We start from the raw sequence: 478,229 nt of genomic DNA, 5'->3' as shown, positions 1-478,229 counted from the left end.
GGAGGGGGAGAGCGGAGGGGGGGAGGGGGCGGAGGGGGGGAGGGGGAGAGCGGAGGGGGGGAGGGGGAGAGCGGAGGAGAGAGAGGAGAGTGGAGGGGGAGAGCGGAGGGGGAGGGGGAGAGCGGAGGGGGGGAGGGGAGAGCGGAGGAGGGAGGGGGAGGAGGAGAGCGGAGGGGGGGAGGGGGAGAGCGGAGGGGGGGAGGGGGAGAGCGGAGGGGGGGAGGGGGAGAGCGGAGGGGGGGAGGGGGAGAGCGGAGGGGGGGAGGGGGAGAGCGGAGGGGGGGAGGGGGAGAGCGGAGGGGGGGAGGGGGAGAGCGGAGGGGGGAGGGGGGAGAGCGGAGGGGGGGAGGGGGAGAGCGGAGGGGGGGAGGGGGAGAGCGGAGGGGGGGAGGGGGAGAGCGGAGGGGGGGAGGGGGAGAGCGGAGGGGGGGAGGGGGAGAGCGGAGGGGAGGGGGGAGAGCGGAGGGGGGGAGGGGGAGAGCGGAGGGGGGGAGGGGGAGAGCGGAGGGGGGGAGGGGGAGAGCGGAGGGGGGGAGGGGGAGAGCGGAGGGGGGGGAGGGGGAGAGCGGAGGGGGGAGGGGGGAGAGCGGAGGGGGGGAGGGGGAGAGCGGAGGGGGGAGGGGGAGAGCGGAGGGGGGAGGGGGAGAGCGGAGGGGGGAGGGGGAGAGCGGAGGGGGGAGGGGGAGAGCGGAGGGGGGGAGGGGGGAGAGCGGAGGGGGGAGGGGGAGAGCGGAGGGGGGGAGGGGGAGAGCGGAGGGGGGAGGGGGAGAGCGGAGGGGGGAGGGGGAGAGCGGAGGGGGGGAGGGGGAGAGCGGAGGGGGGAGGGGGAGAGCGGAGGGGGGGAGGGGGAGAGCGGAGGGGGGGAGGGGGAGAGCGGAGGGGGGGAGGGGGAGAGCGGGAGGGGGGGAGGGGAGAGCGGAGGGGGGGAGGGGGAGAGCGGAGGGGGGGAGGGGGAGAGCGGAGGGGGGGAGGGGGAGAGCGGAGGGGGGGAGGGGGAGAGCGGAGGGGGGGAGGGGGAGAGCGGAGGGGGGAGGGGGAGAGCGGAGGGGGGGAGGGGGAGAGCGGAGGGGGGGAGGGGGAGAGCGGAGGGGGGGGAGGGGGAGAGCGGAGGGGGGGAGGGGGAGAGCGGAGGGGGGGGAGGGGGAGAGGGGAGGGGGGAGGGGGGAGAGCGGAGGGGGGGAGGGGGAGAGCGGAGGGGGGGGGAGGGGAGAGCGGAAGGGGGGGGAGGGGGAGAGCGGAGGGGGGGGGAGGGGAGAGCGGGGGGGAGGGGAGAGCGGAGGGGGGGGGGGGGAGAGCGGAGGGGGGGGGAGGGGGAGAGCGGAGGGGGGGAGGGGGAGAGCGGAGGGGGGAGGGGGAGAGCGGAGGGGGGGAGGGGGAGAGCGGAGGGGGGGAGGGGGAGAGCGGAGGGGGGGGAGGGGGAGAGGGAGGGGGGGAGGGGGAGAGCGGAGGGAGGGGGAGAGCGGGAGGGGGGGAGAGCGGAGGGGGGGGGAGAGCGGAGGGGGGGGGAGAGCGGAGGGGGGGGAGAGCGGAGGGGGGGGGGGGAGAGCGGAGGGGGGGGGGAGAGCGGAGGGGGGGAGAGCGGAGGGGGGGGAGAGCGGAGGGGGGGGAGAGCGGAGGGGGGAGGGAGAGCGGAGGGGGGGGAGGGGGAGAGCGGAGGGGGGGGAGGGGGAGAGCGGGAGGGGGGGGGAGGGGGAGAGCGGAGGGGGGGGGAGGGGGAGAGCGGAGGGGGGGGGAGGGGGAGAGCGGAGGGGGGGAGGGGAGAGCGGAGGGGGGGAGGGGAGAGCGGAGGGGGGGAGGGGGAGAGCGGAGGGGGGGAGGGGGAGAGCGGAGGGGGGAGGGGGAGAGCGGAGGGGGGAGGGGGAGAGCGGAGGGGGGGAGGGGGGAGAGCGGAGGGGGGGAGGGGGAGAGCGGAGGGGGGGAGGGGAGAGCGGAGGGGGGGAGGGGAGAGCGGAGGGGGGGAGGGGGAGAGCGGAGGGGGGGAGAGCGGAGGGGGGAGGGGGAGAGCGGAGGGGGGGGGGAGGGGAGAGCGGAGGGGGAGAGCGGAGGGGGGGGGAGGGGAGAGCGGAGGGGGGGGAGGGGGAGAGCGGAGGGGGGGAGGGGAGAGCGGAGGGGGGGAGGGGGAGAGCGGAGGGGGGGAGGGGGAGAGCGGAGGGGGGGAGGGGGGAGAGCGGAGGGGGGGAGGGGGAGAGCGGAGGGGGGGGAGGGGGAGAGCGGAGGGGGGGGAGGGGGAAGCGGAGGGGGGGAGGGGAGGGGGGGGAGGGGGAGAGCGGAGGGGGGGAAGGGGGAGAGCGGAGGGGGGGAGGGGGAGAGCGGAGGGGGGGAGGGGGAGAGCGGAGGGGGGAAAGGGGGAGAGAGGAGGGGGGGAGGGGGAGAGCGGAGGGGGGGGAGGGGGAGAGCGGAGGGGGGGAGGGGGAGAGCGGAGGGGGGGGAGGGGGAGAGCGGAGGGGGGGGAGGGGGAGAGCGGAGGGGGGGGAGGGGGAGAGCGGAGGGGGGGGGAGGGGGAGAGCGGAGGGGGGGGAGGGGGAGAGCGGGGGGGGAGGGGGGAGAGGAGAGCAGAGGGAGGGGAGAGCAGGGAGGGGAGAGCAGGGGGGGTGGAGGGGAGAGCAGGGGGGGTGGAGGGGAGAGCAGGGGGGGTAGGGGGGACTTGAACCCGACAACCTTTGTGACTGAGCAGGGCGCTGCCCACTGATGCTCTGGCTGGCAGTAAAGACATCAGGGCCCAGAGGGGAGGCCCGGGGCCGCGACCACCCCCTCTCCCTCTCCCTCTCCCCCTCCTCCTCCTTCCCGCCCTCAGCACTCACTAATGCATCGAAGTCCTTGCTGTCGCCGGTGAAGTAGGCGGCCGGGAAGGGCCTGAGCACCGAGTCCCGCCGGTAGCTCTGCAGGGCGGAGAGGAAGAGGCTGCACTTGAGGTCGGCGGCCAGCGGCTCTCTCCTCAGGCTCTCCTCCATCGCTCCGCTGAGGCCGAGGCCCCGGCCGCTGGCGCCCTGCATGCGGTCCCTCCCCCCGCTCCGACCCCGCCGCCCCCGGCAAATAACAAAACAGATCCGCCGAGCTTCACAGCAACGGCAGCCAGGCAACCCGGCAACCCGGCAACCCGGCACTCAGCAACCGACCCACGCTTCCGCTTCCGGGGTCAGGGGTCTTCCCCCCCCTCTCTCGCTCTCTTTCAGTTGCCATGGTTACACTGGGAGGTGAGTAACGTCCCATGGCTCTGCAACAATAAGGACTCCCAACAAAAGCCTTTGATACAAGCTCTTCACTGATTGCACAATTCAGCTCATGCCCATCATCATCATCGGCAGTCCCTCGGAATCGAGGAAGACTTGCTTCCACTCCCAAAGTGAGTTCTTTGATGGCTGAACAGTCCAACACAAGAGCCACAGACCCTGTTACAAGTGGGACAGACATTCGTCGAGGGAAGGCTGGTTTTCCGTGCACTCCTTCTGCTGCCTGCACTTGACCTCTTCACGCTCTTTGCGTTCAGACTCGAAGAGTTCAACGCCCTCCCGAATGCACTTTCTCCACCTCGGCCGGTCTTCGGCCAGGGACTCCCAGGTGTCAGTGGGGATCTCGCACTTTACCAGGGAGGCTTTGAGGGTTTCATTGTAACGCTTCCGCTGCCCACCTTTGGCTCGTTTACCCATGAAGGAGTTCCGCATAGAGCATTTGCTTAGGGAGTCTCGTATCTGGCATGCGAACTATGTGGCCTGCCCAGCAAAGCTGATCAAGTGTGGTCAGTGCTTCCATACTGGGGATGTTAGCCTGGACGAGGACACTGATGTTGGTGCGCCTGTCCTCCCAGGGGATTTGCAGGATCTTACGGAGACATCGTTGGTGATATATCTCCAGCGACTTGAGGTGCCTACCCAGTGGCTCAGTGGATCGCACACCCTCGCCACTGAGTCCCACTCCAAAGACTTGCACGTGTAAATCTAGGCTGACACTCCCAGTACAGTGCTGAGGGAGTGCCGCGCTGTCGGAGGGGCCGTCTCCCGGATGAGATGTTAAACCGAGGCCCCACCTGCCCTCTCGGGTGGACTCAAAAGGGCTACAAATTCGTTTTTCAGCAGAAACGCAATTTTTTCCGCCAAAATTACCGTTTTCGCTTTGCTACCGCCAGTCGGCCGAAAATTCAACCTTTAATTTGCGCAACGGTAAAAATCGGCGTTGCACGAGGATTCGCGGCGCAAACCACGATCCTCGGCAACTTTAGTCCGAGGCCGATAGCGCAGCGAGAGAGGCCTTGGGAGGGGGAAAAAGACTTCCCAAAAAATGTGAAAAAACAAAATAAAATTCACAAAACGTTCACAAGGCACTTATCTATCGAATCGCTGAAAAAGAGTTAAAAAATAAAAACTTTAACTTACCTTTTTTGCAGGTCTTCATATCTACCGCTGCTGGCAGGGCTGCATGACTGGTTTTACCCTGTCGGTATTCTGGATGCAGAATACGGGTGCGGAGAGAGCCAAATTTTTGGCGGAAATGTTATTTCGGGTCTTGCACGGCGGCGCTCCTCTCCCCAGCGGTACGTGGAAACGCTGCCGCAAAACGTCATCGAATTTCACGCCGACTTTTTTTGCCAAGTATGGTGAAAGAGCGGCAAAATCCAATCGCAAAGTCGCCGAATTTCTTGGCCAAAAGATTCCACGGCACTATTTCAAAGAGCAGGGGAGTTAGCTTCACTGTCCTGGACAATATTTATCCCTCAATTAGCATAACTAAAAAAACAGATTATCTGGTCATTGCTGTTTGTGGGAACTTGCTGTGCGCAAATTGGCTGCCGTGTTTACTACATTCCAACAGTAACTACACTTCAAAAAGTAATGAATTGTCTGTAAAATGCTTTGAGATGTCTGGTGGTCTTACAAAGGCGTTATATAAATGCAATTCTTTTAATAAAACAAACACTGGTACTATTGTAAAAAAAATGGATTAGCTCTTAATATTAATCATATACTACAAAAAATAAACACTTAAAATTGCTTCCCTATTTTAGGTTGACCATTTAAAAAAAATCAAATCCAAGGTCACACAGGGTGGGAACACAGCAAAGTAGCCAGGATGGAAAATGTAGTTTGCGCAGCGTAGTGAGGCAAAAATGTTTAGCAGCCTATAGTTTAAACAGTTCCCCGTATACACTACAAATGCAAAACAAATGTGCATATAATTAGCACGGATGTGACATCACACTATTGAAACTCATTCAGACACAGTTTATAAATAATACAACAACACTATTCAGTCCATTGATCTGAAACTGTGATTCTGACTGCCGGTCTGATATGCATATTCTAATGACTAGAGCTCTAGTCTATTTGGGGACGAGTTTCGTGAACCGGGGACTCTTCCAGGGCATTGTTCGCCTGGAGACACAGAGATAGTCACCTCATCTGGGGACTGTCCTCAGAAAACCGGGCTGTATGGTCAGCGTACCCTTTCCCAGAATCTCGATAACAAGTCTGTCCCTCCTATTTGTACTACTCTTATTTTGCTTTTACTGTTGCTCCATCTAATCAATTTTAAATCGAGTGAACTTCCAAATCCACACAGGTTTGCCCTTGTGACTTACATCTGATGGGCTGAAAATCAGAGCCAACGGCCAATTTTTCAGTTAACTGAATGACAAAAATTAAAGATTGATGTCGACAAATCTTTGAAATCAACCAGGTTAATGAGCAAAAAAATATGCAAAATCAGGAAGGGCTGCTCTTGGGCATATTATCTTGTCAGTGATTCCTAGAATTTAATTACTTTCAGACTAGATAATTCTTCTGTGGAATGGTAAAGGTTAATAGCGCTGATTGAAGGCTTGGTTTAAAAGTATGCGACATCATAAGGTATTGCCAGAGCTATCAACATTGGGCAAAAGCTCGGTTTTGGATTTTCGATGGTCAGTCAGCCATCTACCCGAGGTTCCACCTCACGCCAAAAAGATGAACATGGTTAAAAGCAGAAAGCTGCATCCTCTACACGTGCTGCAGGAAATGGCCTAATCTTGCTTTGATCTGCGTTTACGGCGTTCAAGTCATTGATTTATTTCTGTTATCATTAGTGATCTAGTCATGTTTCTTGATAACTGGGAACAAGCATACATGTAGTGAGAGGCTTGCAATCCAAGCATGTAATTGAACATGCATATGTGGATCTCTGCCTTATCCAACTGTGTATTAATGTGTGCAAGCAGTAAAAATGTAGATTCTGTTTGTAACATGATGAAAATTATGGACTGTTTGCACTTGGATCGAACATTCTGGGTAGCTCCACTTCTGGTTTTTTTTTCTCACTCCAGCAAACAAATTGAAAATAAAGCAATTAAAATTGTAGTGCAAAGGAGAGAGTGGGAGATCCCAATCTTGGGTATGGAATGCAGGAGTGTTGCTAAGCTTGTCTTGTCTCTAGCCTCACTCGATGACCATGCTGCATTGCATCATACATTTTCAAAAAAGTTGCACTGAATCGGTCCTCTCACACCTCAGGTAAGTGGTACTACTTTGTCTGTGTGTGACGGCAGTGAGGGATTATGGAGCGTCCTTCTCAAAAAATTCACACCATCCTCTGCCTGTTCCACGATGACATGCAAGCCTTGATCCTTACTAACAGACCCACCACAAACCCAATACAAGTGCAGACCGGGGCCAAGCAAGGCTGCGTCATCACACCAACGCTCTTCTCAAGCTTCCTCGCTGCAATGCTTCAGCTCACCTTTAACAAGCTCCCCGCTGGAGTTGTGCTAATTTACAGAACAAACGGGAACTGTTCAACTTCCATCACCTCCAGTCCAGATCCAAGGTTGTTCCGACCTCTGTCATTGAACTACAGTATGCAGACGACACTTGCGTTTGTGCACACTCGGAGGCCAAACTCCAAACCATCGTTGACACCTTTACCGAAGCGTACGAGAGTCTGGGCCTTACATTAAAAACCCTAAGACAAAGGTTCTCTACCAACCTGCCCCTGCCACACAGTATCGTCCCCCAATTATCAAGATCCATGATGAGACCTTGGACAATGTGGACCACTTTCCATACCTCGGGAGCCTACTGTCAGCAAGGACTGACATCGATGCCGAAGCCCAACACCACCTTCAGTGTGCCAGTGTAGCCTTCAGTCGCCTGAGGAAAAAAGTGTTCGAAGACCAGGATCTCAAACCCGGCACTAAGCTCATGGCCTACAGAGCAGTAGTGATACCCGACCTATATGCTTCAGAGACATGGACTATGTACAGCAGGCATCTCAAAGCACTGGAGAAGGAGCACCAACGCTGCCTTTGCAAAATCCTGCAAATCCACTAACAGGCGCACCAACATCAGTGTTCTCACTCATGCCAACATCCCCAGCATCGAAGTATTGACCACGCTTGATCGGCCACATTGTCTGCATGACCGATGCTAGACTCCCGAAACAAGCACTCTACTCCAAGCGAGTCCCAGAAGGGCAGAGAAAACTCATCAAGGACACCCTCAAAGCCTCCTTGAAAAAATATAACATCCCCACCGACTCTTGGGAATCCCTGGCCCAAGACCACTCAAAATGGAGGAGAACCATCCGAGAAGGCGCCAAACACTTTGAATCTCGTCGTCGGGAGCACGCGAAAGCTGAGCATAAACAGTGGAAGGAAGGTGCAACAAACCAAGCACCCCACCCACCCGCCCCTTCAACCACCATCTGTCACCTTAGAACTCATATTAATGTGGAAGCAAGTCATCCTCCACTCCGGGAGACTACCTAAGAGAAGGGGGGGGTGGGGGGGGGAGATATTTTACACAATTCATAATCTAAGGAGACTGGACAGTTACATGGTATACATATTATTTAGCCTACAAGAATTGCTGTAGACTACTTGTTGGCCTTATCGTAGCAAGGCACATGCTCTATTCGGTAAAACATTATTTGCAAAAACATCCAATTTGCTGTTCTCAATTCAGTCTAATAATAAAGTATATTTTCCTCATACTTTTTTTCTTCACTCATAGTGCAGGAGAGTAGTGCTGCTCTTCAGTGCATTTGGTGTAATACATCACAAGAAGATAAAGGTTAATTGGCCATAACGTGCAATTCAACCTATAATCTTATCGTGCACATTTACACATGGCCAAACCCAACACATTACATTCTAAACAGACAGCTCATCTAAAAAACATATAACACATTCCTGTTTATACACATTACGCAAAGCCTCGAAATTATAGTCACTTATTTCCCTAGGCTCATAACTCAAGCTATCAAACTATTTCACAGATCATAGAAGGCAGTAAAATCATGGACTGTATCTAATGGTTAAAGTTTCAAGAAAAAGAAGACGAGTTTAAAACCATGTCTTCAGTTAGAGCCTGGATAAAGATGTGGACATACAAGTCTATCAATCAATTTTGTTCTAAAAGAGATATTTCCCACTGTTCATTCTTCCAAAGCCTATCACTGGTTACTATCAAAAATAGAACCATTTCTAGCCAAGCATTCACTTATGCCGTGAAATAAAGAAATAGGAAATTCATAATTGTTTTTGATAATTAAATTGTAAGTTATTAATGTGAAATGGGGTAGAAAGAAATGATATGTTACAAAAGTGACCATGAAGCTGTCAGATTGTAGTTAAAAAAACTACTGATTCATTAACATCCTTTAGGGAAGGACACCTGCATGCCTTACCCGATCTGGCCTGTATGTGAGTTCAGTCCCACACCAATTCTTTTTTACACAGCGAATGGTTAGGATCTGGAATGCACTGCCTGAAAGGGTGGTGGAGGCAGACTCAATCACTGCTTTCAAAAGGGAGTTGGATAAGTACCTGAAAAAAAAAAATTTGCAGGGCTGTGGGGAAAGGGCGGGGGAGTGGGACTAGCTGAAGCGCTCTTGCAGAGAGCTGGCATGGGCCCGACGGGCCAACTGGCCTTCTTCCATGTTGTAACCATTCTATGATTCTAATGTGGTTGACTTTTAACTGCCCTCTGAAGTGGCCTAGTAAGCCACATAGTTGTATCAAACTCTGAGTAACTAGGGATGGGCAATAAATGCCGACCTTGCCAGCGATGCCATCATACAAGAATTAATTTTACAAATGCAGTTAATAACTGCAGTCCCTCAGACACTGAAATTTGTATTTCTTACAATGGTTTGTCTTGCATCATCATTGTGAGTTATACGGTCTCCGTGTGATGCTATGCAACTGTACGATAATGCAGACATTTCAGATTGGAAGATGAAGCAAATGCACGGTAGCTTAAGGAATATTGACAACAGAAAAAAATATATAATAAGTGGTCTTTATGTGGAAGCTAGATAAGTACATGACAAAGAAAGGAATAGAAGGATATGCAGATTGAGTTAGATGAAGGTGGAGCATAAACACCTCTATAAACCAACCTCTGTCATCGAGCTACAGTACGCGAACGACGCTTGCGTCTGCGCACATTCAGAGACTGAACTCCAAGTCATAGTATACATCTTCACTGATGCATACGAAAGCATGGGCCTTACACTAAACATCCGTAAGACAAAGGTCCTCCACCAACCTGACCCCGCCACACAGCACTGCCCCCCAGTCATCAAGATCCACGGACAACGTGAACCACTTTCCATACCTCAGGAGCCTATTATCAGCAAGGGCACACATCGACAACAAGTGTGCCAGCGCAGCCTTCGGCTGCCTCAGGAAGAGAGTGTTTGAATACCAGGCCATCAAATCTGGCACCAGCTCATGGTTGGCTGCAGTGATACCCGCCCTCCTGTAAGGTTCAGAGATGTGGATCATATACAGTAGACACCTCAAATCACTGGAGAAATCCACCAACGATGTCTCTGCAAGATCCTGCAAATCCCCTGGGAGTACAGATGCACCAATGTTGGCATCCTCGATCAGGCCAACATCCCCAGCATCGAAGCACTGACCACACTCGACAAGCTCCATTGGGCGGGTCACATTATTCACATGCCTGACAAGACTCCTGAAGCATGCGCTCTACTTGGAACATCTACACGGCAAGCGAGCCCCAGGTGGGAAGAGGAAACGTTTCAAGGACACCCTCAAAGCTTCCTTGATAAAATGCAACATCCGCACTGACACCTGGGAGTCCCTGGCCAAAGACCGCCCTAAGTGGAGGAAGAGCATCCGCTCGGGAGGGCACTGAGCACCTCGAGTCTCGTCGCCCCGAGCATGCAGAAAACAAGCGCAGGCAGCGGAAGGAGCGTGTGACAAACCTGTCCCACCCACCCTTTCCTTCAACCACTGTCTGTCCCACCTGTGACAGAGACTGTAATTCCCATATTGGACTGTTCAGTCACCTAAGAACTCACTTTCAGAGTGGAAGCAAGTCTTCCTCGATTTTGAGGGACTGTCTATGATGATGGAGCATAAACACGGGAACAGGCTAAATAGCCTGTTACTGTGCTGTAAATTCTATGTAATCCTCTTGAGAGAGAGAAGGAAACAATAATTCTCACAAATTAGGGACAAGATACAAAGGGAAATAGCCAATAGGGCAGATCATGTAGAAATTGGAAATAATAGATGATTAACTGGGTGTAAAGAGAATATATACCACCAATGGGAAGAGTGACCCTGTTGCTATATATGTAAACTATAGATATACTCTCTGTGTAGTCACTGTATAGTTGCAGAAGCTGGAGACTTGTTTACCAGAGGTACCATCAACAAGGTTCACACTGCATACACTATGCTGGCACCACCAGAGGGTGCAACTGGTGGAGGCCCAGGTGTCACCTGTACAGCACAGGTACCCAGGTATAAAAGGGAGTCCACCAAGTGGTATCCTCACTCTGGAGTTATATTAAATGGACTAAGGTCACTACAGTTCAAGTGCAATACTTTGCCTCGTGGAGTCATTATCAGAGCATCTAAAGACATAACACCTGTCAAGCATAGGTTGAGCCTGATTTGTTCTTTTATCTTAGGAACATATCTGGCTTATGCAGCAGAGACACACATTTCCAGCAATTGTGAGAATTCTGATTCCTTTCAGCAATATAGGTTAACAGGATTAATATTAGTCCCTGTAACTGAATATTCAAAAAAATTCCCAGGATTGGAGGGAATGAAAGGAAAATATAAAGAAATAACTCCCCCCCCGCTCCCCAAAGGGAGATCATTGAGGTTTCAACTAGGTGCTTTGAATGATCTGAGAATTAGCCAAAAGATAGCAGCTATACAATCTGCACAGAGCGCTGTATATATCGTCCTTCCTCGGACCGTCTAACACCATATTCTGCATTACTGTCATGTTTTGCATAAGAAGGGTGATCTGATATTGGTGACACAATGCCAAATCTGGAGTGTGCTCACAGAATGTGAGGTCAATTTACTCAACTGCCCCATTTAATTGACTGACCTTTCCATTTCAATAATTGGATTACCACTTGCACAGCTAGAACTCCAGTCAACTTGTGTGACAAGTGCTCGGCCGACGTCCGCCGTGCGGTCGATGCCATCGAGTCGCTAAAAACAGCGCTGGGCCCTGACTCCATTAGGTGTGTCGAGGAGGCTCAAGCACGTGGGGAGATCCCATCCGAACTGACCCCCGTCCGGACGCAATTCCTCATCGGCGCCAAACCCCGAAACCTCCCTCGGGAGCCGGCGCCTCACAACTTGAGCCGCCTCGGGGAAATCCCCTCCGTGCCTTTCAGTTCGCCGCGGAGGGGTTTCCTGTACGGGCTGCTCCTGCACACTCTCAACCTTGCCATCCTCGTCTGCCGTCCGGACACGCCATGGCGTACCATCTTGCCATCCAGAGGAGGCGGGGGTCCCCGATGGAGTGCACTCTACGCGGGAGTCCTCCCACTATTTATCGGGGACTTGGCCTGGAGGGTGGTGCACGGAGCAGTCCCGTGCAATAAATTTTTAAACCGGTTCATGGGCTCCCAGGCCGCCTGCAATTTCTGCGGTCTGGAGGAGTCCGTGTTCCATGTTTTTATTGAATGCACGAGGTTGCAGCCCCTGTTCAACTATTTAAAGGGGCTGCTCCTGAAATTCTGGCTGCACTTCAGTCCCACACTCCTGATCTTTGGGCACCCTGTGCGAAGGGGAGCGGGTAGGTCCGAGGGCTTCCTTGTAGGACCTTGCTCCTGGGCACGGACAAGGGGGCCATCAGCCGGTCCAGGCAGCGGGCGGTCGAGGGGGTCGTTCAGCCTGACTGCCTGCCTCTCTTCCGTGCCTACATCCGCGCCAGTGTATCCTTAGAGATGGAGCACGCAGTGTCCACCGGTACGCTCGTGGCCTTTCGTGAGAGGTGGGCACCGGAGGGACTGGAGTGCATCATCACCCCCGGCAATCAAATTTTAATTTGATTTTATATGTTTTAAAGTTTAATTTGTTTTAATTACCGAGTTTTAGTGTCTCCCTCCCCTTTTATAGGGGGCACTTGTAAAATTAATGATTTTAAAGCCCCCAAAAAAAACCACACAAAAAAAACAAAAAGAAACAAAAAATAATTTTAAAAAAAGAGCAGTTGAAAAGTGACTGGAGTGTCCCCCAGATCAGGGGGCATTTGAACTAATAGTTATTTTTGTCTCATAAAAAGAGTTGTGTGACAAGTGCTTCCTGAATAGGTTTATAGATCATTGTAGTCCTGGGGAGATGCATACCATTGTGAGATATGAAAGCAGCAGCTTTTATCTTTTAATAGAACTCTTGACAACCTGGCTCCAAAGGCTCACATCTAGTACGTCCAACTCGTGTAATTATCAAAGCAGTCCTGTAATCTTTAAATATAACATCAAGTTTTCTCACCAAGACTGTCTTTAAAATGTTGAAATTATTTGCACTTTGTGTGGACTCCTTCTATGCATTTCACACCAGTGTTTTAACTGAATGGCTTTCTCTTATTCCCTGCAAAATCTCACTCTTTCTGGAGGCAGTGGATCTCTGCATTGGCCACAATTTTGGGACATTCCTAAAGCTTTCTGACTGTGTCTCCAAGCTGTTCTTGTAGTATCTGGGGAGGGGGAATCTCAAGATCGTTCCATCTGCAACATTTGGACAGTCGTCAGTGCAGCCACCCCATAGTGCCGAATAAATCTCCCTCTCCTGTTCTCACTCTGCAGCTCCTTCCTGACGGTGATTGACAGCGGCGTCCGGACCCGGGCGGTTTCCAATAGCAACCGCTGAGGCTTTCTGTGTTGTCATTGTGCTGACTGCAGCACCGCCTTCTGCTTTCTTTTTCCGAGTTATAGGCAAGACGGCCGGCCCCCGAAAGTGGTCCAAGAAGACAACAAGAGGAATCGAAAAGAATGTAGTGAGTGCCATTTGTTTGTTGCTTACAGTTCTTGTTTTATAGGGAAGAAGAGCAGGGTCGGATGGAACTGCAGCAGGTGACTGGGGCTGGCGAGGGGTAAGAAGGGCTGGTAAGTACTAGGGGCAAGAAGGAAAGATAAAGACTGGCCAGAACTAAGTTAAAGTCAGAAATCAGCAATGGCTTAGCAAAGCTCCAGCTAAAGGTCATTTAGTTGTACCTGCCAGTACTTTGCACAAGAAAGTTGTTGAATTATGGAACAAACTGTTTCACACTTGATTGCAGCAATCAACCAAAAAATATTGACAGGTTCCTGGTTCAACACAGACAGATACTTGATGCTGAAGTAGAGAGGAGATCAAAATGACCCGGGTAGACACCAGTTACAGGGCGATTTTAACCCTACTCGCTCAGCACAAACCTGGCGGATGGGCAGTTAAAAATCGCCCTGGCTCTTACCTGTCCGAAAGCCGCCATGATCGCAACATCTGCAATTTTAACCTGCTCACCTGAGCAGGAGGTAAGGACACCCGCCCAAAACCAACAGGGTCCTTCCTTACCTATGCATGTTGCGGCCCGATGACATCATTGAGACCCGGCTGTAATTTTAACTCCGTTAAATCAGGGCCGCGTGTGTACAGCACAGAAACTGGCCATTCAGCCCAACTGATCTATACTAGCATTTAGGCCCCACACGAGCCTCCTCCCACTTCTCTTCACCTAACCCTATCAGCAAAACTTTCTATTTTCTCCCTCATGTGTTTATTTAGTATCCCCTTAAATACATCTATGCTATTCGCCTCAACTATTCCCATGTGGTAGCAAATTCTATATTTTTACCGCTTTTTGGGTAAAGAAGTTTCTTGTTAATTTGCTATTGGATTTATTAGTGACTATCTTATATTTATGGCGCCGAGTTTTTGAATCCCTTACACGTGGATACATCTTTTCTATGTCTACCATAACAAACCCCTTCATTATTTAAGAAAAACCTCTATAAGGTCACCTCTCCACCTTCTCTTTTCTAGAGGAAAAACCCTAGCCTGTTCAGTCTTTCCTGATTGTTAAAAACTCTCAGTTCTGGTATTTTCCAGTGCCGCATAAATCAAAATGATTTGGTGAGCCGAAGTAGACTTCTAATATTGTGCAGGGTTGAAGTGCTTTGTGGCAGTAACACCTTGAAAGTGTATATGTATTAGTAATATAAGTTTGGAAGAGAATGCTACAATCAAAAGATTTTGTCGGTTCTTTTGGATTTGGTGTTGGTTGTGACGCATAATGAATGCAGATATAACAACAACTTGTATTTATATAGTGCCTTTAACGTAATGAAACGTCCCAAGGCGCTTCACAGGAGTATTATGTGATAAAGCTTTGACACCGAATTGCATAAGTAGAAATTAATGCAAAATTAGTCACCAAAAGCTTGGTCATAGAGGTATGTTTTAAGGAGCATCTTGAAGAAGGAGAGAGAGGTAGCGAGGCGGAGAGATTTAGGCAGTATAAGCTGAATAGGAATTTATTTCTGACCTTACTAGATCCTGATCTGTCATCCCCAAGTACCCGAGGAGTAAGATCCGGTTACACCAGTGAAAATCACAACAATTAATTCTCATCGTTGTGTTTTTGATGCTATAAAGTCACAACATCAATGTCTCTCCATCCTTCACTCTTTAAGTAGCACTTGATTGAGCTGCTGTCAGTTTTCCCCCCTCAATTGCTAAATAGTTTGTCACATCTTCTATTTTTGTGGTTCATTCATGCGATGTGGGCATCGCTGGCAAGGCCAGCATTTATTATCCATCCCTAATTAATTGTCCTTGAGAAGGTGGTGGTGAGCCGCCTTCTTGAATTGCTGCAGTCCATGAGGTTAAAGTATGCCACAGTGCTGTTACAGAGGGAGTTCCAGGATTCTAACCCAGCGAAGGTGAAGGAACGGCGATATATTTCCATGTCAAGATGGTGTGTGACTTGGAGCGGAACTTGCAGATGGTGGTGTTCCTTGCTGCCCTTCTCCTTCTAGGTGATAGAGGTCACGTGTTTGGGAAGTGCTGAAGAGTTCTACATGTACGTATTTCATGTTTTCAATTACATTTTATTTTTACGACTGAAAGCAATGCTTTCTTGTTACCCAGATAAGTGTTCTAAGTCTGGTATTTTTTTATAGTCGTTCCTGGGATGTGAGGTGGTGGAGGGAGTGAATGTTTAAGGTGGTGGATGGGGTGCCAGTCAAGCCCTTTGCTCTGTCCTGGATGGTGTTGAGCTTCTTAAATGTTGTTGGAGATGCACTCATCCAGGCAAGTGGAGAGTATTCCATCGCACTCTTGACTTGTGCCTTGTAGATGGTGGAAAGGCTTTGGAAAGTCAGGAGGTGAGACACCACAAAACACCCAGCCTCTGGCCTGCTCTTGTTGCCACAGTATTTATGTGGCTGGTCCAGTTAAGTTTCTGGTCAATGGTGAACCCTTGGATGTTGATGGTGGGGTATTAGGTGATGGCAATGCCGTTGAATATCAACGCGCGGTGGTTAGACTCTTGCTTGTTGGAAATAGTCATTGCCTGGCACTTATGTAGCACGAATGTTACTTGCCACCTAGCAGCCTAATCCTGAATGTCTGCCCGGTCTTGCTGCTTGCTGCATTATCTGAGCAGTTGCGAATGGAACTGAACATTCAGCAGTCATCAGCGAACATCCCTACTTCTGACCTTGTGATGGAGGAAAGGTCATTGATGAAGCAGCTGAAGATGGTTGGGCCTAGGACACTACCCTGAGGAACTCTGGCAGCGATGTCCTGGGGCTGAGATGAATGACCTCCAACCACCACAACCAAGACTCTAGCCAGTGGAGGGTTGCCCGTCCTGATTTCCATTGACATCAATTTTACTAGGGCTCCTTGATGCCACTCGATCAAATGCTGCCTTGATGTCAACGGCAGTCACTCCCACGAGATGCCATCTGCAATTATAACATGACTCTGGATTTTCAGCAATTATAACATGACTCTGGATTTATTAGCAAAAGGGGAGATGTTATCTGATAAACCTATAATGAATTCTGATGTTTTGTCCAAGCCATAGACTGAGCATCTCCTCTCAGAGTACCAAAGTCACGAGTTAAGTGGAGAATGATGAATGAGGATTAAAGTAATGGTGCCTGCTTGTCGGATCTTCTTCCTCCTTCAAATGTAGTCATCCTCCACAAAGGAAATTCAATACCTCCTGCATTTTCTTTGTTGGGGATTATTGTAGGTATTTTAAAAAAAACGATTATATATCATTTACAGGTTCTGGAAAGAAGTGGGAGAGTTTGCTAGAGTTAATCATAGAATGGAAAATGACTTGATGGTATTTTGGTCTTGTGTTTTTTTTCCTTTTTCCTTTTTCCTGAGGGCAGTATGGAAATACTCCTAAGGTATGCATAAAATGATTTCAGTTGAAAAATGAAGATGGTGCTCTACAGGTAGCTAATCTTAAGTTCTGAGGGCACACGGTGCTCCAATTGACACATTCCTACAATATTCAGTCTAATTGCCAGGGTATGTGAAAGTTTATGTTTGATAATCTATGTCTAATTAGCCATTTTTCTCCTTATGCCTTGATGATTGCCCAGGGATAGCACTTCTGACTTTCCAGTTTTATGTGTGGGTTTTTCTTCTTAACAGAATATCTGCTTATTTTAGCAGGAACACCCAAGAGCAGTTTGTGTTTATTGCATTTCCTCCGCAATCCACAGAGGACTGTATTTGCACATTCAGGCAGCAAATGAAACCGCTGAGGCTTCACCCAGTTCACAGTCCAACACTGAGGGTGGGAATGCTGGCCGTGGCTTCAGAAAGGATTTAACAGACCGTTGGCACTTTGTGGTGCAACAGCCAGGCACACTATGCAAATGCAGACTCGGAAACCTGCAAGATAGAAACATAGAAAATAGGTGCAGGAGTAGGCCATTCGGCCCTTCAAGCCTGCACCACCATTCAATAAGATCATGACTGATCATTCAACCTGAGTACCCCTTTCCTGCTTTCTCTCCATACCCCTTGATCCTTTTAGCCGTAAGGGCCACATCTAACTCCCTTTTGATGAAACAATGTGGTGATACATGATTCAGATCTACTCAAAAATCCCGTTCAGAGATATTCCCAAACCCAAATGCACTGCTTTACAATCCAACATGAGCACTGTTCCCATCAATCCTGACCACAGCGCAAGGAGGTCGTCAGTGCAGACAGACAGTGGGATTATCTCAGATTCATCTGACAACAAGTTTGAGCCATGTTCAAGCAGCCCAAAGGAGCTGGAAAGAATAAAGAATACAGGTGGGACTGAAGTGGAGCAGGCACACAGCTCCAGAGCGAGCCAAGGCGGAGATTACGCTGATGAACAGATAACTGAAGGAAAATCTGCAGAGGGGAAAATCCCTACCGTTGGATTGGATATCGCACGTAGTGTATCCCCTCCGAGGCTTTTGATAGTCTACAATAAAGTTAAACGTTGTTCTGATATTACAGGTGCGTCATGGCCGCACGTGTCTGTGGTGAGTTACATATACGAGTCCTCCACACTGGATTCCATTTCAGCACAGGTTGCTGAAGCTTTAAATGGAAAGAAAGTCAAATCCATCGCCTTCATGCTTCATAATCAGCAAGATGCAATTCATATCTGTGGTGCTGGAGAGATTCAAACACTTACACCAATTTCTGTCCGTGAGCATTTGGCTCTGCGCAGATTCTTTAATAATATTGTGACCAGTCACTTGGATGTGGAGAAATCAAAAGCCAACATGGATTTTCTGGGCTGTACCGCCCTAGTGATTGCAGACCTGGTGGCAGTCAAGAGAGAACTGAAGAATCTGACAGGTATATATTTATGTTAGACGTTTTGAGTTATACTAGTCATTTACAAATAGGAAATTATTTTTGGTCCTCGGGTAGTCCAAAATTGTACATCAGCAGTATCTTCTGGATCTATCTCTGTATTTAGTGTAAAGATAAAGACCCGGAATTTGCAGTGGGTACTAACGGTGAATTACCAGCGTTCGCCATCATTACCCTTTTGAAACTGACCGCAACCTCAGGATGTAGCGCGTGCGCATCTAAACGCGGAAATCCTGAAGTTGCAGTCAGTCATTCACTGCTCCGACACTAGCTGCACTGTGGCCCACCCCCCATAGCCAGCACTGCACAATATCGCTGTTAAATATCACATTAAATGTCAGGCCTTGTTGGATTAGGTGTAACTGGGGTTTTAACAGTGCAAAGACTGCTAAACAAACGTTATGGGCCTGAAAAACGAGTTTTAATTTTGTCTAATGATTTGTTCACCTGTATCCCTAGATTCCTTTGCTCTTCTACCCCTTTCAGTTTCTTATTTTCTACGGTATAGGTAATGTTCCTATTTTTCCTACCAAAAAATTGCCATCTTTGCAGATTGTACAGTCAAAAGGCTTCTCCAGATTTTACAGTGAATCGTTTGTGCCCTAATTTTGTTTGTGCCCGTCTCTGTAGTTAACAGAGGACAGACAGTAGAGGACAGACGCACCAACGTTAGCGTCCTCGACCAGGCCAACATCCCCAGCATTGAAGCACTGACCACACTCGATCAGCTCTGCTGGGCAGGCCACATAGTTCGCATGCCAGACACGAGACTCCCAAAGCAAGCACTCTACTCAGAACTCCTTCACAGCAAACGAGCCAAAGATGGGCAGAGGAAATGTTACAGGACACCCTCAAAGCCTCCGTGCTAAAGTACAACATCCCCACTGACACCTGGGAGTCTCTGGCCAAAGACCGCCCTTAGTGGAGGAAGTGCATCCGGGAGGGCGCTGAGCACCTCGAGTCTCATCGCTGAGAGCATGTAGAAATCAAGCACAGGCAGCAGAAAGAGCGTGCAGCAAACCAGTCCCACCCACCCTTTCCCACAACGACTATCTGTCCCACCTGTGACAGGGACTGTGGCTCTCGTATTGGACTATTCAGCCACCAAAGGTCTCATTTTTTAGAGTGGAAGCAAGTCTTCCTCGATTCCGAGGGACTGCTTATGATGATGAGTTAACTGAAGGTACTCGTGGGCAGACTCATGAACAGTGTTCAGTCATTCCTTCAGTCTGTGTGTATATGTAGTGTGCTGTCTGTCATCACAGGCCTGATTCGCACAAGGCAAATCAGATGGATTTTTCCCTAAGAGTCTCCTTGCTGTTATTATAATAAATCACTGGGTTATATTCCATTGTTAACATTAGCGACTGAGACATTTGAGTTATGTGAGCAAATTGCCATCACAGTTGATTAGTTCCTATATGTGACGCCTGTGATTGGAGCTATTTCTCTGATGATTGCTATTGATTGGTGTCCTGCTGTTCCAATTCTGCTTCAAGGCTGAAGTAATAACCCCCCCCCCCCCTGGAATATTATTGTGCATTACCCCATTACGTACCTAAGGCATCTATCACTTATGAACCTTCCAATATTGTTTAGTCAGGCTGAATAAGCCACCAACCCTTTCTGTCATGGCACACATTTCTTTATTGTTGGATTAGTCTGATTGAAGTTTCGTGTATCTCCAGTTTTAACTCCTCCGGCCTCTTCTCCAGTTCTTTCTGCTTCCATCTATAGCCCATCACGTTGCTTATCCGGCTATGACTGCTGGTCTCTGTCACATGCCTCATTATCTTTATACGCCAACAGCACTCAGTGACTTAGTTTGCCATCTGGTGCAGTAGCTTCCCTAGTTACAGCAAGCAGATGGCATTTGGATCTTGACTCTTTCCCTCCTTTATCTAAAACCATGCATGAGATTGGACAGGGTTCGGAGCTGCTAGCCACCTCGGGGTCCTGCATAGCAGGTTCCGTGTTGCGTCCCCATCAACCACAGCTGCAGACTACTTGCCTTCAACCCTTCGCTGAAGGAACTCTCATTATCTGAGTCATTCATCATGTTCTGCCTGAGCATCCCACTTCTGACACCGACGTTATAACACTGGGTTCTGTCCAAGCGGTCTACAAAGCAAGACACAAGTGAACAGAACTTTGCAAGACACAACTTAGATGATTGGGGCAAAAGCAAAGTTCTGCAGATGATTGGGGATTCAAGTCACTCATTCCAGCAATTCTGTGCTGCTGCCTATGACCTGCCAGCGTTACTACCCAGACTGTACTGGGCTTTTACACATTCTGGCCTCAGAGTTTGCCAGCAGGAAAATCACACAAATAATTACACTGAGGAATCTTTTAATTATTTACCTGGATTATCAGAACTCGGGGTGGGGGGGGCAATAATTAACTCCAACATTCTGTAAAGGAAATAATTAACCAGTTGTGACCAAACAAGTTATTCATGTTTCCCTCAGCTGTAATAAGCTCCCCATAATATGGAGCTCATTATAATATCAATTGTATTATTGTATGCAAAGAAATGTCCAGCTTCTAAATGAGAGTCTCTCCACTCAGATTCCTCACAAGTTTTTGACAGTAGAATTAAGGCTGCATTTAGACTGCAAAGTGGTTTAGCTTTGCACTGACATGTTGGAGTATAAATGCAGCCTGAATCTGGTGCTGGGGCCCGACCTAACACTAAACCGGACTAGCATCAGACTCCCTGGCTGATGGAGTCTCACTCTGGTTTACTTCTGAGTCGGTTCTGGCCACAATTTTAGTGTCCCTGCGAAAGGGTTTTAACTTTGCACCAATGCTAAATGTGTGGGATGTGAAGGCAGCATGATTGGTTTGCTTGTTCAATATAGCAAAGTTTTGCAAGCCAGTGAGATACTTGAAAGAAAGACTTGCATTTATATAGCGCCTTTCATGACCACCGGACATCCTAAAGCACTTCACAGCCAGTGAATTACGTTTTGAAGTGTGGTCACTGTTGTAATGTAGGAAATGTAGCAGCCAATTTGCGCACAGCAAGCTCTCACAAACAGCAATGTGATAATGACCAGATAATTTGTTTTAGATGTTGAACGAGGGATAAATATTGGCTGGGACACCGGGGATAACTAGACTGCTCTTCTTCGAAATAGTGCCATCTCAGTTTAACGTCTCATCCGAAAGGTGCCACCTCTGACAGTGCAGCACTCCCTCAGCACTGCACTGGAGTGTCAGCTTAGATTTTTGTGCTCAAGTCACAGGAGTGGGATTTAAACCCACAACCCTCTGACTCAGAGGCGAGTGTGCTACCCACTGAGCCACAGCTGATGTACAGAATTGATCAGCAGTTATACAATTTCCCTTTACTAATGCAGTAACGCTGATTGTCTTAATATATATTTATTACTCAATTAGTTTTTATCATTTACCAATGCAGATTAGTAGCGGTTAAATGGCCGGGATGGCTAAGCTAAGTAACACTTCATGCAATCAGCAGACCTCCCCCAAGTTCACTTTCATTAACAGCTGTAGGATAAACCAAAAATCGATTCTGCTTCAAAATGCTTCTGTAAATAAATTATTGACCAGAGCTAATGATTACTCTTATTCCACTACGAGCTGCTCAAAGAGCCATGGTACCATTCAGTTGGAGCAGCATTCCAATCTTTGCATCTCATTAAGTAACTGCTTTGCCTTTGTGTTGTTAAGCACCGCCGTGTCTCTGACGATTAAATTAAACATATGGAGATTTTTTCATTGATCCGGTGCTGGCAGGCTGTGGGACTGCACCGAGCACATTGCGAGATAGATGCCAGGTTTCAGTGAGAAAGAGGAACAAACTCGCCAATAGTTTAGCAGTTGGAAACCCTGCCTGATGTGGCACTAAGCCATGGAGACCAGTCGAACCCAAATTTGATCTGCGGTGTGTGTGTGTGTGCTGAACAGTTGGGTCACCCGTTGGAATGCAACAAATGACCTCAGGACTTCAGCAACAGGAAACATCAGCCACGGTTTGCACTCCCTCTTGCTCATCAGTGCCCCCTGCAAGAAAGTGCAAGTGTGTGAATGTCAGGTGAGCACAGAATCCAGCTCCACGGTTACCTAGCCTGCTGACACATGGGTCCTAAATTTCCGTGGGATTTTGGGTGTACTGGGGACGTTATCGGGTGAGTAGGGGGAGCATAATTTGTGGCGGGACTATTTATGTCAGGTCTCCTTCCTGTTTTGGGTTTGCAGGGTTTCCACAAGGTGTGGGTGGGTGGGCACGTCCTGTGTTCATCCCCATTGCTGGCAATGTCAGGGAAAGGGGTGGAGATGGCAGAATGTTGTCACCCAGCGGCATTGTGCCCCATTATAATGCACCCAGGCATGAAGCAGGAGCGCAGAGCTTGCCAGGACCACATCCAGGATAGGGGGTCGACCATTTAAGACTGAGATGAGGAGGAATTTCTTCACTCAGAAGGTTGTAAATCTTTGAAAATCTCCACTCCAAAGGGCTGTGGACGCTGAGGTGTTGCATATATTCAGGACTGAGATACATAGATTTTTGGACGCTAGGGGAATCGGGATATGGGGATCCGATGGGAAAGTGGAGTTGAGGTCGAAGATCAACCATGATCTCACTGAATGGCGGAGCAGGCTCGAGGGGCCGTATGGCCCACTTCTACTCCGAATTCTGATGTTCTTATTCTGGCAGAAGTGGGACCTGGTGACCGCTGAAAGTCTGGTTTCCTAAGTCAGCTGGTTATGAAGCTGTTGGTTTCCCGAAGGATACCAGCCTTTCTGGAAAAGCACCAGACTTCTTATTAAATATTGTCTTTGTCCAGAGCTGTCGGTACCCTTTCCCAGCAGATTGCCTATTGCCTTTGCCCTACTTAGCGGGAGTCCCGGCTATGCTGCCACTGGGGGCGCCCACCCACTTTACGGAATGGCCCCCGACTCCGGGAATTCACATGGGGTCAGGACTGTCTGGGGCCAGTGGTTATGGCAGTGGAGTGGGCTGGCAGGTTTCTGGAGTTTAACTGTCCAGAATGAAGAATTTAGTTGGGGCAACATAAGAACATAAGAAATAGGGGTAGGCCATACAGCCCCTCGAGCCTGCTCCACCACTCAATAAGATCATGGCTGATCTTCGACCTCAAGTCCACTTTCCCGCTCGATCCCCATATCCCTTGATTCCCCTTGGGTCCGGTTACTGGGTTATTGGGCAGCACTATCAGGAGAGGAGGGCTGGAAATTATGGGACAAAACAAATGACTCAGAACACCAATTACAGATCAGACCTTTTAATATAAAAATAAAAAGCTCTACCCCAGAGACTAAAGATAGTGTCATTCCAGGAAGCCAGTGACCTTGCAAATTAGACCTCTCTGGTCCCACTTCAATATTTGGCTGTTCTGAATTTTTATAAGATGTACCAGATTAATATCTATCTCAAAAGCACCGAACATATAATGGTGTTAAAGCAGAAATTGTCTGGGTCAATCTGTAGTCAGGGAAAAATAACTTTGTGGCATTCAGGCACCTTGATTCAAATTCCTGGGACATTGGAACCAGTTCTGGGGGAGGTGGGACCAGTACAAACTGGACGGTCTGCACCTGGGCAGGACCGGAACCGATGTCCGAGGCGGAGTTTGCTAGTGCTGTTGGGGAGGGTTTAAACTAATATGGCAGGGGGATGGGAAACTACGCAGGGAGACAGAGTGAAGTAAAAAGGGGGCAGAAGCAAAAGGTAGGAAGGAGAAAAACAAGAGTGGAGGGCAGAGAAATTAAGGGCAAAAATCAAAAAGGGCCACATTACTGTTGTGTATCTGTAAAGCATGCACTCCCATGTTCCGCCACCAGGGAGCGCATCCCCTGAAGTCCCAAGGGATCCCAGCATCCCTTGGGAGCACTGTATATAAGCCGGCCCCTAAGGCCTGTTACTCACTCTGGAGTGTCTTAATAAAGATTGAGGTCACTGTTACTTTAACCTCCCTGTGTGCAGTCTCATCTGTGTTAGGAACACAACAATTACAACATAATTCTAAAAGGACAGAGTATTAAAAAAACAAGCCTGAAGGCTCTGAGTCTCAATGCGAGGAGCATTCGTAATAAGGTGGATGAATTAACTGCGCAGATAGCTGTTAACGGATATGATGTAATTGGGATTACGGAGACATGGCTCCAGGGTAACCAAGGCTGGGAACTCAATATCCAGGGGTATTCAATATTCAGGAACTATAGACAGGAAGGAAAAGGAGGTGGGGTAGCATTGCTGGTTAAAGAGATTAACGCAATAGTAAGGAAGGATATTAGCTTGGATGATGTGGAATCTATATGGGTAGAGCTGCGAAATGCCAAAGGGCAGAAAACGTTAGTGGGAATTGTGTACAGACCACCAAACAGTAGTAGGCAGGTTGGGGATGGCATTAAACAGGAAATAAGAGACACGTGCAATAAGGGTACAGCAGTTATCATGGGTGACTTTAATCTAAATATAGATTGGGCTAATCAAACTAGTAGCAGTATGTGGAGGAGGATTTCCTGGAGTGTATAAGGGATGGTTTTCTAGACTCAATATGTTGAGGAACCAACTAGAGAGCAGGCAATCCTGAAACTGGGTCTTGTGTAATTAGAGAGGATTAATTAGCAATCTGGTCGTGCGAGGCCCCTTGGGGAAGAGTGATCATAATATGGTAGAATTCTTCAGTAAGATAGAGAATGACACAGTTAATTCAGAGACTAGGGTCCTGAACTTAAAGAAAGGTAACTTTAATGGTATGACGTGAATTGGCTAGGATAGACTGGCGAATGATACTTAAAGGGCTGATGGTGGATAGGCAATGGCATACATTTAAAGATCACATGGATGAACTACAGCAATTGTACATCCCTGTCTGGCGTAAAAATAAAAAAGGGAAGGTGGCTCAACCATGGCTAACAAGGGAAATTAAGGATAGTGGCATATAAATTGGCCAGAAAAAGCAGCAAACCTGAGGACTGGAAGAAATTTAGAATCCAGAAGAGAAGGACTAAGGGTTTAATTAGGAGGGGGAAAATAGAGAATGAGAGTAAACTTGCAGGGAACATAAAAACTGACTGCAAAAGCTTCTATAGATATGTGAAGAGAAAAAGATTAGTGAAGACTAACATAGGTCCCTTGCAGTCAGAATCAGGTGAATTCATAATGGGGAACAAGGAAATCGCAGACCAATTGAACAAATACTTTGGTTCTGTCTTCACTAAGGAAGACACGAATAACCTCCTGAAAGTAATAGGGGACCGAGAGTCTAGCGAGAAGGAGGAACTGAAGGAAATCCTTTATTAGTCAGGAAATTGTGTTAGGGAAATTGATGGGATTGAAGGCCGATAAATCCCCAGGGCCTGATAGTCTGCATCCCAGAGTAGTAAGGAAGTGACCCTAGAAATAGTGGATGTATTTGTGGTCATTTTCCAACATTCTATAGACTCTGGATCAGTTCCTATGGACTGGAGGATAGCTAATGTAACCCCACTTTTTAAAAAAGGAGGGAGAGAGAAAACAGGGAATTATAGACTGGTTAGCCTAACATCGGTAGTGGGGAAAATGTTGGAATCAATTATTAATGATGTAATAGCAGTGCATTTGGAAAGCAGTGACAGGATCGGTCCGAGTCAGCATGGATTTTTGAAAGGGAAATCATGCTTGACAAATCTTCTGGAATTTTTTGAGAATGTAACTAGTAGAGTAGACAAGGGAGAACCAGTGAATGTGGTGTATTTGGACTTTCAAAAGACTTTTGACAAGGTCCCACACAAGAGAATAGTGTGCAAAATTAAAGCACATGGTATTGGGGGTAATGTATTGATGTGGATAGAGAACTGGTTGGCAGACAGGAAGCAAAGAATAGGAATAAACAGGTCCTTTTCAAAATGGCAGGCAGTGACTAGTGGGGTACCGCAAGGTTCAGTGCTGGACCCCAGCTATTTACAATATACATTAATGATTTAGACGAAGGAATTGAAGGTGTGTAAATATCTCCCAAGTTTTCAGATGACACTAAGCTGCATGGCAGTGTGTGCTGTGAGGAGGATGCTAAGAGGCTGCAGGGTGACTTGGACAGATTAGGTGAGTGGGCAAATACATGGCAGATGCAGTATAATGTGGATAAATGTGAGGTTATCCACTTTGGTGGCAAAAACAGGAAGGCAGAATATTATCTGAATGGTGACAGATTAGTAAAAGGGGAGGCGCAACGAGACCTGGGTGTCATGGTACATCATTCATTGAAAGTTGGCATGCAGATATAGCAGGCGGTGAAGAAGGCAAATGGCATGTTGGCCTTCATAGCGAGAGGATTTGAGTATAGGAGCAGGGAGGTCTTACTGCAGTTGTACAGGGCCTTGGTGAGGCCAAACCTTGAATATTGTGTACAGTTTTGGTCTCCTAATCTGAGGAAGGACATTCTTGTTATTGAGGGAGTGCAGCGAAGGTTCACCAGACTGATTCCCGGAATGGCAGGACTGACATATGAAGAAAGACTGGATTGACTTGGCTGATATTCACTGGAATTTAGAAGAATGAGAGGGGATCTCATAGAAACATATAAAATTCTGATGGGCTTGGACAGGTTAGATGCAGGAAGAATGTTCCCGATGTTGGGGAAGTCCAGAACCAGCGGTCACAATCTAAGGATAAGGGGTAAGCCATTTAGGACCGAGATGAGGAGAAACTTCTTCACTCAGAGAATTGTGAACCTGTGGAATTCTCTACCACAGAAAGTTGTTGAGGCCAGTTCGTTAGATATATTCAAAAGAGAGTTCGATGTGACCTTACTGCTAAAGGGTTCAAGGGGTATGGAGAGAAAGCAGGAATGGGGTACTGAAGTTGCCTGATCAGCCATGCTCATATTGAATGGTGGTGCAGGCTCGAAGGGCCGAATGGCCTACTCCTGCACCTATTTTCTATGTTTCTATGTTAATCTTTGAAAGGAAAGGAATTCTAAATAACCTCAGTTTATTGTTTGTTTACTTCAGTGCATCCGGACTGAACTGGGTGCTGTTAATGTGCACAAGGTTATGTGTTGGGGAAGAACAGCAGGACAAGGTGCTGGTCATGGTTAGTGGAAATGCTGTGGCCTCTTAAAGGTACTGTGCATAATATTATGTTAGTGAATCATATTCCTATTCCAGAGCTCATTTGATTACTATTAGGTATGCATATATATGTATATGTATATATGTGCGTGTATACATATATATATATATATATATTATGTGTGTGTGTGTGTGTGTGTGAACCACGATACCCGGACTTCAAGGATTAAATTACGAAGAGAGAATGTTAAGGCTGATCTGATCGAAGTTTTCAGGATATTAAGGGGAACAGATAGGGTCGATCGAGAGAAACTAGTTCCGATGGTTGGGGAGTCTAGGACGAGGGGACATAGTTTAAAAATTAGAGCCAGACCTTTCAGGAGTGAAATTAGGAAACACTTCTACGCACAAAGGATGGGAATAGTTTTGAACAGGCCCGAGAGGCTCAATGGCCTACCCCTGGTCCTATGTTCCTATGAGGTATATAAGCATCTACATGGAATATGGTAACGACACATTCCATGTAGACCAAATAGCTAGATACTAGACACAGAATGGCTAATTTAGTCAAATCCAAATGTTCTTTGATAATGCGTTGTTGGGAACAGTGTTAAATAATTTGAATGATGTACGTTTCCAGACTAAAGCACACAAAGCGAGGAATAAAACAAATTGCTATTCAATCCTAATTTAAGATAAAGCTGGTGTTCATTAAAGAAATCTAGATACTGTTCGAGTTAATGTTTTGAAAATAATGTATTTTATAATTAAGCTTACAGTAGATATGCTTCTGGGATCTGGACCTGTTAATTGTACTAATCAGTAGGATGCAAAGTACTAATGTGTCTAATTTACTAATTGGTAATATTATCAGTACCTTAATTACAAGTCCGTAGGGCACTTCAACCTCACAGTTACATTGCTGCCTCTGCACTGCTGTAATTAGCCTTTTAGGGCCAGAGTTTACTTAGTTCAGTCACTTCCATGAAAAAGTAGATGTGAGTGAAAAGTGCAACAGTGTCCTCCCTCTCCCCCTGCTGCTGCTCCTCCCACCCCGCCATGCCCCCTGACCCCCGTCCCCATCCCCTTACCTGGATGAAGTGGAGTTGAAACAGATGTCAGTGTGTCAGCTATGGCTCAGTGGGTTGCACTCTCGACTCTGAGTCAGAAGGTTGTGGGTTCAAGTCCCACTCCAGGGACTTGAGCACAATAATCTAGGTTGACATTCTAGTGCAGTGCTGAGGGAGTGCTGCACTGTCAGATGTGTTGTCTTTAGGATGAGACAATAAACTGAGATGTCTGCTCTCTCAAGTGGATGTAAAAGATCCCATGGCACTATTTTGAAGAAGAGTAGGGGAGTTATTCCTGGTGTCCTTGGTCAATATTTATCCCTCAATCAACATAACAAAAACAGATTATCACATTGCTGTTTGTGGGAGCTTGCTGTACGCAGATTGGCTGCCACATTGCCTACATTACAATAGTGACTGCACTCCAAAAACACTTGCTTGGCTGTAAAGCGCTTAGGACTTCCAGTGGTTGTGAAAGGACGATATAAAATGTACGTTTTTTTTTTGAAAGGAGGAAAGGGAGCAAAATATGGTCAGAGGTTATGGTCTGAAATTGTTGAACTCGATGTTGGGTCCAGAAGGCTGTAAAATGCCGAAACAAAAGATGCTATTCCTCGAGCTTGCATTGGGCTTCATTGGAACAGTGCAGGAGGCTGAGGACGGAGAGGTCAGAGGACAGAGAAGTCAGAAAAATCAGTTAATTTTGAACTTTCGCCAGTTCTGACAAAGGGTCATCGACCTGAACCGTTAACTCTGTTTCTCTTCACAGATGCTGCCTGACTCACTGAGATTTCCAGCATTTTCTGTTTTTATAGCTAATACTAGTTGACAGGACAGTTTCTAGCCGATATCAAAGGGAGCACGACATTATAAACCACCTGGTATTATCCCGTAGCTTCTTGAAAGTAGAAATTTAAGAATGCTTTTTATTTGGATTGGACATTCTTAGGCAGTCCCTCAGAGTCGAGGATTGGACATTGGGCCTTGCATCACCACCAACGTCATTAATGGAAGCAGGTTGTTGCTTACATTTTATTTTGTGTCTGTGAGGCGTGTACACTCGGCTTTACTACCTGTTTGCACTCCTAATGATGAGAAAGAAACCTGACCTACTATTGTTTTATGTAGGTATTGCGGTTGGCATGGCAAGAAACCTGCTGGGCAGTGAGATACAGGGAGGTCCCAACCAGGTGCTGGATGGGGCAAAGATGCACGTCTTAGATCTTTACTGTGAAAGCGATAAACTGAAGCGCCCACACCCGCAAACATTGGCAGAGTTTGAAAAGATACATATCGTAGGAAAAGGTGAGGTCAGGGGACAAGAAAATGGGTTTGCAGGGGTGCAGAGCAATACCGCCCAGGAGAGGCGAGCTGCTGTTCAACACCGGTTCGAAATTTGATGCGCCCCCGATCCGTAGCGCCCCATTGCGCGCCGTAGTGGGACCGCCTGTGAAAGCTAGCGCTTCCAGCTGTAGCGGCCGCAGTGAGGGAAGGAATGTGTACCTGAGGTAAGTGTGATTGATTTTAATTTTTTTAATTTTGCGATTCATGTGGATGTGGCGTCAGTAAAGTATTGGGAATGTTTTTGGTAGTTTTTTTTTTCCGATTTTTCTTTCCACAGAAGCTCCGAGGCCTGCTGTTAGCTCGGGATTTTCAGTTGCTCACCCGGCTTAGTGCCCTAAAAGAGGTGTGGAACGCCTCCCTTAGCGCTCCGCTCCACACTCAGGGTCCAGCTGGTGAATTTTGTGGCTGGAGACACAAACCATTTCCCAGCGCAAAACTTACAGCTCCGCCCAGATTAACGTCGCAACAGAGGCGTGACCAAATTCCCACCCTAATGTGTCTTCAGCTGAAATGGTCCAGTCTGTTTAACCTTCATCACAGCTTTGGAGATTTTCAGTTTGGTGGCCGGGGAATTGGTGGGGGATGCTGATTATGGTAGCCACGCTAATGGGAACGAGTGTGTGATTTTGCTTTTGTACATATCACAGCAACATTATTGAAATGTTTCGCTAGGGTAGATGGAAATAAATCCTACATGAATTGTGTGACAATTAAGCTTTCTGTGCCAGGGAGCAGATATTTCAGACCCTGTGTCCTTGTCCTGGCAGGAGCTTATGGGACAGCAGTTCTGTATCGCAAGAAGGATGATGATTCACTGGTCATACTGAAGGAGATCAATATGCACGAGCTGAACCATATCGAGAGACAGAGAGCAATGAACGAGGTTCGTGTTTAGCTCCAGTGTATTTAAACTAGCCTGATTGTGCCACACTCAGCTATAGAGTCACTGAGATAATGGACAGTGCTGGTAATGGAAGACAATATTGTGTTACGGGTACAGCGGTGAGCATCCGGAAGCCTCGGGGGACTGAGGCCACTGCAGATTCTGTGTATTTCCGGACTTCGGAATGTCTTTAAGACGTCCCGAATCCGGAAACGCCCGAGCCCAGGTTCATGTAGCTCCGGACTTCGGGACGTCTTTCCGACGTATCGAGTCCGGAAATGCCTGGGGGGTTGGGCGAGGTAAGGAGCGTGGGATCCGTCAGGCGGCAGGGCTTGCTTGGGGAGTCGGTGGCGACCCGCGGTGGGGGGGGTGGGGGACAGCGGCAGGTCCGGATTCCGGATGACCCCGCCATGGATCATCCCGGTGTCTGGATTCCGGAACAGTACGGATTCAGGAATTCCGGATTCTCGACGCTGTACCTATAATATAATTATATGACCCTATGGTTCTGTGTAAATGAGTGTGTACAGCCCCTGATGCTATGTTTTTTTGTCTCTCCTTTGCTGTAGGTGAAGGTGCTTTCAATGTTGGACCACCCCAACATAATCAATTACTATGACAGCTTTGAAGAGGATGGGGTGCTGATGATTGAGATGGAATATGCAGATGGGGGGACGCTGGCACAATACTTAGCACAGCAGGTATCCTACATGAGTATACTTAGGGGCAAGATTCTCAACAGTCAGTAGTTTAAGGAGGCTTTCCTAAATGAGAGGGAGCTTTAATTCTGGGTCCTTATCAATCAGTGTCACAATGAGCGAAAGTAACTGATTCCGAAGTGCAGAAAAATTGCTGCAATAGGCTATCTGTTTGAATTGTCTTCTCTAAACAAAGAGTGAGATGCCAGGTGACTTTATGTAGAGAACACCTGGGGTATTTGTTCACATCACAAGCTATAATGATGTTAGATTTAATCAAAGGTGAGGTATCTGGGCAGATTCGTGTAAAGTAAAGCTCGGAAAGGCACCTCGCACACAACCACAATTCCAGCATCATCCGTCTCGCTCTTCTTTGAAGGTTCTGCAGAGCACCATTGTCTTCTATCTATTGTTAAGCTGTAAATAGAGCAGAGGATGCAGAACTGAGCAAACTGGTCACTGCCCCCTGCGCAAAGCCTTGTCCAATTCCCAGCCGTTTCTGCTTCTAATCCAGTTAACTATATTGTCATCAATTTCATATGGAGCCTTATCAGATGCCTTCTGAAAATCCCAGCTCATTATCCCCTGGTCCCTTCCCATCTCATTTAATTTCTCCTTGAAGTCATTTTGAAATGTCGTCTATGGAGTGCAATTGGCAAGTGCTGAGCAGTGCGTGATTATTTAATACCCTGGCTTCTCACCTCTTCGCTTAGGGGTCAGAATGTGCTTACCTGTGATATTTCCCAATCTCAGAAGATTGAAGGAGAGCCTGTGACAGTATAAATGGTACCTGGTTTGAGGGGCCAAATGACTCTTTATGTTGCAACGTCCTTTAATTTGGATGCCTGCACAATCCTGAAAAGATTAACCGTAGTGTGTGCCACACTGCTGTTTGCGGTGGTGGTGCTTTCATTGCAGGACCGGGAGTTAGAAGAGCGGGAAATCCTGAACCTCTTTCACCAGATGATGGCAGCAACCTGTTACCTGCACGAACACAACGTGCTGCACCGAGATCTCAAGACAGCAAACCTCTTCCTCACAAAAGAAGGCGAGGTGAAGCTGGGTGATTTTGGGGTGGCCAAGGTGATGACGACAGGAAGTGAGGCACATACTATCTTAGGTGAGCTTTGCCTCGAGCAACAGTTGGATAAGAAAAGGGGTAAAGGCATGTTGGAGTACAACTAGGTATAGGGTTGGTGCTGGAGTATGAGTAGGAGGTATGGGTATGAGTACAGATCAACAAGTATGAGTGGGAATGCACTGCAGTTACAGCTGGCTGGCAGTACGGCTGGGATAGGCCTATGATGGCAGTAATTTGGGCTGGGATACTACAGTGAGTAGTGTATGCTGCAGTGTATGGTGGTGCGTTCATGAAGAGATGCGTATTCTGAAGGCTACTAATAACCTCGGATGTTCTGCAAGGAGGGACATCTTGGAGGCTGGCAATATCTTGGGCCCTGTGTAGAGAGAAGGGTAACCTTCAGTTAGAACAACAACAACAACTTACATTTATATAGCATCTTCAAAGTAGAACAACATCCCAAGGCGCATCACAGGTGTGTTATCAAAACAAAATTTGATTGCCGGGCCATACAAGGAGATGTTAGGGCAGGTGACCAAAAGAGGTAGGCTTTAAAGAGCGTCTTAAAGGAGGAAAGAGAGGAAGAGAGGTAAAACAGATACAGGGAAGGACTCTACTTCAGCTATAAATAAAGCTATGCTGCAGATACAAGCAGGGGCACACTGGCAGTGTAATGGGGTTCAGTTGAGGGGAAAAGTATGCCAGACAGGGCAATGCTAAGAATGTAGGCAAGGATGCTTTGCTGTTAAAGGCACACATGTACAAGTCATTGCACCAATAAGGTTGTTTGTTAATGTACTTCCGGGGGCGGGGGGCAATATTTCAATAAATTGAGTGTTACAGACTCCATTTTGCCGGGGTGGGTATATCTAATGGATACTTTGTGCTGTGCAGGTACTCCCTATTACATCTCCCCGGAAATCTGTGAGGGAAAATGTTACAATGACAAATCAGACATCTGGTCACTTGGTTGTATTCTTTACGAGATGGCGTGCCGTCAGCGCACATTTGAAGGTAAGAGACGTGAAAAATGCCAACTAATTAGCCTTTGAGGACATGATTTAGATTAATCAGTAAAAGATGGCTTACAGTAAAATAAAACATCATCATCATAGGCAGTCCCTCGGAATCGAGGAAGGCTTGCTTCCACTCTAAAAATGAGTCCTTAGGTGGCTGAACAGTCCAATACGGGAATTATAGTCTCTGTCACAGGTGGGACTGACAGTCGTTGAGGGAAAAGGGAGAGTGGGACTGGTTTGCCGCACGCTCTTTCCACTACTTGCGCTTGGCTTCTGCATGCTCTCGGCGATGAGACTCGAGGTGCTCAGCGCCCTCCCGGATGCACTTCCTCCACTTAGGGCGGTCTTTGGCCAGGGACTCCCAGGTGTCGGTGAGAATGCTGCACTTTATCAAGGAGTCTTTGAGGGTGTCCTTGTTGTCATGTATCTCACACTACTGTACACAACTGTGTCTTACCATGCTATACATGACTGTAACTAGAGATGACCTGTAACCACCATCATACCTTACCACCAGGGGTGCACTTGCAGGAGACACTGGATACCTGTCCCGTATATAAAGACAGGTCTCAGGCAAGTGTGCCATTCGAGAGCTGTGTAATTAAGGTGCAGGTCCTGAGTGACCTTGACTTCAGTATGTGCCTCGTGTGAATCTGTACTACAGGGACAGGACTTTACAGTGGCGACGAGTTACGGGATTACAGAATCCACAGAATGGCGATCAACGGCTCAGATGAAAAATACAATGCTGGAGATAATTGGGAGGACTGGTTAGGCGACGACAAGGCAGACAAGAGAAGAGCCCATTTCTTGACCAGCTGTGGCCGAAAACATACGCTTTAATGAAGGACCTGCTGGCACCCGAGAAACCAGCAAGCAAGTCGTTTGGAGAGTTAAGCACAATGGTAAGAGAGCACCTGAAGCCAGCGAGCAGCCTACACATGGCCAGACACAGGTTCTACAACTACAGATGCTGTGTGGGCCAGAGCATACCTGACTTCGTGGCGGAACTTCGAAGGTTGGCTAGCTTATGTGAGTTCTCCAATAAACTAAGGAGAGAAGTACTGAGAGACTTTTTTATTGAAGGAATAGGCCACGCAGGCATATTCCGAAAGCTCAAAGAAACCAAGATCTTGACCCTAGAGGCAGTAGCACTGGTTGTACAGACATTCTTGGCAGGAGAAGAAAAAACGAGGTTGATCTACACTGCGGGTACGACAACTAACGAAACATCGGAACAAGGGGTTCACAGAGTGAAACAAGCCGCTACCCCCACACACAGACAAAGCAGGAGAGCAGGCCCTCAACAGCAGGCAGTGGCGCCAGAAGCCATCAAGGGCCACATGAACGGCCGTTCACACCTCATCAACCCACAATGCGAGCAATCAACTACAGACTGATAGAAGCTCAAGATAGATCAGCCAGACGCAGCTCATTCTTTGGAAACAATGGAAGCGGTCTGTGCTGGAGATGTGGGGGAAGGCATTCATCAAGGGGGTGTCGATTTCAGCATGCTGTTTGCAGAAACTGCGACTATACAGGGCATCTGGCCCGCATGTGCAAAAAAACGGCAGCTCGGCTGGTATACAAATCGGAAGGGTCGGAAAGCGGACCAGAAGACAGCGGGGACAGTACCCGGGACACCGAGGTACAGCGGGTCAACACGCTCAATGGCCGCTGCTCCTACAACAAGACGCCTCCAATAATGATGAGGGTCCTACTCAACGGGATACTCGTCAACATGGAGCTGGATACGGGAGCGAGTCAGTCTCTCATGAGCGCTCAACAATTTGAACAGCTGTGGCCGCACAAAAGAGACAGACCAAAACTCACAAGGGTCGACACCAAACTAAGGACCTATACCAAAGAAATCGTCCCAGTCCTCGGCAGCGCCACGCTCTCAGTCACACACAAAGGGACAGTGAACCGACTTCCCCTGTGGATTGTCCCCGGAGATCTCCCAGCACTGCTGGGGAGAAGCTGGCTGGCAAAACTAAACTGGAAATGGGATGATGTTCACGCCATGTCGTCAGAGGAACGGACCTTCTGCTCAACAGTTCCAAGTCGATTTGATCATCTCTTTCAGCCAGGTGTGGGCACCTTCAAAGGGGCGAAAGTCAAAATCTACATCACACAGGATGCTAGACCGGTCCATCACAAGGCTAGAGCTGTACCCTATGTGATAAGGGAAAAGATTGAACACGAATTAGACAGGCTTCTGCGGGAAGGCATTATCTCACCCATAGAATTTAGCGACTGGGCCGTACGAATCTGTGGGGACTACAAATCTACCATAAACAGAGTCTCCCTACAGGACCAGTACCAGAGTGGAGGACTTATTTTGCCACATTGGCTGGAGGAAAACTTTTCTCAAAACTAGATCTCACATCTGCGTATATGACGCAAGAACTGACTGAAGAGTCTAAGCTACTCACCACCATCAACACACATCGAGGCCTTTTTATGTACAATCGATGCCCATTTGACATCAGGTCGGCAGCTGCTATATTCCAGCGCAACATGGAGAGTCTGCTCAAGTCCATCGCGGGGACGGTTGTATTTCAAGACGACATACTTATCACGGGCAGGGACACCGACTCCCATCTCCGTAATTTGGAGGAAGTACTAAAGCGGTTGGATCGGGTAGGCCTAAGAGTTAAGAAATCCAAGTGCCTGTTTCTTGCGCCCGAGGTTGAATTTTTGGGCAGAAGGATTGCCGCTGATGGAATCCGCCCAACAGAGTCCGAAACCGAAGCAATTCGCCTGGCACCCAGGCCCCGGAATGTCTCAGAACTGCGCGCCTTTCTCGGGCTACTCAATTACTTTGGGAACTTTATGCAGAACTTAAGCACGCTGCTGGAGCCTCTCCACATGCTACTCAGAAAGGGGTGCGATTGGTTTTGGGGGGACGCCCAGGAACGCGCCTTCAATAAGGCACGCAACCTTCTGTGTTCCAACAATGTTTTGGCTTTCTTTGATCCAGGTAAAAAGCTAGTTCTTACATGTGATGCGTCAGCGTACGGGGTCGGGTGCGTTTTACAACATGTCAATAGTGCGGGCAAATTACAACCCATAGCTTATGCCTCCAGGTCACTTTCGCGGGCGGAGCGCGGGTACGGAATGGTGGAGAAGGAGGCGCTCGCATGCGTGCACGGTGTCAAAAAGATGCACCAATACCTTTTCGGGGCCAAGTTCACGTTAGAAACCGACCACAAGTCCCTCACGTCCCTGCTATCCGAGAGCAAGGCAATAAACGCCAACGCCTCGGCGCGCATTCAATGGTGGGCAGTCATGCTGGCGTCTTACGACTACACCATAAGGCACAGACCAGGCAGAGACAACTATGCCGACGCGCTTAGCAAGCTACCCCTGGTGACCAGGGAAGGGTCTGACGAACAGGACTGTGAGATAGTCATGGCACCATTTGTGCCCAACTTAGTAATGCCCCCAGGGAGGCTCCCCTGAGCCCCTGGCCCACCAAACCGTGGTCGCGGGTGTACGTAGACTATGCGGGCCCATTCATGGGCAAAATGTTCCTCATAGTTGGAGACGCATTTTCTAAGTGGATCGAATGCACCATTTTAAACTCGAGCACCACCTCCACCACTGTGGAGAGCCTTGCAACCATGTTTGAAACGCACGGAATCCCTGACATATTGGTCAGTGATAATGGTCCGTGCTTCACCAGTGCAGAATTCCAAGATTTTATAATTGACCACGGCATAAATCACATTAAGACGGCACCGTTCAAGCCGGCCTCCAACGGCCAGGCGGAGCGAGCAGTGCAAATCATTAAACAAGGCATGCTTAAAATCCAAGGTCCCACGCTGCAGGGCCGCCTGTCGCGACAGCTGCTGGCATACAGATCTCGTCCACATTCATTGACTGGGGTTCCCCCCGCGCAACTGTTGATGAAAAGGACTTTAAAGACAAGGCTCTCATTAATCCTCCCAGACATGCACAAAATTGTTGAGGCAAAGCGCCGTAAGCTAACCGAGTACCATGACCGAAATTCGAGGGGGAGGTGGAATGAGATAGGGGACAAAGTGTTTGTACTAAACCTATGGCAGGGGTCCCAAGTGGCTTGCAGGGACAGTAACGGGAAAGGAAGGAAACAGCCAACTGGTAGTACAAATGGACAATGGCCAAACCTGCCGGAGGCATGTAGACCAAGTCAAAAGCAAATTTACCAACAACACTGCTGAACCAGAGGCAGACTACAATGTGGAACTCACACCACACCTGGTGGACAGACAGAGAGAACAACCTGAGGAAAGGGCAATCCCAGCAGACAGCCCAGGCGAGATACCAACAATCACACTAAACGAAACAGACAGCCCAGGCGAGATACCAGCAATCACACCGAAAGAAAAACAAGCACCAAGGCAAACAACTGAACCACAACTAAGATGTTCCACGCGAGAGCGTAGACCACCTGAGAGACTGAACCTATAAAGACAATAAGACCTTGGGGGAGGGTGATGTCATGTATCTCACACTACTGTACACAACTGTACCTTACCATGCTATACATGACTGTAACTAGATATGACCTGTAACCACCAGCATACCTTACCACCAGGGGTGCACTTGCAGGAGACACTGGATACCTGTCCCAGACAGGTATATAAAGACAGGTCTCAGGCAAGTGTGCCATTCGAGAACTGTGTAATAAAGGTGCAGGTCCTGAGTGACCTTGACTTCAGTGAATCTGTACTGCAGGGACAGGACTTTGCACTTGTAACGTTTCTGCTGCCCACCTTTGGCTCGTTTGCCATGACGGAGTTCCGAGTAGAGTGCTTACTTTGGGAGTCTCGTGTCAGGCATGCAAACAATGTGGCCTGCCCAGCGGAGCTGATCGAGTGTGGTCAGTGCTTCAATGCTGGGAATTTTGGCCTGGTCGAGGACGCTAACGTTGGTGCGTCTGTCCTCCCAGGAGATTTGCAGGATCTTGCGGAGACATCGTTGGTGGTATTTCTCCGCGACTTGAGGTGTCTGCTGTACCTGGTCCATGTCTCTGAGCCATACAGGAGGGCGGGTATTACTACAGCCCTGTAGACCATGAGCTTGGTGGCAGATTTGAGGGCCTGGTCTTCGAACACTCTTTTCCTCAGGTGGCCGAAGACTGCACTGGCGCATTGGAGGTGGTGTTCAATCTTGTCGTCAATGTCTGCCCTTGTTGATGAGCGGCTCCCGTGGTATGGGAAATGGTCCACATTGTCCCGGGCTGGGCCAAGGATCTTGGTGACTGGGGGCAGTGCTGTGCGGCGGGAACAGGTTGGTGGAGGACCTTTGCCTTACGGATGTTTAGTGTAAGGCCCATGCTTTTGTACGCCTCAGTGAATATAAAACAAGGCCCTTACAGAATGCACTGCAATTTTTGCAAAGATATTTTGACCATCTTCATAGAAACAATGGAAAATCATTTAGAGCATGGAGAGTGGGAGGGTAACGATGAATATATTAATACATGGATGTTTTCCTGGTTAGTCCTTGCATAGAAACTCATAATGTGAGTGTTGTTATTAGGCGTCTCTCTGGAGAGGGACTCCATTAAAGAAAGACTTGGATTTATATAGCGCTAATCACGACCACCAGACGTCTCAAAGCGCTTTACAGCCAATGAAGTACTTTTGGAGTGTAGTCACTGTTGTAATATAGGAAAAGCGGCAGCCAATTTGCGCACAGCAAGCTTCCACAAACAGCAATGTGATAATGACCAGATAATCTGTTTCTTTAAAGGGTAAATATTGGCCAGGATCCAGGGGATAACACCCCTGCTGTTCTTTGAAATTGTGCCATGGGATCTTTTACATCCACTTGAGAGGGCAGACGGGGCCTTAGTTTAACATCTCATCTGAAAGAAGGCACCTCTGACAGTGCAGCACTGCACAGGAGTGTCAACTTAGATTTTTTGTGCTCAAGCCCCTGGAGTGGGACTTGAACCCACAACCTTCTGACTCAGAGGTGAGTGTGCTACCCACTGAGCCACGACTGAAAAGGGTGTAGGCACATGGGATTCGGATTACTGCTCATGTGGAGGATAAACACCAATATGAACTTGTTGGGTCAAACAAGCCACGGCTGACACATTAGAAACATAGAAACATAGAAAATAGGTGCAGGAGTAGGCCATTCGGCCCTTCTAGCCTGCACCGCCATTCAATGGCTGAACATGCAACTTCAGTACCCCCTTCCTGCTTTCTCACCATACCCCTTGATTCCCCTAGTAGTAAGGACTTTATCTAACTCCTTTTTGAATATATTTAGTGAATTGGCCTCAACAACTTTCTGTGGTAGAGAATTCCACAGGTTCACCACTCTCTGGGTAAAGAAATTCCTCCTCATCTCGGTCCTAAATGGCTTACCCCTTATCCTTAGACTGTGTCCCCTGGTTCTGGACTTCCCCAACATTGGGAACATTCTTCCTGCATCTAACCTGTCTAACCCCGTCAGAATTTTAAACGTTTCTATGAGGTCCCCTCTCATTCTTCTGAACTCCAGTGAATACAAGCCCAGTTGATCCAGTCTTTCTTGATAGGTCAGTCCCGCCATCCCGGGAATCAGTCTGGTGAACCTTCGCTGCACTCCCTCAATAGCAAGAATGTCCTTCCTCAGGTTAGGAGACCAAAACTGTACACAATACTCCAGGTGTGGCCTCACCAAGGCTCTGTACAACTGTAGCAACACCTCCCTGCCCCTGTACTCAAATCCCCTCGCTATGAAGGCCAACATGCCATTTGCTTTCTTAACCGCCTGCTGTACCTGCATGCCAACCTTCAATGACTGATGTACCATGACACCCAGGTCTCGTTGCACCTCCCCTTTTCCTAATCTGTCACCATTCAGATAATAGTCTGTCTCTCTGTTTTTACCACCAAAGTGGATAACCTCACATTTATCCACATTATACTTCATCTGCCATGCATTTTCCCACTCACCTAACCTATCCAAGTCGCTCTGCAGCCTCATAGCATCCTCCTCGAAGCTCACACTGCCACCCAACTTAGTGTCATCCGCAAATTTGGAGATACTACATTTAATCCCCTCGTTTAAATCATTAATATACAGTGTAAACAGCTGGGGCCCCAGCACAGAACCTTGCGGTACCCCACTAGTCACTGCCTGCCATTCTGAAAAGTCCCCATTTACTCCTACTCTTTGCTTTCTGTCTGACAACCAGTTCTCAATCCATGTCAGCACACTACCCCCAATCCCATGTGCTTTAACTTTGCACATTAATCTCTTGTGTGGGACCTTGTCGAAAGCCTTCTGAAAATCCAAATATACCACATCAACTGGTTCTCCCTTGTCCACTCTACTGGAAACATCCTCAAAAAATTCCAGAAGATTTGTCAAGCATGATTTCCCTTTCACAAATCCATGCTGACTTGGACCTATCATATCACCTCTTTCCAAATGAGCTGCTATGACATCCTTAATAATTGATTCCATCATTTTACCCACTACCGATGTCAGGCTGACCGGTCTATAATTCCCTGTTATCTCTCTCCCTCCTTTTTTAAAAAGTGGGGTTACATTGGCTACCCTCCACTCCATAGGAACTGATCCAGAGTCAATGGAATGTTGGAAAATGACTGTCAATGCATCCACTATTTCCAAGGCCACCTCCTTAAGTACTCTGGGATGCAGTCCATCAGGCCCTGGGGATTTATCGGCCTTCAATCCCATCAATTTCCCCAACACAATTTCCCGACTAATAAGGATTTCCCTCAGTTCCTCCTCCTTACTAGACCCTCCGACCCCTTTTATATCCGGAAGGTTGTTTGTGTCCTCCTCAGTGAATACCGGACCAAAGTACTTGTTCAATTGGTCCGCCATTTCTTTGTTCCCCGTTATGACTTCCCCTGATTCTGACTGCAGGGGACCTACGTTTGTCTTTACTAACCTTTTTCTCTTTACATATCTATAGAAACTTTTGCAATCCGTCTTAATGTTCCCTGCAAGCTTCTTCTCGTACTCCATTTTCCCTGCCCTAATCAAACCCTTTGTCCTCCTCTGCTGAGTTCTAAATTTCTCCCAGTCCCCGGGTTCGCTGCTATTTCTGGCCAATTTGTATGCCACTTCCTTGGCTTTAATACTATCCCTGATTTCCCTTGATAGCCACGGTTGAGCCACCTTCCCTTTTTTATTTTTACGCCAGACAGGAATGTACAATTGTTGTAGTTCATCCATGCGGTCTCTAAATGTCTGCCATTGCCCATCCACAGTCAAGCACATACAAACAAAAGAAATGAGAAAAAAAATCATGAATGGTCTGAAATTTAATAATGGATAACAATATCGTAGGACAAGATTTTAAGTATTTGAATGGATTTTTCTATGAACATGATTGTGTAGATAAGAGGACAAAGCATCTTGTTATTTATACATCTTCCAGTCATTCTCGTGGGCATCGTGTGATTGTACTGAATTTTTAAATAAGTTATTCCTTTTTTGTGCAATGTTTTGCCAGGTTGACTCAATTGGTTCCTGGGATGAGAGGGTTGTCCTGAGAGGAGTGATTGAGTAGATTGGACCGATACTCTCTGGAGTTTAGCAGAATGAGAGGTGATCTCATTGACAAGAAGAAGATTATGAGGCGGATTGACAGGGTAGATGCTGAGAGGTTGTTTCCGCTGGCTGGAGAGCCTAGAACTAGGGGGCATAGTCTCAGGATAAGGGGTCGGCCATTTTAAGGCTGGGATGACGAGGAATTTCTTCACTCAGAGGGTTGTGAATCTTTGGAATTCTCTGCCCCAGAGGGCTGTGGGTGCTGAGTCTCTGAATATATTCAAGGCTGAGATCGATAGATTTTTGGACTTTAGGGGAATCAAGGGATATGGGGATCGGGTGGGAAAGTGGTGTTGAGGTCGAAGATCAGTCATGACCTTATTGAATGGAGGAGCAAGCTCGAAGGGCCATATGGCCAGCTCCTGCTCCTAATTCTTATATTCTTATGTAGCATTCACACTTCTGGGTCAGGTTGTGGGTTCAAGCCCCACTCTAGGGGCCCAAATTTCCCCAACTGCCTAGAGCGGTGTAGTTAGGGGTGGCATGCCGACTTTGTGAGCCAAAAAAAGCGGCAAAAATTAACCTCTCAATTTGGCCGCACCCTCGTCGTCCGAATCCATCGGCATGACGCTGCAGAGCCCGGGGGGGGGGGGGGCAGAGCTTCGGCCGCGGTTGCTCAGCGCAGCCGGCAGGGGGGGCGGGGCTTGGGCCCAGCATTTTGTGAAGTGCCAGCAGGGGGACGCATGACCGTTTGAGTGTACGCGCATGCGCAATGGGTGTTTGAGCGTGCATGCGCATTGGGCAGTCCAGCTTGCGCGCATGCGCAGTGCAACAGGAAGCTTGGCAATCGGCCAATTAAAGCGAGAGCGTCCTCAGCATCATTGGTAATGGACCATATATAAAGGTGAGGTTTGAATATTGATTTTTGTGTGGCTGAGGGAGTGGAAAGGAGTGCTGGATAGGTGAAAGAAAGGTGTGAAGGGTGATTTTTGAACATTATCTGCGTGTGAGTCCAGTAGACAAATGGCGCAAGAGCGTGCAAGACGAACCAAGAATTTCCTCCATGAGGAAGTGGAGAAACGAGTGACTGTAATTGAGGAGAAATAGCTGGAGCTAGATATCAGCAAGAGTGGTGCGTCAAAAGTTTCACCCAAGGAAATGAGAAAAAGATGGAACCTTGTTGCAGAAGAATTCTCCACTGGGGTCAATATCTGGAAGCCAGTGCAAGAAGAAATGGCAGAACATTGGTCAAGTAGTGAGTGTAATTACTATCTTCATCTTTAAATTGAATTGCAATGGAAAATGTGACCATCTGTATGTGTCCCACCCATCAGAAGCACACCATGTCTGAAAATTAATATTTTCATCTTTGCAGAAGAAATTGGCCCACAACAAAAGGGAAAGAACTAGAATAGGAGAAGGGCTGCCAAATCTGCACCAACTGTCACCCCTGGAACAGAGGGTCGCTGCCTTGCTGAGTCGCACCGGCAGAAAAAGAATCAGCTCTGCACAAGCTGGACCCGCACGCGAGGGTGAGGGTGAGTCATTAAAATGCATAGTCGTCCTTCAAATCAACCTGCTGACTGGCCTGCTACGCGTGAGACTACTTAAGCCACCCATCCTGCCCCCTCCTGTGCTGCTAACCATTTGACTGTTCTGTTGTATTTTCCAGAAGAAGAAGACACTTCTCAATATCCTGAAGATCCACCAGAGGATCCAGATGCGTGCGCTCCATACCAAGGCAGGTGGGGGGAGGAGGGGTCCATGGAAATGTGTGCACGGGAGAATGCTGACCGCGATATGGATCAAGACATAGCACAGTGCATCACGCTCCATGAGCTCCTCGGCAACATTCCATGGGTTCACACCTTCCGAGGTCGCGGGTCCCAGTGGCGGTCGGGAAATGCATCTTGGGACATCCAATCCTCCACCGTCCCAGCCTGCGCCTCGCACTGGAGGGGTGCCACTAGGCAGACCCACGGCGAGGGGAAGGAGAAGCCGACCAGTCTCTCCTGAGATGCAGTCTTTAGCAGAGGTTAATCAGGTTGTTTCATTGGGTGAGGAGACCAATGCCCTCACAAGATCACCCGTGGCGGCCGTCAGTGGGGTGCGTGATGAGGTGGCGACACTGTCAGGTGAAATCTCTGCACCAAGACGGGAAGTGAGGGCGGGCATTTCAGAAGGTGTGCAAATGATGGCAGATGCCATGAGGGAGCTAGCTTTTGCAATAAGGGCACAAAGGCCGGATACTCAAATGCCACTCCCACTTCAATCCACGCACCAGCCACCGGTCAGACCCAAATCGGGCCCCCAACCACCCCCCCCCCCCCCACCCGACCCCGACCACCATCACTGACCCTATGAGGAAGTGCACTTTCCCCGAGATGTGGGTGAGGGATAGGTGCAGCCTTTCTTTGCTGCTGTTGTTGTTGTCATTGAAGTGCACTGTACAATTTCCAATAAAAGATATTTTGCATCAAAACTGAATCATGCTCCATTAGGACCACGCAACATTTAGGGCCAACTGTAAAAAGTAAAAATCCCTCACCCCCACAGCCATGCGTGCCTGCCACCCCTAGCCTTGGCGGGAGGGCTAGCCAGCGTGTTCTACAGTCGGCAAGGTAGCACTGCTCTATTTTCAGTCGCTGATTTATCTTCCTTTTATTTTTGGTAATGTTGTGCAGCTGTTGTGCTGAAGATGTTGTAATGTTGTGCTGATGTTGTGAAGGTCTTTAGTGCTTTAGAATCCTCGAACTCACCTCGCCCACTTCCCCTATCCCTGGCTACTTGCACTGATTTCTTAAATGTCGGTAAGGTTTTTCTGTGCCTACAAAAGTGGCCACATACACTGGCCTAAGTTAGTTTGGAGTAACTTTTAGTTGGCCAAATTTGTTTCTATGGCCAGAAGAGGCGTAAGTGACTTGTCATGCCCCCTTCTGGAGAGAACAAACGAAACTAGAAAAAATCCTAACTAACTGACTTACATTGGAGCAAGTTAAATGGGGAAATTTGCAATTTTTAAGTTACTCCAAAAAAAGCTACTTACTCCAAAAAGGACGGGGCAACTCTTGGGGAAATTTAGGCCCTAGGTGCTTGAACACATAATCTAAGCTGTCACCGAGGGAGTGATGCATGGTGGGAGCTGCTGTTTGGATGAGACATTAAACCTGCCTATTCAAGTAGCCAGAAAATATCTCATGGCACTATTTGAAGAACAGGGTCCTGGCTAACATTTATCCCTGAAACAACCCCACCAAAAGCAGGTTAACTGGTCGTTTATCTCAGTACCGAGGATATGAAAGACACAATATCATCTTCTTCTTAGGCTGTCCCCCAGAGTCGAGGATGACTTACTTCCACACTAAATATGAGTTCTCAGGTGACTGATGAGACCAATGTGGGATCTACAGTCTCTGTCACAGGTGGGGCAGACGGTGGTTGGAGGGACGGGTGGGTGGGGTGTTTGGATTGTCGTGCGGTTCCTTCCACTGTTTGTACTTGGCTTCCGCGTGCTCCCGACGACGAGACTCGAGGTGTTCGGTGCCTTCTCGGATGGTTCTCCTCCACTTTGAGCAGTCTTGGGCCAGGGATTCCCAAGAGACTGTGGGGATGTTGCATTTTTTCAAGGAGGCACAATATGATATAAAGTTCTGTCGAGGGGTCGTCGACCTGAAACGTTAACTCTGTTTCTCTCTCTACAGATGCTGCCTGACCCGCTGACTATTTCCAGCATTTTCTGTTTATATTTCAGATTTCCAGCATCCGCAGTATTTAGCTTTTGCACAATCTAAAGCATGTTCTTACTGCTTTTTTTCTTTATAGGAACAAATCTTCCAGCAGTGGTGAATAAAATCATGAAGGGGCAGTTTGCTCCAATCACTAATAATTACAGCACTGAGTTTAAAGCCCTTGTGATGGACATGCTGCAAAAAGAGGCTCAGTAAGTTGCCTCTGATTTCCTCCTGATTAACTGGGGAAAGCGCACTCCCATGGAAGTAATAGCTTGCCTCCTTTGCTATTGCTGATTTCAGTAATCATTTCATCAAGTCTGTAACCACTGCGAGTGCTGTCACTGTGAACGGAGGTATATTGATAATGTTTGACCAGTTTATTGGCATTGTACTGATGCTGGACTGCACCACTGAGTGAGAGTTCAAGTCAGCAGTGCTGTCTGAGTCAGTGAGTCAATTCACCGGGTTATCAAGGAATCTTGTATCGCTATCAGATCTCCAATGCAGCTCATAAAGAGAGTATGTAATAACTAATTGTAAGATCGCCTGTGCTATGGGATCCGCATCATTAACCCCTCTGCTTCCTTCCACCCTCTCCATCACAGCCGCCTCAGGGTGCTGACCTAGTTATCAAAATGCTTCACCGCCAAATCGTCCTACAGGGACTTTTTGCCTGAAGTGGTTAATGTCTGTTGGTGCACAGGGAACGAGTGTCATTGCCTAGCAGTCAGCTTACCTGATAGTTATAATCACCCTAATTGCTGTAAGAAAGATCAGTCGGTCTCAGCTCAGTTTGTGTCTCTTTATTGAGTGTGACACCTTTTCTTTCTCTTTCTCTTTCTCTTCGTGAATTCAGCAACCTCATGATCCCAGCGGATAAGAACATAAGAATTAGGAGCAGGTGTAGACCATTCTGCCCCTCGAGCCTGCTCCGCCATTCAATGAGATCATGGCTGATCTTCGACCTCAACTCCACTTTCCTGCATTATTCCCGTATCCCTTGATTCCCTTAAAGCGAGCACTGGACTGAGATTTGGCTCTGCAGTGTTTATCTGCTTTACCTCTCCTTCAAGGATTGCTGAATTTACCTGCCTGTTTTGTGCAGTCTCTTATACTGTTCCCTTGTTGTTATTGCTCCGACCTGTGATATTCTGCTATCTCTTTTTCTTTCTTTCTCTCTCTTTCTGTCTAGCTGTCTTCCTGGGCTAGTGCGGGGGGGATCTCCACTGAGACTAAGCTCATGTCTTTCACTCGGGGTAGGTATCGGCCCTCTGCTCGTGAGCTGTTGCACATTCGTCTCCCTGGCGCGATGGCAAAATATGAAGAAACTCCAGATTACGAGGAAGGACCAGGGACCGGCCTCCAAAGCAATCTGAGCCACAAGAGAAACGGACGCATGGCTCTTTATTACTTTTGCATGTCTGATCTGAAACTTTGTCCCATTGAAGGATTGCCTGCAAAGATTAAAATTAGACAGGTAGGTGTAATTGAAACATTCCTAATGATTTTATTTAAAAAATGTTTTCTTTTTTAAAAAAAAACTTTATATCGCATTCAACTTGAGGGCTGAGGCTTTCCGTCTCTCCCCTGGTGATGTTTTGGTGGATCTGGGCAGTCGGAGGTCAGGCAGACTTGGAGCGGAGGCCCAAGAGCCCACTTCCCTCGATGTAAATGGCCCCAAATTTAGTGGAGTATCTCTGGGGGGGGGAAGGGGAGGCTGGTTTGGGGGGGGGGAGGGGGCGGGGGTACATCTAGAAGTCCCACCTCACTGACTGCACCTGAACCAAGAGGTCTTGGAAAGGTTAAGACAAAGGGTTTAGCACATCGATTTCCCATAGAAGGAGCCATTAAGCATTTAACCCCACGTAACCGTTTTGGCTCAACCTGGAGGAAACTTTGCAATAGGGGCTTGGTGTTTCCTCTTTGGGCGCAACCCCAAAGTTAGAACTGAAAATATGCCCAACATGGTTCCCGTTTTTTCCGATGTCAAGTTATGTCCAAATATTCTCCCAAATGCATTAGAATACGTCCAAACTTTAAATAAAAGAAAGAAAGACTTGCATTTATATAGCGCCTTTCACTGCCTCAGGACATCCCAAAGCTCTTTACAGCCAATGGAGTGTAGTCACTGTTGTAATGTAGGAAACGCGACAGCCAATTTGCACACAGCAAGCTCCCACAAACAGCAATGTGATAATAACCAGATAATCTGTTTTTGTGATGTTAATTGAGGGGCAAATATTGGCCAGGGATAACTCCCCTGCTCTTCTTCGAAATAGTGTCATGGGATCTTTTACGTCCACTTGAGAGCAGACGAGGCCTCGGTTTAACTTCTCATCCGAAAAACGGCACATCTGACAGTCTAGCACTCCCTCAGTACTGCACTGGTGTCAGCCTAGAGTACAAATCAACATAAATCAGCGAATACAATCAGGGCCCAGGGAAAATGCTGAACCCAAATCATGGCTGCGATGTTTCCTACCGGGTCAGGAGAGAGGCGGGCGACTTCAGGTGCGGATTGTAACCCCGCTCCAGGTTGCAGACCGCTCTGTTGAAGTGATTTTACCTTGATTGGGCTTATTAAGCCAGCCCTGCGAAATTCCTGGCCAATTAAAAGGAAGCAGGTCCGATGACATCATTTGATGATGCATCATTAGTCGTTTCCTTAAAGGGACTATGTCCACATTCATTTTGACAGTTGTGCTGTCAGTGTTCTGCAGCATTGAGCTGCTGTAAACACTGCCAAGCACTGCACAAAGGTGCATGGCTGCACCAACGCTCTCCCATCACTCCTTCCAGATGCTTATGGAGGGAGTCACAGCATGCAGGGAGGTTCCCTTCCCTTCCAATGGACGGAAGCTGTGCCACTCATCACATCCCTATCACTCTGCCTTCCCTACCCTACTCCTGCACATCCTTAGTCACACCAACTTACCTCCACCCATCCCTCTCTATCTACATTATCATATCCCCATCTCACTAGCCATCCCACACACTCACCCTCAACCTTGTCTAATCATACCAACTAATAACGCACAAGGGTAGGCATTTGGGTCTTTTAGCCAATGTTTATGTAGAGTTTCAGCTAATGTGAAACATTGAAACACTTTGCCTTCTTGGACAGATTTGTGTGCACCTTCGGAAGTGGCTTAGTGAAGTGAATTGTGAGACATAACGGTATCCCCTGCAATGGTGATGAGTGTGAAAGGAATGGCTATGGCATTGCATGGATGCCTAATGGTGCTGGTGTGGGGTGGTGTCAAACTGACGCATCATGTGGCAGCATCAAGTGAAGTAAATGTGGCCATGGTGAGGCCATCCCTGGCCTCCCGGTCCGCAATAAGGTCATTTGCTAATGCCCTGTATCCTGTGCAGCATCAGGTGATTATGGACTAGGTTGGTATTGTTGTTGGTGATGCTAGTGTGCCTAGGGATGTTGATGTTGGGGCTGATCATGGTGGGATTCTGAGGACCAAGGTGATATTTTTTCAAGTGATGCTGCTGGAATAGATGGCAGCTGAAGTTGAGATGACAGAAGTGAGCTGTCAGTGGTGAGGAGGTAACATGGATAGAGAGTTTACTCCAAACACTTCCAACCTTCCTAAAGCTGAAAAGTGAATTCCAAATCCTGACGGCTCCAGCTTCTAACATTGGAAAGTGAACAGCTGTGAAATGGTAGCTTTTATACCACTTTTGCAGCTGTCGCCTATTCAAAGCAATGGAGAGTTATTGAAAGCCCCACCTACTTACCGAACGTGATCCCCGAGCAACATGAAAGTTGTCAAAAAGTTGGGAAAATGGTTAGTAGCTGTTAAAATGCTGCTTAAATACCCTTAAACAGCTTCTTAAGTATTTCAATTGCCTGACCCGCTGCTGTGTGCCAGATCTGCAAAGCGCAGGCAGAGATGGCACTTGGGAAACTTACAAGGAGGCGGGTTCCGAGCAGAATACAGCTCCACTGTTCATCTTTTAGATTTTGACAGCGGACCTGCCTCCGAATCCACCATCTGAGCGCTGACAAAATCCAGCCCCGTATATTTCTTCTTTAAGTATGAGAATTTGGGGGCGGAATTAGGGTACTTTGCGCCTCCCATTAGCACCCCCAGGTTGGGGGGGGGGGGGGGGCGGGGTGTAACGGGGCGCAATGAGTTTTTGCCCGGGTGTGGCGTGAACAGCGCCTCCCGCTAAATTGGGCAGGGGTTTTGCGACGGCGCTAACACATAGCGTCTCGCTCGGCTGCGCCTGGTGATGCTGACGTTATCACCGTGCGCAGCACCCTGTTACTGCCCCGGAAGATAAATTCGCTATCGCCACCCCGTTTTACCGCCTGCCGCTGACAGTCGGGAATCGCCTGGAGGACCGTTATTTCACGGCGCCAGCATCAGGTACATTTTTAGTCAGCCGTTAACGGTTGCTGCTTACTTGCACATAGGTAGACAGACGTTTTGGCAGATTTCACCGATTGACAGTTGAAAGCTATTAAAGATATATGACTTTCATTGAGGGCAGGTTTGAAAGTCCAACATTTATATAGTTTCATGGGGGCTGTGGTGGCACTCGACCTCATGCTCCGATGTCACCGTCGGAGGCAACTTACGCCGAGAGAAAGAGAGCAAAACGTGGGCAGAGGGAGTAGGGCCAATAGGGCTGTCAACAGGAGACCTTACCCTCCCAGGGTATTTCGGCAGCAGTTCTCCTACATCAGTGTGTTCGAAGGCTGGGCTTCAGCAAGGACATGGTCACCGAGCTCTGCCACCTCCTGCAACCAGGCCTCGAGCCTCAGAGCAGGGTGAGGACAGCTCGCTCAGTGGCAGTCAAGGGCACCATCGCACTCAATTTCCAAGCCAGCAGATCCTTCCAATGTGCAACAGGAGACATCTCCAACATCTCCCAGTTCGCCGTCCATTGCTCCATCCGTGAGGTCACAGATGCTCTGTACATAGAAACATAGAAAATAGGTGCAGGAGCAGGCCATTCAGCCCTTCGAGCCTGCACCGCCATTCAATGAGTTCATGGCTGAACATGAAACTTCAGTACCCCCTTCCTGCTTTCTCGCCATAGCCCTTGATCCCCCGAGTAGTAAGGACTTCATCTAACTCCCTTTTGAATATATTTAGTGAATTGGCCTCAACTACTTTCTGTGGTAGAGAATTCCACAGGTTCACCACTCTCTGGGTGAAGAAATTCCTCCTCATCTCGGTCCTAAATGGCTTACCCCTTATCCTCAGACTGTGACCCCTGGTTCTGGACTTCCCCAACATTGGGAACATTCTTCCTGCATCTAACCTGTCTAAACCCGTCAGAATTTTAAACGTTTCTATGAGGTCCCCTCTCATTCTTCTGAACTCCAGTGAATACAAGCCCAGTTGATCCAGTCTTTCTTGATAGGTCAGTCCCGCCATCCCGGGAATCAGTCTGGTGAATCTTCGCTGCACTCCCTCAATAGCAAGAATGTCCTTCCTCAAGTTAGGAGACCAAAACTGTACACAATACTCCAGGTGTGGCCTCACCAAGGCCCTGTACAACTGTAGCAACACCTCCCTGCCCCTGTACTCAAATCCCCTCGCTATGAAGGCCAACATGCCATTTGCTTTCTTAACCGCCTGCTGTACAGAAGGAGAAGGGACTACATTTCTTTCCCCATAACCAGAGAGAAGCAGCTGGAGCGTGCATGTGGCTTGGCCAGGATAGCGGGCTTCCCCATGGTACAGGGTGCCATTCAAAGGACCCACGTCGCTTAGCGGGCACCAAATAACAATGCTGAGGTATTCCATAACTGCAATGGCTACCACTGAATGCGCAGCTGGTGTGCGACCACACACTCCGAATCCTCACCGTCAATGCCCGCTATCCTGACAGCAACCATGGTGCGTTCATCCTGTGCCAGACCGCTGGCTGGTGGGGGGACAAGTGCTATCCGCTCTCCACCTGGCTCATGACTCCCCTCTGCAACCCCAACACTTGTGCCCAGCACTCATATAATGAGAGCCATGCTGCCACCAGGAACATCATTGAACAGACCATCGGAGTGCTCAGGCAACAGTTCCGCTGTCTTGACCGCTCAGAAGTCGTCCTCCGGTACTCGGCTGAGCAGGTGTCCCTTTTCATCATCGTCTGCTGCATGCTGCACAACTTGGCCATCACGTGGGCATGGCTATTGCCACCAGGCATAGTCACACCACCTCAGCAGGTGGAGGAGGAGTAGGAGGAGCACCCCAAACGGGGCGGGCTGTAATATCCCCCATCATTCACATTATATACGCAAGGTGTAATACTCCCGCTACCCTCTTTACATTTTATTATTATGAAACGATGTTCCATGTGCTCACAGTAAATTGGAGGATACACTATATTATAATGTGTTTAATCATGTTTAACTAACTTACTGGAATTCTTTGAGGATATAACGAGCATGGTGGATAGAGGTGTACCGATGGATGTGGTGTATTTGGATTTCCAAAAGGCATTCGATAAGGTGCCACACAAAAGGTTACTGCAGAAGATAAAGGTACGCGGAGTCAGAGGAAATGTATTAGCATGGATAGAGAATTGGCTGGCGAACAGAAAGCAGAGAGTCGGGATAAATGGGTCCTTTTCCAGTTGGAAATCAATGGTTAGTGATGTGCCACAGGGATCGGTGCTGGGACCACAACTGTTTACAATATACATAGATGACCTAGAAGAGGGGACAGAGTGTAGTGCAACAAAATTTGCAGATGACACTAAGATTAGTGGGAAAGCGGGTTGTGTCGAGAACTCAGAGAGGCTGCAAGGAGATTTGGATAGGTTAAGCGAATGGGCTAAGGTTTGACAGATGGAATACAATGTCGGAAAGTGTGAGGTCATCCACCTTGGGAAAAAAAACAGTAAAAGGGAATATTACTTGAATGGGGAGAAATTACAACATGCTGTGGTGCAGAGGGACCTGGGGGTCCTTGTGCATGAATCCCAAAAGGTTAGTTTGCAGGTGCAGCAGGTAATCAGGAAGGCAAATGGAATGTTGGCCTTCATTGCGAAAGGGATGGAGTACAAAAGCAGGGAGATGTTGCTGCAACTGTATAAGGTATTGGTAAGGCCGCACCTGGAGTACTGCGTGCAGTTTTGGTCACCTTACTTAAGGAAGGATATACTAGCTTTGGAAGGGGTACAGAGACGATTCACTAGGCTGATTCCAGAAATGAGGGGGTTACCTTATGATGATAGATTGAGTAGACTGGGTCTTTACTCGTTGGAGTTCAGAAGGATGAGGGGTGATCTTATAGAAACATTTAAAATCATGAAAGGGATAGACAAGATAGAGGCAGAGAGGCTGTTTCCATTGGTGGGGGAGACTAGAACTAGGGGGCACAGCCTCAAAATACGGAGGAGCCAATTTAAAACCGAGTTGAGAAAGAATTTCTTCTCCCAGAGGGTTGTGAATCTGTGGAATTCTCTGCCCAAGGAAGCAGTTGAGGCTAGCTCATTGAATGTTTTCAAGTCAAAGATAGATAGATTTTTAACCAATAAGGGAATTAAGGGTTACAGGGAGCGGGCGGGTAAGTGGAGCTGAGTCCACAGCCAGATCAGCCATGATCTTATTGAATGGCGGAGCAGGCTCGAGGGGCTAGATGGCCTACTCCTGTTCCTAATTCTTATGTTCTTATAATGACAGGAGCATTACATCATGCAATGCATTATTCCGCAGATAAGGCAGAGCTGCGTTTAATCCGCCTGTCTTTTTTAAGATCACAAAGTCTAATTGCTTTAAATAATTCTGGGGTCAGTTGGAGGTGACTTGCTGTTGCTGAGGAAGTTGTATATGTTGGCAGCGGCTTCAAAACCCCTTGCTCCTCCTGGGGAGAACCCAAGTCATTCGGGTGAGAGGAAACCAGCAGGAAATGGGTGGCCCTTTTCATCGGTATTTTTAAGCTGCCATTGGCTAATTGGTAGGTTCCCTATCTGTTAGGAACAAAGGAACAGGAGGAGATCATTCAGCCTCTCGAGCCTGTTCCGCCATTCAATGAGATCACGGCTGATCTGCGACCTAACTCCATATTCCCGTCTGTGCCCCATATCCCTTAATACCTTTGATCAACAAAAATCTTACCAATCTCCGATTTAAAATTAATAATTGCCATTTGCAGAAGAGAATTCCAAACTTCTACCACCCTTTGTGTGTAGAAGTGTTTCCTAATTTCACTCCTGAAAGTTCTGGGTCTAATTTTTAGACAATGCCCCCTAGTCCTAGACTCCCCAACCAGCGGAAATAGTTTCTCTTGATCTACGCTTTCTGTTTCCCTTAATATCTTGAAAACTTCGATCAGATCACCCCTTAACCTTCTAAATTCTAGGGATTACAGCCCTAATTTGTGTAATCGCTCCTCGTAACTTAACCCTTGAAGTCCGGGTATCATTCTGGTAAACCTACGCGGCACTCCCTCCAAGGTCAGTATATTCTTCCAACGGTGTGGTGCCCAGAGCTGCTCGCAGTGCTCCAGGTGTGGTCTAACCAGGGTTTTATACAGCTGCAGCATAAACTCTACCCCCTGGTATTCTAGTCCTCTAGATATAAAGGCCAGCATTCCATTAGCCTTTCTGATTATTTTCTGTACCTGTTCATGACATTTTAATGACCCATGTACCTGGACCCCCAAGTTTCTTTGGTTCTCCACTGTTTTTAGCTTTTCACCATTTAGAAAGTATCCTGTTCTATCCTATTTAGGTCCAAAGTGGATGACCTCACATTTGCTTACATTGAAATCCACTTGCCACAGTTTTGCCCAATCACTTAACCCATCGATATCCCTTTGTAATTTTATGCTTCCATCTACACTGCCTGCAATGCTGTTTATCTTTGTGTCATCGGCAAATGTGGATATATGACTTTCTATGCCATCATTAAAGTCGTTAATAAATATTGTGAATAGTTGAGGCCCCAACATAGATCCCTGCGGGACACCACTAGTCACATCCTGCCAATTAGAGTACCTGCCCATTATCCCCACTGCCTGTGTCCTGCCGTTCAAACAATTTCCTAACCAGCTCAATAACATGTCCTCAATCCCAGGGGCTCCTACCTTAGTTAGCAGGCTCTTATGTGGGACTTTATCAAATGCCTTCTGGAAATCCAAATAAATAACATCCTTAGACATTTCCCTGTCCCTACTTTAGTTACCTCTTCAGTTATGATTCATTGTTGTTTTATTAAAATGTTATTCAGACAATCAGGAGCAAATGTCACACTTCCAAGTGTTACGGATGTTTTAGATGAAAAAAAATTATATCGAGAGTGAGATATATTATATTTCACGTGATCCCTTTAATCTCTCCACTTTCACTAGATTATCCTTTAATTATTATGCATTATTTTTAGGTTAAATGACATTGCCCAACACATGCCAATGAGAGATGTTAGGGCTAAAGTATTTTATAAGATATAAACTCAACAGGGGAAAAATTCGGGTCGTTTGCACCTCCCATTAGCGTCCCCGGGGGCACTAACGGGGCGCAAACGCTTGTCGCCCGGGCGTGGCGCCGCTACCGATTCCCGTGAAATTCCGCAGCAGCTTAGCGACGGTGCTAACCGGTAGTGCCCCGCTCCTACCGGTAGCACTCCAGGCTGGTGGGCCGGCGATGCCCGTGACTGCTTCACGGGGCGCTTACCGGGCTGTCGGCCACTCGCGGGGCAACAGTTAAAGGAGTGGTGCGGCACTGACATTTTTTTTAAATGGCCAACTTACCTTCAGATCGCGGGATCCATGCTGCGATCTTGCAGGCCGGCACTCCGCTTGTGTGCTGGTCTGCTGCCACAGCACCCCGCTCCCTGGTGGTCTAGCGATGGCCCCCTTCTCTCTCCTGCAGAGTCGACAGCTTGGCCCTCCCCTTTAACAGACACATAGAAACATAGAAAATAGGTGCAGGATTAGGCCATTCGGTCCTTCGAGCCTGCACCACCATTCAATATGATCATGGCTGATCATGCAACTCTAGTACCCCATTCCTGCTTTCTCTCCATATCCCTTGATCCCTTTAGCCGTAAGTGCCACATCTAACTCCCTTTTGAAAATATCTAACGAACTGGCCTCAACAACTTTCTGTGGTAGAGAAATCCACAGGTTCACAATTCTCTGAGTGAAGAAGTTTCTCATCTCGGTCCTAAATGGCTTACCCCTTGCCCTTAGACTGTGACCCCTGGTTCTGGGCTTCCCCAACAGCAGGAACACTCTTCCTGCATCTAACCTGTCCAATCCCGTCAGAATTTTATATGTGGAGGCCCCTGTCTTCCCACCAGCGCTAAGCATCCCTCCGCGTAGCGCTGGAAAATTCGCGTTGCTTTGTGCCCCAGTCCCGCCCTCCGAGAGGAAGTGGAGCGCCAGATATTATGCTGCACTTCCTCTCGGGTACCGAATATTCAGCCCAATTAACAAAAGCTTATGAATGAATCAACTTAGTAACAAATTTATGATTGGAGCTAAACAACAAATAAACAGTAAATGCGGATAACATGAGAGTGCATCACAGTGATGGGTATTTCCTTCACACCACCTTCAGCAGTTAACCAGCAGGGGGAGCCCTGCCTCAAAAGGTGCATTCAACATCCGAATTTTCCCTGTGTTTCATTTGCCCCTTTCACCAGCAGATGGCCCACGAATAATTCAGATATTATTCTGCACTCTCTATACTTCATATTTTTACAGCAGACGCAAACCTGTTTTTGTTTGCAACTTTCATGATTTATTTTGCTGGTGTACTTAGCCGTAATTTCATAAATAATTTCTATGTAAAATAGGATTTTATACTTTTTTTTGTCTTACCCTTGGAGTTGTTGAAACGTGATTACCTCAAGATGTGGTGCACTACTTTGAACCCAGAGCAGTTAGAGTAAACCTCCAGAGAAGAATTACTCAGAAATGAACTGTAAATAATACAGGAGAGTTAATGGCAGCAAACAGAGAACCTAGACTAACATTGCCAACTCTGATTGGACGTATTCCTGGAGGTCTCATCACATGACCTCCCGCTTCCAATCAGCCCACCCAATCCAAAAGCCTTTTCGCCACCAGTTTTAGAACTAGTGAATGAAAGTGTTTGAAGAAAATGAAACAATTTTTTTAATGCTCCAATGAATTTTCTTCCGGGTTGCTTGCAGCAATGTCCAGAAGATTAATTTTTAATTTCTGTTCATCTGGAGTTGGATGAGCAGAAATGTTCTCCAATTGAATATTGGGAAGACGGAAGCCATTGTTTTCGTTCCCCGCCACAAATTCCGTTCCCTAGCAACTGACTCCATCCCTCTCCCCAACTCCTGTCTGAGTCTGAACCATGCTCTTCGCAAATTTGGTGCCATATTTGATCCTGAAATGAGCTTCCAACCACATATCCGCAGCGTAACTAAGACCGCCTATTTCCACCTCCATAACATCTCCCGTCTCCACCCTTGCCTCAGCTTATCCGCTGCTGAAACCCTCATCCGTGCCTTTGTTACATCTGGACTTGAATATTCCAATGCACTCCTGGCTGGCTTCCCACATTCTACCCGACGTAAACTAAAGGTGATCCAAAACCCAGCTACCCGTGTCCTAACTCGCACCAAGTCCCGCTCCCTGTGCTCGCCGACCTACATTGGCTCCCGGTTAAGCAACGCCTCGATTGCAAAATTTTCATCCTTGTTTTCAAATCCCTCAATGGCCTTGCCCCTCCTTATCTCTGTAATCTCCTCCAGCCCCACAATCCCACTGAGATGCCTGCGTTCCTCTGATTCTGCTCCCTTGAGCATCCCCGATTATAATCGTTCAACCATTGGTGGCCGTGTCTTCTGTTGCCTCGGCCCCAAGCTCTGGAGCTCCCTCCCTAAACCCCTCCACCTCTTCACTTATCTTTCCTCCTTCAAGATGCTCCTTAAAATCTACCTCTTTGACCAAACTTTTGGTCACCTGCACTAATTTCTTCTTGTGTGGCTCTGTCAAATTTTTTGTCTCATAATAATCCTGTGAAGCGCCTTGGGACATTTCACTACATTAAAGACACTATATAAATACAAGTTGTTGTTGTTTTTCCGAGAGACCCCAGTACAATCCTGGAGGCTTGGCAACCTGGCTCCAGAGTCATGTTGGACAGAATGATGGTGCATGGACTTGAAACCAAAATCTGAGAAACAAGCCCCAGAATAACAGAATTTTGAATTAAAACCTACTCCACCAAAGCCATAGATCTGCGAGGTACTCTCACTAAATTCAACTGCACCAACAGCTTTATGAAATTCTATGTGCGGATTGCCGTGGAAAACTGCACCAACCAGCATGTTGAGGAGACACAGATCATCAGCTTCTGAGCTCCTTCCAAAATCCCTGCAGTCCTACCGCTGTGTCCTCCAATCGTTACTTAAATAATCCCAGGCTTTCTTCCTCCACTCCACAATGCCGGGATCTGTTCTCCATATTGATCACTCATTGTCTGAAGAGCTTCCTGATATCGGGCCTGAATTTACCTTATACTAGTTTGAACCCTGTGGCCCTTGTCCTACTCGCACAATTTAATTTGAAATAATTTTCCCAATTTACTTTTTCCACATTGCTTGCTGTCTGAGATTATCTCTCGGTCGTCCCCTTTTAAGGCTGAAATCTTTCTCCAATCTTTCGTGATAACTGAAGTTACCACTGAACTGAAGTTTCTCCTGCGCGAGCGATGATTCTCCTGCGTTAGCGAAGATTCTGCTGCGTTCGTGAAGATTCTCCTGAGTTAGTGAGATTTTGCTCTGCACTGCCTCCAGTGCTTGAATAGCTCCCCTGTATTTCAGTGGCCAGAGCTGGACCCAGTACTTGAGGTGCAGCTTGGCCAGGATACTGTGCAGGTTGAGTTTGACTTCCTTTGACTTGCACTCTTCTGTTTGGTCTGTATAGTTAAACGTTGATTGCTGCTCTATGTTGGTTGAACGTGTTGAGCGTCAAGTCTACTAAGACCCGTAGACGCCTGCTTCATCCTTAGCCCCGTTCATGGAGTATATGCATCACACATTTTTCCTTCCAACTCGCAGTACTTTGTACTTGTCTTTAACTTTCATCTGTCACTTACACACTTTGTTCAAATCATTTAGTATTTTCTGAGGTGTTTCCTCAGAATCAACTGTTTCTCCTCGATGCGATTTATGAAACCAAAACAGGGAATCAGAATACGAAAGAGACAGGTGTAACTAGCACTCCATATCTGCCTCAGATTGAACCCAACAAGCCACACACCACAACATTAGAATCTAACTGCCCTTCAATAAAGGAGTGTATGCAGCACAGGGCAATGCTGCACATCTCTGCAGTACCAGAGAGCAACTCTGAGATCCAGGCACAGCAGAAGACAGTCAATAAATTAAAATAGACTTTGTACAAACCAACAAGAATTTAGCAACGCCAACTAACTTTGCAACAAAGGGAAAGGCTCCCAGCAGGATAATCACAGAAATTTACAGCCCATTGTGTCCTCGTTTTTACAGCCAGTGAGATACTTTTGGAGTGTAGTCACTGTTGTAATGTGGGAAACGCAGCAACCAATTTGCACACTGCAAGCTCCCACAAACTGTTTTTGTTATGTTGATTGAGGGATAAATATTGGCCAGGACACTGGGGATAACTCCCCTGCTCTTCTTCAAAATAGTGCCATGGGATCTTTTACATCTACCTGAGAGCAGACAGTGCCTCAGTTTAAAGTCGCATCTGAAAGATGGCACTTCCAACAGTGCAGCACTCCCTCAGCACTGCAGTGTCAGCCTAGATTTACGTGCTCAAGCCCCTGGAGTGGGATTCGAACCCACAACCTTCTGACTCAGAGGCAAGTGTGCTACCCACTGAGCGACGGCCGACACTTAACGATGTGAAGCTGAGTTGAAATATCATGGAATTTAAATAGCTTCACTAAATAGTACACACAGGAATGTAACGTATTTGACCAGTGTGCTTAAGATACACAAGAATTTCAGGACCTTAAAGAAGCTATAAGAATGACTGGAGAAGGACATTGAAGAGTAGCTGGTCTGCAGTAAGGCAGCTGTTCTGAGGTGAAATTGGAACATGTTTGCAGCCAAGATCAAACCCAACACGGCACAAAAATAAACAAATGTTCTCTTTCCAGCACTAATCTCCCACATCTTAATGAGGTCAGAACCTTTCAAGAGCAGTTCACAGATAGCTTGAAGCACTCAACTACAACAGAAGGAGATAGTCTTTTGGATGATATGAGTTGATTGATGGGATGCTATGAGTTGATCGGCACCCCATCCAGCACCTGAAATATTCACGCTCTCCACCACCGGCGCACCGTGGCTGTAGTGTGTACCATCTACAAGATGCACTGCAGCAACTTGCCAAGGCTTCTTTGGCAGCACCTCCCAAACCTGCGACCTCTACCACCTAGAAGGACAAGGGCAGCAGGCGCATGGGAACATCACCACCTCCAGGTGCCCCTCCAAGTTGCACACCATCCTGACATGGAAATATATCGCCATTCCTTCATCGTCGCTGGGTCAAAATCCTGGAACCTCCTCCTGAACAGCACTGTGGGAGAACCTTCACCACAAGAACTGCAGCGGTTCAAGAAGGCGGCTCACCACCACCTTCTCAAGGCCAATTAGGGATGGGCAATAAATGCCGGCTTTGCCAGCGACACCTACATCCCGTGTATGAATTTTTCAAAATTTACTGTCACCATGTTGGGTTCTTCTGGTGTTTTGTGTGTTCCAAGTTTGAATCTCTGTTTTTATTTCAGATTTTGAGCAATAAGGAAGTAAAAGGTTATGGGGAGCGGGTAGTGAAGTGGAGCTGAGTCCATGATCAGATCAGCCATGATCTTATTGAATGGCGGAGCAGGCTCAAAGGGATAAATGGTCTACTCCTGCTCCTATTTCTTATGTTCTTATGTCCAGCATCTGCAGTATTTTGCTTTTATATTGAATCTATTTTTATCCTGTGAATTCGCCCTTTAGTACCCCATTATGTTGCATTCAAGTGTTTTGTCAGGTAATGCAGTTTGCTCCATTTATAAAAATGATAAGGACTGCAGTAGGCCAAGGAGATGAATCACCACCACCTTCTTGGGCAACTAGGGTTGGCCAATAAAAGTGACCTTGCCACATCCCGAGAGCAAAACCTTAACAAGCTTTCTTAGAAATAGTGATCAGAAAACATATCTCTTGGTGCCATTAGTGGCTTTTCATGATCAGATAAGGGTCAAGTGAGATTAACCAGGCAATGTCATGGTTTTGTGTTGAGTCTCACAGCAGGGAGGTAACTGGCCGAACTCATCCATCCGCAGAGGAGGAAGTAAACGACAAAAAGGCCACAGACTGGCCAATCTTGTCTAACTTTGGCAAGCAAAAGTTGAGTAGTGAACTGGGCAACTTTGTCCCGTTGAGGCAAATGAACGAGAGAGAGCGAGGCTGTGAACTGCCTCACCCCCACCCCATTGAACCGAGGTCTGTGAGTGAGTGGCAGTTCAGAACTAGCCGACTTTGTTTGACTGAAGAAAATAATTGAGGATGAGAGGCAGCCCTGGGGTTCAAATGTGACTTTTTTTTGGTTGGATGCTCTGCACTTTGGCAGTTGATCTGGCCTCTGGGCTAAAGATATTACGAGTCAGAAAATGTATGGCCATTTTTCTGTTTATATTACTTTATTATTGTTAACCTTTCACCCTCGCCTAACAAAAATGTCAGTCACAAAAGCTATTGGCTGGGAAAAGCAAACGGCAGAAGGTCAAGGGTTGAAAACATTAGTTCCAGTTTTGCAAAGATCACATCCTCAAACTGGGGAGCAGGAATGTAATATTCACACTGTTATCCATTACCTTTAATGATCTGCTTGTGAGAATAAGGGTTCTTATAACAGGAAAAAGCTAAAGAAATTCTGAATTTACCTTCCTATTTGTTTATGGTGTTACCCGTCCTATAAAACGATCAGCTTAGAAAGTGCTTTTTGCTGGAGTTAGTGGATGGATGCTCAATTCATTTCTATGGCGTTCCTCTGTCTGCTATTGTAATGCCGACATTAACCCCTATGCTTAAATATTCCTGTTTACAAGCACCATTATTGAATGTGCAGAGGTAACGACATTGAAACTGGTCTACGTAGAGACCAATGGCCGGCTGGGTATGTGTGTCCCCCTCCTCCCCCGCTCCCCCCAGTCTTCCCCCTCTGCTTGTGCAGCTACTTCTCATCAGAACTCACTTCCACAGTCACATCACTGAGTGTGTCACTGCACCATTGTGTGACTGTACACAAATTACAATGTAACTGCCCGTAATGGAGAGACTCCTGGCAAAAGTGAGGGAAAAGTTAGTCGGTGTTAGTGCATCACTGACCCTCGTTATAGCACTCTTCTTGATACATTGGAACTATACCTGCTGGGTCTACTGGATGTGGGTGATACTGACAATCCATAGTTACCCCAAGATGATGGTGATGGGTCTTAGCAGTTGTGTACTTCTTACAGCAGAGGGTCATTTCAGAGGGTCTTAAGAGCCAGCCACATTGTGTGAGACTGGAGTCGCCATGTAGACCAGACTGGATAGGGGTGACAGGTTCCATTTCCTAAAAGTACATTGGTGAACCAGTTGGGTTTTTCCGACAGTTTTGCATGGTCATTTTTTCCCGATGTTAGTCCACAAGTTACCAGTTATCTTCCGTTCAGTTCCACAACTTGCTGTGGTGGGAATTGAATTCATGACCATGGGTAGCGAGTCCAGTTCCAAAACTACCAAGCTTCCTTCTGAAGTGAGTACACTGTACATCATGTATGGGATTGATTTTTTTCGCTGTAGTGTCTTGGAGCACACTTTCCCAGAAAAGTTAAATATCTGACACTTTTTATTTGGTGCATTTTGCAACATTTTGCAATGGACCCTTTCGATAAATATTCTCTGATGTGTACATATCCCACTAAGCTGGACCGACAACTATACCAATAAATCATGAATGATGTGGTAACCTAGTAGCAACATAATATTGATGTTTGTTTCTTGCTGTACCCCCATGCTTCTTTCAGCCTGGAAATATCAGTATGATATTTCCAGACTGCTATTTTAACACCTCCATTAAATATCCATCCACTAATATCACCAACTATAATTTCTTGGTTTTGGTCTCAAAATTAATACTAATAATGTGATAATACAGAAGAAATAAAGTTCTTCATTGCTGCTCAAAATCTATGAAATTGTCATAACAATGGATGTTGTGTTCTATCACAAACAGTTGATCTATCATACTTCATCTGAAACCAGCTTGTTCTTCATGCAGTATCCTGCTAGCTCACACTGTGATATGTGTGCGTACTAGATCCGTGCAGCAGAGCAGGTCTCCAGTCGTCCTGGTTCAACCCTTGCCACTGGATAAAGGATAGCTCTGTCAAGCCCGTGTGGTGGCTGATGTGCAACGGTCACCACACGTTAAAAAAATTCACGCACAGGCATCTTCCACCCCCTCAACTGGAGTTCAGGACTGGAACATCGGGTCCCTCATTGAACATAAGAATTAGGAACAGGAGTAGGCCATCTAGCCCCTCGAGCCTGCTCCGCCACTCAACAAGATCATGGCTGATCTGGCTGTGGACTCAGCTCCACTTACCCGCCCGCTCCCCATGACCCTTAATTCCCTTATTGGTTAAACATCTATCTATCTGTGATTTGAATATATTCAATGAGCTAGCCTCAACTGCTTCCCTGGGCAGAGAATTCCACAGATTCACAACCCTCTGGGAGAAGAAATTCCTTCTCAACTCGGTTTTAAATTGGCTCCCCTGTATTTTGAGGCTGTGCCCCCAAGTTCTAGTCTCCCCCACCAATGGAAACAACCTCTCTGCCTCTATCTTGTCTATCCCTTCCATTATTTTAAATGTTTCTATAAGATCACCCCTCATCCTTCTGAACTCCAAGGAGTAAAGACCCAGTCTACTCAATCTATCATCATAAGGTAACCCCCTCATCTCCGGAATCAGCCTAGTGAATCGTCTCTGTACCCCTTCCAAAGCTAGTATATCCTTCCTTAAGTAAGGTGACCAAAACTGCACGCAGTACTCCAGGTGCGGCCTCACCAATACCCTGTACAGTTGCAGCAGGACCTCCCTGCTTTTGTACTCCATCCCTCCCACAATGAAGGCCAACATTTCATTCGCCTTCCTGATTACCTGCTGCACCTGCAAACTAACTTTTTGGGATTCATGCACAAAGACCCCCAGGTCCCTCTGCACCGCAGCATGTTGTAATTTCTCCCCATTCAAATAATATTCCCTTTTACTTTTTTTTTTCCAAGGTGGATGACCTCACATTTTCCGACATTGTATTCCATCTGCCAAACCTTAGCCCATTCGCTTAACCTATCTAAATCTCTTTGCAGCCTCTCTGTGTCCTCTACGCAACCCGCTTTCCCACTAATCTTTGTGTCATCTGCATCTGCATCTGTGAACTCATGTGGAAGCACGTCATCCTCGTTCGAGTGACCGCCTATGATGATGACCAATTCTGCACACGTTTTCATTCTCCTCTGCAGTGTCTTAGTAAATACTTTTCCGGGTATAGCCAGTAAGTTGACTCCTCTGTAATTGCTGCATTCGCTCTTTGTCTGATTTTTTGGAAGATTGGTATCATTCTGACTGCCAGAAAGCCTTACAATCCTCATCGGGAGATCATTTGTATCAGCGTGACCACTTGTGATTTGCTGTCTCGTGATTTGGTGCCAGGACTTTAGATCCAAAAGTAAAATATCGGTATAGTCAGTGTACCTTCCATTACAGCCCTGCTGCTGGATTAACAAGGATCACTGTTTAATAGAATGCCAGGAAACACAATCCCTTCCAGTATGCACCTGAAAGATTGTTCAGTCGAGAGAGTTTGGACGTTCGTGTTGAACTGGATTTACGCAGCTACTTGTACTAATTGGTCTTATTAGCGAGTCCCACCCACTGGACACTAGACCATCGATACTTGCTTCCTCATTTCACAATGGGCTGGAATTTCCTGGATCGCACGGGCGCAGAAATTATGCCAAAATTTATGCCGGTGTCTACATCAATCTTGCTGATGGGAACTTGCACTGACATTTCAGAAAGAGCTCATTTGCCTAAACTGGAATGTAAAAACCATTGTAAAACAAGCTGAACTGCAGAGCCCCAATAGGAGTAATAGCGAGTGGGCTGCTGCCATGGTTTCTCACTCTTGGAACCTCTTGCCTCTGCTGCTCCTCCTCCTCTTCCATTATTATGTGGAACAGGGGTATGCCCATTGGGAAGGCCATTCCAGGTGCCCTGTTCTTCTGAATGGATGCGGGGTCTGAAAAATGTCAGGTGTACTGAGTTCCACAACACTTTGGTTCAATGTAGTGCAAGTTCCAGAATTAAAAAAAAATTGCTAACAAACTCCAGAACGTAAAAATTAGGAGCGGGAGTAGGCCATACCTTGAGTAAATCTCAGTTACGCTGATATCAGGTGACTTAAGTCCATGCTGCGTCTAAATGTTTGGGCATAAATTTATGGCAGCGTATTCCTGGTGTAAATGTAGGAAACTCGCAAGAGCTGGTGTTTTGCATGGTGCGAGGAGCTACGTTAAAGAAGGGGAGAGGGTTACAGCAGACGTATTTTGGAAGCGGCACAAATAATCGAGGAAATTTGCAAGTACCGATGTTTCAGCGTAAAACGGACATAAATCAGTTACGCACAAATTTCCTCAGAAAAAAATGTTGCAGTGCTACACTTGTGCCATAGTAACTGTCCCACAATGAGACAGTTTCTTCAGGAAAGGGCAGGCAGACTAAATTATCATGGGAGGAGGGTGGAAGAACAATAAGGAATATTGACCCCGATTTTCCTCTCAGCGGAGAAGAAACAGCGCTCATCTTTCACCTCACTGACAGCTGCCCACAGACCTTTTGCAGGTTTGTCAGCAAAGATTTCCTCTAATCAGGCATCTTTTCCAGCGCGGTGCCCTTTACAGGGGATCTGTGGCTTGAGTGAACAGATCAAACAACAGCAAGGCTCTTTAACCAATCAGATTGAAGAGTCCTCACTGAGACACACAGAGTCCACACCAGGAAGTGTAAAGCAGGAAATATAAATTACTTTCAAGCGATGTACAGAAAGCAAAATAATTATCCAGAAATTAAGGGAGAGAAATAAAAGAGAGACAGAAATGATACAAAAAAATTTTATTTTCATTTTTTTTTTAATAAACTCCAACACTCATTTTCTTCTGAGGGAATGAAACTCCACACTTGCAAAAATGTTAGGGCCAGAGAGTTTGTTCAGCAGTAATTATTACTTACTATGCTGTTAAAAATTCACTTGCTCCTGAATGCACCAGCCCTAACTTTCTCGTTTTTAGTGCAGAACTCGCGGGCAAGTACGGCAATTTCACACCGTTGCAGTCACTTCAATGCAAATTTGATCGGCAAGGACTGCAACAGCGCACCCTGTGGAGGAGCAGGGTATTTTTGACAGCAACTTCCAGATTTCCGCGTTTAGCTGCACAATTGCGTATTTCAGAAGTTGCTGTTAGCTTTCTTCCATTGTAACGGTGAGCGCTGATAGCTGTACCGTTATTCTCATCGCAAACTCTGGGCCATTGATTATTCATATATTTTATAAAAGTGCCTTTGATATGAATAGTTCTTTCAAAAGGAATTGGAAAATGAATTGGACAGAGCTCCCAATAAAGCTGCTGCCATCTATCAGAAATTAACTTTAATCTTATTTCACTTTAGTGAGCAGAGCAGTAATCCTGTCCGCTTCCAGATAAATAGCCACATTAAAAGAGCAATAAACTATTAAAATCATTTCATGTTTGAAAGCTTGTGCATTAGATAGTTTCACAAAACCCTTTGAAATATGTAGATAATAATACTACCGATTGCCGTTTGCAATACAAATGTTCTTTTCACAAAAACCTTTCAATAAGAAAGCGCTTGGAGTTTAATGAGCAACACTTTGTAAAATGGCATCTGATGTGAGATTTATCAGAATTTTGTCAAATTTATGTGAATAATTTTCCCTTTGAGAGTTCTCTTTATCTAATGTCTAGAATTTCTTTTTAAACAAACTGCGGCAGTCTATTAAAGCCAGAAATAATCGAATTGACTTCTTATTGAAATATTTTGATGAAATACTGTATTGGCTTGGTTGGTCTGCAGTTTGAATCTATAGAGAGCATTGCTAGATTCTTCAGGAGTCTCCTTCTTCTCTGGATTATTGGGGAAAACTTTTCCTACCCCAGTGCTGATATGAGAAATTGTGAATTCAAGCCCCACTTCGGAACTTGAGACCGGGTGCAGGCTCGAAGGGCCGAATGGCCTACTCCTGCACCTATTTTCTATGTTTCTATAATCTAAGTTGATATATCAGTGAAGTACTGTGGGGTCCTGACCAATCACCTCATGTCCTGGTGCTGTCTGGTTACACCGGGGGAAGCGCACCTAAAAATCACAGCGCTATGGTCTGCTCCCAACCCCCACCGACCAGACCATGATTACCCCCCCCCCCCCCCCCGGACCATGTACATGATCCAGGGCTGGAAATTCTGATGCTTCTGGGCTTGGACAGGAGCAGAACAATTAGGGTGTGTTCAGCACATATGAGGTGCGTTCAGCACAGGGATGGGGCAGGGAAAGCTGCCCTATTCCGTTGTAGCTTGCTACATGTATATTGCAGTATTGTCTGACTGTTCCTGTACTCACTGAGAATCATAGAATGGCTACAGCACGGAAGAAGGCCCTTTGTGCTGGCTCTCTGCAAGGGCACCTCAGCTAGTCCCACTCCCCCGCCCTTTCCCCGTAACCCTGGCAATTTTTTTTTCTTTCAGGTACTTATCCAACTCCCTTTTGAAAGCCGTGACTAAGTCTGCCCGCACCACCCTGCAGGCAGTGCATTCTAGATACTAACCACTCGCTGCATACAGGAGTTTTTTTCTTATGTCGCCTTTGGTTCTTTTGCAAATCAACTTAAAACTGTGTCCTCTGGCTCTCGACCCTTCTGCCAATGGGAAACATGCCGCTGATTACCCTTCTGTGCACAGTAACTAACATGCTGTAAAAATAGAGTCATGGCTGATGCCCTCCTGTTTATGAACCAATAAGGCCGATGAGCAGGTCACTCTGTCACTCTGTCTCCCTTTCAGGTCGCCGTGACTGACAATCACATGATAGCGGTTGCTGCAGAGATGGCGGTGTACACGTGGGGGAACAATCTGAAAGGCCAGCTCGGTCATGGAGACCTGCAGTCACGTTCGCGACCCCAGCTGGTGGAAGCGCTCAAAGGAAAGTTTATTGTCAGGTAATAAAGTTTACGAGCACAAGGTTCAGAGGTTCTGGACCAAGGCAGCTTGTGAAGAGAAAGGACATAAACGACAGATTTATCTTCTAGTCTCTGATAGTCAGATATTAGGCTGCAGTTTGACTCTCAACATGGTGAAAGTAAAGAGTGTTTCAGGATGAGTATTGTTCGGTAATTTATTCCTTCTCTAGTGATTCCTGGGATGAGAGGACTGTTTTATCATGAGACATTGTGCAGCATGGGCCGATACTCTCTGTAGTTGCAAGGGATGTGATTACTTCCAAAGTGCTGTACATTTTTCACCAGTCCTACAGGCATTAATCAGATTAATTAGAAAGCTCGCCGATAAGGAGGAAACATCAATATTTGCAACAAAGAAATCAGACTCTGACAGACACAGAAACCTTCCACTTTATCGAAGGAAATTTAAAGATGTCCGTCACTGTGTAGCATGTAGAACAACAGACCTCAATGTTTGGGGAGAAAAGTTCAGGTTAACTTTATGGGGATTGCTTTTGGATTGCTGTAAGCTGGCACAGACACAATGGGCCAAATGGCTTCCTTCTTTGCAGTAAATCTCTACGGTCCTATATTCTGAGGATGACAGTACACTCCAGGCTCCTAGCAATGGGGTTGAAACTTGGAGTTGTGCTCGAGACACTTGCTAACTGTATTGTTTTTTAAAATTCATTCATGGGATGTGGGCATCGCTGGCAAAGCCAGCATTTATTGCCCATCCCTAATTGCCCTGGAGAAGATGGTGGTGAGCGGCCTTGTTGAACTGCTGCAGTCCATGTGGTGAAGGTACTCCCACAGTGCTGTTAAAGAGGGAATTCCAAGGATTTTGACTCAGCGACAATGAAGGAACGGCGATATATTTCCAAGTCAGGATGGAGTGTGACTTGGAGGGGAACTTGCAGGTAATGGTGCTCCCATGCACTTGTTGTTCTTGTCCGTCTTGGTGGTAGAGGTAGTGGGTTTGGGAGGTGCTGCCGAAGAAGCGTTGGGGAGCTCCTGGAATGTATCTGTCACTTGGCTTTCATGGAATCAAACACCTGGAAATTTTCCTCCAAGAAATTGGTAGTGACCAATAACAAATCTGTGTGTGTACAGGAGGCATTGGGGTAAAAGTTTAGCATGGGCAGTGGCACAAAGATGGCGATTCCACATTGGCTGCCTGTTATACACCCTGTTAGATATTTAATGCCATTAAAGTCACGGGAACTTAATATCAGTTGAGGAATGTAGCAGGCAGTCGATGCCATGTGCTACTGCCTGTAATGTATTTGCTTTGTGGGTTCTTTGCTTAAGCATTCATAGCAACACATTGCTATTAAGAACTAGTTGGTTTATTAACAAAGGTTTAACAATCACACTACACATTACCAGTTCATCCACCAGGCTCGCAACCGCATGCCTCATCGTGGATGACCTGGACCCAACTGACTGGGGTTTTATTGAGTCTTGTGAACATCACGTGACTGGCTAAGCCACTCTCACAATGCAACAGCTCTACAACTATTTTGTTGTAATCTGTAAAACATAAATCGTTAACTCAAATGCCCCCTGATTAAGGGGGGGGGGGGACACTAAAACAGAAACTTTCAAACAAGTACCCCCATGTTTTGGAGTATTTTATTTGAGGGCACCAACACAAATTATACAAGTGCCCCCTGGCTAAAAGTGGGGGGGGGGGCACTAAAACCGACACAATAAACAAATTAAATTTTGGACATCGACTTAATTCGAATCAAAATTTGTTTGCCGGGGGTGATGATGCATTCCGGTCCCTCCAGGCCGCGAGCATACTGGTGGCAACAGCTCTACATTATACCACCCAAGGCGAATCTCTACCCCTCTGTACCTGAGTGATATTAAATCCCTCAGGCTTCCTGCTTAACCATTGCAATGCATGTCTCTGCAGGGCCTGTTGTGGCGATGGATTCAGCGTGTTTGTCAGTGATAATGGAATTGTAATGACCTCTGGAGACGGAGCTCAAGGCTGCCTGGGACACGGGGACCACTTTAGCACCGCCAGGCCTTGTTTGATTGAAGCCCTGCTGAGTGTAAATGTTCAGGCCATTGCCTGTGGCCAGCACCATGTGGTGTGTGTCAGCGGGGACGGAGAGGTGAGTGACTTGTTTTTCAATGCGTGCGTTTCAGAAACTTCAGTATGATAATTTTTATTTGGAGATAGCCTTCACAGAAAAGGACTGCCTATTGTCCATACCATGAGCCAGATTTCTCTGCTGGTCTTAATCGGGAGTACTAGTGTTTACCAGTACCCCCCAAAAGGTTCTTCCTATATCAGCATCATAGGTGGTCCCTCGAACAAGGATGACATATTTCCACATGGGTTCACAAATGTTTCGATGAAGGACCCGATATTCCAGTCCTGAACTCCAATTGAAGGGGTGGAAGATGCCTGTGCGTGGATTTTTTTTAAACGTGTGGTGTCCGTTGCACACCAGCCACCACACGGTCTTTATCCAGTGGCAAGGGTTAACCAGGACAACTGGAGACCTGCTCTGCTGCACGGACCTCGTGCGCGCACATATCGCAGTGTGGGCTGGCCACTGCTGCCCCTGGGCCCTCGGCTCTTCTGGGCCCCGTACCCTCATTTACTGCACCTCCGCCACGATCTCTCGCTGCTCCTCCGCCAATGGTGCAGCAGAGAACAAGCAGTAATTTGTAGTAAAAAAAATGGAAGAGGTGGCTGGGACGTTATGGCTAGAGAAGATTACCCCGATAGAGTGGGACGAGGCCATGGAGAGATTTGAAAATGAGACTGAGGACTTTGAAGTTACAGTAATTTCTGTGGTTATGTCAATTGGAATCATAAGTTATGTATAGTGCAACACTTTAAACTGTCATATGTCATACTGTTTGAATTTGTTTGGTGTTCCTTGTCCACCACCTGTGCAAAACCCAAAAGTTGAAGTGCAGTATGATTGTAACCAGGCACATAAATCCTAAGGTCAGCTGCTGAGCATATGTTTGAGAACACTGAAGCAAAGGTGGAGGTGTTTGGATTGATCTGGTGCTGCCTTGTTATATGACCTCGGTAAAGGTGGGCAGAATCTTTGCAGTGTGCTGTATGATGCATATTCTAACAAAGCATAAGGGTCTGTAACATCAACTTGATGAGGAACACATGCCTGGAATGGAAGCAGAGGAAGAGCTATTTCATTAGGGGGAGTGGGGGGGCGGAGGTAGGGTTACATTGTGCAACTCTTCAGTCGACATTGCAATCAGGTGATCACAAGCCATGTGAAACATTTACAGAAATTCGTAAAACGGTCACTGCCATTTTTTTTGTCACGTTTGCTGGCATATGATATTTGTGAATATCCTGTGCATTGCCCGTGACAAGTCAGATGATAGGTTGCATTATAACGACAGGAGCATTATGCCATATAATGCGCCGTGTATTAAGAAGCATCTGTGTTTAATGTCGCCCTACCCAGTTAAGATCACCATGTCCAGTTGCTTTGTCTCGCATTCACCTCCCTAGCCGTGGCATTTTGGGGATTTCAGTTTCCACGGTGTCTTTGAACATTCTCTGCCCAATTTTCTAATCAGAATTGCGAGGGGAATGTGACTTTACAGGCATGACAACTCAATGGAAATTCATTTCCCATCCATTAATTTTAACTCTTAATTTGCTTCATGGGTTCTCTGCTTAAGAATTCATAGTAACACATTGCTATTAAGAACTAGTTGGTTTATTAGCAAAGTTTTAACACTAAACATAGAAACAAAGAAAATAGGTGCAGGAGTAGGCCATTTGGCCCTTCGAGCCTGCACCACAATTCAATGAGTTCATGACTGAACATGCAACTTCAGTACCCCATTCCTGCTTTCTCGCCATACCCCTTGATCCCCCTAATAGTAAGGACTACATCTAACTCCTTTTTGAATATATTTAGTGAATTGGCCTCAACAACTTTCTGTGATAGAGAATTCCACAGGTTCACCACTCTCTGGGTAAAGAAGTTTCTCCTCATCTCGGTCCTAAATGGCTTACCCCTTATCCTTAGACTGTGACCCCTGGTTCTGGACTTCCCCAACATTGGGAACATTCTTCCTGCATCTAACCTGTCTAAACCCGTCAGAATTTTAAACGTTTCTATGAGATCCTCTCTCATTCTTCTGAACTCCAGTGAATACAAGCCCAGTTGATCCAGTCTTTCTTGATATGTCAGTCCCGCCATCCCGAGAATCAGTCTGGTGAACCTTCGCTGCACTCCCTCAATAGCAAGAATGTCCTTCCTCAAGTTAGGAGACCAAACCTGTACACAATACTCCAGGTGTGGCCTCACCAAGGCCCTGTACAACTGTAGTAACACCTCCCTGCCCCTGTACTCAAATCCCCTCGCTATGAAGGCCAACATGCCATTTGCTTTCTTAACCTGTACCTGCATGCCAACCTTCAATGGCTGATGTACCATGACACCCAGGTCTCGTTGCACCTCCCCTTTTCCTAATCTGTCACCATTCAGATAATAGTCTGTCTCTCTGTTTTTACCACCAAAATGGATAACTTCACATTTATCCGCATTATACTTCATCTGCCACGCATTTGCCCACTCACCTAACCTATCCAAGTCACTCTGCAGCCTCATAGCATCCTCCTCGCAGCTCACCAACTTAGTGTCATCCGCAAATTTGGAGATACTACATTTAATCCCCTCGTCTAATTCATTAATATACAATGTAAACAGCTGAGGCCCCAGCACAGAACCTTGCGGTACCCCACTAGTCACTGCCTGCCATTCTGAAAAGTACCCATTTACTCCTACTCTTTGCTTCCTGTCTGCCAACCAGTTCTCAATTCACGTCAGCACACTACCCCCAATCTCATGTGTTTTAACTTTGCACATTAATCTCTTGTGTGGGACCTTGTCGAAAGCCTTCTGAAAGTCCAAATACACCACATCAACTGGTTCTCCCTTGTCCACTCTACTGGAAACATCCTCAAAAAATCCAGAAGATTTGTCAAGCATGATTTCCCTTTCACAAATCCATGCTGACTTGGACCTATCATGTCACCTCTTCCAAATGCGCTGCTATGACATCCTTAATAATTGATTCCAACATTTTACCCACTACCGATGTCAGGCTGACTGGTCTATAATTCCCTGTTTTCTCTCTCCTTTTTTAAAAAGTGGGGTTATATTGGCTACCCTCCACTCCATAGGAACTGATCCAGAGTCAATGGAATGTTGGAAAATGACTGTCAATGCATGCGCTATTTCCAAGGCCACCTCCTTAAGTACTCTGGGATGCAGTCCATCAGGCTCTGGGGATTTATCGGCTTCAATCCCATCAATTTCCCCAACACAATTTCCTGACTAATAAGGATTTCCCTCAGTTCCTCCTTCTTACTAGACTCTCTGACCCCTTTTATATCCGGAAGGTTGTTTGTGTCCTCCTTAGTGAATACCGAACCAAAGTACTTGTTCAATTGGTCTGCCATTTCTTTGTTCCCCATTATGACTTCCCCTGATTTTGACTGCAGGGGACCTACATTTGTCTTTGCTAACCTTTTTCTCTTTACATATCTGTAGAAGCTTTTGCAGTCTGTCTTAATGTTCCCTGCAAGCTTCCTCTCGTACTCTATTTTCCCTGCCCTAATCAAACCCTTTGTCCTCCTCTGCTGAGTTCTAAATTTTTCCCAGTCCCCGGGTTCGCTGCTACTTCTGGCCAATTTGTATGCCACTTCCTTGGCTTTAATACCTGATTTCCCTGATTTCCCTTGATAGCCATGGGTTGAGCCACCTTCCCTTTTTTATTTTTACGCCAGACAGAGATGTACAATTGTTGTAGTTCATCCATGCAGTCTCTAAATGTCTGCCATTGCCCATCCACTGTCAACCCCTTAAGTATCATTCGCCAATCTATCCTAGCCAATTCATGCCTCATACCTTCAAAGTTACCCTTCTTTAAGTTCTGGACCATGCTCTCTGAATTAACTGTTTCATTCTCCATCCTAATGTAGAATTCCACCATATTATGGTCACTCTTCCCCAAGGGCCTCGCACAACGAGATTGCTAATTAATCCTCTCTCATTACACAACACCCAGTCCAAGATGGCCTCCCCCCTAGTTGGTTCCTCGACATATTGGTCTAGAAAACCATCCCTTATGCACTCCAGGAAATCCTCCTCCACATTTAGCAATTACACAAAAATTACCAGTTCATCCACTAGGCTCACAACCACCTGCCTCATCGTGGATCCCCTGAACCCAACTGGCTTGGGTTTTATTGAGTCTTGTGAACATCACATGACTGGCTAAGCCACTCACAACTCAACAGCTCAACCAACCTGTGAGCATATTCACCGGTGCATACGTTACAAACTCCTGTTCCCGAATTTCTGATTTGTGTTCCCTTGCACACTGGGAGTGCTGGATCATACAATTTGTCCCATAATTTCCAGCTTGATATGATATTTCAATGGGATTATTGATGTCATTATACACCTGGTCGAGTTTCATCTCTCTGCTGGACAGTTTATTCTGTTCACTGGAGTTGCTCGTTTACTCATACTGGTCTACTTGCCATCTTCACATTTTGTACAGTTATGGAATTTATATTCACTACTTCAGTCACCCGAATGCTTTATGGATATAATCCGAAATTATCCTCTTAATTCTAGTTACTCATTAACACATACACACACAGCTACCGAGACTCTAAGGTTTACAGTCCTGGTAGCACTTTTATCAAACTTTCACTGTTTGGCAGTTCTCCTCCTTCAACTTTTCTCCAAAAGGATTGAGAAGATGAACAGGGAAAGAATATTTCTACCAGTCAGTGAGTTGTTAATGAGGGACATAAATTTAGGATTCGTACTAAAACATAAAGAGGCAGGGGCAAATTTTTTCCCACATATTGGGGTACAGATTGCCCCCCACCTGAAACGGGGTGCTCCCACCCCACTTCGGAGTATATTACCGCAGCTTAAAGGGGAGAGCCTTCACGTTTTTAAAACATCGGCCCACTGTGCCACCAGGGAGGCCAGCGGCTTGGCACCCAACAGGGGGTGCCAGGCTGCCTGTTGGCGGCCCGGCCAAACCCGGGGGCATATTTTTCGGGCTGACATGGCAGTCGGCCGACAGAAAAAAACATGGCGGCAGCAGCAGTGGGCCCTCTCCTTCAAGGGAAGCCACACCGGCTTTGCAGAAGGCCACAGCCTCACTGGACCACCGGGGAAAAGCTTGTTTTGGCACTGCCGGGTGGGCCGAAAATTTTTCAAAGGGAATGTTGACGTCGGGGGGTTTCGATCAGCGGTGTGCGCAGTGATGACGTGCTTACCGCCCATCAGCAACAACAGAGCGGTAACGGGGGGATCGGAGCATCGCTGGGAAAACTCAGGAGGGCAATTGGGCTATCAGCGGCCATTCCACGAAAGGTCAGCGGCCATTCCACGAAAGGTCGGCGGCCATTCCACGAAAGGTCGGCGGCCATTCCACGAAAGGTCGGCGGCCATTCCACGAAAGGTCGGCGGCCATTCCACTCGGCAGCATGGCCACCGCTTTTCGGGGGTAACAGGCCTTAAGAAAAGGGGCAATTTCGGCCCTATAGTGTTATCACAACATGGAATGCATTACTGCAAATGGCTATTGAATGCAACAATTAAGAGGATATGAAAAGGATAATTTTCTGACTATTTGCTGGCGGCAAAAAGCTTGCACATCATCGGCGCACATCAGAAAATGACATTAAATGAAGGGGAAAAATATTGAAAGGGATAGTGGGAAACACATGAGAGTAGAGCTCTGGTGTAGAATGGGAAAAATGGCCTTTTATGCTGAAATATCTGTGATTCTATGAAAAGCAGACACATTTACATCTTGTTTAGACTCTGTAAAACTGGTGTCACATGGCCACTAACCTCGCATGTCCCCGACGTTATCCCAACATGAATCTTTTTGGATTTGGCTAGTTTGAACATCACAGCTAATTGACTCACTTCAGGATAACTGAACTGAGTTGAGTTCAACAAGTTTCTGATTCTAGAAATAGCTGTTGCTGTATTGAAATGATGGAGAATGAGCTGCGGTTGACTTTCTAGGTGTTTTCGTGGGGCAATGGAAAATACGGAAAACTGGGGCTTGGGAATGACGATGATCACTGCTTGCCGATGGAAGTAACTTTTGTGGAGAAGGTCTTTATAAGAGATGTGAAGTGCGGCTTGGATGGGACCATGTTCTTAACAGGTGGCTAGATGTATATGTATTATACTTTAACTCCTTATAAACAGTGAAATTCATTTAATTCAGCATAACAGAAACTGTACAGTAATCAGCTAATTTACTGTTAGAATCAATATACCAACTAAAGGTTCAGCCCTGTACAGAGTAATGACGTTTTCAATTCTTTCTTGCCTTTGAACTGGTCCCACTCCTTTTCAGACTACTCCTCCAACTTCAATTTGGATTGATCCTATGCCTTATCTTTAAAATGCGTCTGCACCTCCTCCAGACTAATCCAACACCTATTTAGATTGCTCTATCTCCCACGCCTTCTCTACAGACTGCCCCCATACCTTCTCTCCAGACCAATTTGAAACCCAAACTCCACCCTTCAGCACATTGCCCCCGATCAGTAGGTAGGGCCATTCTTTTCATTGTGATTTTCTACACAGTGAGTTCCAGATCTTCACTCACAGGCAGGAACAGCTAAAGACCGAGTTCCTCTCGCACACCTCTGAGCAATTAGTTACAACGTGGCATTAGCAAGCTTCTGGGAGCAAGGTTCGTGCTGACACTCAGAATCGCCGAGTGGCACATGAGCCAGCGGAAATCACAAACAATAGGAAAAAGAAATGAGCCTCTATCTTTCTGACTGTTCACATCATCAGTACTTCTCTGTCAGTCCTTATTAAGGTAGTAATTCAAAATTCTCATCCTTATTTTCAAATCCCTCCATGGCCTCGCCCCTCCCTAAGCGTGCGGCAAACTAGGCTCCCTGCTGTGGCTCTCGTATTGGACTGTACAGCCGCCTAAAAACTCATGCTAAGAGTGGAAGCAAGTCTTCCTGAATTCCGAGGGACTGCCTATGATGATGAAGCCCCTCCAGCCCCACAACCCCTCCAAAATGTCTGCACTCCTCTTATTCTGCCTTCCTGAGCATCCCTGATTATAATCGCTCAACCATTGGTGACTGTGTCTTCTGTTGCCTAGGCCCCAAGCTCTGGAACTCCTTATCTAAACCTCTCCGCCTCTCTACCTCTCTTTCCTCCTTCAAGATTCGCCTTACAACATACCTTTTTGACCAAGCTTTGCGTCACCTGCGCTGATTTCTACTTATGCGGCTCGGTGTCAAATTTTTATCGCATAATGCTTATGTGAAGCATCTTGGGACATTTCACTACTTTAAAGTCGCTATATAAATACAAGTTGTTGTAATATTCAGTCAGATTTTTTAAAGTTGTATTTTCCTTTGAACAGATAAATGCTTCTCGTACTTAATGTTCAATTAAGAACAGTTTTAGCTCCATAGTTAACACGTTCTGAGAATTTTGCTTTGTGATCAATAGATACTGATAGCCTGCTGGCTTGTGGTAATAATCAGTACAATAAACTGGGACTGAATGAGAGACGAGGCCTTCTCATGCAGATGACAATGCTGTTTGCACGAGTGAGTATTCTTTAACATAAGAGCAAAACACTGCGGATGCTGGAATCTGAAATAAAAACAGAAAATGCTGGAAGTCACAGCAGGTCAGGCAGCATCTGTGGAGAGAAACAGAGTTACTGTTTCAGGTCTGTGACCCTTCGTCTCCACAGATCCTGCCTGACCCGCTGTGATTTCCAGCATTTTCTGTGAGTATTCTTTAATCTCGGGTGTTTCACTTACTGGTACTCTCGACGGGGTACCTTTTGATATTTTATACACAGTCAGCTTCTTTTAGTTCACGTTGATATGAAAAGCATCCCATACATTTGCCCTAACAACATGATTGAGTTCATTCCCGTTGACCTCCGACTGTTGTAAATCTAAACTTCAGCATTTTGCTACGAGTAGTATTCCATTCACAAACTGCTCAATGGTAAGGATGGAGTTTATTTCTGAACTACCGCTGACAGAACATTTTTTTAATCTATTTATGTTTTGCTTTCTGTGGAGTTGCAGAGCTAGGCTCTCATACTGGCTTCCTGACGCACTGGTTAAAATAAATATTTGCAGCCAGTGCAGGTGTTATGAATTTATGTTCAGTTGTCCCCGCTTTGGGTCATGAGCTGGAAAGGTTACACACTGTGGGCTATAATGGCTGTCCACTATGGGCCTGTGGGATATAGAGGCTGCACATTGGGATCAGCAGAAAATATAAGGGCAGAACATCGTCTTCAGGGCCTTGGTGGAAGAGCTTGTAGGACAGAAGCGCTTATTGCACACAACCTGCTCATCATTTTACATCCATTAAATAAAATTGTGAGCAACTCATTCCAAAATTTGTGATAAGCACCTCCGCCCTTACACTGAGGGCATAGCCCTCACAGTGGGTGGGAAATACCATTAACATCTAATTCTCTTATTTCCCAACTCACGACCAATCTAGAGAGAAATGAGAAGTAACTCACATAGCATAAATTATACTCTATAATAGTATTAATTTGTCTGTCCTCAATAACACTGACATGCATCCTTTTATGTAACATTAATCGCAAATGCAGCACCAATCATTATATATAACCCTGCGTCAGTGTTCCCAATAAGCCACACGGCCGTGCAGCGCTCCAGGGAACCAGTGCAGTGGCTTGCTAGCACCTCACTGCAAAAAAAAACGCATGCCAGATATTTAGAATGGCCTCTTAAAGTGGCCGCACAGTGCCAAAAATAATTACAGGGAACATGGCTCTGCGTTCCTCTGTATACTAGTGCCCTACAGTATATAACTGTTGTAACAAGGCTGCCAGGTACTGGGATGCATTTGAAAAGAATATGATTATAAGCCAAGGTAAATGCTTATGAACCATTGGTAAGCCCATAAGAACATAAGAATTAAAAGCAGGAGTAGGCCATTCGGCCCCACGAGCCTACTCCACCATTCAATGCGATCATGGCTGATCTTCTACCTCAACTCCACTTTCCTGCACTGTCCCCATTTCCCTTGATTTCCTTAATATCCAACTTGATGCCTTAATATTCAATAGTATGTGAAATCCAGTGTATCTTGCATTAAAAAGACATTGATGCATTGAAAAGCATAAACTTGATTTTAGGACCCAAAGCTCTTGAGATATGACGATGAATCAACAGAACTGCTTTCTCATAGAAGAGAAAATGAGAGAGGACGTGCACGTTTTTTTTTTAAACTGCTGATATGAACAGATTATTTAACTTGTGATCAGAGGATGAGGTACCATGAGCAAAAGCCTCGGCAACACTAAAGATCGACATCAGTATGTTTTCCACAGAGTAGTGAAGAGACACCCATCAAATGTCTTTACTGTGCGAAATATAACAGCCACACATCAGATAAACTGCAGGCCTGGGCAGCAGTCGGCAGGTAGAGGCAGAAGCAGTTGGCAAATCATCCCGGCAGCATGAGGCCCAGGAGATTTTAACTCCAGGGGCTCATAGGCCCAGTCAGGTTATTGCCCGAAGCTGGCAGAAGGCAGCACTGGCCAGCGGCCAGGAGAGAAGTGTTGGGTGGCAGAAGGTCGCCGCCAAAGACCGAAGATCGGCCTGCAGCGCTCGGGTCAGTCGCTTGAAGGAGGTTCGAGAGAGCCTTGCGATCCGGGGGGGTGAGCTCGGGGCAGGGGAGGCCTGAACATTCCTTGTGGGGTCCAAAGGAAGCACCCCTGCTCCTCAAAGAACGTTTGAAAAAAATACTGTTTGGGCCAGCTGTGGCTCAGTGGGTAGCACACTCGCCCCTGAGTCAGAAGGTTGTGGGTTCAAGTCCCACTCCAGGGACTTGAGCACAAAAAATCTAAGTTGACACTCCTGTGCAGTGCTGAGGGAGTGCTGCACTGTCGGAGGTGTTGTCTTTCAGATGAGGTGTTAAACCGAGGTCCTGTCTGCTCTCTCAAGTTGACGTAAAAGATCCCAGGGCACTATTTTGAAGCAGATGCAGGGGAGTTATCCCCGGTGTCCTGGGGCCAATATTTATCCCTCAATCAACACAACAAAAAAAAGATTATCTGGTCATTATCACATTGCTGTTTGTGGGAGCTTGCTGTGCGCTAATTGGCTGTCGCGTTTCCTACATTACAACAGTAACTACAAGTCAAAAAAGTACTTAATTGGCGGTAAAGCGCTTTGAGATGTCCGGTGGTCATGAAAGGCACGATATAAAGTCTTTCTCTTCTGATCTACTGCCTTTCCCACAACGTCTTCCTCGTGCAGGCCTCTGGTTAATGTCGGAGTCGAGCCCCGATTATGCCATCAGTGTCCTACCGGCAGATGTAAAGAAGGACCTTCCTACTGCAGGTTAAAATTGGAACCTGCAGGAAGAGAGCGGCACCTCGTCAGATAAGTGCCACGGGAGGTTTTTAAACTGCCTGCCCGCCTGGTTCCCGCCGGGCAGGCATGGTTAAAATCGCCCTTAGTTCGGATAAGGACACTGCACGTTGGGGAACAGTGGGATATAGAGCGTGCACACTGGGACCAGTCGGAAATATAGGCTGCACAATGTTGGGAAACAGAACTTTAAATAGAAGCCACACAGAGGCTACATAGCAGGAAACAGTTGCAGAGGTTAAATCAATGCTAACACCTAAGAACAAAGTGTAACCTATTCTGTTCCCTTCAATATTGCAGACAGATGTTGAAGGCAGAAAGGTTCCCACAGTCGTGAAGGCATTGAGAAACCACCGTGTGAGGGATGCTGTGCTGGGTCCCTCACACAGCATTGTACTGGTGGAGCCTGGAAACATTTATTCCTTCGGGAGGAACGCAGAAGGTCAGCTGGGTACAGGCAACACCAAACCCTATAAAGGGCCAGTGCATGCAAAACAACTCCAGCATAGAACTATCACCGTAAGTAGCACTGTAGACTAGAATTATATTTACTACACTGAATAATTACAACTATAGGTAATATAATTGTGTTTTAATAAAATTAGAATGAGGAAAAGAGATCTTCAAGACATTTGGTTGACCTTTCAAAACCATTCTGATAGCTATAGCTAGCAGCTCTATGTGTTATCAGGATTAAATATAATATTTGGTTAGGTAAAATTTTCAAAATCTCTATATATAGTAAATTCATTTAATTTATTACAACCAGTTGCAAATGACCGTGCCTTATAGCGATGATGGTGTTGGACTGTAGGCTACAAACTCTGTCCCATAGGTAAGCTCAGGGCCGTCATCCTGATTGTTCCTCATATTGTTGTCCTTTTTATATAGGGCTCAATTTTCCCCAGAGATTTGCACTTTTTTTTGGAGCAGGCTGCTTTTTTTGGCCTAAGTTAAAAATCCACAGCTTCCCCAAACAATTTGCACCAGCGTAACTCAGTTAGTTACAATTTTTTTTAGGTAAGTTTTTTTTTCAGCCAAAGGGGGCGTAACCTGCCACCCGCGCCAATTCTGGCCATTTAGGGAAGTTTGGCCAGCTGAGAGTTACTCCAGTTCTGCTTACACCAGGATAAGTGGCCTCTGCAGAAAAATCTTCTGGAGAGTTAAAGAAATCGACGCAGATAAGTGTAGCAGATGCCCGGACACAGAGAGAGAGAGAGAGAGACCAGGGGACCGATTCAGGCGACGGACCTTTGGCTGGGGGCATTGGAGGTAAGTGGCTGCTATATATTTCAATGTGTTTTAATGTGTTGGGAGCTGGCTGTATGTTTCACTTTGCAGCCTCAGCTCGCATTGTGTCCCTGGTTACCATGGCAGCCCGATCTTTTTGGCGCAGATCAAGGCTCCACCCCCAAAACTAAAGGACAGGTTAGGCCACGCCAAAATGAAGAAATCCAACGGGGAAACTTAGAACATTTTTTTTGGGCGTACTTGGGCCCCAAAAAAGCGGGCGTAACTCTTCAAGTACGCCAAAAAAAAAGCTTTGGGGAAAATTGAGCTCTATTCCTTTACTTTAAATAATGCACCACATCTGTTAATGCATGTGAGGCTTACTTCTGAATCACTCTCCTTCTGTACTCTATCTTCCTATACATGAAGTTGGACAGCACCAGCCATTGCAAGAGCTATAGGGAGAAGCAGCCATTTCACGTGCTTGGGACATTCCAGATGCTTCAGTCAATGAATTACTCTTGAAATGTAGCCACTGTTGTTATGCAAGTAAACATGGCAACCAAAATGTACACAGAACGTCAAATAACACAAATGACTAGGATTTATTTCTACAGGTATAGAATTGAAGAGTAGGGAAGTTATGCGAAACCTGTATCGGACCTCGGTTAGACCACACTTGGAGTATTGCGTACAGTTCTGGTCGCCGTATTATAAAAAAAATATAGAGGCTCTTGAGAGGGTGCAGAGAAGATTTACAAGGATGATACCAGAAATGCGAGGGTATACATATCAGGAAAGGGTGACCAGACTGGGTGTCTTTTCCCTTGAAAAAAGAAGGTTGAGGGGTGATCTAAGAGAGGTCTTTAAAATTATGAAAGGTTTTGATAGAGTGGATACAGAGAATGTTTCCACTTGTGGGGAAGAGCATAACCAGAGGCCATCAGTATATGATACTCACCACAAAATCCAATAGGGAATTCAGAAGAAACTTCTTTACCCAAGGAGTGGTGAGAAAATGTGAAACTCACTACCACAGGGAGTGGTTGAAGCGAGTAGTATCGATGCATTTAAGGGGAGGCTAGACAAGCATATGAGGGAGAAGGGAATAGAGGGTTATGCTGATAGATTTAGATGAGGAAAGATGGGAGGAGGCTCGAGTGGAGCATAAACGCTGGCATGGACTGGTTGGGCCGAATGGCCTGTTTCTGTGCCGTATATCCAATGTAATCCTGTATAATCCTGTGTGACGAGTTAATCTGTTTGGTGGTGGTGGTTTGGTTGGACTGCTTTCTTGTTTTTTGTTTCGTTTCGTTGCTTTAAACGTCAGATTACACACATACTCAGTTGTAGGAATGCAGGATCAGATGCTTATTGAAACCTCATCCTACACAAAACCAGTATGAGAGCTCAGATCTCTTTCATACTACACCATTCCAGTATGAGCGAGCTACTGAGACACCACATTTTCCATGATTCCAGTATGAGCGAGCTGCTGAGACATCACACTAACCATGAATCCAGTATGAGCTTCTAAAACAGTGTTTCTTTACATTTCTCGATTATCCGTACACGGATCCAACGGGAAACCATTGTAACGGGATTTAAAATTCTGTTGCGAACAAGTGAAAAGACAGCTCCAAATAATTTGGAAAAATTGCCTTCCAAACAGTGTGCTCATTTGTATTTGCTCATTCTCTCTCTCTCACACTCGCACATTCTCGCTCTCTCTCTCTTTCTCACACTTGCACATTCTCTCTCTCTCTCTCACTCACCATAAGAATCACCCTCCTCTGCCCTCGCTTTGTTGGTGTGTGTGTGTGTGTGTGTGTGTGTGCTGCCGCAGCCGCTGTCTCTCGCGGCCGCCGCTGACGTTGGGAACGGGGGCAGTCCCGGCACCGGGTTTCAGGCACAGAACCTGTACATGCATGCTGGTAATGTCCATCTTTTGTTACCGTTTGTATTGATTCATTAACGTTTTAACTTATAAATGTAAACTCGCCCTAACGATTGTATTTATTCATTAAAGTTTTAACTTTAAAATGTAGACTCGCTCTAATGGAAGAATCGTTTACCCGATCCCCGAGGGACCCGGATAATCGAGAGTTGCCTGTACTAGAATTTGCATTTGATCACTACATTCCATGCATACTATCAATAAATCATGGCACCTCAAGGATACGTACAAATGCCACAGAATAACAACTTCAACTAAACAGCCAGACATCCAACTCTTCTAATTGCTTTACTACTGCAATAAAATGTAAACAGTTATCAAGTTGACACATTCAGATATGGCTGAATGACTCTTACACCTCCAATATTATCTTTCCCCTGAAGACATCCTTTCCCCCAAATCCTCTTAGCCAATTTACAATCCACGCTCAGCAGGGAGCTGTTTGAACTTTTAACGCAGCATGTTCTGGTCTCACAGACTGCACAGAATGAATAGCGAGGTATTCGGGTAATACGGACTTTCGCTCCTTCAGGTTGTTTGTATAAAGTTTGGCCTGGACACCGAGAGAACTTCTCTACTCTTTGAATAGTGCCATAGAATCTCTTGCATCCATCTGAAGAGACAGATGTGGTCTTGATGTAGTGCCTCATCTGAAAAACAGCACCTCCGACAATGCAGCACTCTCCCAGTACTGCCCCTCTGACAATGCAGCACTCTCCCAGTACTGCCCCTCCGACAATGCAGCGCTCTCTCAGTACTGCCCCTCTGGCAATGCAGCACTCTCCCAGTACTGCCCCTCCGACAATGCAGCACTCTCCCAGTACTGCCCCTCCGACAATGCAGCGCTCTCTCAGTACTGCCCCTCCGACATTGCAGTGCTCTCCCTGTACTGCCCCTCCGGCAATGCAGCGCTCTCCCAGTACTGCCCCTGCGACAATGCAGCGCTCTCCCAGTACTGCCCCTGCGACAATGCAGCGCTCTCCCAGTACTGCCCCTCCGACAATGCAGCATTCTCCCAGTACTGCCCCTCCGACAATGCAGCGCTCTCCCAATACTGCGCCTCCGACATTGCAGCGCTCTCCCAGTACTGCCCCTGCGACAATGCAGCGCTCTCCCAATACTGCCCCTGCGACAATGCAGCGCTCTCCCAGTACTGCCCCTGTGACAATGCAGCGCTCTCCCAGTACTGCCCCTGCGACAATGCAGCGCTCTCCCAGTATTGCCCCTCTGACAATGCAGCGCTCTCCCCGTACTGCCCCTGCGACAATGCAGCGCTCTCCCAATACTGCCCCTGCGACAATGCAGCGCTCTCCCAGTACTGCCCCTGCGACAATGCAGCGCTCTCCCAATACTGCCCCTGCGACAATGCAGCACTCTCCCAGTACTGCCCCTGCGACAATGCAGCGCTCTCCCAATACTGCCCCTGCGACAATGCAGCGCTCTCCCAGTACTGCCCCTCCGACAATGCAGCACTCTCCCAGTACTGCCCCTCCGACAATGCAGCACTCTCCTAGAACTGCCCCTCCGACAATGCAGCGCTCTCCCAGTACTGCGCTGTATTGACCTAGCTTTTGTGCTCAAGTCCTGGAAATGAAAGATCATATTCAGACCGCATTACATCCTGATACTTCCCCACCTGTATGCCCGCCTGTCCTGTCGAAGAGATTGAGAAGAAGCCAGCAATATTTTCACCTTTTTAAAACCTGTCAACAGCTCCATTCTGGACATTGAATCTGAATAATGTTAATGTTAAATCCATGACAGTAAGAATGATTGTCTCCAGCCCTCTTCAGTGTCTCTGAAGACTCCTAATGGAGGTTGCTTTGGGTCCAGATGTGGGCTGAGCTATTGACTGCCTTCTGTACACTCCAAGACAATGCATTCTAGTTACGTGGAATCAATGAATTTGGGCTCATGGTTTGCCAAATGTCCAGCCAGAGAGAATTCAGTGCACTTGCTGGTTAAATCAGATGCCTTCCTGATATGATCTGTCCTGGAGTACTGTCTGTGATCCAAGCACCCACTTAGACATATAGACCAATGTGAGAACCATTGAACTATTCTGTCTGTCTTGCTTTTATAAATGACAGTTTCCTGATCTTGTTAGTCACAGCTACAGTAAACAAGTCTTAACTTAATTTCTATTATTGCAAATCTAAATACTTATTGTCCTAAATAAATTAGTTTCAGTAACACAGGATGATTGCTCCTGTTAATTTTATTCCCCAAGATCAAGGTATTAAAAAAAAACTGTAGAAAATCAACTAGCCTATACTCATCGCATTAGTGAGGCTGACAGGAGTGGCTCAAATCATTCCGTTTTTGCAAAGCATTTAACAAGTTAGCCCTATTCCTGTGTACCGTTTTCATCAGATCTACAATCAAGTCATTGTGTAACTCATTGCTTACATTTAATAGCAAATAAAGCTTAATTATTTTAAAGGAAGGATCGTGCAGCAAGGGAAGCAAGAATTCTTAATGTTGAGCAAATGGATTACGGAGAAAATAATATGTGTATACCATAGATATTCAATCAAGTTACAATTGACCACTGGTTTGACAAGGCATTTGAGTGAGTAAAGTTTGGCCTGAACTGAACTGGAGTTTGGTATTGAAATGCAGTTGGCTTGAGAACATTTAGGGGCGGAAGTTGCCCTACACTGGATTTGCAGTGCATAATTTGAATTAGTACTTTTTTTTGCGCTGGCACAGGATTTGCCCTCTTTTAGAAAGAAAAATGGTGGAGGGCAGTAACCGTGTGTTCTTGCGACATTCCCAGGGCGCTTAACACTCAGTGCCGTGCTACTCATGCCATCGTGTCGCAACGACCCGCCCCTTCTCTTAAAGGTCAGCCGACACAAAAAAGATGGCGGCCGCCATGGCGGCACCTCCCCTTTAAGGGCGGCCAGGGCGCCACAGCTACTCGCACTGAGAGGCTATCGGAGGCATCGACCCGCGCACGGCTCGCTCCTGTGGGGCAACTTCCCCCGTGGGGCACAAAGGGGCCGGCTTGGGACAATAAGGGGTTGGCCCGCATGACGATGAAGTCATCACCGGGGCGCAATGCAAAGCCCCTTTCGCCCGCCGACCCCTGGGGGAAATTCCAGGGGGAGCGTTCTGTGCGCAGCGCCCAGGCGAAAACCCTCTAGCCCAACGTTATCACCGGCCACCGGCGCTAACTGGCCCTGCGCAAAGGGGCAATTTCGGCCCCCATTTCTTTGAATTTCTGAGTCCCTTGAGCTCTTTTATTATGATAGGAGAGTGGAAACCGGGGTTGTGCAGAATGATTTGGACACAGGCACAAGAGGACTGATTCTGAAGTTTGCTGTTAGCAAATTAGAGAGCAAGGCAGACTGTGAGGGAGAATATAAGTTGCAGGAGGACATAGGCAGGTCAGTAAAGTGGCCAGAATGAGGGCTGTTGCTGTTTGTGAGAATAAATAATGAAAGGTTGTTCAATCAATAACAAGGGAACATAGACTCTGGATTATCATTAGAAGAAGGAAGGGAAAGTTGGAAGATTTTTTTCCCATAGGAGATTATTAGAACATGGAGCACTTAATGTCCAGTGGCTGTTAAGGCATATGCTATCACATCATTTAAAACAAAATTAGATTTTTCTTTAAAAAGGAAGAATATAAAGGATATGGGGAAAGTATAGGGAAGTGAGATTAGAGAAGATAGCTCCAGTTTAATAGCTGGCACCCACTACCATTTGATGAGCTAAATGGCCACCTTCTGTGCTGTAATTTCTCTTAGATACAAATGACTTGTGTAAGACCCACTCATAAGCTTGATATTTTGGACTGTAAAAGTGGATGTTTTTATACCCCCCATGCATTTGTACAAAATGGTTTCTCCAGCAGACATTGAGTGAGGCACACTATGCATCATTGTAAAGGACTCCATTGCACTCCTGAGTTGCAGATTGTTTGATTAGAATCATAGAATGGAAACATAGAATCATCGAATGCTTACAGCACAGAAGAAGGCTATTCGGCCTGTCGAGCCTGTGTCAACTCTCAGCTAGTCCCACTCCCCCACCCTTTCCCCATAGCCCCGCAATTGTTTTTCCTTAAGATACTTATCCAACTCCCTTTTGAAAGATAAAATTGAGTCTGCCTCCTCCACCCTTTCAAGTAGTGCATTCCAGATCTTAACCACTCGCTGTGTAAAAAAGTGTTTTCTTACCTTGCCTTTGGCTCTTTTGCCAACCATCTTAAATCTGTGTCCCCTGGTTCTCGACCCTTCGGCCAACGGGAACAGTTTCTCTCTATCTACTCTGTCCAGATCCCTCATGATTTTGAACACCTCTATCAAATCTCCTCTCAATCTTCTCTGCTCCGAAGAGAACAACCCCAGCTTCTCCAGTCTATCAACATAACTGAAGTCCCTCATTCCTGGAATAATCCTCGTAAATCTTTTCTGCACCCTCTTTAAGGCCTTCGCATCCTTCATAAAGTACAGTGCCCAGAATTGGACGCAGTACTCCAGTTGAGGCCGAACCAATGTTTTATACAGGTTCATCATAAATTCCACACTTTTGTACTCTATACCTCTATTTATGAAGCCCAGGATTCCATAAGCCTTTTTAACTGCTTTCTCAATCTGCCCTCCCACCTTCAGTGATTTGTGCACACATACCCCCAGGTCTCTCTGTTCGTGCATATTGTAACAGCATTGCAGCACTATGCATCAGTGCAACGGCAGTACTGGACTCCTCTGCTATACAATATGTGGATACCATTGGCGTTCTCTCCAGTATAATCCGATAGAAAACATCGAAAATAGGTGCAGGAGCAGGCCATTCAGTCCTTCGAGCCTGCACCACCATTCAATATGATCATGGCTGATCATGTCCAACTTCAGTACCCCACTGCTGCCCTCTCTCCATACCCCCTGATCCCTTTAACCGTAAGGGCCACATCTAATTCCCTTTTGAATATATCCAACGAACTGGACTCAACAACTTTCTGTGGTAGAGAATTCCATAGGTTCATAGGGTGAAAAAGTTTCTCCTCATCTCGATCCTATATGGCTTACCTCTTATCCTTAGACTGTGACCCCTGGTTTTGGACTTCCCCAACATCGGGAACATTCTTCCTGCATCTAACCTGTCCAGTTCCGTCGGAATTTTATATGCTTCTATGAGATCCCCTCTCATTTTCTAGTGTCAAAAGACTGTACAGTATGAGAGAAGCCCTCCTGCACTCTGCTGTATGGTAGAAAGATTATGTCAGACTGCGCTATAATAATAATAATAACTTTTATTTATATAGCGCCTTTAACATAGTAAACCATCCCAAGGTGTGAGAGAAGGTTTTGGTTTTGGTTTTGGTCTCCTTACCAAAGGAAGGATATAGTTGCCACTGAGGGAGCGCAACAAAGCTTCATCAGACTGATTCCTGGGATGGGGGGATTGTCCTATGAAGATAGATTGAGTAGATTGAGTAGACTAGGCCTATATTCTCCAGCATTTCGAAGAATGAGAGGTGATCTCATTGAAACATACAAAATTCTTACAGGGCTTGACAGGGTAGATGCAGGGAAGATGTTTCCTCTGGCTGGGGAGTCTAGAACTGGGGTCACGGTCTCAGAATAAGGGGTCGGCCATTTAGGACTGAAATGAGGAGAAATTTCTTCACTCAGAGGGTGGTGAATCTTTGGAATTCTCTACCCTAGAGGGCTGTGGAGGCTCAGTCATTGAGTATATTCAAGACAGCAACTGATAGATTTTTGAATATTAAGGGAATCAAGGGATATGGAGATCGGGAAAGTGGAGTTGAGGTCGAAGATCAGCCATGATCTTATTGAATGGCGGAGCAGGCTCAAGGGGCCGAATGGCCTACTCCTGCTCCCAATTCTTTTGTTCTTGTGTAATGATAGACACACTCTTCCCACAGTGTAAGTATTGTGTTGGAGTGCTCTGTGGCATGGTGCTGTACCCTGGCATCGTGCAAGGACTGTGCCAACGTGCTGTGGACTGGTTTGCAGTTACCTTCGGAGCAATTGTCTCTCAGTCTCTTTCTTTCAGACGATCAGCTGTGGAAAGACATTCAGTGTCGTTGGGACAGAGGACAACAGCATTCTCTTCTGGGGCACCAAGTGTAAGTCTGTGCTGTCTCCAAATCCATCAGTTGTAACCACGACATATCAGACAGCGACAAAAGAACCTGAAGCTTGTGCCTGCCCAGCATCACCATCTCATGTTGGAACTGAGGAGCCCATGACTGGAACAGTGTGCCTCAGTGGCAGTAAGAAACTTGCCGAAAATGAAAGGCCGCTCGCAGGAATCAGTGTGGCACTAGAAAGAAAACCATTCAGCGAGGATGAATCAGATGCACCGCGATCACCATTATCAACCCCCACATCACAGGTTGTGTCGTTTATACGACTCTCTGAATGCACGTAGCTTACATTACACTTTGCAGGCATGTGTGATTATTGCATTGTGTGTCACGGCATATAGCTCTTTAAGTGCAAATGACATTCCAGGTGTGTGTCACAATTTCTCATTTTTCTGAATCTTAAAAACACAATCTAATGTCCTTTTTTAAAAAAAATCTAGTTAATTAAGTGGAATTAATGTCAGTTCTTATGTTGCTGTTTTTGTTGCAGAAAGACACAAGTTGTTCCAAACCAGATTCACTGGAGGAGCACATAACATACATGAATATGACGTCAGTTAAAGGCGAGAGAAAGACTTTGAGAGGTAATTTGTTGAGTGCATCGTGAACACTGATAGCTGATTTAAGCTGCTTTTGGTTTTGAGCACGAGCCTGACTAATTCTTCCCTTTTCATTTTTATTCATGTATTCTAATTTTCTTCAGAAACATAAATATGTTGAAAAGGCAAGTAATTGCAGGTGTGGAAGTTTTGATTATGTGTGTAAAAGTACTGAAAGGGTTAAGTTTAAACGGTACCTGTACTAGTTTGTTATCACCTGCCCTTGTTATTCTGTATTTAGTATGATTGTTCCTTGTCATGTAAGATCAATCCAAGTTAACATGGTAAGAGTTCTATATGATACATTAAGTGACTCTTCGATATAAAATTAGGTGTGGTCAACATAATAGAGTGACAGACAGTTGATGGAAGTTTTGGGGCTGTAGTTATTGTGGTGGAACTGACAGTTCTGCAATAATCACGCTGATCTTGAAACCCTGCGATACAGACATATTCCTTTTTTTGAGGACCACCTGAATGCAGCCAGCAACGATCCACTATAATCTGTTCCCAAAATATGAGCCAAATGTTCGTTTCTGTCAGCATTACTCGCTGATAAACATACAGAGTTGTAACTTAGTCATCATAGGCAGTCCCTCGGGATCGAGGAAGACTTGCTTCCACTCTTAGCGTGAGTTCTTAGGTGGCTGAACAGTCCAATACGAGAACCACAGTCTCTGTCACAGGTGGGACAGATAGTCATTGAGGGAAAGGGTGGGTGGGGAGTCTGGTTTGCCGCACGCTCCTTCCGCTGCCTGCGCTTGATTTCTGCACGCTCTCGGCGACGATACTCGAGGAGCTCAGCGCCCCCCCGAGTGCACTTCCTCCACTTAGGGCGGTCTATGGCCAAGGACTTAGTGCCCTGGCTACACTACAATCAATTGACACTGGGCTAAGTGTCGCTGACTCAGCCATACTACACTCACCCAGACTACACTATATTCAGCCACACTCAATTCAACATGTCTCTTCTCACCTTCCCCAACTGAAGATCACACATACACATTCACTCATCCCTTGCATTACATTCAAACACTCATCCTTGTGACATACATCCCTGTTAACACTGCACTCATCTACACTGAACTCAGTAGCACTTCTCTCTATCTCTCACACACACACTGCACTAAACACGTCTATACTCCCCACATCATCCATTATCATCATCATCATCATAGACAGTCCATCGAAATCGAAGAAGACTTGCTTCCATTCTAAAAGTGAATTCTCAGGTGACTGAACAGTCCAATACGGGAATTACAGTCTCTGTTACAGTTGGGACAGACAGTCATTGAAGGAAAGGGTGGGTGGGTCTGGTTTGCCACACGCTCCTTCCGCTGCCCGCGCTTGTTTTCTGCATGCTCTCGGCGACGAGACTCGAGGTGCTCAGCACCCTCCCGGATGTACTTCCTCCACTTAGGGTGGTCTTTGGTCAGGGACTCCCAGGTGTCGGTGGGGATGTTGTACTTCATCAAGGAGGCTTTGAGGGTGTCCTTGAAACGTTTCCTCTGCCCACCTGGAGCTCGCTTGCCATGTAGGAGTTCCGAGTACTCCCTGCAATGCCGGCTACGGTAGCATAGTGGACTAGTAATCCAGAGATCTGGAGACGTGAGTTCAAATCCCACCACGGCAGCTGGGAGAATTTAAATTCAGTTCATTAAATAAAAATCTGGAATTAAAAAGCTAATATCAGTAATGGTGACCATGAAGCTACCGGATTGTTGTAAACACTCACTAATGTCCTTTAGGGAAGGAAATCTGCTGTCCTTACCCGGTCTGGCCTATATGTGCCTCCAGACCCACAGCAATGTGGTAGACTCTTAACTGCCCTCTGAAATGACGGCTCACCACCATCTTCTCATGGGCAATAAATGCTGCCCTTGCCAGCGACGCCCACACATCCCACAAACAAACAACTTGGTGTTATCCCTCTTTATATTGAGCGTAGAATGAAATTGTGGCCACAGCAACTGATTCCAAATATCGATGTCAAGATCATTGTTCGGCTCTTACTTCAAGCACTGTGAATTTAGTGTTACTGCCAAATTTAATTACTGCTTTCGATCCAATAGAAACCAGCCCTGGGAGCTCCAAGCCAGAATGTAAGGATGCACGGGAATCAGGAAGCACAGGAGCCCACTCATTTGGGAGCGAGAGTAGTCTTCAGGACCGAGAAAGCAGCCGGCTACTGCTCCCTGTTCCTATAATGTCTTTGCAGCAAAGCCTGGAGGCCCACGCTGATGTGCACGCTCCCTGTCTCAGGAGTGTTATCTGCAGCAGGGAGAGCATCTACGTCCTAGTGGAGGACACTGACCCGCCATGCCATAGGCATGCCAGGCGATACCGCAGCTTTCGTAAGCGTGGAAACCGCGAGGGCCCAGAGCTAAAACAAGGGCGCGTTCTTCAATATTCCCATTCCAGTAATGAAGCAGGCGATGAGTACACAAGCTCGGAGATGTCCGAGTTAGAGACCGGCAGGGTTGTCCCGACATGGATCAGAAAGGAACTCAACGATGCGGACCCACAAGATGCAGGCGGCAGTGAAAAGGGCAGCGAAACGGACACCGTCACGACCTCAGCCAGTGAAAAAACAACAGACACGTGCTTTGCGGAGAGTCGAATGACAACTGCGAGCAAAATCAACAAGGAAGCACAACCACAAGTTAAGAAGGAGGTGGCTGGAGGTGTAAGAAAGACAAGTGGTAACTGTGGAGGAGAAAAAAATGGCAACACGTCCACATCAGGCAGCTCTGACGGGCAACTGGTGCCCATCAAACAGAAGATGACCAGAAGTAATGACAAGCGCAGGGAATCTGGTGAGACCCTGAACAGGACCGCAGACTAATGCTTAAAAATGTTTTGACCACAGCTCATAACGCCAGCCATAGCTACACAATGGTGTCCCAGCTCAGAACGGTCTTGTATTGGTGTATGTGATAAAAAGATTGGCGCTAACGGGACGCCGACATACCGAGCGAGTGCGGCGAGATGAACGACTCCCACTAACTTGGCCGGGATGTTGGCGCCACGATATCCTGTGCCCGAGGATCGTGACTTCATCGCCCCGGTAGCACCCTGGACCCGAACTTTAGTTTTGCCCCCCCTGCAGCATCGCTGGGCCACAACATCGACAGCTGCAGGAGGCTTTGTTAGGGAGGCTGGGCGCTTGGGGGGCAGATGTTAAAAGGGAGGTTGCCGAGGTATGTCGGGGCATTTTTTTTAAATGTTTTTTTTTCAAGTTTTTTCCAATTCTCCTGGGCCGCGATCAGTCAGCCCATCGCTGTGCTGGAGTGCTTGTGGCTGATCGGGCTGGATCGCGGCTGCAATCGGGGACCAGCTCACTGGTCCCAATGCAGATCCTGCAGCGATGGGCCTTCCCTTTAAGGGAGGGAAGGAGCCTCAGATTGCAGCAGTGCTGGACGGGACATTGTGCAGCGCTGCGTCACTACCTCCCCGCCTGCGTCCTTTAGCGCTCCAGGAAGGAAGTGGAGCACTTGATTTAGCGCTACACTTCCTCCCTGGAGTGCAAACACCGAATTTAGAAAAAGCCAGGAGTCATTAGCGCTTGGCGCAAACTTTTCCAGCTTTCAAAAGTTAGCGCCCCAAATGAGGCGCTCCCAAATTTCTCCCCCATTATCTCTTCAACCACATCCAATATCCAATCTGCATCCTATAGTCTGATCAGCAAAATAGAAGGGCTGAAAATTAATCAGTCACAGAAACCCAAGGCTGTTATCATTATTATATCCTAATAATAAATAATCACAGGCCTGCATTTATGGACCTGCAGTTCCTAATCCTCAGCATGGTATCTAAGTATTCCCAGAGGTAGAGTTGGAAAATCAGAGGTTACGTTAACCCAATAGGTACAGTAGCATAATGGTTATGTTAGTGCACTAGTAATTCAGATGCCTGGACTAATAATCCGAAGGTGTGAGTGTGAATCCCACAATTTCCAGTTGTGGATTTTAAATTCAATTAATTCAATAAATCGGGAATTAAAAAGCTAGTATCTGTAATGGTGACTGTGAAACTACCGGATTGTTGTAAAAAACCCAAATGGTTCACTAATGTCCTTTAGGGAAGGAAACCTGCTGCCCTTACCCGGCCTGGCCCACCCAAAGCAATGTGTTTGACTCTTAACTGCCCTCTGAAAGGGCGTAGCAAGCCACTCAATTGTACTAGGCTGATTCCGGAGATGAGGGGGTTACCTTATGATGATAGATTGAGTAGACTGGGTCTTTACTCGTTGGAGTTCAGAAGGATGTGGGGTGATCTTATAGAAACATTTAAAATCATGAAAGGGATAGACAAGATAGAGGCAGAGAGGTTGTTTCCACTGGTCGGGGAGACTAGAACTCGGGGGCACAGCCTCAAAATACGGGGGAGCCAATTTAAAACCGAGTTGAGAAGGAATTTCTTCTCCCAGAGGGTTGTGAATCTGTGGAATTCTCTGCCCAAGGAAGCAGTTGAGGCTAGCTCATTGAATGTATTCAAGTCACAGATAGATAGATTTTTAACCAATAAAGGAATTAAGGGTTACGGGGAGAGGGCGGGTAAGTGGAGCTGAGTCCACGGCCAGATCAGCCATGATCTTATTGAATGGCGGAGCAGGCTCGAGGGGCTAGATGGCCTACTCCTGTTCCTAATTCTTATGTTCTTATGTATGTTATGTATCAAAACCACTATACCACACGGACTGCAGCGGTTCAAGAAGGCAGCTCACCAACACCTTTTCAAGGGCAGCTAGGGATGGGCAATAAATGCCAGCTTTGCCAGCAACACCCACATCCAATGAATAAAAATAAAAGATTTGAATCCATGCTGAAGGTCAGCTGTCTGTAACAGCCCCTCTGGGTCTAGGAACTGGCTGAAATTGCTCAAACGTATCCAATTTAGGATTGTTATAGCCAGCGGAGAGTGGAGACCTTTATCCCATCATTCTGGCTGGATTTGAACCTGTTCGCGGCACTAAAAGGCTTGTGTCCCTATCAGACAGAAGCAATGAAAATCTCCCCTCTTCAATGGGAGAATTTTTAGCTTTTTTATTGAGCAACCTCGGTGAAGGGCCAAGGCCTGTGGTGCATGCCTGGAAACTAGGTTTCAATGCAGTCCAGACTGACAGGATGAAAGTCTTCGTTCTCTGATAGCGGTGAGGGTTTCTAAAGTGAAATTAGTTTGGCTAGTTTGCGAGTTAACTATACAAAACTGTTCCTGATCCAGTGCTAATTGGCACTAGATCTATATGGGTGGTTTTCCTGCAAATAATGACAAACTCACACTTACTCAAAGGGACACACAGTTGTTAATACAAGAGTTTTTTTTGCATGCAGCCCCATAAATAATGTACTATTAAGTCAACACATAGAGAAAAGTACAGCAAAAATAGGGAATACAAAATTCTCCAGACACTATATACCTGACCCCGGACAGAAGGAATCTGGCTCAACCTTGAAACCCTATGGAGTTTTGATTCCCTCAGAGATATCTGATATGAGAAGTGGAAATGTCACACCCATACAGTAGGAAATGCCCGGCACCAAGCTCATGGTCTACAGAGCAGTAGTGATACATGCTTCCCCAAATGCTCCAGAGACATGGACTATGTACAGCAGACACCTCAAAACACTGGAGAAGTACCACCATCGCTGCCTCCACATGATCCTGCAAATCCATTGGCAGGATAGGCGCACAAACTTCGGTGTTCTCTGTCAGGCCAACATCCCCAGCATCGAAGCATTGACCACGTTCGATCAGCTCCGATGGACGGGCCACATCGTACGCATGCCCGATACTAGACTCCCAAAACAAGCGCTCTACTCGGAGCTTCGACACGGCAAGCGAGCACCACGTGGGCAGAGGAAATGCTTCAAGGACACCCTCAAAGCCTCCTTGAAAAAGTGCAACATCCCCACCAACACCTGAGAATCCCTGGCCCAAGATCGCTCAAAATGGAGGAAAAGTATCCGGGAAGGCGCCGAGCACCTCGAGTCTCTTCGCCGGGAGCACGCGGAAGCCAAGCACAAACAGCAGAAGGAGCGCGCGGCAACCTAAGCACCCCACCCACCCGGCCCATCAACCACCGTCTGACCCACCTGTAACAGAGACTGGAAGTCACCTGAGAACTCATTTTTAGTGTGGAAGCAATTCGTCCTCGACTCCGAGGGACTGCCTAAGAAGAAGAAGAGGAAATGCTTTACTGAGGTTAGGGTTATTGCATTTTGCTGGAGACAATGTAACTTCCAATCCACGATGTCCTTGACCAGTGAGCCTTTGATGCTAACACTGGTTGCCAGAAGTGTTCTGCTCCCCAGAAATGGTATTTCTCACTTTAACAAGGAGTACATTTGCCCAAATAGTTTAAAACGAATAAATGTAGCAGCTGCTGTTTGGGAATCACTGGAGATTATTGCTTGGTGATGATACAGGGGCTGGGTACTTCCCATGCCTTTAAACTTCATCCAGGTCTATGAGAGGGCATTAAAAAATACTGTGCATCACAGATGGACATTGTGAACACTTCTGGAATTATTGACATTTCTGATCAGCCTCAAGGGATGAGGGCCACACAGAGCAAAAGACAAATAAGGTTCTTTGTGTTTAATAACCATGTTTAAAAGCCCAGCTCTTAAAATCTAACCTCAGTGGAACCCACTGTGACCTTACTATATAGAATCTGTTGTGAGTCACATGGCAGGAAGGAAACTATTGCAGGTTTTATGATGAGTACAAGTGCAGTGATACATCACGGGGTGGGGGAGGGAGATTTTCTCCAGTCACCACTGTGGCCAAGACATCGTAACCATAATGTGAAGATTTCCTAGAGTCACCACCTCTAGCCGAATCATGGATGCGATTAAAATTTCATTACAAATAGCCAGCAGAATAAATCTTCCCTGCTTTGCCTGCGATGTCTCTAACATACATAGTAAGCAAAAGATGTGACTAAATTGCGAAAGTACTTCATTAGCTCTTTGGGACATCCTGAGGTCATGAAAGGTGCGATATAAATAGAAGTTCTTTTTTTCATTTTGATCATTTTACAATCACTTACACATGAAATTAACAAGCTCCACATAAATAATTACACTTTTATCTGTAATCTGTGATGCAGCAATAAATGCCGTACCTGCTTCTTATATTGAAAACGTTGGGAATGAAAGTCATTGTGGTGATTTGCGGCCAGCAGTGAAAGCGAAGGTGTTCGCCTCTGGCCCCTAAGTAAGCTTCGCACAAAGATCACGCGATCTCTGTGGGAGAAGTTCGGCTTTTCCGACGTGCAGTTGAAATCAGCGGAGTTTAGTGGGAATGCTGTGACGTCAACAAGCTGTCTAAGCAGCCAATCACATTGCAGAATTATCACAGCCCGGGAACCAGGAAATAGAACGCACTAATAATCAATCACTTTTTCAAACATTTACAGAGAGCAAAATAAAGATTGGGACATACACACTAGGTTAAGGTAGAAGCTGAAATATCATGGTCAAACTTTAATAAATATATATTTTTAAAAAACCATTATTTTAAAGTTATATAATTTTTAACTTAATGGAGAAATTTGACATTCCACCAATACTAAATTAGTTTTTCAGGGCCAGAACGGTTGTTTATCTCAGATCGCCGTTAAAACCCAGTTACGCTTCATTTGAATGGGTCCAATTTTTTATGGGGTGTCTAACGGCGATATTTCTTCAGAAAAGCAGAAGTTTTCATCAGATCAGTGATCTGACTGATTGCCAGCTCTGTGCGAGGGTGTGGGGCACAGCACAGCCTGTGGAGGAGCAGCAAATGACAGACCGCAACTTCAGGACTTCCGCATTGGGCTGTGCACGCGCCAAATCCCGAAGTTGTGGTCAGTTTCAAAGGCGGAATGGCGGCGAACACCGCCAGTTCATCGTCAGCAGGACCGCAAATTCCGGACCATCATATTTTGCAGCAAAAGGCATTTCTAGTGCCCTCTTTACAATGAGCGCATAGAGCATGAGCTGTTGGGATATTTTTAACATGGTGTTCACGAACTAGTACCCACCGGAAGTAGTGTTATTAATGAGACTGCGTGAACTGAGTTCAATTCACTCACCTCTTAAATATTTTTAAAATACTCACAAAGTGGTTCAACCAAGGCAATTGAATGCGCATGTGTGTGATACTGATGCAGGCTGAGCTTTGAATGTACAGCCTGATGATCTATCCAAAGGTTTGAGGTGTTAGTGCATAATGTGTTCCAGCTCTCCGGCTGAGAACTGATTGCACTTCCTTTGAACAGAGAGTAGAAAGAGGCCAGTTCCTGTTGCACATTATTCATTATTGCTGTAACCTGCAGTTGTCAAATGAATCCAATCTTCAAGTCACTGTAAAACACATGGAAGAACTTGTTAAAACATGTCTGTTATTTGTGTTCAGTGCAAGATTTCGTAGCGTCCACAAGCCAGCGGAGGCATTATCGAAGTGAGGTGGACGTGGGCCCCCTCTCTCCTCAGGTATGTACCTGTAGCTGGAATCCAGAATCATTCCCAATACCGTACGTAGCCCTCCTCTTTTACTATAGGCCACATACATGTTTCACAAACAGCACATTTGACATATAATGGAAGTTTAAACATTTTTATTACATTGTGCAATTGTTTATGTGGTAACAGTGTGCCAAAATACATTTCATATTGATTGTACATTTCAAAACATTTTTGGTATGCAATGTATATTGCACCATTTGGCAAGTACGGTATACGTGTAGAGTACACGTCGCTCACATTCATTATCATTGGCAGTCCCTCGAAATCGAGGAAGACTTGCTTCCACTCTAAAAGTGAGTTCTCAGGTGACTGAACAGTCAAATACAGGAATTATAGTCTCTGTCATGTCGCTCACATTACCATTACTGTCACACACAAAAATCTTGATTGCCTCAAATCTCCCAAGTACCATCAAAAACACGACCACTTACTTCACTGTTGTCTGAGCACACCTCTCACAAACTTCTTTCCAAACTCTTACAGTGGCCTTCTTGTTTTCTCAAACACTTCTTTCTTATATCCTCCAGTTCACTGTGAGCAATGCCACAGGAACTCCACCTACAGTCCTTTAAAAATTTATTAGCCACTATTAGTTGCCTGAGCTTAAATACTGGTAGAAAATCTTACAACTTATCAGCTATTAAATCAGATAGTATTTGACAATAAACACATTAAATATAGCTTCTTAGGCTGCTTGGGGATGAACAATGAGTGTATTTCATTGAATCTCATTGTGTTTGACACAGGTAGGTCGAGTTTACTTTACGAGTTATACTGTGACATTACTGCGCTTTCCTGCCAATAACAAGTTGTCTTCCTACCTGTGCACAGGGCTCCACCAATCCAGTCAGGGCTTGTGGCAGAAATGTCTCAGAATCTCCGTGGAAATCGGGAATGCTGAAATCTCCAGGAACTGGAAACCAGAGATCACTTAATAGACTACGAGTGGGCAGAGGACACGGAAAGAATAGAGGTGTGGTGCTGATGAAAATTATTGTCCAATGGTGTTTGAGTAGACAAGGTTTAAAGTTGGGACATGCACATTAAGGTATAAGAGAATCTTTGCCCTTTGAGTCCTGCAGCTACACCTGATCAAAGCTGTCTTCATAGAGCTGATTTTTAATTTTGACTATGATGACTTGTTGGATGATATGTAACTGTCGCACTCAAAGAGATTGCCCTTGATGACTTCATAATGCATTTCATGATTGTTATAGACAGTGGTGCTTTATGAAATCCTTAAGGACAAAGAATTCCTATCAGAATCATTTGCTCTGGGAGACATGAAATCTGATCTTAATTTTGTGTTTCACCAATTATCAGTGCCTATATTTATTAACTTATAGCAGGAATAAAGTATCATCATTTAATTTGACTGGTATAAGATACTTTTGCAAAATAAATTTCCTGTCCTCAGTGATCACTTCTCGATCACTTCTTAGCAAGGAAAAATATTCCAGATGAATATTTTCTATTTTTAGCTACGTTAAATGCGATTATTGAGCTGTGTATAAATACACGGAGAGAATAGTTAGTAATCTCTGGGTTGAGTCCTGGTATTTGAGGTCACCTATAACCCAGGAACACTGAGGGCAAAAGGGGTGCTGCACTTGAGATCAGATAACTCAGCATCGAATGGGAACTGGACCTGGGACTTGCTGATCTATATAACTTAATGCTACAACAGACAGTACCCTACTCACTAGCCCAATCTACAGCAACATATCCCAGAGTCCATTCATGCAATTATGAACCTAAATTACTTTCATGTGCTAATTAATACAGAGGCCCCTGTTTAACATCTCATTCCTTCATCATTTCAGTTTGTAACTTGGGACTGCATTTTTAATAAATACACTAAAAGCAAGACTTGCATTTATATAGCGTCTTTCACAAATACCGGACGTCCCAAAGTGCTTTACCGCCAATGAAGTACTTTTTTGGAGTGTGGTCATTGCTGTGATGTAAGAAACGCGGCAGCCAATTTGCCCACAGCAAGCTCCCACAAACAGCCATCATCATCATCACGGCTGCGAAGTCAGGTCGCTGATTGCAGTGCAGGCAGGCACAACAGGAGGGGCGAAGGAGCGGCAAGATTTTGTAGAAGGAAGTGACCGGGGCCCAGGAAAGGCGTGAGTCTGGGCCCCAGAAGAGGCGAGGGCCCACACTGCCAGCCCACACTGCTATATGTGTGCGTGCTCGATCCATGCAGCAGAGCTGGTCTCCAATCGTCTTGGTTAATCCTTGCCACTGGACCAAGACCTAGCTCTGTCGAGCCCGTGTGGTGGCTGGTGTGCAACGTCCATCACACGTTAAAAAAATCCATGCACAGGCATCTTCCATCCTCCAAGATGTAGTTCGGAATCTGGACTATTAGATCCTTCATTGAAACACCTATGAACTCATTCCTTTTTGGCGTGGAAGCAAGTCATCCTCGCTTCGAGGGACTACCTATGATGTAGGAAACAGGGCAGCGAATTTGCCCACAGCAAGCTCCCACAAACAGCAATATGATAATGACCAGATAATCTGTTTTTGTTATGTTGATTGAGGGATGAATATTGGACAGGACACCAGGGATAACTCCCCTGCTCTTCTTCAAAATAGGGCTGTTACAAATAGATCTGTTACGTTCACCTAAGAGAGTTTAACATCTCATCCAAAAGATGGCATTTCCACCTAGGCCACACCCCCTCAGCTTTGCACTGGAGTGTCAGCCTATGTGCTCAAGTCTCTGGAGTGGGACTTGAACCTACAACCTTCTGACTCAGAGGCAAGTGTGCTATCCACTGAGCCACTGCTGACACTACCCACTGAATGCTTGGAGCAAGACTCCCATATACATGATACTGAGGTTTATGAAATGACATTTAGCACTGTGAGTTAATTTGCAAGGAAAGGTAATGGGCTCAATTTTCCCCAGTGATTTGCGCCATTTTTTGGAGCAGGCTGCTCTTTTTGGCCTAAGTTGAAAAACCACAGTATCCCCAATCAATTTGCACCAGTGTAACTCAGTTAGTGACGATTTTTTTAGGTGAGTTTTTTTTTCAGCCAAAGGGGGCGTAACCAGCCACCTACGCCAATTCTGGCCATTTAGGGAAGTTTGGCCAGCTGAGAGTTACTCCAGTTGTGCTTAGGCCAGCGTATGTGGACTCTCCAGAAAAACCTTCCGGAGAGTTAAGGAAATCGGCACAGCAGATATCCGGACACACTAAAAGAATTGAAAAACACATAGCAGCAACTTACCTCCAACCCTGCCCGAAGGCAGAGAGAGAGAGAATCCGGGGACCGAGAATGGGACCGGACCGGGAGAATCCGGGGACCGAGAATGGGACCGGACCAGCAAGCCTTTTGGGCAGGGTTGGAGGTAAGTTGCTGCTATGTGTTTTTCAATTCTTTTAATGTGTTGGGAGCTGGCTGTATGCTTCACTTTGCAGCCTCAGCTCACATTGTGTCTCTGGTTACCATGGCAGCCCGATCCTTTTGGCACAGATCAAGGCTCCACCCCCCAAAACTAAAGGTCGGGTTACGACACGCCAAAATGAACAAATCCAATGGGGAAACTTAGAATATTTTTTTTTGGCGTACTTAGGCCCCAAAAAATCGGGCGTAACTTTTCAAGTACGCCAAAAAAATGCTTTGGGGAAAATTGAGCCCAATATGTTGCTGATGCTTTCACACAATGTTCAGACAAAATTTACTTGGCTAGGTCAGGACTAAGTAAATTGGCACTGACGCAGTCTGCTTTTTCAAAGGGTATCCAGAAACCCGAAACTGTAATCTTTTTCAACGTAGAAGCTGATTTTCCTAATTTCTAATTCTAATAATTCTATTAATTCTTCTTCAGCAACAAAAAAATATCAGAACTCAAGCAATGATTCCACCCCTATATCCTTGTCTTATCCTGTCACCCGTCCGGATTTTAGATGCAGTTGTTTGCCTGTAGCTGTATTGTTGTATCGATCTCTTACAAAATCATAGAATGATATAACATAGAAGGAGGCCATTCAGCCCACCATGCTTGTGCCGGCTCTTTGAAAGAGCTGTCCAATTAGATTCACTCTCCCGCTCTTTCCCACAGCCCTGAAAATGTTTTCTTTTCAAGTATATATTCTATTCTCTTTTGAAAGTTACAGTTGAATCTGTTACCACCACTCTTTTTCAGACAGTGCATTCCAGATAAGAAGAACTCACTGCGTTAAAAAAAATGTCTCCTTATCTCCAATGTTCCCTGTGAGCTGCACTTTGTTCTGTGCAGCCTGTTTCTTTTAATGCATAGTCCCTTTAAATTCCTGCGCATGCTCGGTATTCACGCTGTAAAGTCCGATGAGCGGTCTGCACGGAATCCTGCAGGTTGCTGCACAGCCACACACCTTAGCAGGAACATTGCATATCATTGGTTCCTTTGCCAATTATCTTAAATCTGTCCAGTGGAAACAGTTTCTCCCCATCTAATCTATCAAAACCCCTCGTGATTTTGATCACCTTATTAAATCTCCCCTTAACCTTCTCTTCTCTAACAGTATCTCTCTTTACCTAGCTGCCTGGATGAACGCGGAGGCTTCTGCTGTGAAAAGCTCCAAGTACTATCAGCGCCCTGCTCTCACCACATCGCCTCTTTCAAACAACAAGGTTTGGTGGTGTAGCTATCAGTCCAGTTTAATTAGCTTCAGGTCAAACAAAATGAGCTCCTCTTTTAATGTACTCTACAGAATTACAATTTAATTGTGATTTAATTGAATGAAATTTGCATATGTATGAAGTCTTAATAGAATATTAATTCAGCAAAGTGTATTTTAATCCCCTTTGTTCAGGGGATGTTATTTTTAAAAGGCCTCTGACAGACATGTGAATGGCACTGTTCTATCTGTTAAAAACATCATTATCCAGACAGCTGCAAACTCAGTGATTGCCCTCATTCAGTCCAGCCCCAGATCAGAATCTGCGTCACCTGAATAGTTCATTAGAGAGCACACGGATAGACTTTTACCAGCTCCCTAAACCGTGGGATCCAAACAAGGCCCATGGCCCCTTTACAATGCAGTGTTATCCCCAACGGCAGCCCTGACTATGGCAGCGGTGATGTATTGTAATGTCGGCACCGTTATTGATGCCGGAGGCAAAAAGGAGAACTACCTCAATTGGTGCTCCCTCAAGAGGCAGCAAATGTAAATGAAATTTTAAATACTTGTTCTCGGAATGTGGCCGAAACTGATAAAGCCACCTTTAGTGCAGTACTGAGGGAGTGCTGCATTGTCGGAGGGGACGTTAAACCGAAGCCCCGTCTGCCCTCTTAGCACTATTCCGAAGAAGGACAGGGGAGTTATCCCCGGTGTCCTGACCAATATTTATCCCTCAATCAATATCAGTAAAAGAGACGATTTGCTGTGCGCAAATTGGCCGCTATGTTTCCTACATTACAACAGTGACTACACTTCATTGGCTGTAAAGTGCTTTGGGACGTCCTAACTTTGTGAAAGGCGTTATATAAATGCAAGTCTTTCGTTTAGTGCTCTGTCCTAATGTCACTGAGAAAGTGTTGATGGGATTTGTTCTTGTTTCATAACAATTACGACCACTTCTGGACCACTTCAGAGGGCGCTATGAGCCAACTGGGACTGGAGTTACAAGTAGGCAAGTCCGGTCAATGGTGTTGGGTTCCTTTCCGTGACTCACATTAATGAAACAATAGTTTGTTTTGTTACGACAATCTGGCAGCTTTTGCTGTCATTTTCTTCTGATGCCAGCTCACAATTGATCAATTTATCATGGTGGGATTGAACTTAACCACCTCTGGGTTGCAAACGATTGCTGACAGAGGAACCGGCTGCCATCCTCCTAGCCGTGAGCAGGCTGAGCCCTTTTTGCAACCGCCATCAGTGCAGTTTCCCATTGCCTCCCCAGGCAGCAGAGAAAGTACACAGCCAGAAAAATGAACGTTGCTCTATTAAATTCAGTCGTTTCTCGCTTGTCATCGCCACTGTCGAGTCCGCTCGGCAGTGTAAATAGTTCTGCACTTATCTCTTGTATGGAGCTGTGTGTGGGGAAATGAAATTAACTTCTGACATTAGCAATAATAAATTGCAAAAAGATTCAGGATTTGAACAAAACGTTTGGAATGGGCGGATGAGCAGTAATTCCTCTTTCCTCTCCTCAATAGGACGCTGAGTTGGCCAGCGAGGTGAAGGGAAAACTGAGGGTTGAAGGGAGCATACAACCACAGGAGGGGAGCCATACTAGTCTGCATCTCCTGGAGGAGCAGCAGCGGCTAGCACTGGTACAACTTTTGCTTTCTGTCATAGGTCCTGGATTTAATGCCATTAATTTTGGAACCATGTGCAGATCTTGTGGAGATAGAGTAAAATTGGACTGCACTTACTCGCCTTAGAACTTGCCACGAGGAGTCTTTCAGACAGCTGGTCACTTTTAATATGATCAAACCAACCTGTGCCATTCTTTGGGGCAGTGCTTATCTTCCCAGTTGTCTTTAAGCTGGGTGGTCATTACTAATGGAGCAAACAAAATTCATATTCTGCTCTAAGGTGTTGGCTAGTGTTGGACTTTGGTTCTACTGGAGCTGACAGTCTTCTCGTAACCCAGTTAAGTGTGAGCCCAGTGAATGACACTGGAGAGTCCTGTTCTTATTTGACATCCACACGTGCGCATTTTCCAGCAATAGTCAAGAACAGAAATCGGGAATTGGGAGATCCCGCCTCCCCTTCCTAGTCTAAGCATCAGCTTTGGCTCAGTGGGTAGCACCCTCGCCTCTGGGGCAGAGGTTGTGGGTTCTAAGTCCCACGCTAGAGACCTGAGCACAAAAAATCTAAGTTGACACTCCAGTGCAGTGCTGAGGGAGTGCTGCACTGTCAGAGGTGCTGTCTTTTGGATGAGATGTTAAGTCGAGGCCCTGTCTGCTCTCTCAGGTGGATGTAAAAGATCCCATGGCACTATTTCAAAGAAGAGCAGGGGAGTTATCCTCGGTGTCCTGGCCAATATTTATCCCTCAATCAACATAATAATAAAACAGATTCTCTGGTCATTATCCCGTTGCTGTTTGTGGGAGCTTGCTTGTGCGCAAATTGGCTGCTGCGTTTCCCACATTACAACAGTGACGACACTCCAAAAGTACTTAATTGGCTGTAAAGCGCTTTGAGATGTCCGGTGGTCGTGAAAGGCGCTATATAAATCCAAGTCTTTCTTTCTCTAAGGGCACTGAGAACAACAGTAGTTTACAAACTGCTGGCAAGGTGACAATCAGCTAACTCAATCCAGGCAGGGGCTTTTCACTCTGTGTGACCCAGTGCCACAATGGGCTGTGCATTGATCCAGTAAACCATCAGGGTATTAACAGTGCCTTAGAAAAACTGCAGGGTAATAGGGGGCTGAGTGATACTCAGCAAGCGCATACCTGCCTTCTCAGCAAGCGCATACCTGCCTTATCTTATGAGGATAGGTTGAGTTAGGTTCGGTCTATACACATTGGAGTTCAAAAGAATGAGAGATGTTCTTATCGAAACATGTAAGATAATGAGGGGGCTCGACAAGGTGGATGCAGAGAGAATATTTCCACATAGGGGAAACTAAAACTAGGGGACATAGGTCTCAGAATAGAGGGACACCCATTTAAAACTGAGATGAGGATAAATTTCTTCTCTGAGGGTTGTAAATCTATGGAATACTCTGCCCCAGAGAGCTGTGGAGGCTGGGTTATTGAATATATTTACGGTGGAGATAAACAGATTTTTGAGCGATAAGGGAGTAAAGGATTATGGGGAACGGGCAGGGAAGTGGAGCTGAGTCCGGGATCAGATCAGCCATGATCTTAGTGAATGGCGGAGCAGGCTCGAGGGGCCAAATGGCGTACTCCTGCTCCTATTTCTTATGTTCTTATCTCATCTGCATGCAATGAATTATTCTGATAGGCAGTCACAGTTGCTTTGCAAACAAACACGCCAGTCATTTTGTGTACAGTAAAGTCTCACAAACAACAATAAGATTTAGTTGGGGATTCTAGGACTAGGGAGCATAGTCTAAGAATTAGAGCCAGACTTTTTAGGAGTGAGAGTAGGAAACACTTCTACACACTAAGGGTGGTAGAAGTTTGGAACTCTCTTCTGCAAATGGCAATTGATGGCTAGATCAATTGTTAATTTTAAGTCAGAGATTGATAGATTTTTGTTAACCAAAGGTATTAAGGGATATGGGGCAAAGGCAGGTATATGGAGTCAGGTCGCAGATCAGCCATGATCTCATTGAATGACGGAACAGGCTCGAGGGGTTGAGTGGCCTACTCCCGTTTCTATGGGCCCGAAATTGATGAAGGCCAAGGCCTGCCTAAAGGACCGCGCCGATGGCCACCAAGAGACCAGGCGGTACTTTGCCAGGAATATTCCTCTAAAAGAGCTGGCAGTACTGACCGGCGGCAAAATAACGGCTTACACCGTCAATCTGGGCAGCAGCGAGCGGGAGCTCTCATTCTCGGCGGCAAAAGGCTCTTGCCGCCCAAGTGCCGCCACGGATGGAGTCGGGGCCCAGGGAGGGTGGAAGAGCTGGAAGTAAAAAGCATTACACCAAAAAACAACGGAACACCTTCAGGGGACCCCATCTAGGTAAGTCGCTGTGAAAATGTTTTTGTCATTATGTTCACTAAACCTTTTTTTCCCGTTCTTCATACCTACCGACGGGGTTAGGACAGCCTGCACACAGCGATCCCTCCCCCTGCTGTCGCCGACTCCCGCCCACACCAATCTGGCATCTCAGTGGGCGGGAGGCCACTCACGCGACCTGGCCGCCAGAGGACGTCAGTGGGCGGTTCCCAGCGGTGTTCCCCTCCCGCCCGCTCCAGCCCAAGTGGAAACTGGGAGAGAGAGGAAACCGGAGGCAAAACTCGGCGGCAATGGGCGGTAAGGCCACCAATATCGGGGCCATTGTTCCTAAGATGAATGACCAAATAGATTTATTTTTGTTAATATTAGTTGAGGGAAAAAAATGTTGGTCAGGACACCACGAGAACTCCCTGTTCTTTAAATAGCATATGGAATCTTTAACATCCCCCTCCGCAGGCAGATGGGACTTTGGCTTAATGACCCATCCAAAGTATGGCACCTCTGGCTGTACAGCACTCTCTCAGCACTGCACTGAAGGAAAGGCCTAGATTATGTGCTCTCAAGTGCGGGACTGTGGCTTGAACTCACAACCTTCTGACTCGGAGGCAAATATGTATCAATTAGGGCAAACTGCTGCTTCTTTTAAAGATAGCAGGTTACTGGTGCGGATCAGTTAACCGAGGAAACAGTTGATCCTGGGGATACAAGTAATGAAGTAATGACTCCACTGGCTTGGAAGAAGAAAATTGCATTTCAGCCCTCAAGACTATGAAAGGTGCACAAGAGGCAAGCTTGTGAAATATTCATGCGCCTACAAGAGGAACAGGTAAGGTATATACAGTATCTACTCTCTCTGGCTCAGCTGAGGAAATAATGAATTTAGTGATTGCACTCTGCTGTAGATCGTGGACAGCAAAGTGCAAGCACTGTTTACAATTCACCATCAATATTTTTAGAGAGTGTGGATCTCTTTGGGCTAGAGGTTTCTCTTTGATGCTTTGTGTGCTCAATGTTCCAATTTATTCCAAATTATTCTCATGTGTTTTGCGAATGAAGAAGTTTGGGATCTGTCGGTCTGTTGTCTTCTGGGCATTTGCAATTTATTTAAGAATATAAAAACCTCTGGTAAAGTACCAGCAGAATTGGTAGTTATTTATAGAGATTTGCTGGTAAATTAACCCAGCCTAAGGCGCAGTGCCAATTTGACAAGATGATTAAAAATAAAAGTAACTTGCTAATTAAAGACAATAGCCCAGCCGCCGTCGCTGATATTATTTAACACATTCCTCTGCTATTTTAACAAAGGCATTAAATAGTTTAACGCCACTGAATAACGGACAAAAGAATTGGACAAACACGTCAACCATGTCTCCGTTACTATTGCAAACACTCATTTCCAGGCTAATCAGGATTGCTCATTTGAAACCTCCCCAGTGTCTGGAATCTTTACAATTAATGAGAGTGAGGAGCTTTGAACAAAGTAAAAATCGCCTTGACCTGGTGATTACACTTTAAAGGGAATAATTAATGCAAATCAGGTATTTCTACATGGGTGATTGGGTGTGCAGCTTTGCCTAAAACTGTTGTGGAACATTTGATGGTACAAATGTGATTTTAAAAAATCAGAAAGTGACCTTTAAATAAGTAATGCGAATTAAAGATCCTTAATGGAGTAAGTACAAACTATCAGACAGCTGGTGTCTAGTTACATACAGGGCAGCAGAGAGTTGGTCATGAGTTGCATACAACAACAACTTGTATTTATATAGCGCCTTTAACATAGTGAAATGTCCCAAGGTGCTTCACAGGAGTATTATGAGACAAAAAATTTGACACCGAGCCGCATAAGGAGAAATTAGCGCAGGTGACCAAAAGCTTGGTGAAAGAGGTAGGTTTTAAGGAGCGTCTTGAAGAGGGAAGAGAGGTAGAGAGGTGGAGAGGTTTAGCGAGGGAGTTCCAGAGCTTGGGGCCCAGGCAACAGAAGGCACGGCCACCAATGGTTGCGCGATTATAATCAGGGATGCTCAAGAGGGGAGAATTAGAGGAGCGCAGACGTTTCGGAGGGGGGGGGGGTTTGTGGGGCTGGAGGAGATTACAGAGATAGGGAGGGGCGAGCCCTTGGAGGGATTTGAAAATAAGGATGATAATTTTGAAATCGAGGCGTTGCTTAACCAGAAGCCAGTGTAGGTCAGCGATGGGTGATGGATGAGCGGGGCTTGGGCAGCCGAGTTTTGGATCACCTCTAGTTTACGTAGGCTAGAACGTGGGAGGCCAGCCAGGAGTGCGTTGGAATAGTCAAGTCTAGAGGTAACAAAGGCATGGATGAGAGCTTCAGCAGCGGATGAGCTGAGGCAAGGGCAGAGACGGACGATGTTACGGAGGTGGAAATAGGTGGTCTTAGTTATGCTGTGACTATGTGCTCGAAAGCTCATTTCAGGGTCAAATATGACACCAAGGTTACAATATACAAGATAATAGCTGTTTGGCTGGAGAGTATGAGTGAGCACACATGCAGCAAGGCAAACAGAATGGAAGTAGGGCTATCACAGCATTTAGCATGGGAGAGAAAGTCTTGTATTAATTACATTGTTACGAGCTTCAATAAAGGACTTTCACGAGTGCTATGGATGCCGCCATGTCCGACATTCCCGTTAAGTTACGCAGCCGCGCAGCAATCTGGAGGTCCCGTGCAGGACGCTCACCTTTGCCTTTCGATACAAGAAACTGCGCGTGCGTGAACATTTGAATGTGCCGCGCAGTGCGTTACAGGGACCGTGCACCCAAAAAGAAATTAGAGGGAACATTGGCTATGAAGTCATCCCCAGTGTTGCCACAGGAAACACGTGCAAGTCCCACAGCAAGGTGTGCTGTGAAAGAATGAATGAACTTGCATATATATAGCGCCTTTCACAACCTCACAATGTCCAAATGCACTTCACAGAGGTGTGGTTACTGTTCTAATGTAGGGAAACGTGGCAGACAATTTCCACACAGCAAGATCACAAAGAACAGCAATGAGATAAATGACCAATTAAACTGTTTATTGTGGTGTTGGTTGAGGGATAAATTTTGGCCAGGGCACCATCAGAACTCCACTGCTCTTCTTCGAATAGTGCCATCAGATCTTTTAGGTCCACCTGAGATGGAAGACAGGGCCTCTGCTTAATGCCTCATCCAAAAGAAGGCAATTCCGACAGTGTAGCACTCCCTCGGTACTGCACTATAGCGTCAGCTGCGATTATGTGCTCAAGTACTGCATTGGGGCTTAAACCCACGGCCTTCTGACTCAACTGAGAGTGTTTCCAACTGAGCCAAGGCTGACACTTTAAGAAAGAAAGAAAGAAAGACTTAGATTTATATAGCGCCTGTCATGACCACCGGACATCTCAAAGCACTTTACAGCCAATGAAGAACTTTTGGAATGTAGTTACTGTTGTAATGTAGGAAACACGGCAGCCAACTTGCACACAGCAAACTCCCACAAACAGCAATGTGATAATAACCAAATAATCTGTTTCTTTTTTAATGTTGATTGAGGGATAAATATTGGCCAGGACACCAGGGATAACTCCCCTGCTCTTCTTCAAAATAGAGCCATGGGATCTTTTACATCCACCTGAGAGAGCAGACGGGGCCTCGGTTTAACGTCTCATCCGAAAGACAGCACCTCCGACAGTGCAGCACTCCCTCAGCACTGCACTGGGAGTGTCAGCCTAGATTTATGTGCTCAAGTCCCTGGAGTGGGACAAAAGGGCTTATTTCCCGATTGGAAAAGCTCAGATATGAAAGCTGAACATGCTGTTACCACATTCCTCTGTGTTAACACCCGCCTAAGAATAGTGCACAGTGGATTGTGGAAGTGGAAGTGCACTGATTGGCCTTACCTCTGCCACCATGTGACTGGTTACCTAACCGGAAGTGAGTTACTTTCCCCCTTAATGTGGAACCCCTGAGGGGGGTCGCTGCTCAATGACTCCCCATGATGTCATGGACAACAAGCACACCATGAGGGAAATTTCAGGCACAAACCTGTGCTCTCCCACTGTAAGCTTAGCTGTCCCATGGTGGCACCCTCTTTAATAGTACTTTTGGATTTGGGTGTGGGGACAGACATCAGATTTGACACCAGTTCAACTATTTTGAGTTGTATCTGTAAATCAAATATAGTACAAGTGCCCCCTTATTAAAGGGGCACTAAACCGACAAAACAAATTACATTTTAGATATTACGTGGTTCAAATTAAAATTTGGTTGCCGGGGGTGATGATGCACTCCAGTCCCTCCGGCACCCACCTCTCGCGGACCAGTGGACACCGCGTGCTCCGTCTCCAGTTGACACCAGAACAAGCTGAGAATGGTGACAGCATCAAGTTATATCGCCTCACTCACTCTGCGCTCAAATCAGGAACATGCGACAAGCTCGGTGCAGCCTACCCCTAAACGCTGACTGTCCAATCAGCTCTTTACTGCCACTTGGGGGAGATTCCTTCGGTGAGCTGTGTGTAATGAAATCGTAAACCCATTGTTTATAGACGCAGAAGAAATTCCCTCTCCGGCCCCCCAACCTCCCCCCGAAAAAAGACATTAAGTGCAACCCAGCAGAAATGAAAGTTTAAAGAGATGGGTTTGTGCTGGATGCAATTAGACTGAGATATGCCTCCCAGAGATGCTGTCATTCACTAAATCAGAACCTCACACCAGTCCGGCTACAGTTATACTACACATTTTACAGCGCACTGAAGCTGAAATCTTTTAACTGCCCCATGAGGCTCCAGCTGCTGACTAATGAGATCTTAACAGGCACCAAGAAAGCTGGAAGAAAATTGGAGATTAAAATTTTCTCACCAAATTAACATCACATAAATATTTACGGCCAGATCGAAGTGTGTATTAATAATTAGTGAAAACATTTCAAATTAATTATGGCAAGCGCTGTTGAGTTTAAAATAAATGCTTTTAGGAATGGAAAACAAAACCGTTTGCACAAATGAGATCATTAGTGAGGGGAGATGCAGGATTCACAGGGGCTGCAGCATGCTTTGATTCAGAGCTTGATGTGAGGTCACTGAGCCCTGGTTAGGGGTCACTGAACACAGCTATCATTACCGATTGGCTGTATTCCGATGACACTCTTGAGCACTGCTGAAGAAAGACCAAAAAGGAGTTAAAATGATCCAGAGAAACGGAGAGAACAATTCAAACGACAGCTCCCATTTACAGCTGCCTGGTATTCTATTACAGAAAGGAGCAGAAAGAGGGGGGGGGAAAAAGAGGCAGGAGTTAGGGAAAAAAGGCGCCAAACAAAGACTTGAATAATATAGCAACAATGAAAGGGACTCTTTCAATCTCCTGCTTTTATTCTGCTGCGGAGAATACAGCAACACAAAGCAGCCAATCTGAACCGTTACCTTCTGGAGCGAGAAAGAGCCTTTTGCCCATTGACAGTCTCGCAACAACATTTTCTTCGATCCTAACCTAGACGGTGTCCAGTTAACCCTCTTTGGCTTGCTGTGTGTGATGAGTTCAGCTTGCTCTTGGTTTTGTAATGAATAAGGTGCTTTGAGCTTGCAGCTGGCATCCTGCTATGCAGCAATGCCCAGCTCATTGTCCATATCACAGTGCGCCCAGTGCACTGCGAACATCACACTGCACGCACGTCATTCCACAACTGGCATTCCCGTGGTACCAACCTGATGGAAGACCTCCATAGCATACTCAATTATTTCTGTACTTAACCATATCAGTATCAATCGGTCCATTCAACTCCTTCTTAAGATGTTTCAATTAACAGAGCTGCCTAATTGCTCAGTGCGTATGGAGCTGTACAGACCAGAAACTCCCAGATTCAATCCTTGGACTGAATTAACTGATCCAAGCATTTTTTTTTTTCAGTGAGAGGAGGGCAGAAGATTGGGGCATAACATTCAGCCTAGCTGTGCTGGGATTATACACGGCCATTATCCAGGCACCTGCACTAGTAATTGCTCATTTACGGATGTCTCCCCAGCGGGAACAGCTTGTTGACTTCCCGGACTTGCGCATGAAGCATGGGCATACCAGGAAGGTGTTGGCGTCCATGAAAACGTACCCCAACATGAATCGAGGAGGGCGAGAAGGGGGATAACACTGAAGGAAGAAGATTGTATAAACCTAGTAACTTTGTTGAGAGACAATTGAGTCAGAAGGTTATGGATCCATGTCCCACTCTAGGGACCTGAGCACACAAAGAAATCCAGGCTGACACTCCAGTGCAGTGCTGAGGGAGTGCTGCACTGTCAGAGGTGCTGTCTTTCAGACAAGACCGATGTCCCGTCTGTTCTCCCAAGCTCTCTGTGGGAGCTTGCTGTGTGCCAATTGGCTGTTGCGTTTCCCTCTTTACCAACACTGACTACACCCCAAATGTACTTAATTGGCTGTAAAGTGCTTTGGGATGTCCAGTGAAAGGCACTATATAAATCCAAGTCTTACTTTTTCTTTAATGTCTAGCACTGTAATCAATTGTAATTACATAGCAGATATCATTGGCTGTCTATACATATTGGCCCCAGCTGATGGCCTCATTCTCAGGGCTCATGTTTGTGAGTTTTGGTACAGTTAGAGTTTGCTCATCATAAACATCTGTACTTTTCTATAGGAACGAGAAGCCAGACTTCAGACAGAGATAGACAAGCTGTACAGGGAACTGAAAGAACAGAAACAGCTCCTCAAACAGAACTCTGATGTAATGCAGCAGTTACAGGAGCAGTTGCTGAAGGTAAGCACTTCTACCTGAATTGTGTGCGAAATGGTTATCCTCAGGTTCGGCTATGTGGACAATGCGCCAGATCTTCCTGGCCTGACCATAACCCGACTGGGGAAGCTCTGACCTCAGAGCCAAGTGTAAATCCTTCTCCCTTTACTCACAGAGCCAGTAATAATGAATAGATGGAGACAAGAAGCATGGACTATAAGGGATCTTGAGAGATGTACAATTAGAAGGGTACCATGTAGAATTGTTTTGCAGACCCATTCTTTAAGAGGCACTAGACCTCAAAATAACCCAGCGAGAAGCTCAGGCACTGGTTAGTAATTGTATGTTACTAACTCAAAGCAAGTAGTGATGATCTCTCCCCCCCCCCCCCCCCCCCACCCCACTAAAGGTTCAAGGCTCAGGAGCTAGCCCTCCACTGGATGGACAAACAGTACAAATTTGAGTCATTCCCACTTGCTTAGATTAATGGTAAGAAGCAGTCTCAATGAGATAAAAATTGAAAGTTCAGAATTTTTGTTACCTGTGCCCTTAAGAAAGCATCATGATTCTACTGTAGTAGGCCAAATAGCCAACTTTTCCAGCATCTGCCCGCACACTGGGGCCGATAATAAGGCCTCAATGTAGCACCACTAGGTCAGCTGCTCCTGAGGCCCTGGCTGAATGAGCTGACGATGCCCATAATGGATGGTCAGCTTATTTGCATAATGTACTGGCACTCCGCGTGCACAGCGCAGGACATGTCCCATGCATCAATGGCTAGCAGCCAGTGAACGGCTGAGAACTGACTGTTGGACCTCACCAATTTTTGGCCAGTGTAAGTGGTCTGGGAAACGACAAACCTCTTTGTTTGGCCATGGGAACAGCAAGAAGGATAGGGCAAGAAGCAACGAGCCACCCTGGAGCCAATTTCCTTTTCTGCCAGCCCTCCTGCCATACAGGCACTGAGCATCTGGAACACTGCTCAGCTGCTCCAGTAACACGGGGAGACCCCCTAAATTATAGAGCATTTGGGACCTTGCTGATCTTTGTGCACGTTTCGTGAACAGGCTCTCACTGTACTGCATGCTGGCTGGCTATATTGGGATGCACTAGGCCCACTGGGCATAGAGTAGGCCTCAGGCTTCCTTACCCAATGGAGCCTGAAATTCCGATCGAGGTCTTCCCGTGGGCAAACTACTGAAAAAAGGGGAAAAAATGCGCACTTACCTGAAGGTGCTGCGCCCGCTCGAACTTCAGATCCTGAGGCCTTCACTCCTACGCATCGGAGCGCGTGCACCTTGGGACGTCCGTATGCTGGAACTGGAGTCACATGGCTCTGGGCAGCCAATCAAGGTACAGTATTTTCTCATTCATAATAATGGGAACTCCGTAAGTTGGAGTTCCCATTATTATGAATGAGAAACCCCACCCAAACACACAAAACACTAATAAAAAATAGAAAAATACACAACATATTTAAGATTCATATACATTAACGTTCTTATAAAAAATATATTTTCCTGACTTTTTAAAAAGTTTTTTTAATTAAGCCTTAAAATAAACTTACCGTAGTGGGGAGGGTTTTTAACAATAAAATGTGTTTTTATAACTTTATTTTAAAATGTTTGTGTGTATTTTTAAACACTTGTGCCTGTAAAAGTAGGCTATACACCTGCTTTTTCAGGCACAAGATTTTTGAGGACATTTGCAGGGCAAGATATGCGTAAATATCGGAAATCTTGTCCTCGCTCCCGATATGCGCGAGATCTGTCAAGCCAGAAACTTGACAGATCGGAAAAGCCGGTTTTCAGCGCATGCGCATTGCGCGCTGAAAACCAGCTTTTCCGATGTCCATAGAAACTTCGTACGGACCCGGGACATCGGAATTTCAGCACCATTATGTGCTGAATCTGCCGCAGTGCAAACACTTGCAGGATGGATTCTGGCTTTGCTTTTTCTTAGTTTCAGGTTTGTTTTTTAAGTTACATGCAGTTGATGTGTGGCAGCATCACAGTTTCAATTATGCTATTGGGCTCGAAGTTCTTTATTTGTGAGGCGGTTTACCAGATTAGATCCTCCTTTGCCATTTGAGAGGAGTTTGTGCCAGAATTTGCTGTCATTTAATGGCAAGTCTTCTAAATAAATGCTGCACTCAATCCACCCTTTGGTTTTCACATCGCAGAATGGAACAAGAGCAGAAAAATCCAACATGTGTGTAAAAAAAAAAAAGACTTTTCTTTCATGATGTGTTTGTTTTTGGTCTCGGTCCACAGCAGGTTGTACAGCGACAGCAGACTTTAAAATGGCAATGATTAGGGATGAAGGGGCTTGGTACTGACCGAGATTGGATCACATCTGCTAACTGCCAGTGACATCATCTCTCAGTGCCCACCCCGGTCAATGGCCCTACAGCCTATTTTTTTGTGAACGCATAAATAATCTCCTGCTTCACACATCTGCAACTGGTTTGAATGAAATGTTTTCAGGGACCGAGTCTCAGGCAAAAGACCCTGAATTGTTGAATAATTGTTGTTTAATGCTGGAATCCTCTATCCATTTTAGGCTCTTTAGCCTTTAAGTATCATTAAGTGGCATTACTGTATGGACTCTGTGTCTGTCCATGTGTGTTAGACCTGCATGGAACTGTGTGTTTGTAATATGCTGTCAGATGTGTTACCTCTATGTGGGAAGGTGAGCTTGTAATATAACCGTATGGAGCTGTGTGTGTTTAATATAACCAAATGAAGATATGTGTAATATAACAGGCTGGGGCGCTTTTCTCTTCAAAAGGCTGAGAGGTACAGTAGCATTTGAGTTAACGGCAGCATAGTGGTAATGTTACGGGACTAGTAATCCAGAGACATGGACTAATGATCCAGAGACAAGAGTTCAAATCCCACCACGGCAGCTGGGGAATTTAAATTCAGTTAATTAAATAAACCTGGAATAAAAGGCTGTTGTTAAAAACCCATCTGGTTCACTAATGTCCTTTAGGGAAGGAAATCTGCCGTCCTTACCCGGTCTGGCCTATATGTGACTCCAGACAGTTGACTCTTAACTGCCCTCTGAAATGGTGGCTCACCATCTCCTTCTCATGGGCAATACATGCCGGCCTTGCTCGTGACGCCCACATCCCAGGAATGAATAAAAAAAGTGACCTGATTGAGGTTTTTAAAATGATGAATCTCTCTCCACAGATGCTGCCTGACCTGCTGAGTTTTTTTTGCTTTTACTCAGCATTACTCTCCTTTCTGTCCACACTTTGATACCATGTGTCCTGTGTGGGACTGCACATCCTTTACCAAAACACCATTTCCCGAAAGAACTCGTATACATTTTGTCAGACACGACTCTCCCTTTATAAATCCATGCTGACTGTCCTTATTTAACGCACGTCTTTCTAGAAGAGCACTAATTTCACCCCAGATGATGGCCTCCAGAAACTTACCACTACCGAGGTTAGGCTGCTTGGTATGGAGGTGTGTGTGTCTTTGTGTGAATCACTGTATGTGTGTGTCACTATGTGATATGGGTGTGTTTGTGACATAACGGGCACGAGCAGACTGCAACAGGAAAATGAGTGCTGTGCACAGATTTGTACCCAAATAATGTGTGTCTGACTTTTTTTCTGATGTGGCTATTGGTTGTGGCACTGATCTGCTGTGTATTGCAGTCAAGGCGGCAAGACCTGTTGTGGCCCTTGCACTGATGCGACAAAGTTGTCCCACCCCAGCCCCAGCATTCAGACCTTGAGCATCCCAAATGTCAGATCCTGCAGTCATTTAATTTGTGTTGCACACTCATGTTCCTCTCTCTCTCTCTCTCTCTCTCTCTCCCCTGAAGGTGCAGTCCCATCAATTCCGGAGCAGTACCCAGGCAGAACGAGAGCAAGCAGACAAATCCACGACAAAACCAGAAAGTAAAATCTGCATTGTCATGTGAAGTAGATTTTTAAACCGAAACTTACTACAATAAAAATCTTGTTGGCCCAGTTTTTATTTAACAGGACCAACATAGTAACGTCAGTTTATTGCACACTGAACATTCAACAAAATGGATCTGAGTTGCTTGACGTGCCCTGCCCGGGTCTAAGGCACAAAACTCCTGACCTCATTGCCATGGCAACCCTGCTTTCAAGGGAGTCTCTACGCAAATGGATAAGATGAAAAGGACCTATTTGACTTTTAGCCCCATTCTTCTTTTCCACCCTCCCCCCACAAGTCTCTTTGAAGTGCCCACCCTGGAGAGTCAGGAGGCAGCTGCCTATCTACTCGGGCATTCCCTGTGTTAAAGCACCTGAACCAACTCAGCAGAGGGTTAAAGTTCAAATGAAACTCGAGTAGGTTTAGGTCAAACGGCCGTGTGTTATTGACGGCAGTTCTGTGATTTCCTGGTTTGGGTCGCAGCTCCAATCATCTCTGATATTTGAGACTCACTGAAAGAATAACGTTACTTGGGTTCAGGAGGGTAACGTTTGAATGCCATTCCTTGGTTAATATATTATACAGAGTGAAACATTCCTCACTTAGCTCCACATCCTACATTGGTTCATAATATTAACATTGGTTTTGATATTAATATTAACTAAATAGAGTTAAACTAAATAAAATAAATCTGAGAAGCACTGCTTTACCTGAACAGAAATTCACAAATTAATACATTTTAATGCAAAATTCACAACAAAAGCTAAGATAAGACTTGGGAGCCAGGACCCAGTAATTTTATAATCGATTATCTGATTATTAGTGTGCGACAATTGACTGAGCCTGATAATGATGGGGAGTGTATAATAGTATGCTGTAAGTGACAGAGCCTGATAATGCTGGGGAGTGTATAATACTGTGCTGTAAATGACGGAGCCTGATAATGCTGGGGAGTGTATAATACTGTGCTGAAAATGACGGAGCTTGATAATGCTGGGGAGTGTATAATACTGTGCTGTAAATGACGGAGCCTGATAACGCTGGGGCGTGTATAATATTGTGCTGTAAATGACGGAGCCTGATAATGCTGGGGAGTGTATAATACTGTGCTGAAAATGACGGAGCCTGATAATGCTGGGGAGTGTTAAGTTGAATAAGTTAATGAAAATAAAATTGGGGAAAAATGTATAAAGACTGGCTGAATTGATATCACCTGTTTCTCACAATCACCCAAAGTCAAAATTCCCAGCCACCCCAATACTGACCTCCAGCCAATATTTAAACTCGTGCAAAAAGCTGCAAATTGGACAATGATTTGAAAATTTATTTGTGAATTCATCTTTTTTACTTTGTCTTTTATCATTTGATGTTTTATGCATCATTGAAGATTGCACTCTCCATAAAACTGTTTGCAACTTTTTTTTTTACTGAGCACACACTTATGTTGTCCATCACTCGTAAAGGATCTTGTGGGCAAAATTGCCCTGCACCCAATGGGGGGGGTGGTGTTTACTGTCTGGGGCAGCAACTGTTTCGATCTGTAGTCACTGTCCAGTGATCACCCGCCCACTCCCGCCGGCTGGAAAGCGAGTGTGTGTGAACATTGGGTGAGGATTTGAGAACATGAGAAAAGCTGAGGTCAAGAAAGGCTTATTTGGCCCTTTGAAGCTCGGTCCCCTATTACCTTAGCTCTCTTCTTTTAACCTCTGCCTGTATTTTGAAATTCCCTATTGTTTTTGACTCTGATACCCTGTCTGGCAGCTCATTGCAAACATTTGTCACTCTTTGAATAAAGGGGTTCTTCCAAAAATCTGTTTGAAATTTACTTTTCAGTATTTAAATTTATGACCTCTGGTCCTATTTTCCTGGCATTCTTTGAAGTAATATTCTGGACTTAGCTTATCTGCACCATTTAATATTTTATATACTTCAATAAAGTCCTTTCTTAACCACCACCAGCTTGTGCTTTCCAAACAGCTTATTCCTTTGCACTTGGGATCAGTCTTTTTGCTCTTTACAATGAATGTATCTGTTTTTGTGCTGTGAGCAGAACCGAACACAGTCCTCCAAATGGAGCCGACCTACTGAATCCTAAGCCTTAGTTCTATTAGAGCTCCCCCTAGTGAAGTACTGCTCCACCTAGTGGATTACTGTGCTAGTGCAACTACTGATGTAAATAAGAACAGGGTCATGTGACAGTCACATGATAGCAGGTTTCTGTGTTGGAGCCATCTTGCAGTGTGTGTTTGTTAGTGATGTCATAAGAATATAACACAATAGTGCAATTTCTGTGAAATTGTATCAACTGTCCAGACCAACATTGGCTCCTGGTCTGACAAGGCTTCGATTTTAAAATTCTCATCCTTGTTTTCCAATACTCCCATGGCTTCGCCCCTCCCAATCTCTGTACCCTCCTCCAGCCCCACAACCCTCCGCCATTGGTGGCCGTGCCTTCAGCTCCCTAAGCTCTGAAATTACCTCACGGCCTCTCTCTCCTCCTTTAAGACACTCCTTAAAACCTCTCTCTTTGACCAACCTAATAGCTCCTTATATGGTTCGATGTTTGATAACGCTCCTGTGAAGCGCCTTGGGAAGTTTCACTACATTAACGGTGCTAAATAACCGCAAGTTGTTATATACAGAGCAAGCTGCACAGCGTGACAGAAACTGAGGCTTGACCAGAGAATGTTCACACACACACAGGCTGAGTGTGCTGGAGAATCCGTGGGCTGGATTTTCAGATGTCTAATGCCTCAATTAGCGGCCAGAGCGTTAATGAGAGTGCAAGAGGTTACCGACCAGGAGCGCAGTGTTTAGCACATCAACCAAAAATTTATGAGAGGCTCACCGGGAGCGCAAACCAGTCGCGCCTGGCTGCTGACGTATTCCTGGTGCAACGCCCACGCTTGCGCCCCAGTCGGAAAAATGCGGCCGCCTCACTTAGCGGCCGCCAGGAACAATGTCTGGAAAAAGTCGGTCCTGGCTTGCAGAGTCGTTAACTGGTGGCTACTTAAAGGAATGAGGAAGCGTTTCCGTCGGAGGTCACAGTCAGTGCAACGTTTACACACAGCACGGTGCGTGAGCCTCCACGTTTGCAGCGGCACTCAGACATAACAGTACAGGTTGAAAACAAGTGATTTTGAAAACTTTAATGGGCGCGTTACTATGCCGTGCCTTTAAGTCTCGGCTGTTGCTGGGGGTCTGACTCGGAGTTCGGCGCATGCGCAATGGGTCCGCCAAATTTACCGACCAAACGGTCATTCTCGCCCCCTTTCCTCTGGTGTGCAACGGCTGATTTAGCGCCCCTGTCAACTCCTCGACTGATTCTATTGAATTTCTGGGCACAGGGCGCAAACTTTTTCAAGCCGCTAAAATTACCACTCCGCCTGGGTTACTGCCCCAATTGAGGTGCGACCGAATTTCTCCTCCCTTGTACAGCATGACTGTTCCAACAGTTGTGTGTCAATATTTAAACTAAGAAAATAAAAGTTGCAGCTAGACCGGAATTAACTGGAATGGTGGGAGAGGTGGTTTCAAGTTGAACACTTCTCAAAGATAAATAACTAAAGTAAATGTTGGTCCCTTAGAAGATGAGAAGAGGGATTTAATATTGGGAAATGTGGAAATGGCTGAGACCTTAAACAATTATTTTGCTTCGGTCTTCACAGTGGAAGACACAAAAACCATGCCAAAAATTGCTGGTCACAGGAATGTGGGAAGGAAGGACCTTGAGACAATCACTATCACTAGGGGGGTAGTGCTGGACAGGCTAATGGGACTCAAGTTAGACAAGTCCCCTGGTCCTGATGAAATGCATCCCAGGGTATTAAAAGAGATGGCGGAAGTTATAGCAGATGCATTCGTTATAATCTACCAAAATTCTCTGGACTCTGGGGAGGTACCAGCGGATTGGAAAGCAGCTAATGTAACGCCTCTGTTTAAAAAAGGGGGCAGACAAAAGGCAGGTAACTATAGGCCGGTTAGTTTAACATCTGTAGTGGGGAAAATGCTTGAAGCTATCATTAAGGAAGAAATAGCGGGACATCTAGATAGGAATAGTGCAATCAAGCAGACGCAGCATGGATTCATGAAGGGGAAATCATGTTTAACTAATTTACTGGAATTCTTTGAGGATATAACAAGCATGGTTGATAGAGGTGTACCGATGGATGTGGTGTATTTAGATTTCCAAAAGGCATTCGATAAGGTGCCACACAAAAGGTTACTGCAGAAGATAGAGGTACGCGGAGTCAGAGGAAATGTATTAGCATGGATCGAGAATTGGCTGGCGAACAGAAAGCAGAGAGTCGGGATAAATGGGTCCTTTTCGGGGTGGAAATCGGTGGTTAGTGGTGTGCCACAGGGATCGGTGCTGGGACCACAACTGTTTACAATATACATAGATGACCTGAAAGAGGGGACAGAGTGTAGTGTAACAAAATTTGCAGATGACACAAAGATTAGTGGGAAAGCGGGTTGTGTAGAGGACACAGAGAGGCTGCAAAGAGATTTGGATAGGTTAAGCGAATGGGCTAAGGTTTGGCAGATGGAATACAATGTCGGAAAGTGTGAGGTCATCCACCTCGGGGGGAAAAAACCGTAAAAGGGAATATTATTTGAATGGGGAGAAATTACAACATGCTGAGGTGCAGAGGGACCTGGGGGTCCTTATCCCAAAAAGTTAGTTTGCAGGTGCAGCAGGTAATCAGGAAGGTAAATGGAATGTTGGCCTTCATTGCGAGAGGGATGGAGTACAAAAGCAGGGAGGTCCTGCTGTAACTGTATAGGGTATTGGTAAGGTCACACCTGGAGAACTGCGTGCAGTTTTGGTCACCTTACTTAAAGAAGGCTATACTGGCTTTGGAGGGGGTACAGAGACGATTCACTAGGCTGATTCTGGAGATGAGGGGGTTATCTTATGATGATAGATTGAGTAGACTGGGTCTTTACTCATTGGAGTTCAGAAGGATGAGGGGTGATCTTATAGAAACATTTAAAATAATGAAAGGGATAGACAAGATAGAGGCGGAGAGGTTGTTTCCACTGGTCGGGGAGACTAGAACTCGGGGGCACAGCCTCAAAATACAGGGGAGCCAATTTAAAACCGAGTTGAGAAGGAATTTCTTCTCCCAGAGGATTGTGAAACTGTGGAATTCTCTGCCCAAGGAAGCAGTTGAGGCTAGCTCATTGAATGTATTCAAGTCACAGATAGATAGATTTTTAACCAATAAGGGAATTAAGGGTTACAGGGAGCGGGCGGGTAAGTGGAGCTGAGTCCACGGCCAGATCAGCCATGATCTTATTGAATGGCGGAGCAGGCTCGAGGGGCTAGATGGCCTACTCCTGTTCCTAATTCTTATGTTCTTATGTTAAAGATGTTCACTAACTGTGAATACAGCTTTCTGTGGAGTTCACACACATCATCATGTCAATCCCCGACACACCTGGATAGGAGCCAGGTTCACACGGTATTTACGCAAGCACAAGTCTCAGCTTATCAAGTCACAAAGAGCAGTTAAGATTGGATTGACTAACACTATTTTATTTGTCATCATTATATTTCCACACACTAAACAATTTGAACTACAAAAAAAATCTGTTATTGTACAAAGTCAACAATCATATGATCAGTGGGAATCTGAACATTCACACAAGGAACAATGAGTAAAGAGGAGAGGAAAGTGCTTTGAGCTCGAGTGGGGCAGGGCCACAATACCTCGACCCAATGCCTACACGTGATTCCATGTCGATGACATTATGCGGCTGAAACCTTGTGGTCACAAAGCCCGTGGATGACACTTTGACAGCAGGAGACAATTTCAAAAAAACCTACATATGCCTTTTTTATTTTGTCTGGATAACCTTTTGCAATCCAGTGTCACATGTCAGCAGCCTAGCTCCTTACAATGGTTAGTCAGTTTTCTCTTTGTTTCCATAGCATATTTATATATAATGAACGGAACAGTTACACCAGCATCATTCTTGTGGGAGCACTTTCTTACATATCTGGAACGTTAATAACACTTTTGTTGGAGATAACCTTGAGCACATTGAGATACTGTAGGGATTAAACCCACCACCAGCTGGGCTCAGGACATTGTGTCCCCAACACAAGGGATTGATAATTCTGCTTGTTAACATCAGCGTGGTATCAATCCCCTTCCCTTGATACCAACAAATCCTCCCTCCCCCCCACCCCCAGCCAGTTCTGCAACCTCCTCCCTCCAGTGAATTGGCATCAGGTCATCATTTGAAAAATTAACAAATCTCATGCTGGTGAAACAGATAGTTGACCAAAGTCAGTCTGTGGTTGACCTTGGATGACAGCGGTTAGCCCAATGAGCCATATAAGGAAAGGGTCTCCGTAGACCGACAGAGAGAGTGACACCACAGTACTGATGAGGAGGCGACTTCCTCGTCATAGTAAAACAATATTTCTTTTATCAAGCACTGACTACAGACCTTTGGGGAACTGATCCTTCAAGATCAACTAACACTTCTAAAAACACTAGAGTAAATTTGAACTTAACCCACCCCAGTGGGAATGAGTTGGGTTCAAGTCAGACGCCCGTTTTACACCCGTGTGATTTGCAGTTCTGGAGTGTACAATTGTGTGGGGCGTAAAACAGGCATCCTACCTCATTCCCTCTGGGTGGGTCAGGTTAAAATACCCCCACTGTATTCTGTTTTCCTTCTGTGTGTAGGGTTATGCAGCACATAAAGAAACAATCCAATCATAGGATGCCAATTGGACATGAATACAATGTTTGCTCCTCCATGACAGGACACAAGAGAGGAAATGCGATGTGCCAACAGAAGGAGTGGAGAGAATAAGCCCCAAGGTGTCCGTTGTGGAAAATGCATCTGTGTTGGGTGAACGTGTGTTTAGACCCAATAAAGACCCATTTTACTAAAGAGGTTTTTTGTAACTATTATCCACATGTTTATCTTAAATATAGATCAGACCTAACATTGGGTATTAACGGGGTTAGGGCTGGGGAATGGGACTAGCTGAAGTGCTCTTGCAGAGAGCTGGAATGGGCTCGAAGGGCCGAATAGCCTCCTTCTGTGCTGTAACCATTCTGTGATTCTACGTGTGGAGATTTGTGATTTCAAAATTATAATTTATTACTAATAAATCTAAATCTAAGTACGCTCAAAAACCCCAGCAAATGTGTTTATAATACTGAAAATAAGACACCACACTGGCAGAAACAAACTGCATTTCTCAAAATAATCTTCAGAAATCTCAGTTATCAGAATTCACATAAAACCATTATTCTGGCTGTAACAGACAGTAATTAGTGTGTAAAAAATATCATAAACTATTATAAAAGATTTCATCCCTTTACAGCGAATATGTACCTGATGCAATATAGTGAGTACTCAGCTTCTACCCGATCTGTAAGCCTAGAAGTTACAGTTTGTAATGTTATCGGACAAACACTCAATGAATTTGCATGGCTGCTGAGTCCGCTATTTTAACAGAGGCAGTAGTCCCTTTCAAATAACGGAGCAGTCACTTCTAGGCGATAGTGAGCACCTGGTCTGATCCTAGTGCACTTTAGTGAGCAACCAATCTCTGGCTTAAAAAGGAAGGCAAGTCTATTGGGAGTACTTTGAACAAAAAGTACTGTTACTAAACTTTCCATGCTCTTTTCATCCACTATATTGAGTAGCAAAATATTCTTCAAAGCTAACTTAGTTTATCCTCAGATGTGAATGCTCAGACAGCAAGAGTCTCTATCAGCTGAGTAAAACTATCTGGAAAAACATTTAATTCTTGTTACATACTCTCAGTTACATTTTCAGTCCCTTAAACATCCTGGAGTGTGCTGGCGGAGAGTGTAAGCCCACAACTGGCCAAGCACAAAGGGCTTGCTCAGTGTTTCTTTGTCGACAAGACAGCAAAACAGAAAAGACTTGCAAATAAATACGTCCAATCTAACAGTATGAAAATACCCTGTCATCGCAAAAAACTACTTTGCATTGAGCTACAAAAGAAAAATGATGATGTGTCCCTGAGATAGCCGTCACCCCTGGTGCATTGTCAAGTAATGTGGGGAAAAAAAGTAGATATTAGCCAAGCGTCAACAAACTATAGAGTATGTCGCACAGCGTGTGAGAGTGTGAGCGTGGCACGCAGTGTGTGCTACAAACATAAGTACGGAGCGCACAACATATCATCGCCTCCACCCCCGCCCGCGCCCCACGGACTTGGCACACTTGAAATGTGCTCCTTTTTTTATTGTGCCCTTGTACTTTGCTACATTTTCATGGTTGAAAATGTGGCAATGCTGAGCACTTCCCACATGCCAGTGACACAGTCCTCTCATCCCACAGTCAACTTCGAGGGACTGCCTATGATGATGAGATACTAGGGCTGATTTGCCACCATGCCTTTTCAACACCTGTATTTGAAAAATAGCCCCTTTGTGTACTATATTAACACAAGAAAACAATATATTTCTAAGAATAAAGGGATGATCCATAATATGCAATCATCTTGTGGTCATTTCCTTCTGCCTCACCCTCATTTTCCAAGCTCTGCTCTCAAGCCTCTGCCAATCCCGGTTTTGGATTAGCGGGATGATGGTATGTGAAAGCATTGGTTGGTCAGAGATCAGGAACTACGTGTGGAGAATCACTGGGGCAAATTTCTTTACGATTTAGTAACATTGTGCGTTGAACCTCCAGAACATCTCATCCAACAGTAAAGGATTAAAAGGATTTTAATATTTAATGCAATGCTCAAAGGGCCAGCCATAAAAATCTGGATGAACATCGGTACTTAACCCCATTCTAGTTACGCTGCAGGGTAGGAATTGTTTCTACATTAAGTGGTTTCAAATATTTTTCCAAGCGTAAATGTGATAACGAGTGGAGTGAATATAAAAATTAAAACCTGCCACTGGTTGGGGAATTGGGAGGAGGGAACGAGGAAGATCACCAGGAGGATCAGGCTGATAATACTGAGGTAGATAACTAAGGCTTCACAGAAACGAATCATTTCCACATAACTAGCGAACAGTTGCACAGAAACAGGGGCATTACAGCGACCCACATGAAGTACAGCCATACGGGCATCACAAACACCTACGTGGGCCATAGAGACGGAGCACAGATACATGTGCATCAAAAATCACTCACTGAGAAATAATAAGACTGCAAATTTACAACATATCAAAGAATAAGAAAATTTAGCTTCAGGCTAAATTACTGCTATAGTTTAGACATGTCTATATGGAGGCCAACCAGCCTAAGCCCAGGCTTGCCTTAGGGAAGGGGTTCTCGTCACAACTCTTGACTTCACAGATGTGATTTGCACTTTTTCTCTGCATTTGTTTTTGGGGAACATTTCTGACACAGTCCCTCTGACGTGGGCACCCTTTGTGAGGTTCTGCTTCGATTGGCATGGAGCAAAGAGGTCCCTTCATTCACCTCACGTCAAACGTGGGCGGCTGGCATCTATGACTCTTCCCCCACACAAAAAGAGATCAAGGTCAGGGCTGAATGGAAGTGCATGATGTCAGCAGTGAACTTTCCTTTCCAAGGCTGCACTTTCTTTTGAATGTTATTGAAATGCTGGGAGGTCTGGCGGGAGTCAGCACTGGGAATGTTTGACTCAACACTGGTTACATTGTTGTCCTTCGATTTGGAATGTGCCCCTGATCTAACTGGGGCGCACGAGCATTCTGGCCAGCTCAGCACAGCAATGTGTTAGATGCTGAATGGAAATCCAGAACCTTGGTCATTTTTCTTCAAAAAAGCATGTCTTTGGTGATGTTCTTGAGCAAGGAACGCTGATAAAAGTGTTTCTCTGATAAACATTACCGACAATTAACGAGAATAAACACCTTTGTAATGTAAAAAGCAATGCAAACACATAAGACGTGGCTATATACAGTGTAACGAAAAAGTAATGAGCAGTAGTTCCATGCCTCATCCTAAAGCAGACAGGAAGTTTGGTTAAATCACCACGTACATCAATGGAGGGAAAACAGTCCCACAACACAGAATGGAGTTCTATAAAATTTGAGGTAGAATGTTTCTCTTTATATTTGGAAGTGCTTTTTTTCTTCTTCAGGGCAAATGGCAGATGAGTGAGGCCTTGAGGTAGTACTGCATCTGTACTGACCAAGTGCTATTCTACTTGTGGAAAGGAAGATACCAATTTGAGCAACTTCCTTAGAAGACATTCAATACGGCTGAGGTAGTTTTCAATCATCAAATTTTTCTTTGAGTTTTTTTTTCTCCAAGTCTTATTAGCAGCCTACACGTAGGCCTCACCAGTCTTTTTGTTTGTTAAAAATCCACCACTGAAATGAATGAACTTGTTGTGACCTGAGTTTGATACGCTGCGAAATCCATCGAATCCCTGCACGGAGACCTGCTGTGGCCTTATTCAACTGGCGTTGGTGGCTGTTTTACATCAAACCAATGGTTGTACGGCAAGACAGATGAACAGCAGGCCAAAAGACTGATGCATGTTTGCCAATGATGAAAATCTGACATGTGTAGGCCTGAAATGCATCCTCATGAGGTGAGTTTCAAAGATAAACTACACCCAAGAACCTTCATTAACAACATGCCTGAGTTTTTGAGGATACAAGCAGTCTTAATTTTCACCAAGTTTCACCAAATCTGTAGTAGAATATGAGCTGACCTGAGACTGATAGTCCGAGCAGAGATGCCATCAGATAGGGAAATGATAAACATCAGCATGTGAGTTCCAATAATAAACCGACAGGTGACCAATGAGACTTGGCTTCTCTCAAAGTTTCACTCTGTGGTGACTGAACTACTGTCTTTCAGCACTGTGAAGTTGAGCTGATTAACATTTAATTCAGGGCGGTCTAAAGAACACTGAACGACGGTTTCGAAGGTAGTGTGCTGTTCCTGAGTCACAACAAATTCGTCCAGTGGGAACACAGAGTTCTGGCAGATCAGACTGGGCTGTTCTTCAGAGATGGGTGAGCTGTTATTAGACTGTTGGGAACAGAAGGGGAAAAGAAGAGAAAACACAGTATTACTCCAAAGTATAAGTAACTAGAAATTGGAAATTACTCTCAGTGACATTATCGCACAAATGCTTCATGCACCAAATTCCTCTCTCCACTGAATGAACAAAGGCACTAACTGTTAATATGTAAATAGATTAATGTCGCAAGTAAAATAGCAGAGAAAGGAAATTCGTACAAGCACATTTAGCATTTGAACAATAAGATCGGCAACAGCCATTTCTAAGTCCATAAAGAAGCTTTCTCATTTAACTCTGCAAATCTTAACACATTTTCCACTTCAAGAACAACTATAATAGAAATAGCTGTCTTTAATTCACCAGTGATCTTATCCCGAATACAGTGAGAGAGGAATCTTCAGTTTACACCGTGAGACTTACCCTGCAGTAAGAACCCCGGGATAGTTTCCTCCATGCACTTTGTACTAATGTGTACTTTTTCACTAAAATGAGTGAAAACATGCACTTTTGTTCATTGCGTAATCTCAATCTGCACTTACACAAAAGCAAAATACTGCAGATGCTGGAATCTGTAATAAAATCAGAAAATGCAGGAAATCTCAGCAGGTCAGGCAGCACCTGTGGAGAGGAAACAGAGTTAACGTTTTGGATCGATGACCCCAAGGGTCGTAACCCAAAATGTTAACTCTGCTTCCTCTCCACAGATGCTGCCTGACCTGCTGAGATTTCCAGTATTTCCTGATTTTATTCCTGAATTTACATTTCCTTACAGTTTACAGGGAGCCAAATTAATTCCGTGGTAAGTCGCTACAGTCATAATGAAGTGGCAGATTTGTTCATTGCTTAGTGACGGTCTGTATTAAATGCTGGGAGTCTGTAGTCAGGAGCACAATTAGAATTTGTAATTTCATGGACTCTCCCCAACGTGTTTAATCTCCCAAGTGAGTCAAATAAACACAGATGTAACTAAAGAAAATTAAGCCTAAAACTCAGAAAACTGCACATTTGCACTGGTGGTCTACAGACCATTGTGTAGCCTTTGTATGGTGAGAGTTTAGCTCACTGCTGTGTAAGATTCCATCCATTTTGGTGTGAAAGGATACACTGACATTGATGAAAATCAACTGGAGAGTTCTCCATTGTCAAGCTGTCAAAACAGCACCAACATTTTCAACTTTGTTTTATGGGATCGGGTGTCACCTGGCACTATCGCAGAGGAGTATCTGGGTACAGATGCATAGAAAGGGGTCATTTATTGCTTGTAGCCCATCTATAGTTAATGGGCAGGGCAAATGAACATGTACCATAACAGAGGTCTTTCCACTTTCCCAGTTGGATAGCTCGGTTGCCATTTGAAAACCCTCCCAATATGGCAGTACAACGTGGACTGCTGAACTCTGCTTCTGACCCTGCCGGACTTTCCCGGATCAGATTGGTGTCAACTCATTAACGCACTGTCAGCAGGCACCTGCGTCAGTATGGGCACCTGCTCAGACGATGGGCTCCCTCCAAAAGTTCAACTCTTCAAGCTGACCGGCCAGCATGACCGGCCCAGATTGCTGGCCAGATCAGGGGCAGAATCTACAAGAGTTTTGAACCCCACCTCCTGTAACATCATGGGACATGACTGAGGCATCATTGCAAACCAGCAGTAAGTAGTCTTCTGGATGGAGACAGTATTTCTGAGTCCTTCCCAAATTCTCTCCCCTGCTGTTCTACATTCCCAACCAATTTACACCTCTGGTGCCAAGGAAATTCAGGGTCATATTCAGGCAAATATTCTTTAAAAACCCTTCATCTTCTTTCAGGACAGACCAGCAACGTGTCTTTGAGTTGATCCTCACTAGCAGATCTTACCGTAATTCCCTTGTGTTGGTCATTAGGAACTGGTGCAGGAAACAGTCTTTCCAGCTCATTCATGTCAGCCATCTTCCTATTGGCTGTGAACTCTTCTCTGCCCCTCCGTGGTCCACCGTTCTGGACCAGCCCTTGTGAGTTTCTTTGGGCCCTAGATGGAGCTTGAGGGGTGGCCAGACGGTCCTCAACATTTTTACACATTAACAACCTAGAAATGGAAGTCCCAAGGGATAGATTCAATTCATAATTCATGAAAATATTACTTAATATACGTTCATGGTAAAAGAGGACCATTCACTCACATCTGGTACTGTATGGCTTGTTTATATCTCCGTGTCAACTCCTGTATCTGTGCAGTATACACAGTAAAAAGGACACTGCATGCATGCCTGTTACTGTGTGGACATTCCATATGTGTAATGAATCATGGACAAGGGCATGCACACAAATACATGTGCACTTGCACACCTACACATACACACACACCCACATATATACACATACACACACACCCACATATATACACATACACACACACCCACACATATACACATACACACACACCCACACATATACACATACACACACACCCACACATATACACACACACACACCCACACATATACACACATATACACACACACATATACACACACACACACACAAGCTCCCCAATGCATAACAGAATCTACTTTGTTACTGTGCTTCAATAGATGCACTTTTAATGTTGCAAGGATGGAGGGGGCCACTCTCAGAAATCTTTGGAGTATATACCTTCCACGATATCCAAAAACAAGGAACAGAACACAGAAGATAATGCAGGTGACACCGATGTGGGTTCCAATGATGATGCCAGTTGTGGAGGTTTTGCTGCTGTGTTCCTCTTTCAGGCAATCACACGGAGTGTTCAGAACTGTAACACAAAATGCCTCTTATTAATGATATTCGGAGCATCCCTGTTTCACATTAGATTGTTCACCTCTCTCGCTCTCCCAGACATGATTCAAAAAGAATCATGTTACCTGATGAGACAATTCTTCTCTCAACAGTAGCTTCCAGCCCCTCCTTCTATCGCAGCCTTTATCTCTAGTTTGTCAATATTGTTATGGCTGTTGCTCCTCTGAACTGTCTTCTTTTGTCAATCCCAAATATGCTATGCCACATGCTCTTCCTTCTCCCTACATCTTTACTCTGTGAGCATCAAGACTCACATTGTACCATTTTCAGAACCTCTCTATTTCCCTCAGTCTTTCCTGCTTCCTGCAATCGTCAAACCGATTGGCGTCATCTAATTCTTGATTCAACTTGTCTTCTATCCAATCACTTTCAATCCTGATGGGCTACTTAGGCTTCTTGAGTTAGACACACACTGACGTTCCATTGGTTGCCTTAAAATCGTCAACATAACATTCAATACATTTTCTAATAATAATATTTGCATTTCCATATCACTTAATCAAGTAAAAAAAATCATTTGAAATGAAGTGACCTTTTTATGTTGACAAACACAGAAGCCATTCTGTGCCAGCAACACTGAGTAACAGCAATAAGGTGAATGAATAGTTCATCTTTTTTTGGCGGCATTAGTTGAGATAGAGTTGTTTGCTGGAATATTGGGAAAATTCTCTGCTCTTCTTCAAATAGTGCCATTGAATCTTTAACATTCACCTGAACCACTAGAACAGGCAGATGTGACCTTGATTTCACTTCAATCTAAGAGATGAACCTGTGACATTGTAGAAATCTTTCAATACGACATAGAGTAGTCAGCCTAGGTTGTGACTTCAACTCTTGATGTGGATCAATTGAGCCAACACATTCAATGCAGACCAATCAGACACTACAGTAAACTACACGCTCCAAAAACCATTGGTTGACTGCTCGCCCAAATTTTTCACCAACACCTCGGGCTGGATTTTCGGCTTTGCTCATTTCGGGGCGGTAATGGAGACGGGGCGGTAAAATTTGCGCCCGGGAACAGTTTGTGTCTCAGCAAAATTGGGCAGTTGGCCCCTGAGCATGGGGCAGAGCGCTAAGGGAGGTACACCTCTCATACGGCGCTAGGCCAGCTGAGCAATTGAAAATCCTGAGCTAAACAGCCGGCCTGGGGGCGCTCTGAGAGAGGCTTGGGAGAAAAAAAATGTGAAAAAAACCCCACCAAAAACATTCCTAATATATAGCCCAAACCACCACAACATAAATCGCAAAAAAGAAGAAAAGAAAAAGCAATCACACTTACCTGAGGTTGGCATTACTTACCTCACTGCAGCCACTACAGGTCGGATCGCCCGTTTTCACAGGCGGTCCCAGCAGGGCGCGCTACGGTCGGGCGGGAGTCACAAAGCGAGTCGGCGTCGCAGCCAGGGCCGTTGCACATCGGCTCGCCTCTTCCGGGCGGTAATGCTCCCCGCCCCGCCAAAACCAGCCCCAAAAACCCCGGCGGGTGCTGGAAGCCGCCCGCCCGCCTGGAATAGCTCATCGCTGCCATTGCCGCCCCTCGGGGGCAAAAACAGAGATGGTCATCACCGGAAAATCCGGCCTTCAGACTCTCATCACGCTCATTCATGGCCTGTTTTACTCACCAGATCTTTCAGCAGCATCTCGCAGGGCCACAAAGCGGACCGTGGAATTTCCATCTCCGTGGCGATTGAACGCCAGAAGCTTCACTTCATAGGCAATCATCGGATCTGGTACAAGAGACAGATCAGCTTTACAATTATACTCTCAAAAGAGACAGACAGTCAGAGAGGCAGAGTAATCCATGTTTGTGAGGCTCAGCTCACATTCTATGGTTTTATATATAGAGCAACAGTTGCCTGTAAGGTCAACTCAAAAGCTCTCTTATTTATGCAGGGTCACAGTAATCTCCGCACCCTAGGACCAGACCTGATCCTGACTCTATCAGGTAAACTTATTAATTCCATTCGCCAAGGGGGAAGCCACACTCAAAAGATAGTGCGAGTTGGGGGTATAACTACGACACTGTAATGACAATTCTCCGACCTCTGCTCCCTTTGAGCCTGTCTTCATATTATGAGCACAGAATCGACAAGTTATTCATTCACGTTCAGCCAGAGTCTCATTCTGTTCCGATATGTAGAGAGTCAGAAAAATCCCCAGGGTCAGTCTTCATTCTGCTGATCTTCCGCCAATGTTATGGGAGATCAGGAGAACCCACCCCTTGCCGATTTTACCCCTTGTGATTACTCAGACATGCCTCTTACCCAGCTGAGTTATGTTGTACGATGTCACGTTACTTGGTAGAAGAACAGGCCCAGTGAAGTGTGGCCCATGGATCCTGCGATAATACAACTTGAACCCTTCATGCTGACCGAGCTTAATGGTGGATTCCCACGCAGCCTGGATCGCTGTACTGTTCAGGACCTTAATGAAAAGGGCTGGTATTGCCGGAACTGAAACATAAAGAAGACAGGATATGATGGCACAAACACTGACTAAACGGGAACAGTAACTTCTGTCTGCTACCATACAGCTCGCGGGTCTATCGGTGTCATACCAGGTAGAAATCACACCACTGACATCTGCTACTGTACAACAGCCATGAATATGAGCATCAAAGTCTGTATATGTACAGTATTCCCACAGCATTCCAGTGTCTAAATCCAGAGCAACGATAATTATTGCTAGTATGACATATAAATCCCCAAGTGCAAAGATACCTTTTTCTTTGTTCAAGAGAAAGACACCAAGCTTTAGAAGAAAATAGTGATGATTAAATATTAACATTGTTCCAGCTTGTCCTGGACAAGGCAGTTAGTCTGCCACAAGGGTTCGTTTTCCAGCTTGTTCTGAGATACATTCTAATGTCAAGTTGATTGCTTTTCTCATCCTTGCCAAAAACCTCTTTTCCATCTCAACAATTCTCCATAAAGCCCAAGTCTGTCCTTGGTTTAAAAACTGCTGAGGTTTCCAAGGGCCATTTACTGAAGTACTAGAATTTTACTCTGAATGTGGCCCATGATATACTTGATGTGCAATGCCTGACGTTAACACTGGATCCCTGAAAATGGCAAATATTTCCTTCCCCGTCACCTCAACTAGCAGAAATACGAATTAAAAAAGTGAAAATATCTCACTCAGGTCCCCTCTTGAACAGCTATTACAGTCCTAAATGGAGTTTAACTAGGAAATCAACTCCAGCTTTGAATAGGTGTAAATACAGAACTCCACAGTAACGCAAAATAAAAGATTCCTGTGTCGAAAGGTCGGTAAAATATTCGTCATCCACAATTTGTCTCTCGGAAGTAATCGCACGCTCCTCACTCCATGTGGAGTCCATGATACTTGCCTTCGCCCAGTGTGCTCCTGACGGCAGGCTCGGATGGCTTGCTGGCTCCTCGCGAGGTGTAAGCCTTTATATAGAAAGTGTAGCTTGTGGATGGCTCCAGATCAGTCACCACCTGCTGTAGGGTGGTTTTGCTCACCGCCTCCTGGTACTCCATCTCCACTGGATCTGAGAAAATATAACAAAATGATCAAGAAGCACGGCCTGGGGAAACGCGTGTCTATTCTACACCAGTAATCCGTCAGTCATACAACTTTGCGGCCATGTTTATTTGCAACACCAAATCTCTGATTGGTCCCCTTGGAGGACAAGACCATATTTCTGATTGGTTCCCTGAGAGGATAAGGCCAGATTTCTGAATGGTCCCCTTGGAAGATAAGACCAGATTTCTGAATGGTCCCCTTGGAAGATAAGACCAGATTTCTGATTGGTCCCCTTGGAAGATAAGACCAGATTTCTGATTGGTCCCCTTGGAGGACATGACTGGATTTCTGATTGGTCCCCTTGGAAAACAAGATCAGATTTCTGATTGGTCCCCTTGGAGGACAAGACACACCCATTGGTTTGTCTGGAATGTGCCATTTGATCCTGTCTGCTGGAGAGTAATCAAGATCTTTGCAACGTGTAATTTGATCCATTCATTGTAGCCGCCAAGTCCCAGAGCTTACAGTGCTAACACTACTGCTTTCAGAGAACAGACAGGCCTCGCCCTCCTGGGTTAGGAGCACTCACTGTCAAGTGCAGAGAGGAAGGAGTGAGGCCATGGAGGGATTTTAACATGAGGATGAGAATCTTAAAATCAAATTGTTCCGCCTAACTTGTTTTTGGGTGTGCGGTCCCTTTAACGAGCTGCGTGGCTCATTCCGAATGTTGATCTCTCATTCCAAAGCCAGTAAGCAACCCGTGCGGGACCTCCAGACAAAGTCATGCCAACAATCACTCTGCAACTTTACTGTGGATCTCTTTAACCTAAGTTAGTCAGAGTCACACACAAGCCAACCTTTGTCCAAGGGACTTGCCATAGAACAGGTTGCACTTCCCACTTATAAAGTTTTTGAAATAAGATGAAGACTTAGTGTCACTATCACAGATATCGCAGCCTGTTTGTAAGGCGGGTCTGGGGGGGCTTCTCGTAGGTGATAGCCCCCAATCAAGATGCACAATAATAACCAAGGAAAACACCAACCAACATGGATTCAGAAGGGACTCTCGTGTCTGACAACCTTCTCAACTTCTTTGAGGAAGCGACAACCGAGGAAAGCCGAGACTTCAAATAGACATCTGACAAAGATCCACACAAAAAGCTAGCGGTAACTCTTAGATCTCAATAAGAAATGAGCTGAAGAGTAGAAAGCAAAACTACTTAATAGAGGAGATGTGCCCGAGTGGGGGAAAATACTAAGTGAAGTATCCCTCGGCTTGGTGGTTATTTCCAGAAATGAATTGGGTTCTGAAACTCAATGCAAAGTGGGCAAATTTGCTGATGATACCAGTCTTGAAGGGGTAATGGAATTGGAGAAAGCAGTGGTAGAAATTACAGAACGAGTTGGTGAAGGATATAAGTGTGCAGAGCAACAGCAGATTAACTTTAATGTTGCAGAAAAGGAAGAAAAAAATAAGCAACATAAATATTCCATGAATGGTGTTGAAATAGCTGAGGAGAAACTGGAAAAAGCCCAGTGGGGGGAGGGACATTAGAACCTGTCTGGATGAATGAAACCAAGTTAAGCTGAATGTCCTTCCTCGTCTGTAAATATCTTGCGCTCTTATAATGTGATCATTGAAGATTAGAATTTTAGAATGGAACAGCTCTTTTGGTAGGGAGAGTACCCAGTCGAGAATGATGGCTGCACAGGAATTTGTTCGTGACAGTGTCCACTCCACAGATGGTCCACAGCAGGACACGACTCATCCTGTTGGTCAGGGAATTCTTCAGTTACAAAAGCAAAGAATTTGGGACAGAGAGAGAGAGAGGGACACAGTTCCTCATTGATAATGGAATGGACTCTGGATATGGTAGCACAGTGGTTATGTTAGTGGACTAGTAATCTAGAGGCCTGGACCAATGATCTGGAGACATGAGTTCAAATCCCATCACGGCAGCTGAGGAATTCAGTTAATTAAAAAAAATAAAATCTGGAATAAAAAGCTAGTATCAGTAATCGTGACTATGAAACTACCGGATTGCAATAAAAACCCATCTGGTTCACTAATGTCCTTTAGAGAAGGAAATCTGCTGTCCTTACCCGGTCTGGCCTATATGTGACTCCAGACCCACAGCAATGTGGTTGACTATTAACTGTCATCTGAAATGGTGACTCACCACCACCTTCTCAAGGACAATTAGGAATGGGCAATAAATGCTGGCCTTGCCAGCGACACCCACAACCCATGAACGAATATATATAAACCTTCAAATATACCAAGGGCGAGGACCTTCTTGCTGAAGATCGTATTTGATCCTGAGTGGTTGAGAGACTCCTTCACTATGGATACAGATCTCTGCAAGAATTAGTGGCATTTGCCATGGTATTGTGAAACAATCAGCAAATTATCAACTTACTGCCTCACAACTATTACCTGCTGATGTTTTTCTGAAAGTACCGTATCCATATTGCATCATTTATGTTTATCCATGGCACTGTTCTATGAACTGAGTGACCAAAACAGATTGGTAATGTGGAGGTAGAGGCTTGTTCACCCACCTGCAGTTTTCCTGATGTGCAGTACATAGCCGATAATGTCTCGTGTATTCTCCGAAGGCTCACTCCATGACACCTGAATAGCCGTCGCGGCGAGAGCTGTGGCTTTCACTTCCCGTGGCGGCCCTGGGAGGCCCTCTGCCCACAGCACCGTTAGCCGCGCACTGGCCTGGGTCGAACCAGCATCATTTTCAGCAATACACTGGTAGATTGCTTCGTCCTCTGGAGAGATGCCATTTATCGTAAGAGTACTAGGAACAGAGAGAAAATAAAATATATCACTTATCCTGTGAGGGAACGGTAACATGGTGGTTATGTTACTGGACAAGTAATCCAGAGGTCAGGACTAATGATCTCAGAGATACAAGCTCAAATCCCACCAAGGCAGCTGGGGAATGTAAATTCAGTTAATTAAATAAATCTGGAATTTTAAAAATAAGCTAGTATCAGTAATGCTGATCAGTAATGGAACTACCAGATTGTCGTAAAAACCCATCTGGTTCACTAATGTCCTTTGGGGGAGGAAATCTGCCAACCTTACCCAGTCTGGCCTATATGTGGCTCCAGGCTCACAGCATTGTGGTTGACTTAATGGACTGGAGTGGTTCAAGAAGGCGGCTCACCACCACAGTCTCAAGGATAATTAGGGATGGGCAATAAATGCTGGCCTTGCCATGAATTTAAAAATAAAAAATTGTGCAGGTAGCATTGGTCTTTCTTGAACTATTTTCTCCTTTTCTATTTTCTCTCCTGTTTTTGAAGGTGTTGACTCCTTGTGTACATCTGCACAGGCACCAATCACATAAAAGGTTACTATACAAGATAAAAGTTCATGGGGTTGGGCATGGATAGAGGATTGGCTAACTAACAGAGAACAGAGAATCAGGATAAATGGTTCATTCTCTAGTTGGCGACCAGTAACTAGTGGGGTGCCGCAGGGATCAGTGCTGGGACTCCAAACTATTTACAATCTATATTAATGACTTGGAAGAAGGGACTGAGTGTAAGTATACAAGTTTGCTGATGATACAAAGATGGGAGGAAAAGCAATGTGTGAGGACACAAAAAATCTGCAAAAGAACATAGACAGACTAAGTGAGTGGGCAAAAATTTGGCAGATGGAGTATAATGTTGGAAAGTGTGAGGTCATGCACTTTGGCAGAAAAAAATCAAAGAGCAAGTTATATAAATGGAGAAAGATTGCAAAGTGCCGCAGTACAGTGGGTCCTGGAGGTACTTGTGCATGAAACACAAAAGATAGCATGCAAGTACAGCAAGTGATCAGGAAGGTCAATGGCCTTTATTGCAAAGGGGATGGCGTATGAAAGCAGGGAAGTCTTGCTACAACTATATAAAGTGTTGGAGAGGCCACACCTGGAATACTGCGTGCAGTATTTGGTTTCCATATTTACGAAAGTATATACTTGCTTTGGAGGCAGTTCGGAGAAGGTTCACTAGGTTGATTCCGGGGATGAGGGGATTGACTTATGAGGAAAGGTTGAGTAGGTTGGGCCTCTACTCATTGGAATTCAGAAGAATGAGAGATGATCTTATCGAAACATACAGGATTATGAGGGGGCTTGACAAGGTGGATGCAGAGAGGATATTTCCATTGATGGGGGAGACTAGAACTAGAGGGCACGATCTTAGAATAAGGGACTGCCCATTTAAAACAGAGATGAGGAGAAATTTCTTCTCTCAGAGGGTTGTAAATCTGTGGAATTCGCTGCCTCAGAGAGCTGTGGAAGCTGGGACATTAAATAAATTTAAGACAGAAATAGACAGTTTCTTAAATGATAAGGGGATAAGGGGTTATGGGGAGCGAGCGGGGAAGTGGAGCTGAGTCCATGATCGGATCAGCCATGATCTTATTGAATGGCGGAGCAGCCTTGAGGGGCCGTATGGCCTACTCCTGTTCCTATTTCTTATGTTCTGAACATGATTCCAACAAGAACAGCGGGGGTTAATAAATTGTAAGTAAGCATTATAGAAACATAAAAATTTGTTGGAAGGAAGGGGCCGGTTAGATTCTGAGACTCAAAAGTAGGGATTGCCAAGAAAAACCTGGTTCAAGGCCAATGAGTTCACACCTAATGAAGGTGATATCACAGTGGGATTCCATTTATGTATAATCCAGTACTATAACCTCGAACAATGTGATACATTACCTCCTATTAGTGTAATATGTTGCATCCTAGAACAGTGAGATACACTGGCCAGGATTCTCTTCTTCATGATGAGGTGCCCTCCCCATAGCCCTGTATCCTCCTCTCCTTCAAATACTTTCGCACCTGTCCCTTAAAATAGGCACTGGTCTCTGCCTCAAAGTCCTGTGACAAAGCATTCCATGTCCCAACACCCTGCTGCATAAAGAGATTTCTTCGAGTCTTTCCCCGTACTCTCCGAGTGGCGATTTTACATTGGTGACCCTTTGTCACTGGCTCCCGAAGCAGAAGGAAATAGTTTTGCCCGATTCAGTCAGCTGTGGCTCAGTGGGTAACTCTCTGGCCTCTGAGTCAGAAGGTTGTGGGTCCAAGTGCCACTCCAGGAATCTGTAGCCCAAAAAAAATCTAAGCTGACACTTCAGTGCAGTGCTGAGGGAGTGCTGCACAGTCGGAGGTGCCGTCTTTCAGATGTGACATTAAATCAAGGTCCCGTCTGCTCTCTCAGGTGGAGGTAAAAGGTGGGAGAATCTAGAACTAAGGGGCATAGTTTCAGAATAAGGGGTCGCCCATTTAAAGCAGAAATGAAGAGGAATTTCTTCTCTTAGAGGCTTGTGAATCTTTAGAATTCTCTGCCCCAGAGAGCTGTGGTGGCTGGTCTTTGAACATATTTAAGGTGGAGATAGACAGATTTTTGAATGATAAGGGAGTCAAGGGTTATAGGGAGCGGGCAGGGAAGTGGAGTTGAGGCCAAGATCAGATCAGCCATGATCTTATTGAATGGCGGAGCAGGCTCGAGGGGCTAAATGGCCGACTCCTGCTCCCGTTTCTCATGACACTATTTCGAATAAGAGCAGGGGAGTTAACCCCGGTGTCCTGGCCAATATTTATCCCTCAATCAACATAGCAATAAACAGATTATCTGGTCATCATCACATTGCTGTTTGTGGGAGCTTGCTTGTGTGCAAATTGGCTGCCGCGTTTCCCACATTACAACAGTTACTCCAAAAGTACTTCATTGGCTGTAAAGCGATGTGAGACGTCCGGTGGTCGTGAAAGGCGCTATGTAAAATATAAGTCTTTCTTTTTATTCAAAGGATATGGGCTTGGAATCTCAGCTTGGAGCTGAACAGGACGCTGAGATTGTGAACAGTCTCGTTCAGCCCGAGACAGGCAGTGGGATGGATTGAGTGATAGGAGTACTGCATTTCTGGTGCAGGCCAAGGATGATGGCATTGGTCTTCCCAAAATTTAACTGGAAAAAGCTGCAGCTCATCCAGAACTGGATGTTGTACAAAAGATTTGACAGCTCAGAGGCACTGGAGAGGTCGAAAGGGGTGTTGGAGATGCATAGCCAGTTTCATTGGTGTACATGTCTGCGGATTATATCGTCAAGGGACAGCATGTAGACAAAAAGGGGACCGAGGATGGATGCTTGGGGGACTTGAGATACAAAATTCTTACAGGGCTTGACAGGGTAGATGCAGGGAGGATGTTTCCCCTGGCTGGGGAGTCTAGAAGCAGGGGTCACAGTCTCAGGATAAGGGGTCGGCCATTTAAGACTGAGATGAAGAGGAACTTCTTCACTCAGAGGGTGGTGAATCTTTGGAATTCTCTATCTTAAAGGGCTGTGGAAGCTCAGTCTTTGAGTATATTCAAGACAGAAATCACTAGATTTTTGGATATGAAGGGAATCAAGGGATATGGGGACAGTGCAGGAAAGTGGAGTTGAGGTAGAAGATCAGTCATGATCTTATTGAATGGCGGAGTAGGCTCGAGGGACCAAATGGCCTACTCCCGCTGCTGATTCTTAAGTTTTTATGACTCCGGTGACAGTGTGGGTGCAGAGAAGTAGATCCAGGAGCAAGAGGAGGGATAGAGGATAGTCACAGGGGATGTAATTCATGATTCTGGTGAGGGCTGTGGGAGGTGCAGAAAACTGTCTGGAGAGATTCAAACAGGAAGTTGTAGAAGATTGAATAACTGCACTCTTTACAGACTAAATGCAAAGAATCATGCTATTGACTTCGTTATGTACCAGTCCAGGTAAAACAAGACTAATGATTTTTTTCACAGGCTGGAAGTAAGTGGAAGATGACAGATTGAGAGGCTGGCCAGGGTCTAGCCTGCTTCCTGGCCAAGCTGCGATATTTCACAAGCGCTAAGTGCTGTGGAGAATATGCTCAAAGATACTTCAATACTTGTTGCGAGTGGGAGCCTGTCCGATTCGAGGCCTTGTGCGATTCCACAACACTCAGTAAATGGTGAGTGCCGTTTCCGTTGTTGCGGAGGAAAGCCCCCACAGGACACTGCGAGGATTGACGGAGTGGTGAAAGGCCGTTTGGCACATCAGCAGCCTGGTTTAATTCTGGAAGCTAGTGCGATGGGTCAGTCTGGAGTGATTTATAACAGGCGCGATCACTTGGCCAGGAGTGCAGCTTTATTTAAAGCAGAAGTCTTTGTCCTGTCATTACGTTGACACAGACCCTAACTTCAGTAAATAAATTATATGCATTCCAACTGTTTATTCTAAGGCCAGGCCCTGTGTGTTAGTCTGGTGAAATCCAGGTTGGATACATGGGTGTTATTTGGAAAGGGGGCATGCTTTGTGGAACTACTTTAGGAGAACGTAATGAATGTGCGACTAACCTATCAGGCGACAGATATAACTGACTGAACCCACGCTTTCTACCTGGTCCATTATAATGGTAATACACTGTCTACTTCCTCTTCTTTCAGTTTTCTTCACTCCTCTCCTGGAGGCACTGACCCAGACTGGAGTATAGTGCCAAAGGACTTCTGGACTCAACATTGAGTTCAACAATTTCAGACCATAACCTCTGCCCACATTTTGCACCTTTTCCTTTTTTTTTTATTAACCCCCTTCCACCCACCCCCCCCACCCCACGATCTTATGTATGTATGTCTCCATTGGCAGCTGGTAATTATCCCGCCATTCACACCCTAGCTAGACTGATCTTTTTCTAACTTCTGCCATTACCATCTCAAGTCGACCCATCATCCCTTTTGTCTCTCTAATCTCTCCTGTCTTCCACCCTATCACAGACCTTCTTCCCTTTTGTTCTTTCTTCCCTTCCCCCTTTCAGTGCTCCTTAAGAATCTGTTCATTTAGAACACTCGGCAGTCCTGACGAAGGGTCTTCGACCCGAAACGTTAACTCTGTTTCTCTCTCCACAGGTGCTGCCTGAGCCGCTGAGACTTCCAGCATGTTCTGATTTTATTTCGGATTCCAGCATCCGCAGTATTTTGCTTTTGTATAGGAGTGGTCAGCCACCTGATACCTCACTCAGAATGCCGTCCTTTATGCTTGCAGTGAGTAGCCGCAGACGGTAGGGGTCACCAGACTCACGCCTGGTCCTGCCTTCATTGATGCCCACACAAGCACATGTTCCTGTGGGGATCAGTGGCTAGCAACTGGGAGGGGCGTGGGGAAATTATGGTTGGTTTTTCCCTCCTACTGCCACCCAATTGATTTTCTTTTCCACACTCTTACAATTTCCCAGGTGATTTAAAAAAAAATTCATTCACAGGATGTAGGCACCAACATTTATTGCCCATCCCTAATTGCCCTTAAGAAGGCGGTGGTGAGCCACCGTCTTGACAACTGAGTAGTTTGCTAAACCATTTCAGAGGTTGAGTCAATTATGTTGAGGATAAGGACGGCAGATTTCCTTCCCTAGAGGGCATTAGTGAACCAGGTGGGTTTTTACAACAATCCAGTAGTTATATGGCTTTTAAAAAATAAAATCCAGATTTATTTAACGGAATTCAAATTCCCTAGATGCTGTGATGGGATTTGAATTCTTGTCTCTAAACCATTAGTGCAGGCCTGTGGATTACTAGTTCAATAACATTACCACTATGCTACCATTCTATGGGTGTATAGGATTATTGCTGGGTCTGTGAGAATGGTACACCGATACCAACCGCAACAAGACCCACAAGAGAAAATACCTGACATCTGCTTGGTAGCCGCCTGTCGGCCCAACTAAGAGAAGGAACTTGTGTCAGGAATTGGAAATGCAGGTCTGAGTCCCACCTTCCATGGCAATGGTAAATGCTTGAACTGGAACACACTCAGACCACGAATTACTGTCCCTCGATCTCAAAATTCTCATCCTTGTTTTCAAATCCCTCCAGGGCCTCACCCTTCCCTATCTCTGTAATCTCCTCCTGCCCCACAACCCCAACCCCGAGATGTCTGCGCTCCTCTAATTCTGCCCTCTTGAGCATCCCTGATTAAAATCACTCAACCATTGGTGGCCATACTGTCCGTTGCCTAGGCCCTAAGTTCTGGAATTCCCTGCTTGAACCTCATCATTTCTCTTTCCTTCTTCAAGATGCTCCTTAAAACCTACCTCGCAGCTGCCCTAATTTCTCTTTATGCGGCTCGTTGTCAAATATTTTGCCTCATAATACTCCTGTGAAGCAGCTTGGGATGTTTCACTACATTAAAGGCGCATTATAAATATAAGTTGTTGTTGTTTCTCCGGGGATTCTACTAATCTCCCGCTGAAGTTGCATCAGTAGATCAGGAGAACCCTTGCGGAAATCCCAGGTGTAGGTGTTTTTGGAGGCCTGCAAGGTCCTTTTATCTGACAAGAAATCAAAGTATTCTGGAAGCCACAGCATCAATAACGATTTTGTTTTACAATTCGAGATTAGAATTGAACGATGCCACAATCAAAGGCAAACAGCAACCGAAAAGAAACGAGATATTTTAGGACTGCCGATGTAACTACATCCTACCCCACAATAAATTCAACAGAAATCTCCATTCCTTTATAAAAAATAATCCAAAACAGATTGCGTAATATACAACACCACAAATTTTAAATCTAAATAATCTGTCAAACATACACGAGACTGTGAATGTTAGGGCAATTCTAAGAATATTAATGAGAATGCCTGTCAGAAGATTTTAGTTTACGACTGAAAAGCTTCCTAATAGCCTATAGTATGAAGGGTAAATGCAGCCCCCTCTCCCAACACAACTTAATAGACGTGAACATTTCATTGTCTGGACAGTGGACACGTGTGCGTTGCCGCGCACTTCAATCGGAGTGTCCACATTCAAATGAAAGACATTTCACTTTGAAATAGAAAGATCTGCTTGTGTGCAGGGGTTTCCTGGAACTCCTGGAGTTTCCCATTGAACGTGCTTCATCCTGATGGGATTAATAAACTGCAGCGAGACAACAGATCAAAGAGACTTCTTTAACACCCATTGTCAGTGTCTTCCCTCACTGCTCCTGGCTTAGATATTGTAGCAGTGAATAAGTTCACTGCTTTCCTTCTGAAGCCAGCCGTTTCCTCTCTTTACTCGGGAGGCCTGTCGATGGGCACAACGTGTCTCTCGAACCATCCGATGGTGTGAAAAGAATTTATTTCCTTTTTATCAGACTTTATGATGGAGAGCAATGGGGGTTTGCGCCTTTCCTGAATGACGGCTGCGTTCGGGGCGGCCCAATTTCTGAAAGGGAGCCTCAAACAGGTGTTAGGCTCCCCCGGTTGCATGTGCAAATAACCCAGTGCCTGTTTCAGTAACGGCCCCTGGAGGCCTCTCTTTCAGCCTTTACCAATATGGTGGGCGGCGCACTTCCAGCGCGTAATGAGCACATGTGCAGCACCCGTCAAATTGGACATTTAGCTGTCCGTGCTGTGCCTGCCAGCACGGGTGCTCTGTTGAATTTCTAGGACATTATGTCTAATATTAGTTCAATCAATTCAGTGCAGAAGATGGAGCAAACTCTTGACAGTCTGGTCATACCATAGATTTAGATGAGGACAGACAGGAGGAGACTCAAGTGGAGCAATGGACTTGTTGGGCCGAATAGCCTGTTTCTGTGTCTTATACCCTATGTAATCCTATGTATGCCGAAAGTTACGCCGGCGATAAATGGGCAATAATTGGGCGTTAGTTTCCATTTTTAATCAAATATGGGCGTTAAACTAAATCTTAGCGGTTAAATGGGCGGTAACTGGGCGGTAGCTGGGTGAATCCAGAGGTTTATTAGCCTCTGGAATGCAAATTCCCAGCTGAAACAGCCGCTATATATAGAATTGTTCCTTTTTAAAATCTCATTAGGGCTCAGTGTCATTTTGCACGTCACTGGGAAATATAGCGAGGATAGCGAGAGTCTGACTGCTTCCTGCGACTTACATCGCATGCCTGTGAAGCCCAGACTACATTTGAATCCAATATAATGCACTGACATCTGCCAAGAAAAAGCCAATGCAGGGCTAGTGTCAGCACACATTCACACCAGAGTGAGAGAGATAAAAAAAAAACTCCAGTCTATTGAGAGAAGAACATTCAATGGCTGTTGTTCTGCACACAAGCAATCAGCATGACTGATTTTTCCAAGGTCAAAGGGCAGGGCCGATGACCAATCTTCCCCCCCACCACCCCCCACACACAAAAGACCCAAAGAGATTATTAACTCTTCGCAGCACAGAGGGGTTGAGGTGCTTGCAACAAGGAGGACCCGACACAAAAGGGAATTCCACTGGACCGGAGAACAAAACAGCATTGGGAACTTTAAGGAAATTAAAACTCCGGGGGTTGAGCTCGAGTTGGGAAAGCTGGCCCCAAATCCCACAGGAGCGTTTCTCATCACGGCACTGCAGAAGTGAAGACTTTTCTCACAGCACCAGCAGTGGAAATAAATCGATTGATTTCCGCCTCAGCCAACAGATTCAGACCGACACCTTGGAGTTGATCAGTAAATGTCTCTCCGCCACACAGCACCCTCCCCCACCCCGGCCCCCACACAGCACCCTCCCCCCCCACCCCGGCCCCCACACAGCACCCTCCCCCCGGCCCCCACACAGCACCCTCCCCCTCCCCCCCCCTCACCCCGGCCCCCACACAGCACCCTCCCCCCCCCCCCCTCACACAGCACCCTCCCCCCCCCCCTCCCCCCGGCCCCCACACAGCACCCTCCCCCCCCCCCTCCCCCCGGCCCCCACACAGCACCCTCCCCCCCCCCTCACCCCGGCCCCCACACAGCACCCTCCCCCCCCCCCCTCACACAGCACCCTCCCCTCCCCCCGGCCCCCACACAGCACCCTCCCCCTCCCCCCCCCTCACCCCGGCCCTCACACAGCACCCTCCCCCCCCCCCCCTCACACAGCACCCTCCCCCCCCCCCCCCCCGGCCCCCACACAGCACCCTCCCCCCCCTCACCCCGGCCCCCACACAGCACCCTCCCCTACCCCGGCCCCCACACAGCACCCTCCCCCCCCTCACCCCGGCCCCCACACAGCACCCTCCCCCTCCTCACCCCGGCCCCCACACAGCACCCTCACCCCGGCCCCCACACAGCACCCTCCCCCCGGCCCCCACACAGCACCCTTCCCCCCCCTCACCCCGGCCCCCACACAGCACCCTCCCCCCGGCCCCCACACAGCACCCTTCCCCCCCTCACCCCGGCCCCCATACAGCACCCTCCCCCCCCCCCCCTCACCCCGGCCCCCACACAGCACCCTCCCCCCACCCCGGCCCCCACACAGCACCCTCCCCCCGGCCCCACACAGCACCCTCCCCCCCCTCAACCCGGCCCCACACAGCACCCTCCCCCCCCCTCACCCCGGCCCCCACACAGCACCCTCCCCCCCCTCACCCCGGCCCCCACACAGCACCCTCCCCCACCCCGGCCCCCACACAGCACCCTCCCTCCCCCTCCCCCCGGCCCCCACACAGCACCCTCCCCCCGGCCCCCACACAGCACCCTCACCCCGGCCCCCACACAGCACCCTCCCCCCCCCCTCACCCCGGCCCCCACACAGCACCCTCCCCCCCCCCTCACCCCGGCCCCCACACAGCACCCTCCCCCCCCCCTCACCCCGGCCCCCACACAGCACCCTCCCCCACCCCGGCCCCCACACAGCACCCTCCCCCCCCTCACCACGGCCCCCACACAGCACCCTCCCCCACCCCGGCCCCCACACAGCACCCTCCCCCCCCTCACCACGGCCCCCACACAGCACCCTCCCCCCCTCACCCCGGCCCCCACACAGCACCCTCCCCCCCCTTATCCCGGCCCCCACACAGCACCCTCCCCCACCCTCACCCCGGCCCCCACACAGCACCCTCCCCCACCCCCACCCCGGCCCCCACACAGCACCCTCCCCCCCTCAACCCGGCCCCCACACAGCACCATCCCCCCCCTCACCCCGGCCCCCACACAGCACCCTCCCCCCCCTCACCCCGGCCCCCACACAGCACCCTCCCCCCGGCCCCCACACAGCACCCTCCCCCCGGCCCCCATACAGCACCCTCAGCCCGGCCCCCACACAGCACCCTCCCCCCCCCTCACCCCGGCCCCCACACAGCACCCTCCCCCACCCTCACCCCCACACAGCACCCTCCCCCACCCTCACCCCGGCCCCCACACAGTACCCTCCCTCCCCCGCCTCACCCCGGCCCCCACACAGCACCCTCCCCCACCCTCACCCCCACACAGCACCCTCCCCCCCCCCCTCACCCCAGCCCCCACACAACACCCTCCCCCCCCCTCACCCCGGCCCCCACACAGCACCCTCCCCCACCCCGGCCCCCACACAGCACCCTTCCCCCCCCCCCCTCACCCCGGCCCCCACACAGCACTTCTCAAGATCAGTCAGAAGAAATCCCAAAGGCTTTTGTCTCCCTGTTACCAAGTTAAGTTGCGTTAGCTGCACGACATGCAAAACGCACGCACATGTGACAGAGATTGAAGGGACTGCGAACCTTCGGGGAAAAGTAAAATGTCTCTTAACCCCAGGGACGGCTGGACCTATTGGCTTCCTGCAGCTGCTGGCAGCAGAGATCGTGAGTAAAACTACACAAATTAAAGATCAACAAAGCTGCCAAATCCATCTTGACCAGGAATCACCCCGATACACCAGAACAAAGCAGGTCTCGATGACAGAACTAATCAAAGTATTCCAACAATTAGCAGTCACAGCCCTCCTTCTCCACTAGCCATTAATTCAGCTGCCATTTTGTTCACCCCGTCCTTTCGATTTGATGTCTTGATCTTCTTAAGTTACTGTCGGTAACCTGGGAAACATGATCAGCATTTTTTTTTAGCCTGGATTTATAAAACAGTCTCCATTGGAATGAAATGATTCTAGGAAAAAAATATTTCCTTTGAGGAATAATAGTAGAAATTAATAAATACATTTTAAAAATCACAACGGATGGGTTGCAAATGCTGCTGAAATCAGTATTGATAACACGCAAGTCAAATCTTGTAAGGAAATCATCTGGGATGTTCTCAGGGATTCTCTGGCATGAGATCGGTGAAATATAAACAGCGCAAAAGGCTAAAAATAGCCTTTCTTCCAGGGTTTCTGCTGATCTTGTACCGAGGTTAGGTTGGTAGAGCGAGATAACTGCGCAAATCCGCCCCCAAATGTCATTAAATCGTTGGCCACCTAAAATTTAGTTCGACTGTTGTGGTGGACCACCTAAAACTTGAACAAGTGGTTTTTCGGTTAAAATTAGCGTTTAAAAATGAAGTCCGCAAAAAGACACTACTCCGGCCAGAGATCGTGATTTGTTTCTTGATGCTCCTATATTTACACGGACGCTTTTCCCAGGCTACATTTGAACCCGGGTCTCGCCAGTGAAAGGATCGTATTGTAAACAACACCACCACCCAGTCTCCCATCAGATAGGGGGGGGACCTCTATTCTGCACAGACTAATCCAGGTCACAAGGTCCAGGATGCTCCTGTTTAAAGATAAAGGGATTAAAAATTGATACGTGTTGTGCCTAGAGTCGCCAACCCTCCAGGATTGCACAGGAGCCTCCAGGAATTGAAGAATAATCTCCTGGACACAGCTGCGAGCAAACCAGAAAAAAAAACAATAGGATTTTTAATTTTTTTAAATGGTATTTATTTTTTTCATTTTCTTTCAACAGTTTTGCTTATTATTAAAAATATATGGGAGTTGCAAGGGGGTGAAGGGTTGTTCGACAGTCAATAATCATCCGATTGAGTAATGAAGAGTCTGCTCGCTTTTCAATTGATCGTGGGAAGACAGTGTGCCATGTTGGGTAGACCAATGGCGGGACTGTGGGGGGGGGGGGGGGCAGTGGGAGGTGGGCCGTCATGTAATGAAAGCTCTCGAAATACATTCAACCAAAGTTGGTGAATGATTTTTAAGGCGTGAAAGGGGTGCATTGATGCCAAATTTAGCAGTGGGATCACCAACTCCCAGTCTTCATGCGCGTTCGGGCCAGTGCTAAATATATAGATAGCCTTTGCACGCGTTAATGAGGGACCTAGCGCCTATTTAAGGAGCACTCTGGGAAAGTGGTTTCCGACGGGAAGGCAGGAGCCGGATCTGCTCCACTCAGGATTCTTCAGCGGCCGAAGAAGCGGCTACCAGTGACAGCTATGTCAATCGCCCTTCACCTCTCTTCCCCCCCCCCCCCGCAAATGCCTCGATTTCAAAATTCTCATCCTTGTTTTCAAATCCCTCCATGGTCTCGCCCCTCCCTATCCCTGTAATCTCCTCTAGCCTCACAACCCCTGAGATATCTGCGCTCCTCTAATTCTGCCCTCCTGAGCATCCCTGATTATAATCGCTCAACCATCGGTGGCTGTGCCTTGTGTTGCCTAGGCCCTAAGCTCTGGAACTCTCTGCTTAAACCTCTCCGCTTCTCTACCTTTCCTCCCTCCTTCAAGACGCTTCTTAAAACCTACCTCTTTGACCAAGCTTTTGGTCACCTGCCCTAATTTCTCCTTATGTGGTTTGGTGTCAAATGTTGTGTCTTATAATACTCCTGTGAAGCGCCTTGGGACGTTTCACTACGTTAAAGGCGCTATATAAATACAAGTTGTTGTTGTTGCTGTTCCATCCTCCACAAACCCGCTACACTTTTGGGTTACTGCCAGCGTGGTTCATTTTGTTCAAGTGGGCTATGTGCCAATGTGATGTGATAGGCACCAGCAACTCACCCAATGAATATTAGTGAGGCCCGAGACCTCATTTCGACCGGTCGCAAGCCTCCTGGTTTGGACATGCACCAGACAACAACAGATTTCTCCCCCAAAACCTGCCCATAGGGTTCAGGTCGTGGAAAGTGAATACTCTCAAAAGCATTCTGGGTCTACTTACTTGTTGTTGTTTTTCAGTTTGATGTGACCACTGGCCGCTAAGATCTCCCCGTTTTTCAGCCAGGTAAGCTGTGGTATTGGCTCTCCCTGAGCCAGACAGTTGAAAATGGCAGTGGTTCCTACTGGCCTCGATATGGACTGTGGATACTGCACAAACTCAGCGGGTGCTAAAATACAAAACAGGAAAAGAAAACTCAGCTTACAAGATCGACAAGTAACAACCTCGGAACCCAAGAATGTGGGCTGTATAATATCACCCATCTCCGCTAATGCCTCAGCCCATCTGCTGCTAAAACACTCATCCATGGCTTTTGTTACCTCCAGACTTACTATTCCAACACTCTCCTGGCCGGCCTTCCATCTTCCACCCTCCATAAACTTGAGCTCTTCCAAAACTCTGCTGGCCGTGTCCTAAATCGCACCAAGTCCCGTTCACTCATCACCCCGTGCTCGTAATTTCTAATTCTGCCCTCTTGAGCATCCCTGATTATAATTGCTCAACCATCGCCGGCCATGCCTTCTGTTGCCTGGGCCCCAAACTCTAGAACTCCCTGTCTAAACCTCTCCGTCTCTCTACCCCGCTTCAAGACGCTTCTTAAAACCTCCCTCTTTGACCAAGCTTTTCTCCTTATGTGACTCGGTGTCAAATGTTTTGTCTTATAACACTCCTGTGAAGCGCCTTGGATCATTGAATCATAGAATGATTCTCATCGTGGGTCTCATCGCCAAGAGCATGCAGCAACCAAACGCAGGCAGCGGAAGGAGCATGCGGCAAACCAGTCCCACCCACCCTTTCCTTCAACCACTGTCTGTCCCACCTGTGACAGAGACTGTAATTCCCGTATTGGACTGTTCAGTCACCTAAGAACTCATTTTTAGAGTGGAAGCAAGTCTTTCTCGAGTTCGAGGGACTGCCTATGATGATGATGAGAATGATAAAGCACAGAAGGAAGCCACTCGGCCCCTCGTGCCTGCGCTTGGCTCCAGGTCCACCAATGCCTCGGTTTTAAAATGTTAATTTTGTGTTCAAATCCTTCCATGGCCTCACCCCTCCCTATCTCTGTAACTCCTCCAGCCCTACAACCCAATGGGAACTCTGCATTGTTCCAACTCTGACGTCTTATGCATCCCCCACTTCCTTTGCCCCACCAATAGTGGCCATGCCTTCAGCCGTCTCGGTTATTGTAATTGGCAGACATACTTAGTACTAGTACAGTGCATTCTTTCAAGGTGTGGCTAGCCCCTCTTCCATTGCCTGACCTGCTAAAGCATTGAGTGATCGTGTACCAAATCATGAAGTTGGCACTGCCTGGCCCAGCCACCTCCTTCTACCTATCTGCTACAGCTCTCCTTGGGCCTCTCCGTCCGTCTGTTCCAAAGTGGGCCTCCCTGCTGAAGCAACATTTTCAGCAGCAGCATCCACTAAAGCAGGAGGATCCCTGCTCCGCAACAGTCCACACTGATATTTTCAGATAAAGAAACCTGTTACTTGCATGCAAGACAATGTTCGGGATTGTGGACCCCCACGTAAAATCCCGTCTCTCTCTCCTTTCTGCTCTCTGATCTGTGTGGCCAACGGAGACCCTTGACCACCTCAATACTCCCTCTCCACAATCTGCTCTCAGATCTTTGTATCCATCATCATCATAGGCAGTCCCTCAGAATCGAGGAAGACTTGCTTCCACTCTAAAAATGAGTTCTTAGGTGACTGAACAGTCTAATACAATGATGATTAGACGTCCTGTATCCTCCTGCCTCCTTTTTCCTGACATATTCAATTTTTCTCAGCCGTGGCTCAGTGGGTAGCACTCTTGCCTCTGAGTCAGAAGGTTGTGGGTTCAAGTCCCACTCCAGGGACTTGAGCACATAAATGTGGGCTGACACTCCCAGTGCAGTGCTGAGGGAGTACTTCACTGTCGGAGGTGCCAACTTTCAGATGAGATGTTAAACTGAGGCCCCGTCTGCCCTCTCAGGTGGACGTAAAAGATTCCATGGCACTATTTCGAAGAAGAGCAGGGGAGCTATCCCCCGTGTCCTGGCCAATATTTATTCCTCAATCAACATAACAAAAAACAGATTATCTGGTCATTATCATATTGCTGTTTGTGGGAGCTTGCTGTGTGCAAATTGGCTGTCGCATTTCCCACATTACAACAGTGACTACCCTCCAAAAGTACTTCATTGGCTGTAAAGTGATTTGAGACATCCGGTGGGCGTGAAAGGCGCTATATAAATGCAAGTCTTTTTCTTTTGCATGCTTTCCCTCAGCCCTTCCCTTTTCTGACACGTACGCACTCTCTCCAACTCAGTTGTGTTCGACTTATACTGTTGCCCTTTTCCATGTACACACACATTCTGCCTCTCATCCTTCCCTTTTCCTAACAGTCCGACAGCCCTTTCTCAGCTGCAGTAGACTTCTGATGGCTGCCTTCTTCCCTTTAGCTTACCCTATCTCTCGATTGAAATCCTAGCCAGCGGTTCACCTTGCCAACAGCTTCCACCAATCCCAAAAGGAATTGAGAAGCACTTTGAGCGACAGTAAAAGGTGCTGCCTGTAGCCCCCAGCATCTCCTGCTCCAACCAATTTCCACGTTCGCACAAATTCGCTCTGGCTACCTTGGCAACTTGCCAAATCCCATTTTAGTTCCTGGTTTATCTGCATCGATCGGGAGCCAGCATGGCCCCTTCCTTCATTGGCTTTACTGCGCCGAGCACATTCCGATTATCAAAACTGTTAACAAACCGCCTGTTGTCATCACAAACACACCGTACTGACGCACACGGGTTCAACACATCTACTGTCTTTTTAGATTCAGCTGCAGGGACAACAAGAGTGTGTGTGTGTGGCCACAGCTACTCCGAGAAACCTCAAATCCGTCAGCATTTTCCACCAGCAGTCAACGGTTGATTTACTCCCAACTGCAGTGTCCAGACTATGTGACCCCCTTCCATCATCACCACCATTCAGACAGGGACACCAGATACAGCAACAATGGGTACATGGATGGAGTACAGAGGGCAAGTGATGATATGTGAATGGGGACAAGGGAGGAGAGAGCGACATGTCTCTTGTCATGTTCCATGATCCATAACCACTCACTATGTGGGGGAGACGGGGGGGGGGTAGGGAACTTCTAACACCTCTGAGAGGGAGGCAAGAGGAAAGAGTGAGAGGGATGGAAGGGAAAATGGGTCATGGGACGGCGAAGTGTCCTGAGAAGGTGAGGCGAGGTGTAAACTGGGTGAAAGCGAGTGGGCACCCACTTGTCCATCTCTCCCCATTGTTTTTTCCATTGAAATCAATGGGAGAGATGTGCGGCGAGTTGCCAACTCACCATTAGCCATTTTACACCATCGCACAAAGTCGAGATCTACCTCAATGAGGCCAGCGGACCGGTGGGGGCCGAAATTGCCCACCGCTGGAAACGGGGCGTGCCTACCGTGCTTTGTCTGTTTTTACCGGCGCTGTTGAGGCGGTGGCCTCTTGAGCGAAATTCCGCTCTTTAGCTTTTTTTCCCCCACCGGACCGGAAGTCGGACATAACGGGAGCGGGATGTGGGGCGCTGAGCGGAAGTTCGCAGTCTAGCGGGGCGGAAGTTGGGGGCGGGCGGAGTGTCCGCCGCTGTCAGTCACCAGCGCAGCGCCGATGACGTCATCACGGTGCCGGGTCACCACGGCTCGCCCCTTCGCTTAAAGGAGAGATCGGTGCGATTATTTATGTTCGGTCCACTGAGCCACCAGGGAGGGTCTCGGACGGGCCAGCGGCCTGGCACCCAAGAGGAGGTGCCAGGCTGCCTGTTGGCAGCGGTCCGGCTGAAACCAGGGCAAAATTGTCGGCCCGACATGGCAGTCGGCTGACAGAAAAAAAAAACATGGCGGCCTCGGCAGTAGGTCCTCCCCTTTAATGGGAGCCCCGCCGCCATTTTAGAAGCACTGCAAACACAGTACACCGAGCGACGGCAGCAAGATTTTCTCCGTGGAATTTTGCGATTGCGGGGGGGGGGGGGGAGCATTGGCGGTGCGCACTCTGATGATGTACTGAGGACAGATCAGCAGCAGCGGAGTGGTAGTGGGGGGATGGGTCACCGCTGGGATGCCACAGAAGCGGAATTTTCAAAATGGCGGCCATTCCACAAAAAATTGGTGGCCATTGCACTCCGGTAACAGGCCTTAAGAGAAAGGGCAATTTTGGCCCATTGGTCTCTGAGGCAGCAGTTTACAAGGATCATCGGTTGGTCCATGTTGCTGACTACTGGGCTGAATTAAGTGCAATATTGGTGCTGTGGAAGGAAAGCTCCCAACTGAACATTGTTACCAAGAGTCACAGATAATAACACAAGTGTAATGTATTTGCTTCATGAGTTCTTTGCTTAAGAATTCATAGCAACACATTGCTATTAAGAACTAGTTGGTTTATTAACAAAGGTTTAACAATCACACTACACGTTACCAGGTCATCCACATCATCATCATAGGAAGACTTGCTTCCACTCTAAAAATGAGTTCTTAGGTGGCTGAACAGTCCAATACGAGAACCACAGTCTCTGTCACAGGTGGGACAGATAGTCGTTGAGGGAAGGGGTGGGTGGGACTGGTTAGCCACACGTTCCTTCCGCTGCCTGCGCTTGTTTTCTGCACACTCTCGGTGATGAGACTCGAGGTGCTCAGCACCCTCCCGGATGTACTTCCTCCACTTAGGGCGGTCTTTGGCCAGGGACTCCCAGGTGTCGTTGGGGATGTTGCACTTTATCAGGGAGGCTTTGAAGGTGTCCTTGCAACGATTCCTCTGCCCACCTTTGGCTCGTTTGCTGTGAAGGAGTTCCGAGTAGAGCACTTGCTTTGGGAGTCTCTTGTCTGGCATGAGAACAATGTGGCCCTGCCCAGCGGAGCTGATCGAATGTGGTCAGTGCTTCAATGCTGGGGGTGTTGGCCTGATCGAGGATGCTAATGTTGGTGCATCTGTCCTCCCAGGGGATTTGTAGGATCTTGCGGAGACACCCACTAGGCTCACAACTGCACACCTCATTGTGGATGACCTAGACCCAACTTACTGGAGTTTTATTGTGTCTTGTGAACATCACGTGACTAGCTGATCCACTCACAATGCTCTACAAACCTGTGAGCATACTCACAGGTGCATATATTACAAGAAGTTATTTTTCTAGGTGATTAGTGCCCAGAGTGTTAACGGAGGTATTTGTAAGTGAATCATTGTCCTTCTGTTAGCTCTTCTTGTCTATGGCATTTCTCATGCTAGTGTTTTCCACCATTACCCTGTCCTTCCAGGTAAATAAACGCTTTTCTTTTGTTTTTGGATGTGCCACACTATTTGTTCATTAAACGAAAGCACTTAGTACTTCCAATAAAATAATGTTTATTTGAATGTTCTCTTCATTATTTTTAAACTAATTCCACAGTCCTGTCTAATTGAGATGTCTGTGCTCCTGTCTACTCAAGTCCCATGCTCCCATCTTACTGTGTTTTTGTACCCTCCTAATTATTCTGGCAAAACAATGGCCTTCATACCTGATAGTGTAGAGCACCACTTGCAGCACCCAAACACCACCATCATTACAGAACTTCCATATAACCCTGTTATTACAGAACTTCTATATCACAATCATTGCAGGACTTCCATATAATCATGGTTACAGGACTCCCATATCACCATGGTTACAGGACTCCATATCACTCTTATTACAGAACTCCCAAATCGCCATCATTACAGAACTCCCATATCACCATGGTTATAGGACTCCATATCACTCTTATTACAGAACTCCCAAATCACCATCATTACAGAACTCCCATATCTAAACAGAGCCCACCCCACTCCACGCTGTCACTACATGGCTCCTTCACAATATTATATAAATCTACCCCACCAGGGCCAACTCATTTGGCTCAGTTCCTTTGAAGTATTTTATTTTGCGTAAAGCATTGTGATCCATCTGGTCCTGTTCCCCGGTGCCCCTGTAACACGCACCGTTACAACAGTGACTACACTCTAAAAGTACTTCATTGGCTGTAAACCGCTTTGGGACGTCCGGTGGTCGTGAAAGGCGCTATAGAAATGCAAGTCTTTTTCTTTCATTCCTTGACTAAAAGGCTGGGCAGATGATGAACTCCCAGGCCTGTTCCTGAGGCAGCCAGTGAGATATGCATGCGGGGATCGCGGGGAAACTAAGAGGCACGAGTCCCTGTCCTCCCTTTCGATGTCACTAAATCGGTGCACTGCATTGTGCTAGCAGGGCAGTCCATCTCCATGTTTTAACCACACCACTATCTGGGTTTGAAAACAATCCCATGGGCTTGGAATTGCTAATGAGCTTTGTGTACTCAGCATGAGGTTTCAGTGGATTCCAGCGACGCTTTAACATTCATTCTGAGATAAGTCGGGTTGTGCCTCCTCCCCTTGCAGCAATGTCAGTTTATTAAATACATCTATATATTATAGATTAAAAGCAAAAGCAGAGTTAAAGCGCTGCATTATTAAAGCCTCCGCCATGCTTCATGTACGAGGTTTAATTATTCATAGCTGTTAATTATTCATGCGATTAAAATGCACATATCTATTAATTAGATAATTCGAAAGGAATTCGAAATATTGAGTATTTACAGCACCAAAGATTCTTTCTGCCGACACACAGTGGTGGTGGAGACCTCCTGGTGAAGGCCAGCACAATGCCCGTTTACAGAAATCCACTCTTCATTACTAATGGTGAACTGGCAGCCATACACACTGGGCCACGGGTCTATTAGTCTGTAAAGCCAGAGCTGTAAATTTTGGGGTCAGTGTACAATCAGTCGATGCTGTGTGATTAAAGTGCTGAGAATGCATGCTCCCTAGGGCACGCACTGGAGCTGACATCACTGAGTGCAATCACTTTGAGATTAATCCTCGGGCTTTTTTTAACTCTCTGCTCCCCTGCCTGCTGATACTGTCCGGCATACCCGTGGCCTTTGTGCCTTTAATACTGTAATGTATTTGCTTCATGGGCTTTTTGCTGAAGAATCCATAGCAACACATTGCTATTAAGAACCAGTTGGTTTATTAGCAAAAGATTTGACAATCACACTACACATTACCAGTTCATCTACCAGGCTCACAACCACCTGCCCCATCGTAGATCCCCTGAACCCAACTGGCTGGGTTTTATTGAGTCTTGTGAACATCACGTGACTGGCTAAGCCACTCCCAACTCTACAACTATTTTTGTATAACATTAAATCAAGTGGCCCCTTTTATAAGGGCACCCAACAGCTCTACAACTATTTTGGTAGAACAATAATCAAGTGCCCCCTGATTAAAGGGGCACTAAAACCGACACATTAATCAAATTAACTTTTTACCAGAAACTGAAATCAAATTCAAATTTGGTTGCCGGGGGTGATGATGCACTCCAGTCCCAAAATTCAGTTTTACAACAGCCCAAGCAGGAATTGAACTTCAGATAACAAATCCAGGTTGACTAGATTACTAGTAACATTACCACTACACCAGCACATCAAACTTCTGCAACTCTACAAACCTGTGAGCATACTCACAGGTGCACACATTACAATAGACATGATACATGTCTAAGATGAGTAAAGGATTTGAGGGAGTCGATGGAGAGAAACTATTTTCTCTGGTCCAGATCAAGGACAATGTTCTTATAACCGATAAGGGAATAAGGGGTTATGGGGAGCGGGCAGGGAAGTGGAGCTAAGTCCATGATCAGATCAGCCATGATCTTATTGAATGGCGGAGCAGGCTCGAGAGGCCGTATGGCCTACTCCTGTTCCTATTTCTTTTGTTTTTATAAACTTAAGATCAAAGCAAGGCATTCAGCAGTGATGTCAGGAAGCACCTCTTCACACAAAGGATAGTGAAAATATGGAAAACTCTCCCCCAAAAAGCTTTTGAGGCTGGGGGTCAATTGAACATTTCAAAACTGTGATTGTTAGATTTTTATTAGGCAAGGGTAATAAGAGATTTTGAACCAAGGCGAGTAGATGGAGCTGATGTACAGATCAGCCATGATCTGATTGAATGGTGGAACAGGCTCGAGGGGCTAAACGGTCTCCTCCTATTCCTGTGTATGTTGATAATATGGGCAGATCTCACACACGGTGCAGGTCTCAGCAATACAGTCAGGGCAGGCCCTGAGGAGGCAGAGGCTTTGCTATATGGAGGGATGATTGACGAGCTTGCTACCCAGTCCGCTCTGTGCAGCTACCAGCGTCCTTGGTTTCCTGTTTGTCCTCTCAGCCAGGGATAGGATGCAGCTCAGGGAGACCAAGAATGGTAATGGGGAGAATTTTACAATCCCTACCAACCAAACCAAATCACAGGGCAACAGGTAAACACATCTGGAGATAGAATATAAAGACCACAATAATACAATTAGAAACTTGTCTCTACCACAGATAATGCCTGTCAACGGTAGCCATTCAGAATCTCTTCCTGCTGGAAACAGAAGAAATAGGAGCAGGAGTAGGTCACACGGCCCTTCAAACCTACTCTGCCATTCAATAAAATCATGGCTGATCTGACATTGACCTCAACTCCACTTTCCTGCCTGTTCCCCATAACCCTTGACTCCCCTTTGGTTCAAGAATCTGTCTATCACAGCCTTGAATATATTCAGTGACTCAGCTTCCACAGCTCTCTGAGGTAGAGAATTCCAAAGATTCATGACCCTCTGAGTGAATAAATTCCTCCTCATCTCCATCTTAAATGGGCAACCCCTTATTCTGAAACTATGCCCCCTAGTTCTAGATTCCCCCACGAGGGGAAACATCCTCTCAGCATCTACCCTGTCAAGCCCCCTCAGAATCTTATATGTTTCAAACTCCAATGAGTGCAGGCCCAACCTGCTCAACCTTTCCTCATAAGACAACCCCTTCATCCCAGGAATCAACCTCGTGACCCTTCGCTGAACTGTCTCCAATGCACGTATATCCCTCCTTAAATTAGCTGCCGCGTTTCCTACATTACAACAGTGACTACACTCCAAAAGTACTTCATTGGCTCTAAAGCGCTTTGAGACGTCCGGTGGTTGTAAAAAAACGCTCTATAAATGCAAGTCTTTCTTAAATAAGGAGACCAAAACTATACGCAATACTCCAGGTGCAGTCTCACCAACACCCTGTACAGTTGTAACAAGACTTGCCAACTTTTATATTCCATCCCCCCCAGCAATAAAGGCCAACATTCCATTTGCCTTTCTGATTACTTGCTGCATCTGCAAGCTAACCTTTTTGTGTTTCATGGATGAGGACACCCAAATCCCTCTGTACTGCAGCATTCTGTAGTCTCTCTCCATTTAAATAATATTTTGCTGAAAGAATCAGCGACTTACCTTGGACCACCAGCCTCCCCTGCGCAGTGCGCCTCACACGGGTCCCTGGTTTGTTCGCTGCGCACACGTACACCCCAGAATGCTGCACCGACAGGTCGGAGATCATCAGGTTTCCGGTGCCGAGCACCTGGATTCCCTCCACGCCAATCGGTCTTCCGTCTGCAGACACAAACATTTATGGATTCGTTCGGATTTAATCAGTGGGAAAACAGTTCGGTTCCATCTGTCCCATGAGCGATCACTGGCAAACCCAGCACTGGATTAAGGAAAGGAAAGGATTTAATCTGGTTCGGAAATAGTTTAGATGTTAAACATTAGGCTCATAATATGGAAACATAGAAACATAGAAACTAGGTGCAGGAGTAGGCCATTCGGCCCTTCGAGCCTGCACCACCATTCGATAAGATCATGGCTGATCATTCCCTCAGTACCCCTTTCCTGCTTTCTCTCTATACCCCTTGATCCCTTTAGCTGTAAGGGCCATATCTAACTCCCTCTTGAATATATCCAATGAACTGGCATCAACAACTCTCTGCGGCAGGGAATTCCACAGGTTAACAACGGTGAAGAAGTTTCTCCTCATCTCAGTCCTAAATGGCCTACCCCTTATCCTAAGGCTGTGTCCCCTGGTTCTGGACTTCCCCAATATTGGGAACAATCTACCCACATCTAACCTGTCCCGTCCCATCAGAATCTTGTATGTTTCTATGAGATCCCCTCTTATCCTTCTAAACTCCAATGTATAAATGCCCAGTTGATCCAGTCTCTCCTCTAATGTCAGTCCGGCCATCCCAGGAATCAGTCTGGTGAATCTTCGCTGCACTCCCTCAATAGCAAGAACGTCCTTCCTCAGATTAGGAAACCAAAATTGAACACAATGTTCCAGGTGAGGCCTCACCAAAGCCCTGTACAACTGCAGTAAGACCTCCCTGCTCCTATCCTCAAATCCCCTATCTATGAAGGCCAACATACCATTTGCCTTCTTTACCGCCTGCTGCACCTGTATGCCACCCTTCAATGACTGATGAATCATGACACCCAGGTCTCGTTGCACCTCCCCTTTTCCTAATCTGCCACCATTCAGATAATATTCTGTATTTGCGTTTTTGCCCCCAAAGTGGATAACCTCACATTTATCCACATTATACTGCATCTGCCATGCATTTGCCCACTCACCTAACCTGTCACCCTGCAGCCTCTTAGCGTCCTCCTCACAGCTCACACCGCCACCCAGTTTAGTGTCATCTGCAAACTTGGAGATATTACCCTCAATTCCTTCATCCAAATCATTGATGTATATTGTAAAGAGCTGAGGTCCCAGCACTGAGCCCTGCGGCACTCCACTAGTCACTGCCTGCCATTCTGAAAAGGAACCATTTATCCTGACTCTCTGCTTCCTGTCTGCCAACCAGTTCTCTATCCACATCAGTATATTACCCCCAATACCATGTGCTTTGATTTTGCACACCAATCTCTTGTGTGGGACCTTGTCAAAAGCCTTTTGAAAGTCCAAATACACCACATCCACTGGTTCTCCCTTGTCCACTCTACTAGTTACATCCTCAAAAAATTCCAGAAGTTTTGTCAAGCATGATTTCCCCATCATAAATCCATGCTGACTTGGACCAATCCTGTCACTGCTTTCCAAATGCGTTGCTATTTTATCCTTAATAATTGATTCCAACATTTTCCCCACCACTGATGTCAGGTTAACCAGTCTATAATTACCCGCTTTCTCTCTCCCTCCCTTTTTAAAAAGTGGTGTTACATTAGCTACCCGCCAGTCCATAGGAACTGATCCAGAGTCGATAGACTGTTGGAAAATGATCACCAATGCATCCACTATTTCTAGGGCCACTTCCTTAAATACTCTGGGATGCAAACTATCAGGCCCTGGGGATTTATCGGCCTTCAATCCCATCAATTTCCCTAACACAATTTCCCGCCTAATAAGGATATCCTTCAGTTCCTCCTTCTCACTACACCCTCGGTCCCCTAGTACTTTTCGGAAGGTTATTTGTGTCTTCCTTCGTGAAGACAGATCCAAAGTATTTGTTCAATTGGTCTGCCATTTCTTTGTTCCCCATTATAAATTCACCTGAATCCGACTGCAATGGACCTACGTTTGTCTTCACTAATCTTTTTTCTTCACATATCTATAGAAGCTTTTGCAGTCAGTTTTAATGTTCCCGGCAAGCTTCTTCTCGTGCTCTATTTTCCCCCTCTTAATTAATCCCTTTGTCCTTCTCTGCTGAATTCTAAATTTCTCCCAGTCCTCAGGTTTGCTGCTTTTTCTGGCCAATTTATATGCCTCTTCCTTGGATTTAACACTATCCTTAATTTCCCTTGTTAGCCACGGTTGAGCCACCTTCCCCGTTTTATTTTTACTCCAGACAGGGATGTACAATTGCTGAAGTTCACCCATGTGATCGTTAAATGTTTGCCATTGCCTATCCACCGTCAACCCTTTAAGTATCATTTGCCAGTCTACTCTAGCCAAGGAAGTAAGATTTCACCACCCGTCACCATAACAGGCGAAAAAAAAATGCAAAGGAATGTGTAACTGCACACGTGGTTGGTTCAGAGCCTGTTTGCTTTGAAGACTTCTCTGGGTTTTATGGAAGAAACCTCCTCTGTACTGTTTCTGATCTAGTGCTGTGTGTTTAAACCGTTCAAGTAAGACTGATGGACAAAGAATGCAGATTCTTACGCACAGAGGCAATAGATTTGAGTAATTCAAATTAGTATCTACATGATGCACTGCAGCAACTCGCCAAGGCTTCTTCGGCAGCACCTCCCAAACCCGCGACCTCTACCGCCTAGAAGGACAAGGGCAGCAGGCGCGTGGGCGCACCATCAGCTCTAAGTTCCCCTCCAAGTCATACGCCATCCTGACTTGGAATTATATCGCTGTTCCTTCATCGTTGTTGGGTCACAATTCTGGAACTCCCTCCCTAGCAGCACAGTGTGAGTACCTTCACCACACGGACTGCAGCGGTTCAAGAAGGTGGCTCAAGGCCAGTTAGGGATGAGCAATAAACGCTGGCCCTGCCAGCGACGCCCACATCCCATGAACGAACAAACAAAAAGCAGGAGGTAAATTAAAATGGTGCACAACAGAATTTGTAGCTTTCCCATCTGGGAAATTGTGGCTGTATATCCCACTGAATAACTGGCAGAACTCAAAGAGGGTGATTTTCAGACTTGTCAGTATTAAGGTACTTTTCACAGTTTAAGAAAGAAAATTGTCAGCTCTCGCCTCTGAGTCAGACGGTTGTGAGTTCAAGTCTCACCCCGGAAACTTGAGCGCAAAATCTAGGCTGATACTTCAGTCCCGCACTGAGGGAGTGCTGCACTGTCGGAGGTGCTGCACTGTCGGAGGTGCTGTCTTTCAGATGAGACGTTAAACCGAGGACCCGTCTGCCCTTTTAGGTGGGCGTAAAAGATCCCATGGCACTATTTCAAAGAAGAGCAGGGGAGTTATCCCCGGTGTCCCAGTCACTATTTATCCCTCAATCAACATCAGTACAACAGAATATCTGGTCATTATCACATTGTTGTTTGTGGGAGCTTGTCGTGCGCAAATTGACTGCTGCGTTTCCTACATTATAACAGTGACTACACTCCAAAAGGTACTTCATTGGCTGTAAAGCGCTTTGGGAAGTCCTGAGGCTGTGAAAGGTGCTATATGAATGCAAATCTTTAACTGTGCAAAGTACCTTAATAACTGACGAGTCTGTAAATCAGCTTCTGAGTTCCCAATGAAACAGCTCCACCTCCTCAGACCTACAGAGGATTCTTGTGAACGTAATGCATGTTACTGCAGGGTTAAGCTAACACCAAAAAAGGTTCTCATTCCACAAGAATCTTTTCTTCATTCTCATTTGTAAACAGAATGAGAGATGTTGATAATATGATTAGAATGGAGGTTTCCCAGGGTTGGAATGTAGCCGACCCACTGACCCACCCCCCCCCGCCCCCCGCACTCGTTGAACAATGACATGTAGCTGATTACCCAAGTCAGGCGAGTATGACTTCAAACCTCAGAAATCTCCCTCCAACTTGATGAAAACTTACTGGCCAGAGGTTTAGCACATCTGCCAATGATTTCCCTGTCCGTTAAAATGAATGGGCAAAAAAAATCTCAGGCTGTCGAGCAAGCAAGAAGGAAACCCATGATAAGAGAAATGCTTCATAACGTCTTTCTGCAATTGTCACTGGGAGGGTGGTCATTGGGACAGGCTGGGGTCAGGCGGGCGATTTACACCCCACCCCATTTTACGCAAATAAAGGGTTATGGAGCGTGGGTGGGGAAGTGGAGCTGAGTCCATTATCAGATCAGCCATGATCTTATTAAATGGCGGTGCAGGCTCGAGGGGCCAGCTGGCCTACTCCTGCTCCTATTTCTTATGAATGTTGGCCTTTATTGCAAGGGGGATGGTGTAAAAGTAGAGAAGAATTGCTACAACTGTACAGGGTGTTGGTGAGACCACACCCACTGCGTGCAGTTTTGGTCTCCTTATTTGAGGAGGGATATACTTGCATTGGAGGCAGTTCAGAGAAGGTTCACGAGGTTGACTCCTGAGATCAAGGGGTTGTCTTATGAGGAAAGGTTGAGCAGGTTGGGCCTATACTCATTGGAGTTCAGAAGAATGAGAGGTGATCTTATTTTGAAACATATACGATTCTGAGGGGGCTTGACAGGGTAGATGCAAAGAGGATGTTTCCCCTAGGGGACGTAGTTTCAGGATACAGGGTCGCCCATTTAAAACAGAAATGAGGAGGAATTTCTTCTCTCAGAGGATCATGAATCTTTGGAATTCTGTACCCCAGAGAGCTGTGGAGTCTGGGTCTTTGAGCATATTCAAGGTGGAGATAGTCAAATTCTTGAACTATAGGGGAGTCAAGGTTCATCGGGAACCAGCAGGAAATTGTTGAGGCCAAGATCAGATCAGCCATGATCTTATTGAATGGCGGAGCAGGCTCGAGGGACCAAATGGCCTACTCCTGCTCCTAATTCTTATGTTCTTAAATTCGGGCAGGGTATAAAACGGACATCTGACCTAAACCTGCTTCGTTCCCACCAGGAACGTTAAGTTAAAATGACTTAACCATAGTTTCACTCCCAGATCAGCAGCAACATCATCGGCTGCAGAGTAAAGCTCTCTCTAAGGATTATTTTGCAGTCATATAGCGCCTTATCATTTTCTCAGCACATCTCAAAATGCTTCACAACCGAGGGGTTATATTGTTATATAGTAAGCATAACAGCCAGCGCGCACAGCAAGCTCCCGCAGAAAAGCAAATGACTGAACGACCAGTTAGTCTGTTGTTGGATGGTGTTGAAGGAGGAATATTATCCAGAACACCTCCATACCCATCTTTAAATAGTGCCACAGGGTCTTTTACATTCACCTGAACAGACAGAAGACACATTGGTTTAACATCTTATCTGACAGACAGCACCTCCAACAATTGAAAGCTTGCTCAGTACTGCACGAGGTGTCAGCCTTGATTATTATTCAAACCCATTGTGGGCCTTGAATCTGCAACCGTGAAACTCAGAGCTAAGAATTCGACCAGCTGAGTCAATGTGACACGACTCTGCAGCAAAATGTGTCTTGATCGCTAATTTCAAGGCATCGGCCATCGCTGCAACAGTGTAAACTATTTCTCTCTTTCTACAACAGCAATTCTTCTAACATCACTTGGTGGGGCTGACAGTCTAAATCAAATCTGTGGCAGATTACAGCAGTTTTGTGTCAAGATGAACTATGTGGGAACTGCCACATCTCACTTCACAGCAAAACCCTTTAATCAACAGGTCTGGGCTGGTTTCAAACTCAGGTCTTAGGGTGAAAGGACAGAGGGCAAACTCAGTCATCAAGTGCTATGCCTCGAAAGAATCTCTGCATTTTATAGTGATTCCACATCTGTCGAACTCTCCATTTTTTCATTAAATATAATATATGTAGATCACATACACATACATACATATACACACATACACATACACACACACACATACACACATACATATACAGATATACACACACATATGGATGGGAAAGCAAATTGTGAGGAAGAGACAGAAAATCTGCAAAGAGATATAGTCAGTCAGTCATAGGCGGTCCTTCGTATCAAGGATGACTTGCTTCCACGCCAAAAAGGGATCAGTTCACAGGTGTTTCAATGAAGGACCTAATATTCCTGGTTACGAGCAACATGTTGAAGGGTGGAAGGTGCCTGTGCATGGATTTTTTTAACGTGTGGTGACCGTTGCACACCACCACACGGGCTTGACAGAGCTAGGTCTTGGTCCAGTGGCAAGGGTTAACCAAGACGACTGGAGACCAGCTCTGCTGCATGGACCTAGTGCGCACACATATCACAGTGTGGGCTGGCCCCATGCTGCCCCTAGACCCTTGGGTCCCCAGGACTGGGTAGATGCACTGCTACTGATCAACGAATCCAAAGTTCAATCCCTGGGAGTGTTAGATTAACTGAACTGACAGGCTAAGTGTGAGGGCAAAAATTTGGCAGATGGAGTATAATGTGGGAAAATGTGATGTTATCCACTTTGGCAGAAATAATAGAAAAACAAATTATAATTTAAATGGAGAAAAATTGCAAAGTGCTGCAGTAAAGAGGGACCTGGGGGTCCTTGTGCATGAAACACATAAAGCGAGTATACAGGTACAGCAAGTAATCAGGAAGGCAAATGGAATGTTGGCCTTTATTGCAAGGGGGATACAGTCTAAAAGCAGAGAAGTCCTGCTGCAACTGTACAGGGTATTGGTGAAGCCACACCTGGAGTACTTTGTGCAGTTTTGGTCTCCGTATTTAAGGAAGGATATACTTGCATTGGAGGCTGTTCAGAGAAGGTTCACTAGGTTGATTCCGGAGATGAGAGGGTTGACTTATGAAGATAGGTTGAGTAGGTTGGGCCTATACTCATTGGAGTTCAGAAGAATGAGAGGTGATCTTATCGAAACATATAAGATAATGAGGGGGCTCGACAAGGTGGATGCAGAGAGGATATTTCCACTCATAGGGGAAACTAAAACCAGGGGACATAGTCTCAGAATAAGGGGCCGCCCATTTAAAACTGAGATGAGGAGGAATTTCTTCCCTGAGGGTTGTAAATCTGTGGAATTCTCTGCCCCAGAGAGCTGTGGAGGCTGGGTCATTGAATATATTTAAGGCGGAGATAGATAGATTTTTGAGCGATAAGGGAATAAAGGGTTATGGGGAGCGGGCAGGGAAGTGGAGCTGAGTCCATGATCAGATCAGCCATGATCTTATTGAATGGCGGAGCAGGCTCGAGGGGCCAGGTGGCCTACTCCTGTTGCTACTTCTTATGTTCGTAATACACACATACATACATATACACACATACATAAACACACACACACATAAACATACACACACATACATACACATATATACGCACATATACACACATGCATGCACACACATACATCCCTTATAATTTTCTATGCCATACACTGTCGCACACATCCAAAAATCACGATTATTTACAGAGACAAACTTTACATTGGAATATTGAATAGGTTAGTACTCAGAGATTAAACTAAAATCTGATGTGACACGGAGACAAAATCATATTATAATATGAGCCATACCTTAGTCAATTTAATTACAGCATTCTACATTATAAATGTGTCTCCGCTATATTGATGTCTTCAGTGTCCCCATTATAATATTTTCTGCGACCGACCATTATATCAACCTTTAATTCAATAATAGCCATTAGCAGCTATCACTTTCAAATATTATTTAGGGAACAAACTGCAACTTTGTTACTTTTCACCCAATTTGATTCGAAGTAACTGATCCAAAATTCAACAGACACCCGTGATAAGGGAGTTCAGGAAAATGCTGTTCAGGGACAGCAATAGTCCCACAGCGACTGTTGGGGTGACTCAACAAGCTTATCCCGTGCATAGATCAGGAGTGCCCCAGATTTGAACCCCGTGCTGAATTAGTTGATCCGACCCAGAGCCTTATTTTAATGGACTTTGATTTGGTATTATTATTCCGTTAAATACCAAAGCTTACAGCAATTTCAGTAGCGGAGAGGTAGACACCATAAGAGCTTCTCTGGCATAGGAACTGGGAGATGTAAACCTGAGGCACATCACTGCCACTGCAGACAAGAGATGAATATTATTCCCATTATGGCCCTGTGTGGGGGTGAGTATGAGGGAGGGTGTGGGAGGGAGTGGGGGAGGGTGTGGGAGAGGGTGTGGGGGAGGGAGTGGGAGAGGGTGTGGGGGAGGGAGTGGGGGAGGCTGAAAAAGGACCACGAGCCCAGCAAGGCCGGGTTATCATTTATTGCATCCAATTCCCGCCTGGCAGCCAGCCAAATTCACAGGCTCACCGGCGGCCGGGAGGGAAAACCAGTCACAGGAGGCCAGAGTTGGGGAGCCTTGGGGATGGACCCCGGCAATCAGGAGGAACGAAGGTCGGTCATTGTGTCAGAGGAGGGAAGAGAGGACATCGCTGAGGGTGGGAGTCGGACAACGGGGTGGGGGAGTTGGACATCAGGGTGAGGAGGGTGTCGGACTTCGGGGTGGGTGGGGAGGGGGGGGGGGGAGTCGGACATAGGGGTGGGTAATGTTGGACAACGGGGTGGGGGGGGGCAGAGTTGGACATCGGGGTGACCGGAGGGGGGAGAAATCGGACAGCAAGGCGGGGTAAGATTGGACATCACGGCGAGTGGGGGGGGAGGGGGGAAATCGGACATCGTTGTGGGGTAAGATCAGACATCATGCATCACGGCAAGTGGGGCGAGGGTGGAGAGAGATTGGCTATATGGAGTGGGGGGAAGGCCTTGAGGGGCTGATCCTCCTGGCCCACAAGGAGTGCTGGAAAAGGTGCTTACTTTGTGGAGCCAGTAGCTCCTGCCTCCCTTTCACTGCCGGGTTTCCCGACCCCTGGGAAACCTGCGAGGCAGCAGTGAACTTTAAATCAGGCTCCCAATTGCTCTGTGGGAGCCCAATTTAAATATGTTAAAGAGGGCACCCGCCTCCCATGGCTCGGACGTCACAAAACTCACTATTGTAAAAAGAGCAACGTGAGCAGCGGGCCAATGTCGCAGTTCAAGCATTTGACGGTTTAACCCTCTCCCTGACCCACTCCTGCCCATCGTGGATTGTGTGTGGGGGGTTAATACCAAAGTCATTGGGCTAGAAATTGCCCCCCCGCCTGAAATGGGGCGCACACACCCAGTTTCAATGCTTTTTAACCACAGCTGTGGTTGAGGTTGCCTCTTGAGCAAAATTCCGCTCCTTGTTGCTTTTTTATTATTTGGACCCGGAGTCGCTCTTACTGGGGGCGGTGGCAACACCTGAGGGGCGGAAGTTGGGGGCGGTGCCGAGTGACCGCCGCAATGACGTCATCACGCCGTCGTGTCACCACGGTTCTCCCCTTCACTTAAAGGGGAGAGCTTTCACGATTTTAAAACTTCGGCCCACTGGGCCATCAGGGAGGGTTTGGGCCGGGCAAGCCTGTTGGCGGCCCGGCTGAGCCAGGGGGCATGACTGTCGGCCCGACATGGCAGTCGGCTAACAAAAAAAAAACATGCCCCTTTAAGGAAAGCGTTGTAGAAGGCCACAGCCTCACTGGACTACCGGGCAGGCCAAAGAATTTCAGAGGGAAATGTCACCAATCGGCGGGGGCATAGATCGGCGGTGTGCACGGTGATGACGCACTTAAGACGGATTGGCAGCAGCAGAGCGGAAATGGGGGGATCGGGGCAGCGCCGGGAAACTTGGGGAGGGCAATTGGGCTATCAGCGGCCCTTCCACAATAAGTCGGCGGTCACCCCACTCCGCAGCACAGCCGCAGATTTGCGGTGGTAACAGGCCCTTAAGGAGAGGGACAATATATCTATGCCCCTGCACCTTCCAGTATTTCTGCCTGACTTTCTCTGCCTGAGTGTATTTACCTCAGAGTTTCTGTATTGGAATAGTGTGTCTCAGCCAAGGTACTTCTGCTGGTTTATGACCTGATGTGTGGAAGGAGGCGAATCACATGCTGTCAAATATTTTATACCCTGCCAGTTTTTTATACGGCAAATAGAACAACCTCTCTTACAACTCAATTAGATTGTACAGGTTCAGCATCTGAAATCCGGAGTTCCGAAATTCGGAATGTTCCGGAATCCGGACACCGGCCAATCCGTGGCGGGGTCGTCCGGAAACCGAAAAATGTTCCAAAATCTGGCCGTTTATTTAAGCCGATTCCCGCTGCGAGTTGGGCCCAAGGAGGGGGAAAAACACCAACAAAAAAAAAATCCCCAAAAGTAAAAATTCAGAAAATATTCACAAAATCCTTACCTAGTAAATCGTTGAAAAAGAATTTAAAAATAAAAACTTTAACTTACCTTTTTTGCAGGTCTTCAACGCAGGTTTTTCCCGGAACCACCAACCCCCTTGCTCCTCCGACCCGCTCCGCTGCCGACCCCTGACCCCGGAACTACCGACCCCTGAACCGGAATCACTGATCCCCCCCCCCCCGCGTCCCTCCGTTCCGCCACCGATCCTCCCTTAGTTTGAGCCAATTCCTAGGGCTCCAAAAAAGAGCAGAATGATAGTTGGAGTCTGTTGCATTTCAATAAGATGCATAAATGCAAATCTGCTTCATTATTATAAATTCACCGGCACCCAATGCCTGAGGATTTGCTATTATAATCCTACTAGTTTCTGAACCGTGCCAGTACTATATAAATAAAACCTCAAAGACCGAGTCCTGTGGCTCTGAATTATCTTTTATGTCCTGGACTTTATGTTCCAGTCATGGCAATCAGTATCCATCCCATGCTGAAAAAAAGATATTGACAAAACTGGACAAATGCAGATAAATTGACATCAATGTCGTTACATTTATACAGCTCCACTGAGAATGATACATTGCTGCAGATGTATCGATGTGGATACATTGATGGTGACAATATATTGATGCAGGTTCACTGAAGCAGTAACACTGAGGCAGATGCCAAGGGGCCAGTGTGCGGAGATACAGGTACATCCATGTGGATACATCAATGCAGTTGCATTGCCCAGAGTCCGTGACATAGAGCAACAACCTTCAGCAACCCTGCTGCACACTCACGTGGGCACGCCATCGTGCCTCAGGCTGGAGACCCCACCTTTCCCTGTCCTGTGTTCATGCCGTGCTGTTATATCGGTAATGTTTGTGCCCACAAAGGTAATCATTAGTAATATATACCCTTCAAGATTTAGTTTGGGATCTGGAATATTATGTCCTTCATTGAAATACCTGTGAACTCATCCCTTTTTGGCGTGGAAACAAGTCATCCTCGCTTCGAGGGACTGCCTATGATGATGATGATATATATATATGTATATATTTTAAATGGATGTTGCCATTTCTTTAATTTTGTTTCACTATGACTCGCTGCCCAAATGATCTTTTGGGGATAATGGCCTCCAGTCAGACCCAATTCGATCACTTTGTGTGTACTTGGAGGGAATTAAACCTCCAGCCCAACAGACGATGTCTAATTATAAACTATCATCATCATCATAGCCAGTCCCTCGAAACAAGGATGATTTGCTTCCACGCCAAAAAAGGATGAGCTCACAGGTGTTTCAATGAAGGACCTAATATTCCAGGTCCTGAACTACATGTTGAAGGGTAGAAGATGCCTGTGTGTGGATAAACCACAACCTTGAGGGGTAGATATGAGCCACTATTCATAATCCAGTCCTTATAGAGGAACTTATTTTTCAGCTCCCCCACAGCATCACATTTAATAACCCTCCCGCTGTGGTTGTAATGGGTTTGCTACCAATTCTGTTAATAACAGTCTCATCCATAACTTTAATTATCAAGCATTTCCCAAAGTAACCTGACATGAAAGTCTGGGGGTGAAATTGGGCTCTTTTGCGCCTCCCATTAGTGCCTCCGGAGGGAGGGGGGGCGCGGGGGGAGGCGGTGGGATAACAGGGCGTTACAGGTTTGCGACCGGGCGCGTGAGATCAGCGACTCCCACTAACTGCAGCGAGAGTTTCTTGCCGCGGTACAGCGTTGACCCCCGATCTCCTTCGCCCGGGGATCATGACATCATCGCCATGCACATCGCTCCAGTAGCGCCCCGGACCCAAAGTGGCCGTCCACCCCAGCAGCATCGCCGGGCGAAAACACCGGCGGCTGCAGGAGGCGTGCATCGGGCGGTCGGCCGCTTCGGGGGCGATGGTTAAAGGCGAGGTGGCTTTAAAAAAAAAAATTGCCTTCTCACTTGCAGGTTTTTAGCGGGTTCTTGCCCGCGATCTGTCAGCCAGCGATCTGCTTTGAGTGCCAGGCTGAACGGGGCGGGATCGCGGGTGCCGTCGTGGAGAAGAACGTTTTTTCTGGCAAAGCCTGCAGCGATGGCCCTTCCCTTTAAGGGAGGAAAGGAGACTTTCGACACGGCAGGGCTGCACGGCCCAGTATGCACCGCTCCATTCACCGCCCTGCCTGCTGCCCATTGTGCTCCAGGAAGGAAGTGGAGCAATTGATTTCTCCCCCTCATTCTGCAAACACTGTACTGCCACAGAATGATGGGGACATTCTCTCTTTACCCCGGTAATGCTGTCACTGCGTTAGCACAGAATCAGAGGCACATTACACCTTTACCCTTTTATTGTCCATTGTTGTGTCATGCAACTAACAGGATATTAGAAGGAAAACAAGATGGGAACTTGGTCTTTTTTTGTCTACCAATTCCAATCTTTTCCTATGTACCCTAGTAATGCTACAACTGTACTAGTACAGAATAAGGGTTACATTACCTGTACCCCAGTAAAACTGTCACTATACTAACACAAAATGAAGGGTACTTTATCCTGATAACATTCCGCTTGTACCAATACAGAATAACGAGTATATTACTTCTTTATTTTTCCTAATCCTACACGATGTCAGCATTATACATAACTCCAATGGACCCAACTACTTCCCATTCATTCCCATTGTACAGGTTTTCATGGCTATCTATTCATGAGGCACTTTCGAAGGTTGGAAAGGAAAAAGGTCAGTCAGACCATTCCAAATCACTGCCTCCTTTTTTCAGGTCTCACCCAGACTGTTTCTGCACCCCTCGATCCTCCCTTCTATTAAATGTTGTTTTAGAGTCTGGTTACAGCACAGAAGGAGGCCATTCGGCCCGTCGAGCCCGTGCCGGCTCTCTACAAGAGCACCTCAGCTAGTCCCACTCCACCGCCCTTTCCCCGTTGCCCTGCAATTGTTTTTCCTTCAGATACTTATCCAACTCCCTTTTGAAAGCCATGACTGAGTCTGCCTCCACCACCCTTACAGGCAGTACATTCCAGATCCTAACCACTCGCTGCATAAAACGTTTTCCCTCATACTGCCTTTGGCTCTTTTGCCAATCACCTTAAATCTGTGTCCTCTGGTTCTCGACCCTTCCACCAATAGGAACAGTTCCTCTCTATCTACTCTGTCCAGACCCCTCATGATTGTGAACACCTCTATCAAATCTCCTCTCAACCTTCTCTGCTCCAAGGAGAACAACCCCAGCTTCTCCAGTCTACCCACGTCACTGAAGTCCCTCGTCCCTGGAATCATTCTCGTAAATCTTTTCTGCACCCTCTCTAAGGCCTTCACATTAGCTTTAGTGAGCATGGTGTTCCTTGAAGCACGTGCCTTTGAATATAACCAGCCCCTGGAGGTCCTTGCCTCAGTAACACCCCCGACAGTCACATCCCCACACCGAGAATTGTTGCGGGGAAATACTCACCGAGACGGCTCCAGGATACGATGGGCCGAGGGTTTCCAGTTGCGACACATTCCAGCACCGCTGTTTGGTGCACGGTGAGCGTGAGGTTCTCGGGGCCAACCAGGATCGCTGGCTCCTTATAAACATTTGAGTGAGATCCTGAGGGAAAGAATTGGAAGCCGGTAAATAAAAAAAATAAAGTGGATTCAATAGCACACTCACGAGCAGGATGTGTTGCAGCACATCCTTGGCCTCCTGGGGCCTTCCTGTTTGCCCATGAGGGACCAGAGAGGAACTTTTGACAAAAGGAATCCTGAATTGGGAACAGGTAGCTCTTTTTTTTAATAACTTAGCCCAGAAGGTAAATGGGGATGAAGTCAGCCAAGGGCGAAGATGAGCACATATGGGTCTGATGTCCTGTTTTCATCCTCGATACAGGAACATAAACCTGTCAATTCAATTCTGTGTTGCACCACTTGATGCGAAAGCAGGAAGTAGAAAATAAAAGGCTTTCTGCACCGTACATCGGGGCGGGTGGGGGGGGTGGGGGGGGAGCAGAAATTTCCAAACGTTCAGATACGGAAAAAGATGGAGACTTGAATCTTTGAAAATGAAACAGAATTTTGCCCAGTTGAACTCACGTAGCGAGCTGGATTCCCATTTGTCATTCTCGAGTTACCCAGTGCTGTGTGAGGGAGAGAGGAGGTGGGGGGCCGGTAATTGGCCAAATCACCCAAAAGTGCATGTGCATCACCCAGAAGAGCGGATGACACCAGGTGAGCGGTTTCCCCTCTGACAGCGGCATGCCTCGGTGTAAACAATCTCAAATTCCAGGACCCGGCAGCACGAGGGATGTGAAAGGGGAAGAGCAGCTTACGGAGATCGCTCTCTGGAAACATGAACAAAATAACTGGTAACTATCAGCCTGCTTCTGGAGAAGTATGAAGCTGGGAATAGTGCAGAGGCTATGGAGTCCACCGACGGGCATGGTAACTTGGTTGATTGGGGTAAATCGGGCGCTACCGATTCCGGCGCCCATTATACATTTCTGCTGACTTCAATGGAAGTAAAAATCGGGGGAGATTTATTACGGGCGGCTGAATCAATATCACCTGTATTACAGCATCACCCAAGGTCAAAATGACCATCATTCAGCTTCCTGAAGTCAGTTCCAGCATCATGTGAGGGCACAGTGCGCTCAGCATTGTGACGTTAGTAGCTGAGATTTTCTTTAATTCGTTCCTTGGATGTGGGCGTCGCTGGCAGGGCCAACATTTATTGCCCATCCCTAATTTCCCTCGAGATGGTGGTGGTGAGCCACCTTCTTGAACCGCTGCAGTCCGTGTGATGAAGGTGCTCCCACAGTGCTGTTAGGGAGGGAGTTCCAGGATTTTGACCCAGCGGCGATGAAGGAACGGCGATATATTTCCAAGTCAGGATGGTGAGTGACTCGGAGGGGAACGTGGAGGTGGTGGTGTTCCCATGCGCCTGCTGCCCTTGTCCTTCTAGGTGGTAGAGGTCGCGGGTTTGGGAGGTGCTGCAAACCCTATCGGTAGTAGGGTTAAAATCAGGCCATTGTTCCTTCAGCACGTTTGCTCTCCCCAGCCCTGGGATGCAGCACAGCCCCTATTACCACCTCCGCTGTGATTGGATTTTCTTTGATTATTTCTCCCCCCGACCCTTTCGTTTTCAGATGCTTTGTGGGATTCTTGCCGCCCCAATCACCAGTTCCAACTGACCGGGCAGGGAGAGCGGCGACCTGCTCTCAGATTTTCACCAAACACGTCACTGTTCCGCGCTGTACAAGCATGCCCCAGGTTGTATTAGCGCCCCTCTCTTATGAACACATCTTCTCCATTCTGTACTTCTACCAGATTGCTCGCATTAGATTACAGTGTCACCTTCAGTTGAGTGTATTCCCAGAAGAGCCGAGGACCCAGGGGCAGCACGGGCCAGCCCACACTGCGATATGTGTGCGCACTAGGTCCGTGCAGCAGAGCTGGCCTCCAATCGTCTTGGTTAATCCTTGCCACTGGACCAAGACCTAGCTCTGTCAAGCCCGCGTGGTGGCTGGTGTGCAACGGCCACCGCACGTTAAAAAAATGCACGCACAGGGATCTTCCACCTTTCAATTGGAGTTCAGGAATGGAATATGGGGTCCTTCATTGAAACATCTGTGAACTCGTGGAAGCAAGTCATCCTCGTTCGAGGGACCGCCTATGATGATGATGATGATATTCAAGACAGAGGTCGATAAATTTGGGGGAATTAGGTTATGGGGATCGGGGGGAAAGGTGGAGTTGAGGTAGAAGATCAGCCATGATCTTGATGAATGACGGAGCAGGCTCGAGGGACCAAATGGCCTACTCCTGCTCCTATTTCTTATGGTCTTCTAACGAACCATGGGAAGTAAACGTACTTGTTGCTGCATCAATGCATTGCCCCGCCAACAGGCATCCTGAAAACCTAGTTTGAGCCTGCCCACAAACACACTCTGATCAGTGTATAAGGCCCACTGTGTCTATCCTGTCGTTCTGGAGCTGCGAGGTGTGATAAATGAAATGTGAGACGTTGTACTTCACCACAAATCAATCTAACCAAATACTAAAAAGGTAATAATTGGAAGTGGTTGATAACGTTTGCGGAGAACATTTAAAAATAATGAAACCCTAGAATCTTCACTTGGTAAATTAAAGTCACATTGTTGTCAGGCTCATCCAATCATTTGAATTATTTATGCCGTTCGGCATGCTGCAGCACAGGGAGCAGAATAAGCAAACATCAGCATCTTTAATTCTATCCACGGGCAGCTGGGGCAGACAAGTGAGGCTTGAGTCATAAATATCAATCCCACCTCCATCCATTCTCATCTGAATCTCTTTCAGACTAATGGCAACTAGTTAAATGTCAGCGCTGTGATATTGTGATTCGTCCAACATGATAATCAAAAGCAGGTCTTGACGTCAGCATAATGAGGATCTCTGAGGGAACACGGCATAATCGGCTCAAAAACACACAAAGGGAGTGTTGCCTTTCCACACGTGAAGCATTTGCTCCTGCAGCTCTCAAGCAGTCAGTCCCATTCCATTTCCACCTAAACAGAGTGGAGTCCCCCCGATGGCTCAGTTGAGAAAGGCGCTACCTAATGTTGGGCTGAACCAATCACGCAGCCCAGGAGGATGGGAAGATCTCAGGTTCAGTCCCTGGTCCATGCTGAGTGAGGTTATCGCAACAACAACAGCTTGTATTTATATAGCTCCTTTAACGTAGCAGAGCATCATCAAACTGAACTTGACACCAAGCCACATAAGGAGATATTTTTTATTTGTGGGCGTTGCCGGCAAGGCCAGCAGTTATTGCCCATCCCTGATTTGCACTTGAGTGAGATGCTAGGCCATTTCAGAGGGCTGTTAAGAGTTAACCACAAGGGTCTGGAGTCACATATAGGCCAGGCCAGGTAAGGACGGCAGCTTTCCTTCAGGACAGAGGTGAAAGAGGTAGGTTTTAAGGTGGGTCTTAAAGGGAGAGAGAGGTGGAGAGGTTTAGAGAGGGAATTCCGGAGCTTAGGGCCTTGGCAGCTGAAAGCATGGCCGCCAAAAGCGGGGATGCGTAAGAGGCCAGAATTGGAGGAGTGCAGAGATCTCAGAGGGTTATAGACAATATTCCTTTTTTGGGTGCGCGACTCATTCAAAATACCGCGCCTGCACGATACTCCGCATTGAAAAGCCGGCTGCACGGGAGGTCCAGAGCGTTGCGCGCCCGCGCAGCTTAACGGGAACATTGGTTGCGGGGCTGGAGAAGGTTGCAGAGATAGGGCGGGGCGAGACCATGGAGGGATTTGAAAACAAGGAGGAGAGTTGTAAAATTGAGGCACGGCCAGACCAGGAGCCAAGGTAGGTCAGCGAGCGCAGATCCCAGCCGTGGGAATGGGGAGATGCTGCAATGAACCTCCACACCGCTAGAGCAAGCTGGAAAGGGGAGAGGACCCAGCTCAGCTCCACATCATTGTTCAGTCCTGCTGGAAAGAGCATGTGAATGGACCTTGGATGAAGACACCATCCGGACTCAGCTGTGGTGTACCCCGCGGTGAAATAGCTCATTGGTGCTTGTTGTTTGGGCTTGCAGGTGAGGCCCTAGTTTGTTACTGCCCAGGTTTTAGGACAGCGATGCAAGAGTGCCATTCCCCTGAAGTTTACCCTGCAAGTTGCAACCCCAGTCTTCCTGTGAAGTCAGAGCCGAAAGCAAGGGGCGTGCCTAAACCCGAGCGCACTGCCACCGGTGCAACACACGTACCAGTGGTGGGCAGTAAGACCCCAGGAGAAAAGCAGGCATTCATGGTCACCGGTCTAAAAACACTTGGCCGTTTTACATTCACCAGCGTCAGGAAGCAAGGGTCAACGGTCAATATGAGAGGCGTTGCGAAGCGCAGGAGAGAGGTACTGGAGAGGCATCCCACGCCAGCTTCTGGTGGGAGGAGCGGATCAGAGGATGAGGAACAACCTGCTCGCGGGCCTCTGGTAGCAGCGTAGGAGAGCATCGCTCCCGCTTAGCAGCATTCAGTCACACTCTGGCGACTGCTTCCATTTTAATGCTCTTTTCAAACAGAGATCGTGCAGTTAGCTCACTGCTGATTGTGTTATCTCAAGTGGGAGAACAAGCCTTTACGTGACACGGAATATAAGAAAACAATTTTCTCGTCCATCTGAACAGTCCTGTTTGTGCTGGGCCAAGCAGTCAATCCAGATTATGAATATTAATGATTTGGTAATGTGCTGCGCTCACCTTTAAAATTCTAATATTAGAAACAATTAAGCACTGTTCTCAAATCAAATACCTCAGGGAATTAGGTAAGTGCAGATTTGACGAGATGCATTCTGACAGAGCCTAGATGAACCCTCCAGTACAAGCAGCTCACAATGAAACCCTCCCCCCCTCAGTTAACCCAGGCCACGAGTGAAGGTTTCTCAGTGTATGCAACTGTGCCAGGCACAAGCTATGCAACTCACACAGTATCAGAGGGCAGCGGGCTCCAGCTGTGTTGCAGCATTCAAAGCTCTGGGGCCATGTCAGACAGACTTTGGACTTTGTCAGATCATCTCGGGCAATGGGCTATGCTATAGGGGCTGCTCCTCAAATTCTGGTTGCACTTCAGTCCCACGCTCCTGATCTTTGGGCACCCTGTGTGGAGGGGAGCGGGCAGGTCACAAGGCCTCCTCGTAGGACTGCTCCTGGGCATGGCCAAGGGGGCCATCAACCTGTCCAGGCAGCGGGCGGTCGTTCAGCCCGGCTGCCTGCCTCTCTTCCGCGGTTACATCCGAGCCAGGGGTGTCCCTGGAGATGGAGCACGCGGTGTCCACCGGTACGCTCGCGGCCTTCCGCAGGAGGTGGGCGCCGGAGGGACTGGAGTGCATCATCACCCCCGGCGACCAAATTTTAATTTGATTAAAGGTTTTCGCGACAGTTTTAAATTGTTAATTTGTGGGTCCTAGTGCCAGAAGGGGGCACTCGTTTAAGTTTCTACTAAAATAGTTGGTGAGCTGTTGAGTGGGAGCGGCTTAGCCACTTCGCAGTTGTGAGCCTAGTGGAAGGTGCGGTGAGACCCTGAGAGGAGGAAGGGAAGCTGCCTGCAATTCCACAGGGCTGCTTGGCGAGAGGAATGGGCTGTGCTGTCCCATATCCAATTTAACAGCCGTGCCTCAGGCCCAGTGTGCACCTTTAGACTGCTTTCGTTTCTCGGAAGGTTGTCCTTCTCTAGATCCAGAGGTATCGGTTGAAGAACTAGAGGGAAGGCCTCGGGAGCTGGAAGTTCATTTTAGTTTTCCTTGTCGAACAACTTGCACGAGGAGAATCAGCACTGACCTGACAGAGTGAGGCTGGCCTCCTTGCTATGCCTTGTGTTGGCGGTGTTGGCTGCCACACACTGGTATATTCCGCTGTCTGCTTCCCCCACTCGTGTAATCTGAAGCACCCCTGTGGGCAGGAAGGTGAACCTGAAAGATAAACAGGGCAGTTCAGAACTGGTCCAATCGTGAGAGGGTGAGCTTACTTTTTAAACATGGAGTCAATTCGTCATGTAGCTGATGATTTTCATTCCCATGTGAACCAGAGATCCTTCAGTTCATTTTTTTTCAGCTACTGAACAGTTCCTATTGAATTAAATTCCAAATATCGCTTGTATTCACTTGCTATATAAATACATGCTGCTGTTGTTGTATCACAAGACATGTCCATCCAAGTGCCACCCATTGTTAAGGCAACTTGGTCCTATCTACGTCTCAGACTTGGTGGCCACTTGATGCACTGGCTCTCCCTGACTAGCTACAAGTCCCGTAAGGATTGCAGCACTTGTCTTTCATGCTATTAAAAAAAATATTTGAGGCTTTAAATTGAGAAATATGTGGTGATGCAGTAACATTTTCTTCCATCAAATGGCGCTGTTGCACCCTGACAGTTGCTATGTGAGGAACCGTTTTCTTTCGGCGTCTGAAATGTGCCAATATTTTCTTCCTACGGTCGTTGTGTGAACGTATAAAATCCCACTTTTTTCCCCGCCTATCCTTACATTGTTTATTATTTCCCCTAAACAATGTCAAAGTGAAGCCAAAAATACTGTGGATTTTCCCCCTGATTTTATTCATGTTGTGGTATAACGCATTCCTCATCAGCAAGGCCAGTGATCCCCATTTTCCCAGTTCTGTTGCCTTTCATTTTGCATCATCACCATTGGCAGTCCCTCGAAATCGAGGAAGACTTGCTTCCGCTCCAAAAGTGAGTTCTTAGGTGACTGAACGTTCCAATACGGAAACCACAGTCTCTGTCGCTGGTGGGACAGACAGTGGTTGAAGGAAAGGGTGGGTGGGGAGTCTGGTTTGCCACACGCTCCTTCCGCTGCTTGCGCTTGTTTTCTGCACGCTCTCGGCGACGAGACTCGAGGTCTTGTCCGCGGCCCTCGCAATGTAAAGGTCAGTGACCACACTTCAAAAGTACTTCATTGGCTGTAAAGCGCTTTAGGAGGTCCGGTGGTCGTGAAAGGTGCTATATAAATGCAAGTCTTCTTTTCTTTCTTTCAAAGTTCTACATCACCCCCCCCCCCCATCCCGTATCCACTTCCCGAGTACTGCCTCTAGTCTTGTGGAAGGACTAGTACCTGCTCTCCAGCACCCATTAATTCTGCTCTAGTGTTGGTCACTGGATGATGAGTGACAATGCACCAATTGACTTTCCATATGATTTGCTCTTCCTGTGAGGAAATGTCTAGTGTTTATTTGGATTGGAGGTCAGCAAACCACCAAGTGAGAAATCGTGGCTGTGAACCCAGGCCCTCATGATGTAGTGCATTTAAAACAGTTTCTGAATCTGAACTGTGCCCTGCTTAGTTTTGGAATAACTCCAGAACAAAGTGCTCCATGAAGACAGAAGTCGTCTTTCATTCTGCAAAGGCCTTCAGCTTGTGCTCACGTGCTTGTTCGAGGAGCTAGCTGCAAACGGGGTAGAAGCAGCAACTTTATTTGTGTGACGATACAATCAAACCTCTTCGGCAAACCAGATTTGCAGCCTTGTTACATCTCATTTGGCTTGTTTTCAGACTACTTCTGTCAATCACTTTGGGAACTTAGCATCACATGAACTCTGGAAACAGGAGCAACAACAACTTGTATTTATACGGCGCCTTTAACCTAGTAAAATGTCCCAAGGGGCTTCACAGGGGTGTCATAAAACAAAATTTGACACCGAGTCACATAAGGGGAAATTAGGGCAGATGACCACATGCTTGGTCAAAGAGGTAGGTTTTAAGGAGCATCTTAAAGGAGGAAAGTGAATTAGAGAGGCGGAGAGGTTTCTGGAGGAAAACCCAGAGCTTGGGGCCAAGGCAGCTGAAGGCACAACCACCAATGGTGAAGCGATTAAAATCAGAGATGCGCAAGAGGCCGGAATTAGAGGAGCGCAGATATCTCAGGGGGTAGTGGGGCTGGAGGAGATTACAGAGATAGGGAGAGGTGAGGCCGTGGAGGGATCTGAACATTGGAACTCAAGAACTAGGGACACAGTAAGTCAGGAATCAAAACCACAGCAATTCAGGAACCAGGGACTGTAGAATTTTGAGAGGGCTGTAGGCTTCAGTAGAGGCAGAGTTTTGCAGTGATTGTAAGGTTCTGAAGGGTTTGTAGAAATCTACTGAAATTGTACAGTTCTGAAGGGGCTGTCAACTCATATGGAGACAATAGGAACGGATTGTAGGGTTCTGAAGTGATTGTTGCAGTTCTTGGTGGATTATAGAGTTCTGTGGATTATAGAGTTCTGTAGAATATTGCAGGGATTGTAGAGATTTTCAATGATTGTAGAGTTCTATAAGGAATGTCGTGTTCTGAAACGCTTTGATTTTGAAAATGATAAACAGGAATGGTAACATTATAACTAGACAGCATGAGTGTTTCTACTCCTGTCCAGTAATACGTGTTTTGGAATAAAATGATCATAGTTAAGGAGAACTTGCTGATAGAACTGATGATACCTATTTTGCAGATGTACAATACCTGTCATCACTTGGCTCAAGAGGCCTGCGATTCTTCAGCCACATGATCAGTGGTTCTGGTAAACCGTGAATCTGGCACTGAAACCTGGCAACACCGCCCTCCTCCACAATCATCGACTGAGGTTGCACGTGGAACGGAGACAGAGCTGGGGGGGGAAAAGTGTCAACGTTAGCAAATTTAAGGATAGAGAACAAGTGGAAAGGACAGCATATTGTGTGCTGTACATGCTCCACATATTGGAAGCTGCATGCAGTGCATTAACATTTCAACAGGAACCCCATCATCCAGTCACCGCTGCACCAGGGCCACTTTATTCCCTCTGTGCAGACTCTGCAGTGATAGCTCGCAATGAGGAACATTACACGGTCCATAAAGGCTTCTGGGGTGCCTGCAGCCTGCCTGTAGAGTTCCATCACAGTGATTAGCTGCAGCCTTTACATATAGGTTCACTGAACGACCAAGAACAAACATTTCCAACAGATTAGAACATTTACATTGAATGTCTTGGAAAGGCTGGGGAATCACAAGAGTACAGTTTACCACGACTCCAAACCTCCCATCACCAGGCCCACTCCTGCAGAGAAACAGCAGCATTCTGATAAAAGCTCGCTCTAAAAGAAACACCAGCACGCCTTAGCCTCACACAACAGACAAGGCTAGCTGAAACAAAATATTACACGTTAAATAATAATGCTTAAGACTTACAGAGAGATTTTATAAAAGTTCCGTAGCGGATACAAATTGCAACAGGTTGATGCAGAGACTACACACGGGAACACTGGGATAGGGACACAAAACACTGGGAAATCCTAGGGTCGTGACACTATGCACCAAGTAACACTGGGATAGAGAGAATACACACAGGGGAACACTGTGATAAAGACATTACACACTAAATAACACTGGGTTCGAGACATCAGACATACTGGGGAAGACAATATACCCACAACACTTACTATACGACTCTGATATACACCACACTGCTCACTATAAGACTCTGATAAATGGGCATACAGTTATTGGGAATGCTTACCTCTGTCCTGGGACATACAGTGATTGGGAATGTGTACCTCTGTCCTGGGACATACAGTATTGGGAGCGTGCCAGCAGGTCATGGTGAAAATGTAGTTGCCCTGCAGCATAAGGAACTATCCTGAGAGGCAGAGATAGAAATCTCTGCCATTTCACAAACAGCAAGTAAAAACCCAAGCCTTTGATTGAATTCTGCACAAACTTAAGGACTAATTCTATTAAACTAACAGCATTATATCCACATCAGCCCTTAATGCGAACAAAAAACTATTTCAAAGGCTCCATGTAAACAGTCGTGTAATGTCAGAATTGAATTATAATTACTTTGAGAAAGGCCTTGAAAGGCTAAACTAAGAATACATCACTACTGACTAAGAAACGTCAGCATTAGGGACAAATAACAACGTGGAACAGAGTCCTGACCTGCGTATTGACCTGCTACAGCATCCTTTTAAGGGCCCAATTTTCAACTGTCAACCTCTATACACATCCACTCTTAAACCCCTTGTATATTATCAATCAGGTTATGGTCAGGACACTCAAACCACCCAAAATTAATATCAGCTTGGCTGACATGGCTTTCAGTTTGGAAGTGAAGAGGTTGTGGGTTAAAGCCCCACGGGCTATTGCAGGCACAGAGGGTGATTTTGCTAGTAGATGCTGCTGGTGGGAGTCTGCCCGGTGCTAGCCCAATTCAGCCATGCCCTGTTTTACGACCATTCATTAATAGTCGTAAAGTCACGAGCAGTGGGTGTCTGAATTTTTATTTTGCGCTTTCCATCAAAGAGGCTCTTCACCAGCATTGCGGGAGTGTAAAATTACTCCCATGATCTCGGCTGACACAACAGCGTAAGTGTTGCACTGTCAAAGGTGACGTCCTTCGGATGAGGCATTAAGCTAAAGTCACTCATACAAAAGCAAAACTCTGGGGATACTGGAATCTGAAATAAAAACAGAAAATATTAGAAATACTCAGCAGGTCAGGCAGTATCTGAGGAGAGAGAAACAGAGTTACAGTTCAAGTCGGTGACCCTTCGTCATAACAGTTCTGACGGAGGGCCATTGAACTGAAACGTGAACTCTGTTTCTCTCTCCACAGACGCTGCCTGACCTGCTGAGTATTTCTAATATTTTCTGTTTTTATTATAAGCTAACGTCTCTGACTATTCCACTGGTTCATTTACATGCAGAAATTCGCAAGGCACTATTCGAAAGAGAGATTGGGCTAGAAATTGGTCTTTTGGTGATACCGCTATTTTTTAAAGGCCTAAAATTGGCAAAAGAATGCGCCCAACAGTAAAAATCGGCGTTGCACAAGGATTCGCAGTGGTCCTCACCAACTTTAGTCTGAGGCCAATTACCGCTAAAAAGACAGACCCTGGGTGAAAAACACAAATAAATTACAAAAAAACAAAAAAAATCACAAAGCGTTCACAAAATAATTAGCCAACAAATCGCTGAAAAAGAATTTAAAAATAAAAACTTTAACTTACTTTTTTTGCAGGTCTTCATATTTACCGCTGTTTCTGGGGCTGCAACACAGGCTTTTCTCGGGCGGGTTTTTTTACCCAGAATACGGGTGTGCCGAACGGCCAATTTAAAGCATAGCGCTTTTTTTCGTCTTGGACGCCGGCGGTCGCTCTTCACCGATATTTCGAAGCCGCCGCCGCACAACTTTGGACAATTTAGGTGAACACCTTTTTCGCCAAAAAAGCAAAATATTGCCCAAAAAACGGGCACAAGGCTGGCCAATGTCTAGCCCAAGGAATCTTTCCTGACGCCTGGCCAACATTCTTTCCTTAACCAAAGTCACCAGCAAATTAGATTAACTGGATACTATCTCGGTATTGTTTACAGGACATTATTGTGTGCAAAATGGCTGCTCCAATTGCCTTCATAACAAGGCTGACCACACTTCAAAGTAATTCATTGCACTTTAGGATCTTTCTGAGAGATGTGACAAAGCACCATGTACATGCACGTTCTTCCTTCTTGTCACTATGCGTCGCTGGCCATATTTACATTGGCGACAGATACTGCTCTCCCTGTCGGCCTGTTAAAAGCCTGATGCTGATTCAGTGGATTCAGTGGAGGCCCCGACCTGCAAGAAACCACCAGTGGCGGGTCGGGGCCATAAAAGGAGCGGAGGTGCAGCGGCCCGGGAGCAGCGTGGAGGCATACTACTTCAGGGAGCAGTGCGACCTGGTGCAGGAGGGCGGCTGGATTGGAAGTCACCAGTATCAAGTTCGCTGACTGGAGTGTGGGCAGGTACAGCAGGAGAGGCGGCAAGTATCAGAGGAGCAGCAAGGTCGGGGCGATGAAGCGGCGAGAGATTGTAGAGCGACATGATCGGGGCCCAGAAGAGGCGAGGGCCCAGGGACAGCACGGGCCCAGCCCACACTGCGATATGTGTGCGCACTAGGTCCGTGCAACAGAGCTGGTCTCCAGTCGTCTTGGGTAATCCTTGCCACTGGACCAAGACCAAGCTCTCTCAAGCCCGTGTGGTGGCTGGTGTGCAACGGCCACCACATGTTAAAAAAATCCACGCACAGGCATCTTCCACCCTTCAACATGTAGCTCGGGGCCTGGAATATCAGGTCCTTCATTGAAACACCTGTGAACTCATCCCTTTTTGATGTGGAAGCAAGTCATCCTCGATACGAGGGACTGCTTAAGAAGCTGATTCAGTTTAATTAAGTTCAGGGTGGGGGATTGCAAATACTGACTCGTGATTCAAATGTGTGTCTTGAAGCAGTGCTCAGACTGGTTGGTGATGAGGCAATTCATGCATCACCATGCTTGCATCACTACAATAATGATGCACCAAAACAGCTTCATATGGTGAATGAGCCAGAAGAAAGTTTGGTCTTCCAGAGGTCAGTGCTGTTGATGGTAGGAAAGCTGTGCATCTGCGGTCAATGGATCTCTCGCAAAGTAAAGTGCATTTAGATAGACTACACATTCTGCAGTTGACTTTCAAGTTTGGCTCTTCAGGGCATTAATGGAGCAACTTAAGACTTTTCTACCAGTAATGTGCACATCTACTTTTGACTGAAAGAATTAGGCTTTGTCAGTCTACATGTAGTCCACACTGGGCAGAAGCCAAAGGGCCAAAAGGCTCCCAAGTGGAACTGAGCATAGATCTTTGACTGTTACCAACGGAGAAAGACTGTGGTAGGGTTCGAAGTGAATCATGATCTGGGTGACCATAGTGATGGAGAAATAGTAATTTAGCAAGTGGGGTGAAAGGAACTTATGATCTGGTGATCAGGTTAAAAAAAAGTCATTTTAATCTAGCGACCAGAGTGAAAGGGAGACCGTGATTTGATGATCTGGGAGAAAGGGCAATCTGGATATGGTAATGAAGTTATGGGGTATAATAAACTCAAATTATTGTTCAATGGCTATTCCATAGAATTTCCTCATAAAATATCAAAAACATGTAATTCTCCTGCTCTGTCCTAAGCAACACAAATATACAATGTCACCTCCTGATAGAGTATGAAGGAAAATAAACTCAAGGTAGAGGTGAAATGAACTGCCTGTCTGTCTTGTAACACTGATTGAAACAGGCATCTGTCTCTAGTGCTTCATAAATCACTAACTGTTGGCACAGGAGGTTCTGAGGTAATTAATGGATGAAGTAAGGCATTAAATGAAATATATGCAGAGTGACAGAACAGCAGGCTCAGTCAGCATTTCAGTTGTGAAAACAGCCACCATACAAAGAGCAAGTCTCCTTGAAAGCTACACTGAAATATTTCTGAGCTTCTGCAATGGAGGAACCATGAGAAGTGAAACAATGCTCAGAAACAACACGCCATTCATTGGGGAAAAAGCTGACAGCTAATTAGACCAGGATGCAGCCGACAACAGTTCATTGTGGTATCACATTAACATGAGCTCCACAAACAGCATTGCAGAAGAGCAGTTGTGGAACGCAGATCACGGAAGCGATACAGACACCTCAGTGACATTCCCAATAATGTATTCCGTCTTTTCCAACATATGCATTTAATTAAGTTACATCTTCACTGAGGAAGCTGTAACAGTGAATGTGAGAAAGGATAATGAGGGCCGAGGTGAAAAGGATTAAAAAAAATGTCGGGGGCAAAATTGCCGCTGTTTCATATGATGTCATCGCTGTGCGCGCCGACCCCTCCCCCCACCGCCCCGTGCCAACCCCTTAACATCCCGCGGGGGAAATTGCCCCGCGAGCCGCGAAGCTGGCAGACATCCGCCGCCGGGGCGCCCCTTAAAGCAGAGGCCTTTTGCGCCCTGGGCCGCCATTTTTATTTGTCGGCCGGGCCACCATTGTGCAGCCCGGCATTCCCTTTTGGGTGCTGGGCTGCTGGCCCGGTCGATCGCCTCCCTTTAATTGAAGGGGAGGGGCATTGCAGTTCATCAGCGCTGGCCTGCTCCGCCAGGGGGCACCCTTCATCGGGAGCAGAATGCCGGAGACAGCGCTCCGCTCCCTTTGAGGGGCGCACGGACCAATTCCGTGTCGGGAGCAGGACTTCAGGACCGGGCACAGGAAGTCCCAGCCCCGGAAGGTTTCCGCCCCTAATCAGGGCGACGGGCAATTTCAGGGCCGTAGTCTTTCTTTTGAAGAAAGGATAGATAGATAGACAGACGAACTGGTGATATGGTACGGCACAGACAGACAGACGAACTGGTGATATGGTACGGCACAGACAGACAGACGAACTGGTGATATGGTATGGCACAGACAGACAGACGAACTGGTGATATGGTACGGCACAGACAGACAGACGAACTGGTGATATGGTATGGCACAGACAGACAGACGAACTGGTGATATGGTATGGCACAGACAGACAGATGAACTGGTGATATGGTACGGCACAGACAGACAGATGAACTGGTGATATGGTATGGCACAGACAGACAGACGAAGTGGTGATACGGTACGGCACAGACAGACAGACGAACTGGTGATATGGTACGACACAGACAGACAGACGAATTGGTGATATGGTACGGCACAGACAGACAGACAAACTGGTGATACGGTACAGCACAGACTGACAGACAAACTGGTGATATGGTACGACACAGACAGACAGACGAACTGGTGATATGGTACGGCACAGACAGACAGACGAACTGGTGATATGGTACGGCACAGACAGACAGACGAACTGGTGATATGGTACGGCACAGACTGAGGAGGAGTGCTCATTTGGAATAGTTGGCAATGTGGCACTGATTTATAACAACTTGTGGTTTGCCACAGAAGTGACCTTTTAAGAGTTGGCTATCTGCTATGGTAGTTTCATACAGGAATTAATCATTTAGTAGAGCACAGACTTGGGATAGTTTGTGATGTACTGTGGCACTAATTCGGAGCAATCAGTGCTTTATTATGGAAGTGACCTGGGAGAGTTGTTTGTTCAGAGAACATTGACTATTAGACCTGACCATTCTCTAACGTTACAGTGCCATCTAACACTCTGATCACTGAGTCTGTTTTAGAGTTTCCCATGGGAAATTACTGATAACTTTATAATGGTGAATGCGGCAAAGAATTGAACGAATGGGTACAAATCACAAAGTTCTTGTAGATTTTATATATTATTGTATTTTTGGTTCCTCAATTCCAATATACCTAAATTATTTTCCACATATATACACTATGTATATACACACACACTATATATTATACACTATATGGGCCCAAGTTTCGAGCCGCGCCTAGAACGGCGCAGTCCCGACCTGGACGCCTGTTTTTCGCGCCACAAAGTGCGCCAAAAAAAAACTTCCAGATTCTCCAGCTCCCTACAGGTCGTTTGCAGCCAGGCGCAGCGCAGCAGGAGCTGTAGAGGGCGGAGCCAGGTCCCTGAGCTGAAAACAGTGCCGGGACCTCTGCACATGCGCACTACAGTGGGCGCGCATGTTCAGTAGCTCCAGGCGCCCAAAACTGTGTGGGAGGGGCCCGAAGCACGCAGCCCCTAGCCCTGGCCCAATGACCTCACTGGGGCTGCGTGCATAAGGCTGCCTCCCACGCCCAGTTCCTGCTTCCTCCTGACCCGACTCGACTCCCGCTTCCCGCCCTCCGCCTCCGGACCGGACCCGACACCCGCTTCTCCCCCACCCCCCCCGCCCCTGGACCGGACCCGACCCCGACCCGACTCCCGCTTCCCCCCCCCGCCCCCGGACTGGACCCAACCTGACCTCCCTCCCCCCGACCTGACCTCCCTCTCCCTCCCTCCCCCCGATCTATGTTCCCCCCGACCCGACCCAACGCCCACCTGCCTGAAGTCTCGGGCCTGGCCGGGCCCAGCCCATTCAGCCTCCCTCCCCCATCTCCTTTCCCCCCCATCTCCATCTCCTTCCCCCCCCCCCCGCTAATCTCCTTCCCCCCCATCTCCTTTCCCCCCCATCTCCTTTTCCCCCCATCTCCTTCCCCACTCCTCCCCCTCCCTCCCTTCTCCTCCTCCCCCCTCCCCTTTCTCCCCCCTCCCCCCCTTTCCTCCCTCTGTTCCCCCTCTCTCTCCCTCTACCCCCTCCCCTCGCTGTCAGAAACACAGACACTGACACAGAGAATGAGAGACACACACAGACAGAGAGATAGAGACACTGACAGAGACACACTGGGGGGGGGGGCATCCCAGCACGCTGTTGGAGGGCTCCTGGTGCTGCAGTCGGTAAGTAGAAAATGTTTTATTTATTGATTTAAAAAAAAAAATATTTCTTATTAATTATTTTTGATTGATTTATTGGTTGATTTATTGATGTTTTTATCATTTATTATTGATGATGGCTCTTTATTTGTAAAACTGAAGTGTTTAACGTTTGTAAACTTCCCTTTAAACCCCCCCACCCACCATTCCCTACGCCTGATTTGTAACCTACGCCTGATTTTCTAAAGTGTAGACAAGGATTTTTCGAGTGTACAAAAATCTTCACTTACTCCATTCTAAGTTAGTTTGGAGTAAGTTTTCACTGACGAAACTTTGAAAACAGGCGCAAGTGGCCGGACACGCCCCCTTTTGGAAAAAAAATTCTGTTCCAAAGTGAAACTGTTCTAACTGACTAGAACTGGAGCAAACTAAATGGCGAGAATTCCGATTTCTAAGATACTCCGTTCTACACCAGTTGCTCCTAAAAATCAGGAGCAAATCATGTCGAAACTTGGGGCCTGTATATCTATATATAGATATATATATATATATATACACACACACACCATATATATATATATATATATATACACACCACATATATACATGCTATATATATATATATATACACTATATATACAATATATCTTGGCTAAGCCTTGCACCAGGAAGGCAGGGCAGGAAAATGGAGCGCAGCTGTAGGCCATTATCATCGGGGCAAGAAGATGACCCAGCGGCGGGGAAGACGTAGCTAAGATGGATGATCATCATCTCCTCTTCAATCCTTGAGCAAGAGTAGGAGAACATTTTTTATGCAGAGGGTTGTTAGGACACGGAATGCCTTACTAGAAACAGTGGTGGAAACAGAATCAGAATAGGTTTTAAAAGGGAAGTGGATTAAAAGGGAAATGGATAAATATTTCAGAAAGACAAATAGGTATGAGGAAAGGCCAGAACGGGAACACGTGGATAGCTCTTTTGGAGAGACCGCACAGCCACAGCTAAACATCACAACCATGCTGCAAATCTTAGGGTACCTGTGAGCAATAATAATACCAATTGTTAGCTCTCAGTTATTGGCTTATACACAGAGTGAAGCTCAAATAATGACTCAAAGTCAATTAGCAGGAATATAGAAATTGCAAGGCGAGACAGGAAATTTTTAGAACCCAACAAAGGAGGATTAAAAAAATAATAAAGAGGGAGAAGTTAGATTATGAGAGTAAACTAGCAAGAAATATAAAAACAGACAGGAAGAGCTTCTACAGGTATATAAAAAAGAGAGTAGCTAAAGTAAACGTTGGTCCCTTCGAAGATGAGACTGGGGAATTAATAATGGGAATCAGGGAAATGGCAGAGACTGTGGACAAATATTTTGTATCAGTCTTCATGGTAGAAGACATTAAAAGCATCCCAATAAAAATAGATAATCAAGGGGCTATAGGGAGGGAGGAATTTAAAACTAGAGAAAAAGTACTAGGCAAACTAATGGGACTAAAGGCAGACAAGTCCCCTGGACCTGATGGCCTGCATCCTCAGGTCTTATAAGAAGTGGCTGCAGAGATAGTGGATGCATTGGTTGTAATCTACCAAAATTCCCTGGATTTTGGAGAGGTCCCAGTGGATTGGGAAACTGCAAATGTAACGCCCCTATTCAAGAAAGGAGGGAGACAAAAAGCAGGAACCAAAGATAAGTTTGCCTAATATCTGTCATTGGGAAAATATTGGAGTCCTCTATAAGAAAGTAGTAGCAGGATATTTAGAAACTCATAATACAATCAAGCAGAGACAACATCGTTTTATGAAAGGGAAATCATATTTGACAAGTTTACTGGAGTTCTTTGAGGATTTGATGAGCAGGGTAGATAAAGGGGAACCAGTGGATGTAATGTATTTGGATTTCCAGAAGGCATTCGATAAGGTGCCACATAAAAGGTTACTGCACAAGATAAGAGCTCACGGGGGCTAATATATTAGCATGTCAAGAGGATTGGCTAACTAACAGAAAGCAGAGAGTCGGGATAAATGGATAATTTTTAAGTTGGCAAACTGTAACTCGTGGGGTGCCACAGGGATCAGTGCTGGGGCCTCAACTATTTACAATCTATATTAATAACTTGGATGAAGGGAGCGAGTACACTGTAGCAAAATTTGCTGATGATACAAAGATAGGTGGGAATGCAAAGTTGTGAAGCGGACACAAAGAATCTGCAATGGAATAAAGATAGGTTAAGTGAGTGGGCAAAAAATTTGGCAGATGGAGTATAATGTGGGAAAATATGAGGTTATCCACTTTGGTTGGAAGAATTAAAAAGGAACTTATTATTTAAATGGGGAGAGATTACAAAATGCTGCAGTACAGAGGGATCTGGGGGTCCTCATACATGAAACACAAAAAGTTAGGATGCAGGTACAGCAAGTAATTAGGAAGGCAAATGGAATGTTGGCCTTTATTGCAAGGGGGATGGATTATAAAAGTAGGGAAGTCTTGCTACAACTGTACAGTGCATTGGTGAGACCACACCTGGAGTACTGCGTACAGTTTTGGTCTCCTTATTTAAGGAGGGATATACTTGCATTGGAGGCAGTTCAGAGAAGGTTCACGAGGTTGATTCCTGAGATGAAGGGATTGTCTTATGAAGACAAGTTGAGCAGGTTGGGTCTATGCTCATTGGAGTTTAGAAGAATGAGAGGTGATCTTACTGAAACATATAAGATTCTGAGGGGGCTTGATAGGATAGATGGAGTATAAAAGTAGGGAACATCAGAGAGGATGTTTCCCCGCGTGGGGGAATCTAGAACTAGGGGGCATAGTTTCAGAATAAGGGGTCGCCCATTTAAAACGGAGGTGAGAAGGAATTTCTTCTTTCAGAGGGTCGTGAATCTTTGAAATTCTCCATCCCAGAGAGCTGTGGAGGTTGGGTCATTGAATATATTTAAGGTGGAGATAGACATATTTTTGAACTACCGTGGAGTCGCGGGTTATGGGGAGCGGGCAGGAAAGTGAAGCCAAGATCAGATCAGCCATGATCTTGCTGAATGGTGGAGCAGGCTCGAGGGGCCAAATGACCTACTCCTGCTCCTATTTCTTAGAAACATAGAAACATAGAAAATAGGTGCAGGAGTAGGCCATTCGGCCCTTCTAGCCTGCACCGCCATTCAATGAGTTCATGGCTGAACATGCAACTTCAGTACCCCATTCCTGCTTTCTCGCCATACCCCTTGATCCCCCTAGTAGTAAGGACTTCATCTAACTCCTTTTTGAATATATTTAGTGAATTGGCCTCAACAACTTTCTGTGGTAGAGAATTCCACAGGTTCACCACTCTCTGGGTGAAGAAGTTCCTCCTCATCTCGGTCCTAAATGGCTTACCCCTTATCCTTAGACTGTGTCCCCAGGTTCTGGACTTCCCCAACATTGGGAACATTCTTCCTGCATCTAACCTGTCTAACCCCGTCAGAATGTTAAACGTTTCTATGAGGTCCTCTCTCATTCTTCTGAACTCCAGTGAATACAAGCCCAGTTGATCCAGTCTTTCTTGATAGGTCAGTCCCGCCATCCCGGGAATCAGTCTGGTGAACCTTCGCTGCACTCCCTCAATAGCAAGAATGTCCTTCCTCAGGTTAGGAGACCAAAACTGTAGCCTCACCAAGGCCCTGTACAACTGTAGCAACACCTCCCTGCCCCTGTACTCAAATCCCCTCGCTATGAAGGCCAACATGCCATTTGCTTTCTTAACCGCCTGCTGCACCTGCATGCCAACCTTCAATGACTGATGTACCATGACACCCAGGTCTCTTTGCACCTCCCCTTTTCCTAATCTGTCACCATTCAGATAATAGTCTGTCCTCTGTTTTTACCACCAAAGTGGATAACCTCACATTTATCCACATTATACTTCATCTGCCATGCATTTGCCCACTCACCTAACCTATCCAAGTCGCTCTGCAGCCTCATAGCATCCTCCTCGCAGCTCACACTGCCACCCAACTTAGTGTCATCCGCAAATTTGGAGATACTACATTTAATCTCCTCGTCTAAATCATTAATGTACAGTGTAAACAGCTGGAGCCCCAGCACAGAACCTTGCGGTACCCCACTAGTCACTGCCTGCCATTCTGAAAAGTCCCCATTTACTCCTACTCTTTGCTTCCTGTCTGACAACCAGTTCTCAATCCATGTCAGCACACTACCCCCAATCCCATGTGCTTTAACTTTGCACATTAATCTCTTGTGTGGGACCTTGTCGAACGCCTTCTGAAAGTCCAAATATACCACATCAACTGGTTCTCCCTTGTCCACTCTACTGGAAACATCCTCAAAAAATTCCAGAAGATTTGTCAAGCATGATTTCCTTTTCACAAATCCATGCTGACTTGGACCTATCATGTCACCTCTTTCCAAATGCACTGCTATGACAATTCTTATATTCTTAAAAGACCAAGCTCCATCTAATTCACCATCTACCATCCTGGTAGTCGCATGATGCAACAATAATGAAGTTGTTGACTAATCACAGCAACCAATCGCTATCAATTAATCTACAACAGACCCAGGCATGAGGTGAGGAAAACCGCAGTGGTGGAGAGCTTTGGGAACTACAGGTCCAAAGACACCTGTTCCACCCAAGCATGCTACAATTATCACAGGTCATATCTCAAATAACTCATATACTGTATCCTAAAACATAACTTTCTGAAAGAAATCTATCGAATTTGCATTTGAATTCATCAATATTAACTGCTTCCACCATATCCCCATGGAACCCGATCCATAGATTGACCACATGCTCAATGAAATGTTTCTGCCAATTCCTTTTGAATTTATCTCTTTTCAGGCGCAGACCATGTCCCCTGGTTCTACTGTTCTGGACAAGGTGAAATAGCTTATCGTGGTCTAGCTTGTCATAGAAATAGTAATCATATTAATAAAGGTGTCAACCGTGGCTCAGTTATAGTGGGCACCTTTGAGTCAGAACGTTGTGGGTTCAAGCTCCATTTCAGAGAGTCGAGCACATAATCTAGACCGATACTTCAGTGCAGTACTGTCGGAGGTGCCTCCTTTCAGATAAGACCTTAAGCTCAGCCTCTCAGCTGAACGTAAAAGATCCCATGGCATTATTTGAAGAGCAGGAGAGTGCTCCTGGTGTTGTAGCCAACAATTATCCCTCAACCAACAAAACCAACAAAACAGATTATCTGGTCTTTTACTTCAATGCTATTTATGAGACCTTGCTGTGTGCAAATTGGCTGCTGCATTTCCTACATTACAACAGTGACTACATTTCAAAATTGCTTAATTGGTTGTAAAGCATTTTTAAACATCCTGAGATCATGAAAGGCACAACTATTTATTTCTTTCTATTGGTTGTGCAGTACTTTGGGACATCCCGTGGCTATGAAAGTCACTATATAAATGCAAATGCTTTCTTTCACTAACATGTTTTTAAATAATTTGATACTAACTCATGATTTCTGCCATAAGAGCCAAAATCCCCCCAAAATTGTAGATAGACATGCATCCAAAAAGTAATCATTTCAACAATTATTCCAATTCAAAAATGTAGAAGACATCTGTGCTTTGTCGGGTGGTAATGTGTTTGGCTCAACCAATCAGCTTATGCAAAACTAACCAGGGCAACAAACCCAGGGACCAGACTTTCACATCAGTACTTATGGAGCTCACAGGCAACAAGGTTCTGCTTGTACCTATAGCAGGAATGGGGTCTATAGCAGGAATGGGGTCTATAGCAGGAATGGGGTCTACAGCAGGAATGGGGTCTATAGCAGGAATGGGGTACTGAAGTTGCATGTTCAGCCATGAACTCATTGAATGGCGGTGCAGGCTAGAAGGGCCGAATGGCCTACTCCTTCACCTATTTTCTATGTTTCTATGTTTCTTAACACATTCCCTCATCTAAGGGCTGGTTAATAACAGATCACACCAAATATTCCCCACAATGGGACAATGTTGCTCCAACCAGCTTCAGCATGAGTCTGCCCCTTGGTTAACTGGTAACCGAACCAATGAGCGGCCATTCTGGGCAAACGTTATGGCAATTATTATTCATTCCTTTTGTTGACTGGTTTCAATCCTTAATACCAGGGTGGACAAACAAGTAGTATGTATGGAACAAGCAGATTATTGACAATGACTAGCTGAAACGGATTGGTGTGCAGTTCCATTTATTATATTATAATGGTCATCAAGTGATGTCAACATTTGCATATTAGACAGATACCATAAAATAACATCCTTAGTTTAAGGTCTTACTATACCCCACATCCTTTATAGTAACACTTTGCAATCACTCATCTCACTCTACACACTCTTGTATACTCCATATATCTTATTATTACACTCTTCAATATAAAGAAAGACTTGCATTTATATAGCACCTTTCACAACTTCAGGATGTCCCATTTTACAACCAGCTTTTGAAGTGTAGTCATTGTTGTAATGTAGGAAATACAGTATCCAAATTGCGTACAGCAAGCTCCCACAAACAGTAGTGTGATAATGACCAGATAATCTGTTTTAGTGACGTTGATTGAGGGATAAATATTGACCAGGGCACTAGGGATAACTCCCCTGCTCTTCTTAGAAATAGTGCCATGGGATCTTTTACATCCACCTAGAGTAGCAGATGGGATCTTAGTCTAACATCTTATCTGAAAGACAGTACCTCTGACAGTGCAGCACTCCCTCAGCACTGCACTGGAGTGTCAACCTAGATTTTTGTGCTCAAAGTCTCTGGAGTGAGACCTGAATCCACAACCTTCTGACTCAGAGGCAAGAGTGCTACCCACTGAGCCACAGCTTTACTCTAACTCATATATAGCATTGAACACTCTCCAATATACCCCACACACACTTTACTGTAACACTTCAATATACCCCTCAAACTGCATTTTAACACTCTCCCTGCATCTCAGTCTAATAATTTAAGATATAGTCAATTTTTCTTATTGTATTACACTCGAATATACTACATGCTCAAAATTGACTAAAGGTCATCGACCTGAAATGTTAACTCTCTTTCTCTCTCCACAGATGCAGCCTGACCTGCCGAGTATTCCCAACATTCTGTTTTTATTTCAGACTTTCTCCCCATATTCTTAAATCTAATATTTCTCTCATCGCTCCCATACCCCTCCAAGTAATGCTTCCTAGTATCACCACACCTCTCACTTAACTCTCTGATATAACCCACAACTCATGACCAATACACAATCTGAGTGGTCTCAATGACTGATTGTCATTTCTGAGGTTAATATTGATCTTAATAAACACGTGGGTAACTGGTACCTTTCAGAGGACTTTCAACTTACTGTGCACAACTAACAAGATTTACTGCTCTGTGCACGCTACACAGCAATTTAGTAGAACCCATAAAAACAATATAGTAGTTTTAATTGTATTACTGATCATAATCTTAATGGATCTTCAGAGACACTCTGATCTGTCCCAGATACCAGAACCTTAATGAGATTAGTGCTAGATGAATCCATTTTGTCTCCTGTATAGGGATTATGAATGCCAGACTGTTAATACAATCTCCTTTCTGTGTGCTGTCACCCACCTTCACATTATGCTTATGTATATGCTTATTCTCAGCACACACACCAAGTGCCTTCAAACTATCCAAATTAACGCCTTGTGCAGACCCAGCATTGTGACACTGGTATTAAATTGTGGCTTTTATAACACACAAAAGGGCCAGAAATCTCGATCCCATCTTCGAGCCACACATCTTCGATATCTCTAAGGATATTTAAGGTCAGTTTTTGTTGCCACTTTGAAAACCTTGGGTTTCCAGGGATTTTTTTTTATTGTAATAGAGGACATTAGAAAAAACAGAAAGACTTGAATTGCTATAGCGCCTTTCATAATCTTTCAGGACATCCCAAATCGCCAGGACAGCCAATTCAGTAATTTTTGGAGTGCAATCACTGTTGTAATGTGGGAAGCGCAGCAGACAATTTGCGCACAGCAAGCTCCCACAAACAGCAATGTGATAATGACCCATAATCTGTTTTACTAATGCTGATTGAGGAATAAATATTGGCCCAGGCATGGCACCGGGGAGAACTCCGCTGCTCTTCTCCAAAATAGTGTCATGGGATCTTTTACATCCACCTGAGAAAGCAGACGGGGCCTCGGTTTAACGTCTCATCTGAAATCCGGCACCTCTGATAATGCAGCACTCCCTCAGCACTGCACTGGAGTGTCAGCCTAGATTTTTGTGCTCAAGTCTCTGGAGTGAGACTTAAACCCACAACTTTCTGACTGAGAGGCGAGGGTGCTACCCACTGAGCCACAGCTGACACCATTTGATGGAAAAAAAATACCAAACGCCTAATTTAGAGAGAATCAGTAAGAAACGAGTTTTTATCTTGAACATCACTAAAACTCAAGAAAATAAGCAAGGGACTAGAAAAAGATAATCAAGTTAAATAATAATCCACAATTATAAACATTGTCCACTTTTATCAGGCTGACAATCAGACCCTCACTTAACCCAGAATGGAGGATACTGGGTGGTTTGGAGGGCAGCAGCTGGTCTGGTTCAACCTGAGACAGTTTGGGGGTGGAATTGGTGCCTAGCAATTTGACCATGCTCAGCCATTTTACGGCCTACGCCTCCAACATGGTGAGCAGGAAGTGTGTGCTCATTCGGTGCTGGAAATATGCCACCCGCCATATTGGTAGAGGCAAAACAATAGGTGGCCAGGGCACACACCTTAAACAAGAGTTGGGCCCTTTGCAGGTCCGGGGGGGGGGGGGGGGGGGGGGGTTGGCAGAAGGTTTGGCATGGTGGGCAAAGGGAAGCAGTAGAGGCAGCTGGATGGTATTAGTGTTAGTGACCCAGAAGTCCATGAGCTCCGTGCACTTGTTGTTGAAGGTGAGGGTGTCATAGGCAGTCTCTCGAAATCGAGGAAGACTTGCTTCCACTCCTAAAGTGAGTTCTTTGGTGGCTGAACATTCCAATACAAGAGCCACAGACCCTGTCACAGGTGGGACAGATATTCGTTGGGGGAAGGGGAGGGGGCGGGCGGCACTGATTTACCACACGCTCCTTCCGCTGCCTGCGCTTGATCTCTTCACACTCGCAACGTTGAGATTCGAAGAGCTCAACCCCCTCCCGGATGTACTTTCTCCACCGAGGGCAGTCTTCGGCCAGGGTCTCCCAGGCGTCAGTGGTGATGTCACACTTTATCAGGGAGGTTTTGAGGGTGTCCTTGTAATGTTTTTGCTGCCCACCTTTGGCTCGTTTGCCGTGAAGGGTGTAGGGGACAGGGGCAAGGCATTGAAGGGTTTAAGGAGTGGCAGAGGAGCAAAGAAGCCAGAGGTTCTCTCTGTCCTTTAGGGTGATCCTGGAGTAGTGTGGGGCTTTGGCAGAGGAGGGTGAGACCCGATACCATATTCTGTGATCCATCCAGAGCAAGTGGTGGATGGCTAAACTAGTTGTGTGCTAGAAATTTGGCAGATGGAGTACAATGTTGGAAAGTGCCAGGTCATGCACTTTGGCAGAAAAAAAATCAATGAGCAAGTTATTGTTTAAATGGAAAAAGATTGCAAAGTGCTGCAGTACAGCAGGACCTGGGGGTACTTGTGCATGGAACACAAAAGGATAGTATGCAGGTACAGTAAGTGATCAGGGAGGCCAATGGAATCTTGGCTTTTATTGCAAAGGGGATGGAGTATAAAAGCAGGGAAGTCTTGCTACAGCTATACAGGGTATTGGTGAGGCCACACCTGGAATACTGTGTGCAGTTTTGGTTTCCATATTTACGAAAGATATACTTGCTTTGGAGGCAGTTCAGAGAAGATTCTGAGTAATGAGGAAAGGTTGAGTAAGTTGGGCTTCTACTCATTGGCGTTCAGAAGAATGAGAGGTGATCTTATCGAAACGCATAAGATTATGAGGGGGCTTGACAAGGTGGATGCAGAGAGGATGTTTCCACTGATGGGGGAGACTAGAACTAGAGGGCATGATCTTAGAATAAGGAGACACCCATTTAAAACTGAGATGAGGAGAAATTTCTTCTCTTAGAGGGTTGTAAATCTGTGGAATTTACTGCCCCAGAGAGCTGTGGAATCTGGGACATTGAATAGGTTTAAGACAGAAATAGACAGTTTCTTAAACGATAAAGGGATAAGGGGTTATGGGGAGCGGGCAGGGAGGTGGAGCTAAGTCCATGATCAGATCAGCCATGATCTTATTGAATGGCGGAGCAGGCTTGAGGGACCGTATGGCCTATTCCTGTTCCTATTTCTTATGTTCTTATGTTCTTATGTTCCTATACACTCAAGCCCATGCCCATTGGACTTGAGGAATACCAGGGGGCTTGACCAAGATGGAAGAGAGCAAAGGTTCTGCTGGGGACAAGGACTTCAAAGCCGGGGGTGAGGGAGTGGTTGAGCAGATTGATTCACACAGAAACTGTTGGAAAACAGGATCAAACTTAATGTCGCTTGGGAATGAATGCTGGAACTAGCCTTCTCTGGGATTCAGCTTTCCCTCCACAGTACTCAGAAATAAGAGTCTGAACAAATACAAAAGCTTTGTGCTCATTATAAAGTCTTTGTGTACACCTTCACCATCCAAACAATCAATACATTTTTACAGGAATCACATCCCAGTCTGCTTATGTGTGATGTCTTATTGGATTTCTGTCAAGGCTACCTAGAAATCACATAGCAACACTTGCTGATTTTCATCCACTTTTATTATTCCCTCATATTTTCCCTTCCCTGTTGCTCGCTCAGTACTTTTCTCCAGCTGATAGGTTGGAAGGACAGACAGGCAATCCGCCATCAATGGCATTCAGCAACCCGCCTCTACACATTGATTGAAGGAAGACTAAGATTACATAGAATATACAGCACTGAAACAGGCCATTCAGCCCAACCAGTCCATGCCAGTGTTTAGTTCCACTCGAGCCTCCTCCCATCCTCCCTCATCTAAATGACCCTTTATTCCCTTCTCCTGCATATGCTTATCTAACTTGCCCTTAAATGCATCTATTCTGTTCGCCTCAACCACTCCCTGTGGTAGCGAGTTCCACATTCTCACCACTCTCTGATTAAAGAAGTTTCTTCTGAATTCCCGATTTGATTTCTTGGCGATTATCATATATTAATAGCATCTAGTTTTGCTCTTCCCCCAAGAGGAAACACACTCTCTGTGTCCACTCTATCAAAACCTTCCATCACTTTAAAGGTCACCCCTCAGCCTTCTCCTTTCAAGAGAAGAGAGACCAGCCTGTTCATCCTTTCCTGATAGGTATAACCTCGCAGATCTGGTATCATCTTTGTAAATCTTTTTTGCACCCTCTCCAGTGCCTCTATTTCTTTTTCATAATATGGCGACCAGAACTGCACACAGTATTCCATGTGGTCCCGATACAAGTTTAGCACAATTTCTCTTTTCAATTCTTCCCTCTAGAAATAAACTCTAGTGCTTGGTTTGCTTTTGTTATGGTCTTATTGGCTTGCGTCACAACTTTTAGTGATTTGTACTCCCAGATCCCTTTGATCCTCTGCCCCATTTAGATTCTTATTTTCTAAGTATGTGGCCTCCTGATTTTTCTTACCCAAGTAATACATCATACTTATCTATCTTGAAATTAATTTGCTAATTATATGCCCATTCTGCAAGTTTATTAATATCGTCTTGAAATTTGTTGCCGTACTCCTCGGTGTTGACTATTCTTCTCAATTTGGTGTCATCTGCAAATTTAGAAATTGTGTTTTAGATTCCAACCTCTAAATCGTTAATATAAATTGTGAACAACAGTGGTCCCAGCACTGATCCTTGTGGGACCCACTTTACACCTTCTGCCACTCTGAATAGCTACCCTTTACCTTACTCTCTGGTTTCTGTCTTTCAGCCAGCTAGCGATCCATTCTGCTACTTGTCCACTGACTCCACATGCTCTGCCCTTATATTAGTCTAGTAATGTGCTACCTTATTGAAGGACTTTTGGAAATCTAGATATATTACATCTACTGTATTACCCTTGTTTACTCTCTCTGTTACCTCTTTTTCTCCTTTATTAGGGATTCCATTATTTTTGCTACCACCGATGTTAAGCTGACTGGTCCATAGATCCCTGGACATGTTCTATCTCCCTTCTTAAATATAGGTACAACGTTAACTATCCATCAGTCCTCTGGCACTACAACTTCTTCTAATGAAAAGAAATAAAATAAAGGAATTGTTAAATATGTGCAATAGTGCCTTTGCTATCTCTTCCCTAGATTCTTTTAGAATGCACGGATGCAATCCGTCCAGACCAAGGGTTTTATCCTCTTTGAGTTTGGTTAGTTTATTTAATATTTCTCCTCTTTTTACTTCAAATGCGGTTATATAATTTCCAATCTTATCTGCCGATGTCATGCCCAATTGATTCGTCGCCCGATAAATTGTGAAACAAAACAATGATTTAATATGCCTGCCATTTCACTATAGCTGCCTGTGATTTTATCCTGACCATTCCTTAACGGCCATATTATCATCCCAAAGTTACTTTTTTTTATTTATGTGCTTGTAGAATATTTTACTATTTTGTTTTATGTTGCTTGATAATTTCATTTCATAGTTCCTCTTTGCCTTTCTAATTGTTTTTTTGACTTCTATCTTAGTCCCTTTGTATTCTCCCTTGTCATGCTCTCTTTAACCATGGCTCAGTGGGTAGCACTCTCACCTCTGATCGGAATGTTTTGGGTTCAAGTCACAATCGAGAGACTTGAGCACAAAATCTAGCCTGACACACCAGCACAGGACTAAGGGAGCGCTGCATGTCGGAGGTGCCATTTTTCGGATGAGATGTTAAACCGAGGCCCTCTCCTCTGCTGTCCATGTACATAGTGTGTGTCTCTTTCTTTACCCTCAATTTTCCCCTTATGTCTTTATTCATCCATGGTGTCCCATTTATATTTAGCTTGTTCTTGTTTTTAGCAGAATATATTATTCCTGGGCTGTTAAATGTTGCTCATTGCTGTTCTACATCATTGCTTGTCAATATTGTTGTCTATTTTATTTTCCCAAGTTCTATTCTGAGCCCCTCAAAATCAGCTTTTCTCCAATTTATTACCCTGGTCTTTGTCATGCTTATGTCCTTCTCAGTTATTATCCTAAACCTTATTATACTATAGAAACATAGAAACTAGGTGCAGGAGCAGGCCATTCAGCCCTTCTAGCCTGCACCACCATTCAATGACTTCATGGCTGAACATGAAACTTCAGTACCCCCTTCCTGCTTTCTCTCCATACTCCTTGATCCCCCAAGTAGTAAGGACTTCATCTAACTCCCTTTTGAATATATTTAGTGAATTGGCCTCAACTACTTTCTGTGGTAGAGAATTCCACAGGTTCACCACTCTCTGGGTGAAGAAGTTTCTCCTCATCTCGGTCCTAAATGGCTTACCCCTTATCCTTAGACTGTGACCCCTGGTTCTGGACTTCCCCAACATTGGGAACATTCTTCCTGCATCTAACCTGTCTAAACCCGTCAGAATTTTAAACGTTTCTATGAGGTCCCCTCTCATTCTTCTGAACTCCAGTGAATACAAGCCCAGTTGATCCAGTCTTTCTTGATAGGTCAGTCCCACCATCCCGGGAATCAGTCTGGTGAATCTTCGCTGCACTCCCTCAATAGCAAGAATGTCCTTCCTCAAGTTAGGAGACCAAAACTGTACACAATACTCCAGGTGTGGCCTCACCAAGGCCCTGTACAACTGTAGCAACACTTCCCTGCCTCTGTACTCAAATCCCCTCGCTATGAAGGCCAACATGCCATTTGCTTTCTTAACCGCCTGCTGTACCTGCATGCCAACCTTCAATGACTGATGTACCATGACACCCAGGTCTCGTTGCACCTTCCCTTTTCCTAATCTGTCACCATTCAGATAATAGTCTGTCTCTCTGTTTTTACCACCAAAGTGGATAACCTCACATTTATCCACATTATACTTCATCTGCCATGCATTTGCCCACTCACCTAACCTATCCAAGTCACTCTGCAGCCTCATAGCATCCTCCTCGCAGCTCGCACTGCCACCCAACTTAGTGTCATCCGCAAATTTGGAGATACTACATTTAATCCCCTCGTCTAAATCATTAATGTACATTGTAAACAGCTGGGGCCCCAGCACAGAACCTTGCGGCACCCCACTAGTCACTGTCTGCCATTCTGAAAAGTCCCCATTTACTCCTACTCTTTGCTTCCTGTCTGACAACCAGTTCTCAATCCATGTCAGCACACTACCCACAATCCCATGTGCTTTAACTTTGCACATTAATCTCTTGTGTGGGACCTTGTTGAAAGCCTTCTGAAAGTCCAAATACACCACATCAACTGGTTCTCCTTTGTCCACTTTACTGGAAACATCCTCAAAAAATGATCACTATTGCCTTGATGTGCCCCTACTTTAAATCTCTTGTCTGCTCTGCTTCATTTCCCATTACCAGATCCAGGAGAGAATCTTCTCTTGTTGGGTGTCTTATATACTGGGTTAGAAAGAAATCCTCTACACATTGTAGGAACCCCATTCCCTTATCCCCTTTACCTACCTCTCTGGCCAATTCATTTCAGAGTAGTTGAAGTACCCCATGATTATTATTCTATGCTTGTTACTCATTTCAATAATTTGTTTGCATATTTATTTCTCCACCTCCCTGCCACTGTTTGATGATCTGTAGTCTACCCCTATTAGTGTGAGTGATCATTTTTTATCTCTTGCCCCAACACCACATGGATTCTATTTCTGGCTTACTGATGGCTGCATTACTTTTTTATAATAAGTACAGCTACTCCACCGTCCCATTTTCCCACACCTCTATTATACCCTGCAATGTTTAATTCCCAGTCCTGATTTTTCTGTAGTCATGGGTTGGGGTGGGGCGGCGGGGGGGGGGGGGGTTAGGGTAGCATAGCATAATGGTTATGTGGTTAGCGACACCCACATCCTATGAATGAATACAAATAAATGTCTCAGTAATCCCGACTGTAATAATATACAGACCTTTAATTCTTAATTTGGTATATATTAAAATGCTCTGCCAGGCCAAATGGTTTTTCGAAGTTGATGAATGTAACTGACAAATGGAGATGGATGACCAGCTAGCAGACCCGGAGAAAACTGTAGAGGGTGGTCATAGACAACAGGGATAAACAAACATGGAAACATAGAAATTTACAGAGCAGAAGGAGGCCATTTCGGCCCATCATGTCCACGCCGGCCGACAAAGAGCCGCACTGCCCTGGGTCAGCAGCCCTGAAGGTTACATATAAACCTATGAACAATGAACAATGGCGCACAGGTAAAGAGCACCCAGCCCAACCAGTCCGCCCCCCCACCTTAGGTTTTGCAGACTTCGTGTCAACAACGCAGAGGCCACAAGGTGTAAAACGACATTTTGGTGGCCAAAGGGGGGAGTCAGATCTTGGGAGTTCTAAAAAAATTAGGCCGCAAGGTAACACTTGAAATGTGACTAAATAGTTTACTTCCCCTTCTGTAAACTTTTATGAGTGAATGAACAATTTGAGCTTTGATAAAGGTAGCTAACATGTAGCCACACAGGATGTGTGGGTGTGAAAGTATGACAGCTCAAACAACTCAAGTCGAACATTAAAGAAACGCCTCTCACAGTCTTTGAATGATTGATTTACTGAGAAAGGCAAGAAAAACTGTATGAAAGACAGTGACTGAAAGGTATCAGCACTGCCGTTGGAAGGAGCAGCCTGAAAACCATTATCTCGCCTATGAAGAGCTGCGACAGTCGGACGGAGGTAGCTCAGTCATTGCGTCTACGAGGACCTACAATCAACGCTGGACTGATCATCTGTGGGTGGCTGTATGTATGATTTTGTGTAACATTATTGGTGTACTGCTCGAATAGCGGTTGGGGTTTTGAATCTGTCTCAGGAACAATAAAAGGTTAAAGGCAGAACTCGTGTGTCTTGTGTAATTTCTCATAAATCTCAATCCCGAACTCTATAACCTGCTAGACGATATCTGATTCCTCGCAACGTATTCTGCACTCTAGTTCCATGTTTTTTTTATTACGGACACTGTGTGCATTGCTGTACATACAGTTTAACTCATTTTTAATAGCAGTTCCTCTCACATTATTTTTAACCATCTTTTTACACTCCTGTTCTACAACTCTATTTATTCACTGGCCATTTATGTCCTCAATTAATTTAGCCTGTCCCATGCTTTCTTTTGCTGTTTTGTTTATATTTAAGCTTGTTTCATTTCTTGTAGATCCCTTCCCCCCCCTTCCATCTTACTAGTTTAAAGCCTTCGCGATAATCGTCTTTAATCTTCCCTCCCTCCCTGTGGAGAAGCGTCAAGTCTTTGCTCTGTGCTTCCCCTCCCCCTCACTCGATAACGCAATCTAGATTAGTTTCTTCTTGTGGGGAATACTGTGCACCTTACTATACCATTCAATGGTGCTCCAATTTGCTGTGTCACATCCACTCTAGCTCCACGTTTCAACTGTATTAAGGGGAAAGTCTGTAGGATCCTACACTTGGACCTGATTTTGGAAGAACAGCAAAACCACGGTTGCTCTGACCCATGGTCACTAGTGCTGGCCTCTTGGCTGAATGCTGTGACTCAAATTCCTCTCCCTATTTTGGGTCAGGAGGGTTCTCATTCCTCACACGTAGTGAGTGAGTGATCGTAGTTATACCATTAGGGAAGATGCCAAATACAGGGCAGATGCTTAACAATGGAAACACAGGATCATAGAATGGTTACAGCACAGAAGGAGGTCATTCGGCCCATCGAGCCTGTGTCTGCTCTCAGTAAGAGCACTTCAGCCAGTCCCCACTTCCCCGCCCTTTAACCACAACCCTGCAAATTGATTCCTTCAGGTACTTATCCACTTCCCTTTTGAAAGCTGTGATTGAGTCTGCCTCCGCCGCCTTTTCAGACCATGTATTCCAGATCCTAACCACTCGCTGTGTAAAAAAAGTTTTTCCTCTAGTCGCCTTTGGTTCATTTGCCAATCACCATAAATCTGTGTCCTCTGGTTCTCAACCTTTCCTCTGAGATAAACCATTGGGTATTCGTACCCGAGTTCCTTTTGTGTCCCACCAAATAGAAATTTGGCATCAGGCCATGTCCCCATTATCTTGCCCCAGTGATCAATATTATCAATATTATAATGCAGATGTTAAGCTACTGAACCGATAGCCAATGGAGGTACTTGCTGAAGTAAAAAGAGTCACTGCTCTACTGGCTTGTCAGCTGTGGCTCAGTGGGTAGCACTCTCACCTCTGAGTCAGACAGTTGTGGGTTCAACTCCCACTCCAGGGACTTGAGCACAAAAAAATCTAAGTTGACACTCCAGTGCTGAGGGAGCACTGCACTGTCAGAGGTGCTGTCTTTTGGATGAGATGTTAAACCGAGGCCCAGTCTGCTCTCCCACGTGAATGTAAAAGCTCTCATGAAACTATTTTGAAGAAGAGCAGGGGAGTTATCCCTGCTGTCCTGGCCAATATTTATCCCTCAATCAATATAACAAAAAAACAGTTTATCTGGTCATTAGCACATTGCTGTTTGTGGGACCAATCTTGTATGCAAATTGGCTGCTGTGTTTCCTACATTACAATGGTGACTACACTCCAAAAGTACTTCATTGGCTGTAATGTTGAGACGTCCAGTGCTTGTGAAAGGTGCTATATAAATGCAAGTCTTCCTTTTCAGTAAAAATCAGTGTATATTAATACAGCAGAACTTAAAACTATACAAACTATATCACACATAGGGTTCATTAGAGCGAGTTTGGGGAGGGAAAAAAACTTGTACGCTAAGCCTCTTAAGTGTGGGAGTGTGGTATAGTGAATTTGTCGCAGAACTCCTGTGCATTTAAAAGATCCATTGCTAAATGCGTTTGTGTGTGGTGGGGGTGGGGCAGCTTATTTGTTGGATTCCTAGAAGCAAGGTTACAGTCAGGCAGTTCTTGTCCATTAACACCCCTAACTTAGGGGAAGGTGGAGGGAGGGGAATGTTATAAAGCGCTGGTGTAGGCAGTATTACAGCAGGATACTTTAGCCTTTGGGGCTGTCTGCATAACTCCTGGAAACAGTGCTAAACACGGCAGCAGGACTTGTTTACTGGAGCTCAATCGTTAGGGGGCGATGTGTCTGAAAACCTCCGGAGGCACTGTAGTGTGGAGTGGGACATTAAAGTCTCTACGGTACTTGTGTAGTGTAGAAGAAGAAATTATCCCAAAAAATAAACAACATTTATGACTTTTTGCATCAACCAGAAACGTGTGAGGTTCAAGGTGCAGGTTTACGACGGGCGAAGGAAGGGTTAACAGCGATCACATTGCAGGCAAAAGCATGACGGAAAGCGGAGAGAAACAGAGTTAACGTTTTCTGACGAAGGGTCATTGACCCGAAACGTTAACTCTCTTCCTCTCCACAGATGCTGCCTGACCAGCTGAGATTGCCAGCATTTTCTGCTTTTATTTCAGATTCCAGCGTCCGCAGTATTTTGCTTTTGTAGCAGTGTGACGGAAAGGACCGGGGAACAGGTAGAGGCAGCAATAATTCCGGAGGTGGCTGCAAGTGCAGGAGCAATGGGACTGCTGCCGAGAGGGGCCACCACACGAGCAGCAGCTCGCTGCGGCTGCAGTGTTTGCAGACCCTCTGATTTCTCAACGCCGCCTGTTCCTGGAAAGCAATTCCTGGCTCTGACTAGCAACACGCTCCGTGACATAGTTCCCCACAAACCCACTGCTGGCAGCCACAGCAGCTTCTCATGAAAAGCTGGCGCCGGTCCAAGGAAACCTGAGTCAGTTCACAGCCATTCTCCAGGAACTGGGCCAATTTCTGATTCACGTGACACGCTGCACAGCCCACGTTCCATTCTATTGAAAGGGAGCCCACGGATTGTAAATAGCTGAGCATAGGAAGCCCTCCCCACCCCACCATCGCTGCCTTTTCTGCCCCTCCTATCCCTGGCAGCTTGCCAAGTTTTCACTGGTTCAAAGAGTGAATTCAATGTTTCAACAGATCAGCTGTAATACCAAGCATCCCCCCCCCCGCTCCATGACCAACACGCTGCATAGCTGAACATTCTTTTGACTGAGCGTGTGGTCTGACAGGTCCGTAAAGACACGTCGGAGACAGAAAGCACGGCAACCTCCGAAGCCTGCAGCTGAACAGCAGCCATTTCTTTTGGTTTGTAGCGAGCAATTGTAATTATTGTAAAAAGTGGCAACCTGAACTAAATCCTGATGGTAGGGAAGGTTGGTGCGGTGCAGTGCACTCTCGCCTCTGAGTCAGAGGGTTGTGGGTTCACAGTCCCACTCCAGGGACTTGAGCACATAAATCTAGGCTGACACTCCACTGCAGTGCAGAGGGAGTGCTGCACTGTCAGAAGTGCCGTCTTTCACATGAGATGTAAAACCGAGGCCCCGTCTGCTCTGTCAGGTGGATGTAAAAGATCCCATGGCACTATTTTGAAGAAGATCAGGGGATTTATCCCTCAATCAACATCACTAAAACAGATTATCCGGTCATTATCACGGTGCTGTTTGTGGGAGCTTGCTATGTACAAATTGGCTGCCGCATTTCCCACATCACAACAGTGATCATATCAAAAATACTTCATTGGCTGTAAAGCACTTTGAGACGTCCGGTGGTCGTGAAAGATGCTTTTTAAATGAAAATTTTTGAAGTCTGTATTGTATTTCTACAAAGATTTTCAACTCAGTCCTTACAGGACACATTGTCATCGCATCAGGTCTACGTTCTGCACTCCCATTCCGATGGTTAATGCATGACCCAGTATGACTTACTGCTGGTGAAAACACGACCAAAATTGATATGCTTTGTGAGATCAAATGAGTCTTAACTCTTCTGAGATACAAGAACAAAATACCCTGCATATCAAAATAATGTTATTTGACATCAACCATATCCCTGCATTTCACCATTACCCACTATCCTTGGGGTCTGACATTGACCCATATCCCCTGTGTTTAACAGCAGCCATAACCGTGGGCTTTGAAAGTGACCCGTACACTTGTATTGGACATTGGTTCATATCCCAGGTTTTGACATAAAGACTTGCATTTATATAGTGCCTTTCACAACCACCGGAAGTCTCAAAGCACTTTACAGCCAATGAAGTACTTTTGGAATGTAGTCACTGTTGAATGTGGGATCAGACATCATCATCATCATCATAGGCAGTCCCTCAGAATCGAGGAAGAGTTGTTTCCACTCTTAGAATGAGTCCTTAGGTGGCTGAACAATCCAATACGAAAGCCACAGTCCCTGTCACAGGTGGGACAGATAGTTGTTGAGGGTAAGGGAGGGTGGGACAGATTTGCCGCACACTCTTTCCGCAGCCTGCGCTTGATTTCTGCATGCTCTCGGCGATGAGAGCGAGGTGCTCAGCGCCCTCCTGGATGCACTCCCTCCACTTAGGGCGGTCTTTGGCCAGGGACTCCCAGATATCGGTGGGGATGTTGTACTTTATCAAGGAGGCTTTGAGGGTGTCCTTGTAATGTTTCCTCTGCCCACCTTTGGCTCATTTGCCGGGAAGGAGTTCCGAGTAGAGCGCTTGCTTTGGGAGTCTCGTGTCTGGCCTGTGGACAATGTGGCCTGCCCAGCGGAGCTGACCAAGTGTGGTCAGTGCTTCAATGCTGGTGGGGATACTGGCCTGGTTGAGGACGTTGATGTTGGTGCGTCTGTCGGACAATAACCTCGGTGTTTGACATTTCCCTGGATTTTGGGCATAACCCAATGCCCTTTTTACCTGACACTGACCCATTATCACCGATCTCTGACACTGGCTCCTATCCCTGGGACAGATCCTTGAGCTTTGACGTTGCCCCATATCTTTGAGGCGTGTTGAGTATCCTTGGAGTTAGACATCAACCAGTATGTTTGTTTGACACTGTTTCAAGAACAGCTGAACTGAACAATGCTTAGGCAGTACGAGATTTTTTTTCCCAGTTAACATCCCAGGGTTTATCCCACCTTCAAAACGGAAATCATTAAATTCCTGAGAGCACCAACACCAAGAAGCCAGTAAGAAATAGCTCTAATTCACATCAGGCATTATTCTTCCTGCACCATCTCAGCATGTCATAAAATCACAATGGAAGAAGAGCCCATCCCAGAAAAACAAAGCGGATTTTATTGTCTGATAATAGATCTGCATTGAAATTACCATTTAGACATCAGACAAATCAACAAAATTATCAGATCAATATCCCTTCACTCTGAACACTTTTCTCTGCATTTTATTTCTACTATGGACTATTGGCATGGAGAGCAAATGGTTATGAAGCCTGTAGGCAAGGCACCACTTTGAAACACTACAAATGTCATATATGCAGTGCCTCGATGGCCTGTGCATGTCACATAATACACGAGACCTGTAACATAGTGGTTATGTTACTGGAGCAGTAATCCAGAGGCCTGGACTAATGATCCAGAGACATGAGTTCAAATCCCACCAGGGCAGCTGGGGAATTTAAATTCAGTTCATTCATAAATCTGGAATAAAAAGCTAGTATCAGTAATGGTGATCATGAAACTACTGGATTGCCATAAAAACCCATCTGGTTCACTAACGTCCTTTAGGGAAGGAAATCTGCCATCCTTCCCCCTGGTCTAACCTATATGTCATCAACATAGGCAGTCCCTCTAAATTGAGGAAGACTTGCTTCCACTCTAAAAGTGAGTTCTCAGGTGACTGTACAGTCCAATACAGGAATTATAGTCTCTGTCACAAGTGGGACAGGCAGCGGTTGAAAGAAAGGGTGGGTGGAGAGTCTGGTTTGCCGCACGCTCCTTCCGCTGTCTGCATTTGGTTTCTGCATGCTCTCGGCGTTGAGACTCAAGGCGCTCAGCACCCTCCTGGATGCTCTTCCTCCACTTAGGGCAGTCTTTGGCCAGGGATTCCCAGGTGTCAGTGGGGATGTTGCACTTTATCAAGGAGGCTTTGAGGGTGTCCTTGAAACGTTTCCTCTGCCCACCTGGGGCTTGCTTGCCATGTAGGAGTTTCGAGTATAGCGTTTGCTTTAGGAGTCTCGTGTCAGGCATGCAGACGATGTGGCCCGCCCAACGGAGCTGGTCGAGTGTGGTCAGTGCTTCAATGCTGGCTCGATGTGACTCCAGACCCACAACAATGTGGTTGACTCTTAATTGCCTTCTGAAATGGCCGCGCACGTCACTCAGTTGTACCAAACTGCTACTAGGAAGTAACACAAGGGGAGTACCTTCAGCACATGGACTGCAGCGTTCAAGAAGGCAACACCACCTTCTCGAGGGCAATTAGGGATGGGCAGTAAATGTTGGCCTTGCCAGCAACACCATAACTCAAACAAATTTTTTTTTTTAAATGACCAGTGACCTGAAACCAGTTCAAATAAATAGTTCAGCAAAAATTTTATCATTTGCAAAGACCCCATGTATAGGAACACAGTCCAAAATACTTCAAACATTTCAAAAGATTTCATTAAGTGAAACAGGTATTTGAAACGCTGAAAGTCTTTGGTCTAGATCTAAAACACTAATAACTCCGATTTTAACTCCCCACACCTTGTGGAATCCAGGTGGGAGGGGCAGTATGACTTGCCTCCTCTGAACCCACTGCCTTGCTTTGAGAAGGTGAGCAGGACACTCAGAGGAACCCCCCCACCCCCCCCCCCCGAGATGTCTGCACTACTCTAATTCTGCCCTCTTAAGGATCCCTGATTATAGTTGCTCATAATCTTCCCACCCACCCTTTCCTTCAACGACTGTCTGTCCCACCTGTGACAGAGACTGTAATTCCCGTAGTGGACTGTTCAGTCACCTGAGAACTCACTTTTAGAGGGGAAGCAAGTCTTCCTCGATTTTGCGAGACTGCCTATGATGATGATAATCGCCCACCCATTGTTGGCCGTGCCTTTGTTGTCTAGACCCCAAGCTCTGGAACTCCCTGCCTAAACCTCTCCTCCTCTCTACCTCTCTTTCCTCCTTCAAGACGCTTCTTAAAACCTACTTTTTTGGTCAAAAGCCTGCATTAATTTCTACTTATGCGGCTCGATGTCAAATGTTTATCCTGTGAAGCGCCTTTGGACGTTTCACTACGTTAAAGGCGCTACATAAATACAAGGTGTTGTTGTTAAAGGCAGCGGGATACTGTTTAAATATAAAGGGTAGGGTCCGATGATGTCATCAAGATCGAATCGCAATTTTCAGCGAAGGCCTGAGCGGGGGAAGCAATGACAACATCCGCGTCAGGCCAGACCTATCTATCGGGGGGAGGGAGGGGGGGTTTCAGGCCTCCTCACTACGACCGTTTGCTCTCGCCCGCCGGACAGCAGTGCATCTGCCCGCTCGGGCGGGACTCCGGTGAAAGTTATGGTGATGAGGCCCGGCCGTTATGATCAGGGCTCGTGCAGATCGTACTCAGCTCCCCTCCCCTTAAAATCGGGGCTAATGACTTATGATCATTAAAGATACAGACATAGAAACCTAAACATTTACAGCGCAGAAGGAGGCCATTTCGGCTCATCGTGTCTGCGCCGGCCGGCACGGCCCTCAGTCAGCAGCCCTGAAGGTTACACATAAACCTATGAACAATGGCGAAAAGGTAAAGAGCACCCAGCCCAACCAGTCCGCCCCACAAACTGCGACACCCCTTACACTGAAACATTCTACACTCCACCCCAACTGGAGCCATGTGATCTGGCATTTCCAGAATTTCCTGCTGTTATTTAAGGGGTTAACAAACACATATTTAAACAGAACTCTCATCCTGGTTATAAGTGATGTAACTACATTTCAGGTACGGCATTCCATATTCATCCCATCATCGCCCGTTATAGAGGGGGACAAATAATTAATTAAAAATGTTGAACTTCTCCTGGGGTCCGTGCCTTGGCTCATGGATTTATGGCCCCAATGCGGGCTACGCACTATAAAACAGCACCATCTTTGCAGAATTTCCTTTAATGAATATTTGTGTGGAGCAACAGAAATAATGTGCGACTGTAAGAACAGATAGAGACAAATCAAGAGAGGTTAGGACAAAGGAGAGAGATCCCCCGGGATATTGTCTCTGACCCTTCCTCTCCTCCCGCCCCAACCCCCAGAAAACATGATTTGAAAGCTTATGGTTTGTAGTTACTTATCAAGTACCTCTGCCTAATTTCATATGGAGCGCAAATCAAATCTCTCTATCCTACACCTATTTACAGTGCATACCACATGTTTATAGCACGTCGCACTCCACGCTATCCTGTTCCTACTCTCAGCTTTCTGCCCTGTTTCAAGGCTCATTTTGAACCCAGTGACGCTCAGCAAAGATAAAAACTGTGCAGAGTTCTAAAAATACTTTTACGCACGCAGTGCATCACCCGGCTCTGAAAAGCCTTCCGTGCTGACGGCAAATTAAACAGCCTCACGACTGCCCAGATTATCAGTTACTCTCCCAACACTGAATTAATTGGATGCAGAAGACTAACTGCTCTCTTTTGTGACAGCGCACAATGGAAATGTCAGGGCCCTGGGTTCGAGGCTCACGCAGGCTGTGGCTTGCCATCTGGCGCCAGGTCAGACAGCACCAGAGGCCCCCTGAGCAACCAGCTGACTGCAGCAACACAGGGGAAATCACCGAAAAGGAACCACATCTGCACAGATACACACACACACACACACACATTCATTTAAATCTCTCACTCCTGGGAGAATTCTCCTGCACTCTTTGGCTTGTATTGTACCTGGGAGAGTATGCTAATGAATCTAGCACAGTAAATTAGACCTTTCTAATTAAGTCGACGATACATCCAATAATTCGTTCATAATCGACTTTATTCATCCATCATATTTTAGCTCCAGCGCAGGCAAAGACTTATTCTTGGCTTAAACGCACAGCGTTGCTGGGCTTAGACGAACTACTTTTCCACTCACTGTACACAGGGACAGTTCAGACCGGTGGGAGCCATTAGATAGGTGCAGTGTGGCGATAAACACAAATACTGCTCAGATACACAAAACAACGCCAGCTCAGAGAAGCCAAACTCAAACACCGACGATCCTCAGTCTGATCACCATGCCACAAAGTCAACCTGTGGCTATATGCAGTGGGCAAGAGGGTATGGACACTACTTTTCAAAGGGTTCCAAAGAGAAAAAGTCACGTTCTGAAGAATTCAAGCAGAGTTTTTTTTCCCCCTTTGGAGCCGGCAGCAGTCGACAAGTAGCAGAACTACCTCTGGTAGGGTGGTGTGGGGTGGGGAGTGCGGTATCTGGTACCATATCGCCAGGGGAGTCTGCAGTGACAGAGTTGTGGGATAACTGACTCCATCCTGTACAGGAAGCCTGAGAGGTGTAATGTATGCACCTGTGAGCAAGCTCACAGGTTTGTAGAGCTATTGGACGCGGTGTCCACCGGTACGCTCGCGGCCTTCCGCGAGAGGTGGGCGCCGGAGGGACTGGAGTGCATTATCACCCCTGGCAACCAAATTTTAATTTCATTTTATGTTTTAAAGTTTAATTTGTTTTAATGCAGGGTTTTAGTGCCCCCCTCCCCTTTTATAGGGGGCACTTGTAAATTATATGATTTTAATGCCCCCCAAAATAAAATCACAAAAAAAACCTACAAAAAATTACAAAAACCCCCCCAAAAAAAACAAAAAAGAGGGCAGTTAAAAGTGTCTGGAGTGTCCCCCAGATCGGGGGGCACTTGATTTAATGTTTCATTTTGCTTACCCTAAAAGATTTGTAGAGCTATTGGCAGCGAGCGGTCGAGGGGGTCGTTCAGCCCGACTGCCTGCCTCTCTTCCGCGGTTACATCCGAGCCAGGGTGTCCCTAGAGACGGAGCTTGCGGTGTCCACCAGTACGCTCGCGGCCTTCCGCGAGAGGTGGGCGCCGGAGGGACTGGAGTGCATCATCACCCCCGGCAACCAAATTTTAATCTGATTTTAAATGTCTAAAGTTTCATTTGTTTAAGTTGTTGGTTTTAGTGCCCTCCTCCCTTTTAGCCAGGGGGCACTTGTATAATTTGTGTTTTAGTGCCCTCAAAAAAAAATACAAAACAAAAAAAAAGGGCACTTGAAAAGTTTTTGGGGTGTGTCCCCCACCCCCCCCCTTTAATCAGGGGGCACTTGATTATTTGTTTTCTACAAAATAGTTGTAGAGAGCTATTGCATTGTGAGTGGCTTAGCCAGGTCACGTGATGTTCACAAGACTCAATAAAACCCCAGTCAGTTGGGTTTAGGTTATCCACAATGAGGTATGCAGTTGTGAGCCTAGTGGATGAACTGGTAATGTGTAGCGTGATTGTTAAACCTTTGTTAATAAATCAACTAGTTCTTAACAGCAATGTGTTGCAAAGAACCCATGAAGCAAATACAGTACAAGAGGGTTGTTCGATAATTGACTCTCTCCACAGGGGGAGCCTACGGGACAAATGACCATCCAGCAGGTGGAACCTGGAGTGACACGGCTGTACAGTAGTTAACCCCAATGTTCTCGTTAAGCTGTGCGGCCGCGAGGCTGTCTGGAGGTCCCGGGCAGGCCACTCACCGACTCTTCAATGGAAATAACCGCACACACACTAAAATCTGAATGGACCGCGCAGCCAGTTAAAGGGACCATGCATAAAAATAAATTAAAGGGAAAGTTGGTTGACACCCCACCCCCTCCTGAATACCTTGTAGCCAGAAATATCAAATTCCCAATCCTCCCCTAATTTGAGCCTGGTCTCCGTTATTGCCATTATATCATAGTCCTGTGTGGTGACTAGAAAGAAAGACTTGCATTTATATAGCATCTTTCACTACCACCAGACTTCTCAAAGCGCTTTACAGCCAATGAAGTAATTTTGGAGTGTTGTAATGTGGGAAATGCAGCAGCCAACACAGCAAACTCCCACAAACAGCAATGTGATAATGGTCAGATAATCTGTTTTTTGTTATGTTGATTGAGGGATAAATATTGGCCAGGACACCGGGGATAACTCCCCTGCTCTTCTTCGCAATAGTGCCGTGGGATCTTTTACATCCATCTGAGAGAGCAGACGGGACCTCGGTTTAACGTCTCATCCGAAAGTCCTCCCACAGCACTGCACTGGAGTGTCAGTCTAGACTTCTGTGCTCATGTTCCATGGAGTGGGACTTGAACCCACAGCCTTCTGACCCAGAGGCGAGTGTGCTATCCACTGAGCCACAGCTGACTAACCTGTCTGCAGCTCCCCAACCTTATTTACCACGCTCTGTGCATTTACGTACATGCACTCCAAACCCATCTCTTCTCTGGGTAGCTTGTACTGACAGGGTTATGGGATCACTCACACCCTTGTGTAGAGAAGGATGTACTGACAGTGGAGCAATTAACACCCTCTTATTGGGAGATCTCTGCAATGACTGAGCAGTGGGATATATGACACCGTCCTGCAGACAAGGTCTGGAAAGCCCCACAGTCAATGTTCCCTTTAAGCTGCACAGTGCTGCAGGGGTCCCGCACAGCCGATGACTACGCTTTTAAATTGGAAAAAAAAAACACGAATGTACGGACTTTTGAATGGGCTGCGCAGCCTGTTAATGGGGCCACACGGCACCAAAACAATTCTTACTAGCCAGCAGCATGATTAGATTGGACAAGTTATCCATTGTCAGCTGTGGGTAGCACACTCGCCTCTGAGTCAGAAGGTTGTGGGTTCAAATCCCACTCTAGGGCATTCAGCACATAAATCTAGGCTGCCACTCCAGTGCAGTGCTGAGGGAGTGCTGCACTGTCGAAGGTACCATCCTTTGGATGAAACGTTAAACTGAGGCCCCTCTAAAGTGGACAGAAAAGATCCCATCGCACTATTTCGAAGAAGGGCAGGGGAGTTATCCGGTGTCCTGGCCAATATTTATCCCTCAATCAACATAACAAAAACAGATTATCTGGTCATTATTACATTGCTGTTTGTGGGAGCTTGCTATGCACAAATTGGCTGCGCGTTTCCTACAACAGTGACTACACTCCAAAAGTACTTCACTGGCCGTAAAGCGCTTTGAGAGGTCCGGTGGTCGTGAAAGGCGCTATATAAATGCAAGTCTTCTTTCTTTTAATTATTTATCCAGACATCGCCCTTTAAACGAGTATAAAACACAAATGTACAACCCTGGTCCATTCTCGCCGTGCTCCCTCGTTCCTGCTGTTTTCTCTGCTCAGCAGCCTGTGTGTGATCAGGCTCGCACCCATCACTCATCTCGCACATTAACAAATCTCCTGCAAAAGATCATGCTTCTGTGTATTAACGTGCTTCAATTAGAGGGAAAGGAGAGGTGCAGATATTACTAATTGGTCCTTTTTAAAATGATTCCAGAAACTGTGGCATTTTCATCACAAACCAGGACAGGAATGGTTCCAACTTTCATTAAAGCAACAAACAAATAAAAGCCCTTACTAATTATTTGAAATAACCAATTATTCAGTCATCGCAGCCCCTGTAATTACATCATTTGCCCGATATGAAGCCCTTTGTTTGGGTGAATACTGGCTTTATTCCACGGAACTTCTCGATGTCGGCAAATCTCAGCCGCATGTGTTCGGTGTTACTTTTTCTTGCGCAGAATTACTGGATAATTCCACAGTATCTACACGTAAGATGGGGAAGGGAAACAACTAGAATCGTCTTCTGCAATGCCCCCATATATTGACGCAGGGCTTTAAGTAAACGAAAAGGTACAGATTAGGCCGTGGTAAGTATGCTATTTAACTTAGACACCGAGCAGGCCACCAGAACATAATTCACAAGCAGCGGGCAAAGCTAGCGATTAGAAAAAATCTCCTTTTCCAACAGGATAGTGGATGTGGAACGAACTCCCAGAGAAGGGTTCAACTGGCTCCTCTGTTGAGAAGGAAATGCCAGGTTATATAAATATAAACAGCGTTGCTTGATTCTTTATTTTTTTTTTGGTGGCGGTTGGTGAAGGAGTCTATAATAAAATGAACCCACACCGACCCTGGATGGAGTCAGCCTTCGCTCCCTCTGGTCTTTCTTATCATCTTGAACTGCTGCTACTCAGGAATGTTTCAAACCTTTCCCCAGTGGCTAAGGGAAGCAAAACTAAAGGGGGAAGGTTCCCTTTGTACACTGCATGTAACACAATCATAAACGCCACTCATTGTGCACAGAGGGAATTCTATCAAAGTGAGTGAAGTATTTAGTAATGGACTGAAACTACAAAACCAAGCTTCCATGTTGCCTCTTTCGTTATTTTACATTGCAATGTGCACACCCTAACAGACATTCTGGCCTTGATCTGTTGACAGAATCGGCAGATTGGTGGTATTGCAGCCTCTGTATCCCCCTTTCTGCCAGTGTCCCCTGTGAGTCTTGCGGGGGGGAGCAGGCTCATTCGAATTTTGGCTCCGGCCCCTCGTAGGTAGTTTTGGTCGCGCCAAGTTGTGGGCCTCGGTTGGGAGGAGGGAACGCACTGTGGCTCCTGTCCCAGCGTAACACAACTGGCGGGCCCGGGGGCTGCACTCAAACATGAACTTTATTTCAATGTTTTCAAAAAGCAAACCAAGCACAAGGGTTTATTTCTAGAGGGGTTGATTTGAAAAGTAGGGAACTTATGCCAAACTTGTATCGAATCTTGGTTAGACCACACTTGGAGCACCGCGTACAGTTCTGGTCTCCATGTTATAAAAAGGATATAGAGGCACTGGAGGGAGTGCAGAGAAGATTTACAAGGATGATACCAGAAAGGCGAGGGTATACATATCAGGAAAGGGTGAACAGGCTGGGTCTCTTTTCTCTTGAAAAAAGGCGGCTGAGGGGCGACCTACCAGAGGTCTTTATAATTATGAAAGGTTTTGATAGAGTGGATACAGAGAGAGTATTTCCACTTGTGGGGCAGAGCATAACCAGAGGCCATCAATATAAGATGGTCACCAAGAAATCCAATAGGGAATTCAGAAGAAACTTCTTTACCCAGAGAGTGGTGAGAATGTGGAACTCGCTACCACAGGGAGTGGTTGAAGCGAATAGTATTAGGTGCATTTAAGGGGAGGCTAGACAAGCATATGAGGGAGAAGGGAATAGAGGGTTATGCTGATAGTTAGATGGAAAGACAGGAGGAGGTTCGAATGGAACATAATCGCTGGCATGGACTGGTTGGGCCGAATGGTCTGTTTCTGTGCTGGATATCCGATGTAACCCTATGCCTAGTGGAATGGATAGCTTGATTTTTCTGACATGCAACATGGCACTGCTGTTAATAACCAGAGGGATTATGGCAATGTTTTTACCATCGATAACATATAAATTGCATGCAGCCGCACATTCAACATCCGCTGTCAATGCCAGTGGAGAATCTCGGAAGTAGTATCAGGTGTGGGGGAGCCAGTGGAAAGGCTCCACACCACAATTCCCATGCAAAACTGTCCCAAAATGGAGGAAATTTGGGCCTACATCTCACACTGTCATAGGAACATAGAGAAAAGACCATTACACTCCATCAGGCTAGTCCCAAAATCCAGCAAACATTACACATCACTCTTGTTGGAATCAATCATTAAGGATGAAATAGCAACGCATTTGGAAAGCAGTGACAGGATCGGTCCAAGTTAGCATGGATTTATGAAAGGGAAATCATGCTTGACAAACCTTCTGGAATTTTTTGAGGATGTAACTAGTAAAGTGGACAAAGGAGAACCAGTGGATCTGCTTTATTTGGACTTTCAAAAGGCTTTTGACAAGGTCCCACACAAGAGATTGGTGTGCAAAATCAAAGCACATGGTATTGGGGGTAATGTACTGACGTGGATAGAGAACTGGTTGGCAGACAGGAAGCAGAGAGTCGGGATAAATGGGTCCTTTTCAGAATGGCAGGCAGTGACTAGTGGAGTGCCACAGGGCTCAGTGCTGGGACCCCAGCTTTTTACAATATATATTAATGATTTCAATGATGGAATTGAGTGTAATATCTCCAAGTTTGCAGATGACACTAAACTGGGTGGCGGTGTGAGCTGTGAGGAGGACGCTAAGAGGCTGCAGGGCGACTTGGACAGGTTAGGTGAGTAGGAAAATACATGGCAGATAAGAACATAAGAATTAGGAACAGGAGTAGGCCATCTAGCCCCTCAAGCCTGCTCCGCCATTCAACAAGATCATGGCTGATCTGGCCGTGGACTCAGCTCCACTTACCCACCCGCTCCCCGTAACCCTTAATTCCCTTATTGGTTAAAAATCTATCAATCTGTAATTTGAATACATTCAATGAGCTAGCCTCAACTGCTTCCTTGGGCAGAGAATTCCACAGATTCACAACCCTCTGGGAGAAGAAATTCCTTCTCAACTCGGTTTTAAATTGGCTCCCCCGTATTTTGAGGCTGTGCCCCATAGTTCTAGTCTCCCCGACTAGTGGAAACAACCTCTCTGCCTCTATATTGTCTATCCCTTTCATTATTTTAAATGTTTCTATAAGATCACCCCTCATCCTTCTGAACTCCAACGAGTAAAGACCCAGTCTACTCAATCTATCATCATAAGGTAACCCCCTCATCTCCGGAATCAGCCTAGTGAATCATCTCTGTACCCCCTCCAAAGCTAGTATATCCTTCCTTAAGTAAGGTGACCAAAACTGCACGCAGTACTCCAGGTGCGGCCTCACCAATACCCTATACAGTTGCAGCAGGACCTCCCTGCTTTTGTACTCCATCCCTCTCGCAATGAAGGCCAACATTCCATTCACCTTCCTGATTACCTGCTGCACCTGCAAACTAACTTTTTGGGATTCATGCACAAGGACCCCCAGGTCCCTCTGCACCGCAGCATGTTGTAATTTCTCCCCATTCAAATAATATTCCCTTTTGCTGTTTTTTTTTCCAAGGTGGATGACCTCACACTTTCCGACATTGTATTCCATCTGCCAAACCTTAGCCCATTCGCTTAACCTATCTAAATCTCTTTGCAGCCTCTCTATGTCCTCTGCACAACCCGCTTTCCCACTAATCTTTGTGTCATCTGCAAATTTTGTTACACTACACTCTGTCCCCTCTTCCAGGTCATTTATGTATATTGTAAACAGTTGTGGTCCCAGCACCGATCTCTGTGGCACACCACTAACCACCGATTTCCAACCCGAAAAGGACCCATTTATCCCAATTCTCTGCTTTGTTAGCCAGCCAATTCTCTATCCATGCTAATACATTTCCTCTGACTCCGCGTAACTTTATCTTCTGCAGTAACCTTTTATGTGGCAGCTTATCGAATGCCTTTTGGAAATCTAAATACACCACATCCATTGGTACACCTCTATCCACCATGCTCGTTATATCCTCAAAGAATTCCAGTAAATTAGTTAAACATGATTTCCCCTTCATGAATCCATGTTGCGTCTGCTTGATTGCACTATTCCTATCTAGATGTCTCGCTATTTCTTCCTTAATGATAGCTTCAAGCATTTTCCCCACTACAGATGTTAAACTAACCGGCCTATAGTTACCTGCCTTTTGTCTGCCCCCTTTTTTAAACAGAGGCGTTACATTAGCTGCTTTCCAATCCGCTGGTACCTCCCCAGAGTCCAGAGAATTTTGGTAGATTATAATGAATGCATCTGCTATAACTTCCGCCATCTCTTTTAATACCCTGGGATGCATTTCATCAGGACCAGGGGACTTGTCTACCTTGAGTCCCATTTGCCTGTCCAGCACTACCCCGCCTAGTGATAGTGATTGTCTCAAGGTCCTCCATTCCCATATTCCTGTGACCAGCAATTTTTGGCATGGTTTTTGTGTCTTCCACTGTGAAGACCGAAGCAAAATAATTGTTTAAGGTCTCAGCCATTTCTACATTTCCCATTATTAAATCCCTCTTCTCATCTTCTAAGGGACCAACATTTACTTTAGTCACTCTTTTCCATTTTATATAGCGGTAAAAGCTTTTACTATCTGTTTTTATGTTTTGCGCAAGTTTACTTTCGTAATCTATCTTTCCTTTCTTTATTGCTTTCTTAGTCATTCTTTGCTGTCGTTTAAAATGTTCCCAATCTTCTAGTTTCCCACTAACCTTGGCCACCTTATACGCATTGGTTTTTAATTTGATACTCTCCTTTATTTCCTTGGTTATCCATGGCTGGTTATCCCTTCTCTTACTGCCCTTCTTTTTCACTGGAATATATTTTTGTTGAGCACTATGAAAGAGCTCCTTAAAAGTCCTCCACTGTTCCTCAATTGTGCCACCGTTTAGTCTGTGTTTCCAGTCTACTTTAGCCAACTCTGCCCTCATCCCACTGTAGTCCTCTTTGCTTAAGCATAGTACGCTCGTCTGAGACACTACTTCCTCACCCTCAATCTGTATAATGTGGATAAATGTGAGGTTATCCACTTTGGGGGCAAAAACACGAAGGCAGAATATTATCTGAATGGCGGCAGATTAGGAAAGGGGGAGGTGCAACGAGACCTGGGTGTCATGGTTCATCAGTCATTGAAAGTTGGCATGCAGGTACAGCAGGCGGTGAAGAAGGCAAATGGTATGTTGGCCTTCATAGCAAGGGGATTTGAGTATTGGAGCAGGGAAGTCTTACTGCAGTTCTACAGGGCCTTGGTGAGGCCTCACCTGGAATATTGTGTTCAATTTTGGTCTCCTAATCTGAGGAAGGACGTTCTTGCTATTGAGGGAGTGCAGCGAAGGTTCACCAGACTGATTCCAGGGATGGCTGGACTGACATATGAGGAGAGACTGGATCAACTGGGCCTTTATATACTGGAGTTTAGAAGGGTGAGAGGGGATCTCATAGAAACATATAAGATTCTGACGGGACTAGACAGATTAGATGCAGGAAGAATGTTCCTGATGTTGGGGAAGTCCAGAACCAGGGGACATAGTCTTAGGATAAGGGGTAAGCCATTTAGGGCTGAGATGAGGAGAAACTTCTTCACTCAGAGAGTTGTTAACCTGTGGAATTCCCTGCCGCAGAGAGTTGTTGATGCCAGTTCATTGGATATATTCAAGAGGGAGTTAGATATATCCCTTTTGGCTAAGGGGATCAAGGGGTATGGAGAGAAAGCAGGAAAGGGGTACTGAGGGAAGGATCAGCCATGATCTTATTGAATGGCGGTGCAGGCTCGAAGGGCCGAATGGCCTACTCCTGCACCTAGTTTCTATGTTTCTATGTTTGCTTATGACCATTCATGGTTTATATGTGTATGTCTCTCAGGAAGGAGGACAACAAAGGACAATACTGTCTCACAGGATATTATTTGTGACTTATCTGTTTTAGAATGGTGGGAGCTGGATTTTTTAAGGGGTCAATTCTGACCGAACCCTCCATCAGGAAAGTGACGGGATCGGAAGCAACGTTGGTTTTGCAGCCCACCCGATCTGACCCTCCATTGAAGTCAGCGGAGAGCAATATTGGGCGGGGTGTAAAACCGGCGATCCACCCGATCCCACGGGCTTCCCGCCCAGCGAGTTGCGTTAAAATGATCTCCTAAGTAAAGGCTCTTCAATCACAGAAAGTATCGCAACTGAATCCAATCCTCTTCCCGGGCTCTAGAGAGGATCACTCGACAACCATCAGGAGCGGGAACTCTGCTGAATCGCCCCTTTCCCTATTCCAGGAATCTGGCCCATTCTAGCGCACGAAGAAGTCTGTGATCGGCTACTTCGCGCGGACCAGGAATGAGATACGAGACTTTCTAATCCATAGGCACCAGATGATACTGTTACACACTAAGCCATCAGAGGAACTAAAATTTGTATTGCTCTAATTGCACAAAGCTCCATTCAACGGAAGCCACACATTTATTTTTCTCTTATTGAGAACAGAGCAGTGATTTTTTTTGTTGAAACACTTGATATATAATCACAGTTGACAGCAAAGATTTTAAAAGCAAGAGTTTGAAATATTGCTGTGTTTAGAACTAACCAACAGTTTGAACTTTGCCCCCTGCACAACTTGACCTCCGCTGTAAAGCTCTGCTCAGGATCACAATTTATGATATATATATATATATATATTCACTTAGCAGTTCATGTACCTGTATGGTGCTCTAATGTATTACGTTCCCAGGATGTACTGTGATCTTTAACACTGAGAGATGCAATGGATTTTCTGTTTGTTCCTCATCTGTTTAACAGATTCCTCATGTGGGGGAGGCCCATCTTAGCTCATCCATTTAGACTAAAAGCCGACAGATCCCAACTGTCTCTTAGATTGTTCCAAGCTTTTATGTCTAAAGTTTGCAAACAGTACCCACAACACCTTCATCTACATCATTAATGTAGATCATGAAGTCCCAACAAGGACCCCTGCAGGACTCCACTAGTAACCGGCCATTCCCCAGATGGAATCACTTCCATTAATAACAACCCTTTGCCTGATGGATGTAACAAGGACAGCATAATGGGAGCAGTACAATGGGACATAATGTCAGCAGTATAACAGGGAAATAACAGGTACTGCATAACGGAAGTACTAGAACGCAATTTTAACACGAGTATAATTTGCTGCAATATTATGAATATAATACGAACATGAAAACGGGTGTATAATGGAACGATAACTGCAATATAACATTGGAAAGGGCACAGTGGGGTTGTATCATAGCAAAGCCTACGTGTACATATATGCATTATAAATATTAAATGTATTTGTATCAATAATTGTTTACAAATTATGTGCACAAATTGGCTGCCGCGTTTCCCACATTACAACAGTAACTACACTCCAAAGTACTTCATTGGTTGTAAAGCACTTTGAGACGTCCGGTGGTCTAGAAAGGCGCTATATAAATGCAAGTCTTTTTACAAGCTACAATCAAATTCTATTCCACAGAGCTACTGAAACATCGTTTCCTACATTACGACAGTGATCACACTTCAAACAAAAGTGCTTCATCGGCTGTAAAGCGCCTTGGGGCTTTCGGTGGTCGTGAAAGGCACTAATCTGTGGAAGGACGTTCTTGCTTTTGAGGGAGTGCAGCGAAGGTTCACCAGACTGATTCCAGGCATGGCTGAACTGACATATTGGGAGAGACTGGATCAACTGGGCCTTTATTCACTGGAGTTTAGAAGGATGAGAGGGGATCTCATAGAAACATATAAGATTCTGACTGGACTGGACAGGCGAGATGCGGGAAGAATGTTCCCAATGTTGGGGAAGTCCAGAACCAGGGGACACAGTCTTAGGATAAGGGGCAGGCCGTTTAGGACTGAGATGAGGAGAAACTTCTTCACTCAGAGAGTTGTTAACCTGTGGAATTCCCTGCCGCAGAGAGTTGTTGATGCCAGTTCATTGGATATATTCAAGAGGGAGTTAGATATGGCCCTTACGGCTAAAGGGATCAAGGGGTATGGAGAGAAAGCAGGAAAGGGGTACTGAAGGAATGATCATCCATAATCTTATTGAATGGTGGTGCAGGATCGAAGGGCCGAATGGCCTACTCCTGCACCTATTTTCTATGTTTCTTTATAAATGCAAGTCCCTCTTTTCTTTATCGTGCAGAATTAAGTCTAATCTTTTTCCTCGTGTACCTTTTTGATGAGTGTCAGCGTGATTAGAGATTGTGGGGACTGTGACCAGAGAATAATGACTAGCACATTGAACTCAGCACACATTCTGTGTCAGATCCTCTCTGCAGATGCCTCCTCCTCCTATCATCCTTTTCTATAAATGTGAAGCGAGTAAACTGACCCCCCCGCCATATGGAGATGGACACAATGGGCCAACAATCTTGATATGAAGCCCCCCCCCCCAAATGAGTACCTTAGAGGCCAAGCAGCTCAGAAGACAATATCCGAGAACATACCCCTGCTCTGGGCCTCTTCACATGACCTTCGAGGTCCTGCTGCTATTCAGAGTCAAATTTTTAGAAACCAGCAACTGAGACTATGGCTGAGAAAAAAAAACTTTCTTTACCTTAGATAAATTGCAGGTTTTAGAAGGGTTTTTTCTTTCTCGCTGTTTCTTTGTAAAATGCTTACCTTTTACGAGACTTTTCTTTTGAATGAGGTTCTTGTTTACTAACCTTTCACATACAGTGAGGCGTTACAAGGAGAGCGGGCAGGGTTTAAGATCCAGCCTTCACTTCTCCTTTCAACGATGCAGGCATTTTTTAGTTTGAACGGATGCTCTCCTGGATGGCTCCGATACCTGACACCTTCTGTGGGTACTTGCTTTCTTTTGTTCTGCACATGCTTGTGCATTTAGTCCTCCGAGTGTGAGCAAGTGCACAAGTGGACAGAGGCTGTGTCACAGTGGAACTGACTAGAATTAACTTCAAAGCATGTTAACTAAAGCATGTTAATTATATTAGAAATAGGAGCAAGAGTAGGCCATACGGCCCCTCGCGCCTGCTCCGCCATTCAATAAGATCATGGCTGATCTGATCATGGACTCAGCTTCACTTCCCCGCCCGCTCCCCATAACCCCTTATCCCCTTATCGTTTAAGAAACTGTCTATTTCTGTCTTAAATTTATTCAATGTCCCAGCTTCCACAGCTCTCTGAGGCAGCGAATTCCACAGATTTACAATCCTCTGAGAGAAGAAATTTCTCCTCATCTCGGTTTTAAATGGGCGGCCCCTTATTCTAAGATCATGCCCTCTAGTTCTAGTCTCCCCCATCAGTGGAAACATCCTCTCTGCATCCACCTTGTCAAGCCCCCTCATACTCTTATGCGTTTCGATAAGATCACCTCTCATTCTTCTGAATTTCAATGAGTAGAGGCCCAACCTACTCAACCTTTCCTCATAAGTCAACCTCCTCATCCCCGGAATCAACCTAGTGAACTGCCTCCAAAGCAAGTATATATTTTCGTAAATATGGAAATCAATGAGGCTTACATTGTAATTAATAGGATAAAAAGATGCCCTTTCTAACAATATGTTGGGCCAAATAAACTCCTCCTGTTCCTATGTTCTAATACCGGCCTGGAATAGGATACCATACCAGCCCTGAACTGGGACCAGTATAAGCTCCCACATTCACTAAGCTGGTACAGAGCATATCAAATTGGAAATTATAAAGGTGTCTATACTGTCCATGCGTACAACCGGTGCACGTTCCCAAACCAGATTTAAACTGATACACATCCCATTCCAGACTGAGGTTCGTACAGGCTCCAATATCCGACTGGGAATGGTACAGTCTCGTATACCCGACTGGGAATGGTACAGTCTCCCATACCCGACTAAGAATGGTACATTCTCATACACCCGACTGGGAATGGTACAGTCTCGTATACCTGACTGGGAATGGTATAGTCTCCAATATCCGACTGGGAATGGTACAGGCTCCCATACCTTACTGGGAATGGTACAGTCTTGTATACCTGACTGAGAATGGTACAGTCTCCAATACTTGACTGATAATGGTACAGTCTCGTATACTGACTGGGAATGGTACAGTCTCCAATACGCGACTGGGAATGGTACAGGCTCCCATACCCGACTGGGAATGGTACAGTCTCATATACCTAACTGGGAATGGTGCAGGCTCCCATACCCGACTGGGAATGGTGCAGGCTCCCATACCCGACTGGGAATGGTGCAGGCTCCCATACCCGACTGGGAATGGTGCAGGCTCCCCTACCTGACTGAGAATGGTACAGGCTCCCATACCCGACTGGGAATGGTACAGTCTCGTATACCCGACTGGGAATGGTACAGTCTCCCATACCCGACTAAGAATGGTACATTCTCATACACCCGACTGGGAATGGTACAGTCTCGTATACCTGACTGGGAATGGTATAGTCTCCAATATCCGACTGGGAATGGTACAGGCTCCCATACCTTACTGGGAATGGTACAGTCTCCCATACCCGACTAAGAATGGTACATTCTCATACACCCGACTGGGAATGGTACAGTCTCGTATACCTGACTGGGAATGGTATAGTCTCCAATATCCGACTGGGAATGGTGCAGGCTCCCATACCCGACTGGGAATGGTGCAGGCTCCCCTACCTGACTGAGAATGGTACAGGCTCCAATATCCGACTGGGAATGGTACAGTCTCGTATACTGACTGGGAATGGTACAGTCTCCAATACGCGACTGGGAATGGTACAGGCTCCCATACCCGACTGGGAATGGTACAGTCTCATATACCTAACTGGGAATGGTGCAGGCTCCCATACCCGACTGGGAATGGTGCAGGCTCCCATACCCGACTGGGAATGGTGTAGGCTCCCATACCTGACTGGGAATGGTGCAGGCTCGCATACCCGACTGAGAATGGTACAGTCTCATAAACCTGACTGGGAATGGTACAGTCTCCCATACCCGACTGGGAATGGTACAGGCTCCCATACCCGACTGAGAATGGTACAGTCTCCTATACCCGACTGGGAATGGTACAGGCTCCCATACCCGACTGGGAATGGTGCAGGCTCGCATACCCGACTGAGAATGGTACAGGCTCCCATACCCGACTGGGAATGTTATAGTCTCCTATACCCGACTGGGAATGGTACAGGCTCCCATACCCGACTGAGAATGGTACAGGCTCCCATACCCGACTGGGAATGTTATAGTCTCATATACCTGACTGGGAATGGTAAGGTCTCCAATACCCGACTGGGAATGGTACAGGCTCCCATACCCGACTGAGAATGGTACAGTCTCCTATACCCGACTGGGAATGGTACAGTCTCCTATACCCGACTGGGAATGGTACAGGCTCCCATACCCGACTGAGAATGGTACAGGCTCCCATACCCGACTGGGAATGTTATAGTCTCATATACCTGACTGGGAATGGTAAGGTCTCCAATACCCGACTGGGAATGGTACAGGCTCCCATACCCAACTGAGAATGGTACAGGCTCCCCGGCTCCCATACCCGACTGGGAATGGTACAGGCTCCCATACCCGACTGGGAATGGTACAGTCTCATATACCCGGCTGTACCATTCCCAGTCGGGTATTGGGGACCTTACCATTCCCAGTCGGGTATACGAGACTATAAAAATTCCCAGTCGGGTATGGGAGCCTGTACCATTCCCAGTCAGGTATGGGAGACTGTACCATTCTCAGTCGGGTATGGGAGACTGTACCATTCTCAGTCGGGTATGGGAGCCTGTACCCTCCCCTACCTGACTGGGAATGGTACATTCTCGTATACCCGACTGGGAATGGTACAGGCTCCCCTACCTGAATGGGTATGGTACCGTCTCGTATACCTGACTGGGAATGGTACAGGCTCCCATACCTGAATGGGTATGGTACCGTCTCGTATACCTGACTGGGAATGGTACAGGCTCCCATACCTGAATGGGTATGGTACCGTCTCGTATACCCAACTGGGAATGGTACAGTCTCGTATATCCGACTGGGAATGGTACAGTCTCGGATATCCGACTGGGAATGGTACAGGCTCCCATACCCGACTGAGAATAATAAAGCACCCATGCCAGACTGGTGCAGGTCCCTGTATCAGTTCAGATATCAAGCTGGGACTGGAGGAAGGAAACAGATGTTGCGAGTGCACCAACACACTGACCTAGAATATCGTGCACTTCCAGATGGATGGATGAAGTGCAGTAACGGGGGGGGAGCAGTGACACAGACTGCCCTGCGCTCCCGAACGGAAGCAGGCTGGGAGGGTAATGATGACCCAGCTGTATTCCCCGGGCTGTCGGGGTAACACTCGGCACTCGGGGATCTAACAGGGAGAAAACATCGGAAAGAAAATCACCACTCTGGTTACCAATTAGGGACAGGGATCAGAAACCTTGCAGGACAGAATTTCACAGGATCAAAGCGATAGCAATGTATAAATAAAGACACGGCCCTTTCACTGACTCACACACTGAAAAGGTGTTTAGACTACACAAACCGCTTCACCACGCATGGCAATGTGAATACTTTTGGTCGTATTTCACGCGAGTGGGTCCCGAAAGTCACAGGAGCACTTCAGTAGTTAAACGTTCCCGGAAAAAAAAAACCTCTCAAGTCTAAATTTGTTCCTTGCCCCAAACCCGTGTACATTTCATCGGATATCGTATTTGTCACAATAAGGGAGGAGAAGCATCTCTACACACACCCACACACAAACGACTGGGTTATGCATTGAAATGCTTTTATTTAACTTCTTTCTGTTTGAGGCTTGTATTTCGCCTGCTGCAGAGTGACAATGAGGAGCCCTGAGGGCCAGGTCACAGCCATGGTTACAGAATCCTGGCCTTTTTGGTTAAGCAGAGGTCAAAGTCCCCTTCCCCCAGGCTATGAGAGAATATCTCTGAGGAAAGGTCATGCCCCCTGCTCTCGCTGTGATCGAGGTCACCACTTTCCGTCCCGCCTCCTTAGCCTTTTAGCTCCCATGATTTTTAAAAAGAAAAGTGCGATAAAAAAGGGGCCTCCGGGGGCTCCCAGATGCCGCAGAACATTGCATTTGTTAATGAGAAACAGGGAAGGTATGAAAGGGAAGGATTATCCGCCAGCTATTTCAGAAAGTTCTCTATTTTACATTCTTTTCTAAAAGTGGATTGTAGAGGTGGTTCCAAGCTGCGTCTGTCCATGTGATTACTCAGTCGGGCTGGTATTAAGGGGCTGGGCACTGCCCGTTAATCTGTGAGACTGAGCAATGTCGAACCGGCTCTGAAATTGGGCAATGCCTCAATCTGTGCCACTGGACATTGTCACCAATCCGAGACTGAAACCGAATAGCTAACCTAGGCCTCAGAGCGGTGCTCATAATGCAAGATGCACGCCATTTGGTGCCATTGGGCACTGTGCATCCAGCTTTTTTTCCCCAAAAATCTACTTTATTCATATAAAATTTTCACAATACATTGGAAAATAGCTCAGTACCTTGCAGTCAGCAATTCCGTACAATTCGTTTGGATGCTGACAGCAGTTCCATACAATGCACTAGCGTGCATTTCATTTCAATGTACAGTTTAGTACAATCCGTAAATCACGTTACATGTAGTACTGTGCAAGTGAGGGTATTACATGGAGCAGATGAGAACAGGTTTACATTAGATTCCAGGATACATTTCAATACCGATCACGAATCACGTTACATGTAGCACTATGCAGATGAAAGCAGTACACGGAATGGATGAGAATACATTTACATTTCTTTACAAGTTACTAAACACTGCAGAGACTTTCATTATACACAGCACAGGTGTTTTTCAGTACATGGTGCTCTATGTATACACGCAGATTAACAACTGTGCATCCAGCTATGCGACCGGGCGCTGTGCTGTACAATGAGACAGCACCTCGGTCGTTGAGGCACCCATGTTGCATTCTGGGACAGCATCTCTCTGTCTGTCAGACCCTCGTGTTGCATTCTGGGACAGCATCTCTCTGTCTGTCAGACCCTCGTGTTGCATTCTGGGACTGCGTCTCACTATCTGTCAGACCCTTGTGTTGCATTCTGGGACTGCGTCTCTCTCTATCTGTCAGACCCTCGTGTTGCATTCTGGGACTGCGTCTCACTATCTGTCAGACCCTTGTGTTGCATTATGGGACTGCGTCTCTCTCTATCTGTCAGACCCTTGTGTTGCATTCTGGGACTGCGTCTCTGTCTGTCAGACCCTCGTGTTGCATTCTGGGACTGCATCTCACTATCTGTCAGACCCTTGTGTTGCATTCTGGGACTGCGTCTCTCTCTATCTGTCAGACCCTTGTGTTGCATTCTGGGACTGCGTCTCTGTGTCTGTCAGACCCTCGTGTTGCATTCTGGGACTGTGTCTCTCTCTGTCTGTCAGACCCTCCTGTTGCATTCTGGGACTGCATCTCTCTCTCTCTCTCTGTCAGATCCTCGTATTGCATTCTGGGACAGCAATGCCCAAGAAGCAGACCCTACAAAATGTAAGTCTTGGCAGATTCCAAAATATCATCAGCCAAGAGAAGCAGAATTGCTTCTGTGCAACATAAATGAGATATATGATAGACAACACTGCAGACAAGCTGAAGGTGGTTAAAAATCATTACCTGCAAATAATTCACACCTGGGTTGAACATAAAGAATTCCCTAATGTCACTCAAAGGGGCTTTACACCCACGTCAGATTAATAGTCTGTGAATTCCTGTCTCCTTAGGGCAAAACCTGTGCTAAACTCAATGGTTTCATTACTTTAACACTGTACTAACTGCACAGCCCTTAAAGCCACATTGTTCACAGGAAATTGCAGTTTGCAAGCCATAAATTCATCAACGTAAACAAACAGGCTGTGTGGACTCTCCCAAAGACCACAACCAATGCAAAGGCCTTGCAGTCTCTTTAATACCTTCATTTTTAAAGTGTTTCAACCGAGAGACGAGAAGCTTCCAGAGGACGGAAACTGCCAGACAATTTAAAAAGAGGTGCCTCTAAAAACGGCGGCTTGTCACCATCTTGAATAGCCCATTGCTACTGGTGACAGCCTAGGCCGCTGTAGGCTGATGGTACCTCCCCCTTGGGATAGATGTGCCCCTGACAACCACACTGTGGCCGAGCATTCCTCGGTGATCCTTAAACCAAACCTGACATGGCTGCATGAAGCCGACAGTAGGATTTATTCTGTCCTACCCTCTGGTGACCTTTACCCTCCATTATTCAGGAATTCCCCAGAGGAGCCTTGAAAACAGAACTGGAATTTTGTACCTCATTTATTCATCTGTTTGTGCTAGTCAGGGTGGTCTAGAATCAGCCAGGGTGACGCAGATCTATCCCACTCCATCTACAGCCCCCCTCCTGATCCTCAGTAGCATTAAATTTCAAACAAACGCTTCAAATTCTTCCTTAAGTTCATGCTCCGCTATCAACAAAGTAATTTCTACAAACACATTTTGTTTTATTGATTTAGAATGGGTTTTTTTCCGTTTTAAGCACTCACTTCCCCTAAATGTGCTTCCTTCCTGCAGCCTGGAAGAGGGGGAAGAGAGTGGCCGGAGTAGTTGCAGACTTCACTAACGCTGGTGTCAATGCAATGCCATTCCACGACAGGCTGACAAGCCTCAAATGCCCTTCCACTTGGAGGACCTCAACTGGGCCCCACAAAAATAATCAGGGCAGCTGCCTCCGCGGGCTCACCGCCCCCCCCCAAACCACCCCACACCCCCTCCCCGAACCAGGACTTACCTTGCTGCTGGCTGGGCTGAGTCCAGCGGGCAGCTCACCGGTTCAATTTAACCAGGGCCCAGGCTTCAAAATGCCTCCGGTCTCTTCACTCCCGGCACGGGAGGGCCACAGGCTGAGAGTCCAAATCTAGCCAGTGTCTCTGTCTCTGTGTGGTTTCCAGGCAGCCCGTTAGTGTCAACGGGGGTGGGGAGAGTGGGGGGGGGGGAGGACGGGCCCTCATTAAAAGGCTGCAGGCAGAAAACAAGTGTCCCAGGCCCAGCCCACTGACTCCAGGCCAACACAATATCGGGCTACCCCCGGCCCAGAAAAAGTTAGACCCGGGGGGGGTGGAGGGTGGGGTAGTGTGTGTGTGTGTTGGGGCGGGAAGGCGGACGGGGGCAATGTGGCAGTAGCCCTGGTTGTTTCTGTGAAGAGTGGAGTAGTACTCCTGCTCCTCCCAGCTCCACAAAAATAAATGAATACTTACCTCTGGGCTCCTCTTTGGCTGGGCCATCAGTTGAACCTGGGTGAAGAGTCCATGGTGCACACCCTGCCCTGTTCTGTCCTACAATGGCAATCAGGACTCTGAGTTGCAGATTGAGTGGGCACACCAGCCTTTCAACAGTAGGTCCTTGGGCAGTTGTGTCAGTGGGAATGGGGCAATAAGTCATTTTTAAAAATTTGTTCAATGGCAATGTGGGCGTTGCTGGCAAGGCCCGAATTTATTGCCCATCCCTACTTGCCCTTGAGAAGGTGGTTATGGTGAGCCGCCTTCTTGAACCGCTGCAGTCCGTGTGGTGCTTCTTTGTGATCGTGGCCCCCCTCCCCCGACCTGCGAGAGAACAGCTCCGCAGGTCGGGCTATAAAAGAGCCGGAGCAGCCTACCACTTCAACCTCCAGCGCGAGCTGCTCCAAGTGTGTGACGATGTTGAGATAGGCGACTGGGTGACGTCATCAAAACCCTGGTCGCCATTTTGGAGTGTGGGCAGGAACATCGGCCGGGCCCAGGTACAGAGGAGTGGGAAAGCCGGGGCGGATGAGCGGTGAGTGTTTGTGGCGAGATGTGCTAAATGTTTATGGCGGAGGAGCGGCAAGAGATCGTGGCGGAGGTGCGACAGAGGAGGGTTCGGGGCCCAGAGGAAGCACGGACCTGCCCACACTGTGATATGTGTGCGCACTAGGTCCGTGCAGTAGAGCAGGTCTCCAGTCGTCTTGGTTAATCCTTGCCACTGGATAAAGGCCTAGCTCTGTCAAGCCCATGTAGTGGCTGGTGTGCAACAGTCACCACACGTTAAAAAAATCCACGCACAGGCATTTTCATCCCCTCAATTGGAGTTCAGGACTGGAGCATCGGGTCCTTCATCGAAACACCTGTGAACTTATGGAAGCAAGTCATCCTCGTTCGAGGGACCACCTATGATGATGTTGACTTCTTTGCGGCAGTTTGGTAGAACTGAGTGGCTTACTGGGCCATTTCAGAGGGCAGTTAAGAGTCAACCACATGGATGTGGGCCTAGAGTCACGTATAGGCCAGGTAAGGACAGCTGATTTCCTTCCCTTAAGGACATTAGTGAACCTGCAACAATCCGATAGTTTCATGGTCACCATTATTGATACTAGCTTTTTATTCTAGATTTATTTAATTAACTGAATTTAAATTCCCCAGCTGCCGTGGTGGGATGTGAACTCGGGTCTCTGGATCATTCGTCCAGGCCTCTGGATTACGAGTCCAGTAACGTAATCACTATGCTACCTTACCTGTTTAACTAGCCCACCATTTTAGGGCACTACTGAACCATTTCACTCAACAGACGGCCTGTAAATTTCCTCCAGCGAGTGTTGGTGTGACCAGTGTCCAACCCCATCCTCAGCTGGTACTGCACATCCACACGTTCCAGCAGCAATCATTGGGTGTCGATCAGGAATGTTTTCCCCTTCCCAAACCCAACATAAGAACATAACATAATGTAAGAAATAGGAGTAGGAGTCGGCCATTTGGCCCCTCGAGCCTGCTCTGCCATTCAATAAGATCATGGTTGATCTGATCGTTGACTCAGCTCCACTTCCCTGCCTGCTCCCCATAACGGCACGGAGACCGCTTTTTGCGTACAACCGCTTCTCCAGCTGTGATTGGCTAACTCAGTGTGGACCAGGGATCAAAACTAGTGCCCTCTGCACTGTATGGCTTAGTTCCACATTGGACAGTGCCCTTCCCAATGAAACTGTGCTGGCAATAAGGCAATTATTTCTGTGATAATGATGACAACACTTTGCATGTATATAATGCCTTTAACATAAGAACATAAGAAATAGGAGCAGGAGTAGGCCATTTGGTCCCTTGAGCCTGCTCCACCATTCAATAAGATCATGGCTGATCTGATCTTGGCCTCAACTCCACTTCTCCGCCCGCTCCCCATAACCCTTTACTCCCTTATCGCTCAAAAATCTATCTATCTCCACCTTAAATATATTCAATGACCCAGCCTCCACAGCTCTCTGGTGCAGAGAATTCCATAGATTTACAACCCTCTGAGAGAAGAAATTTCTCCTCATCTCAGTTTTAAATGGGCGGCCCCTTACTCTAAGACTATGCTCCCTAGTTTGAGTTTCCCCTATGAGTCCCAAAACGCTCCACAGAGGTATCATCAAATGAAAGATGGACGGCAAGCTAAAGAGGGAGATAATTATGAGGCGTGACCAATAGCTTGGTTAGCCAGCAGGCTTTTCAGGAGGTTTTCGATGGACGAGAGGGAGGTGGTGAGGCAGAGGGGTTCAGGGACAAGCTGTGAAGGCGCTGCTGTCAATGGGAGGACAAAGGCGGGAGGAATGCACATGTGGTCAGAGTTGGAGGGATAAGATTGTTTGGGTGGGGATAGAGGCCTGGAAGATGGAGAGAGAGAGAGATGGTGAGAGATGGCAAGGCCCTGCAAAGATTTAAAGATGAGCAAGAGGCACTGGGAGATGAGGAGCCAATGCAAGTCAGTGTTACAACTCTGATGTGCAAGGACATGATTCTGGTCTCTTCCCTTTGTTCTGCCTGGAATGGTCAAGCGGCTGAGTTATAAGTGTAAATATTCCAGAAGCCTATCTGCTGATATGTGATCATGTTCAGCTCAGAGTTTTACAATGGAGCCACAGAAAAATTGTTGGCCTGACTCAGACTCCATATCGCAAGTTCACAATCTTTAACTCGATGCCTTCAGCCAGTTATGGTATCGGCCAAAATGAGAGTCGGCGCACATATTTTGCTAACTTCTCTTTCAAAACATTCCCATAATTACAGAGTGATAGTCACTGGCCATAAATAATTGGATGTTGTCTCCGTGAAAAAGCTGCCCTGACACAAGAGGGCATGCTGAGTAATTACCTTTTAGTGCAAACCTGGTATTTGTCTGTTAACACCAATGCACCAGGCCCTTTCTGCTATTGGCCAGAAGCTTCCCAGCATTCACATCAGTTTCAGATAGAATTTCACGTTCATATGCATCCTGAGGGCTGAGGAGAACCAAAGTAGTGAGCCAGTCAAGGACCCATTAACACTGCACTTACTTACTGGACAGCATCAATTCTTCGAACATGTCCTGGGTCATGTGTCATGGCTATGTCACTGGAGCAAGGGAAGGAGCAAAAGGCACACCTACTTTTTACCAGTATATATTCTATTATGTTGAGGAAGCATTTGTAGCCGATAAAGCTTCTGAATTCATAAAGACAAAAGTTTATACAGGTACAACGTCTCGAATCCGGCTGTCCGAAAACCAAATTGTCCGAAAACCTTACATTTTCGAGGCGGCCTGGTACATTGGGCGGTGAGGGACGAGGAAACCGGTAAAAAATGCAGCGCTAGGGGTCCGCGGGCAGCGAGAATCGGCGGATGGTGAGAAGCAGAGGATCCGTGAGTGGTGAGGAGGGCCAACAGCGAGGTCTGAAATCCGGAAAAATCCAAAAGCCGGCACGATCTCGGTCCCAAGGTTTCCGGATTTCAGACGATGTACCTGTACTATCTTTCCATGTTCAAAAAAATGAACTGTGGAAGTAGATAAAAAAAACTCTTCAAGAACATGCACGTAAATGCATTTCCATATAAGTCTTTCATCACCACATGAAAACAGTAAAGTTGTGTGTCACTGGTTGAAACTCATTCATTTCTCAGTGTTACTTCACCTTCTATCGCCTCCTTGCATGATGGTAAATTGGACTTACCGAATGGTTTGTCTTGCTAATTTAAGTATTTAGTACATCTCTGCTTCTTTGCAGCTGGATACGTTATACTTTCCGTCATTTACAGCAGCCAAACAGCTTATTGGCTGCGTGAGAAGTGTGACAAGACATTACTACAGGTGCCCTATGATTGGCCGCTTTCCTGTTGTTCCCACCAATGAAATGGAGTGTGACAAAAGCGTCCGCAGGAGAATCGCTGCCATTTTGAGTGGCAGCCATTGAAGTTAAGAAAAAGTGTGATAATATTTGTGACGAAAAGTTACATTTCCCACTTGTGTCCTCCCAGCATGGAGCCCTCCCCCAACCAGATGGTAATATCGGGGAATCACACATACCTGCACATGATCTACTGCACAGCTTCCTGATACATGCTCCCAGCAGTCAGTGCTTCTTACCAGGAGCATACAGACCGAGTCTCCTAAGTTATACAGAAAGCACAGTTTCAACTTTTTTAAATCCCACAAAGAATTCTTCCGGGAGATCCTGAACTTCCGACCTTCACCCTGCATTTACATTGACTGCTGAATCTCAAATGCTGACATTCTCCTTGATCCTCTTCACATAGAACATGACCCCTTGGGATTACTGGAAGATACACTGCCAGCCCAATCTGGAATAAGGAAGCAGAACAGAACACCGCCCCTCCCCACCAAACCAAGATAATCTGGACTAAGAGGACAGATCCTATTAAATTGAATCACTGTGGACTAAGAAAAGCACACCACCTTCTAGATAATGACACATCATGGATTAACAAGGAACAACGCCATTGCATTGGCCCACTAATGCAGCACACTTCCATTGCAGTGACTTACCATGGACTAATCAAGCCAGCCTCCGCCCCCTCACTAAAAACACTGGCCCAGTCCAAAGTAAAGGAGCAAGTTCCCACCACAGTGAGCCACCTTGTCCTAACAAAGCCAAGGCTTACTGTACTACCATTTCAGAACTTCCTGACAATCACATCTAGAATAACAGACGCAATTTGGGCAATGTAGTTGAGCAGTGAGCAAAGGAGCCCCTGCCTTGGAGGTCTGTTGTATTTTAAGTTCATGTGCTAGGAGTGCGAGCCATATCCGGATGGATGATGCAACACTCTGCTGATCCCAGGATTCACATTTCATAGAAACATAGAAAATAGGAGCAGTAGTAGGCCATTCGGCCCTTCGAGTCTGCACTGCCATTCAATATGATCATGACTGATCCTCTATCTTAACACCATATTCCTGGATAGAACCCCACTCTAGCATTCCCATTTTATCGAATCCCATTGTACCTGAACAATTCATTCCCACTTTTTGGTAACCAGTCATTTTAGGAACAATAATTTTTCTCAACATAAAAGGTATGAGAACCACTAAGACCATCTCTTTTTCATTGATTGACCCCCATCTAACCATTGTCTTATTATAATCCTCAATCACTCATCTCTCCAGAAATTCATCTGTTTCTTGAATCCATTTGCCCATCCTTGGTCATTTGTTCCACTACTCGATGACCGTTCTACCTCTCTGCTCCTTAACCATCAGGAGAAGTTAAAATTAACCCTTTTTTTAAACAACATAATAAGAGAATAACACAAGACTCGATCAGCCCTCAGAATTCCTGATGCTGTATAATGGTGAATCTATATATTATATATATATATATATTACATACATATATATGTGCATTTCCAGCCCACAAATCTTACTTCGTGTTGAGATAATTTTTGGTCAGGCTTTTCTGTCAACATTTAGCACTGTAAATTGCTTTGCCAATATTTCCCATTAAATGTTGTTATGTCAACTTTCCTGATAATGGTTGTAATGCTCTGGCCTCTTGCATATAACAAAAAAACTAATATTCATCAACTAACCTTGGGCAATGTCACAGGCTACTTATAGTATATTAATAGTGTACAGGTAACAGCATGGACATGTAGATTATACAGCTCTGCACTTGGAGACATCACCTAAGTTAAGTTTAGTCGCTTCAGTCTAGCAATTCACCTTGCTACAAATAGGGGCAAGGAGTTCTTCTTAACTTTTGTTATTTCCTAAATTGTACCATGTGTGTTTGAACCATTCACTGCAATGAACAATGTGAATGGATCAACCTAGTCAATTCCCTCATAATCCTGTTACAGAGAATTCCACTGTGCCTTTCCCGATCATTCACATTTTATGGATTCCCAGAGCATTATTCCCATTTGCTTCTTTCACATTGGTATCATAGGACATAGGATCAGTATAGCCTCCATTCACTCCCATTTTACACCATCCCATTTTGCCAGTTTCCTTTGCTCCCGTTATTTAGACTCTCACTGTATAATTTCCAATCACTGCTGTTTTATGTGCTCTTGAATCTGGATTACATATAACCAAAAGAAACAAAGAAAGACTTGGGGCTGGATTTTGCGGCCTTCTGTGCTCCGGTTTTCACCCCAGAACAGCGGCAATGGCGGCGGTGAGGTCTTCTGAGCCCCGCAGCGATCCTCGGGTCCGGTTTAGCGGTGGCGCAGGGCAGCACCGCCCGGAACAGCTGCGCCCGCTGTGCAACGCCCCTGTTTGCGACACCGGCGCGAGTTTGGGCTCCTGCCCGACCCATCCGCCCAGAAGCGCACCTCGCAAAGACCGCCTGGGAAATCAGGGCGGTCCAACCATCCCGTCGGTGAAGAGGTGAGTAATGGACTCCTGAGGTAAGTGATTGTTTTTTTAAATTCCTTTAGCGATTTGTGTTGTGGTGACTTTGGCAATGTTTTGGGAAAGTTTTTGTGGGTTTTTTTTAGTTTCCCCGCCGCCTCCCCCCAGGTGTCTCGGAGTGCTCCAAGCCCAGCTCTTTAGTTCGGGAGTTTCCCATCCTTGCGCCAAGAGAGGTGTACAACGCCTCCCTTAGCACTGGGCCCCCTGACACAGGGCCCAGATGCCCAAACTTAACTACTAAAGCGCAAACTATTCCTGGACGCTTACTTTCCCACCCCGCCGCTATTATCGTTCCAAAAACATAAAAGCCTAAAATCCAGTCCTTGCATTTATATAGCGCCTTTCACGACCACCGGACGTCCCAAAGCGCTTGACAATCAAGGAAGTATTTTTTGAAGTGTAGTTACTGTTGTGATGTAGTAAGCCCAAGCCCAAAGGGAGATGCAGCAAAAGCAGGTTGCCTCTGGAAAACCTCTCAGATTATGCTGTACCAATCAACCAGAAGATAGTACAGTCACCATCCTTCACTGGAATACTCCGCATAACCTCCGTCAACAGGAGTAAAGAGAGGCACTGCCCCAGCACAGAGACATGCACTGTCCCAGTCCAGCAACAGTTCGAGTTCTCAACACAGCAACTGAATTTCCATGGGACTCTCCCAATCTCTTGCCATAACTTCAACAAGAGACCGGTGAGCCCCTCAGAAAAACTGTGCTAATGGAGATTTTTAGCCATTTACATCGTTTTTCCAGCACAGAAATTCCAGGCAACCATTCCCAACATTGTGAGAGATATCTTCTTGTAGAGACACAGCACTTTGATAGATCCTGTCACCAACACAGCAGAAAGAGCCCAAAAAGACAGTAACTGGTTTTAAAGAGCATGGGGTAGATTGTCAACTGGCCACCGGGATGTAAAGCTGGCACTGATGATTGGCCGCCATTGCTTGAAATCAATGGAAATGCACATCAGGCACTTTCTATAATGTGCGGTCAATCCGCAACGCCAGTTTTAGGCCTGGGGTGGCAAGTTGAAAATCTACCCGCACAACTTATCACCTCATGGAGCAGTTCATTCATTCGTTCAACAAATAACTGACATTAACACTAATGACAGCCGCGCAGTAAAAGCTATTGTAATGCACCCTTATTGTATTTCTTCTCTCCTTCTTAGGCAGTCCCTCGTATCGAGGATGACTCGCTTCCACACCAAAAAGGGATGAGTTCACAGGTGTTTCATTGAAGGACCTGATATGTCAGGTCTCGAACTACATCTTGAAGGGTGGAAGATGCCTGTGCGTGGATTTTTTCTAACATGTGGGAACGTTGCACACCAGCCACCAGAGCTTGGTCTTGGTCCAGTGGCAAGGATTAACCAAGATGACTGGAGACCAGCTCTGCTGCACAGGCCTAGTGCACACACATATCGCAGTGTGGGCTAGCTCGTGCTGCCCCTGGGCCCTTGTCTCTTCTGGGCCCTGAAATCACGCCTCTCCTGGGCCCCAATCCCTCTGCAATCTCTCGCTGCTCCTTCGCCCCGACCTCGCCGCTCCTGCCCACGCTACAATCAGCGACCTGGATTATGTAGGAAATACAGCAACCTGTATTTCCTACATTACAACAGTGACTACACTTCAAAAGTACTTCTCCGGCTGTAAAGTGTTTTAGGACATCCTGAAGTCACGAAAGGTGCGATATTAATGCAAGTCTTTCTTTCTTACTAGTGGATTGCCGGCAGGATTGCACACAATAGGCCAGTGAAAATGATCTTGCTCTGTGGTCTTATTTTGCACATAAGAAATTTCAGTTACTGACAAAAGAAAATGGCTACGGACATTTTTTTCAGATTCCATTTTTGAATGATTATGTGGGGAAAAGATAATACAGAACCACATGTTGGTGTCACAGCGAGCCATTTCAGTTCCACAATCAGATTACCATTAGTAGAGGTTGGAAATTCATCTCGGGCGACGGTGCAAAGCGGGCGATATTGGATCGGCCGCCCATTACACACAGAGCCTGATATTCAGTTCCCGTGCAGTCAATACAACGGAACATCAGGCGCTGCGTACAACGGGCAGCCGAGCCGACACCACCCATTCTGTGCCCCCGCCCAAGGCATATTTTTAGGCCCAGAAATCCTTTTAGAACGCCACCCAGTGAGGTTACAAGGAAACATCTCAGTTAAGTGCCAAGCTAAGAATGAATATTTTAATATTGGAATTTAGAAAATGTTTCGACAACAGCTTTCATTGCTGCATATACTAATTTTATTAAATTGAATTTTAAATACATGTTTTCACTGCTGCAGAATGTAATCATGGGAGTCTGTCACACGCTGCAGAATGCTGAGATTTACTCACACTTTATATTGTGTTTCAGACATCATTAAATAACCGCTTCCATGCCCTGGAAAGTTCGGCAGAAATTCAGTGATTTGTACTTTATTGAGGTGACAAGCTAGAATTGATGGACAGTAAACAAGACAGATTGATGAACAGGGGCTGTCACATAAATCCTTCTCCTGTCGCTTCCAACAGTGTGAAGGAATAAAAAATGAATTCTTGTCAGTCACAGTCCTGTAGAATATTTTAAAAAGTCAAGAAATCTCGTACATATATATATATATATATCTATATACAAAAAATAAACCAAATCTCTGCATATTTCTTCAATGCAAAATTTGCACTGGACTCCTGAAGAGGTTATGAAAGGCTTAATTGCAGCTTCATACAGCGGTCTCTATGGTGATGAGGGCTTAGAACAAAATAACTATCTCTCGCTACCAAAGGGTACTGCTCTCTGTTCCAATTTTCCCAAATCACTTGGATAATAAAGGCATTTTATTGCTGGTGCTGTTTTATTTCTTCACTGACCTCATGCCCTCCTGTAATGTTCAGAACAGCACTTATCAGTTATTGTGGGGCTTCTTATCACACGATAGTCATAACATTTACCTGGAGATGCAACACTTTCCATTGTGTTTTAGAATATGACTACAACAAATAAGCAGTAATGAGCAAATTACAAAGAGCTCCTGGCACATTAACAGATACTATACCAAGATACTATCTGCAGACCAGCAACAGATATCATCCTCGCCACAGTAACAGACATAATCCTTAGTACCAAGCAGAGTTAGAGATATCAACTCCAGCACAGTAACAAATACTAAGAAGAACATAAGAACATAAGAAATAGGAACAGGAGCAGGCCATACGGCCCCTGGAGCCTGCTCCACCATTCAATAAGATCATGGCTGATCTGATCATGGACTCAGCTCCACTTCCCCGCCCGCTCCCTATAACCCCTTATTCCCTTATTGTTTAAGAAACTGTCTATTTCTGACTTAAATTTATTGAATGTCCCAGTTTCTACAGCTCTCTGAGGCAGTGAATTCCACAGATTTACAACCCTCTGAGAAAAGAAATTTCTCCTCATCTCTGTTTTAAATGGGTGGCCCCTTATTCTAAGATCATGCCCTCTAGTTCTAGTCTCCCCCATTAGTGGAAATATCCTTTCTGCATCCACCTGGTCAAACCCCCTCATAATCTTATACATTTCGATAAGATCATTCTTCTGAATTCCAATGAGTAGAAGCCCAACCTATTCAACCTTTCCTCATAAGTCAACCCTCTCATCGCTGAAATCAACCTAGTGAACCTTCTCTTAATTGCCTCCAAAGCAAATATATCCTTTCGTAAATATGGAAACCAAAACTGCACGCAGTATTCCAGGTGTGGCCTCACCAATACCTCATATAGCTGGAGCAAGACTTCCCTGCTTTTATACTCCATCCCCTTTGCAATACTGTCCCCAGTGCTCTACGCAGAGCTCCAACACGGCAAGCGAGTCCCAGGTGGGCAGAGGAAACACGTCAAGGACGCCCTCAAAGCCTCCTTGAAAAAGTGAAACATCCCCACTGACACCTGGGAATCCCTGACCCAAGACCGCTCCAAGTGGAGGAGAAGCATCTGGGAAGGTGCCGAGCACTTCGAGTCTTTTTGCCGGGAGCACGCGGAAGCCAAGCACAAACAGCGGAAGGAACCGCACGACAACCCAAGCACCCCACCCACCCGTCCCTCCAACCCCCGCCTGTGACAGAGACTGTAGGTCCCGCATTGGTCTCATCAGTCACCTAAGAACTCATATTAGTGTGGAACCAAGTCATCCCCGACTCCGAGGGACTGCCTAAGAAGACAGTTAACAGATGCCGACCCCAGCAAGGTAGCACACTGTCGCAGTTCAATGACAGATACAGTACACATCATGGCAAGAGACACCAAGCTCTACACTATGGCACATACTGCCATGTACAAAGACACGCATTGGCCAAATCACAGTAAAAGACACTGTCCCCAAGAACACTGAAGGACAGCAAATTCCACACAATGCGGTGCTCATGATCTGGGAGAAATGCTTTGCACTAGAATGGTTCCCACATGATGTCAGAAGTTTGGTTGCTTTGTAAGAATATAGAATAAAAAAGAAAGACTTACATTTATATAGCGCCTTTCACAACCACCGGACATCTCAAAGCACCTTACAGCCAATGAAGTACTTTTTGGAGTGTAGACACTGTTGTAATGTGGGAAACAGCCAATTTGCACGCAGTAAGCTCCCACAAACAACAATGTGATAATTACCAGATAATCTGTTTTTTTGTTATGTTGATTGATGAATAAATATTGGCCAGGAAGGATACAAGCTGGCAAAGGGCTTGTTTATTGCCTCCCTTTTAATCCTGTACCCTCTGTGGAGTAACAACTTCAAACATTATTTGATTTTACAGATGTTTAGTGCAGTAGCCTTATACCCACTTTGTGTACTGAGACACACACTGTTCATTTTACACGGTAAAGGGGACCATCGGGGAGGTTCCAGAGCACCTGGAGCAATCACCACTGAAAATTCAGTCAAACATAGCTGTCTTAGTCATTACAAAAAGTATAAGCTAAAGTGGATGATAGTATTTAAAATTGTAAACACGGAACTGCCCTAATGGCTCAACTGGTAAGGAACTGAGGCAAACGGATTGGGAAAGTCCCAGGGTTCGACCTTTGATCTGTGCTGACCTCGCTGATTGCCTTAGGGATGGCAGTTCTCTCGGTTAGTTGGGTATCTGGAACGTGTGGAATGTCATCAACGTGTTTAAAGACTCTCCGAACCAGGCTACAGAAAAATCTGCAGGTGTGGAATTTACGTTTGCCAAATACAGAGTGTACACTCTCTCCCTGTAGAGATACACCCCACTTGGCCAAGTCCATGGGGCTTAGGGAATGGCTGGCAGAGCCAATGTTTAAAGACCTCCAAGAGTGCACAGGGGGAGTGCTGGAACTTAATCAGCTCCAACAATCCAGCTCAACGGTACCAAGCACCGGTAAGCTCCCACCACGTGTGCAGGGATCCAGTGGCGTGCAGGGGTAATGGAGCCAAGTGAGGGGTAGCCCAGTGAGAGGGTTACTGCTCCCAATACCGCAGTAAACTCACAGCCGCATTCAAACACGAATAAATTCACATCCTCACAAGAACAACCCAACACACTCACATCCACAAACAAATAAGCCAAATATTTCATGGGGTATTTAACCTCAAGCTAACTTCCAACCTTCATATCCTCTCCATTACAAAGACTGCATATTTCCAGCTCTGTAACATCACCTGCCTTCACTTCTGCCTCAGTTTATTTGCCATTGAAGCACTCATCCATCGTTTTGTCACCTCCAGATTTGGCTATTCTGGGCTGGCCTCTCATGCTCCGCCCCCCCCCCCCCCATAAATTTCAGCACATCCACAACACTGTTGCCCATGTCTATCCTGCACCATCCCACTCACCGTCACCTCTGTCCTTGCTGACCTACATTGGCTCCCAGCTCCCCTAACACCTGCAATTTTAAATTCTCATCCTCAGGTTTAAATTAAATCCCTTCATGACTTAACCCTTCCCTATCTCTGTAACCTCATCCAGCCCTACAACCTCCACCGCCCCCCCACACCCACCCCCCCGAACTCTCTGTCCCTCCGAGTCTGGCCTCTTGTGCATTCTGACTCTGTTTGCCCCACCATTAGCCTTCAGCCGCACCCTGTGGAACTCCCTCCGTAAACCCCCCTACCTCTCTCTCTCCTTCTTCAAAAGCCTCCTTAGAAGCCACCTCTTTGACCAGTTGGTCAGTCCTCCTAATATCTCCTTCTTTGGCTTGGCATCTAGATTGGTCTGAGTCGGTCTCTGTGAAGTGCTTTGGGCAGCTTTCTACGTTAATAATAACTTTTATTTATATAGTGCCTGTAACGTCCCAAGGAGCTTCACAGCAGTGTTACAAGACAAAACATTTACTGAGACATACGAAAGCATGGGCCTTACGCTAAATATCCATAAGATAAAGGTCCTCCACCAGCCTGTCCTCACCGCACAGCACTGCCCCCCCCCCCCCAGTCATCAAGATCCACGGTGCAGCCCTGGACACCGTGGACCACTTTCCATATCTCGGGAGCCTCCTATCAACAAGCGCAGGCATCGACGACGAGATCCAACACCACCCCCATTGCGCCAGTGCAGCTTTCGGTCGCCTGAGGAAAAGAGTGTTTGAAGACCAGGCCCTCAAAGCTGCCACCAAGCTCATGGTCTACAGGGCTGTAGTAATACCTGCCCTCCTGTATGGCTCAGAGACATGGACCATGTACAGTAGACACCTGAAGTTGCTGGAGAAATATCACCAATGATGTCTCCGTAAGATCCTACAAATCCCCTGGGAGGACAGGCGCACCAACATCAGCGTCCTCATTCAGGCCAATATCCCCAGCATTGAAGCACTGGCCACACGTGATCAGCTCCGCTGGGCAGGCCACAAGTCCGAATGCCAGACACGAAACTCCCAAAGCAAGTGCTCTACTCAGAGCTCCGTCACGGCAAACAAGGCAAAGGTGGACTGCGGAAACGCTACAAGGATACCCTCAAAGCCTCCCAGATAAAGTGCGACATTCCCACTGACACCTGGGAATCCCTGGCCCAAGACCGCCCTAAGTGGAGGAAATGCATCCGGGAGGGCGCTGAGCATCTTGAGTCTCAATGCCGAGAGCATGCAGAAATCAAACGCAGACAGCAGAAAGAGCGTGTGGCAAACCTGTCCCACCCACCCTTTCCCTCAACAACTATCTGTCCCACCTGTGACAGGGACTGTGGCTCTCGTATTGGACTGTTCAGCCACCTAAGGACTCACTTCAGGAGTGGAAGCAAGTCTTCCTCGATTCGGAGGGACTGTCTATGATGATGATGATGACAAGACAAAACAGATATATTTGACACCGAAGCACAAAAGAAGAAATTAAGGCAGATGACCAAAAGCTTGGTTAAAGTGGTGGGTTTTAAGAAGCACCTCAAAGGAGGAAAGAGAGGTAAGACAGAGCAGTTTAGGGAGGGAGTCCCAGAGCTTAGGGCCCAGACAGCATAATATATCGGCGCTATATAAATGCAAGCTGATGTTGAGATACCCTCAACAAACACGCTGCCTCTTCTAGAAACTTGTCGCCCGTCACAGACCCAAGAAACTCGTTGTATTAGTGGAACTCTGGAATAGATCAGCACTGCCCATTGTCACCCCCTGACTCCCGAGAGACTCCTCCCACTCAGAAATAATCCGGGAGGGAAAACAATCTTTATTTGGGGCACCCTTCGCTTCCCTGCGCCTTCCAATCAGACGAAGATGGTTGAAATATGCATCAATATTGCAGTCAGATTCAAACGCAAAGATTTTGACGGCAACCTTTGCCAGCCTTCAAGCTCCAAGTCTAAAAGTCAGCCTGCTTCTCGGAGCCCACATATTAAAGGCGACCAACTTTTTAAATCACAATTCCCGTTATTTCTTAGCGCACATTGAGAGAGCTACTATTGTCACTCTCCCCTGACCTGTGAAAATTAGTAATGCAGCTCGGTGACAGAAGCAAGAGCAAAATGTGACTTCAAAGGCGCATAATAGGAGGCTCTTAGGGCGGACAAAGAAAAGCCATTCATCAATGAACTTTGAAGAGGTACCAGCATTTGACAGGCGTGTGATCCAGCGCTGCTCCGCAGAAGCAGGATCCTGGCAGGAGCGGGGCAGCCTGCCGTGAAGAGCTGTCCAGCCCCAGGAAAGAAATTCCACAGTTCCCAGAGGAATGTCGACGCTTTGATGCTGATATGTCAACATGACCTCTTGGATGCGTTCCTTATGTGAGGAAACGGCAGTGTGTTGTCCAAATCTATGGCGAGGGAACGGGTTGCTGTTTTATTGCCAGACAATGGTTTCACAAATTTAAAAGCGAAAAGTAGTCAGGCTTCCAGCGGCAGGGAAATGCTGGGCGCTCCTTCCCTGAGGGATTTGGGAAAGGGCAGGCTGAGTGGTTCGCCCGAGAGGATTTTTACCACATTTTGTGTGTGACATTAAAGTTCTGATCCTGCAAGTTTCAACGGAGAAAGCATCGAGCTCCATGCCTTTTTCAAGTCTTTGTCCCAGTCAGTGGGCCGATATGATGAGGTCGCCATTACCCCAAGTAGAATTGCCCTTTCTCCTTAAATCTAATGGTGTAATTCTTCAGCAGCCTAAGTGATGTAATCTCGCAGGATGTGACCGACCCTAATTTATAGCAGAATGCAGCGGGAGATTCATTCAGTCCCAGACAGATTTATGGCCCCTTTTTATTTTTTGCTCGTCCATACCTGGTTACGTTCTTATGATTTCTCCAAATGTAAAAGCTTACGATAATATGCGGGACAGTAACAGCCCCCACTCCTTGCACTCCATAAAAGCAATAAAGTCACTAACCAGCAGGAATTAATGCATTCCAACAGAGTGGCCTAGACGAGTTGCCAGAGAATGGATTACCCATATCTGTAAGGATTACATGAGAGACAGCAGTTTGGGCCTCTGCGTGTATTGTCAGCTCCTTAAAGTGAAGCCGATTCTCAGCATCTGAATGGCAACATTTGAATATGAATAGAACTGCGCTTTAGATTGGTGTCACAGCCCTAAAAACAGACCATTTCTCTTTCACTTGCTCGGAGGCTGGTCTAAACATTTTGCTTGCTGACATCTTGCCCTCTTTTTTTAAAAAAATGTAATGTTTTTCTGTCTTCTAAAAATAAAACAGAGGCGCAGTGCCACTTATGGAGAAAGGGCAAGGATCTCGGCCTGCGATATACCTTCAATCGATGGATAGATCTCAAGCTAAATGGCTTAAAAAACCCAACAGCAAATTGCAGCCCTTCAAATCTTTCCAATGACAGCTTAAAGTAGAAGGACTCTTCTGAGGTGATAATGAGAGCCATTCCCCTACAGCCAGGCGCAGTGTGTGCAGTTGCTTAGTGACTGGATTGTGAGAGAACAATGTGAGAGACTGCTCTTATGACCTACAAGGACCACAGTTACTCCTGGAAGGACATTGAGATGATAAATCGCTTCCCAGGGACAAACTGAGTGAAACGTAATGAGGGCCGCTAAATGGAAAAAAAAAGGCTTCAAAGAGATAACAGTGGAAAGGATAAAGTGCTTCTTGGAAGTGATCTCATTCACGGGGCCAGATGAAGCCGGGTCGCCTTTGTGCCCTTGCTGTGCTCTCTCTCACTGCCAGGGTAACTTTACCGCCGAGGCCTCTGGGTGAGGGACCGCCTCACCCCACTCTCACCTCTCGCCACAATCAGTGCCCACACCACATATCATGTGGCACCATGCCTGCTCTGTTTTACCCCTCCCCAGACGCCGAATTAGTGACGGGTTTCCGCAGATTGAGACAACAGGAACGAGGTATTATATTTTTTTTTGTGAACAGCTTTCCACTTAGGCTCAGCACCTCAGTGACCTGCTGGGCAAGGGGCTGCACAAAGCACTTTCGGTGTTTGCTCTGTCCGCAGTTACTTATCGAATGCTACCTGCCCTCTGTGTTGACATTCCTCAGCCTCTGTTTGCGATTTCTGCTATTTGCATTTACACGCCCGATGATCTGCATCCCTGCATTTGCACGCCTGAACTCCACTGTCCTCTATACTGTATGCCTGAACTTTGCCTTCTGTATTTACACATGTGACAATCCCCATTACCTCTGTAGAATGGGGCCCTTTATACACCTCACCTAATTTGTGTGCAACACCTTGTAATGTATTTGCTTTGTGGGTTCTTTGCTGAAGAATTCACAGCAACACATTGCTATTAAGAACTAGTTGATTTATTAGCGAAGGGTTTAGCAATCACACTACACATTACCAGTTAACCCACTAGGCTCACAACCAGCGTGCTGACTTGAAGCCAATAGACATTGTTTAGTATTTTTGGATAGACTTGATAATGGAATAACATATTATGGACAATTGTAATTCTGTAATAGTTCTTGAAACTGCACCTTTTATGCTTCAAGTTTACAAAGGTTGTCCCAAAATGAAATGAAGACCCTAACTGAGATGGCACACGATTTGTCACTGGGTTAAAGGCTGACACCAGACCTGAGGAAGCAGTGTCACATTCTGCTGCTTACAAAGTAACTATCTTGAAAACCCATTTCCCAATCTGTACTTTGAGCCTATCTGTAATCTAATTCCCTTGGAATTGGTTGGACAATCTGCAACTTGTAGGCCAATCAGATTAGCCATGATCTTACTGAATGGTGCAGCAGGCTCGAAGGGCCTTATGGCCTACTCCTGCTCTTATTTCTTATGTTTTTATGTTCACCTGCCTCATCGTGGATCCCCCGAACCCAACTGGCTGGGGTTTTATTGAGTCTTGTGAACATCACGTGACTGGCTAAGCCACTCCCAACTCAACAGCTCTACAACTATTTTAAGTTGAAACAATAATTAAGTGGCCCCTTATTAAAGGGGCACTAAAACTGACACATTAAACAAATTAAACGTTGGACGTTAGACAAAAATTTGGTTGTCAGGGGTGATGATGCACTCAGTCCCTCCGGCGCCCACCTCTCGCGGAAGGCCGCAAGCGTACCAGTGGACACCGCATGCTCCATCTCCAGGGACACCCTGGCTCGGATGTAACCGTGGAAGAGAGGCAGGCAGTGAGGCTGAACGACCCCCTCGACCGCCCGCTGCCTGGACCGGTTAATGGCCACGTCAACAGCTCTGCAAACCCGTGAGTATACTCAAAGGTGCATACATTTCACACCTGGCTTAGCTGAAGATGAATTTCACCCCCATATCTTTACTGCAGCTAATTTCAGAAAATTATGGAAATGTAAAGACTCAGCTACTTAGAGATTGGTTATGTGAACGAACTGGCAGCCTGGAAGCCAGTTCGGGCCTGGCTATCGTTCAGCGCTCAGCAGACCTGCTGCTCTATATGTTTCTGGGGCTTCTGTTCACGGGCTGCCTGGCTGTGGGATGTTGTCAGAGCTGGAAATCATCATTGTGCCCTCCTTACAGAACCTATCTGCCCCCGTAGTTGTGTTTCTCCCCTTGCACTGAGGATGAGATGGGCCTCCCTTGTCAATTGCCTGGGGCAGCACATTCGAAAACAGGAGCTCAGTGTGAGGTTTGAAAACCATGTCTCATCACTCCGTGATACATTGTGTTGCAGCAATCCTGACAGTGGCCCAGCAGCGAAACACTGCTTCGGACCGCACAAAGTTGGCAGCAGATGTGTGTACAGGCATTTTACTCAGATAGATTGTTTTTAAGATGAGGCAAAATAATTTCTGGTTTGTTAAAATTCTTAACCTGCACACAGCCTGAAGTTAATTAGAAAGTAAGAATTTGCCTTTGTTATAGCACTTTTACATCCTCTGAACACTTTGGAAGTGTAGTCACTGGTGCCTTTCTAGGCAAATGAGGCAGCCAATTTGCACACAACCAGGTCCCACAAACAGAACATGAGATGAAGGACCATTCAATCTGTTTTGGTCATGCTTGGGTGAGAGATGAGAGTTAGCCAGGACACTAGGAGGACTCCTTGCTCTTCGCATTGCAACTATATCAGTTTGTTGTGTTACTTAATAAATGATAAATAAAATACTACTTGCATTTATAAATGGCATTATCATATGGAAATGCCTCAAAGCACACACTTTGGAGTGCAAGTGAGTCCAAAATACTGTAACATAACAATACATTATTGTACACTATTATATATAGAACACACTGATAACTAAAATTTTATGTAACTTCACCGGAAACCAGATAAGCAACTGCAAGAGATGGTGTGGAAATGGAACAAATGTAATGTGACTTCAAGATTCATTGCAAACATTAACAGCACAATGAAAGCCAATCAAACCACTGCATTGTCTCAGCTGGCATCTAATTTATAATTTCCCATGGACCTTCAGAGGACAAGGACACAGGTGACATGAGAACCAGCAGAACTGACCAGCAGGAATACTAAAGGAATGGAGATTCTAAGAAATGATTGCAATGGCTTAGTACGTGTTCAAAATCCATCAGAAAAAGGTCCCCCCTCCCCACACCCCCCGCCCCCACTCGAAACTCCGAAGAAACAGGACAGGCTGGCAGCAGCACCAGGAGATATGCAGCCCTGTGTGGAGACAGACAGAAGGACAGTGCGTCCTGCTGATGATAAATTCTCCTTATTGAGCGATACAATCAATGGTCTTCATCAGGGGAGTGTTCCAGAGGTCACGTTGTGATTTACGAACCCGGCAGACAGTTTCATCAAATTACACAAGTTGCGGATTGTCCAACCAATTCCAAGGGAATTAGATTACAGATAGGCTCAAAGTACATAAGGCTTTGTACAGATTGGGAGATGGGTTTTCAAGATAGTTACTTTGTCTGTAAGCAGCAGAATGTGACTTTGCTTCCTCAGGTCTGGTGTCAGCCTTTAACCCAGTGACAAATCGTGTGTCATCTCAGTTAGGGTCATTTATTTCATTTTGGGACAACCTTTGTAAACTTTAAGCATAAAAGGTGCAGTTTCAAGAACTACTACAGAATCACAATTGTCCATAATATGTTATTCCATTATCAAGTCTATCCAAAAGCACTAAACCATGTCTATTGGCTTCAAGTCAGCACATGGTGTCCTCCTGACCCAATAAAGGTTTAAGGTTCAATAATATTTTTTAAATACATTTATTTTGAGCGTAAGTCTTGTTCGTAATTTTAGGATTCATTGTTTTCACTTTGCTCTTCAGATTTAATCATGAAGGATGGTTCCATCTGGATTTTCCAGAGGAATCTCTCTATTATTCACCCACAAAGCCCATCTCTCTTTATGGTAATGTGTCGAATATTTCTGCAAGCCAGCATCTCAATTACATATTTATTTTCCCCATGGGTTCTCAGGGCAAGAGCTGACCTCTTTGGTCTTTTTTGGATATTGTTTAAGATGTTATCTTCAGAATGCTGAACCTGATACAGTTCCTTGTGACCTATTGTTTAATTTATTAAACAGAAAGTGATGGAATGGGGCAGCCTCATAGTGAAGCTTTCTGGCCCAGTAATGCATCCCTCAATGGAGCCAAAGGATGTTCTTGGCCCAGCCATAATCAATCAAAACTGGGCAGCTGGGCGGAGCATTGCTGAATAGGGGCAAGACACATGTGGGAAAATTGAAGGCTGCACCAACCTGTATTGTTCCAAGGCTGGGCTGTACTTTTCTAATCTGCTCCCAGGCTGCGGAGTTGGAGTGCCTAGCTAACTTGCTCCTAGGCAACTTCCTGGCTTTACTGCTCCGTACAAGTTCGGTGGCTGCACTAGTATTACACCCGAGTTGTTCCCAGATGTTTTTAAGAATTAAGAAACGGGTGCAGTACCAAGACCCACAGCGTTGGATACCAGCAGGGTCATCGCCAAGAGCGTGCAGAAATCAAGCGCAGGCAGCGGAAAGAGCGTGCGGCAAACCTGTCCCACCCACCCTTTCCCTCAACGTCTATCTGTCCCACCTGTGACAGAGACTGTGGTTCTCGTATTGGACTGTTCAGCCACCTAAGAACTCATTTTAAGAGTGGAAGCAAGTCTTCCTCGATTCCGAGGGACTGCCTATGGTGATGATGATAGAAAAAAGACATCGAGAAGATGAAGTAAATGAACAGGTATTGTGCTGAGCTTGTGGGTGAGCTTCGTCTAGCCTGCTCCGGGCATTGCCTTCACTGTACTACTCCCAGCCTCGGCTGACCTGTGCGCGCTCTGCAATTGTTGGAACGCAGCTTTATAAATATGAGCCGTTGGTATGACTGGTCAGTGAAGCGAGTTAATCAAAAGCAGAATCTATCAAACAGCATACTGCATGGGGGATCGAGAAGAGCCATGAGAAAAAGGACCATGAAGCAATAACTAAGATGGGACAAACCCAACATAGACCAGGATCTGAGCTCAATCCAATTCTCACACTGAGCAGATGGCTCAGCCAATCAGTAAGGACCTTGACAATCACCTATTGATAACTTGCGTCCAAATGAAGGCCCACCTCATGTAACCCTAGTATCGGATGTGGTTGCCAGCATATGACCGCTATCCAAACATTTCAAGTTTCCTGTCATATGATGTCCAATCTGGCCCATCAATTCCCAGGGAATTGAAATACCTGAGCTCTTACAAATAAATGCAATGACGTCTATTTGTTTCCACAAATAGAACACAATAAATTCAATGAAGTAATGGTCAAAGTACGGTCAATGCACTGGCCTGCGTCTAATGGATGACCTGTTTACTTCAGGTCAGGTTTAAATAATCAGCAGCTGAATAGTAACCTCCACAGGCTTCACTCCATTCAGAAAATTAATTACATACTTTAGGGTCAGGACAGGGTGATTTTGAAAAATAGCTATAATAGTGCCCGGTGCCATTGCTACAGCAATATAGCCCATGAAATCACCAACAGGCCATCCAAAGTGGACTCTGTGCTGTGGAAACGGTATCACATTCTCATTGCCCACACCTCAACATCAATCCCAAATTGCCGACTCTCATAGAGGCAAGTGACCACTACCCGAACTGAAAAACACAAAGATCAGGAGTTGGTGATATTAAAAGTTGAAACCTTCTGGCCATAACTGCTCTCCAATGCATCACTTAATAGAAAACCTTCAGGTGCTATTTATTTCTTGTAAGTTTTATTTTGAATTTTCTTATTTTATTTTTCCTCTTCAGTTCTCTTCAGATCACGTAGCTTCTCCAGCCATGTGAGTCTGCTGGATCTCACTCCTCTTCCAATCCTGCTTTACAAAACTGCTCTACAGTCACTGATAACGTGCGGCTCCACTCCTTCCAGTCCCCTGTCCCCCCACAAACTCTCCTTTCGACATTCCCGTGGAAAAGCACTGGACCTCCAGTCACCAACAGTGTCAGCTGTGGCTCAGTGGGTAGCACACTCGCCTCTGAGTCAGAAGGTTGTGGGTTCAAATCCCACTCTAGGAACTTGAGCACATCAATCTACATTGACACTCCAGTGCAGTGCTGAGGGAGTGCTGCACTGTTGGAGGTGCTGTCGTTTTGGATGAGATGTTAAACCGAGGCCCCGTCTGCTCTCTCAGGTGGATGTTAAAAATCCCATGGCACTATTTTGAAGAAGAGCAGGGGGAGTTATCCCCAGTGTCCTGACCAATATTTATCCCTCAATCAACATAACAAAAAAACAGATTATCTGGTCATTATCACATTGCTGTTTGTGGGAGCTTGCTTGTGTGCAAGTTGGCGGCCATGTTTCCCACATTACAACAATGACTACACTCCAAAAGTACTTCTTTGGCTGTAAAGCGTTTTGCGATGTATGGTGGTCGTGAAAGGCGTTATATTAATGTAAGTCTAAAGTCTAAAAATTTCTCTCACGGCTGGTGAGAACTTTCCATATGGCAAATTACAAACTAAAGTGGTGCCCTAGCATTCCACGACACTGCATGGCACCATGCCACCTTACCCTCTGGAACTGCTTTTGTCAGAGGCAATACCTTCCCAGTGACCTGCAAAGAGAGTTAATTATATATTGCTTCTGTTAAAGTACTTCATTAATTTTGCTGTGTGATAACGTGATTCAGAATACGGTTTCCTTGATAGGAGTAGCAAACATTTCACCCGTCAGGCAGATTCTGACATTTTTTGACATGCTCTATATTGGGGAGTAGGGCAGAGGAAACGTTACAAGGACACCCTCAAAGCCTCCCTGATAAAGTGCAACATCCCCACTGACACCTGGGAGTCCCTGGCCAAAGATCACCCTAGGTGGAGGAAGTGCATCCGGGAGGGCGCTGAGCACCTCGAGTCTCATCGCCGAGAGCATGCAGAAACCAAGCGCAGGCAGCGGAAAGAGCGTGCGGCAAACCAGTCCCACCCACTCTTTCCCTCAACGACTATCTGCCCCCACCTGTGACAGAGTCTGTGGTTCTCGTATTGGACTGTTCAGCCACCTAAGAACTCATTTTAAGAGTGGAAGCAAGTCCTCCTCGACTCCGAGGAACTGCCTATGATGATGACTAGGTCTTATCATGCAACTATGACCCCTGGAGCAGGTCATCAGCAGTTGACCAACAGGAACTCTCTGATCCCTGTGGAGAGACTGGCATATTGGGTACTGTATTGAAGTCACACTTTAGCTTCATCCATGTGCCAATTTCAGGTAAATCAGTCACTGCTGCATTCGGCTGAATGCAAAACACACAATGCAGTTGGTGAAGAACTTATTGATCCCCAACGAAATTAAATGAACACTGGAGAAGGAAACAAACATGGAGCAAGAGCAAGGTTACTGCACAAGATAACAGTTCACAGGGTTGGGGGTAATATATTAGCATGGATAGAGGATGGCTAACTAACAGAAAACAGAGTGTCGGGATAAAATGGTCATTTTCCACTTGGCAAACTGTAACTAGTGGGGTACCACAGAGATCGGTGCTGGGGCCTCAACTATTTACAATCTATAATAATGAGTTGGATAAAGGGACCGAGTGTAATGTAGCCAAGTTTGCTGATCATAGAAAGATGGGTGGGAAAGCAAATTGTGAGGAAGACACACAAAATCTGCAAAGGGATATAGACAGGCTAAGTGAGTGGGCAAAAATTTGGCAGATGGAATATAATGTGGGAAAATGTGAGGTTATCCACTTTGGCAGAAAAAATAGAAAAGCAAATTATAATTTAAATGGAGAAAAATTGCAAAGTGCTGCAGTACAAAGGGACCTGGGGGTCCTTGTGCATGAAACACAAAAAGTCATTATGCAGGTACAGCAAGTAATCAGGAAGGCAAATAGAATGTTGGCCTTTATTGCAAGGGGGATAGAGTATAAAAGTAGAGAAGTCCTGCTACAGCTGTACAGGGTATTGGTGAGGCCACACCTGGAGTACTACGTGCAGTTTTGATCTCCATATTTAAGGAAGGATGTACTTGCATTGGAGGCTGTTCAGAGAAGGTTCACTAGGTTGATTCCGGAGATGAGGGAGTTGACTTATGAAGATAGGTTGAGGACATTGGGCCAATACTCATTGGAGTTCAGAAGAATGAGAGGTGATCTTATCGAAACATATAAGATAATGAGGAGGCTCGACAAGGTGGCTGTAGAGAGGACATTTCCACTCATAGGGGAAACTAAAGCTAGGGGACATAGTCTCAGAATAAGGGGCCGCCCATTTAAAACTGAGACGAGGAGGAATTTCTTCTCTCAGAGGGTTTTAAATTTGTGGAATTCTTTGTCCCAGAGAACTGTGGAGGCTGGGTCATTGAATATATTTAAGGCGGAGATGGACAGATTTTTGAACGATAAGGGAATAAAGGGTTATGGGGAGCGGGCAGGGAAGTGGAGCTGAGTCCATGATCAGATCAGCCATGATATTAAATGGCGCAGCAGGCTCGAGGGGCCAAATGGCCGACTCCGGCTCCTATTTTGTATGTTCTTAGCAAGGAAGTGGGATCAGAGCAGATGGCTTTGATGGGAGAGCAAACACCAGTATGGGCACAAAGGGTCTCGTCCCTTCCTTATCTACCAATGATTATATAATCATCTTATCTATGACCCTGTCAGGCTCTGCAGTAACCGTCCCTTCTCAGAGGTGGATCAGGTTCACTTACTTGCAACCTGCACTCTTGCCTTCCGGCTGACCAGTAGTCCTAAGCGATTTTGGGCCGTGCAGTCATATTCACCCGCGTCAGAGGATCCGTCTTCCCTCAGCTTCTGAAATTTTGTGATGTAGAGTGATCCATTGGCGAGCAGCGCGATGTGTTCACTATCAGACAACAGGACCCCATTCTTCCTCCAGGACTTGCTGATGGGCTCCATCCCCTCCACTTGGCAGTGCAGTTTCAGAGGATGAGCCTCGACCGCCACAACGTCACTGGGTTCCAAGGTGAAAGTCAGCTCTGAGGAATGGCCTAAATCTAAACAAAAGAAGCGCACAATGGCATCATCTCCGAGTTAATTCCTTACGTGTTTATTTGTAATTACAATACGCATTAACAATAAATGCACTGAGCCTTCCCAAAGCCACACATTTCAGACTTCGAGCCACAGGTACAGTACAGCAGCATAGTGGTTATGTTACTGGACCAGTAATCCAGAGGCCTGGACTAATGATCTGGGGCATGAGTTCAAATCCCACCACAGCAGCTGGGGAATATAAATTCAGTTAATTTAGTTTAAAAAAAAATCTGGAATAAAAAGTAATGGTGAAATTACCAGATTGTTGTAAAAACCCATCTGGTCCCCTAATGTCCTTTACGGAAGGAAATCTGCCAACCTTACCCGGTCTGGCCTATATGTGACTCCAGGCCCACAGCAATGTGGTTGACTCTTAACTGCCTTCTGAAATGGCCCAGCGAGTCACTCAGTTGTAGAAGGCGGCTCTCCACCAGCTGCTCAAGAGCAATTAGGGATGGGCAATAAATGCTGGCCTTGCCAGCGACGCCCACATCCCATGAATAAATACATTAAAAAAAATACAAGTATAAGCATCACAGGGTGACGTGACGTGACCATGATGTACAGCTGGGCCGTACAGGGGCATTGAAGCACTGACCACACTTGATCAGGCCACATAGTTCGCATGCCAGCCACGAGACTCCCAAAGCAAGTGCTCTACTCGGAACTCCTTTACAGCAAACGAGCCAAAGGTGGGCAGCGGAAACATTACAACACCCTCAAAGCCTCCTGGATAAAGTGCAACATCCCCACTGACACCTGGGAGTCCCTGGCCAAAAACCGCCCTAAGTGGAGGAAGTGCATCCGGGAGAACGCTGAGCACCTCGAGTCCAGTCGCCGAGAGCATGCAGAAATCAAACGCAGGCAGCGGAAAGAGCGTGCGACAAACCAGTCCCACCCACCCTTTCCCTCAATGACTATCTGTCCGACCTGTGACAGAGACTGTGGTTCTCGTATTGGACTGTTCAGGCACCGAAGAACTCGTGTTAAGAGTGGAAGCAAGTCTTCCTCGACTCTGAGGGACTGCCTATGATGATGATGATGATGACAGGGGCATAGCATGGAGCCTTGTGGCCCACATACAACATTTGAATCCATGTCCATATCAATTTGCGTACATTTCAAGTTGTTGGTACCAACAGACCTTACTATTCTGATTTAGGATTTATCCACTAAAAAGACAAAGCCCTTTCCAAATTTCCAGGCCCACAAAATTCAATCAGAAAATAAGAACGAACAATAAATAGCACCAAGTTGCCCGAGTTTCAAGGACTAGATTGCCAGGGCTCGGGAGCCACATCTGACCATAGGGTCACAAGTTCGAAACTCTGGGTTTAGAAGACTTTGCGGATTATCTAAATGAATAGATGTACATTTATTTCTTTCTGGTTTTCCTTTCTTCCTCTTCTTCCTGTCCTGAAGCTACTAGCTTACACTGGAATACAGCTCCATTGGACCTGCATGCCGTCCATTATGACCCCAAGTGTTTATTTTTTCCATTCCCTCACCCATTGGCATTGAAGCCAATTGCAGCAACCCTACTGTCCCTATAATTGAGATCAGTTAACTCAGAACGTAACAGGGAGAAAACCAGAGCCATCATAGCCCAGTTCCACATTGGCTTGGGCAATTACAAACTGACCCATTGAGAGAGCTTGTATGTCATTCTACTTTTACTTGCAACTGCTCGTAGGTTAATTGCGTGCCGATGAGTTCACCTACAAAGAAGACACGTGCTAGAGACTATGAAGCAGTGTACTTGTATCACACACACTATGAGGATTTTTGGTTTTGTCTACATGCTCAATAACAACAAGCAGCAGTAGCTGCATAGATAGTGCCACATGCTAATGACCGACTGATAAAATAAGGCTCACACTAAAGTCTGCAAATGCACTAACAGCTGCACAGGTTAGGACACATACCAGCATTTATTTGTATATCAGGTGACATATAAAAGAAAAAAAAAGAAAGGCATCTCAAAGTACTTTACAGCCAATGAAGTACTTTTGGAGTGTAGTCACTGTTGTAATGTGGGAAACGCGGCAGCCAATTTGCGCACAGTAAGCCCCCACAAACAGCAATGTGATAACAACCAGATAATTTGTTTTAGTGATGTTGATTGAGGGATAAATATTGGCCAAGACACCAGGGATAACTCCCCGCTCTTCTTCGAAATAGCGTCATGGGATCTTTTACATTCACCCGAGATTGATGATGGGATTTTGGTTTGTCTTATTTGAAAGACGGCACCTCCGACAGTGCACCACCCCCTCAGCACTGCACTGGAGTGTCGGCTAGATTTTTGTGCTCAAGTCCCTGGAGTGGGACTTGAACCCACAACCTTTTGACTCAGAAGCGTGCTACCCACTGAGCCACAGCTGATAATATACATGCATATGTTATGAACTGTACAGGTAAGGAGGCGCACTAGTTGCTGTAACATTACACATTAACAACTTGTGCTTGCTTGTATCTTTATGTATCAGGTGAACCCATGAAAGCATCTGCATAAATAAAATTGTGTGTTTGCAACCACACATTTGATAAGAGTGCACATCAGTAATTGCACACATAGTAAAGATGATTGCAATCATCTGAATATCATACATCAGTTGTATGATCACTGCACAGTCATAAGCACAGAAAAGGACATAGAGAGGAGTTTGCACAGATAACGATAAGTGCTGGTGTCTGCACATGCACTGGTAGATGTCAGCATCAGTCAGTATCTGTAGAGTAGGCACAGCTGGTAAGTACTGGTGTGTGTTCTCATGCTATATGTAAATTATAGCATGCATCCTTATATTACATTGGGAATCATAGGTGTACAAACACACCTGTGCAGACATTATCATATCTCCACACTATCGATCAGCATGACAAGATTGCACGGTAGCCTCTGCACGTGTAATACAATCTCGTGCATGTCTGGATATAGACATCTGCTGGCATTCTTGGAAGACTTAATGAGCACATTTAAAAACGGATTTTAATTTGCAAGGAAACATCTGAAAACAAGAAATATCAAAAAGCCAATGTTGACACATCCATCACCGTCAGAACTACAATGAAGTAAAATCACACACCACGCCATAACTTTCTCTGCACAAAGTGCTCGAGTGATCACTGAAAGGTAACACTCTATACCTGGATGGCAGGGCCAAGGTTGCTCAATGACAGCAGTTCTTATTAACATACAGTAAACTCATGGCTGACCTTGAGCAATATTTCTCATTCTTGCTGCCTGCACAAGAACTTCCTCTTCCAATTAACCAGGCAGAATCTAATCTGTTCCAACATTCCTTCGAAAGAACAACAGTCTCCACATTCTACTGGATGATATTGGAATCTCAGGGTCTGCTTTCAATATTTTCAACATGCTTGGTGTTTTAAATCCCTTTGACGTCAGAGCAGGCATTCCACTGCAATGCTGAAAGGCAATAGCTCGCTTTATTGTGCGGCAAGGTTTCTACAATAAAGTTTGATGGATCTGACAGCGAGGTCCCAAATAAGACCTTCAGGGGCCTACTTTCAGACAATTAAGGCAGTTTTATGCTGGTAATTGTGCGCATTTACCACCATGCCTTAATGCTGCATATTCTGAACTAATCCCCATCAATTTCCAATTGTATTTAAAATTGTTCGAATACAATAAGCAACGCTGAACCAGTGCACCGAGACAAATGATTGTGACTTACTACAGCAGTGCGAGTAAAGTGTGAAAAATACAGAAACACTTCTTTGAGGTAATTTGCATTACTCAACAAATACAAAGATATTGACCATGCTGTTTCTGGAAAGCAAATCTATGTTGCCAAGGCCAGTAAGGTGATAATTTTAGCTATACTTTTAAATCTCCTCGGTGAGGGAAGCAGCACTAAAACAGATCCAAAACATGGCTGCCCGTGTCCTAACTTGCACCAAGTCCCACTCACCCATCAATCCTGTGCTCACTGACCTACATTGGCTCCCGGTTAAGCAACGCCTCGATTTCAAAATTCTCATCCTCGTTTTCAAATCCCTCCATGGCCTCGCCCCTCCCTATCTATGTAATCTCCTCCAGCCCCACAACCGCGCCCCCCCCCCCACCCCCCGAGATATCTGCGCTCCTCTAATTTTGCCCTCTTGAGCATTCCTGATTATAGTCGCTCCACCATTGGTGGCCTTGCCTTCTGTTGCCTAGGCCCTGGCTAAATCTCTCCACCTCCCTACCTCTCTTTCCTCCTTCAAGACGCTTCTTAAAATCTACCTCTCTGACAAAGCTTTTGGTCACCTGCCCTAATTTCTCCTTATGTGGCTCGGTGTCAAATTTTTGGTCTCATACCACTCCTGGGACGTTTCACTACATTAAAGGTGCTATATAAATACAAGGTTATATTGTATTTATACAGCACCTGATACTGAGCAGTGGGATATGCTTCTTTAAACTTTTGCTCAGCAAGGTGAGAGATATCAGTGCTGCGAAATGAAACACATTCCCATTTTGTTACTTCCAGGTCCAGTGTCCTCTTTTCTCCTCCAAGCCACTTCTACATTCCCACTTCATCTACAGTTTTGAAACTTGCATTATGTTGGCTCTCATTAGTGCAGTCTTCATTTTCTAAACCTTCTAAGAAAATAAGAACTAAGAGCAGGGGTAGGCCATTCAGCCCTTTGAGCCTACACCGCCATTCAATAAGATCAGGGTTGATCTTCAACATTAACTCCACCTTCCCGCACTATCTCCTTATTCCTTGATTCCCTTAGTATCCAAAAATCTAGCGATCCCTGTCTTAACTGTATTCTAGGACTTTCAAAAGGCTTTTGACAAGGTCCCACACAAGAGATTGGTGCGCAAAATCAAAGCACATAGTATTGGGGGTAATGTACTGACGTGGATAGAGAACTGGTTGGCAGACAGGAAGCAGAGAGTCGGGATAAACGGGTCCTTTTCAGAATGGCAGGCAGTGACTAGTGGAGTGCCGCAGAGCAGTGCTGGGACCCCAGCTTTTTACAATATACATTAATGATTTAGGTGAAGGAATTGAGTGCAATATCTCCAAGTTTGCAGATGACACTAAACTGGGTGGTGGTGTGAGCTGTGAGGAGGACGCTAAAAGGCTGCAGGGTGACTTGGACAGGTTAGGTGAGTGGGCAAATGCATGGCAGATGCAATATAATGTGGATAAATGTGAGGTTATCCACTTTGGGGGCAAAAACACGAAGGCAGAATATTATCTGAATGGCGGCAGATTAGGAAAGGGGGAGGTGCAACGAGCCCTGGGTGTCATGGTTCATCAGTCAGTGAAAGTTGGCATGCAGGTAGTGAAGAAGGCAAATGGTATTTTGGCCTTCATAGCTAGGGGATTTTGAGTATAGGAGCAGGGAGGTCTTACTGCAGTTGTGCAGGGCCTTGGTGAGGCCTCACCTGGAATATTGTGTTCAGTTTTGATCTCCTAATCTGAGGAAGGACATTCTTGCTATTGAGGGAATGCAGCGAAGGTTCACCAGACTGATTCCCGGGATGGCGGGACTGTCATATGAGGAGAGACTGGATCAACTGGGCCTTTATACACTGGAGTTTAGAAGGATGAGAGGGGATCTCATAGAAACTTACAAGATTCTGATGGGACTGGACAGGTTAGATGCGGGAAGAATGTTCCCGATGATGGGAAGTCTAGAACCAGGGGACACAGTCTTAGGATAAGGGTAGACCATTTAGGACTGAGATGAGGAGAAACTTCTTCACTCAGAGAATTGTTAACTTGTGGAATTCCCTACCACAGAGCGTTGTTGATGCCAGTTCATTGGATATATTCAAGAAGGAGTTAGATATGGCCCTTATGGCTAAAGGGATCAAGGGGTATGGAGAGAAAGCAGGAAAGGGGTACTGAGGGAATGATCAGCCATGATCTAATTGAATGGTGGTGCAGGCTCGAAGGCCGAATGGCCTACTTCTGCACCTATATTTCTATGTTTCTATTACTGAGCATCCACAGCCCTGTGGGGTAGAGAATTCCAAAGATTCATAATCCTCTGAGTGAAGAAATTCCTCCTCATCTCAGTCCTAACTGCCCAATCCCTTATTTGGAGACTGTGATCCCTAATTTCTAGACTCTCCTGCTAGGGGGAAACATCCTCCCAGCATTTACTCTATCAAGCCCCTTAAGAATTTTATACGTTTCAATCAGATCACCTCTTGTTCTTCTAAACTCTAGGGAATATAGGCCTAGTCCTCATTCTTTCCTCATAGGGCAATCCACCCTTTGCAGTAATCAGTCTAGTGAACCTTTGTTGTACTCCCTCTAAGGCAAGTATATCCTCCTTTAGTTAAGGAGACCAAAACTGTACACAATACTCCAGGTGTGGTCTCACCAGGGCCCTATATAATTGCAGTAAGACGTCTTTACTCTTATACTCAAATCCTTTTGTAATAAAGGCCAACATTCCATTCACTTTCCTCTGTCACGTGCTCTGTGTTGCTATCACCTGGCTTCTACTTTCAGTATTATATTTGTGTTGAAGATGACTGGGCTTATGCCAATTAAAACCAAAATGTGATTTTCTCTATAATTATGTTCCAATTGTTGCAACTGCAACCTTTTCCTCAGTATTCATTCCGAGCACTCAGTAACACATTTTTGGCTGTATTCAACTAGGCAGCAGTGCTGAAAAAGTCTGGTTTGCACCCTCATGTCTCAGCTTTAAGCCCTCATTTTACATTAGAAATGTTATTTGAGAACAGTAACCACGTTGTTTTATTCTTGCCCGTGGCAATAAAAATTGGTCCAGATATGACTAACAATGTCTGTGACATAAGGGTTTGGAAATGTTGGAATGTACAGATTATTTAAGCTAATTGGACCTGACCCCTAACAACTAGCTAAATCTGTGTTTTCATTCACTGGTGGTAATTATTTACCAGTGTGTTAAACAAGTATCAGAATGTGCAAAGTGGCATTAACACCACTCAAGGACCCTTAACACCTGAAGTGTAATACTTTGGTTGATAATAATTGGACAGTAAAGTTAGTGCACATACAAATCGCTACCCTATGGTAACATCACTCAGTATCAATAGGAGGTATTCCTTTCAAGTACCAGTCAAACTCACCGTGTTAAAAACAGCTATTTTACAGTCTCTTTACCACCAAGATTTATCCTTTCACATTCTCTTTAATACTGTGTTTAAGCCTTTGGAATATATTTAACACTTACTTATACTCACAGGTACACTGTACTGTTAAGGTAGAGCTTAGATAAAGCCCTGGTTATAATTGCTCAACCATCGGTGGCCGTGCCTTCAGCTAACCAGGCCCGAAGCTCTGGAACTCCCTCCCTAAACCTCTCTAGCTCTCTACCTCTCTTTCCTTCTTTAAGACGCTCCTTAAGACCTACCTCTTTGACCAAGCTTTTGGTCATCTGCCGTAATTTCTTCTTATGTGGCCCGGTGCCAGATTTTTGTCTTATAACACTCCTGTGAAGCGCTTTGGGACGTTTTACAATGTTAAAGGCACTATATAAATACAAGTTGTTGTTGTTGTGCAAACACTGCACCAAATGCATTAACAGTTCTCAGCCATATCAGATGCATGCATACGTGCATCCTCAAGACTTCAACCCCCGCCTTTTTCATTCACTGCCAGCCCCAAATGCACTGATGTACACATGCCATCCATCAACGCAACAGTATGAGCCCTGCGTGATTCACATGCAGATGTGCACACATCAGGCAAATGCACAACAGAGACAAGTCCTGGGTAACTGACTCACTCATTCTATAATTTTTTTCCACTTGACTTTTCTTTCAGTTTCCACATATGTCAGATATGCATAGAAACATAGAAACATAGAAAATAGGTGCAGGAGTAGGCCATTCGGCCCTTCTAGCCTGCACCGCCATTCAATGAGTTCATGGCTGAACATTCAACTTCAGTACCCCATTCCTGCTTTCTCGCCATACCCCTTGATCCCCCTAGCAGTAAGGACCTCATCTAACTCCTTTTTGAATATATTTAGTGAATTGGCCTCAACAACTTTCTGTGGTAGAGAATTCCACAGGTTCACCACTCTCTGGGTGAAGAAGTTCCTCCGCATCTCGGTCCTAAATGGCTTACCCCTTATCCTTAGACTGTGACCCCTGGTTCTGGACTTCCCCAACATTGGGAACATTCTTCCTGCATCTAACCTGTCTAACCCCGTCAGAATTTTATATGTTTCTATGAGGTCCCCTCTCATTCTTCTGAACTCCAGTGAATACAAGCCCAGTTGATCCAGTCTTTCTTGATAGGTCAGTCCCGCCATCCCGGGAATCAGTCTGGTGAACCTTCGCTGCACTCCCTCAATAGCAAGAATGTCCTTCCTCAGGTTAGGAGACCAAAACTGTACACAATACTCCAGGTGTGGCCTCACCAATGCCCTGTACAACTGTAGCAACACCTCCCTGCCCCTGTACTCAAATCCCCTTGCTATGAAGGCCAACATGCCATTTGCTTTCTTAACCGCCTGCTGCACCTGCATGCCAACCTTCAATGACTGATGTACCATGACACCCAGGTCTCTTTGCACCTCCCCTTTTCCTAATCTGTCACCATTCAGATAATAGTCTGTCTCTCTGTTTTTACCACCAAAGTGGATAACCTCACATTTATCCACATTATACTTCATCTGCCATGCATTTGCCCACTCACCTAACCTATCCAAGTCGCTCTGCAGCCTCACAGCATCCTCCTCGCAGCTCACACTGCCACCCAACTTAGTGTCATCCGCAAACTTGGAGATACTACACTCAATCCCCTCATCTAAATCATTAATGTACAGTGTAAACAGCTGGGGCCCCAGCACAGAACCCTGCGGTACCCCACTAGTCACTGCCTGCCATTCTGAAAAGTACCCATTTACTCCTACTCTTTGCTTCCTGTCTGACAACCAGTTCTCAATCCATGTCAGTACACTACCCCCAATCCCATGTGCTCTAACTTTGCACATCAATCTCTTGTGTGGGACCTTGTCGAACGCCTTCTGAAAGTCCAAATATACCACATCAACTGGTTCTCCCTTATCCACTCTACTGGAAACATCCTCAAAAAATTCCAGAAGATTTGTCAAGCATGATTTCCCTTTCACAAATCCATGCTGACTTGGACCTATCATGTCACCTCTTTCCAAATGCACTGCTATGACATCCTTAATAATCCTTTGCTAGTAGCACTGCAGGGCAGCGCATTTAAAAAGTCAGTCATTAACAACTAGCTGTAGATGGCACATTCTCTAATATTCTCTCACAAATACACTGATATCAATGTGTGGGTATTGGTCCAACTCCAGGTTCAGGTAAAGCTAGAAAATTAGAATACTGTACTTGTGCGGAATAATCTTCACGAAACACAGCTCGATTTACCAGGACAGCTCCTAAGACCCAAGAAACCACCCCTCCCCCTAGTGCCCAAAGGCAAAAGATGACAGCTAGTATGAAAGTTACAATCTACAGAGCATCTTTAATAGGAATCTGGGAGGAAACTACAGAGAGATAGATCAATTAAGGGATTCTGCTGATGTCGCAGACCACAAGACCATACAGTTTGGGAAGATCTCAACACCTCTTTTCAGCCTGAATTACAAATTCACAAGCACAGTCCTCATAGCAAACAATGTAGAATAGGATTCATTATTATCTTTGACAGATACTACATTAGGTTTATGAATGTGCACACATCATGATTTCAGCACAGATTATATATAATGCATGCAATACTGCAGGGTATTGGCCCTTTCAGAAATGTCATGCCAAAAGGATATTGCATCCCTAAAATAAAAAGCAAAAATCTGCAGATGCTGAATATCTGAACCAAAAGCAGAAAATGCTGGAAGCACTCAGCAGGTCAGGCAGCATCTGTGGAGGGAACAGTGGAGTTAACATTTCAGGTTACTCAGAACAGTTGCTGCCTGGCCTCTGAGTGTTACCAGCAGTTTCTGGTTTTGTTTTAGTTATTATATCCTTTGTTTTTCCCTCACATCTCATTCCAGATTATCAACACGGCTCTGGCTCTCTCCTATTGCTGCTCTCGGCATAGTTTGCTCCCATGGACCTGTGATCTGCAGTAGTGCTTTGCAAGCTGGAATCACATCATTGGTTTATTAGCAATGCATATTCACTGCAGACTTACATTTAACAATAGTGCCCATGGATCACATTAAATGGTTGCTCCTCGCACGTCACCATCACTGATTGAATTTTATTAGCAAAAGACTTGCATTTATATAGTACCTTTCACGGCCTCAGGACATCCCAAAGTGCTTTAAAGCCAACAAAAAAGACTTGAATTTCTATAGCCTTTCAAGACCACCAGACATCTCAAAGTGCTTTACAACCAATGAAGTACTTTTGAAGTGCAGTCACTGTTGCAATGTAAAGCAACAACAACTTGTATTTATATAGCGCATTTAACGTAGTGAAACGACCCAAGGCGCTTCACAGGAGTATTATGAAATGTAAACAACAAGGAGAAATTTGGGCAAGCATTATGGAGTTCTATACGAGGCAGAAGCACCTCGTGTATTGCTGTCCTGGGTTCAGATGCTGAGATGTAACCACTGTCGCATGTTCTAGTCAGGGTTCTTGAGAGTAGGGCCAGCTGGATTGATTGGCTACCTCGAGTTAGGTAACTCAAAAGTTGGACCATGTTGGCTTGGATTAGTTAATGCTGGATCTTGGTGGGTGAAGTTATTGGGTCACTTTGGAGGATTCTCTTGGGTTGGAGTTGTAGGTGTTGGATTGTGCATGGGGAAAGTAACCGTGCATTGAGTAGGTGTTGCTGTGCTGCTGACTAGCACCATGCTGTGTAACAAAGAGGTTAACTGGCCATGCCTTTGCTGCCCTCCTGCAAGGCTGAGCGGACCTCCTCTCCCATCTCCTCCCCGCCCTCCTGAATCTGGGCTGTGTTCAGCCCTCCCCCGGGGGCTGGCGCTTTGCCCCCAGGCAGGTTCACTGGGGCTCCTAGGCTTTCTTGTGAATTAAAATCTCATAGTGCGCCGAGGCAGCAGCTGCGCTTTCATTAGACCGTGCAGCCCGGATCCTTGCTTTCCAAAGGAAACGCTCACTGATGGCCGGAGGCTGAGTCCTCCATGGGTTTTGTGCAATCTATCACATTGTGCTGAATCCCTCCCCCGCCCGACTCCTGCTCCGAAATCCTCCCGGGACTGCCAACCCTGGAAGCGGTCACAGAGTCACGAACTGCCCGGGACAAAGAAGGCTTCGGATACAAATGAGACGGTGTTTAACCCACAACAACTGAAGTTGAGCAGCATGCGAAATAAGTCAAGGAAAGGTGCAGAAATCCCCCCCCCCCCCCAACATTGATGATTAACGATTATTTGAACTATATATGTATCCATAGCAACTTGCAAAAAAAAATGCAATCCACGTTGAAGGGGCGTTAGTTACTGCATTTGTGAATTGTGTTTCCAATATATATTTATAGTTAAAACATTTTCTGTTTAAAAAAAAAAGCCTCTGAACCTTTCTTGCAGATAATCGGTAGAGAGGAGGAGGGGGGGGGGGGGGGGAGTAAATTGGACCTCATGGTGCTGGACACAAAGGATGCAAATTATTCCTGGATGTTCACATCCCAATACTAAGCCCCTAAAGCGACCCTATTCCTGGGCTCGGAGCTCTCGCTCTTGTTTACACACATGCACACACACCCTCACTCCCACGCTGGCTTCTCCATCCCAGCCATCTAGTCCCCGACCACATAAACTTCGGATATATTTCCAAATATGCCATCAAATGCATGTTGGGGAGTTGCATTTTTGAATCGGAAAGCATGCCCCAGGTACCCCCCCCCCCCCCCCCGCATCTAACATTATAAAGAACCCGCACCATCCCGGGTCAGATCAGCAGCCAATAAACAAAGACTCTCTGGGAGGTTTCATTGCCCCGGAGATGATGCGATGCGAGAGGAGATTGCACGGGATTTCTGGCCCCGTTCCCCAGCCTGGCTGAAACACACCTTTCTTTATAAATGTCTCCAGCCTTGGGGTTGCTTGCGGTCACTTCCCCTACCCCCCTTTTACCCGCTCCTAGCCCCGGGTAACCAGCAAGGGGCACAGAGTGGTGCCGGGGGGATAAGATTCCATCTCCCGGGTCAGCGAGACCAAGAGGCAGGCGAGAGTCTCCAAATGCTAAAGCGGCAGATGGTTCGCCACTCGCATCCTCCCATCTGTCAAACATCAGTTTTGTGGCGAGAGAGAGAGAGATATAAAAACGAACATTTCTGTTTCTTTTCAAGTGTTGTTGTTTGCACAGGGAGACCCGAGCAATGCTCTCACTTGCAGCAGTTTGCAACTTGCCCCCAAGGTCAGTTGGCGAAATTGCAAGCCGCAGACAAAGGGGGAGAAAATTGCAACTTTGGAATTGCAAAAAAGCAGCCACGCACAAAAAAAACCATGCTACTCACCTCCGATAGCGATCAGGAGGGAGGCCAGGAAACAGCAGGGCACAGGCAGTCTCCCCCACGCCATTCCACTCCTCACGTCTCTCCCTCAAGCCAGGAGCACACCGATAGTCATAGTGCCCAGGACACAGTGTGGGCTGGAGAGAGGGGGGGCTGAACGCGCTTACGCCATGGTGTTCAATGCTCATCTATCAGAGTCTGTCAGCATCTCCCCGCGCTCCCTGCACACACACACACACTCTCTCTCTCTCTCTCTCTCTCGGGAGGCCAGGATCAGGGGAAACTGCAGCCACCTTATTGCTGCCTCGGGCTGGAGCTGCGCGCACACACACACATCCTGTCGGGGGCTCTCAAATGCAGTCCCCTTGATCCGCAGGTCACCCAGCTCCAGTGTTTCAGTCACAGACTCTCGCCCAGGACTACAGTAAACTTTACATGGAGCCACTTGCATCGGGGGGTCATGGGCAGGGGTCACAGCCAGGACTCCCGAGTGCCTGGGGGAGGAAAGCTTGCAGCTCACATAACTCCCACTGCTCCAAACCCAATACAGGCGAGAAGTTATTAATTCCAGGGTAGGCAGGCTTAAAGTTCCAGCCTCGGCTCAATGTATTTTAAAAATAGCAAGCTGCCTTGAAGGTCTACCTGCCTGTTTCTCTGAAGGAGGGTGTGGATGAGAACCCCATACCTAGTACATAGTGTAAGGTACCTCATAACCAGCATCATTATAAATACCTCCACCGAGGAGTGTGGCCAGCCTCATCAGAGGAAGTATCCATCATGCCGCAGTGCAGTTCATTATCTATAGAAGTGTGAATAAACAGTTAAATTATTTTACACACCCAAGCGATTTGCGTTGGCAGCATGCACCATTTTAAAACACCGCCGAACACAGTAATCCCCATTAAAAGGAACTAAATAAGTTAACAAACTTTTAAAATATTTAATTTTAACGAGGTTTATTATATTCTCCGAGCTTTTTTATTGTTGCCCATTCTGCTGTGAAATTCACCTCCAGGCTGGATGTGAACTTTCAGATCCCCGAGTTTGGTGCTATAGAGACGTCACGGGTACAGTTGTGAAGTGGTTGGCGGATTCTAGTTCTGTTCAATGGCAAATAGTAAATTTAAAATGCGTAAATGTACTCGACAGCGTGGCAGAGTTAAGCATTTTAGACCCATTCGTTTACTCATTATTAAATCGTTATACTAGGACTCAAAATGTATTACATTTTATAAGAAGGTAGGATGGATATGGACTTCAGTTGCATGGATTTTAAAACAATTATATTGGAGAAATATTTTAAATCTTACAGAATATTAAAGTACGCAGTGAACTAACTTTGCTTTTACACACGTTAAGACTCCAGGGTTAGGTACAGGATTTGTTAAATGTAGGATAAAGACCCCCCAAACAGGAGATTAAACACAGTATAACACTCCCTCTGCACATCAAACATCCCTAGGTCGGTTGAGATTAGGTTAGAGGCAGGGTAAAGCGTCTTCGAATCTGCCTAACCAATAAAGATTTGCATTTATATAGCGCCTTTCACAACCACCAGACATCTCAAAGTGCTTTACAGCCAATGAAGTACTTTTGGAGTGTAGTCCCTGTTGTAACGTGGGAAACACAGCAGCCAATTTGCGCACAGCAAGCTCCCACAAACAGCAGTGTGATAATGTCCAGATAATCTGTTTTTACTATGTTGATTGAGGGATAAATATTGGCCAGGACACTGACCAATATTGACCATTGCTTTAATCCCCATTTTTAGACCTCTAATCCACCATTATGATCTTTTCATTTCCTACAGTTGCTTCTCTGGGCAAGACATAACATTTCGTGCTACTTTTGGGCAATTTTGTACTATGGATTTGGACCAATTATGGATTGGATTAAGACTCTCTTCATGTGGAGACATTTGTTCCCTTTGTCCATGCTGCATGTGGAAATGTTCTCATTCATTGTACCACTTGTTTGAGAGGGACTTTCAGTCTTGGTTGGATTGGAGTTGAGATTTCAGAAGCAAACATAGGAAAGTACTGAACATGAAATAGTTATTTCCAATAGACTACATGCATTTGATGGGTGTCTATTCCCAATAACTGTGGATGGGCAGGGTGGGGAGTGAATTTCCAATCTGCAGTTGCATTTGAGGTTCGTCATTTTTGTATGGGTGTTCCCTAATCCTGTAATTGTAATTAGAGTTCAATTATCAATACCATTCATCATTTTAACAAGTTTGGTTCATGTCCCTTCTCGATCATTTTTCTTCAATGAGTTCAACTCTGCAAACCTATCATAATTTGAGTTGCAGCCCTGAATTATTGTTTTGCTCTAAATTATGCGTAATACATCAATGCCATTGAGCAGGTATAAGTCCACGATTACATGAAATTTTAGAAAAACAGTTTTACAAATAAGCTATACAGGACCAAATTAATCCATTGTACTAATAATTGTTGAAATGTCCTTCTGACACAGCCAAGTCCTTGACCATTCTTGTTACTAACAGCCTCACACCAATTTGGCATGTTTAGTGAATGATTAATTAGATCCAAATCTTTTTTCCTTTTCCATCTCTGCCATTGAAACCCATTTCTCAAATCATTATTTTGCATTTGTGAACATTAAAGTAGCCCCCATTCTTAGCCCATCTACTTAACTTGTTTAAATCTTTTTGAATGTTGAAATTCCTAGCATGCTGAACTACAGCTGCAAATGTTGCTATTAAACTCAAGGCCCTTCACTACAACGATTATATTTTTGGATGGTTCCACTTTCTAATTGTTAAGTATCATTGAGAACTATATTGACTGAAAATGGTAAGTTTCCTTTAAGAAAGCACTTTCAGTTAGTCCACTGATTTTGCTGACTGCACACAGAATCCTGAAATTATGCATGGGTTGCTATGGCTGAAAACCATGAGGGCCTGACTGCAGAGCTAAATGCACTCTTTGGTATTAAGCATCCATCGCATGGTACTGGAGACATCTCGTATAGCTTTCTCTGGTGACATCACTGTTGTATCGGTTATCATGATGGGCGATAGTGTCCCTTAGATATAATGCTGAATGATTGCGACAGAATTTTTTCTTACGCAATTTGTTCCTTGTTTAACAGGGTTAAAGTATTTAAATAACAAAAGCAAAATTCTTCTCCCCTCACCTGGCAACATTTCTATAGGTTGGGAACATAAGACAACCAAGTCAGAGGTAAATGTTTTAAGAGCAGGGCTGGAAAATGCTAATATGATAGCCAAAAATAAAGTGAATTTCTAGTTTACAGATCTAAAAAAAGAAATCAGAACTTTCCAATTCTGTTTAATTAGCCCTCCATCTCCAATTGGAGAGAGGTTGAAGGGGTTGCAAGCTTGGAGAGAGTTAGAGAGAGGGAGGAGCGAGGTCATGAATGGATTTAAGCACAAAGACAAGAATTTTATATTTGAAAAAGACTTCGATTTATATTGCGGCTTTCATGACCACCCCTTTTTGGAGTGTAGTCGCTATTGTAATGTTGGAAATAAGTTAGCCAATTTATGCATAGCAAGCTCCTACAAACAGGAATGTGATAATGACCAGATAATCCATTAGTAATGTTATTTGAGAGATAAATATTGGCTACAACACTGGGGATAGCGTCCCTGCTCTTCACAATAGTGCCATAGGTTTTTTTCATCCACCTGAGAGAGCAGAAGGGGCCTCGGATTAACATCTCATCCGAACAAGGCATAGAGGGATCAGGAGCCAATGTAGGTCAGCAAGGAAAGTGATGGGTGAATGGAACTTGATGCAGGATAGGTTATAAGGAGTTGAGTTCTGGATGAGCTGAAGTTTACAATGGGTGGAGAATGGGAGGCTGGCTACGACTGCTTTGGAACAGTTGAGTCTGTGGGTAACAAATGCATGGATGAGGGTTTTAGCAGCAAATAGGCTGAGGCAGTCGATGTTGTGGCTGTGAACAGTATTTGTGATGGAAAGAATATGAGCTCAGAAAGTCAGCTCAAGGTTAAATACAGAAAGTGCAGTCTAATTCAGCCTGAGACATTGGCAGGGGGGGGGGGGGTGGAATCAGTGGCAAGGGTATTGAATTTATAATGGGGGACAAAGATGATAGCTTCCATCCTGACCAGTTTACCTGGAGGAAATTGCAGCTCATCAAACACTGGATGTTGGACAAGCAGACACAGATGCAGTTGGGAGGTTGAGAGAGGTGGAGTTAGGTGTTGTCAGTATACACCTGGAATCAGTTTCCAAGGGACAGCATCTAGATGAGGAAGAGGAGGGGGCCAAGGTTAGATCCTTGGGTAATTCAAGATGTAACAGTATGGGAGCAGGAAGAGAAGCCATTGCTGAAAATATTCTGGCTATATAAAAGATGAACCAACTTTTGGGTTGTCCCACTGAACTGGAAAACAGAAGAGAGGCATTGGAAGAGGATGGGATGGTTGTCCACGTCAAAGGCTGCAGAGAAGTCACACAGAAAATGCAGCAAAATCTCACAAATTCATAGTTGGAAATGGATCTGATGTTTAATACAAGATGATGATTCTAGAGGAGCATGAAGCACTATACATTTTGAATTTACCCTACTTGAATTTTGGTGCCATTAGATATTGACCCATTGAGTGGCTACATGAACTTTGCTGGGCAACAAACTACAATGAAGTACGATCGGTAAAAATTGAATAATAGGACTCATATCTTAATGATCTGTCAGTCATAGTTCTGGCATTAAAGACTTTTTCCATTTAGCACTGTACATATGTCAACATTCAAGAAATGGTATTTTACCACTGAGGGAAGAAAACTAGAGTTTAAACTCAAAAGATAGACCATTAAATGAATCTGAAGGTGAATGTCCTTCACTGGTCTTCCATCTGCAACAGTACTTCCAGGAAGTTAACAGGCTGTATCTATTAGCTGATTGATTTACCTCCTACAACAGAATCATGGCAATCATTTGCTCTGAAACGCCCATTTTTGAGTAAAAGCATTTGTCAGAGCCGTCTTACAATGGCAAGTCAATTCATGATCTGGATTTTGTTCAAGGTGAGGGTGTCCACTAAGATATTCTGCACACCTACAAGTCATTGTACATTAATAACTATGAGCTGGTCATTCAGACATAGGACATGGGGTTTGTATTCCACTCAATTATTTATATGCCTTATATCTTTGGGATGTCTTTTTTGGTTTCAGTAATGTATCACAAACCTGTTTCTTGTTGATTAACAGAATTTTCCAAATTGTTCATTTTTTGAGTCTCTGTGTGCTTGGTTACTACTCAAAGTTCATGCCCCTTATATACCCCCTTCCCACCATAATGGGAGATAGGACAGTGGTTACAGCTAAAGCTTTAGTATGTTTGTCTGAAAACCACCACTTTAAGATGTTAGCTCACATCTGGTCAATCTTTACACCATGGGATGACAACATGCAGCTCCAGGATCATTGTGTGAACAGTTACAGCAATCTAATGAAGAACCCTGTTCATACCATGCTCAGAACTTACATTTACCAATGAGCCTAAATCCGACCTCGTGCTTGGAACTGGGAACATTTAAGCTACATGATCCTGAATTAGGCTAGTAGTGAAATAATATTTGTCCTAAAAATTGGTGAATTTTGCACTCACCAAGGTGAAGGTGGTCAGTACAGGAGAATGAAACAGTTTTTATAATGTTGTAACCCACAGACAGCTTCAAGCATTTCTATGTTAGCCAGAGAGAGCAGATTCCTTTCTCTCTTCCTTAACAATGTGAACAGGACATGTAAATGGACCAATGTGAATCTTATAGCCTCTCATTGAGATTATTGAACTTGTGCCATTTAAAAGTCAGATTTATACAGTGAGTTCACATTCACTAGGAACTGGGTTAAAACTTTTCAAATAGGACTTCTACAGTCAACAGAGATAAAAATTCGTCCCATTTGTATGATTCAAACCCAGCTCCCAATGGTGAAAGAGCAATGTACTGACCCCATGCACCACCCATCGTTGTCTGAAACCAGAGCTTGAAGGGTAGGTTATGCATTTGCTCTATGAGCCGCCTTGATTTGTGAAGTTCAGCCTACAAAGTTAACTTGTTGATAAGTGGTTACTAGTGTGCAGTCTGGTGGGGAGCTTGGTGACCCAGTATAACAAATAAGAGCACACATGTAAGTCTGTAATGACAGATCTTTTGTAAACATGGATACTGCTGTGAAGTCCAAAAAAGAGTTTGTATCTATAGTGCATTTTCCCTGCTGTAAACCTGAAGTACCTTCATCAGGAATCTTGAATCAAAATGTGAATGGGCAAATCCTCGCAAACCAAAACTATTATCTAGTTCTTGAGATGCATCACCTGAATATTCTGCAGGAAATCTGCATAAACTTGAATTCCTTCATTCTGAAATGAAAGGCCCTTAGATCCATGATGGGTTGCAATGCTCCAGGGAACAACAAAGTAGTGGGAATAGAACCTTGAAACACCTGCTTTAAGGGTTAGCGTTTCTGCGGGAATTCTCCCAATCGCCATTTCTTTGGGATTTCCGCAGATTTATAACCTAATTTACAGAGTTCAGGAGAAAGCCCACGGAAATTAATGATGATTGTCTGTGTTCTGAGAAAGCAGAAATTTATCTTCCCCCTAGAAATGGGCACTCGATCCACAGAAAATCAACTCCCGTGAATCTTGGGATATTTCTTGTTCATTCCAAGATTACTCATCATTTGCTCATTCGTGGATTCTAACCAACTGTTTGCCCCCGGAAGTAAATCAAGCAATTGCTTAATTGTTTAGCCTGAGGAGTTAACATGTTCCATGCAGGATTCAATTATGTTTTTGTACTATCCAAATACCCAACAGCGTTAGATGATTGAGATAGAGAAGATTCTCTTAAACTGCGGCCTCAACCGATCAATACATTCTTTAGCGTAAATATCACGGTATTTGGCTATCCACTGAACCATCCATGCAATTTTTTTGTCTGTTGTGTGTCAGGAAATAGTGCAAGCAAAAAACAGACAAGAAGAATGGGAAATAATGGTCAAATTCATGTTTTCGTTTTGCACTGAAGATTTTATTATTAACGCATCTTATTGTACATTTTCTAATTTATGGTCAGTTATGAGGTTCGCCTTCATCTTCCCCAAATTGGCATTCTGTTCACTCAAACACAGCTTCCGCCCATAGAACCCTTCAACAACAAAAATGATTTATTCATTTTTCCACAAATAATGGGATGGGAGAGATGAATAGAGAATCACGAAATACCACACAGTAGGTGCAGTAAAGGTATGGAATTGTTTGTAACAGAAGAAGAGCTAGTTATTTTTAGTGTATGACACTGGCACCTATAGACGAATTTGTTATGCATGAAAAAGATAAACAGCTTCTCCCCACAGCTATCAGAACCCGTAAATAGACAATACTCGTGCATTTGTTTTTGTGCAAGTAGTGAATCATAATGAATGGGAGTTTGGTGACACTACAGTCACTGTAGAGGGATATTCTATTTGGAACTAGACAGACTTAAAAATCAACAAGAGTATCAACTATAAAACTGTAATTCGCTTATTACACAAAGAAATTTTAACACATGGTAGTGCATGATTTAATACTGAAAGTAAGGTACTCTGAAGAAGATGCTGACACCAGTTAACTCAAATGGTTCCAACCTTGAGAAATAGTTTACATATAGCTGTAACTGTTACAACATACAATGTATTACATTATTTGCAACAGTATTGGAAGATGATACACTTTAACCTTGACAAAATAAAACTAAATTATCCAAATGGAACTCCAGTTTCTCACTAAAGTTATACCCATTTTACAAATTCCTTTTTATTTGTAAAACTTAAAAAATACCAAATATTACAATTATATTATTAGTACTCATAGGCGTTTACTAATTTGCAAATTAAGGTTGAGATAAATAGAAAGGTTTGGGACCTTGATCACAACAGCAGCAATGAAATGTGTACAACTGTATAGCAACAATTTTACGATACACTAATCCTACAAAAAAAACTGTTGATCAATGCAGCAATACTCTTAAACATGTAACACATCAATAACAGTTTTTCTACAGGTCACAAAACTAGTAGACAGAGGAAGAAAGGCAAAAATACAAGAATACGAGGCACAATTTTACAATTTAGTGTAGTTCACAATTCTAAAATGATCTGAGTTGTTTAGTCTTCATATTTATGGTGCGGTCAAAGCCAAATACTGCACTGCAAACATTTTAACTGGAAATTTGCACAAAACATTCTGGAAACGGTATATGATGGACTTTTGTTTGGTCATCTTGCCTCACTATACACTGAAAAATTAGCACAATTTCACAAGTCGCAAGCTTCTTGGATGTTAAAATATTAACAGGCATTCAGAGTAGTATGCAGGCCTTCAGTAAGTGTGTGACCAATTCAGTATGCCCAGAAAGCACTGCAGTAAATGATTGGTTACAAAATAAAAACTATGAAGTAGGACTGTGTCTAGCTTTTGTTACCACAATTACAAATTTATTGTCTGCATATAAAAAGTCACTTTAGCACACTAAACACAGAGAATTAAATAAAGATTGCAGTCAGAGGACTGGCTTACATTAACCTCTAGAAAGGCAGTTTATTATAGTATTTTTGAGTGGAAATCCCACATAATTTTAAACTGGTTTACCCACATCCACTTTCATAAAATCAGAAAATTGACAGTTAAAATGGCTAGAGTGTACAGTTCCTACACATTTTGTAATTATAGCTTAAAACGTTATTCTATGCTGATATTTACAACACAAATTCTACCAGCGCCAAAAAAAAACTTTAAGGCTGCCGTTATAGTGCGTGTACTGGTCTGAGATTGGTGTGCAGTGATCAGATACACCGGGAATAAACTGTATCTACTTCGTCAAAGTGGCAAAATGTAAAAAGCTACAGTGAAGCCAATCTGTTCGTATAACCATTACTCAGCACTGACCAAGTTAGAAATACACTTCTCCAATGTTGCCAACAAATTCAGAGCTCCTGACACTGTCAAGACAGCGAGGTATCCCAGTGAGCTGGGCTGCGCCTAAACTCAATCCAGCTAAAGATGGACTAAAAATCCGCAACAGAAGGAAGATGGGAAAAAAACAGAACTAACTTTACATCAATGCAAAAGTGACAGAAGCACAGCCTACATCTCTCTTTCTATCCGGTTCTGCTTTTTCCTCTTATTCTAGCTCTTTAAAAAAAACGTTAAATAACAAGCACTGATGTCATCAATATGGGGACTGATTTTGAAGCATTACTGAGCCTAATATTGTGAGGGAGCTGAACTAACATTCACATCACTGAAGTACCCCTTGGGTTAACAATAGCCTCTACTGATGTTAATGCAATCTATCTCATGCTGTCAGGCTCAGTGACTACTCCAAGCCAATACCCTTATAATGAGGCCATCAACTCATCATTAAAACAGAAACACTCTTTATATTCCTGTTAATGTTGAGAACACACTCCAAAAGGATGTTAGAAGATACCCACAGCTGACTAATTTGCAAGAGGCGCTGATGGCAAGAATGGCTCTTTTCATTACAGATTGAACTATTCATATAATTGGTGTGAGAGCAGATTTAATAGAAGTCTGACATGTTGCACATCATTTGGTTCAGCATCATCATCTCTACAAATTTATAAGTGGGTATAATGTGCAACACAAGGTTGCCACGTCTGAACATGACTGTACAAAACAATTGTGAGACAGCCAGGTCAACCGTAACACCACACACAAATCCTAATTTGTCTTGTGCACTGCTGATGAGTAAAATCACTTTCTGGTCTGCGGCCTTAGATTGTCAAGTGAAAAAAAGTGTGCTGGACCCCATTGTATCATCTGAGCTTGCAATAGAATCACTTCATAGTCAGAATTACAAGTGCACCCGAAAACAGTTTTAAACTACTTGAAGCTACTTAAACAAATATTACTCCAGATACATGTTTAGAAAATATAGAATACAAGTGGGTAAGTTGGCTACTGGAGAAAAGTGTATTATTCACACCACGTGTGTTAGTTTCTATAAATCTCTGATGTGCCTCTTCCATGTAAAATCACTGCCTGCCTCTGTAACTTCTTTAAATGTCTCTAGAGGTAGCTACTGCAGCAGTTCATAACTTACTACCTGCAATTTAACATTGAATGTTTGAGTCCAACATCTGGATGAGTCTGCGGTAACCCCTAGTAAATTGCTTTGACACTCAATGCAAAGGCCACCAAGTCATCGCGTTTCCCAGAGAACAAATCTGTCCGATTTGGCAGGCTGGGAGATTGGTTCTCCAGATCTGAAGTCACAAGATTATTTTAGTTGTTTCCCTCTTGGGATTTGCCATGACATTAGAGACCAGGAGCAACGGGGTAACAATTTGAGTATAATAGAACAGGAAGGAGTAATCTCATGAGAGAACTGAGATTCCATGGGTTGGTGTCAAATGAAGTTCTTGCTTAAAGTATCTTCACCCAAGTTATCCCCCTCTTCAATAGTCATGGAGCCGGTCTTCTTGGGAACAACTCATTCATGTGTTTTTGAGAGCTTTCACTTCTAGTTTCTCTGAAATGATAACCTTATGCCTTCTGACATAATGCCCTACCTTTATGGCACCAAAGTACAGAATCTTAGACAATGTGAGCCTTGCTTATTGGCAAGAGAAAGAACTGATTTGGTACCTGGAACTGAAAGTGTTACACGACAGTCACACCACCATGAATTTTAGTCTAGCTATGTGCTACAGGAATTGATAGTGCAACAAAGCATCTTGGGTCACATTGGTCTTGTAAATGAGCTCTTCAATTCACAAGGAAGGCATCTGTAACTCCATCATCATAGGTAGTCCCTCGAAGCGAGGATGACTTGCTTCCACGCCAAAAAGGGATGAGTGCACAGGTGTTTCAATGAAGGACCTAATATTCCAGATCCCGAACTACATCCTGAAGGGTGGAAGATGCCTGTGCGTGGATTTTTTTTAGCGTGGGGTGGCTGTTGCACACCAGCCACCACACGGGGCTTGACAGAGCTAGGTCTTGGTCCAGTGGCAAGGATTAACCAAGATGACTGGCGACCAGCCCTACTGCACGCACCTAGTGACTAATAGTCAACTGAATGAGCACTCTTCGAAGGATGCTAATTCCATGTTGTCCTCCACTAAATGATTGTAGAAACAGATTGACTTGCACATTCAGATGTGAGGCAGATTTTCTGGGAGACCACTGCAAGCCTCTTGAACTAGAGGCATCGTATCAAGAGCCTTATATCTGGAATTAAGTTGAGGCTTATCTCAGCTTGGTATAGTTTTCTTGTAATCCTATTCTCTAACCTGAGCACTGAAGTTTTGAATATCCCAACAATTAGTCCTTCTGGCAGAATAAACCTGGCAGATGTAGCGCGGACTAAGAAAAAATGCTTGGCAACCATCACAGAACATACATAGACAAGATCCTGGGGGAGGGTGCACAAAAAGTAATTGTGCAGCTACCAAAGACATTTTCTGAATTCCGACTAGAAGCAAGATAGAAGGACATCATGCAACAGTAACAGTATTTTAGCAGAACTTTGAAGTGTTGAAACATCCATCGGCACTCAGATGGAAATGTGAAATTAGGCATCTACGAGAGCTCCAGAGGAACCCGAGAGCATAAGATGTGTTTGGCTCCTTCCAAATGGGTTTCATACTAATCAGCTGTAATAGAGATTCCTTAATGCCTTTGCACTGTGTGCCAGAACAGGAAGAAGTCATCTTACAGAATGTTACAGCACAGAAGGTGGTTATTCAGCCCATCATGTCTGTGCTGGCTCTTCAAAGAGCGAACTAATTAATCCCACTCTCCCGCTCTTTCCCCCATAGCCCTGTAAATGTTTTCCCTTTAAATATTTTTCCAATTATCAAGCGTTACTATTGAATCTGCTTCCACCACCCTTTCATGCAGTGCATTCCAGATTACAACGCGCTATGGTTAAAAAATGTTTCCTCATGTTGTCTCTGGTTCTTTTGCCAATTACCTTGAATCTGTCTGAATACCAATCGTTCTGCCAATGGAAACAGTCTCTCCTTATGATTTTGATCACTTCTATTAAATCTCCCCTTAACTTCCTCTGCTCCAAGGAGAACAACCTCAGCTTTTCCACATAACTGAAGTCCCTCATCCTTGGTCCCATTCTAGCAAATCTCTCTGCGCCCTCACCAATGCCTTGACATCCTTCCTAAAGTGCCATGTTGAAGCACAGAGCCAAGGATAGATTTTCCAATTGGTTACGCCAAATTTTGGGGTGTAATATGGGCATGACCAATTGCGAAATTGGGCAATCAGTAATGCTCAATTTCTATCCATTTTTTGCCCCATCTATTGTGATTGGAGTTATTAATGGCTCCTTGAAGCATGCAAGTTTGGGGGTGGATGAATGCAAATGAATGCACAATGACATCATTCAAATGATTTTCAGTAATTTATATCCATTTAATGTTATTTTCTTTACCTGCCCATATAGACCAGGTTGTGAGTTCAATAGAGACCAAATAATCAAATGTAACATTGTCAGATTAGAGGGATGCCAGGCAGCACCAGCTAGTGCCCTCCACCAATATATACAGGCAGTGGTGCACATATTTACACTTGTTCAAATAGCAGTGGCTACGCAGGCTTCAATTTACCAGGGAAGATGTGACAAAGTTATGCCACACGCTGCAAGCAGATCTTCTGCCAAATGCCACCACAGGCAACGTCTGGGTGTAAAAGTCACAATAGCGCTAGATTTTATTGAATGGATTATTTCAAGCGGTCACTGGCAATATTGCAAATATAAGCCAATCAGGAGTGCACAATGTTTGAAGCAAGTCACACATGCACTGGTTGTTTGAACTGCCCAGTCAATAACTTTCCCCAAGGCAACAGACATCAGCATGAGGGGGGCATGTAATTTTACAGAGTGGCAAGGCTCTATGAAAGGCATGGGGTTACATATTGCACCACATGACTTTACAAGAACCTTTGCAAAATTACATAATCTGCAAGAATTCAACACAATGTTCAGTTTATTTACGACCATGAACACCATTATGCAAGTCAAGGCAGTTTGCATTACCAATATTCAACACAGAAAAGTTAAGACTTGGCAGCTCCTGGGCAATCAGGCTATCATCTGGTGTCATGGCTCATAACATCTCTACAGATCCCGAACAGGGAACAATGAGGTGTATTCAGCAAGAGAGTAATCAAGCACATTAATGGCATGTTGAAGCAATGTTTCAATTACTCTAAATCCTAGTCTAATCTTTCTTTGAGATGCTACCTCAGTTGCAGGAGTGTGCATTAATAGCAGCCTCTTGGCTTTGAAGTGGTCCTTGCCTCCTGGCAGCTGATTCCGGACACTTCTGGATCGGTGTAAGCTGCCTGACTTGCATGCTTCCTCTTCACCTACGCAGGCATCGGAGAGGGCTGGTCGCATGTCCAGATGTGCCGGCGGCCTGAGACAACACCAATATCTAATCCAGCCATGCCACTGCTTCACTGTGACCACTGAACAGCGGGACCGCAGATTGAATGGTCCTAATGAAATAATTGAAGCTCTCTCTTATCTAGAAATTATAACCAATTGTGTTGAGGCCAGAAGCAATAGCCAATTCCCATCTGGCATCTCAGTCTGAGCATCTTATTGCCCTTGCACCTCTGGCATGGGTGGCACTACTACAGATGTCCCGGCAGCAGCCACATCTGCACAGTTCACTGCATGTTATGCAGTCTTCCTACAATGCTGTACACATGCACTCCTCCAGCCAAGCTGCTACCTGCAGCACATTTGGCAAGGCCTCCAATTCCCACACATACCCTGGATACTCTGAAAGCAACCTTCTTTTAAAAACAGGACCCATGAGATCCAGGTCTTTAGTCTCAGTTGAGATGCAACTCAAGCTGCCCACTTGGACAGCACATGCCTCCCCCTCCTGTGGCACGATCAGCTTGTCACGATCATTGGTTTTGCGTGTCTTACCCAGTGCACTCTCCCCGAGCTCACTATCTCCCAGAGTGGATGTATCCCTCTAGTGCTTGGGAGGGAGGAAAAGAGTGTGTGTGTGTGTGTGTGTGTGGTGGTATGTGGTGTGAAGTCGTGACATAGCCAGATGTCCTGGAGGCTAGCTTACTTTCATCTGGCTCATCTAGAAAACAAAGAAAACAGATCACTATAGTGTCCTGAATTAGAACAGAGGTTGAGAAGAAAGAGCTTGCTGGTGCTCTCCTACTTCCCTATCTCCAGCATACTCAACAGTCTCTATTCCAAGGATTTCAAGGGCATCTTCCTCATATAGTCTGGACACTCTATAAAGTTTGGGAGTTCTGTCATATGTCATTAACCTCTCATGGTTGCTTTGGTCTGTCTTTTCCAGCAAGGAGAGTAAAAGAAATGAGAAGTTGTAATGGTTGAGATGACGCAGTAAGATTGGAGACTCAGTGCACCTCGTGGTAGGTGTGATGACATCGACATGCAATAGTTAGGTGCATTAGATGGGAAGAGTATTTTGGGCTGAATGCTTATAAGGACACGAGTGAAGAAACACTTCCAGCTGAAGGGCTGGAATATTTTTTTTAAAAAGGCAGCTCTCTGGACATTCACCGTAACGTTGGAAAGTTTGTTAAGACAATGTGAGGCGGAGATAATTATAAGTGCCATACAACTTTGTACAGTATTAAAAGGTCAGATGGTAAATTTTCTAACCTTGGCTGTCCTGACAAGGTCACTGAACTTTCCTTGCACCCTTCCATGTGGAAGAGGCATTAATCCTGGTTGTAACCTCCTTCTATTCCCCCAGGATGCTCCCTCTGGTGCTCACTGTCAAAGAGGGGTCATCTCCCTCTGTCTCACTTTCTCAAGATTTTCTACCTCCTCATCAAAGACTGACCAGGTTATCCGGTTTATTCCACACCTTCCAGAAATATTTTCACCAGAAATGTTCTTCCTGTCCAACTTTCAACAATCTCAATGCTTGTCCCACAGACTGCTAAACTCTGCAGCAACATACCATTTCCCATTCAATGGGCAAAATCCCAAGAAGCTTGGCAATTGTCCCATATATTACAATTAGGCTGATCGTAGAATTTTCCACTGGGTCAGCGCCTCGATTTACGCACTGCCCATTGGGCTTATAGCTGACTGAAAAATCTACATTCCAATGTCTTGGCACAGAACACAATTAACTGCCTTTTCTTGTTTGAGGGAAATAGCTAGAATAGTAACAGGCAGCATGACCATCTCAGGCTTTTCTTTTTCTCAAAAAACAGACCAAAAAGTCTCTCAAGGGACAGGTGCCCCTCTGATTTAAAAAAAAACTTACCTTAAATGGAGTATAAAGAGCAAAGCCAAAACTAGTGACAACTACAGAATTTTAATACTGTAACTCAAAGCTAACAATGGACCAAAATGGTTTCTAAGCAGGATTTTCTAAGATCACACTATCTCCAATCCAATCCTCAAATAAATAAGCGTGGCTTTCTATGAATATATCCTTGCATGGTCAAAACAAGTTAATCAAAGTGATTACATAAATACTTAAAATAAGTTAAAACAACAAAATATTAACTTAATATAGTTATTCTAAGAAAATGGAGTCCAAGAAATTCAGTTTTCTGTGAGGAAATGGGATTTTTTTTTCATGCAAAATGAACTAGAGGACATTTTAAATACATGGAACTGTGTTGTGCAAAAACGTTTGATAATTCAGTAGAATAAGCTCTTTATAGTACCGAGTATCTGTTTTACATATCTTCATAGATAATGATCACATACAATATCTCACACTGTGAAACAAAATATAGGAAACAGCTTAAATTTATCTATGTGGACTGAGGTAGAGGCTCCAGCCCACATTATAAACTATGCAGATCAGCCAGAAAGATCTGATACAATCAGGGCAATTACACATCTGTAAACAATTCTGAACCTGTCCCAATAACAACGAGGGTTTGTCCATTCAGTGTGAACCAAGAAGAAACTTTTGTTGCAAGAATGCCTTTGCAAGCCCTTAGAGGACTAAAGGACTTTCCAATTGCTGCAAGTGATTTTGTGTTACCAAATGCATACTTGATTATCACAGGATATACAGTAGGGCCTTTGTAAATCAGATTCCGGGAGTCAGGAATCAGTGTTAATCCAGTTTTGTAGATCCGGTCTTACCTAGGTCTGTGACCTGGCTCCTTGAATCAGACTTAAAAGGCCAACATAAAAAGTAACTATGAGAACAGATTACAAAACATGAGGAATACAGCTGTTCCTAAAGGGCACAGCCTTGGCACATGGGATCCCAATTACAGAAGTCAAGCCCCGGCATTGCTGAGTCCTAATATACTAAGGGGTCCCACTAAAACTTCATGGGGTAGAAATTGGTGTGTGTGGTGCATCCATTTCTCGAGCGCAAAATGTATCAATTTAACAGTGAGGTGGCCTGTGCCTATTCTATGCAGGCATTGGTCCCGCTGACAAATTCATGGGACCCATATTTTAGGCATCCTGGGCAGACACCTAAAACAGGCACAAGGCCCCTTGATTATGTAAATTTGGAGACCAACTCTTGTAAAAAGGACTCCTTTCACAAATTGGTCATGAGCGGGCCAGGCATTGGGCCTTCCCCATTCAGGATTCTTCAGTGGCCGCCAATCAAAGATAAGTCTTTGAATTTTTTCCCCTTCAAAACAGGAATGCTCCACCGACTCCACAGGAGACACAATCAGCACCCTGTAGCCCGCTTCAAAACCCCATATGTGGCTCACCACAATGTAACTGCCATCGAGGCAGACTGTCCAAAACTGGTCTCCCCTCTGGGGTGAGCTGCTTGTGGAGGCACAACCAGTGACAGCAGCTCGCCAATTTCTATCAATCCGAAAGAAAATGGACTTAGAATAATTTCTACCCCCATCATCAAAATAATATGCAGTTCTCATATTAAGTGTCCACTACCTACTGATTCTCTGGACTGGTACTAGCTAGACACGAAGCAGGTTCCACTATCTTGTTCATTGAATTGTTATAAACCCTCACCACCTTCATCTCAAAACATTTCACAATAGACATACAAAAAAGTAGTCTCACCAGATTTATTCCTGACCACCAAAGCAGCATTGATACCCAATAAACTCTCCAGCTAAGTGGGTGGGCTGGTCTCTTTCAAGCAGGAAAAAACAAGATGCTGAAAAATCACTGTTGTGACATGCAAGGAAACTATGTTGAATCAGTGTGTGGTGGAAAACATTCAATTTAAATGTGAATCAAGATGGTAAGTTTACAGTTGCAGTAGTTACAAATTAAACTAGTGGGCAACGACTGCAGACTGTGAACATTTTCAATGTCCAACATGCATTCCTCAAAGCACAGTAACTAGCTGTTATTTTATAATCACCAATTTTGCACATTATCTAAAATGAGTACTGAAAAGTAGTTGTTTACTAGTTCGACACTAACACAATGTATAGCAGTAATCTTAAGAGGTAATTAGAAGTATTAGTAGATTCTACCAAAACAGAACTGAAACTCTGTTTTGCATACAAACATGCTGGCAAATGTAACTTGTTCTACACCATTTGGACAATTGTGTCAACTGTACATTTCCACTAAAAGGCCTGCATGATAGAGCAATGTATTGTGGCAAATTTGCATGATGCAGGTTCATGCATATAACCACGAGGCAGAAAGTGGAGGTAGGCAGAATCACAAACAGGTTGGGTGTTGTCATCAGCTACCATTACATAGCATTAGGCAAAGGTCTGGCAATTACATTTCCACTTTGCTGTCAAGGGAGGTTGTACTTTATTGGGATTCTACAGATGGGAAAAAGGGAGGAAAAAATCTTACAATAGGCGTTTTTGCTTTTCATCTCCTTCAGAGTTAAAAATTGATCAAAGGCGTTTATTTAATTTTAACTAAAGCAACTGCTATACGAAGTGGACCTATTAATGCACTGCATCGGCAATCAAAGGCTGTTAAATAAACCAGTCATATTTCTGTTAAAAGTTTAATGATTGGCTATCTGTTGTCTCCATTGATGAATGCCACAACTGATCCTTCATCTGTGTCGAGTTAGCTGCTCTCTGTCAGGTGGTGGGGATGTGCTTCAACTGGTCTCAGTACCCTTGAAGTTAGGGAGGAGGATTAAAAATTAAACGATTGTTCTTTCTCTTGATTACTATCCATTGACCTCTGTTGAGACATAGACACTGGGTGAAGATCGGATTGTGCTTGGATGCTGTTGATACTGTTTAATAGACAGTTGTGCAAGATACCAAATCGCTGGCAATTTCAGGACAGGAGGCAGATGATGATTGTGCAAGTGTCAAATATTATTGTAATTGAGCATTAAATAAATTAGCAGATTCTTGCAGAGTTACTCACACGGAGTCAAAAATATACAGTTCTATAATTGGGTTGCTACCAACGAATTATGATTGAAGGAAGCGTGTGCCATACACAAGAATTTTAATATATAGATGAATAGAAGTTCAATAGTGAAAATGTACAGTCAGCAAAACTGTTAGTATGTAGTGTTCGTAAAATCAATTAACAGTAGTTGATGCACTTTTAAAATTAATTAAATATGCATTAATTTACCAGTCTTCATCCCAAAATTGTAAACACAAATGAAGGTTACGTATTTTTAATGCAAAAAAGAAAATCATGTGTTGCGCAGTGATAAAGAATTGTTTTCAATTGCACGTAAGGATGTGCCATTGGGTCCTGATAAGGCTTAATCTTCATTTTGCAGGTAAGGGAAGGTGGTGGGTTCAAAGTAAGGCTTAAGCTTCAGATTTAAACCAGTATCATCCAAAGTATTTTTCCCCCATCAGGCGTCTTGCAGGAACACTTTTTTCTATTCCTTTGTAAATTCACCAGGAATTTCATCGGGGGTTCTCCCGATCAACAACTCTTAACTTCAGTGGAAACACCATTTACTGTTTTTTCTGGAGTTTCCACCGAACTTAGGGCAGTCGATTGGGAGAAACTCCCGAGGGAATTTCCAGTGTGTGTGTCACGGACTCATCAGATACAATGCAGCCCACAAGATACAAACACATTTTCAAGCCAAATTCACCGATCTGTCAGAATGATAAAACACCAGCAGTACTTGCAATTTGGCACACTATCCTTGAAAAAATGGTCATATTTCACATTCATTGTGTGTACATCGAAAATCTTTCTCAAAGTCTGATTTATCTTGCGTTTGACAGACAGTGAAGCATGGTTAAAAAGGTGCATGTGCATCTGCCTCAAATTTATTTTTGTTTGTAGTATTTCATCAGCACTGGTTGTTTAAGTATTTTCCGATTGGAACACAAAAGAGGTCACTGAAACCTGTGCAAAAATAATGAAAATAAAATGGCTATAAAAACAAGCTCCCAAACTAATGGAGTACAATACCACTCAATATTTTAAACAGACATGAGGTAGTTCTGTTGTATTGGAGAAAGGTGAAGATATTATAAATGCTACTCTAAAATACGCAGTTTCACTTTATAACATTAAATAAGAGAACGTCCTCTCAGAAAATAAAGAGATCATTCCATCACAGAGGAGCATGTACCTAAAAATACTAGGTACAGGAACCTGGTAATTGATCTCAGGCTCTATCTTGACCCAGTGGTGTGTAAGGATCCTTGGTAGATGTGGTAATAGGCACTCGCAGAGTGTGTAATTGCAGGATTCACCCCAGTATTTGGGAAAGTCGGTAGTATGTTAACGATTATGGACACAAGTCTTTCTCAGGTTCTGAGGTAGTAGTGATACTAGAGGCAATGAAATGATGAGCAGCGACTTCCTCGCCTGCGAGCAAAGGCTGGCATCTAGCAGGGAGAGTATCTGCATTTTTCAGGTATGACGACTCAGAGTTCCTGTCTTTTAAAGTGAAACCATTAACTGAGCTTTGCCAACCCTCACTGCTCTGAAAGCCATTGGTGAGCCCATGCGATTCAACTGTCTTCATTTTGCTACTTTTAATTTTAGAATGTAACAATGAGTTGTCTTGTGGTTCAGGGATATCCCTGTGCTTTTCTGCATCGATGCAATTCATCACTTCATTTGCAACAGGAGACAAAGAATTCTTGCAAATCTCAAGAGACTGACTCTCTTTAGCAGGCAAAGCAAGGGTACACTTGCTCTGAAGATCCTCTTCATTCCAGTCTTCAGCTGGTACAACAGCAGTGCACTCATTCTCAAGGTTTTTCTTACTCTTCCAGTCTTCAGCAGATAACATAGGAATATACTCACTGTGAAGATCTTCTGCGGATAAAGCAGAGATGGACTTACTCTGAAGATCTTCCTTACTCTGCCAATCCTGGTCCTCACAAGTGGAGTTTCTTTCTGATGCTGATAATTCAGAATGAACAATAACTTCAGCTTCAATTCGATTCAAACCTGAAGGAGGGTTTTCCTTCCTTGCTGCACCCTGTTCGGGAATTTAAAAAAATCACTTTACTATTTGGCTTCTTCCAATTCTCATGTAAAAGAATCAGATACTCATTCAGTTAACATCATGGTTTATAATTGGATAAGTGATTTGGCACAGCATGACATGACAACCTGCAACTACTTCCTTACATTTCTACAATTACGCCATTATAGTATCATAACTGCTAAAGTCCAACAAGCAATGAAAATGCCAATTCTGTGTGACAATAAATCACTTTCCCTACTTATATGACCAATAAGCTAAATTGAGTTTGTTTTCATAGGAACAGTTAGATGAAGAAAGACAAAGATCCATTTAGTTTAACTTCTGCTGACTAATCATAGCATCAATCTCCATCAGTTAGTCTACAACAGCTCTAGATGAGCTGAGGAAAACCCCTCGTGGTGGAAAGCTTTGGGAACCATAGGTCCAAAGCCACCTGTTCTTCCCAAGCATGGTCCCTTGTCCTTTCACCAAAAAAACTAAATACCGACAATTACTGTGTGAACATTACATAACTGGGAGTTTGCCAGAGAAACCGAAAAGCCAAATCCCCTTTGAAAATGCAAGATAAACTTTACAATACTGTCGCAAATGTGAAGAACCCAAGTCTATTCATCGTGAGGCTTAGACTAAATGATTACAGGCTTCATAAATGTTATAAATTTTCAGTACGATATGTAATTAAGTGCAACTCAAAGTATTGATATTGAACCAAGAAAAAAAACGTTAAGACTATTTATCTGGTATGTCTTTTTCATTCTTCAAATGATGTACAGCTTCCATACACCAGTGATAATCAGTTCCTCTTAATTTAAAGTTGCTTAATTCAAATTATTTGATAATTTCTTAACAATGGGAAATTTAGTGCTTTATGTTGTTTTATTCAAATGATTGGATAATTCCAAAAAGAGTTCGAAAAGAACTTTGAAGTATTAGTAGTAGATTGTACAGCTACTTTGATCTTTTTTTACATCTAGTCCCGCTCACCCATCACCCCCGGTGCTCGTTGACCACATTGGCTCCCAGTTAAGCAACGCCTCGATTTCAAAATTCTCATCCTGGTTTACAAATCCATCCATGGCCTCGCCCCTCTGTAATCTCTTTCAGCCTCAACCCCCCCTACCCGCCCCAAGACGTCTGCGCTCCTCAAATTCTGCCCTCTTGAGCATCCCTGATTATAATCACTCAACTATTGGTGGCCGTGCCATCAGCTGCCTGGGCCCTAAGCTCTGGAACTCCCTCCCTAAACCTCTCCACCTCACTTTTCTCCTTTAAGACGCTCCTTAAAACCTACCTCTTTGACCAAGTTTTTGGTCATCTGCTGTAATTTTCTTATGTGGCTCAGTGTCAAATTTATTTGTTTTGTCTCATAACATTCCTGTGAAGCGCCTTGGGACGTTTTACTACGTTAAAAGCGCTATATAAATAAAAGTTGTTGTTGTTGTTCTGTGGAAGCCACGTGCTGATCTGATGCATGAAAATGCCATGATCTTGCCGATTGGCAATCCCACATATCTTCTGCTCTCCCTTTGTACAAAGCCCTATAGGACCTGCACCATCACATTTTGACCTGAAACTGAAATGAGAACTAAATACTTAACACAACTCTCTACAATCCTGCCCCCAAAATATACACTCTGCAAAGCCTGCAGGGATGGATGGGTAAGATCATGGCATGTGGATAAAAATGAAGATAACTGTAACCAGTAGGCAATCTGTAATCTTTATTCATTCCACATCTTCCAGACACTGACAGAGTATATACCAAGTTGAACAGGTTTAGGTGAGAGAGATCCCTCATTGGTGGTTAACACCAGGAGTCTGGACCAACTGGGCAAGTGCGTTGTGTCAGTTAGAACTAGCCTGGAATCTTTGGTAAATGCACAAAGGCTGACAGCTTTGCATGCTGTCAAATGAGATGTCCATGAAGTAGCTGTGAAATGGGTATAATGTCCTTTAAACTGCCTCTGGGCTCCCCTGCAAGATGACAGCAGTGTAGAATGTGGCCAACTACCCATTTTGATTAGACATCATAGGAAGCGAATAACTGTTGAGACTTTCTAAATTGGACTGCACGCGACACACAATAACTAGCTAAATAGTGGGAATGATGTTCTAATTTTTACTTGTGAAGGGTAAATCAAAAAGGACCAGCAACAATTTTTCAATCCAAATGAAAATAGCTAAGGATCTTATCCAAGTGTGTCCTCAGGGCGGCTTGGTCAGAATGTTAAATCAAGTATGCCTGATTTACCGCAAGAGCTTACAGTTCATTAACTCCAAGCCAAAATTAACACCAACGTAGTGCAGTTTTGTAGGCAAGAAATCCATTCAAATACATTAGAAATGAATGAGCTATTGCATAGAATTATAGCCTTTGGCAAATGTTGATGTAACCATGCAGATGCACTATGTAGGTTCATTTTGATACAAGCAGCCAAAGGGCATACCATGATGATCACAGCTCAGCTAAGTGTAAAAGTTTAACTCTATGCTAATGCACATTTTCTTTTGCCTGCTTCATTTGGTCCATATATGATGATCTAAGAGGCATATTACTGGTTGTTGGTATTAGTTTACAACCTAAAGAGCATAGCTTTTCTTGCTTTTGTATGCTCGTCTCATAAATGACTACCAAGCGTGGTATTTTCTGGGGGTTCTCCACTCTATGTTGACCAGTATCGATGCCTTGGACTTCCAGGAACCTAAAAAAGAAAACAACCTGGACAGGCCGGTTTAAACAACAGAATTTCCACAGGGATTCTGCCAATCATATGCTGTAACTTCACCAGAATATCAGCATAAAACCTGGAGAAACGGCATAAATGCAGTTAACAAGGTTTTTGCGGGTCTTCCACCAAAGTTACAGCGGACAATTAGGAGAACCTCCGGAGAAATTCAATCACAGAACGTTTAACTTCATGCTCCTGTTACATTCAATGTTTATTGCAGGATTCTTTGCTATCAATGGATGCAAGCGCATTGGAACAGATTGCAGCTCTCTTTACTTTTAGAGGTAGAAAACATTCAATCCATCAAGACTTCTTAAACAGCCAAAGATAGGTCCACTATGTAACTTTTAAGTACAGTAATTATATTTTCAGTAATAACATACTCCATATACCATGGAAAAAAACAAAGGGGATGACGGCCATATTTTTGGTTAAATGAAGAAAGCAATCCAAACTTGAATTGTATGCAGTTTTAAAAACAAATTATGGGTGCAGTGCAAGAAAAATAAAGTGGATTTTTAAGTCACAGATTTCAGGGTTGGGGTGGCATCCTCAAAGCACAGGATCAAAATATATGGGTATTAATGTCACAACCTTGGATCCTATGATAAAGACATGGCTAAATTTGCCTTTCCAACAGAAAATTAGAAAGATACCCGTTTTCTACAATCATAACCTACATGACCTATCTTTCATTTTCCATGTTTCTACAAGAGTTCCTCATCTTTTAATGTTTTTGATTTAAAAGCTATTGCATGAGATTCAGCTGGGAGCCAGCTGAAGCTTTTTCCACTATAAAAACATTTAATGCACTTTTGTCCAATAAACGGGGTGTATACATATATACAGAAACTGAAATAATCTAGTACACTTCAATCATAGTTCAAAAGGGATCTAATTAGAATCATAGCAATTTACGGCACAGGAGGAGGCCCATCGTGACTGTGCCAGACGAAAGAGAGCTATCCAGTCTAATCCCATTTTACAGCTCCTGGTCCGTAGTCTTGCATGTCCAGACCCCCCCCACCACCCTCTGGGTAAAAAGGTTTCTCAACTCCCCTCTAATTCTTCTACCAATTTCTTTAAATCTATGCCCCCTGGTTATTGACCTCTCGAAGGGAAATAGGTGCTTCCTATCCACTCTATCGAAGCCCCTCATAATTTTATACATCTCAATTAAGTCTCCTTCAGCCTCCTCTGTTCCAAAGAAAACAATCCCAGCCTATCCAATTTTTTCTCGCAGCTAAAATTATTTCCACTATTCAAATATGTTACGTTATTTTCCAGATTACATTTCTTTGGTCACAGCAGCACAAGACCCATGAGACTAGGGAGGGTGGAGGTGAATATTACATGTTCCTCTAGTGCATTTCCATTTATTCACCAGGTCTGACTTTTGGCCAAAACGAGGTGCGTGTTCAATCCAACAACCTCAAGCATACTCTATTTCCCACCCTGAAATAGTTTCTACATTTTTTCTATGACAATCTCTTGATTTCAAATTACTAGTTGAAATGAACTTCTCTGAAGAGAAACAGTAAGCAGCTGAGTTAAGAATAATCAATTACATACCATAATACTGTCAAAAACAAAGTTTCCATGTAGATCATCGTCACTGGTGCCAGAGTTAAGCCTTGGGGCTTCATTCATCTTGCAAGCTGAATCTGGCAGGATTGCACTGCTATAGCAAATTGCATCATTTGCCCACTTGTGATGAACAGAGCCATTCCAGGCAGGCTTTTTGGAGAGTAGAGTAGAGAGGGAGGAGAAGAAAAAAAATCCATCACTTACCAAAAATTAAACGGAAAAATCCAGTAAAGATTCTCAAAAAATTGCATTTCCAGCAACTGTAAATTCCTCCTGCTAAATTTAAGTTAAAAATTTACCCTGTGACATTTTAGCATTTCTTACATCGCCGTTTCCCTCAACAAGGACTTTCAAATTTGCTTCTTACCAAAAAGCTGTTCTTCACCTTTATTAGCAGAAAAGTATCCTAAACTTTTAAATGCATAATTCAGTATATCTCTAGGGTTGCCTGAAATGGTGCACCGACAAATGCGAGGCTCTGAGAAGTATCAGTTGAAATTTCCCCTGGGTACTAAAAAAATATCAGTTCTCCAAAGAGGTGTGAGCGCTTATTAAGTGCAGATCTTGCGAGCTGTTAACTGGATAGGACAGTTATGCAACTGCTTAAGTTTCAGAAGTCTGCCACCATAAGAAAGAATATGATGGAGGATAATATCTCCTTCTTTGGCTCAGTGTCTATTTCTGCCTTATGCCCCCGTGAAGCACACCAGAACATTTATCTATGTTAAAGGCACTATATAAATGCAAGTTGTTGTTTAGATAGCCTGGGTATTAATCCAAGTTTGAAAGCAAGTGCCTCGGTAGACTTTTCCTTGGGCATAAAACTGGAGGAAGTGTGTGTATTTTTGGACACATGCAAATAGATGTCATGATGCCCACTTGGAGAACCAGTTCCCTCAATACGCTGCTTAATTAATTTGTGGCACAGCACATCCGGAACCCTCGGGACCTGGCCTGTGCCGGAGAAGGGATTTTTCTGGACGAGGGGTGGTCACGTTAAATTGGATGGTACAGGTACTGAGCACGGGGAGATAGGGGGTTACTGGCTTGGGGCTGGGAGTGCGGCAGAGATCATGGGGGGGGTGGGGGAAAGAGGGTGGATTGTGGGGTCAGGCCAGCGATTGCGGGAGTCAGCAGCGAGGAAGGACTTCAATTTGTTCATGTCGGAGTTCTGCGCATGTGTCACCCGGTGGCCGGGAATGGTTCCGGATAAGGGAGGTTCAACCTGTATTGACAAGATGAAGCTCCTCTGAGTTTAGGAATCCTGACGCTTTCCAATAGGTCACCCAGGTGGATAGTTTCTATGGCTCAGATTAGCAGGATGGTCCTCCTCCGTTCCACAGCTCTAGGTGGCACCCCAGAGTTCCCTTGCAAAAGTGAAACCACTGCCAGGAGAATGGTGTAGGAGTCCCATTAGAAAGTCTCATTTTACTCATTATCTGCTGGGAGTAGACTCAGCATAAAATAAGGAGGGGCTGCTGAGCTAATGGACCTAGGTAGTGGAGTGAGTTTCCTGACTCTTGAGTGAAGTGTGTCTTTGTTGTATCGTATCTGGAATGGTTTCAAGGTTTTGTTTGCGTTTTTAACAAGCCGCCAACGGAACAGCTACCTGCTCATTGAAGTGGGTCTTGCCAGTGAAGGGAATCTCTAGCAAATTGGCCTGTGTGTTTACAGGTAAACCAGAAATATGAACTAACAGCAGGTACTTGAAGCACATGTTATGCTTGGAACAAAGTTACAAATGTTGAGATGCAAGAAGAAAAATAACCTGTGACATTTTCACTATGCCACCCTTGAAGCTTAAGGGCATAAAACAATTAGTAAAAGAAAGAAAACATTGTTAGAAGAGAGATACAGGACAATTTTATCACCAGAGTGCTGATGGATTAGCAGTAGAAAAAGAATAGCATCTGGAAGAGAGACCCTTTAATACCTTATAGGTTTACATCAGCAATATTATGGTGTCAAAAGTATCTTACAACATGCAATTCCTTTGATTCTCCATGTTAGTTTCGTGAGCTAATTCTTCATGTTATATGGGAGATAGGTGAAACAAAAGGAAAGGAAAATAGAAAATAGACAGAGTACGATCTTGTGGATTGCCAATATGTCAGCTGACCCCTAATCCCCAATACCATATACTTTCATATCCCACTATAGTCATAAGATGATTTAAACAGACAGAACATACCTTCAATTTAATCTGAATGTCATCATCTGGAAGATTGTTATCCGTAAAGATGTGCACTTCACTGAGTTCAGTTATCTCGGTAAGTGGCAGGGACAGATCTTCAGCTGGAGTAGACATTAGGGTTTCAAGCTCATGTGCATGGGGAAGGGAAATATTGTGAGTTGAGGAAGCTTTCCTTGCCCTGCGGTAGTGAGCATTTTCATTTGTCAGGTGGGAATCAGGGCCTGAGGAACCTTCTCTGTCAATAAAAGGATATGCAACATTACATCTTATATCTATTTATACCATTTTACTTCAGCATCAACTAAATAACAAAACCAATTGCTGGAAGATTACTTATTAATCTTTGTGCCCCAAATGGTCCTTTCTTCTCTGATGGGACTTTGGTTACAACAAAATAGAACCTACGAAAAAGATGTTTTACTTTTAAATTTTATACATACTAACAGGATGGCACACCATGACCAGGCTCTTGCATGCTGTGCCATAGTAGTAAACTCCGGTTAGTTGAGAAATCCAGGAAAGAATCTTGGGGAGGAAAAAACACCCAAGAGGGGGGAAAACAAACTCATCCCAGACAGCACTTGTCATTTTCTCATGCTTGCTCTTGCATTAGCATAGGAAGCACTCGAAAACATGCTGTCCACCCACACTTCCCAACCATTAATAACATACAAGCTGGAGAAACCAGAAGGAGGGGTATGGTGGAAAAAAAACAACTACATTCAGGATAATCTTTCGGAGCTCACTTCAGAGAAAAGGAAATGAAAATCTAACCAATCTTTAGAAAATGTTGCTCAAAGATTGAGTTGTACAGTGTGTTACAACAATGATCTTTCAGCTCTGGAACCCGAGTCAGACTAGTGGATTAAAATTCTCAGGCATCTCAGGGTCCTATGTGAAATATGTCTCAACAGGCCCAGTAGCAACGGACTTTCAATAGCGAGTCAGAAGGTTATGTTGTCACTCAGTGCTGAATGAGTGCATCTCCACAACATATGACTATTGACAATTAAATTGGTGCTTTCATTCAGAGTCCACAAGAATGAAACGTGCAGTGGGCTTGCTACTCTATGACTGGGCTCAAGTCATAACAACATGGTAGTTTGGGGGAGGGGGTTGGTGGGTGGAAAGATTCTTTTCTCCACTATTTGTAGCAAAATCATAAACTTGCTCTTTATACTTGCGTTTATGATGTGCTAAAATACAGAACAAAAGAAACCTTCTCCAATAATGGAACAGTACGTCAGCTACATTATACTGGACCTGGGTGCTTGATATTGATCTACAAGCAAATTGCAGGAAACTGCTCGTTTACATTCCTCAGTAATCATATATCTTGAGCATGTACATTTACTTCAAATAAAAATTGGGGGGGGAAATAAATCTAAATTTACACAATATTTAAGCACAAAAATACAGGTAATATTTTTCAATATTTAACACTGATCTGCACAGTAACATCATAATTGTGGAGGCAGTTAGTTGCACAGATTTTCCATCGTTAAATGAGGCCTGTACAATAATCTTCCAAATTAATTATCTGATACACTCTAACACAGCACAAACCTGTCAATGGAATTGCTAACTGATGCATACTAACACAGCCTGAACACCTTACTGCAGATTAACTATCCAAAATGGGTAACAATACGAATAGATTGGGTTGGACTAAGCTCTTTACCTCCGCTTATTGTTGCAGAAACTGGCACAGATGCAGAAGAGAATGCAAAGCAGTCCGAGACAGACACCCACAATGATGCCAGTCACAGAATGTACATCAAGTAGATCGTGCAGCCCTGATAGCAAAAAGAAAGTCAGTAGCCTGTCACTTCTGTAACGTGCATCAGTGATTATAAAATTCAATGTGTACATCATCACCACAGCAATGTAATTAGCACACACTTGACTCAAGTACTCGCCAGAGCTTTAAAGCACATATAACTCCATTTAATTCCATGAAAAGAGCATTGTTCGGTTTAATATTCGCACACATTTCATTGCAGTTTAATGTTTTGAGGAAACACAAACACTACCCCACTTTAGGTAGAAGATTAATGACCTTCATATTCAATTTGCTGAATATTGCATCATTCATTCTGCATCATCAGGGCAGGTCAGCTTAACACATAAATAGTGAAATGAGCCGAGCAGTCATTCTGCAAGGTTTCAGCAGGCAAAGGGTAGCGTGAGCATTATTAATATTCAGCAGCCGAGTTCTCCTTCCACTGCAATATAGCCTGACACTTCTTATAAGGATATTTCATTTCTAACAACATTTGTTAAAAGGATATAATGGTCTGGGATTTCCTCTTCCTGCACCATGAGGGTTGGGGCTGGACTTCTGCGCAGTTCCCTGACCTAATCCGACATTTTCTGGATCGGGGTCATTATGTATGTAGGGCAACTCCTGGTGGCATCCCTGCTAGCCTACCACTGCAAGAATGGAAAATTCTGCTGGTGCTGCAGTGAGAATGCTGGTGCAGCGCTAAAAGAGCTAAGAGGCCACTTAAAGGTACAGAAGATCAGTGAAGACCAGATCCATTCTTTTTTTCCAACTGAAGGCCTTAGCCGAGACTGGAGCCATCAAGAGGCGACTGTGATGAAATTGCCTTGGGAACCTTCCTGCGTCTACCAAGGAATATCGCCAGTCTTCTCCTGGGAGCGATGGCAAGAGGAGTAGGTCAGACTGGGCACTTGGATAACATACTAGAAGCTTACGGGATAACCATGAAATGTGCCCCAGCAAGGAATCAACACCTTTGGGAGAATCGGGGGATGGAGAACATTGGTAAGAAATAAAACAAGCATTGAAACATGTTTTTTTTTAAATTTAGGGATTGATCATGGTGAATCTCAGAACTCTGGTTGATGTATTGAAGGGTAAATGATGAACTGTGCTTTTTCACCTGTTGTCATGGGAATTCAACACTCCAACAAATACAAATACTGCACGGTATGATGTCAGAGAAACTGCACTGCATCTCAAATGGGTCCACCTGATTGACTTTATCCTTGGTTTACAAGCACAGTGCACTTGATATTGTACATAATTGTGGCTTGACACAGTATATTTAATATTCTACACTTGTGGCTTGATTGTATTTAATGTGGATTTTTTGGCTTATTAATAAGGTAATTAATATCGTACATATATTACCACTGTATTTACTATTCTAGTTGTGTTGTTAATACATATCCAATAATACCAAAAGAATATAAGCTGTCAAAGTTTACCTAATATACGTTTAGCTAGGGTTTGCACATCTTTTGCCATGGAGTATGGTCCTGTTCCTACAATGGTCTTTGCACCCATCTTGAAGAAGTAGCGAGTGTCACTCTCTAATCCCTGCACATCAGTGCTGAGGATGTGCCCTAAATATAACAAAAATGATCACTGAAGACACTTTCATCACAAACGGTTACCAACATCCTAACCCCAATTGATATCCTGTGACGCTTCTGATTTATAGGCAGAAAGTCACGGTGTTCTTCATTGAGGGAACACATACTTTGGACACAGACTTGCATAAAATGACTATTCTTCAGCATGTGATCTTATTTTGAACTTGAATGAACACTCTCCCCTTCAGTGATGCAACCTCTCATTTTTTTACTCTTTTAGCCTGGATATTCCAGAGTTTCAGTGTGCAATTGCACTATAACTGCAGCATTGGTGCAAAGTAGTTGGTGCAAACTCTGTGATGCTGCAGTTATAGTGTAAATGCAGGGCCCAATCTGACACCAGGATGATGTGGAATAGACTTGTTGAAGGGAGTCTCGCTGCGTTTGAGTCATTTCTGGTTTTTGATGTCCAATTAACAATTCAAATTTAACATTGAAGAGTTGTAGTTTTGGCTTCGCACCAACATTAATCTTGAATGCATTGCAAGATTGACAAGCCCATGGCTCTGTTCCAGATTCAGTGAACATGAGACCAAAACTAACAGAGCTTACTTGAGATTACAAGATTTTATTTTGTTTTTGAGCTGTCACAGAAACAGGAAATTTCATTTAATAACAGACTAACCAAGATCTTGCTTTGAGATTAAGAGTGGACTGTAATTTATCCAGGGCTTCAAAAAAAAAATCATGGTTATATGTTTTTTACTACTCTTCATAAACTCATTCCGAGGCACATGCAGCAGTGTCTCGGTTTCTCTTGTTTTATTTTGCTCTTGGCTGCAGACGACAGGCAATTCTCATTATGTTGCTCAATCCTTGGTATCTGCAATGGATTTTTCCCCATCTGTCTGTTGCAATCTTTGGATGCCTCCTGATCCATCACAGCCTCATTTTAAACACTTAAAAACTAAAGTTTCAAGTCTCCACCAATGACTTTCACAGCTCATTCAAATAACTCAGTCTATTTTTATTGAATCGTAGAAATGATAGCACCATCGACTCTGCTGGTTTAACTCTTTAGTTGGAACTATTCTAATTCAATTTCTCTTTCCTTCCTTCATTTTCTTTTATAGAACCGTAGAAATTGCAGTGCAGAAGGAACCAGTTAAAACACAGAAATTGGAAAAATAAATTTTGTTTCCCACATTTGAAGAAGTTCACCACACAAGGACAATAATTCTCAAATCACAAGATAGCTGATATAATTGGAATGGAGAGGTTTAATTTGAAATTTTTTGCTCCATAAGTTGAGTTACAAAAGTTGCAGCAAACATCAAGTTCTAGTCATGTCAGAGTACCTTATTCATATGGGAACTTGATACGCTTGGTTCCATCAATGGAGATAGCTTCAGCTCATGGAAAATCTTCTACAGCAAAATGTTTACTGCACAAATGAACAAATTCTGGAGGTAGAATACACATTTGCAAAATTTCTATTGACTACCAGTCTTTTCTCTAGTAGGATTGAGGCTACAGGTGACTCTAGGATGTCAGCTTGGCGACTCCCACCTCTACAAAGGTTGTGGGTTCAAGCCACACTCCAAGACTTAAAACACATAATCCAGGTTGACACTTCAATATAGTACTGAGGAAGTCTTTTCGATGAGATGTTAAACCAAGGCCCCATTTATTCGTTCAGGATCCCATAGCACCATCTGAAGAAAAGTAGGGAGTTCTACCAGTGCCCTGGCCAACATTCAGCCCTCAGACAGAACCAACAAAGCAGATTATCTGGTTACTTACCTCATTTGCTATCTGCAATTTGGCTGTCACATTTTACGACACTTCAAAAATAATTCATTGGCTGTGAAGTGTTTTTGGACAAATTGAAGACATGAAGGGCATTATATAAATGCATGTTTTTTTCTAGACATAAGGAAATTCTTTTTAGGATTTTTAAGCCTTGATAGCAGGAATGATTTTGCTACCAGTCACCAGAAAAAACTTTACCTGCAACCACAAAGATTTTTTTTGAAGAAGTTACTGTTGCATGAGGAGGATTAAAATAATTCTGCATTACAATAATGGATGTGAACATTTTGATATCTGATTTGATTGAGCTGGGATATTTTCCAATGCAGAGAGTAGAAATGAATGTGCAAAGTAAATAACTTTAAGCACAGATTTGATCAAATTGAAATTGATGCCTAATGAGCCTTGTCTCTTCAATCAAAGAAGATCTTAACATTTTCCATAGATTCTTCACCCTGAAATATTATTGCCATAACTAGATCAAATATCACTACCAATCCTAAATCATAACACTGGCTATGACATGCATCTTGTGCGACACATTCAGACAGCAAGAGAACAGAACATTAGTATTTAATGGGGATACAAAAAGTTTTTTGTCTAAAATTAATTCGACTTTTCCCCAATACACACCTTCCTTGGACAGTGAATTCCATAGGTCATCAGGCTGTGTGTAGTTCGCATTATACAAAATAATGTATTCAACTATAATGCCATTTGGTTCTGTTGGAGGCTGCCACTGAACTCTGACTGAGTAAGCATTAATTGGATTCAACTTCAAGTCTGATGGAGGAGTGGAAGGTTCTGAAAAGAAACAAGAACTTAAGAAATTACTGTTTGCACTTGGATACGTTAGTTAAATACAACTTCCAAGAATGTCTACCTATTGGTCTTGCGCACCCCATAGTGTTCTGATAATGAGTGAAGAATGAGAGAGAAAAGTGGTTTGGTAGCACAGCCATTTTAATATTAACAAGGAGCTTCAACACATTGTCCCACAAATTAGACAATTAAATTATTTCTCATTTCAGCTGGGGCGTTCGTGGCCGAGACAGAGTAGATACCAAGGAAATCAGAGCAAGCTATCATGGTTCATCTTGTGATCTCTAGCAGCCAACTGTGGAAGAACAGGAGACCTAGAAGCAGGTCATCTTACCGGAATGATAAAGTCAGAATAGAGATTATGGTGCCCCTCCGACAATGGGAGTGGGGGACGGAGAGGAAGAGTTGGGATGTAAAACATTTTTTCCAAAAGATTCAAAAAGAAAGGCTTTCAAACTTCCTACCTCCAAGAAGATATTTCCCATTTTGCCAGTCAAACAGGAGCTTGCTGGAGACCTGATGTCAGCTCTCCCAGCAGGGAAAGCCTTGTACAGATGATATATCCAATGTTTCTGACTTCAAGCAGCTGCCAATATCCTGAATAGAATTGGCACTTTTTGCAGTCCTGATGTGGATACTCATGCAACATCATTAAAATGTTCAGCCCCGACTAGTCAATTAAGCAAGTTGTTTTCTGGCCCAGAAACCCTTTAAATGACACAAGATGTTGAATTACCTACTACAGGACGTGTTTCATTAGATTCAACCATCTTATTACTGAAAATAAACCTTCTACTGAGTTAATCTTATTTACAAATCTCCTGGGGATTAATTTAACTGGAAGAAATACTTTCCAAACTGCAATTGGATTGCATGCATAATAGTGTTGACAAATCCAATGTGCCAGTGTATTTCTCTGCTAAGTACTGTCAGAAACCTGCACAGTGATTTCACAAAATGCTTTTTTTTCCTGAATAAAAGATGATGTGTGTGACATTGTATTGAAGCACCATTCCATACAAGTTTTTCCCTCTGTGATTTGCAGCCAACATCTTATGGGAGATATGTCCTCTAGAGTCACTGCAAATGTGTTATTAGAGATTTGACTACATAAACTTGGAAACATTATGATCTTAACTTTCTTGTGCATCTGAAACACAAAATAAATTCCCAGCAGTTAAAACTCTGAAAAGTCACAAGCTAAACCCAAGGTCAGGGTGGCTAAGTTTGAAGTCAGTGTGCCAGAAAATGGACAAGGATAGGATGCATTGAACTGTGAATTTAGGTGGAAATCCGTTCCACCCGCTTTCAGCCTCACTCAAATTTCTTGCTGGGTTTGGGGTGGATGTTGCAAACTCTCACCCATGATTTTCGGGAGGAGAACCTATTGAGGGCTGTCAGGCAGCTCTAGTTGCCAGAAGTGTTCCTTGCCCTCCTGCCAGAACCCATGGATGTGTGCATCTTTAGATAGAGGCGACATTACTTCACTTTAGCAGACATAGTTATTGTGGAGCCTTCTCCTCCCAAAGGAGGCTGTGCAGACGACCCCAGTGACATTGCTACGAGATGTGAATGTCTGACTAATTTATGCTAGAAGGCTCTTCAGAAGCATTCCAGTTATAGCAGGTCACACCTTACACGGCACTGCATGAAAGAAGGCCTGCCAGAGTGCCTACGAAGCAATGTTGTCTAATTAGTCACATCTGCCAAGGTGACAGCATTTCTGAAAGCTCTGGCACACTTATCTGCTATTTTTTTTTTAAAACAGAAAAGAGCAGTAGGCACATACAAGAATGACTGCCGAGACCGGTTTTATCCAAACCTAGCTCAGCCGATGCCTGCAGCTATGACCTGAAATGTAGCTGCATTTATTTGCAGGCAAGCTGCAATACTGACCTATAGAGATGGAACTGTAGGATGGCACAGAGGTACAGAACCAGCTTGACTTCAACAGGCAGAGGGGATCGGGTTGTAGCTGCTGTGTCACGTATCTGCAGACTTGCATCTTGCTTTCCCTTTCTCTTCATTTTTGCCTGCTAATTTTTTGAAAACCATATCCTTTCAACTTTGACCCAGATTAATGGGTTGAGATGCCTTTTAAGGCTCGCCAAAGGTTTTCTGAATTTTGTTCCCCTATTGATATCCCACTTTAATTGTCCCCATTACTTTAAATTTGACGCATCGGACTCTGAATAATTATGCAAATCAGCTTACATCAGAGAATTGAGTGCTATTGGCACTTGACCTTATGGGTGGGATTTACAACAGTTCTTAACTATTTAGAACTGAAGAAGAAAACTGGTCCCAATATCTCTACTGATGTTGGAACCAGTGAGATGTGCAAGAGACCTTAGGGATTACCAAAGAAAATTCAGAAGCACAAATGAATTGGCCATGAAACAATCCCTGATTGTCAATGTAAAAACCTTGTACTCACTGTCAGACATGGTCGACCCCACTACAATGCCACTGAAAGGTCCGTCAACACCAATTCCATGCGACTGGACTGCAAATTCGTACCTGGTGTATGGCTTCAGGCTAGTGATAAAAATCTCTTCTTCAGAGCTAGAAACAGCCAAAAGAAATTGAGGATTACAAAATAATTTTAACATGCAAAAGTATTCATACCGACACACAGATATAAACACAATACTATGGTGTTAGATTTAATGTCAATGCAATGCTTTTATATTCATGGAGCTTTTACATATGCATGAAATAATGTTTGTTTTTACAGGCGCAGTTCTATGTAATTACTGTTCACATATAGTCAACATTATGGAGCCAAAATTGGTGAAGGGCAAGGGCCACCCAAAGGACCGTCGATGGTCGCTGAGATAGCCGACGATACTCTGGGCGGGGTTTTCAGCAAAAAGGTCCTTGAAAGGGCAGCCGGTGGCAAAAGAGGGACTTATGCTGCCAATCTGGGCGGTAGCCAGCGTTTGCCGCCGCAAGTGCCGCCATGGATGGAGTCGAGCCCAGAGAGGGTCAAAAAGCTGCAAATAAAAAGCAGCAAAAAACATCAGAAGACCTTCAGGGGACCTCATCAAGGTAAGTCGCTGTTAAAAAAATTTTTTTTAAATTGTTTACTAACCTTTTTTTCAGCTCTTCATACTCACTGTCGGGGACAGACCAGCCTCCTCGCAGCGGTCCACCACCAGTTCTGACGCCGACTCCCGCCAACACCAATCTGGCATCTTGGTGGGCGGGATGGAGGTCAGTTCCGCCACTTGGCCATCCGCTGATGTCAGCAGGTGGTTCCCGGTGGTTCTCCCCTCCCGCCCGCTCTAAACCAAATCGAAACTGGCACGGAGCGCAACTTGAGGAGGAATGTCGGCGGCAGTCGGCGGTAAGACCATCAATTTTGGCCCCTATGTTCCCATAGAAGCAATTGGATTGAATTCTTTTGCAAACAATCTATTTATGTAGGTAAAGAGCTCCATGAATCTTGTGCATCTACCAAATGCCTAAAGCGCACAGCCTAGTACTGATTAGTTACGTGCATTATAAGACTGCCATGGAAGAGAGTACTAATGTATCGGCAGCACGGAGAACATTAGTCTTATCCCAATCTTTTCAAGTTTTCATCTTAAAGCAAATCATCAATGTCCCTACAGGTAAAAATATCTTGGATATCACCAAAAATATACATAATATATTGGCTGTAGCATGAGATGTTGGGCTCAGCAAGAACCACTGCATCTTCTTGAGACTAAACAAGCTCCACGTGTTTGTTGGATCATACTGCTGTATGCAAGGAAAAAAAACTCAGGTGCACATTAACAAAACAGAATAAAAGTTCTCATTTAGTGTACACACCTGAAACTTGCTAATCTGTCATTTCTCTTTAGAGATGCTGAACAACCTACTGTACATTTCCAGCATTATCTGTTTTATTTCAGATTTGCAGTTTCTTATTTTTATTTAAGTTCTGCATCTTGCCCAAAATAGTTTCAGTCTGGCTTGAACACTCGTGCTTTGAAAACAAGGAGAGATACTGCTTTGACAAACCCTGGCAATCGTGCACAAGCCACAGAAACCTGATTTGATCTCCATTTTGCATTACATTATTAGCATAGATCAACTGCTTGTTTTCACTTAATGAGGCAGGAACTTTAAATAGTTTCAAACATCTTAAATGTCTTGATTTACTGTTGCTGCTCAAGTCAGGAGGCTGTGTGTTGGAATATGAAACATTTGCTTTCTGGTAAATGTGTACAGTTAATTCCACAATTACCTAAACTGCTTTGATGCCTCACTTTCTGATCATAGCTCCCTATGTCACAGAGGCAAACAAGAAATTGCAACGTTAACCTTTGGTATAAAATGACCAGAAATCACTACTACAATTCTTGCGAGTAATCCCACCCGCCACCCCCGCAAAAATCAAGGTGGAATGGATATAATTACAAAAGGAAAAGCTGAGCACTGCTGAATTTCACATCGAATAAAACCAGACAAATATTCACACGCAACAATTATGAAAGGCTTTCTAAGAAAACTATTTACAGATAATAACTGGCAGCTTCTTGCCCAATCTCCCTCATCTCTAATGTCTCCAAGCTGTTGAAGTAATTCCAATCATATAAACAAATCATTCCAGTCATCCTGCTGCAAACTGATGCACATCAACAGAGTAGCCCAAGTTCAAAGAGTTTAATAGAGATAACTCAGATTGGGACGTGTAGTGGTGTGGAGAGAGAGTCAGACTGAACACTGAGCTCAAAGTAAAGTGTGAGCTTAGTTGGGTGCCTCTCCAACCTGTGAAGCCTTCTTAAATACCTGTGCTCCCAAGGGATTATGGAATCCAGGGAATGAGCCCTCTGGTGGCTGTACAGAGTAAATACAAGTCCACATATATAACATTTCCCCCACCCCACCCCCGCCAAAGTCAATAGTGTAACTATTTACAATGTGAGTCGATCTGGGGCCCTTCTTGCCTTGGTTGATCGTCTCGGTGTGAAAGCTGGTGTTGTTGAATCATTTGTTGGGCTCTCGCTGGGCTGCTGTGCAGCTAGCCTTGCTGGGTTGCCTGGTGTGTTGGGCCCTGCAGGGCTGCTGTGGATGATGGGTTCTGCTTCGTGGTCAACCGTGGTGCCGGTTGCCACTGGTGTGTATGTTGGGGGAAAAGGTAGGATCCAAGGTGGATTGCTCAGGATAGTCCATGAATCTGAGTTTGATTTGGTCCAAGTGTTTCCGGTGAAAGAGTCCATTTGAAAGTTTGACCCGAAACACCCTGCTCCCCTCTTTGGCCACGACAGTGCCGGGAAACCACTTGGGACCTTGTCCATAATTTAAAACAAATAGAGGATCATTGATTTCAATCTCGCGTGACACATTTGCGCTATCATGGTATGCACTTTGTTGAAGCCGCCTGCTCTCTAGCTGTTCATGTAGATCGGGGTGAACTAACGAGAGCCTTGTCTTAAGTGCTCTTTTCATGAGCAGTTCAGTAGGTGGGATCCCAGTGAGTGAGTGGGGTCTCGTGCGGTAGCTAAGCAGGACTCGGGATAGGCGAGTCTGCAGTGAGCCTTTAGTTACCCTCTTCAAGCCTTGCTTGATGGTTTGCACTGCTCTCTCTGCCTGACCATTGGACGCTGGTTTAAACGGGGCAGATGTGAAAAAGTTTGATCCCGTTACGAGTCATGAATTCTTTGAATTCAGCACTGGTAAAACATGGCCTGTTGTCGCTCACCAGGACATCGGGTAAGCCGTGTGTGGCAAACATGGCCCGCAGGCTTTCAGTAGTGGCAGCGGACGTGCTAGCCGACATTATCTCACATTCAATCTACTTGGAGTACGCGTCTACAACCACAAGGAACATTTTACCCAAGAACAGGCCTGCATAGTCGACGTGTACCCGAGATCACGGTTTGGAGGGCCAAGACCATAAACTTAGCGGCTCCTCCCTGGGTACATTGCTTAACTGCGAGCATGTATTACATCTGTGAACGCAGGACTCCAAGTCCGCATCGATACCGGGCCACCACACGTGGGATCTGGCTATAGCTTTCATCATTACGATGCCTGGGTGGGTACTGTGGAGGTTATTGATGAAAGTGTCTCTGCCCTTACATTGCATCTTTGTGCGGCTGGAACGGCTTTATCTCTTCCTGCTCCCGTGAAGCACACAGCTTTTGACTAGAGATAATAAGGGGTCCTGGTTTGTCCAGGTTTTGATCTGCCGGGCAGTGAAGGGTGATTGCTCACTCTCAAATGCTTCCATAACCATGGCTAGATTTGTGGCTGCGCCATTTCCACCCCAATGGTGGGCAATGGCAGCCTACTGAGAGCATCGCCGCAGTTTTCTGTGCCTGGCCTGTGGCGGATGGCATAGTTGTATGCGGACGACGTGAGCGCCCATCTCTGGATGCGGGCTGATGCGTTGGTACTTAGCCCTTTACTCTCGGAAAACAGGGATATAAGTGGCTTATGGTCAGTTTCCAATTCGAATTTTAGCCCAAACAGGTATTGATGAATTTTCTTTACCCCACAGACACATGCTAACGCTTCTTTTTCAATCATGCTGTAGGCTCTCTGAGCCTTAGACAGACTCCTGGATGCATAAGCAACCGGTTGCAGTTTCCCAAAGTCATTAGCTTGTTGCAATACACACCCGACGCCATATGACGATGCATCACATTCTAGTACCAAACGCTTACATGGATCATACAACACAAGCAATTTGTTTGAACATAACAATTTTCTCACTTTTACAAAGGCATTTTCTTGGCTTCTGCCCCAAACCCATTCGTCCCCTTTTCGTAGTAAGACATGTAGTGGTCCTGGCAGGGTAAGAAGTTACCAAAGTAGTTCAAGAGTCCCAGAAACGACCACAGCTCCGTCACGTTCTATGGCCTCGGTGCATTCTCGATCGCCTCGGTGCGTTCTCGATCACCTCAGTCTTCGCGCTGGTGGGCCTGATGCCATCCGCCACAATCCTCCTTCCCAGGAACTCCAGGCGCCAGGAAAACGCACTTCGAGCGTTTTAACCTGAGCCCCACGTGGTTGAGTCGACTAAGAACAACCTCCAGGTTCTGCAGATGCTCGACTGTGTTCCGACCTGTGACCAAGATGTCGTCCTCGAAGACCACAGTGTGCGGGACCGACTTCAGTAAATTTTCCATGTTTCTCTGGAATATCGCCGCTGCTGATCGGATTCCAAACAGGCATCTGTTATAAACAAAAAGACCTTTGTGCGCGTTGATGCAGGTGAGGGCCTTTGATGATTCTTCCAGTTCCTGCGTCATGTAGGATGAAGTCAGATCCAGCTTCGTGAATGTCTTTCCACCCGCCAGCGTTGCAAAGAGGTCGTCGGCTTTTGGTAGCGGGTATTGGTCCTGCAGGGAGAAACGATTGATAGAATCTGTGGCGATTACAAAGTAACTGACGGTGCCGTCTCCCTTGAGGACTGGCCCACTCGCTGAACTCGATCGGTGAAATGATGCCCTCTTGTTGCAGCCAGTCTAGCTCGATCTCTACCCTTTCTCTCATCATGTACGGTACTGCTCTCGTCTTGTGATGGATGGGTCGCGCCCCCGGAATTAAGTGGATTTGCACTTTTGCTCCTTGAAATTTCCCGATGCCTGGTTCGAACAGCAAAATAAATTTGTTTAAGATCTGGGCAATCGAAGTGTCGTCAGTGGGTGACAGCGCTCGGATGTTGTCCCAGTTCCAACGTATCTTTCCCAGCCAGCTCCTGCCGAGCAGCATGGGACCATCGCCCGGTACCACCCTGAGCGGTAGCTTGTGCACCGCTCCATCGTAGGAGACCATTATGGTAGCACTGCCGATTCCAGGAATCAGTTCTTTTGTGCAAGTTCTTAGTTTCATGCGAACTGGAGTTAAGACTGGCCTTGAGGCCTTGTTGCACCACAACCTTTCGAAAGTCTTTTTGCTCATGATGGACTGGCTTGCGCCAGTGTCCAGTTCCATTGACACTGGGAGTCCATTTAGTTCAACACTCAGCATTATCGGGGGACAATTCGTGGTGAATGTGTGTACCCCATGTACCTCTGCTCCTCTATCTGAGGCTCTGTTTCGTCGTAATCCTCTTCTGCAACATGGTGGTTTGCAGGTTTAACAGGCTTAGCAGCTCGCCTGCACACTCGTTGGAGGTGTCCCATTGTTCCACAGCCCTTGCAAACGCATCCTTTGAATCGGCATGAATGGAAACGATGATCATCCCCACAGTGCCAACAAGGTGTTAATGGCATTGCATTCATCACCCTTGATGGTGGACTCAGACATCTGTGGACGTGTAGCTGCAGGTATGTGTGACCTGCCCTGTACGTTACAATTCGAAAACAACATCACTTTGTTCACAGTACTTGTAGCAGCACTTGCTTGCTGAGAGATTTGCTTAGCATTGTCACTGGTGGCAATGAACGCCTGGGCTATCGCTATGGTCTTACTCAAGGTTGGGGTCTCTACAGTCAAAAGTTTGCGAAGTATGGTTTCATGGCCAATGCCAAGTACGAAAAAGTCTCTGAGCATGTGCTCCAAATGTCCTTCAAATTCGCAATGTCCTGCAAGGCGTCTTAGCTCGGCGACATAACTCGCCACTTCCTGGCCTTCAGACCTTTTGTAGGTGTAGAACCGGTACCTCACCATCAGAACGCTTTCCTTTGGGTTCAAATGCTCTCAGACTAGTGTGCACAAATCGTTGGACGATTTCTCCGTGGGTTTCCCTGGCGTGAGCAGATTCTACATGAGGTCATACGTTGGTGCCCCACAGACGGTGAGGAGGATCGCCTTTCATTTGGCAGCACTCTCTTCCCCATCTAACTCAATGGCCACGAAGTATTGGTCAAGTCGCTCCACAAGTTTCCCAATCATCTCCCTCCGAAAATGTCTCCAGGGTACCCACTGTTCTCTGAATCTTTGGGTCCGCTATTTGTATCTCGTCACCAGTTGTAGTGTGTGGAGAAAGAGTCAAACTGAACACTGTGAGCTCAAAGTAAAGTGTGACCATGGTCTTTTATTGCAGGTCTCCAGAGTTCCTCTCCAACCTGTGAAGCCTTCTTAAATACCTGTGCTCCCTTGGGACTCCAGGGAATGAGCCCTCTGGCAGCTGTATAGAATAAATACAAGTCCACATATAGAACAGGACGTCCATTTTAGGAAATATTGATCAGAGTGCCGAAACAAATAGGATCAACTGATGGCCAGTGCTCGTTTCTAACTAACTGTGAGCTGAAACTGGAGCCATCAAATGTGCAATCTTCCGTGATGCAAATTTAAGATTACAGGCAAAGAGGTTTACCAACTTGTACAGGACTAGATTGAGATCCCAATTTGACAAGCGCGATAGTTTTTAGAATTCCATTTCCAAATGACCTTCATGAATTGAGGTGCTCTCCTAGCAATCATGATGCAAGAGGATTATCACAGACTGAAATTACAGAAATATGCACGTGAATGGAGCAGGATTTCAGACACAGGTCAATGTTGGAGATATAAGGGGAGAGGACCAAGAGACTTGGCTGAAAACCACTGGAACAAACTTTCCATTCCATGCAGTAGTACAGGTTTATGCAAAGCTGGCAGTGTGTTCACTGCCAGTAAGGTCTTGGTTTTTATTTGTTTTGAAATGATGAAAGTGGAACAAATGATACAACAAAAAAAAAATGTAGCAGCTAGCAAAAGCTAACTAATCCAAGAGGAAAAAGAGACCACTCTACAATCACTAAATAGAATGTGCTCAGGATGAGAGGACACTGTTCCACGCTAAGGAAGAAACAAACTGCTGCTCCGTTACATGTTGCCACCTTTTCTTCTTGCCACAGAATGGGAAATGAGCATCATGTAGGTGTGCATGACCCAACATCAACCCCACCTACAAGGATGTGCTCAGGATGAGAGGACATTGTTCCACGCCCACCACACATTTGTCCCAGAGCAGTTGATTAGCAGTCCTTAAACGGTGGCTGCTAAATGAAGAAAAAGCTAATCAAACAACTTTATCTGGCACATACACGCAGACAACACTGTTGGGAAGGCCAATAAATTATTCACTTACATCATAAACAAGTAGAGTGTGAAGCTTTGCCAACGGACTGTATCAAAATATACAGTTCAACCACCTACCCTATACTGCATTATAGCTGCTAAATTTGTACTTCAGTTTCTCCAATGCACAGAACGACTAAGCCTTGTAGATTTCACTACACTCAGCAATCACCCGTAGGAGGTCACAGGCTCCAAACCTCTGCAGTAAACTATAGGAAGAATGGTAACAGAGAACACAACACACCAGCCAACATTGCAGATAAAAAACTCTATCAAAAGTTCTCATTTTTACAAGTCTTATGAAATTCTGTTAAAAGCAGCCAAAGCTTTTTTTTTTTTAAAAAAAATCTCTTTGCTGCTTCTAAATCATACATCCTAGAATTTTAATCGCTAACCAAATCTTCATGGATGTGTCTTGGGCATGTGGACTGTACAAATCAGTATTACACACACACACACACCACACACACCATCAGGATAGTTTTGTTGAAACTATTATTCAGCAAGAATTGCTTTATATTATTCAAATTTAGCAAGTTCCTTTATAATTCATCAACGGAAACGGGGGTGAAACAAAAAGGTCATTCATCTAAACTTGGGATTTATACGTGAAAGAAACTTCAGTCATGGTTTAGGATGTTAACCGAACTCTTTGATTAATCACTTGTAACCGATTACATCTAATTCAAGAAAGCTTTAGTTACTCAAACTCACCTGGTGAAATAAGTCACAAGAGAAGCATTCTTGAGCCCCCAAGGACTGCAACGCACAGTATAATTCACAATCCGGACTGTAGTAAATGGTGGCCTGGTCCAGTGTAACCAAATTGCTCTGGAACTATTGGATTCTGCCCGTAGTTGGGTTGGAGGTGGCAGCATCACTGGGGGATCTGAAAAACGAAACATGCTGTGGTGTAATTCATTCTTGTATACACCTGTATTACCTTCTATTCCAGTATTTAGTTATCGAAGTCAATAATTCAACTGAACTGCTTGCAAAACTATAGAAAATAGTATTGGTTTAGCCACAAAAGCTGTATAAGGAGAAATAAAATATTCATTACCAAACATTCCTTTTGCACAACGAAAGAATTTAACGTTCTCGGGCTATGGTTAGGACTTGTTTACTATCCGCTCACCTAAGTGGTGCTCACCTAAGGTTAGGACAGGTGCTTTCCCGGTTTTCCCTTTCCATACCGCTGCATATCCATCATCTTGTTTGTTGAATGCAATCAATTTAATTTCATAAAGTCTGTCCGACACTAAGTGAGGAAACAGGTAAATCCATTGCATTATTTGGAGAGACAAACCAGAACATTTTGCCGCTGTAACAATTTAAAATATTGCAACTGATATAAATCAAAAATTTTTTTTCCCTCGTCATTTTTAATGCAGCCATCCTTCAGTAGAAGCAAGCTAGCACATACTATATATACTCATGCAGAAATATAAGACTGCAAATTAGGTCACCCTTTAGGGTTGAAAGTAGGGGTTTCTTTTATGCCAGTCACACTGTGAATGGTATTGTAACTGAGCCACAGTAATAGACACTTAATACTGGGTTGGTCCCACTCTTCTGTCTATTCTGGACTCTCTTGCAATGATCCAAGTCTCATTACCTGCACGTGCACAGCATTGACAGGGAAAGGGGCAGTGAACACGTTAAAATTAATTGTGCCTCTTTCCAGGGAGCAATGGTGAGGGGTATTAAGAAATAGGAGCAGGAGTAGGCCATACGGCCCATTGAACCTGCTCTGCCATTCAATAAGATCATGGCTAAACTTCTACATCAATTCCACATTCCCACCCTATCCCCATATCCCTTGATTCCCTTAGTGCCCAAAAATCTAGCAATCTCTGTCTTGAATATACTCATCGGCTGAGCATCCACAGCCCTCTGGGGTAGAGAATTCCAAAGATTCACAACCCACTGAGTGAAGACATTTCTCATCGGTCCTAAATGGCCCTTACCCGGAGACTGTGACCCCTAGTTCTGCACTTTGCAGTCAGGGGAAAAAAGCCTCTCACCATCTAACCTGTAAAGCCATCTAAGAATGTTGTGTTTTTCAATGAGATCAAGTATAGGCTCATTCTACTCAATCTCTCCTCATAGGACATCCCCCCTCCATCCAGGAATCAATCTAGTGAACCTTTGTTGCACACCCTCCAAGGCAAGTATATCGTTCTTTAGGTAAGGAGACCAAAACTGCACACAATACTGCAGGTGTGGTCTCACCAAAGCCCTGTATAATTGCAGCAAAATTTCCTTACTCTTATACTCCAACCCCCTTGCAATTAAGGCCAACATACTGCTTGCCTTCCTAATTGCTTGCTGTAATTGTATGTTAACTTTGTGATTTGTGTACTGTACAAGGAAACCCAAATCCCTCTAAACACCAACATTTACTAGTAAAAAATATGCTGCTTTTAAATTCTTTCTACCAAAGTGGATAATTTCACATTTCCCCAAATTATACTCCATCTGCCACCTTCTTTCTCAATCACTTAGCTGGTCTATATATCCCTTTGCAGCCTCTTTGCATCCTCCTAACAGCTCACCTTCCCACTTAGCTTTGTATCGTCAGCAAACTTGAATATATTACATTCGGTCCCCCTCATCCAAGTCATTGATATAGATTGTAAATAGCTGAGGCCCAAGCACTGATTCTTGTGGCACTCCAAGAGTTACACCCTGCCACCACGAAAATGAGCTGTTTATTCCTACTCTCTGTTTTCTGTCCATGAACAAATTCTCAATCCATGCTAATATATTAACCCCAATTCCATGAGACCTAATCTTGCGGAACAACTCTTGTATGGCACCTTATCGAATGCCTTCTGAAAATGCAAATGTACAACATCCACTCGTTCCCCCTTATCTACCCTGCTAGTTACACCCTCAAAAAAACTTTAGATTTGTCAAACACTATTTCCTTTTCAGAAAACCTTGTTGACTCTGGCTAATCATATGGTCTTATCCTTGGGTCACGGATTTATTTCAGGTTCTGCGACTGAAAAATAAGGGGAATGGGAAGATCATCTTATACACAAATATATATGATACCTGAACCTGCAATCAGCTTCTGCTCTACTCACTGATGTTTTGTTTCGAGAGAAGCCAATGCTCACAAAATAGTTTTTTGTAATTAGGCAGAATTACACCAAAATCCAGCTTAAAAATATTCTTCAAGCACTAGTCTTGCCTGAAATGTCCTTGCTTGCAATCATCACAGCGCTCCAAAGTTGGAGCGCCAATGTAGCTTTAGGAATGGCTGTGGCTGTGGTCATTTAATGGTGTACTAATCAGAACTGGCCAAGGTCATTTACGGTAACACTTTATTGGGATAGAAATTGGTATGAATTGCACTTGTTTCTCGAGCGTAAAACAGGGCGCAAAGCATATCAATTTAGCAGTGGGGCAAGCCTGTGCACAGTGAAGGCATCGATCTCTGATAAATTCATGGGGGCCATTTTTAGACATCTTGGGCCCAAGTTTCCACATGATTTGCGCCTGATTTTTAGGAACAACTGGTGGAGAACGGACTATCTTAGAAATCGCAATTCTCCACATTTTCTTTTCTGCAGTTCTAGTCAGGTAGAACAGTTCTACTTTGGAACAGAATTTTTTCTTCAAAAGGGGGCGTGTCCGGCCACTGACGCCTGATTTCAAAGTTTCCACAGTGAAAACGTACTCCAAACTAAAGTAGAATGGAGCAAGTGAAGATTTTTGTAGAACTGAAAAAACCTGTTCTACACATTAAAAAATCAGGCGCAGGTTACAAATTAGGCGTCCAGAACGAGGTTGGGGGGGGGGGGGGAGAAGGGAAATCATTAAATTCTACAATAAATCCTTATTTATACTTCTACAAATATTAAAATATTATACAAATAAATCCAACCTGAATAAACATTTATAAGCAAAGAAAAACTTAAATAAACCATCTTCCTACCTGTGTGAAAGTGCTTCAGGCACGGAGTATTCTGCAGTCAGCCTGAGGCGCCCGTTCTTCCCACCGGGGGGGGAGGGAGGAGGCGCCCGTTCTTCCCGCGGGGGGGGGGGAGGGGAGAGGAGGCGCCCGTTCTTCCCGCGGGGGCGGGGGGGGGGGGAGGAGACAGTGAGAAGGCTGCAAATGCTGATGGCAATGTGCTTTTATTTTAAAAAATTTCAAAAATTAAACAGCTACAAAGAACTACAAAAATGGCCGAGTGCCAATGTTTTTAAACACACTGAGCATGTGCGAACGCTCCAACGCGCAGCGTTGCCGGCAGGAAAAAAGCTAATTTAAATAGTACCCGCCCCCTCCCACTTACAAAATCGGCGCGAGTGTAGGCTCCGCCCCCCTGGGCGCCGCGCCAGGCAGACAAGGAGCTGCAGAACGCTCCAGAATCGCGACTTTTTTTTTAGGCGCCGTTTTAGGCGCGAAAAACGGGCGCCCAGTTCGGAGGGGCGCCTGTTTTTTATCGTGTGGAAACATGGGCCCCTTAAGTGGACACTTAAAACAGGCATGAGGCCCCTTAAAGATGCAATTTGGGAGCCTAATAAAGGACCCCTTTCACAAATTGATCCCTTCATGAGCAGGGCAGACATCGGGCTTGCCCCGTTGAGAATTAAACTTGCCCTCGAGCACACCTTCCTACGGAGCCAGAAAGTGCGGGATCGCTCCCCTGAATTCACAGGAGTCGCGATCGGCCCCATCCCCCGCTCCAATTCCACTCCCGGGACTTGCCCAACCACCCAAAATCTGTTTCTCCCTTGGGGCGAGCTGCCTGTGGACGCAGCTTGGCAAGTATGCAGAGGAGCAATTTCTATCCATCCTCAGGTCTCTTGCTTTGGGGGTGTACTGCCTCCATAATGGCAAGTCTGGGACAAAGAACAGGCTTATGCTTATTTCTACCCCTTTATCACTATTCCACTAATACTGTTGTGTAGCTAATTGTATTTCAGTTATAGTTGCTTTAATGTACAATTTATATTTGCAGCATTCTGCTAATGATCCTAATTAACTAACAGCAAGTTAACTGAAAACTCTCCCTCTATACCAAAAAAACCTGCAATTTGCTGAATATAATTATTTCAAGTATGAAATGCAATTCCATTTCTATTTTAGTCTCATACCCCAGGTACTGTGGCCTGATGAAAGCGGGTTTTGTAACCTTCATTTGTGCTCTCTAGAGCCAATAAAGATCTATTCAAGTGCGGTGAAGCAGGGGAACATGCATTGTTAGAACACTTAGCAACATATGATACAATTACTTCTTACCACACTGTGAGCTGTACGTCCAGCTCAATGGCGTCATATTACAATTAAGAATCTCATTTCAAATAATACTAATTATGCAGAGTTTGCTTACACCATTAGCCTGAGTATGCCAATAATTCAGCTACCAAAACAAAAGTGCAGAATGCTTCTGATTTAAAATTTTACTTGGAATAGTGAACAGAAATACTTAGCTTCAATATTTCCTTTGATTCTACTTTACACTAAATGAAAATAATTTCCAGTATGAGGTAGTAATTAAGAATTTTGCAACACCAACCTTGCGCAAGGGTTTTCAGCCGTTTTTGGTGGAAAACAGTGCGGCAGGAAATTCCCTGAAGTCTTGCGCCGGCGGTTTTTAAATACCGCTGGGGAGCGGACTGCCGGCGTGCAAGACTGGAAAAAGCGCTTTCACCCGAAATTTGGCTCGCAGCACACCCGTAGATAGGACCCAAAACAACGCTGGGAAAAACCTGCGTTGCAGCCCTTGGAACTGCAGCACGTACGAAGACCCGCAAAAATGGTACGTTAAAGTTTTCATTTTTTTTTTTAATTCTTTTGCAGCGATTCGATAGAAGGGGTCTGGTGAATGTTTGTGATTTTTTTTCTCCCCCCTCCCTAGGCTAAACTCGCAGCGGTATCGGCCTCGGAGAAAAGTTGCAGAAAATCGCGGTTTGCACTACAAATCCTCGTGCAACGTGGTTTTTTAACCGCTGGCTGCATTTTTTAACGAATGTTAGGCCTCGGAATCATAGCGGAGACCAAAAATGGAACTTCAAGCCCATGGTTGTTAAACATTTGGAAAAATTGAAACTCTTCTCATATTGCATATAACAGTAAAAGTATTGAACAATACATCATGAGTACGATTACAGCTGCAACGTCAAATAATTTATGACCCATAACAGGGTTTTGCCAGCTCTGGTTGGACATATTTGGGGAGATTTCATCACGAGTTAGACTGCAGCACTGACTTCACAGTAGTGCCGTAAGGGAGCACCAGTACACAAACAAGATGAATGAACCAGGACAAGTGCACGTTATCTTGGCATTTCAAACAGCGACTGGATTAGTGTTTCCATGAATGTATGAAACTAACGAGACGCTGATTAGATAAATCTGATTCACCTTTCAATATTCATTTTGAGAATCCCCAGTGATTTTTCTCCCAGGTTGCTCACAGCAATGTTCAGGAGATTAATTCCTGGAGAATCCAGGACAGTTCAGGAGGGTTAGAAACCCTACTGTAAAGTCATATAAAATACCAAACATATAATCACACCTCTTTTGCAAATTGTGCATTATAGATAACAAATGTAAGATAAATCTGGACAATGTAAAATACTGGTCCAATCTCATTCATATAATGTTATAATTGTCCAGTACTTTATGGAATTAGATTTTTGAAATTAAAATTCAATACAAGTCATCATCATGGGCAGTCCCTCAAAATTGAGGAAGACTCACTTCAACTCTAAAAGTGAGTTCTCAGGTGACTGAACAGTCCAATACGGGAATTATAGTCTCTGTCACAGGTAGACAGTCATTGAAGGAAAGGGTGGGTGGGAAGACTGGTTTGCCGTACGCTCCTTCTGCTGCCTGCGCTTGCTTTCTGTATGTTCTCAGCAATCAGTAACTGATGTTTGTCAACAATTTCAGATCTAAAATTAGCACTTTTCAGGATTTTAGACTGTGGAATTAAAATTCAACGAGATTGCATCTTATGCATAGCTGACTGCTGAAAACATAAAAAAAAAACTTCAAATTAAGAAAAATAACCAAGCATTTCAGTTTGGAGTGGTATGCTTCTTGTGTATGCCAAATCAGACATCAGAATACAATCAGAGGCAATGGTAACAAAGTCAGATATTTTACAAGTTTGACCCTGGTGGGTGCTAAAAGCACAGAAACTCGAATTGCATTGAGCACACCATAGAGTTCCATAATTTGATGCATCCTCCCACAACTCTGATTCAACAAGTGATTATAATTCTGCATTGGAAATTCTGCAAGAAGGAACCAAGCCCCGCGCAAGAGAAGTGTGTCTCCAGAATAAGTTGTATGCAAAACCTGCTGGTGCTGACATTGTGGATTAATACAAAATATTGAGGCACAGCTGCATCAGGTCTTGTGCTCCTGGCATGAACACAAAATTAGGGCTTGCAAATCTTGTGATGTTGTGCTGGTCACAATCCTGTAGAGGACCATCAATCTGATCACATTTCTCCAACATCAAAGAAGCTGTGTCACAGAACACACCAACATTTTAAACTTCCACTGATTCCAGCAACCAAAAATTAAGAATGGAGGGAAAATTGCGGTCAGAGACTTTCTTCGTATGAATGCCTCCGACCCGAAAAAAATCTACAAAAGCACCTGGTGGTCCCGGAAGAATTAGGATTCCGGTCAAAGACCTAGATTCACTGCGCAGCGCACGGAGAGGTGTCTTTCATGTACGTACGTACCGGAGTCCCATGGGCCTGGACCACCAATCACTATGCAGTATTATTGATAAAAATGGGAGCTGTTTGTATGAGCTCCCATTAGTATCAATGAGAAAAACCCCTAAAACACAGCATAATAAATAAAACATCTCACATTTAAAATGAATTGAAATTAAATGTAATTAAATGTTTTAGAAAAAAAATATTTTTTAATGTGTTTTAATAGTGTTAAAAATAAACGTACCTAAATGGACAGGATTTTAAATATAAAAATGAGTGTTTAAATTTAATTTTCTATGTTTTAAAAGTGTTATGGTGGTAAAAGTAAGCTATGTGCCTGCTTTTACCAGGCGTAAAAGTTTGAAGGACTTTCGCTGGGCAAGAAGTTGGGCAAACAGCCCAATCTCTCCCGCGCAAACGTCCCTTCTCCCAGGGATGCGCAGGATCTGTCTCGAGAAATCTTGACAGATCGGAAAAGCCAGTTTTCAGCACATGCGCATGGCGCCCCGAGAACCAGCTTTTTCGAGGCCTCGCTGGGTCCGTGCGCACTTCGTACGGATCCGGCGAGCTGCAATTTTCGGACCATTATCTGCTTTACTCCAAATAGGGCTCTAAATTATTCCATTACTGACCGAGTAGAGATCCAAACTGAATCATTCAGAGATAATTTTGATAATTGCACTGGCCAGAAGTAAACCATATATAGAGACATGCTCCTTTCGACTCAAGACAGAGTGGTCAATGCTCCAGAACAGATTGAGGAGTTATGTACATGGAAGATAGGCAATGCTTCTGGGGGATCCAAAATGAATAAATTATAAATTGAGGTGGCATGCGTTTACCCAGGTAGAATAAAACTTGAAAATTGTTTTTTTATAGCCATAGGCAAGAGGCACATTTAAAAAAAAATGCTAGTTTATTTGCAATGGTGTGATTTTCCAGACAGGTCGCAGTTCAGAAGAAATTTTTCTTGAGAAATCAGATCCCCAATATATCAGCATGAAAGACAAGCCAAATGTGAGAGAGTCTCCAAACCAGACAGAAGAATGTCATGGACAATAAGTATTGTTGATTAATAACACTGTAGCAGATAACCTGCGAACATAATAGGGCTATTTGCCAATACAATGGACAATATGCATTAATGTGTGAAATACTGAAGCAGATGTTACTGCAGATGTGGTATACAACTTTTAGTTTCTTTGGGTAACAGTACAAGCAGAATTTTCTGATTCTGGATACAAAGGGTGTACAAGGAGATTTTCAAACAGTTGAGAGAGGAAAAAATACCTGTCATTCTTCACTATCACCCATGATAAAAAAATCTGCAGGCAGTTGTTTCCTTCAGTGGAAAAATATTCACTTGTAATAAATTCAAAGGGCTAAATTACTGTAATTAAAATTTTTATGTCCCCCTCCATAATTTATCAGGAATTCAAAACCTCACACTTCTCTGGAACTCCAGAGATGAACTGTCAAAACTTTTCAGCTTCAGTATCGGAACAGCAGTGAGTGATTGTGCTGTTAGAGGAAGTGGAGGTGCATCAGAGGAGGAAAGACACCTTGGGTACTCTGCATATTGTGGTACGGAAGATGTAAAGAACCTCACATATAGACCATAGCATCGATCCCTTGTAGCTGTGAAGGACATGCTGGGTTACCTCCTGCTGCCTAATAACTTACTGTAGAGCTCCTTTTCCTCAAAAGAACTTTGCATGTTTTTTTTCCCAGTCTTTTGTGTTAGGCACAAAAAACCCTGATCTCACCATTTTCAACTGCTGAGCAGGAAGTGATTTATCAGTTTAAGCTGAAAACTTAAACCATCTTGGTACTTCCATTTTAGTAAGTGAAAAAAATATTTAACAATGTGCTTTTGAAAAATGTAACAGTTAATATTTGAAGATGTTTTCCTTGGAAACTTTGTACATGTGAGGTTCTTTTCATCTTCCGTACAACAATATGCAGAGTAGAAACATAGAAACATAGAAAATAGGTGCAGGAGTAGGCCATTCGGCCCTTCTAGCCTGCATCGCCATTCAATGAGTTCATGGCTGAACATTCAACTTCAGTACCCCATTCCTGCTTTCTCGCCATACCCCTTGATCCCCCTAGTAGTAAGGACCTCATCTAACTCCTTTTTGAATATATTTAGTGAATTGGCCTCAACAACTTTCTGTGGTAGAGAATTCCACAGGTTCACCACTCTCTGGGTGAAGAAGTTCCTCCGCATCTCGGTCCTAAATGGCTTACCCCTTATCCTTAGACTATGACCCAAGACGAAACATTGGGTTCTTGTATCAGAGGCTGGACAGACTTGGGTGCTCTATATAACATAGCTTCAAACAAGTGCACAGGGATATAGGTACATTGCTAAATATTGTACAACATACAAGATCTCTATGGAGTGAAAATAATTTTGGAGTGAAAGTAATCTTAGGGGAATGTTGGTGCACCATCTGGTGGCACAATGGCTTATGTGCAACATCACCCTGTGGGTGAGCTTGTGGAGGGTACGTCTACTGAGGATTCACTTCAATGCTCTTCATAAATGGTGCATAATATCTGCAAATAGAAGGCATTTACAAAGTTTCCAAGAAAAATATTTAGCTTGTTATTTTCAAATATTAACTGTTACATTTTTCAAAAGCACATTGCTCGATTTTTTTTCACTTACTAAAATGGAAGTATCAAGATGGATAAATCCCTTCATGCTCAGCAATTGAAAATGATGAGAACAGGGTTTTTTTTCCATCAACGTCTAAATACTAAAATGCTGAAAGTAATATTTAATAATTGATGCATTCTTACCACTACCATAACATTTAATTCTGGGATGAAAGAGGAGAAGAAAAGCAGAATTCAAACTCATCTCCAACTCTCTGCTCCACTCTAGAGTTGTTTTAACACTTTCTCCCCATGCTGCACAGCGAGACTGATAATTAGTGTTCTGTGTTTTCGGCCAATTTTTTAAATGATTATTTCCCTTTTATAAAAAATTAATGTAACATCAATGAAAGTCGTCATCATCATCATAGGCAGTCCCTCGGGATCGAGGAAGACTTGCTTCCACTCTAAAAATGAGTCCTTGGGTGGCTGAATAGTCCAATACGAGAACCACAGTCCCTGTCACAGGTGAGACAGATAGTCATTGAAGGAAAGGGTGGGTGGGACTGGTTTGCCGCACGCTCTTTCTGCTGCCTGCGCTTGATTTCTGCATGCTCTCGGCGACGAAACTCGAGGTGCTCAGCGCCCTCCCAGATGCATTTCCTCCACTTAGGGCGGTCTTTGGCCAGGGACTCCCAGGTGTCAGTGGGGATGTTGCACTTTATCAGAGAGGCTTTGAGGGTGTACTTGTAACGTTTCCTCTGCCCACCTTTGTCTCGTTTGCCGTGAAGGCATTCAGAGTAGAGCGCTTGCTTTGGGAGTCACTGAAACACTGAAAAGTGGAAGCCATATTTATGTTATAAAATGTGACCACCATCAATGCATACCAGTCACTGGTTTACCCCACAGTGATTTATGATTGGGGGAGGAGCTAGAGATTGTACAGTATTGCATTCTATTAAACGTTGTTATATTTGAGGGGGAAACTATGGTTCCATTCTTGCTTTGCTTCATTTAGCTTAAAGTCCGCACTCACCAATGCTAGACATGCAGTGGACAATCAAGAGTCTGAAGTAGACTGGAACTACCCCCTAGTAAATGGGCTTAATTGACAGAGGTTTAAAAAAAAATCACCGTTTCTAATGGACTGGGGCAAAACAAATGAGCAGAAAAAAAAACAAAACACAGATTTCTGGCAGGTGAATGACTCTCAAATACAAGTTTAATTTGGAAAAAAGGAACTGGAAACCAAAGAGATAAAACAGATTTATGGAGTCACAGAAGTATGATTTATTGGAAGCATATTTATCCACTTGTGAAGAAGACTGTTCAGCCCTCACATAATTCTGGCAGGGAGCATCTGGGTCTGGCAAATAAAATATATCGGGCCAAGACAAAGTTTTTACTGCTAAACCATATATAGTGTTGCATATTCTGGCGTTGAGGAACACTTAGTGAGCGGATAACAATTTTCAAGCACAAACACAAAAATTTAAGCACACCAGTGACCGAAATACTGAAACCAAGCAATTAGCCTCACTGATGTAGAATTGTAAGCAATGCTTCAACCTGTAGCACCATTTATTTCCATTTGGAATCTGCACTTTCTGCAAAGATTATGTAGTTCATAAAAATATACTCCATGACACTGCTATGAAAATTCTGCTTAGTTTATTTTGACTAACCTAATCCCGTAATCTCATATTGCTTTACTTTTCTTCGAAGTCGTATTGGTCCTTTTGTCCAGTGTGCATCTCCATTAGTGTCACTTAATTCTTTGCTCGAATCGTCTACATCTGCCTCTCTGTAATAAAGCTTGTAACCCTGGATCTGGACTTGATTAGAGGGTGGTTGCCATGTGACCAGCAGAGAGTCTACTTTTGCCTTAACTTTAATTTCTGTGGGAGCAAATGGAACTGGAGCAAAACAGAACAGGTCATTACTATTTGAACCATTTCAAACTGATAACAGCAATTACAAGTAACGGGATACAAACAGCTTCTGAAGTCATGTATGGTAGTGGAGGTTTTTGTAGGGTTGTTTTTTTAATCCCCAGACGTCAGGTATACATTTATAATGCTTCAGTCTCAAGTTTGTAATCAAGCATCTTGGGTCAGCAGTGGCAGCTTTGCTGGTTGCAAGCCCAATACCCAAATTTCTCTCCTAAGTACAAAATTGTATTTGTGGGCTAAACTACAACAACTGCAAGTTTATTAAAAAATTAAAGGTTATTGTTCCTTATACCAAGGTATATTGGGATCAGTGTTGCACTCAAAAGGAAGCAGATAACAATATAGGAATGATGGGTACAGCTCCCCTGAATCAGTGCTGAGCAACTCTAATTAAAACTAATCTTAATTATAATATACTACTCTACCAGCAAGCAGGCCAGTTACAGTGGAGTGACTCCATACCTAATGTTTTCTATGATTTGTGAGCACTTGTGAAAATTAGCAGAGCCATCCATCATCATAGGCAGTCCCTCGGAATCGAGGAAGACTTGCTTCCACACTTAGCATGAGTTCTTAGGTGGCTGAACAGTACAATACGAGAACCACAGTCTCTGTCACAGGTGGGACAGATAGTCATTGAGGGAAAGGGCGGGCATGGAGCCTGGCTTGCCGCACACTCCTTCCGCTGCCTGCGCTTGATTTCTGCATGCTCTCGGCGACGATACTCGAGGAGCCCTTCCGGATGCACTTCCTCCACTTAGGGTGGTCTTTGGAGCAGGGCAAAACTGCAGTGTATGCACTGATGTAGATACCCATGTCTTGAACATAAGGAAATATTGAACACCCGTAAACTCTGACTTAAATGTATGCAGATAAATCTGGGGGACGAATTGTCTAAACACACCACTATACATGCTTCTCTGAAAGTCTTATTTTTCTTTGAGAGTAAAAGTACTGAAGTTAAGAAATTTCTAGTGGGATATAGTTAATGAACATGCCTGGTAGGTGGTACTCACTTAATTATAATGGACAACATGCATTCTACAGTGAACTTTAAACAGGAATGGACATTGCACGTATTCTATCATGTACAGTAAAGAAAAATGACATTATACCAGGTATGCTCTGTGTGTTAAATAATGTAGGATGTACACAATCCGTATTTCATGGAAAATCTACCTTTTAACAAATCTGCTAATTTGAAGAGAGATCATTCCTACCCATTATTAGCTTATTTCTTTCTGGTATTAGATGCTGGGTCCATTCTGATGGTGCGCCGTATCCCACTGTGGTGCTTGCTGCAATCCGAACTTTGTAAATTTTCGATTGTACAGTAGGAAGCGTGACATGTGTCTCATTCCCATCAACTTCAATTGAATAAATCTGATCTGTTACACAAACAGAGGTGGTACTTGTTAACTGTGACTGAATAAAAACAGTCAAGAACCCACAGTTTTACAAGATAAAGAGATCTTTACATTTCCATATAATCTGTTGCAGACATAATTTCTGGCAGCCCGGAAACCAAAAATATAAACTAAGAACTTAAATCCATTTACATCATAACTGAAACATTGTGCCAGAGGGGTTAAACTTCAGGTTCAGGAACTTTGATAATGATTACATAATGGACTGAATATTCCATACAAGAAGCGTATTTACTTTAATCACATTACAAGTATTCTTGATAAATAGAAGTGTTATAGAAACAACGGACATTATGCTGTAAATACATCAGATTTTTAATGTGTTAAATATGCACCTGCTCGTCTAGCTGGGAATCTGAAGATTTCACAACAATAACAATTTGCATTTATATAGGACCTTTAACATAATAAAGCATCCCAAGGCAAATTCCTAATTTGTGCTCTGTTTCAGAAGAGCCACCAGCAGAGTACAGGTGAAGCACATCCTCATAAGAAAAGAGGAAGAGAAGAATTGGCAGCCAGGTTAACTTAAGACATTCCACATTCCCACTTAACACAGTTATACAATGGCACTGATATAAGCTGGGAACACGCTGTCTGCTTGGCTGGAGAACAATGTCATTAATCCAAATACCTGTAACTAGAAACAATCAAGTATATAGAGGAGCAAAAGTGGAAAGGTTGTGTTCGTTTGTGGAAGGAACTCCTTTGCAGAAACAGAAGTTGCTGGAGTGAGTTACAGTACCTTCAGATTGTGTCTTCCAAACGGACACAATGAGCAGGCTTCCAAATCAGGACTGCTTCAGGAGGAGGAACTCTATAATGTGTGCTTTTACTTTTGTGGTTGTTCCAGGATCCTGTTTCAATTGTCACATTTTTGTGGGTTTGCAACCCCATCCTTTACACTATGAAGCGCAGCTGGTGGAAGGAGGGCCAGGTGCCTGCCTCTGGCTGCACTCCTATAGTGTAAAAGCACCTAAAAATGGAAGTCAGAGTTTGAGATCAGGATAGATGGCAATTCATTCCTTAAGGATCTGAGTAAATGGAATATTAGATCATGGAGCCGAGCTGATCTGATGGCTAAAATGGTTTTTATTGTACATGACAGAAACTCATCATACCATCATTGTTTCATGTGGTGACGCTTGGATAACACCAAGTTTAGGTTTGATGATGGAAGGATGAATTCACTTTATAGCCATAGAACAAATGTGGCTTGCCTAACAAATGAGTGTGATTTCCCCCTCACACATGTGCCTTTGATAGCCTGCTACAAGGCAGACACCATGGGCACAAAGATACAATATGAACAAGGGGAAAGATAGATTACGTTAACAGATTGACTGGAGCAAGGAAAAAAATCTCTTGCATTTTGCAATGTCAAGACATTTAGTGGTAAAAAAAACAAGTGTGGTAATCACCAAAGCTGAAAGAGCTAGTGTCTTAGTGCTTACTGCTCAACAATTAAACTCTCAGACAGGATTCTGATCGGAATGTGATCTCTGCTCTCAAGACTCCAACAACCAGTAGAGCTTCCACAGCAAAATGATACTTGGGAGATTTAAAATCTTATCTGCCCGAGTATATGGGCCTAAGGTGAAGCACTTATTCACACTTCAACAGTAGTAGCCAAATATACAACTACAACTTGGTATAATGGTATGGGCAACTTGGTTAGACAACCCCAAACTCAACTGATCATTGGATACTCTGGAATAATTTGTAATGTTTCATGCTGAGATGTTGGTTTAATAATGTTCACTTTCTGGAGAGAACAAGGAAATATCTGCACTGCAATCTTAAACTCTAAATACATTCATTAAATATGGCTGTCATGTTGCCTGTCCACAGAGTAACAACTTTGCTCAACTCATCTCACAGGACAATACGATATGTTGATCATGCAAATTGCTTAGCAGGTTTACTCCCTCTGTTTAAATTCAATTAATAGTTAGCTTGTTTAACAAGTAATGAAGCTTTTATTCTTGGCAACTGGGATTTCTGTCCATGTAGTAGGCAACAAAAACCTAACCCAGCCTGCGCTGTGTTGCCATGTGCTGGGTGGAAGACCACATTGAGTCTGTATGTATATCGTCTGATTTCGAGAGGGAATAAACCCGAAATGTACAGCATAATTCAAGTGCTGGTTTTATGTTAATACAGAAGCTCTCCTACAAAGTTTCAATGCAGTAGCATACCACAGCAGACATTATACCGGAAAATAGTGTTGACATTCCTGAAGCACAGACATACTATTGCAGACGCCTTCTCTACAAGAACATAAATTGATGTCTTGCCTACTCATACAACATGCTCACTAAAAACCAACCCAACAACCCATAATACATAAACCAGTCAGAAATTTGAAAAGTAAGTGCAGCTGAAAATGCAGCCGAACCGAGTGAGCAGAATGGTGAACAGTTCAAAGTCCAGTTGACTCTCACACCTGTTTTATTCTCAGTATTTTGCCTGCAGCATAAAAGGGAGTGGATGGGAGTAGATGTTCTGATCCCCAGGAGGGTCTGAAGTAGTAAGCATGAGAAAAACTACCAACAGAGCTGTCAAACAGGATAATGGGTTTTGTAGCATGAAACTTGAGAGATAGGGCCCAAATTTGCCCAAGAGTTGCTCTGTTTTTTTGGAGCAACTTGATTTTTCTGAAGTATCTTAAAAATCCCCATTCTGCACATTTAATTTGCGCCAGTGTCAGTCAGGTTTTTTTTTAAAGTTTAGGTTTTTTTTCAAAAGGGGACTTTACCAGCCGTTTTGGCCATTTAAGCCAGTTTGGACAGCTAATAGTTGTTCCAAACTAACTTAGGCCAATGTATGTGGCCGCACAGAAAACCCTTGCGGAGAGTTAAGAAATCAGCGCAGGTAGCCAGAGATATGGGGGGTGGGGGGGGGGGGGGGGGAAAAAGAGAGAAAGGAAGCACAGAGGACCATGCAAAGCACTAAACATCTCCACAACTAATACCGATCTTGTACTGTAACTTTTGCATAATTTACATATTCCACGATATAAAGCTTCATAAAATATGCACTTTTTAATATCATTTATATCAGAGACAAAAGGTTTCATAAAACCATTTATGAATCAAATATTTTGCTAGCAGGGCTATGAATGATGGTCACTTGCGCAAGGTACCCGAGGGTGCCCATGCAGTTACTCCCCAATAAGGCAAGTTGGAATGTTCCCAACAGGGAATCTATGGGCATCCATGCAGTTGTTCACTAAGAATTGGTGGGATTTAAAAAAAATTGACCTAAGTCATGATTACTACCAAAACACAAAAGTTACGACCAGATATTTGCAGGTACTGAGAGACCAAACCGAAGGAAAGTTTTCTCTGGTCATTCTCACCTCAACAGCCAGTTGCATTGTGCCATTGACAGAGACTTTTTCTAAATCATTTAAAAAATCTCCCCACTTCCCCCCCCCCCCCAACCCCGATCAAAAGTCTCCCCCCGCACCAACCTGTTTCTTGTAGCCCTCAGCGTGGGACGGCAGCGGCTGGCCTGTGCGACAGACCACTCGGCCAGGGATAGGGGCGGCGAACATCGGATCGTCCCTTCGGCCAGAGATAGGGGCGGCGAACATCGGGTCCGGCTCACAGCCTGCAGGTCGCGCTGGGAGGGCGAGGAGCTACTGCGCATGCGTGCAGACTCCACTGCGCATGCGCACAGCTGCCGGCAGTTTTCAACTGTAGCTCCGCCCCCCCCCCCCCACCCCCCGCCACTCCACGAGAAACGCTGTGCCAGGGCCTGGGACACACAGCAGAGTGGCCAGAATCGTTAGTAAGTTTTTTGGCTCGGTTTTGAGCGCACAAAGTCGGCGCATCTCGGGAGTGCGCGTCGGAAAAAGGGTTTGGGGAAATTTGGGCCCCTAATGAATAAAGCTAACTAAACAAAAACATCACTCTGATATAACATAACCTGAGCACTAATGGCACAGCTAGTTAGTTTCACACTGTTTCCTTATAGAAAAAGAAAAAATTTGTTGGAGAGATGCACAGAAATAATCCTGTTACTAAGAGAAACCGAAGAAATAAGAGCAGGCGTAGGCCATTCAGCCCCTCAAGCCTGCTCCGCCATTCAATAAGATCATGGCTGATCTTCTACCTCAACTCCATTTTCCTGCACTACCCCCATATCTCTTGATTCCCTTAATATCCAAAATTCTATCATCCCTGTCTTGAATATACTCAACCACTGAGCCTCCACAGTCCTCTGAGATAGAGAATTCCAAAGATTCACCACCCTCTGAAGAAATGTCTCCTCATCTCAGTTCTAAATGGCCGACCCTAGAATCTGAGACTGTGACCTTTGGATCCTCCCCTTCAAGCCCTGTAAGAATTTTGTAGGTTTCAATGAAGTCACCTCTCATTCTTCGAAACGCTAGAGAATATAGGCCTTGTCTACTCAATGTTATTCCACTCATCTGACAGAATAGGCTCTCATTTTTCAAAAATGAAAGATTGCTCTTCTAAAATTGGCCAAAATGTCAAATATTCTAAGTCATAGTCATCATGCTTTGTAATTGAGAAGTACAAGGAAAATAGAAATCTAAACAGTATCTTCAAAATACTTTCTATTTTCAAACAGTACAAGTGTGACAAACTAGACTCTACATACCTTCTTTCAATGTGCAGTAATCAATGCGGTATTTTGTTATTTTACCATGGCTAAGCTCTGGAGAAAGAGCAAGCCATGTAACCCGAATATCGGTGAGGGTGGTAATCGACAAGGACAGCTGAGGAGCAGTACTTGGTACTGTTGATAAATACAAAGAATGCATTAGGACAATTACAGTGGGGGAGGGGGGGTAAATTCAAACTAGGTTAAACAATGAAACAGAGCTCAATTGTAACATTCATTTAAAGCCAAAACCATTTAGCCAAAACCAAAAAAGTTCCATAGTATACTTGAATATATTACAGCCAGTTTCCAGGGAAGTAAAAGTATGGAACCTCTCCAGGAAGAGGGAGAGAAAACCTGTGTACATAAGAACATAATAGGAGGAGTAGGCGGTTTGGCCTCTCTAGCCTGTTCTGCCATTCAAGATCATGGACTCAGCTCCACTTCCCTGTCCACTCCCCATAACCCTTTACTCCCTTATCGCTCAAAAATATGTCTATCGCCATCTTAAATTATATTCAATGACCCAGCCTCCACAGCTCTCTGGGGCAGAGAATTCCATGGATTTACAACCCTCAGAAGAAATTTTTCATCTCAGTTTTAAATGGACAGCTCTTTATTTTCAAACTATATCCCCTAGATTTAGTTTCCTCAACGAGTGGAAATATCCTCTCTGCATCCACCTGGTCGAGCCCCCACATTATCTTATACGTTTCACTAAGATCACCTCTCATTCTTCTGAACTCCAATGAGTAGAGGCCCAACCTACTCAACCTTTCCTCATAAGTCAATCCCCTCATCTCTGGAATCAACCTAGTGAACCTTCTCTGAACTGCCTCCAATGCAAATATATCCTTCCTTAAATACAGAGATTAAAACTGTACACAGTACTCCAGAGTGTGGCCTCACCAATACCGTGTACAGTTACAGCAGGACTTCTCTGTTTTTATATCCCTTGCAATAAAGGCCAACATTCCATTTGCCTTCCTGATTACTTGCTGTGCCTGCATACTAACTTTTTGTGTTTCATGCACAAGGAGCCTCAGGTCTCTCTGTACTGCAGCACTTTGCAATTTTTCTCCATTTAAATTATAATTTGCTTTTCTATTATTTCTGCCAAAGTGGATAACCTCACATTTTCCCACATTATACTCCATCAGCCAAATTTTTGCCGACTCACTTAGCCTGTCTATATCCCTTTGCAGATTTTTTGTGTGCTCCTCACAATTTGCTTTCCCACCCATCTTTATACGTTCTGCGAGTTGCTTTAACAGCAGTCCATAGTACCCACAGTGGGTGGGCACTGCAGAATATTTAAACCTGTTAAACATACCTCAAGGTTACAGAGGATGGAAGGAAGATCGTTAGTTATGATAACTATCCTTCAGATAATTTCATAAGAACAAACAATATTTCATATGTTGCAACATGGTCAAATGTTATCTTTATATGCTTTGTGTATATCTATATTATATATAGATATATATTTTTTAAACTGTCTATGGTGCATAGTTATGGTTACTGGTGTCACCATACAACCTAATAGGCATAACTTATTATTTTTGAATGCTTGTCCTGAAAAGGTCAGCCGAATGAGATATTTTCTGGAGATTTAACAACTTATGCTCATGGGAGACCTGAAGAAGAAAGCAAAACCCTGTATAAATCAGGTATATAAGAAGTTGATACGCTAATGTCTGTCTAATCTAGGAATATTCCACTAGCAAGGTTGAAGTTCTAATCTCAAACTTTGATCACGGGAAGTTCAAAACTAGAAGCAGAGAGTTTTTAGCTGGGGATGTGAACTGCGGGATGGTGCACGCGCTGGAGCCTCATTCAATACGAGAAGACTAGATGATGTACCTGTGTATGCAACATCACAACGATATTTTCAGGTGTCCACTCAGCAGAATCTTTCAGATTAGCCTGCACACATACAGTGTAGAGGATGAGGAATGAAAAAGATTACAGATTCCACTTTTACTACTTGTTGGCCAAGATAAGTGGATTTTTGATGCAAAATTTTATGCAGAACTTTTGTCCCTTCATGTTAATGAGCTTGAGCACAATTGTATGTGGTCAGTAGATCATAGGGAGCCCTCTTATCCTGAAATCTTTCAGAAATAACTTTTATTGAAAAAATAGTATTCAAAGTCTCTCTCTGGAATTTAGAATATCTGGAGGTTATTAAATTGTGATCAGTTGTTCAAATGGTCAAGTTTTAACTTGAGCAACAGGTTCCTTTGTCATTGAAGAAATCAAACTGATTCACAAGGCACAGGTCCATTAGATAGATTCATCCTGGCTGAAGTGTAGACAGCTCAGGGTGGCTGTGCACAGGGAAGGGTCAAGAGTGGAAATTGACTGTCAATAGATTCCCAAAGACTAGGGAAAAAGACAAAACCGGTGAGATTTTTTTCCATTACTCATTCTCAAATGATTTTTAATCAGTCTTTTTAAAACAGATTTGTGCTGATTGATGACCTGTGCAATTTCCCCAAATATTAAGTGAGCATTAATTGATTTGTTCTGTGCACTCCTCTTAACTACACATGATACTCTCTAATGCGTTCAAGCATTTTCTCTCATTTCCATCAAAAACAATTGTGAACAAACCAAAACTAGGAAAAAAAACTGAAGCTGTGGAAGCAGTAAAACAGATAGTGAGTAAGAATGTTCAAAATTCACTCCTTCCCCACCCACCCCTGTGGAAAGAAAAAGGATTGACACAAACAATGGAGAGAAAGCAGAGAAACAGGTTCAGAGAAAAAAAACTTAACTCATAACACCTGTAACATAAAAAAGCATCCTAAGTGCTTACTTAAGTTTTTAAAATTAAAGTTTCTGTACAATTGATTGATCTCTCAAAATCTAAGAGCCAAAATTGTCTTTTCTCTGGGTCCTTTAGGTCAATCCACTTGAAGTCACACTCAATTTCTGTCCTTCTAACTCTCTTGGTTTCACACACTGTCCATTATCTCCTCCATTTCACACCAAATGTGTTACATAGGATATACGACAGATTTACAGGCTATTCAGCCCAACCAGTACATGTCGGCATTTATGCTCCACTCGAGCCTCCTCCAGTCTTTCCTCATCTAAATCGTCTATAACCTAACACTATTCTCGTCTCCCACATATGCTTGTCTAGCCTCCCCTTAAATGCATCTATACTATTCGCTTCAACCACTCCTTGCGGTAGCGAGTTCCACATTCTCACCACTCTTTGGGTAAAGAAGTTTCTTCTGAATTCCCTATTTGATTTCTTGGTGACTATCTTATATTGATGGCCTCTAGTTATGCTCTTCCTCACAAGTGGACACATTCTCTCTATGGGATCTCATAGAAACATATAAAATTCTGATGGGGCTGGGCAGGTTAGATGCAGGAAGAACCTTCCCGATGTTGGGGAAGTCCAGAACCAGGGGTCACAGTCCAAGGATAAGGGGTATGCCATTTAGGACCAAGATGGGGAGAAACTTCTTCACTCAGAGAATTGTGAACCTGTGGAATTCTCTACCACAGAAAGTTGTTCAGGCCAGTTCGTTAGATATATTCAAAAGGGAGTTGTGTGTGTCCCTTACGGGATCAGGGGGTATGGAAAGAAAGCAGGAGTGGGGTACTGAAGTTGCATGATCATATTGAATGGTGGTGCAGGTTCGAAGGGCCGAATGGCTTGCTCCTGCACCTATTTTCTATGTTTATCGACTCTATAAAAATCTTTCGTAATTTTAAAGACCTCTAACTGTTAACTATTTACTTAGGTCCCTCACAGAATATGGTAAGTAGTGAATTAGCAGTACTTAAAGGCACCGGTGCAAAGGGCCAAATGGTCACCACCTGCTCTGTAATTTGTATGATTCTATACTCATTTAACCAATGTGCATTTGAATAGGAAGACTTGCATATTCAATAAAGAAAAAGCCTCATCATGAATCGGATATAAAAAACCTATACGCAGCTAATGGAAGATGCACTTTCCTACATCCTGACAGGATCACACTGATGGATTTCCACAGATGTTAATGATTTTTAAAGAAACAAAACAAATACAACACCCACAGTCCTTACCGTCTTCCATAGTTTCCACAATGACGGAATGTGAAGTCCTACTGGCACCAAGTTGGGAGTAAGCAACAACGTAAAAGGTGTAATTAGTGTTTGGTTGCAAGTCTTTCACTTGAAGCTCTGTAGTATCATTATTCACTGCAAACTGGTATTCAACATTGTTTGTACCTGCAGAAAAAGATCAAATAACTAGGAGCTGAGCTGATCAATGAAGAACAGCAGCATATACTACAACACAAATAAGCTGTACTATTGATTTGCTTTTGAACTGCTCGAAAGGGTCAGGCTGTGATTTAATTTAGCACAAATCTGTGAAATACATAAACCTTATACAGAGTGTTAAGCACACTGAACAGCAGTGCGAGGATTCTGTGAAGGGAATTCTAAGGAAGTCTTCGTTGCATGTCACTTAGTTGATCTAATTTTTCAGCATATGTACCCTGTTGATGATTGACTTCATCATAACATTACATTTGCTGCTAAAGATTTTTTAATTTCCAAAAAGACAATTTTTCTTTCAGCATTTCCTTTTAATTGTATTGGCACTGTTTACTTTTGCAGATTTCAACCAGTCACTTTACAGTATTAGTACAGTTATCATACATGATCAGGTTTTATTGGTTTCAAACCAGCATGGCAGATACCAAAATGATCAGCTTTCTTATGATTCCTATAGCACTACATGCTCTGAATTCCAAAACATCGATATCGAACAGAGTTTCAGCATGAATATTGATATGGATGACACTTGCATATTGTTAACTGGACACTAGATGGCCCCTTGATGTGAGCAAACACATTGCAGTAATTACACTTCCATTACTTTTGTTATTTGACAGGTATATTCTGGAGAGTGGAAATAAAAGTAGTTAGTTACTACCACACCAAGCAGACTGTTTATTCGGACATAGCAATATAATTTATTCCAAGCACCACTTCAGTTTAAATGAAGAAGCTGCTTAGCAGATCTCCCCAAGTTTGAAAACTTTTGTTCTATTTTATTCTCCCGGCATCAAAGAATTTCCCATCAGCATCACTCTGATCAAAACTGAAATAATCCAACTACAGATCTAACTGGCTATTTAGAGAAACTAACAGCACCGTGTGTCTGACCATCTACCTGAAAAACATACTATATACACCTCAGTTTTGCACCAGCATCCAAACCAGTCAGCTGTGGTTCAGTGGGTAGCCCATTCGCCTCTGAGTCAAAGGTTGTGGGTTCAAGGCCCACTCCAGGGACTTGAGCACAGAAATCTAGGTTGACACTCCAGTGCAGTGCTGAGGGAATGCTGCACTGTTGGAGGTGCCATCTTTTGGATGAGGCATTAAACCGAGGCCCCGTCTGCCCTCTCAGGTGGACGCAAAAAATCCCATGGCACTATTTTGAAGAAGAGCAAAGAAGTTATCCCTGGTGCCCTGGCCAATATTTATCCCTCAATCAATATAGCAAAGAGTTTATCTGGTCATTATCACACTGCTGTTTGAGAGAGTTTGCTGTGCCCAAGTTGACTGCCGTGTTGCCTACATTCCAACAGTGACTACACTCCAAAAGCACTTCATTGGCTGTAAAGTGCCTTGAGATGTCCGGTGGTTGTGAAAGGCGCTATATAAATGCAAGTCTTTCTTTTTTTTCTTCTCTTTTTCAAAATCACCCAGAAGAGCGATTGTTGAAGCACTGCTTATTTGCAGGCTCCGGAAAAGTTAGTTCTATCACTCTGCACGAAGATGAAACTAATTTTGAGCACCTACCCACTGCCTTTTGATAGTGAAGGGAGAATCCAATAATCTGCTCACTGTTGTATTCTGGGCGCTCCCAGGATAGCAGTACTGCAGTACTTGATAAAGGAGTGGCAGACACACTTTTGGGAGCGCTGGGCAGACCCTCTCGAACTGTCACAGCAAGTTTGGCTATAGAGCATGCCATTCCAAGACTGTTCTCGGCAATACACTGGTAGTAAGCAGCATCCTCCAGTCCGATCTGATTGATCACTAAACTGCCACGGTGTTGGATTTTCACACGGCCATTGGGCATGATATCCTCTCCATTTTTCAGCCAGCGAATTCTAGGGGTTGGTTCGCCTTCAGCTTTACAGACAAATCTGGCAGTGCTGGCTCGAATCCGGGAGATTGTCTCAGGAAAATGTGTAATCATTGGTGGGGCTGGAAAAGAAAAATGGAATTTCAGAAACTTCTCCTTTCAAAATTTTTTAATTTGACATGTCAGAGACACTGCGGCCATCCAAGATCCACAAAAACGATCCTTATAAAATTTCCAAAACCCCAAAAATTATAAAGGAGAACTAAATCAAAACTTCATTCAATGTGCGGAATCATTGAAGAAAATAGGAAGGTTAAGTTATATTTATCTTGTTAAAGAAAATGTGATTGTAGCTTTCAGTAACATTTATTACGACAAATAGTCCAGCTCTTACACACGTTAAATTTTACAATTCATTTTTATATCCTTTGTTACAGATACAGCCCATTTTGAAAACTAAAATAAGAGTTTTCTTTTAAACACAACATGTACAATTACATACAGCAACATGCATGCACTTGAATATGGGCTGGCATTGCTTTTGCATTTCATATACAGGTACAACGTCTCAAATCCAGCTATCCGAAAATCGGATATTTGAGAAAATCCCATTTGATATTCAGTGTAATAAAATCCGGAATTATTGTCCAAAACCGGCGGACCAGACTAGTTATCGGCTTTGCCGCTATATTTTAAATGGTGTGTGTGATCGGTCCAAGCCTTGCCAAATGACCCTCGACCCGGTCCGACCCGACCCACATCACCATTAGTACTTTGTCTGTCTTGGTAGCATACATACTCTCTTGATTTTCTTGTTCGAAATCCAGAAAAATCCGAAAATCGGCACGATCTCGCTCCCGAGGTTGCCGGATTTGAGATGTTGGAACTGTAATTGAAATTGTACATCACAAATTATTCTAGCATGCAAATGGAAACACGACGCACCTAGCACTCGCAGCTCGGCAGCAGCAGTGGCAAAGTGTCGGGTCCGGGGTTTATTGGCACGGCAGACATACACACCAGAATGGTATGGTTGTGTGTGAGCAATCATAAGGTTTGTCCTTCCAACTACCATGACATCTGTAGCAATGTGTTTACCATCTGCACATAAAGCAAAAGGTGAAAAATGTCAGTTACATAAAAAGGAGCAGTTCATTGAACAGCTTACTTTACAAGCAACAGCCAACAGTAGTCAAAGCACAGAATACTTCACACAATTACTTACTTTTGGACTGCAGTAACTTATGTAGGCAATGAAAAATTGTTGAAAATTACTGTAACATTGCCATGTGGTCTGCACAGAGAGGTCTTAAACGGAGTGGACTTAAGCAGAGTGGTTTATTTGGGAAGAGTGGCAATTCGGAGAAGTGGGGGAACATTAAAATCAATGAAAAAAGTAAACATAGATAAGTAATATTTCTAATCTAAAATATCTCTAATTAAATCAGCTGATTGCTGAGTAGTTGCCGGGTGTGTTTTGCTAACTTTTAGAGTTTATTTCTGCTTAGTTTAGTTCGAGTCTATTAACTAGAAGCATGGCAGGGCAGCTCAGTCCCGTGGATTGCACATCCTGTGGCATGTGGAAAGTCCTGAATGCTTCGCAGCAACTCGAGCCCCGTGTTTCAGAGCTTGAGGGGCGGCTGGAGTCATTGCGATGCATCCACGAGACTGAGAATTTCGTAGATAGCACGTTTCAGGAGGTAGTCACCCCGCAGCTTAAGAATGTGCAGGCAGAGAGGAAGTGGGTGACCACCAGATAGAGGAGAAGTACTAGGCAGGTAAGTACAGGAGCGCCCACCCCCCCCCACCCCGCCACCGAGTCCATCTCGCTCTCCAACCAGTAATCTGTTCTGAGTGCGGGTGAGGGCGATGGTGCCTCTGGGGAGTGCAGCCAGAACCAAGTCCACGGCACCATGGGTGGCTCAGCTGCTTTGGGGGGGGGAGGGGGGAGAAAAATGGACGAGCAATAGTGGTAGAGGATTCAATAGTCAAGGGAGCAGGCAAGCATTTCTGTGGCCGCAGACGTGACTGCAGGATGGTATGTTGCCTCCCTGGTGCCAGGGGTCAAGGATGTCACTGAGCGGCTGCAAGACATTCTTGGGGGGGTGGGGGGAAGAGGGAGAACAGCCAGAGATCATGGTCCATATCGGTACCAATGACAGAGGAAGTGAGATGAGATCCTGCAGGTAGAGTTTAGGGAGCTAGGAGAGAAATTAAAAAGCAGGACCTCAAAGGTAGTAATCTCCAGTTACTGCCGATGCCATGTGCTAGTGAGTACAGAAATAGGAGGAGAGAGAAGATGACTACGTGGTTGGAGAGATGGTGCAGAGTCAGGAGGGCTTTAGATTCCTGAGACATTGGGACCATTTCTGGGGTGGTGGGACCTGTACAAGCCAGGCGGGTTGCACCTCAACAGAGCCAGGACCAGTATCCTTGCAGGAGATTTTGCTAGTGCTGTTGGGGAGGGTTTAAACTAGCTTGGCAGGGGGATGGGAACCGGAGAATAGATTCAGTGGGGAGAGAAGCAAAGCTGGAATTGGGTAGCAGAGAAGTAAAAGTAGAAAGTGAATTTGGAAGACAGAGGAAACAAGGGTTGGAAAACAAACAACAGGGGAGTTTGGCAATACTAAGTGGTATATACTTCAATAAAAGGCATATAGGAAATAAGGCAGATGAGCGGAGAGCACAGATTGACACTTGGGAGTACGATATTATAGCTATTACCGAGACATGGCTGAAAGAAGGGCAGGTATGGCAGCTCAACATTCCTGGTTACAGGGTTTTCAGACGGGATGGAGAGTGGGGTAAAAAAGGAGTGGGGGGGGGGGGGTCGCAGTATTGATTAAAGAAACAATTACAGCTGTGAGAAGAGATGATATGTTAGACGGGTCATCAAACGAGGCCATATGGGTTGAATTAAAGAACAAAAAAGGGGCGATCACACTACTGGACCCCCAGCAGTCAAAGGGAGATAGAAGAACAAATGAGTGGGGCAACTGTCGCGAAATGCAAAAACTATAGAGTTGTAATAGTGGGGAATTTCAACTACCCTAATATTAACTGGGAAAAAGGTAGTCTGAATGGTACAGAGGGTGTGGAATTCCTAAAATGCATTCAGGAGAACTTCTTTAGCCAGTTTGTAATAAGCCCAACAAGGGAGGAGACGATTCTGGACTTGGTTTTGGGGAATGAAGAGGGGCAGGTGGAACAGTTATCAGTGGGAGAGCATTTTGGTGCTAGTGATCATAATTCAGTAACATTTAGGGTAGTTATGGAAAAGGACAAAGGGGGACCAGGAATAAAAGTTCCAAATTGGGATAAAGCCAATTTTGCTGAGCAAAATGGACTGGAAGTGGTTACTTGATGGTAAATCAGTGTTAGAGCAGTGGGAGGAATTCAAGGAGGAGATCCTGAGGGTACAGAGCAAGTATGTTCCCTTTAAACAAAAAAGGGTGGGGTCTAACAAATCTAGAGCCCCCTGGATTTCAAGGGACATACACGGTAAGATAAAGATAAAAAAGGTAAGCTTATGAGAGATACTGGGAACTCAACACTGCAGAAACTTTCGGAGTATAAGAAGTGCAAGGGTGTAATTGAAAAAGATATCAGGAAAGCAGAGAGCATGAAAGAATGTTGGCAAGTAAAATCAGGGAAAACCCAAAGATGTTTTATAAATACATTAAGAACAAGATGATAACTAGAGAAAGAGTGGGGCCTATTAGAGACCATAAAGGAAATCTGTGTGTGGAGGTGGAAGATGTGGGTAGGATTCTTAATACTTTACATCTGTTTTCACAAAAGAGATGCAGACTCTGCAATGAGGGAGGAGGAGTGTAAAATATTAGATGAGATAAATATAGAGAGAGAGGAACTATTAAGGGGATTAGCATCTTTGAAAGTGGATAAATCTCCAGGCCCGGATGAAATGTATCCCAAGCTGTTAAGAGAAGCAAAAGAGGAAATAGCAGAGACTCTGACCATCATTTTCCAATCCTCTCTGGCTACAGGTGCGGTGCCAGAGTACTGCTAATGTTGTACCTTTGTTTAAAAAAAGGAGAAAGGGATAGACCGAGTAATTACAGGCCAGTCAGCCTAACTTTGGTGGTGGGAAAATTATTGGAAAAACTCCCTTGGGACAGGATAAATCTTCATTTGGAAAGACATGGATTAATCGAGGACAGTCAGCATGGATTTGTCAAGGGAAGGTCATGTCTGACTAACTTAATTGAATTTTTCGAGGAGGTAACCAGGAGGGTCGATGAGGACAGTGCGTATGATGTAGTGTATATGGATTTTAGCAAAGCTTTTGATAAGGTCCCACATGGCAGACTGGCCCATGGAATCCAAGGCAAAGTGGCAAGTTGGATCCAAAATTGGCCTGGAGGCAGGAAGCAAAGGGTAATGGTTGATGGGTGTTTTTGTGACTGGAAGGCTGTATTCAGTGGGGTTCCGCAGGGCTCAGTGCTGGGTCCCTTGCTTTTTGTGGTATATATGAATGCTTTGGACTTAAATGCTGGGGGTATGATTAAGAAGTTTGTAGATGACAGTAAAATAGGCTGTGTGGTTGATAATGAAGAAGAAAGCTGCAGACTGCAGGAAGATATCAATGTACTGGTCAGGTGGGCAGAACAGTGGCAAATGGAATTCAATCTGGATAAGTGTAAGGTCGAACAAGGCAAGGGAATACACATTAAATGGTACAATACTGAAAAGTGTAGAGGAACAAAGGGACCCTTGGAGTGCAGGTCCATAGATCCCTGAAGGTAGCAGGCCAGGAAGATAAAGTGGTTAAGAAGGCACATGGAATACTTGCCTTTGTAAGTCAAGGCATGGAATACAAGAGCAAGGAGGTTATGCCTGAACTGTATAAAACACTGGTTAGGCCTCAGCTGGAGTACTGTTCTGGTCACATTACAGGAAAGATGTGATTGCACTGGAAAGGGTGCAGAGGAGATTTTCAAGAATGTTGCCTGGACTTGAGAATTTTGGCTATGAGGAAAGATTAGAGATGCTGGGTGTTTTCTTTGGAACAGAGGAGGCTGAGGGGAGACCTGATTGAGGTGTATAAAATTATGAGTGGATAGGAAGGACCCGTTCCCCTTGGCAGAGGGGTCAACAACCAGGGGGCATAGATTTAAAGTAATTGGGGGGAGGTATAGAGGAGATACGAGGGGAAATTTCAGATTGGTGGGGATCTGGAACTCACTGCCTGAAAGGGTAGTAGAGGCAGAAATCCTCACCACATTTAAAAGATACTTGGATGTGCACTTAAAAGTGCCGTAACCTACAGGGCTATGGACCAAGAGCTGGAAAGTGGGATTAGGCTGGATAGCACTTGGTCGGCCGGCGGGGACACGATGGGCCAAAATGGCCTCCTTCTGTGCTGTAAATTTCTATGATTCTATCATTCTATGATTCTCCAATATCGAACACACCATCACATTACTTAATCTTAAGGTACAAGTTTCATATCGAAGTCTTGAACTATTTCAGAAGATGGCTGGACCAGGAAATACAGAATTCCTCAGAGTTACCAGCAGTTTCAATCAGAAGTTATCTCTACTTATACAGGTCTACTTGTAGATCATATCTTGACTCATGCCAGTTGCAAAAGGGAAACTATTTCCTCTATATAAAAGCTGCACTTGCATCCATATTATGTGTGCTTTCAAATTATACATTAAAATACAATGCAGAGTGCTCTTGCTGCATATATTGCACCAATACATCCAAAACTCATTTGTATTTGTGCACGATTCTTCACAAATCAGTATGGCATGCACACCTGTTTTAACTGTCAAATTCTGAAAAATATTACCCGTCAGCAAGCCAGAGACAAATATGCTCCTCTTTTTAAGGGTTGCTGAGAAGTACACATTTACTAGCAGCCCTGCCGCATGCGACATTATTTTACAAGTCAGGAACTGACTTGGTAATACCTTTTGTACAATCAGGTCAACCTTCAGCCAAATTAATGTTACGTAAGAAGATGTTTTTCCCTGCAAAATAGATGATGGGCGCAGAGAGAAATGTCCCAGCACTGAGGCAAAACATAAATCTACCCAACACTAAGCAATGCATAGTTTCTGCCACTGGAGGTCCCAAGAGAGCACCATCATTACTCCAGCACTCTCCTCTGGCAAAAACTCAGAAGTGCAACACTATAAATTACTGCACATTTTCTGCTGCGTATGTGTGTGTCTATTATTCAAAGCACCATTCTCATTTCAGTTCAAGTTTTGCTACCATATCTTGAGTATTCTGTATTTGTTGACTTGGGACACTAATACAATTGCTTTTGGCTCCCTGAAAGCATGTCAATAATTGCATGGGCTTCTTGGGAGTGTCAGCATTTACAAGGAGATCACGAACACAGAAATGCTTGAAACTCACTGATGTAGAGAACACTCTTTAGTAACATTGCGAATTAAGAGAGCTACACACAGCTCCTTATAATTCCACTCAGTGTATGGCAGGTTCCCATGAACAGAACAGTGCAGACAGCTTGATGGGCATGTCAGCTTCACAAAAGCTTTAAACAGGTTCATAAAAAGGTCCACAGAAGATTCTATCTCAATCTTTGAATGAAGATGCCCTCCTCATACTGGAAAATTCAACCTTAAGATTGCAATGTTTTCCTATCTGCAAAGCACTAGTGTAATCCCAATTTTGCTAAATAGCATAAAAGTTTCAGTTGTGCCTTTTACACCAGTGCAACCAATGCACTAAAAGTTAGAAAACTAATCAATTCAAAGTCATGGGGGAGGCTTGTAAAAAAATTTTTTTTTTTTTTTTTTTAATTCGTTCCTGGGATGTGAGCGTCGCTGGCAAGACCAGCATTTATTGCCCATCCCAAATTACCCTTGAGAAGATGGTGGTGAGCCACCTTCTTGAACCACTGCAGTCCTTGTGGTGAAGGTACTCCCAGAGCTGTTAGGGAAAGTGTTCCAGGATTTTGACTCAGCGACGATGAAGGAATGGCAATGTACTTCCAAGTCAGGATGGTTTATGACTTGGAGGGGAACATGGAGGAGGTGGTGCTCCCATGCGCCTGCTGCCCTTGTTCTTCTAGGTGCCAGAGGTCACGGGTTTGGGAAGTGCTGCCGAAGAAGCCTTGGTAGTTGCTGCAGTGCATCTTGTAGATGGTACACACTGCAACCACAATACGCTAATGGCGGAAGGAGTGAATGTTTGAGGTGGTGGATGGGGTTGCACAATATATGGAAGACTATTACCATTTACCGCAAAAAAAATAGCACCATGAGACTAACGGTAATTTAGGCCCTTCAACTTATTTGATCTCATCTTTGCAAAATACCATCTCAACTGTCCTTCCATCACAGATTCAGCCATTTCTAAACCAAGCCCAGTGTTTTAGCCTCAACTATCCTTCCTGACATCCAACACTATTGATCACCTGTGTAGAGAAGGCGCTTTAGGTGTTTGTCCCAAATGTTCCCTTCACAACCCAGTATCTGCTCTTGTGCCCTGCTGCCCCAGCATTTCTGAACTATTCTAAGTCAACTTTCACTATTCCATTAAGTATCATATGTACACCTACAAGGTCCAACCGGAGATTGTCGGTGGTTGAAAAGCCCTACCTTATTATGTAGTTCTTTGCAGCGCAATCCTCTATCACCAGAGATCAGCCGCATTGCTCCCCTCTAAACTGTCTCTAAGACCTAGTGACCCTTGAGTCATGGCAACCAGACCTGTACATGCATCAGCCAGTGGCTCAGTTGGTTGCACCCTCACCTGACTCAGAAGGTTGTGGATTCAAGTCCCACTCGAGACTTGAGTGCAAAAACGTAGGCTGACACTCCAGTGTAGAAGAGAGAGTGCTGCAGTATTGGAGGTGCCATCTTTCAGATGAGACGTTAAACCGAGGCCCCGTCTTCCATCTCAGGGCAAAAGATCTCATGGCACTATTTCGAAGAAAAGCAGGGGTGTTATCCCCGTTGTCCTGGCCAATATTTATCCCTCAATCAACATAACAAAAAACTGCTTATCTGGTCATTATCACATTGCTGTTTGTGGAGATTTGCTGAGTGCAAATTGGCTGCCGTGTTTTTTACATTACAGCAGTGACTATACTTCAAAAAGTACTTCATTGGCTGTAAAGCACTTTGGGATGTCCGGTGGTCGTGAAAGGCGCTATATAAATGCAAGTCTTTCTTTTTACATAGTACTTCATGTGCGGTCTGAACATAACACCACCGTTTCAGTATCCTAGAAAAAATTTAGAACGCTACCCCTCGATCTTAGTAAAGAATACAAATTTGCATTTATAAAACATCTTTCATATAAAAAGACTTGGATTTATATAGCGCCTTTCACGACCACCAGATGTCTCAAAGTACTTTACAGCCAATTAAGTGCTTTGAGTGTAGGTATTGTTGTAATGCAGGAAACAAGTCACAGCCAATGAATTACTTTGGAAGTATAGTCACTTTTGTTATGCATGCAAACAAAGCAGTTCATTTGCACATAGCAAGGTCCAACGTATAGTAATGAGACAAATGACCAATTAATCTGTTTTGGTGGTGCTATCTGAGGGATAAATATTGACCAGGGCATCAGGAATTGCCCCTGATCGTCTTTGTCCACCTGAACAGGTGAAAGGGGATTTGGTTTAATCTCTCATCCAAAAGGCAGTGCATGTGACAGTCTAGCAATCCCTCCTCGGTACTATACTGAAGTGTCAGCCAAGGTTATATGCTCAAATCCTACAATGGGGCTTGAACTTATTTATGACCTTCTAACCCAGCGGTGCGATTGCTATCAGAGTCAAGCTGACAGTATACTTTCCCACTCTACTTCTGAGGCCGAGCGTTGGTGCATTGCCATTCTGCATTCAAAAACAGGAAATAAAGTTCTTAGAAATTCAGATGGTAGTTTTCATCATTAATGATTTTTTACAGTAAACTGGTCTGAATGAAACAAGATAGCACAACTACAAATTGGTCAGTACATTATTTTTAAACATCCATTTTAACTCTTGCAAGTCTGATGGGACTGGAATAGGAAGAAGAAAACAAATCTTGAACTGGAATTGGAATGGTACTTAAAGGTGATGGGTTGTGGAAACCAAAAATGTTGATATAAATTGTGTCTGCCCCTCTCCTTGTTGCAACTAAGATGTACTGCTCTATTGGTAAACGCAGTTGCCTTAAGCATAGCCTCAACTCACTTCACGAGCTGACTTGACTTAACTCACCCTGCCGAATCCAAGAAACAAACGGTGTTGGATCAGCATATGCCATGCACTCCATAATGGCAGTCTGACCCGCTATAACAGTCACGTTCTTTGGCCGGGCAATGATGACTACATCTGCAGGTATTGATTTAAATCCTAAAAAAAAACAGTTGCACATGAGAAAAACAAAAAAAATATATTAATTTTCCTCTTCATATTTATTGTCCTTTAGCTCAAACAAATTAAGAACTTAATGAATTGGTTTATATGCAACAATCTTCCAAAATGTAGGTACAAATGTAGCAACAGCACTTCCATCAAAAACTCACACATTGTGCATCAGGGCATCCATCAGAAATATTTAAACCTGCTCTGCATTCTTGCAAGCATCACCCATAGATACTTAATCCCCATATGTCATCACGTATCACTTCTGTTCTCCCAAGTGCCACTTGCAAACACTTAAAGTTGCTCTAACACCACAAAAAAACTTGTATGATTTTTTAAAAAATATGCTCTTCATCTCTGCAAGCATCAACTGCAATGAAATACTTTGCAGGCATCACTAAACCTTCCCAAAAATATTAGTCTTCAACGGGCAAATTCCTATTGTTTATCAAACTGGGAAATTGCCATTCTCTGCTGCAAAATGCATCCGATCAGTATCACCACTTTGATTGTATAAATAGAGCTTTCTGAAGGAATAAATTTTGAGAAAAATCATTAGATCTTGCAGTTTGATCCGACTATTGTCTGTAACCCATTACTACAGCAAAATGGAATGCAGAAAGCAATCCACACCCTGTCCCCTCCCGGCGAGCAAAAAAGGCAGAAAAATACTTTTTCTTCAGCAATGGATTTAGTGATTATTTTTTTGTAGTGCCATACAATCATTCTTCCCAATATAGTTCCTTGAAGACTGCTTTCCTTTAAGCATGCAACAATTTTAGAATTGTACATTTGCACATAAGCTAGTAGCATTGTGCACCTAACTTCCTTCAAGCTGCCACAACATATGGGGCCCAAATTTCGGATTCCCGGTAGAATCAGAGAGGCCGCATAATTTCTACAACTGAAAAAGTGGCAAATACTTGCCTCACGATTCTCCAATATCTGTAGGCCCATTTGCAGCTCAGCGTGGCGCAGCAGGAGCTGCAGCTCTGTGCCAAAGAGTGCCGGCAGCTGCGCGCGTGCGCAGTAGCTCCTAGCCCGCCCAGCGCGTCCTGTCTACAGACGTCGCCCCTATCCCGGGCTGAGTGGCCTGCCTGTCCTCGGCGGCAGGCCCCGCCCGACCAGCTCTTCAGCAGGCTGTTGGAGGGCTCCCGGTGCTGCAGTAGATGAATAAGAACTTTTAATTTTTTATTTATTGATTTGATTTTTTTAAATTATTTTTTTTATTTAATTTTTTTTTTTGATTGATCTATTGGTTGATTTATTTGTCATTTATTATTGATAATGGCTCTTTATTGGTAAAAGTGAAGTGTTTAATGCTTTGTAAAATCCCCTAACTCTCGTTACCTGCACCCAATTTATAAAGTATAGGCAAGGTTTTTCTGAGCTTACAAAAATCGACACTCCGTTCTAAGTTAGTTTGGAGTAACTTTTCGCTGCCTAAACTTTCAAAACAGACGTAAGTGGCTGCTAACGCCCCCTTTTGAAAAAAAAACTACTAAAACAAAACTATTCTAACTAACTACAACAGGAGCAAACTAAATGCCGAGAATTGTGATTTCTAAGATACACCATACTCAACTAGTTGCTCTAAAAAAGTTAGGAGCAACTCGAGCCGAAACTTGGGCCCATGAATACTATAATTCTCATTATTATGCTACAAAAGACCAGAGCGTGCAGCTCCTATCATTCAGATGTAATTAATGTTTGTACTTCACCTAGTTTCTACAAACCCCTTAAAATATTTCTTGAGAAATGCCTTACCATACTTATTGAAGAATATGTTCCAAGTATTGGGCAAATGCAAATTGCCCTCTAAAAACCTTAATTATACACTTTGTATTTTACAGCACATGACACAGAACAAACGACTCTATTCACTAGCTTAATTTCTTAAAGAGCATTGATTACGGTTATCACAGATTTCAATATAAATACCCGATTGCATGGTAAATACAGCTTTCAGTACAAATGGACTGGAGTATTACAAAAACATCTTTCAGCTTAACCACATTAATGCACGAAAACTACAAATACTAGAATGAGGTAACACATTAATACGCATGATAAACTTATAGTTTAACTGCACTACCACCCAGTCTACACAACATTCAGCGTAAATCCACTAAAATGTGACAACTGCAGTTTTCAAAATAAATAAGAACATAAGAAACAGGGGCAGGAGTAGACTGTGCAGCCTGTCGAGCCTGCTCTGCCATTCAGTAAGATCACAGCTGATCTTCGACCTCAACTCTACCTTCCTGCCATTTCCAGAAATACTAGGGGACCGAGGGTCTAGTGAGAAGGAGGAACTGAAGGAAATCCCTATTGGGCAGGAAATTATGTTAGGGAAATTGATGGGATTGAAGGCCGATAAATCCTCAGGGTCTGATAATCTGCATGCCAGAGTACTTAAGGAAGTGGCCCTAGAAATAGTGGATGCATTGGTGATCATTTTCCAAAATTACATGGACTCTGGATCAGTTCCTATGGACTGGAGGGTAGCCAATGTAGCACCACTTTTTAAAAGAGGGAGAGAAAACGGGTAATTATAGACCGGTTAGCCTGACATCAGTAATGGGGAAAATGTTGGAATCAATTATTAAAGATGAAGTAGCAGCGCATTTGGAAAACAGTGACAGGATCGGTCCAAGTCAGCATGGATTTATGAAAGGGAAATCATGCTTGACGAATCTTCTGGAATTTTTTGAGGATGTAACTAGTAGAGTGGACAAAGGAGAACCAGTGGATGTGGTGTATTTGGACTTTAAAAAGGCTTTTTACAAGGTCCCACACAAGAGATTGGTGTGCAAAATTAAAGCACATGGTATTGGGGGTAATGTACCGACATGGATAGAGAACTGGTTGGCAGATAGGAAGCTGAGAGTCGGGATAAATGGATCCTTTTCAGAATGGCCGGCAGTGACTAGTGGGGTGCCGCAGGGCTCAGTGCTAGGATCTCAGCTATTTACAATATACATTAATGATTTAGATGAAGGAATTGAGTGTAATATCTCCAAGTTTGCAGATGACACTATTAAGCTGGGTGGCGGTGTGAGCTGTGAGGAGGATGCCAAGAGGCTGCAGGATGACTTGGACAGGTTAGGTGAGCAGGCAAATGCATGGCAGATGCAGTATAATGTGGATAAATGTGAGGTTATCCACTTTGGTGGCAAAAACACGAAGGCAGATTATCTGAATGGCGGCAGATTAGGAAAAGGGGAGGTGCAACGAGATCTGGGTGTCATGGTACATCAGTCATTAAAAGCTGGCATGCAGGTACAGCAGGCGGTGAAGGCAGCAAATGGTATTTGGCTTTCAGAGCTAGGGGATTTGAGTATAGGAGCAGGGAAGTCTACGGCAGTTGTACAGGGCCTTGGTGAGGCCTCACCTGGAATATTGTGTTCAGTTTTGATCTCCTAATCTGAGGAAGGACGTTCTTGCTATAGAGGAGAATGCAGCAAAGGTTCACCAGACTAATTCCCGGGATTGCAGGACTGACATATGAGGAGAGACCGGGTCGACTGGGCCTGTATTCACTGGAGTTTAGAAGGATGAGAGGGGATCTTTTGGAAACGTATAAAATTCTGACGGGACTGGACAGGTTAGATGCAGGAAGAATGTTCCCGATGTTGGGGAAGTCCAGAACCAGGGGACACAGTCTAACGGGTAAGCCATTTAGGACTGAGATGAGGAGAAACTTCTTCACTCAGAGAGTTGTTGATGCCAGTTCATTGGATATATTCAAGAGGGAGTTGGATATGGCCCTTATGGCTAAAGGGAACAAGGGGTATGGAGAGAAAGCAGAAAAGGGGCACGAAGGTGAATGATCAGCCATATTAAATGGTGGTGCAGGCTCGAAGGACCGAATGGCCTACTTCTGCACCTATTTTCTATGTTTCTATCCCCATAACCCTTGATTTTCCAAGTCCAAAAATCTACCAGTCTCAGCCTTGAATATACTGAACAACTGAGGGTCCACAGCCTTCTGGGGTAGAGAATTCTAAAAGGTCCACAAATCTGAGGAATTTCTCCTCTCAGGCCTAAATGGCTGACCCCTTATCCTGAGACTATGCCCCACCCCGCTAGTTCTAGACTCTCCAGCCAATGAAAACAGCCTCCCAGCATCTACCCTATCAAGCCCTCTCAGAATCTTATATTTTTCAATGAGATCAGCTCTCATTCTGCGAAACCCCAGAGAGAATATAGGTGCTTTCTACTCAATCTCTCCTCATACGACAACCCATTCATCCCAGGCATCAAGGGGGTTGTGGTAAATGCAGGTTTCAATGTCGTAAATGCAGTTTACAGTATAAAACCACAAATATATAAATGCAGCTCTGTACTGCACGGTATTGATGCGAACATACAGAAAATGGCAGACAGGAAAAGATCTACTTGACCAGCCAGCTTGTCCCACACAATTGTGACGCCTTGTGCAAGGACAGGAATAGAAGTTGAGTAGTCAGTTTAATGTGAATAGGGTCGAGAGCGCAGAGTGGATAACATAGAAAAATAGGTGGAGGAGTAGGCCATTTGGCCCTTCGAGCCTGCACCGCCATTCAATGAGATTATGGTGATCATTCCTTCAGTACCCCTTTCCTGCTTTCTCTCCATACCCCTTGATCCCCTTAACCGCAAGAGCCATATCTAACTCTGTCTTGAATATATCCAGTGAACTGGCATCAACAACTCTCTGCGGCAGGGAATTCCACAGGTTAACAACTCTCTGAGTGAAGAAGTTTCTCCTCATCTCGGTCCTAAGTGGCCTATCCCTTATCCTAAGACTATGTCCCCTGATTCGAGACTTCCCCAACATCGAGAACATTCTTCCTGCATCTAATCTGTCCAGTCCCGTCAGAATCTTGTATGTTTCTATGCTATCCCTTCTCATCCTTCTAAACTCCAGTGACTAAAGGTCCAGTTGATCCAGTCTCTCCTCATATGACAGCCCAGCCATCTCTGGAATCAGTCTGGTGAACCTTTGCTGCACTCCCTCAATAGCAAGAATGTCCTTCCTCAGATTAGGAGACCAAAACTGACACAATATTCCAGGTGAGGCCTCACTAAGGCCCTGTACAACTGCAGTAAGACCTCCCTGCTTCTATATTCAAATCCCCTAGATATGAAGGCCAACATACCATTTGCCTTCTTTACCGCCTGCTGTACCTGCGTGCCCACTTTCAGTGACTGATGAACCATGACACCCAGGTCTCGCTGCACCTCCCCCTTTCCTAGTCTGCCACCATTCAGATAATATTCTGCCTTCGTGTTTTTGCCTCCAAAATGGATAACCTCACATTTATCCACATTTTACTGCATCTGCCATGTATTTGCCCACTCACCTAACCTGTCCAAGTCACCCTGCAGCCTCTTAGCGTCCTCCTCACAGCTCACACCGCCACCCAGCTTAACTTGGAGATATTATACTCTATTCCTTCATCCAAATCGTTAATGTATATTGTAAAGGGCTAGGGTCCCAGCTCGGAGCCCTGCGGCACTCCACTAGTCACTGCCTGCCATTCTGAAAAGGACCCGTTTATCCCGACTCTCTGCTTCCTGTCTGCCAACCAGTTCCCTATCAACGTCAGTATATTACCCCAATACCATATGTGCTTTGATTTTGCACAACAATCTCTTGTGCGGGACCTTGTCAAAAGCCTTCTGAAAGTCCAAATACACCACATCCACTGGTTCTCCCTTGTCCACTCTACTAGTTACATCCTCAAAAAATTCCAGAAGATTCGTCAAGCATGATTTCCCTTTCATAAATCAATGCTGACTTGATCCGACCCTGTCACCGCTTTTCAAATGCGCTGCTATTTTGTTCTTCATGATCGATTCCAACATTTTCCCCACTACTGATGTCAAGCTAACCGGTCTATAATTACCCGTTTTCTCTCTCCCTCCTTTTTTAAAAAAGTGGTGTTACATTAGCTACCCTCCAGTCCATAGGAACTGATCCAGACTCGATAGACTGTTGGAAAATGATCACCAAAGCATCCACTAATTCTAGGGCCATTTCCTTGAGCACTCTGGGATGCAGACGAACAGGCCCCTGGGGATTTATCGGCCTTCAATCCCATCAATTTCCCTAGCACAATTTCCTGCCTAATAAGGATATCCTTCAGTTCTTCCTCCTCACTAGACCCACTGTCCCCTAGTACATTCAGAAGGTTATTTGTATCTTCCTTTATGAAGTCAGAAACGAAATATTAGTTCAATTGGTCTGCCATTTCTTTGTTCCCCATTATAATTGCACCTGAATCCGACTGTAAGGGACCTATGTTTTCACATATTTATAGAAGCTTTTGCAGTCAGTTTTTATGTTCCCTGCAAGCTTCCTCTCGTACGCTATTTTCCCCCTCTTAATTAAACCCTTAGTCCTCCTCTGTTGAATTCTAAATTTCTCCCAGTCCTCAGGTTTGTTGCTTTTTCTAGCCCATTTATATGCCTCTTCCTTGGCTTTAACACTATCCTTAATTTCCTTTGTTAGCCACAGTTGAGCCACCTTCCCAGTTTTATTTTTGCTCCAGACAGGGATGTACATTTGCTGAAGTTCATCCATGTGATCTTTAAATGTTTGCCATTGCTTATCCACCGTCAACCCTTTTAGTATAGTTTGCCCCTCTATTCTAGCCAATTCACGCCTCATACTGTCGAAGTTACCTTTCCTTAAGTTCAGGAGGCAGCTGAATGGTTGACCTCAATCTTAGTGACAAAGAATGCAATGAGCTCCGCGCACTTGTTTTAGGTGAAGTTGGAAGCAGCAGGGGAGATCGGTTTAAGGGAAATAATAAAGTGGCACAACAACACAAGTTTCAAGATTTTATACAACTGCCATCATCAACATTATATTTTCATATCCATGCTCAGTTCTTGACTTCTTCAGAAACTAATGAGCTAGTGTGTGTGTGTATGAAGGGTATGGAACAAAGAATTCATTCTATTACCATAATCTGTTTTCCTATTTCTCATAGACTGAATATTACACATTTATACATGCTGTTAATGCTCAGCAGCCAACACTTAGCCCAGCAAGACATTACTATTTATAACAAATTGTCAATAATTAAAATTAAGTTTAGTACTGTGTTATCAACCAATATCAACAGCCGATTATTCTAATAATGGAAAGCATCAAGTAAAAAATGGCCTTCTTCCAATATAAATAAGAGATCTGTTAACATAACGGTTTCCCTACAAAATCTATACTTGTAGCCTTGCATACAAAAAGACAATATTGAGACAATATTTACAAAACTCCTGGAATACTGTGCAGCCTCTTGGTGGGGAATCTTGCTTTGTTACTTTTTCCTCATTCTCTCCAACTTGCCTTTCTTCTGGTTCTTTTTTTCATTGCTTCCTACTCCTTCCTTCATTGAATATCTATTTAGCTCTTCATACTTTTACTCTTTCCTCTTCCATCCTAGCTCACATCTTGTGCTGCAGAGGTTGTAAAGTGAGATGGATCCAATCCCAGGCTCTGATCTGGTCCCATGAGAAACACAAGTAGGCACAATTGCTATTTTTCAAGAAAAGCTGGGACTGAGATTGGGACCCATTATTTCAATGAAAGCTTCCTGCTGGTTATAAATACAACTTAGTGACAAAATCAGTGCCAATGTTTAAAACATAGTATATTATTAAATGCAGAAGAATAAAACAACTCCTTATATTAGGTAAGTACAATTGTTCTCTGATTTTCGTCACTAATCTCACACCTTTAATAGCAGCACTTCACAACTGGGCTGCAGCCAATTAATGAGCAGTGTAGAAAATATTATTTTTCAAGCATGAGGAATTGTGCTATTGAAATGATACATTTCTATGTCCATGTAGCTAAATTAGTGGCAAAGATAAAGGTGACTGTTATTCAAAGTGACAACTTAATCATCCATTTGCAAGAGTTGATTTACTTGTTCTTGGGCATAGCTGGCAAGCCATCGCTAGTTGCCCCGAGGGCAGCAAGAGTCAATCATGTAGCGGGTGACTGTAGTCATGCATCGGTCGGAACAGGTAGGGGTGGTAGGTTTCCTTTCCTGACATACATGAATGAATCATTTGGGTTTTTACAACAATCCAGCAGCTTTCATGGGACGTGATTCTTCACAGTCCACAGTGAATGGGATGCTTGGAAAGATGACTTGCCTTAGATGAGTGTTGGGGGTTCATGTGAATATTTAGGTGCACATTCTGGGCTCACGCAACACAAGTGTGTTACAAGTGGCAGCATGGTGCAAGTCATGGACAACAGTCAGTATGACACCCAGTTGCCCCATTACAGTATGCAGTTATCCCATGAAGGCACTGAGTTAAGCAGTGCAAAAGGACATCAAGGGAGAGTGGTGGCACAAGAATAGCAGACAGGAGACAATAATGTCAAAAGGACATTGCAGGCACAAACAACAGACTCCAACTCACTATGGGCACCATCTTGGGAGATCAACTAGTTTGTATGGAAAATAAATGTATAGTATTTACTTAAAAGAAGTTATAAACATTTAGGAATAGATCTTTTCAACAAATCTGTTATCTAGCTTTGTATATAACAGTCATTAATGGATAATATCCTTCCTGTTTAATTTCATTTTACTGGCCAGAGACATGTAATTAGATCTACTGCAGACAAAAAGGCATTTTGGGCAACTTCCCAAAGGAGTTCACAGAATAAGCTAGATAATCTAATCCATTGATCAATGGCACTCCTTAGACTACATTCAATTACATGCTGGTTCTAAAATTTGTTCTGGAAAATTAGGGTCAATACCTACAGATTAATGTTTCACAAAAAAAAACACATACAAAGCGAGAATATTTTAATTATTCATATGTTGTTCTGAGACCGCACACCAAATGTGAATATAAATGTATATAAAATTTAATTATAAATAATGTGGAAAGGCACTAATGGATCTGAAAAATGGCATGGCATTTGACGGTGGACTAGTACGGTATCAATTATAGCACAAGATAAGGGATGTAATTCCTTTGAATTATTTCCACATTGTATATTGCTTTACAAGTACTGAGCACAGGTATCAAAAAACACTTTTGCTTTGGTGATTTTACTCCAACATTCGAGATTAGTAGCTATTTGGCTTGGTAGTTTCATTTGTTATGATATTGCTATGAAAGTAGATTTTGCTCGTAGAGATACACAGCCTTTGTCTCTCAATCTCTAGAGGGCAGTCTGGAACAGTGAGAGTAAACAAGATCTTGCCCTCTCGTCAGGCAGAGAAGCTAAGACATGAACGCACAGTCTACAAAAGAAAAGGTTAGAGACTGCTAGTTCAGAGAGTTTTGCCCATAATAGGAACAAAATTGCATTTTTTTTTTTTAAAAAGAGGTATAGTAAATACCTGCAGCTCACTGGAAAACTGTATTCTGTTTATAAAAAAAACCAGCTTGCTCATTTGCAATTAGCCTCATTTCACAGGAATGTTTTTCAGTCCACCTTCAGAAAAGGCAGAAGAATGCACATGATGGCCGTATGCGATCAGAGTAACCAATACACACAAGGGATCTATTGTTAAAATTCCCGATCATGCCATCATTTAACTAGATATTCGGCAATAAAGGTGCTCTCCGGATCGTAGGTCCTCTTGGTGATGCTAAACCCAAGAGAATATCTACTATCGACCCATGAAGTTTGTAACAGTTTGTAGCCATCACGATAAAGATGCAATCCAATATTTATCGTGAGGATGTCGTCAAACATCCATGCATACATATGTCTTATGTATTACCCAATTAAATCTTCAAGAACAACATCCTTCAAGGAATGTGAATATAATTTCTTTCAACAAATTTAAAAAACTTTCAAGTATAATAGCAGGCTAGAAAAAAATTCAAGATTACCTGAGCTTCACTTTTTAAATTGAGCCAGTCAGACTCACCAACTTTTCTGGACCCGTCTTTTGGAATTTAAAGAACAAACCTTAACATTAATTTCAGATCTTACAGGCTGACAAAAAGTAGTTTAGGCTGGGCCTCAAATATGCATCAATATTGCTAGCTTAGGTTGTACGGTCTTCTAATGTCGCACATTGCTTTCAACAGCTCGGATTTGTTACAAGAAGCCAACTTCTTAGTTTTGGTCATCTGTTCTAATATCTCATGTGGCTCAGTGTCAAATTTTGTCTGATAATGCTCTTGTGAAGCACATTTTGAAACGTTTTGCCACGTTAAAGGCGTTATATAAATGCAAATTGTTGTCATCGCATCCTATTGTAGGATAAAATAATTAACTAACAATTTAGTAAACAAAGGCTGGTAAACCCTTTGTGACCAATTTGAGATTTAACCTGACATTGATGGCTATGGTATTGACAACCAAGATGTATTCATGCACAATTAATAATTTTACAAACATGCATAAATATTCACACTTTTCAAGCCAAACTATCCTCTCATTGACATAAAGTGCTTTGCTCTGATTTTCTGCCAGATAACAAGAGAATCATTCAATTTCACAAGTTAACTAATTTGCTTTGATACCTAACCGTCAACTAGATAATCAGTTGACATAATTTGCAACATTTCCCAATGATTTCAATAAGCTCTGATAAGGAAGGAAGGATTTAAGGAAGGAAGAAGGAAGGAAGGCCCCAACGTGCTTTGCTTTTAGAATATGGTCACTGCTGTTACAGTTGGCTAACATGTTTGAAGTATGAACATACAAACAATGACAGACAGGTAAAGACCATGTGAGGTCCATTGAGCCTGTCCCATATAATTGTGTATCGCAACATATACACTTGCATAGCAAGATCCCACTAACAGCTAGAGACAAATTGCCAGTTAAATCTTTTTTATGGTAGCTCTGGAAAACTCCCCATTCTTCTTCAAATAGTGGTATGGGATATTGTACATCCACCTATGGGACCTTGGTATAACATCTAATCCAAAAGACGGCACCTCCAATAGTGCAGCACTCCCTTAATACTGCTTTGACCAATCTTCTATCCATGCTAATACATTAAGCTTCAATCCTGAGCCCTTATCTTGTGTAATAACCTTTTATGTTATTCAAAAAATCATCGGAAAGAGACCTAGAATCAGCTGGTCTTGTTTAGATAAGGCACAATGTGTCAATTTAGGCCTATCAGTTTAGGGTGGTGGATTCTAGTGTGTTAACTTATGTAGGAGATGTTGGATAACATGGATACTAGAGTTTCAATACAGTCTTGTTAGCTGAATGGGATGGGGGTGAATGAGGTCAAGAAATATTGAATTAACTGTGTGTCTAAGAACGAGCATAAAGCAGCAGCAAGACCAGAGCATTGAGGCGATCCTAAGTACCAACATGGGATTCAAAAGTAATACCCAATTTCATTATCTCATCACAAATGGCCATTAAAATCAAGGATGCTTCTGGTTATAGTAAAACCATATATTTTCTACACTGCAATGTATATGAAACATAATTCTACAAGTTGGTTGGCTTAATAACTCAAAATAAGTTATTGACAGCAGTATAAATGGATTTAACTTGTTATACTGCTCCCATTACAGCATTTTATTTATCACATTCAATTTTAAAGAAAGATGTTTAATATAATCTTCATTTATTTCTCTATTAATTAAATTATCCCAAAGAATTAAAAAGCAGAGATAGAGTGACATCCTTATCAAAAAGTGTGAATTTGTGCCTTTTAAAAAAAACTGATGGAAATAAAGGCCAAATACAGCAAAAAACAGTAGAAAACACGTCTGCGGAATTCCTCGGGAAATATTCCCAGCGGTTACACAGTCAGTGTTTATGTAGTCAGTGGAAGGGCACCTACTTCACATGGGGGATGGCGCAAGCACCACTACTAGTACATCTTACATTGATATAGCACCTTTAATGTAGAAAAACGCTCTAAAGCGCAATTCGAAAAGGACACTAAGCACAGAAACAGAAAATAGTTGCAGGAGTAGGCCATTCGGCCCTTTGAGCCTGCACCACCATTCAATATGATTCATGGCTGATCATGCAACTTCAGTACCCCATTCCTGCTTTCTCTCCATACCTCTTAATCCCTTTAGCCGTAAGGGCCACATCTAACTCCCTTTTGAATATATCTAACGAACTGGCCTCAACAACTTTCTGTGGTAGAGAATTCCACAGGTTCACAATTCTCTGAGTGAAGAAGTTTCTCCTCATCTCGGTCCTAAATGGCTTATCCCTTATCCTTAGACTGTGATCCTTGGTTCTGGACTTCCCCAACATTGGGAGCATTCTTCCTGCATCTAACCTGTCTAATCCCATAAGAATTTTATATGTTTCTATGAGATCCCCCCTCATTCTTCTAAATTCCAGTGAATATAAGCCTAGTCAATCCAGTCTTTCTTCATATGTCAGTCTTGTCATCCCTGGAATCAGTCTAGTGAACCTTCGCTGCACTCCCTCAATAGCAAGAATGTCCTTCCTCAGGAGTAGGAGACCAAAACTGGACACAATATTCCAGGTGTGGCCTCACCAAGGCCCTGTACAAATGCAATAAGACCTCCCTTGCTCCTATAGTCAAATCCTCTCGCTATGAAGGCCAACATGCCATTTGCCTTCTTCACCGCCTGTTGTACCTGCATGCCAACTTTCAATGACTGATGTACCATGACACCCAGGTCCCGTTGCACCTCCCCTTTTCCTACACCAAAGAGATATAAGGAGGGTGACCAAAAGCTTAGTCAAAAAGGTGACTTTTAAGGAGAGTCTTAACGAGGGTCTGAAAAGCTCAAGGAGGCGAGAGGCAAAGGGGTTTAGAGAGAGAATTGCAAAGCACGGGGTCGAGCAGCCAACACACGGCCACCAGTGGTGGGATGAAGGAAAGAGGGAAACACACAAGAGGTCAGAATTAGAGGTCTGGAGAGTTGTGTATGGGGTTGTAGAATTGGAGAAGAATATTAAGTAATTAAAATTCAATTAGTTAATTTTCCTAGTGGATTGTTTGAATGTATACGATTTAAGAAAGGATTTGGTGAAAGAATACATTTTAAATAAACTATTTTTTAAACAAAAACCATGCATGCAGCAAGAATGGAAACTTATATATCTCAAGCAATAAATTACACAAATAGCAGTTATTTTTATTTTATTACACAGATATCAATATGTATTACCTAAAAATATCTAGTCAATACCAGCTAAATGCATTAGCTAAACGTCCACAGATTCAGACTTCCTGGCAACCCTGTAAACATCCATTAGGCAGCAAAATAGAAACATTATTTATTTACCTTCATTTGTATTGAATTATTCTCCAAACACAAGGTTTTTGTTCGTGCTATATAACTTTAAATATGGGATTTTTTTTTGAAGTTCCAAAATAAACTACTAAAACAGCAGTCCTACAGTTCGTATCGAGAATTTACTCTTGCAAATCTACATTTAAAAAAATTGCTAGAAACTGCAAAACCGGACAGAGAAAAGTAGAATTTAAAATTTGGTCTAAACGTAACCTACCATTTTGACCAGGTAGCAGATACACTCCACATAAATCTCCTTGGCTGACATCACCGAACATGTTCCTTTCAATACTTCTAATACAAGGTACAAAAATATGTTTTTTTTGTCTCCATGATGAACTGCTTCAAATATGATTTTTTAAATCAATGTGCATTAGATTAAGACAACTGCCACATAAAACAAATCTAAAAGCAGTGCCTTATATTCAAAGCATTAGCCCCTAGAATTTCCTCTCTTATTTTACATTGTAAAATAGACTTTAAAACATAAATCTTAAAACTTGCTGATGATTCCAGTGTTCACAACCCCATTCCCAACTTTTCTCACAATGAAGCAGCCCACGCATATCAGCAGCAGAATCCGGACAAGACAACATTTGTGCCACACAAGTGCTGGGCATTGAATCTCCAACAAGCAAAGATTCAAACACCAATCCCTTCAATGGCATCAATATTGCCGAATCCCCAACCATCAATATCCTGGGGTTTACTATTACCCAGAAGTTTAAATTGGATCAGCCATAGCAACAACATGGTTACAAAAGCAGGCCACAGGCTGGGTGCTCTTCAGCAGCTGGCTCACCTCCTGACCCCTCAAAGCCTCTCCACCATCAACAATGCTCAAGATAGGAACGTAATACAATACTCGCCTGGTTGGGTGCAGTTGCAATCTCAACCTCCAGAACACAGCTGTCCACTTGATCAGCTCCCCGACACTGAACTCAATGCCTATCCCCCCTAGCACTGGTGCACTGTGGCTGCAGTACGTACTTTCTGCTGGGTGCACTGCAGCACTTTGTCAAACTTATTTCAATAGCACAGCCAAGCCTGGTGACCTGTACCAGTCAGATGGATAAGCACAGCATGATCATGACACCAACAGCACCAAGTTCCCTTGAAGTTACACACCATCCTAACTTGAACATACTTTACCAGTCTTACATTCTCAAACTCTTGGAATTTCCCACGCAACACCATTCTGGGAACACCATTACTAAAAGGACTGCAGTGGTTTAAGGAGATGGCTCATCACCACTTTCTTAGGGCAACTAGGCTGGGCAATAAATGTGTGTTGCCACATCCCACAAACAAATTAAAAAACAAATGTACAATTACACAGCACATGAAATTCATATACATCAAACGCGGCAGTTCTGCTTAGTGGAACTCAAATAAACTCCACTTTGTGATGCAGCTTCACCAATGGACATTTTTACATAATGTTTGTTGAAACAGTGTTTACCAATTTTCTTTTGTTGTGCCCCATTTTGGTCTGCATTAGTCAGGATTAACAAGAGATGATGGGAATAGACACACCACAGGACACATGAATATCACAATGGATGGTCCACATATTATGCAAGCACTAGCATAAGAGTAAAAACAACAAAAAACAGCACCCCATCCCCCAAATCACCTCCACAGCATTTTCCAGTTTCAGAAGCCCTTTCTCGTACTTAAACAACATGACCAGAGCAGACCTGGATTTACAGGTTTCTAATCTATCCATATACTTAGATTTTACCATTATGCAATTAAAGTACTCTTTAATCAACTCTGTTATTACAAACCTTCCGTAAGAACTTTGTTTTCATTGATTCCAGCTAAAGTTCGAGTTAAAATCAACAAGGATGTCAGACCTCAATGAGATAAACCACCGATAAGTACTAAGCTTTTATCAAATCCCTTGTACATATTAAGATTTGGACAATAACAAACTGAAGCTCTGTCACTACGGTTTTCCTTTTCCTTTTGACAGCTTGTGTCATTTCTACTTCTGGGTTTCAAGCTTAGCGAATAGTCAAAGAGCTCTTTTTCCTATAACATAATGCATTTAATTCTGTACTTACCATGGACCCATTTTACAACAATAAGTATTCATATTGTCAGGGTATCGAAACCTATGGTTACTATGAGACCTCCCTAACACAGCTGTCCTAATGTTGAATCCAAAATTTAATAAAAGCAGATTATTAGTGTAAATATTTTTGTTACTCAATCTTATAGAATAGATTCCAATTCTGATATTTACATTACAGTGGAAACATGGATTTTCATCTCCAGGAAAAGTTATTGCTCTTAACCAGCTTTAATACAAATTCCATTTTAAATGGATTTCCTTGTAATGCTCCAACAGCTGCATCACATTACCTTGTAATACAGTGAGAGTAGCATCCTGACTGTAGCGCTTCCGAACTGCATTTGTTGCTATGCAGCGATATACTCCAGCATCATCCTCTTGCACATCTACAATTTGCAGAATTCCATTTGGGAGGACGATAAATCTGGGAGAAAAAAAACAATGTTACTATAATTTTTAATGCAGTGCAGTATTCTATATGGTCCATATTTACATACCCAGAATATTCAGGAGATGATGCAACTGATTTGAAATTAGATCATTGAAATCCAATTTAGGCCACTTAAAAATAATTGAATCCTAATGAACTATCCAACGTTTGATTGTTTGAGATACAGTGCTACAGATGTGAAAATACTTTATTTGAATAACCATTTAATTTTGCCATACCATGCACTGCAGTATTAATAATGCTCAAATAAACCAGATTACTTAATTGGTGAGAAATTTTACAGAGCAATAGACCAAGAAACTCAAAACAGTTAGTTGGTTGTTTAATAGGCATTACACATGGAATTCTTGGTGGCTTGCAACCACTGGCAGTTTTTTGTGAACATGTTCTACTGAAATCCTAAAAGAAGTTGTGAATCTTTGAAATTCTCTACCACATGCTGAATCGTTGAGTATAATCAAGGTTGAGATAGATAAGATATTTGGACTCGGGGAATCAAGGGATATGGAGATCGCAGGGGTAAGTGGTGTTGAGGTCAGAGATCAGTCATGATCTTAGTGAATGGCAGAGCAGGCTCGAAGGGCTGTATGGCCTACTGCTGCTCCTATTTATGTTGTTCATATGTAACTTGGTGCCTTCCACCTGAAGCCAGAAAAAAAAACCCGCTTGCATGGATATCCCCTCATGATATTAACGCAATACCCCATTTATGGCAGCAATCAAAAAACAAATGAATGCATAATACAATCTTGTCTGCTATTTTAAAAGAAAAACACTGACTTGGATCTTTGGAAATGTATGCTCCTCAAAGTATAACTTCTGACTTTGCTTTCCTAACTTTTGTGGAGGTCAAAACATGCCCACCATGTTTGGCTGCCCACAATCATTCCACACCTCCGACACTGATGGCTTTAGAAAGAGAACTTGCATTTATGTAGTGACTTTCACATCCTCAGGACAACCCAAAGTGCTTCACAGCCAATAAATTACTGAAGTGCAGTCACTGTTATGCAGGCAAACACAGTAGGCAATTTGTGCACAGCACCGGGAGAACTCCCTTGTCATTCTTCAAATACTTCCATGGGATCTTGCATATCCACTTGAACAGGCAGACCTTGATTTAACATCTTATCTGAAAGATAGCACAGCCAACAATGTAGCACACACTCCGTTGTGCACCAAAGTGTTAGGCGCTCAAGTCCTTCTAGTGGTGATTGAACCCACAAGCTTCTGACTTCGAGGCAAGCGTGCTATCATGGAATCAAAATGGCACTTACCAGCAATTACTAGAACAGTGTGTCCTCCATAACTGTAACTGCTTATAGTCGTGAGGGGGGGGGAGGGGGAAAGAGATCAAATAAATTAAATAACTTCTTTTCAAAGTGCAAATGCTGCAATTCCTGGTGTGCACTGTGGCTGGTGTATAAACAATTCAGAAAAAAACTTTAAAATATAGCTTTCCCTCACAGGTACAGTTAGAGGAGTCCAAATTGCAGTCGGCCCCAACATGACGTACAAGTGCATTAGGAGAAAAAAATCTAAATCCATTTGGATTCCATCAGTGCACTGGGGGCATAAGTTTAAGACTGTTGAAAAAGAATAGCTCTATGATACAGGATCAAACTCACTTGAAAGAATAGTCCAATAAGCAGTCAAGTCACCTTCTGTATTGACTTAGAAACCATCTAGATATTGTGGGGTTTTCCCAGTCTCTTCGAGATTAAAACATACTAACCTCAAGATACTATAGTACATTCCTGTGTCCACGAACACCAAGGTCATTAAATGACAAACATCCAAATAAATGCAGTCCCTCTCACGGAAACACTGACCAATATCTAACTGGGAGTTTCGTTCTCTGCAAATCTTGAGACATCAGTTCTATAAACTAGGAGAGCAAGAAGACTTTCACCTTGGTTGACGTATCTCCTTGGGAAGAGTTTAATTAAGCAATGAAGGTGACAATACCCATGAATTCTAAACGGTCTCTAGCCTCGTTTGTCTCAAGTGTCTGTGCATAATTGGCAATTATTGCCTTCAAAGTGCAACAGATATCCCACAGGACTTTCCACTGGCGGAGAATGAGACATGCCCAAACCAGCCTCTATGCCACTGTGGGGTGCCAGAGGTGCTGAAAAGGTGGTTCTCTATGCAGCAATTTTGATCAGCTCAGCAATGACATTAATTCCCTAGTTAAATGGTCCACATGGACACAGGATTCACTTTAGCTGGGCTCAAGTAAGTAGCAATTATATTACACTTTTATTGGATGATAATAAACGAAGGAGCGTACATTCAGTAATATTACCAAATTTGCTAAGAAAACTTGCGATAATTGCAAATGCAAAACAGATCCCAGTGATTGCCACTAGCGACAGAAGAGATGCATACATCATAAATACTGGTGTTTGCAAGTCACCTGGATACAAATTAGAATGCAAAGTCAGAATGTGATTTTTTTGCACACTGGGCCTGCAAAGTCTATTAATAAAGCTGGAAAACGAGAAGATTTCATAGTTCATTGCAAGCATGAGATAATACAAAGCGGTTGACAAAAACTAAAAAAATCCTAGGAGCAATCACAAGAGCATCTGATTAGTCAAAACAGGCTATTTGATCTTTCTTTTTAAAAAAAAAGCCACTTTTGGAAAACTGGTTGCAGCTTTTGGTACCTTCGCTTTAAAAGGACACTAGAGTATTGGAGAAAAATGCAGTAACTATGATTAAAGGATTCAAACTGCAAGTATTGCAGACGTGCAAATGAAATTGTATTTGTTCCCACTGAAGTAAAAAAGATCAAAATTAGTAAATGCTGAATCATACAGATATTATAGATTTGAGCACATTATTTAATCTAAATTGCGATCACAAGCCATAGCTACAAATTATAGACTGTACCAGCTGGCCACTGGTTTAAGCAAATCATAGATGATGGAACATTCATATCCAAAGCAGAATACCTGCGGCTATGCACGACAGTTTGCAAAAGGGAGGCATCAGGTAACAAATGTACAATGAAATAGGTAATTACAAAGGTTAAATGAAAAGCTCTGGATTTGCTGACTGTAAATTGTGAACGTATCTGTGCTAAAAAGACTTGAAGGCAATCGATACTAATTAATTAACACAGTCAGTCACCTACCATGTGCACCCACTACCACATAAACAACACACAAGTATAGTGCATTTCCAATGCTAGAATTTAATTTCCTTGTAATATTGATCTTTACCTCTGGCAACAAGTGTTCACAGCCTACCTTTGTGCGGGTTTTTTGTACACTAAAAAAGCTAATCAAAAAAGCATCCACAATTTCCTTGAAAATATTGTAGTTCTCCCCAACCACTTCCAAAAAGAAAATTATCAATTTTGTTTAAAGCTCTGTTCAAACATCAATGAAAGCATTCCAAATTGAATTATGAGTTCATAAAATCAATGAGTGAATGAGAAACCTAGCCGAAGGCAAAGCGTCAGATTTTCTAAACTTGCAGCAAGGTTACAAATACTACAATCAATACCCTGGATACATGTATCTGCCAAATGTGGACAATTCTGTTGATCTTTAAGTAATTCTGATCTTTTTTGTTTTTATACAGCTGCTTTTCATCCAGTTTTAAGTCACTGTGCACATACAGGTACAACGTCCCAAATCCAGAATTCCGAATACCCGGAATTGTCCGGAAGTCGGACATTTTTGAGGCGGCCAAGATGGTGACATCGGGCGGCGAGGGACGAGGAAACCGGTAAAAAAACGCAACGCCGGGGGGGGGGGGTGGGGGGGCAGTGAGGATCGGCGGGCAGCGAGGAGCAGAGGATCGGCGGCGAAGAGTGCCAACTGCAAGGTCCGAAATCCGGCAAAACCGGCACGGGTTCGGGTTCGGTCCAGAGGTTGCCAGATATCACTTATACAGCATTTTTGTAACCACACTGGTCAATGATGCCTATTGATTGCATAGTGCAGTTTATGAAAAATGTCACTGAAATGATAGCGCCGCACGCACTCATGCACACAAGGAATGCCCTAAATGGAATCCCCCATCTATGCTAAGTTAGCCGGTTTCCAGCAGGGTTGCTACAATTCTCCTTGTGCCTCTGGTTAAGTAGGGGGAAAATGAGCCAGGATTTCCAATTCCAAGTAGTCCGCAGCAAAAGCCACTGGAAGCGCACGTATGGTTGTTGCCCAAGAGGAGCATAAAAGCTCCAGTGTGACATTTCCTCTGGTCAAATAATTTGCCAACACTCCATGTTAAGGCATACATATGACTAGTGGGGCAAAGTACTGGAACACCCATGGAACCATCCCTCAGTAGAGATGAACAATCTGCAGTTAAAACAGACCTGCTAAATTGGAGAGCAACCTGTGCATTGAAAACAAACAGTATTTGTTTGGAAAAGTTAAGTATTGTTGTAAATCAGAACCCTGCATGTGCTTCCAGAGAAACTAATCTGACATATGACAATGGACCCAAGACACAGCGAAGGAACAAATTTTGAAGACAAAGATTTCTTAATTGCAAGGTGTTAATAGACAGATTATGCTAACTGTTCTACTGACCTTTGCTTGGAGAAGCAGAAGCTAGAGTATGAGGCCATGAAATACAAACAAACGTATGGCATTATAAATTTACACAATTCTGTTAATGATCAGCCATGATCTTATTGAATGGTGGTGCAGGCTCGAAGGGCCGAATGGCCTACTCCTGCACCTATTTTCTATGCTTCAATGTGGTAAATACAAGTTTTGGGATCCTCAGACTGGAATTTGTACTTTGCTGCCAACTTATGAGATGGTGGATAAAAAGATGGGATAATTTCCTGTTGCTGGTTAAATTGTGAAATCAATTTAGGTAGGAACACAGAGCAAGGGCAATGAATAGCTTTTTTTCGATGTCAAATTACCTATGACACAAGAAAAATCCAAATTCTTAAAAATGAAAATTACCATTCAAGAAATTCAGCTCATGAGAATGCACTGGCTGAAAAGTTAGATACAAAATTAATAATGTACCAAATTCAAATTCCATGAAAGTGTGTAGGATTAGATTACCCTTCGTAAAAAGGACACATAGGGGTGTTCCCCAAGCAATCCATCTTTAAAATACGTGTGGAAAATTCAATAGATGTTGCACCAGGCATTCTAATACAAGTAGCCACAGTCTTGAGTTAAGCAAGTTTTGATAATACTCTAGATCGAAATGACCTCACCGGATGGAGGAAACCAGAGCTTATCTGCAAAGAGGAGAATATTTTTTCAATTAATAATGAGGGGATTAAATTCTGTCCAAGTGGATAGGTTATTTGAGCTAGACAGACCGGGGAGGACTAGGGAGATCAGTACAAATTGCTAAAACAGAGTTAGGTTACGTTCCGAGAAGTACTTCTTTTTTACAGGGTCATTGACCTCAGCAATAGGTTCCTAGTATGTTCAGAGAGTGTGGATTCACTGCTGACCTTCGAATGAGACTTGAACTAGACATCTCGAGTCACAGAAGGTACAGTGGAAACTGGAACTAGAGATATTAGTCACTGTGGTCTCCTGGAATTTGCTCGGTTGCCTTTTGGGGTCAGAGGAATTTTTCAGAATGTTTTCCTAAGTTAGCCCAAGGTTTTTTTTCTTGGTTACTTTTCCTGGCCCCACAGTCATAGGAGAGCGGGTGCCTATAGGTCGCACCATGTCAGGATGGGACAGGCTTGATGGGCCAACTGGTTTTTTACAAGACTTAAAAAAAAAATACAAATGTAATATTTAAGGCAAATTTCCTTAAGTTGTTAAGGTTTCCGCCAGATGTTAAGAATCTTTGAGGTAGCAAAAATTCCTGTTCCATAGTCTGTACATTTGTGCAGATTACCATGGTTTGAAGCTCCAAGGCCAAAGAACATTCAAAGTTTGAACTGGTTTATCAGATATCTGAACTCCAAAAAATAACCCACTGCAACGGATTTGATGGCTCGGTCTCAAGCTGGCTGACAAATAACTGAACAGACATTCTACCCCCTTCTGCTCTCACACCCCTCCGCCGCTGCCAGATCTCCACTCCCACGAATATTCTTAGCCTTTTGTAAAGAGGAGACTACAGATTCAGTTGCCTGGGAACTCAATCTACTTGAAGGGAGATCATTCCGAGAATGGGCCAAAACTGTTTAACAATTAATGCAACTTATGTTGGCTACAATTCTGATTTTGCAAAGTTGGAAAAAAAAAGGTCTTGGAAATCAAAGAAAGCTAAGAGCTCCATCCTTTGTGGTCTCTCAAGAAGTTGCTCAAATGAGCGTACTGTCAGAAGAAGCATAGAAACGCAGCCATATATGTTGTGGAAAGTGCTTAAATGATTACCTTCAAATTCCTTCAACTGATATTGGCACCATAATACAAGATAGAAATAATAAATAACTTGCATTTATATAGCACCTTATGCTCTCAGGATATCCTAAAGTATTTTACAATCAATGGATTACTTCTTGAGGAGCAATCATTGTTAATGATGCAAAAGGAGACAACAATTTTGCAGAAGATCCCACAAGCAGCAAGTGAATAGAAGATCTGTTGGTGTTGGTTGAAAGGGGAATGTTAGGCAGGACATGTAGAAGAAAAATATAAAAGGTATGTGGAGACAGCTTGTGGTAGGCAAAAACAATTGCTGAACAGGGACATATGAGCAGAAATAGGCAATACATAAATGATCGGCAAAATTGAACAATTGAACAGAGCTAGAACAGTAAAGGAAAGACTGACAAAACTGTTAATGATTTGTTGAACATGTACTGCTACCCTGAAGAGACTAATTTTTGACTAACATAGAAACATAGAAAATAGGTGCAGGAGTAGGCCATTCAGCCCTTCTAGCCTGCACCGCCATTCAATGAGTTCATGGCTGAACATGCAACTTCAGTACCCCCTTCCTGCTTTCTCGCCATACCCCTTGATCCCCCTAGTAGTAAGGACCTCATCTAACTCCTTTTTGAATATATTTAGTGAATTGGCCTCAACTACTTTCTGTGGTAGAGAATTCCACAGGTTCACCACTCTCTGGGTGAAGAAGTTTCTCCTCATCTCGGTCCTAAATGGCTTACCCTTTATCCTTAGACTGTGACCCCTGGTTCTGGACTTCCCCAACATTGGGAACATTCTTCGTGCATCTAACCTGTCTAAACCCGTCAGAATTTTAAACGTTTCTATGAGGTCCCCTCTCATTCTTCTGAACTCCAGTGAATACAAGCCCAGTTGATCCAGTCTTTCTTGATAGGTCAGTCCCACCATCCCGGGAATCAGTCTGGTGAATCTTCGCTGCACTCCCTCAATAGCAAGAATGTCCTTCCTCAAGTTAGGAGACCAAAACTGTACACAATACTCCAGGTGTGGCCTCACCAAGGCCCTGTACAACTGTAGCAACACCTCCCTGCCGCTGTACTCAAATCCCCTCGCTATGAAGGCCAACATGCCATTTGCTTTCTTAACCGCCTGCTGTACCTGCATGCCAACCTTCAATGACTGATGTACCATGACACCCAGGTCTCGTTGCACCTCTCCTTTTCCTAATCTGTCGCCATTCAGATAATAGTCTGTCTCTCTGTTTTTACCACCAAAGTGGAAAACCTCACATTTATCCACATTATACTTCATCTGCCATGCATTTGCCCACTCACCTAACCTATCCAAGTCACTCTGCAGCCTCATAGCATCCTCCTCGCAGCTCACACTGCCACCCAACTTAGTGTCATCCGCAAATTTGGAGATACTACATTTAATCCCCTCATCTAAATCATTAATGTACAATGTAAACATCAGTGCGGTACCCCACTAGTCACTGCCTGCCATTCTGAAAAGTACCCATTTACTCCTACTCTTTGCTTCCTGTCTGACAACCAGTTCTCAATCCACGTCAGCACACTACCCCCAATCCCATGTGCTTTAACTTTGCACATTAATCTCTTGTGTGGGACCTTGTGAAAGTCCAAATATACCACATCAACTGGTTCTCCTTTGTCCACTTTACTGGAAACATCCTCAAAAAATTCCAGAAGATTTGTCAAGCATGATTTCCCTTTCACAAATCCATGCTGACTTGGATCTATCATGTAACCATTTTCCAAATGTGCTGCTATGACATCCTTAATAATTGATTCCATCATTTTACCCACTACTGAGGTCAGGCTGACCGGTCTATAATTCCCTGTTTTCTCTCTCCCTCCTTTTTTAAAAAGTGGGGTTACATTGGCTACCCTCCACTCCATAGGAACTGATCCAGAGTCAATGGAATGTTGGAAAATGACCGTCAATGCATCCGCTATTTCCAAGGCCACCTCCTTAAGTACTCTGGGATGCAGTCCATCAGGCCCTGGGGATTTATCGGCCTTCAATCCCATCAATTTCCCCAACACAATTTCCCGACTAATAAAGATTTCCCTCAGTTCCTCCTCCTTACGAGACCCTCTGACCCCTTTTATATCCGGAAGGTTGTTTGTGTCCTCCTTAGTGAATACTGAACCAAAGTACTTGTTCAATTGGTCTGCCATTTCTTTGTTCCCCGTTATGACTTCCCCTGATTCTGACTGCAGGGGACCTACGTTTGTCTTTACTAACCTTTTTCTCTTTACATATCTATAGAAACATTTGCAATCCGCCTTAATGTTCCCTGCAAGCTTCTTCTCGTACTCCATTTTCCCTGCCCTAATCAAACCCTTTGTCCTCCTCTGCTGAGTTCTAAATTTCTCCCAGTCCCCGGGTTCGCTGCTATTTCTGGCCAATTTGTATGCCACTTCCTTGGCTTTAATACTATCCCTGATTTCCCTAGATAGCCACGGTTGAGCCACCTTCCCTTTTTTATTTTTACGCCAGACAGGAATGTACAATTGTTGTAGTTCATCCATGCGGTCTCTAAATGTCTGCCATTGCCCATCCACAGTCAACCCCTTCAGTATCATTCGCCAATCTATCCTAGCCAATTCACGCCTCATACCTTCAAAGTTACCCTTCTTTAAGTTCTGGACCATGGTCTCTGAATTAACTGTTTCATTCTCCATCCTAATGCAGAATTCCACCATATTATGGTCACTCTTCCCCAAGGGGCCTCGCACAACGAGATTGCTAATTAATCCTCTCTCATTACACAACACCCAGTCTAAGATGGCCTCCCCCCTAGTTGGTTCCTCGACATATTGATCTAGAAAACCATCCCTTATGCACTCCAGGAACTCCTCCTCCACTGTATTGCTTCCAGTTTGGCTAGCCCAATCTATGTGCATATTAAAGTCACCCATTTTAACTGCTGCACCTTTATTGCATGCACCCCTAATTTCCTGTTTGATGCCCTCCCCAACATCACTACTATTGTTTGGAGGTCTGTACACAACTCCCACCAACGTTTTTTGCCCTTTGGTGTTCTGCAGCTCTACCCATATAGATTCCACATCATCCAAGCTAATGTCTTTCCTAACTATTGCATTAATCTCCTCTTTAACCAGCAATGCTACCTCACCTCCTTTTCCTTTTATTCTATCCTTCCTGAATGTTGAATACCCCTGGATGTTGAGTTCCCAGCCCTGATCATCCTGGAGCCACGTCTCCGTAATCCCAATCACATCATATTTGTTAACATCTATTTGCAGAGTTAATTCATCCACCTAATTGCGGATACTCCTTGCATTAAGACACAAAGCCTTCAGGCTTGTTTTTTTTAACACCCTTTGTCCTTTTAGAATTTTGCTGTACAGTGGCCCTTTTTGTTCTTTGCCTTGGGTTTCTCAGCCCTCCACTTTTCCTCATCTCCTTTCTGTCTTTTGCTTTTGCCTCCTTTTTGTCTCCCTCTGTCTCCCTGCATTGGTTCCCATCCTCCTGCCATATTAGTTTAACTCCTCCCCAACAGCACTAGCAAACACTCCCCCTCGGACATTGGTTCCGGTCCTGCCCAGGTGCAGACCGTCCGGTTTGTACTGGTCCCACCTCCCCCAGAACCGGTTCCAATGCCCCAGGAATTTGAATCCCTCCCTGCTGCACCACTGCTCAAGCCACGTATTCATCTGAGCTATCCTGCGATTCCTACTCTGACTAGCACGTGGCACTGGTAGCAATCCCGAGATTACTACTTTTGAGCTCCTACTTTTTAAATTTAGCTCCTAGTTCCTTAAATTCGTTTCGTAGGACCTCATCCCTTTTTTTTTAAACCTATGTCATTGGTACCAATGTGCACCACGACAACTGGCTGTTCTCCCTCCCTTTTCAAAATGTCCTGCACCCACTCCGAGACATCCTTGACCCTTGCACCAGGGAGGCAACATACCATCCTGGAGTCTCGGTTGTGGCCGCAGAAACGCCTATCTATTCCCCTCACCATTGAATCCCCTATCACTATCACTCTCCCACTCTTTTTCCTGCCCTCCTGTGCAGCAGAGCCAGCCACGGTGCCATGAACTTGGCTGCTGCTGCCCTCCCCTGATGAGTCATCCCCCCCAAACAGTACTCAAAGCAGTGTATCTGTTTTGCAGGGGGATGACCACAGGGGACCCCTGCACTACCTTCCTTGCACTACTCTTCCTGCTGGTCTTCCATTCCCTATCTGGCTGTGGACCCTTCTCCTGCGGTAAGACCAACTCGCTACACGTGCTACTCACGTCATTCTCAGCATCGTGGATGCTCCAGAGTGAATCCACCCTCAGCTCCAACTCCGCAACGCGGACCGTCAGGAGCTCGAGGCGGATACACTTCCCGCACACGTAGTCATCAGGGACACCAGAAGTGTCCCCGAGTTCCCACATGGTACAGGAGGAGCATAACACCCGACCGAGCTCTCCTGCCATGACTTAACCTTTAGATACACTTAAATTGGCAACACAATGTTAAAAGTTACTGACTAATATAAAAAAGAAAAAGAAAAACTACTCACCAATCACCAGCCAATCACTTACCCGCTCGGCTGTGAAGTCACCTTTCTGTTTCTTTTTTGCCTTCTCCCTGTAGCTGCACCGGCTAGCCTTTTGTAGGTCTCTGCTGATCCCCGGACTCACGCCTCAGCGACCACGAACTCCCGCTGCCTCTCGCGGCCTTTTGTAGGCCTCTGCTGATCCCCGGACTCACGCCTCAGCGACCACGAACTCCCGCTGCCTCTCGCGGCCTTTTGTAGGCCTCTGCTGATCCCCGGACTCACGCCTCAGCAATCACAAACTCCCGCTGCCTCTCGCGGCCTTTTGTAGGCCTCTGCTGATCCCCGGACTCACGCCTCAGCGACCACGAACTCCCGCTGCCTCTCGCGACCTTTTGTAGGCCTCTGCTGATCCCCGGACTCACGCCTCAGCGACCACGAACTCCCGCTGCCTCTCGCGGCCTTTTGTAGGCTTCTGCTGATCCCCGGACTCACGCCTCAGCGACCACGAACTCCCGCTGCCTCTCGTGGCCTTTTGTAGGCCTCTGCTGATCCCCGGACTCACGCCTCAGCGACTATCCTGAGGCACAGTCATATTAGCGCACAAAATCAAAGGGCAGATCGATTGTTATCACCACTAAGAGGCTGAAATGTACAGATCATCAAATATCAAATTAAAGATGTCCTATATTTAAACAGTGCCTTCATTATGGAATTAATGCTGAAGGTTATAGTTGTTATCTTGTTATATAGATTATAGTAGTTAACTTTGTCATGCAAGTATTGATTAAGGATATTGATCAAGATTATTCCTATTCCCAGAGTCAAAATTGAGAAGTTCAATTCTGTTAATTTACTGTGTGATATTAATCATTCTTAGAAATGCATCATTCTAATCCCAGAGGACCAAATAATACATCAATGCTTGCTAAGAATTCTGACTGGAATATAGAGGGATCCCCACCCAACAATAAAGAATCAAGTTGTGATGCCACTTTATTCATTTTCATTTGCAAAGGAAGGCTACGGTTTTCAGATTAGGTCCCTGGTGAAGGAGAAGGAATGGTACAATTACCAGGCAGGGCTCGTAATAGTCTTTGGTTGCACACTACCACCCACAGACGGTTTGCTAGCTCCTGAAAACTAGCCACAGAGCCTTGGAACCCCTGAAGGAGTGTTTGTCGGGGTCATAAGAGCTAAAGGACTACAAGATTTGACCAGGTCCCAGGGCTCCAGTCCAGCCATCACCTTGTAATTCTGTTGCCATTAAAAATTTACAGATTTTCAACCCCATTGAAAAAGAGGCTCTTTACCGCAACTCTAAAATCTTTGGTTGAATATCTATAAGCGGACATGAATTTCTCAAACCCAGACTAATCCCTAGTTCATCAGCAATCTCCAGGTACAGTGAGGTAGTCCAGACACCTCATCTGGGATGGTGATTCTTATAATGAACAGATATTTTGTCCTGTTTCTCAAACTTTGAACAAGAAGTGAAGCTTAAAGATATTTAGAACCAAATTTACTGAGCCTGTATTGGTGGCCCACTCTTGCCATAGGCCTGATCCTTTTCAAGACAAAAATTAAAAAATTCTTAGGGATGCAGGCGTCACTGGCGAGGCTTAAATTTATTGCCCATCCCTAGTTGCCCTGAGAAGGTGGTAGAACACCTTCTTTAACCGCTGCAGTCCGTATGGTGAAGCTACTCTCACATTTCTGTTAGGTGAGGCGTTTCAGGATTTTGTCCCAGCAATGAAGGGACAGCGATATATGTCCAAGTGGGAATGACGTACGACTTGGAGGGGAACTTGGAGGTGATGGTGTTTTCATGAACTTGTTCCCCCTTCTCCTTCTGGTGATGGAGGTCGTGGGTTTGGGACACTGTAGCCATGGTATGCCAGTGGTAGAGGGTGTGGATATTTCAGCTAGTGGATGGGGTGCAAATCAAGCAGACTACTTTTTCTTGGATGGTGTTGACCTGCTCGGGTGCAGTTGCAGCTACACCTATCTGGGTAAGTGGAGAGTCCCTTCCATCACACTCCTGACTTGCGCCTTGTAGGTGGAGGAGAGCTTTAGGGAGTCAGGGCATGAGCCACTTGCCATAGAATACCCAGCTTCTGACCAGCTCTAGTAACCATGGCAGTTAGGTGGCTGTTCCAGTTGAGTTTATGGTCAATGGTGACTCCCAGAATGTTGATGTTAGGAGACACGGCGATAATAATGCCACTGAATGTCAAGGGAGGTAGTTAGGCTCTCTTGTTGAAGATAAGAGATGGCCATTATCCAGCACTTGAGTGGTGTGAATGTTACTTGCCACTCATCAGCCTAGGCCTGGATCTTGTCCAGGTCTTGCTAAATGGGGACATGGACTGCTTCATTATGTGAGGAATTGTCAGTGGAGCTGTGCAATCATCAGCAAACAGTGCCACTTCTGACCAAGTTACACCACCATTTTGAGAATGGGTAAGTCTTTGGGAGATTTGGAGATGACTCAACACTTGGCATAGGCTCGAGACTACCAAGGCTCTAGCCATATTTACATTAAGCAAATTGAATGAACAAAATGACCAGCCTAGATGACGTAAGCAACTGAAGACTTTTACTCCTCAGACTTTGGGTCAGAAAGCCCTTCTCCATCTAATTTTTGGTTCCATCTCTATATGGGTTCAAGTAGCTTTTGTAAATGCTCAGACCAGAATTACACTGCTCCTTGCCAACTACCAAATTAACTTACTTGCACAAAAAAACCTTCTGACCAGAAATGAGTACCAGTTGCCAGAAGATGATGCAGGTTGCAAACAATTCCTCACCCAGCCTTACTGCTTTCAGTCATCAGAATCAAAATGGCCACCCATAAAGGAGAGCCATCTGTTCCAAAAGTACAATGAATTGGAAAGTGGCTTTAAAAGTGTACTTAGCACTCAAGAAAGACACAGTAAATAATCAACTATTGACAAAGAAATTCCACCTTTCTCTGAATACTGTTCAATCATCCCTCAGATAATGGTGGTGCTGGGACACAAACTGTCATCAGTTGGTGACAGAAGTGCGCTCAGATTAAAGTTTATAGCCATGTACCCAAAATCTACTCTCATGGAGATTCTGATAACAATTGCTTCTCAGCAGGAGGCAATGAGGACTTTTATCCACTCAGTAGCAGATGAATTACTGATGAAGAATGTATATTAGTACAGCAGCCCTTTGTACAATCACAGCACAATCACCACAGCGTTCCCCTTTGCACCACCATGCAGAAAACTGGTCAACAAATCCTGGAATCAGGTACGAGATCAACGAGGTTATTACTGTCTGCCTTCTAATGATCAAAAAGGGGCAGCATTGATGTCTACGAACATACGAACAATGACAGACAGGTAAAGACCCTCTGGTCCATTGAGCCCGTCCCACCTCAACCAAAACCATGCGATCTCCTGGGAGAGGCAAAAAAGAGATTTAAAAACCCAGACAAATTTTGGGGGGGGGGGGGGAGGGGGGAGGAAATCTGGGAAATTCCTCTCCGACCCATCTAGGCAATCGAAACTAGTCCAGGTGATCACTCTGGCCCTAAATTCCTTGCAGTACCTACCTTCTGTAAGAGGCAATCTCTGCCCCAACCAGAAACCACTCCAGCTGCTTGAAGGAATTCAGCGAATCAGCATCCACCGCAAAAGTCAGCAGCCTGTTCCAGTGGTCCAATATTCTCTGGAAAAAGAACCATCTCCTGACCTGACATCAAACCTAGATCTGGCCTTGTACAACTTAAATTTGCGACCCCTGAACCTGCCTAACCTACTTAATTGAAACAAACTATCAACTGGAACTCAATCTATTCCCTTGATTATCTTATAAAGCTCAATCAGATCAAGACTGAACCCACCCTCAGTTGTAAAAATATAAGGACTGGGGACACTCTGGAAGGGGTGAAAACAAGGGTCCATGCTTTTCATCAGAAAATAAACTCAAAGAAAAATAAATGCTAGGATGCCCTCCAGACTCTTAAACCACTTGCACACCCAGCTATGTTGTTGTATTCATTTTAGGGTCTGTGCTCTATTGCCCCATTTACAGAAAGCATTATAATCAATAATTTCTGACAATATTGCATAATGGTTATTAGCCTGGAAAATTGAAACAAAAATGTCTTCACCTACCACTATAAAACGATAAAAATAGGTGGAGGGAATGAAGATTTGGTGCAGACGATTATTGCAACTTTTTGAAACAGCCAGATATGTGAAAAGATAATGGGGCTAGACTTTCCACTGGGCGGTATGCCCGGCAGAAGTGGATGTCCCACTTTTAAGAACCGCCGGAATATCGCCCATTTTAAAAACCGCTAGTTTTGGCTTTTTGGGGGGGGGGGGGGGGGGGGGGTGTTATAGCAAATGGGCAGTAGTGGTCTTTTTTGTCATGCAAGGCCAGCGTCCCTAACAGCAGCCGTTTTGCACATGCAGGATTTTTTTTTCTGCACTTCACTTTTCCCACGATTCGGGGGGGGGGGGGGGTCAGGGGTCACCTGCGCATGTGCAGAAGAGGAAGGGTTGCCGGGTTTGGGGGGGGGGGGGGGGGAGGAGGAGGAGGAGAAGAGAGAGAGACACAGGCAGAGAGCACGTGGAGAGTGGCTGAGCTGAATATTTGAAGATTTAAACATTATAACCAATTTATAATTCATTTATAATGCACAATGGATATTGAAGAGGTAGGTGATGAGCGACGTGGGCGAGATGGCTGAGGTGGGAAGGAGGAAGAGGGCCAAGTGCTTTTCGGATGAGGCCAACGCTGTCTTGGTCCACGAGATTGAGCCAATTAACCGAGGGTGGGCATGGGAACAGCCCACCCCAGTGTTTACCAATGAATATGGGCAGATATTGTCAAGGTGGTCTCGTCAGCCGCTCATGATTATCGGCAGCCCGAGCCAGAGCCGCAAGCGCTGGAACAACCTCGTTGTGTTTGCGAGAGTAAATACTAACTTTAATAACTGTAATCATGCACTGACTTATTACTTGAAATGTAAATGCCAGATTGTAATTAAGCTTGGTAAGCTGGGTAAGCTTGGTGTCACGCATTACTTCCTAGCCACGATCTTATTACATTGCTTTTCTGAACTTAGATGTGTTCATCATGCATCAATTGCATCCCAACGGTATTAGCATATAGCATTTAACATATAACGTAAATAGGACATTGATGAAAAGCATTGGCGATGGCTAATTATGGATGTCTATCTGTGTGTTCCGTATTAGTACCTGGGCAATTAGCTTGTACTATGCTCATGTCATCCTTGCAGAAGTTATCTTCCAATTGCGCAGAATGTTGGCGCATGGGAGGAGGGTTGACAGAATTGACGAGCGGGCCGCAGCACTCGTTGGGGTTCATAAGCGCTCGGCCACCCGTGGTGGTACAGATCCGGTTGTGGTGGCAAGTAAGTCATGTATAACCCCCGGGTAATTTACTGCTATTTGAGTATAATATATGAATTAGGTAATGTAAAGTAATTAATGCTGGGATCATGAAATCTTAATATGTCATGCATTCTGTTTGTTAATTAAATGTAACATCGCTCGGTGATATCCAATGCAGTAGTGTTGCTCCTCTTACATATGTTTGCGCAGCGTAAGCATTCTCATGTCACCCTGGCCCTCCCCACCCCTCTTCTTCTACTAACCTCTCTCATTATGTTTTCCAGTTGCCCAAGAGCATCAGAGACTTTTGGAGACCCCTGGAATGTCACCCGTACCTACTTGAAGTGGTATTCCCACCAGAGGGGAGACCACAGAGGAGGAGGATAGTCTGGATGAGCCTCAAGCCAGCTCAACCCAACATCTGAAGGAGGGGGACTCAAGGGTCCAATCTACCTGCGGCCACCTATTCCTCAAGGAAGTGGTGGGACCAAGCGGCTTACAGCAGGGCGCACCGAGTAGTCCAGCACCTACGCCAAATCCGCGAAGGTTGAGTCGGCGAGATAGGCATGCTCAAAGTCAAACAGACGTCAACCTGGATATGGTTCCATTGTCTAGAGCGAGCATAGACATTGGTCGCGGGCTCCTCCAGGCAATAGGTGGGTTAACCGGCAACATTGCCACGCTTTCAGCTCGCCATTCGGAGGACATGGCGCAGCTGATTGCAGCGAACCGCCGATGCCATGCGGCAAACGATGGACTCGGTATATGGTACTGCACCCCAAGGTGCCATACCACCTATGCCGGCAGCTACTGAGAGTCAGAAGGAAGCAATTGTTTCTGACTCTGGAGAAAGGTCTTCGGATATCGATTCTTCTCTGGGATTCCAAGAAACGACTCTGCCAATGTCATCCCCCCCCCCCCCACAGCAGCAGCGCTCGAGGTGCCCTGCTGCAAAACGTCTTGGAGTAAATCCGGATAGGACCAGGGGCAACGTGAGGGGGAAAGGGTTTGTAAAGGTCGGCTGGGGGTAGAGGCAGAGGGAAAGATGGCCACAGGTAGAAATTTTGTCTGGTTTTGGAGGGTTGGGGGGGGGGGGGGGGGGGGGGTGTAATCGTTATTTTTAGTGATATTCAAAAATTGTTGACTGTTGGTTGGGGGTGCGGGGGGGGGGTGTTATGGGTGTTTCTATTCTGTTTAAATGTTTTCAATACTGGTATCTGTTAATTGGTTGTTTAATTAAAATTATGTTGCTTTTTTCCATTTAACAATTATGTAATTATAAATTTCTAAAAAAGGTTTTTTCAATTTTGTTAAATTAGAAGAGAATTTTATTACACTTACAATTCTTGTGCAGTGTCTTTTACAAACAGAAGGTTAACAATCAATACAAGGGCTGCAAACAATGGCAAGGCAAGGATGAAACGCAACATAACTTCAAGCAAAGTGTTCATTTATGAGCTGCTGATGCAACAGTTTTGCAGTTGTGTAACTACCATGGGGCTTCTCCTGTGGTGTTTGGGGGGGGGGGGGGGGGGGGGCGGATAGGAGGTGGTATGGCATGGGTTCATCGCCAGGCTGATTGTCCTCCTCTTCCACCTCCCCTCTCTCCTGAGGTGGACCGGCAGTCCCATCTGGCAATTCCTGTCCCCTTTTCATAGCCAAGTCATGCAACATGCAGCACACCACAATGAACTCAGCAACCTGCTCAGGGTGGTATTATATCCTGACCAACGGATCCACCACAGACCCAATCAACGGCCGAATCGGGATCAAGCAGGGCTGTGTCATCGCACCAACCCTCTTCTCGATCTTCCTTGTTGCAATGCTACACCTCACACTCAACAAGCTCCCCGCTGGAGTGGAACTAAACTTTAGAACCAGTGGGAACCGGCGCAGCCTTCATCGCCTCCAGGCCAAATCCAAGACCATCCTATCCTCCATTGTCGAACTACAATACGCGGACGACGCTTGCATCTGCGCACAGAGGATGAACTCCAAGTCATCGTCAACATCTTCACCGAGGCGTACGAAAGCATGGGCCTAACACAAAACATCCATAAGACAAAGGTCCTCCACCAACCTGACCCCACCACACAGCATTGCCCCCAGTCATCAAGATGCACGGCGCGGCCCTGGACAACATGGACGACCTTCCATACCTCGGAAGCCGATTATCAGCAAGGGCAGACATCAACGACGAGGTTCAACACTGCCTCCAGTGCACCAGCGCAGCCTTCGGCCGCCTGAGAAATAGTGTGTTCAAAGTTCAAAGATCAGGCCCTCAAATCTGGCACCAAGCTTATGGTCTACAGGGCTGTAGTGATACCCGCCCTCCTGTATGGCTCAGAGACGTGGACCATATACAGTAGACCCCTCAAGTCGCTGGAGAAATACCAACACTGCCTCCGCAAGATCTTGCAAATCCCCTTGGAGTACTCCCCACCCACCCTTTCCTTCAACAACTGTCTGTCCCACAGAGACTGTGGTTCCCGTATTGGACTGTTCAGTCACCTGAGAACTCAGAGTGGAAGCAAGTCTTCCTCGATTTCGAGGGACTGCCTATAATGATGATGATGATTATAGGCTGCTTCCAGAGTGGTCCAGGCATCTGAAGCGCTGCTTCAGCACTCCAAATGTCTTTGACAATATTGCATGCGGCTATATGACTTTGATCATAGCGATGCACGGCATCTGCCGAGGGCTTACGGAGGGGGGGAGGGGGTCAAGAGCCAGGTAGCGAGGCCGTATCCTGTGTCATCCAGCATTGACCTTGTGGCTGACTCTTAAAAAGGTTGGAGATAGTGCTCTCACGTAAGATGTGCACATCATGAACGTTCCCTGGAAAATTGGCATTTACTGCAATGATTATTTGCTTGTGGTCAACAACGAGCTGCACGTTCAGGGAGTGGAATCCCTTTCGGTTACAGTAAACCTCTGACTCCTCTAAAGGTGTTCGCATGGACCTGGACCTTGGGGAAGTTTGCTCTTCGAGAAACCCAAAGCTCTCTCACTATGTGCCTCCCTGGTGATAGGGAAATTCATAAAGTCCATTCTGCGTGTGTAAAGGTCTTCAGTCACCTGGCGAATGCAATGTGTGGCATGCTGAGAGAGGCAGCAAATGTCGCCAGCTGAGGCCTGAAAGGAGCCCAATGCATAGAAGGAAAGTGCCGCAGTAACCTTAACCTCAATGGGCTGTGCGACCCTGATGGTGCTGGTAGGCTGCAGGTTCCCCTTAATGAGCTGGCATATCTCACTGATGACATCTTTCGAAAGTGCAGCCTTCTAACGCACGTTATATCAGACAGGTGCAGATATGAACGCTGCTCCCTCTAAATGCATTGGGTGTAAGGTCGTCTCCTCCTCAGCAGTCTGCCATCTCTTTGACTGGGCACATAATATTCTTCAATAAACCTTCTTCCATCTCTATTCTGCAGCATGTGAATAGTCATCAATATTGGCTGAGAAATTACAGGTCCCATTACTTTAAATGCCCTAATCGGTCTTCAAAATTCTTGAATTATCCTTAAACAACCACAAATGTGCTCTAAATTGACCACAATGTGCTCAGATAATTTTCAAGATTTTACCTCACAAATTACTTCAATGCTCCAATCAACTTGAACAGCCTTTTCTTCAACTTCATTCAATTTAAAACAGGGCGTCCATACTACCGGGTTAAGGTCAAGAGGGTGCAGCTTTTTCTGAGCGTTTTTTTGGGCGGACAGTAATTTGGGTGAATTGCCGAATTTAGCGCTCGGCGATAATTTGGGCAGTAGTTTCCATTATAAACACTCTTTTGGGCGGTACACGAGCAAAGGCATCAGATTTCAGGAAAAAAAATGTCGAAATTACCGTCGGCGGTATATGGGCGGTAGTTTCCATTTAAACACTGTTTTGGGGGGGTAAAGTGCTTCGCGGCAGTAAAATGGGCGGAATGATGCCCAAAGTCTAGCCCAAATGTCACTATACACTTCAAAATGTTACTTTTTTTTTAAAAGCCTACAAAGGTCAGTGCAGTTGTCATTTTCTGACTCAAAACTCAATTTACACCCCCTCCTATTTTTATGGTGGTGGTAGCTTTTTTGTGCTTTTCCATTTTCACTGTGTACTAATTGAATTCTTATAACATTGTTCAAGGACAAACATTTTTCAAAAAATGGTCTAATTCTGTAACTTCTTTACTTGTTTTCTATGTTCTTATTCTGCTCTATATATGTGTGACTTTCTTCTCAGTCTCCCACGCATGTACCCACTCTCTTCTTTTGTAGGTCTCTCCCTCACTCCTTTATCCCTCACCACCTGCTATACTCACAGTTAGATTCAGGACTCCAGCCATCTGCTGACCACACAAATGAGCAAGACTCTCCATGGAGATGGAGGGCTGCTTTGCGTGGCCTGGGTGAAGCAGGCAATACGTGAGCATGGAGGACAGGAGGGAGGATCTTTGTGCTGGTACCAGTACTTGGGTTTCACTCTACATTCATGTTGGAGAGGAAAGAGAAGGAATAGTTTTTGCATTCTGCCAGCACCTTCGGTGTCTCAGGCTGGCCTTTCCTGGTCAGAAGACAGTGTGGTAGTGGTGGTGACATCCAGGGAGTGTTAAGTACCATGGCCAGGACAAGGAGGAGCAACAAAATCCAAGCCTCTGATAAAGGAAAATAGCTAGAGGGGGGCAGGCCACGAGCAGAAGGAGTGATCACTAGTAAATGTATGACATATGATAAATCAGTAGCCACAAAATTGCAAAACCCAATGGGATGTCAAATGGATAGACAGGATTATTTTGTTTACACAGATAACTTTAAGTGTACTACATTGTGAACATTAGTATTAATTTTGAAAACTTACCTTAAGTGATCTGGGATAGCTGACTGGTTCTTCTCCCATGTGATAACTGGAAGTGGGATTCCATCAATTCCACACTCAAAACGAGCAATTCCATTCTCCTCCACTACCTGCGACTCTGGCTGCTGGTGAAATCGTGACAAGGCTGTCAAAACAGAAAGTTCCTTTAAGTGTAACCAGACATAAATTAAGCTGAGCTACAGCAACGCTGAATATATACTTCAAGGCATTAAAATAATAAAGTCCAAGGGAACGTTTATCACAATTATATTGTTGTCTTGCAATTACAAATGTAGTGTAGACTGTTTTTTCATTGGACTTAGTGTTTTACATTCAAAGCAGTAACATCTGGATCATAAAGATAATTACAAGCTTCACTTGGTACGGTGCTGAAGGATTTTAATTTAATGTTTTCAGGAACATTTTTGAATCACATCAATGAACATTTATTATTTTGGTAACACATTTTCAGAAAAATGATTATTTTGAAGGGGATCAGTCAGAAAACTCAAACCTTGATAATCAGGTCCTCGCACACAAACAATGCTTTTACACTTTGGGAATAGGCCAAAGTCCTCATTCACTGAACTAGAAGGCAGATTATTCAAAAATTAATCATCAGCAAAAATTGGTTTAATTGTGGATGTTTCGATTGTATCCCTGGAGCAGCTTCAAATTCTTCATCGTTTTTCTCTTCTCGCCTAATCCACCACATCCCATGCTTCGGTTGAGAGAAGAGAATGATGCAGCCCCATATCTGTCCATCTCTCTCTAGATAAGATCAATACTACCTATAATCATCCCAGTAAGTGGGGTGTTTAAACCATGTAGATGGGTTCTCCTTCATAGTCAGGAGTCTGACTATTTGTAGCTACTAAACTATCCCTAGCTACTAAACTATCCCTATTTTCACTTTTTGAAATAAAGAATAAAAAAGGTAGACGGTGAGTTAACTAATCCAATAAAACCTGGCAACATCCAGCTTCCACCCAAGACACTACATCCAACTTTTATTGCTTAGATAAAAGTTAGAACTCGTGTCACATTTCTAATCTGACACAAATTTTGCATCTACTTTGGAGGTTGGGTTCACACACGCTATCTAGTCTTGAGTTTGCAATACATTGCATTTGATGAGGGCAAGATATTAATGAGGCTTGACTGTCACTAGAATTTTAAGAGGGTCAGGATGCTAGGGTAGGGGGGTGTAAAATTTTAACATAACCACACTCATTTCACTGGTATTTCAGTAGACTACAATGGCTGGTAGGTGTGCGTATGTACGTCAGCACATAATTTTTATACTATGTTCTCCCACCAGTACAATTACATTTGTTTGGCGAGAGCGCCTCCGAGCTAAAGTGAAGTGCTGCTGGCTGCAAGTCTGTCACTGACAGTGATAGTGATGAAAATAATTTATGATAAATTAACAGCATCAAACAAGAAAAATTGGTAAAATAGTTATGTAAAATAGTTCCAAGTGCAATTTTTCTGTAGCACACTAGAAATAAGTACAGTTTAACATTTTAAAGTTACCAAATTGACAAGCTAATTTGCTGAATAATAGACATGGGCAATGCTATGACAAACTCCACCACTTCAGAAATGAGTGATCATTTTTCAAATAACCATTCACAATATCTACCATCATTCACAAACTACTCTCAATAAATATCTACCAGTCACAAGTACATTCAGATAAAAAACCGCTCACCTGTCGTGGAGATGAGAAACTAAAATACAATGAACAACAAAAATAAAAGTCCTAATTTTATGATGTTATTTCTTTCCTTCCAATATCTCCCACTATAACAATCAATTTCCTGCCAGGGTAACATCAAGTAGGCAGAACTCCTCTTCTCCAAAAACACAGTAGCTAGCTTTTCAGAGGACGTGGTTAGACACTAGAAATTACTGTTAATGAATGCTTAACATTTTGCTATAACATTTACTTGTTCAGTGTTTTACAGAAATAGTAAACCATTTATTTTAAATAAGCCAACAGCTCCAGTAAAATAGTGAACTGAGGAAGGGGATACAAATGTGTTAACCATTCATTCACTATTATTGTCAGATTTGTGGCCTTAAGTCTCCAATTTTTCCCTCCACATTTCTTCTAAGTTGTCTTGTCGCAATCTTGGCTGTGCTATCAGAAGAATCACTGTATTGGGAAATACAACGCAATCCTAACTACAATGTGGCACTTGTATATGCAAATAAATAATTAGTCTTTTAATTATGATTTTTTTTGTGCGCGCTATAGCCATAAAACATGTTAAATATGGAAACAAATCAAGCACCTGCTGGTTCATGCATGCAGTCTTAACAGATTGCTGTTTCCTAGTTTGAGCTTATGCTTCTCAATGACCATTTCCAATTATAACACATTATCCCAGGGCTTTACTAGAATTGGTACTGACTTTATGACTACCCAACAGAGAAATTAGCCACAACCCATATGCCTCTATTAAACAAATGACTTCATATAAGCACAGTCAAGTGATTTGTTTGAGGAAATGAGAAACTACATCAGTTTTCCTTTAGATTAAAAACAATTAAATACATAATTCCTCTTTAAATTACATTTTATGCTATTACATAGCTCACTTTTTGAATGCATGAGCAGAGCGCTGGAAAGAATCTAAATCTACGCTGAACACAATGGCCCCATTTTGTATTTTATTACACTATGTGGCGTTTTTAAATATTAATTTTACACAAACACTGCTATTGCCGACAACTTTATCCTAATATAACAACAGTGTACAAAACATGAAAGATGCTGTTTGGATCACAAGTACAGTGTGATTTGTGCCAACTCAGCTTCACAAAAGTTAACTTCACAAAACTGCACTAAAACAATTTTGGATAGGCAAATTTAAAGTTTAATTGTTATACTTAGCATCTTAAAAATCATGAAATTTCATTTATCTGCAATAATATAGACTGCTGCATATGTAGCTTCTGCAACACATATATATATACCAATATCTGTATATGAACTGTACATGAATCTTCCACAACTACAGTAGACAGACAGCTATGCACAACTGCTGCAATGTATCTCCTGTAAAAAATGTGACCCGCTATCTATAAAAAATACATTCACATCAATTTTTTAGGACAACTTAATTTTCTTTGCTTTTAGAAGTCTGTCACACAACACAAGCTGATGTATTCCAATGTCAGTCATTCTTAAACTGACTCCACAGAAGTAACCCTAGGCAACTTTTCCACTGCTTTTGCTTCCACTTAGGGAAGTACTTAGCTTCTGCAGTGTGTCCAACATCAGGAGCTCACTGCAATGAGAAACATGAAGTTGCATTCTACAACATCATCGCTCAGCATTCATGGGCAGCCTACCAGGAAGGATGTTAGATTTGTTACTTGTTCATTTATTGTCTCACATCACATCATTAACTGCACATATATGTATATCATAGGCAGTCCCTCGGAATCGAGGAAGACTTGCTTCCACTGCTAAATTGAGTTCTTTGGTGGCTGAACAGTCTAACACGAGAGCCACAGAACCTGTCACAGGTGGGACACATATTCGTCGGGGGTGGCACTGATTTACCACACGCTCCTTCCGCTGCCTGACCTCTTCACGCTCACAGCATTGAGATTTGAAGAGCTCAACGCCCTCTCTGATGCACTTTCTCCACCTAGGGCAGTCTTCGGCCAGGGTCTCCCTGGTGTCAGTGGTGATGTCGCACTCCATCAGGGAGGCTTTGAGAGTGTCCTTGTAACGTTTCCGCTGCCCACCTTTGACTCGTTTGCCATGAAGGAGCTCCGCATAGAGCAGTTGCTTAGGGAGTCTCGTGTCTGGCATGCGGACTAAGTGGCCTGCCCAGCAAAAATGATCGAGTGTGGCTAGTGCTTCAATGCTGGGGATGTTAGCCTGGGCGAGGACACCGAGATTGGTGCGTCTGTCCTCCCAGGGGATTTGTAGGATCTTGTGGAGACATCTCAAAGCAGAGGGGACAGCAGAAGTAGTGCCGCAAAAAAATTAATGCCAGGGCACTTAAAAGACCCAGCTAAGAGAGCCCTGTACAGCCAGCGCCTCACAGCCAATCTGGCATGCCTTGATGACCCTGAGATGCTGCCCACAGCGCTTGGTCTGCCCTCCAGGCCTCCATAACCAGTGCCTGTGAAAAGACACGGATACTCAACCAGAAAACACCAGGACTGGTTTGATGAAAACGATAAGATCCGAGAGCTAATAGATCGTAAGCGTAGAGCATTTTTGAGCCTCCATCAACAACCAAACTCGGGAGCTATAAAGCAATGTTACAGACGGTGGTCTAAAAAAAAACCCGGGACCTAAAGAACAGGTGGTGGATGGAGAAAGCCCAGGTGATACAACAACTAGCCGACAGCCACGACATATGAGGATTCTTCACTGCAGTCAAGGCCACCTACGGTCCAAACTCCCAAGGCCCCACCCCACTCCTGGCAAAGAACGGGGAAACACTCATCAAGGACACCGAGGCTGTCAGGGCCTGCTGGAAGGAGCACTTTGAAGATCTCCTCAATCGAGATTCTGCCTTTGACTCGAGTGTTCTCGCAGCATGCAACCCGCCACCTCAGTGAAACTCCAACGCTGCACGAGGTAGGCAAAGCCATAAAACAGCTCAAGAATAAGGCTACAGGTGCAGATGGAATTCCTGCTGAGGCGCTAAAATATGGCGGAGAGGCGCTGTTGGCGCGGATACATGACCTCATCTCTCTCATCTGGAGGGAGAAGAGCATGCCGGGTGATCTCAGAGATGCAGTGATCGTGTCCATTTTTAAAAAGGGGAAAAAAATCCGACTGCGGCAACTACAGGGGAATCTCCCTGCTATCAACCACTGGGAAGGTCGTCGCTAGAGTCCTCCTCAACCGTCTTCTACCTGTGGCCGAGGTGCTCCTCCCGGAGTCGCAGTGTGTATTTCGTCCCCTACGGGGAACAACGGACATGATCTTTGCAGCACGACAACTGCAGGAAAAATGCAGGGAGCAGCACCAGCCTTTATACATGGCCTTTTTCGATCTTACAAAGGCCTTTGACACTGTCGACCATGAGGGCTTATGGAGCGTCCTCCTCCGTTTTGGGTGCCCCCAAAAGTTTGTCAACATCCCTCGCCTGCTCCACAACATGCAGGCCATGATCCTTACCAGCGGATCCGTTACAGACCCATTCCACGTCAAACAGGGCTGTGTCATCGCTCCAACCCTTTTCTCAATCTTCCTTGCTGCCATGCTCCACCTCAGTCAACAAGCTCCCCACTGGAGTGGAACTAAACTACAGAACCAGAGGGAAGCTGTTTAACCTACACCGTCTCCAGACCAGGTCCAAGACCACCCAAACCTCTGTCTATGTATATATCTGTAAAGAAGTCACCCTTAAGGTAACTTTGAGTTCACATTCACACTACTTTTGAAGAGAAGCTCTATTGCAGAAAATCTGTTATATTAAATGAGGCATGTGGCATAGTTTAAGTCAGCATCTCAACGACACAAAATAACATTGAAATATGCACAAAATAGCCGAGGGTTATTCTTAACATGAGATGTCAAGTTCCACATTATATTATTTCAAAATGAGAAATCTTGCCATTGGAAAGTTGACATTGTAGACTGGGCCCATCTTCAGAAAAATTTTCAATTCTTAAGAAAAGCCTAGTCTGAAATGTTACCTTGACTATTCACTCCGTAGATGCTGACTGATCTGTGTTTCTAGCATTTTCTGTTTATGTTTCAGATTTGCAATTTTTTGCTTTCTAATTTCATGTTTTTATTCATTTCATTAGTTGATTTTACATGGCTGAAAAAATAATGTGAAAAAATGATCTGAAATAATTAAAAGCTCTTGCATATATCTGTTGAATCACAACTTTCAAAAATGTCATATCTGAAAGCATGACCTCAGTGTCACACCTCCAAAGTGTCACACATTAACAGGATAAAAACTCACTTGCTAAGTTACCAAATTAATTAAATGTGTTAATCTAACTTAATGTGGACTAATGAAAAAATAACCGTTCCAATGATTACCACGTTATGAACGGAGAGGGGAGAAAAATAAATAAATCGACCAAATCACAACTTTAAAAAAAATGTATCATTTACTATCTGGCAACTACTATAAACCAGAGCAACACTGCTCAAATGTCTTCACATTGGGTGTGTGTGTGTGTGTGTCAGGGGACAGGGGGAAAGATAGGTGGAGTTTACACTTGGCTCCACTAGTTTTGCACCCAGATTCCAGCCTAATCGGGGCAGAATCGGCCGAACTAGTAGAAAAGATAGGGAATTTGCAATCTTTTGTACTACTTCAAGATTCAATTCACCCTAATCAGGCCCCGTCCACAAATTGACCACAACCCTAGACAAACATGTGAGATTCCACCAATGGTGCTGGTTCGGGAAGGCTCTTCAATTTACGATAATTTTCTTGGATGCAGTGGCACCAATAGGCAAGTTTGAAAAAAAATCATAAAATATTTAATTTACTAAGAAACTGACTAGTGTACACCAACAAAACTATTAAATGGTACAGTATGGTTTTAAAGACATTTTTAGTTACTTTAAATCAGGCAGAGGACGGAACACATTAAAAATGCTTATTTTTGATGTTACATCCATTTCCAACTGTATTAAGAAAACTGCACCAGGTTACCACTCTTTAATACATCGAGCAACACTTTTTCAATGGAAAAGAAATAAACGATGATCCATTACGCTGCCTGACTGCACTGGTGTATGGAAGAATTTAACTTTGTGATTATGCAAATTAATTTTAGCAGAAACTTGAAGCACAAGCTGAACAGCACAATTTCTAGCACATTTTGGGTGTAATTTCCAGCTGCTATTGAGAAATAATGTTTGAGTGTGATGAGTTGTACTTTTTACCCTATGCTTGTGGAATGCACCATGACAACCTGGCAGAGAGAGCTGGTGAATTCCAGCTATGGAGACATTCTATGCATATGGGAGATACACATCTTAAGATGTGCAATTTTCATCCTGCTCCTGGAAGTACAACACTAAAGTGCACTGTAATAAGGTAGAATGTTTACAAAAAGCTGTGAGCCATGAGTGGCAGAACTCGCTTCCTCCTAGACTTCTCTGCAGCCTTTGATACAGTTAACCACACCATCCTCCTCCAATGCCTCTCCTCTGCTGTCCAGATCAGTGGGACTGGCCTGGCTTGGATCCATTCTTAACTATCCAAAAACGGCTTCTCTTCCTGCCCCAGCAGTTACTTCTGAACTTCCCTAATGACCTATCCTTGGCCCGTTTTTCTTTCTCATCTACACGTTGCCCCCTTGGTATCATCTTCAGACATGTAATGAAAAAACTTGCATTTTTGTAGAGCCTTACATCTTTTAGGATGCCCCAAAACACATTACAGCCAATGAAGTACCTTTAAAGCATAGTCACTGTTTAAAGGTAGGGAACCATGAGATACAATTTGCAACAAAGTCCCATAAACAGCAGTGAAATAATGACCAGGTAATCTGTTTGAGAGATGTTCATTAAGGGATAAATATTGACCAGGACACGAGAACACCGGCTCTTCAAATAGCGCCATGGAATCGTCTACATCCACTGGAGAGGCCAGACGCAGCCTCAGTTTAATATCTCATCTGAAAAACACCATCTCAATCAGTGCAGCTCTCCCTCAATACTGCACTATTCAGCCTAGATTATGCACTCAAATGGAACTTGAAATCAAAACATTCAGAGTGTCTCTGGTGATCAGTGGCGAGAAGTTTGCCTTTTTCAACACGCAAGAGATTTCAGTGTAGTATAATGGGGAATCCATAACACGATCCGCTGTGACATCAAAAAGCTGTCTGAGCAGCCAATCACATTGCAGAATTCACAGATAGCGAAGCAGGAAATGAGAACCTGCTTTTATCCCAACTTTTTTTTTTAAATGTTGGAGAGTAAAACAAAGATTGGGGCTCTCACATGGGGATAAGGTAGAACCTGAAATAATCATGAACAAACTTTAAAAAAAATATTTAAAAAATTATTTTTTTTTTTTTTTAAAGTTGCTTAAAAATTGTGACTTTTATCATAATGGAGAAATTTGACACTCCATAAAATTAACATTAGTTTTTCAGGGCCAGAACATTTGTTTAGCAGTCAAAACATTTAAAATCCCAGTTACACCTACTCCAACAAGGCCTAACATTTAATGGGGTATTTAACAATGATATTACTGCAGAAAAGCTCAAGTTTGCACCAGTTTCACTGATTTCACAGATTGCTAGCTATGGGGGGTGGGCCACAGTGCAGCCAGAGTCGGAGCAATGAATGACTGACTGCAACTTCAGAATTTCCACATTTAGATGCGCATGTGCTACATCCTGAAATTGCAGTCAGTTTCAATAGGGTAATAACGACGAACGCCGTTAGTTCAGTTAGTAGCCACCGCAACTTCTAGCCCATTGTCTTTAATGCAATGAACGTCCCAAGGAATTTCAAAGAGGTGAGAATGGATGACGAGCAATAGTTGAAGAATTAGAGGAGATAACAGAAGGCATGGTCAAAGGAGGTAGATTTTGAGGAGGCCTTTGAAGACGAGCGGTAGCAAGGCAGAAATGTTTTGAGAAGAATCCAGAGCGTACATCCTAGACTACTGAAGGCTCTGCTACCAACGCGAGAATGGAAGGAGGGTGAATCAAAGGTCAGGAGGTTGCACAGGTAGGGCGAGGCAAGACCACAGAAGGATTAGTAAACAAGGACGAGGATCTTGCACTCAATACTATAAGAGCTGGGAGGCCAATGAATGTTGGCATGGACAGGAGCAATTGAGGATTGAGACATAGCACATTACAAGATGGATAGCATGGGAGGCTTGCACGGGCAGAATTGGAGAAATAGAGCTTGGGAGTATTTAAAGCACAGATGAGGGCCTCAACGGTAGTGGAATAAGCTAAATATGTAGGTGAACAATGTTGTGCAGGTGGGAATAGACGATCTTAGTAAAGGATAGGATATGTACTGTGAAGTTCAACTCAAGGTCCATCCAGACACTAAGGTTGTGCGCCATCAGGGTCAGCTTGAGCAAATACCCAAGGAGAGGGATGGAGCTGAGGGCAAGGATACAAGAGCCAAACAGCATATGTTAAATAGGGAGAAATTTCATTGAGGGACAGCATTTACTGGACAATCTAGTAGAGAGCACCAGAGTATTTGGTTCATAATTCCTGGCAGAACCAAATCAGTGTTTGGCTAGATTAAGAGGCAAATAACACTCCCCAATCCATCATATCTGACATTACAATCAGGTTTCCCTTGTAGAATTTGTGTTTACCTGACCAGTTAGAAGGGGAGAAAATAAAAGTAATTCTTGTACTATAGGGTAACCAATTTGGTGCCTTATTTAAGACAAATGAAAATATAGAATGAGTAAAGACAATCAAGCCTTCCAGCTTGTTCATTCAGGTTTCTCCAGTTGCTCAGCAAGTTTATCCAGTGAATAGCTGAACCACACTGATCAGGAAAGTATTTGGTTCAATTCCTAGTGTGTCCTGAGTTAGCTGATCTCATCATGATCACTGTCTAATGACCTCGACTGAAACTCTTGTACTCCAAATTTTGTAGCTGGTCCAACCATGTTTGGGTCCAAAACTCCTCCAGAAAAAAACAGCTTAAACTGCCCAAAGGCTAACTTAAACAGCAGCTCAGAGTCACTACTAGGGTCCTTTCTCGCTCCCCTCAGCAGGCAAATAATATGCTTACACTCAGCTTCAACCATTTGAACCACAGCTTCACACCAGTGACTATTGTTCTTCCAGGGAACTTGTTGCTGAGCACTTCTGCCTCACTCATGGTATGGTCAGGTTTTTCTTTCTGCTGGTAAAATTGAGGCCCGAGCAAGCCAACAAATAGGCGGGGTAATGAGTAAATATCTTCCTTTCCCATCAGGAATATGATGATTGGAAGCCATAGAAGACCCAACAGGAAAAGGCAGCAGAGGCAGAGGAGATAACCAGAAGCCCAGGCCTCTGTCAAACTGTAGACAGCCGATTCTTTTCTGGTACAGGTACCTACAATTCATACCCAGGGATAGGACCTTCATCACCTGATTTGTCCAAAGTCCTGACAAAATCATATTCAAGGAAGTTTTGGAGGTTCATTCAATGGATCATTTCAAAGGAACATATTCAATCTTTTTAAGAATACAACTGGTAGATCTCATATGGTGTAGTTTATGGTATATTGGGTGATAAGTTTTATAACTGGAGCGTTATACTATGCAATGCAAGGTTTAGTCTGCTGCTGGTATGGAATGGCATTTAAACTGGATTGTCCATTTAAGACTACATGGTCTAACTGCCATAAATCATAGTCAATTAGATGTTAACTGCTGCTGGTGAGGAAGGTTTGCAGATTGCCTTTTTTTTTGTAAAAACGAGAAACTTCAAAACATGGGATCTGAAGCACGATGGGATGTGTGCGACCTACAAGATTTGTATATGAAAGATAGAGAAGACAGTGCTAAATCATATGCCGTTCTTGTTATTCCTTTATGAAACCACCATGATTTATCTGTACAGGTGCAGCGTCCCGAATCCGGAACCCTCGGGACAGAGGCTGTTCCGGATTTTACGTTTTTCCAGACTTTTGGGCGGGGGGGGGGGGGGGGGAGGAGGTACCTGCCAAGGGTTGGTCACGTTAAATTGGATGGTACAGGTACTGAGCAAGGGGATATTGGGGATGGATGGTTTGGGGCTGGGAGTGCGGCAGAGAGATCATGGGGTTGGGGGGGGGGGGGGGCGCGGAAAAGAGGCGGGGGGGGGGATGGATCGCGGGGGCAGGCCAGCCCTCATCTGGAAAAATCCCTTGTCCAGAACAGGCCCTGTCCAGAGGGTTCCGGATAAGGGATGCTCAACCTGTACCTGCTTTACCAAATACCTCCATTCTGTTCACAAGTGGAATCTAGACCATCCTGTTTTCCCCACTAAGTTCCCTTTCCTAAATTACAACAGCGACTGCACTTCAAAATGTACTTCATTGGTTGTAAAGTGCTTTGAGATGTTCAGAGATGGTCAAAGGTACTACATAAAATGCAAGTTTTTCTTTTTCCCCTAGTTCTGACAGTGACTCGTCAGTCTTTAGCCACCCTACAGTGCTCCAACGAAGCTCAAATCAAGTTCCAGCCGTAGTGTCTCGTCTTTCTCCTGGGCATTCAGGTTTTAACATTTTCTTTGGAAACTTCAGAACTGAGTAATATCTTCCATTTTCCTTTCAGTGGGAGATGCTGAGGACATAGAGTAGATCCGTTGGCGTCCAGTGGGTGGGGTGGGAATTAGCGCTACAGGTATGGACCGTCAGAATACAGCGCTAGCAGAGGGTCTGCACCGGGACACTCAGCTGTTTTTATTTCCATTTTTCTGGAGTTGGCGTTACAACTTGTATTTCCAGTATTTGTGTTTTCAGTTCAGATCTTGTGCTTTTAACTACCTTGGCTATTTGCATGTTCTTTAGTCTGCTCATTCCCTCACGGTGGTTATCTTTTGCAACAATTTATTTCTTCTCTAGTAAAAAGCTTGTAGGTCATGTTACCCATTAACAACTTATGTTTGGACTATTCAACCACCTAAGGACTCATTTTTAGAGTAGAAGCAAGTCTTCCTCGATTCCAAAGGACTGCCTATATAATGATAATGTTTGGAGAATCTATTGTCTCTTTTCCTCACCCATCCACTTCTTTTTTCTTTACTAACCTTTACTGACCTGATGTGTATTTCCAGAATATTCTATTTTTATTGAAGATTTTTTTAATGATAGTCAACTGCTGAAGTGTGTGTTTTCATGTGCTGTGTCAGAAAACGGAAAGAACTAGGTTTGAACAAACTAGCTGTTTGGCCACTATCGGATTTAAAAATATAGCTGTTTAGGCAAGTGTTAAGCAGAAAATCGGTACATAAATAAGATGCAAAACTTGTTCTTGGCTCAATGCAACTTCCCACCTAATTGCAAGTCAGAGCAAACCAACAAGAAACTAAACAATTAGGAAGGAAACGCATAAAAAACAAGGGATTAAGAATAATTTTTTTTAAAACGTACCTAAATTTTTAAGTAAGCAATTACCTTCAAGGTAAAAATGCACAGAAAGTACTTAATGTCCCCAGTGCAAAGTGGATCATTTTAATCCTTGTATGTGAAAGTCCAATAAAACAGTAAAGCAGGAAAAGTGATCATAGTACCAGAAATGCAGGAGGAGGAGATGGGCTCGTGGCTCAAGCCATTCAATCCCTTTAACTCTGCATCAATCTTCTCTGCCAACCAATGAAAGTTTGGTCATGTAGCTTTTCTATGTGGCTTGAGCCAGCATGGATCATGGATAGAGAACCAACATGTCATGTCTGAAACAGGAAAAACTGGCAAAGTGAAGCAGGGTCCAGCATCCCAGAAGCCTGGGGGAGAAAAAAAAACACTTGCCAAGAAGATAGTCCAACAGAGGGTGCTCATCCAAACACCAACCCCCCCCGAAAAAAAAATGCTGACACCCATCCACATTGCTTGCTTTTCCTCATTCCCTGTTCCATTGCAAGTGAGAAGCTGAAGTTATCAAAGTCAATGTTAAGGCCAGAAGACTGCAAAGTGCTGAAAAGACTGGGTACTGTTGAGTTTGCGTGGATCCTTATTGGAACAGTGCAGAAGAGGGGGCAGAGTGGGAATGGGACAGGGAAATTAAGTGACAAGCAACAGGGAGCTTGGGGTTGCATTCGAGGACACAAAGGAGGTGCTTGGCAAAGCAGTCACCTAAACGGCATTTGTTCTCCTCCAGCGTCGAAGAGGCCGCACTATGAGCATACCAGGTTGTAGGAAGTACAAAGGAGATTTTGGGGTCCCAGAAAGAACGTTGGGAGGAGATGAATGGACAGGTGTTGCATCTCCTGCACTTTGCACTCTTGTCCAGCTGCTTTTTCCCTTCACAGCCTCATGGGCTGCTGGAGCCTGCTCCACTTCATCAGTTTTTCCTTTTCCCATTTTCACCTCTCACCGCCCCTCCCACATCTCTATTCACACGTCAATGATTTGGAAATGCCTTTAATTTCTCTCGTTATATGCCTACTATCTCGTGTTATCAGTTTGACAGGTCATTTTACTTCCTCTCGTAAGCGGAGTGTGGTTTTTCCTTCTTCCTTTCTTTTGTTGTTTCTTCGTAAGTGTTGTTCAGCTGTAATTTCTCCCAGTTCTGATGAAGGGTTAACACTGAAATTTTAATTTCTGTTTTCTCCACAGATCTGACTTACCTGCTGGGCGTTACCAGCATTTTCTGCTTTTGTTTCAGATTTCCAGCATCTGCAGATTTTTGCTTTTTGATTCTACAGTACTTTTATCTTGATTTCCAGTGCTTCCTACAATTACACAAGTCAAGAATAGCATTTTCAAATCTCTTAGTTCAACATAGGAGCGACAAAGTCGGATTGTTCTGCCTCCCTCAACTCTCCCTCACCAGTTTTTACACACAAATTCCAACTGAGCCCCAGCATCCGGTCAGCAACAATTGACTATTGCGTGGCAATGTCCAATATTAATCAGCTAACTGGCTGTTCAACTTCACAACCCAAAAGATTCTGTTCTAATTTGAAATGTTTAAATATAACTACATATAGTGTTAAAGCATAATAAAGTACATATTAAATAGCATAAAGTAGGTTCATAGAAGCATGTACCACTGGTAAAGGGCTGAAACTGCTCGGACTCAATTTAATTTAGAATTCTTAAAGTAGCATAGCCAGCAGACAGAGGAGACTTTTCATCTTCCTGGGATGGATTTGAAGCTGCATCCCCAAGACAAAAAAAAAAATGTATAACCTACAGCACCACAAAATGTCCAGTGTAAAAGTTGGAGTCAAAATGTCCTGAATCTTGTTTAATTTCTTTTGTTGAAGACGGTTTTCCTCAAGATTTTCCAACATGATCGTCATAACCCACAAAGAGGTAGCATAACCCTTTGAGCAAAATAGCATGTGAGTGTGCAGTTGTAAAACTCCAGCAATATATACAATTTATATAATGAACTTTTTTTCCCCTCATTAGCAAAACAGAAATGCAGTCCTGTAACTAGTGGTTAAACTAATGTAATTAGATGATTTTCATTATAAAATATTATAAAAAGGTGAATGTCTTCAAGATGTTCTCTTAACAGTCATTAAAATGACTGAAGCCACTTACTGGAGAATCTGATCAGTGCAGTCCTACTAGTTATGGCCCCAAATGAATTCTGGGACATGCAGGTATAACTCCCCTCACTGCTGTCTCCATCTTGCTTCTTAGTGTCACTTGATACTTCTGCAATGTATAGTGATCCATTGGGAATCACATGGTGCTGTTCCTGATCCACAACAGGAATTCCGTCTTTCTTCCACGTTATGTTGGTAGGCTGATCAACAGCAGGCAGGTTGCAATCCAACGCCACAGCTTGGTTCGGTTGCAGTACGACATACACGGGGCCAACACTGCAGCTCAGCTCCAGAGAACTCACTTTGTCTAGATTAAAAAGACAAAAAACAAGCACATTAGAATTTGAAAACAGCTGAAAAGAATACACGAGGTATTTCACAAAAAAAACTCAAACCAATTAGATTTGTTCTTTTTCTGGAAATCAAATGCACATGTTCAGTGCAATCCAATACTGCACCCTTTCCCAATATAATCCTTCAGGCAAGTTTAAGCAAAGCTTCTGCAGAATATTAACTTATACCATAAAATATAAGTTTATAAAATTGCAACTTGATGTATATTTGAACTAGAGTGTAACATACATGCGAACACTTATTTAACCTGCAGTTTAGTTGAAAGAAAATCAACAGAATATTTGGAGCTTATTGGTCGGTTTCTGTGAATAGCAACACACTGCAGCATAGCACAGTAAATAAAAATGCATCAGAGCCACCTCCCCTTCCCCCAGCAAAGGTTTAAATTGGGTGTTTGTACATTTCATCACATGGTGCTCTACGCCATCTCTTAGGCTACCAATACATCATAGAACTTGAAAACCGTAGCAGGGCTGATGAACACACAACATAGCTTCCCCTTTTCAACACCCCCCATCCCCTAGTGTCCTTGGCTCAGAATATACTACAGTACTGCAATGCCACCCTTCAACTATCTGCTACAAGGTCCACAACAAGCCCACAGTTACTCTCCATTTGATCTCCCAACAACACTATGCAGAAGCTCCTGATCACCACTTCATTGTTAATATCAGAAATTCATAATGTGGGCACAGAACTTAATACTGCTGCACAGAGGAAGGAACTCCAGTGCATAGCAACTCTGTTCTGCCTCTTAGCAATGTTTCATTGGGACAGATCTTAAATTGTATTTCAATCCCCACGCTTCTCCCAAACTAAATATTAAGTGCTCAATCGGACTCTGAAATTGCTGCGGAGGAACAGGCACTGGTTTACTAACGTGCTATGCCATGGAATAATAGGAACCAGATTTGCTTCACAAGTTTTCACACCTCAGCTGGACTGTCAGGAGAAAGACAGAGGTCAACGATCTGCTTACCCACTAAGATGGGGAATTGGAGGTCGAGTCCACAAGCCCACCCAAGAGCAGCATTATAGTCCTTGGAGGGGAGGAATGGAAATTCCAAAAAAAACTTATAAATATAAAAAAGCGGTGGGAAACCAGTTGAAGGGGACTGCAAACACAAATATCTGCACATCATGTCTCAGAAAATCAGCGCAAAGTGGTCACATTTGTCGACACCAAATTGGGAAAGGCAGTGGGAATCGGAGGAAGCAGCTCAGATGTTAGGAGTGAGCTGGACAAATAATTATATGGACAGATCAATGGCAGATGAAAGTCAATGCAGCTAAATGCAAGGGACTGCATTTTTCCTTGCTATGTGCAACACACATACTTCACAAAAAATATTGAAATAGCTAAGGATGAGGTTGAAAGAGACCTAAGAGTCTTAACAGACTCAACATGTTCGATCAATTCATAGCAGCAGTCAATGGGGAGGGGACAAGGCCACAAAGGGATTTAAACATAAAGATGAGAATCTTAAATTGGAGATATTGGGAGGGGAGCCAGCAACCAACGTAGGTTAGCAAGAACAGGAGTGATGGGGGAGGACTATGGTGCAGGATAGGATAGGAGTAGCTGAGTTTTAAACGAGCTGAAGTTTAGAGCATTGAGAATGTGAGCAAGGCATCGAGATCATGAGAATAATCAAGCCTGGAGGTGACAACGGTATAGATGAAGGTTTCAGTTGCAGGTGGGCTGAGGTAGCAGGAAGGACACATTAGAGAGGTGAAAGTAGGCACTGCGCAATGAAGAGGATGTGGGGTTAGAAGTTCAGCTTGGGGTCAAATAGAACAGTGACACTGCAAACAGTTTCGTTCAACCTGAGACTCTGGCCGGGGATGGGGTTGGAATCCGTAACAGTACGGAGTTTGTGGCGGGAAAGGTAAACAATGGCTTTTGTCGTCCCAATTTTTAAACTAGAGGAAATTGTGGTTCATCCAACATAATCATCATCATCATAGGCAGTCCCTTGGAATCGAGGAAGACTTGCTTCCATTCCTGAAGCGAGTTCTTTGGTGGCTGAACAGTCCAATATGAGCGCCACAGACTCTGTCACAAGTGGGACAGATAGTCGTTGAAGGAAGGGGTGGGTGGGACTGATTTGCCATACGCTCTTTCCGCTGCCTGCGCTTGATTTCTGCATGCTCTCGGCGCTGAGACTCGAAGTGCTCAATGCCCTCCCAGATGCATTTTCTCCACTTAGGGCGGTCTTTGACCAGGGACTCCCAGGTGTCAATGGGGATGCCTTGAAGATGTCCTTGTAACGTTTCCGCTGCCCACCTTTGGCTCATTTGCCGTGAAGGAGCGCCGCATAGAGTACTTGCTTTGGGAGTCTTGTATCTGGCATGCGAACTATGTGGCCTGCCCAGCGAAACTGATAGAGTGTGATCAGTGCGTCAAGACAAGCAGGCTGACAGCAAGGGAGCAGCGGAAGAGTCGAGAGAGGTGGTGAACATGTAGAGCTGGGTATCGTATTAACCCCATTTCTGCAGATGTTGTCGCTAAGGTGCAGCATGTAGACAAGGCAGAGGAATGCACCAAGGATAGATCCATGGGGGACTTGAGGTGATGGAGTGGGGACAGGAAGAGAGGCCATTGCTGCAAATGCTCTGGCTGTGATCAGATGGCTAAGAGTGGAACCAAGCGAGAGGTGTCCCATTGAGTTGGACAATGGTGGAGAAGTTTTGGAGGAGGATGGCGCGGTCGACTGTGCCAAAAGTGGCAGAGAGGTCAAGTTGGAATAATGTATGTAGGCGAGGAATGGCGGGGGGGGGGGGGGGGGGGGGGAGAGATAAATCTTTGCAGCACTCCAGAAGTAATGATGCAAAGGCAGGAAGAGAAGCCATCGGTGGAGATGATCTGGCTTCTGCCAAATAGGCACGAGGAGAATAAAGCGAGTGCAGTCCCACTGAGCTAGACAACTAAAGGAGACATTGGATGAGGAGGGTTGACTGTCAAAGGCTGCAGAGTGGTCAAGCAGGATAAGCACATGGTCAGTCAGAAAGGATATAATTTGTAACTTTGATTTGGTCCTTTTCAGTGTCGTGACACAGACGGTAAGCTGATCGGACAGATTCAATCACGGAGTTATTGGAAAGATGGGAACAGATTTAGGAGGCATCAAATACAAGAACTTGAGAGGAAAGGGAGGCTAGAGATAGGAAGCAGTCACCAAGTACAAAGAGGACAAGTGTGGATTTTTTTGTTGTAATGATGCCAGTTTTAAAAGGAGACGTACTTGAGAGTGAACCATTTACAATGTCAATAAGCATAGTGGTCAGCAGTTTAGTGGGAATGTGGTAAAGGGAGCCCAGGTTGGGCTCATGGACAGATAAGGTAAGGGCATGAGGGGAGTTAGGAGACAAGTGAGATGCAAGATCAAGGCTAGGGCGGGGGCAGTCGGGAAGAGGTTTTACTGAGTGGGAAAGGGGAGGAGGGGTGGGAATTTTTTCAACGTGTTTTAATAGGCTTAAAAATAAACTTACCTTAATGGACAGGGAGAGGGGTGGGAAGCAGAGAGGCAGCTGCTCAGGTGGCCTGAAGTTTAATAACAAATTAGTCTAAGAGGTCCTCTTATTTGTTGTCGGTGAGGGTGGAGGAGGCAGAGGAGAGAGATTTTTAGGACATAGTTGGCAATGGAAAAAGAAACTGGAGGTTATCTTTACTCTCCAGGATGACCCTATAGGTAGTAGATGGTTTTGACAAGAGGCCCAATAGCCTTAATGTTCCAGCCGAATTTGGTGATGGATATCTAAACTAGTTATGAGTCAGATATGTTCTAAACTGTGCCCCTTGGACTTGAGGGAGTGAGGGTGAGGGCCATAACAGGGGAAACAACCAATATGGAAGCGAGTAAAGTATTTTACTGGGGAAGTTAAGGGCATCAAAAGGGGAGGCGGGGGATTGCTCAGATGCACAAAAATCATGACAAATGAAAAGCCAAAGCCTAAGCAGTTGGGTCAATTCACATAGGTTCGTGTACCTGAAATTTTAACTTTCTTTTATTTTTAAGCAGTTGATTTTCCAGCATATTATGTTGCTTCATAAAGGTATACAATTTTTTAAAAATAACTGCACTAATAGTACTATATTCCTTTCAGTAGCTGACACTCTTAGAATTTAAAAGGGGTATCCTTAGGACTCAAAATTTACAGGGGGTCCAGGGAATGTCAATGTTTGCAGGGGTTTCCCACACTTTGATAACTACTAGTTTAAGCCCGCTGTATGACTTCTAAAGTCAAAAGATCACTTACACATACATCAATTACACAAACCAAAACAGCAAATGGATTAGTATCTTTGAGGTTTCCACACAACGGGCCCAAGTTTCAGGCCGCGCCTAGAACGGCGCAGCCCCGACCTGGACGCCCGTTTTTCGCGCCACAAAGTGCGCCTAAAAAAAAAAACTTCCAGATTCTCCGGCTCCCTGCTGGTCCTCGGCGCGGCGCGGCGCAGCACGAGCAGTTGGGGGCAGAGCTCAGTCCCTGCGCTGAAAACAGTGCCGGGACCTCTGCACATGCGCGCTACAGTGGGCACGCATGTGCAGTAGCTCCAGGTGCCCAAAACTGTGTGGGAGAGCCGAAGCACACAGCCCCTAGCCCTGGCCAAATGGCCTCACTGGGGCTGCGTGCATAAGGCTCCTCCCACGCCCAGCTCCTGCTTCCTCCCGACCCGACTCGACTCCCGCTTCCCCCCCCCCCCGCCGCCCCCGCCCCGACTCCCGCTTCCCCGGACCGGACCCGCGCTCGCGACCAGACCCAATGCCATCTACCTGTAAATCTGGTGCTGGGGACAGGCCCTGCCCGAAGTCTTGGGCCCTGCCCTTTCAGCCTCCCCCGCCCCCCTTCTCCTTTCCCTTTCTCCCCCCCCCACTTCTCCTCTTTCTCCCCCCCCCCCCCCACTTCTCCTCTTTCTCCCCCCCCCCACTTCTCCTCTTTCTCCCCCCCCCCCCACTTCTCCTCTTTCTCCCCCCCCCCACTTCTCCTCTTTCTCCCCCCCCCCACTTCTCCTCTTTCTCCCCCCCCCCCACTTCTCCTCTTTCTCCCCCCCCCCCACTTCTCCTCTTTCTCCCCCCCCCCCCACTTCTCCTCTTTCTCCCCCCCCCCACTTCTCCTTTTTCTCCCCCCCCCCCCACTTCTCCTCTTTCTCCCCCCCCCCCCCCCTCCCCACCCTTCTCCTCTCTTTCCCCACCTCGCTGTCAGAAACACAGACACTGACAGACAGAGAGATAGAGACACTGACAGAGACATACTGGGGGGGGGGGGGGGGGGGCATCCCAGCATGCTGTTGGAGGGCTCCCGGTGCTGCAGTCGGTAAGTAGAAAATGTTTTGTTTTATTGATTTTTTAAAAAAATTTATTAATTTTTTTTGGATTGATTTATTGGTTCATTTATTGATGTTTTATCATTTATTATTGATGATGGCTCTTTATTTGTAAAACTGAAGTGTTTAATGTTTGTAAACTTCCCTTTAAACCCGCCCCACTCCCCCCCACCATTCCCTACGCCTGATTTGTAACCTATGCCTGATTTTCTAAAGTGTAGACAAGGTTTTTTCGAGCGTACAAAAATCTTCACTTACTCCATTCTAAGTTAGTTTGGAGTAAGTTTTCACTGCCGAAACTTTGAAAACAGGCGTAAGTGGCCGGACACGCCCCCTTTGAAAAAAAAATTCTGTTCCAAATTGAAACTATTCTAACTGACTAGAACTGGAGTAAACTAAATGCCGAGAATTTGAATTTCTAAGATACTCCGTTCTACACCAGTTGCTCCAAAAAATCAGGAGGCCAAAACTTGGGCCCAACATTGCAAGACGGGAGATTCAAACAGAGAACATGTCACTCTCAACGAATTATGTAACAAGTCACAACGTGCATGGTGCCACAAGCTACGCAGCCACACTCAAACGGAGCTGGCATAAGCCTAGTTTTTTTTTTAAAAAAGATCAACTTTGTCAAATGTTTCATCTTGAACAGAAACAAACCCTGTATTGTATAGATAGAATACATAGCAGATAGCTGTAGTTTACAAACGTAAAAATAATTGCTTAATGTCATGAGATTCTGTCATTCAATTTTTTTAAATATGTTAAATAACCCAAACACAACCACCATAAAAATCAGCTAAGTTTAACCTCTATATATTTTCACTGATCTTTTATTCTTATCTACAATTAGAGCGACAATCCATGACTCAGTCAGCATCAAATCAGAGACCAAAGGAATGATTTTTTTTGTGAAAAGCACTAACAGTCCTCATTACCAGGTATTTGGCCGTTAAGTTTCCTGTATTTGACAGAATAGCACAACCCAAGGTCAATCAATAAGCCTCATCCTGGACATGCCAAATCCTTGATCTGGGTAGCACCCCTGCCTGCATAGTAATTTTTAACACCTGAAGGCTATCAAAGCTGTCAACATGCAGCCAAAAGTTGAACTGCAGCCAAAGGAATAAAAAGTAAAAATAATTATCCTCATTTCACCCGTGAGCAACAAAACCTGTAATGGAACACGAGTGCATTACCTTGATTACTACATCTAATTACAAGAATGGTTTTTGAAGTGCTGATTTTTTTTCTCTCTCTCTGAAATTCATTGAAACTTGACTGTGCCACCAGTGCAATGGAAACAAGTACACTTGTGGTGGTTCCAATTACAAAAAAATCAGTTACAATAACACTTGTAAAAGACCAAGAAATATTAATTTTCCTATGAATATATCAGTATTACTAATTAAGTGGATTTTAAAAATCCACATTTGTAATGTGTACTACTGAATGTACTCATTTCTTAAAAATATTTTGGGAAAAAATTGAAATACTGCATCAAATCAGTATATAGAGAGCAGATAGTATATTATCTTTGTATTATAACACTCCTGTGAAACGCCTTGGGACGTTTTACTACGTCAAAGGCGCTATATAAATACAAGTTGTTGTTATGGGGGGCAGAGTTTCAAAATAAGGGGCCGCCCATTTAAAACGGAGACGAGGAGGAATTTCTTCTCTCAGAGGGTCGTGAATCTGTGGAATTCTCTACGCTAGAGAGCTGTGGTGGCTGGGTTATTGAATATATTTAAGATGGAGATTGACAGATTTTTGAACGATAAGGGAGTCAAGGGTTATGGGGAGTTGGCAGGGAAGTGGAATTGAAGCCAGGATCAGATCAGCCATGATCTTATTGAATGACAGAGCAGGCTTGAGGGGCCAAATAGCCTAGTGCTCCTATTCCTTATGATCTTATATTAAACCATTTCTCTTATGTTATGAGAGTAACTGAAATTGATTGTAAAAAGTAACCAACTTTATCTTCTCCCTTTTAGGTCCTTCATTCCACAAACTATTTTTTGGCTAAGAAGTCACCAAAGCAACACTGCCAAAGCCTCTGGCAATAGAGTTCTGTAACCAATCAGAAAGATGCACAGGATCAGCCCAGGATACTGCATCCCTCTCCTCCCTCTATGGAGGATTGAACCCTCAGCTCAGCATCTCTACCTTAGTCATCTCATCCAATGTCAAGTACACCATCACCGCCTTTCCCCCCCGCCCCCCCATAGGAAAAGGAGCCACAATGATCTTCCTTCTCTGTCATCAATTCCAAAACAGCAGGGGTAGAGATCTGGGAACAAAGAGATCGACAGCTGCTCTTGTGGCTGGGGAATGGAGAACAGCATAAGTAAACCTAATGGAGGGGAAGTACTTATTTTAAACTTAGAGACCTAAAATACATTTCAAAACAAATACTTTCTCCACAGAGGAAACCTTTTAAGTCAGCATAACCTAATTTTTAAACTGGCAAAGTTAGTAACAGGATGAAAATTCTTTTTCCTTTTTCGAACATTGCAAGCATTCAATATGTTGGTGAGTACAGTGCACAGGCACAATTATACGGAATGGGCAAGACCTGAATTTTCACCCACTATTCCATATGGAAATTGTCTAACTTCAACTATCACAGTAGGAAGCCATGTCCCTACAAGACAAGCAAATACAGAATGCTAGACCATTCCGTCTTTCAGATGAGACGTTAAACCGAGGCTCTCTCTGCCCTCTCAGGTGGACGTAAAATATCTCGTGCCACTATTTCTCACAAGAGCAGGGGGAGTTGTCCCCAATGTCCTGGCCAATATTTATCCCTCAATCAATATCACAAAAAAATTATCTAGTCATCATCACATTGCTGTTTGTGGGAGTTTACTGTGTGCAAATTGGCTGTTGTGTTTTCTACATGATGACAGTGACACCACTTTTTTTTTAAAAAAGCGCTTTGGGACATCCTGAGGGCATGAAAGATGCTATATAAATACCGGTCTTTTTTTAATCTTACAGAAAATTAAAAAGTACATTGATCACCCTCAACCAAGTTATGGAGTTTGAACAAGAGTTGGAGGTAAAACAGAGAAAATAAAAATATATTAACCAAATGGATTAAATCAATATAATTAAATTTTAAAAGATTTTTTCCAACCTTTAAGGCATGGAGATTCTGTCCCCTTAGAAAAGTTTAATGAACACATTTGCATTTATTTCGCACCTTTCACAATCTCAGGACAGATTGAGTACTTCAGACAATTAATTATTTTTAAAGTTTAATCACTTATGTAGGGAAAGAGACAATGAATTGGTGTATAGCTACGTCACACAAAAAGCAAATTATGGGACTAGTTTTTTTGGTGATGGTTGAGGGAAGAATATTGGCCAGTACACTGGGAAAACTTTCTTGTCCTTTTTGAATAGTACCATGGCATTTCTACATCAACCTGAACAGGTAAGCAGGACTTCAATTTAATGTCTCATCCAAAAAACTGCATCTCCAACATCTCTGCATGACATTGATGTGTCAACCTAGACTATATATGGCTGAAGTCCTTGACTTGATTCCATCATCCTCTGACTCGAAGATGAGAATGCTACTAACTGAGCCAAACTGGTACAGTTCAGATATATTCTTTTTCTCAGCCACACCGAACACCTTCTTTGGTGGGTGGGAATTGCAAGTACCCCCAAAATCAGGCCTGAGCCTTCTGGTATGATACACCATGCCTTCCCAGATTACATCCAGGTGAACAGAGCGGGTGGAAGAGGGCAGAAATGTAGGCAGACACAGAGAGACAGTCTGTTGTGGAGGAGGGAAAGAATCCCTGTCCTGGTCAGAGCTTGAAGTTGGAAGCACTGTTGAAGGGGTGGCGAGAGAGAGAAAAAGACAGACACACACAGCACACTTCCAGCTGTTTAAGCCCCAATGGTAACTTTCAATCTGCAGAAATTCTGCAAAAAGATCATATAATCAGGAGATATCTTGGTAGGTTTTCTGGTTAGGTCGTTGGTACCTACTATTCTTCATCCTTGGACGCTTCATTCATGTAACGATCCAGTTAAGCTGCCTACAGAACCTAATCCAGTAATCAGGTCCCACCCCAGAACAAATTAACTTTCCAAGCAAGTGCACATAAAATGAATTAATGCAAAATACAACAACTTGCATTTGTACTGCGCCTTTAACATAGTAAAACATCCCAAAGCGCTTGGGTCGTTGGGTTATATAAATGAGTTATATATTACACCCAAGTATTTTGGGCTCACTTTTCCTCAATGCCGTTTTTTTGCGCATTGCCAGAGTTAAGCCCGCCTTTTCTGGTCACAACTACTCCAAAAAAATAAGTACAAGTTTCCCCGTTCTATTTTTTGAAATTGGCGCTGCATAGCCTGTCCTGTAGCTTCGGGAGATGGAGCCTAATGTCTGCGCCGAAAAAATGATCCCACCCCCCACCGCCACTTCTGCACATGCGCGGGATAAAAAGGAACGTTTTTGACGTGATTGCTATCGGCGCGTTTGCCCAGTATAGCTCCCGGTCCGCATGCGGCCATTTTTAAAGAACCAGTTGTATGTGAGAACTTTAATTCTCATTGAAAAAAATCGGAGCTGCAATACAAGATGCAACACGGCTCAAGGACCAAGACTTTCTTACATGATCAAGTGGCGGCACTAGTTACTGTAACTGACGCCAGATGGCACAAGCTGGACACCAGAAGAGATCACAAACGTTTCACCAAAAGAAACTCTGGAACCAACTTGCAGAAGATTACTGCGCAATGGTGACCACTCAGAGGTCTGGAGGCCAGTGCAAAAAGTGGCAGGACCTTGGTCAAGTAGTTAGTGTAAGTAATATTTTCATTTATTCAATGGAATTGCAATTGTAAATGTGACCCAGCTGTATATGTCCCACCCAGCAGAAAGACACCCTCTCTAAAAAGTTATGTTTTCATCTTTGCAGAGGAAGGTGGCACACAACAAACGGGAAAGAACTCGAACTGGAGGAGGCCCGGCAAATTTGCACCCACCGACACACTTGGAAGAGAGGGTCGTTGCTTTGATGGGTCCTGACTGGAGAAAAGCAACCACAACTGCACAAGCTAGGCCCACACTCGAGGGAGAGGGTAAGTCCTGCAAATTCCAGAGTCTGACTTTGCTAAATATTAAGTACTGTGCAGGCTAACCATGCTTCGGTTCATGGGGATGTCTCCGTCAGCTACGCTTCAGTTGATGCAATGTGCTATCATTCATCATGGTCCTTCAAATCAGCCTGCTGCCTGCGCTGTGAGAGCCTACTCATGCCACCCACCCTGCTCCCTCCTCTGCTACGAACATTTGTCTGTTATGTTAAATTTTGCAGAACTTGAGGCCAACCCCGATGATGCAGAACAAGAATCAGACACGGACGAGCCTGAAGAGAACATCTTCCAGAAATTCCAGACCAAGAGCATGGGGGCGAAGGGAAGGGGGAAGAGATGAAGCAACCTTCACTGTTAGTCACTTTGGAGGAGATGTCACCCATTGAGGTGCCAGCCCCTTTCATGAGTGGTACGAGTGTTGCTGGGACATTCCATGGTTTCCCCACAGCCTGAGGCTGGGGATTCCAGTGGGTTGCAGCGAGGCACACCCAGGGCCCCACCGTCTGTGGCCATGGGTCCCAGTGGGATGCAGCGAGCCACACCCAGGCTGAGGAGGGGGAAGGAGAGCTCTACAGTGCTCTCCTGAGGTACAGGATCAAACAGATGTGGTTCAGATGATGGCAATGAGTGCAGAGAGCATTGACCTTATGCAATCACTCCTGAACATCATCAGTGGGCTGGGTGATAAGGTATCGGGACTGTCGGGAGAAGTAACAACACTCTCACGAAAATTGGGAACACTGTCCGTCCCATGAGTGAGCGAATGTCTCAGGCAGCAGATACAATGTTGGTGCACATGAGGGAGAGAACGCTGCAGGTAGCTGACACACTGTCAGGGCACCCGAGGGAGGGAATGTCGGAGTCAGCTGCTGCAATAAGGGAACAGGACCAGACCCCGCGCCCACTGACAGAATCAACTGCCACTCCCACTCCAATCGTCAGACCAGCCTCTGATGAGGCCCAAACTGGGCCTTCCACATTACCAGTTGCACCCCCCCACCCCCAAACAAAAAAGGCGCATTACCAAAGATGTTCGAAAGAATAAGTTTGATACCAACCAAAGAAATGCTGCGCCACCCCCTGCGGGCAGGGTTGGAGTCAACAAGACCGAGTGCAGCGGGCAGTCTTAGAATAAGGTGGAGGAGAGATGAGTACAGCCTTTCTTTGCTGTGGTTATTATTGTCATTACTGTTGTAATGGTTTTCAAATTAAAAGTTTTTTGTAAGTTATGCAAATTTACAAATTTAAGAGTTTGTAAGTGATTTAACTGAAAACTTTAAAGTTTAATACAAGAATATTTTTTTTTAAAGTTAAGTACAAACAAGTGTTAAACTTTTGAAAAAAATATATTTTAAATTATAACAATCATTTCCATTATTTGTTTCATTATTTACACAACTTTTTGAAGTAAATAAAAATAATTTCCATTATTTGTTCCATTAATGCAACACAACATTACGGAACAGGTCCAAACAGCAAACATGGTCCAGTTGGAATAATTGCCGCTGAGCCTTCAGGCAGCAAAGCGTTCACGGATGAGCTGCTGGTGCAAGGCTCGAGCAATCGTTGAAGGGTCACGACGGCCCACCCTCCTCTGCCGTCGTACTCAGTGTTCAGGTAGGTGCATGGCTTCCTCCTCCTCCTCCTCGTCATCTGCATCTTCATCAGCCGCTCTCACCTCAGGTGGGTCGTCTATTAGCAGCTGCTGCTGCCTCATGATGGCTAAGTTATGCAGCATGTAGCACACAAGTGAACTGACCGACAATCTCGGGGAGTATTGCAAGTCGCCTCCAGAATGGTCCAGACATCGGAAACACTGTTTCTCTCTATTGTGCTGCGCGTCGCAACGTGCGACATGTTGTATTCCTGGTCAGCTTCTGCCCAGGTTACACGTAGGAGCGTCATGAGCCAGGTGGCGAGGCTGTATTCTTTCTCTCCCAGTAGCCAGCTCTGTCCTTCTGGCTGCTGCTGAAACAGATACAGCGCTCTCGCTTAGGATGAATGCATCATGGGTGCTCCCAGGGTATCTTGCATCAACTGACATGATACGATGATGTCATCACACACGAGTTGCACATTAACAAAGTGGAAACCTTTTCTGTTCCTGTACATCTCGGTGCTCGCAAGGCGTTGTGGGTACAATCAATGCAGCCCTGTACCTTTGGGAAGCCAGCAATCCTGGAGAAGCCCACAGCCTTTTCACGCATTGCCTGGACGGTCATGGGGAACTTTATGTAGTCACTCCTCCGGACATATAGTGCAGCAGTCACCTGCCAAATGTAGATATGTTTTGCATGTTGAGAAATGGCATACACATCCCCAGTTGTGGCCTGGAACGATTCAGATGCATAGAATGAAAGTGCAGCTGTAACCTTCACTTCAACTGATAAAGCAGTCCTCCTAATGCTTCTAGGTTGCAGGTCTGCTTTCATCAACTCACAGATCTCAGTTACAACTTCTTTGTGGAAACGCAGCCTTCCGACACAATCTGCATCACTCAGGTGCAGGTATGAACGCCTGTCTCAATATACCAGACGTGGGTAAGGCCTCCTACCCATCATCCTACGTGCTCTAAGGTTCTTCATGCGATGACGTTGAATCAACTGTCTCCTCCACAGCACCATCATGCAGAAGGCGTTGCATGAGGTATGGCATTGCTAGTATTGCCCCCATGATTAAATTGTACCTTTGTAAGAAGCTCAAAACGGCAGGCAGGACAAGCTTCTTTGTTGTCTCTCTCCACAAGGTCGACGCCCTAGTATGGACCACACCCAGATCTGAGCATGCGCAATGGGCTTGCTTAGATCGGGAAACACCTCCTCCTCCTTCTCCCACGACATTTCATTTGATGCTGCTTGCTGCACAGTGGCATAGTGTAAGGCTTCTCATGCCTTCAGTTTGGCTTCCACACACCCCAACCCTCACCCCCGGGCTTCTTTTGAAGCTGAGCCCCGAGCCAGTGTCCGGGCAAGGGATCGATTCTGCCAGCCGACGTTCGAGCCCAGTTTGGAGGCACTCGGTGGTGGCGTGGCACTTTTTTTAAAAATCCAAACTTAAAAGAATTGCATGAAACTTCCATTTTCAGTTGGAAAAATTTAAGCTTGATGATGCATCTGTGTGTGTTCTTGACTCCCTCCAAAACTTCACCTTAAAACAATGGCGTCTTTCTGCGCCGATTTTTTGATGTGCGCTGGTTTTTCTTAAGTGCCCAGAAGGTTTTTTGGGAATGATCACATACGCCGTCCTCAGAGAATTGTAAGCAGGCCAAACTTACATAATTGTGAAAAACTGGTGCAGACATCAAGTTATGACGCAAAAAAAAACTTAAAAAACTGTAACTAACTGAGCTATGCTGGCGCACAAAAGATTGAGGAAACTTGGATTTTTAAACTTGGGCCAGAAAAAGTGGCTTGTGCCAAAAAAAACGGAGCAAATCACTGGTGAAAATTGAGCCCATTAACTTAATAAAGCCAAGCTGCTCAGGATCACCTGTTCCAGACAATATATACTAGTCCATCAGCCCAGTGTCCATCTTCTTGATGGAATAACAATATGGTTTGTGTAACAAAGCTTGGATAACCACACCAACAGAGCTGGCTGGTCAGAAGACAAGATAATTACTTAAGTGTAGCACACCAGCAGTTAACCAAAATAGCCACAGCACATTTCAGAATGATAAGATCACATAACGCTTTAGACTGCAATTCCATCCTGTCTCAATGATGTGATCTTGTGTTTTCAGTGTGGGTGTATCACATGCAACTATGAAATGCCATGTAACACAAGTTATTATTGAATGACCCCATCAAATTTACCCAACTTTTTAAAATGTATTCAATCCAAGAGAATGTAAGGAATTTCACAACATATATTTAATATCTTTGCTTTTGGCTCATTCTATCGCCAGCTGAAAGGGTGGGAATGCAACTGGTATTGATCTTCCCCAACTGTAATTGATCAGCACTAGGTGCTTTACTACAGTAATCCAGGGTGACCTTCCTACTGTCCAGGGAAGTGCTCTACATAGTTGTCACTAGGCTCATTAAATGTATTAAGTCCCAAATGCTATGAACAGCACACCATCATAAAAAAGACTTGTATTTATATAGTGCCTTTCATGACCTCGAGGATGTCCTAAAGCACTTTACAGCCAAAGAAGCACTGGCGCAATGTAGGAAACACAGCAGTCAATTTGCACACAGCAAGCTCCCACAAACAGCAATGTGATAATGATCAGATAATCAGTTTTTAGTGATGCTGATTGAGGGATAAATATGACCAGGACACCTGGGATAACTCCCAAGCTCTTCTTTGGAATAGTGGCGTTGAATCTTTTACACCCACCAGAGAAAACACACACTGACTCGGTTAACGTCTCATCCAAAAGACAGCACCTCAGACAGTGCAGCACACTCAGTACTGCACTGGAGTGTCAACTTAGATTTTTTTTGCTTTGTCTCTGGAGTGGGATTTTAATCCACAACCTTCTAACTTAGTAAACTAGCAACTGAGCCACGGCTAACACTACATATCACGGAAACACCATTAGCACAAGGTGATTCAAGAAGGTCCACCACAACCACATTCTAACGATAATTAGTGATAGCATTCCAATTACATCTCCTCCCTGCTATCCATCCAGGTTGAGTCATTTTCATGTTAACGGAGGCAGCTATCCACAAGAATGAGACCACTCTATTATCTCTACAGCTTATCCAATATCTCCTGAATGAGCTGTAATTTTCTCCAGCTAAACACTGGGAAGACCGAAGCCAGTGCCGACCATCTTCATCACAAACTCTGTACCCTCAACTATTCCGACTCCCTGGGCCTCGTCTCGGCTGAATCAGACTGCTCGGCGTCCTGCTGGACCTCGAGCAGAGTTTCTGTCCCCATCTTTTCCGTCAGCCCTACAGGCTTCTCAGAACTCTGCGTTCATCTAATTCTGGCCTCTTGTGCATGCCCAACTGCCTTTGCCTCACCATTGACAGCCATCTAGGCTCCAAGCTCTGGAATTCCCTCCCCCTTTAAGATGCTCCATACAACCTACCTCATGAGCAGCGTGCGGCGGCCCGGCCCGGAAATCGGCATGGTCCCAGCCTGCAAGACCATCAGCAGGCCAGGGGCATTGGAGGGAGCAGCGTGCGGTGCCATGCCAATTCAGGAAGCAACGTGTGCTGCTGCAGGAGGGCGATGGCTGCGAAGCCAGGTCGCTGACTGCAGTGCAGGCAGGCACAGCAGGAGGGGCGAAGGAGCGGCAAGAGTTTGTAGATGGAAGTGACCAGGGCCCAGGAGAGGCTTGAGTTTGGGGCTCAGAAGAGGCGAGGGCCCAGGGGCAGCACAGGTCAGCCCACGCTGCGATGTGTGTGCGTGCTAGGTTCATGCAGCAGAGCTGGTCTCCAGTCGTCTTGGGTAATCCTTGCCACTGGACCAAGACCTAGCTCTGTCGAGCCCGTGTAGTGGCTGGTGTGCAACAGTCACCACACGTTAAAAAAATCCACGCACAGGCATCTTCACCCTTCAAGATGTAGTTCAGGATCTGGAATATTAGGTCCTTCATTGAAATACCTGTGAACTCATCCCTTTTTGGGGTGGAAGTAAGTCATCCTCGCTTCGAAGGACTGACTATGATGATGACGACCTCAATATCTCCTTATGTGGCTTGGAGTCAAATTTTATCCAATAACACTATGAAGCACCTTGGAATGTTTATACTACGTTAATGTTGTTGCTGTGGAGACATGGGATCTGAGACAAAAGGAGACACAGGGCACATGCAAAATTGGGAAGTCATGGGGCAGAAACACGGGCAGAAATGGTTCATGAGGAAAAAAGGCATACGGGATTGTGGAGAGTGAGTGATGGAGACACAGATAGGGCAAAGAGAAACATGAAGATCTGGAGGGGGGGCAAAGGACTCTGCACAATATCAAATTCATTCATAGTTGTGAGAATCAGATCAGAACTATTTCCCCCATTCCAATATTCCAGTAGCCTTGCACCTACCAACCAGCACTCACTATAACCATGTCGCCCATGAGCATCCAGGGGCATCAGAAATCATTTTTGAATTTAAAATACTTCATTCCAACTGCACACCTAACCCTTAAACAAATCAACTAAATACACTTCCCCACAAAGGTGATTTCTTAATGTGCAGCATTCACACACTTCATTACCAAATAATGACTGTCAACTGCAATCTGGGACACTACTAAGTGCAACAGGCCATTATAACAGAACAAAGAGCTATTTGCTCAAGACTTTTATTTAGCTAGACCATAACATTAACATATGCACATTGAATAAACAGAATGTACAATAGTAACAGAATACTAATAGAATATACAAATAATGTTATGGAACAGATCTGTACAACTCACATTTTGGCTGTTTTTGAGTGACAGTCTTCATTAATGGAACTTGTTTTTATGCTTTCAGCATTAAACTGACTGGATAAAAGCCTAGCTCTGTCAAGCCTGTGTGGCGGCTGGTGTGCAACGGTCACCAAACGTTAAAAAAATCCACGCACAGGCATCTTCCACCCCCTCAATTGGCGTTCAGGACTGGAACATCGGGTCCTTCATTGAAACATCTGTGAACTCATGTGGAAGCAAGTCATCCTTGTTCAAGGGAACCGCCTATGATGATGATGAATACTTGTACTTTATTTTTCCATCCCCTCAGCTGCAGTTCCGAGTTAGAGATTATGCTGCAAATATCAGCTTGAGGCTGATATCTCCTCACATCAGTGCAAACAGGCAGCAACCAGTTATACTGCAAGATCCAGACAATTCTATATTCGGGCAAACTGCCTCCTATATATATCTCTTCCAATTGCAATTTCAAAATTCTGGAGCAAATTCTGAAAATGAAGCTGAACAATTTAGTTACACTTTCTGCACCCCTTTAGTAATGACCAACATCTCAAAAATAATTTACAAAAATTCGATGAAATAAAGCATGCATTACACTCTGCTTAAATGTCAAAAAGTTATTTGATTGAGCAAACAGAACTTCCTTTGAGCGGTTTTGATGGCGTTCCGCAACACTGGCTTTAGAGCTAGAGCTAAAGTCGCTAAAACTGATGGTCTCTATCCCTTTTAATTTTTGCAGGCATGAAAGCCATGCGTCTTGTCCCCTCTTTTGGTTACTGAATCTCTCGTGCGAAGAGAGGAAAACCAGATATAGCATTACATAGGTTCAGTAGACCATTCTATCCCTCGAAACTGTTCCACCATTCAATTAGATCATGGCGAATTTGTACCTCAACTCCATCTACCCGCCGTTTCTCCATATCCCTCGATATCCTTACCCAACAAAAATCACTAAAATTTAAATCAACCCAGCATCCACAGCCTTTTTGGTGAGGAAGTTCCTGATTTCCAATAACCTTAATATGAAAGTGCATTCGGAATTCACTCCTAGCTCTGATTTCAAGATTACATCCCCTTGTTCTGGATTCCCCACCAGAGGAAATAGTTTCTCTGTATCGAACCTACTGAATCCCTTAATCATTTTCAACACTTTGATTAGATCAACCCTCATCCTTCTAAACTCAAGCAAATATAAACCAAGTTTATGCAAACTGTCCTCATAATTTAACCCTTTAAGCCCTTGTATCATTCAGGTGAATGTGCACTGTAACCCCTCCAAGACCTTTCCCGAGGTTCAGTGCCCAAAACTGAATGCAGTACTCGGATGGGATCTGACCAAGGCTTTGTACAACTTCCTCAACTTGGTATTCCAGCCCGCTTGAGAAAAATTCGAACATTCTATTAGCCTATTTGATTACTTTTTGCACCCACGTACTAGCTTTTAGTAGTTCTATGCACACGGACACCTGTATCCCATTGCTCCTCCACAGCTCCTCGTCTCTCACCATTACAAAAATATTTCAATTTGTCTTTCTTGGATCCACCTAGACTGCACACTTCCCCACACTGAACTCCAGGTACCAGTTTTACCCATGCACTTTGTCTGTCTATGTCCCTTTATAACTTCTTGCTCCCATCTACACAATTTATTATGCCTCCGAAGTTAGTGTCATCTACAAACTTTTATATATAACTCTGCATTCCTTTATTCAAGTCATTGATATATATGGTGAAAAACTGAACCCCCCCCCGCCTGCGTACAGATCCCTGGGGAACACCACTTGTCACGTCTCACCAATCAGAGAACACTCCCTTTATCCTTACTCTTTGTCTTCTACCTCCCAACCGATTCCTGACTCGTGTCACAAGATTACCTCCATCTCCGTGTGTTTTCATTTTTGCTAATAATCTCTTGTGCGGAACTTTATCAAATGTTTTCTGGAAGGCTATGCTAGTGACCTCCTCAAAAAATTGAACCAAATTAGTCAGACATGACCTGCCCTTTACAAATCCATGCTGACTCTCTTTGATCAGCTAATACTTGCTCAAGTGCTCAAGTCACTCGGTCATGATAGATTCCAGTAACTTTCCGACTGCTGATGTTAAACTACTGGTTCTGCAGTAACTTGGTTTCCCTTTCCTGTTAAATAGTGGAATGGCATTTGCAATTTCCAATCAACAGCACAATTCCTGAACCTAGAAAGCATTAGAAAATTACTACTAACACACAGAATCATAGAAAATTACAGCACAGGAGGCCATTTGGCCCATCATGTCTGTGCTGGCTCAAACAGTAGCTGTGCTTAGTCCCACACGCTCACTTTTTGTCTGGTAACCCTGCAAGGTCCTCGTCCTCAAGTAACTGTCCAACTCCTTTTTAAAAATGTACAGAATCCGCTTCCACCATCTTTTCAGGTAGAGCGTTCCAGATCCCGACAACTCGAGTGAAAAAATTCTCATCAACTCCCACCTAGATCTTTTGCCAATGATTTTAAATCTGTTACCCCTGGTTATTGACCCCTCACCAGTGGGGACAGGCTTCATCTTATCGACTCGATCAGAAGCCATCATCTTCAAAACCTCTAATATGTCAACTCTAAATCATCTCTGTTTCAAGGAGAACAGTCCTAACTTTTCCAGCCTCATAACTTAAGTCCCTCAACCCTGGCAAGATCCTGGTAAACCTCCTCTGTACCCTTTCAAAGGCCTTTACATCTTTCCTGAAGCCCAGCTCCAATTTCCTCACCTATTTTTTGTAATACTTTGGGGTGGAAACCATCAGCTGCAGGAGATTTTTTTTTAAATTCATTCTCAGGATATGGGCATCACAAGCAAAGCCAGTATTTATTGCCCATCCTCAAGTTGCCCTTAAGGAGTTAGAGGTCCTTCTTCTTCAACTGGTGCAGTCCATGAGATGAACGTACCCCATAATACTGTTACATAGGGAGTTTCAAGATTTTGACCCAGCAACAATGAAGAAACGACGATATATGTTATAGTCGGGATGGTGTGTAGTTTGGAGGGGGGCCTTGATATTGATGGTGTGCCCATGCACCTGCTGCTCATGTCCAAATAGGTGGTGGAGGCTGTGGGTTTAGGTGCTGCTGCTGTAAGAAACCTTGGTGAGATGCTGCAGCACATTCTGTAGTGCACACTGTAGCCTCGGTAAGTTGATGGTGGAGGAAGTGAATGTTTAAGCCAGTGGATGCGGTAACAATCAAGCAGACTGCTTTGTCCTCGATAGTAGCAAGCTTCTTCATTCCTCTAGATAAATGGAGCTTATGCCATCACACTCCTGATGTACCTGGCAAGTGGTAGAGAGGTTTTGGAGAGTCAGGTGAGCCACTCACCGCAGAATACCCAGCTTCTGAACTGCTCTAATTGTCTTGGCATTTATCATCATCATCATCATAGGCAGTCCCTCGGAATTGAGGAAGACTTGCTTCCACTCTTTGGTGACTGAACAGTCCAATACGAGAGCCTCAGACCCTGTTACAGGTGGGACAGACATTCGTTGAGGGAAGGGGTGGGTGGGGCTGGTTTGCCGCACGCTCCTTCCGCTGTCTGCGCTTGACCTCTTCACACTCTTTGCGTTGAGACTCGAAGAGCTCAACGCCCTCCCGGATGCACTTTCTCCACCTTGGGCAGTCTTCGGCCAGGGTCACCCAGGGAGGTTTTGAAGGTATCCTTGTAACACTTCTGCTGCCCACCTTTGGCTCACTTACCATGAAGGAGCTGCGCATAAAGCATTTGCTTAGGAAATCTCATCTGGCATGCGAACTATATGGTCTGCCCAGCGAAGCTGATCGAGTGCGGTCAGTGCTTCAATACTGGGGGTGTTAGCCTGGACGTTTATATGGCTAGTCCAGTTGAGTTTCTAGTCCCACCCAGGATGTCAATGTCGAGGGGCTCATCTACAGCAATGCCATTGAATATTAGGGGGAGGTGGTTAGACTTTCGCTTGTTGAGATGACTATTGCCTGGCACTTGTTTGGCACACAAGTTTCTTGGCATGGGCTGTTTCATTATTTGAGGAATTGGGAATGAAGCCGAACACTGCAATCAGAAAACAGCCTCACTTCTAACTATATGCTGAAGGCAAGGTCATTGATAAAGCAGCTGAAGATAGGTGGGCCTCGGATGCGACCCTGAGAAAATCCTGCAGCGATGTCCTGAGATAATTGGCCTCCAACAACCACCTTCCTTTTCTGCCAGTATGTCTCCAGCCACTGGAGAGTTTCCCCCTCCGATTTCAGTTTTACTCGGGTTCCTTAGTGAAAGTCAGCGAAATGTTGACTTGATGCCAAGGACACGCATCCTCGCCTTAGCTCTGAATTCATCTTTTATTCAAGTTTGGACCAAGGCTATGAGGAGGTCTGGAGCCAAGCGGTCTATGTGAGACAGTAGGTTAGTCTCAATGACCTGTTTTGTCCACCCCAATACTGTATTATCACTCCCAGCAGGCATGCCCATCTCTCTCCCTCACCCCATACCACCTTTTTGTTTTTGGCATGCGTCAACACAGTTCAACATTTGCAGTATGAATCTATATGCATTTTTGTGACCAAGCGAACTTGAGTCCCCTCGTCTTTTAATGCACTCTCTGTTTAAAAAACCCATGTGGTGGCTGGTGTGCAACGGCCACCACGTTAAAAAAATCCACACACAGGCATCTTCCACCCTTGAGGACGCAGATCGGGTTCTTCTTTCAAAGCACCTGTGAACTCATCCTTTTTTTGGCGTAGAAGCAAGTCATCCTCGTTTTGAGGGACTGCCTATGATGATGATGATGTTTTTAAAAAATCCAAGTTATTTGGGTTAGATTGCTCCCAGATGAGCCAATTTCTTGTTCCATCTCCTCCTTATAGCTTTATCAGTTACATTTTCCAATTGTTTCCTGTTAAGGAGCCGTTAGCTATGCATTTGTTAATATCAGTATAAATTGAGATTTATATAGCACAACAATTTTTTTTTTAAGTCTTACCTTTTGGAGTAATGCATCTAAAGTATGATACCATCTTGACATTTGCTTTGAAAAATATTTACATAAAAAGACCTGCATATATGTTCCAAATACTGTTCCTGGTTGGCTTTACAAATGTAAATAACACTTCTACAGACATTTCATTTCTGTTAACAATGCACCAGATTTCCCATTCTTCGTGCTTGTGAAAGTTTAGAAAAGATCAAAAGGGTTTCACAGACTTCCCAGAGCAGTGGACAGCATAGTCTCATAGGGTGCGGCAAAGCAGACTCCCCACCCACCCTTTCCTTCAACCACTGACTGCCCCACCTGTGAAAAGACTGTAATTCCTGTATTAGACTGTACAGCCACCTGAGAACTCACTTTGAGAGTGGAAGCAAGTCTTCCTCGATTTCGAGGGACTGCCTATGATGATAGGGGTGTGCATATACTTTTTCATAAACTAAAATACTATGCTCTTCCAGAAGTCATGAAAATAGGTCAACAGATCTATTTATCCCAAATAGTAAGAGGAAAGGTTTAAGCCAGGCATATTACAACAAACCAACAGCGGTGGCTTTCACAAGCTGTGACTCTGCAGTCAACAGACAGAGCCTGAGGGTATAAGCACACGTGACAACCCATAATAAAAGGAGTGAGGAATTTACCCTAGAAAGACAAAGGAGGGAAATGGCAATGGCCTGATTGATATCTGTCCATGTAATCCAACCAATGAAATACACATTAGAAGTTACCTGCTCTCGTCTACACAGTAAGTGATTCTATAATTTATACTTGGAGCCCCATGGAAGGCAGCTACCACACCCCTTCTACAACCCAAACAAGCAGCAGCAAAACAGATTTTTAAACAGACTGAGGATTTAGCAGATTTAGCTATTGGGTCTTTTTCCCCCAAATATGTCTCGTCATTTAAGGAGTTTATTGCATCTGGGGGGGGGGGGGGGGGGGGGGGGAAGGAGGGGGTGGGGAAAAAAATAAACAGTTCAGAAAAATGTTTTGCTTGTGCAGCAGAAAAGCAATATAATTCAAAGGCAAGAAAACAATACAATCATTGAAACAGCACGAGTCAGAATTGTGTTTCTCTTGGTACTTGTATTTTTTCATCCTGAAACATGAAATAATCTAACAGGTTCTAGACTTGGGTTCATGTTCAAAAAAGGCCAGCATATTAATGTGAATATCGTTATAAATCAAAATGCTGCAGTTCAATACACAAGAATCCATATAATGTAGTGCTCTGCCTATGAACAATACATGCACAAATACCTCCACCAACCCCCGCCCCCCCATTTCCCCCACAACTCATTTAAAGGACTGATCTGTTTGTGCAGCATGTGGATCCGAGCTAAGGAAATTATTCCACAGGCTAATTTCAACACCTTTTTGCCACAAGTCTTGTAACATTAACCCTGGTGTTACAATGCAGATTAAATCTCATTCTTGCAAGAAAACCAATGCAAACTCCCCCAACTAACAATAGCATCTTTTTCTGCCAACATCATCTTATTATGGTTAGGGGACAGGAGGTTCAAATGAATTTCCAGATCTGTTTCTCTATCCAAATGTATTTGTTTTCTGCCTATGTTATCCAACTTCTCTCTAGCCTCCCCCCACTTACCCTCTAACATGTTCCCCTTAGTTCCTCTTCCCTCTTTGTTCAATCAGCCCTCCCATCTTCCCGACTAAAGCTTTCTCCAATTATCTTCCCTTGAGTATTTTTCTCACCCCTCCCCATGTCTCTATTTTAATACACTCTCCTCTACTCATGTCAGCTGTGGCTCAGTGGGTAGCACGCTCAACTCAAAGTCGGAAAGTTATGGGTTCAAGTCCCAATCCAGGAACTTGAGCACATAAATCTAGGTTGAAACTCCTATGCAGTGCTAAGGGCATGCTACACTGTCGGAGGTGCCGTCTTTCGGATGAGACATTAAACAGAGGCCCCGTCTGCCCTCTCAAGTAGATGTTAAACAACCTATGGCACTATTTCAAAGAGGAGCAGGGGCGTTATCCCCAGTGACCTGGCCAATATTTATCTCTCAATCAACATAACAAAAAACCAGATTATCACGTCATTATCACATTGTTTTTTGTGGGAGCTTGTTGTGTGCAAATTGGCTGCCACGTTGCCCGCGTTACAACAGTGACTACACTCCCCCCAAAAAAGTACTTCATTGCCTGTAAAGCGCTTTGAGAGGTCCAGTGGTTGCGAAAGGCGCTATATAAATGCAAGTCTTTCTATTCCTCCTCTTTCCCCAACCCTATCCATCCCAATCACCCACCCCACCCAGCCAATATTCCCATCCCCTTTACTTACATAACTGAGGTGAAGGAATAGCTGATATTAAGGAAACGTGAACTTATGAAAGATGGGTGCAAATCTATTTAAACACATGTACATGTTTATTTGCAAATCTATTTAAACACATGTACATGTTTATTTGCAAATCTATTTAAACACATGTACATGTTTATTTGCAAATCTATTTAAACACATGTAGATGGTTATTCCTCAGCGCTCATCAGGATCTGTTGCCACGAAGAGGTATTCTCACTCCAACAGGTCCTAGATATTTTTTTCCTCGCTATCATCCGCCTTCTCTCGATTGTTTCTCCTCTCTCCAGTGCCGCCCCCACCATCAACAGCAGAGACACACACACACACCCCTCCCTCCCGCACCTAAACACTGGCACATGGGACGGGCCGGGCCCTCTCTCTGGGGGTCTGCCCGCAGCCTCCCCTCCCCAACCCGAGTCTGTCTCCCAGCCAACCCACCGCATCCCCGCGCCCTCCCCGTCCCGCAACAACCCACCCCCCACCACACCACACCACACCACACACTCACTCACAGAAAGTGGGAGGAGAGCAGAGGGAATAAAAACATATAAATAAAGCTGTCTGCCGCTCACCTTGCGAGAGTAGCGCGCTGAGAATCCAGCTGAGAGCGCAGTGCCGGCACAGCTGCCCGAGCGCCATGTAAACACGTCGTGACCGCGGCGAGGGGCAAAAGGCGGGGGGCGGGGGGGAGAGAAGGAAAAGACCTTCAAAAGAAACCGCCGTCGACACCAAACCTCCTCCCGCTATCATCCATCGCCATCTTGTATGTGTGAGAGAGAGAGAGAAAGCCCACTGCGCGCGCACGGCACCGCGCGCCCCCCCCCCGGGAGTGCGCACGCGCGCGCTGTCCTCCCTCACCTCAATCCTCACCTCTCTCCCCCTCTTCTCTCCAATCCGCACCTCCCTCCCTCTCTCCTCTTCTCCACTCCTGTCCCCCTTCCCTCCCCTCAACCTCCTCTCCCCTCTCTCCTCCTCACTCCCCATCTCCCCTTCCCTCCCCTCAACCTCCTCTCTCCCCACCTCTCTCCAATCCCCACCTCCCTCCCTCTCTCCACTCCTGTCCCCCTTCCCTCCCCTCAACCTCCTCTCCCCTCTCTCCTCCTCACTCCCCATCCCTCCCCTCAACCTCCTCTCTCCCCACCTCTCTCCCCCTCTTCTCTCCAATCCCCACCTCCCTCCCTCTCTCCTCTTCTCCACTCCTGTCCCCCTTCCCTCCCCTCAACCTTCTCTCCTCCTCACTCCCCATCTCCCCTTCCCTCCCCTCAACCTCCTCTCTCCCCACCTCCCCCCTCAACTTTCTCTTCCCCCTTTCCTCTTCTTCCCCCTCTCCTCTTCCCCCCCCTCTCCTCTCCCCACCTTCCCTTCCCTCCCCTCTTCCCCCTCTCCTCTCCCCACCTCCCCTTCTCTCCCCCTTCCCCACCCTCCTCTCTCCCCCTTCCCCACCCTCCTCTCTCCCCCTTCCCCACCCTCCTCTCTCCCCCTTCCCCACCCTCCTCTCTCCCCCTTCCCCACCCTCCTCTCTCCCCTTAACCTCCCTTCCCTTCCTCTCCCACTCCCCTCCACTCTCCCTTCCCCTCCTCTTAACTCTCCCTTCACCACTTCTCTCGCCCTTCCTCTTCCATGCTCCCTCTCCCCTACCCCTCCCTCTCTCTCCCCTACCCCTCCCTCTCTCTCCCCTACCCCTCCCTCTCTCTCTCTCTCCTCCCTTTCTCTCTCTCCCCACCCACTGCCCCTCTCTATCCAACACCTGCACGTGCAAAGCACAAGCTGTCCCTCCCTGCCGAACGTGCACGCGCAGTGCAACCCCTCCCCCGGTAAGACCACTGGACAGCTGATGCATGCGTCCCCCAGACTCACCTCGAGACCACTGCACAAACCCCCATCTCTTGCCCAGAAATGTGCAACGTGTGTGCCTTCATTGCAAATGCCTGAATCGAACTTACTCACTACAGATATGCATATTACACAAAATACACAGCACAGAAACAGGCCATTCAGCTCAAATAGTCCATGCCACTGTTTATGCAACACCCGAGACTCCTCCCATCCATCCTCATTTAAATCTAGCAGCATAACCCATTCTTCCCTTCTCCCTCATATGCTTGTCTAGATTACCCTAAATGCATCTATACCATTCAATGGCATTTCTTCTTAAAGAATAAAGCAGATGCAATAGTCTGAAAAATGCAGCATTTGGGTGGGGGTTTTTATTGCTGCTGTGAATTTAATTGAAATCCGGTTGAGCAAAGGCAATTTTTTTGCGTGTGGGTTTGGGCTGGGCTAGGTTGTGTTTGTGGCAGTGGAACAGTGGGGCCAGCTTTGCACCATCTGTGTGCAATGTCCTCGTGAGTTCCAGCACATCAGAGGGTGGTAAGGGGAGTCTGCAACTCACTGCCTGAAAGGGCGGTAGAGGCAGAATCCCTCATAGCATTTTAAAAAGTACTTGGATATGTACTTGAAATGCTGTAATCTACAAAGCTACGGACCAAGAGCTGGAAAGTCATCATCATCATAGGCAGTCCCTTGGAATTGAGGAAGACTTGCTTCCACTCTAAAAATGAGTTCTTAGGTGACTGAACTGTCCAATACGAGAACCACAGTACCTGTCACAGGTGGGACAGATAGTCATTGAGGGAAAGGGTGGGTGGGCCTGTATTGCCGCACACTCTTTCCACTGCCTGCGCTTGATTTCTGCATGCTCTGTGTCATGTATGTATGCTTGGGGTTACTAGCCATCAGGTGGCGCCACTGTTGGAGGTCATTGGGCTGTACGCATGTGTATGCGGCCCAGGTATAAAAGGCAAGCCATCATGTAATGTAATCACTTTGGGCCCTAATAAAGCAGAACCAGGTTTGTACCAGTGTTAGTTTACAGTATTCAGTCTATCAAGTTATTACATGCATAACATTTGGCGACGAGGTAACTTAAGAAGCTTCGCATGCAAAAATGAGCACAATTGGAATTCTGAAGGGATTTGTGGAGGGAGAGGACTGGGCAGATTTTGTAGTTTGCCTGGACCAGTACTTTGTGGCAAACAAAATGGAGTTTTGACGCAGTTAGGCACAGGGCGGTCTTCCTCACGGTTTGCGGTCCGAAAATCTATGGACTCATAAAGAATCTTCTCTCGCTTGCAACTCCAATGGACAAGGACTATGAGGAATTGTGTGCTCTGGTACGTGACCACCTCAAACCAGAAGAAGGCATCATCATCTCACAATATCGATTCTACACGCATGTTCGTTCTGAGGGCCAGGATGTGTCGGAATTCGTTGCCTACCTAAGACGTCTAGCTGGACCGTGTAAGTTCGAAAACACATTGGGAGACATGCTGCGGGACTTCTTTGCAATCGGCATCAACCACGAGGTGATCCTGCATAAGCTACTGGCGGCGGAGACGCTGGATTTGAGCAAGGCCATCACGATTGCCCAGGCATGCATGACGATGGACAAAAACTTAAAGCAGATATCATCGAAAAATCGGAACTCGGCAAGTACTGTAAACAAGATTGTATCGTCGTTTGGCAGAGCTGCACATGGCAGGGGCTACTCGACCGCGTATGCGAAACCTGTGGCTGCCCAAAGTCCACCAACGGGAATGAATCCGATTTCACCGTGTTGGCATTGTGGGGGCAATCATCAGCCTCATCAGTGTCGGTTTAAACAGTACATTTGTAAAGGCTTTTCGAGACGGGGGCATCTCCAGCGCAACTGAGCAAGCGTGCTGTGATACACCACGTGGAGGATGATGACCAGTATAGCGCGGATCCGGATATGCAATCTGAGGTACCAGAGGAGGAAGTGTATATACTGTATTCGTTCCTAACAAAGAGCCAACCGATAATGATTAAGGTGAAACTTTAACGATGTGCTGGTACCGATGGAGTCAATCAATAATGAGCTAGAGGACATTCGACAAGCTGTGGGATACTAAGGCTGTGAGGCGTAAGCTGAGTCCAGTCAATGCCAAGTGCGTACATACACCAAAGAACTCATAATGGTGATTGGCAGTGCAGTAGTCAAGATGTCGTATGATGGTGCGGTTCATGATTTACCTTTATGGAGTGTTCCAGGCAATGGTCCAACGCTGTTCGACAGGAATTGGCTCGAAAAAATCAAATGGAATTGGAACAATATCAAAACGTTGTCGTCGGAGGATGATATTCCATGTGCTCAAGTGCTGAGCAAGTTCCCCTCGCTGTTTGAACCAGGCATCGGCAATTTCACGGGAGCCAAGGTGCAGATCCACATGGACGCAGATGCAAGACCCGTCCATCATAAAGCTCGGGTGGTTCCGTACATGATGAGGGAGGTGGTCAAAATTGAACTGGACAGACTCCAGCGTGAAGGGGTCATATCACCGGTCGAATTTAACGAATGGGCCAACTCCATTGTTCCTGTGTTGAAGAGTAATGGCACTGTCAGGATTTGTGGAGACTACAAGGTTACGATCAACCGAGTTTCGAAACAGGATCAATACCCGTTACCGAAGGCTGATGACCTGTTTGCAACGCTAGCCAGGGGAAAGTCATTCATTAAACTGGATCTGACATCGGCCTACATGACACAGGAGCTGGTCGAGACGTCGAAGAAACTTACGTGCATCAACACTCAAAGGACTGTTTATCGACAACAGGTGTCCTTTTGGAATTCGCTTGGCTGCAGCCATATTTCAGAGGAACATGGAGAGTCCCTAGAACCGTCGTGTTCCAAGATGACATCCTGGTCACAGGTTGTGACATCGCCGAACATCTGAACAACCTGGAAGAGGTTCTACATTGTCTGGACAAAATGGGACTCAGACTGAAATGTTCGAAGTGCGTCTTCATGGCACCAGAAGTCGAATTCCTGGGGAGGAAAATTGCTGCTGACCGCATCAGGCCTACGGACCTCGAAAACCAAGGCCATCAAAAATGCACCCAAGGCTCAGAATGTGACGGAGTTGCGTTCGTTCCTTGGTCTACTCAACCACTTCAGTAATTTCCTACCTAGATTGAGCACTTTATTAGAGCCACTGCACATGCTGCTAAGAAAAGGCGACAACTGGGTTTGGGGTGCGTCTCAAGATAGAGGTTTTGAGAAAGCTACTAATCTACTTTGTTCTAACAAGCTGCTGGTGCATTATGATCTGTGCAAGCGTCTAGTATTGGCCTGTGATGCTTTGTCATATGGAGTTGGTTGCGTGCTCCAACAAGCTAATGAGTTGGGTAAACTACAACCTGTCGCGTATGCTTCTAAAAGTTTGTCAAAGGCGGAAAAAGCCTACAGCATGGTAGAAAAAGAAGCACTAGCCTGTGTGTATGGAGTTAAAAAGATGCATCACTACTTGTTTGGTCTTCGGTTTGAACTGGAAACAGATCACAAGCCACTCATTTCATTGTTTTCGGAAAACAAAGGTATAAATACCAATGCAGAGGTGGGCGCTGACATTATCTGCCTATGATTATGTCATTCACCATAGACCTGGCACCAAGAATTGTGCTGATGTACTGAGCTGTCTGCTGTTGCCCACACTGGAGGTGGAGACACCACAACCTGCAGACCTACTGTTAGTTTTGGATGCTTCTGAAAGTGAAGGAACTCCTGTCACGGCTCAACAAGTTAAGACCTGGACCAGCCGGGACCCGATATTATCGGTTGTGAAACGTTGTGCCCTTAGTGGTGATTGGTCTGCCCCATACCCAAGCAAATGGGTGATGAGACCAAACCTTACAACCATCGCAAAGATGAACTATCCATTCAGTCAGATTGTTTACTGTGGGGTAATCGTGTTGTTATGCCTAAGAAAGGCAGAGAGAAATTTGTACATGACCTACATAGCACTCATCCCAGTATTGTCATGATGAAAGCCATTGCCAGGTCTCATGTATGGTGGCATGGAATTGACTCTGATCTGGAATCATGTGTGCATCAGTGCAACACTTGCATGCAGCTAAGTAAAGCACCAGCAGAATCGCCGCTGAGTCTGTGGTCGTGGCCATCTAAACCATGGTCCAGGATTCACATTGACTTTGCAGGTCCCTTCCTGGAAAATATGTTTTTAGTTGTGGTGGATGCATATTCCAAGTGGATCGAGTGTATAATCATGTCATCCAGTATATCCACAGCTACCATTGAGAGCCATCGTGTCACGTTTGTCACTTATTGTCTGCCCGATCTCATTGCAAGCGACAACGGATCTTGCTTCACTAGTCTGGAGTTTCAAGAGTTCATGAAACTCAATGGTATCAAACATGTGAGGTCATCAACATTCAAACCCGCATCCAATGGTCAAGCAGTGCGTGCTGTCCAAGCCATCAAGCAGAGTATGAAACGTGTAACTCAAGGTTCACTGTAGACTTGCTTGTCATGCATATTGCTTAGTTACAGGACAAGACCCCACATGCTTACCTGGGTCTCCCCTGCTGAACTATTGATGAAGAGCGGTCTCAAAACCAAGCTCTCTCTCCTCCACCCTGATTTGAACGATCATGTTGAATACAGACGTCAAAGTCAGCTGCTGTGCCACGCGACATTTCTGTTAATGATCCTGTGTATGTACTAAATTATGGTCAAGGTCCCAAGTGGATCGCCGGTACTGTTACCGCCAAGGAGGGTAACAGAGTGTTTATCGTCAAGCTCAAGAATGGGCAAACATGCAGGAAACGTGGATCAGATAAAGCTGCGGCACACGGATTGAACTGGAACAGTCTGAGTAAGACACAATCAGGGACCGACCAACCTCCCCTCAGTCATCAGAGGACTCTGCTGTCATCAATGAATCTGGACTTTCAATCCCTGACATGGTCATTGCCACTCCCATCAGATCAGCTACGCAGCCCCCAGTCATAACAGACTCAGAACACTCGCCCAAGGCTGGAGTTGAACTGAGACGATCAACTCAGGAGCGGAAAGACCCGGACCGTCTCAATTTGTAAAAAGACTGGTACTAATATCTTAAAGGGGGATATTGTCATGTATGTATGCTTGGGGTTACTAGCCACCAGGTGGCGCCACTGTCGGAGATCATTGGGCTGTACACATGTGTGCGGCCCAGGTATAAAAGGCAAGCCATCATGTAATGTAATCACTTTGGGCCCTAATAAAGCAGAGCCAGGTTTGTACCTGTGTTAGTTTACAGTATTCAGTCTATCGAGTTATTACATACATAACACTCTCAGCGATGAAACTCGAGATGCTCAGCGCCCTCCCGAATGCACTTCCTCCACTTAGGGCGGTCTTTGGCCAGGGACTCCTCCCAGGTGTCAGTGGGGATGTTGCACTTTATCAGGGAGGCTTTGAGGATGTACTTATAACATTTCCTCTGCCCACCTTTGGCTCATTTGCCGTGAAGGAGTTCTGAGTAGAGCGCTTGCTTTGGGAGTCTCGTGTCTGGCATGCGAACAATGTGGCCTGCCCAGCGGAGCTGATCAAGTGTGGTCAGTGCTTCAATGCCGGGGATGTTGGCCTGGTCGAGGACGCTAACGTTGGTGCGTCTGTCCTCCCAGGGGAATTGCAGGATCTTGCAGAGACATTGTTGGTGGTATTTCTCCACCAACGATGTCTACTGTACATGGTCCATGACTCTGAGCCATACAGGAGGGCGGGTATTACTATAGCCTCGTAGACCATGTGCTTGCTGGCAGATTTGAGGAGGAGCTCCTCCCAGAATCACAGTGTGGATTTCGTCCCCTACGGGGCACAACGGACATGACTTTTGCAGTGCTACAGCTGCAAGAAAAATGCTGGGAGCAGCGCCAGCCCTTGTACATGGCCTTCTTCGATCTTACAAAGGCCTTTGACACTATCAACCATGAGGGTCTATGGAGTGTCCTCCTCCGTTTCAGATGCCCCCAAAAGTTTGGCACTATCTTCCGCCTGCTCCATGACGACATGCAGGCCGTGCTCCTTACCAATGGATCCATTCCAGACGCAATCCACATCCGGACCAGGGTCAAGCAGGGTTGCCTCATCACGCCAACCCTCTTCTCAATCTTCCTCGCTGCCATGCTCCACCTCAGCTGGAAAGTGGGATTAGGCTGGATAGCTCCTTGTCAGCCGGCCTGGACACGATTGGCCGAAATGGCCTCCTTCTGTGCTGTAATTTTCTATAATTCTATGATCTGGTTTGCCTAGGCCCAGCTCAGTCGCACCTACATTCCTGGCCCAGCCCATTGGTAGCTTTAGGCCAGAGAATGGGAATTTGAGCAAGCTTAAAGGTCCAGATTTGATATATTTTTGGCATGGATTTCACCTTAAGTTGCATTATATAAAACAAATCTGCCAAATGGAATAATTGCAGTTCTGAGTATATGTCTGATCATTGTACCATTTAAGCAGTTAGAATATTTTACTTAAAGTTCAGAGTGTATGCACCTATTTTTAAAGTTATTCAATTGCTCACCTTGCGTATTAGTAGATACAAAATCTATATTTTACCCAAACGAGATGAAATTAAAGTCAGTACTCCTGTGTCGTGTACAATTAGAATCAAGCACAGAATTAACTAGAGGTACATCTACTTCTGTTATGTATTAATGCTTGGGGGTCACCAGACACCAGAGAGCGCCACGGTCGGAGGTCATTGGGCTGTACGCATGCGGCATGTGTGCTTGGTCACCTGTATATAAGCTGGGTGTCTTTGTCACGCTGGCACTCTTGGGCTGGAATAAAGATGGATCAGGTTGCATCTGAGTGAGTTTACTGTAACCAGACTCTTGAGTCATTACAATTGGCGACAAGGTAATTTAAGAACTTTCACGTGCACAATGGGCACTGTTGGAATCCTAGAGAGATTATTGGAGGGCCATGATTGGGCGGATTTTGTTGACCGCCTGGATCAGTATTTTGTGGCCAATGACATGGAGGCAGAGGCCTCCGCAGTTACGCGCAGGGCAGATCTCCTCATCGTTTCTGGTCCGAAAATTTACGGCCTCGTGAAGAATCTTCTCTCGCCTGTACGCACGGCAGAGAAAGGGCACAAGGAATTGTGTACGTTGGTGGGTAACCATCTGAAGCCAAAAGTGGGGATCATCATATCACGTTACCATTTCCACTGGTCGAGTTTAACGAGTGGGCTAGTCCCATTGTTCCTGTGTTGAAGAGTGATGGCACTGTCAGGATTTGTGGAGACGACAAGTTTACAATGAAACGATTTTCGAAACAGGGTCAGTAGCCATTACCGAGGACTGATGACCTGATCGCCATGCTAGCTGGTGGAAAGTTGTTCACGAAACTGGATCTGACGTCAGCCTATATGACCCAGGAGTTTGTCGACACTTCGAAGAAACTCACCTGCATCAATACTCATAAAGGACTGTTCATCTACAACAGGTGTCCTTTTGGGATTCGTTCGGCTGCAGCATATTTCAGTGGAATATGGAGAGTTTACTGAAGTCCGTTCCTAGAACTGCCATGTTTCAAGATGACATTCTGGTCACAGGTCGTGACACTGCTGAACATCTGAACAATCTTGAAGAAGTCCTACAGCGTCTGGACAAAGTGGGACTCAGGCTGAAACGCTCGAAGTGTGTATTCATGGCACCTGAACTTGAATTCCTCGGGAGGAAAATTGCTGCTGATGGCATCAGGCCCACTGATTCAAAAACCAAGGCCATCAAAAATGCACCCAGACCTCAGAATATGACAGAGCTGTGTTCGTTCCTTAGGCTACTCAACTACTTTTGTAATTTCTTACCCAGATTGAGCACTTTACTTGAGCCACTGCATGTGTTACTAAGAAAGGCGACAACTGAGTCTGGGGTGCGTCTCATAGAAACATAGAAACATAGAAAATAGGTGCAGGAGTAGGCCATTCGGCCCTTCGAGCCTGCACCGCCATTCAATGAGTTCATGGCTGAACATGCAACTTCAGTACTCCATTCCTGCTTTCTCGCCATACCCCTTGATCCCCCTAGTAGTAAGGACTTCATCTAACTCCTTTTTGAATATATTTAGTGAATTGGCCTCAACAACTTTCTGTGGTAGAGAATTCCACAGGTTCACCACTCCCTGGGTGAAGAAGTTTCTCCTCATCTCGGACCTAAATGGCTTACCCCTTATCCTTAGACTGTGACCCTGGTTCTGGACTTCCCCAACATTGGGAACATTCTTCGTGCATCTAACCTGTCTAAACCCATCAGAATTTTAAACTTTTCTATGACATCCCCTCTCATTCTCCTGAACTCCAGTGAATACAAGCCCAGTTGATCCAGCCTTTCTTGATATGTCAGTCCCGCCATCCCGGGAATCAGTCTGGTGAACCTTTGCTGCACTCCCTCAATAGCAAGAATGTCCTTCCTCAAGTTAGGAGACCAAAACTGTACACAATACTCTAGGTGTGGCCTCACCAAGGCCCTGTACAACTGTAGTAACACCTCCCTGCCCCTGTACTCAAATCCCCTTGCTATGAATACCAACATGCCATTTGCTTTCTTAACCGCCTGCTGTACCTGCATGCCAACCTTCAATGACTGATGTACCATGACACCCAGGTCTCGTTGCACCTCCCCTTTTCCTAATCTGTCATCATTCAGATAATAGTCTGTCTCTCTGTTTTTACCACCAAAGTGGATAACCTCACATTTATCCACATTATACTTCATCTGCCATGCATTTGCCCACTCATCTAACCTATCCAAGTCACTCTGCAGCCTCATAGCATCCTCCTCGCAGCTCACACTGCCACCCAACTTAGTGTCATCCGCAAATTTGGAGATATTACATTTAATCCCCTCGTCTAAATCATTAATGTTCAATGTAAACAGCTGGGGCCCCAGCACAGAACCTTGTGGTACCCCACTAGTCACTGCCTGCCATTCTGAAAAGCTTCCTGTCTGCCAACCAGTTCTCAATCCACGTCAGCACACTACCCCCAATCCCATGTGCTTTAACTTTGCACATTGATCTCTTGTGTGGGACCTTGTCGAAAGCCTCTGAAAGTCCAAATACACCACATCAACTGGTTCTCCCTTGTCCACTCTACTGGAAACATCCTCAAAAAATTCCAGAAGATTTGTCAAGCATGATTTTCCTTTCACAAATCCATGCTGACTTGGACCTATCATGTCACCTCTTTCCAAATGCGCTGCTATGACATCCTTAATAATTGATTCCATCATTTTACCCACTACCGATGTCAGGCTGACCGGTCTATAATTCCCTATTTTCTCTCTCCCTCCTTTTATAAAAAGTGGGGTTACATTGGCTACCCTCCACTCCATAGGAACTGATCCAGAGTCTATGGAATGTTGGAAAATGACTGTCAATGCATCTGCTATTTCCAAGGCCACCTCCTTAAGTACTCTGGGATGCAAAGCCTTTGAGAAAGCCAAGAATCTGTTATGTTCAAACAAGTTGCTTGTTCATTATGATCCGCGTAAGCAACTTGTATTGACCTGTGTTGCTTCATCATATGGGGTTGGCTGCGTACTCCAACAAGCAAATGAATCGGGCAAGCTACAACCTGTTGTGTATGCTTCAAGAAGTCTGTCTAAAGTGGAAAGAGCTTACAGTATGGTAGAGAAAAAAGCTTTGGTCTGTGTGTATGGGGTAAAAAAAATGCACCAGTACCTGTTTGGTCTTCGTTTTGAACTAGAAACGGATCACAAGCCACTCATTCCATTGTTTGCAGAAAACAAAGATATTAATACCAATGCATCGTCCCGCGTTCAAAGGTGGGTGCTGACATTGTCTGCCTATGATTACATTATCTGTCATAGACCTGGTACTGAGAATTGTGCCGATGCACTGAGTCGTCTGCCCTTACCCACAACTGAGATGGAGACGCCTCAACTTGCAGATCTACTGAGAGTGAAGGAACCCCTGTCATGGCTCAACAAGTTAGGATTTGGACCAATACCATGTGCTTTAATTTTATACACTAATCTCTTGTGTGGGACCTTGTCAAAAGCCTTTTGAAAGTCTAAATACACCACATCCACTGGTTCTCCCTTGTCCACTCTACTAGTTACATCCTCAAAAAATTCTAGGAGATTTGTCAAGCACGATTTCCCTTTCATAAATCCATGCTGACTTGGACCGATCCTGTCACTGCTTTCCAAATGCGCTGCTATTTCATCTTTAATAATTGATTCTTACATTTTCCCCACCCCGATGTCAAGCTAACCGGTCTATAATTCCCTGTTTTCTCTCTCCTTCCTTTTTTAAAAAGTGGTGTTACATTAGCTACCCTCCAGTCCATAGGAACCGATCCAGAGTCAATAGAATGTTGGAAAATGATCACCAATGCATCCACTATTTCTAGGGCCACTTCCTTGAGTACTCTGGGATGCAGACTATCAGGCCCTGGGGATTTATCGGCCTTCAATCCCATCAATTTCCCTAACACAATTTCCTGACTAATAAGGATTTATTTCAGTTCCTGCTTTTCGCTAGTATTTCTGGAAGGTTATTTGTGTCTTCCTTATTGAAGACAGATCCAAAGTATTTGTTCAATTGGTTTGCCATTTCTTTGATCCCCTTTATAAATTCACCTGATTCTGACTGCAAGGGACCAATGTTGGTCTTCACTAATCTTTTTTTCTTCACATATCTAAGAAGCTTTTGTAGTCAGTTTTAATGTTCCCGGCAAGCTTCTTCTCGTGCTCTATTTCCCCCCTCTTATTTAATCCCTTTGTCCTCCTCTGCTGAATTCTAAATTTCTCCCAGTCCTCAGGTTTGCTGCTTGTTTTGGCCAATTTATATGCCTCTTCCTTGGATTTAACACTATCCCTAATTTCCGTTGTTAGCCACAGTTGAACTACCTTCCCCGTTTTATTTTTAACTCCAGACAGAGGTGTACAATTGTTGAAATTCATCCATGTAATCTATAAATGTTTGCCATTGCCTATCCACTGTCAACTCTTTAAGTATCATTTGCCAGACTATCCTAGCCAATTCATGTCTCATACTATCAAAGTTACCTTTCCTTAAGTTCAGGACCCTAGTCTCTGAATTAACACTGTCACTCTCCATCTTAATAAAGAATTCTACCATATTATGGTCACTCTTCCCCAGGGGGCCTCGCACAACAAGATTGCTAATTAGTCCTCTCTCATTACAGAATACCCAGTCTAGGATGGCCAGTTCCAAAACATATTGGTCTAGAAAGCCATCCCTAATACACTCCAGGAAATCCTCCTCCACCACATTGCTACCAGCTTGGTTAGCCCAATCTATATGTAGATTAAAGTCGCCCATGATAACGTTTGTACCCTTATCGCACGCATCCCTAATTTCCTGTTTGATGCCATCCCCAACCTCACTACTACTGTTTGGTGGTCTATACACAACTCCCACTAGCGGTTTCTGCCCTTTGGTATTCCGCAGCTCTACCCATTCAGATTCCACATCATCCAAGCTAATGTCCTTTCTTAATATTGCGTTAATTTCCTCTTTAACCAGCAATGCTACCCCACCTTCTTTTCTTTTCTGTCTATCCTTCCTAAATGTTAAATACCCCTGGATGTTGAGTTCCAGCCTTGGTCACCCTGGAGCCATGTCTCCATAATCCCAATTATATCATAATCGTTAATAACTGCTGCGCAGTTAATTCTTCCACCTTATTACGAATACTCCTCGCATTGAGGCACAGAGCCTTCAGGCTTGTCTTTTTAGCACTCTTTGTCCCTTTAGAATTTTGCTGTAATGTGGCCCTTTTGATTTTTCCTTGCGTTTCTCTGCCCTCCACTTTTACTATTCTCCTTTCTATCTTTTGCTTCTGCCCCCATTTTATTTCCTTCTGTCTCCCTGCATAGGTTCCCATCCCCCTGCCATATTAGTTTAACCCCTCTCCAACAGCACTAGCAAACACTCCCCCTAGGACATTAGTTCCAGTCCTGCCCAGGTGCAGACCATTCGGTTTGTACTGGTCCCACCTCCCCCAGAACCGGTTCCAATGTCCCAGGAATTTGAATCCCTCCCTCTTGCACCACTCCTCAAGCCACGTATTCATCTTAGCTGTCCTGCAATTCCTACTCTGACTAGCACGTGGCCTGAGATTACTACCTTTGAGGTCCTACTTTTTAATTTAACTCCTAGCTCCCTAAATTCAGCTTGTAGGACCTCATCCCGCTTTTTACCTATATCGTTGGTACCTATATGCACCACGACAACTGGCTGTTCACCTTCCCACTCCAGAATGCCCTGCAGCCGCTCTGAGACATTCTTGACCTTTGCACCAGGGAGGCAACATTCCATCCTGGATTCTCAGTTGCGACCGCAGAAACGCCTATCTATCCCCCTTACAATGGAATCCCCCACCACTATAGCTCTCCCACTCTTTGCTAGGTCCATTGCTAGGTCTCATGTATGGTGGCCTGGAATTGACTCTGATCTGGAATCATGCGTGCATCAGTGCAATACTTGCATGCAGCTAAGTAAAGTACCGGCAAAATCTCCGCTGAGTATTTGGTCGTGGCCATCCAAACCATGGCCAAGGATCCACATTGATTTTGCGGGCTCGTTCCTCGGAAAGATGCTTTTTATCGTAGTAGATGCATATTCTAAGTGGATAGAGTGTGATATTATATCATCCGGCACGTCTACAGCTACCATTGAGAGCTTTCATATCATGTTTGCTACTCATGGTTTGCCTGACATTGTTGTGAGGGAAACGGATCTTGCTTCACAAGTTTTCAGTTCCAGGAGTTCATGAAACTCAATGGCATCAGACATGTGAGATCAGCTCCATTCAAGCCTACTTCTAATGGTCAAGCAGAGCGTGCCGTTCAAACGATCAAGCAAAGTATGAAATGTGTAACTCAGGGCTCACTGCAGAGACGGTTGTCATTTATTTTGCTCAGTTACAGGTCAAGACCTCATACGCTTACTGGGGTTCCTCCTGCTGAACTACTGATGAAGAGAAATCTCAAGACCAGGCTTCCTCTTGTTCATCCTGATTTGAATGATCGTGTTGAAAACAGACGTCAAAGTCAGCAATGGTGTCATGTTCGTGTTGCCGTGTCATGTGACATCTCGGTCAACGATCCGGTTTATGTACTGAACTATGGTCAAGGTCCAAAGTGGATCGCTGACACTGTTACAGTCAAGGAGGGTAACAGAGTGTTTATTGTCGTGCTCAAGAATGGGCAAACATGCAGGAAACACCTCGACCAAGTTAAACTGCGGCACATGGATGAACTGGAACCGTGAGGAAGATGCAGTCAGTGACCAACCAACCATTGTTCACTCATCAGAGGACTCTGCTGACATTACTGACTCTGAACCTTCAGTCTCTGATGTGGTCATGACCACTCCCATCAGATCAGTTACTCAGCCCTCAGTCTCAATGGACTCAGAACGCGCGCCCAGAGTCAAAGTTGAACTGAGACGATCAACTCGTGAGAGGAAAGCCCAAGATCGTCTTAATTTGTAAAAAGACTATTGTTAAGATTTTAAAAGGGGCATGTTGTGATGTATTAATGCTTGGGGGTCACCAGACACCAGAGGGGGCCGACGTCGGAGGTCATCGGGCTGTACGCATGTGTGCTTGGTCCCCTGTATATAAGCGGGGTGTCTTTTTCACGCTGGCACCCTTGGGCTGGAATAAAGATGGATCAGGTTGCACCTGAGTGAGTTTACAGTAACCAGACTCTTGAGCGATTATAACTTCCATGTGAATTTTAGGGAGTTCACCACCTGACCAAATACCTTGCACACATTTATTTTTGCGTTTTTCCGTAACACTTGCTTTATTGATCTCTAAATGTACAAGAATCTGAAGCTATTTGTCTCAATCTAGAATTTGTCCTAAGCAGTTTAACACATTTTAATCCTTTATAGTGATTCCACTCAATTTATCCAATAAAGGACCTTTGCAGTCATTAACATGCAATCTACTATTTACAAACTATATTTTTTGATCCCTCTTGTTGCTAACTACAATCTGCCTTTATGCTGTCTTGTTCCTCCCTCAACTGAGTTTATTAAGACACTGAGGGCTAGAAATTTGGTATCGCCCGCTTTGAGGCGGTGATATCGCTGGGACGCCCATGCCGGGCGATGTCTACCACCTCAAAGTGGGACATTCATAGAAACATAGAAAATAGGTGCAGGTGTAGGCCTTTCGGCCCTTCGAGCCTGCACCGCCATTCAATAAGATCATGGCTGATCATTCCTTCAGTACCCTTTTCCTGCTTTCTCTCCATACCCCTTGATCCCTTTAGCCGTAAGGGCCATATCTAACTCCCTCTTGAATATATCCAATGAACTGGCCTCAACAACTCTCTGCGGCAGGGAATTCCACAGGTTAACAACTCTCTGAGTGAAGAAGTTTCTCCTCCTCTCAGTCCTAAATGGCTTGCCCCTTATCCTAAGACTGTGTCCCCTGGTTCTGGACTTCCCCAACATCAGGAACATTCTTCCCGCATCTAACCTGTCCAGTCCCGTCAGAATCTTATATGTTTCTATGAGATCCCCTCTCATCCTTCTAAACTCCAGTGTATAAAGGCCCAGTTGATCCAGTCTCTCAGTTGTATCGCCCCAAGAGGGGAGTGGAGCGCCCAGCATGATTAGTTCCACAGGCAACAGAATGCATTATTTAAAGAGATATTCAGCTGCATGCACTGAGACAACAACTTGTATTTCTATAGCGCCTTTAATGTTGTAAAATGCCCCAAGGTGCTTCACAGGAGCATTACCAGACAAAAGCTTGGTCAAAGGGTAAGTTTTAAGAGCGTCTTAAAGGAGGACAGAGAGATAGAGAGGCGGAGAGGTTGAGGGAGGGAATTCCAAAGCCTAGGGCAGTTGATGGCACAACCACTAATGGGGCAGTGATTAAAATCGGGGATGTTCAGGAGGCTAGAGTTGGAGGATCCCAGAGATCTCAGAGGATTTCAGGGCTGGAGGAGATTAGAATAGGGAGGGGCAAGGCCATGGAGGGATTTGAAAAATAGGAGAATTTTAAAATCAAGGTGTTGCTTACCCAGGAACCAATGTAGGTCAGTGAGCACGGGGATGATGGATGAATGGGACTTGGTGTGAGTTAGGACACAGGCAGCAGAGTTTTGGATGACCTCAAGTTTATGGAGGATAGAACGTGGGAGGCCGGCCAGGAGTGCGTTGGAATAGTCAAGTCTAGACCTCTGTGTCCTATTGAGCTGTATTTTTGGAGCTGTATTGGTTCCTAATATTGGATATTGCTTGTTTCTGATATTTTCCTTACTCACCCTGAACAAGCAGCCAAAGCTTATTCTAGGTGTGAGAGAACTCCAGACGTGTGAGAAGTGGACTCCTCCATACTTTCAGACATGATGCTCAAAGTGTTTGGCAGGCCTTCCTAAACATAGAAAATAGGAGCAGTAGTAGGCCATTCGGCCCTTTGAGCCTGCACTGCCATTCAACATGATCATGGCTGATCCCCCATCTCAACACCATATTTCCGCTTTAACCCATACCCCTTGATGCCTTTTGTGTCAGAAATCTATCTATCTCCCTCTTAAATATATTCAGTGAATTGGCCTCCACAGCCTTCTGTGGTAGAGAATTCCACAGGTTCACCACTCCCTGAGTGAAAAAATGTCTTCTCATCTCGGTCCTAAATTTCCTACCCCGTATCCTGAGACTCATACAATTGCTGGTGTGCTGCAAACAGTTTTCTTTTCATGCCTGTGCCCCGGACGTCATCCAGCTCAGCACAGCTAGAAGAGGACGCCACTCTCCAGTGAGTTATCTCGTTGGCTGTTCCTGCCGGCACTAAGTGCTGTGTCACTTGTGCTGTGAACTCCTTCACGGCAAGTGAGTCCCAGGTGGACAGAGGAAACGTTACAAGGACACCCTCAGAGCCTCCCTGAAAAAATGCAACATTCCCCACTGACACCTGGGAATCCCTGGTCAAAGACCGCCCCAAGTGGAGGAAGTGCATCCGGGAGGGTGCTGAGCACCTCGAGTCTCATCACCGAGCGCATGCAGAAATCAAGCGCAGGCAGCGGAAAGAGCATGCGGCAAACCAGTCCCACCCACCCTTTCCCTCAACGACAATCTGTCCCACCTGTGACAGGGACTGTGGTTCTTGTATTGGACTGTTCAGCCACCTAAGGACCCATTTTAAGAGAGGAAGCAAGTCTTCCTCGATTCCGAGGGACTGCGTATGATGATGATGATGTGTGTTTCACCAGGTGCAGGTCCTTCTCACTTGCTATCTATCCCCCCGTGGTGCTGGTCTTCACACTAGAGCATGGGAGGGATAAATAGTGTCATTAGCCATGTTAGAAGCCCTTGTCCCCAAACTGCTATCCTCGAATATTCCTGCTAGGAAGAACCGATCTCCACTGCTTCCCTGTGCACTCTGTCCCACACATGTTATGTATTTAACCCCTTGTAATGTGTATCACACTACCACCAGAGGGCCTACCTGTTAGAGTCCCAAGGGATCCCAGCATCCCTTGGGAGCACGGTATATAAGCAGGTCACCCACGAGGTACTGGCACTCTGGAGTCGCATTAAAGGAGCTAAGGTCACACTTGCTCATTGTACACAGTACTCAGTTTCATCCTTTATTATGAGCTTAACAACACATTCATCAGCTCTGTGTAAAGTGGTTAAATCACAACTGTCTGTGCCCTTTCCTTCTTCAAAGCTTGAGTCTGTTTATCCTGGCTCTAGAATTTGTAGCAATTTTAAACATATCATCGCGATCTGACATCCCTTAAGAATCTAGAATACGCCCTCATTATCACCATGACTGAGATCAACCAAGCCAGCATTCACCGGGATTCAAACCTGGGACCTTCCTGATCTATATGGTTCAATTTCTCAATGAGCCATTGGCAAAAATGTCTTTATATTCAAAGAGAAACATCTTTGTGAAAAACAGCTAGCCCTCTATCACCACCCCAAACTTACCTGCCCATAAATCCAGTGCCCACTACTACACACACATACCCACTCATAATATCCCTCCCATACTTGTTTCGCCCATTCATATCTCTCAATTCCCTCCAACCTAAACACAAACCTTTCCCAAACATAGCCACGATTGAAAGAGAATTATTGCCATGAGGAAGGCCAGGAGAGCTGTGCACCTTTTTTGCCACAATAGGAATATGTTCAAGTAATATGTTTTTGCAATGGAACAATTTTTTTTCCTTACGAGTTACATTATTGTAGTTTTACGGCGATAGGAAATTTTTTTTTACAGGGTACCTTTAATGGCAACACTGCCCCTTTAATAATTGTGCAGCTCACATTCAGCAAATCTTTTCTCACCAGACTGTGGTATGCTGTGTTACTTTAAAAAACACATTTATTATAGTCAGTATCACTTCAAACACTTAACAGCATCTTTAAAGATGACCCCAAATAGTTTGGTATTTTCTTTCCCTTTTGTTACATAAAAGAATCTGTGAAGTGTTGGAAACCCCGGAACTAGGCCAGCAGAAGCTCAGAATGCAAAGTGTCAGCTGACAGCTGTATGCTATTGTTCGGGCTTGACTACTTGAATACAATGCAACAATACATCCAGCCACAGTCTTTCACTGATGAATGAGCCTCTTCTCTGCCACAGAGATTGGAGTAGATTACAAATGGTGTTGAGAATTTTTAATCACAGTGGCTTTAGCAGTGATCGGAAATATGGTGTGATCATTTCAGCACAAGTATAGGGAAGCTTCTCAGAACTGTTCAAGAGAAGGCAAGAGAAAGCAGAGCAGCATAATAATCAGAGGGCACATCTAAGAAGCAGTCTGCATGTTCTGATTCGTCGCTGCTGACCCACATAGGTGCCCAGGGAGTTTCTTGCAGACCCAAGGAATCCCAGTCTTGCTTCCATTAATGACATGACTTCCTGCATCCTTGCAGTTTTCCGTTACAATCACTGGAGCTGAACAGGGATCCGAAGGATGGCTCCTTCATATTTTCATTCCCTGCTGCATTTTTGAAATTATCCATTGAAGGGTTAGAGTTTCCTTAACGTTGGGTTTCTATTGTTCCTGGTAGCCCAACTATGCACCTGCCCAACTTTCCTTGCATAGCTGTGTGTAGACACTGTCTATCGGGAGCCAGGCTCTGGGTTGGAGAGTAATCCAGTGCCGTCACGATATTCAAACGGCTGCAACAGCAGGGAGTATGGGGGGCAGCTGTTTTGAGAAAATAACCTAGCTGCAGGGAAGGCTCCGAAAGTAGAATGCCTGTGTAATTCTGACAAAGACTGTAGCCAGCAGACAATCTGCAACCCTTCTGAAATAGCATTTGGCTATAATTAAAGAAAAATCTACAAAAAAGGCCGAGCCAAGAAACTTAGATCATAGAATCATAGAAATTTACAGCACAGAAGGAAGCCATTCGACTCATCGTGTCTGTGCTGGCCAACAAAGAGCTATCCAGCCTAATCCCGCTTTCCGGCTCTCGGTCCGTAGCCTTGAAGGTTACGGCTCCTCAGACAGTGCAGCAATGAAGTGTCAGCCCACATTATGTGCTCTAGTCTCTGGATTGGGACTTGAACCCACGACCTTCGAACTCTGAGGCAAGAGTGCAACCACTGAGTCAAGGCCGACTGAAGATCTTTTTTGATGGCTCAAGTTTTTAAAAAACTTTTTTAGATGTTTTTTAGATGATGATGAAACTTGACTTTAGATCATGAAACTTGACTGTTTAACCCTTTGACAAACTGGTTCAAAACTGCAGTGTTATTTGAACTGGCTTCAATAACTCACTATTTGCTTTTGTAAATGATTCTAACTTTTAAAAACGCGTTTGGTACTTTAGCCTGTTACAAAAGTATCTGAAATTATTGATATTAATCGTCTTCTGATGCGGTCATGGGCACAAAGTAAAATCCAAATATGTCATCATCATCATAAGTGGTCCCTCGAACAAGGATGACTTGCTTCCACATGAGTTCACAGATGTTTCAATGAAGGACCCGATGTTCCAGTCCTGAACTCCAGTTGAGGGGGTGGAAGATGCCTGTGGATGGATTTTTTTAACATGCGGTGACCGTTGCACATCAGCCTCCACATGGGCTTGACAGAGCTAGGCCTTTATCCAGTGGCAAGGGTTAACCAGGCTGACTGGGGACCTGCTCTGCTGCACGGACCTAGTGCGCACACATAGAAACATAGAAAATAGAAAATAGGTGCGGGAGTAGGCCATTTGTCCCTTCGAGCACACATATCGCAGTGTGGGCTGGCCCGTGCTGCCCCTGGGCCCTCGGCTCTTCTGGGCCGCAAATCTTCATTCGCCGCACCGCCACCACGATTTCTCACCGCTCCTCTACCACAAAACACTCGCCGCACCTCCGCCACGATCTCTCATCGAATCTCAGCCATGATCCCTCAACGCTCCTCCACCTCGATCATTCGCCGCACCTAACTAAAAATCCAGAGACAGTAAAACGGTCCATTGTTTGCCCAGAGCACACTATCCAAGTTACAAGAGGGGTAGTATCTTCATGGGGATTTTCCCAAACCCACCATATCGGCGGAAGATCAGTGGAAACCCTGGTGAAATGGTATAAACGCTTCCGCAGATCTTTGGTCAAAATTACGTCAGCCGATTGGGACAACGTCTGCAGAAATTCCACCCCACGGTCTTGTGCCAGTTCATAGGATGTGTCGGCTTTCATGTGGCTATTGGCTTTTGTAGAACATGACAAAAATATCTGGGGAAACCAAAATTGTAACAAGGAGGAGCAAGTGGTAATGCCGGAGCAGGGGCAGCAACTTGATGTCCATGTGGCCACATGGCTACCACCTTTGCAGAATGCAGCAGTGCAGTGGGTTAGCCAGTCCTGTCATGCTTGTGTGGATATTCAGTTGCAAAGGAAAGGTGATCTTATCGAAATGTATAAGATTATGAGGGTGCTTGATAGGGTGGATGCAGAGAAGATATTTCCACTGATAGGGGAGACTAGAACTAGGGGGCATGATCTTAGAATAAGGGGCCGCCCATTTAAAACTGAGATGAGGAGGAATGTCTTCTCTCAGCAGGTTGTAAATCTGTGGAATTCGCTGCCTCAAAGAGCTGAGGAAGCCAGGACATTGAATAAATTTAAGACAGATATAGACAGCTTCTTAACCGATAAGGGATTAAAGGGTTATGGGGAGTGGGCAGGGAAGTGGACCTGAGTCCATGATCAGATCAGCCAGGATCATGTTGAATGGTGGAGCAGGCTCGAGGGGCCATGTGGCCTACTCCTGCTCCTATTTCTTACGTTCTAATTGTGCTGGCCAAGCTAATATTTGATACCTGTGTAGTTACTGCTGTAGATGATCACCATGTTAGTTTGGAAGGAGGCAGAGCCAGAAAAATTGAGGGTGGCAAAGAGCTTGACTATCATTGTCAGTGCCATCCATATGGTGCCGGTTCACTACAGCTGTTCCTTGCAGCAGATGGCACTGTTCTGCAGCTGCTCCATGTTGACATGGCGATTGTGGAGGTAGCTCCCTTCAGTCATTACAGATAGCTGTGCCAAGGCCTGCAACTATGGCACAACGATGAGTGCAGACAGGCTCTGATGCGACTGTCATGACATTTTGAATCACTTCAACCATGAAGTACGGTATTTGGAATAATTTAAAAACCAGCCCACATCATTCATTTTAACTTGATTTGCCAAACACTATGGGACTCTGTAACTCGCACGAAGGTGCCCTTTACAAGCCTCTTCCAATTTTAATCTCTTTCTGCGCTGCTGAAGATTTGTAAATTCTCCAATTACTGTCATATTTATTGGCAGACAATATTTGGCTATTTTTGTTTCTACATAAAGAGTCCTCATATATACTGATAGCAGAAAAATACAAAAAAATAATAAACAAGTATTAAAGAGGTGTTAAAAAGATCCTAATTAAAAATTTACATTGCACCTTTTTCAAAAGGGTGAGCAGAGGACACCATACGATACCAGTCCAAATGGATGCCAAGTAATGTAACTCATATTTCCATTTATATGGCTTCATTTCAATATTAAAATGTCATGTTCACCCATTAAGAAAGGCCAAAAGACTGAGCAGCAGATTGTGCACAGTGCAATTGGGCAGGAATCCAGTGAAAGGAATCTTGCCCATTCTGCATCTGTGGGACTGACACTGGTTAGAAAATATACTTTACAGATCTGTGGCTTGCAATTTAACCATGAATTCCAACTGCAAATGTAATTCCTGCAAGTTCATCTGACGATGACAGGAGCTTTTGTGTAAAAAGAAAAGCACCATAGATTTGAAACGTTGCTCCACAATTGCATTCAGTCAAGAACTGACATAAAAGCAAGAGTGCCTCTTCAGCCTTGGACCTTCCAGTTCTGTATAAACTATTAAATCACTGAGTGATTTCAGGAGTTGGGGCTGATGATTAAGTAGCGCATGGGGCTCTGCCTATGATATGAATGAGCCTGACTTCAGTAGTGACAGATCCTTCATCAGTATCCATCAGTCAGCAAAAAGGCAGTTGGTTACACTGAATGAACTCTGCAAAAACCTAGGGTTGTCAGGTTAATATCGGTGTACCATAACTCGACTGAATCTTTCTCCAGCCCCCGCCCAACCCTCACCCCATCCACATGGACTGCAGTCTGTTTGGATCAAGGTGATGAGGATAATCCAAAATGAATGGAATTCCCCAGGGTTTGCACTTCATGCCGGCATCATTTACACCGTTGACAGAGTCATCATAGAATCATAGAAAATTACAACACAGAAGGAGGCCATTCAGCCCATCGTGTCCGTGTCGGTCGAAAAGGAGCTACCCAGCCTATTCCACCTTCCATAGAAACATAGAAACATAGAAAATAGGTGCAGGAGTAGGCCATTCGGCCCTTCGAGCCTGCACCACCATTCAATGAGTTCATGGCTGAACATGCAACTTCAGTACCCCATTCCTGCTTTCTCGCCATACCTCTTGACCCCTAGTAGTAAGGACTACATCTAACTCCTTTTTGAATATATTTAGTGAATTGGTCTCAACAGCTTTCTGTGGTGGAGAATTCCACAGGTTCACCACTCTCTGGGTGAAGAAGTTTCTCCTCATCTCGGTCCTAAATGGCTTACCCCTTATCCTTAGACTGTGACCCCTGGTTCTGGACTTCCCCAACATTGGGAACATTCTTCCTGCATCTAACCTGTCTAAACCTGTCAGAATTTTAAACGTTTCTATGAGATCCCCTCTCATTCTTCTGAACTCCAGTGAATACAAGCCCAGTTGATCCAGCCTTTCTTGATATGTCAGTCCCGCCATCCCGGGAATCAGTCTGGTGAACCTTCGCTGCACTCGCTCAATAGCAAGAATGTCCTTCCTCAAGTTCGGAAGGTCTGTAGCCCTGTAGGTCATGGCTCTTTCAGTGCACATCCAAGTACTTTTTAAATGTGATGAGGTTTCTGTCATGTATCCTACATGGTTACTGCTTGTACTATTACAAGGTGTGCCACCAGGGGACACCTCAATGGGAGACTTGTAGGTTACCTGTACAGGTGTGCCAGGCCTAGTATAAAAGGCAAGCCATCAGGTGTGATCCTCACTCTGGAGTTATCAATAAAGGACTAAGGTCACTACAGTTCAAGTACAACACATTGCCTCATGGAGTCATTATCAGAGCATCTAAAGACATAACAATGGCGATGAGATTACAGACCTTCACGCAAAAATGTCTACCCTTGCTACTTTGCACAGTTCACCGATGGTGATGATTGGGACGCCTTTGTGGAGAGGCTCGACCATTTCTTCACTTCAAACGACCTGGCAGGCGACAATCCAGCCACACTGGCTGATAAGCGCAGAGCTATGCTGCTAACCAGTTGTGGGTCCACTGTCTATGGCCTCGTCAGGGACTTGCTGGCACCAGCGAAGACAACGATCAAGATGTATGAGGAGTTTGTAATGCTGATCCAAGAACAACTCAAGCCCAAAGAGAGCATCCTCACAGCCAGACACCGGTTTTACACCCACCGACGGTCCGAAGGCCAGGATATCGCGAAAAATGCTGCAAACCTCAGGAGGCTGGCGGCACCGTGTGATTTCGGCAACCACCTCACCGAAGCACTGCATGATATCTTTGTCATTGGAATTGGCCATGAGGGTCTTCTTCATAAGCTACTGTCTGCGGATACCACAGTCACACTGCAGAAGGCTATCTCAGTGAGCCAGGCATTCATGACCGCGACCTGTGGCTCTAGGCAGATGACTCATCCTCAGGACTCAAACCCGGCAAGTACTGTGCACAGAGTGGCGCCTTTTAGAGGCTGGACTGTAGAACATGAACCTTCACAGGGAAGAGAGAACAGGCCCCCGAGTTCCTTAACAAAGTCCGCCGAGGGGGGCTAACCGAGTAGCTCCATGCTGGCGTTGTGGAGGGAATCACAGGGCTCACTTTAAAGACTATGTGTGTAAAGGCTGCAGCATAAAGGGCCACCTCCAGCGAATGTGTAAAAGAAATATGACTCACTGTGTTGATGAAGAGTCTGCAGATGGCCATGAATCCAGCGCGGATTATGAAACGATAGTCAGAGAGACAGCTCAGCCCCACGATGAGGTATATAGCATGTTTACCTGCACCACCGAGCATTCCCCGTTGAGGATGGAAGTCGAGATAAATGGCATTCCAGTCTTCATGGAAATGAACACGGGGGCGAGCCAGTCAGTAATGAATCAAGAAACCTTTGAGAAGCTGAGGGACAATCAAGCTGAACGGCCCAATTTGGTCCCGGTTCAGGCAAAGCTGTGCACCTACTCTGATTAATTTATCCCAGTCGTTGGTTGTGTAGATGTAAAGGTACTCCATGATGGCGTGGTGCACAGGTTACCTCTATGGATTGTTGCAGGTGATGGACCAACGCTACTCGGAAGAAGGTGGATGGAGAAGATCCATTGGAATTGGGAAGATTTCATTCCTCCAGCGATCGATGTCCCCTGCGCTCAGAGGCAAAGCAAGCCCTCACCTGAGGGTGGACCCAGCACCAGAGAGCAGACCAGCATAGCACCTGAGACACAGACCGCTCAGCATGACTGCTTGGAGATGATCCAGCTGAGACGACCCGAATGCACCTTCCAGGCTCCAGTGGCAGGACTCCGGAGGAAGAAAATTGGAGCCAAAGGTGACTTTCCAGCTTCGGTGGCAGAACCCGGGGAGAAGAAGATCACCGCAGTCGACATCGTGGATGGAGGAAAGATGGCGCCCAAACCACGAGGTGATGCGCTGAAGAAAAAGATGGCGGCGGCCAGACCACGAGGTGCAGCGCTGATGGAGCAACACGTGGCACCAAACGGCGAAGAGGCTTGGGGTAAAGATAGCAAGGTTCTCTTAAAGGAGGCCTGCAACCCACCACACTCAAAGGGACAGTTCCACACTCTCAATCAATGTAAAGGCAACTGTGAGTTAGATGTAAAATGTGTAATTGATGATCATGTGTACATGCAATAAGCAAAGAAAAGTCACGCAATTGCAATCGGAGCTACAGGTAATTTACTATTAGTAATGAAACGTTGTGCGATGTAGGATTTCAACTGCATACAGTCAATGCAGCGGGCAGACACCCATTGGGAGCACACAGGTCCAGTGAGCTACCCAATGTAGTAGCCTGCGTCCCTGGGACCAGAGTTATGCACTGTGGCGTGTGGCCACAAGCAGCCAATACATACAAGCCGCAGAGCAAGCAATCTCAGGAGGACAACGGCATCGGTATCGACACCCTGCCCCTGATCGGCTCCACCTCTCAGGCACTCGATGGCACCAACCGCCACAAGCCTGAAAGAGCAAACCAGGCTAAGGCACAGCCCCCAGACCCTATCGCCACCAAGGCTACACTCGGGAACGAAGGGTCACCCGCAACGGTTCTCCCAAATGGGACTGGGACCAGCTAGGATCCTAAACCAAATAATGCCCAGGCAAGCGAGTCAGCAGTTCCCTGTGCACTGCCAGACGACTGCTCCTCAGGGAGCAGCAGCGACCTGGGGCGCAAGGAAAGGACAGGGAGGTCACAGGCTTCTGTGAACCTGTCTGACGCTAGGAGCAACAGCAAAGGCCCCGAGAGCAGGCAACTTGAGCCAACCGGGTTCCTACTGCCAGCACTGGGCACCTTACCGCCACCAGACTACCTGGACACCATCCAGCAGTTCTGGTACTAGTTTGTCCTCACACACCAGTACTGATTCCAAGTATATATCAAGTATGTACCTCACCAGTCAAAGGTACTTGCCTCACAACTGTACCACAAATGTTATGATGCAAATGCAATTTTTTTTCTGGACTTGAATGTATATGAATGGAATGAGCTACCGGCATAATCTATATGTGAGACGGGGGGAGCAGGGAGAGAATGGAGTGGGCATGGATGCACAAACAGAAACCATCAGCACTTCCACTGCCAAAGAAACAACACCTACTCACCCAAGATGGAAACGACCCTCCAAGGGTCAACCAGATAGAGCTAAGCCCAGAGTACAGTCAATGCATGAAGGCGTTTTGCACTAAAGGCTTGGGGGAGAATGATGTCATGTATCCTACATGGTTACTGCTGGTACTATTACAAGGTGTGCCACCAGGGGGCACCTCAGTGGGAGACTTGTAGGTTACCTGTACAGGTGTGCCAGGCCTAGTAGAAAAGGCAGGCCACAGGTGTGATCCTCACTCTGGAGCTATCAATAAAGGACTAAGGTCACTACAGTTCAAGTACACAACACATTGCCTCGTGGAGTCATTATCAGAGCATCTAAAGACACAACAGTTTCGGCCTCTACCACGCTTTCAGGCAGTGAGTTCCAATCATCAGCCCCGAATCGTGAAAGTGCTCATGAAGTTTATATGGACCTTGAAGGTCCCACGTTCAATCCTCAGTAGGTGCTGTGTTAGCAGTTCCTCTTTTTTCATTCCTGGGATGTGGGCATCGCTCGTAAGGCCAGCATTTATTGCCCATCCCTAATTGCCCTTGAAAAGGTCTTCATTACTATCTAGCAATGCTTGCTGGAAGTGTATATGAGGACAGGATTGAGTTTGGCCTGTGATGTCCCTGTGGCTAAATGCACTGCCTTGGACTCAATGTCAAGGTTTGCAGACAACTACTGGCCACTTGGGCACCACAGGGTGACTGATGCCAGCAAACCATCATAGGATGGAACGGCAGAAAATTGGCAAATTAAAACGATAAGCAGCTTCGCACATGCAAAAAGTGCATTGTCTCTGCCAAATAAAGTATGTCAGGTTTCCATATGGCACAGATAGAATCATAGAATGCGACAACATGGAAGCCATTCGGCCCATCATGCCCGTGCCAGCTCTTTGGTAGAGCTATTCAATTAATTCCACTGCCCTGCTCTTTCCCCATAGCCCTTTAACTTTTTTCCTTTCAAGTATTTATCCAATTTGAAAGCTATTATTTAATCTGCTTTCACCAACCTATCAGGCAGTGCATTCCAGATCACAATAACTCGCTGGGTAAAATAAATGTTTCCTCATGTCGTCTCTGGTTCTTTTGTCAATCGCCCAACATCTGTCCTCTCGTTACCGACCCTTCTGCCACTGGAAACAGCTTCTCCTTATTTCATCTATCAAATCCATGCATGATTTTATCAAATCTCCTTTTAACTTTCACTGCTCTGAGAACAACCCCAGCTTCCCCAGTCTCTCCACATCACTGAAGTCCCTCATCCCTGGTACCATTCTGCTAAATCTCTCCGACACTGTCTCCAAGGTCTTGACATCCTTCCTAAAGAGTTCTACTCTGTAGTCTAGGTGACAACTCTTGCTCCAAACTAAGCCTGTGCTAAGCCAACCTTCTGACTCACATGGCTGACACCGCTGAAATGAAAGACTATTAGCTAATCTTAAATCTATAGGAATTCAGGGTAAATCTTGGGAATGGATAAGAAATCGGCTAAAGGCTAGAAAACAATGAGTGCATGTCAGAGGAAATATGTCGAGATGATTGGGAAGTTCCGAGTGGAGTGCCCTGGGGCCCAATGCTGTTTCTCATTTACATCAATGACTGGGATTTAGTTAAAGATTGGAGATGCTGGGTCTGTTTTCTTTGGAACAGAGGAGGCTGAGGGAAGACCTGATTGAGGTGTATAAAGTTATGAGGGGCCTGGATAGAGTGGATAGGAAGGACCTGTTTCCCTTGGCAGAGGGGTCAACAATCAAGGGGCATAGATTTAAAGTAATTGGGGGGAGGTATAGAGGTGATATGAGGGGAAATGCCTTTACCCAGAGGGTGGTGGGGGTCTGGAACTCACTGCCTGAAAGAGTGGTAGAGGCAGAAAGCCTCACCACATTTAAAAAATACTTGGTTATGCACTCCATGGGCTCAAGTTTCGGCCTGAGTTGCTCCTATTTTTTTGGAGCAACTGGTTTAGAATGGAGTATCTTAGAAATTGCAATTCTCGGCATTTAGTTTGCTCCAGTTCTATTCAGTTAGAACAGTTTCATTTTAGAACAGATTTTTTTTTTCAAAAGGGGGCGTGTCCGGCCACTTATGCCTGTTGCAAGTTTAGGCAGCGAAAACTTACTCCAAACTAGCTTAGAATGGAGTAAGTGTAGCTTTTTGTATGCCCAGAAAAACCTTGCCTACACTTAGAAAATCATGCGTAAGTTAGAGAGATGGTGGGGGAGTGGTGGGGAAAAAGGGACGTTTACAAACATGAAACACATCACTTTTACAAATAAAGAGCCATCATCAATAATAAATGACAAATAAATCAATAAATCAACCAATAAATAATTCCAAAAAAATTAAAAAATTAAAAATAATTTTTTTAAAAAATCAATAAATTTAAAAATTAAGTTTCTATCACTGACTGCAGCACAGAGAGCCCTCCAACAGCATGCTGGGACACCCCCCCCCCCCCCCCCCCAGTGTTTCTCTCTCTGTCTCTGTCAGTGTCTCTCTCTCTGTCTGTCAATGTGTGTCTCTCTTTCTCTCTGTCTGTGTCAATGTCTCTCTCTCTCTGTCTGTCAGTGTCTATGTGTTTCTGACAGCGAGGGGGGTGGGGAGGAGGGGGGGGGAGAGGAGATGGGGGGGGAGAGGAGAGGGAGGGAGAGAGAGGGAGGGAGAGAGGAAGGGAGGGAGAGAGAGGGAGGGGAGAGAAAGGGAGGAAGGGAAGAGAGAGGGAGGTAGGGGAGAGAGAGAGAGGGAGGGGGGAGGGGGAGAGGGGAGGGAGGGGGAGAGGAGAGGGAGGGAGAGGGAGGAGGGAGGGAGGGGGGTGGAGAGGGAGGGAGGGTGGGGAGAGGAGAGGGAGGGAGAGGGGGGAGAGGGAGAGGGAGAGGGAGAAGGCTGAACGGGCCTGGCCGACAAGAAGAAGCCGGGCTGAAGACTTTGGGTGGGGCCCGCCCTTAGCAAGATGCCGGGTGGGCGGACCCCGCCGAAGACATGAAGAGGGAGCGGACCGGACCTGGAGTGGAGCGGGGCGGGAGCTGGAGCTGGGGGGGGAGCGTCAAGCAGTGGAGCGGGAGCTGGGAGTGGGGGCGGGGGCGGGAGAGAACCAGAGGGAGCGGGAGCTAAACAGTGGGGGGGTGGGGGGGGGGGAGCTGGAGCCACAGCCAGAGCAGGAGCTGGAGGACGGAGGTGCAGTCCAATCTTCGCCGCCCATTCGGCCAAGGCTAGGGGCGGTGTGCTTCGGGTCCCTCCCACACAGTTTCGGGCGCCTGGAGCTACTGCACATGGGCGCCCACTGTAGCGCGCATGTGCAGAGGTCCCGGCACTGTTTTCAGCGCAGGGACCTGGCTCCGCCCCCCACAGCTCGTGCTGTGCCGTGCCAAGGGCCTGGATCGACCTGAGGGAGGGAAGAACACTGAGGTAAGTTTTCGGCGTGGTTTTGAGAGTGGAAATCAGGCGTGGCTCACGGTCCGAAACTTGACCCCAAAGTGCTGTAACCTACAGGGCTACGGACCAAGAGTTGGAAAGTAGGATTAGGCTGAACAGCTCTTGGTCGGTGGTGCGGACACGATGAGTCGAAATGGCCTCCTTCCGTGCTGTAAATGTCTATGATTCTATGATACTCAAAAGCAGTCAAATGTTCAGATGATCTCACACTCGGAGGGTCTGTGGAACTAAAGGAGGCAGAGCAGCGATTACAGAATGAGTTGGATCAAATACATATATTGACACAACAAAGGCAGATGAAAAGTATTAAGTAGCCCACATCTCAGCAACGTCCTTACTCTGTTAATGGGGCTGGATCTTGCTGAAAAAATAATGGCGTGTTAATGTCGCGTGCTGTTATTAATGTGCAAATCGACCAGCAAGTTCTGGGGATTAGGAGATACGCCATGAGTTGCAAATCTCCAGAACTTGCGGGTCAACTTATGCCACTGCGCCATTTTCTTCGCACAAACGGCATCTCGTCCTTACCTTCCCCGTTATTTTGAAGAAAGTTGCTGGATTTGCACATTAGTTGCCCTTTGAACTCGTCGCAGAAAGTTAAGTCTGTAAGTACCTTTTTAACAATCTGATAATTGTTCGTGCAATGCCAATCAACCTCTCTGGCCCAGAAATTGGTTTGACTTATTTTCCACTTGGACGCGATGGCTGCCAGCGAAGTTGAAGTCGTCACACGTGCACAGTCTCAGTGTTTTCTTGGTTGTTCGCTAACGGCAAAGAAAATACTGTTGCAATTACAAAGTAAACCCTTCCAGAGAGAAAGGAGGGGGACGGCGGGTGGTGGAAAGAGATCGCTACTGCTGATCAGAGCCGTGTCAGGAAACGAAAATCTACGCCGCCAAAACATGGTAAACGTCCATTTTTATTAATTTTCTTCTCCTTTCCCTTCACACGGAGCTCACGCACTGTACAAATAAATCTCCGCAAACCTGCCCCCTGCGAAAATATCATACATTAATACTTAAACCAACCCGCGCTATTATTATACAATAGAACTTCCCCTAGTGGACTACTGTGGTAATGCAACGACTGATATAAATACAATAAAAGGGTCATGTGACGTCACATGATGACAGTTGGAGCCATCTTGTAGAGTGTGTGTTAGCGATGTCGTAAGAATGTATCACAAAACCAACCCACAGCTCCATAGATTCCATAGATTTAGGCATGTGCTATGACTATATTGTTACACATTCATACTTAAACCACCACAGATTCATGCGCAGAACGCTTCTGTGCAGCTTCCAATTCATTGGCAGCAGTCACTCCGTTTCCACTTACCCCCATTCTGACTTATACTGTTGTTTTCAAACCATTTTGTACGTTCAAATTGTAATTCTTGAGACAATCAAATATCTCTGAGTTGCAATCATGGTGTAACGTTTCTCAGAATATCAGGCTCGTTATCCTCCATATATTCTATATGTACTTATCCACCTCCGTCGAGAGCTCAATTAGGATCCTGTGGTGGCAATTCTACACACCTATATGTCAGTGATCATGCACGGAGGTGCTTGGATTGAAAGCCATGGAGAATGGCTCACAGCTGATGTCTATTACAGCCAGTTTGATGCGCAAATGTTGGTTCCTGCAGAGCACGTAATGCATCTTTCATGGTGCTTTCCATCTCAAACTTGCAGCACTGCATGTGCAGAAAGAAAGGGTTTTGTTTCCATCGCTCCCTAAGATCATATTTAAGACGGTGAATGCTATGACCATCTCGGGCAGGGTAATAATTTGATTAAAAATTATTAAAAAACAGAATTTTAAAAATTTAAATATAGAATATGCTGATTATTTTATGATCAATAGCTAGATATTGAAATCACAGGATCGAGATTTAAATCATCGTTTTTCACAATTCGTTTTTTCTGGCTGAAAGATAAAAAGGAGGTTAAAATATTTTCCTAATTTTCTCCTGATGGAATTGCCACATTTGGGAAAATGTGTCACAGGCACAGGTTGCCCTCCAGTACTTTTCTCCAGTTACCATTCTGAGGACAGATTGGATAGGCTGGGGATGTTTTCTTTGGAACAGAGGAGGCTGAGGGGAGACTTGATTGAGGTGTGTAAAATTATGAGGGGCCTGGATAGAGTGGATACGAAGGAACTATTTTCCCTCAGCAGATCGGTCAATAACCAGGGGGAGCATAGATTTAAAGTAATTGGATTAGAGGGGAGTTGAGGAGCATATTTTTCACCCAGAGGGTGGTGGGGGTCTGGAACGCACTACCTGAAAGGGTGGTAGAGGCAGAAACCCTTATCGCATTTAAAAACGTATTTGGATATGCACTTGAAGTACCATAACCTACAGGGCTATGGACCAGGAACTTGATTAGGCTGGATAGCTCCTTTTCAGTCGGCACAGACATGATGGTCTGGATGGCCTCCTTCTGCCAGAAATGTCTATGATTCTGTGTACGTGAGCCTGGACAGTGAATAATTCACAGGCATGTCGAATCCTGTGTTTACCCAACATCGACCCATACACACTTTTGAGTGAGCCATCAGGGGTGGGAATCCTGCCGGATTTTCCCCTCCCTAGCACAAGGATGCTGAGGCCAATAGTAAATTGCAGCGCAAACACTGCAACCCTGGCTGAGTTCAACTAGCTCAACACCAAGTGGGGTTTGACACATGTGCTGTTAAAATCTACAGGATCAGTGCCCTGGGATCAATGCCCGTTGAATTTTTCTTTGCAGTAGCGAACCCAAGTTAACAGCACCGCCCAAACCCACGACCTCTACCACCTAGAAGGACAAGGGCAGCAGGAAAGTTCCCCTCCAAGTCACTCACCATCCTGACTTGGAAATGCATCGCTGTTTCTTCATCATCGCTGGATCAAAATCCTGGAACTCCCTCCCTAACAGCACGGTGGGAGAACCTTCACCACACGGACTGCAGCGGTTCAAGAAGACGACTCACCACCATCTTCTCAAGGGCAATTAGGGATGGGCAATAAATGCTGGCCTTGCCAGCGACGCCCACATCCCACAAATGAAGAAGAAAAAACAGCAGATGTTTCCTTTTGCAAATGTACCTATTCTCACCATAAAGCGAGGTGAATTGACCCACCTTGTTTTCCTCATGAAACCTCAGCCAGATCTCAGTTCTACAGCCCTGCCACGTAATCCTCTTCCACGCACATGCTGATTCCTCCTGTGAGGGATGCATTTTTGTTCAGAGAAACTAATATAGGTTTACACACACTGGCGTCCAGAGAGAGGCCTGTCAAAACCAGAGGAGCTCTCCAGTTCAATCTTAACTTGACACCTATGGAAATTGATACAATTGTGCAGAGAGAGAAAGGGAGCAACTTGCCTCCAATTCCTGATTCCTACCAGTCGATATGTTCCACCTGTCAATGTGGTGTATGATGAGTAGTTATAGCTGTCACACATTGCCCAAATGTATTTGAGTAACTGTACTCAAAGTCACAAACCTACCAAGCAGAAGGTCAATCAATACCTTCCCTTACTAGGAGTCCAGATTGAATAGCTTCAGGCAATGGCAGTGAGCTTGATGTAACTGTGAAATGGCACATCTGAGATTCAAGGTGCATGGCATTTATACAGATCGCACATGTGACCTTCTTGATCTGTATGGCAGGCCACACTGTTCGCATGCCTGACACGAGACTCTCAAAGCAAGTGCTCTACTCAGAACTCCTTCACGGCAAATGAGCCAAAGGTGGGCAGCAGAAACGTTACAGGGACACCCTCAAAGCCTCCTTGATAAAGTGCAACATCCCCACCGACACCTGGGAGTCCCTGGCCAAAGACTGCCCTAAGTGGAGGAAGTGCATCCGGGAGGGTGCTGAGCACCTTGAGTATCATCGACGAGAGCATGTAGAAACCAAGCGCAGGCTGCGGAAAGAGCGAGCGGCAAACCAGTCCCACCCACCCCTTCCTTCAATGACAATCTGTCCCACCTGTGACAGGGACTGTGGTTCTCGTATTGGACTGTTCAGCCACCTAAGGACTCATTTTTAGAGTGGAAGCAAGTCTTCCTCGATTCCGAGGGACTGCCTATGATGATGATGATGGCTCAGTTTCACATTCGGCAGTAAGGAGGGAACTCTGAAAGGCAAATTTTAAAATTCTCAATTTACGAAATATCATTAGATATCTAGAGAACACTCTTGTGCCAGTGCCCATGAAACTGTGGCCCCAAATGAGTCCTTTGTGCGAACAAGTCAACATATACAACATGAAACCTGACATTGTCAACTCATGGAAACCATCGGCTAGAGCAAGAGCGTTACAAACAGAATGTAACAGTGTATATCTCGAGTGGCTAAGTTTGCTCTTTCAACAGATACATGGGGGAAGGTGATAACAGTATTCTTGCCCTATGTTCTTAACAAAAGAGACACAAAAAACCTTAATTCCTGTAATAATAAAGAAGCAATATTCCCTTTACAATGTTGGTTTGTAAAAATGGCTGCACCAAAAGTAATGTAAACAATTTATAAATTAAACTACTACAAAATTAAAATACTGCAGTCGCTGGAAATCTGAAATAAAAACAGAAAATGCTGGAAAAACTCAGCAGTTCACCATAACCACCGTGACCTTTTGTCGGACTGCAGCTGTTGGTAAAGTTGCTGCTATTCCCTTTTACACCTCTCCTGGACTCAGCTTTTGTTTCTTTATTTGTCCTGTTACTATCTCTTTTTGCCTTGCACTATCATCCCTTTTGTCGTTTAATCTCTCCTGCCTTCCATGACGGACCTTCCCTATTGTTCTAAAAACAGAAAATGCCGGAAATCTCAGCGGGTCAGGCAGCATCTGTGGAGCGAAACACAGAGTTAATGATTCGGGTCGATGACCCTTCGTCAGAACTGGCGAATGTCAGAAGAGAACAGTTTCTTCAGGAGCACTGAAAGGGGGAGGGGAGGAAAGAACAAAAGGGAAGATCTGTGATAGGGTGGAAGGCAGGAGAGATTAGAGAGACAAAAGGGATGATGGGCCGACTTGAAATGGTAATGCCAGGTGTTAGAAAAAGGGTGGTCTAGCTAGGGTGTGAATGGCAGAATAATGACCAGCTGCCATTGGAGACAGAGAGAAAAACATTACAAAAGATCGGCGGGGGGTGGTGGAGGAGGTTATGGTCTAAAATTGTTGAACTTGATGTTGAATCCAGAACATAAGAACATAAGAAATAGGAACAGGAGTAGGCCATACGGCCCCTCGAGCCTGCTCCGCCATTTAATACGATCATGGCTGATCTGATCATGGATTCAGCTCCACTTCCCTGCCCGCTCCCCATAACCCCTTATTCCCTTATTGTTTAAGAAACTGTCTATTTCTGTCTTAAATTTATTCAATGTCCCGGCTTCCACAGCTCTCTGAGGCAGCGAATTCCACAGATTTACAACCCTCAGAGAAGAAATTTCTCCTCATCTCAGTTTTAAATGGGCGGCCCCTTATTCTAAGATTATGCCCTCTAGTTCTAGTCTCACCTATCAGTGGAAACATCCTCTCTGCATCCACCTTATCAAACCCCCTCATAATCTTATACGTTTCGATAAGATCACCTCTCATTCTGCTGAATTCCAATGAGTAGAGGCCCAAACTACTCAACCTTTCCTCATAAGTCAACCCCCTCATCCCCGGGATTAACCTAGTGAACCTTCTCTGAACTGCCTCCAAAGCAAGTGTATCCTTTCGTAAATATGGAAACCAAAACTGCACGCAGTGTTCCAGGTGTGGCCTCACCAATACCCTGTATAGCTGTAGCAAGACTTCTCTGCTTTTATACTCCTTCCCCTTTGCAATAAAGGCCAAGATTCCATTGGCCTTCCTGATCACTTGCTGTACCTGCATACTAACCTTTTGTGTTTCATGCACAAGAACCCCCAGGTCCTGCTGTACTGTAGCACTTTGCAATCTTTCTCCATTTAAATAATAACTTGCTCTTTGATTTTTTCTGCCAAAGTGCATGACCTCACACTTAGGCTGTAAAGTGCCTAAACGAAAGATGAGGTGCTGTTCCTCGAGCTTGTATTGAGCTTCATTGGAACAGTGTAAGAGGCTGAGGACGGAGATGTTGGACTGGGAATGGAACGGGATGTTAAAGTGACAGGCGACCGGAAGCTCAGGGTTACACTTACGGACTGAACGGAGGTGTCCCGCAAAGCGGTCACCCAATCCGCGTTTGGTCCCTTTTGTTCTTTCCTCCCTTCCCCCTTTCCCTGCCTCTGCACTTGCTTAAAACCTGTTACATCTCTAACTTTCTCCAGTTCTGACGAAAGGTCATCGACCTGAAACTTTAACTTTCTTTCTCTCCGCAGATGCTGCCTGACCTGCTGAGTATTTCCAGCATTTTCTGTTGTTATAAATTAAACTATCCTCTTCACAAAAGACTAGATGATAAACTTAGAAGGTGGGATGAGGACAGTGAACAAGGCTGTTGCACAGAGAAGCTTTGACTAACCACACGATGGGCTTTTTAATAAACATTTCAAAGGCAGGCAGATGGCATTACTGGTAAAACCTGTACCACATCACATCGAAGGGCACGAGCACCATGAAAGTGTCTTGATAATGCTCAGTCTCACATTAAAAAGTGATGGATTTATTCAATTTTAGGAACCATCCTTTTATGTAGCTTTACTAAATATAGACAACACTCAGGCAATCAGATTGGAAAGAACGTGATCTGGGTGAACAGATTGAACTTATTATATCTACCTCCTAAGTCCTATCGATTTAACATCAGTCATCATTGGCACAGTATTCAGGCATCAATAGCAATGTCCCCAGCCAAGAACATGTTTCATTTGATTTTATGAGACTATTGGTGAAAACAAGGGCACATGTATACCAATAGTCAGGCATTGCCACCTTTTCATTCAGATTGACTGGATAATCTGGGAATAATTTATAATCCTCCAATGTGTACATAAATAAAACAGGAACATGAGAGTTACCATAATGTTAAGCCACTAAATAACTGATGAAGCCCTCAGTGCCTTGTAGTGAAAGATCAGGAGACTTATCAGGATTAGATGCTCCTGAGAACAGTTCCATTTTGATTTTCCTTAATATAAATCATCAGTTGGATGGTTCCTTCTCCAGATTGAATTCTGTTCACAATGGACTCTGCTTTGGCACTATTTGTGGTAGTAGAGTAGGCTATATTCGATGTGGAGCATCAAGAGCTGGACTGCAGTCATAGCACGAGAACACAGAGTAGTAGACATTAAGAAAAAAATCATTGGGCAACCCCGATGAACAGACAGGATACCACTGAGTTTGAAAAGAATAGGAGGTTCACTAGATTGCTTCCTTGGATGAGGAGGGAGTACATTGGGTCTATATAAAAAAAACAGATTATCTGGTCATTATCAGATTGCTGTTTGTGGTAGCTTGTTTGTGCACAAATTGGCTGCCTGTGGCGCACTGGTTCCGGGATAGGGTGAGCCAGAGAGTCATGAGACGTTCGCTTAGTAGAGCAAGGTCTTGGTCCAGTGGCAAGGGGATCTGAGACGACTGGAGACCAGGTTCTACCAGCACTGGAGAAATATCACCAACGCTGCCTCCACAAGATCCTGCAAATGCACTGGGAGGATAGACGCATCAATGTCAGTGTTCTCACTCAGGCCATCATCCCCAACATCAAAGCACTGACCACGCTTGACCAGCTCCGTTGGGCTGGCTACATCGTACACATGCCCGACACAAGACTCCCAAAGCAAGTGCTCTACTCGGAACTCCTACACGGCAAGCGAGCCCCAGGTGGGCAGAGGAAACGCCTCCTTGATAAAGTGCAACATCCCCACTGGCACCTGGGAGTCCCTGGCCCAAGACTGCCCGAAGTGGAGCAAGAGCATCCGGGAGGGCGTTGAGCACCTCGAGTCTCGTCGCCGAGAGCATGCGGAAATCAAGCGCAGACAGTGGAAGGAGCAGCAAACCAGACTCCCCACCCACCCTTTCCCTCAACCTCTGTCAGTCCCACCTGTGACAGAGACTGTAATTCCCGTATTGGACTGTTCAGTCACCTGAGAACTCACTTTTAGAGTGGAAGCAAGTCTGCCTCGATTTCGAGGGACTGCCTATGATGATGATGATATAAAACCCAAGTCTTTCTTTCTTATAAACTCTAAGAAGAATGAGAGGTGATCTCATTGAACCATATAAGATTCTGAGGGGGATAAGCAGGGTAGATACTGTGAGGTTGTTTCTGAATTGGCATATGGCTCATATACTGAAATAACATTGGTGTTTCAAGAGAAACCCAAGGCAAAAAACAAAAAGGGCCACTGTACAGCAAAATTCTAAAGGGTCAAAGCGTAATAAAAAGGCAAACCTGAAAGCTCGGTGCCTCAATGCGAGGAGTATTCGGAACCCAAGAGAGGGCTCTGAGCGAGTTAGAGTGGGTGAGAGCGCAGATGAACAGGACCCCAAGAAAGAATGCAAAAGGCAGGAGGCAACAGAGCAGAGTAGCACTGGGGTAAGTGTAAACCACAAGGTAATAGGAAGGGACAATATGTATGAATATAAAGGGGCTGCAGGAGAGGTCAAAACTAAAAATCATGGTTTAAAAACTAGTATTAAAACACTACCTAAATGCACGTAGCATTCTAAATAAAGTAAATGAGTTGACGGCACAAATCATTACAAATGGGTATGATTTGGTGGCCATTACAGAAACGTGGTTGCAGACTGGGAATTAAACATACAGGGGGATCTGACAATTCGGAAGGATAGACAAGAAGGGAAAGGAGGTGGGGTAGCTCTGTTAATAAAGGATGATATCAGGGCAGTTGTGAGAGATGATATTGGCTCCAATGAACAAAATGTTGAATCATTGTTGGTGGAGATTAGAGATAGTAAGGGGAAAAAGTCACTGGTGGGGAAAAAGGAGGCGTGTGAAAAAGGAACGGCAGTAATCATGGGGGATTTTAACCTACATATCGATTGGTCAAATCAAATCGCACAGGGTAGCCTGGAGGAGGAATTCATAGAATGCATATGGGATTGTTTCTTAGAACAGTATGTTACAGAACCTACAAGGGAGCAAGCTATCTTAGATCTGGTCATGTGTAATGAGATAGGAATAACAAACGATCTCCCAGTAAAAGATCCTCTCGGAATGAGTGATCACAGTATGGTTGAATTTGTAATACAGATTGAGGGTGAGGAAGTAGTGTCTCAAACGAGCGTACTATGCTTAAACAAAGGGGACTACAGTGGGATGAGGGCAGAGTTAGTTAAAGTAGACTGGGAACACAGACTAAACGGTGGCACAATTGAGAAACAGTGGAGGACTTTTAAGGAGCTCTTTCATAGTGTTCAACAAAAATATATTCCAGTGAAAAAGAAGGGCGGTAAGAGAAGGGATAATCAGCCGTGGATAACCAAGGAAATAAAGGAGAGTATCAAATTAAAAACCAATGCGTATAAGGTGGCCAAGGTTAGTGGGAAACGAGAAGATTGTGCAAATTTTAAACGACAGCAAAGAATGACTAAGAAAGCAATAAAGAAAGGAAAGATAGATTACGAAGGTAAACTTGCGCAAAACATAAAAACAGATGGTAAAAGCTTTTACCGATAAATAAAACGGAAGAGAGTGACTAAAGTAAATGTTGGTCCCTTAGAAGATGAGAAGGGGGATTTAATAATGGGAAATGTGGAAATGGCTGAGACCTTAAACAATTATTTTGCTTCGGTCTTCACAGTGGAAGACACAAAAACCATGTCAAAAATTGCTGGTCACGGGAATGTGGGAAGGGAGGACCTTGAGACAATCACTATCATTAGGGAGATAGTGCTGGACAGGCTAATGGGACTCAAGGTAGACAAGTCCCCTGGTCCTGATGAAATGCATCCCAGGGTATTAAAAGAGATGATGGAAGTTATAGCAGATGCATTCGTTATAATCTACCAAAATTCTCAGGACTCTGGGGAGGTACCAGCGGATTGGAAAGCAGCTAATGTAACACCTCTGTTTAAAAAAGGGGGCAGACAAAAGGCAGGTAACTATAGGCCGATTAGTTTAACATCTGCAGTGGGGAAAATGCCTGAAGCTATTATTAAAGAATTAATAGCGGGACATCTAGATAGGAATAGTGCAATCAAGCAGACGCAACATGGATTCATGAAGGGGAAATCATGTTTAACTAATTTACTGGAATTCTTTGAGAATATAACGAGCATGGTGGATAGAGGTGTACCGATGGATGTGGTGTATTTAGATTTCCAAAAGACATTCGATAAGGTGCCACACAAATGGTCACTGCAGAAGATAAAGGTACGTGGAGTCAGACGAAATGTATTAGCATGGATCGAGAATTGGCTGGCTAATAGAAAGCAGAGAGTCGGGATAAATGGGTCCTTTTCGGTTTGGAAATCGGTGGTTAGTGGTGTGCCACAGGGATCGGTGCTGGGGCCACAACTGTTTACAATATACATAGATAACCTGGAAGAGGGGACAGAGTGTAGTGTAACAAAATTTGCAGATGACACAAAGATTAGTGGGAAAGCGGGTTGTGTAGAGGACACAGAGAGGCTGCAAAGAGATTTAGATAGGTTAAGCGAATGGGCTAAGGATTGGCAGATGGAATACAATGTCGAAAAATGTGAGGTCATCCACCTTGGAAAAAAAAACAGTAAAAGGGAATATTATTTGAATGGGGAGAAATTACAACATGCTGCGGTGCAGAGGGACCTGGGGGTCCTTGTGCATGAATCCCAAAAAGTTTGCAGGTGCAGCACGTAATCAGGAAGGCGAATGGAATGTTGGCCTTCATTGCGAGAGGGATGGAGTACAAAAGCAGGGAGGTCCTGCTGCAACTGTACAGGATATTGGTGAGGCTGCACCTGGAGTACTGCGTGCAGTTTTGGTTACCTTACTTAAGGAACGATGTACTAGCTTTGGAGGGGATACAGAGACGATTCACTAGGCTGATTCCGGAGATGAGAGGGTTACCTTATGATGATAGATTGAGTAGACTGGGTCTTTACTCGTTGGAGTTCAGAAGGATGAGGGGTGATCTTATAGAAACATTTAAAATAATGGAAGGGATAGACAAGATAGAGGCAGAGAGGTTGTTTCCACTGGTCGGGGAGACTAGAACTATGGGGCACAGCCTCAAAATACGGGGGAGCCAATTTAAAACTGAGTTGAGAAGGAATTTCTTCTCCCAGAGGGTTGTGAATCTGTGGAATTCTCTGCCCAAGGAAGCAGTTGAGGCTAGCTCATTGAATGTATTCAAGTCACAGATAGATAGATTTTTAACCAATAAGGGAATTAAGGGTTACGGGGAGTGGGCGGGTAAGTGGAGCTGAGTCCACGGCCAGATCAGCCATGATCTTGTTGAATGGCGGAGCAGGCTCGAGGGGCTAGATGGCCTACTCCTGTTCCTAATTCTTATGTTCTTATATAAGAACTTTATAATCTTTTGATGTCATTTACACTTGTGTTATCTATTGCTCATTATTTTTTCAACTATTTTTACATTTCCTATTGCAGGCGTGCCCTTCCACAATCGTACATGTGCAGATTAGACACCAGATTAAATATTTAGTATCATTGTCTGATAAAATGTTGGAGCCCTAAGCCAAACCTTTGCATGGGGCCCTCACAAGGCAAAGTATTGTGCACAGTTTTGGTCTCCTTATCTGAGGGAAATGAAAGACTTGCATTCATATAGGAGCTTTCACAACCACCAAATGTCCCAAAGCGCTTTACAGCTAATGAAGTACTTTTAGAGTGTAGTCACTGTTGCAATGTGGGAAATGCAGCAGCCAATTTGCGCACAGCAAGCTCCCACAAACAGCAATGTGATAATGACCAGATAATCTGTTTTTGTTTGGTTGATTGAAGGATAAATATTGGCCAGGACACCAGGGATAACTCCCCTACTCTTCCTTGAGATAGTGCCATGGGATCTTTTACGTCCACTTGAGAGAGCAGACAAGACCTCAGTTTAACATCTCATCCAAAAGACAGCACCTCCAACAATGCAGTCCTCAACCGGAGTGTCAGCCGAGATTTCTGGACTCAAGTCCCTGGAGTGGGACCTAAACCCACAACCTTCTGACTGCAGAGGTAGAGTGTGCTACCCACTGAGCCACGGTTGACATCTATACTTTCCTTAGAGGCGATGCAATGAAGGTTCACTCGATTGATTCCTGGGATGAGAGGGTTGTCCTCTGAGGAAAGATTGAGCGGATTGGGTCTGTACTCTCTGGAGTTTAGAAGAATGAGAGGTGATCTCATTGAAACATATAAAAATTTGGGCTAAAAATTCGCCAACCTTGCGCCTGATTTTTCGGCGATATTTTGAACTGGGAAATTCGGAGAAGTCTTGCGCCAGCGTGCAAGACTCGAAATAGCGCTTTTGCCAAAAATTTGCCTCACAGTACACCCGTAGCTTGGACAAAAAAAAATGCCCGGGAAAAACCTGTGTTGCAGCCCCTGGAACAGTATGAAGACTTGCAAAAAGGTTAAGTTAAATTTTTTATTTTTTCATTGTTCTGCAGCGATTCGATAGTTAAGTGTCTTGTGAATGTTTCCTGATTTTTTATTTTTTGCAATTTTTTGGGGGTGTTTTCCGCCCTCCCAAGACCTCTCTCACAGCAGTATTGACCTCGGAGAAAAGTTGCAGAAAATTCCTGGGTTTGCGCCACGAATCCTCGTGACACGCCGATTTGTACCGCTGGGCGCATTGAAGCCCGAATTTTACGTCTCCTAGCGGTAGTGGAGTGATAGCGGTATTGCGACAGAAATACCGCTATGAGCAAAAATTTAATTTCTAGCCCATAAGATTCGGAGTGGGATAGGCGGGGTAGATGCTGAGAGGTTGTTTCCCCTGGCTGGAGAGTCTAGAACTAGGGGGCACAGTCTCAGGATAAGGGGTAGGCCATTTAAGACTGAGATGAGGAGGAATTTCTTCACACAGAGGGTTTTGAATCTCTGGAATTCTCTACTCCAAAAGGCTGTGGATGCTAGATCCTTGAGTATATTCAAGGCTGAGAAAGATAGATTTTTGGACACTAGAAAATTGAAGTATATGGGGATCAGCCGGGAAAGTGGAGTTGAGATCAAAGATCGGCCATGATCTTATTGAATGGCGGAGCAGTTTCGAGGGGTTGTATGGCCGACTCCCACACCTAATTCTTATGTGCTTAGAAAACAAGGTAAATGCATTGGTATAATGGATTCTGGTTATAATGATCCATTTGGCAAATAGCCCAAATGATCCATATAACCAACAGATGATTGCAGGGAATGTGCACTGCATTGCTGACCAGTGTTCCTCAGCATTGACTTGCACTTTAAGTAGCATTCCACTCAGACAGTTTGGGATTGAAAGAAGATAGATACATCACTAAGAACGTTTGTACTCTAAGCATCACATTGAACAGGGAGGCTGAGCAGCTGATTAATGGGCTGCTGAAAGTGTCAATGAGCGATGAGCAGTGCTGCTCATTTTTCAGCCAAACTGCTTCTCGCTGGTATTATACAATGGGGCAAGTTCCACCATCCCACCCTCCCAGCAGGGAATGGAGAGGCTGTAGTGCCACTACTTCTGGCAATACAAGATCATCAAGGGAACGGCAGCATGGTGGCAATTCTGTTTTGTTTTTATTCGTTCCTGCATGTGGGCATCGCTGACAAGGCCGGCATTTATTGCCCATCCCTAATTGCCCTTGAGAAGATGGTGGTGAGCCGCCTTCTTGAACCGCTGCAGTCCCGTGTGGTGAAGCTACTCCCACAGTGCTGTTCGGGAGGGAGTTCCAGGATTTTGACCCGGCGACGATGATGGAATGGCGATATATTTTCAAGCCAGGGTGGTGTGTGACTTGCAGGGGAACCTGGAGGTGGTGGTGTTCCCAGGCACCTGCTGCCCTTGTCCTTCTAGCTGGTAGAGCTTGCAGGTTTGGGAGGTGCTGCCAAAGAAGCCATGGTGAGTTGCTGCAGTGCATCTTGTAGATGGTACACACTGCAGCTACGGTGCGCCGGTGGTGGAGGGAGTGAATGTTTAAGATGGTGGATGGGATGCCGTAATGCTACTGGACTAATGATCCAGAGGCAAGCGTTCAAATTCCACCATGGCAGCTGGGGAATTTAAATTCAGATAAAATAAAATCTGGAATGAAAAGATAGTATCAGTAATGGTGACCACGAACTTATCGATTGTCGTAAAATCCCATCTGGTTCACTAATGTCCTTTAGGGAAGGAAATCTGCCGTCCTTAACTGGTCTAGCCTATATGTGACTCCAGACACACAGCAATGTGGTTGACTCTCAACTGCCCCTCTGAAATGGCCCAGCGAGCCACTCAGATGTCAAGAAGGCAGCTCACCACCAGCAGGGGCAATTAGGGATGGGCAATACATTCTAGCATTGCCAGTGATGCCCACTTTCTGCGAATGAAAAAAAAAATCGACTTCCTATTATTAACTAGATGCCGACAGTCTTCAGAAACAGCTCTGCCCTCCACCAGTCTGCAGGAGTTACATACAGCAGAACTGGTAGAGAATGGGTCTTAAGGCTATGGCCAGGCTTCCCAGCACAGAGGGTGGGGATACTGAAGGCTGATGTTAAAATTGAGGACAGCGCCAGCACCCTGATTCTTGGAGTATGCTTCACATTGTCCCTCACAGTTGTTGACAAAGGTGGAGGTCATCTCTATATTAAAAAGAGAAATTAGACTTTCCATTTTCAATGAGTTGGCGGGGGGGGGGGGGCGCGGGGGGGTGGGGAGGGGAATTATGCTTTGAGCTACCAGCCCCTACACACAACATAACAAAGATTTGGAAGACTGAGGGAACTGTGGAGTATGAAGAGAAATTTGATAAATAACCTCCATTCTGAAAGTGGGAGTGAGCAGGCCCAGCTCCTTGCATTGTTAATGCCTCTTACATCATCTAAGCTGAAGATTCTATTCTTGATACAAAGAAGTGGCCCTACCAGGTAGCTCAAAAACGTCCCATATCTCAGCAATTGGTCCAACGAGGCAATGGCAGGTGTCACAGATACATTCTTATATCTACAGTGCATCGTGATCAAATGATTATTACTCCAATGTATAAATCTGATATTTCCAATCGATTTGATCAGACTCTTACTCGGCATTACAACTACTAGATGCAAACATTAAAAGGTTTAATTTGGTATTAATGTGCTTCTGGAAATTCCTGCTATGTTTGTCGAATCGTGGTGAACTGGTTATTTTCAAATACGACGGCTTGGATTTTCCGGGGCCTATGACCGTACGCGGCCATAAGGGCCTCGCAAATTCCGGGTTTCCCGATGTGCCGCTCATGAGCCAAAACCCGGAACTTGCGATCTTCAAGTTTCAGTTTGATGGATCAAACGACTCCGAAGGAAATGGACATTCACTGGCGGAGATTTGGGCTATTTGCCCAACTATTACCCAACAAATGCCCACAAAACCCTTATACCTGGTAAAAGCAAGTGTAAGGCCTCCTTTTACCAGCATAAGAGTTTAAATAAACATTAAAATAAAAGCACTTAAACGTTCAAAAACCTTGAAAATGAGTTTAGGTTATTTTTGGCCCCTTTAAAAATTTTACATTATTTTTCCAAAAAATTTGTTTTAAATGCTAAATAAATTGTATTTTAATTAACTTTAAACATGTGATGATTTCGTTTTATTCAGGTTGTGTGAAAATGTATTTTTTATGTAACTCCCATTATGCTTACGGGATTCCATACGTAAATGGAATCCCCCTAAGCTGAATGGGAATCCCTCTTTGTGATTGGTTGGGCCGGCCCACGTGATCCCAGGGATACTTGCGAACTGCCTGCGCCCCTGGGATATGTGGGCCTTTATGCAGGCATATAGGTCTGGGGCCATCAGGTAAGTATGAATTTTACTTGCAGTTCGAAGGCATTCGCCCACGGGAAACCTCCGACCGCAATTTCAGGTCCAATATCTAGTGTGTTAAAATAACGCATGGAGGAATTTAAACCCCCACCGGTTAAGATGGTGCAAGATCAATTTGGTGATTCACCTGGTCAGGGAGTAATAAGATGGCGGAGAATGGTTATCAGCTTCCCTTAGAGAAAGAAAGAATGTGCATTTATATAGTGACTTTCACATCCTAAAATGCTTCACAGTGAATTACTTTTGTAGTGTAGTCACTGTTATATAGGCAGAATGGAGAAGCCAATTTGCACACAGCAAGGTCCCACATACAGCAACTTCCTGCTCTTAACAGAATCGCAGAATGCTTACAGCATGGAAGAAGGCCATTCGGCCCATCGAGCCCGTGCCGACTCTCAGCTAGTTCCACTCCTCTGTCCTTTCCCCGTATCCCTGCAATTTTTTTACCTTCAGATATTTATCCAACTCCCTTTTGAAAGATAAAATTGAGTCTGCCTCCACAAGCAGACGGGGCCTTGACTTAACATCTCATCCTAAAGATGGGACCTCAGACAATGCAACACTCCCTCAGTACTGCATTGGATTGTCAGCCTAGATTATGTGCTGAAGTCTTATAATGGGGCTTGAAGCCACAAACGTCTGACTCAGAATGTCTTTTTAAATTTGAGAATGTACCCATTGGTAAGGAAACTATGAAGAAGCCAGAAATTGCTTTTCCTTTAACTCTATACCAGAAACAACTCTTCCATCTCAAAACCCAGATAAGTATTGGAGTTGCATCCTACATTATTCCTCAACGTCACTTCACATTATTGGACAATGTTATTTTCTGCAAGAAACTGGGAGGAGTGGTGACCCCTGTTCAAGGGCCTTTCTGAAGAATAGATTCTCAATAGACAATATGAGTACGAATTTACACATGGTGCATGAGGCCCATCCACAGAGATCGGGTCTCTGCCCCATCTCAACTTATCCATGTCAATATGTTGCTCTTATTTTGAAAATTTTCAGTCATGTAGCGCCATCTTGTGACCAATGTTGCCTTTTTGAATCACAATCAGCTAACTTCATAATCAGTGGAGAGAGAAACAGAGTTAACGTTTCAGGTCGATGACCCTTCGTCAGAACTGGCCTGAAGGGTCATCGACCTGAAACGTTAACTCTGTTTATCTTTCCACAGATGCGGCCTTTCTGTTTTTATTTCAGATTCTAGCATCTGCGGTATTTTGCTTTTGTCTTCGGTGTCAGTTAAAGCACTTCTTCTCAACTCTTGCAGCAGGGCGAGTAGTACAGTGAGGTAGAAAGTGTCAATTTCCTGAGTTGGAATAAAGAATAAAAGGGGAAGTTAGAAAATGGTCTTGAATCAGTGGATGCTTAGGGTTTTTACGTATTACATAGAAGTACTGAGAGTTTACATCACAGAAACAGGCCATTCGGCCCAACAGGTCTATGCCAGTGTTTATGCTCCACATGAGTATCGTCCCCCCTTAAATGCATCTGTGCAACTTGCCTCAGTTACCTCCTGTGGTAGCACATTCCACATTTTTTAAATATTCGTTCCTGGGTTGTGGGCGTTGCTGGCAAGGCCAGCATTTATTGTCCATCTCTAATTGCCCTTGGGAAGGTGGTGGTGAGCCGCCTTCTTGAACCACTGCAGTCCGTGTGGTGAAGGTGCTCCCACAGTGCTGTTAGGGAGGGAGTTCCAGGATTTTGACCCAGCGACGATGAAGGAACGGTGATATATTTCCAAGTCAGGATGGTGTGTGTGACCCTGAGGGGAAGTTTCAGGTGATGGTTTTCCCATGCGTCTGCTGCCCTTTTCCTTCTCGGTGGTAGAGGTCACGGGTTTGGGAGGTGCTGCCGAAGAAGCCTTGGCGAGTTGCTGCAATGCATCTTGTAGATGGTACACACTGCAGCCATGGTGCGCCGGTGGTGTAGGGAGTGAATGTTTAAGGTGGTGGATGGGGTGTCAATCAAGCGGGCTGATTTGTCCTGGATGGTGTCGAGCTTCTTGAGTGTTGTTGGAGCTGCACTCATCCAGGCAAGTGGAGGGTATTCCATCACACTCCTGACTTGTGCCTTGTAGATGGTGGAAAGGCTTTTGGGAGTCAGGAGGTGAGACACTCACCACAGAACACCCAGCCTCCGACCTGCTCTTGTAGCCACTGTATTTACGTGGCTGGTCCAGTTAAGTTTCTGGTCAATGGTGACCCCCAGGATGTTAATGATAAGGGATTTGATGATGGTAATGCCGTTGAATGTCAAGGGGCAGTGGTTAGACTCTCGCTTGTTGGAGATAGTCCTTGCCTGGCACTTGTGTGGCGCGAATGTTACTTGCCACCTTTCAGCCCAAGCCTGAATGTCGTCCAGGTCTTGCTGCATTCGGGAATGGCCTGCTTCATTATCTTCACTCTAACCACTCTTGGGTAAAGCCGTTTCTCCTGAATTCCCCATTAGATTTATTGGCGACTATCTTATATTGATGTCCCCTAGTCTTGGTCTCTCCCATAAATGGAAGGATTTTTTCTACTTCTTCCTTATCAAACCCCTTCATAATTTTAAAAACCTCTTTTTTCTGCTGCAATTGATTTCTCAAACAGAGTCCCATGCACTCTCTTAAAAGGGAATTAGCTGCTTGAAGAAGAGGAATACTAATGTATATAGACGGTGTGCAGGATTAGACTAGATGGCTCTCGTGGACAACAACACCGGTACAGATTTGATTGGTTGAATTGCCTGTTGCTGTGTCGTAAGACTCTGATTCTATTCCATTATGTTGAGTTGATCTTCCTGACAGTTGAAGATTAAAGTACTAATGTATATATTTTCCTTTGTCCAGTAATTTTAGTGAAAAAATAGATGCAAATCTAACAGTGATATTCCCTATACCTTTTTACTGAAATGAATCAATCCTAAAATTCATCACATATTTTCTAACTATATTTATAATTGCAATTTGTACGGATAGTAAGGGTAAGTGCTGCGGCAAATAACTATTTCAAATAGCACCCAGTAACAATAGCCTTCAATTGCTTTCAAGTCGGGTATGGTACAGTTTGGGAAGTAAAAATATCCTTTACATTTTTCCAGCAATGCTTCTTAGACCAACCTCAGAGCAATGCTCCATTGCACCAACAAAGAATTTGGATCCTTTCACACTCCATATTCCTATTGTAGTGTATGCACCTGTGAGTATTTTGTAGAGTTGCTGTTGCCCCCGGAAACCAAATTTTGATTTGATTTGTTAGGTTTTCTTGAACCTTTTTGGTTAGTTTGCATTTTCTAGTTGTTGTGTCCCTTTAACAAGGGGGCACTTGGTTTAATTGTCTAATTTAAAAGAATTGTAGAGCTATTGCATTGTGAGTGGCTTAATATTCAATAAAATCCCACTTATTTGGCTCTAGGACATCCACGATGAGGTATGCAGTTGTGAGCCTAGTGGATGAACTGGTAATGTGCAGTGTGATTGTTAAACCTTTGTTAATAAACCAACTAGTTCTGAATAGCAATGTGTTGCTATGAATTCTTAAACAAAGATCATCATCATCATAAGCAGTCCCTCGGAATCGAGGAAGACTTGCTTCCACTCCCAAAGTGAGTTCTCTGGTGGCTGAACAGAGAACTCACTTTGGGAGTGGAAGCAAGTCTTCCTCGATTCCGAGGGACTGCTTATGATGATGATGATCTTTGTTTAAGAACCCATGAAGCAAATACACTACACCTATGATCTGAGCAACATTGATGCATTATTCCCAATTTGTGTCACTTTTGCAAGTGCTTGTCCACTATGATCTCAACTCCAATTGGCAAAACTCAGTTCACTTAGTACACTCAATGAAAGGGATCTCATCTTGTGGGTCATATATGAATCCTGGAGATGAGGAGAGAGCGTTTGTTCACTCTGCCCCACCTAATCTCCTTATATTTTACGATCATGTAAAGCGTAAATGGACAAATCCTGCAAAGCTAAGTTTACAGATTAGCAGAATATTTTTTAATCATTTCACTTTCAGAATACATTAAAGAATTACTATATATTTGCACCAAATCCTGTGAACGTTGTTAAATAATTTGGTGCATGTGCTAAAATAATCAGTTAATTACAATTATAATTTACATGAAAACACTGAAAACTCGCAGTTTTAACTGTTGCTAAATGCAATGTTACCCTTAATCAGGGATCTGTACAGAGGCACTCCGCCCCACCAGTGTCATAAATAATTTGACGAATGGCTATTCAGGTAACTGTCTATTTATTTCCTTATTAAGCGATTTGCTGCTAAAAGCTTGCCTGCATTAAGATTCATTTGTCATGTTATTGTAGCACAGGGTGACATTGGATTCATGCACTATTTAGACCAAAAGGGTATGGTTCAATGATAGAATACCAAGCTGCAACTGACAAACACACACTTAACAGCATTATTAAAGGAGGTGTAATTACCACACTTCAACTGTTTAGTGTTTAAAATGATGTTCATTCTCTCTCACTGAGAAATAGTCTTAAAATGTACTAATGGATGGCTGTAAAAGTGACAAGTGAACTGAAATAAGGAATAGATCACAAGTAGTGTTGCAAGAAACCATATTAAAGCGCCAAGCTTAATTGTGCAATGAATCAACATTTAATGGATAACCTAGTTTATTACTGATCAAGAGATCTGTGTTTTATTTAATGCCTTTTGCCTTAATATACAAAATTGCACTCAAACCGTTTATGATTAACCTGGTTTATATTATATTATATCCACATTATACTTGTTTGATCATTTTAGAGCTTTCTTTGGACAGTTTCACGGGAACTGATTGTGTGCTGATTAAATCGTTTTATCTGTAACTTACTGTTTGAACGTAACAGTTAAAGTGGATCCAAGATGACACTGTAAATTGGATTATTAATTGGCTAGCTAGCAGGTAACAGAGGGCAGTTATCAATTATATTAGTTTCACTTGGGCAGCTGTAACCGGCGGTGTCCTCTAGGAATTGGCCTTGCAACCCCAGTTATTCAATAAATGAAGAGAGTTTTAAATGAAGTACAATGCCTTTGCTTCGAGGATGGTGCAGTGTGGAGGCCCCGACCTGCGAGAAAGCACCAGCCGCAGGTCAGGGCGATGAAAGGAGTGGAGGTGCGGCAGCCCGGGAGCAGTGAGGGGGCTACTTCAGGGAGCAGTGCGAGCTGGTGCAGGAGGGCGACGACTTTGAGAAGGGCAACTGGATTGGATGTCACCAAAATCAAGGTCACTGATTGGAACGTGAGCAGGAGAGGGGGCAAGCAGCAGAGGAGTGACCGAGATCGAGGCGAAGGAATGGCGAGAGATTGTAGAGCGACGTCACCGGGGCCCAGGACAGGTGCGAGTTTGGGGCCAGAAGAGGCATGGGCCCAGGGGCAGCATGGGGCCAGCCCATACTGCGATGTGTGCGCACACTAGGTCCGTGCAGCAAAGCTGGTCTCCAGTCGTCTTGGTTAATCCTTGCCATTGGACTGAGACCTAGCTCTGTCAAGCCCGTGCGGTGGCTGATGTGCAACGGCCACCACACGTTAAAAAAATCTACGCACAGGCATCTCCCACCCTTCAAGATGTAGTTCAGGACCTGGAATGTCAGGTCCTTCATCGAAACACTTGTGAACTCATTCCTTTTTGGTGTGGAAGCAGGTCATCCTCGATATGAGGAACCGTCGAAGAAGAAGAAGATGCAGAGTTGTTTGAGAAAGCAGGGTGCTCAGAAATGTATGTTTGAAAATTAATTCACAGGATGTGGGTGTCGCTGGTAAGGTCAGCATTTATTGCCCATCCCTACTTGTCCTTGAGAGGGTGGTGTTGAGCCACCATCTTGAACTGCTGCAGTCTGTGTGGTAATACTTCTTTGTAGCAGTTTGGTCAACCACATTGCTGTGGGTCTGGAATCATATATCAGCCAGATCAGTTAAGGGCATCAGATTTCCTTTCCTAAAGGACATTAGTGAACCAGATGGGTTTTTATAACAATCCAGTAGTTTCATAGTCACCGTTACTGATTTTATTTTACTTAACTGAATTTAAATTCCCCAGCTGCTATGGTGGGATTTGAACTCACGTCTCCAGATCGTTAGTCCCACAACATAACCACTATGCTACCATTCTTATATATCCCCAGGATGGCAGGACTGACATATGAGGAGAGACTGGATCGACTGGGCCTGTATTCACTAGAGTTTAGAAGAATGAGAGGGGATCGCATAGAAGCATATAAAATTCTGACGGGACTGGACAGGTTAGATGCGGGAAGAATGTTCCTGATGTTGGGGAAGTTCAGAACCAGGGAACACAGTCTAAGGATAAGTGGTAGGCCATTTAGGACTGAGATGAGGAGAAACTTCTTAACTCAGAAAGTTGTTAACCTGTGGAATTCTCTACCGCAGAGAGTTGTTGATGCCAGTTCATTGGATATATTCAAGAGGGAGTTAGATATGGCCCTTACGGCTAAAGGGATCAAGGGGTATGGAGAGAAAGCAGGAAAGGGGTACTGAGGTGAATGATCAGCCATGAACTTATTGAATGGTGGTGCAGGCTCGAAGGACCGAATGGCCTACTCCTGCACCTGTTTTCTATGTTTCTATGACATTAGGTAACTGGATTAAAAGCAGTCAAGTGATAGGTGATTAGAGGAGGACACTGAAAGGCTGCAGGGTGACTTGGACAGGTTAGGCGAGTGGGCAAACGCATGGTAGTATAATGTGGATAAATGGGAGGTTATCCACTTTGGTGGCAAAAACACTAAGGCAGAATATTATCTGAATGGTGGCAGATTAGGTAAATGAGAGGTGCAGCGAGACCTGGGTATCATGGTACATCAGTCATTGAAAGTTGGCATACAGGTACAGCAGGCGGTGAAGGCGACAAATGGTGTGTTGGCCTTGATAGCTAGGGGATTTGAGTATAGAAGCAGGGAGGTCCTACTGCATTTGTGTTGGGCCTTAGTGAGGCCTCACCTGGAACAGTTTTGGTCTCCTAATCTGAGGAAGGACATTCTTGCTATTAAGGGAGTGCAGCGAAGGTTCACCAGACTGATTCCCGGGATGGCAAGACTGACATGAGGAGCGACTGGATCGACTGGGCCTTTATTCACTGGAGTTTAGAAGGATGAGAGGGGATCTCATAGAAACATATAAAA

At 44.9% G+C, this 478,229-nt stretch overlaps 4 protein-coding genes across 7 annotated transcripts in view; 1 reads left to right on the top strand and 3 right to left on the bottom strand.

Annotated features, from left to right (window-relative positions):
* Positions 1-3,101, bottom strand: part of parp16 (poly (ADP-ribose) polymerase family, member 16) — a 15,854-nt gene extending 12,753 nt beyond the window's left edge. The window contains exon 1 of one of the 2 annotated variants that reach the window (XM_070858448.1): positions 2,802-3,101. In XM_070858448.1, coding sequence (XP_070714549.1) covers positions 2,802-2,993 — 192 coding nt within the window. In that variant the 5' untranslated portion in view covers positions 2,994-3,101. The remainder of the gene's footprint in view (positions 1-2,801) is intronic. The other variant, XM_070858447.1, reaches the window with a different exon arrangement.
* Positions 3,102-13,129: 10,028 nt separating this feature from the next.
* Positions 13,130-119,247, top strand: LOC139228134 (serine/threonine-protein kinase Nek9-like). The gene is made up of 22 exons (XM_070859327.1): positions 13,130-13,250; positions 29,368-29,544; positions 30,351-30,466; positions 31,036-31,167; positions 32,083-32,284; positions 33,140-33,259; positions 45,601-45,718; positions 46,770-46,986; positions 67,631-67,785; positions 69,710-69,914; positions 75,867-76,011; positions 77,334-77,434; positions 80,561-80,779; positions 89,481-89,822; positions 90,065-90,158; positions 92,246-92,989; positions 98,577-98,653; positions 99,518-99,659; positions 103,227-103,318; positions 104,847-104,963; positions 113,927-114,046; positions 117,866-119,247. Exons 2-22 carry the CDS (start codon positions 29,382-29,384, stop codon positions 117,962-117,964), a joined length of 3,720 nt encoding a protein of 1,239 aa, XP_070715428.1. The 5' UTR covers positions 13,130-13,250; positions 29,368-29,381; the 3' UTR covers positions 117,965-119,247.
* A 4,904-nt stretch (positions 119,248-124,151) lies between these two features.
* Positions 124,152-272,211, bottom strand: igdcc3 (immunoglobulin superfamily, DCC subclass, member 3). The gene is made up of 14 exons (XM_070859326.1): positions 272,135-272,211; positions 259,349-259,654; positions 182,738-182,882; positions 180,063-180,193; positions 174,225-174,362; positions 160,436-160,594; positions 151,090-151,255; positions 137,795-138,042; positions 135,093-135,257; positions 134,008-134,196; positions 133,366-133,470; positions 131,558-131,696; positions 130,784-130,991; positions 124,152-128,934 (listed from the first exon to the last, which is right to left on the bottom strand). Exons 1-14 carry the CDS (start codon positions 272,196-272,198, stop codon positions 128,728-128,730), a joined length of 2,370 nt encoding a protein of 789 aa, XP_070715427.1. The 5' UTR covers positions 272,199-272,211; the 3' UTR covers positions 124,152-128,727.
* Positions 272,212-287,784: 15,573 nt separating this feature from the next.
* igdcc4 (immunoglobulin superfamily, DCC subclass, member 4) lies at positions 287,785-425,175 on the bottom strand. 3 transcript variants are annotated; one of them, XM_070858444.1, is made up of 20 exons: positions 425,007-425,175; positions 399,921-400,235; positions 385,736-385,877; positions 364,471-364,604; positions 348,718-348,852; positions 340,446-340,601; positions 339,212-339,622; positions 337,463-337,627; positions 333,389-333,526; positions 328,550-328,717; positions 327,063-327,293; positions 316,226-316,333; positions 315,787-315,961; positions 307,499-307,626; positions 304,873-305,043; positions 302,320-302,457; positions 300,767-300,881; positions 299,083-299,320; positions 296,877-297,041; positions 287,785-292,566 (listed from the first exon to the last, which is right to left on the bottom strand). In XM_070858444.1, the coding sequence occupies exons 1-20, from the start codon at positions 425,071-425,073 to the stop codon at positions 291,865-291,867; spliced, it is 4,002 nt and encodes a 1,333-aa protein (XP_070714545.1). In that variant the 5' UTR covers positions 425,074-425,175; the 3' UTR covers positions 287,785-291,864. The 3 variants fall into 3 exon arrangements, with proteins under 3 accessions (XP_070714545.1, XP_070714546.1, XP_070714547.1); XM_070858445.1 differs by having other exon boundaries at positions 339,257-339,622; XM_070858446.1 differs by lacking the exons at positions 364,471-364,604; positions 385,736-385,877; positions 399,921-400,235; positions 425,007-425,175 and adding an exon at positions 362,318-362,390.
* Positions 425,176-478,229: the final 53,054 nt, after the last annotated feature.

This window comes from Pristiophorus japonicus, chromosome 17 (assembly GCF_044704955.1).
Source record: "Pristiophorus japonicus isolate sPriJap1 chromosome 17, sPriJap1.hap1, whole genome shotgun sequence".
NCBI lineage: Eukaryota > Metazoa > Chordata > Chondrichthyes > Pristiophoridae > Pristiophorus > Pristiophorus japonicus.
The sequence above is the reverse complement of the archived record's forward strand: the minus strand, read 5'-3'. Positions and strand labels throughout refer to the sequence as shown.

Bases quoted from the DNA above. Each gene is read 5' to 3' on its own strand.
- LOC139228134 (XM_070859327.1), top strand. From the start codon at position 29,382: ATGGCAAGAAACCTGCTGGGCAGTGAGATACAGGGAGGTCCCAACCAG. The intron at 45,719-46,769 runs GTAAGTTGCCTC...CACTCGGGGTAG, and splicing joins ATGCTGCAAAAAGAGGCTCA to GTATCGGCCCTCTGCTCGTG. The intron at 114,047-117,865 runs GTAAGCACTTCT...TCTCCCCTGAAG, and splicing joins TACAGGAGCAGTTGCTGAAG to GTGCAGTCCCATCAATTCCG.
- igdcc3 (XM_070859326.1), bottom strand. From the start codon at position 272,198: ATGGCGTGGGGGAGACTGCCTGTGCCCTGCTGTTTCCTGGCCTCCCTC. The intron at 259,655-272,134 runs GTGAGTAGCATG...TCTTTTGTTTAG, and splicing joins CCTCCTGATCGCTATCGGAG to ATTTAGGCCATTCCTCAGAG. The intron at 135,258-137,794 runs GTGGGTGAACAA...ATATTTTCTCAG, and splicing joins GCACATCAGGAAAACTGCAG to ATCCAGTGGAGATGGAGTAC.
- igdcc4 (XM_070858444.1), bottom strand. From the start codon at position 425,073: ATGGCGCTCGGGCAGCTGTGCCGGCACTGCGCTCTCAGCTGGATTCTC. The intron at 400,236-425,006 runs GTGAGCGGCAGA...TTTTTAATCTAG, and splicing joins CAGCGCGCTACTCTCGCAAG to ACAAAGTGAGTTCTCTGGAG. The intron at 302,458-304,872 runs GTGTGTATTGGG...TGTTATATTTAG, and splicing joins GAATTCACTGTCCAAGGAAG to GGCACATCCTCAGCACTGAT.